Source organism: Bos grunniens, chromosome 12, assembly GCF_055505025.1.
Source record: "Bos grunniens cultivar Pamir isolate PY7600 chromosome 12, Bosgru_T2T1.0, whole genome shotgun sequence".
NCBI classification, from domain to species: domain Eukaryota; kingdom Metazoa; phylum Chordata; class Mammalia; order Artiodactyla; family Bovidae; genus Bos; species Bos grunniens.
The window spans coordinates 91213534-91781577 of NC_141176.1; the positions used below are offsets into that span (position 1 = coordinate 91213534).

Sequence of the window (568044 nt, forward strand, 5' to 3'; positions counted from 1 at the left end):
GCCTGCCACAACGAAGACCTGATGCGGCAAATACATGTTTTTAAAAACACAGACACATAAAGGGAAGGGAAAGACTACAGGGTGTCTGGACTCTTCAAACAGACGGAAAACACACTGAGAAACAGACCTTGTCAATATAAGGTCTTCTTAGGATGGCAGTGATGAAACAGAATGCTTTGGAAAGGAGCAAATAAAATAACTCAAGCGCTTTCTGTGTCCCATTCAAAGTTCCAGTCTAAGGCTGCAGGGTCTGGGATGTGGTGTGTGTCCAACCGGCCACAAGGACCAGAGAGGGAGGGTCCAAGCAGGCACCTCTCGTCTGCTGGCTCCTTGATCTTGGACTTCCAGCCTCTGGACCTGTGAGGAATCGATTTCTGTGGCTCATAAGCCGCCCTGTCTGTGACATTGTGCCAAAGCAGCTGAAAAAGACCGAGACATTTGCCGTCTCTAGGAGTCAACCGGCCCCGGGAAGGGCAGTGGCCCCAGCATCGGCCAGTTCCCAGATGCGACATGTCAGAAGCACAGACAACAGAAGCTGCGATTAACCGGGCTGCTCTCGGCTCGCGGCTGAAGCGCCTGGAGGACACTTCACCCCACGGCTGTTGGCTGGAGACAGTCACACCACGTGGGTCTCTGCACAGGGTTGTTTCGCTGTCTTTACACAAATGACATGATTCATCGTTTTGAGACAAAGGAAAAAAAATCAAAGGGTCCTTACGTATTGGAAAGTGCTCAGCCTCGCTCGTAACCTCATAACGGGACAAACGAAACCAGACATCTTTTGCCTCTAGACGTTTCTAGAAAGCTTCCTTGTCCGTTCTGTTATGGAGGCCAAGCGGCATCCTGAGTTTCGCTGGTGTGCACATTAGTCTGGACGTGAAGGGAAAATTCACGTCGGTCAGAATTTCAAATGCTAACGCTCTGTGACCAGAAACCAATTTCTAGGTCGTTACTCTGCAGATGCACCTGCCAGGGTTATTTACAGCAGGCTCACTGGTATCAGTAAATGTTAGGAAAACAACACAAAAGCCCATAAATAGGGGACAAGTTAAAATGAGTATGGGCTTCCTTCATGGCTCATGCGGTAAAGAATCTGCCTACAGTGCAGGAAGCCACGGTCAGAAACATCCCCTGGATAAGGGCATGGCAACCCCCTCCAGGATTCTTGCCTGGAGCATCCCATGGACAGAGGAGCCTGGCAGCTACAGCCCACCGGGTCGCAGTCAGACACGACTGAGTGACTGGCACTTTCACTTTAAAATGAGTGTGATGCATCCATGTGGCAGTGTGTGCAGCGTGAGGAAGACGGGAGAGGTTCTCTGTGTAGGAACGCTTGCAGACCACCATGCTGGAGTCAACCAGTAATAAACTAGTTAATGAAAGAAGCCACGTTCAGAAGTGTGCACGTCGTGAAGACGCCCATCTTAAAAAAGGGGGAAATAAAAGTATAGTTTTTATTTTTTCTGTGTTTTCAGAAACACTGGGAGCGTGTGAGCGAGTGGTGATAGTTTCCCTGGGTGGGGGGAGGGGGCGCTAGCAGAAGGGGGAGACGGAGGAGGGGAGAGGTTCCTCAGAGCTTCTCTTTCTATACATTTTTAAACCAGGTGAATGTGTTACTCAAAAATGTATTAAATGATTTTCTTTTAAAATACAGGTTTAACGCATTTGTCTGCACTTCAGCTGGTGAGTTCCAGGTGTGGTGTGGAGTCCCCTGAACTGTGCGACCCCCGTAAAGATGGGGTGCTCTGTAGCTAAGAGGGGTCCGCACCTGCTCCTTCCCTGGTGATCACGTGAGAGCCACGCCCATGGAGCACAGTGGCTTGGCAGGCCAGGGGCTGGGCAGTCTGTGTTACTTCACATCCTCTGAGGTTAGATCAGATTAAATTACATGCCTATTTCACAGGGGAGCATACTGAGGCCTGGGAAGGTGGCCCCAAGCTCACACTGAGTAAACACAGAGCTGGCGTTCAGACCCACCTCCATGTCACTCCAAGGTCTGGTGTACAGGCTGCCGAGGTGCCTGGGGACCCTTCACCACGGGCTTCCTGTGCCCTGAGGACGGGCAATCCCCAGAGAGGGCCGCATCGGGGAGAAATAGGGGGAGGGAGATCTGGACCCGGTCAGCCCCTCCGGCCCATCCTAGATGGCATCCCAGGTCGTCTCTGTGAAAAGTGGCAGAGTCGCATCGCAGAACGCCCGTCTCTTCCGGGCATGTACCCGCCAGACTGGGCTCTGTGGAAACTGCTCTGTGTCCCCAAGCATTTGGGGACCACAGTCTGCCGGGCAGGGGTAGCGTGTTCAGTAACCCCCGTGGGAAAGTGCCAGGGCTGCCAGCACCAAACAACACAGACGGGGATGCAAACCAAGAACTTGATTCTGTCCCCGTCTGGGGCCCAGAGGTCTGAAATCAGGGGTCAGCGGGCGGCTCTGGGTGGGAGCCATCTGACCTCTGCCAGCCTCTGGTGGTCGTGGTGTCCCCCCACCCTCCACCTCGTGGTCTCGTGGCGCTCTCCCTGCGTGCATCTGTGCTCCCGTGGTATCTCTCCTTTTCTCCTAAGGATCCTGGTCACATTAGACGAGAGCCAAGCAACTCCAGCAGGACCGTATCTTATCTGCCTATACCTGTGATGACCCCATTCCAAATCTGGTCACAGGTAACCAGAATGTGAACACACCTTTTGGGGAACACGCCTCAAGCCATCAGAATAGAGCATCATCGGAGGGCTGGAAGTTCTGTGCAGCTGGTTTAGACAAGAGTCTGCGCAGTGGAGTCATTAAGTTACTGCTTTACTAAGTTTCAAGAACATGTAAATGCGGTGAGGCCTTGGACAAGAAGCCTTTCCTCCTGGCCTTCGCAGGCGAGGATTCAAATGTTCCCCACGAAAGTTGAAAAGAAACTGAAAACAGTTTTGAATCCAGTGACCATAACAAAGCAGAGACTCAGGGAACAGTCGGTCGTGGGGGAGACAGCCCCGGGCGCCCGCCGGGGTGGGAAGGGGGCACGCGTCCCCCCAGGCCGCCAAGACTCCCAGGAGACAGCGTTTTCCCAGAAACTGAAAGCCAGGGGTAAGCTGGGCTGGTCACAGGACTCTGCAGGGAGGCTGGCCTTGGACGCCCACCCTGGCACAGCCCACGGTCACACGGTTGGGTCTGTGAGGGGAAAAAAGGCTTCAGTAGAAACTGCAAGAGCTTTTCTGGGAAAGAGTCTGTTAGTGCAGGCAAAAGAAGGCTGGCGCTGGACGCCTTCTTGGGAGCCTCTGGCTGGTGGAGGCCCCAGGACTCCAGCTGGTTCTGGCGGGAGGTGGGAAGGCCTTTCTCGGAGACAGCTGACATTGGTTGCTAGTTACAATCTCTGACAAAAGGCTGCTTTTTTTTTTTTTTTTTTTTTAATGTAATCCACTACTTTTTTTTTTTTTCAATGTGGACCATTTTTTTTAAAGTCACTGAATTTGTTACAATATTGCTTGTGTTTTATGTTTTTGGTGTTTTGACCACCAGGGATGTGGGATATAGCTCCCCAACAAGAGATGGAACCCACGCCTGCCCTGGAAGCAAAGTCTTAACCGCTGGGCCTCCAGGCAAGCTGTTAACCACTAACCACAGGCAAAGCCTTAACCGCTAGGCCACCAGGGAAGTTCCCCAAGGGGCTACTGTTTAGGGCTGACGGCGCCTCCCCAGCTTCACCAGATCCAACTTGACAAGAAGTTGCTGGCAGGCCCCAGGCATGCCCAGCTGAGCCGGGGGACCCTGCCATCCCATCTCACAAGGGCAGCACCCAGGAGCAGGGCAGCCAGGAGGGACGCCAAAGCAGAGAAGGAAAGAAGGTGTTCTCCCAGCGTCCACAGTGGAACTGGGAGCTCTCTGCTGTGGGCAGGACTTGTATCAGTGACGAGGTTCGTTGCTGGTGTCGTCAGGCTGAAGCCTTACCCGGGCCATCGTGAACCATTCCTGACTCTATCTGCCCAAGACAGCGCTTTGTTTTGTGAGTCCCAAGAAACAGACTCACCGAAATCATCTCAAAACACAAGTCCTCTGTCGGTTTTCTTTCTGTGGTGTCTACAGTTCAAACCCCTGTGAGAGTCCCCCAGGCCTGAGAGTCAGGCTTAAAAGGATGGAAACCCATGCGCACCCCGCCCGGGCGGTATATGTTTGCTCAGAGAGGTGACCGCGGCATGGGGGCCTTCCAGGGGGTACACCCACTCCAGGGCCTCAAGGAGAGCCTGCGGTGGACAGAAGTCGCTCGGGGACCACCTCTGGGAACCTGGGAAGCCAGCCTACTCCCTGCCTTTCCACGGAGCGGATTTTGCCTCTGGGAATCCAGGAAAACGCCTTTTCTGGGGAGGCTAAGTGTATGGAGAACACGCCTCTGACCCAGCCCCGCTGCTGGGCACCCAGGATCACTGCGGTCTGCCTGCCTGATCCCGGAGCCGAGCTCAGCCACTTACAGCTTTCAGAATAGCTGGGCCAATCACCCCAACGATGCTATCACTTTGCTTTGAAAATCCCACTTCAAAGCGGGAGCTCCGATGGAACAATTGAAAAGCAGAGCAATGCAGGGAGAGATGGTTAATATTAATAAGGTGCCCACCACCCACAGGACAATACAAAGATGCTCCCAGGGGCTCTTTCTGAAAGAAAGTCTCAAGAAGACGCAAGTCTTCTTGACGGAAAGAAAACCGACAGAGAACTTGTGTTTCGAGACGGCTTCTGTGAGTCTGTTTCTCGGGACTCACAAAGCAAAGTGCTGTCTTGGGCAGACAGAGTCGGGAATGGTTCTCGACGGCTGGGTAAGGCTTCAGCCTGAATGAACCTCGTCACTGACACAAGGCCTGCCCACAGCAGAGAGCTCCCCGTTCCACTGTGGATGCCGGGAGAACACCTTCCTTCTTTCTCTGCTTCCGTGTCCCTCCTGGCTGCCCTGCTCCTGTGTGTGTGTGTGTGTGTGTGGTTATTTTCAGCAGGCTTAAAGGAGAAAACGCTGCCCTGGGTTTCTCCCCTTCTCTGGGGAGCGCTTGAATTTGGAGCCAGTCTCTGCACCAGGGCCCTATTCTAATACCTCTTCCCCGAGAGCTGAACCCACACTTTGCCGTCCTGACTCATCCTCCGCACAGAACAGGCTCACCAAGGACCCTCTCTGTGCACAAAGATACCATGTCAGTGAGTCCGTGCTGCGTAAGAAAAGGATTCTAAAAATCTCAGCGGTTTCTATGACCTGCTTCTCACACTCACGGGCCCAGGGGCTCTGGGGAGATTCTGCTCCGTCGTGGGTCAGCCGGCTGGGTTCTGTCTGCTCCGTGTGGTCAGCACCCCTGCCGGGCAGCTCCCTAGGTCACCTCTCCTCCTGGCGAAGGTCAGGAGGGCAGGGAGCAGAGCATCTGGTGCCCCTTGAGTCCTCTATGCAGAGCAGGAGCAATCCCGCCACCAGGGAGGCCCACCCGCTGACGTGGGTGTCCTACATGGTCCCCGAGGAGCATCAAGTCCGGGGAGGAAGGGAGTTCTCGGGGGCAGAGATGGACTCAGCCTCATGACAGAGGGAACACGGGCCTCCCCCACCCTGTAACTACAGGGACTTGACCTCCTGAAGGGACTTCCCAGGTGCGACTAGGGGTAAAGGATCTGCCTGCAATACAGGAGACCCAGGTTCGATCCCTGGGTCGGGAAGATCCCCCGGAGGAGGGCATGGCAACCCACTTCAGTATTCTCGCCCGGAGAATCCCATGGACAGAGGAGCCTGGCAGGCCACAGTCCATGGGGTCACAGAGAGTCGGACAAGACTGAAGTGACTGAGCATGCATGCATTTTCCTGTTAGGATTGCAGGGTTGATCTTTAACACTGTTAGGTAAGGATGTTACAGCAGGTAAGGCAAAAGACCACCAGCTGTTTCTACGCCCACATTCACGCCCTCCGCTGCGTAGCCTTACGACCCCTCCAGTGAAGAGGCAAGGTCTTCTGTTCTGGACTTGGAATCTGTGACTTCCTCTGGGCCCTGTCTCACGAGGGTCTCAGTCTGTCCCGCTGCTATCACAGAAGACTGTCACCCTCCTGCGAGGTGGGGCGTGGCTACAAGTGGCAGGGCACCCTCTGCCATCTGCCCTGGGAATCTCTCTCCACATTGTGAGAAACCACGCATACATGCTCAGCCGTGTCCGAGTCTTTGTGACCCGAGGGACTGCAGCCCACCAGGCTCCTGCATCCACGGGGTTCTCCAGGCAAGAATACTGGTTGGGTTGCCGTTTCTTCCTCCAGGGGATCTTCCTGACCCAGGGATCGAACCCACCTCTCCTGCCGCTCCGGCTTTGTGGAAATGCCTCACAATTCCTTGTGAGAGAGCTGGTTGGTAAATACATATTATCTGCCTGAATTGGCTAGCAAAGCCTGCTTCAAAACATTCTGCAGAATTTTCTCATTTGCATCAGAGAAATAAATCACGGTGGGAAACAGCCTGCTCAGAGCTAGCAGGGACCATCCAGGACAGGGATGATAAAACACGGAACTGAGTTTCAGAAGTCGCCAACTCCGCTGGAAACTGGAGTGGAAAAAAGGCCTTTTTTCCTGGTCGCGGCCGAGTGACTCAGTTTCACCGTGACTCAGCCCGGCTCGCGCACCCGGGGAGGGGGCGGTGGGCAGCAGCAGATGCGCTGCCTTGGGGCGCAGAGCCCCCAGAGGAGGCGCAGCTATTTCTGGCGGGTAAATGAGGACAGGGCGCCCATGCGGGTGTCAGCTCAGGAAGTACAGGCTGGGCGTTAATGAGAGGAAACACCCCCCACGCGGAGGCTGCCGGTGATTCAGAGCCCAGAAACGGCTCCCCTCCCCGCAGTACCTGCAGCCTGGCAGGCCCACAGGTGACCCAGACCCAGGGAGCCCCCCACGGGCAGGAGCTGGTCGCCCCGCAGGGAGCCAGGTCTCCCCAGCCCCCGCCAGCTCCGAAGTGGGCTAGGAAATGGTTTCGCTGGTCCAAGGCTGCTTTTCCAACTTGCAGAACAAATGCTAAGCTTTAAACAAACCCTACATGCTAGGTCGCTATGGTTGGGTCCCACCCTTTGCAACGCCATGGACTGTAGCCCACCAGGCTCCTCCGTCCATGGGATTCTCCACACAAGAGTACTGGAGTGGGTTGCCATGCCCTCCTCCAGGGGGTCTTTCCAACCCAGGAATGGAACCCGCATCTCTCATGTCTCCTGCATTGGCCTGCGGGTTCTTTACCACCAGCGCCACCTGGGAAGCCCCCCGTTACAAGCAAATGTGAGATGCCCTGAGTACAAAGGACACTGTGACCTTGAGATGGGTGGCCCAGAGGTTTTGGGTCAGGGCGGGCAGCTTGGGTGGCTGCCCCGCTCCGTCCCATCTCGCCAGGCCAAGTGTGGAGGTACAAGGATACCCTGGAGGGTGAGGCACCGTGGCCGAGCCCAGAGGAAACCAGGTAACCTGGACTCAGCATCGCTTCACGCCTGTCCTGACGAACGTGGAGGCTCTACTGGACCAGTGGGCTGTGTCTGCATCTCAGAGCTGGGAGACGCCTGTGCGGTCCGCAGGAAGACAACGCTCTTTCAAGACAGGAAAACTCATTTTCAGAAAAAAACAGGCTGGTAGAACATTTCTCTCCATGTCCTAAAGGGAAGAGTCTCAGATCTCTGGCATGATGGGTGATGGCATGGTGGATGATGGGGTGTGGTTTGGAAGCAGAAGAGCAGATTGCAGAGCTTGACAACCATTGCAACCCGGGTGTCCTTCAGCCCCTAATGATCCAATATTTCCTGTGCGTACATCTTACCTTGTCAGGAGATGTGGGTTGTACCACAGCCCCTCCCAGGGTTTAGGAAAGCATGTGAAGAAACAAGAGCAGGCTTCACAAACGCTTGACAATTACCTTCTCCGTGTGCATCACTGGAGCCTATCAGAGCAGCAGGGAGACTGAGGAATCAGAAAACTCAAGTGGTGGAAAGGAGAAAGCGCTACGGCACGGCCTGCAAGCATCTTAAATCTGGAAGCTGAAGAGGACGAGAGGCTGGAGCGTGACTTTCACACAAACCCATGTGCTCGAAAGGGACCCCGGGGACACCTTTTAATACCACAGAGCAATCATCCCAGGTCTAATCCAACTAAATGCTTTGTTTGCATCGTGTGAATTGAGCTTAGGGAAAGTTCTCGTGTGAGTCAAAAGGAGGCCCAGCACAGATGTGTCCTCAGGATGATTCAGAACAAGGAGTGACAGGAAGACGTGGAGAGAGAGGCAAGGGCCCTCGCGCTCTCCCGGAGGGGGGGGGGGGGGTCTGTGCACCATGACGCCACCCCCCGCCTCGCCTGCAGCCTGGACGGGGTGTGAACGGGGCCCACCACTCAGTGCATGCGTTTCTCACTCCCTCTCATCCCTCACGGAGACCCCTTCAGGGCAACTCTCATGATCCTCAATTGTAACCCAGCTCTCAATGCGACTCCCAGCTGTTGTGAGACTATAGTTTTCAGATCTATAACCTCATTTCACACTCTTGACAAGTGACAGGTTCCTTCCACAGTGATTTGCTTTTTAATAGAACATTTCTTAAGGGCTTCATATTATTCACTTTCATTTATCCTGTACTTAACCTGGTATCTGGTAAACAGGAGACACACAGTAATTGAATGATGAAGTGGGTGAATGGAAGGGTGGATGGGCAGATGGAGAGATGAATGGACGGGGTGGATGGATGGAAGGATGGGTGGGAGTATGGATAGATGGATGGATGGATAGATGGGTGGACGAACTGGTGAGCTGATTGCTGGAAGGATGGGTGGGCGGATGGGAGGATGGCTGGAAGGATGAGTGGGTAGATGGGAGGATGGCTGGAAGGATGAGTGGGTAGATGGATGGATGGAAGGATGGGTGGGTGGGTGGATGGATGGAAGGATGGGAGGATGGATGGATGGATGGGCGGGTGGGTGGATGGATGGAAGGATGGGTGGGTGGGTGGGTGGAAGGATGGGTGCATTGATGGGAGGATGGATGGAAGGATGAGTGGGTAGATGGATGGATGGGTGGGTGGGTGATGGATGGAAGGATGAGTGGGTAGATGCATAGATGGGTGAGTGAGTGGATGGATGGATGGAAGGATGGGAGGATGGATGGATGGATGGATGGATGGAAGGATGGGAGGATGGATGGATGGATGGATGGGTGGGTGATGGATGGATGGAAGGATGAGTGGGAGGATGGATAGATGGATGGATGGAAAGATGGGTGGAAGAATTGGTGGGCTGATGAGAGGATGGATGGAAGGATGAGTGGGTAGATGGATGGATGGATGGGCGGGTGGGTGGATGGATGGAAGGATGGGTGCATTGATGGGAGGATGGATGGAAGGATGAGTGGGTAGATGGATGGATGGGTGGGTGGGTGATGGATGGATGGGTGGGTGGGTGATGGATGGATGGAAGGATGGGTGGGTGGATGGGTGGATAGATGGATGGACGGGTGGGTGGGAGGATGGATTGATGGGTGGGTGGATGGGAGGATGGATGGAAGGATGGGTGGGGGGGTGGATGGATGGGAGGATGGATGGATGGATGGGCGGGTGGATGGATGAAAGGATGGGAGGATGGATGGATGGATGGGTGGGTGATGGATGGATGGAAGGATGGGAGGATGGATGGATGGATGGATGGATGGACAGGCGGGTGGGTGGATGGATGGAAGGATGATGGATTGATGGGTGGGTGGATGGGAGGATGGATGGAAGGACAGGTGGGGGAGGATGGCTGCCTAGATGGACAGATGGGAGAGAAGGGAGGAGGGATGAAGAAGACCATACTTGTTTTTCTTTGTAGTAATTTCTGTAAATGATACCCAGTCTGTGACTCATTAGGAAGAACTACAAAATAGATATGGTCTAAGGTGTGCAAAGCTTACAAATTTATTAGTGGCTCCTGCAGTAAACTTTCCTTTGAGGTTTCTGTGGAAAACTAGCAACAAATTAATAAAAGCTTAATTTTTATACAAATAGTTTTATTACAAATTTGAATTTTTAAGAAATACACATTTAAAGGAATTACACAGAAGGCCTTAGTAGTCTTAAAAGCGTTTTGGAGTGAAATGTCATTTCAGGCACAGTGGTCTGCCCCCCTGCCATCCATTCGCTCCCCTGCTGAAGTCTGAACACAGCTCTCGAGAACCAAGGGAGCGCCTGAATGTGCCTACAGGCAACGACACCGATATTCTGCTTGGACAGAGCTGCTTCTCACACCAGGCCGCAGAACGCGGATGCTCTTAAGATGAAGGCCTTTCAAGGCTGTTGCTTTTGAAGTCAAGTCATTCAGTTTGTGATTAGTGTTTAAAACCCTGAAGATATCTCATACAGAAGAAAACAAGAAACTCAAAGGACACGTCTCCCTGTAACAGACACCACGTCCGTGAACCTGGGTTTGGCTTTGGCAACACACAACTTTTGGTTTCGAGGTGAACAATGAAAACTGGTGTTTCACATTCGACACCCTAGTGTTTAAAAAACCTCTGTTAAAGGACAACACAGGCTTTTAAAGAAACTATGTAAGCTTTATTTTAACAGTGGAAATGAAACTACAGCTTGACCTGCCTAATTGCTGACATCTATATAAATTACTAAAATATATATATATCTCCTTTCTGCCTACTTGGGGACCACCTTTATTCCACAGGAAATCCGTGATTTCTGCAAGAGCAGCTGCATAGTACCACACGGAGCAGAAAGACTGACATTTTTCTTTGGAGGGAGGGGGCTGTCGGAAGACAGGGCTGCCGGCCCATCCTTCCACCGGGAGGGCCCGGCCATCGGCTCCACGCGGCCAGTACTTGGACAGACCGAGGGAACCTGAATTCTGAGACAGCTCGACAGTGACCTCAACAGACCATCCATCTGGGGGTGGAACGGATCTGTCAGGACGCCGGGACGCCAAGGGGCTGCCCCCAGAATGGAAGGCCGCCCCCCTCCTAGCACCCTTTGGTTTTCTGGTGGGTCTCACGTCACACAGGAGTGCAGCGGACTCAGGACAGACATGCTCTTTATTGCATCGGGAGCGCCCGGGGGCTTCTCTACAGGCAGCTCGGCGTGGACTTGGTTCTCCTTCAGCAGCAGAGGCCAACGAAGCAGGGTGTGTTAGTCTGGCAGGTTCCTATCAGGCACCTTATGGTTTTCGTATGGACAGTGAGGTACACGGGCTATGTTTCTAGAGCTCGTTGCTGTTAGGAGGAGGAGGAGGGGGAAGAGGGAGTAGCACCATTCGTGACGCAGCTGCGGGCCGGCTCCGTTATGTCCTCCGCATGCACACCTGGCACCGGCTGACGTGCGTGCGCAGCTCCCCGGCCTTCAGCGTGGACGGCGTGGGCTTCCTGCAACGCAGCACAGGGGCCGGGTCACTGCGAGGCTCGAGCCGGCCGTCGGGGATCCCCGGGACCCCGCCTCCGCCTGGCCTCCAGGCGGGACGGCGCTGGGCACATCCCGCGGCCCCGGCAACGCCCGCGAGTTACCATCGGAATCCCGTCCCCAGGGGGTGAGAGCTCGCCCAGAGTCACCCAGGTCGGTCTGAGCCCGAAGTCTCAGCCACCGCCCACCACGGACCACCCCCCTACCCCGCCCCGCCCTCAGCCCCAGCCTCCTCGAACGCCAGCATCAAACTTCTGCTTTCTCAACTCGATTATAAACGCCCCCAGACTAAGAAAATAGTCTTCTCTTCACACACACAGATCCTAAGGGCACGTCCAATTCTTTGCAACCCCACAGACTATACAGTCCACGGAATTTTCCAGGCCAGAATACTTGAGTGGGTAGCCTTTCCCTTCTCCAGGGGATCTTCCCGACTCAGGGATCGAACCCAGGTCTCCCACATTGCAGGCAGGTCTTTATCAGCTGAGCCTCCAGGGAAGCCCGTTAAATCATCACTGAATGACAAGACGAGCAGCAAATCTGGGAAAATCAGCCAGGCCTCAAAATACTTTCATAACTTTGCAAAGATGTTCATGCTGGTGGGTCTCACTGGAGGCCAAAGAGAGGGGAACTGTTCCAAATGCTTCCTGATCCTAGGAATTCTGTCCTTTGACGGTTGAAACGTGAAGTCTGACCTAAAACATGTACTCATCAAATCTTTTGAAAATTAAAGTGGCCATATAATAGGATATGTGTGCAGACTCGCTGAGGTGTGTCCAACTCTGTGACCCGCCAGGCTCCTCTGCCCATGGAATTCTCTAGGCCAGAACACTGGAGTGGGTAGCCTTTTCCTTCTCCAGGGGATCTTCCCACCCAGGGATTGAACCCAGGTCTCCTGCATCGCAGGCGGATTCTTTACCAGCTGAACAGAATGCTGTCCGAAAAGGTAAAGACAGAATCACTTATCTCCAAGGCTGAGACGTCCTTATTTGGAGGAAAGAACAGTAAGTAATTGTTCAGACCCCTCGGCGCCCTGCGTCAGCTCCTGCAGGTACTAAATGCAGCAGAGACGCCTCTTTATGTGTTCTCGTCCAGTACAAACCGGGCCCCGTTCCAGACTAACTCGAGGTCAGCGGCCACTTGAGACCGTTGTTTTAAAAGGTGAATCCCTCCCTCCTATCAAGTCCCTCCCTATCTATTTTGGCTGCAATTTATGCTGAAATTAATTTTCCTCCGTGCAGGCCTAAAAAACAGTCACTGACGACTCAACACACACGCCCAGTTCAGCCTTATAGACACCATGAAAACCAAGGTTATTCGCACTCTGCCTGCTGGTCAAAGGTACTGTGTCTAACATGCTCTGTCTGAAGATTTGAGCTGTCTTAATGCTGCTGCCGTGGATTTGCTTTGGAAAACGACCTTTCCTCTTTCGTGGTTCTTCAGCAATGAAGGAATGAAGCCTGTCACCTAAGCTCCACCTTGAGCGTGGTCTCGGTTATCCGCCCCCATAGAACAGACTCACGGATTCGTTCTTACATGTGGGAGAAGAACTGTCCGTAAGGACTGCTGCAGAACCGTCTCTGCGGCTCCGCACTGGTGACGCGTACGGATCACAACTGACCGCAAAGAAAAGCCACCGAGGGGGAGGGGCCGGAGCCACTCACTTGAACATCTCGCTCCGCTCTATCGTGGCAAGCCAAAAGCTGTAAGCGTTCGCGTAGTAATTGCAAGTTCCGCGGCCGTGGCACTCGATGAAGGGGGCGCTTCTGAACTCCTCCAGACACGAGCCGGGGGAGGCGAGGGCTTGGCCAGAGCCTTCAGCCCCGGCGCTGGTGTGCTGCGGGGAGACGGGACTGTGAGTCAGCGGGCATCGGGTGCTCCTCCCTGCAGAGCCGCCCCTTCTGCCTCCTGCGGTCACACACGGGCACCCACACCTCCCCGTGGCCTCAGGCCACGTGCCCCCAGCGCCAGGAACCAGCTGCCGGCCGGGATGGGAGATGACCAGTCCGGTTCATCAGCCCTGAAACAAACGCCGTCCTGACTCTTCTCTCTGCAGAACACGGAAACCTCTTCTAACTCGGGGCCTGCGATGGCAGCCAGGCCGTGCAAAGGATGCTGGGACCAACTGAAGTAGCCTCAGACTTTCTACCCAAACTGATACAGGATCACGAAGATCCTTTATTTGCTATGTTAGATGTTACATGTGCTTTTATAAGGTTAAGAAAAATGATCCGTTTTTTTCTTTGAAAAGGAAAAACTAAGAGAAAAAGAGGAAATAAAACCACTATGGTAACTGTTTGTTCAAATGGGTTGACGCAGGGTCCTCAGAAATGAAAACATGAAGTGAATGACATACAAGTGTCTGGTGTGACAGCCTCTCCAGGACGGCTACTTCAGACACAACCAAAGCGGACTCTGGATTGAGAGCCAGAAGGGACATGTGAGGACAGAGCTAACGCCCTGGATTCCCAGACAAGGACCCCAGGGTCCCAGAACGTTCCAGATCTGACCATGATCACACCTCTCAGGCAAAGCTGAGATGGGAACCCCCTCAATGGGACCCCCCTCCCTGCTTCCCCCAGGGAGGCTCCAACTCAGCGTCTCATCCGGTCATCCCAGAACAGCCTCTCCAAGGAAGAGGAGAGCTCTGGGCTGGCGCTGGACATCGCCCCCCCCACAGTGTCCCCTCCCGGCAGAGGGGGCCAGGCTCCTGGGGACGCTTCGCAGGGCGTCCCAGCAGTGAGGACAGTAGCCAGGTAGGAGAGATGGGGAGGTCATGGGCGTCTCTTTGGGGGAACACGGAGCTGCTCCAAACACTCACCATCACAAAGGAGTAGCCGATCCAGAGCGAGGACCAGCCGGTGGGGCACTGCGGGATCTGGATGGTCTGGCTGTGCACGGCCATCACCATGGCTGGAGCCTCACACACAGCACACCTGCGAAGAACCGGAGCCAAGACCCTCAGCTCAGCGCGAGGAGCCCACCCCCCACCCCTCCCCGGCACCCGCTCTCCAGCTCTGCACTCGGTCTTTCCAGTCCAGTGACATCTCATCAAACGGAGCAGGTGCCCTGCTTGGACTCTGAGGCCCAGGGCTTCTCACTGATTTGATAGAGTTGCCTTGGTGTTCAAATATTAAACTCCGAGCCACACTCAACACTTGTCATTTCCCCATCTGCTCTGTTATAAGGGGAAGGCAACCCGGAGCCAGGTTGTAACAGGGCCCGTCTCCCCCGGGGGAGCTGGGGCTGCAGGAGACGTCTGTGTCTCCTTTGCGAACCACAGCATGCTCCGGCGTTTCAGCAATGAGCACGGACCTCAGCAAACACACGGAATGCTCAAGAAAAAGGAGATGGTGCCGTTCAAGGGCCAGTGCTTCTGGAACACGGTGCTTTAAGCCCTGAATCATCTTCAATGGAAGAACATCTGCTGAATTACAGTAACTAAGAAAAACAATGAGCCTGGGGCCAGCAGCCCACGTGCGCCTCCTTCCAGGGACCGTCCAGACCTGGAGCCAACAGACCAGTGAGGAGACCTGCCCGGGGCTGGACCCAGAATGTTCTGCCTGGCACCTACTCTGCTAAGACACCCTCTGAGGGTGCACTCACGGTTTGTTAAATAAGTAAACAATAGCAGTGACCACATTCAAGTCACAGAATGAGCACAGAGCCAACAGTGCTGATAAATGACTGCAAATGATGTTAATAATACACCTAGCTGGGCTGGAACATTTGCACGAAAATAGATGCGACGTGGGAACAGGCCGGAACGAGTGCTTGGTTTTCCCCGGATGTGAGAGTCTCGTGTGTGTTGTGCTACTTCTATTTTATTCACACAAATGCAGATGGATTAAAGGGCTCGATTAAACAACAGCTACTGAAATTGGCCTTTCACATCTGCCACCATCTGCCTGCCGGGCCCGGGAGCGGACAGCATGCAGGAAAGGGACTCATGTCAGCCTCTGCTGGGCTGGCAGGTTCAGGCTGCTGCAGAGACGCGGTCTCAACCCTGTCAGATGGGTGTTCCGGGACAGAGTCGCAGGTCTAATGAGCTGTGTCGTCCCTTGAAATTCATGAGTCTCCTTCTCCATGTTATTCATGAGAGCCTGAGACCAGAGTTGGTGTATAAGGCAGAATCGGAGCTCAGCTCCGGCTCTCAGACCAGTGGTCTGTGCTCTAGGGCAATTAAACCATCCACAGCTATGGATGCCTCGCGTCTGCAGAAAGTCAGAAAGTGCTTAGAAGCTTGTGTCCGGGTGACAGCAGAAAGCTTGCTGCTCTTTCTGCTGGAAAGGGAGGATTTTGTGTCGTTAATTCTTTCTGAAATTAAGCTTTAGGGCGTCCCCAAAGGAAAGGCCTTGGAAAGAACCTGTGAGTTTTGAGAGGTCGTCAGAAACCACCAAGTCAAAGTGACCACGGGAGCTGGGTGCCCGGGAGGAACAGGTGGCACGATGACCAAAGGGGAGGTAGATACACGTGCTTTCAGAGCCGTGACTTAGAGGATGTGACTTCTGAGGTCTCTTCCAGCTCAGAGTCTGTGGGTTAGCTAACAAGGAGCTGCGCAAACCCTGCAATGGGGCATTTAAACAGCTCGTGGTGATGGGTCCCCAGGGAAGAGCGGGTCCCAGACCTACTAGGGGCATTTAAACAGCTCGTGGTGATGGGTCCCCAGGGAAGAGCGGGTCCCAGACCTACTCTACTCCTGGGCCGGTTTCTGGAGCATCCTGACTCATCCCAGAGCCCCCGTGTCCCAGCCAAATCAAGGTCAATGTCAAGTTTGCCAAGACGGTAAATAGGAAACGAAAATCACGATCTACCTGTCGTCCATGGAAAGCTAAACAGAAACACAAAGGCAGTTAGTTCTCGTTCTCATGCGCCTGTCACGGTCTGAGCAAGAAAAGTCTCGACACAGAACAGCCCACAGGCACCCCGATACGCAGAAGGACATCTGTGTTTGCAGAGGGGCCTCCCAGGAAGCTCCCATTTTAATGTCCAGGAGGTGAGTTTTCTTACAGCTCAAAATAAAGTGGTTGGATGTAAGGCCTTAAAAAACCTGACTTTTCTAATAGGACTCTCCCAGCCTTTCTGCTCCGGGTCCACACGGTAGGTTCTTTTAAGAAGACAGATCTGGACCAGCCTTCCACATGATGGAGCCTCAGACCCTATAACTGGCCGGCCCCCTCGAAGCCCGCAGTGACCATCTGGGGACCAGGCGGTCAGCACGCACCCAGCCCCAACTTCCGACTGCAGACACCCCTCAGCCGGCACCGTTACATCCTTCCTCCTGTTCAGAAGCTGCTATTTCCCTAAAAGAAACACAGAAACGCTTGTGTTCTGTCTCCTTCTCACTCTGCTAAGGCAAACTTGGCCCGCCTTGTCATTCTTTTTATCCTCTGTTATCTTCTCTGTAGAAGACTAGCTTCTCAGTGAAACAAATTCATACATTTGCCTCTGTTCTATTACCTCTGAGTGCAGCTAAGGAAGCAACTTTTTAATTAGAAGGAAAGAAGCAAAGATAAGACGACTGTGTACTTTTCGGTCATAATAATTTCAATTTCCCATTTTATTTCCTACCAGGCAGATTCTTGGGGACTTGAAAACATACCCCAGACATTAATTAGTGTGGCAAGCACTTAATTTGGGAAGTCACTCAAACATACGCATTCTCAGTGGGGAGAGTATTACCTTCAGGGCGCAAAAACTGGTGGAGTGGAGGAGAATAAGAAAATTCTTAGGACATACACATGTGATGGACACAGTACATCAGTATAATCTTCTTACACATAAAGCACAGACGGACTCTATGTCCGAGGTGTTACAGTTTCTTGAGGACTCCCTCACACCCATAGTTAAGTTCCTACATTAAGTGCCATTGAACTGCACACTTTAAAATGGTTAAGATGGTAAATTTTATGTTATGTGTATTTTACTACGATCAAAAATAAAAAATTATTTTTAAATTTCATGGGGGTAGGGAGTGATTCCAAAAATATATATCTTAAGAAAGAAAAAAGCAGTGAAGATGCTCCCATGTTTGCGGGAATTCCAGAGACACTGCTCGCTCGTGGCAGGGAAGGTGGTCACCCCAGCGAGTCACACAAGATATGTGTTCTATCTCACCCAGGGTTTGCACTACAACTTTTAAGAGGATAACTGACTTTTACATCCAATCCTTTGCATGGATGATTTCTATCACAGAGCTCAGGTATCACAATCAGTAAACAGAATGGCAATGAATTGAATGTTTGGGAGGAAAACGGAAAAACACAAAATAACCTCCGCCCTGAGGACGAGTGGCCTTTCTCCCTCAGTCGTGTGTCTGCTCCGACGGGCTGGACTCACCTGCTGATGAAGGGCCGGATGTTCTCCCCCGTGATGGGAGCCATGGACATGGGCATGGGCTCCGGGGTGGACAGCCAGTACGAGTAGTCGTTGCGGGATGCGAAGTTGCAGACATTGTTGATGTTACAGAAGAGGAAGGGCATGGTACTGAACTTCCGCAGACAGCTGCCCGCCGTGCCTGCACGGGGAGAGGGCCTCGGATTACCACTGACAGCCTGCCCGGGCCAGACGGCGAGCGCCAGCAAGCACAGACGACAGACGCCCTCCACACGTGTGAAGACGGAAACCAGACGCCCTCCACACGCGTGAAGATGGAAACGAACACGCTTGAAATTAAAACAGACATCTATCCTTCACACGCGTGAAGACGGAAATAAAGACGTGTGAAGTTACAGAAAGGAGGAAGAAACACAGCGAAATAAACACACTAGTATGATTGGAAACGAGCATTAATTTAAAACCCCATTAGCTTTTAATTAGCAGGACGTTTTGCTGAATGGAAACAAAGTGGTTCATCAAGAGAGAGAAACCTTTTCCTGGACTGAACTCCAGAAGGAATTTAATGTGCAGCTCCCTCTACAACAGCCCAGTAACTCACTGGACAACGTTTCTGACAAAATGCAGAGCTGTCTTTCTACATGTTCCCAACCTCCGTGAAAGTTAGAGGTAGGCGCACAACATTAAAATATAATTTGGAGGAGCAGATCCGGAGGAGACTAAGAAAATGATGGCAAACACATGATCCTCTCTGTCCACCTAAACTTACAGGACAGAGATTAGCAAAGGAATTTTGGCCAAGAAAACGTGGACGTTTTTAAAAAGAGCAACAGTAAAGCTGCTCTGTTTTACAACAATGAATGCAAACTGTTGTGCGCTTACTCCAGAAATCTTAATCCCATCTGATCACTTAAGGAAGAGGTCAAAAGTTCTATTAAACTTTTTTGGAGAGTCAGCCTTTACGATTGCCTGGCTCCCCGTTAGTAATATGGTGGCCTTTGGTAAGGATGGAGGGAAACAGGGCTCTTCCCCTTAGCTAGGTCTTGGCAACACCTCGGACCACAGGACCGGAGAGGAACACAGCCCAGCACCACCCAGCACCGGAGACGCAACTCAGAAGGAACACACACATCTCAGGGGCCTCACCCAAGTCCTGGCCGTGCGCCCGCTCGTTGCCTTGCACGTAGAGCAAAGAGTAGCCGTGGTAGAGGATTTTGGTCCCAGGAGGGCACTGGGGGTCGTCTGTTGTCTGACTGTGCCGGGTCACAAGGAAGCCATGATCGACTGATGGGGTGCCCGGGGGACCCATGGATCCCGGCAGCCCGTCAGGGCCGGGCGGACCCGGGAAGCCACGTGGACCTGCAAGACGGAAGAGAAGCCGCTTCCTTAGTTACGCACGGGCGAGATGGCGCGGCCACCGACAGCCACCGCCTCCGATCTGCAGCCTCGGCCGCTCCTCTCTGCATCCCACCGCCGGACAGGTTAAAAGCACCGTGCTTGGGGCAAAGAGACACTCAAAGAGCTCAGTTCAGTGAATAAATGAAATACATGAAATCATCGATACAGGAATAAATGGCGTGATCTGTATTCTTTCAGCACTGGGGGCTCCTGTGGGCGAGGATTATCATACAATTATTGACAACCTCCTCTGAAGGTAGCGTCCCAGCCTCAGTGGCCCCAGGCCGCCTGCAGAAACAGGGCAGGAAGGAAGCTCCTTGCAGAGTGTCCTCCCATCTCCAGGGGTGACCACATGGCCGCAAGTCTGTCCCAGGGCCTCCTGCTGGGCTGGGCCCTCTGAGCATTCAGCGGCACCTTCGGCCTCTGGCTTCTCAGCCATGATGGGACCTCTGAGTTCCCACCTCTTGGGAAGCAGCTCAACTTGAACCAGGAGCAGCCAGCAGCCTTCTGGCCAACACGGCGTCATTATCTGCTCCCCCTTGCCCGCTGCTGCAATGGCGAGTTTGAGCCACAGACCCTTATGAAACCTCACAGGGCCGTCTACCGGCCTTCTCTCAGTCATGTCCACATCGGGGAAACACCGAGCTGTGACCAACAGTCTCCCGACCCAGAAAAGAATGATGACAACTCGCAGCCCCGCTGTGAGATTCTGTTTCTCCTAAGAAACAGACTCCTCTGGAAGTCTTTCCAGAAACGCGTTCTGCAGGTTTTCGCGTGCCCGGACCTGAGGCTTCGAACCAGAAGACGCAGCAAAGGGGCAGCGAAGCTGGGAGGACACAGCGCACCTACCGGGAGGGCCGAAGGGCCCCGTCTCTCCTTTCTGGCCTGGGGCGCCGTCAAAGCCGGGCTCACCTGGGGGCCCGGGCAAGCCCACGGATCCCGTCACACCTGAGCGAGAGGAGAGAGGGGTCAGGATCTGCTCGTGGAGAGCCATCCACGGGCTGTACCTCCTCCTCCCCCTTTGAAATGTCTTCTCTGGCCTCCGCAGATGCCAGCACAGGGCCTGGGACCGCAAGCGGGAAACTTTCTCCAAAAGCCCGAAGAGCGATGCGCAGGCCGCAGGGGCCACGGCCGGACCGACCCCTGCACGGAGCTCAGGGTTCTCCCCGGCTTCTCCCTGCTTCTGTTGTCACTGTTCGGCAGGCAGTTTGGGGAAAGGCAGGCATGTGGGGGCTTGGGGAGATTCGATGCATTTTCATTTTCTCAAGTGTTTCCCCCTCGGCCTTATTCTGGTGCCTCAGATAACGTTCAAGCATCAGACTTATTGATGGGGTGGTTCTTCTGTTTGCACGCACACACTGCATTCTAGGGGCACTGAACCTGGAATTTCCGTGATGCTTACTTGCTACTCTAAATATTATCCTTCTTCTTTATTTTTCCATTCCCGCCCCTCTGCAGTAGCTTTTAAAGTGGGGACTGTTTAGCTCCAAGAAGCAGAAAGCGTCTAGGTTGCAGTATCTGGAATCTTAAGGATTTGCACAGATCCTGACTGGTTGGGCAGAGCCTCTGGGCCACCACGGAGAGCACCAATTCCCGTGATTCTAGGCCACTGCTCCCTGCCGCCCCCACCTCACGGCCGGAGAGGCGCTTCTCCCCAGCCTTCGCCCACGCTGATCTAAGTGAGCACAGCAGTGCTGAGCTGTACGTTCCCCTTGCCTTTTCCCTGTTTCATTCTGGTCTTTTTCCACGTGTGCACGTGTGGTCGGTCACCCAGTCACGTCTGACTCTTGAGACCCCATGGACTACAGCCCACCAGGCTCCTCTGTCCATGGGATTTCCCAGGCAAGAACACTGGAGTGGGGTGCCATTTTCCCTCCTCCAGGGGAACTTCCCAACCCAGGGATTGAACCCGCGTCTCCTGCGTTGGCAGGCAGGTTCTTTACCACTGAGCCACCAGGGAAGACCTTCTGGCCTTTCTCGGCCCCTTTGAAAACTGCACGTGGTTTTGATATACATTAAGGGAAGATAAGAAAGTCATCTTCAAATACAGGTTTTCACAGTCACCACCCCAGAGACTGACCTGAGACATGTGGGTGAAGAGGGAAGCCCGCCCACGTCAGCCCCTCCTGACCCCATGCCCCCTGATTGCCCAGCCAACTTATTCTTACCTTGCTGTCCTTTCGGGCCTGGAGGTCCCTGAAGCCCTTTCAGACCCGCGGGGCCCTCGGGCCCAGGGAGCCCTGGTTCCCCCTTGATGATGCTGAATGGACCTGGGGGGCCCGGGGGGCCGGGAAGACCTGTGGGAATCAAGGCGGCCGCTGGTCAATCTCACTGTCAACACTCGAGGCAGAAACGGCGTCTGACGTGAAACCCAACCAGAAGCAGTGCTTCTCAAAAGGAGAATCCCGATCAAATACACAGGTCACCAGGTGCTCACAAGACACCGGGATCTGCTCATGTCTATTATCTAACCTAAAATCCTGCCTCTTGGGGACTGGAAGAGACTCAGGTCACCAGTGTCAACTGTCCGCTCCACTCTGGATGCTCCGACAGACTCTCCCTGTGGTGAAGCTCAACCCTCCGAGGGCCTCGCCTCCCACCTGGGGAGCCCGACACGTGGAATTAGGATGTTTGCTCTCATCTTTTTTCCTGAAACCCGCCTGACTGCACACCAGAGCCACTGGTCTTAATTTTTTAATGATGACCGAATGTAATCCTCTTCATACTGTTCACGGATGCGGGGAAAGATCAAAGGCGGGGGGAGCAGGGGATGACAGAGGATGAGATGGTTGGATGGCATCACCGACTTGATGGACATGAGTTTGAGCAAAGTCCATGAGCTGGTGATGGACAGGGAAGCCTGGTGTGCTGCAGACCAGGGGGTCGCAGAGTCAGACATGACTGAGCGACTGAACTGAACTGAACATAACCCTCCTGCTGCCTGAATGGGTCCTGAAATACACGGAGCAATCGTGAGGCGTTTCAGGTCTTCCACAGCCTCCCCTCTCTCCCTCTCTCACTCCTCACACATTTCTCTGTTTACTTTTCCCCCTAATCATCCACGTCTCAGTGCATTATGGTTACTAACTCCCTCTATCAAGACACGGTCTTCAAAACGAAATGCAGCCCTAGAAATGAGCTCTGGGCCACGGAGTCCAGGGCAGGATGGAGATCATCTCCTTCCGAGACCAGCTACATCTCTGGAGCCACTTGGCACGTCCCGCTCCCCATGGAGAAGCCAGGGAGGGGCTTTTCTATAAAGAGCTCCGTGCCGCCCACCCACAGAGGGTCCAGCCTGCTCGTGCAAGCCGGGTTTCACTCCAAGTTTTCACAGCTGATTTCCATCTGCCCTCAGAGCCTGTGACAGTCTGTGAATCTTGAGCCCCTCATCCCCTCTGTGCTGGATCGACCTCACACACAGATGGAACCAACCTGGCTTTTGGGACAGATGGCTGGTGGAAACGTCAACTAGACTAGCCACACACGGCAACAACCCCGAGGAGCGGCCTGAGCATTCTCGGGCGCTGTTTCCTCTCGACCACACCCCTCACCTTTAGTTCCTGGGAAGCCTTGATCTCCTTGGTCACCTTTGACTCCCTGCAGGCCGGGGGCGCCTTTCTGACCTGGAGGAAAGTAGAACATCGTCTGCACAGAATTCCAAAAGATATCCGTGTGCGTGTATGTGAACACACGCAAGCACTGGGTTGGCCAAGAGGCTCATTCAGGTTTATTCTATAAGACCTTATAAAAACCTGAATGAACTTTTAGCCAACCCAGTAGATACATATACACACAAACATTTACACACATGCTCACGTGTACCTGCATATACATATGCACACCTACAAACACACATGCATACATTACACGCGCACACATGCACAGACACACACAGAGTGAACACGCTTCCAGTTTACGCTCCTGGAAGAAAAGAGCATTCCTTGTAGTCAGCGATGTAAAACTTTTGAGGAAACTCTCCTCTCTGAAACCCCAGAAGTCACATTTTTCCAAACATGCAGCAAACCCTAAAACAGTCACAACCAGTGGAGGGACACGCAACTCTGCTTTTGGTAACGATCCGGTTCCCACGTGTCCCCAGTTAGACTGCAAGACGCCTGCAAGTTGAGCACTTATTTTATTCACCTTCCATTCACATGTACCTGGTTTCTCAGTTAAAACCACATTGCCTGGAAGCGGGTAGGCACCCCATAAACATTTGCCTAAAACATTAAAAAATTAATGAATGGCCCAAATCCCCCATGATTTCTCATCGAGGAGCCAGTGATCCACTGGTTCTTAAGAAGGAAATCAGAACGTCTTTATACAGCCAAGCATGAGAGTCTACGAATGGGGCTGCCATCCAGAAAGGGCGTTTAAATGCGAAGAGGACAGAGTCTCATACTAGCCGTGCCAGTCTCTCGGCAGGAAGCGCCAGGGCTGGGGCCCTAGAGGCAGGGAAACGCGTCTTCAAGCAGCACCTCCTTATGTCTTACCGTGAAACCCTGGAACTCCTGGAGGTCCCACATCACCCTTGGCTCCTGTGATTCCTGGAGAGCCGCCGATGCCCTAGACACACGAGAGAGCATCAGTCAGGAACCGCTCAAGGGGCCCAAGTCTCTCGAGCAGGCAGCAGTGGGGAAGCCAGGACAGCCCCTCTGTGCTCTGAAAGTGGCTTTGTGAACAAATAGGGCCTCACTGGTTTCTTAAAGATGTAGAAAGAGTGATAAAACCTCTGTGCGTGCTTAAATCAGGAGGCTGGAATGGCAGCGTTCATTCATTCACTCTGTCCCTTCTGCTCATCCATCTATGTGGTCACTTCCAGGAGCAGGTATAAATCTGACGTCCCACTGTCCCACACACAAGACAATGCCATGAACAGAGTCGAAACTCCCTAAACATCTGTCGTGGCAACATCTCAACACCAAAGAACCTTCCTGGAAAACCTTCCTCCCAACACTCAACCACAGTGATTTTTCTTTAGAACTGACTTCATATCTTGTCTTAAAAGAGCTTTTAAATATGGGAAAAGAAACATTAAAAAACTAAAGAAGGATTATTTTCCTTTACAATATAGTGATGTTCTTATATTTTAAAAATATTATCTTAATTTCTACATATTTCAACATAGTTGTTCCTTTCACAATACATAAGAAGTTGTATTGCTTCTTACATGTATTTATTTGCTTTACTTTATTTTAACAAGGTAACTAAAATGACGTGAACAAGTATTTGTACATATGTATACATATAATCCAGTAGTCATGTATGGATGTGAGAACTGGACCATGAAGAGAGCCAGGAAATGGATGCTGTCAAATCGTGGTGCTGGACAAGACTCTTGAGAGTCCCTTGGTCAGCAAGGAGATTAAACCAGTCCATCCTAAAGGAAATCAGGACTCAATATTCATTGGAAGAATTGAAGCTGAAGTTGAAGCTCCAAAACTTTGGCCACCTGATGCAAAGAGCTGACTCATTGGAAAAGACCCCAGTGCTGGGAAAGGTTGAAGGCAAGAGGGTGGCAGAGGATGAAGTGGTTGGATGGCATCACGGACTCAATGGACATGAATCTGAGCGAACTCTGGGAGCAGGGAAGGACAGAGGAGCCTGCAGCCCACAGGGTCGCACAATCAGACACGACTTGGCAACCGAACAGCAACACACACACAACGCACGTGTGGACACACGGACACTGAGTGCGTATTGCTATGCCCTGAGGCTCCTTTTTGCATCGTTTATGCACAGGGTTTTAAGCCAGGCATTGAACCATGATTTCCAGCATTACAACATTTCACTTCTGAGGGTTCGTGTAAAACTAGATTGTAAGAACTGTTGTAACAGCTGCCTGCCATGACTGCTTGCCAGAGAGAAGGGACTGATTTGGAGAAGCTCTGGGAGTATAACATACATGTCACACATGTGGATACACCACACACACACACACAAGTATTATCTTTTGATCCTTTTCAAAAACAGGACCTGACCACGGACAACTCACCGGCATGCCCTGGAATCCTGGGTCTCCCTTGGGCCCTGGAGCTCCCGGAGTGCCCGGCCAGCCTGGGTTCCCCCTTTCACCTTTCAGCCCCTCGAGCCCGGGGAGGCCTGGAGGCCCCATGGGCCCCGGACGCCCTGGCGGGAGACACAGCAGACACACACTTGAGGCTGGAGGGAGGGCTGAGGTGCAAGTGTCACTAGAGTGTGCTTGGCACTGCCACCCAGATGCCCCCGACTGTTCACAGCAAATCTCGAGCCCTGAAGACATCCAGGCAGGTCCTGGAGGGAGGACTCTCGGCAGGCAGTAACCGCTGTGACAAACACCCGTCTCAGACTCAGGTGTCCCGTGGGCCCTGTGCTCGGGGGGGCCGAGCCGCAGCACAGCCGCCCTGCTCAGGGGGCCACAGGTCACGCTGGTTTTAAACCACCTGTCCTTTCCGTGATGTCCTGTCTCCCTCCCCCTAGTTACCTGTCGTGCATACCACGTTCCTTGACAGAAAGGACACAAGAAAAGCACCAACAACAGAGGCCCAAGCGACAGCGGCCCAGAGTCTTCCGCAGTTTCAAGGGGTAAAAAAAGCTGCCAGCTTCTCACAGAAGCTCATTCAAGACTCTGATTATTCGTGTTACACCTGCGTACTTTTGTGCCTCTTTCGGCCCCAGCTGAGCTCGTTAAATGTCCTTACCTGGCAGGCCGGGTTGTCCTTGCGGGCCGCGGTCTCCTTTGGGCCCCTCTACCGCGTGGCCTGGGGTCCCTGGCAATCCCGGCTGTCCCTGTGGTCCCGGGGGACCCATGAATCCTTGTTCTCCTTTGGATCCAGGAATTCCTGGGCTCCCGGCTAATCCTGGGAAGCCCACATCGCCCTTTGAACCTGAACAGTAAAGACAGTTGAGACGGTGGTAAAATGCAGGAAGAGGAGCCCAGTGCGCCATGGGGGAGGGAGGCGCCTCCAGAAGGCCCAGGAGGAAACCAGAGCTGGGGGCCCTTCTCCCTCCTCTCTACTGAACAATGGTCCAGACTCCCGCCACAGCCACCTGGAAAAGGAAAGCTGAGGGTGCCAGGAACCTGCCCTCATCCCTTATGCTCTTTAAAGCACGTGTTCTACGGCAAAGGGACTTGCACACATGTGGAGACAAGCCTGCAAGGTATGGCACTGCCGAAATTAGGGGCTTGTTCCATCCATAGGCGAATGAAGAAGCAAACGGTGTCACATCCACCCCAAGGAGCTCGACTCAGAAGAAGGAGTGAACGACGGACACAGTAGTGGAACTATGGCCCCGGTGACTCTCAGGCTCGTTATGCCGAGCTCAAGAAGTCAGGCTGAAGCGCACACGCTGCAGGACTCCATCTGTGTAAAATTCTAGCTAGTACAAGCTAATCGACAGTGCCAGAAAGCAGACCCACGGCTACCTGGGGTGGAGTGGGGTGGAGGGGGCAGGAAGGGACAGGAGGGGGCTGGCAAGGCAGCCTGGGGAACTTCGGGGCGGCGACGTGCTCACATCTTGGACGTGCTGTTATTTACATGGATGTGTACACATGTATCAAGATCTATCAAACTGTACACTTTTAAATGTATGCAGTTTATTACACGCCAGTGACACCTCAATAAAGCTGTTGTTTTTTAAAAATTTCTAAGTCAGAACTTGTAGGAAAAAAACTGCATGTTTAGTCTTAAACCTATTACACCAAACTCGTCAAAAAATGACAAAATTCTAGGACCGTCTTAAGGTTAGTAAGGAAAAGGCAGAAAGGAAGGAAACAGGGTCACCATCTAGAAGGATCAGGGCCCTCCTTGGGGTCCCTCCCACATGCGCCCACGTCACGAGGCTGTGAATCCAAGACCCTGCACAGCACACGGGGGCTTGTCACACACCAGCGCAAGGCGTCCGCTCTCCTGTCCCAGACCCTAATCTATCGCCACCCTAAGTCCAAGGGCTTCCCTGGATCTGCCTGCCCTGCTCTGAGGGCGCTGTGTGAGCCAGCGGTTCGCTGAAAAGGAAGAACAGATTTAGCAAATGTGTTACCTTTGTCTCCTTTGCTCCCTGGAAACCCTGGGAATCCTCTTCCAGGTAGACCTACAAGATAAAGGCGAGAAGCCAGGCTTACCTCTCCTAAAGCAGCCGAGCTGCAGAAGCAGCACAAAGAAACGTCCACTCTTTGTGCCAAAACCATGCACTATTTGCTAGAACACAAAGAAGTCACTTCACTGTATTTGCAGGTAAAATTACATTCCTACAGTTGTTCTAAGATACCCTGGACTGGATAAAGTAATGTGGTACGTTTCCCCAAGTACCTCTGAGCTCAGAACCACTACAGCATTTAGTAGAAACAACTTGTACAAATGGGTACTAATCTCCCATTATTGTCTGGAGACTCACAAATCAGCTTTTCTCAGATGACCATTCAACTAACAGCTACTCTCAAAGGTGGTGCAGAGAGCCAGGTGGGCCAGCAGACAGCAGGGAGCCCACCAATGTGCATTAAGCGTGTGAGGCAAGATCCAAAGGAGGGAAGTAGCTGTGGTGGCGCTTTTAATGAATTATTTTTATAGGAAAATGAACGTACATAATACAAACATAAGGCTCATAGAATGAAAACACGAACTGTACAAAGAGGCCAGTGCCAGCAGTCAGGGAGCCTCTGGCCACCCATTCCCAGCTCTGCTGCCCTCGCTCCATCCCCATGACCTGGGGTCACCTGTTTCACGTTAAGTGTTACCCTCTTGCTACTGGGTTGGCCAAAATTTCATTTGGGTTTTTCCATAAGATGTAACTCAACCTACATGACTATTAACTCAATATATACACGCATATTATTACATGTGTGATTGTCATCACTGGAGCTCACAGCTTGCACTTTTTGCCCAAGTGGCCATGTCCCCATCAGGGAGAGGAGCAGATTCAGGGGACAGCAACTATTCCCAGGACCATCTGTCTAAAGGGAGGAAGGCCAGGCAGAGAAAGCAATGGTCTGGGCTTTCTGCGTGTGTCTCTTTCACTCACCACAAGAGCTCAGGCCATTTCAAGGGCAGGTGCCCAGAAGCACCTGTGGAATAAACGAGCACTGCCCCTCCCCTTCTCATCCCACCCTGCCCAGGCATCCACGTCACCATCCCATACACGCAAGGATGGAACGCAGGTGCCACCTTACACGGGGCCCCGGTCACTCAGCGAGCAACGGGAAGCTCTGGGAGACGTGCGCTCCAGGGCACAGCCTCACTCTGAGAGGGAACGGACGCGCAACGTACCTGACTCGCCCTTCTCTCCCACCGACCCTGGGATTCCATCGCTGCCGGGCTCCCCTTTCTGGCCGGCTGGACCCGTGGGGCCAGGCTTCCCAGGAAGACCTCAAAGAGAACGGTCAGACTGGTCAGCACCCTGGTCTGTGTAGAAAATGCACCACCGTTCCCAACATGCTTCTGAGGGGCCGTTCCCACTCCCCGAGCAGGCCCGGCTTCCCGGAAGTTGCTCCTGAATCCCCTTCAGAAGGGATCACTGGGTGCTGACCCCCAAAAGCTGGAGTGAGCGGAGACAAAGCGTATCCATCAATCATGCCAACTAGGAAAACTTGTTTCTAAAACCAGTTCCAGTCTAAGTGGTGTGAAGACCTTGGAAGACCCTGGAAGCGCCCCCAGACGCAGTCTATTCAACTGGAGGAGGAGGTGTGACCCCACAGGTCATCCAGAGGTCACCCAGCCTGACGCCCCGTGACCTCCCTCCACAGGCCCCCACGTATCCTGAAATGTGGTTTCTACCTGCTTCTCCTTTGATGCCAGGAATGCCATCCAGTCCCGGGAGGCCTTTGTCACCTTTCTCTCCAGGCAACCCAGGGCTTCCTAAGAAAGAGCGGAACACCCAGTTCCCGTGACCGAGACCTTCTCTTTCCACCCCCGGACCCCGAACTCGGGAGGAGGCTGGCCCACTTACCCGGATAGCCAACACTTCCTGGGGAGCCTTTGGGGCCCGGGGACCCGGGCATCCCTGGGATCCCAGTGCTTCCTTTCTCTCCCTTCTCGCCGGGGCTTCCGGGAAATCCTGCTAAGCCCTGGTCTCCCTGTGGGTGGAGATTGGGCCCATTAATGCTGTATCTGCCCCAGACACGGGTCTGGAGGCGCCTCCTGTATACACGTGGGCGCAGGGACGACCGCCTGTATACACGCGGGCGCGGGGATGACCGCCTGTATACACATGGGTGCAGGGACGACCGCCTGTATACACGCGGGCGCAACAACTCCTGCCTGGCGGAACTCCACTTCTGGATTTCTAAAGAGGGAATCGAAGCCCACTCTGGAAACCGAGGAGGAGCCAGAAACCCAGCGGCAAAGAGCAGCTGCCTGTTTCGCTTCTCTAGTTCCTCCTTCACTTCGCCCCACGATAATTTGCTGCTCCAGCTCTCAGCAAGTCTCGGGTCCTCCCTGGGGGAGGCGGGGAGACTGTTCCGTTAGGATTCATTCACTGTGCAGAACTGCTTACTACACACTCCCTGGCAGCCTTTGGTGAGGGAGGGAGACAGGTGGGACAGGGTTCTGCGGGAATGGGTGGGAGGGGCTTCTACGTGATAGGTGGGAGGGGCTTCCAGAGACAGATGGGAGGGGCTTCCAGAAACAGGTGGGAGGGGCTTTCGTGCGGGACGCAGTTACCTTGTCCCCGGGCCGTCCTGGAATCCCAATGCCAGGCAGCCCCGCCTGCCCTTTCTCTCCTTTTGCCCCCTTGTCTCCAGGTAAGCCAGGAACGCCCTGCGGGCCGGGGATGCCAGCCACACCTTTTGGTCCTGGCATTCCTAGAAACACACACAACGGAAGCAGGTTGTATGGTTAGCCCGTGCTAATATTACAAATAAGAACGCGCCTCAACAGCCAGTGGAGAAGGAGGCGGGAAAACACACATCCCTCCTTTCTCGGGCTGTGCGTCGTCCAGGCAGGGGCCAGTCATCCCGCCTGGGAGAAGGACGCTGGGAAACAGCCTTCCTGTTTTTTAAAGACAGTCACATTACAAAGGGGAAAGGAATATGCTAACCGCTCAGCCCATGCCTACTTTCCCAACAGCATAAAGCGGCTTCCTCGTCCTTTATTCTGCAGTCAAACTTCACTACCCAAATGAATCAGAGGGGGCGTGACGCAGGTCATGGAGAACAGAAGTGTGCCTGCTTCCACGACTGATGTGGGCAGTCAGACTAATCTATAAATAGGTGCCCCCAGCAGCTGGACGTTCATATCTTAAATAAAGAGTGCGCCTCTCACAGGCCTGGGGAGGAGCCGTGAGCAGGCCTGCTGGCCTGGCTTGTGGCCCCAGGAGATTCTGAGAAGCCTTGGGAGCCAGACCGCTTGCGCCCCTCAGCTCTCAGCTCTCTGTCTCCTCTGCGGCAGCTGCCACTGCAGCAAATGCCAATGGCAAAGTGTGAAGCCAGCTCAGCACTAGGGCAGAGGGCCCAGGAGAGTCTTCTGAGCTAATGTCAGGAGAGCAGGAGCCTCTGGTGCTGAGAAAACTGAGTGGAGAATTCATCGCCTTTTCGATGGATCCAGATAGACACACCTAGAGGAAGCCCACAGCCTACCACCCATGTTGATCTTGTTAAACTGGGAGGGCTTTTGTCTGTTTTTTTAAGCCACGGTCATAGGGTCAGCCAAATGCCCACCATCCCTAGGCAAGAGGTCTCACACGAAGATGTGAGTCTGTGTAAAAGACACGTCTCCCTGGATTATGTCCTCAGGCAGTGGGCCTCACGTAAGGCTCGCCCCAGCAGCCCGACAGGTGCCACAGGCGCCCCCCTTTCCGAAGCCCCCTTCCGAAGCCCCACGTACCCGGTAGGCCCATTCCACCAGTGGGTCCTTTGGGACCAGGGAGTCCCGGAGCACCTGGGACCCCGCTCACACCTGGGTCACCTTTAGGTCCTGGGATCATAAAAACAAAAACCCAGCAGATCAACAGCCGCGAAAAATGACAGGGAACTCATCCCCACACGAGCCCCTGCCGTGCGGGCGACCTTGGACTTCCCACTGTACCTGGCTGCCCGGGGTGTCCTGCCTGACCATCCTTTCCCGGCACACCTGGGGTTCCCGGGTCTCCCCGGGATCCTTTATCACCAGTCGGACCAGTTTGTCCTGTACAACACAGGAAAAAAAAAATGATGATGCAAGTCTGCTTAAAGCAAGCGGCAGAAACACAGGTTGGTGCGTCAGCGTGCGGGAAGAACTGAACGCCCCTGCACTCCCGCCCCGCCCCGCGGGTGGGGCTCCCCGACGTCACCTTTCTCGCCTTGGTCTCCCTTCTCGCCCTTCATGCTGCCCATGTCCACCTTGTCCATGGAGCCTGGCTTGCCGGGGAGCCCCACGTCGCCTTTGTCGCCCTTGAAGCCAGGGTCTCCCCTGGGTCCCGAAGAGCCGGGGAAGCCGTGGTCCCCTGCAGAGAGAGGAGGCACGCGTGACACGTGGCCGAGGGCCCCGGGCAGCGACCAGCGCGGCCTTCTTTCTGGCCAGTAGAAGCGACTGACGGACAAGGAACAAAGAAGCAGCAGCCTCTCCGAAAGCGGCGCTCAAGGGCCAGCGTCCGCCTCACCCAGAGCAAGTGACGCCAGGCAGACGGGCAATAAGCCGTTTCCAGAGTTCATCATCTGCTGATACTTCCAACACATGAGACTTCAACTCTCAATTTGAATAAATGACATTTTTCTCTCCTTCCTAAATCCCTTCATGACTCCTGGTCACAGTGACCCCTCAACTCTACATGAAGTAACGGGAGGGGAGCTCTGTCCCATTCAACTACACAAATCACCACTTTTATGTCTAAGGTTCAAAGTCAATTTTGTTTAAAAAAAAAACAATATTATTTTGGACTAAATGTCATGATAGGAAATAAAAATTAAGACTTGTAAACTTGCTCTGTTTGCTACTTTGACTCTAAAGACTCAGTTCCTTTGACCTTGCATGATTGAAGATTCCACTATTTCTAAAAAAACAAAACTCAACGGTACCAACAAAGAAAACCCCAAAACCTGTCTTCTCTTTGACTTTTTGGTAGGGCACAGTAATCCCCATGAATCATGAGTTACATGAGGGGGACTTCTGGACCCCTCGCTTGACCTTCTTCTTTCCTAGGTTTCCTGGGATGAACTACAACCTACAACGATTAGAGAATTTCCCACAAGGCACTGGGGCCCAGACATACACAACACAAGCTTTTCTGAAGTCACTGCTCCTTACCTTTGGCACCTGGCAATCCTGGCACGCCCGCTGGCCCTGGCGAGCCGGGCTGCCCTGGAGTCCCCATGACTCCCATCTCTCCCTTGGGACCTGTGGCCGGACAGAAGGAGCGTGAATGTTGGTGGCAGAGGCCGAACGAGAGTCGTGAACAAGAGCCAGGAGGCACCTCCCCAGGCCCACGTGGGTGGAGCTCACAGTCGCTCACCTGGAATGCCAGGCTGGCCGGGGGTGCCCTGCTGTCCAGGAAGGCCAGGCAGCCCAGACTGCCCCGTCAGGCCGGGGAGCCCCTGGGACCCTTTGTCTCCTTTGGGGCCCGGCATGTCCAGGCCTGGGAAGCCGGGGAAGCCTTTCTCTCCTTTCACTCCGGGGGGGCCTGAGACGGGGAAGAGAAGGGGCGTCAGCAGGACTGGCGGGGTGTCCGGCGGTGCCCTGAACCCCGTGCGCCCGTGACTTTCTGCAGAAGGCATGTGGCTGTGGCCTCATCAGGGCGGGGGCCATGGAGCTGCTCCCCGTCCTCAGACAGTGGTGTGTGGGGCCGCCGCTGGGCATGCCCTGTCCCAAGACCAAGCTCCCTCTGCCCGCCGGGGCATTGGCAGCAGGCTCCTCCCCAGCCCTTCTGCGGTGGTGAGACTCAGCCCAGCGTCCCCCGCGTGGCTCTCCCTGGCTGTCCTCTGCTGCCCACCACCACTGTCTCACTTGACGCTGGTTATAAAGGCAGAAGCAGCTTCTAGACGCGGACTCCTGTGTGTTCCCCATGACTCACTACCCCTCCTGTGGAAGGATCAGACAGAGGTGCCGATCCTTCTGAATTAAATAAAAAAGGTACTGAATATACAATACGGGGGAAGTGTCTCTGGCCATAAACCAAGTTCAGAGAGAGGAAGAAAATGGCATCCGTGACTCTGTGTGTGTGTGTGTTAGGCGCTCAGTCCTATCCAACTCTCTGCGACCCCATGGACTGAAGCCCGCCAGGCTCCTCTGCCCATGGAGTTCTCCAGGCAAGAATACTGGAGTGGGCTGCCTTATCCCTTCTCCAGGGGATTTTCCTGACCCAGGGATCAAACTTAGGTCTTCGGCTTTATAGATGGATTCTTTACCATCTGAGCCATCAAACCTGTATCCACAAAATAGAGCTGTACCCACAAAAGAGCTGCCTCTTCCCCTTTGAGCCACAGACTGTGAGTTAGGGAAAGGGGGCATTCTGGAAGAACGCAGTATTACCTGATGACCCTGGGGGTCCCTGTCCTCCGGGGGGGCCCATTGCTCCAGGGGGGCCGATTCCGGGGACTCCCGGAGCTCCTTTGGGGCCTTGAAATCCAGGTGGTCCTGGGTCACCTGGATGGGGAGGAAAGAGTGACCACTCGCACAGGGGCACGGCCGTGTCGGGGCGCAGCACCCACCACACCAGGTGCCGGGAAGCCGTCCAGGGTTCTCATCATTCATTCAACAAACATTTACTGGGGCCTCGTAGGGGCTCTGAGGCCACACGAGAAACAGGCCCCTTCCCTGCCACCAGCTGGATTTGCCCGTAAGACGTTACCTCTGAGCCCCTGGAGGCCTGGGGGGCCGATGGCGCCGTGCTCTCCAGGAATTCCCGGTCCTCCGACGTTTCCCTTCTCCCCGGGGGTGCCGGGGATGCCAGGTATCCCGGGCAGGCCTTTGAGTCCCGGCAGACCAACTCCAGGCTCGCCCTGGAGACCAGCAGCACAGGGAAGCCGGTGACCCTCCGAGCCGAGGTTTGTGGGCTGTCACACCTGGCGTGCACTTGGGGAGCTCTTTTGCTATCTGTGGCTCGGGCCATGGAGGAGGCGCCTAAGGACCCCGCAGCGCTCAGCGCAGTCCCCATCACCACGAATTCCTGGGCCCAAATGTCCCTATCACGGAAGCTGAGAGCGGCTGCGGCCCACCCTCCCTGGGGGCTTCATGTTGCTTTCTCCCTCCACTCCTGAAAGGACACGCTGCACACGGAGACCCAGGACGCACACGGGCAACAGCACAGACGCGAAGCGGAAAAAAGCGATTCCTCTGCAGAGACGCGGCGCTGCGTGCTGCCCCATGTCCCCTGGTGTTTCCTGTCTGATGCTATTTCACATAAAACACGCTGACCCAACACACCCCGTGGGATTAGCAGCCTATGATTTACGTGCCCAGTTCATCACAGCGATGTGGACAGCAATCTGGGGAATGCTCGATACGTACCTTCTGTCCAGGTGGACCGGGGTTGCCAGGTAAGCCGTTGAAGCCTTGACGACCCGGATTCCCAGGAGGTCCAGCGTCTCCAGGTAAACCATCAACGCCTGTTTGGAAGAGTCAAAAAAATCTATGTAAATCAATGTAAAACACTACTCCTGACATCCTCCACTTCTTTAACCTGCTCAGATGAACTTGAACAGACTTGAGGGGGTCAGCAAGGAAGATGAGACCATGCTGGGCCTGGTAGGGGGCAGCTGGGGCAGGGACCCCTCACGGTGCCGGCCACCCCCTCCTCTTTCTCCCTCTGTCCTGTCCCTCCGTTCCTTTCCTTCTTTGCAAACTTTTTTTCCTATCTGCTCCCTGCAAACACATCACACCAGTATTAGCAGACTGGGAATGGCGATTTAGACTCTGGGGACTCTGAGTGAGGTCGGGGCATCCCTGTTGCCTGGTTAGAAAACCAGCCCGGATCTCCCAGTGCAGACCTGGATCTTTAAAAAACAAAAATCCTTGGGCCAAACCACACAACGCACGGGAACCTGGTTCCCTGCCCAGGGATTGAACCCGCGCCGCGTGCATTGACCGAGTGGAGTCTTTGCCACTGGACTGCCAGGGAAGTCCCCAAACCCGCACGTGAGCAAGACCCCTCGTGAGGCCCCAGCAGGGCTCACCTTTGGGGCCGGGAGGCCCAGGAAATCCAATCCCAGGCTGGCCGATGGCGCCCTTCTCTCCAGGGAGGCCCGGCCTTCCGGGGCTTCCAGGAAAACCTCGGTCACCTGCAGCGGGAGAGGCCGGTGGTCAGAGGAGAACAGGAGCACTTTCCCAGGGGGCCCCCAGGTGAACCGGTGAGAATCCTAAGGGTACCTTGTGGCCCCTGGAAGCCGGGGGACCCGGGAAGTCCTTCTGCTCCAGGGGGGCCGGGCAAGGGCACGACTTTCCCCGCCTCGCCCTTGGGACCTGGGGAAAGAGAACAAACGCTCGGCGTGAGGGCCGCAGCCTCACATCCGGGAGAGCAGCCCTGTCCACATGCCTCCCTGCCTTCCTCCCACTGAAGCCTCTCTCACAGAGACCGACTGCCTCTTCACAAACGTCCAGACTGACCCGGACATTTGGTCGACACAGGCATCCCTTACGTGTCCAAAACAAGAGTCACGAAAAGCTGAAAACTTTGCACACAGAGGGCAAGGCAACCCCGGGTCACCATCTGTCCAAGTCAGGACCCTCTGGCTGGCCCCTCTGAGTGTCTCAGATGGGACTGGCTCTCCGCTGCTCTGAGGCCCGTCCGCTGGAAGCCATCTTCAGGACCTGCTCCGCGGGTGACACGAGCAGGGTTATCGCCAGCAGCCCAGAAAAGCCTCCTTTCCCTCTGCAAGCTGGGAGGGGCAGGCCCAGCCCCGGGCGCCCGTGCCTGAGGGGACCACTGGGTGTCAGGATTGAGCTGTGTCAGGGAAGGACCACGGGCCTCATCGCCACTGAATCATCGCCTACGTTAAAGAATTCAGGATAATGAGGCCCTCCCGAGGGCGGCGGCACTCTTGTTAGCTTCAGACTGTGGGAACCGCCGGGGCCTGACCCCAACACATCTCTGCTATCAGGCCCAGGCCTGGGGACGAGGCTTTTACGATCCTCAAAGTAAACACAGCTCTGGCCGATCAGAGCAGCTGGGTCTCTAACCCCAGAGCTGCCGGGGTCTGGAATGGCCCAGGGACCTTCCGGAATGTGGAGACTGACCAACAGCACTGCTAGCCTTCAACCTTTGGGAGCCTTCTTCTCATCCTCTCAAGACCTACCTCTGTGTACCCCACTGGCTTTTCTGATGGTGGTGATTTCTGGCTGAGAAAAAAAGCTGATTCCTATTTACACTCTGCAAGTGTTCAGATTCAGGGAAGGAAATGGCAACCCACTCCAGTACTCTTGCCTGGAAAATCCCAGGGACGGCGGAGCCTGGTGGGCTGCCGTCTGTGGGGTCGCACAGAGTCGGACACGACTGAAGCGACTTAGCAGCAGGCATGTTCAGATTCGAGAAGCACAAAGAACACTCGAGACAGTGCTCCGGGAATCAGGAGTAGGAGGGCCCGTTCTCCAAGACCAAAGGGCTTCCTAAGTCAAGCCCAGGATGTCCTGCCCCGAAAGGAATCATGAATGAGACATTTCTCAGATCCTTGCTAAACAGCAAACAAGTAAGTCCTAACTTAAGGCCAAGTAACCAGTGATTACCTAGCAATGACGTTAGGAATAACCGACACAGAAAGCTGGGTTTGGACTTCCATCAAAGGCTGCTGGCATTTCCTGTGGTACTGAGCTGATGACTCTACACTGAGATGATGTGTAGAGTCGTGATGACTCTACACGTCATCTCACAGGGAGATGACGGCTCCCAGTGGGGCCGAGACTGGTGGAACTTGAGGCTGGACACCGGCTCGGGATGGTGGGCAGCTCTTCCTGGAAACCCTGACCATCCACCGCTGAGTCACTTCACTCCTCGGGGTTTCCTGCTCACGCCACGGGAATCATCCCCAGCCACCTTTCACTCACTTCTCCAACTTTTAAAACGTCTCAGTAAAGCTCACGTCCTCTGTCCTCTGTGAACCGGTCACTCCTGACCTCTTCTTTTGTAAGTTCTGCAGGCAACCATGTCAGTGTTCCCTTTCTCCTCGGTTGTCGTTCAGTCGCTAGGTCGAGTCTCTCTGCGACCCTATGGACTGCAGCACGCCAGGCTTCCCTGTCCTTCACCATCTCCTGGAGTTTGCCCAGACTCACGTCTATCGCGTCAACCATCTCATCCTCTGTCGTCCCTTTCTCTTCCTGCCCTCAATCTTTCCCAGCATCGGGGTCTTTTCCAATGAGTCAGCTCTTCACATCAGGTGGCCAAAGTACTGGAGCTTCAGCTTCAGCGTCAGTCCTTCCAGTGAATCACAGTCAGCTAACAGTGAGCAGCTGTGTGCGGGCCCTGGCGAGCCCCCTTCCCTGCGGTCCCTGACGATGAACCAGTGACGGCGATGCCGTGGAGCACATCCGTGGGACCGCTCACACAGCCTGCCCCCCATGGCCTCTGCTGACGCCCAGGTGGTGGGCTCTGGGAGGGTGGGAGCTCAGGCTTGCTTCCTCTCCGGTTACAAAGCAGCATGCGTGGCACCCAGAGCAACACGAAAACTCTCAGGTGACTTAAACTAGCATGGAGCTAAAGAGCCAGGTCGACGTGACTGTGGGTCAGTCACTGAGTGTGTGCAATCAGCGGAGAGGTGGGAAGGACATGGCCTGGGAGACACAGAAGCCAAAACGGGCCACGCATCGGGGAAAAAGGGAGCAGGGGCTTATGCTCGTTTACCATCCACAGAAAGGGCTGATTTTCGCTGGTACACACGGCATGTGCGTGCTGGTGCTAAGCCGCGTCAGTCATGTCCCGCTCTTTGCAACCCCCTGGACTGGAGCCTGCCAGGCTCCTCTGCCCATGGGATTCTCCAGGGAAGAATACTAGAGAGGGCTGCCATGCATGGCATAGTTATTTACAAGGAAATTACCTTAAATTCAACTTCTTGTCATCCAGATGTGACACACATCACCCAGCCCAGCTCATAAAGGAAGGGATGACATACGGGAATGCTAAGGAAGGACCTGTCCAGGCCACAGTCCACCTCCTGGCAGGACTGAAACCAGACCCACACCCGCACCTGGCTGAGCCCAGGCTCCTGGTGCTCTGGGGCAGCACCCGAGGACCTCGGGCCTCACCTGGCTGGCCTGGGGCCCCGGGGGTTCCTGGGAAGCCTATCTGTCCTTTGTCACCAATGGGGCCAATCGGGCCAAAGCCTGGAGGCCCCGGAGGGCCGATGTCGCCACGGCTCCCGGGGAATCCGACGCCTCCCGGGGGGCCACGCTCCCCTTTCAATCCTACGGAACCCTGCAGTGAAAAAGAGAGCATTATCAGCAGACATACCAGCGCTCCGACCCAGCGCACACTCCCAGCATCTGCGGTAAATGAGTGACCAGGGTCTAGCGTGGCTGTGCTCCTCGTTTACCTTGACCCGTCAGCAAAGGTCAACCTGCAGTTAATCAGCGAAACCGCATTCTTCCGTCTCAGCAGAGCGATCACCCTGCCTGCCTCCCCCCAGACCAGGGCACACGCCGCAGAGGAAGGCATTTACTCTGGAATCTTCTCTGAAAGGGTGACTTGAACGCCATTAACTTTAAACTTCACCTCCCACCCAGCAGCTGGGCACCTTTTCAGTTCCCCCAGATCCATCAGAAGACAGTGGCCCCCTTATCATCTCATTGTTCAAGGCGAGGTCCTCAGCTCCCGAGTTTACAGACCACAGCTTTCCCAGGGGACGAGAGACGAGTCTGTCTATGACAATGACCCCCGAGTGGAAACAGGCAGTTATGATACCAATGACTCGTTTATCTACCTATCCATCCGTCAAGCACACATTCAGAGTCTGGGAATCCACCTACCGGGGAGCCTCTGGGGCCGGGCAGACCCGGTTGGCCGTCTCTTCCGGGGGAGCCCGCTCTGCCTGGCATGCCGGGCTGGCCTGGGAAGCCGGGGTCTCCTTTGTCGCCTTTGAGCCGTATGTCGAAGTAGATCTCACCGGGCTCGCCCTTGGCTCCCGGCTGGCCCATGAGCCCCGGCGCACCTTGCGGACCCTGCAAGAACAAAACCTGATGATGCCCCCGGCAAAGACGCTGGTCCAGAGAGCAATGCAGAGCCAAGGAGGAGCCAGGATGCCTGGGCAAGTGGGAACGGGCGTAGGTTTCCTCGTTCCCCATCTGGGAGCCAGCCAGCAGCTCTGTGACCAAGCCCTGAGCTGACTTCACTGCCGCATTGCCCTGAAAATGCCTTTAGGAGGGATTGCTGGCAGGGGCAGGCACAGAAAAGCAGCTGTCCCCAGCCCGTGGGCCAGTCCCCGGTGACTTTCTTGCCTTTCACAACTGCTAACGTTGCCCAGAACAGGTCAGCTCTGACTGGCAGGGGCTGGATTGAGACTCCTTGGGCCCAGGAGCCAGAGCCAGAGCTGGGAACAGCCACGTTCTCCACGTCTGGCCAGTGCTGAAATCAACGCAGCTTCCCTTCCATGCTCATGGCCCTAATTCCGGAAGAGATGAGAGAGTACAAGGCACCTGGGCAGAGGAGACGCCCGTGGTGAGCACCCGGCCAGCTCTGTAACCACGATGCTGAGCCGTCAATGGAACACAAGTAAGTTTCCCAAGAGACTATCTCTCAGCTCCTGGAAGGCAGGATCCTCAAGGGAGGCCCACACCCCTGGAAGGTGCTTCCTCCAGCCTCCCGAGCAGAGGGAAGAGCCAGGGCTTCCAACGACTGTCTCAGTGAGCTGCTCTCTGAGAGGAGTCTGCAGGCTCCCTGCTCACTAGGCAGGATTCGTGTGGCTTGAGCCCCTTTTTGTAAACTCCCTTTTAAATGGATTTTGGATGTCTGTGAACCACATGCACACACACACACGCACTCACACAAGCACACATCTGTGTCTATGTGTAACCTGGGCTCCTCAATGGAGAGAGCCAGGGGGCAGGGAGACACCCAACTCTACACAAGCTTTAGACGTCAACACGGCTCCCATTCCCCACACGCCTGCAAGGTGTCCCATCCTGGGGCACCCCTGACTCTTAACCCAACTCTGCAGGGAAACCACGGGAACGACCACTCTGCAGGTGAGGAGCTAATATTCAGAGGTCAGTGATATGTCCAGGACCGCATGCCAGAAAGTACTGATTTCCCGCCGCAGAGCCCATCCTGGGTCCCCCTACACCCTGTGGGCCCCGTGGAGTCAGGTGTTATTTAGGAAAGCCTGCCTCGGACACAGACGTGGGGGCTCGGCTCAGAGGGGTTTGGGGGCTGGCATGCTAGGGAGGCATCACCGTGGGGCTGACATGTGTCTGCTCATCTGGCCTCCGGGGAGTCAGACGGTGCCAGCTCAGTTGTGGGGAGGCTGCTCCGCCCAGACGGGCAGTTACCCCTTCTCAAAGACACAGCCAAAAACAGCCAGGGCTCTTCCAGAAGTCGGGAGAGGGGGGAAAAGGCTGCACTGCCCACTACTCTTTAAAAACTTAACATTAAGCCTCAGTTCCTTAGTCTCACAGCCACACTTCAAGGACTCAGTAGCCACCACCGGCCAGGGGTGCCCAAACAGGACAGTGCTGACCGAGGAGGTCTATCCTGGCAGAAAGTGCCGCTGGACAGACACCGCTGGTCGGAGCTGGCCCTGGGCTGAAGTGCCCCTGGGAGCCGAGCACACTTCGCTCAGCTCTCCTGGGGGATCAGGGAAAACGCTCGACCTACGTGTGCTGGTCCCCGGAGGGGCCACGCAGTATTTCCGCCAGCCACCCGCTGGGAAGGTTAGCAGGGGTCAGGGAGAAGTCATTACTTGGTTGAAAGCTGCTGTGGTATTTTGTAGCGTTTTCTCTCCGAGTTAATATTAGCTCCCGTGCATCCTTCAGTTCAGTTAGTTCAGTCGCTCAGTCGTGTCCACCTCTTTGCGACCCCATGGACTGCAGCACGCCAGGCCTCCCTGTCCATCACCAACTCCCGGAGCTTGCTCAAACTCATGTCCATTGAGTCGGTGATGACGCCCAGCTAAACTCAGAAACCTCTTCAGACAGGAGCTCTGTTCCCACGTTACCACATTGCAGCCTGGGGTCCTCCCTGCTCTCAGGGACATTCACTGCCTGCTCATCTCTCTACTAGCTTTTCAGGGCTTTGAGGGCAAGACCAAGGCTCCAAGGCTTTCTTTCTTGTCTCCGTGTGTCTGTCTCCAAGAGGGAGATGCTGGAGGAAGGACATGCTGAACCAGCAATATCCATCAATAAAAAATTAATGCCAGGGTAAGGAATTACAACCAGTGCAGAACTTCTCAAAACAGAAGCACCTCTTATGTTGTGTCGATGATTCACAGCTTAGAGATACAGTGCTTTCTAATACTATGAGCACAGGGTGGGAAAAATACAATTTTTTCCCCCATACCGATGACCTTGTCAGGCATTGAGGGAGAAATCCAGGGTTTCTTTGAAAAGTGACATTTACACCCCAAGGACATCTCATGTGGTTTCTCTGCCACAGACCTTCTTAATCCTAAACGATTTAAAGGTCTTTTGATTCTCATCCCTTAAGATAAATACTGAAGAATCAAAAGCTGCCTTGGTGGTTCAGCTGCACAAACTGGAGATCTGACGACTTGCACATTCGTCTTCCCAAAAGTGTGCCGCCCTGGGAAAATTCAGGAGACGTTCCATCCAACCAACGCAGGTCATTCCCAGTGACCCCAGACCTGCTGGGGGCTGGGCTTCAGCGTCTCAGAGTGGACTCTGCTCCCCAGAATCAAACTCTCGGCCTTCAGAGGACATGTCTCAGAAGCGCCACCCTAGCCAAGTGCAGGACCAGAGGGGTTTTCACTGGAATCTGCTTTCCAGTTGGCTCTCCTGGTCTGCAGAGCCTCTTTTAGCCTCCAGCCAAATGCGAAATGAGGGGACCACATTTCCGAGCTAGTTTAACCATGGAGCTGTGACACTGCACCTACCAAAGGGAAAACCATCATCGTCTCAAGTTATTTACCCACAGAACAGTTTTTAGAAGTGTTTTCCTTCTATCCCAAGAAAGGAGCTCTGACGGACAAGGTTCAGGGATTTGCCTTTTTGCTGTACATCTTCTGCATTTTTTCTTCATCATGATTTCTCCTCATCCATCCCCCTTCCTTTCTTTTTCCTCATTTTTATTGGGTCTGGGGCTGGATCTAGGGGTGGGTGTCTGAATCAGGTTCCAGGCAGACTCGAAGCAGGAAGTCTTTATTCCAGAAAGGCCAAGGAGATAAAGACCACGTCCAGACGCTGTCTGTGGCCTTCAAAGTGGTTCCGACTTTGATCCCCACCACAGTCAGCATTCCCAGCTTTGTGAACTTACAACTTATTTAGAAATATTTTAAACAATTGCGACTTCTAACTCAGCTCCCCAGGCACCGGGGAAGTTCTGGAGAGCAGAGGCCCGTGATCTGACTTCAAACGGAGAAAACCATTGAATTCCAGCTGTTTCATTCCTATCTCAACTCACTCTTGGCCTGGCCCACTTTTATAGAACCTTCAGAAATATCTTTTTAAACTACAAATGTAATTTGCACACCTAAAAAAGAATAAAGCTAAAGATTTAATGTTCAATTTAGAACAAAAGAAAAATGAAAAGAAAAAAGGAATGAAAGAAATTGGAGAAGCTGCTTAGTGCTTACTGAACTTAGAAGAACAAAGACCGTGTGAGAAGAAACCCCAGAGGTCTAAAAGCTTTAGCAGAGAAGCTGATTACACACACGAAAGTCATGTCCTTCAATATTTAAGATCATTACTATAATTTCCTACTCAATGACTCCTTTTAAAACAAAGTAGAAAGGTTGAGAAACTGATATTCTGTTTAACTGAAAGTTTTCACATCCTGAGATTGAGATATTGCCTTTACAGGTTTGAAAAAGCATCTTTATAATAGATGTTGGTGATAGGAATTTTCAAAATCTATATCTGCAATAATGAAAATAAACGAATAGCTCAGATTTCCAGAAGAAGATAGGTCCGTTTGCCCCCGACACCATAGAAGCCATCACTGCCGAGCTTACTCACTGAGGGGTCCTAGGCTATCTGGTGGAGGATGGATGGTCATGCAGAAAGCCAACAGCTCACCAGCGCGGCTTTTAGGAGTCCTAGGCTATCTGGTGGAGGATGGATGGTCATGCAGAAAGCCAACAGCTCACCAGCGCGGCTTTTAGGAGTCCTAGGCTACCTGGTGGAGGATGGATGGTCATGCAGAGAGCCAACAGCTCCCCAGCGCGGCTTTTAGGAGTCCTAGGCTACCTGGTGGAGGATGCATGGTCATGCAGAGAGCCAACAGCTCACCTGCGCGGCTTTTAGGAGTCCTAGGCTATCTGGTGGAGGATGGATGGTCATGCAGAGAGCCAACAGCTCCCCAGCGCGGCTTTTAGGAGTCCTAGGCTATCTGGTGGAGGACGGATGGTCATGCAGAAAGCCAACAGCTCACCTGCGCGGCTTTTGGCGTGACCCTTCGTGGCACCATTGGCTGCAAGAGCCCCTCGAGGCCCCGTGGGAAAGAGCCCCCCAGCGCTGAGCCACACCTGGACACAGGTTAAGTGGCTGCTGAATTTTGACCGGGTGAGAAGACCAGCAAGTTGGGATGAGGGTTCTGGATTCAATGCTTCAGCCCGTTCTCAGCTCAATCAGTCAGGAAGGACATGGCGGGTAATTCTAACTGTTCCACAAAGCAATCCTTTACTGGCTCCCAAATAAAGCAAGAGTCCACTTGCAGATGCAAAAAGATACGCCTTTGCTGGTTTGCTCAGTGGAGCTTGTAACACATACAGGAACTCAGGCTGGTCTACTTACGGGCAGTCCTTCCAGACCGTCCCTGCCGGGCAAGCCTCTGTCACCCTTGGCTCCTGGCTGTCCTGGGAAACCTTGCAAGAGACAGAGGGAGGGAAAATTCAGCACAGCGTTGACAAGACACTTTCTAACTTCTAGGAAGCTCGAAATACTTCCTCTTTCTTCAAGATTCAGAAGTGCAAAGATTTTATACAAAGTGCGTGATGTTTAAAGAATCTCAAGAGAGTAATGACCAAAAAATGCCTAAAATGGGCTCAGAAGTGGGGAAGTGACCCTGGAATGCACACCACGACCCCTGACTCCGGATGGTTACGAATCCCTGCTCGCGCATCCGGGGAACACTTCCACCAAAGCAGGCGGTGACCTCCTCTGAGATGAGGAAGTTTTCAGAGCTGTGTGAACCACCTGCTGCCACCCTTTCACTAGGAAACCTTCCTGACACTGAATTTGTAGGCCATCTTGATCGTTTTCGACAAAATGGACAAATCCTGGAAGGGCAGGTCCACTTCTCATCTCTTGCTTTAACACTGATGCAGACCATCGGGTCAGGCATGTAAGACGCGCTTCACTGCGAAGGTTCTGACCCAATGAAGCAAATCCCAACCCAGTCCCTTTCACACTGGGGGTCTTACCTATTTCTCCGGGGGGTCCCTGTGGCCCTGGGGGCCCACGAAGCTCTGCTGTGTCACAGACGAGGCAACTGTCTCCTTTTTGACCTAAAACAGGACACACGGAGCATTATGCGGAACAAGGGAGCAGAAAGCCCTGCAGCACAGTGGCAGCGCAGGAGAGGCACCGTCCACCCAGCGCCCGCCCCGGACGCATCCAGCTGCCAGGGGCTGTGGGTCCCTGACACGGGGCCTGCCCTCTGCCCTCAGCACGGTCACAGGTGACCATGGGGACCCTTCTAAGGAGCCCCATTCTTCTGTCCTGCAGAGGGACAGGCCCTGCCTCAATCCACCGTGATCCAGAACTCCATTCTGCTCATCAGCCTGAGATGACACAATTGCATCCTTCTGTCTCTTAACTCTGAAACTCCCCATCATCTTTCTCTTTGATTTAGCGTTTCTTAGGCAACTGCCCCTCTAACTCCGGGACTTTGAACCTGTGTTCCAGGCTGACAGATGACACAGGGGAGTAAAAACAAAATCAAGAGCTGACCTGACACGGAAGAGGGACGATGAGAGGAACCCCAGAGCCGGAAGACGGGAGGACATGCATTTTTTTGGAAATGTGAATCTCTTGCCTCTTGATCTTCAAACTACGCTAAGGCCTTTGGGATGTCTTGGTGCCTTTGTCCTAAACCTCGACTGTATCTAGGGTTCTGCAATGTACATGGTTGTCAAAGTGCTGAGACGTTTTCCAGGCATTTGCATGTTAAACTTCTGAAGAGTGCAGATTCTCTGCAATCTAAAGCCAGACGTGGGGCCCAGAGGGATCAGTCCTGTGGGGGCCACGCTGTCTCTGTTCTGGGCATTAAGAGCCATACTGTATAAATACCAGAGCATCCTTGGTTTAGTCCATGCTAAGGCAGGCCTGTCTGTACAGAGATGAGCCATGTTCCCAAGATTGTGAGGGGATTATGCTGGGTCCTGGGCTGGCATTACAGACCCTTGAGAAGGTTAAGATAAAACAGAGCCCCGGGTAGAGTCGGCAGACCCACCATCTCAGAGCTGCTCACATCGATTAAGGGAACTGAGACAGGGGTGTGAACATCCTGTGTGCACACTTGTGATTGGGCTGACGGCTGGAAAGATGTGCATTCCTGGAGAATGGAGTCTCGGACTTTGAACCAGAGGACCGCACGGAGATATCAATCTGGGAATTTAATCTGCTGACCACAGGGAGGGACTCTGACTTCAAGGCCCCCATTGCCTCCCCGGTGATAACTGTCTCTCCAGCACCCAGTAATCTCAGCAGGGCCATCGGGAGGCGTCTCAAGGAAGGGACTTTGAAGACAGCTTCAAATGAAGAATGTACCCACATCCGCCCAAAGCTGGTACGTATGAAGGAATGTATCACACGCCCAAGCACAGTCACCCTTTCTTGAACAATTAAACCTCTTACCTTTTTCTCCAACTTCGCCCGTCAACCCCGGCTGCCCTGGAATTCCGGGAGGACCCTGGTCCCCTGGCGGCCCAGGCTGGCATTCCACGATTCCATCTGAAATGGATTTTTAACAGTTACAGGATCACGCCCACCAAGCTGAAGCCAGGTGTTCTCACCGGCTCTTAATTCAGTCTCTGTTACAAAATGACCCTGTGTTCAGGCTTTCTGACAAGTACTAGGAATCCAGCTGTGATCTGGACAAAATACAGTCCCAGTACGTTAACTTGTAAAGCGCAACCAGCACACAGAGCGTCCGTCCGCTCCCCGTCACAAAGCCGTCACAGCTAAAGTTTCTACTTTATGATTCTAACACGTATTTCAGCTCTTGAGCCCCGTCCTGAACCTTATTTCATATTATCTTGCAAAGTACACACCATCATCCTTACGACAAAGTACACCCCATGATCCTTACAGATTCAGAAACTGAGGCTCAAAGAGTGACGGGCTGTCCATATCCTACATCTGTGAGGTCAACAGAGACCTGAGAAACTTTATGCCTTTTTTTCCTGCTGAGAAGACTCACAGCAAAGTGCTCATTATTTCAGAGGTGCGGGCTGCACGTGGGAAAACACCCCTAATTGTTCTGATTCAACCCTGAGCGTCACTGACGTGAAGAAGCATGAACATGAACTGCAGTGACACACACGCCGTCTGTTGTGGTTCCAAAAAACAGCATCGCTTCTGGACACACACAGTGATAGAGTTAGCACCTCCTTCTCCGGTATCTTAGAAGGAAAAGGACAGAGCGAGTGATTCAACTCGGGCTGCACCGGTCACCCGTCACGACTGTAGCCCAGCAATCCACGGCTGCAGCTCCTGCGTCCGCAGCCCACACACCAGCCCCATCTGTGCAAAACTCTCATTTATGCAATCACCACTTCACACACTGTGATGGGCACCACCTGATCTGCACAGCCTGCAAAGGAAACTGGGAAACCGAGAGGGTAAACGTCACAAGGCATTCAACTCCCACGCCCCGCACAATCCACGGCGGGGAGAAGTTCACGTCTTTCCACGGGAGCTGTTCACATTTCAAAACCGGCAGAATACTAAGAGAAGGCTCGAGACTTCCCCACGGCTGGCTTCTCACCAGCCTCTTTGCCGATCACTCGATTTAAAACTATACCCCACGGCCCGCCTGCCCACACCCCGACCTCTGTTCCCCTCCTGCCTTCGTTTCCTCCTGAATCTGTAGCCCCAGCTGCTACCCCATCAGCTACTGATTTACTTGGTCTCTGCCTCACGGTGCACGGCCCAGGAGGTCAGGACTGTTTCGTGGGCTCTGTCCCAGGTCTCAGGGTGGCGCCTGGCATCGTAGGCACGCCGATGTTTGTTGAACGAGTAAGTGACCAAGGGATGAGTGAATGAGCACCCAAAGGCCCTTCTGATGCCCACAAGCTTCTCTCAGAAATGCAGAGAAACGTGCCTTTGTGCTGCATGCCTCTAGGACTTCGCTATTTGATCTTCATTCTCCATGTTTCTCATCAGAAGGGATGGGAGTCCCCGGGAAGTCACAGTGGATGCACTCATGACCCGTTAACGAGGAAAAGCACACCACTGGGTTCTGGGTTCCGAGTTCCCAGTGAGGGTGCCCATCTGGAGGCACTCATGCCGTCTACGGCATATCTGGCCTCCTTATGGAGCTTCACCCACGAGAAGTCCTTCCGTGAAGCTGGGTCTGCCCTCCGGGAGTCAACCATGGGCACCTCCGGGAGCCCCTTCCAGCAGCCTAAGGAGCCACGCTGCAGTCGCTCTGCTGTGCACAGGCTGGATGGAGTCAGCTCAGCCCCCTGCGCCATTAGCTCAAGTCCCCTGGAAGGTTCTGACACTCTGCACAGGCTGGAGTGTAGACTCAGCCCCCTGGGCCGTTAGCTCAAGTCCCCTGAAAGGTCCTGACACTCCCCACAAGCTGGAGTGTAGACCCAGCCCCCTGGGCCGTTAGCTCAAGTCCCCTCAAAGGTTCTGATACTCTGCACTGGGGCTACTTTGGAGCCACAGAACCCCCTTCACTGAGTCAACAGGTTCATGCTCTGTGCTCAGCTTTGATGGTGGACAGATGAGAAAAACCCAGGTAAACTACCGTTCGGATTTGAAGCCACTTACTATGTTACCACACAGACAGAGCAGCCCCTTCTCCGTGTGCGCATGTGTGTGTGTGCGTGTGTGCACGTGTGCGTGCATGCGTGTGTGTGTGCATGTGTGTTTGTGTGTGCGCCCACGCACACGTGTCTGTGTCAGTACCAGCTTGCTTCCCACCTTCAGATGCAGGTTAAGCCGGCTCTTGTTCCCCTAACCCAGCTTCATTAGTTCATGTGCAGCATCCCTGCTGCGGTGACTAACTTGGCAAAGACACCCACGTGAGATGCAGATAATCCGTAAGTCACTGGACACCCAGCCTCTGGCTCGGCACGTGAACTCGGGCACCCCACCCCCAGCCCCGCTGAGCCCTGCCTGCACCCGTCCTGGACGGGACACGCCCACAAGGTACTCACTTGTGTGGCCCGGCTGCCCAGGGGGCCCGGGGGGGCCAGGGGGGCCGGGAAGCCCGTCCCTTCCACTGGGTCCTGGCAGCGACACGCCCGGCAAGCCCGGTTCACCCTTCTCTCCTCTGTCGCCAGGGAAGCCGGGGGCACCAATCAGCCCCGGAGTAGGGAAGCCTGGAAGCAGAAGAGACCCTCACAGTACAAGACAACACCAAGTCTCACGATAGAATCATTGGTTCCCTTCGCTCTGTTCCTGGGAAAACGACCAGCAGACCACCGCTGAAGGCGGGCTGCTCAAACAGTGAGAACGGCACCAGCTGTCGCAGGTAAATGCAGCTGGGCCGGGGCTCCCTGCGAAGTCCCTGTGAGGGGCTCACTGTGCCCACTCTCAGATCTGTGCGTCCCCTCAGCACAGCGGCCCCAGAAGGCCAGACAGAGGACGCTCCATGTCTGCTCAGAGAGAAGAGGCACAGAAACGCAGCTCAGCAGAACAGACGTGGACAGCACGCAGAGCGGGTGGGAACTGGGCCAGAACCAGCTGAAAAGGAGTCAGGACGGGGAGGCGACCCTGGGGAAGAGCGCGATGCCACGGCGGTGGGCGGAGCGAGCGCGGGCAGGCGAGTTCGGCCCCCCTGAGTTTTGTGGGGGCAAGATCGCAGGGGCCTGTGACAGCCCACAGGGGTCTGGATGAAGCGCTCGGGACCCAGTGGTCCAGGCGGCCACGGGGGAAGCGACTGCTGCTCCAGAGAGTGGACAGCCAGCCTCCGAGAGGGCCCGCAGCAGGAGGGTGGACAGGGAGGTGACCCTGAAGAGCTGGCCCAGGCAACAGCAGAGCGGAGCGGGGAAGAGCTCCCAGGAAGGACGGCTGGACCCGGACCCCAGCTGTGAACCTGAGCCCCGGTGATCCGCACGAGGCAGGGAGGCTGGCAGGGAGGCGAGGGCCTCCACGGTCAGCAGAGGGCGGGCGGGGCGGCCTGAAAGCAGACAAGGACGGGGCAGCTTCAAAGACGGGTTCTAAAAACCACAGCTTAAGATGCTAATGGGGTCAGATAAGAGGTCTGAGAAAGCAGATTTGGCAAGGGAGACCGGAAGTGACCTATTCACTAGAGCACCCGGGAGGTCCAGCGAGCTTCAGACCATGGAGAAGACGGGGGTGGGAGAGATGGACAAGGATGATTTTAAGGGCAGATGCCCAAACTTTAGCAGCAAAAAGGTATGCAGGGCGCTGAAAGCCAGCCTTGAGCCACTGCTGATGGTGGGGGCGTCAGGGGGGCTGGTGGTGGTATCTGTTCCCATAAAACTAAAGGAAGGGGCTCTGGGAGAACTTTCAACCTAAGAACTGTCAGGAAGGGAAAAATAAAATAACAAAGAACAATAAGAATTAAAAATAAAGAACAAACAAAACCAAAGCCTCGGTAAGACTGAGAGCTCTCCGTGCGGGATCAGTCCTGGGGCACGTGAGGGCTCCGAGCTGAGCATTTATTACCTCTGCGCTGTTCATGCACGCAGTGCACACAGCAGGCATCCGTGCTACGGAGAAGTGCAGCCCCCAGCCTCCCGATGACTCGGCCCGTTAGAAATGCAAAACTAGCACAAAACAGGCACAGACTTAGCACAAGCTCAGTGACGCAGGAATCTCCCAAGCAGCAAGATTAAGGTTGATTAGATTAGTTAGAAGAGGTTTCAGCCTTGAGTCCTGTCTCAAGCCGAGGCATTCCAGACAGATAGCAAGGGACAGCAAGGATGCTTGGGGCGGGTGGGGGGGTGGTCTTCAGAAAGGCGACCATACCCCTGGGAACCATGGAAAGGGAGGCTGTTGAGTCACAGCCAGGGAGAGAAGAAATGCATGCGTCTAAGTACCTGCTAACATGCAATTTACAAAGCAAACACTGTCCCAGGAGCACACCTTGTTTTCAGAACTAGAAAAACGTGCAACAAAATTGCTAACCATTTTATGCAAGTACCTAACCAGCACAGAGGATAAACGTGTTCAGAATGGAAACGGCACAGAAAGCGTACAAATACTCTAAAAGATTCCGTTACGGACGCTCACCTGGAGGGCCTGGCTGGCCTGGTATTCCTGGGAAACCTACAGGGGCAGAGAGAGTGGGACAAACTGAGCCTGGTTCACTGGAGGGTTGTGACGAGAATTTCTGTGCTGCGGGTGCCCGTAGTCCCGGGAGCAGGAGGAGGAGGGGGAGGGAGAGAGGCAGGAAAGGACCTCACCTTTGGGACCTGTCTCCCCTTTCGCCCCCGGACCCCCTGGGTACCCGGGCTCTCCTTTCTCTCCCAACGGTCCCGTGCCAATAACCTGAATTACGGAAGAAAAGATCATCACACGGCACAGCAGGGGCTGGGATGTACATTACAGCACAGACAAAGAAACACACAGTTTTTATTATTTCAAGGCATGTGAAAGCAGAGAAGTAACGTGGGAGAGGAGGAGGTGGCGGGGAGGGGGGCGCATGGAAAACAGAACCACTGCTCTCCGTGCAGTGAACTCTGCCAGGCAGTTCTGCTTCCTTTCGTAATACTCTGCTTGGCAGAGGCTCTACCAGTGAAGGCAAGTTAGAAATATATGAATTCTGAGGTTTAGGTATGGAATATCTCAGTGCTCACACAAGCTGCAAGAACAGACTTCTTAAAAGAGTATTATCCCAAAAGTTGCCTAAAATTTCCTCAGGAAATATGTAACAGGAACACTCCATTTTTTTTTCATTGGAAGAGGTCAGAAGTGGGGACCCTTCTTTAAGGCCCTTGGAATATGGGACAGGAAAAAGGCTCTGTGAGCCTCAATAAAAAGGAGGAAGCAGTTCACCCCAATTCTGAGCTGCCGAAATGCGAGGACAGGGTGTCTACCACCCTTCAGACACAGTTCCTCTGGAGCAGTCGATGATCTGTTTCCCTGATTATCTTTTTCCTTACCACACCTTTCATTTAAGTTTCAGAATGTGTTGCGAATATTGTTATCCACATGCAGCTCTTTTCATTTGAGTTGTCAAACATAGGCAGAAAGTGTCCAAATGTGATGAGTAAATACCAAACACCACATGATGCAAAACACAAACTGTCGGCTCAAATCACATGCACCCCCTACGTCAACGTCACTCTAGGGAGGTCGTGGAGCGTGTGGCCAAGGCGACGGGTCAGCCCGTCTCTCTCTCTCCCTCTTTTCAAACCGCCTCACAGACAGCAGGTGCCACTGGTACTCACAGTTCCAGGAAGCCCGGGAGGACCTGCTTCACCTTTCTCTCCCTGAAAGAGAACAACAACTTCACTTGTATTTTTTTAATTATAATGGTTGCCTGGAAACGCAGGCTAACCCACTGGACCACTGGGGAAGTCCTATACAGTCGTTTTTTAAAAAATAATTAACAATAAATGAAATAAAATGATATGAAAGCTTAGGGTGGCTAAATGTATTTTCTTAAAGAAATCATTTTAGTTGAGGATTTCAGGTGTAAGTGTCTAAACCTGCATTGAAAGTCATAATAAAAGGAAACTTGTGTTTTTCCTTTCCCCTTAAGATCCAGCATGACTTGAAAACATCGGGTAGATAAATTCTTATGACTCTGAGGCTTAATTTAACATATATTAGATGAAAAACTCAAGAACTAAATCGTTTTATATGCAATGTTCTTATGTAAGAATTATAATAATACTTTTAAGAGTCCTAAGATATGCACATTATTTCATGAAGGCACATTTTTCACTTACTTTTATTTATTTTTTCATTTTTTTCCTTCTAAGCTAAGGCTTTAAACGTGTTAAACCAGAATTAACATGCTTTGATTTTTCTTATTTGAATACAAGAAAAGATTTTAGATAATCACGGGACTTTAAAAAAACCCTTAGCTAATATATTCTAAACAAATTTACCTTTTATAGCCTATAAGAATTGCCTTTCTCATAAAGTTACAGCCTTAGAGAAAGATTTCTCCCTTTGTCACAGGCTTTGCTAAGCAAACCCTGAGGTCCTCTCCCTACTGTTAGAGATGAGTATTTCCAATCCAGAGATGAATATTTCCAATCCATTTCTTATTTTAATGAAGATTTACATTACCTAGTCTCATGATTCAAAGAGAAAAATAAACCCACACACAAAAATAAGTAAATAAAACCACAGTTTTCTCTGAGTATCAGATTGGCAAGTATTTGTTTAAGTTCAATAACAAACAGATGTCAGATGGAAGGCTGATGAAGCGTTCTTTCTTCTGAGGGCAATTTTATCTCATGTGGCAAAAGCTTCCCCAGAAACGGGTCTAAACATTAACTCCAAAATTATACATTTTAGGAATTTATGGTGGGAAATGACAAGTATTTTTCTGATACTTAAAATCAGAAAAATATGGAAAAGACCCAATACCATGCGGAAAAAGGCACGAGCATCCCAAGTGTTGACATATAACCACACTTACAACACTGGAATATCTCCCCACTATGCCGTCAAGGGAAAAAGTCAGCTAAATCATGCAGTCCCATTTTTTAGAAGCTCACGTATATGTGAACACGTGGGACAGTTATGACTTCTGACCATTTCTGAGTCAATCGTAGGAAAATTACACAAGTTTTCTTTTTCTATATCTTCCTGCATTTACTTTGTTTCATAATTGGGAAAAACTAATCTACTCCAAAAAAAACCCACATTAAAAACTTGAGTGGAACAGTTTATATTTTTTCTTTTAAAAACATATGCACACAAATGAACCACTAAGTCGTGTTTCCTCACACGGGACATAACATAATTTCTCTTCTTTGAGTGCATGGTCCTTTAGGAAAAACTTTTAGGTTGGGCAAAATAAAGGCAAAAAACAAAGAAAGTAGGGTCGCCATTCACCTTTAAACCATCTTGGCCAGGCTGTCCTGGGTACCCTGAGTCGCCTGGAAACCCCTAAAATGGGACAGAAAGCAGCAACAGTTATAAGCGAGTAAGAGCAACGGCTTGCTTTTTAAAAAATCATAGAGAAATACTCACTGGACTCCCTTTTTCTCCTTTTTCACCATCTTTTCCTGGTTTTCCCTGTACAATAAAAATTTAAATATTAGTAGTGCAGAAATAAGAGTGATAGCTCTGCTCTAACACCACGGGTTTGAATCAAATACAAGTTATTACACTGTGTGAATTCTCTGGGTGAGCTGGCCACACTACAGTAATACGTCATGGAAGACACATTAAATCACCATGAGCTGAAAGGGCTACAAAAGACTTTACAGTGTTTAAAAACTGGAGGTCGATGCACTCCGAGTCTCCTATGACCTCACGACCTGGCTGCAGAGCTGATACCAGGGAGGTTTTCCGACTGGCAAGGGGGTGTTTGGTGGCTGATACACCGCTGTGTCACGCTCACAGAGGTTTCCACGCGTCGCTTCAGGAAGAAACTGAACTCTCTCGGCTGTTGGAGGTGGTGGGTCTCCTGTCACTCGGGGCGTGGGAAGCATCGGAGCAGCTGGGCACCCAGATGCTCTGAGCAGGTGGACAGGTGGCTCTTCAGTGAGGGCCCAACCGAGACGGGGGTGATGGAGTGGACGTGCTGTCTTGGCAGGAGAAGGGGCAGTCCTCTGAATAAGCCTCAGCTCCGTCCATGGGATTCTCCAGGCAGGGATACTGGAGCGGGTTGCCATTTCCTCCTCCAGGGGATCTCCTGACTCAGGGATGGAAGCCGTGTCTCCTGTGCTGGCAGGTGGCTTCTCTACCACTGTGTCACCTGGGAGCCCCTCTTCTAACGCCGACTCCCTCCTTACTCCTGCTCCCAGGGCTTCAGAAAGCCCCCTACAGAGCCCTTGGAGTCTGTGCTCCTATGACCCTGTGGTCCTAGCAATGGGGGAGAAATGATCTCACACCAGGAAGGAGAGGGCTCCAGAAGCACTTACACGGGGCCCTGGTTTTCCAGGTTCTCCTTTCTCTCCAAACCCTGGCAGCCCCTTAACAGAAAAAAAAAAGAAAGGGTTAGATTCATTTGTACATTTAAATAAACTACTAAATTAAGTAAATGTTCCAAAGAAGGTGAAATAAGCTTGTAACCTAAAACCAATACATGACTGTCTTTCACACAAAATAATAACGATAAACAAAACTTTGGTGCTTACCGGAAATCCAGGTTCACCTTTTTGACCCTAAAATAAGTTATAAAAGAAAGATGAGTACTGTGCAGTGGCTACACGGAACAGGCACAAGGAAGACACAGCTTCTCCTGTTACAGTAACCAGGAAACTCACACTGGTCTGGAGCATTCACTTCCTGCCATGACTGGGTGATGGACATAAAGACGGCACAGAGAGCTCGCGCGGTCCACGGGACCTGACCCTCCCCCACCCTCAGCTGCACCCCACCCCCCCAGCCGCAGCCCCGGCCGTCCTCACCGTGACCCTCACACGGGAGGTCGGCCTCCAGCCTCTGGCTGCAACCAGAGCAGCCGCCTCTGCTCTCAAGGGGCTCACTTCTCATACAGTGGGGAGTCCACACCCCTGTCTTCCAGGTCAGGGTGAACAGAACTGGAGAAGCTGAACTTTGACCCAATCTGTCTTTACCCTTCAAAACCGTTCAGGATTAGGAAGGCGGCGCTCCCTGGACACGTTCCGCCCCTACCTTCTCGCCTCGCATGGCCGTGTCTCCTTTCGTGATGACTTGCGCCTGTCCTGGCAATCCTGGGGGCCCGCTGACCCCTTGATCACCCTGAGGAGGCAAAAATTAGGGGTTAATTGGGCATAAAAATAATTATACTGGCAGGAGAAAGGCGGAAGGAGGAAACACCAAGAATAGAACTGTTTAAAAAACATGACTGTGTTCTGTAGCAGCCTGGCCTCGCCGCAGCAGAAAATCAAGTTTCCGAAGGAAGACAGCCCACTAAGGATACAGAGCCAGGAGAAGGCTGTCCCGCTCCGCGGTCAGGGCGGCCGCCACCCCGTAACAATGGAACTTGAACGGCTGGAGGACACATGGATGTGTGCACACGTGCACAGACCGTGCATCAAGACAGGCAGCACGTGTAACGCACGGGCTCTCAGAAGCTGGCCTGACACATTTGATGGCGTGGAGGAGAGGGCACGGGCTGCCTCGGAGTGCCCAGAGGGAAAGCTCTCTTCGTGTAAGCCAACGAGGAGAGAAGTGTCAGGGATTCCTTCCTGGAAGCCCCACTGCTGGCAAGCGGGAAGTACCGAAACCTCGGCACCACGCAGCGACTGAGCTCCAAAGACCTCCACTGCGTCTGCCGCAGAATCCCTTTCCTCTGAGGTTTACGAAAAGGCGGGCTGGAAACCTGGGCTGAGAAGAGGAGGCCCACGGTCGCCCACCCCACGTGGCCATCGTCTGCAGCGGCTTGGGAACCGGGTCCTGCCGCAATCCCAGCAGCCAGTGCTCAGAGCGCGTTTCACCGGCCAGGTCCAGGCCAAGTGGCGCAGAGCACCCCCAGAGCATCAGGGACCCAGGGCCGGCCTCTCTCGCCCAGGATGAGGCCTCCCCTTCCGGTCTGTGCCTCCCTGCCTCCAAGGCGCTTTTCCTCCCAACTCGGGTCCAGTGGCCTCATCCTTAAGCGTTCGGTATGGTTGTGCCACGAACGGCCACGACATTTGACCCTTTTAGGATGAAGCCCAGCTCGGGCTTTGTCACTGCCTGAGGACACTGTGACCGACCGCTGTGAACAGAGAGGAGAACAGTGGCCTCGCTAAAGCTGCACCTGTGGGTCAGACCCCACACGGAGTCACCCAGTGCATTCTAGCCGCGGCCTCCAGCAAACACTAACGTATGCGAGAACGTTCAGAGAAGGGTGACTGCGGCCATCAGGGTCCAGGGGGAGCCCCGGAGGCGGAACCCTTATCCTGCTCAGACCTGGGACTGTGGCCAGAAAACGCCCCAGAGAAAGAGCACTCACCTTTTCACCTTTGGGTCCTTGGAAGCTCAAGCCCATCTGCCCCTGTCGATGAAAAGGCAGGCTTCCGTTACCAGCACTGTCCACTTTGCTCAAAACCATCTGACAGATTTGACACGAAATCCAACAAGATGGCACATTTAAAGCAAGAGCTTCATCCCATAAAGACGTAATATTGATACGTTCAAGAAAGCTGTGATCATGCTGCATTCAGTGTCTATTAAAAGCTTTGCTAAAGTATTACTGAAGAAGAATCCCATAGAAACCACTTTTAAAATTCAAGATTTTTAAACTGTGGTTTTAGAAAACTAAGGAAAACATCAATGATTCCATGACTGACAGATGGATAGGAGGAAAGATCAATAGATCAATAATTGACAGATCAATAGATGAGCGGATTAATTGACAGAGAAGTTAGATAGACTGATGGACTGATGGATAGGTGAACAGGCATGTTAAATATAGAGATAGATATAAAACTTATAATTTCCCGAAATACTTTACAGAGACTAAAGAATGAGTTACAGCAACGTCACGACGGCCTCACACTAACGCCAAAGAAAGACAAATGGAAAACAATCTTTACCTTTTCACCTGGAGGGCCAGGAGGGCCTGGAGGGCCCTGGAAGACAGAGCATTTCAATTAAATACGGTTCACAACCCTGGTGTGCTTTTTTGTACCAACGTTATCTTTAGGTGCCATGGTTAGCGCGATACTTTGTTGGATATTACATGTTTTTCCTGTACTACACAACAGTTAACCTTTGAGAGCAACCAGAAATTAGTCCAAGATAATTACTAACAGGGATGAAAATCCCTTATAATCCCAGGGGTTCCCGGTGGAACGCACTGAGCTGAGCGTGTGCTGGGCGATCAGAGAGTGGATGAACCCACCACCAAACCCCAGGACTCTCAGGCGGGCTCAAGTGAGGATGGCATTCTCACATCACCCATTCCTAGTGAACGGGGCACTCCCAAGTAAGCTCTGTTAATATGAACTCTCTTTTGCTCCCAAAATGTGTGAGTAGGAGGAGCTGATGCTGCCCTTCTGTGGAGAATCATCAGCTGTGAAGGAGGCTGATAGCAGAGCAGAGCCTCCAGAAGCTGATCTCTGAGCTCAGCTTCTAGTCGTCACTACAAACACAGCTCAGCTTCTTCACAGCCTGGGCTGTGTCCACAGCCCCCAGGAGAGCAGGTTCCTGGATGTGACTGTGTTCCCACGAGTGAAGGTCCAGGGCGGAGCCTGCTTGTCCGTCTCTGCATCCCCCGCTCACGGGACACGCTGGCATCCTCGCAGCCCCACAAGTAATTCACATGTCGCAGGGGGATGTCTCCGCCTGTGACATGTGACACCTCTTTATAATCCTTTCCCCACGGCTCTGGGGGCATACGGACCACAAACACCAATCAAAAATTCCCTTAATATAGAAGCTCAAACAGATAAGTAACAAGAGTCCACTACACTGCAGTGAACTGCACTCAACACTCGGTAATGACCTCACAGGAAAAGAATCTAAAATGAGGGGATTATGTGTAACTGATTCTCTCTGCTGTATACCTGAAACCAACACAGAATTGTAAGTCAACTATACTCCACTAAACAGAAAGCAACAAATTCTGTCAAGCAATTATCCTTCAATTAAAAAGATAAATAAATTTTAAAAATATATATATAAGTTCATTCTTGAATCCGAATTGAAAGGGTCACCACCGTGTAAAGTTTTTTGGCCCAGCTTTTTCTTTTATCCTGGAGCACAGCCGGTAAACAACGCTGGGAGAGTTTCAGGCGGACAGCAAAGGGACTCAGCCATACATGTACATGGTATGCATTCTCCCCCAAGTTCCCTCCCATCCAGGCTAAAGTGTTCATTCCATTTTATGAGTCTTCACACCTCAACACGGTTGTTCTCTGAATGACAGCCTCAGAGAGAGACTCCCCACCCCCAGACTTACTGGCGGTCCAGTGAATCCTGGGGGGCCGACGGGGCCTTGCAGTCCTGGCAGACCTGGTGAGCCCTGTAATCACCGAGAAAGAGAAGAATTAAGATGCAACCCAGGCGGACACTCGGCTCAAGCTTGGAATCGTCCAGCCAGTACTCACGGGCGCTCCTGGCTGTCCAGGATATCCTCTTTCGCCTTTCAGCAGGGTCCCTGGTATATGGCCCAGAATCTCACCTGGATCTCCCTGGGGGTGGAAGACAAGCACAAACACTGGTGTTCATGGAAAGAGACTGAACGCCCATGGAGTAGGGGGCACGCACCGCTGGTGTGGGACTAGCCCAGGTCTGCGGTTCAGCCTCCACCTACGCTTGGGATAAGCCGACCGGCCGTCTCCTCTGGTCACTCATCTTAACAACCAGCACGAAGACAGAGCACGTGGACCGCTGAATGGAAGGATGTGGGGGCCCCGGGCAGGTGGGGGTCTAGACAGGGGCCCGGTTCTGGTCAAAAGGCTGTGTGCACCCGCCGCTTCCGCAAAGGAAGGGTCATCTTTCAGGACAAGACCCAGCGCAGCCACGTTCAGAAAAGCAGGGGATGCGTTGTAGGTGCCGGCGTGGCCCGGCCCCGGCGCCCAGACTCGGGCATGCGCCAGGCTGAGGCCAACAGGGAGGCCCTTTTTAGACGAGGTGGGCATTTACATCCGCAGGTGTGAAGGACTACGGTAATAAAGCAGATGACATTCCACCCTGGGGGAGGAGAGGCTGGGGGCCACGCACCCCAGCGGTTGAGAAGAAAGACTGACTCCCAGGAAGAAGGGAGACCGCCTCCAAAACCAGACCCACGCCCTTCCCTGGTCTCCAGCCTGCATCCCTGCCCCTCGGACTGTGGACTTGCAACCCTCACAGTCACACACCTCCCCAAAATAAGGAATCTACTTTATCTCAACATATTGTAATTATATATCAAAACATATAGAATTAGATTAATATGCAATATAAATGAGAATAAGTAAATATTGTAGAACAATGCACATGTATTGCGTGTTATACAATATATAAAACATTCTACATTACTATATTTGTATTTTAATTCCCTCTCCCTCCCTCCACCATCCTCATGTGTGTGTGCTGTATACATGTGGTGTACACACATTGCACAAGCGTGCCCTCGCACACCCCACTGGCTATTTCTCTGCCGAGACGGGCTCACAGCACCGCCCGGGGCTCAGGACAAGGAGCTTCAGGGACCCACGTCTGTTACATTTCCCCCTCAAACTAGGCTTCCCATCACCGCTTATTTCCTATGAAGAAACGGACCTGGTGTTGAAGCTTTAGGCTCTAAAATATAATTCTGTGTGCAGGACTTCAGTGCTCTTTTAATGGAGCAGAGTTTAGGCAAACAGCTTAACAGGCAACCGGTCAACCAAAGTAATTTAAAGTAAGTTTACCTCTCATGGCATCTGTTTTACACAGACGCCTGGAATGAATCCAGGAAGTAAAACAACGTACCTTCATTCCCGGTAACCCTGGTGGTCCCTAGAAAAGAAAACGTTGGCCTTAGTTTTGTTTTCCTCCAAAGAACATTAAGGTACGGGTGGGGGGAAGGAAAGGGAAAGGAGTTCAATGAGGAGAGAGGAATGATCACACCCTCATCAAACAACCCAAGACTCACGGGATTTCCGGCGAATCCAGGCAAACCGGGAGGCCCCACAGGCCCTCTCTCACCCTGGGGACAGAGAAAGTCACTCTCGAGGGCCGCCAGGGCGACAGGACCTCATCCCAGAGGCCCCATCACTTTCCCCGTCCTGCCCTCCAGGGACGCTGCGTTTGCTGGTAAAAGCCATTGTCTAAAAATTGCTATGAGCTGCATTGCTCACTGCTGCCTCATGTTGGAAGAAATATATTTGAGAATGCACTTAACAGGGACAAGACTTAACACTAGCATTTTCTTATTTGCTTCGGTAATAGACTAGAAGTGAGAGATTTCGTGCTGAAAGTAACTTTAGAATAAAAGTCTACAAAATAGAAAGGCTTAATGATGTCTTTCCTGAACATGGGAAACATGGGAAAACTGTTTCCTTACCAAAGAAAGATGTAACACAAGTCACTTCCCAACTGTGGCAACTAAACCTGTGTTCACAGGACAACTCTGCCCAACTGCTCCACGTGCAAAGTTAGATAAACATGCGCCCAGCAGGGAGGACCCCGCTCTAACTTTACCTTTGTCCCGTTGCATCCTGGAATACCTGGGGGACCCGGAGGACCATCCTGGCCAGGAATACCCTGCAATTAACAAAATGAACAAGTAAACAAGTTAGAAAATCATCAATGCTACTGTAACACACATCAAACATCTCATAAAGGAACTAGAAGCCTTTTATATACATACAGGAAGTCCTGGGTTTCCAGGGTAACCAGGCACTCCTGAGGGTCCCTGTAGGGATGGAAATGAAAAGGTTTTCACTGGGTGCGGGAGAACCCCATTTTCTCCCACCGCACCCTCCTGGATAAGGATGTCAGACTCTCACTGCTGGCATTTGGAACATCGACCCCGAGCAGACAGAGGCGACAGAGGACCCGGCCCAGGGGTGGGCTGGAGATGACCTGGAGTTTCAGTAGCAACTCTTCATCATCAAACCCTGGTGATTAATTACTTCTAAAATCAAGGCTGCACACCCACAAGATAACTCTGCCCTCGTTTCATCCTTTGTAATTTCTAGGAGATGAGAGATAGATGTACAGACAGAGAGATGGGTGGATGGATAGATAGGCAGATAGAGAGAGAGAATTTACAGTAAAATCTCAGACAGTTGGGAAGAAGAGGGTAGGCATAAATGAGTTCCCTGAGGGAAGAAAGTGAGAGCTCTTCCTGGCTGAAATCCAGATCTTCACTGCAGACAGTTACAATGCTATCTGTTATCTTTCTGCCCCAAGGAGGATCCAGCAAGGCTTGGCACACTTCCCTTCCGAGAAGTAACAATAACACAATTAAAACGTTTACATTTTACAGCCTCTTCTATTTTTCAAAGGTTTTTTCAAAGAGCTCCCTGCTTGCACATCCCAGGAGCAGGCACAGCAAAGACAGCAGAGCGTGAAGAAGGAAGACGGAGCGTGGATCCGAACACATCACCACTTTTCACACTGACCGAAGGCGTCTTTGATGAAGACCTGGAGACGCGTCATCCCCCCCCCCCCAGTGAAATTCGCCCACGGGAACCCCTGAGGAAGGAGCCACGGGAGAAGCCGGTGTCGAAAGGACAGGAAATGAGCCCGTCGAGGGGCAGGCCTGGAGGAGGGGGACGCGGCACCCAGGGCAACCGCTGTCCGCGCTGAGGACAGAGGTGGATGAAGGGGCCCAGAGAAGGGGGAGGGGGATGAGAGAGACGCCCCCGGACGGTCTGGAGGCGGTGGGTGGGGGTCCGGAGCCCTCCCCCTGGAAGCATCGCTGTGTCAGAGCCACCCACAGGCGTTACGGACGCCACGGCCCTGTACTCACTCTCGTGCCTTTAGTGCCTGGCAGTCCGGGCTCGCCGGTGTCACCCTGGAAGAACAGACAGGACACGATGACCCACAACGATGGCAGACCACCTCAGGCCCAGCCCCTGGCCCCCGCGCCCCTGAGGGCCAAGCTCACCTTCTGTCCCGGTGGTCCCTGTGGCCCCTCGGGTCCTTGCATTCCGGGAAACCCGATGACCCCTTGTAACCCCGGGAGGCCTCTTTCTCCCTGCGGAGGAGGAGGGAGCCATTAGACGGAGGGTGGGTCGGAGGGAGTGGAGGAAAGAGCAGAAATGGGCCCCGGTCAGCATCACCCCGCATCCCGCCTGCCAGAGCGTCCGAGAAAAGATGCTGCCTGCTGCGACCCAAGTCGGACACGTCTCTGCGTCTTTAAGCTCCTTTGAGGGCAGGGATATCCACAGATGATCCCTGGCCCAGTGCTATCTATATTCTATACTCCAGATGCTAAATAACTTGTTGGGCAAATAAAACAACGGAGAGTTGGGGTTTTTCCCCCACTAAATTGTTTAGGATAGTTGGGGTTTTCTTGTTTATAACCTCCTTTGATGAGTGATGCTGTGTTGACAGACACGGCACTGAGCTTCTGAGAGCAAGCTCCGTCGAGGCTTCCCTTCGAGGCATGCAGAGGCAAAGCTCACGGTCGGCGTCTCAACGTCAGATGCTGAGACCCCCCTCTGCCATCAGCAGTCTGATGACGGGCCTCCCCGAGCCTCTCTTCAAATTGGCTTTGTGCAAAGGCAGAATCAAGGTTGAATTACGGTCTCTGCCCAAGTGGAGCAAAAAGAAATTCAACCTATTTTTTAAAATAATGGGTATTATTTGGGGTCCTCACATGCGGCTGCGATTCAGAAAGACTGGGATGTTGGGCCTTGAGGCGGCCCTTGAAAGAAGAAAACAAAATTAATACATGAAGAGATGGAAGAAGGTAATTCAGGCTGGACGAAACTAACGAGGAGAAACACAAGTGGGACAAGAATGTGGAGAAATGAGGTACTACCCTTTGATCCTGGAAATGTGGTTTCCTGTACAGACATCAACAGCACAGTGGCCTAATTAAGGATATTTACAGAAGACAGCCACACTCAGACTGTCCACGGGAAATAGCCCAAATAGGCACAAGAATCCAAGAAAACCTATTTTCTTCACAGTATATGGGCTTTTTGCACCCAGGCGGCGCAGTGGTAAAGAATCTATTTCCCAAAGCAGGAGACACGAGCTCGATCCCTGGGTCGGGAAGATCCCCTGGAGAAGGGAAAGGCTACCCACTCCAGTATTCTTGCCTGGAGAATCTCATGGACAGAGGAGCCTGGCGGGCTACAGTCCATGGGTTCACAGAGTCAGACATGACAGCGATCGAGCATGCATATGGACTTCAATGCAACCTCATGATCAAATTGAGTAAGCATCTTTAGCCAATTTTTAAAAATGGAAGGCATGTCAGAGATTATAGCCAGGATTCCTTACTTCCTCCATAGTCAGGTTAGCTCAAAGGGAAAAAATAAACTGACAAGCTAACAAACATTTGTGCACGTGCTCAGTCGCTGCAGTCGAGTCCGACTCTCTGTGACCCCGTGGACTGCAGCCCGCCAGGCTCCTCTGTCCATGGGATTCTCCAGGCAAGACCACGCGAGTGGGTGGCCACGCCCTCCTCCAGGGGGTCTTTGCAACCCAGAGATGAGCCCGCATCACTTACACTTCCCGCATCAGCAGAAGAGCTCTTTACTACTAGTGCCACCGGGGGAGCCACCTGGGGGTAAACGAACATTTGCCCTCCCCAGAGCACATTACCAAGAGCTCCTTGAAGATTTTAACCTTGCATAAATGAAAGAACACAGAACAAAGACTCCCAAAGTCATCCTCCTCTCCAAACCGCCTAGAACCTGCAGACCCCAGAACCTGCAGGGGAATTATGGCCTGTGCATTTTAAAACATGCATTTATGATTATTTTTGGCTGCACTGAGTCCTCGCTGCTGCGCATATGGGCTTTCTCTAGTTGCGGCAAGCGGGGGCTACTCCCCAGGTATGGAGCCCGGGGCTCTCACTGTGACGGCTTCTCCTGTTGCAGAGCGCGAGCTCTAGAGTGCCCGGGCCTCAGCAGCGGCAGTGTGCTTAGAGGCCCCACGGCATGCGGGCCGCTCTGGCCCAGGGATCGAACCTGTGTCCCCTGCACTGGCAGGCAGATTCTTAACCCTTAGACCACCAGGGAAGTCCCAACAGTTTTCTGCAACGTAGGAATGTGGTTCTGAACAGAAGTCTCCATCCACTGGGCCTCCATGGGTTGTGGGTGTCGTTGCCAGGCGGCTGGAAACAGCGTGTGAATAAATGGGGAAGAAGCAAGTGATTTCTAAGTCCAGAGGATCCCATCAAACAGGACTAAGTGGAGGAAAGAAAGCCAAGCTCTGCAGTTTGGCGCAGCCGCCTAGACCAGCTGCATCCGGGGACCAACCAGGAAGAGCAGATGTAAACGTCCCCGGGGCCTGCAGAGGCCTGGACACAGAGCGCCACGCCAGCCCGTCCTCCCTGGGAAAGAAAACCATTCTCAGGCCGTGTCGAGGGGTAAAGCTCCTTCAAGGCATTCACTCTTCACCTAAAACGACAGCGGACGCCAATGCCCAAATTCCTGGAGCTGGAGATGGACAGTACCCTGACATCAGGTCAACCTCCTCCCTGGATTCCGATATGGGAAGATTCGGCCCCAGATACAACTGAACTCCACCCAGCTGGCTAAAAAGTAAACGAACATTGAATGGAGTATCCTCAAATAGCCTGGCATGTGATGGGAAGGAGATGTCAAAGGCACGCCGGCAGAAAAGCTTCCCAACGTGCGGGGTGGCATATTTTTAGTGCTCCGTTAACACTGGCGGCATCAGCGGGAGGCCCAGCACAGATAAGATTGTATAATTCTCATTTTCATCGTGGAAGGCATGGAGGCCCAGAGCCGGATTAGCTGATTCCTGCAAGTTTCTCACTGAGTCAGCACCAAAGCCAAAAATAGAAATGAGGTCAGCCTCTACCTCGGTCCGTGTTTTTTCTAGGTCACTAGAGCAAGCTGGTTCCCAGCAAATATTAAATAGCTCGCCCACAGCAAATTAGCCCCTTTTATGTCCATTTCACAGATAAGGAAATCAGGCCCCGATGTTTCACTGACGTGTCACATGTCACCACTGACCCCTGTGTGCTCCTGGGAACAGAATCCAGAAATCTGAATTCCCAAGTCCTGGCTTTTGCCACAGAACACATTCTTTCCCAAATGTCACCGGAACACTTGAGCAAGCCCCAAATCCCAGGAGTTTTGGAATTAAGTAGCTAAAGAGGAAGTGACTCCTCCATGGACATGGCTCTTGCCATCTCACACACATTTTTTTTTTTAAGTTTCCTAATCTTTTGTTCAGACACGAATAATCTAATATCCCACGTTATCCTGGGCACCAGAGCAGAGCAAACAGGCAGGATGAGGATTCGAACGGCTATACAATTAGCCAGTACACAGCACAATCTGCAGGCTGGCCCAATTCTTCCTCCGAGCTTTCAGCAAATCTCCACGAGGGTCACAGGGAAAGCAGAGAGCTGGGCAGGTGAGGCAAAGGTTCTTCCTGCCAGTCCTTTCGAAGCCAGACTCGGCAGCGGTGAGCGCTCGTGCACTGGGGCTCACGGCTGAAGGTGCACAGTCGAAACCAGCGAGAGGCAGGACCCCTCAGTCATCTCTTTCCCAGGACGTGCTGGAGGCAGGGTCCCAGAGGACCTGGGAGCCCACGTGAGCCCCACAGTCACGGCTACCACGGCAGCGAGAACTTGGCGTGGAGGACGAGACAGAGACGTGCGCACGACCCTACGCAAAATGTTTTGAGACAAAAACAGTTTTAACAGCTTCACTCCTGAATATCAGTGCAGTCTACCACACTAATTTAAAAAAAAGTTTATATACCAATCATGGGAGTGACTATCATTCTATCTTCAAACGAGGAAATTCAGAATTTGAGAAGAGAAACTAGCATGCTATGAAGAAGAAAGAATACACCCATGGAGAATGATCTTGGTATCAAAATTAGCCATTCTAAATTAGGCATGAAATAGAGCTTCATGCATGGAACAACTTACAAATTTTTTATCATACATCATCTACAGAAGGAGATAACGCCATAAGGAGATTTTTAAAAAATCCATAAAATGTGGGAATAGAAGAGTTTTTTAAAAATAGTATCCAATTATTTCCCTTCCTCCTAAAATACCTACAGACAAAGTTCATGATTGAAATCCAATGTTAGAATACATCATCCCCTTCAAATCTCAGTCAAACCTCCAACAATTAATAAAGCCCCCAGGATGGCGAGGCTGAAGAAGTGAGACAGTTCTAAGGATAATACAGAAAATGTCATCATCAATAACAACAACAAAAAGCTGAAATTAACATGAAATATATCAGACTAAGCCGTCTTCAAGCATCTGACAGTCAGAGGCCCCGTGACGCCTGTTTCAACAGCCAACATGGGATCACTGCCTTTTGAGCCGAATTCTGAATCCTTTTCTCAGTTTTAAAATGATATGTTCGTGGATGGTCACCACGGACTGACGGCCAAGGAAAAGTCCTGCCGAAGCCCTGGGCCCCTCTCCACGGGGGACCGACTATGAGGGGCAGAACCGTCTACACGCGCTCGTTCACCCATCGGAAAGCAGGACACAGCCACGAAGGGTGCTGCCCGCAGAGGTCCCACAGTGGGCGTTCGCCTCTCGGAGCTAAGCGCTTCACAGGCAGGGGTATCTCATTCACTCAGCGCTTGGCACAGACTTGGACCGTCGGTGAGTGGATGGCGAGCTAAGCAGCAGGATCACATGCACATACGAAGAGGGAGGGCTCTGTCTTCAGAGCCTAAAAGCTTTAAGACAAAGTGACACGGTTGCTGGGCAGGACGGAGTCCCTGGCCTCCCTTTCCCAATTTAAAGCCCCACGGGCACCATAGAGCCTGGAACCACCACTAGCCAAAGAGGAAACAGGAGGAGAGAGCCGTGGGCGGGATGGGACACTGAGTCAGCTCTTTGGGGCCTTGAGACTTCAATGTCCAAGCAAGGCTGCGAATAACTGAGGGAACTAAAGTATGTGAGTTTGGAGCCAGCGCTCACCAAGCACTCAGTGCTGTGGAAGCGATTTCGGAACACGGGTCACAGTCAATGGGGGACTTCGGGGCTGAGCCAAAAATTCCACAAGTCCGATTCCTGGAGCCCAGCAACCATCAGACATCTGCAGGATCATTTCCTGAATGCCGATGCTGCTGGGAAAGTGGTGGGAAGGCGAGGCTGGGGGTCACGGGGTCATGGAAAAACTGCGGGACGAGGCCCCACTGAGCTTCATCACACCAGGAAGCTGGACATTATGGCAGAAATCCTGCCACTGCTGCAGCAGGGAGAGAAGGGCACATGCACGAGCAGAAGCCTGAAAGGGCCTGGTTTTCCTCAGAGGAAGACGAGAACACTGACTCTCCTCTGCACCACCAGACATACACCCGGAACCTTAAAAGAATGAATATGTCAACTTAACGCAGGCCACGTTTAGGGGAGGGAAGGATCAGGAGTCTGGTGTTAGTCGATGCAAACAACTATACAGGATGGATAAGTAACACGGTGCTACTGTACGCCAGGGAACTGTGCTCTAATCTGAAGATAAACCACAGTGGAAAAGAATATTTAAAAGCATGTGTATATATAGCGACTCAACAATACATGTATAAATGAATCACCTTGCTGTACAGCAGGCATTAACACACTGTAAATCAACCACACTTCAATTAGAAAGACTGAAAAGCAGGCTGTCAGACTCTGTGACCCCAGGGATAAACAGTCCATGGAATTCTCCAGGCCAGAATACAGCAGTGGGCAGCCTTTCCCTTCGGGGGATCTTCCCAGCCCAGGGATCGAACCCAGGTCTCCCGCATTGCAGGCAGATTCTTTACCAGCTGAGCCACCAGGGAAGCCCAAAAACACTGGAATGGGTAGCCTATCCCTTCTCCAGGGATCTTCCCAACCCAGGAATCAAACCAGGGTCTCCCGCATTGCAGGCAGATTCTTTACCAGCTGAGCCACCAGGGAAGCCCCTAAGAATAGGCTACATTCCTTTAAATATAACCAAAGACGGTTTCAAACGTCTTCTCTACCATTATTGCTATTTCATGCATTTAACATTTTAATATTAAACTGCATGCGTGCTAAGTCACTTCAGTCGTGTCCGACTCTTTTCGACCCCATGGACTGTAGCCCGCCAGGCTCCTCTGTCCATGAGATTTTCCAGGCAAGAATACTGCAGTGGGTTGCCGTTTCCTTCTCCCAATATTAAGTTAGGAAAGCGTAAAACCCTCCTGCACCCAGAGTGTGGCTTCATCTTGTTTGTCTTCTTCCCCAAAGTGTCATTTTCGCTCTCCAGGTTCGCTGCTCTTTCGCTCGAGACAGTCGGTAGGAGGCTCTCGGTGTAGTTGTCTCCGCCGGCTCGGAGGGGATATGCCAGGAGCTTGAGCAGTCACACACGGGGGTGGGGACATGACTGCATTCCCCGTCTTTCCACATGCAGAGGATGAGAAGAGTCAGAGAGGTGTTAAACAGGAAAAAGGGCTCCTGCGTCCACGGCCTTCACGTTCCGTGAGATCCAGCCTCTTTCCTAAGAGCCTCCTGAGCCCACTCAGTCCCTTCTCACCGTCGGGGCTGGTTTGGGCAAACAGACCCTACGTGGCCCCGCATCACACGTGCCTCGACATTCCTCTTTGGCCACCATCAGGCCAGTGGTGACGTGCTCTCAAAGACTCTGGAAGCTGCAGATACTCGGGTTTGTATGAAAAGTGCGTTTTCCAGTTGTCATGTATGGATGTGAGAGTTGGACTCTGAAGAAAGCTGAGTGCCAAAGAATTGATGCTTTTGAACTGTGGTGTTGGAGAAGACTCTTGAGAGTCCCTTGGACTGCAAGGAGATCCAAGCAGTCCTTCCTAAAGGAGATCAGTCCTGCATGTTCACTGGAAGGACTGATGCTAAAGCCAAAACTTCAATACTTTGGCCACCTGATGCGAAGAGCTGACTCACTGGAAAAGACCCTGATGCTGGGAGGGATTGGGGGCAGGAGGAGAAGGGGACGACAGAGGATGAGACGGTTGGATGGCATCACCGACTCAATAGACATGAGTTTGGGTGAACTCCAGGAGTTGGTGATGGACAGGGAGGCCTGGCGTGCTGCAGTTCATGGGGTCGCAAAGAGCTGGACACGACTGAGCGACTGAGCTGAACTGAACTCATGAAAAGCGGGACAGACACAGTGCCGAGGTTCAGGAGACGGAGCTGACTGGGGGCACAGCAAGTCGTCGGAAAGCCTTCCTCTCTCAGCTGACACGTGGACCGCAGCTCCAACGCTGGGTTCTCCGCCCCAGGGCTCTTGAGCAGACACTCCCAGCCCCTGGAGCTGTGTCCATCCAATGGACAAGGGCCGCCCACACCCAGCGGGTGGGTCAGCAGCTCCACGCTGCCCACTGACATGGTGCTAGCACAGAAGTCTCCCCAAGAGGCCGTGTTCAAGGGTAGGTTTCCGCTGGATAAACCCCGATCTGGAAACAGTATTTGAGCCCATGATGAATTCTGGCACAATTCTGGGAATTTCAACATAGCTGTGAAAGTCGGTCGCTAGCGCTAAGCTCAAATCATATAATATGAAACAAGCAGAGCGGTAATCACGGAGGAAACACACAATAAATGTTATTGATCAGTCAACACTTGCCAAGAAATAAAGCTGTAGATACTTTCTGATCTACCAAAATCTACTCTGCATGTCACGGGCTGAGAAAAAAAAACGAATTATAAAGAGTTCTTCATAAAACACTTTCTAAAGAACCATTCCTCAACCCAAGAGTAACTTGAAGGAGCCCTGAGTGCCTTGTTACTATAAACAATTTAATAACTCTTCCCCAAAAGCCAGCTAAAAGCAAACTTTCCAGCTTCGCTGATCCAGTTAAAAACTTACTAAAATGACAGGCAACTTGAGGGCTGACAAATTGTTGGTGGCAAAAAACTTCAAATTTCCCAAAGGTTCTTAGGACTCATAAATAAATTCCAGAACTTCTCCATCATAAGAGCCAAGTATCAGCAATGGTAGACAAAGATTAAAGCTGTCAGCAGTGACAAGGGTCTTTAAAAGCAAATATTTTCTTCATTAATTTGTCTCAGGCTCTTTCTGAAAAAAATCAGCCTAAAACACTTTTGTTAATTCTTACTCCAAAGCAGTAATCTGCTCGAAATATTTTAAGTATAAATAGTTAAAGTCATTCCCCCAAGTAGTCAGCTTCCTAAATTAGAAAGAAAAGAAAAATATTTTGATAAGGTCTTTCCAAAGTCTGGTGGGTGTATTCCATCAAATCATGTGTATACATTTCCAGTTAATCTTTAATCGATAGCTCATCCACTTTACCATCAGACAGCAGAGTCCAGTTTCCATTGCACTTCCTCATGCTCTATTAATACATTCAAATTTAAATGGGAAGGTTCGATGTCTTGATGAGTTTTCCTGTGGACCCTGGTCCAATAACCCTCCACTCACATCCATCATCTTCTGGGCTTCAGCCTAAGTCCAGGCTCTCCACCACCTCCCAGGCCCAAACAGTGCTCATTCCCTATCCCCCACCATCCCTTAGCATCCCAGCACATCCACGGAATCTCAGCTAAACATCCCTTCATTGAGGTTGTTGTTGTTCAGCGGCTAAGTCGTGTCTGACTCTTTGCGACCCCATGGAATGCAGCACGCCAGGCATCCCTGTTCTTCACTATCTCCCGGAGCTTGCTCAAACTCATGTCCATTGAGTCAGTGATGCCATCCAACCATCTCGACCTCTCTTGCCCCTTTCTCCTCCTGCCCTCAATCTCTCCCAGCATCAAGGTCTTTTCCAACAAGTCAGCTCTTCCCATCAGGAGGCCAAAGAACTCCTAAACACAAAGCAATTTGAAGGCAACTTTCACACCTAATCTATGACATTAAATTAAGAAACAGTAAAGGAACCATGAGTACATCATGCAAAATACTGGGCTGGATGACTCACAAGCTGGAACCAAGATTGCCAGGAGGAGTATCAACAGTCTCAGACGTGCAGATGACAGCACCCTAACAGCAGGAATGGAAGAGAAAGTAAAGAGCCTCCTGGTGAAAGTGAGAGAGGAGAGCGAAAAGGCTGGCTTTGACCCAACATTCAAAAAGCTAAGACCGTGGCCTCCAGTCCCATTACTTCATGGCAAATAGATGGGGAAAAAGTGGAAACGGTGACAAATTTTATTTTCTTGGGCTCCAAAATCACTGCAGATGGTGACTGCAGCCATGAAATTAAAAGATGCTTGCTTCTTGGAAGGAAACCTATGACAAATCTAGACAGATATGAAAAAGCAGAGACATCACTTTGCCAACAAAGGTCCGTAGAGTCAAACTATGGTTTTTCTAGTAGTCATGTATGGATGTGAGAGTTGAACCATAAAGAAGGCTGAGCACCGAAAACTTGATGCTTTCAAACTGTGATTAGGTGGAGAAGACCCTTGAGAATCCCTTGAACAGCAAGGAGATCCAACCAGTCAATCCTAAAGGAAATCAACCTGAATACTCATTGGAAGGACCGATGCTGAAGCTGAAACTCCAATACTTTGGCCACCTTATGCGAAGAAGTGACTCATTGGAAAAGACCCTGATGCTGGGAAAGACTGAAGGCAGGAGAAGGGGGCAGCAGAGGACGAGATGGTGGATGGCATCACTGACTCAATACACATGAGTCTGAGCAAGCTCCAGGATATAGTGAAGGACAGGGAGGCCTGGCGTGCTGCAGTTCACTGGATCGGGATCCCAAAGAGGTGGATACGACTTAGTGCCCGAACAAGAAAGCCCCCAAGGGCTCTGGCTTTCTGCCACTAGAGGGCGCTGTGGGTCCACACTTCCCCCATCAATATTTCCCCCAGTAGACCCTGAAAACATTCAGCCTTTTTTTCTTAAATATTCATTATCTTAATATACTAATGTTAAATATTTAGTGCCACTGAAGATATCAGTGCAGACACAGCTAAGAGAAATCATTTTTTATAAGCCTGCAACACAGATCACTACGGGAATGAATTTTAATTTGAATTTAAAAATGTAATTACAAAAAAAGAGTGGATGTGTACAGATGATTCACTCTGCTGTACAGCAGAGACTAACAGAGCACTGGAAAGCAACTATACTTCAGTTTAAAAGTGTAACTAAAATTAAATATAAAACTAGTAACCTGAACACTGAGCCTATTAAGTAACATAAATGCTGTGACCCTAGAAATAACGTGAATTGTGGATGTTTTACAGACTGCTTTCTGCACCCATTTTTTAAACCCAGAATCTAACAATAATACAAGGGGAATCTAACAATAACACAGGGTGGGGGAGTAAATTCAGCTTTGTAAATGATTGGAAATAGTACATTTTGAAATAATTAAATTCTGCAAAACAGGTACAAATATGGTAGTAAGAGGTCTCTAAGAAACAATTTCTAAATATCCAACTGCTGGTAAAATTTATTTGAAGAGTCTTCTCTGGCCCTTCTACTATCAGTTTATAGGAAACACATACTTGAGATCATTTAACCCATTCTCTTGATTTTTGTCATTTAGAAAGGGGGGAAAAATCCAACCAGATTTTAAGAGCTCCCCAAGAGGTAACATGGGGTACTCTTGAAAATCAAAATCAGGAATGCTTCTGCCTAAACCTATGACTTTACAATCAGTACAGACTTAAAACTTTAAAAGCAGAACAGTAGTACGGACATAAAAGAGGCCTGACAGCAGCTTGGAGGTTCACTGAGCTGGCGGCCCTGGGAGGCTGTGTGCTGCGCACTGCAGGCAGGAGGAGGCAAGATCTACCTACAGCTGGGGACTGGCCTGGCAGGGGCGGGCCTTGCCTCAAGTGCCCAGAGTGGCACAAAGCCACCTTGGCGGGGCCTCAGAGGCCTCAGGGGGCTGAGAACCTGCCGGCAACACTGCACCTTCACCAGCACGAGTGCCTCTTCAGTGTTTAAAAGTCCCCTGTTCTCGTGCTCACTCGCCTTTACCAAAATCCTATGTCCTAACTTACAGACTGTGGGGGAGGAGGGAGCCTGAAGGAACACAATTGTTGCAAACAAAATAACAACGGGAGGTCAGAAGCTTTTGGAGTTTAGACAAGGAAAAATGCATCACTTTTCTCAAAAAGACACTTACCCTGAGGCTTAAAGACAGGCACTGTATGTCATCACCAAATTTTAGGAATACCAATTAGTACACAATGTCTAAACAGTCCTTGGAGGGTTTTCTTGTTACCAGCGCTAAGGATGTTATTAAGTTGAACTTGAAAATGAATGTGGGTGTGTGACAAGGTTCTGGAAGTGCGTGCATCCTGAACAGAATTAGGGCACATAAAAGTCAGGAAATGCCACAATCTAGGTCAGGGAGGGCTTTTTTTAAAGTCTGTGCTAACAGTAAATATGAAGAATGCAAAAGGACTATTCTGACAATAACAATCATCATTACTAACACAAAAGGCACGCAAGGTGTTCTTTAGGTTTAACCTTTAGAGGGACTGCCAATTGGCAATGAAGAAAATGTTTTCTTAAAAAAACGTTCAATGCATTTATCTATTAAAGCTGGGTTTTAGAGGTACCCTACCAGGGGCATTCCCTGGGCCCCCACACCCGGCACAGAGAGCACACAGTAGGTGCTCGCTAAATATTTTCATGAGTGAGTAAGGAAACAAAATGTTTAAGGTTCCAAAGAAGTAATACAAACCAACCCAGAGAGCGCAGGTTTAGGGATTCCATGTCTGACCTGACCACAAAATAGGCGCCTCTGCCCCGGGTGAGTGAGCGGAGCTTTGGGGAGCCCTACTCTGCAGTCTCATGCTTAACTGATGATGCCGTGTGACGAGGAAGAACTCCGACTTAGGAAGCAAAAGATTTCAGTCCTGGCTGGAGCATCGATCACATGGACTCCCTGAAAACCCGTGTCGCCCTCTTAAGATAGGACCCTGCCTCTGCCCCTTTCCCATGGGATCTCATAAGAGTCAGATTTGGTTTGATGGAGTTTTCAGAGTGACCCTGCATTGCCTCAAACACTGAACAAATGTTTACAAATCAGGCCCTCCTGACAGTGGTCCATTTAAACACATCCCTTTTGCTTCTGTCTTTAAGCTTCCATGTCTGTGAGGTCCACGGCGTTTCCTATACGGCCACAAAGTATTTTAAAAGAGAATGAAAATGCAGTGTCGGTCTCTTTTTTGATGCTATCGGTCATGACCCAAGAATTATCTCATTCTTGTTTTTGTGGCTAAATTTAACGTAGGAAACTCAGCATTTCTTGAGTATTTAGCAAAACATGACAGGTGTGGGAAATTCCTCCCTTATCTTATGCACAGGGTTTCTCGGTTTTTCCTTAATGAGCATGTTTGCTAGTAATTCCTTTCAAGGCCAGGGCATGGTATTTACTCTCTGGTGTCAGCCTGAGTCTTTCTGAGGCCAGCACGTCACCAGCTCATCCCACTGAGATGACGGAGGCCCCAGGACCCTCCTCTTCTGTGTATTCCGTGAGGACCTGAGGAACACGTATTCAGATGCCTCAAATGATTTCCTTTCCCTCCAACCAAGCTCCCTGACTGTTATCACATGGCTAATAACACTCGCCCCAACATGCTGCAATAATGTCAAGACTTCATTAATCAAGATCAGAACAGGGCCAAGGAGGTTAAGACATGACGAATCAATTCCGCATGTAATGCAACACAGCACGGGCCAGGCTTGGGTTTCACAAAACCGATTAGCGCAGCCTCCTCAATGAGAAAGAACCGTGCTGAGATCATCCTAATTAATAACCGAATTTTAACCTGTTTTCAGTAAAGACCATGGTATGTTTTAAAACATATGGTGCCTTCAGGAAAGAAATGGAGCATGATGTTGAAGGCAATTTTTTGGTCAAGAATGATTTTATAACTGAATAGTTAGGAAAAGTATCGTTGTTGTCATTTAGTTGCTAAGTCGTGTCCAACTGTTTTGGGACCCCATGGACTGTAGCCCACCAGGCTCTTCTGTCCGTGGGATTTCCCAGGCAAGACTAATGGAGTGGGTTGCCATTTCCTTCTCCAGAGGATCTTCCCAACCCAGGGATCGAACTCACGTCTCCTGCATTGGCAGGGGGGTTCTACACCACCACTGAGCTACCAGGGAAGCCCCAGAAAAAGCATATGATTGCACAATCAATCCCAAATAAGGGTGCATAAATTAACACAACAAATAGCTCCTTCTTAAATACTTACAAAGAGCCTTCACTTTAATGTGTTCACAAAATCAGCAGTGTGTTTTCAAAAGATAACGTGGGCACACGTTTTTACCCAGGGGCATGGTCAAATTATTAAAAAATTTAAACGAGCAGTTATCTTATTTAATGCTATTTTACCATGTCTATTTTTCAGAGGCGTTTAAGGTTCAATTTATATGACAGTTTCCTGTTTTGTTAATTCTAAGATACTTAATGCCAACAGATTAAAACATTACACTCTTTGGCTAGGAGCTAAATTGCTGAAACAGGCAAATCACATTATAGTCTGTAAATTAGGAGATATTAATGTTCTCATAAAAAAAACAGAGAACAGATTATAGAGTATTAAAACTGTGTGACATTTTCCCATGTATCCTGCATTTAAATTTAACAAATCAACTTGAAGACAGATGACCCAGTGGATAAGTGTGTTAGAGAAAGACAGACAGGATGGAAGGAGGGGGAAGGGGGTGCTTGAAGGTCAGACCCAACCACTGGCCATGCTCCTTCACATTCTGCAGGGGGTCTGTGTCATCCAGCAGAACCACAGGGGCAATTTCTCTTTGGCCACAGGAGGCTGATCAGTCAAGCACCCTGAGGTGGCCTTCCCTTCTCTCTCCTACTCCAGATATGAAATTGCCAACTTTGTAAAAACTCCTAGGCTCCCACAAGAATTCCAAGCCAGGGGGAGCCCCGCAGACATCCCAAGAGGACAAACAGGCTTCCAAACTCAACGATTCTCTGCGGGGAGGACCAGCACCTACAGGGAGAGATGGCTGAGAAGCAACCAGCTCACAGCTACTTGATGTTCCACGCCAACGGACCGCAGCTGACCACCTGGGTGCAGAATCTCAGAGGAACAAATATGACAGGGACAGGGAGCTGGCCCTACCCCAGGGGCTCATGAAGAGCCTTGTGGAGCACGCCCAGCCTCCCGGCTCCCTCCCTCTGCCCCAGAAGCAGAGCCTAGCCTGGCGACCTCAGGCTCCGGGCGCACCGTTGGGGTCACCCACGGGGAAGGGGTCTGGAAAGCGGGACGAGGTGGGACAAGGTGGGACGAGGGGACAGACACCACTCCCTGCGGCCACACACTCACAGCTAACACCGTGCAAGTGTCCTGAGACTTTTAAAAACAGAAAAAAGGGAGGGGAAGACCCAGGGGACTCAAGAACTGCTACCTTTCACATCAGCAGGCTGGAGAAGTGAATGAGGAAGGCGCGGGAGCCAAACGCCATGAATCACATTCCTGCCCTCTCCGCATACATCACTGAGAAAGCATTCGAGGCTGAGGACATGTCTGCCTGAAAAGTGCCAGCCCGTTAAGGCCTGACCTTCCGCGCGCAGATCAAGGGAGCCTCTGACCTTGACTGCATACCAGCAAGGCCCAGTGGTGCTCTGACTGCATACCGCGGCTCCTTCTGGTAAATTACGCTTTAGAAAGGGCAGCATGGCAAAGCTCTACGAACCCCTGGCCTCTACAGGGCAGCCCTGAAATCAGAGACAGTAGATGCGCGGATTCTGAAAGTTTAAGAGCTCCGAGTCCACCTTCTCCCTGTTGGAGATTTAGATCAAAATGCCAAGACTCCTTTTCAGGTTGAAAAACCCATCCCAATCACAAGGACCCAGATGAACACAGCTGCCATGAGCCAGATCCTTAGAGGGCCAGCCCGTGAGAGGCAGGTCCGGCATCGGAGAAGCTGCTCGGGACACACCCCCCCGCCCCACAAAAGGCTGGGCTCCCTGGGACCCTCTCTGAATCCACACTGCTCTGGGTGCCCCCCACCGACCGCTTCAGAGAGCATGGCTGCCTCTTCTCTTCAAGTTGTCTGGGCCCCCACCCCACCGGCTCTAACGTCACCCTCCTGACTTGGTCCCCTGGAGTCCCCATCACATCCCGGAAGAGTCTTGGGCAGCGACCTCCAACATTGCCCATGAAGAGAGAGGAAAAGACCCCCGGCTAGAAGCCCAACTGGACCACAGGGGACAGAGGGGTTGGGGGTTGGGGTGGGGGAGGGATCTAGGCAACAAGGGTGTGTGCACATGTGTACACGCCTGTGTGGGGTGTGTGTGCATGGAAGCAGGGGAGATTCGGGGGGGAAGGCAGGCCCCAGAGACGTGCAGCAGGGACGCAGCACGGAAGAACAGGTGCGCCCGTGCAGATGCTCAGCCTGGGGGGCACGTGGCCTGGGGGGCGGGGCAGATGGGCAGAGCTCCAGAGAAGGACAGAGGAGAGCCATGTGGCCCGCATGGGGAGGCGGGTGAATGCCAGGAGCCAAGGTGGAGGGCACCGGAGCATCTTCAGAGCCCTGGGGGTAGGGACGCGGCCCCCAAGACCTCAGCCCCAGCGCCCACCCCCAAAGCCCGGATCCACGGGGCCCTGGAAAACCGAGGCATCAGTGGGGACCCGCATCCAGCGTCTTTAAAACAGAGTATCGCTCTGCTCATGATCCCAGATGTTCTTCCGAAAGTTACTGTTAGCTTTTCTGGAAGTTTTCCTCCAGCCGTAGATCACGTCTGCCCCAGCAGGCAGGGCGTTCCACGAGCTGTCAAGTCAGGGCCTCCTACAAGAACGGGGCATCCAGCAGCCAGAGCGGGGAGGAGCCCGGGAGCCGGGCCACCTTCCGAGACGGGGGGTCGCGGCCTCCCGGGCACACCCAGGGCCCAGCCTGTGTGGTCCAGAGTCAGACGAGGTACTAGAGCCTCCGTACTTGGACTGAGACAGCAAACCGCGGGGGTGCCGGCTCCCGCCTGGGGAGGGACAGGGCCCAAGGCTCGCCACCCAGGGCAGCCATGGGGGGAGGATTTGAACAGCAACACCCGTGAGGAGCAGGTGGACGTCTGATGGAGCAGAGACCGTGTCACTCCCGGGCCTCCCGGGTCCAGAGACAGATGGTCTGCAAACAAGGTTCAGCCACGTACCTCCCGCCCTCGCGTGTGAGACGCAGAGCAGCTGGGAGAGGCCCTGCTTAGAAAAGAGAGATGACCAAGGGCCCATCCCACCCTGTAAAGACATAAGGTTTCGACAAGGAAGTGAGAAGTCTCGAGGAGCAGGACACAGCTATCCACGGCCTTTCCCATAGTGCCCGATCTTCCACCACAAGTCAGGGCAAACGTGATTATAAAAACAGGCGATCAAGACGGGAGCCCCGCTCACGTGTCCTGAGCCTGGGAGCTGCACTCCACTGTTGGCTGCTGGGAAGCTCAGAGTCCCCGTCCCTGACCAGTTCGGCTCCAGCCCCCACGGGCTCACCCTGGTGGCTCTGCTTTCTCTGCCCCCTCGGGGCTCACAGCAGAGCGCTCAGGGCAGGGTGACTGCTGCCGCTGCCTGTCCCTGGGGCTGGCACGTCGGTAAGGACGGGTGCCAGCCACTCTCTAGATCCATCAGCTTGCAGCCACTGATGGGCAGAACCTCAACAAGACTCCTGGAATGGAGGGGGGCGGGGGACAGGAGACGCAGGCAGCTCACTGCATCCACCGTGGACGGACTGAGCTCCTTTACTACCTCGAGAAAACCATTTCCCAGTCAAGTGTTTATCCAGATACTACAGGCCTCAGAGCTCACACCAACCAACCGAGAGCCAGGGCTTTCTCACCTGTGATCAGTGAACCAACGCAGGACGTCAGCTGCCACAATGAACACCCACTCACGAGAAAAAAAAAACTGTGCACAAATCCTCAAGCTCTAACAAAGACAAGTGGGAGAGAATCCCATCTCTCATTCGTCACTAGGAGTGTCTTCCCGCTCGTCGTAGGTTGGTCTACAGAGCACAACCGTATTCAGATGAAGGCGACCCGAGAGGGACTTCAAACCGGGAAGGTTGTGCGGATGGCATTTCAGGGAGGAGGTGAGAACTGAGAGCTGATTTCCGAGTGGAGAGACCCAGAGTCAGCTGGACTCGGGGCCAGATAAGCATGATGCTTTTTCAAAGCCACGTGGCTGTGGAGGCAGGCCACGCCACCCATGCACAGAGCGTGCACGGGAGACGTTCACATCTCTACGGGGCTTGTTGAAGGGAAAATAGGACCCTGTGGCGCCCGGTCCCCAGGGCCATCTGGCCCCCTTGTTTCCTCTAAGTCCTCCTTCGTTTAGTCATGCATTGCATCAAGCCACCCCAGGAGGATGGGGCTCTGCAAAGCCGTTTCTGGGTGCGGTTCTCCAAGCCCAGGCAGCAGTCATCCCATGTTTTGTGCCAGACGGAACCGCATTTCACTGGCTTGTGACCTTCCACCAGCAAACAGGAGGAAAATCCACGGCACGGCTGTGGTTCATCAGAGTCGATGCTGACTCTTTGATCTTGAATTAAAACGTGCAGTATTTTGCTCCTTCTAGAAGAAAGCTAAGTTCCTGCCGACCACTGTTTGGTCAGGATCCTGTTTACGAAAAAATAAGGTTTTCTACTAAGAGTCAAGACGAGGACGGTCAGGGCCGGGCACCGCTGATGACGGCATCCACTCACACGAGCAGTTCTGGGCTTTAAAGGACATGAGATTCCACTCAAGACCTTTAATTTTGAAATTAAAAGACGCTTACTCCTTGGAAGGAAAGTTATGACCAACCTAGATAGCATATTCAAAAGCAGAGACATTACTTTGCCAACAAAGGTTCATCTAGTCAAGACTATGGTTTTTCCAGTGGTCATGTATGGATGTGAGAGTTGGACTGTGAAGAAGGCTGAGCGCCGAAGAATTGATGCTTTTGAACTGTGGTGTTGGAGAAGACTCTTAAGAGTCCCCTGGACTGCAAGGAGGTCCAACCAGTCCATTCTGAAGGAGATCAGCCCTGGGATTTCTTTGGAAGGAATGATGCTAAAGCAGAAACTCCAGTACTTTGGCCACCTCATGCAAAGAGTTGACTCATTGGAAAAGACTCTGATGCTGGGAGGGATGGGGGCAGGAGGAGAAGGGGATGACAGAGGATGAGATGGCTGGATGGCATCACTGACTCGATGGACGTGAGTCTGGGTGAACTCCAGGAGTTGGTGATGGACAGGGAGGCCTGGCGTGCTGTGATTCATGGGGTCGAAAAGAGTCGGACACGACTGAGCAACTGATCTGATCTGATTCCATCTCAACGTGGAACGAAGATCAACTCACTCTTTTGTGAAGCTGCACTGGATGAGGTCATTCCAAGTACAGTCACAGATCCATAAAGGTAGAAGTTTTATGATTAAAATCTATCTCCAGTGTAACAGGTCTCAGAAGCAGAGGGCGAAGGGGCAGACTTTATGTAATGGAGAGAAACAGGACAGATGAAGTGGATGCTGGGGGAGGTGTGGCTCATGGTCCCCTCCGTGGTGCCCAAGAGGGACATTCCAGCAACATCCGTGCACAGGGAGATGTGTGCGTGAAGGATAAAAGAAAACCATTAGGCATGGATCTGCTCTTAATGGCTTCCCCACGGCATATGGTTGATACTTCATTCTTGATTCAGGCATAGTTTTTTAAAATCCACCCCCCGCCCTTTTTTTAACAAAGAACTATCAAGAAGACAAAAGTAGGTGAATGTGGAAACCCACACTGATTCTCACGATGACTCTGCCAGATGATGATTCATGTCCAGTATGTGGAAATAGGAAATAGGAGACATCTGGAAAACATCTTGGACTGCAAGACACCAGGGAAAACATGGAAAAGGAAAGAGTCTGCATTAACCCATCTACCCAGCACACAGGAAGAGAAGTGAGCCGTCAGAGCCCGGGGCGGACACCTTGACCCCAAGGCGATTAAAGTGGGCACTTAGGGTGTTGAAATCCATCTTGTGGCAGAAATAAAGCGATTGTGCTCATACGTTCCCCTTTAAAAATACCTCAAATAAGGTAAGTTGACTTGGGGGGGAGAAGAGTTTGGACACTGCTTGTAACTACATGGGTGTCAGGAAAAGCCGTTAACAGAAAAAGCCTACAGAGGCGCTTGCGACGTAAGGAGGGTGAGTAACAGGAGAGTTGGTTCCCCTAATGAGTCTGGAGATGGATGATAAAGTCACAGTGTTGACTAGAAACTGGACGGCTGTTCCAGACAGACCTCCCAAGTGAGAACGTCTCATTTTTCCTCCACCAAGACCATCCAAAAGCTACCAACGGGCTTCCCAACAATGTTGCTGTGGTTCCGCAAACATCTGACGTCTCTGATTCAGGTGCTGGGAGAGCTGCTGTCTTGATAGCACGGTCCTTCTCGTGAACTGACAAGTGCTCAGCTTGCCTGCGTCTTCAGGTTTGAGAATCCAGCCCCCAAATGCACCAGTGAGCAAGCTCATCGCCATATTTACCCCAACTTCAAAATTCAGCTACTGCTAAGATGATGTACATACATGACATTTTAAATGTCCCAAGTGATTTTTAGGTACCGTACCTTTCCCTTGATCCTTTCAGCAAGACTGGGAAATTGTAGGTCGAACGTCATTTCCCTTTTTCTCAGGAGAATCTGGTCAAATGACTTGGTGGAACACACACGAGAACCTAGGCTCTTAGCCTACCAAGCATCCTTTCGTAACGGCTGCTCCTTGATTTGGGAAACAGAGCGGTCTGTAACCAAGTGAGTTTGGAAAACTGCAAGGGATAAGCCACCCCTGAAGGTTCCAAAGCTGTAACGAAGGGTTCTGAGATGTCCTGGGCTGCAGCTCGTGCCCCAGACTTATCTGTCCCCCTAGTGACAGCGGAGGACCCCTTCGTATTCCATTCCAGAGGCCACAGCAAGAGCGTCCTCCAGGTGGACTGAGGACCACGTCTGGGGAAAGGCTGAACTGGCCGCCACTGCCCTTTGGGAAATGCTCAAAGCATCTATAAAAACAGAGGTTTCCAACCAGTCTCACAAACAACACAAGTAATTACAAATACACTAAACAAACCTTAATTTTATTAAGTAAATCTCCTATGTTACAGTGAGTTGTGCTCTTTTGGCATTTATACTTCACGTCTTAGAAGCGAGAAAATGAAATTTCTTTTTGATCTAATATACTAGATTTTGAAATCCTCACTAATTCAAATGTGGTATGGTGCCTCCCACAGAGTTAGTGCTTAATTAATAAATCAGTGTTTTTATTAATAATTCATTGAGCCCAGATCAGTTAATTTACCCAAAGTTCCAAAGAGTTTACACAAAAATATTCATTTTTATTTACTTAAGTAAAAAATAAAATATCTGGGAAGAAACATGATGCCTTTAATATTTGGAACAGTGGTTAAATTTCATTTATGGGAAAGAAATTTTCTATGTTCTAATAAAAATTAATAGAAAGATAAGCTTATTTTTCAATAATCTTTGAGGTCTCAAATCTATGCTACAGAGATACTAAGAATAATAAGAAATGAAAAGAGAATAACCAATTGATATATAAAGCATAACATACAAAGCAGTGTCTTCAATTCCCATGTATGAAGTAAAAGAAAGATTGACGAAAATAAAGATACATAATAAAATTTAAAAAAAAACCTTAATGATATAGAAAAAAAAAGAAAATAAAGATACATATAAATTGAAGACTAATGAATTCTCAAAAAATGGCAATGAAATATAGTCCTTGTCTCAGAAAGGGAATTTACCAAAGATTTAATGACAACTAGGAAAGTCTCCTATGTTTGCGATCTTGGGGTAAGAACGATCCTTTATATTAAATGTTAACATTGGCTCCTAACGCCTTTTTGGAGAAGGCGATGGCGACCTGTGGCAGTGAGCAAGAACCCTGGGGCGGGCTGCCACGTCCCCCTCCAGGGTGCCTTCCCGACCCAGGGATCAAACCCGTGGCCCCAGCACTGGCAGGCAGATTCTTCACCACTGAGCCACCAGGGAAGCCCTGAGGTACGGTTAGATTTACAGAATTCTTTACACATACTTTCTCTTATTCAGTGTGTCCTTGAGGAAAAGACACTCAGGATACTTGCTCTGTGTCTCCAAGAGTAACCTTCGAGAAAGGCCTGCCGACTGATTCATCCCTGGTCTACGGCAAGGAGCTGGCAGGGAGGAAAGGCAAGACGCACCTTCCCAGGTGCAGGCAGGGCTGACCATCGGGGCCACGACCCCCATCTCTGTGTCCAGAACGCATGAGAACTAGGGCCAGATTCACCTCTTGGGAGACCAAGGCGTCATGCCCGGCTTGTAACAAAGATGACTCCTTGTAAACCAGAGTGACGAATTTCCTAGAGGGCAAAGAATATGCCAGGATTTCCTGCAGGAAGGGGCCAGGGAGGCCCCATCCTCACCATGTAGGGACAATGGCATCTCCTGACTCAGGGTTAAGAGGCTCACTTTGCTGCCCTCGCCTCTAGGTTTTATTCTGAATGCTGTGTGGAATAGACACCCCCCCGAAGGTGATGCGATCCTGGCTTCTCGGGCTGGACTGCACCTAACCTGCCTCAGATTGGGGTGGGGCTCAGACTTGGGCAGACAAGGTGGCTCCCTGTGGTTATTTGTCTATGAACAGGACCCGGGAGATCTGCCCACGGCCCCAGATCACCAGGTCCATTTCTCTGTGGTCCTCAGCAGTCTGCTTCATCACCACCCATTTACAGAGAGGCTTCAGAAGGTCTGCTTTCCTTGGCAGGTGGCCAGTGGAGCAGCATACAGACCACGGACCCAGTCTTAGAGCAACAGGATCGTGGTCAAGACTCCAGAATATTCTGAACCACGAGGTCCTCTTGTTGGGTCCTCGCAGGTCAGGATCGTCTTACCTTGAAGAATGGAAACTGATCCATGCTCTGATTAGCACTTGAATCCTATCGCCTGCATCCTACTCCCTAGAAGACACTAGGCTAGCTCAGGGGCTTTCCGTTCAGGCTGAGTTTGCACAAAGGTCCGTCTAGTCAAGGCTATGGTTTTCCCGGTAGTCAGGTATGGATGTGAGAGTTGGACTGTGAAGAAAGCTGAGCTCTGAAGAATTGATGCTTTTGAACTGTGGTGTTGGAGAAGACTCTTGAGAGTCCCCTGGACAGCAAGGAGACCCAACCAGTCCACCCTCAAGGAAATCAGTCCTGACTATTCAGAAGGACTGATGCTGAAGCTGAAGCTCCAATACTTTGGCCACCTGATGAGAAGAACTGACTCATTGGAAAAGACCCTGATGCTGGGAAAGATTGAAGGCGGGAGGAGAAGGGGACAACAGAGGATGAGATGGTTGGATGGTATCACCGACTCAATGGACATGAGTTTGAGCAAGCTCCTGGAGTTGGTGATGGACAGGGAGGCCTGGCATGCTGCAGTCCATGGGGTCGCAAAGAGTCAGACACGACTGAGCGATTGAACCCAACTGGGCTCCCTCCCCACGTTGCTGGCGAGGACCTGGGTACCAGCAGGTTAAAGTGTCCTGAGAAGCTGTGAGATGACCACCCTGTTCTCATCACTCCTCAGAAATATGACACTTCTGCCTAATTAAGACTCTCTGTGCTCCCCAAGACTGTGGCCTGGGGAAGTCCCTGTCAATGTCCCTCTATTAGGAGCCATCCATCCTTTGCCAAGGTCATGTTCATCAGCAGGCCATGGGGGCTACTTTCTCTGATCAGTGCAGTTCAAGTCTGCACGTGACTTGAGGCAGACGCATGACAGAGGACCCTGCTCATGTCCCGGTGAGTCTGGAGCATCAGTGAGGCCACAACACGCCTGAATCCTGCTTCATCCCGGAAGCCGTCCCTTTATTCACGGTCCTAGGCTGCTGGGATCACTCCCTTCTCAGGACAACGAGAGTATTTGTTTTCTCTGCTGTTTCTCCTGCAATGTGATCACTTACTCTTAAATTGTTATTCATTTCACATGTATATCTCCCACCTCTCTAGTTAACTTGAGGCTTCCAGTTTGGGACTCTGCAGGATAGGATGATAGCTTTACATAAATGTTGGCTCCTCTGGCTAAAACATTTGTAAGACTTCTTGTGCAAACTCTGTTCTTTTTGCAAAATAGAAATAGTTAACTTCCAAGACCAAGGGAGTCACTCCTGGGACAATGTTGCCTCTTCCAATACCTCGAATAGTTGAGAAAATCAGGTTATGGAGCAAAAGAAGAGCTTAACTTTTGGCTTGTACTGAGGAGGCAAGCATTCAAAACCCTAATCAGTTTAAGGAGATAAAATTCCCACACTGCGGAGGCCTCTGGAAAGACACAAAGTCACCGTGTACTAACCCAGATTAATTACCCAGAGAAAACATCTGGGCGCCGGGAAAACAAACAAGTCAGCAAAGACTGAAATCTGTGACAAGCTCATGAATCTAAGCGCCAAGGTCGGAACAAGCTCCCTAGCACTACACTGATACCTGTGAGATTAGGAAACAGTGACCTAAGGCATCAATATCTGTTGATGAAATCTGGAGGATATCAGACATTCTGTCAAGGAATCTCATCTCCATGGAACTCAGGACTTTGCCAAAAGAGATTTTGGTGATTTACACCAGACATATTCCAATTTCCATTGGTGGATTCTCAATAACCAATATGTTCAAGAGTCCCTCAAGGGGGCATGTCTCCGAAACAATGAGCTGACGCTCCGTCCCATTTAGGTCACGTTTACTCCCCCCGATAATGTGACGTTTTTCATCCTATTTTCAAAAACACCTCCAAAGTCCTTTAACTTGTAGACACTGGAGAACAGCAACACAACCCCTATGAGAACTGAAAACACGCGTTGGTAGCTCAAAAGCAGGTCTGTGGGTTGAAGCGCTCGAGGCAAATTCTGTGATGCTCAACCTTTGTTCATTTTGCATTTACACCCGATCCGCACATATAGGCGCGGCTGAGAACAGCGGTGGGAGATGAGGAAGACCAATTTCTCTTGCTGACGTGCCAGCCAAGAATACATTTCTTTGTTATCTGACCTTCGGATGAGAGAAATGGAACCAGATCTGAAGGTCCGGCTCAGGCAGGCTCTGGGTGTTTCCCATCGTTAAACTGATTATTTGAACATCACGTCCGAGACAATAAGTGGCAGTTTAAAATTTCCTCTTTCAGTGGGAGGAAGGCCCTCTTCCCGGCTCATGCTATGTGAACCACGGGACCTGAAATATTTATACTCAAGGGGAGAAAAGACAGGGCTCCGCTTTCTGTTTAAAGGATATAATCCTAAATCAGTTAGCTGTTCCCCTAAATCTCAAGAGGCCGTCTGAATCCATTCAATCCTTACAGCCTTTTAAAACACAAATTCAGGATGGTTTAACCCACTGCTTGCCAGTATTTTATTTAAGCAGACTTTATTGAATCATAATAATAAGGTATAAAACCCAAAGTGGACGGTGGAGGAGCCTGTTGAAGGAGCATGCGCAGACCAGGAAGGATCATGGCGACCCTGTGACCTTCCCACCTTGACCTTGCCATGCCTGAGTGGAAGGCAGGCCTACGGAGTGTGTTCCTGGGCCCGGAGACGCACAGACCGGGCCTCCACTGATGCACTGGCCAAAGCAAAGGCTTCCATGTGCTCGGGTTTGAAAAGAAACACCCACAGCCCCTTTCCTCATTGGGGTGGGTGTCAGACACCCCGAGACGTGACCTGCCTTCTCTGAAGGTGCTTTCACCAGCTCTGAACTGACGAGGGCCAGGCCCCTGTCAAGTCAGGAAGAAGTCGGCCAAACATATTTGGAAAGCTGCACCTGGATGAATCTACTTCCTTATATATAATGAATATAAAGACTCTATTTCCTCATATTAAGGGGGAGATCTGGGGCTAAAAGTAAAATGAATCAGGCTAGAAAAGTAAGACCGGAATAGTGTCTGAAAAGTACCAGAGCCTGAGTGAATGCCGCCAGGGGGTGCAGTCGATGGTGGAGAATGAGACCAAGAAAGCGGGTGGAAAAGACACGTTTTCTTTATAAGCAAGAAACACCAACTCTCCCTCCCCTCCCCCAATTCTGATGCTCTAAGTTATAAGAAAACCATAGTGATGTTGATAAGTCTCCAGTTCCTATTTGTTGAAAGTTCCACTTTGTATAGTTTGAAGGATTTCTTTGTTAGTTCAGCATGCTTACAATTCAAGTTAGACACACACACAAAAAGAGTCTTTGTGACACGAACATCTTGCCGTTACTCTCGAGGATGCAATCTGGAACTAGCTAGAGACACTTCCCGAGTAAGAAAACAGCACGAGAAGAGGGATTACAGAGGATAAAGCGGGTGCTGAGTGTGGATGCTGGAGGACAGGAAAATGCTTCCACAGACTTCACTGATTCAAAGCCTGCCCAGGTGATAGCGGTGGCACCAACCGTCTACAGACTTTAAAAAGGGTGATGTTGGTACGTCAGCAAACAGCTGAAAAGAAACGGAACAATTTTCTGTAAAGTAGAACCTGCTGGATTTCAGAAGTGTGAGTCTGTGATTCAGGGAGCCCTGGCAGACCAGAAGGGATGGCTTGCCTGAACAATACCCCCAGCTCCCAGAAAGTGGGAAGAGGACCAGGGGTCTCCGCCTCCCTTCCGCGTGGCCCCAGCTGCTGTGGCCCAGCGGCCAGGTTTTCCCATGACCCCACCCCGTTTCCATGGTGACCCCACACAGAGCCAGGATATTGCCCTGTCCTGGGGTGAAAACCCTCTCTCCAAACAACTGAAATGCACAGACCCAACCTGCCTTCAGGAGAAAATGATCTTCATACAGATCTGCGATTCTTCAAGTGAGAGAGAGGGCAGAGTACTGCTTAGAAAAAAAAATTATAATTGTACATTTGGGAAATGACAAATAGTTACTGTTTCTGTAAATAAATCTAGACAAGTATGTTACGAATGTAAAACTGTTTAAAAATTCTTATTTGAATAGAAGGTTCTCAAGTTCAAGAGAAACTTTTGTTTTTTGTTTTTTTTTTCAGGAAAAAAAAAGCTAAGTTTAGTCTTCGTGCACTAATTCCAAAGAATGCGATTGACTCAACGGATTTTCTGCCAATACACTTGTTCCTTCTAGAGTCAAAAAAGGAAAGAAACCAAATCGCTTTTTTAGCGTTAACTGCCACCAATAATTACCAGCTTTGGGGAGGAGCAGACAGGATGCCTCAAAAATATTGTTGAGCCTGGTTTTGTTTGATTTGTATTGCTCTGGGGAAATGCCTGACGTGGTAAAAAGCTTCAGCATGACTTGCTGGTTATTCGGTTGCTCTAAAGTAATGACTTCCACAGCGATGGCGACCTGAGGGATCACCGCCCTCGGAGGGCTACTCACCTTTTGTCCCTTCACGCCATGGCAGTCACACTTCCCGCAGCCAGAGCCGGCACACCCACCCTGGAAGGAAGAGAAAACAGCTTTAAACAGAAGAACAGGAGGTCCAGGTTTCAACTGAAATGCTTTTGGCATCTTCGCTATTTATGGGAAAAGCCCTACCCAGTACCACCAGCCCCATCTTAACACACACACTCTGTGGCCTCGTCCTAGGGGGACAAGTCCTTCTGCACTTGCTCAGAAGTCCATCTCTGGCCCTGGCAGACAGAACAGCAAGCCCCGAGTGGAACACATCACAGCACCACTCAGTCCAAAGAGGGAGTGCTGTCACTGACACTCTGAGACGCGGACTCTCTCCACTTCCTGAGGTCCAGCAGGAACCACCGCTACTTGCAAAGGCCCTCCTGGTGCAGGACTTTCAGTGCTGAGACCACAGGAAACTGGCGGTGGGGAGGGTCCATGCTTCGCCCCTCACATCCCCAGGACACAATGACACGCAAAACATGCAAAAAGGAAACAAACAGGCCCAAAGCCTGAATAACAAAATGCTAATTCAGTTCAATCAGGACGTTTCAACAGAAGAACACTCCACAACCAAATGCCCCTGTGATTCACTTCTAACGTTTAAATTAAAGTCAAAATGCACGACAAAGAATTCAAGTGGGTGAGACGAGCTGGAGAAGAAGGGAACCAGCGTGTTCAAATGCCCACCAAATGCAACAATCAACCAGCTGCCTCTTGTCTAACAAGACGAATATCACCATTCCCACTTTACAGACGTGAACTCTGAGTCAGGAGATTTAATATAACACACGAGGACAAGGCTGAGATGAATTCAATTCAATTACCATCGTGGAAAACTGCCAACACATCGGAAGACAAACAGACGATGGTGCTCAATACATTTGCAATTTCTTTAGAAGAATCCAAATTCTAAGCCAGAATAGACATAGATATTGTGGACAGAATGGAAGAGGGTGTGATAGGTAGAATTTAGCTAACGAGCTTTACTAGCAACTCGATATTAAGCCTGAGATCCAGTGCACACCTAAACGCTGCTCCTGGCAATATAGCTTCTGGAAAATAAACCCATATTGTTAACAGCATTGTGATTGCATAAAGTCCGATTTTTAAAAACAATGTGCTCATCTTGGTTCCAATGCCTTGGAAATCTTCTTCATAAAACAACTACATCTGGAGATATTTACTTTACTAAATGAAATCTGAACAAGTGCCTCCAAGACAGTAAGCTGTTCTTAATTTTATATTCTGGAAATAGGGATGACTGACAACAGTCCCAACGGACCCCAGACACTGCAAGTCCATCCCCTCCCCGACTCGTCTTTCAGCAATTCTTCAGCACGCACTCTCATAACCTCCTACAGTGTAAATCAATCCATGCACACAGCGTTGCTTCAGAATCTGGGTTTGGGTGACCACTTACAGCTGTCCAAAGAGATGAGGCTAAAACCTGAAACCTGTGCTCCAGAAATTCATCCGAAATGCACAAACATTAAAGAACCAACAGACTGCAGAAAGAGCCTCCTCAACCATGCCCAAGAAAGGGCTCACTGCTCCAACCCAGTGCCCATGACATGTGGACTACACACCTCTGTTGTGACATGCTGATGCTGAAGCCTCAGTACTCTGGCCACATGATGCGAGAGCCATCTCACTGGAAAAGACCCTGATGCTGGGAAAGATTGAGGGCAGGAGGAGAAGGGGGCGACAGAGGATGAAATGGCTGGATGGCATCACCGACTCAATGGACAGGAGTCTGATCAAACCCTGGGAGCTAGTGGAGGACAGGGAAGCCTGACCTGCTGCAGTCCACGGGTCCCAAAGGGTGGGACACGACCTAGTGACTGAACAGCACTGTGACATTTATCACGTGTGTCTCACAGTCCTTGGCGTGTGTGTCTCCAGGACCCCGAGAGTACTTGGAGGGCAGCCCCAGAGCGCCACACCCAGCCTGATACAGCCCGTATTTCACCTGCGACCACGTCGGCTGTAAAACCCACCACTGACTGAACCACGACACCCCGTCAACTGTTCTATCTGCGCCAACCCCAGAGGCATTTGAACATGAACACACAGGCACCTGAGAGCTGATGAGACAGAGCAGCAGGCGTCTGATCGCTGTTGTTTTGATGGTGGTGGCGGTGATGCTGGCGTCCATTGAATCAACCTCAAATAACAACCCTAGACGACAACCCAGCAACGCTGGTGTGTCAGCTCACGATGCAGGGACAGCACTGTGAGAAACCACTGTAAAAAGGAACTCGGCGGTGAGTGGGGGACCACTCCAGATGCCCAGACAGCCGGGGAGAGCGGAGGTTCTCAGGGTCTCCCAGCACGGCGCGAAGCTGCTAGGAACTCGGCGGTGAGTGGGGGACCACTTCAGATGCCCAGACAGCCGGGGAGAGCGGAGGTTCTCAGGGGCCCCCCAGCACGGCGCGAAGCTGCTAGGTTAGCCCCCAGCCAGGTAAGCTCAATGGGTGAGGCAGCCCCGAGTCACCTGGGCTCCAGGTGGCTCCTCTCTGCGATGTCTCATCCCCACCATGTCCCTGCCTCTGAGCTGGGTTCAGAAACCCACACTTGCTCCTTGAACTCTGCTCAGTTACCCAGGAGACCAGAAGGAGAAGCCAATCAGGTTAACACCCATGGACTTAGAACCTGTCCACCCACAGCCCAGGTTCACCGGGGTCGGTGGGTGGTGGGCAACAGCAGCCCAGGCGGGGTGGGTTTTCCTACCCACAGGTCGACAACAGCGTCTTCAAAACCAGACCTTAGTCACTCAAGTTGAAAATGGCCATTTGGTGATTCTGAGGTTTCCTCTTCTGAAAGGCTGATTAAAATCTCAGAAGCTTATCTTTATTCAATTTGAGGAAGGTTATAAAAGTGAGTTTCCTGGAACTGTTCCCTTAAGCTATCAGCAAATGCCTTAATTGTAGGGGACCCCAGATAAGAGGTTAGAGGGCCCCCATGGTGGATGCTGAGGTCAAGCTGTTTCTTGAGCTCTTGCTACAGAAACACACCCAGAAACACACCCGCAAATTTCCCTTGAACAACACTCCAGGTCATGACAACTACTGGATGAAATCAGAGACGAAAAAAGAACTAAAGTCTTATTATAGCCCTCTTACAGAAATAAAGGACCCTCACCCTGCTCCCACCAGCTTACATCAAGCAAAAAGAACATTTCTCAGTCCCAGACAAAAGATATTCATGTCTCCTTTATCTGCTTTATTCATGTAGGAAATTTTATTACCACTTCTGGCCCTAGAAGATAATCCTGAAGCATTGATAATTCAAAGAACATCTAAACGATGGGCAACTTTTCAGAACAAAAGACATTTTTAGACCATGATTTTTGCTTCACAATCTGGGTGGCCTAGCATTTTATGCAAAATGGCTCTGTTTAAAAAAAAAAACAAAAAACCTAATTTTTAGAATAACAAACAAAAATCATGAGAGACACATTTACTTTGCTAAATAAAATCCACGTTGAAATATTGTTATTCTGGCCCACACAATGACTGATGCTGTATCTCACCCTGGCATGTAGAGTCATTTCAGCTGTGACTCGAGGGTGCCTAGCTGAAAAGGGCATCAGTGACGCTCCGAGCGTCCCTTCAATCTGCCTGACTGTCTGATTTTGAAATAGCTCATTAAGTAAAAGCCTGCAGTAGTGCGAGTCTCAACCCTCCATCCTGAACTGCTGTTCAAAAGGGCGAACGAGAAAATGGCATGAGTTACTCAGAGTCACGATTTCACTGGGGACCTGACATGTGAAGCCCATGCCACAAGCTTCAGGACTTCCTGGGGAATCACATTCCGCATCTGGACCTCTCCACAGAACCAAGAGACGAGGCGGCCCCACTGGCTCCGGCAGCCATACCCCGTCCCCCCCACCCCTCCACCCCCCGCCGGCTCCAGCAGCTCCCTTGGCTGCACATCTGAGGGGGTGGACAAGGCCTGCTCATTCTTCCTGAGGTCCGAGCAGCTAGCTCCCTGCCCATGTGTTTCGGCTTCTGGAACAGGAAGAACTTGTACTCTGTGACGCATTCCCACCCATCCCTCTTGCCTGGCCCCTCCCCGGGGTGCGAGGTCAAGTAAACCAGCCCCGAGTCCCCCGAGGAGGCCCATGCCTTCTCCCCGGGGAGACACACGCTGAACCTACAGGCCCGGCTGACCAGGCTGGTCAGGAAGACCGTCTGCCCCTGGAAACGGGGGACGTGGCTGAAGATCTCAAAGGTCGCAGCGCTGCGGGTCCTGGTCCATGTCTTACTGGGTTGGCCAAAAAGATGGCACGGGAAAACCCAAACGAGCTTTCTGCCCAGCCCTTAGAAGGAGCTCATCCGTGGCCCACAGCCACACGGGTCACTCAGACTACGTGAGGGTAAGAGAAGCCGACAAAGTCCTCAGGCGCAAAAGAACCACCATTTGTACCCCTAAGCCTGTAGAAAAACTCAGAAACCAAGCCAACCTCGACAGCCAGCAGTTCACCACAAGAGCGTAACAAATTCCCTCCAAGTGGAAGCCGACCTGAATTAACATGATCTGAAAAAGAAGAAAAGGCTACACCAGCTCTCGATGAAGTCCGTCGGACACGCACACCATCGACGGAAGGGATCGAGCTTAAACGTCACAGGTAACACAACTGTGAAGGGATGCGAAAGGAACGGCGTCAGCGGAGCACTTTTATATTCTGGACGAGTCTCTCTACACTCTTCACGAGAGGACAGAACAGTGAATGGAATGTACATTTTCTTTCATGCCCCAATTAAGAGTTCCCAGAAAGTCAAACTATCAGAATTAATGCTATAAAGTATGCTAAGTTCTAAAAATTCCCAAAGATTTACGACACAGTCTGCGCGCCAGAGAAGGAAGACGGGTGACTGGGGTCAGAGACTTTCATTCAAAATAAACTCAATTTCCGCTCTTTCTCTAGCCTGCAGGCCGACCGAAAGCACTTCTCAACATCACAGAGAGTTCTAGGTGGGCATACAGGAAGGGGGAGGCTTGCTAGTTCCATTTAGAGAGACCTTTTACCTAAGCAAGGAAGCCAGCTGCTACACTACTGTGCGTGTGTGTGTGTGTGTGTGCGCGTGTGTGTGTGTGTGTGTGTGTGTATGTATATGCGTGTGTGTGTGTGTATGCGTGTCTGCATGGGGGAGAAAAACAGAGAATGCCCCATCAAGGTGATTTGTTAACTGTGACACGTATTCCACAGGGAAGCATGTCTGAGACGAGTTAACAGAGTGAAATCCTCGCCTTTCTGTGGCTCTCTCTCTGCTTCTCGTGGAGACCGCCCTGTGCCAACCCCACTGTAACCATTTTTATGGGTTTCGCATCCCGCCAAATAGGGACAAGTGGACCTCGGCCAAGTCTAAACAGCTTATCTTTCAAATTCCTTTTCACATTCTCTGCGCTGTGCAAAATGTCAGAATAGTTTTGTGGTGATGGGACGAGCCCCGTCTTCTTCCTGGTGGTAGCCCTCCTTTGGAGAATCTCGTGCATAATCATCTACTCCACTAAAGAAGCACGTAGAGACAGAGGAATGTACTTCAGGGCCACCAGGGCAGAAACTGAAAAGCAGGTACAGATCAAAAGTAGAGCTTCCAGACCCCGCCTCCAGGGGGAGCTGTCCAGCAGAACAACCCTTCTGCAACACGATTAGGTGGCGGCCCTAGGACAGCAAGGTCAAACCAGTCCATCCTAAGGGAAATCAGTCCTAAACATTCATCGGAAGGGCTGACGCTGAAGCCCAAGCCCCCATGCTTGGGCCACCTGATGCGAAAAGCTGACTCATTAGGAAAGACCCTGATGCTGGGAAAGATTGAGGGCAGGAGGAGAAGGGGACGACAGAGGATGAGATAGCTGGATGGCATCACCGACCCGATGGACATAAGTTTGAGCAAGCTCCAGAAGCTGGTGATGGACAAGGAAGCCTGGCGTGCTGCAGTCCATGGGGCTGCGGAGTCAGACATGACTTAGTGACTGAACAACAACTGGAGCTGAGCATCACACGTGCACTTGTCCCCAGATTTCACTCCTGGCACCTGCCCCACACGTATGTGGGCAGATGTCATCAACAGCCGCATCATACTTTATCATTACTGAGACTATTTCCCAGCATTTGCCCTTACCACATGCCACTGAAGTTCAACCTTTTCAATTATATTATTTTTAACTGTTTCATTAGCCCCAAAATGTTAGTACGGCAGATAAAATATAACACCCTCCCCTCAAAGCGCCATGAGCTCACTCTTTTTGGAAACTAAAACATCATAAAGAAACAGAGAGTATATATGAGAGATTTTCATGTGTATGTCCTAGCTCGCACCCTGTTTGTAATTTTAACTAGAGTATGCTATTTCTGGCAATTCTTGTTTTAAGTGTCTGTGTACTGCCAAGGGGTTCTGCAAAATGGCTGTCAATGCCTCCACGGACCCCCAGCCCAGACAGGAGTGCCCTGAAAAAGCATCTTGAAACTTCTCCAACAGGAGGGGAGGGATGGACTAGGAGTTTGGGTTAGCAAATGCAAACTATTACACACAGAATGGATAAACAATGAAGTCCTTCTGTGTAGCACAGGGAACTATATTCAAAATCTTAAGTACCTATAATGGAAAAGAATATGAAAAAGAACACGTGTGTATATATAGGCAGACAGATAGATGTATGGTTGAATCACTTTGCTATGTAGCAGAAATTAACACAGCACTGTAAATCAACCATTCCTCAACAGAATGGTTTTTAAGCCATGATTTAAAAACAGAACTTCAGTAGGAGCGCAGACACTGTATGACCTCCGGCTTTAAGATCTAGAACAAGTGATGCCATCGACCGCGAAAGTCAGGAGCCTGCTGGCTCGGGGGCTGCAGAGAGGTCCCCGGGTGCTGGGACATTCTCTGCTCGACCAGGGGGAGCAGTGCACGTGGAAAACTTCAGTGAGCCGCGAACTTCCAGCGTCTGCACTTTGCTGTGCTTTAATAAAGTCTTCCTTGAAGGCATGCTCAAGAATGGTCACTGCAACACTCTACACAGTAGGGAGAACTGGAAACAGCAGAATAAAACATGGTGGTCTGGATCCATGGGATGAAATCCTCACCCACTGAGGTTGGGGGGCTATGACGCGGATGGGTCTCGAAGACTCATTACCGAGCAACTGGGAGCCAGGAACAAACAAACAACAAACAAAACCAGCCGAGAGACTCTGATGAAATAAAGTTCAAACCTGAACAAGCGAAGTTGCGGGGTGCTCATCCTTGGGGCTACAGGCAACGAGAAGGGGACTCAAGGGGCTTCTGGAAACGTCCTGGCTCGACCTGGTTTCTGACCAAGGACCCTAAGAGTCACTGAGCTAGGCCTTTGCAAATTCACACGCTTCTTCAATGAAACCCACCCCGCCCCCCAAAATGCGTGCATAGGATTTAAGAATTCGTGACAGCATAACCGGGAGGAACCACAGGGCAGGCCGCTCGGTACTCTGCAGTGGCCTCCATGGGAAAAGTCTTCAGAGTGGACATACGCAGAACTGACTCACTGCGCTGTACTCCTGAAACGAACAAAACCCACTCCACGCCAATTAAAAAAGAACCAAATCCTATGGTGCAAAATTACATATAATAAACATTAAAAAAAAACAAATAAAATATTAACAGGTGTGAAGGAATTCCACCAAAGTAAAAGACAAGGAAACCCCATTATTGAAGCTACTATTATGTAGTGTTCTCTAAATTTTCCAACCAAAAAAGTCATTTATGAAAACAAGGCAATCTAAAAACAAGACAGAATGCAAACTCTAGGCCAAACGCCGAAGCACAGTAACAATTTTAAACGTCTACCTTTGCACAGCATTTTTGAATCTGCAGAAGTACGCTGGGAACTGTGGACAGAAGGGTGACGGATGTCCAAGGAGCCCACAGCCCACGCGCCTTCATCTGCATTTGCTCTACGGTGATTCTATCCTCAGCGTTTTATTTGATAAATGTAAGATAAATGTGATTCCAAAGATGTGAAAATAACTTTTCCTCATTAATACAACAGAAAAGAATTTAGCTCAGTAAAATAACATTTCTGAAAAGAATTTAGCTCAGTAAAATAACATTTCTGTTCTAATCATGGAAAACATGGAAACAGAACATCCCCACTACTTTGAGACTCACAAAACACTTCTGCTTGAATGGGAAAACAACTCCAAGTGTTGATGTGTTCTTGGCAAAAAAAAAAAATGAGCATGAAACATCTGAGGAACAAACTGAACTGTGATCCGCGACATCTCTCGCAGTCAGGCTAAGAACCAAGCTGCACAGTCTTGGGGGGCAGGGGGGCTCCCCGCAAGCTTCACGAGCACCCTCGGGTGTGTGCTTGGCTCCGACCTCCGTCATGAGACGGCAGGCTGGCTCTCCTGTTTCCCTCGTTGGACCACGTGGGTTGACTCATCTTCCCTTCCCCTCATCCCCTTTCCCCTCGTCCCCTCGTCTCCTCCTCCCACGTCCTCGCCCAGGGAGGGGGGTGAACCGAGGGTGTCGGGGCAACCCCACATGTCTCCCAGAGGTCGCTGGGGGGCCCCACGCACAGACGGGATGATGACTAGGTGCCCCGTGACCGCGGCTCAGATGACCACGAGCGTGTCCGCTGGGACCCGTGGGTGGAAAGGCCGCCTGGAGATGGGAACTGGGGGTGGAGGTGGAGCCCCTGGTGCTTGCTGACTCACTGGCCTGAAGGACAAAGCCGAGGAGTCCTTGGCCAGAATGTTCTCCCAGAATCACTGACTGTCCGGAATGAGCAAGGGTCCGGAGAGGACATCCCCACCTTCTGAAGGGACCTCCCGTTAGGAGGCTTCTGAGTCTCAGCGACTCTCCCCAGGTAGCCGGACACCTTTCTCACCTGCCTGTCCCACCACCCAAGGAGATCCACGCAGTCCATCCTAGAGGAGATCAGTCCTGGTTATTCACTGGAAGGACTGATGCTGAAGCTGAAACTCCAATACTTTGGCCACCTGATGCGAAGAACTGACTCATTGGAAAAGATCCTGATGCTAGGAAAGATTGAAGGCAGGAGGAGAAGGAGATGACAGAGGATGAGATGGTTGGATGGCATCACCAACTCAATGGACATGGGTTTGGGTGGACTCCGGGAGTTGGTGATAGACAGGGGGGCCTGGTGTGCTGCGGTCCATGGGGTCGCAAAGAGACATGACTGAGAGACTGAACTGAACTGAACTGCCCCCCCACCCGGAATGACCATGGCCCCCGCACTGTCCTTCCCGCCCGAGTCCCTGGCCACCGTGTCCACGACGCTCCCGTGAGAGCCACAGACCGCCCCCTGCGGCCTGCAAGGAGCAGCGCGCCCCCACCTCCTGCACCGTCCTGCCGCCCCGTGGGCCACCTTTCCTCCCGCCCCACCCACTCTGGCTCTCTGACTTCAGCCCCTCAGTCACTTGTTTCTGCTCTAGGTCTGTCCCCAGCGGGGCTGGGGGACTGGGTGGGGGTTGGGGAGTGGCCTTCGCGCGTCCACACCACATCTGAGCCGCCCGGTGCCCCCTCTGATCGGACCTGCCAGGAGGCTTCCGCTGCACTGCACGCCTGGGGCAGGGCGGGTGGCCCTGCGGCCCGCGACGCTGACAAGGCTGAGTTGAGTATCTCAGCGAGCGGGAGGCCAAAGTGAGAAACTGCATCTGAGGCCCCTCAAGAGACAGAGCAGAGACTCGCAGACACACAGGGAGGGTCCCCAAGGCCGGTCCAGGGACGCGGGGACCCCAGAGCAGGAGGGAGGGAGGCGGAGGGAGGCCTGGCCAGGGGAGGCGGACACGTGGGGAGGGGGCCTTGCTGCCCAGAAAGAGGCAAAGGGGGTCGGCCCAGCAGGAGGGCACGGGGCACCGGGGTCGGGGCACCGAGGGGAGGGGCAGGCCGGTGGGCACCCGAGAAGGGAAGCGGCCGGGGCGCTGTGTCCCCCTGGGAAGGCGGGGGGCTGGCGACCTGTGGGGAGCAGCCCTGGTGTGAGGCGAGGAGACAGAGTAAGACACCAGGTCCTGGGCACTCCAGTTCTGAGGCTTAGGGTAAAAAGTGTGCCATCTCCAAGTTTAACACTCAGTGTAAAAGCACCTGTTTAGGCAGAAGTGCTGCGCGCTTTCTGCCAGCCCATCGGCAGCCCGAAATGCACTGGGAGTGGGAAACATGCAGCGCAGTGCTAGGCCGGCAGGGTTTCCAAGGGCTGGAGAAGGAAGGAGAGGAGGAAGGAGAGGACGGGGCTGGAAGGGAGGAGAGAGGCAGGGAGGCAGGCGGGTGAGGAAGAGGAGGCGGGCGCCGCAGCCCCCAGGCGCCTGAGGTCCGGCGCTTGGTTGCGGGGGCGGCGGGGGGGAGGTGGGGGGGACTTACAGTTGCCGTTGGCCCACTCTCCCTGGAGTCTCGCTCTCGGCAGGCCTGTGAATCCCACACTCACAGTTGCTTTTAACATCCTGTCTCTGTCTTAGCAACACCGTGTCAACACAGTCTCTCACAAACAGTGACGCCGAGATGCCACGAGTCTGCAGGAGTCTTGGAGCAAAGGACAGACGCGCCCCCCTCCCGCGGCCTCGGAGAACGGCTCCAGGACCTTTCCTGCATTGTAGCTTCAGAAAAATCCCTCATGGGGCGAAAATGCGCATCGAAAGAATGCTTAGGGCGCTTCTGAGGCCCGTCCTTCTGGGACCCGGGAAACGTGCTCAGCTTTACCGCACACAGGACAGTAAGTGAGAAACCTAACAGCCGGGTCCAAGGGCGCCCGGTCCGTTCACTGACAGCCATCCCGGAGCCACGCGGAGTGGCCTTCCCTGCCTCGTTAGAGCGTCTTTAACAAGACGCCTTGAAGGCCCTGCTCGCGCTGGGAAAGCCCCAGGTAACTAGCACTAAGCCACGAAGACGGCTTTCCGCTGGGGAGGAAAAAGTGCGGTCAATTTCCTGTTGATCCCACTGGTCCCACCTCCCGATCCTTTCAGGACCCGACCGTCTGTAACACACTTAAAATGGCAACATGAAAGGCCTAACCGACCTGGGAAAGATGAATGTGACTGACATGCAACTCAAAACCAGTTCCCTTAAAACAAGGGCAACAGGATTACCAACTTTTTTCCCTGGAACAAGTAAATATTATACATGATCGCTGGTTTCTCTGCAGATGGGGAAGGCATACAGTATTTCCAGGAATGAGGCTAGAAAACAGATATTCCTTCTGGTAAGAAAGAGGCCAACCACATAGTGCATTAAATGAGTGTATATGATATCACTTCATTCACACTCCTTGCATTTCACAGAGGCTATAAAACACCTTGTTAGGACAGTCATCTCAGCTGTTCCCCTAGCCGGTCAGATACAGGACATGTCTGAGAAAAAGTGTGCGTGTTTAGACTGAGCCCAGCAGCCAGGATGAAGCCAAAATGTAATTTTCATAGCTGCGCTCAGCCTCGAATACCAGACTCATCCTGAAGCCACTTTTCAGAAATACATGTGAGGTTTTGGATTCCTTATAAATGACAGATTCGAAACCGCTGCAGTGCAGGTCTGCAAGCCCAGAGGACTCGCTGCTGGAAACAGCGCCCCAAAGGAGAACAGGGTGTAGCTTTAAAACCAGGTCTGAAAGCTCAAAATGTGAACAGAAATGCCACAGAATTAACCCTGTGGAACAGCGAACACTAACAGTGGCGCGAGCCTTCTCCTCTGACCGAAGATGAGAGAGAGGCCCTCGTGAAGACTCTCAGACAGACGCCCAGGTCACGCGGATGTCGGACCAGGGCTCGAGCACAGCCTCAGCTCCTTGGGCTTTTCTGGAAGATGATGGATGGTGGACGAAAAACGCTGCTTTGCAAGCGCATTTTCAAAGGACCGACCCAAAAACACAAGCCAACACTTACGGTTTAGGAAGGAAAATGGGGGAACCACAGAAGGAAGCGGTGGTTTTCTCAGCAACAGTCTGGTGTTTACACTGAGGCCGAGAGAGACGCCAAGAGACACCTCTAAGGTTGCCTTGAGGTTCCAGGGTCAGCCGCCCGCGGTTTGTGCCTGCAGAGATGTCATTCCCAAACCACACACCCCACGCCGCCCCTGAGCAGAGTCCTACTCCTAACACTCGAGGAACCAATCCTTACCTTTATCAGCTCCTGTTGAAACCAAATGTCAACCCACTGACCAGTGACTATCAAACTGTATTAGACTCCAGAAAACCTCATGTCTTCCAAGAGAATTTAAGAAAAACATTTAGAAGACTTAAGCCGTGCACACTTTAATATGAATATAAATATGAAATAAACAAAATATGAGTCACTCACCCCATAGCCTTGCCCATTCAATTCGAGTGGCACACAAGAAGTCCTAAGGCCTTAATTCTTTTCACTCGTATTCAATAATAATTTACTGCCCCATTATCTACCATGGAGAGTTTTAGGAGATTTGTGAGCATTTAAATGTGGTTTCTGACAGCAAAGAACTTGTATAAGTGTGTTAATATCTAGGAATATCTGGGAAATCTTTTGCTACCAGTTACAGTGAAGTTTGACGTTGCGGGAGATTGAAGGCAGAAGGGGAAGAGGGCGACAGAGGATGAGACGGTTGGATGACATGACTGGTCCAATGGGCATGAACTTGGGCAAATGCCAGGAGATGGTGAGGGACGGGGAAGCCTGGCGTGCTGCAGTCATGTAGTCACAAAGAATCAGACACGACTTGGCAAGTGAACAACAGTGAAGTTAAAATTAAACAAGAAGAACTAGACAGTGAACACGGCTCAAAACAAATATTTCCTGGTGAGGTTTATCCCATCGGAAACCAAAACCACACCTGGGCTTTTAATAACTATATTTTCACATTTTGATGAAAGTCTTTATGTGCTGAAAGCAAGCTAAGTCTCCTTCTTTGAAAAACTTTAGGGTCTTTGCTATATAAACTGCCAATTCTTGAGTTCAAATTTCTATGTTAATTTCTAAGTGAAAGCTCATGTTTAAAACAGCCTATTATTATTTCTCATTTGAGGAAACTGGGCATTATTCAAAGGGGAAAACTAAGGAGAATAAAAAAGGGGGATAACTCACACAGAATTTGGGGAAGGCGTCCTGAATGCAATGAGCTGGGCTGGCTCTGGAAAGAAATTAAATATGAAAGAGCCAAAAGCCAATAAGACTATTGAAGAGGAGAATCTGGCCAAACGATACATAAAGCATGGAATTCTTAAGGGATTAATGTTAGCAAAATTCACCACTGGCACTTGGGTCATTTTTCCCCGTACACAGTAGAGGTGGTGACCGTCTTGGACATCAAGACGTGTCTTACTGTGTTAAGTTATACGACTGGACAGGGAAGCAAAGCGACCTCCACTTCCAGTTGACTTTGACTTGCCGATACAATGCCAGGTGGTGACTCAATTCTTTACTTATTTCTTGTTGCCAGATTCCAACACGAATCCCGTGTGTGTGTCCAGTCACTGATCTCTTGAATTATCAAAGGGACTTTGAGTTTCAAATTAATCTCATATTGAGTCAATAACATCCCAATTAAGACACGAATCACCAACTAACCATACAGTTTTCAGGGTGCTGTTTCTAACATAAAGTTTGCTGTTGCCACTGATCTTACTCTCACACACACACACATACAGGCATGATCTGTGTGTGTGGCTCTGTGCATGCACACGAAATATCCCTTTATGATGATTAAATTACTTAAGCCTTCATTCACTTTTAAAAAAATCAACTTACAATGTACTTCTCCGGAACCCTTAACTTGGAAATACACGTCTTCTGAAATCGGGCAAATCCAGTTGTTTTGACCATTAAAAGAACTGAGTTATATTCTGGATTCGGCTAGTCAGAGAGAACAAACGTGATGTTTTTCACGCACTCAGTGAGGGCTGATTGATGCTCCCCATGACGTGTTGGCCCTATGACATAGCAACTGAAGGATGCACAAGGTCACAGCTCACAGAAAAGTAAGAGGCGCATCCCTGCCATCGACTGGAACGTGAGCCAGGGTGTGTGACTGCAAGGCGCTAGACGCATTTTGAAATTACAACATTCAATCCGTGAACACCGGGATAGGATGCAGGTGTGGAGAGGCGTTTGGAGAGAGGGCTACAACTTGAAAACTCCTTTCGCCACCTTGCATCACACACCTTAAAACAAGTTCACCACGTGTTCACTAGTACCCACAATACCCAAGCTCCACAAATTAATTTAAACAGTGACATATACTTTGAGTCTTTACACCTCAGTTTGTTCATTCCAGCCATCTACCTTCTCTCTAGTAAAAATACAGTCTGGAATTACCAGCTGATGTGAGTGATAAATAAGTTAATAAATAATACTAGTTTACCAGCCACAGATTTCAATTTTAGATCAACTAAAGCTTTCAGTTATCTCACCATACAGAGAAAACTAATACAGTGTGGGTACCAAGATACGTATTTTTTAAATCCTTAAATCATTAAATATCTTGGAAAAAGTAAGATTATATTATGCTCAGTATGGTTTGAGTGGTAGGTGCATTTAATTGCATCTCATAGCATTAAAAATGGAAAATGCACATCGGATTTTGCAGCCTTGATCTATCAACCAAGATACCGGCTCACAGTCACCAGCAGCCCTGAGCACCGAGCCTGGCAGGACCACACGTTGAAATCCTCCAGCCTCCACCAGGCTCTGGGGGCTCCCTGGGCCCCTGAGTGAGCCATCGTGGCCCCCGGAGTCTGCTCTGAGAAGTGCAGCCTCCACCCCACTTTCAGAACCACACACAGCTGGGCTTTTCCCACCCTGTTACTTTGTGCATTTTCCCAGACCTTCCCAGAGCATCCTCTCCAGATCTCGTTTTCCTCTGGACAAACCATCATCTCCCCCTTCTCCTCCGCCCTCTGCTCGGCCTTCATCATTGCACATTGTTTTCAGCTAGGACCCTAATTACGAGGCTCCATCACTGACGGGACAAGCCACGCTCCCGTCTGACACGACATGTTTACACTAAGCTTCGTTCAAAGATAAACAAGCTGCTTGAAAGCATTTCACCAACAATACTGCTTTAAAAAAAAAAAAAAGGCTTGTCTACAAAACCTAGGTGGAGCACAGCATGTGATGGGAAATCTCATTTTAGCCTAAGGAGTCAAAGGATCAAAATGGGCCATCTTTCCTCTTGGGTTTGACTCCACGGTCTAGACAGGAAGCCGGCACTGCACAAACCTCCCCTTTGAAAATGAGACCCCGTCTTCACTGGGACAGATCACTGCGCGGCCAAGCAGAGGAAACCTCAGGCCCAGTCGCCTGTGAACCGCTTTCACATTTGGGGTTCATTAAAGAAAAGGTAAAAGCAAAAGAGACCCCAAAGAATGTGCTCGGAACGTGAGAAATGATATAATTTTAAATCAAAAGAAAGCAGCCATTCTAATGCAGTTCTGCTAACTTAATGGCCACGGAAACCAGAGGCCAACTACTGTCGATGGACAAGCCCCGCCCGGCGAGGACCAGAGACCCAGGCGTCAGGTTCCCAGTGGCTCCGTCTTCTCCGTGCGTGAGACGAGCAGCTGTGTCCAGTCGCTCTGAACGCCGCTGTCCCTGGCACTGGGTCACCGGGCCACCCAATCTCAAGTCCCTGTCCTGAACCCTGAAACCAGGAGCCTCCCCCTCCTCCAGGCCTGCAGCCCACAGGATGGGCCATAGTTCACCAAACCCTACATCCTCAGTATTCATGTTTAACACAAACCAAGGTCACGGGGGATACAAGGCGGCCCCAGGTGAGCGCAGACTGCGCGTCTCACCTGACGCAGAGGATCGCGCTCCTCCTGTCGACGTGTTCAGAGTTCCAGTCTGAAATGATGAAGCCGCTTACAGAGCTAGGCCAAGGGACGCAAAGGCACGGACTGGACGCCTGGGGTGGTCAGCGTGGTAAACCGTACGGCAGGGCTCATTTACCACAATGAGAAAATCTGTGGGTGGGGGGACGTTTTTCCACAAATTCCGCTCTCTCCTCATAACCTCAGTGTTCTCCCAGTAACACTCCCTGCTGAGAACTGGGCCCACCGCAGGAGATAAAGTGCCCACCACAAACCTCCCTGGCTCACCAAGCCCCCTTCGCGTCCGCCCAGGAAGCACGGCGGCCCCGGCGAGAAACTGACAGCCCAGTTCTCACTCTCAGGCTCTGCCACCAGATTCTCTGAAAACAATTCTCATGTTCGCTCTCTTTCCACCTACTAGATCTGGAGACCTGCTTGCTTCCTTCTTTTTGGTTATGTTCTTCTGAAGCGCCACCCTTTCTTATACCCAGGGAAAGCCCTAGGACTTCTTTGTCCTGAAGCCCAGGATTTCCCCAGCCTTGGAATCAAGTGTCTCCTACAATCCCTCGAAGTTTACCGAAGCCTCAACTCTCCTAAGCCAAGACGGAAGACGCAAGATGTGGGTAGATGGCCAAGATCTCTCCCACAAAGGCACCGGTGCCCCGCTGTTCTCTGGGGCCCAGCATCACAGAGCCGGGGAGGGGGCCCGAGACCCAGGGCCCGAACCCAGGGCCCCCGCTCTTCCTGCAGCTCTGGCGACACCAAGAACATGGACTTGAAACCAGGCCCGATTCCCAGGTAACCAGGCTACCACACAGCCAAGTGGGAGCATTTCTGCGTGCTAAGCCCCTTCGGTCATGGCCCGGCTCTTTGTGACCCCATGGACCGTAGCCCTCCAGGCTCCTCTGTCCATGGGGATTCTCCAGGCAAGAATACTGGAGTGGGTTGCCGGGCCCTCTCCTCCAGGGCACCTTCTCGGCCCAGGGAGCGAATCCGCTATCTCGTAAGCTACCTGCCTTGGCGGGCAGGTTCTTCACCACTGGCACCACCTGGGGAGCCCTGATGCATCTGCAGTGAATCAGAATACAAAAGCCATTTTCACATTTTCACAGAATACAGAAGTCGTTTTCACATTTTCACAGAATACAAAAGTCGTTTTCACAAGCCCCCTGTGTGTGCAGGACTCAAGCACAGGGTTCCGGGATCTAAGTCACCTCTGCTCCTCAATCTGAATTCTAGTCTTTATTTGGACAAAATTACACAGAGATCAACAACTCCTGAGATCTTTTCCAGCCCATAGCCAGGCTACTGTACAAAGAAGAGGAAATTCCGCACACTTGACCCGAGGGTCTGAGTTTACACAATGGGGAGGAAAGCATAAACAATGCATTTTCAGGGGAAACACATGTCTCCTGATTCAGCTGCTCTAATTAACACCACCTGCCTGGAATTTCCAGGTGAAGGGTCTCTATTGCCAGCTGTCCTTCCAAACGTCCCACCAGTCTCAGGGACCTCCCCACCAGTCTGTCTTCTGCAGGAGACCCTTCTGGTCAAGGACTGGGTTCTAAAATCAGCGTGCGTGTGTTAGCCGCTCAGTCCTGTCTGATTCTTTGTGACCTCATGGACTTTAGCCCTCCAGGCTTCTCTGTCCATGGGATTTCCCAGGCAAGAATAATGGAGTGGGTTGCCATTTCCCTTTCCAGGGGATCTTCCCGACCCCGGGATCAAACCCAAGTCTCTCATATTGCAGGCAGATTCTTTACCGCCTGAGTGAGCCTCCAGGGAAGCCCCCTTCTAAAATCAATGTTTCACTTCAAGTGTGGCCAAGAGTCCACAACAGTCCTGCCCACTCCTGGTGCAGACCCCAAAGACCCCCCAGTCCCAGACCCCTCAGATCCCACGAGCATAAGGTAGCTCCCACCGTGGTGAGTGGGCCAGAGGTTTACACTCAAAACTGGAAATCTGAACTTGAACCAATGACTCAGCTCCCCAGCAAGCAGATTTCTCTGGATGAACCCTGTGTGCTCTTCAAACCTGTACGGAAAGCATTCATACTGAGAAAAGCAGTGGATGCCTTGCCACCAGAGAGCCGTCCGTGTCTCCTTCTCTGCTCCAAGCCACAGAGCAGGCCAGCTGGGCTACGAAAGCAGAGGGTCTCCGGACGACCCCTGAGCTCCCGGGATGCTGTCACACGTGACTTGGCACTTCAAGGTCTGGACCTGAAGTTCAGATGGGAGAAGGGTGAGCTCTGTGTGATGAGTTAAGTGCTGGGAAAACCACCTGAGCATCTTCTTGTCGAGGGCAAAACACATCATCAAGAGAGGCTGGACCAGCTCGCCACTGCAACCCACTCCGAAACCTCCAGTAAAATGAGCAGCTTTGCAGTCTTTTGTCATCAGAATGGAACCAACGTTACCTCTTGAATGGAATGAATGAAAACCTACATTTTGCCTCTTGTGCGGGATAATAAAGGTTTTACCCCATGGTGTACTTTGTGAAAATGTGAAGTTGATAGTTGAAATTAAGTATTTGCAGATCACTCCTTATAGATACTTAGTAGGTTATTTTATAAACTGTGAAGAAATATAACCTGGGCTCTCTGTGTCATGACCAACTAAAAATACATTCCTAACAATGGATCCAGCAAAATCCAAAATCAAGCAGTTAAGTGTTTCAGTTCAGTTTAGTCGCTCAGTTGTGTCCGACTCTTTGTGACCCCTTGAATGGCAGCACGCCAGGCCTCCCTGTCCATCACCAACTCTTGGAGTTCACCCAAACTCACGTCCATCGAGTCAGTGATGCCATCCAGCCATCTCATCCTCTGTCGTCCCCTTCTCCTCCTGCCCCCAATCCCTCCCAGCATCAGAGTCTTTTCCAATGAGTCAACTCTTCGCATGAGGTGGCCAAAGTATTGGAGTCTCAGCTTTAGCATCAGTCCTTCCAAAGAACACCCAGGACTGATATCCTTTAGAATGGCCTGGTTGGATCTCCTTGCAGTCCAAGTTCAGTGTTTACTATTCTTTAAAAAAAGAGCAGGGCAGAGAGCTGCAGAGTTTCCAGGGCCAGCACACCTGCAGACACCGCAGCAGAGACGAAGTTCAGAATGCCCTCAGCCCCTGCGCTGCCACACGGAGGACTTTCCTCATGAGGGGGCCCCGCCCTCTCCCCCAGCAGGAATCCTGGAGCTGGCACTCAAGCCACACTTCTCAGGGATCTGAGGTCGCGGGCCCCCAGACTCTGGTCCTTCTTAGACTCTGAAAGAGCCGCAAACCACAGGCGGGAGTTCTCAGGGCTCCAGAACATGCCTGTGGCTCCCGGAGGCGTGGGATCACTCCTTCCACCCTCTGGGGAAGCTGAATCAAAGGCCCGGGCTGCCTGGCATCTGCCTGGAGCTGCAGACACCGCGGTTGACCCCCACCACACGGCAGCCCACCTCCATGTCCAAGCACCAGATTCCCTGAGAGGGCGGGAAGGGTGAGAGGTGAGAGCGTCTGGGGGCGCATGGCCACTCCCGCCGGAGGAGCGGCTCCTCTACTCCCAGGAATTAATCCTTTCAACCCCAAAGTATTCCTTTTTTATAAAAGAAACTGTTTCTACATGCTACCTCTGTCCATGGACTCGAATATATTAGTGCGTTCCCCTCCCTCTCCCTGAGCCTGTCTCTCTCCTCCCCCATCCCCACCACCCCGACCCCTGGCTTCCGTCCCCCACCCCCCACTCCCTCCCCCCACCCATCGGTCAGGCACTGACAGGGGCCAAGGTCTTCTAGAGCCCTTAGCTGACGGGATGCTGGACTCTGGACCAGACGAGCTGGGGGCGAGGCCTCCTGAGCCCGGGACAGCCCCTCCACATGTGGCCGGCGGTCACTGCTCCACTTCCGTGGGCTCTCCGTCCTTCCCCTTTGGGTCAGAGGCTGAACACCCAGCGTGCGCAGGACGCCGGCCCCCCAAGCACAGCTTGTGCGTCCAGAAGTGAGGAGATGTGGACCTTGAGGGCTCAGGGAGCTTGGCGCCTCCTTCCTGTTCTCAGAACACTTCAAGCTCACCCTGAAGCCACCTGAGAGCCAGTGAAGCGTGACTTGATTTCCATTCAGGGAGATGAAAGGGAGGGAGGTAGAAAAGCCCAGAAGAGAAGAGGGAAGAGCCGGCGGTGACCAAACCTGGCTTACTCTCCAAGGGTGGATTTCATCCTTCTGGCCCACTGCGCCACCAGGGCAGTGGGCCAGAATCTGCCCGCAGTGCAGGAGACCTGGGTTCCATCCCTGGGTCAGGAAGATCCCCTGGAGGAGGAAGTGGCAACCCACTCCAGTAATCTTGCCTGGGAAATCCCAAGGACAGAGGAGCCTGACGGGCTACAGTCCCTGGGGTCACAGAGAGTCAGACATAACTGACTGACTAACACACACACACACACACACACACCTGCGCCCACCACTGGAGGCCAGGAGCAGACTCACAAAAGGCCTGGAGTGAGTCCTCAGCAGCTCAGAGGTCAACGCGGCTCCAAACAGAAGGTCTGAGAAGCCAGATCGCTGCAGATGCTGAGACGGTGACCTTCTTCGGCAAAGCTGAGCAGTCAGGGTCCGTGCAGTGGACTCAGACTCCAGTGCACAGGTGACGCATGCACACCTACACTCTCACGGAAGGTCGTGGTGACCAGTGTGAGCAGCTCACGCTCAGGTGAGGGGAGGGGACCGCTGGGAACCAGCAGGGCCACCTCAGTGACGGGCGCGGCTCAGCCAACGGTCCCGACAAAGAGGCCAGAGGCGACGCCGCCCCACGCCGCCCTCGGGAGAGGGACAGGCTGTGCGAGCCTCCGCCTCCCATCCGTCCTGACAGGGGGCTGAGAGGGACCGGAGGGCTCGTTTCTGAACCCCTGTGTGCATTCCCGCAGCACTTCATCCTGCCAGCACAATGAACCTGCCATTCTGTAAATGCATGTATTCTTCACTTATTTTAAAATTTAACTTTTATTTCTATTGGGGTGTGGTTGATTTACAATGCTGTGTTAGGTTCGGACATGCAGCAAAGTGACTCAGTTATACATACACACGTATCCATTCTTGATTCTCTCCCATGTGGGTTAGCGCAGAGCACTGAGGGGGAGCTCCCCATGCTGGATGGTGGGTCTGTGTGGATCACGTTATACATCCCAGTGTGTATCTGTTAAGGAAGCCGGCATTTTACATCAATTTCAGCCAGAACTACTCTTCATCAGAGACTGAGACTGAACACGGGGCTTGGCAGATCCCTGAGCCAACACGCCGGTCAGGACGGCGGGGCAGTGCGAGAAGTGTGTGTGCCCACCCGCCGACCTGGGCACCACGCAGCCCTGGGCGCAGGCTTCCGAGGGACAGGAGGCGATGGGGACCACCCGGGCAGAGCTGGCAGCAAGCGGCAGGTGGAGCGGGGACAGCCATACACTCTGCAAAGGATGAAGTCATGCCCAGCAGCCTGGGACGTCCTACACAGCAAAAGATCGCCACCCGGATAAAGGGCTGAAAGCTATTGCCCGCTTCAGCTCTTTTGCAGCAGAGCCCGGGCTGGGCCAACCAGCCGCAGCCTGCACCCCGCACCCAGCTCCAGGCGGAGCCCAGGGAGGGAGGTGCGGGGCCGCCTTTCAGGTGGACACAGCACGGCTTGCTTCCAGCCCAGCCCGTTCGTGTCACCGTGAACCGCGCTGCGCGACAAAGCAAGACAAAGTTGCCAACCTCAGGACACCAGCCCCACGCCAGCCTGGGAGCCGGGGTGGTGGGAAGAAGGTGGTCCCTGAGCGGGCTGTGGACCAGAAAACAGGAAACGGAACTGACTGCCCGCATCACCGTAGGTGGGACACTGACCATGTGAAACAGGCGACAAAGGGCAGTGCTGGTTAAGTGACAAAGCCTGAAAACGGACAGGATATTGGTTATAGAATGACAGTGTTCAACTTTCGTGAATTTAATAAACATACTAAACTTAAGTGGTGTGTGTATGTGCTAAGTCATGTCCTCCTCTTTGTGACCCCCTGGGCCGTAGCCCACCAGGCTCCTCTGCCCGTGGGATTCTCTAGACAAGAACACTGGGGCAGGTTGCCATTTCCTTCTCCAGGGGATCTTCCCGACCTGGGGATCGAACCTGCATCTCCTGCATTGGCTGGCGGATTCTTTACTGCTGAGCCACCAGGGAAGTCCGGAAGAAATCTTAGAAAATCAGAGATGAAACCCAAGTTTTGAAAAGGGGGTGAGCAGGGCTGCACCGCGCTGGGGAGGAGCGCACCAAATGGGAAGCACGCCGTTGTGAGCAGCTCAGGATTAGCCACAAAAAAAACCCGCAGCGAGGGCAGCGGCTGCTGACGGAGGCACAAACGGCACAATACGCCCACGGGAGAAGGATTTCCGGTCCCCCGGCGGGCGGGAGGCTTCCCTGCCATCCGCTGCAATGCCAGAGACCTGGCCTCTCTGATGTCCAGTGAGCCCTCCGGGCAGGGCGGGGGACGTGCCCGAGGGGGTGGGAGAAAGGACGACTCATCTCCCAGCTCACAGGTCTGCAGAGAGATGGTGTGCCTGGAGCCACGACACCTCAGCCCCTCAAAGGAGGACACAGGCAGGACTCTGGAAAGATGGTTGCTCAGGACCTTAGGGCTTCCCAGATGGAGCTACTGGTAAAGAATCTGCCTACTAACGCAGGAGACTTAAGAGATGCAAGTTTGATCCCTGGGTCGGGGAGATCCCCTGGAGGAGGGCATGGCAACCCACTCCAGTATTCTTGCCTGGAGAATCCCATGGACAGAGGAGCCTGGTGGGGTACAGTCCATGCGGTCGCAAAGTCGGACACGACTGAAGCAACTTAGCATGCATGGGACCTTAGGGGTTCCCAACTTAAAAGGATCATCCTGGCTTCGAGATCTGGCAACACCTGCAGCATAAAGATGCGTGTGCTTTTCCTTCCTTCGGTGCTTCCTGAATTACGCGACTGTAACCTGAGTGCTTCCGTGTACACCTTCTGTTAGGAGAACAGAAGCCTTGAGGAATCTCTGCAGAGCATCACTGCGTGCACAGTCAGCTTTCTCTGGAGGGGTCCTTATCAGTCCCTAGGCTCTCTCCCGGGCACCAGCCAAAGAAGGCCGCTCCTGGCTCTCCAGGTTCAGAGTACACACGTTTAAGCAGCACTGAGACAAAGACAGCTGATCCGGAGTGAAAGCATTGAAAGCCGTGGAGCTCAATTAGCAAGGGGTAGATAAACATTATCACAGAGTCTGCAGTATTTCACATCCTCAGATTTCAGTGGTTCCCCAAGTCAGAGCACTGGAACTGGGCCAAAATAAGACACATAATAGCCACTTGATGAAAACACAAATCGTCCTATAAAACATCTAGGCCAATGCATATCAGGTTGGGGTCTTAAACTACTTAAAGTATCTGTTATCACTGGGTTAGACTTGACACATGCTCGAAACCTAGAACACAGACGCCCCAAACAGAACAGAACAAATCAACTAACTGCCCTGGAAAGCATCTGTCATAAAGCGCACGCATCTGATGCCAGGAGAAGAATTCAAAGGACTGCTTCCAAATATCGACTGTGTAAGGCACAGTGGCTGGTCAAGGTGGCCGTGCAGGGACACCTGCGTGGGACGGCAGAGAGCCCGTGCTGACCGCGACCTCGTTCCAGGCACGGTGACCTCACCCCCACGGCCGCACAGGACACGCGGGTGAACAGCACATGGCCATCAGTGCCTGTGACGACCCTGAAGCCTAAAGGCCCAGGCTTAAGAGCCTGGACTGGACACAGGGTGCTAGTTTCCCTTACTTTGTATTGAATTTATGACAACCAGTGTCAGAAACAGTGCAGAAATCATGAAGGAAAAGGCGGCTTCTGGAGCCAGCTAGACATCAGTGGTGTCCATCCAAATTGGATTCACAAGGACCGGCCGCAACTCCCAGGCAGACGCACTGTGTCATGACGCCTGACGGGGGACGTACAGACCAGCAGCAGCCCCAAGCCCTGCGGGGTGAGCCCAGGGCGTCCCCATCAGCCTTACCATGGGACACCGACCTCCAGGGGCCTTTAGGGGAGTCTCTGAATTAACTGCAGCATAAAGATCATATTTCAGAGCCCAAAACAAACAGAAAGGAGAAGCACCTTGCATTCCTAGGCTGGGTGGAAGGGTCCCACCATCTCATATACATAGTAAAATCCCTAAAATGTCAGCGGGAAACCGGCATTGTGAAGCCAGAAATGCATAACTGCTCCGACAGCCAGAAAGCTGTGACCTAATTCTGGGAGATGCCAGAACGAAACCCGACCTGCCGAAGGACGACAGTGTTCCTCTTCCCACTGGGTCCCACAGCTGCTTGTGGGTTTGGGCTGAAAATATTAGACCTGGACAGGCCAGATGTGGCTGCAGTTCACCTGGACGGTGGGAGAGACTATGAAGCTGCTGTGAAGGTGGATGAAGTCAGTTCAGGAGCTGAAACTAACTGGGTCCCTCTTGTCTCCAGAGAGAGCGGAGATGAAGAAGCCACAGAGACACTCATCCACCAGAAACAGGCTTGTGAGCATCCCGCCCGGCTCACTGAGGGCTCAGTAAGGATGTCTTCTTTAAGACATTGTTAGTTAATAGCAATGCCACTTTCCTCTCAAAATTTCCAACTAAGACTATAAAGAACAACATGAAAAAATATGGAATAATTAAGAATATCAAAACTGGCAAGACAATGGTGTAATAGAAGCATCAACTTTGCCATAAATGCCCTTAGGCTATGATGCAAATACGCAAGAGCATGAGAGAGCTGTATTATCTCATCCAGCGTCCACTACAACCACGGAAGGGTCACTGCGCGGCCCCACCTTACAGGAAGAGACGGAGGCTCCCAATGGGTGAGGAGCGAGTCCCAACTCCTCTAACATCCTCACTCAGTTGTCTCCAAAGTCCCACACGGCCTCCCGAGGAGGTACTTCCACACCTCCAGACACACCGCCCAGCAGGTGACCCTGGCAGGACCTGAGCCCTGCTGAGATGTCCGTCTCTGTAAGAGTCACGGCCCGGCTGCGAAGTCCAGGAGCGATGACAGCCCGGTAGGAATGCGCACACTGAGTTCCACGTCTTGGCTTCTAAACACCGCTCTTCACAGAAAGGAGCCAGAACTCTAAGGGGGCAGGCTGACTCGGGGCTGGGACAGCCGGGCACGGAGAGCCTGGGACACACGCCCTGAGTCAGACCCAGGAGGAGAACGGAATGCCAACTGCTGTTTCGGAAAAGGCTTCTCACAGTACATTTTGGACTTGAGGTTTTTGAAACAAAACTTTCTCCAAATTCATCACACACTTCTTTCTAAGAAACGCCTCCACTTACAGAGCGTTCCCTGGACACGCCGCGCACATGTGGTGGCTCAAAGCAGCCTGGGTGGGGCGTGAGCATCACGCCTGCGGCTCCCGGGTTCTCACCTCCCCAGCCCCTGCAAGCACCCACTCAGACCCCCAACCCCTCCCTGAAAGCACCACTCAGACCCCAGCTCCTGCAAGCACCCACTCAGACCCCAACCCCTCCCTGCAAGCGCCCACTCAGACCCCAACCCCTCCCTGAAAAAGCCCACTCAGACCCCAGCCCCTCCCTGCAAGTGCCCACTCAGACCCCAACCCCTCCCTGCAAGCGCCCACTCAGACCCCAACCCCTCCCTGCAAGCGCCACTCAGACCCCAGCTCCTGCAAGCACCCACTCAGACCCCAACCCCTCCCTGCAAGTGCCCACTCAGACCCCAACCCCTCCCTGCAAGCGCCCACTCAGACCCCAACCCCTCCCTGAAAGCACCACTCAGACCCCAGCTCCTGCAAGCACCCACTCAGACCCCAACCCCTCCCTGCAAGCGCCCACTCAGACCCCAACCCCTCCCTGAAAAAGCCCACTCAGACCCCAGCCCCTCCCTGCAAGTGCCCACTCAGACCCCAACCCCTCCCTGCAAGTGCCCACTCAGACCCCAGCCCCTCCCTGCAAGCGCCACTCAGACCCCAGCCCCCTGCAAGTGCTCACTCAGGCCCCAGCCCCCTGCAAATGCCCACTCAGACCCCAGCCCCTGCAACTCAAGACATGTCAACAGCTCTCGGCAGCCTGCACACACAAGATGAACTGGGTGGAACTCTGCTGCAGATGAAGAGAGAAAGGCACCAAGGCGGCTGGTACCTAACACCGATGACCACTGGCTGAAGCTCCCTTTCTTGCCAACGCAGAGACAGACGTTGGCACAAGGTGGAAGCAGATTTTCTCTATACCCTGAGCAATTAAAAGCGAAACCACATTATAATGTGGACTTAGCCATGCAAATATGATATGGCTGAAGGCAGAATCGCTTACCCCATATCTCCCACCATCAACAAGACAGCCCAAGGAAATGGTCAAGGAGGTATTGGACCGAAAACATCATTTCTTTGGACTGACAATGCATAAACAGATGGAGAAGTATGGAGTGATGTTTCCTTCCAAATGTTTCCAGAACCTCAACAACAGGGACAAAACGCCCATTCTGTTCCAGAAATTTTTGCTAGCAGCTGTAATCGCCATGCATTCTCCAAGAAAGATGACCGACAATTTCAGAGGCAAGCTGATGTGAAGGCCCAGTGGCTCTGGGACAGCTTTCAGCCAAGGGGACCCACTTCTCAGGCCACAAGCACCGGGTGGAATCCTGCCGTCCCCACTTCTGATTCGCTCCCTCCAGCAGGTCTCCGAGAAGACTGGTCCAGGACAGACCCAGGTGGCATGGCCCCCAGCACGTCAAACGTTTCATTTTACCGCGGATTGGCACTGGGATCTTCTTGTCTATTTTACATTTGTAGGAAAAGAGTACGAGAGAGGACTCTTGAGAGTCCCTTGGACTGCAAGGAGATCAAACCAGTCAATCCTAATGAAAATCAACCCTGAACAATCATTGGAGGGACGGACGCCAAAGTTGAAGCTCCAATACTTTGGCCACCTGATGCAAAGAGCTGACTCTTTGGAAAAGACCCTGATGCCGGGAAAGACTGAGAGCAGGAGGAGAACAGGACGACAGAAGATGAGATGGTTGGATGGTATCACCGACTCGCTGGACATGAGTTTGAGCAAACTCTGGGAGATGGTGATGGACAGGGAAGCCTGGCGTGCTGCAGTCCATGGGGTCGCAAAGAGTCAGACACGACTGAGCGACTGGACGACAACAAGGAAGAGACGGAGTCTGCTGCCTGTTCCTCGACGATGCAGAAGAGCCCAAAGAGGCGCAGGCTTATCTCTGTGTTCCAGCCACGATCCAACCTCACTGTGATCTAAAATTACATTGATCTAACATTATGTCCAACCTAGACAGCATATTCAAAAGCAGAGACATTACTTTGCCAACAAAGGTTCGTCTAGTCAAGGCTATGGTTTTTCCTGTGGTCATGTATGGATGTGAGAGTTGGACTGTGAAGAAGGCTGAGCGCCGAAGAATTGATGCTTTTGAACTGTGGTGTTGGAGAAGACTCTTGAGAGTCCCTTGGACTGCAAGGAGATCCAACCAGTCCATTCTGAAGGAGATCAGCCCTGGGATTTCTTTGGAAGGAATGATGCTAAAGCAGAAACTCCAGTACTTTGGCCACCTCGTGTGAAGAGTTGACTCACTGGAAAAGACTCTGATGCTGGGAGGGATTGGGGGCAGGAGGAGAAGGGGACGACAGAGGATGAGATGGCTGGATGGCATCACTGACTCGATGGACGTGAGTCTGGGTGAACTCCGGGAGTTGGTGATGGACAGGGAGGCCTGGCGTGCTGTGATTCATGGGGTCGCAAAGAGTGGGACACAACTGAGCGACTGAACTGAACTGAACTGAACTGAATGAAGAGCACAGGGTAATTCTATGTAACAATTTGAAAGGGTACCCAGATGGCTGACAAAACATGATTTCTGGGTGAGGCGGTGAGGACATCTCTGGAAGAACAGAGCACTGGAATCCGTAAACTGAGTAAAGGAGAGATCACCTCCCCAGGGCAGGTGGCCATCGCCCAACCAGCGAGGAGAGGAAGGACAGACCGGCTCTCCGCCTGAGCTGAGGCGTCCGTCTCTGCCCTCGGACGCCCAGCACTCCTGGTTCAGAGCAGAACCCACGCCACCAGCCAAGACACCTCAGGCCTTCGACTGCACCTGAATTACACACAGCTTTCCTGCTCTCCAGCTTGCAGAGGGCGAATGACCTGGTCTCGTTAACTGTGCGAGCCAATTCCTAGAACATCTATATTTGTCTAACATGTATCTTTCTATATATGTCCTTTTGGTTCTCTCTGGAGAACCCTGACTAAAACAAACACTGAGAAAACAGGAAATACTGAATACTTCAGAATAGAAATATAGACTCCTATGTAAGATCTAGATGTGTGTGTGTGTGTGTATAGATGGGGAACATGAATACAAATGACTCCAAGATAATTTCTAGTCATTTTTTAAATTCCGAGACATCTTCAAGCCGACACAGAAACTTCTCTGGGGATGACCTGCATTTTCTAGTTTATCCCCCTAAACGTTTCCCTTTTCACACCAGGGCTGCATGAAAGGACCCTGCACACACGTGACTGAATTGTGAAAGAGCTGGAGAGCGTTTAGGAGAACATCTGCATGGCTGTTTTCTGCCGTTTTCTCCCAGAGCCCTAATTCAGCAAATCACCGCAGATGTTGACAAGCTTCCTCTCCGCCCCCAGGGAGCTCAGCCTGGCTCTCGAGACGGGTCCTCACTGTACTGCCAAAGCCCCGGCTCTGCCGAGGCCCTGACACGCCCTGAGCACTCTTACGCAGGTTGTTTAGCACAAGATAACCCCAAACAGCATAGACAATAACTAATCAACAACTACCAATTAATAGCATAATTAATAACTGCTTAATAATTAGTCATGCTAGCTAAGCGATATAGCAATATATTTCTATTAGATTGTCAATAATGACGTGCAACGCATTAGCGCCTCATTCTCAGCTCTAATTAGCACCAGGTGTGTGATCTGTCACCCACAGAGCAGAGCACAGACCCTACAGGGGAGACGCCTTAGGCTCTCATCTGGGATCAGAGACGGCAGACTCGTGGCCCACGGGCCAGACCACTGGCTTGGCCTGTACCCATCCTCCAGGTCTTTCTGAATGAACACTTTCAAATTGAGACTGAGGGATCCCACCCCTCCTCTAGACTCTTAGGAGCAGGACCACCTTGGGCTCCTTTTGCAGGCGTGTGGTGGATCCATCCCAGTGCTGGCTGCTTCTCAATGACCTTCAGGCGAGGTCATCAGCTAACAGGGTCCTAACTGACCGTCACTGATAGAAATCTGCCTTCCAGCCAACCCGAACCTGTGTTGGTGGGAACTGTCCAGGGCAACAGAGCATCCCTAAACAGCTGCCCTTCTGACCCCCATCCACGTGACCCCTCACACCTGCACACTTTACTTCTGGCGAACTAGCCACTTCTCGGCAGTGTCCCAGAACAAACGTACCGTTTAAGAGCTAGCCACTGACACACCACTCTTCTACATTATCTTCCATTTTCTCCAATCCTTTCTCTGCCTGAAATTTCTGACCTGATGACTCATCTTCTCTGAACAGCTTTTTTCATTAGGAACTTCACGTTCCTATGTGTACTGATCCCTCCCGCAGGGTTACGTCGGTAACTTGGGGACCCGGGTATCGGCTCCACGTGCACAAAGTCCTTCTCCCTCAACTGTGCAGGGACCACGCCCCACGCACCAGAGTCCCTGCCCTGCTCCCACACATCTGGAAGCTTCTGGCTCCACTTCACTTTGGCTGACTCACGCCATCCTTTGCACACTTGGCCCTCGGAAGGCTCCATCCTTTCCTCTCCTCTCTTCCTTGACCTAAGTCTTCCATGGTGAGTAAGTTAAAGTTCACCCTGACTTCAACCTAGCAATTTTATTTTCTTGAGATTTCTCAATATCCATTCCGTTTCATTTCCCCTTAATTTTCACATCATCTTTTAAAACTGTTAGCACTTACTCTCTCTAGGACAATCTTCTTATTCAAACTTTGAACACTATTTCTCTTTATCAATATGGTAACCCATCCTGAGGTGACTGCTGCTGCTGCTGCTGCTGCTGCTAAGGCGCTTCAGTCGTGTCTGACTCTGTGCGACCCCAGGGACTGCAGCCCACCAGGCTCCCCCGTCCCTGGGATTCTCCAGGTAAGAACACTGCACTGGGTTGCCATTTCCTTCTCCAAGGTGACTGCATTTGATAGAAATTTTTTTTTTCAATTCTTCCACGCTTACCCTGTTCTCTTTTTCCTTTTAAAACTATCACGAGAATTCTAGTTTTCTTATTTCTCGTTCTGCATTTCATCCACCCAATGTGTACACACAAAGCACTATGTACTGACTTCAAAGTCTTAAGAAGGTTTTCCTCCCATAGACACCGTTTTCCGCACACAGTGAGCATTCAGCACTCTTCCGACTGGTATCAAAACTGGTTTCTCCGTAGCCATTTCCTCTCCTTTATTCCCCCGTATTTGTTAAGTAGAAGGAGTGTCGTCAGGGCATCGGGCAGGCTCACAACTGATGGAAACTCTTGCCAGCCACCATCCTGGATGACCCCTTTCTCAATCTGCATGCAGATCCATTTTGGAATGTTGGCTACACATTTGCTGGGTTACACATTTCGGCAGTTCAGAAGCATCCTAGTTTTTTTTTTTATTTTCAACCCCAAATCATGTTTTATCCTGTGAAATCGCTTCCTTCAATCCAGGAGTGCTCTGAAACCCACATTCCCCGCCCACCACCTTCTACCCGTGACTCCCACCCAACCTCCTTCAGCTCTTCCTTTTCAAGCAAAAGGCTCTGAACTCACAAGTTCCTCTACGACTCCTTGTAACTGTGTTCTCACAGATACCTTGTTATTTGGCTTCAATAATGATAGGATTCAGAAAGTAATTGTTTCTAAGAATAAAACCATAAGTTATTCAATAAAATTGCTACAGACTCAATGTTTGTGTCCACCCACTTCCAAATTCACATGTTGATATCCTGACCACTCCCTACGGCGGGATGCGATGGGATGGGTGCACTTGGCAGGTGAGCAGGTCATGAGGGTGGTGTGCTCATGAGCGGGATTAGTGCCCTTATGAAAGGGATGCCAGAGAGCTCCCTCACCCTCCTGCCTCATGAGTACACAGCCAGGGGACAGCCATCTGCAGACCAGGGAGCCGGCCTTCACCAGACAAGTACTCTGGGGCGCTCTGATCTTGGACTTCCCAGCTTCTAGGACCATCAGAAATAGATTCTGCTTGTAAGCCACCTGCTCTATGGTATCTTGTTATACCAGCCCCACCTAATACAAAGATCAAGGAGACAACCCTTTTCATACCAAGAAAGGGAAATTTTCTTTTACCAAGATACAAGTTACACTTTCTACCTCTACGATGGGTATTTGGGTTTCCAAATCCCATTTCTCCTTATTTTCCTTTGGCAGGAAAGTTATTTCATTCTCCTCCATTTCCACCCACTTCCCTTTCCTTTCACTCCACCCAACAGGTCCTTTAAATATCTTCCTTTCTGCTCACGTATTATCTGCACTCATCACTCTTGGGCTTGATTTCCTCTCCTTTCTGCACCACTTTGGACCAATTAGTACACTGGTTTCTGTCATGTGGCTTTTCCTCTTTCTGTAATTCTTCCCCAAACAGTCTCTCCAAGCCGCGTACAACAAACCACTTACATTATCCACATGGCTCCAACCCTACAGGAAGTATTTCACACAGGGCAACAGGTGCTGTGACTCATCCTGCCACGTCTAATGTTCCCAATGTCTCACTCCACCCGCACTGCTCGGCGCCTTCCTGACACGCGGGAGCCCCTTTTCTCATGAAACCACTGTTGATGTTCGTCACTGAGTTGGGTGTGAGTCTTTGCGACCCCGTGGACTGTAGACTGCCGGGCTCCTCTGTCCATGGATTTCCTAGGCAAGAATACTGGAGTGGGTTGCCGTTTCCTCCTCCAGGGATCTTCCCAACCCAGGGATCAAACCTGCGTCTCCTGCCCTGGTGGGCTGATTCTTTACCAGTGAGCAGCAGTGAAGCCCTGTATACATCCCCGTACCTCACCTCCCGTATCTTTACGTTTTCAATCACCGTCCACCATAGAAGGTGAGGCTCTCCTGGGGCTCAGCCCCACACCTCTCGTCCGTCATCTCAGGATGCCTCTGCTCCTCCCCACAAAACGGGCTCATTCTCTGAGCCCGTTCCATCCTCGGCTTGGGACACGGTGACGTCACTGCGACAAGTTTCCAGGTAGACCGTCAGTTCCTTGAGTGGGCGAGCCACGCAACAGGTTACTTAATTCAGCTCCTCATCTCTTGAGCTGAGGCAAGACACATTCAACTCATTCTCTTTTGGGCTCTGAGACTGACATACACACCTATGGTCACAGGAGGAAACCAAAATAAGCCAGACTCCTACTACATGGGCCTTGTCTCGCAGGGGAAAACTTCCCAGTCTCAGATACCGGCCACTTAGGAGTGTTTGAAAGGTGAAAGTGAAGTCGCTCAGTTGTGTCCAACTCTTTGCGACCCCATGGACTGTGGCCTACCAGGCTCCTCCATCCATGGGATTTTCCAGGCGAGAGTGCTGGAGTGGGGTGCCATTTCCCTCTCCAGGGGATCTTCCCAACCCAGGGATGAAGCCAGGTCTTCTGCGTTGCAGGCAGGCGCTTCACCGCCTGAGTCACCAGGGAAGTCCCAGGAGCGTGTAGATGATTCCTGCAGAGAGTCTTCCCCTGGGACTTCACGCACATGACTTTGTTAGTGGTGTTCAACTTTCTAACCAGCGCCATTCCAGACCACCCTCTGGTTCTCAGCCACGAGCTGCCTTTGCATCCTTGTTCAACGAATCTGCCACCTGTATGTCTTACCTGGGCCGCCACCCAGAAGCCTGCGCCGCTCTTGCCAGCGGTGCCGCCACCCAGAAGCCTGCACCACTCTTGCCAGCGGTGCCCGCTGTCTTTGCCTGAATCACGCCCCACGTCCACTCGGTGCCCCAGAGAAGTTCCCTCTTTTCCCTGCGGTAGTGCCTGCAAACTCTGGTTTCTGCGCATTAGATGCCTGTCTTTGGGTCTCCCCTTCTGAGATCTCGTCCCCATCTTTCTCTTCTTCATTAATATGTTCTGTTCCTATTGGCAATTTTCCCTTGTAATCTGGACCTCGTTTTCGCTTATGAATCCATTGCTAAATGATAAACTTTGCCAAGTATAAATAACTCAGCGTTTTTTAAAGCTCAATTTGAAAAGAACTGAACATGTGAATCTGTTCAAGGAACAAACAAGAGGCAAAACTGCTCCATGTGTATTACACAGCTCATTGTGCAATGCAGCCAAACCTCCAGACACAACAAAAATGCACACGCTAGGCGCCCCTTACCCAGCAACGACGAACCACAGGCTTCATGTTAAAGGTCAAAAGTGAAATGCCTTTAGGAGTTCCCTCAAAATCCTAAAATAAAAGTCACATTCCAAACTTCACAGTTCTCATGAATGCATCACAAAGTCACCATTATGCTATTGAAAAGGAAGACAATTAAGTGCTTGTATTACAGGGGAAATATTCCAAAAATGAATTATATAGTAAATTCAAGAATCTCCCATTTCTTGCTCACAAATAATGAGTTTGTTTTGGCTTATTACGTTCCGTGGCGTGGTCTTGACACATCGCACCTCCGTAGACAGAGACCCATCCCAGTCCTCCATCTGCAGAACTAATTGGTGTGTTGACTTTTTTAAAAAGTTACATCTCAGAATGCCCTTGCCCATTATCCTTGTGGACCTGCCCCATTCCTGTCCTGTTCTGAGAATGTGGAATCAAGTCCGTACTACCCTAGAGGTGAATTCTCTTCCTTTTTAAGATATAAAGCATTTCTCATAGGCTTTTCTTTAAAAAATATACTTTATAAAATATATCCAAATATCCATCTGAAGCTCTTGCTCTCTTATGTTCCCTCTCTGCCCAATATAATACCTATTTAGATGACTAAATTAACCTTGAAGCTCTTGCTCTCTTATGTTCCCTCTCTGCCCAATATAATACCTATTTAGATGACTAAACTAACCTTGGTCTGCTTTAGGAATGACCCGATTCTTTTGGACCAGCGAAAAAGAAGGGCTTTTTCTTCCACCCCAACTACATGTCCCATTTTTTAACCACTTGGATGTAAAAACAAGTCTCCAGCTCCGAACTTTTCCAGTAAACAGAACATCCCTCAGCCGGGGACCTCGCCAACTTCTCTGACACCATCGAGTGTCCCACCAAACGTGGCAGCCGCTCTCCATGAGGCCCTCCTCCTGGGATAACAGCTGTGAGAGGCGGCACTGTTACACAATGACAGGACTGAGGAAGGGCTGCCCCCATCTCTGCAGCTGGAAGTACTGTCTTTGCAAACAAAATGTGAGAAACACAAACGTGGACCATTTTCCAACCTTCCAAAAAGTACTCTGTGCTCCTTGAAGCATAGTTTATGACATTATTTCAAAATGTTGAATTAACATTAGTTAATCCTTTAGGCCCTGGAGGATGACGGAAGGAAACGCCAGATTAGCAAGAAGCGGAAAACAAGCAGATTATTCAGAAACGGTGAGGAAGGAAAAGAGTCAGTGCTTATCTGCTGTGATGCTGAAAGCGAGGTACCAAAAATAGAAGAAGGTCGCTATTTCTAACATGTGGGTTCATATAGAAACTTAATTTTAATAAAAAAAATCTATAAATAGTCAAGAAGGCTAAGAAGTCTAGACTTGGGTGAGCCCAAATCACAGTGTTTGTTCTCCATCAGATAGTCAAGGCTGACGTGCAAACCCCGCCCAACTGGGACACGCAGCCACTAGTTTCTGCCAAAAACTTTAGGGGAATGAGGGACTCTCTCACCGCCTCACACTGCAGCCGTTTACCAACTGGCCAGGAGTGTCCTTTCCCATCACGTGCTGGTACACATCCCTCGGTTCCCTCCACCTGCCTTGAAGGCAACAAGCGAGTCTCGACGACGCCTCTCTCCCATCGAGTATTAGCTTTCCAGCTCATGCCCTGCACCCTGAGTCTCCGTGACAGCATCTCCCTGCGCCCCGTCCACACCCACACCACCCTGCACGCTTCCTTAGCACAAGCCCGCCGGCCAACAGTGGCAAGTAGGCTTCATCTCACATCCTGCCAGTGCAGGGCAGCTGCTGTATTTACACTACCACTGCTGCCTCTAAAGACACCCTGCTGCTGCCGTGCCTGCTGGTACTGACTGTGTATCTACCAGACGATGGCTACGCCTGCAGATACTGATACACCTACTGATACAACTGGTGCATTCACATGCTGCATCTATAGACACCCCTGCTGCTGCTGCTGCTGCCTACCTGCTGGTACTCAAAGTGTATCTATCTGCTAGAAGACGACTACGCCTGCAGATACTGATACACCTACTGATACAACTGGTGCAGATACTGATACACCTACTGATACAACTGGTGCATTCACAGGCTGCTGCTACTGCGCCTGCTGATACTAAAGTACCTTTACCAATACTACTAACACCTCTACTAATACTGCACCTGCTGATACTAATAGTACCTTTACCAATACTACTAACACCTCTACTAATACTGTGCCTGCTGATACTAATAGTACCTTTACCAATACTACTAATGCCTCTACTAATACTGTGCCTGCTGATACTAATAGTACCTTTATCAATACTACTAACACATCTACTAATACTGTGTCTACTGATACTAATAGTACCTTTACCAATACTACTAACCCCTCTACTAGCACTGTGTCTACTGATACTAATAGTACCTTTACCAATACTACTAACACATCTACTAATACTGTGTCTACTGATACTAATAGTACCTTTACCAACACTACTAATGCCTCTACTAATACTGTGCCTGCTGATACTAACTGATACTAGTACTGATACTAATAGTACCTTTACCAATACTACTAACACATCTACTAATACTGTGTCTACTGATACTAATAGTACCTTTACCAATACTACTAACCCCTCTACTAATACTGTGCCTGCTAATACTAATAGTACCTTTACTAACTAATAGTACCTTTACTAATACTACTAACCCCCTACTAGTACCGTGCCTGCTGATACTAATAGTACCTTTACCAATACTACTAACCCCTCTACTAGTACTGCGCCTGCTGATACTAACAGTACCTTTACCAATACTACTAACCCCTCTACTAGTACTGTGCCTGCTGATACTAACAGTACCTTTACCAATACTACTAACCCCTCTACTAGTACTGCGCCTGCTGATACTAACAGTACCTTTACCAATACTACTAACCCCTCTACTAGTACTGCGCCTGCTGATACTAACAGTACCTTTACCAATACTACTAACCCCTCTACTAATGTGGCTGCTCCCTTGGCAGGTATTAACCCCTCTCCTAATACATTCACAGATGCCACTGCTGCTGCTGCTGCTACTCCTGCTGACCCAACAGTACCTCTACTAGTACTGTGGACACACCCACTAATGCGACTGCTGCTGCTACTCCTACGCCTGCTGAGCCTAACAGCGCCCCACTAATACCGCTACTGTTAACACCCACAGGTGCTGCTGCCACTCTGCCTGCTGACCTAACGGTACCCGCACCTCTACTGACACTACGAACACGGCTACTGATACGACGCCATCTCGGCAGACACTGACACACCTACTAAGACATCCACAGAGGCGCTGCCGCCGCCGCGGTGCCTGCCGTTACTACTAACACATCTGTAGATGCTGCTGCTGCTGCTCCTACGGCTGTGAACACTACCACTACTCTTGCTAATACCCACTAAAACCGCTGCTGCTGCCAGCACTACATCCGTTACCACACTAACACTGCTGTTGTTCAGTCGCTCAGTGGTGTCTGACTCTGCAATCCCACGAACTGCAGCACATCAGGCTTCCCTGTCCTCCACTATCTCCGGAGTTTGCTCAAACGCATGTCTGTTTAGTCTCTTAATAGTAACAGTCTACCTGCTACTCCCACTGTTGCTGCCACGACTACAGCTGCGCAATGACTAATACTCATGCCCCTCCCAGCACACCTGCCAGGGCCCACTAAGAGCACAAAGTTACCATCTGATGGGCACCGCCCTACCCGGGGCTGTGTCAGACCTTCTGTAATGGGACTCTGGGCTCTCACCGCACAGAAGGTAAAGGGCCAAGGCTGACCCCAGCACATACAAGAGCAAGCTGGAGAGGCTGCGGGAGGAGGGAAAGGCTGAGACAGGAGCGACCCGAGGACAGATGCTCACGGGGCAGGGAGGCTGAGAAAGCGAAGGTGACAGGGACCCAAGGCCAGATGTGCACATGCAGGGCGAGGTGACCGGGGGCCAAGGAGAGACGGGGGCAGGTCACTGCTTTACTTACAAGCGGTGTTCACCCTGGGGGGTGCTGGGAGGGGCTGCAGGGCAGGCCGGCGGGGGGTCTTAGGATGGGGGAGGGGGTGAAAAAGAGATGAGGGTGCCCGGAAGGTCTGACACCAGGAGTCAGCCCCAGACAGCAGGGGGCCTGCCCGGGGGCGGAGACACGGGCAGTTCAGGGCCAAGGCAGCCGAGACTGGCCATGAGAGGCAGCCAGGGGTCATCTCGGGACACGCATCCTGAGTGAGGGGGGCGGCGGGAGCAGTCCCCAGAGAGACCAGGCTGCTGCTGTGAGACAGAAAAGGGGTCCGAGCCAGCTGGCGGGGACGCATGGCAGATGTCCACGGGGACAGGACCCTGAGGGACAGGTCAGCAGCCGATGACCCCTCGGGGGCCCTGCAGCTGGCTGGAGCTTGGCTTCCAGGCCCCGAAAGTTAACTGCTCATACACGGCCTCCTCCCTCGGGACCTGCGCCCCTCCGTGTTGCAGGGGACGGACAGACAGACAGGCCCCAGGAAACTAGGTACTGGGTGGGCACGGCTGGACCCCGGCCTGGCCTGGGACCGGCCCTGAAGCAGCCTCTTGGATGGTCTGTTTGATCAGGTCTCCCCGCGGCGAGCACGGAGCGCTCCCGCTGAATCTGAAGCCCCGAGAGCCGACCCCAAACACCCCCCGGACCCCGTGGCCACGTCCCACCAGCCCTGCCTCAGGGAAGAAGCCCACTCGGCGGTCTGCGTTAGCTCAAAGCTCTCCTTCCAAACAGGGTTGGAAACGACTCAAAACTCCAGAAAATTCAGGAGTGGCGTTTGGAAAACTGCAGGCAGAGGGCGGGGGAAGGCAAGGCATGCTGCGGGGCTGTGACCCCCGCCCCGGGGCCGCCCCCCTGGGGAGACTCTGGCACCCCCCCCCACCCCATCCCTGATGTCAACGGTGGGGGGGCGGGGGCGGGGGGCTTCCAGGGCCGAGGAAAGGGCAGTGGGTGCACAGAGGCATCCTTTCTGACAACGTCTACAGGGAAAGAAGGCTCTCGATTGTTTTCATCCACCTTTGCACCACAGGAACAGCCCTGCTCCAGGCTTGGGACGTCTCAGCGGCGAGCCAGACAGCACGTGGCCCCACTGGGCCCCAAGGCCGGCAGGCTGGAGTCCACATGGTCGGGGCAGCTGCAGCCTGGACCCCTGCCAGCCTGGGGTCCACAGAGGAGCCAGTCCCAGGAATTCCTTGTCTGCCTGGGGGTCCCCGTTTCCTCTCCAAACGAGAATGCCCCCTGGAGCTGAGGCTCCCTTTTCTCCCACTGACCCCGGAACAAATGGGGTTTATGTTGGGGTCCCTATTGCATGTGCAGAACTTTCCTCCAGAGGCCAGAGGCCACTGTGTCCAGAAGGGAGTCCGGTGTCCTTGGGAGCCTCCCCAAGGGGGCCTCGCAGGGGAGCGCGCCTGGCTGGAGTTCAAGGATGCGACCTTGAGAATCAAAGGCACGTCCCCATCAGGGGGCTTCCGAGCTGTCTGTTTGGAGGAAGTGCAGACAGAGCTCCCGGCAGCTGCTGCCCAGAGAGACACTTCCTCCCGGGATGAATGGAGGAGCTGCAGTACCTGCAGCCCAGGAAGCAGCATCTGTTTCCAGACTCAGGAAAAAGCTGCTAAGGACTCCGGAAGCCTGCGTGCCGCCCTGGACAAACCAGACCTGCACCCCGGGGTTCACAGCGCTGGTCACACAAGAGGATGCGTGTCACACGCAGACCTGCTGCCACTCAGGGAAGAAGGCACGGGTTAAGAGACGCGTGGACTTTTATCTCTATAACCACAATCTGTTTAAAGATTATCTAACCACAAGGTAGAGCGTCTGACAGACAGAAGTGTCCTCACTTCACTGTGCCAACGTTTATTACGGGAGGGGTGTGTGTGTGTGTTCTCTGCACAGACAAAAACTAAAAACTGTGACAATGTGAGTTAATTCGATGTTTTGTTGTTCACTCGCTAAGCTGCGTCTGACTGCAATCCCATGGACTGCGGCATACCAGGCTTCCCTGTCCTTCGCCATCTCCCAGAGTTTGCTCAAACCATGTCCATCATGACGCCATCCAACCATCTCAGCCCCGGTCACCCCTTTTCCTCTTCTTGCCTCTGATACAGTTGGAAAGAAAATGAAGATGCATCTACATTCAGAATTGCGTGGAGATACACACACCACTCATCAGAGCGAAATACTAACACCCTGCTCCTTCTAGGTGGAAAACTCGAGAAGCAAAGGAACAGGAGATGCACGCAATGCCACAGGCTGCCCCCAACAGGGGCCACCCATCACGGACCACCTCTTCTCTCCAAACCTCCCGTCTTCTCCTACGAGAGGCAGTGTGTGCTTACACGGGCACACGACGAGCTCAGACACCGGGACGGGCCAGCTGTGTCCAGAGGGAACTGGGTCCGTGCAGCTGAAACTTCAACACGAAATGTCTCTGCACTGTTTAACTTTTACGTCTGAGACACAATTACTTTCCTGCTTTCCCGGCTTCATCAGGGCATCTAATGACCCACGAGATGTTTATATTACACTAAAGTTTCCCTTAAAAGGCCAGGACATTCTTCACAGGCTCCCCAGGCCGCCTGGCTCCTCCAGCTCCCAGGGCTCCAGCTTCACCCCCAAACTGCACACCCCTACCCTCTGAGTGTTCGCTTTCCAACCAGGGTCGCGGCTGCCGCCTCTGCGGGGTTTGTGCCCACCCCACCCCAACCCCTGCAGCACCGTCTCCTGGAGCTCCCTCCCCTCCACGCCTCGGGACCCAGCGCCCCCTCCACCATGGGCACCCAGTCCCCCTCCACCCCACTTCATTCCGCCTGTGACCCTGGGCCAGTTTCTGGCCTCCATCAGGGCTGGTCCGTGAACAGCAGAAGGGGTCACCCTGCAGTGGCCAGAGCTCACGGTCACCAGGCTTCCCCAGGGTTGGGTCTCCGAGCTGTGGGCCAAGAACAGAAGTGGGTGGATCGGGGCGGGCAGGCCCGTGTCCACGTGGAGCACGCAGACCGAGAAGCTGAGGCCCCTGCTGGCCTTTCTCCCAGGACAAGGCCAGCCCGACCTGCCCAAGAATCCTGGTGGCATCCCCTCCTGACCCTGAAATGCGCCTCAGCAAATACCGTGTGATAACACTTATACATGTACTCTAAAATATGACATAGTGACCTTGTGAGACAGAACCAGACTCACAGACAGAGAAGACACACTTAAGGTTACCAAAGGGGAAAGAGAGGGGAGGGAGAAATTAGGGGGTGGGGATTAACATACACACACCATGTATACAACAAACAAGGACCCACTGCAGAGCTCAGAGAATTAGGTTCATACGTTATAATAAACATAATGGACAGGAACATGAAAAAGAATGTGTGTGTATATACATATATATGTGTGTGTATATGTGTGTGTGTGTGTGTAACTAAATCGCTTTCCTGTACACCAGAAACTAACACACCACTGTAAATCAACTCTACTTCATAAAAAGAGAAGCGATGTCCCCAAACTCTGCCTTCATGTCCTTCCTCCCAGGACAAGCTTCACTGACGTCAAGGAGCAGAGAAAAGCAGTGAAAACCAGCTCGTCTCTTCGACTATCTCTGCATTTTACATCCAAATCTCCCAAATTTTTGATATTATCCTTTAAATCCTTCAGCACATCTCAGCCCCAAAGAATGCACTTTGTTCCTCAAGATAAGGTGGGAAGCGTTAAACACGTAATCTCCTCAGCACCAGACTATTCGCACAACTCATCTTTCAGATCAGGACGCTGCAGGAGTGAATGGGAATGCTGGGAATGATTAATGATCAGGCTGAGGTCACAGGCCTGGGCTGGCTGGCACCCTGCACACCCCATTTTCTGCCCCATGTGGCTGATGGGAAAAGCTAGACTTTACGGGTCTCCATATCCTGCAGCCCCAAAGCAGGCACCCACAGTAAGAGGGCTTTCAGGAAGTGGGCGATACCTCCTGGGGCTCACAGCTCCCCGAGAGTCCTTCTCTGCACACCTGACAAGCCTGGGCTCCGTCACATTTGCTCAGAAAGGGTCTCTCTTTTCTTCACTTCCAGAACTCTCAACTGGATTCTTGCAGTTACTCCCACCTCTGCCATCTGCAGATGAACAGATTCTAGATGCATCTCCGAATCTCAACTGTTCAACACGCCTTGGCAATCAACAAGCCAATCAGCAGACATGGGCTGGGTGTCCCAACCTCATAACGATGCTGCCACTGCCCAGGAGGCCGAGAGGCACAGAGAAACCGAGACACAGCTGAGGACACGGGATCTGCACACAGGCAGAGGCCGTGAGTGGTCCCAGGAAACGAGAGAGAAATGCCACGCGTCTGATCTCGACAATGAGATGCATGTTCACCAAAGCTGTCCTCCCTGCTCAGCTCTCCCACCCACCTCAGAAGTGCCTACATCCTGCCTGCTCCTCACGGCCAGTTCTCTGGCGACACCGTGGAACTGAGCACTACTCATATCCGCTGTCAGAGTCAGGCCTTCCTCTTCGATAAATCGTGTTCAACAGATCTGACTATAACAACCTACTATCCCATTCCCCAGGCTTCCCAGGCGGCTCAGTGGTAAAGCACCCGCCTGCCAAGCAGGAGACGGGGGGTTCAATCCCTGTGTGGGCATGGTAACCCACTCCAGTATCTGTGCCTGGAGAATCCCACAGATAGAGCAGCCTGCAGGGCTACAGGCCACGGGGTTGCAAAGAGTCGGACATAGTGACTGAACAACAAGAACCAAATCCCCCTAGACCGAATCTATGGAAGTCCCTCTAAGAGTCTGAAATATGCTCCAAGCATCGCCTCCTTAAAAAAGCACTGTGCACAGACTTACGGCGACTGAAGGGGAGAGGGGGCAATCAGAAGCGTGGGACTCACAGGAACACCCTCTGTGCACAGACTTACGGCGACTGAAGGGGAGAGGGGGCAATCAGAAGCGTGGGACTCACAGGAACACCCTCTGTGCACGCGTGCTAAGTCCCTTCAGTCGTTTCCAACTCTTTGCAACCCTGTGGACTGCAGTCCACCAGGCTGTTCTGCTCCGGTATGGCAGATGTGGCTTGAACGCATTACTATGACATTTGGACATCCTGGAAACTTCAGCTGACCTTACCTACCCTCCACTCTAAGAAGAGAACTGCCAATTAAGAGTTAAGCCTTCTATAATTATTCCCCAACAAAAGGACTGTGGTGTTGGAGAAGACTCTTGAAGAGTCCCTTGGACTGCAAGGAGATCCGACCAGTCCATTCTAAAGGAGATCAGCCCTGGGTGTTCTTTGGAAGGAATGATGCTGAAGCTGAAACTCCAGGACTTTGGCCACCTCATGCGAAGAGTTGACTCATTGGAAAAGACCCTGATGCTGGGAGGGATTGGGGGCAGGAGGAGAAGGGGACGACAGAGCATGAGATGGCTGGATGGCACCACCAACTCAATGGACGTGAGTTTGAGTGAACTCCGGGAGATTGTGATGGACAGGGAGGCCTGGCGTGCTGCGATTCATGGGGTCACAAAGAGTCGGACACGACTGAGCGACTGAACTGAACTGAACTGAACATCATACATTTCAGCAGAGATTTTTACATTAACAGCTTTTCACAGCAGCAAGATAACATGGGATGTGGCCTGCCCCTGTCTAGGGCAGATGACTAATACATCTTACCCAGAACTTTGACCTACGTTTTCTTTCTAAAGCCACTCAATATTTTCCCACAAACAGTCTTCATGTTTCTGATTCATTGGTCCCTAAGTCACAAATTAGATGGGTTTTGCCCAGGAAATCTGGAAAACTTGGTCCCTGGAACAAGACTTGAATTCTGCCAAACGGCATAACTCAAGAGAAAAGGGCTCAGGGGCCAGCTGTCACCAGATCTCCTCCAGCTTCAAGAAGGTGCTGAGTCAGAGGACACCCGCCCTCCTCTGTGGGGGCTGTCCCCCCGGGGTTTCCATACTGAGAAAGGTGACATGACCTCTGCACCCTCTGAGCTGGAGGCCCCCGGGGCACCGCCCTGCTGGTTACAAAACCACCCCCTCCTGACCGCTGGCCTCAAGCCCCTCCACCCTGGGTCCCGCGGCCGTGCCATCCAGCAGCACAAAGTAAGGCAGAGGACCACGGTCTTGCATCATCACTGTTGGGACACACGCCATTCTCGCTCGAGTGCCTGGGAGCCAGGAACACTGGAGAAACCTTCTTGCTTTTTGATGTCCATTCCTACATCTGGTATTTCCTCATCTGATGCCTTTGTCCACCCTAAATCCAAGTTGTTTTCCCATAGCCAGCTTTGTGTAATTTCCAGGGCAGAGAGGAAAACCCAGCTAATTCATTTCCCACCCGGGAGATATTTCAAAATTTCTAATCTCTAAATAAATGGAATAATCCTGACTGTTTGCTAGTCTCATGAATTCACTTTAGAGACACAAAATAAGTAATATTTCCTATAAGAAAATTTTATTTCTTTTCTTCATTTTTTTGTAACTCTTTTAACAAAGTCAAATTTCTGAGGCTAGGCCATTTCTAAAACTGCCAAGAGAGACGTCTTTTAAAATAATTTCTACTTCAGCATGATCAAAGGCCAAAATTGCTTGTATTAATGCCATACACAGCCTTTGAGGGTAGGAATACTTGTCTGCTTTTTGTTCCACGTCCTGGGTGTACAATAAATATTAATTATGAGTAAATGTACAAATGAATACCTTTAATTGTATTGATTCATGCAGAATACGCATGGTATACACATAGCTAATACATGTGTTTTATTGCTGTTCAGTTGCTAAGTTGTGTCTGACTCTTTGTGGCACCATGGACTACAGCCTGCCAGCCTCCTCTGTCCATGGAATTTTCCAGGCAAGAATACTTGAGCGGGTTGCCATTTCCTCCTCCAGGGGATCTTCCCAATCTGGGGATCAAACCCGGGTCTCCTGAAGGTGGATCCTTCAGCACTGCGCCACCTGGAAGCCCGTATGCATTACACACACACATGTATATACAGGCTGTGCCAGGGGCTTGCAAGACCTCAGTTCCCCGACAAAAGATGGAACCAGCGCCCCCAGCAGTGCGAGTCTAGGACTAGAAGAGTCCTAACCAGTGGACAACAGGGATTCCCTGACTGCATGTTTGTTGACCCAGAGTGACTGCTCAACATTCACTTACTGAATGCAATTTCAAATTATTTTGAATGTCATAAGCAAGATACTGAGCTCGGAACAGATTAATTTGTGTTCTGTGCTTAGGTGAATTCTTAGCCTTGCTCAATTTATTTTGAAAAAAAAAAAGGCACTTTGATTACAAATTTGGCTTCCAGCCTAAAACAGTGCCCAAAGTGATGTGTCTCAAATGTGTTTTCCAGTCAAGAAAAAAGCACACATCTCTATAATATGTTAGTGAATGAAAACCTCCATGAAAGAAGAGAAAAATCTAAGGCGAACAAGAAATAATAAAAAATGATTACAGAAATTGTTTAAAGGTTTAAAAGCCTGAATTCCAAGAATAAAGAAATAAAATTTCATTATTTCCAAGTACTTAGGAAAACACATTTTAACTATTACTAAGGCATCCAGAAGCTATTTGCTCAAAGCTGCTTTAACAAACTGATAAGAAGCATCTGCTGCTCATGTAATGTTTACACACACAAGTATTTGTTACAGATAAGGGGTGAATGCGGGATGAATCGAGCAGATTGCAGCTCGTCCTGTGTGGTAAGGAGTACGTCACCCCAGCTTATCAGCGACTGGGGCTGACTGGGGACCACTCCGTGTACTTACCCGAAACCCATGGACCCAGGAGCTGCACTACCCAAGCTGCAGCATTTTTTTCCCACCACGAACCCATCTTCCTGCTTTGGCAAGCTCATCTTAATTTTACAGGCCATTTCCTGACCAAAAATGACGAGTTATCTTAAACCACTAACCCCAAGTGGTCTGTAATTTCCAGGAAGTGGATTTGGCCGTAAAAAGACAGAGAACAGAAATTCCTCGTTCAGGGGCCAAGCCTCGGAGGAGGTGGTGGGTGAGGTGGGCATGGCAAGAAGATGAAGTCACACCCAAGGGCTCCTGCCCACCCTGGAGTCCTGGCTTGGGCAGCCTCTAAGCAAACTCCGAGCCCACCATCCGCAGACGCCAAAGTGAGAATGGAGCCATAAAGATGGGAAAACGTGGATATACCGTGGATCAACACGAAAAACCGTGCACCGTGTCCACACGTCCCATCGCCAAGCCCCCTCCAGCACCCTATCACCCCACACACCTGCATCGGGACCCTCCCACTCCCCAAACCCACCCCTCCCCCAGCGGCACCACAGGGCTGCAACTGCCCCCAGTAACAAGAACCATCAGGAAAAGGGGTCGTCAGGCTCGGAGGACAGCTACAGTGGCTCAGCATCCACTTGAGCACAAACCACCGCTCAGAAGAGCGTGGCTGCAGCTCACCTCCATCACGGGGCTGCCCCTGGAGTGAGAAGGGGTGAGGTCTGCGGTCCCCGGTGCCCGCAGCATCGCCACCACCCACTGGAGACACGCGTCTCGGGTGCTCCCACACCCGCTCAGCACCATGATGGACCTTGTCCATTCGAGGTAATCATGATTATAACAATACCACCTTAACGCAAGCTTTAATGCAGGGATAGTGGGGACCGAAGTTTCACACAACCCCGCAATAACTCCGTGACATTAAAGTTATATAAAACGCAACTCAAGAAGTAAAGCTAATTAAGAAAAGGAGTTGCTTATATTTAAAAACTGACATTTTTAAAGCTGATGTTTTTGGCTGATGCGAAGAGCGGATTTATTTGATGCTGATGCTGGGAAAGACAGAGGGCAGGAGGAGAAGTGGGTGGCAGAGGAGGAGATGCTTACATGGCATCACTGGCTCAACAGACATGAGTTTGAGCAAACTCCGGGAAACAGTGAAGGAGGGAAGCCTGGCGGGCTGAGTCCACGGGTCACAGAGTCGGACATGACTGAGCCACAGATTTTGGATGAGGTGGAAATTAACGTTCTCACGCTAAAGAAAAAGTCACTGGTTGCATAAAAGGATAACTGGGTTTTAGAATACACTTTGCTTTCCCTATTACAAAAATAATGCACTTACTTCTTAAAAATATTCTCAGAGATGCAGTAACCAAATTTGCCACTTATAAAAATACACATTAATATTATTTCTTTAATAGAAATGAAACAATACCATAATAGTTATCACTGGGCCCATCTGTAACATTCTGAAACAGGAAACCAGGACTGACGATGTACCCTCAAAAATGCCCCATATGCTAAAGGAGGAGTGTTGGGGGCATTTATCTTTCTCAAGTGAAGACCTAGGCTACCATGCATCTCTATTCTGCTGAAAGTTATTTGTGATGTTATTTCATGTATTTAGGAAATACTCATTTGATTTTTATTCTTGACGTTGTATTGTTTCAGCCTGCGGTCCTTAGACATGAACAGCAATGATATTCGTTATCTTCCAGATCCTCTAGGCATATGAGTGGGAGTTAGGAAAAGCTTGTGCAAATAGCTTTGGAAACTGAGTTACACATAAAAATCCTTGACTTTTGTTCTTCACAAAGGAACATGCTCATTTTTAAAGCAGCGACTCAATATAAATATTGTAAGAATTTCAATTTAATTTCACTTCAAATACAGGAACACTGTCTCTACACAGTCCACTGAGTTGGACAACACTTACTGAGTCAGTCCAGCCCCGTCCGAATGTCTCTACCTGTGGGTCTCCAAGTGCTGGGAAATTTGATGAAATGGGAACACTGCCCTCTCCCAGTGCACGGCCAGCCTCTCTTGCTATTAGCTGAGTAGGAAACAGAGGCCCACAGCAGACCAAGACAAGAACCGAGTAATAAACACCAGTAATTCCAAAACTCCGGACAGAATCTTGACTCCAGGACCAGCAGAAAATGAGGAGGCTGGAGAAACACCCTTTACCAGCAAGAGAACCAACAGATACGCATGGAATATATTGCCTTAATACCTGATGTGGGCGCTTGCCATCTGTCTTTCCCTTGACCACAAGTCAGGCAAGCTTTAAAACTCAGATGACAAGAAACGCTCTTAGAGTGTGCAGACTAAAAAGCAAACCTAGCAAAGCAGGAGTATTACTAAAGCACGGAATAAACTATTTACACAGAGCTCAGCCTTGTGTATATTTCCAGGCCGTGTTTAGTCTGTGGTGGAATATCTACTCCCAATGCCCAATTGAGAGGAAACACCTTCGTTGGCATTACTTTCCTTTTGTTGCCTAACTCTACCACAGGGGTCAGCAACACAACGCAATTTCTGGCAGCCAGCCCTCAATTCCTGCCGGCATCTCCCAGGGTCCGGAGTGAAAGGCAGCCGGGATCACTGGCCCCAATACAAGTAACTCATGGCTCCCCTCAAGCGTCAGGCACTCCCCAGATGGTGCAGGCATTTTTCAAAGAAGCTCTGTTCTCCAGCACCTCAATCTCAATCTCATCAAGGGTGTGGTTCCATCACACAGAAGACAACACGACACCAGCCACACGGCCGTGGTAACAACTGACGTATTTTGAGGGCTTAGTGGCTTCACACACACACACGCCCTCTCTGAGGTTTTAAAGGCGTCTGCAGATACCTCCGTGTTGTCTTCATTTGATGGATCAGGGACCCCAGGCTCAAAGAGATTACACTGCTCCACGAGACACGGATAAATCCTTCATGATAACTACCCATGCTGCAGGCTGGGGAGTACGAGGAACAAAGCCAGATAAATTCATGAATCCATATTGCAAAGAGTATTCAAAAGCAAGCAAAAATAAAACAACAGCAAGATACTACTACACATCCATTCAAGTGGCCAAAATCCAAAACCGTGACAACGCCAAACGCTGGCAAGGACGAAGAGCCACAGGAACGCTCATTCCCTGATGGTGGGATTCAAACTGGTACAGCCATGGCATGCTGGTGTCTTCCGAAACCAAACCTACTCGTACCAAGTGACCCAGTAATTCCGCCTCGGGTAACTGCCAGAAAGAGCTGAAAACTCAGCTCCACACAAATACCTGCACAGGGATGCTTACAGAATCTTTACCCAAAACGGCTGAAATGTGGAAGCAGACCAGAGTGTCTCTCAGTAGGTGAGAGGATAAACTGTGGTCCACGCAGACAATGGAATATTAGGCAACGTGAGCTATCAAGTCATGAAGACGTGGAGGAAATTTTAAGCGCCTAAGAAAAAGCTAAAGAAGCCAATCTGAAGAGTCTACATAATGTAATGATGCCAGCCGAAAGAAAAGACAAAAGTACGGAGACAGTGAAACGATCAACAGTTGCCAGGGTTTGGGGAGAGAAGGGGGTAAACAATCAGAGCATGGAAGACCTCTGTTGCTGTCGCTGTTTAGTCACTAAACAGTCACCAACTCTTTCCGACCCCATGGACTGTAGCCCCCCAGGCTCCTCTGTCCGTGGGATTCTCAGCAAGAGCACTGGAGTGGGTTGCCATTTCCTTCTCCAGGGGATCTTTCTGACCCAGGGATTGAACCCATGTCTCCTGTCCCCGGCACTGGTAGGAGGGTTCTCTACCACTGAACCACCTGTGAAGCCCAGGAGGCCTTTCAGAGCAGTGGGAACACGCTGCAGAACGCTGCAGTGGGGGCTGCGTGCCTTTACATGGATGAGCAGTGGGAACAGGCTGCAGAACGCTGCAGTGGGGGCTGCGTGCCTTTACACATCTGTGCAGACCCACAGGAGACGCAGTGGTGAGTGAGCCCGGAGGTCTGCCGCAGACCGTGGGTGACGATCATGCATCAGGGCAGGTGCATCAGCTGTGACCTCCGTGCCAAATGGGGAGGGACAGCGATACTGGGGGACACTGTGCTTGTGGGTCAGAGAGGGTGTGTAGGAAAGCTCTGACCTTCCTCTCCATTCTGCTTCGAACCTAAAACGGCTGTAAGCAATCAAGTCTTCATTAAAAAACAGACAGACCAAAAGCCACCCAGCCGAAGAGGCGGGGGACCTTTGGTCAGACAGCAGGTAGCCGCTGTGGGATGGCGAGCAGAGGAATCACGTGGTCATGAGGGATCTCTGAAGCCTCAGGACACTGGGAGGAACATGCTAGAGAGAAGACAGGTGGGAAAGACGGCAGGAGCCGGGAGGGGTGTGCAGCAAGCCTGCCCCAGTGGGGGTCCTGGAAGGGCCAGCCTGGGGGACCCGGAGGAGTGGACGGCAGGGCGAGGGGGAGAGCGAGTGCCCGGGGACACAAGGTCAGAGATGAGAATCTCCAACGAGGCCACGGTCCCTGAGCCGAGCGTCAGGAAACATAGGGGCGTCAATGACCAGCACGGGCAAGTGGAGGAGGGCAGTCAGTCTGGGTAAAGGATGGCAGCTCGGTTCTCGTCATATTGGCTAAGTCTGTGATCAAAGCTTCCGGGAGAGCCCTGAGAGAAGGAAATGGCAGCCCACTCCAGTATTCTTGCATGGAGAATCCATTGGACGGAGGAGCCTGGCGGGCTACAGGCCATGGGGTCACGGAGGGCGGGACACGGCTGGGCGCGTGGCATAGTCGGAGTGTTAACGCAGGACAGCAGAGGTGAGATGTTCAAGAGAGTGTGGACACCAGCCTGGGGTTCCAGAGGAAGGCCTGGCGTCCCCCTCACGGAATGCCGAGGATCACGGGAGTGGGGAGGGTGGAGACAGCCAGAAGCCTGCTGGAGCCCACCCCTGCGGTCCACCCAGACTGAGGGGTCTGGAAGAACAGAGAGGCAGAGAAATAGAAGGATCCCAGGCAAACGGATGTCAGGCAACGAAGGCCAGGAGGACAATGGCGGGAAACACAGGATGGAAGCGGTCCCGAGGGCCAGACCACAAAGGCTCCTCCAAAGCCACTCAGAGTGGTGAGCGCCTCAGGATACGCTGACGAGCAAAGCATTTTCTGTTTTATGTCCCCTTTCATTGTGTGCACCAGAGTGGGTGGGATACGTCTTCTGTTCTACAGCTCACATTTTTTAAGTGGTTGTTTAATAATAGCAGGAAGAGCAATGCTCTGATGATATTATTTTAGGCATTCTATTGTTGCTTTTGCTTACTGGAGCCCCAGCACTCAGAATACCCAGTCTGCTGGGGAGATGTTTTCAGGAGGCCAATACCCGTCCAGTTGAGGAAACCATCCTTAGAGCAAGCATTGCCTCACCAAAACAAGGGTTGTAAATTACTCGTTGATTGACGCGCCCCAGCAACTCTAAAAGGATTCGTTTCAGCTCATCACTTGTGGGTTCAATTTTTCTGCAAAAGCTCTACCAGTTCTTAACTAGATAACCAAACTCGTTCAGGGACGACCATCCTTACCAGTTCCAAGAAATCTGCAGACAGTCTTGTTAATGAATAACGCAGGGTTTGAGAATCCCCTCACGGCCTTGCCCCACTGAGGGGAGGTTTTCCAGCTCAGCTCCTAAGGCACTCACGCCCGCGATTGGTCATCCGTGCTGCAACTCTGCAAACATCCCAACCCATCTGCGACCTCTGGAGAGGGCCCCGGTTTGGTGTGAGCAGGGGTCTTATCACAGCTCTCCAAGACCCGGGCCATGGGTGTGTCTCCACCCCTCCCAGGGGAATGTTTGGACATCACAACTGTGAGTCACGGAAGCAGTGGTGTCCTGGTGTCTCAGAGCAGGAAACCCTCAAGGTCATCTTTCAATGCAAAGACAGCCTAGCCTGATGGGTGAAAGGGCTGGGGAAGGGCTGTCCAACCTTCTGAGTGTGACGCACACGGCGATTCACAGGGAAATAAGAAGCCGGGTCTACAGTTCCCGTTCCTCTCCCAGATTCAGAAGTGGGATGCCCTCCCGGAATTTCCCCTGACTTTCCCAAAGCTGGGTTAGGTGCTCCTATGGCCCTGGGTTTGCACTGACTGTAGCATTTGCCAGCCTGGGTTGTATTGGCCTGTTTCTCTATTCCTCAGGAGACCGCAGCCCTCCTGCCAGGGGAGGGCAGGGTCTCCTCTCTGAAGCACAGCCAATGTACAGTGGAGGGTGTGGCCTGAAGCCACGCTGGGGCACATGTGTGGGATGAAGGCAGGATCCTGGGCCGGAGGGCAGATCTGCCAGGGAAACTGAGGCAGGGGGTTACCGAGTCCTCGGAAATCATCTGCTTAATGAAAGCAGACACAACATTTAGGACCCTCTGGTCCTTAAGTCGTGTGTGTGTGTGTGTGTGTGTATGCCTACACCATTAACACACGTGTGTGTGTTAGTCGTGTCTGACTCTCAGGGACTCCATGGACTGTAGCTGGCCAGGTTCCTCTGTTCATGGGATTTCCCAGACAAGAATACTGGAGTGGGTTCCCATTCCCTTCTCCAGGGCATCTTCCCAATCCAGGGATTGAGCCCTGGTCTCCCGTAGGTGAATTCTTTACCATCTGAGCCACCAGGGAAGCATTAACACACACATTCACAATTCTGTGAGTGTGCACTCACACACAAGGGTTGCACACTTTTCTCCTGGTTGGTACGAGAGGCAGCCCAGATGTGAAGAGCGTGATGGTTTAGACTCTGTCCTCACCAAGCCCCCTCCAGGGACTGGGTTCATGGTGCTGTCTCGGGAACTAAGTCAGAAATCAGCCTTCTCATTTAACTGACATTCCCAGAAGAACGTGGGCCACGCTCCCATGGGAGTTCCACCTCCCTTTGCCCAAGTTCTAGGTCATTCAGGCCCAGAAGAGTGACTAATGGTCTAGAGACGCCAGCACCCTAGGCAGGCATCACCACGCTTTGGAGAAGTTCACATGTCTGATCCTGAGAAGTAATCTGTCAAGAAGCATCACAAGACCAGTCGGAAAGGGGGCGTCTGGAGGCTGCAGAAGGAAGGATTTATTCAGCTCCTGACTGCGTGACTCAGAACAGAGGACCCTCAACCATAACTTTGTGGGCAGATTTTTCTCTTGGGTCTGCATCTTACTCCTCCATTCTTGCCTAAGAAAGAAAAGTTAGGGAGGAGTGTGGTGATGAGGAAAAAAATCCCTGACTTAGGAAACCTGCCCGCTAGTAAATGAACAGTATGGCCATAGCACGTAGGACCCAACATCAAACCAAACACCTTTCCTGTGCATAATAGTAACAGCAGCCTGTGCCTGACACACCGTAGGTGGTGTTTGTGTGTGCCAGTGCAGGCAACACAGGCTCAGATACTCCAGGAAAGCCGACAGTCCAAGAATAAATCAGTCGTGCCGGCTTCTGAATTAGGATCTGGTCTATGGGCAGCATCTTATCATTAGAAATGCATTTTTAAATGATATTTTGCTCAGATCAATATGGAAATTATTCAACTGTTTGGTACCCTTAACAGTTGATTTTGGAAGGAGGTAAGTTTAAAAAATAAAAAAAAATTACTGATGGCATGAAAAGTGAGACCAATTTTAAAACTACCCAGATATTATTTTTAAATGGATTTTCTCATACAGAGATAAGCTATTTGCATATTAACACATTTTCTCTCTCTTGGTTAAACCAGGAAAAAAAATATGACAAAATGATAAGACCCATGAAGTTAACTGGTGATCAGAGGGTGTCCACCTGCCAGATGTCTTAAAACATAACATGAGATGTGAGGGATAAAGCAAAACCAAGACAGGAACATGCACTTGGGCTTTAAGAAAAATTCAAGGAAAGTGAAATAATCCTAAACTCAACACCAATGAGTTTGGCTTCTCACTCACTGAGTGGCTCCTGCTTCACACTCGAGGCTAATTAAAAAGCCGCCTCTTAGGATGGGCTTGGCTTTGCTAATATCATCAATAGGAAAACTCAAGTGCAAACAGAGCTTCATATTCCAAACAGAGAACTTCTCTCATTTCCCTGCCACCTCTCCTTGGAAGTGTGAAATCTTTGCGTCAGAAGCTCTAGACCCAAATAAAGAGTTCAAGAGCTGCCTCTGTTGGAAGCATTTTGTCATCATGACCAGAGAGCGTTTCAATAACCGACTAGGGTGCTGGCTGGCCTCTGGGCTGCAAGAAAAAAATCTGAAGCTAACCGCTAGTGTCGTTCCCTACCCAGTGACAGCAGCCAGCCAAGAGCCAGACTCAGTTCCAAGGTATGTATGCATATTGTCAGTTCATTCCGGCAAGTAACAGTTCATCATTTATATATAATCAAGTCAGTGAGCTTCATTCTTCCTTAAGAGAAGGAAAAACAAAAAAACCTGAGAGCCAAATTATGTGAAACAGTTAAAGAGTAAGTGGGAAATGCCAAAAGCAGTAACATCATTTTTAAATAGTTGGGGGGTGGGGGGGAAGCCACACCTTCCTGGGGTTCTGTCTGCAAGTCTGTGACGGTGGGGAACAGCTGAGGTCTCGGGGGAAGGAAAAAAAGTAAAGAACAGCAGCACATCAGGGATCGTCCAAAGCTGGACGCCTCCACTCTTGCAAGCCTCAGTCCCAGATCCTTTCTGGGCAAACACACAGCCCGAGGAAACGAAAACTAGCAAAACAATCTCTGCACAGAACAATAGACGGAGTTTCGTTTTGGTTTCACACTCAGATATAACGTGGTTTCAATTTTTTGTTGTTGTTGCTATATTAATAAAACTCATAGAGTGGAGTTGGAAGCGTTTGAAAGCTGGAGGACAGAAAGGCCCGCCGCTGCTCCTTAGCGTGCTTCGGCGACAGCAAAGTCGTGGGAAAGCGAGAAGACAGCTGTTTCCAGGCAAAGGGCCCAGGACTGTTCAGCATCAACCACCAGAGTCTCCAAAGCTCCAGAGAAACACGCCCAGAGCGACGCCCGGGCACATGTGTGGGGCTCCGAACAGCACGGGGCGCGCCTGTCCACCCTTCCCGCCCCGGCCCCCTCGGGCGCCCGGCGCAGGTGAGGGCGCCCAGCGGCCAGGCGAGCCCGAGGTGTGAGTTCAAGTCCCGCGGACTCCCGGGTACCCTCACGCCGCGCGGGGCGCAACAAGCTCTGCCCTCTCGCTCCCGTCCCCAGGAGTCCCCTGACTCGCCCACAACAAAGGCGGCTCCCTAAGGCGTGCGCCATCGCAGCCCACGGGGGTCCCCGGCGGGGACCGGCCGGGAGAGTGCTCCTGGCGGCGGCGGCGCGCGCGCGCGCGACCCCCGGGCCCGGAGGGCGGCTCCGGCCGGGGACAAAGGGGCCGCGCGGGGCGCCGGGGCGCGGGGCGGGACGCCGGCAGCCCAGCCGGCCGGGACTCACCTTCGCGGCGGCCCGGCTGCTCTCCTCGTGGAGCAGGAGCGCGGCGAGCAGCAGCAGCAGCCAGACGCCGAGCCGGGGCCCCATGGCGGCGAGCCCGGGGCGGCGGGGACCGGCGCGGGGCGGCGAGGGACGGCAGAGCCGGCGGCCGGGCTCTCGCGGGCGGCGGCGGGCGGCTCACTCTGGCAGGGCCGGGGCTCGAGCGCGGCGCACCGTCCCGGGCGCGGCGGCTCGCGGCGGAGACCTGAGCGCGGCCAGGCGAGCTCCCCAATTTGTTGGCGCTGCCCCTCCCCTCGGCGGCGGGGGCGGGCAACGCCTCAAAGGGGGAGGACCCTGCGGCGCGGGTAAGAGGCCGCCGAGCGCGCGGCCGGGCGACTGTGGCCGCCGCGCGCCGGGACGCAGGGCTCTGCGCTCGGCACCCGCCGCCGCCCGCCGCGCGCCCCGCGCTCGCCTACCCGGCCGAGCTCCGAGGGCAGACGCGCGGGCCCGAGGCCGGCCCCGGAGGGCGATCGCGCCGCTCTTGCCGCCCGCGGCGCTGCCGGAGGGCGGATGCGAGCGGACCGCCGCCGCTGAAGCCAGGCCCGAGGTGAGAGCCGCCGCAAGACGCCGGGACCCGCCGGAGGGCAGGGACGCGGGCGCCCGGTGCCGCCGGGGGCTGCACGCTTGGCTCTCGGAGCGGGCAGGGGAGAGGCGATGGGGCGGCCGCTGCGGAGCGGCCCCAACCCGGGCCTGGGGGGGCAGGCTCCCCTCTCCCCGGCGGGGTCGCAGGGCGGCTCTCGGTCCACTCCCCGCTTTCCTCCGTCTTGCGATCGGAGGCGGGCGGCGAGGATGCCCCCTCTCCGGCCAGGCTAAGCCCTCTTTGTCTCAATTTCCAGGCTCATAGGGACCGATCGGAGCCCAGAGGGGCCGGACTGGGAGCATGGACAGAGAGCTGCGCGCCGCCGCGCGCCCTGCCCTACGGCGGTAAGCGACTTTCTGCCCGGCCCCTGGGTCCCGCGCGCGCGTCCTTTTAGGAACTGCCACGCCGGGGCCACGCACTCACGGAGCTCTTCCTCTCCCACCCAGGTGGCTGCTGCTGGGGGCCGTGACCGTGGGGCTGCTGGCCCAGAGCGTCCTGGCGGTAAGTCCTGACTCTTGTTCTGGGCTGATTGGCGAGCCGGAGAGAATCTTGGCTCTTGGGTCACCATATTGGCACTTGGTTGGGTCACCGAGTAACCTTGCCAGAAGGCAACTTGTGCGTGCTCACCTGAGCGTGGGTCTGTGTGTGTGTGTGTGTGTGTGTGTGTGTATACGCGCGCTCCCGCTCCCCTTGTGTGCTTGTGTGTCCTGGGCAGCCGGTACCAAGCCCAGGCTTTGAGAAAGTTCGCCTTCCCCGAGGACTCTGGTTTGCCTTCCCTTGGGTTCCCCTTCAATCCTGTGCGTTACAGGCCTCGGCTCATCCTTGGGAACCAATAATTAAAAACATGACCCGCCGCATCCTTTCCCCTCGTTTGAGCAAAGCCGGTCGTTAGAAGCAAAGCTTGGCCTTAGGGTCTCTAGGCAGTCAGACACGTGGTTCCCAGGCGCCAGGCTTGGGAGGAGAATGGCCTGTGTGGCATCAGAAACTGGTGTGGGGTCCTGCCCTTGGCAGAGTTTTCTTGTCCTTTTGAATGAGGGGTTCTGGGAGGAGGGGGGCAGGAGGACCTGGGACTTCGTACTCCTGGAAACTGGGAGAGGGACAATGGCAGAAAGTACTGTTTTCTTGCAAGATGCGCCCTGGCCAGGCACGAGCCAAGGTGGGGCTGTTAAGGCTCCCACCAGGGACCCTGTTTCCCGAGTGCCTCCCCTCAAGCCCTGCCTTTCGAAATGACTCTGTGAGCATTGTTCCTGCGCCATGATTGCACTGTGGGATGTTGTGCCCTGTCACCGGAGCCGCTTCGCTTGAGCTCCGTGTGGTGTGGCTGGGCTGTCGCAGGTCTGCTGGTTGCTTTCAGTTGAGGACCCAAATGTTTAAGGTGGGACTGAAAATCAAGGAGACTTACCAGGGTCCTGGATTCCCCTTCTCCTCCTCTGTCTGCTGAAATATCGGAGCATCTGGTGTCCAGGGGGCTCCCCTGAGCGCCTCCCCCCTCCCCCCCGTCCCCGGCATCCCCACTCTGGTAGTGGAGAGCTGTGTTCATGGCTTGGTTTAAATTCTGTTATTTCAACATTTTTCCATCCTCATGTGACACAACCGAGGATTTTTGCAGACTGAGAGCGAGGAAGCACTGTCCAGCCTGGGGAGGAACCTGGAGCCTCACCTTTCTGCCATCTTCTCCTCCAGGTCAGGGCCCAGATTGGGAGGCAGAAGAGAACTCCGTAGACTTTGACCAGAGGGTTCTAGGCCAGTTTTCTTCCAGCTCAGGCTGTGTCTCGTTCCTTTCCACACATCCCAGATTTAAGATCAGAGACTAGATATTTGAACCAGCCCATCGACCCTTATGAATCCTTATGCACACATGACATGCAAGACTTGGCTCAGAGCTGGGAGCGGGGGCAGTACACACACACGCGCGCATGCGCACGCACACACACACACACACACACACACACACACACTCAGAGAAGGAGCAGGTGACCCCTGCAAAGGAAGACGCCCTGTCCCGCCTGGTCTGTGCACTATCCAGCTCTCTCCCTCACCCCCTTGTCCCCTTTAACCACTTTGGTAAACATGAGCATTTTCCTTCCAGAGGATGATGAGAATCTGACGTGGGACTGAGCCTAAAATTGGCAGAAAGGGCCCTGTGTCAGAAGTGTGTGTGTGTGTGTGCACACTCACTCGTGTCTGACTCTCTGCAACCCCACGGACTGCAGCCCACCAGGCTCGTCTGTCTGTAAGCTTCTCCAGGCAAGAATCCTGGAGTGGGTTGCTATTCCCTTCTCCAGGAGATCTTCCCAGAGATCGAACCCGCGTGGCAGGTAGGTTCTTTAACGCTAGCAGCACGTGGGAAGCGCCCATGTCAGAAGACCTGGGAACTAAAGGCAGCTCTGCCCTGATCTGCTCAATCCTGAGCCAGGTTCCGTCATTCTCAGCAGGAAGAGGACATCCCCCAGCTTGTGGGATACAGCACACCTGTGCCTACCCCTAACGCCTCTGAGACACTGCAGACCCATCCGAGTCCCTGCCGCCTGGCCCTTCGATGGGACGCAGAGCGTTTATTGCCTAGCAGTGCTTCTCAGAGGACAGTCCTTAGACCCTTACATGCATCCGGAAAGGCTGGTTAAAAATTCAGAACTCTGGTCCACATCTCAAATCTCCTGATCAGACTTTCTGGGGTGGACTGGGTGTCTGCATTCCCACTTGGTGCTGAAGTTTAGGAACCACTGAGTTAGGGTATTGGATTGGAAGGCATTGGAGTCCCTTGTGGGTTTATTTCATTTCTCTTTGCTTTAGACTCTAAAAAACAGATACTTCTGGGTCATTTTACTAGAGACATATTGCTACAAATTATTCAACAGGCATGGCATTTGTAATGTTCAACAATAGACTTTCCACTTAACTATCTTCTTATTGACCACTGGCTTTAATTACTGTTACTCTTACAATAGTGCCTTAATCCTTAACTGTATTTATTAAAAATCCTTTCCCCCTTGTGGCTAGTCCAGTTCCTGCCTAGCTTCTATCTGCCATACTCAGGAATCCTGTTTCTTTGCCCATTTGTGCCAGTCTTCCCAGGGGTAGGTCAGTTTAGTAAAACTGGCTGCTGATCGTAACCTGAAGAGTTATGTGGCAGAAGCAGCTGACAATGGCTAGCAGAGGAAGTGAATAATTAATTAATGAATACTTGCTATGAGCAGATCTGTGTGCCTTAATCCATCTAAGCCTCATAGAAAAGCACAGCTACCTGAGTAGGTAACTCTTATTATCCCCATTTTGCAGAGTAGAAAACAGAGGCACAGAGAGTTTAAGCACACCTCGCCCACGGTGTCTCTCTGTAGGCAGCGGGTGTGAACCCAGGCGCCTCACCACAGCTCGATTTCCCAGGATCAGACTATAAGTCAACTACTGAGTTTCAGCAGTTGGGTCTCCTGGCTGTGGTTTCCTTGCTCTGGACAGACGCGAGCCGAATAAAGCCCACCGGCTGATTTCCGGGAAGGGAAGTCACTCCCGCCTCCTCTGCTGCTCTGCTCTGAAGAGCAGGAGCCCAGAGCAAGGGAGAGGCCACTCAACCTGGCGTCCAGTGGGAGGAAAGGCCGTGGTCCCCCAGCAGCCTGCGCTTGGGGCCCAGGGGGGACACACACGGTCTGGGGGGGGGTGACCCCCTGTTGCTGTGCCTTCCTGCAGCTGCCCCGCCTGGGGGCGGGGCCAGGCTGTGGGTGCCCGGCAGGCGGCCTGTCCTCAGTGACCACAGCCCTGACTTTGAAGATGGGTTGCCTGGGCACGTGAGCCCCCACAGATCACTGTTGCCTCTTATCTCCAGAGATGGGATGGCAGCCTTACAGATCTAGGAGGGCAGTCCTGTGTGGTTCTGGGGGTGGGGGGGAAATTCCAGAGAACAAAGACCTTCCCAGAGATCAAACATGCTGTGGGCTGGGCTGACCTCCTGACCCCAGCCGGGACCTTAGATTCTCCAGGTATCAGGGGCCAGCTAGGAGAGCCGGACACACAGGCGCTGTGTGGCCCCAGGAAGTGCTGGGCTCCAGACTGCCTTTTCACCAGCTTGGATTTCCAGGCGCCTCCCACGGCTCCAGGCTCTGGAAAATTCTCTGGGTGCTCCTGCACGCTGCCACGCCTTTCCCTCCCTCCAAGGAAAGAAGAGAAAGAGAAGGAATCTGTTCTTCAGGTTCTCTCTTCTTGCAATCAGCTTATCGATAAGTTATGGCAAGTGCATTGCACGCATTCCCCGTGCTCGCCTCCTGGAGAGCAGGGCTTCCCTAGAGTTCCCTGGAGCTCTAGTCCTATTGTTCAAAGCCCAAGTCCCTCTGAAGAAGGGAAATATCACAAGGTTCCTCCTCTGTTAATGGAAAATCAAGCAAGTCTGCAGCTCTCTGGTACGCTCTTAAAGTACTCCTCTCTGCGTGGTTTGTCTGACCGCTGAAGTTGATAATGTCAGAGAGTTGTCACAGCATCCCAGAGCAGACGCAGGTACAAGGGGGTCAGAGGGCCCCTGGCTTCCCCACTGCCCATGGGTATACCTAGAACCAGAGAATGGGGAGGAAAGTGGAATTCAAGTGAAAAGTCCTAGAATAGAACACAAGGATTTGACTAAAATAATAAAAATCAAAGCATGGTCTGTCTTCCTGAGGAGAGGGTAAAAGAACAGTAGGCGACCAGCTTCAATTAGATGATAGAGAAAATGCGAGAGGAAGATACCAGTGCGACAGGATAACCCTTTTCAATGACGATAATGTAATGAAGGTCTTAGCACGTGGAAGGTGGTGGTTTTGGAATGTCTGGTACTTTCAGTCTGAAAAAGAGCTAAGAACCCTTGATTAGAGGACTTTAGAGGAGGCTGTGAAGTCAACCTCCTGGTGGCGTCATCGCCGATGTGGAAGGCAGTGGGTGAGTGGTGGGCCCAGGCCTCAGCTGGTTCTGTGCAGGAGTCGGTGGCCTCTGAGGCCAGGGACCACACGGCAGAGTTGGGGGGTGACCAAGCTCCACCCGGGCATGGCTCCTAACAGGCTGGGTGACCCCAGAGCCCAGTCACTGAACATTGCGAGGCAGGGCTGGTGTCTGCGCTGGGATGCTCCTGGGGGTCAGTCACCCTGGGCAGTCGTAGAGTCAGAGCTGAGGACGGGGGTCCCCCGCCTGTCCCAGGCCCGTCCCCAGGCTGGACCCTCGCACTTCCCAGCTTAACCCCAGGAAAGGGGGTGCTGTTGCAGGCAGGCACCTAGGCTGCTGCAGAGTTGACTGTAATATGCTGCTCGGGGCTGCTTATCTGCGGCCCGGGTGGGGGAGCTTGTGTGAACAATACCTGATCAGCTGCAGTGAGAGGACATAGGTTATCTGTGGTCACCTCCTGGCCCTTCCCTGGTGGCTGCTCCCACCCTTAATGAGACTCTCCAGGGACAAGCCTGAATGACTCACTCACCCTGGTTTCATCACCTCCCTAGGGGTCTGTGACTTTTTTCCCTTTTCTGATTATCTATGAAAGAGGATTAGGCAAAGATCCCTTGGAGGAGAGCATGGCAAGCCGCTCCAGTGTTCTTGCCTAGAGAAACTCAAGGACAGAGGAGCCAGGTGGGGCCACAGTTCATAGGGTCGAAAAGAGCTGGACCCGAGTGGAGCCGGTTAGCTCATGCCCACGCGAAAGAGGACTAGAAGGTGTCTAATCTTAGGGAGACTTTCTGGGTTTCTTTAGCCCTGTGCATGTGGTCAGGGAGGGAATTTCAAAGGACGGGCCTACAGCCCCACCACACCCCCTGGATCCTAAGCCCTCGGGCGCCTGGATCAGCCTCCCGTGTTGGAGTCTCCTATCCCTGCCCCACCCTGTACTGGGTGTTCTGTTCGGATATGATCCACCGTGCTCCACGAGGCTGCCCCTGAAGCCACGAGTTCTTCTGTCAGGACAGTGCTCCTCTCAGCGCAGTGTGGGACCCCAGATCAGATCCTGGAAGAGACAGAGGACACTGGTGGAAAAACTGGGCAATGCTGACAGTCTGTGATTTGGTGAATGCACTCGTGTTAATCTCTAGTTCTGACACAAATGGGCAGAAGTTACGTAAAACTTTGACATGACATCCTCGTGTCTGGGTGAAGGGTTGAGTGGGGACTCCAAACTCTCTTTGCAACTTTCTGGCCAGTAGCATTCATTTCAAAGTAAAATCCTGCAGATACGAGTTTGCTCAGGCTCCGGGAAGTGGTGATGGACAGGGGAGCCTGGCGTGCTGCAGTCCAGGGAGTCGGAAAGATCTGGACACGACGGAGCAACTGAATGGGCTGACTGAGAAGTCACGAACCACTCACTCCAAGCATGCCCCGTCCAGACAGACAGGTGCGCAGCGGGTGCAGAGGCAGCAAGCGTACCCCAGGGACCAGCGAGAGGGAATCGTGTCCCCGCACTGTGCTCTGATAGGGAAAGCAAACAGAAGGCCCTTCTGTGTCTTCAGAAATCTAGCAGAAGTGGCCCCTGCCAGGGGCAAGGGCTTTGGTTCCCACAGCGGGTGGAGTTCTTTAACAGGAAGGGATGGAAAGGCGTCTTCATGGAGTTTCCATAGCTCGGCATCTCCAAGGGGCCTCAGGGCTGAGCTACAATGGCCTCCCTCTTCTCGCCGTCTGGTGGGAGGAGGTGGGGGCGGTGGTGGGAGGAACGTGGTTGCAGGGGTGTTTGCTGAGTTCAGGATGGCACAGCAGGTTTGCAGGACAGTGTCATTTCCAGGAGAGCTTTCCATGCTCACACCTCTGGCTCACCAGCTTGTCAGGCCAGCGTCCCCAGGGGCTGTACAGGAAAGGAGAGCCCCACGCCCACCCCCTTGCATGTCTAGGACACTCGGTAGACAGCAGCGATGCAGGTCCAGGGTCCCCGAGGCCCCATTCCACACGGGCTCCCTGGATGGCTGAGGAATTCGGAGCAGTCATTAAGCGACCACAGCTGCTACTGCAGTCACGGGCCAGGAGCAAGGATGGCCAGTGGCCAGCGGTGGTCACCTCACACTTCGCCTCTGTCGCCACCCCCAGGAGCAGAGCAGCCCTGGCCAGCTCTGTGTTGAAGCTTTTGCCACACCCTGTCGCTCCCCGCAGCAGCCTGAAGCCCCCGAGACATGAAGGACACCCTGCCCTGGCCGGTCAGAGGCCGCCTGTAGTGTATGTCAGAATCCCGTGCCCAGCCGGAGCGTCTGTCCCTTGGAAATGACCTTTTTCAGAGTCTAATTAAAGTGCCCCCCGCCCAAATTACCATTAGAGAGCAGGACTTTAAATCATTGTCCATAACCTGTGTAGACAGTAAGCGTTTGTCTTGACTCGTGTAATTACCTCCACTGGACTGTCAGACACCGCAACCCAAGGCGTTGGGCACTTAGCATCTTTCCTCCAGGCCTGCTTCACCTGGCACCGTACGAGCCAGGGCCTGAAACGGGGTCGGCACCCAGTAAAGGGTCTGTTCCGGACATGAGTGAAGGGGCGGCGAGTTGCAAGTCCTGAAACAGACCTATTGGACGAGAAATACACTCGGAGCAGCGAGGGAAGGTGAGATTAAAATACAGCTGTTCTCCGTGTGGATTTTTCCCCCAATTAAATGCTGCCCCTCGCCGGCTGAAGCTAGCTGTTCATGATGATAAAGGAACCGCTGATCTGTCTGTGAAAGATTTGCATTTTTTCCGAGGGATTGTGTCGGCCCCACCCCTGAAATTCCTATTCTGTTGCTTTTGCCCAGGTCAGTGATCTCCCATGTGGGAATTACGGAAGAATTTGTGTTGCTGGATTACACGGGCCGATTTTCTGGTACCTGGTGGGAATTACATAATGCTGTGTTTTTCTGCGTGTCGAGCACTTCTGGGTGCGTGTCTGTCTTTGTGTGGCCGTGTGGGCCCCGTGAGCAGAGGGAAGGGCTTGTGCTCGGGGACACTGTCAAAGGCACGTGCTCCCTGGGTGCCTCCCCGCTCTGGTTTGTCCATTAGAAAAAAAGAGAGCTGACGAGCAACTGCTGGGCAGAAACTGCAGACTGATGGAAGGAGGGGCACGGTGACGGACCCACAGCCCTCCCCGCCTCTGCCATCACCCCTGTCCCCGCCTCCAGGTTGGAGAAAGGGAGGGGTCCCCGACGAGGGTCTCTGTGGACTCCCCCGGGATCAACTTATGACAGAGGAGCCCCTAAGGAAGCTTCCAGCATTCCAGAACCCCAGGGGCAGCTAAAATCTCCCACGGGAGGAACACAGCAGTGTGGTGCCAGAGACGGGTCCCAGCCCACAGTTCCGATCACCCCGCTTAACAGGTGTGTAGACTGAGGCACACAGGTTAGGGCGCTTATCGAGGGCAATAAGGAGTGAAGCCCAGGACGGGCTGGTTCCGTGGCCCTGCTCTTACCATGGTGCTAGGCCAGCAGATCTGACCCACAGGGTGCGTGCGCACACTCGAAATATGCAAAATGTTGGATATGTAAGCGGTACATACGTGTGTTACCTGTGTACCTCGTCATCTGCATGGGATATAGATAGACGATTACAGGTAGGTAGATGATTGATGGAGATAGAAACACACAAAATGTTGGGTTTGTAAAATGCACATATGTATGTTTGCAGAAGGTGATGGCACCCCACTCCAGTACTCTTGCCTAGAAAATCCCATGGACGGAGGGGCCTGGTGGGCTGCAGTCCATGGGGTTGCGAAGAGTTGGCCACGACTGAAGTGACTTAGCAGCAGCAGCAGCAGCAGCATATATACATGTATACATTGTCATCTACATGGAACATAAGTGACATGTTAGTCGCTCAGTCGTATCTGACTGTTTGCGACCCTATGGACTGGTACTTGCCTGACTCCTGTGTCCATGGGATTGTCCAGGCAAGAATAGTGGAGTGGGCTGCCATTTCCTTCTCCAGATTTGTAATACAGATAGATGGTAAATGATTATAGGCATATAGATGATTGACAGATGGAAAGATAGACAGATGATGATAGATGAAGTGATGGATGATAGATGGACAGGTAGGTAGATAGTGGATGGACAGATGGGCCTCCCTGGTGGCTCAGATGGAAAAGAATCTGCCTGCAATGCAGAAGACCCGGGTTCAATCCCTGGGTCAGGAAGATCCCCCTTCTAAGGGAATGGCTACCCTCTTTAGTATTCTTGCATGAAGAATTCCATGGACAGAGGAGTCTGGTGGGCTGTGGTCCTTGGGGCCTCAAAGGGTCAGACATGACTGAGCAACTAACCCATGTAGAGATGGAGAGATAGATATGGAAATGAGAGGGAGAAATAAAGAACATAAGACACTCACACTCTCAAACACACACACACACGGCCCTTGGATGCCGCAGCTCCTTTCTCCATGAGGGCTCCCCAGGCAGGAGGAGAATGACTGTCTATAGACAATGTCAGGCAGACCTCTAGGGAGCATCTTTCTGGGGTCCCTCTGCAGAGGGACTGGTGTGCGTGCGTGATGACCAGCGGCTTGTGAACACTGAGAACAGAGACTAGAAAGGCTGCAAGAGGAGAGCCCCTTGGGGGAGGACACGGGAGCAGGCGGGGGAGCTGAACAGGACAAAGTCCCCAAACCCTCCTACTCCGGGTCCTTTTCAAAATCCCAAGCAGTGGAGACGAGTGTACTGCAGCCACTCAAGGGCGGGGCCGTGCAAACACAGCATCCTCTCAGAGCAGATGGAGAGCCTGTTGGAAAACTGGGAGTCCTAACATGGAGAGAGATTTACTGAAACCCCCAGGGAGTAAGAGACCCTCCTAAATTATCTTGGCTGTGCAGGGGACCCCCGGACAGCAGCGGCCTGATGCCAGACTCCTTTTTCCTGGGCTGGTGCCAGGCTCCCTGCACGGGGTCTGCCTGACCACTGTGTTTTCTGTCCTGATGTTTTTCACCGGAGTTCCCACACATCTACATGTAGACAGGCGTGGTCTCTTAAAGAGCATCACAGCATCTGGGTTGGAGTCCCATGACCAGAAAAGGTCACTTTTCCTTTCTCTGTCTCCTTTTCTTTGTATTACTATAAAACAGGAACGTTGATACCTGTGTCACAAGTCATGGTGAGATCATTTACGACCTGACTCTGTTAGGAATAATGTTCACTCACAAGCTGTGTGCATCAGTCCTTCATGGGCTCAGGTCTGGGTAACTGAGGAGAACAGGCCAAGAGCAGTGAAAGGGGGGTGTTCTGAGTATGTGCACGTGTGTGTGTGTTTGCACACACATGGATTTGGGTAGGCGTTTCCAACTGTCTGACGGAATTTGTAAGTTAGACATGCCACCTGAAGTGTCCATGGGGAGCAGGCAGCCCACAGAGCCCCACTTTCGAGGGGAGAAGAGCCATTGTGGGCTCATTGCTGCAGCACACGTGCCCTGCGTGTGGCCCTGGGGGCAGAGGAGAGGAGCGTCCCTGCCCAGACGGGCACCGGGACACTGAGACCCTGTCTGGGGGGAGCAGCCGAAAGGCCAGGAGCCGGAGCTGGGCCCCTGGGCCCCACTGCGTGTGCGTCCACTTGGTGAGATGGGTGCCGGGGCGTCTTCCCAAAGCCTTTGGATGGCTGTTTGTACTTTCCAAGTTTGAAAAGCACCCGCCAAGCGGAGAATGTTAATTTTAATTAAAGTCAGGTCAAGGTGTGACTAAATTATTTCCAGAACAAATGGAAACACTTACAAAGAACATGTTGTTCAAAGAATTCTGAGATCCAAGTATCAGTTAACAAAGCAAGAAAACTCAAGAGGCTTTGATTTGGCACCGTGGCACAGAAGACACACCCAGGGCCTCAGGAGAGGATGTCATCCTCTAAGGGGCAGAGGCCGCCCCCAGCCTTCGCCTACAGGCATCAGCAGGGCTTGCTCACGCGGGGTCCCCCAGTCAGGTGCAACGGACACGCATCCACCCGTTTCCTCCGGGGCGCCCAGGTGAGCACAGCCAGTGGGGCCCTCAAACAGGAAGAGTCCGGCGAGAAGTCCCAGAGGGACAGTCACCCCCATCCTTTTCTTCCTTACTTGGTCATGGTCCTGACTGTCAGAACCGTCCAAATACGGGCCTGAGACTCTCCTTTCCTGTCTGAAATCCACCTTCCTTTCCTACCAGCCCCCACCAGGTTTGCCTGCTTCCCTCCCCGCCCCACCCCTCCTCTCCAAGACAATCTTAGCTCAGACAGGATTTCCTTCATCTTAGTCATCAGCTTTTATGGCCCAGCCTCCCCTTCCCGATGCAAAACAAGGAATGTTCACAGCAAACAGCCTGAAATGATTTGTATACCTTATGCCAGTGTGTGTGGATATCAGGTTTTATGTCTGTTTATCAACATCAAAATGTCAGAGACTTGAAAAGGAAATGCGCTTGTGCTCGTGAAGTCACACGGTGCAGGGATTTGGGGGCTGTCTGCCTTGGCTTTTGTGAAACTGCAGAAGAGCAAACACGTTCAGTTTCCTCCCATTTCTGAAATGCTGCACAGTTTAAAACCACAATGACAATTTTGGCAAAAATCATCCGTGTTTGAAATGATGGTAGGGAACAGGTCTGGTTCCCACTGTCACAGAGGAACAGGCCCTGGGGGCTTGAGACGACACAGTCCTTCCAAGCGTTAGAGGATTTCCTGCAGCTTCCAGGGAAAATGTAGTCTTCATAGTCTATCAAGTGATTTTCTGAGGAGCCAGAAAACCTCAGTTACAGGAACAGAAATACAGTTGTCAGATCTGTTCTTGATTAAAACGGAAGCTCAGCCATCGGCCAGTCGCAGACCCAGGCGCTGGGGCCTGAGGCACAGCCTACTGTATGAGGTCCAAGGCCCCTCTGGCCACTGGTGACCCGGTCCTTGGACCTGGCTCTGCCTTGTGGTTGGATTGGCACCGCATTTGAGCCCTTGAGCTGTGATTGGTCCGTGAGCCTGAGCTCCTGCCCTATGATTCGTGGGGGAGCCTGAGCTCCTGAGCTGTGATTGGTGGGTGGGTCTGAGCTCCTGCACTGTGATTGGCGAGGGATTTCTTTGCTTTTCAATGGGAGCGGTTTGTTATCTAGAAATTGGAATGTCATGTTCTAGAAATAAATGAATTACTTTACTCCAGAGGGGGAAGGAAGTAAGGTTAGTCATGCTCACTCTGGATTTTTTTTAAGCCCCAAAATTCCTTAATTAGGAAGTAAAAGCAGTTGAGACGCGCCTTGACTCCTGTCTAGAAGTTCCAGAATAGGGAATGTCTGTCTGCACCGCAGTGATGCTTCAAATTTAGAAAGGCTTGTTCCGCAAGCAGAGTCAAACCTGGGCCATCCGTTCTGTGTGCACTAAAGTGAGAGCAAAGCCAGCACAGTGTCCCAAAAGAAAGGAAATTTATTTAAAAGAGGTTATACATTTGTATGGTGCTTCCCAGGTGGCTCAGTGGTGAAGAAACCACGTGCAGTGCAGGAGACGCAGGTTCCATCCCTGGGTTGGGAAGATCCCCTGGAGGAGGACATGGCAACCCACTCCAGTATTCTTGCTTGGGAAATCCCATGGACAGAGGAGGCTGGCAGGTACAGTCCATGGGGTCACAAAGACTCAGACACAACTGAGTCTCTGAACACACACACACACACACACACACACACACGTTTAACCTACGTTTCATCCAGTTGTAGAATTGTCTGTCTCCTTTTTACAGATCCTTTGGCAAAATCTTGATCCTCCTAGTTCTTGAGTGAGGACAGAAGGCTAAGGCTGTTTATTCTGCCGACATTTTTGCCTTCACGTTGGTTTTTCTTCCTCATTGGGTTTAATTAACTAAAGTCTCTAAGGGTAAACACAGAAAAAAGGCAGGCTCCATGAGGTGTGTGTGTGTTTTTTTTAACTCCTCACATTGAAAAGTTGTCTTAGCTCTTCATTCTTGCTAAGCATTTCATGTTAAAAATTAGATAAATTTCCCGAAAATAAACAAAACCTTGACACATGAGTCATACGTCACAGACACTGCACATGCAGTGTTTGTAAACCAATCGCTTGTAAATGGTCTCATTAGTGAGACCTCAGGCCTCTCGTATGTCTGCCTAGTGCAAACCTGTGCTGCTTGTCTGCTTTTTTAGACCTGTGATTAAAACCACACACGGCATGAAATTTACCATCCTAACCGTTTTCAAGTGTGCCCTTCAGAAGCTTTGAGAACATTTGCATTGTTGTGCAATCTGCCTGAATTCCAGAACTTTCTTCATCATCCCAAAGCAAAGCTCTGTCCCATTAAGCGGTAGCTCCTTCTTGCTTCCCCTCACTTAGTCCTTGGTCAGCTGTAGGCTCTGTTTCTATGAGTTTGCTTGTTTTAGGCACCTTGCATTGGTAGAATCATAGAGTATTTGTCTTTTTGTGCCTGGATGATCTCATTTAGCATAATGTCTGGACGTTTCAAACATGCTGTAGCCTGTGTCAGAATTTCCTTCCTTTTTGAGGCTGAATAATATTCCTGTACTTTTCTAAGGCATTGTTTTACAGTTCAGTTCTGTTCTGTTGGCTGATGGATTTCAGTGGTTCATGTCAAGTTTAGAAGAAGTACATGGGCCCGTTGGCCACATGCCTTCTGCACTTGGGTCCCTGAGACTAGTCTTCCCACTTCTGCGTGGCTCAGTGTGTCCCTCTGGAAGTGGGTCTTGGTTTCCGGATCGTGTTGATCACTCCCGGATAGAGCGAGTCCTGCGGGCTCCCTGTCTCTGGCACGCTGAGCCCAAGCTCTGTGCCCCCACTGCGGGTCTCTCGCTCTGAGAGACACGAACGGACAAGGGTGTGGGTCCAGTGAAAACCCGAGGCTGATCCCCAGGAATTCTGGGGTGGAGTTTGAGGGCCTGTGGCCACATCACTGTTTAGGAGCCCAAAGACAGGCTCGTCTGAGGCTCGCTGGCTGCTCAGATCGTCTCCTCTGCACTCTCTGGGTGGGACTGGTCAGGAGGCTGTGACCCAGCACCCAGAGGAAGGGGTGGTCCCAGAAGCAGCCACCTGCTGGGGACCATATCACGTGTTGGCATGAGGCGCCCTGGGTTGCCTGGCACCCATTTTGCTGGGGCTTTTTTTCCGCTTGCAAGTTGGTGGTGTTGACCATGTCTCTAATTCTCGCTCCTCTGAAATGACAAGTCACAGCGTTTACACGAGTGAGGGTCAGGGAAGCGGAGGGGACAGTCAGAGGGACCGAGTCCCAGACAAAAACGTGGCTTTACCTGCCTCCTCTGAGCCTGTGGCCGGGGCGGGGAGGGGCGCACAGGCAGAGGGCCTGAGAAAACTCCCAAGGAAAGGGTGCTTGCCCTGCTGCCGAACCTGAGCGTGGGCCCCATGCGCTGCAGGGACATGGTCATGGGTGCCCAGCGCCCAATGCAGGTCAAGCGTGGGGGCTGGGATCTGACTCACAGCCCAGCCAGACGCCGCAGGAGTGCAGCAAGGCAGGGGGAGGCGGGAGTCCTGATCAGAACCGATGCCCAGTGTTTTGGGGACTTTTTGCTCAGAACCCCAGCGCAGGTCACCCAGCTCAGGGCCAAGGGCACGTCCGTCAGAAGCGTGCACCTGCGGTCGTGACGCACGCTCCGCTCTTGGCGGCTCCACTCAATTTGAACTGCTGCATGAAAACTACTGGGGTGGACAGACGTTGGCTTATCTGCAGAGGCGAACTAATGCGAAATATGCTTCCTCTGCAAGACAGGGTGCCAGCTGTCTCCTGGCACGCACTCGGCCAGCGAGGGCTGCAGGCTGAGCTGGGCTTTTTCTTCGGGGCAGAGAAGGTTGGCTAGTGGCCTCCTTTACGCTTCTGGAAGCTCTGTCAAGGGTAAGAATGTGGAAAGGGAACCAGTGACCCAACCACACGGTCCAATGGAATGGGAGGGGGGCATCACTCAAACCCCCACTTATCAATCAAAGTGATAACTGAACTTGGCCCCGTGACCGCCTCCCCACTGGGCCCGGGATCGAGAGGCTGATGGGGGCAGGGGACATGCCCAGGAAGTCCCCCACCTCTGGAAATGCCAGTCCCTGACATGGAGTCCACGGAAAGCTCGTGGAATGCCGCTCTGAGATCCCGGTTGGAGTCGGAAGAGCCAGGCCAGAGCAGGGCTGGGCAAACTCTGCGTTTGGTTCCGCAGACTCACACTTGGTGTTCTGGGCCGAGCCCAGGACCCTGCATTTCTAACCCACTCCCAGGTGATGACCCGCTGCCGCTGATCCAGGGACCGCAGTTTGTGTAGCAAGGCTTAGACAGGTGTCTCCAGGGTCCTGTGGCTCTTCAGGGGGCCTGTTTGTCCCTTGCTCGCCGTGCAGAGCATGTGCATCCAGGCCCGCTCGCCTCTAAAAGGGCTGCCAGTCTTCTAACGCGCGGCAAGAAAAACAGAAACACGCTCCACTCGCTTGCTTGCACAGGCAGTTTTTGGAAAGCCGTGGATAAAAGAAAGATTGTTTTCATCCTCTGTTCTCTGAGAGAGTTAAGGAATTTCTCTCTTTGCAAAGCGTTTTATCTTTTGACACGTAGGGCTGGCTGAGGCCTCTGGGGTCACGTCCTGCCTGGGAGCGAGTTTGACCCTGAGCGCTGCAAAAACAGCTTGTGTGGGGAGGGAAGGGGCCGGGAGAGGGGGCATCGTGGCCTGTTTCATGGAAACACATCTATCCCTGATTTAAAAAAAAAAAATGGTCTTTTTAACATCATCAACCTCAGCTCATCATCGTCTGAACAGTTTAAACCAGAGAGTGTATATATTGATCAAAAGTCAACACATTTCAGTGTAACTGTTTACAGTCAAGTATTAAAAACAGAAAACAGCACTCCTGCGTCACAGAGGGTTTACTTGAAGCCTGTTTCCTGTTGAAATTGGCAGCACACCCCCTCCAGCCTCTCGTCTCTCTGAGTTGTTCAAGGAGCTCTGTTCCTCGTACAATGACACTTGATCTCCCCCAGTGATGGTCAGTCATGCGTCTGACCATCTCTAGTGAAAGCATCTGTCCGGCAGAGTCCTTTGGAAAATTCCATGTAGAACAAGCATATATTAGAGATACAAGCAGAGATTAAGCAGGCAGACCTGTCAGGCAGATGTCTGCAAAGGAAATCACTGTGGGAGATGAGTGAGTCGGGGGAGAGAACCCTCGATCTGCGCAGTCACTGAGGCTGTGCAGCTGCGGGAAGGTCCCTCCTGTGGACTTGATCACGTGGTCCCCGAGCGCATCTTTGTCTGCCCTTGAGACTCTATTCCTGAAGGTTCTCCTGTCTCCTTCGAGGTTTTAGAAGCTCCAAAGGCTTTTCAGTGGAGAGAGGCTCCTCCAGTGTCCCCCAGCGTGCTCAGTCCCAGGACGTGTCTCAGGTCGGCTGTTCATGGACATTGGTTACTTGAGTTCTCACCGACCCCATTCACACGGGCCCCTTCTCAGGCTCCTCCCCTTCCCGTGTGGCGTCCAGCTGCTCCCTTAGTGACTCTGGCCCTGGGGAAATGTCCCAGGCCTCCATCTACCTCCAGCGTCTTGATTCCTAGTCTGTTAATTAACCTTTGTGGCAACATGAGGACCACAGGGTCTTCGCTTCATTGCTGAGCTCTTGCTTACGAATCAGTGAAACCCGCAGCCTCAGATGGCAGCTCACAAGCCAGCTGAACAACCTGAGCCCTCTGTGCCCAGAACAGGCTGACAATGGACAGATTCCAAGCTTGGGCTGTTGGTGAAGTCCTGTTCACTGTAGACCCCCGCTGGCCCCCAGAAGCTGAAGACAGCATTCCCATAGTCACTTTCAGAGCCTCAGCTTCAGACCTTCCCAACACACACACATTCACTCTCACCGCATTGGGGCCTCCCAGCCGCAGGGGGCTCTCTCCCCAGACACCCCTGTTTCAGCCTTGGTGGATTCCATCAGGAGGGTTCATGGCAACCGCGTCTAGGCTTCAGCGGCCACTCTACATGGGCTAGTTCACCTCCCGGCTAGCTTCCGTCCACTTGCTTCGGGACTCACACCCCACCCCCGCCCAGGGCTCAGCACACACAGCCTTCCACTCTGTGTAGTGAAGGCAGCTTCTCCCCACATCCCTGACCACACTGGAGTCTATCCAGAAAGCACCACCCAGCCAGCCATGCTGGCCAGTCCATCTCAGAGTCAGAATGGCCCCGCGTCTTGCATTTATTTGATTCTTGCCAGTAAGAGACAAAAAACCGAGAATGCCTTAGAATGGTCCTCTCAAAGAGCCCAGGCATTTTTAACATCACAGTTCATATTTTTCTGTACATGTGTGTTTGTTGCTCAGTCATGTCCTTTGCGACCGCATGGACTGTAGCCTACCAGGCTCCTCTGTCTATGGAATTCTCCAGACAAGAATATTGGAGTGGGTCTCTATTTCCTCCTCCAGGGGATCTTCCCAACTCAGGGATCAAACCCGACTCTCCTGTATTGCAGGCAGTTTCTTTAGCGTCTGAGCCACGAGGGCAGCTTTTACACATATACAGACACCTGTGCTTTTTCAGATTCTTTTCCCATGCGGGTTATTACAGAATATTGAGTAGAGTTCCCCGTGCTACACAGTAGGTCCTTGTCGGTTATCTGTTTTTTAGGCACCTTTTTTTTTATAGTGAAGAGCTGGAGATGGGGTGTTGGAACGAAAAACAAAGAAATTCAGCTTGGAGTCATTGGCTCTTGTTGTTTCAAGAGAGGAATTCGTTCTGTGGGTGTCACTGGAGCGTTAACCACCCCCCCTAGAGAAATAGTTCCCCTACTGTGACCCACACCCAGCTAATTTTGTTTCCATCATTAGTTAAGGCGCTGGCTCCTAGGGACATCTGCCCTCTTGGCCGTCATCTGTTAAAAATTTACCCTTTAAAATAAAATTGTGAGTGTAAACTGCCTTTCCCAGCCACATATACCAAAATTATTATTTTCCCATAGACTGAGTAAAGTCTAAATAGATTTTTATAACATTTTCCTGCAATTTTACTTACGAAACAGAGTCAATATTTTAAGTGGTTGTTAAGTGATGGTAGAATTATAAACTATAAATTGTGTACCATAAACCTCCTTCATCTAGACTAATAATTATGACTTTGTCTTCAGTGAATTATAGACAAGAAATTTTCAGTTAATATGGATAGTCTGAAAAAGTTAATTGGAAGATCCTTAACCCACTTAAGAAAACAAATCTCCAGGCACTTCTGAAGCACTCATTTACCTGCACAATCTATCCATGGGATTCTCCAGGCAAGAATGCTACAGTGAGTTGCCATTCCCTTCTCCAAGGGATCTTCCCGACCCAGGGATGGAACCCGGGACTCCTGCATTGCAGGCAGATTCTTTACTGGCTGCACACCAGAGACGCCCTTGTTCTGACAAGTGCTGTCGATTTGTTTAAACCATCCTGAAGAGCCTCTATGCGATGGCTATGACCGCTTAGCTGGATTGTTGACTTGTTTGTTTGTTTTTTCAAATCAGTAAAATTTTGTTTCTCTTTCCAAAATTCCTCAGTTCAGATATTTTTTCCTGTTCAATCTAATGCTGCTACATTAAATAAAATTAATCCAGATTTTCACTCTACTTTGAGGAAGAGCCAAACTGGGCTGATACAGTTCAGTGAAACAAAGACAGTATAAGTGGAGACTTGTCTAGTGAGCATTTTATTATCTTTCTCTATTTCATTCCTTCCTTTCACAAAATATGAAGATAAAGCACTGGGCTTTCAGAAGAAATTGAAGGTACAGATAGGTTTAAGTCAGTGTGCTAACACCATGTTGACTTCAATGATTGTACTCTATGAAAGATGACATATGAGGGCATTTTCCTTGTGAAGGGAGTCATCCTAGGTGTCAAAGGTCAGAGACAGGTAAGACTTTAGGAATCAATTAGTCCAAACTTCTCCTAAAGATAAGTTTGGGGCCCAGAGAGGTACAGATACCAGCCTGTAACCACACAGCTAGCTCCTGGTAGAATCGTGAACCCAAGCGCTAGTCCAGTGCCAGCCTTGGTAAAAGAATGCTGTCATCTAATTTCACTGATTAGGTCATTTTATATATTTGATCATTTTTTAGTAAATTACATGATTCACTGTTTCTGACGGAGAAGGCAATGGCACCCCACTCCAGTACTCTTGCCTGGAAAATCCCATGGATGGAGGAGCCTAGTGGGTTGCAGTCCATGGGGTCGCTAAGAGTCAGACACGACTGAGCGACTTCACTTTCACTTTTCACTTTCATGCATTGGAGAAGGAAATGGCAACCCACTCCAGGGTTCTTGCCTGGAGAATCCCAGGGACGGGAGAGCCTGGTGGGCTGCTGTCTATGGGGTCGCACAGAGTCAGACACGACTGAAGCGACTTAGCAGCTGTTTCTGAAAGCTTGTTTTGGAAATGATAAACAGAACATTCTACCCAGTCCAACCCATTGATCTTCAGAGGAGTACATCATGGGACAAAGTGCCTACTCCGTTGAGGTCCCATAAACTACGGCAAGCATAAATTCTTCTATTTCAGCACAATGTGTTGGAAGTCCATAACCAAGTCAAGAGTTTAAAGCAACATGCTCATCTGGACAAAAAGCAGAAGTAAGTTAAATACAGGAAGTCTAAACCTTTGATCAAGTCAATTCTAATGTTGCTTCAGTCCCTGGGGTATTCAGTTTTCTAAATGCCAGGGGTCTGAAGGCGATACTAACTTTAAAGGAGTATAAGGCGCTACGTTGGCTCTTTCATCACTCTGTACCCCTCCAAGAGCAATCCCCATCATGGACACCACCTGGAGTCAACTCAGGTTTTGGTTTCTTGACGCTAGAAAGCGTAAATTCCTGAGAATACCTGTCTCGGAGGATCCAGAAGGCTGAGACGAGACTCCTAACATCCCCAAGGCTTTCTTACAAGTCCTAGACGGTAGGGAGAAGCAGGGGGAAGGGGAAGGTGAGGGCTGGTGGTTCTGAAGAGAGCGTACACAGAAGGTGGTCAGCGGGAGGCAGAAAACGTGGTCTCTGGAGGGGGGTCTCCCCCAGCGCCCTGCCCGCGAGTCCCTGGTCCTGACCTTACGCATTTCTCGTAGGTCTCTCACAGCCAGGGTCTCCTTGAGTCCTCACTGCAGCCTTGAGAACAGACGGATCGGGCGCAGCCATCCTATTTACAGCTGAGGCGGAGGGGATTCGGTGACTCGCTCGCGTCACCAGGTTCTGACAGAGCTGACGTCGGATCCTCTTTTTTTCTCGAAGGGCTTGTCCCAAGCGGTTATTCCACATTCGTGCAGGTTCAGTGGACATTTCCACTTGGTATTCCCAGTCACCCCAGGAAAGAAAGAGAGGGATTGTTAGGACCACCGTGACGTTGATAGGGAAAGAGAGCAACCGCACTCAGCCATTTCCTGTCCCTACCCCAGCAAAGCGCGTAATTCCATCGTGAGCAGGGGAGGCATCTGCAACCAGCACCAAAGTGTGTCTTACAAGGCCAGCTGTTCATCTCCTGAAGGCAGACCCGCGGGTGCTGGAGGCACTCAGTATATCGCTGCAACTTGCCAGGCCCACGCGGGGTGTGTTTTGTTTTGTTATAAATACACATTATGCTTTTTCAGGACTGGGGAGCCCTATAAGAATCTTCTCATGAAGTAGATGGGTGCTGTATGTTGCCATGAAGGATTCCAAGGCTCTCCGTGGCCCCTTTAACTGCGGATGGCACTTGATATTGTTTTGCAAGTCCCTCTTATGGCTGCTTGACTTCCTCTCAAGCAAGCTAAATAAAGGAATTTTCAGTATTATAACGGTCACTAAGCAGACAACTGGCGTGTCAGCGTTTAGAAGGGGCTGCGGTGTCGGGCCGAGGGTGGAAAGATACTGCGGCAACTCGGTGTTTGACTTGGGTGGCTCGCTGTGGACGTGGGTGGCGAGTTGGAATGAAGCTGGGAGGTGTTGCAGGCGGGGGTCGGGGCAGGAACAATACCCCGCAGAGCCCTTCCCAGCCACCGTGCCAGCTTGATTGGGCCAAATCCCCTGAAATCTTTTGAGACTCCCCATCTGCTCGTTCACAGTTCATCTGGGCAACTCCGAGAATCGCCTGAAACCATCTCGGGCCAGTATTTCTGGGATTCTCTTATGGTTCAAAGCAGAGTGCATCTCTTTGTCTGCCCGGGTTTCTGGCCCTGGCCATCCACCTCCACCCTGAAGCCTGCTCTGAGCCGCATGGTCCTGTGTGACCATGGTAGATGGATGGATGCTATACTCTCTGGCTCCCGTAGAGCTGGAAGACTTGGCCCTGTTCCTTTGAATTAAAGGCCTCCTGTTCGATGCTTTTCCTAAGAGCAATTAGTTTCCAAAACAGCAATTAAGACGAGTTTTCTCCCAGGAACTGGCTGCAGGGCTGCCTGTCTTGACCTATTTTGGCTGACTGCTTTCTTCCCTACATAACTTGGTAATCAGGCCATTAGGCTGCCTTGGAGTCTCCGTGTCCACATTCCTCCACAGTGTCTTACACCTTCTTCACTTCTCTGTTAAACAGCTCCTCATCCAAATGCTATTTCAGTCGTCCCTGGTATGCAGATGATCTTGGAGTCAGTAAAGTTTTTTTCTTTCCATATAGCCGTATACAAAAGGAACTGTACTGATACTGTTTTCTTCTAGAAAGATCCCAAAGCTCCTACATCATCCTCCAAAGGTCAGCTCGAACACTGTATACTGGACCTAAAATGTACTGAAAACCCCGTGTGGTAATGCCAGGCTGCAACAAGCCTGAAGGTGCTGACGTAAGACAGCTGAACTGCACAGTTCCTTTGGGGCTCACCTTCTCATCGCTCAAAGCGGTGGCAGGAACAAGCTGCCCTCAGCGATAGCAGACCTACCCAAAGTCTCCACGATAATTTTTTTTTCTGCAGCAATTTTGCATCTTACTCATCTCCAGGCTTTGCATGTTGTTGAAAGGAAGGGCAAGTCATAATTTTCCCTACTTGTCAATGGTGGGCAAGGCCACAGCTGGGCAGTCTGTGGGGCTGGAATGCCTTGACCCACCCAAACTCACGCCCCACCCTCCTTCGTCAGGCCCTGATTGGCATGGTGAGGAGAGGGTGGGCAGGGATGTGCCCAGCAGCTCTCCGGTTCAGACTGCTCACAGCCACAGAGCTCCAAGATTAAGGACGGTAGTAGGGAGGAGGCAGGATTCCAAGAGCTAATTCAAAACAACCAACAGAAGAACTCGATATCTTATATGTACTCCCCCAGTATTTATTCTTCCCTGATTACTGATGAGGTCAGGCAGATTTGTGTGTGTTCACTGGCCATTTGGTTATTCTCTCCTATGATCATGGATGTGAGAACTGTGCCTAATTTTCTCCTGAAAATTAGGAGAAAATGTTTGTCCTGACTTGGAGCTCTTTACTCTAAAAGCAAGCCTCTGTTTGGTTACATGTGTTAGAAATACTTTGTTCCACTCTGTGGTTCTCTCCAAACGAAGTCCTTTGATGAGCTGGCACCCCAAATTTTAATCTAGTCCAGTTTCACCATCTTTTTATGGTTAGTGCTTGCCCAAACTCACCCATTAACTCTGTTTCCCAGAGATGCGGTCGTGTTATCGGCAGATGATGGCTTCACCTCTTCCTTTTCAGTCCTTGTACCTCTTCTTCCTTCTTTTTCTTTTCCTTCTTGCTTTACTGTACTGTCTGGAATATATTAGCAACATCAAGCCACGAAATGTTTTCTAAACCCCTGCATATTGCGTGTACTTCACCAGTGGGCATCGACATGCGTGTCAGAACTTACACAAGCGCTCTCCAGGACCCAGGTTCATCTTTAAAATTCTGTGATACCTTTTTCTTTTCTTATTGCTGTGGCTAGGACTTCCAAAACTGTGTTGAATAAAAATGGCAAGAGTGGGCATCCTTGTCTTGTTCCTGATCTTAGAGGAAATGCTTTCAGCTTTTCTCCATTGAATATGATGTTAGCTGTAAGTCTGTCATATATGTTTTTTATTATGTTGAGGGTATGTTCCCTCTATGTCCACTCCCTGGGGAGTTTTTATCATACATGCCTGTTGAATTTTATTGAAACTTTTTTTGCACTTGTTGAGATGATCATATGGTTCTTATTCTTTCGTTTGTTGGCTGGTGTATCACAGTGATTTGTAGATACGGGAAAGTCCTTGCATCCCTGGGGCAAGGCCCACTTGATCATGGTGTTTGATCCTTTTCATGTATTTTGGGGGTTGGTACTTTGTTGAGGATTTTTGCATCTATGTTCATCAGTGATATTAGCCTGTAGTTTTCTTTTTTGTGATATCTTTGTCTGGTTTTGGTATCAGGGTGGTGGTGGCCGCGTAAGTTCAGAAATGAGTTCGGAAATGTTTCTTCCTCTGCAATTTTTTGGAATAGTTTCCGAGGATAGGGACTCACTCTTCTGTAAATCTTTGGTGGAATCGCCTGTGAAGCCGTCTGGTCCTGGGCTTTTTGTTGGGAGTTTTTAAATAACTGAGTTAAAAATCTCTGCACTGATAATTGGTTTGTTCATATTTTTTAATTCTTCCTGGTTCAGTCTTAGTAGGTTGTACCTTTCTAAACATTTGTCCCTTTCTTCTAGGTTGTCCATTTAGTCAACCTGTGTGTAACTAAGTCGCTTTGCTGTACATGTAGAACTAGCACAACATCGTAAATCAACTATATTTCAATTTAAAATTTTTTAATAAAATAAAAAATAATATTGTACAATTCCCAAAATAGCTTACTGGACTATCATGTAATAGAAATTGCCATAGGAAAAAATTTCCAGGCCTGACTCATCTTTAATCAGATCTAGATTAAGATTCAAGTGCAGAGAGAAGTAAGCCAGCAGCACAGTGGTGGCGACGACATGGCAAGCCCGTGGTGCCATTGCTGTTGTGAGGTAAGCGTGGCAGTGCCTGCTGCACAGAGCTTTCTCACTCAGTGCTGGTGCACCTCCTGTTCTCTGTCCTCCTGGGTTTGAGTGTTGATTGTGGGGTGTTAAATGTCAATGTTGTTCTTAAGGGAAGCGCTGGCAGATAGAAAGCAAGAAAAGTTGGGCTCACAGAGATGTGGATCTACCCAATCTTCTGATACATTCACTTTTAATAAAAGAACCAGTTTTTCTGTTTGGACCATATTTTGCCATCCTTAAGAGAAATGTTGTGAAAGGTGAGCAGTGACTCGTCCAGCGTCCCCTGGGGTCCTGCGTGGCTGGCCTGGAGTGTTTCCTTACATCAGCAGTGTTTTCAATTGAGTACTTACTTCCAGCAACGGTGAAGTCTGTAGCTGGGCTCCATTGAAGTTCATCCCTACCTGAACACAGTGGTATTTCCAGAAGCCCACATTCCAACACTAGTTATGTAAGTCCTGTCTCTGAGCCAGCAAGATAGTGGGTGTGAGAACTGCTGGGTTCTCGTAGGAGCCGACAAGACTCATTTCTGGAAAGGATGTGTCCCAGAGGCAGAGGGTGGAAGAAACTGTAGGTGGGCCTGTGGTCTACCCATCACCCTAAGAAATACTCCTGGGAGTCAAACAAGACCCACTCTGCGCCAGCTGTGCCCACATTCCACCTCTGGTTTGTGACCACTCCAGGGGTGTGGCTGCCATTCAGTGGCTCCTGGTGCTGTCGTTGGGAAATATGTCTCCATGGCAACCCTCCACTTCCTTCTACCTTACCCTGCATCAGGGGGCTGAAATGTACTTCATGCCATCACAGAAAGACAGCTGTTTATCTTTTGTTCGTAAGATCCTCTCAGCATTGGGACGACGACTTTCCTCGCCCTGTTGCAGCCCTGACCCCCACCCCAGGTCCAGCCCACGTGACTGAGCCCAGGGCCTCCTGATGGTCTTACAGTGAGATTGGGAGTAGCGGGGTCTCCTCCCTTCCCGAGAGAGGGTGCGTTTCTGCACTGCACACATGTTGGGTCCCCTCCCCATACCCGGCTCTCCCCTGACTCTGCACAGGGGACGTTTGGAAACACTTTTCTTCCCCTGCAGACACTTCCTGCCTGCTCTAGGACGGGTGTTGACGGGGGCGCTCCAGCTGGACCCCACCTCTGGGAACAGCACGCTCCCCGGTGCGGGGGCAGGTGCTCCTCCAGCAGCGCTTCCCTTTCCCCTGGAGACCCTGACTACCGGCTCCCAGGAGATCATCAGCGCAGCCCTCTGCACTTCCCTAGTCACGCTCCTCAAATCCTAAAGGGAAATTCGTCCTAACGATTCTGAGGCCAGACACAGGAAGTACATTTTCTTGTCTTGAAAGTCTCAACCCGCCCCAGCCCCCGGGCAAGCCTGCTCCTTTGGAGCTGTGGATGCCCCAGCAAATGAGAGCCAACTTCTCCCCAGTCGCCGGCGCTTCCCCGGCTCCTGCTGACAGTCGGTGACCCCTTCTGGGTCTGAAGGTTGCTCTTCCCTGCCTGAAGAACTCTATCTACCCGTGGATGCCCTGGGCATGTGGCACCCATACACGGTGCTTTTTATTGTGACACGATTGCTCCCACATCTGAATTCCTTGCCAGTTGTCTGCACTTTTATTAAGGCCCTTAGACAGTCACATCTGCTTTGCCATAAGTGGTGGTTACACATAATTGTTAAGATGCAATGGCGTCCAAGTCGTATCTGCCCTCAACCCTGGGCTAAATGCCCCACGGCCCTTGCCTCGTTACCTCCCTCTGTGCGGGAAGAGCTAATGGATCCTCCTGTTGCAGACAGGAAGCTGAGGCTGAGAAGCTAAGGGAGAGGTGACTCCTTCCCCTGCCCATTCCCCTGGCTCTGCCCGGCCCCGGGACAGCATCAGCTTCCCGAGCCTGGGGAGCGTGGCATGTTAAACGTGTGTCCCCAAAGTGCCGAGCCCACAGCCTGCCCAGAGGGGAGGCTCATAAATGCTTCTGCCACAAATGCAGACTTCAGTTCTATTTTTGGAGCTGAGCAGCGTGTGCTGTTAGGTTGAGCTGTGGGGTCGGCCTTCCTGAGAGCTCGTCAGGGGCCAGCACTGGACTCTGACCTTCAAAGAGAGACCTTGCTTCTGAAGCTCCTGTTTGTTGGTGTGTTTGTTGGTCAGGCGCCCGGGCGTGGCCTGCATCCCAGCCTTCATGAGCATTATTGCCGCGCGTGCGTCTGGAGGCACTTGCGTCATGTCCCCGGTTCTGTTCGGAGAACTTCCTTTAGACCCCAGCGTCGTGACCTCTGTGACCAGGGAGGCCCGTGGCCGCATTCTGTGCACGCACATTTTCGGTGTGAGTGGAATCCAGGTTTCACGCTTGGGAGCTGGCTTCCGCTCCCGAGGTGAGGAGTGTTCCATTTCTCTGTCCCCATCGTGGTCACAGCTCGCTCCCTTGAGATGTTCGCGGGATAAACAGGTTCGTTCCTTCTAGTGTAGATGTTCAGCCTGGGAAAGCTGGGGAAAGTTCTGTGCAGAACGCTGTGGCCATGGTCACGACGACTAGCATTCACTGCTGTCATTCAGTCGCTCAGTTGTGTCCGACTCTTTGCGGCCCCATGGACTGCAGCATCCCAGGTTTCCCTGTCCTTCACCATCTCCCAGAGCTCACTCAAACTCAAGTCCATTGAGCTGGGGATGCCATCCAACCATCTCATCCTCTGTCGTCCCCTTCTCCTCCTGCCCTCAATCTTTCCCAGCATCAGGGTCTTTTCCAGTGAGCTGGCTCTTCGCATCAGGTGGCCAAAGTATTGGAGCTTCAGCATCAGCAGCAGTCCTTCCCATGAACACCCAGGACTGATCTCCTTTAGGATGGACTGGTTGGATCTCCTTGCAGTCCAAGGGACTCTCAAGAGTCTTCTCCAACACCATAGTTCAAAAGCATCAATTCTTCGGTACTCAGCCTTCTTTGTGGTCCAACTCTCACATCCGTACATGACTACTGGAAAAACATAGCTTTGACTATATGGACCTTTGTCAGCAAAGTGATGGCTTAGGAACAAATATGATGCAGCCAACATATTGTAGATGTTTTGTTCAGGAAGAGCTTCTAGTAGCATGAGTGAATGAGTGAAGTCGCTCAGTCGTGTCCGACTCTTTGCGACCCCATAGACTGTAGCCTACCAGGCTCCTCCGTCCATGGGATTTTCCAGGCAAGAGTACTGGAGTGGGTTGCCATTAAATGTTAAGAAAAGTGAGAGTGCAAGCTTTCATATAAAGCTTAGTCTCAGTGATGTAGAAAGGAGTATCATACACGGGGAAAGGCCTCAGGAAAGATGCTGAAATACCCTCTTCCGAGAACTGGGCCCCTCCGGCCTCCGAGGGCCGACTCTGCATGAGCAGGTCCACGAGCCCCGTGCCCAGCTGAGCAGGGAGGAAGGGACCGAGCCTGGGACTGAGGGGCCTGGACCGTCCCTTGCCTTGTGTTCACTTCTACCATGCTTTGCAAAAATAAGATTATTAACCACTGTTGGCAGTGCAGTCCGACTTCACCTGTACTCAGGTACTTCTGAACTGCCTTTCCACCTAGAACTGAGGTAAATGAAAATAAAAACTAGGGAAGTTCACGTCTGTGTCAATTCCCAGAGTTTAAAAATAAAAGCAAAAGGAAATTTTTTTTTTTTTTTTTGGTCTCTCAGCTGTTTCAAATTATTTCCTCCACTACTCTGGAACATTGATACAGAGAATTAAAAGTTGACCATTTCCTCTTTTCCTGGAAAATATTCTAATGACTCTTTTGATATCATGTCTGATTGTGGGTCTCAAGTAAAGCCAATCTTTCATGAATTTGCAGGGAATTGTAATGGGGCTACACTTGGGAAGCGGAATATAATGGTGCCATTCATGAAAAGAGATGAATTCAGGGAAAATGGAGGGGGGGTGAATATCAAAATGAAGTGGAACAGTAGGTTTTTATAGGCTTCTTGAAGCAGGGGACACTTTGCAGGACAGCAGAGGAAACTGGCCTGCCCAAAGCTGCTGTCGGTGGAGGCGTCGTCCTGCATTCATTTCTGAGCCCTGCCCCGGCCAGCCCTGGGTTGGAGTGGAGTGAAGAACACGCACTTGGTCCCTTTATTGGGAAAATGGGTCCCATTTTATCCACATCGAGCTTCCCTGGTGGCTCAGATGGTAAGGAATCTTCCTGCAGTGTGAGAGACCTGGGTTTGATTCCTGGGTTGGGAAGATCCCCTGGAGGAGGAAATGGCAACCCACCCAGTATTCTTGCCTATAGAATCCATGGACAGAGGAGCCTGGCGGGCTACAGTCCATGGGGGTCACGAAGAGTCAGACACGACTGAGCGACTAACACACACTTATTCACATTGAGTTGTGCTGGAGGAATACAGGAGGAGCCAGGATGTCACCAGGAAGCATCACCTCTGCAAATAGCTTATGGGGAGCTTCCTTCCCAAAGATGTTTCAACATTTTCTAGCTGCAGTCTTGACCCCAGTGACCATCTGAAACACCAGTGTCTCACACACACAGCCAGCTGGAGCCGCCCGAGATGGCCATTCATGTCCTGCTCTGTCTGAGGGTTTGTGAGGAAGCACCAGCTCCGTGGGCAGCACAGTGATGCCCCTTGTGCTCCATGGGCACTCACACTCGTGCCCGTGTGGGCTGCAAAGCATGTTCCCAGATGCTGCTATGAGTGCTGGCACTGGGCAGCCATGATGTTTCAGTGGGTCAAGGAGAGTGGGGGGAGGAGTGAGAACAGAGGTCGTATTTGTATGTGTCTGTTCATGCACCCCTCCTCACAACACGGTGCACACATCTGACATATGTATGCACACTGCGTGTCACGACTCATATACATATATGTTTCTAATGCGGTAGAATGCAGCCCTAGGGTAGTAAGTCTGTAGTTCTGGCGTGGAGCGTGGGCACTAGAACTTTTGGAAGCACCTACGAGGATGCTACTAATCAGAAACCACTGGTCCAGTGAAAAATTCCTTGGAAGGACTGATGCTGAGGCTGAAGCTCAAGTACTTTGGCCACCTGATGTGAAGACCTGACTCACTGGAAAAGACCCTGATGCTGGGAAAGAGTGAGGGCAGGAGGAGAAGGGGATGACAGAGGATGAGATGGTTGGATGGCATCACTGACTCAATGCGCATGAATTTGAGCAAGCTGCAGGAGTTGGTGATGGACAGGGAGCTGCAGTCCATGAAGTCACAGTCGGACATGGCTAAGTGGAAAAGATGCTATGCTCTGCTGTTTGGAATCATAAAAATAAGATTTACGATAGGTTGTCCCAACCAAAAATACCCAGTGAGGGCTGACAGCTGACGGGCAGTGGAGACTCAGGCCTGCATGGAGGTCCAGCTGCACCTGCCCTGGCTGGGAGGGAGCTGGTCCCGGGCCCAGGCCACAGGCCTGCGGGCGGGGCTCCAGGCCAGGGATTGGAAGTAGAGCTGGATCAGGGGTCAGAAGGAAAGCCCGCTCGAGGCAGGTCTGGGCGGGCTGCCTTGGAACCCGCTTGGCCTGGTCCTGAGGCTCGGCCTGGCCTGGCGCTTTGGAAGGCCGGGGCGTGGACGTCCCACACCCTGGGCCTAAGCCCAGGGCCGTAAAGCTCCCACTCCAGGTGGCTGACCACGGAGGCCCTCCAGGACAAGCCCGGGGCTCAGCAGGATTGGAAGGGCTCATGTGGCAGAAGGTACTTTGCTGTGTGTGCTGTGTTCCCAGGACATTTTTCGAAACGACTTAGAAGAGAGCAAACACTCGAACTGTTAAAAATACAGCTTTGGTACTTGTGGAGAGTAAATGTAGCCCACTCGGTGAAAACGCCCTGAGACTCAGAGGCCTGACCCCAGCCGCTGGAGGTCGCCGTTCTTCCTGGTGCCTTGCTGTGTCATGGGCAAATGGCATGATCTTACAGACCTCTGGAACCTTGGGAGAAGTTTTTCTAAGTGGGCCATCTACCACTCTAGGGGCTGTTTATTGCTAAATTATATCCTAAGCCAATTTTTTAAATTTATTTTTTTATTGAAGTACAGTTAATTTGCAATGTTGTGTTAGTTTCAAGCGTGCATCAAGGCAATTCAGGCACAAACGTATATATGTGTTCTTTGTCAGACTCGTTTCCATTGTAGGTCACTGCGAGGTTTTGGCTTAGTTGCTGAGGCTCTGAGCAACCCCACAGACTGTAGTGCTCCGTCTCCTCTGCCTATGGGGTGTTCGGGGCAAGAACACTGGAGTGGGTTGCCGTTTCCTCCTCCAGGGGATCTTCCTGACCCAAGGATCAAAGCCCTGTATCCTTCAGATTCTTTACTAAGCCATCAGGGGGGTCCTACAAGATATTGAGTCTAGTTCCTCATGCTAAGCTGATTTTTAAGTTAGATCTTTTTTCACAAATGCTTATTGAGTCAACTTTACATGCATTTTATAGTCTATAAACATTTCATTAGTTGATTTGTAATAATTGGAGAAAAGGATCTTCTGTAACATACAGGGGGAAAGAATACTGAGGCAGTGAAGGCTGGACAGTTAGTCCCCTAGAAAAACTCAAGCTGAGAGTCTCAGGCAGGTGGTGATGGGGATCTGATACCATGAGCTGGTCAAGAGGGCAAAAATGGAATGAAAAACAAGTGGTGTGTGTGTGTGAGCATGTGTGTGTGTGAGCATGTGTGTGTGAGTGTGTGTATGTGTGTGCATGTGTGTGTGTTCGTGTGTGTGTGCATGTGTGTTTGTGTTCATGTGTGTGTGTGAGTGTGCGTATGTGTGTGAGTGTGTGTGTGAGTGTGTGTGTGAGTGTGTGTGTGTGTGTGTTTATGTGTGCTTGAGCGTGTGTATGTGTGTTCATGTGTGTGTGAGTGTGTGTGTTTATGTGTGTGTTTATGTGTGTGTGTTTATGTGGGGGGGGCATGTGTTTATGTGTGTTCATGTGTGTGTGTGTGCCATTGTGAGAGAGAGAGAAGAGAACGTGTTACCAAGGGCACAGGTACCGAGACAGGACACTAACGTCCTTTAACTAAGAGGAAAGACATAGGAAAGGCGTGTGGACCAGTAGACCTTCCCCCGAAGAGGACGAGAGCCAAGCCCATGAGCCCCGCCGGAGGAGGGCAGGTGCTGCCAGCCTCCCAGCTATGGAAATGGCAGGTCTTTTCTGAGAGGCTGAAAGTGAGACCCAAGGGGCCCCTCAGATGAGGGCGAGTACAGAGGAGTCAAGGAAATCCATGACTTTTCCAGCCTGGAAGGGCGCTTTGCTCTCCTGAGCGGCTGGCCTGAGCTTTGCCAAAGGAAGAAAGCCTTGGGTTCACTGTCCCCTAAAGACGGGCACTGAGCCGATGTCTGGGCACCCTCCCCCCAGCCTCCTCCTCCCCAGGTTTGGCTCCGCCAGCCTCCAGCTCCTGGCTACAGCTCCAGCTGGGAGATCACGTCGTGTGTTGAATAAGAAGCCGGGCTTTTTGTTTGGGGCTTTGTTTGGTTTGGTTAAATATCTGCTGGACAGTTTTTGGAAGCGCGTGTGCCCCATAAAAGGTAGCAAACGGTGCTCTTGGATCTCCGTCCGGCCTCCGCCCGCCGCGCCGCCGGCCAGCTTGCAAGGCTCCTCCCCCGAAGTCGTGGGGGGAGCTGAGATCGTGGCGGGGGGGGCGATGGGGCCACTTATTTCAGATGTCTTTCCTGTTACTGGCTTGTAAGCACATAGAGGGAACTCAGAGAGTTCAGTTACTTGTTTCTAAGTGAGTCAGAGAGTTGGCAATTCTTTTTCAACTATTAGGCAGAAAATCATTGTTTATGGAAAAAAAGGACCACATTCAGTCGCTGGAGGAGGATGCAATGTGTTATCACCATGATGAGAAGATGAGAGTTCCAGATGCAGGAACCCAGAGCACATCCCAGAGCTCTGGGATCTACATTTGGTATTTTTTAGCTCATTATAATTGGTAGATAATTGCTTTACAATGCTGCGTTGGTTTCTGCCACATAACAACGTGAATCCACCATAGGTATACGTATGTCCCCTCTCTCCTGAGCCTCCCTCCCACCCCCTACCCCACTCCACCCCTGTAGGTTGTCTTGGCACGCCCGGGGCCTCGCACAGTACCAGCGCCACATGGGGCCATCTGTGGACTCGGAGGGAGGAAAAAATCCCTGTAAGTGCCAGAGGCAGCCGCGTCTAAGGACGCAATTCCATACGTAGGGCCACAAATCAACCAGCAGTTCTGCTGTAAGCTGCCTTCTTACTCTAGCAAATCAACCTTTTCCAGAGACTTCATTCTAACAATATAAAAGAAAGAAGGACAGAGGAAAGTGACCAAAAGACCCAGGGATGTAGGTCATGTCAGAAGAAAACGCCTCTGCTCCTCTCATGAGATTCAGGTTGACTCTGCCCACTGACCCTGACTTTGGCGTCTTGTCTGAGTTTCTGGGGCAGCATTTTCTGAAGGGTGGTCCACTCAGCCAGGGCCCCAAAAGTCCAGTCCTCCAGGCCAATTCCAGGAGAAAGCAGAGCACTCCTGTAATTCATGAAGACATTCTGAGGAGCAGAGAACTGTCAATGGACAGGGAATATTTGAAACTCCTCAAGGCCACTCTGTCCTTGACTGTTCCGTGATCTCACACCAGACTGCAGCTTCTGGTCTGACGGGTGTGCACACAGCCGCTGATGGTCTCCGGGCCTTTCTCCTGCCGTTGTCTGCTAAGTGACCCCAGGGACACCGCTGGCCGGGACTTCAAAGAACTGCCTCCCTTCCTGAATCTCTTAGGGTGTTTATGGGTTGCTACCAAGGAGAGGAGAAGTATTGTCTATTAAGGGCAAAAATTGCAGAAAGCTGGTAGGAGGAAGAGCCAGCCTTGGCACAGGTGCCCAGCTAGGGATGGTATATCAGGGAGCCAGCCTCTGCCTGGCAGGAGTTTTCTCCCGAGGCTGGTGCTTTGGGTAAAAGGAAGCTCTGAGTCGTGACGGCGTCGGCAAAGAAGCAGGGCTGTTTCACTTCACAAGTGTTTGTCCAAGGGGAGCAATGACCAGCATTGTCCTGGAGCTGGACTCCTGGGTACCAAGGTGTCTAAGCCACCGATTCATGGAGTGACCGCAGTCGTCAGCACTCCTGAACCTTGCCCCCCGAAGCTCTGTAAACTGCCTCCCCCACTTTGTATCTGTAAACCTTTTCCTTCTGCAAACACACCAGTAAGCCCATCAGCTGGAGAGCCAGTCCCTAGGGACGTGAGCCCGGGCCTGATTCCTGAGTTGAAGTTGTTCAGTCGCTCAGTCATGCCCCAGCCCATGGCCTGCACACGCCAGGCTCCCTGTCTGTGACTACCTCCCAGAGCTCGCTCAAACTCATGTCCACTGAGTCGGTGAAGCCATCCAACCATCTCATCCTCTCTCACCCCCTTTTCCTCCTGCCCTCAGTCTTTCCTAGCATCAGGGGCTTTCCCAATGAATCAGCTCTTATCAGACAACCAAAGTATTGAAACTTCAGCTTTAGCATCAATCTTTGCAGTGAATATTCGGGACTGATTTCCTTTAGGATTGACTGGTGTGATCCACTTGCTGTTCAAGGGGCTCTCAAGAGTCTCCTCCAGCACCACAGTTTGAAAGCATCAGTTCTTTGGCACTCAGCCTTCTTTGTGGCTCATAAGACTCCTAAGAGCAGGAGGCTACTAGGTGGACAGGTCACCTGGCATCTGGAAACTACTGGAAACATACTTTCACCAGGAAGGCAGGTCCACCGAAACAGTGCAGATAAGCAAGCAAAATTCAAGGCCAAAGCACAGCAATCCCAGTGAGAACCGTGTGCCCATCGGTGCCCATGTACTCCCCTGCACGCAATCCAGTTAGAGCTGGTATGGTGATGTTAAGTGTCTACTGGTGAGCTCCTAGTCTCCCGAGGGCAGAGCTCTGCCTGGTCCCCTGTGGACCCCTGGTCCTCAGTGAGCATGACAGGCTGTAGGCTCTCAAAGATGTTTCTGGAAGACATTTGGGAGGAGCACCTCTCTGTTGATGAAAACCACCCAGTGCTCCGCTTCCTGGGGAGCGGGGCGAGTGTCAGGTCTGCGTGCTGGGAGAGAGGGGCCGGGCGTCCAGACGCGGGTGCCGTGTCCAGTGGGCGCCCTTCCTCTCCGTCGCGGGCGTGAGGACTCTCCCGTCTCTCCTCCTCCCCAGGTCGGTCCAGTTGCCAGAGGACCGACGTTTCCTGGCTTTTGTTGCACCATGGCCCGCACAGTGTTTTGAAAGGACAGGAGCATGATAAAAACGGATATGAAAGAAGGGCCCGATGACATCACTGAAACACTTGAGGAAGTCCACTCTCTGGGATGTTTACAGTCTCAGCATGTTCGTTGTTTGTAATATGATAAGAGCACTTTTGATACATGGGGGAATTACAGGCCTTGTGTCTCAGACAATATTCATGAATTTTTATCTTGGGCTCATAGCGACGGAAAGAGAATAGGAGGTCTTGGCTTGCATCCCAGATGACCTTGACTCGCTGGTTGACCTTGGGTACAACTTTCAGCAGAGTTGAGCTGCTTAAGCTGTGCCTCTGCCAGCTATTTGCTGAATAAAAAGAAGAAGAATTCCATTATTAAAGACAAGTTAGCTCAGGAAATGTTTCCTTCTCAAAAATCTTAACTTCGGGAAATTGATGGTACACGGAACTTAAAGTATCACCTCCCAAGGTTAACCCCATGAGCTCTGCATGGATGCAGCTTTCCGTGCCTGCTGTTAGAATGAAGACTTCCAAACACTCGAGTGTCTGCAGAAGCAGCCATCTCCATAAGCAGTGTAGACGCTGCACTCGCTGTGTCCTGGGCTTCCCCAACAGCTCAGCAGATAAAGAATCTGCTGGCCACGCAGGAGGCACAAGAGATGAAAGCTCGATCCCTGAGTTGGGAAGATCCCCTGGGGAAGGAAGTGGCAGCCCCACTCCAGTTTGCTTGCCTGGAAAATCCCATGGACAGAGGAGCCTGGCGGGCTACAGTCCACGGGGTCACAAAGAGTCAGACACGGATGCACGACTAAGCACGCAGGCTCTGTGTCCTAGGATCAGAACCGTGAGCATGGAGGTGAGCCGGCATCTCCCCTTCATGGGTGAGACAGAACAAAGGTTAAGGACACAGTGGCACCGCCTCCTGCCACATGCTGGGCACTGCGCTGAGCTCACGCCCCAGGCTCATCTCCTTTCCTCCCCACAAGCACCCCGCGAGGTTGGGGTGGCAGGCCTACCCACGTACAGATGAGGGGACTGCAGGGCTCACGGGAGACGGTGGGTCTCATAGCCACAGGCCCTCCCTGCGGCCAGGGCCCCACGAGAGTGCACCCCCTCAGCCACATCACAGTGGGCACCGCACACCCACGTGAGGCCCAGGCAACGGGGTCGTGGGGCTGTTGGGGCCCGGAAAGACCTCACCTCCTCGCCGGGTGAAGTTCAGGGTGAAAACACTGGATTAACGGTATCATGCATCAGTGTGACGGAACTGGCTCCCAGTCCTTAAAATGTGTGCATCCAATTCTGAGTCAGCCTCGCCGATACTCGGTCTGGAGCTTCCCTGGTGGCACAGAGAATCAGAATCCACCTGCCAACGCAAGAGACATGGGTTCAATCCCTGGTCCAGGAAGGTCCTACATGCCGCAGGGCGACTGAACCTGGGCAGCAGCCACTGAGGCTGTGCTCCAGAGCCCGGAAACCACAACTGGGGAAGCTCCCGCAGCGAGGAGGCTGAACCCCGCAGCTAGAGAAAGGCCCCCGCTCCCCGCGGCTAGAGAAAGGCCCCCGCTCCCCGCGGCTAGAGAAAGGCCCCCGCTCCCCGCAGCTAGAGAAAAGCCCGAGCAGCAGCAGACCCTGCACAGCCTAAAATAAAATGAGATAAATGGATCATGCCTTTCAAAATTAAAAAAATTATAAATCAATCTTGGTCTGAACCGAGTCCGGGGAGGTTTGCTCTTCGGTAGGTCCATTTTGCAGTTATTGTTGTACGTGTCCCCTGATTGTAGCCCAGAAGCTCGAGATTAAAACTTCCAGTAGCCTGCTGGGGAGCAAAGGGAAGCATGGGATTGAAAACTTCCCCCTGGAATATCCAAGTGGACAAACACCCAGATGGATGATCCTCACACAAACAGCACCATTGCCTCTGCATGGAGCAGGACTCTGACACAGAGCTGCTGGCCCGGGAAGGTGGTTCCGTGGTGACTTAGGGTAGGTTTTACTCACAGACCCGCCAATGCGAAGAGAAAGCCGCTAAGCTCATAGCAAAGGAATCCTACCTCACTGCTAGTATGCAAAGGAGTATCACACGGCCTCAGCAGCTGCCAGATGCGATCACCTTGGCAGGGTTTATGTATGAGAAAGGGCGAGGCAGAAATTCAGAAATTCTAGCCCAGAAGTCAGGCCAGCAGGTATGTGGAGCAGCTGCAGTTTTAGTGTGGACCCTCCACTGGCCTGGAGCCCCGAGACTTTGATCCAGGGAGCCATCAAGGTCGCCGAGATGAAGCCGCTCGGATGCAGACATGAGCCTGCCCAGGCAGACTGCCGGAGCTCCTCGCAGGCCAGAGCGAACCCACACCTGCCCTGCCTGGGCCGGTCCCGCCCAAGCAGAACAGAAATCTTATTGTATTCTGAAAAGGCATTGCAAAGTCCCTTTTCTCCCCATTCTTCTCGGATTTTTCCCCCAAATTTGTCACGGAGGGAGGGGTTGGGACAAAGCTGTAAGGCTGGGCATGGGTCTCTGGAATAAATAGCTTCAAGAGATGTATCCACTTCATTTCTTCAGAACAATGTGAAATATTCATTTCAGACTCATAGCCAACTCTCACAACATAGACATTTTTATTCATTGCCAGAGATCCAAGAACCGACATGCTGTATAAATAAATAAAGTTTTACTGTAGGTGATGTGAGCTGATGCCTGCGCTGAATGAGGTCTAGGTAGACTATCTCTCATAGCTGAGGAAGGCGTAAACAGTGTTGTTCATAAATATTTAGGGCATTTTTTCTAAATATAACATGTGAGACTCTTTACCATGTGTACACAGAGTTATTACCTCCAGCTATAATTATCTGGGTGGCCTCTTAAAAGCTCCTGATGAGTTGTTTTCCTCAACTCTGAGACAGAAGACACAGAACTCTACCCCTCAGGCTATGAAAACGACTGAATGTCATTAGCCTTCATCACAGTCTCACACCACACGACACTCAGGATATTAGTTCCCTGAGCAGGGAATGAACCTGTGCCCCCTACAGAGGAAGCTCAGAGTCTTAACCACTGGACCTCCAGGGAAGTCCCCAAAATAGTCTTTCGTGTGGTCGATTTTCCTATTATTGATCGGAGGAGAGCACTGACACCCAGAGGAGCTGTTTTTATTCTCCAGCCGCTCAGTCGTGTCTGACTCTCGCGGCCCCACAGACTGCCCCACGCCGGGCTTCCCCGTCCTTCCTGAGCAGGGAAGCCTGGATGAACAGGGAGGAAGAGCTTTGCAGTCTGGCCTGTTTTGCTGCCTGCGTCTTGTGTAACTACATCTGTAGGTGGACAGTTGCTGATCAAGAGGAGGATGATGTCAGGGGAGCGGGGTCAGTCAGGCAGGTTTTTGGGGGGCATACTGGGTGAAGGAGGAGCGGGAGGAGGTGGGGTGTGAGATAAGCCCCGGGTGCACAGTGAGCTCCCCCAGAATTCCGCTCCGGCCTGCGGGCCCTGGGGGCCTCCCTCTCTCGCTCGGCTCTCCTCCCAGGCCCGCCCGCTGCCTGGGTCTCCCTGTCTCTGCCCAGTGGCTGCTGCTGTCTCTACTGAGCACTCGTAACGCCTCCTGACTTCTGCTTCCATCAAGCCTCTGCCCTCACTTCTCTGTAAGACACAGCACTGCACTTACTGCAGCCCTTCCTGACTGAACTGGAGGAGGGCAGGGCAACCCACTCCAGGATTATTGCCTGGAGAGTCCCATGGACAGAGGAGCCTGGCAGGTTACAGTCCGGAGGGTCGAAAAGAGTCAGACACAACTGAGCAACCTACACTTTCACTTTCACTTTCTTGACTGAACGTGAGTTTGACGTGTCTGTTCAACCTTTCTCTCACTTTTCCTGGGATTACACATAATGGCATCAGTACCCTTGCACAGTAAGGAGGTCAAACCAGCCGTCCTAAAGGACATCAGTCCTGAATATTCACTGGAAGGACCGATGCTGAAGCTGAAACTCCAGCCGCTCCTAAAGGACATCAGTCCTGAATATTCACTGGAAGGACTGATGCTGAAGCTGAAACTCCAGTACTCTGGCCACCTGATGCGAAGAACTGACTCCTGGGAAAAGACCCTGATGCTGGGAAAGACTGAGGGTGGGAGGAGAAGGGGGCGACAGAGGATGAGATGGTCGGATGACATCAGTGATCAGTGGACATGTGTTTGAGTAGACTCTGGGAGTTGGCAATGGACAGGGAGGCCTGGCGTGCTGTGGTCCATGGTGTCACAAAGAGTCGGACACGACTGAGCGACTGAACAGCAATTCTAGTGGCCTGATTCAAAGCTGCCAGGTCCGCCTCTAGCCCTGTTTTCTGTACTGTCGGCCTGAGGTGTCATCTTGCAGAACATGAGGGTCTTTCAGAAACAGTCCCACGTTACGCTGTAGCAGAAACACCCGTATGTACAAAGAATGGGCAGGGCCGAGGTGAAATCTGCAGGAGCTTGACTTCCTTGACCCAGAGGGCGAGTGGCTGGTGTGTTCAAGGGAGCGGGTTTCAGCTCTGCGGATGGCGAGGCCAAGGCAGGAGGGAGAGAATTCCGGGCCGAAGGCACGTTCCCAGGGAGGATGGGCTCCCAGAGGTGCTCACGCTCAGGCGCTGGAGATCCTTGACATTCCACTGCTGTGTGGAGATGTTTTACGAAGCACTCGGCTGGAGCTGAGTGAGGGAACAGGGGACGGAGGGGGTGGGATGCACGCCGCTCGGTCTCGGACGCAGCTCAGCTGGTCCAGGGCAGAGCAGGGAATCGGGAGCAGAGGACGTGGAGACAGAGCGTGCTATCTTGTCACCGGAGCATCGGGTGGGCTGGAAACCAGAGGGTTAACCACAGAAGGACGCACGCGCCCACTCTGCCCCTTGCTCTGGTCTAAGTGTTTGTGCCGCCCCCTGAGGTCCTAACCCCAGGGTGGTGGTATTAGGAGGTGAGGCCTTCAGGAGGGCATCCCACGATGGAGACGAATGTCCTTAACAGAAGAGGCCCACAGAGCTCTCAGGCCCCACCCGGCCACGTAAGGATCTGGCAAGAAGCCGGCTGTGGGTAAAACAGGCACCCTATCGCCCCTTGATCCTGGACTTCCAGCCTCGAGCGCCGGGATAAATACAGTACTGCTGGTTATAAGCTGCCCAGGCTGGTGTTCTGTTGGAGCAGCCGTGAGTGAACACGGGGCATGAGTGATTAATAAAAGCGAGAATGGTGACTACCTGTATTAAGGATGGAGGGAGGGGGACTTCCAGAAATTGGTCTACTGACGGACCCACCAAGGAAACCCAAACAGCAGGCAAATGATTTCAAACAGAAGCGTCGATCTGCCTGGGCTCATGTGTGCATGTGTGTGTGTGTGCGCGCACGCTCCTGCACACCAACTCCTGCAAGGTGGCTGGCGTGCACACGGGCTCTCACATTATGCACACTTGTGGCAGCATCACAGAGGCATCAGGAAAACGGGCTTTAGTGATGAGTGAACAGACACCGAGACACAGCCAGCCTGCCTGAGTCGTTGGTCAGACTGGCATTGCCCCGGCCACTGTGACCACAGTGATGGTGGCCAAGGGGAAGATAAGGGGGACTGAGAGTGGGGTTGGCGATGAGGGGCTTCTGTGGAAGCCTGGATGACCTGTTTCAAACACTGGACGAGAAAAAGATCCCATTCTCACAGTCCCATTTTGAGACTGTTTCATCCAGTAAGTCAACATCTAGGGAAGCCCAGGCACACGGAGGTTCAAGAGCAACTTTTGGAATCAAGGGAATGAGCTCTGGTTCAACGTAGAATTGAGCCGTAGATTCATAAACATGTCTGAGACACAAGGAAAATAAATCGGATGTCGTAGGAGCTGAGACCGTGGCTGCAGCAGAGTGCTGGTGACGGATTCCAGAGCGTGGACAGGACGCAGATGTGAATGGGGGCCGGAGCTCTGATGAGCGGGACCTGGTGATGGGAAGAAGCACTTTAGAGTGGAGGCAACCCGTGCTCCCGCGGGACCTCCTTCCTGCCTCCAGGCGGGGTCAGCCCCATTTGCAGAGCCCTTCCTGGCCCCCACCCACTCCTGAGGCTGCCGGTCGAGCCCACTGCCCAGCCCAGCCCAGCCTGTGCCATCCCTGGTTCCTGACCACGGCAGCATGTTCACCTTCCATGTCCCTGGCGCTTCTATGCGTGCATATCCAGTTGCTGGGCAAGGATGAGTCATCTCCGGGTCTGCACCGGGATGGAGGAGCCGCAGGGAAGCCTGGACTCGAGTCGGGTGAAGCCGATGTGAGAGGGAAGCGGGAGGGACGCTTCTGGACGGAGCGGCCGGCATGGACACCTGCAGCGCCTCCCACCCGGGCCCCCAGCAGAGGCGACACGCGGGGCCCCTCCATCCTATCTTGGGAGAGGAGGGGAGGCCGGGGGACAGAGGGAGTGTGATGGGAGACGCCCTCGCTCGGCCAGGCGGCCCGCTTGCCTTCACCTGCAGCGGGCCCACCTGCACTCTGAGATCATTCTGGCCCCGGGCAAGGTGTTTCTCAGGGAGCCTTGGCTGCTCCACACTCCCATGCCACCGTCTGGGGCTCCGAGCCAGCAGCAGGGCCTGCACCTCATCTCCATGACCCCTTGGTGTGAGGGCGCCAGCGGCCTCAGCCCTGACGTCACCCCACAGGTCCGGGCGGCCCTGCCAGCCCCATCCTGCGTTGGGGAGGGGGCAGAAGAGAGGGGGCCGCCCCGCCTGGACTCCGCCCGGGCCCTCTTCTGACAATGCCGGTTGTCTGCTTCCCGCGCTTCCTCACCCCCAGGGCAGTGGCTGTCCTCAGCCTGCTCTCAGCATCACCGGCACAAGCGGTGTCCTTGGGGAGCGTGTTCTGGCCTTTGGTCTGCCAGCCACGCCTCTGTCTTGTCCAGTTCCAGAGATGCTGCTGGGGTCTCTGCGTTAGCCCTGCTGGTCGGCCCCCGACCCCAGCATTAAAGCTCAGCTGCCTCTGCTGTGCTGTTGACTGGTGCTGTTGTTTACTCCCTCGGTTGTGTCCAACTCTGCCACCCCATGGACCGTGGCCTACCAGGCTCCTCTGTCCACAGGATTCTCCAGGCAAGAATTCTGGACTGGGTTGCCATTTCCTCCTCCAGGGGATCTTCCCAACCCGAGCATGGAACCCACGTCTCTTACATTGGCAGGCGGATTCTGGGAAGCACACTCACTGTCTTACAGATGGCAAGTTCTATTAGGAAAACACACCTCGCCTGAGTCAGAAAGAGGAAGAAAGAGGTGGAGAAGTTGGCTGGTCATGCTCAGGAAAGCGTCTGAGTGTGCGGGTTTGGGTAGAAGCTCAGGCGGCTTGCTGCTGTGACGCGGGCAAGGGCCTCCAGCGCTCCCCCTCCCAGGCCTGCCAGCCCTGTGGAAGGAGCAGCGGCCTCCGCAGATGCCCACACACCCGGGCGAGCCTAAGTGAGCACAGGTAGGCCTGACGACTGCATCCTGAAAGGCCTGTGCCCAGCGTCTCCCCTTGGACTGCCGTCATCCTGTCTGGTTCCCTGTTCCCGTCGCAGCATCCTCCCCTACTTCAATGTTCAGTCACTTAGTCATGTCTGACTCTGCAACCCCATGGACTCCAGCACGCCAGGCCTCCCTGTCCATCACCAACTCCCGGAGCTTGCTCAAACTTATTTCCATTGAGTTGGTAATGCCATCCAACCGTCTCACCCTCTGTCGTCTCCTTCTCCTCCTGCCTCCAATCTTTCCCAGCATCAGGGTCTTTTCCAGTGAGTCGGCTCTTCACATCAGGTGGACAAAGGACTGGAGCTTCAGCTTCAGCATCAGCCCTCCCCTGTTGCCTCCCCCAGACCCCCCAGCCCAGGAGGAGGGATCCCACCGCACTCCTGGTACTCAATCAGAGCCCACTGGGGCGGCTCATCTAAATGGGTGACCCCTCTGTCCGTCAGGTACTCCGCTGCTTTCGGCTGGTGGCAATCTTAGGGCCATTCTAGAGTCACCACGTTTATTCTAGGCGCCCCTGAAAGTTTGGACAAAGGCAGCCGGACTCCCTGGACTTCCCGCCCAGCCTACAGCAGAGGAGCATTTTGCTGTGTGGAGTGGCTGTGTTCCACACTTCCTCTGCCATATACCCTGTCTTTCTAATACTATGTTGGAATGATTTCCTTAATTTCTAAAGCTGCATGTGCGGAAATGGCTTATATTTCCTGTTTTGATAAAGTAATAGAACTTTACTGGGAACTGTGTTCCCAAGTTGGCTTTCTCCCTGTCGGCCTCTTTTTGGATTAGAAGGATAATTTTAGAAAGTTCAGCTTGCCTGGACTTGTGGCAAAGACAAAGACTCGTATACATTTTTTTTTTTTTACCTAAAATGTGAAAGACGATTACTTTTTAACAAAAAGGAATGTTTGTCTTTTCTGTCGGTTAGAATGGGTTATTCAATAGCGCTCCATACAGGAAGCTCTGGGTGCGTGCTGGGGGCAATCAAATGGTAAAATATCTGTAAATTCCCTCCAGATTTGCACTTTTTGGCTGGAGGTAAGTTGGCTTAAAAAGGCTTTCTTGGACAAAACGTTTCTTGGAACATGTGGAGGACAGAATATTCTTTGTTTGGGGACAAATGAGTTTTGTTCTCGCATCTTCATATAAATTTGATTAATACTCATTTCTTCTGTGCAAGTTGAGAACAATGGTGAGCATTTTTTCTTTCATCTGTACATATGGCATCGACTTTAAAGAGCGTCCCGTCTGCGGACAGCAGGGTGCACGTCCGTGGAGTCTTTGATACACACGGGTGGTTCACACGGGTGGTTGAGAAATAGCTGGTCTGAAAGAGCCTAGTCACTTGTGTGTTTTATTTTCTGGCGTTCGAGTGGTTGTTCAAGCCTATTTTAAGTGCCCTAAATACCTGGCATCGGGGGGCGCGGCGCTGGGCTCTTCTGTGTATGTTGGAAGTGGGGCTGTTCCCCAGATACCGCCACAGGGGCACCTACTGTTCACCAGGCTGCCAAGGAAGCGCTCTTCCTCTCTGCTCAGTCCTGCGCAATCCCTGATGAAGGCAGCGTGATACTGGCTTCTCCTGATGCCAGTAGATTGCTCTGACAGGAGGCAGGGCCAGCCGCAATTGGGACCGGGTGTTCCCTTAATCCTGCAGCTGCCACTCTGGATCTCCACTCCGACTCTTCCCCGCATTCCAGTTATAAACGGCAGAGCCATCTCTGCTGGAAGCCAGGGAGCCGGTGGCTCAAGGCAAGAAATTCCCTCCTCGAATCTGATAGATGCCTGGTTCAGGAAGCTAGAACCTGGCTTTGCTTAGAACATTCCATGACTTCTGTTCTCTCAGACACAAAAGCTTCCCCGGGAATCTCAACCATGCATCTAGGGGTGAGCTGGCTGTCTCTCAGATGAACTAAAGCCCATGCAAATAGATGTATTTTTAAATCATTCTACAGTGTAGTGATGCCAAGATTCAGACAAGGCTCCAAAGAAAAGAATTCCCATGTAAAAAGCTCACTAAGAAATCTCTTGTTCAGAGCTCTCCATGTTGCCCTGGAAACCATCTGTTACATTCCGTTTGGGTAGAATATGATACAAGGTCTCTAGAGAATGTATCTTATGCCTTTACATTGCCAGTTGGCTCTTAAGCGATCCAAGTCATTTCCAATTCCTTGAATTTCTAATCAGCACAGCAATGCTGGCTACCAATTCAGGACAGCACAAAATTCAGCAAAAAAAAAAAGAGAGAGAGAGAGAGAGAAAGTCTCAAAAGGATGTTTTCACTAAGGAAAAAGGAACTGAAATTTGTGGCCCTGTGGTTGATTCTAAGCTCGAACTGAGTCCTGAGTGCTCAGAGCCACGCTGAGCACGCCCCAGGTGGCAGGAGTCGAAAGATGTCGAGGGCTGGCACGTGTCTAGGATGGTCATGCCTGGGTCCGCCTTAGGCAGGGCCCTGGGGACCCTGCAGGAAAGTTTCTGCTCCACTGAAGAGATGGCTCAGTGGTTCGCATTGTCTCATTGTCTCCAAGCAGATCCCCTTTCTCAGAGCCAGCCCATCATCCCTGCTTACCTGGAAGCCCTGTTGGAACCCTGGGCCGGGGTCTGCAGTCCTGAGCGGCTCCGGCGCGAGGGCGGTGCCGATGTGGCATCCACACAGCAGGGGGGAGTAGCGAGGGCCCAGAGGGAGCCGCGGTTTATCCCGCGTTGAGGGACTGCCTCTTTGACGCCGTGTCCGAGCCTCCCCTCAATCAACCAATCCGTCCTCCCTGCCCCCCTTCTTCCTTGCCAGCACAGGTTTTGTTCCCAACTGTCGAAAGGAGATTACCTGCCCTTCATCTCCTCCAGATGCAGCGCAGAGATGTTCCTGGTTTACTGGGCTCTTTACATTCAGGCTGCTTCTCTCTGACTTCCCCAAACTTATAATTCACTTTCATCTTTCAAAACCACATCCATTAGCCCCGAAGCACTTTTTGAGATGTCAAGATTGGACTCAAACACTCTCCAAGGTTGGGAGTCCTCGCAGCATCAGTGGTTCCATTGGTCCGTGAGCTCTTGCCTGCCCTGGGATGAAGGACATTCACAACAGGGTGAGCGTTTGGCCAGCTCTGCTGAGTAGACGCAGCTGGTCCAGGGCAGGGGCTCTCCAGGAGCTTCCAGGCCCTGGAGCTGCGTCTCCCCCTGAGATGCTGGGTGACCTGCAGGGGGCTCAGGGAGCCCTGCTGCTGGAGTATTGCTCTGCACCAAGTGACCGGTGGGGACCGAGGTGGGAAACTAACAAGCAGTGGACTGATGTTTCGGAGCCAGCTTGGCCCTGACGGGTGGAAGCGCGCTGTCCTAGAGACTCCGAAGTTGAAGGTCTGGACGGGTCTAGCTTGTCATCTGCGAGGGTGGTGGGCAGACTCTTGAGGTGAGTGTAGGTGGGGAGGAAGCACATCATCTCTATTAAGGCGCTGGCAAGAGGACCCTGATGTGTCTTCGAGTTGTGCTGAGTCACGGAATCGGGGCTGGACGTAAGGGCTTGGCTTGGGCAGCGGTTGGTCTGAGCTTTTGTTCTCCTGTTGCGGGGGTGGGCACCTGGGGCTGGAACACGGACACACAGCTCTTCACACACTCCTCATCTGAGAGCCTCAGGACGGCGTTTGTGTCTTGAGAATGTTCCAGAGCCCAGGTCCTCTCCAGAGAATGCCGAGGCTCAGCCTGAGACTTGTTCAGCCTCTAAGAGACGTCTGGAGCACGTGCCCTGCCCTACAGAAGTAAATACTTCTGTTCATCCTGGAGATCTGACATTCCAGAAGGTGGTGCTTAGGGCTCTTGTTGCTGCTGGAATTCTTAAGAGCCCCTCTGTGGGGTGTGTGAGACGCTGATGGAAACTCACACAGACACACACACAAACAGACATACACACACACACACACACACACACACACACACACACCAACATACACATGAGGGCTGAAATTTTCAGGTGGAGGGCTACCTCTCAACAGTGCCTCCCCCACATCCTGAGTCAGGGTATCTGAGCCCTGGGGTCATGGCTGAGAAGTATGGAGACTGGGAATCTTCAGGCCTGCAAGCCTTGTTCCCAAGGCAGAAAGCACTGTTGAATTTTGAGCAGGTTATGAGCGCATTTCTATAACTAAATCCAGGGCATATCCTAGAGCTAGAACAGAAAGTCTGTTAGGTCGATTTGAAGCCATTAAAATCGTTTCAACCATTGATTTATATATAGGGATTTGGCAAATGGCTTTAAAATCAAAATTAAAAATAACATGTGAAACCCCAGATGGGGAATAGGAGTGTATGCTTCTCACTTCAGCCTGAGGTGTCTCCCTACCCTTTCCAAGCAACTGGTAAGTGAATTATGATTGTGTGAGCCGAGTTCGCCTTGCCCGCACGCCTATTCACGTCCCGGTCATGCAGAGGACAAAGTCCAGCGCGGTGCATCCAGGCTCCTCGCTTCGGTGCTCAGGATAATCCGCACACCAACGGCTTGCCCGCAGCTGGATGTATAAACACCAAATATCCAGGGTCGGGCGGTTTTAAGATGAGCCCCACTGTAGTTAAGCACTGAAGCCACACAAAAATGGGCAGATACCTAACATCGCATTTGGAGGGCGTGAAAGGACTTTATCCATGTTTGTGCGTGTGAGCTAAGTCGCTGCAGTCGTATCCAACTCGTTGCGACCCCATGATTGTAGCCCACCAGGCTCCTCCGTTCACGGAATTCTCAAGGCAAGAGTACTGGAGTGGGTGGCCATGTCCTCCTCCAGGGGATCTTCCAGACCCAGGGATCGAACCCTCGTCTCCTGCATTGGAAGGCACGCTCTTTACCACTAGCACCACCGGGGAAGCCCCTTACCATTCCCATTTGCTCTTATGCTCTCCCATCGCCTGACTCAGCTCAGAAGGATACCAAGAGTCTCAGAAGACTTTAGAGGTGCTGGTTTCTGTAAAGAGTTTGAGATCTTCAGATTTTTTTTTTTTCAGTTCTTCAAAGTAGTGACAGATGCAGCTGATATTAGATTAGGGAAAGAATAAAAACAACAAATGTGAAACTCTCCAATACTACCCCTCCATAGAAAGTACTTAGCAAAGGGGTGTATCCTGTCTACAGAAAGGACACTGCATCTCTGATGAGGTCGATGATGCTCCTGCCAGGCAGCGTGGAGTCAAAGCTCACTTGTGCCCCCCAGCATTGACCGACCAGGAGGCTTGTGCTGGCAGGAGGTGTCGAGGCGGCCAGGCAGCCCCATCCGCATCTCCCCGCAAACCCTGGGGAGCTGGGAGAATGCTGACCAATGTGTTAGCCCAAAAACCAGACAGAAGAACTCCCCAAGGGACCCCTGTTTCGTCACTGAGACTCAACTCGGAAGGGGAGGAGCTGCCCTGGTGAAATGCGATGCTGTTGAACTGGAGCGGTTTCTGTAGTCGGGGCGTTGCTTGCACCATTAGGTCTGGCCGAGTGCTCACCAGGGCTCACTGCACCCAGGGTCCCCTCTGGATCGGCTCCCTGCGGGCTCCGGACCACCTGGTCAAGAGTGAGGAGCCAGATGGAGGTTCCCCGGGGACCGGCTGCACTAACTCACCTGTGGGGGGTGGGATGGGGCTGCAGGTGGGCAGAGCTGACCAGAGAGGGGAGAAAGAGGACCAAGCTGATTGTCATTTCCGACTCAAAACGCTTAGTATTGTGGACGCTGTCTGAAAGGAGGAGTTCAGACGCGGTCCAGTCTGCACGTCCACCTCGTGCCTGAGACACTGAGACGGAGGCAAGAAATGCCTTCTTCCTCGCTGGGATTGTCTAGCCAGAGAACTCCCCCGTTATCGCTAAAGTCATCAAAGAGTGACATCTCAGGGACTGGCGAAAAGTTCGACGATATCACCCCAACCCAGCTGAATAAACACTTAGGAAAAACCTCACCACCATCCCCGCCCTCTCTGTACCCCAAGTTAGCAGTCTCAGGGAGGGGAAGGGGCGGGGCTTCCCCGTGGGTGGCGGTTCCCTGTGACAGGGGGTGGGGGGGCGGTTCCCTGTGGGGGGTGGTTCCCTCTGATGGGGGGCAGTTCCCTGTGACGGGGAAGGGGGAGGCGGTTCCCTGTGATGGGTGGTGGCTCCCTGTGATGGGGGGAGGCTGTGTCATCCCACCAGCTGTATTTGCAAATTCCACCTCTGGATCAGAAGCCCCCTCCCTGCAACTCAGTGGGTCTGGGCTTTGTCACGAGGCCCTGCAGAGTGCCGCGGGCAGCCACCCTGACCATCCTCCCCAGCCTCGGACGTCTCTCCCAGAACACCTTATCTTAGGCTCACTTCACACAGAATCCCTGGAGAATGTTCTCCTTGACTTTGAGCCCCAGGATGCAGCTTGGCATCTGGCACTTAGTAGGCACTGAAAAAAGGCTAATTCACCCTAGAATGTGCAGCACCAAGGGTGGCCTTGATGTCAGCCGTGGACTTGGGGTGGTGATGGTGCATCGGTGGAGGTTGACCGATTGTAACACTCGGCCCATCTGGTGGGGGGCGTGTTGATAGTTGGGAGGTGCGGGCAGAAGGAGCTGTGCGTGAAACGCCATACCTTTTCTTACTGACCTCAAACTGCTCTAAAAATTAAATTCTGCTTCTTTAAAGACTGAGTGAGTGTTTTGATTGAATAGTTGTTAGGCGTGGAAGGACTGTCAGCAGCTGGCATTCTGGCCTGCGCGGCAATTGGAGGGTAGTAGGTAATGTTCTCTGCTTTCTGCTTCGTTTCTGCAGGGTGTGAAGAAATTGGACGTGCCCTGTGGAGGCAGAGACTGCAGCGGGGGCTGCCAGTGCTACCCCGAGAAAGGAGGGCGGGTAAGTCATGACGCTGCAATAAGTATTGTCTTCGTTTTACTTCCATTTTGTACAGAGTGCTGTATATAACCTGATTAAATCATTTGCATACAATCGTAAGAAATTTAATATAGGTGAGTTCATTTCTATGAAGCAAGCAAGAATAGAATGCAGAATTGAGTCTATATATGCTACTTTCTCAATAAATTGAGAACAGTGTTGGCCTTCTTGAGCATCTTCTCTCTTGCTCATTGTCATAAATACACGTGTGCATATATGTGTACATAATGCAATTATGTTTAACATTTATAGTATATATAAATGTATATTTTGTAAAAATATTGCATAAAAAAAGCTGTTGCATTTATACTCTGATATCTATTTAAACTAGAGGGCGTTGGCATTGAACCACCATGAATATACAGTTGTATTTATACCCTGGTATCTCTTTAAACTAGAGGGTGCTGGCATTGAACCACTGACAATCACTTTGACTTTTGAAATTATCCCACACCTTCCCTGAATGCCCCTTATGTACAGGCACTTCACAGGTAAGTCAGAGAGAAAAGGTCGCCCCGTGTTACCACAACATCCGGCGATGTTTGAAATGTGGGCCTGATACTTTGACATGTTTCATCCAAGTGTTGCTTTGAAAGCTGATATTTGAGTCTCAGCATCGTTGAAGTTAAAGGTTTGCTTATATTCATGTATTAAGACCTCTTTGGTTCGTGGCAGTGTAGGGAGTAGTTTTGCATCTTACGACACAGTCTCTCGAGTCCTTGAGCTTTGGGATAACTCCTTCCCCTCCAGGGCTCACCCTCGTCCCATGTCAGGCAGTGAGAGGCCTGTGGGACTTCCCGCCTGCGTCTCCCTGTCCTTGCTGGAATCGGGACTCATAGCCATCCTCCGGGGTTCCCACTGAGCTTCAGCAAGTTGAACGCTTGCATCAGTGTTTTAAGTCGCCATGCCCCGCCTCACCCACCAGGAGGAAGAGATGACCACCAGATCTGTGGCTGGGTGTCAGGTCCTGCCTCCTTCTGGACCCGAGTCCCCGCCCCAGAAGTCAAATGGTCAAAGGTGTGACGGGCCCCCTTTATAGATGCGGGGAGCTTATGTGCTAACACGCAGCCGACCATTACCTTGGTGGCAATGATCACAGTGGAGGAGTGGTCTGCCCGGAGATCGAAGCTTCCAGGAGTCTCCACGGGCTGGTGCCTGGCATCAGTTTTGCTGTGGTTGCTTCCTCTGCTCTTGGCGGGGACTCCGTGCTTCAGGAGTTGCTTTATCAGCATTTCACAAGGAGAAGTATTTTTAAATATATGGAGGCTGTTCCATGAGACTTAAATTCCCCTGGGGTCCCCGGCTATAGATTTTCCCAGCGATGCTTCCGGAGCAGTGGTGGAAAGCCTGCTTGCAGGCTCTGGCCTCCCCAGCTCAGCTTGCTCAGCCTTATACGGGCACAGAGAAGAGAAACCAGTGCCCTGAGACCGCACATGTCTGTGAGACCTGCCTGTGTCAGAGGGAGCCTGGCTCTGGACCGTTCTTCTCCCTGGGATCCACCAGAGAGAGCCCAGACAGACCAAGTAGAAGGGGACCGGGTCTGCTCCTTCTCACTGTTTGTTATTAGCTAACGTAGAACCAGTATGCGGACAGTGATGCTTTTACAAGAACACTTTTCTCCTGTAAAGATAGTTCCTCTGATCGTTTCCATGTGCGATACCATCTGCACAGCAGCGGATTGTTGAAGGACACCAAGGGTCTCCTCAAAGAGGTCATTAGAAGGGGATTTCTACAGGCCCCCAGGTCTATTCTCATTTCCTAAGTTTACAGCACAGGCGTTATTTCCTGTCACCCCTGATTAAGAAAATGCCTTGAGTCTTTCGCCGCCTTGCCAGAACGCAGAAAGTGACACCTTCTGGTTAATTTCATTAACACGGGTAAGCTAGCATGGGCTTGACTTTAATCTGCAGACACATTATCAAATGAAATCAAATTAAATTGAGACTCAGCAGTTGCCTGGGTAGTTTGTTCAAGAACCAGGGCCAGTGATCTGCCCCTACCCCCACACCAGGATGGCAGGGGTGTTTGGAGTCACGAAGAGAGACCTAGCTCACTTTCTGGCCCACATGGATCCAAACTGGGTGATTCTAACTGAGGCTGCCTGACTGATTCACACGTGCTATTGAATACTGATCAGTAAGGGGATAGGAGTGACTGACAGTAAGAAGCCAGAAAAAAACCCACTGAGAAGAAATCGCTAACCCCATTTATCACTGTCTGCGGGGTAAGCCCAGTGCATTACTGAAGTTATTCATTGTTAGGACAGTCGCATAGACTTTATTAACTCTTTTATGAAAATAGAATGTCTGTGCCCATTCCACAAACCTGGTGGACGTGTATTAAATCTTTGCCAATTAACAGCTCTACCCAGATGGGATTCTGGTGAAAGCAGAGCTATTTCTGCCCTCCTTTTGGGCTGATAGTATTTTTCAGAAGTAACGGGATCCACCAAAATAGCCGTGGGCGGACTCTGGGCTCAGAGAGCCGTCGCAGAGACTGTTCTTTCCCACGTTCTCCCCTGGGGTCCCTCGCCGTCTGTCTTCCCCTCAGTGCCCCCAGAGCAGCCGCGACCACGCCTGGCCGCAGAGCCTGGCTCCCGGAGCTCCGGGCTCGCCCTGCCTTATACGGGCATGGGGTCCAGCTCCTGTGCTCCTCACCATGGTGACAGCCAACACCAGAAACACTCTGTTACTGAATAACTTCGGGACTCCAAACAGAAAGCACAAATGTGCTCTGGATTCTGGCTCCAGCGTTGTTCTCGTGTTACCGAATGAGTAAGCCCTCATTTGCCACATCGAGCCAGGCTGGGGGGTGGGTGGCGGGTCGTCACCAGGGGAGAAGTGTTTCTCACAGACCGAGCCGCCCGCCCCGGGGATCATTCCAGCAAGCCAGTAGCCAGGGCGGGAGGTGGGGGTGGGGCTGAGGCCACCTGTCTGTGCGCCTTGGACTCCCCGGTCAGAGCCGGGGGGCCCTCGGGGGGACCCAGCCTCGTCCTCCTAGGTCACAGGGTAGGACAGTGACAGCCGGCACAGAGGCCCGCTCCACGCTGGGGCCAGAGCAGAGCTTGCGCTCTGAGTTTCGGATGAGTGCCTGTTCAGTGCAGTGACCTGCGTCTGCACGCCTCCTGACCGATGTTACCCTGGGAGGGGGGGCGAGGCCTGCAGGCAGAGAGGAAAAGAGATTTCACTCTCCTGCCTCAAGAGTGGTGGTTCTCAGCCTCTCTTCAGCTGCTTCGTGAATCAGTAAAGCACTTCAAAAAATGAGTTAAGACTGTTGTTATTGGAGAGTTCGTATGTCCAATATTCCTACTAGGTCGTTCAGTCGCCAAGTTCTGTCTGACCCTTCGTGACCCCATGGGCTGCCGCACGCCAGGCTTCTCTGTCCCTCACCATCTCCTGGAGTTTGCCCAAGTTCATGTCCAGGGAATCGGTGATGCCGTGCAACCATCTCATCCTCTGTCGCCCTCTTCTCTTTCTGCCTTCAATCTTTCCCAGCATCAGGGTCTTTTCCAGTGAGTCAGCTGTTCACATTAGGTGGCAAAGTATTGGAGCTTCAGCTCCAGCATCAGTCCTTCCAAAGATTATTCAGGGTTGGTTTTCTTTATGATTGACTGGTTTGGTCTCCTTGCTTTCCAAGGGACTCTTAAGAGTCTTCTCCAGCACCACAGTTCAAACGCATCAATTCTTTGGTGCTCAGCTTTCTTTATAGTCCAACTCTCATATCTGTACATGACTACTGGAAAGACCATTGGAGTAATTAGGAAGTGTTAAATCCTAATCCAGCAACGCTCCACAGGGCACTATATACAAAGTGTTATCGCTCAGTCGTTTCTGACTCTTTGCAACCCTATGGACTATAGCCCCCCAGGCTCAGCTGTCCATGGAATTCTCCAGGCAAGCATACTGGATTGGATTGTCATTTCCTTGTCCAGGGGATCTTCCCGACCCAGGGATTAAACCCAGGTCTCCCACATCGCAGGCAGGCTCTTTACCATCTAAGCCACAGGGAAGCCCACTATACACAAAGAAAGGCAATAACTAAATTATCAGCCTTCCTTCGTCACTAACGGTCACACGCTCGCCACACCAGAGGTGTCTGGCCCCTGCATCTTTTCTGTTCTTTTTTTAATTGAGGTATATAGTTAGTTCACAGTGATTCAGGCGTACAGCAAAGTGATTTGGTTCTGTGTGTGTGTGTGTGTGTTCTTTTTCAGACTCGTTTCCATGCAGGTTATTACAGGATATTGAGTGTAGCTCCCTGTGCTATGCAGTCTGTCCTTGTTTGTCTTTTTTACACAGAGTGGTGTGTATAAGTTACTTCCAAATTCCAAATTTTTCTTCCCCCACTTTCCCCTTTGGTGACCACAAGCTTGTTCTATGTGTCTGTGTGACTCTGTTTTTCTAAGTAAGTTCATTTGTATCATACTTTAGATTCCATATGTAAGTGATCTTATATATTTGTTTCTGTCTGACTTGATTTAGTATGATCCTCACTAGGCCATCCAGTTACCGCAAATGGAATTCTTTTGCTCTGAGTAATATTCCTTTGTATACATGCACCACATCTTCCTCATCCATTCCTCTGCCGATGGACGTTGGGTTCCATGACTTGGCTATTGTAAACAGTGCTGCAGTGAACACTGGGGTCCAAGTATCCTTTCGGACCACGTTTTTCTCTGGGTGTACGCCCAGGAGTGGGGTTGCTGGATCAGGTGGTGACTCTCATTTTGGTATTTTCAAGGAACCTCCAGACGGCTTTCCATGGTGGCTGCACCAACTTACGTTCCCACCAACAGTGTGGCAGGTTCTGTCTTCTCCTGTTTTCTTTTTCTTCTTTCTGTACACTCGGTGGAGGCTGAAGGCGGTCGAGCTGCAAGCATCAGAGGGCATTTCTGTTACAGAATTCCTGTTGAAGCAGAGTGAGTGTCTCGATGGGATACAAGGCTCCAGAGCACAGGAAACAGGAGAGACAGCAGGTGGGCCCATGATTTAGCCGAAAGAGCCACCTTGGCCTTTGCGCGTTACCTCACTGAAAAGTGCTCAGATTTTTCCACCTGAGGTCAATGTAAATCATTATTTCAGTTACTTAGATTCCTAGCCCCTCAGCCCTATGGTTTTTTACCATAAACTCAGGTAAGATAGGTTATTTCAACTTTTGAACAGCATCCACCTTCACGAGGCACCTGTTTTCCTACGCAATCGAGTGTTGCACAAATTGGTAATCCAAAGACAGATGAAGCCCCTCCCCAGTGTTGGGAATCACTGAGGTGGTTGAACGGCCCTGAAAGCTGCGATGGGACGAGGAGCAGCCACCCTGCGACTGGTCCCAGGGCTGTACCACCAGCCTGAGCCAGGGGCCCGGCATCTCCCCACCCCGTGGAGTTGTCACCCCACGTTCGCCCTCCCTGGGCCTGGCAGCAGGAGCCTTGAGACTGAAACCCCAGCTCCTGGAAGGGTGCGGCTGAGCCCACTCCCTTCAGCAGAGACAGAACCAGCACAAATTAGCCGTTGCATTTTTTTCAAGGAGCTAAGAGTTTCCCACAGTCTGTGGGTCCCTGGACTTGGGTCAAAGTATGAGCAAATAATTCTTAACCTCACAAGATTCCTTAAGTTCAACAATATAAATCAATGTGAAAAGCAGAGAGGAGCGGAGTGAGAGAGGAAGCAGAGTGTGCACAGAACGCTCTCGGAGGTGGGTGGCGGCGGATGGATGGGGTGCGGGGAACGCGGGCCCTCTCGGTGGCCCAGGTGGGTGGCTGTCGCTGGCTTCGGGAGGAGGGGAGGGGGCCTAAGCGGCTCTGAGCCTCAGCAATCGTGGTCTCGCCCTCTCCCAGTTGAGCTGTGGTCTCGCTAACGGGCGGTCTCTCCTGTCGCATGTTGCTGATCAACACCCTCAAACGTGTATAACTGGGATATGGGAAAAAACGGAATTTTTGTTCTTTGAAACAGCTCGATGTAAATTTGAAAACTGGTCAGTCACTGTGGAGCCATGGGGAGGTGCTCAGCGCATAGATCTTCAAGCTGTATATACACACTGTGTGTGGTCCGCCACTGGGGTGGGTTTCCCCCAGCACATGGCCGCCCATCTCGGCTACGCGATGACCCTTGCTCGCGTGGAACACACACACCATGCTGCAGTAGCAGACCGCTTTCCACACCAGCTGCAGCCACTCCGGGCAGGTGCTTGTCAAGGGTCTGCCCCACGGACCTAACAGAGAGCACCCCCCCACCCCCCACCCCACCCCCGTCAGCTGCACTGTCACAGCCCAGAAAGGGCAAGACTGATTCAGAAATAGCAGAAGCCCGCCTGGCTTCTGGGCTTGTGTAACCTTCGTCTGCACATAGCTCTCACCTACTTTCAACATCGTGGGCTTATTTTTAGTGCCTGTCTGGAATGGCAGTGGTTCTGGCTAGCTGGACGCCGCTGTGGCTGCAGCCAGCTCGGTTACTTGACTCCTCTCAGGAAAGGCGGCACCGCGGTGGGTCTGGACGATGCCCGCCTGCACACGCGTCGGTGGTGCGCTTCTAACGGGACGTTTTCTTTCATATCTGCCACGGCTCCTTTTAATAATGGAATTTTACATTCTCGCAACCCTCAAAATCTGTATTTTGTGTCATCTGCGCACAAGGCACGTGTCTGGAAGAAGGAGGTGCTTCCGTGAACAGGGGCGGGGCCCCCTGAGCGGCAGGGGTGGCCCCAAGGTCAGGGTGTGCCTGGTGTCCTTAAGGGACACCTCGGGAGCCAGTGTGAGCCTCACAGAGCAGGAGGTAAGATCCGTGGTAGGTGAGGTCTGAGGGAGCAGGGTGGCATCTTGGGCTGAGTAAGGCGAGACCCATCCTGGAGACCTCCTTAGAGGAGCTGCTTGACTTATAACTTGCTCAAGTCACCGAGCTCTCAAGGGGAAGCTGGTGCAACGCGTACTTTGGTGAGTCAGTCCATTGGGGGCAGTTTCTAGTCAAAAACGATGCCAGGAGGGGCTTCCCTTTTGGCTCAGAGTTAAAGAATCCGCCCGCCAATGCAGGAGACACGGTTCAATCCCTGCTCCGGGAAGATCCCACGTGCCCCGGGACAGTTAAGCCCATGCCCCCCAACTACTGAGCCCGTGCTCTAGAGCCTGGGGGCCACAACTCCTGAAACCCAAGTACCCTAGAACCGGTGCTCTGCAACCAGAGAAGCCACCGCAATGAGACGCCCACGCGCCGCAACCGAGAGTCGCCCCCGCTCACTGCAACTAGAGAAGGCCTGCGGGCGGCAGCGAAGGCCCGGCGCAGCCACAAATAATTAACTTTTAAAAAAGATACGCCGGGGAACGTTGCCCCGCACACAGGCGGTCGGTGACGCGCAGCCGGAGTCAGCTGCACGCAAAGTTATTCATCCAGTGAATACCGTTTGCGCATGTGTCGCCCCATCTAGGCACCAACGATGCAAATGGACAGAGCAGGTCACACCCCGACCTTTGCCTGATACCCCAGCCTTGTGCTCTCGGAAGGAATTTCCTGCCAAGAGGGACGTGTTCTCTGCACCAGCCACCATGGCTGTGTGAGCCCTTGAAATGTGGTTAGTGAGATGGACAAACTGAATTTTACATTGTTATCCCATGTTGGTTAATTAACATTCAAACTGAAGAGCCGCCTGTGGCCAGTGGCTACTATCAAGATCACAACTGTGAGTGTCAAGGTGGAGAGTGCAGGAAATACACAGTAAACTCGTGGTGAAGAGGTGAAAATACTCTAGATACTAAATATGAAATGAAGATAAAGCACAGTGTAAAATCAGGGTTTCGTGACAGTCAGACCAAGACTTGTAAACTGCTAAGCTTATATCTTCACACAAAGAAGGGTTTTTTCGCAAGAGTGCACAGACCCAAGTGTCTGGCACGGTGGGGAAGGTGTGTGTGCAGAATGTGTCATCAGTCGGTGAAGAATAGTTTCCTGATCGGTTTGTTCCTCATATTCCCGTGGTCTCTTAGAGGGATATGCTTTGCCAGCTTGAGCTCCAGTCAAGCCTCCCCTTCGGAAAGCTCCTTGTCTGCTTGTCTGGCTCGGGACACCTTTGGTGGTCAAGCCCCCACAGCTTCCGACCGTAACATCACTCTTGCCTTCTTTCCAGCAAGATTGTTGTTGTTCAGTCGCTCAGTCGTATCCAACTCTTTGCGACCCCATGGACTGCAGCACGCCAGGCCTCCCTGTCCATCACCAACTCCCAGAACTTGCTCCAACTCATGTCCATCGAGTTGGTGATGCCATCCAACCATCTCATCCTCTGTCGTCCCCTTCTCCTTTTTGCCTTCAATCTTTCCCAGCATCAGGGTCTTTTCCAGCAAGGTTAAGTAAGCATTTTCTTAAAGTAGGACTTTCGACCCTGTGCTGTAGAAACCAGTTAATTGCGCAGCTGGAGAACAGACAAGCAATTGCAGGACCCCTGGCTTACTCCCCCGCGCCCTGCCCCAATGTGGTAAATATTTAATTTCGAAGGACTATTCTAACATGAGTCACAGTTTGTTAGATAAACGTCCAGTTTGGAGCCTATCCGAAAGGAAGAATCAGTTCAGTTCAGTTCAAATACATTGTTAAAATCTTAAAAAGACAAAATTGTAATACTTCCTCACTATGTGGACTCAGAGAACATCGTTTTAGACAGAATCTGATGATTAAAAGTCAGCACTTACAGAAAAAATTTATTTCTGTGATCATTGAAAGCGTCACATCTCTGATGAAGCCCGACGAAGTTTACGCTGGATTCCTATGTTTCGTACCAGCAGAATGCATCATTCAATAATAGGAATCAAGAAAACCCTTGGTGAAAATTAGTCATGATGGTTGTGGCCCAGCATTTATCAACTGCAACAGCAATGGCCCACGACACAGCTGCTTACGGTAACAGCAGAGCAGATATTAATGTCTGATTTAAAAAATAGAGTCAACAGAGGACATACTTACGGTAGCACCATTATCCATGATTAATAATGACACGCTGGCACATGGGCCGCTCAGTATCTGAGTGCAGAGACAGAGTATAAATGTTTTCATATTTTATTTACCCAGTTCTCCCTCTTCTGGAGAAAAACCACACACACACACACACACACGCACACACACACACACGCACTCCGGCAGCCTCGACCAAATTCCTTCCTAAGGAAAAGTACACTCCTGTCTCTAGGTGTTGCTAAGGAAAGATGCTTACCTAGCACCTCAAACACTCCAATCTTGCGTGAAGTGTCTACTTCCCTATAAATGCCAGGGGAAGATCACTCTTTCTGAATTTCCATCCAAACGAAAGAAGCATAGAGCATTCGTCCTCAGAGCTCAGGCAGAAGAGAGAATGAACTTGAGAAAGAAAATGACTTTTTTTAACCTTGGCAGGTCCCTATCCTCTGAACCCTTTGACCGTAAACTGAGGTTAGATGTTTTTATGGGAAGCTGGGATGTTGCTAAAAGTATGGTTTATGCAGAAGGACAGAAATGAAGCCTCCAGGCCAGCCGGCTGGTGCATCCGCGTGGGGAAAGGGCGCGTGGATTCGGGGCAGTGGCCTCAGCAAGCAAAACCTTGGGGAGACCGGCGGTCCACACCCTCCACCGGCCCTGGGGATGGTGAGAAAGTGATTAGCTGGGTTCCGGTCTCAAGTTGACGGTTCTGGGGACCTGGGCTTCCTTTCATGGCCCCTAGGGAAACGTGTCTGTGGGTTCAGAGGCCAGGTAATGATAGTAATGCCATTTTGAGTTTTGGTTGAAAGCCCCACACAGACCCTAAGAGACCTGATAAGCTAGGGGGAGAGAAAGAACACCATCCTCTGCTTCTGAGCCAGCCTCAAGCTCTGCCTTCGGAAGCCCTGGTCTCCTACCCTGATGGAATGTTTTGACAAGCAGAGCTCCGAAGCGTCTCGCTTTTCTCTTAGATCAGGAATGCCAGTCTTCGAGACCTTTGCTTTCTTTCGTTCACCTCCAGCCCGTCCTTAGTAAACATTTGCAGGCTTTCTAAAATGACTCCAAGCAAAATTCTTACCAGACATGCCATGCTTTCTAAATGCCGTCTGGAAATGGAAACACGTCCTCTGACTTTGTCCTCCATCATGCAGCAGAAAGAGATGGTCGGAAGCTGTCGAGTCCGCACGGGGAAAAAGTGCCCACGTCCAGCTCCTCGGGGCAGCCTGGACAAGAGGCTGAGCGCTCCGCGTCCACGCACTCTTATGCCAGGCTGTGCCTGTGATAGAAAGCTATGGTTTGTCTGGCAGATTTTTGAAATGACTCTTATTTTCCCCCAGCGGTTGTAAATAATAACCAGAGGAAGATGGTAGAAATGACCGATCCAGGTGGCATAGGCATAAATTTTCTCACTCTGGGGTGGGGCGACGGTCATCTTTTTTCTGCCTGGTTTTCTTCTTCTTGAATCAGAGAGACTACCTGTATCCTTAAGAGCCAGTGGCAAAGATGCTACATATATCTCTGGTGTGAATGTAAACTTAATATTTAAACAGGTCGATACACATTTATTTTTACACACCTTAGGCATGGCAGAATTTTCTTAAGAAACTGTCCAACCTGGGAGCCTGAAGGGCCTGAGATTCTGAGCCCTCTGACGTCCCACCCGAACGAGCCCTTTGTGGTATAGACAACCGAGCCGGTCAAGTCGTCAGATGTCTGACTCATATGGGAAGTACAGGGCAGACCTTCAGAAGGGCGCATTTCCCCCCAATTAGAAAGATCAAAATACTCCTATCTCCTTCCTCTGTGTGTCCAGCCTCCAAGTTTAAATTCTAGAAGAACTGAAGCAGAAATAGGCCTTCCAGGAACCCAGTATGAGCCCTGTATGGATGGCATCGAAATCCCACCATAGGAACAAATGTTTTTATATTCAAAGCACTGTTAGATAATTCCTAAAGACTTGGAACCAAACACAAACAAACAAAAAATCAAACCGAAGTGAAATGGAAGCAATTAATTCTGGGTAAATTACATCTTCGGCCTAAGAAGTATTCAGCTGCATCGTCACCGTCGATGTTTTTTATTAAAATGTTGTCTTTGTAAAGCCTGTAACTGTTCTTCGGACTTAAAGTCTGTTTTAAATTTTTAAAAAACAGAGAACAATTAATTTTATGGTGGAGTTGGTGTCTCCATAATAAAAATTAAAGTGCTAGCATATAATCGTTAAGTAAGTAAGTGTTAGTCGCTTAGTCATGCCCGACTCTTTGCGACCCTGTGGACTGCAGCCCACCAGGCTCCTCTGTCCATGGGATTTTCCAGACAAGAATGCTGGAGTGGGTTGCCATTTCCTTCTCCAGGGGATCTTCCTGAGCCAGGGATCGAACCCAGGTCTCCTGCACTGCAGGCAGAGTCTTTACTGACTGAGCTACGAGGTTAGCTCACGTGTTTTTTTTTAGATAATCCACTCCAGTTAGTAACAGTGGCACTTTTTAAGCCTTGTGAAGATGCATCTCTAAAGAACCCTAATGTCAAGGTCAGCTCCATGCATTGCACCATATTCAGCATCCACCAACAAGAACAGCCTCTCTGAAATTCGGGGAAAGACCCTGGCTTTGAGGACCGATGAGTTTGCAGTGGTTTGGAACAAAATGAACAGAATCCTGTGGCTGACTACGATGCAGTTTTCTTTTGTTTGTGTAGCTTTTAACTGTCTACTCTTTTCGGTCAGCTTAGAGAAGGGGCCAGTGCTACACCTGGGCAGGTGTGGAGGGCGAGATTCACAAATCTTGAACAGATTTTAGTGTGAGAGCCCTCAGCCCGAAGCCACACCGTTACAACCTGAAGGGAAGAATGGAGGCGGGGTGAATAGGAGGCTGGATGACTGAAGCAGAAAGCTGTAAGGTGGCTTCCTCACTCAGAAGCTGTGGGGGAAATTCCTCATCACTTAACACCCGATACTTTACAAATATTTGTATTTCTCATCATAGAATGATAGAAGTGTTGGAGTAGTACATTGACGAATCTCCCCCTGACTTCTTACCCAGGAAGGACGGAGGAATACATCTGAGACTTACGAATATTCATTCTGTTCTTAGAGTACTCCAGAGAAGCAAGGAGAACAGGCTTTCCTGGTTATTTAATGGACACACAACTCAGAATAGATTCATACATATAACAGAGTAAAATTCACTGCAAAAATTACTCAATTAATGAAAAATATGATATGGGGGCTTCCCAGGTGGCTCAGTGGTAAAGAATCTACCTGTCAGTGCAGGAGGCAAGGGTTCAATCCCTGGCCCGGGAGGATCCCCTGTAGAAGGAAGTGGCAACTGGCTGCAGTGTTCTTGCCTGGAGAATCCCACGGACAGAGGAGCCTGGTGGGCTGCAGTCTGTGGGGTCGCAGAGTCGGACACGACTGAGCGCACACACGTCATACGTTATTGCAGAGAAAACAATCTAACTCCCGAAAGTTGAACTAAAAAAAGTTCAACTTATCTTCAAAACCACAATTTCCCTTTGAGATTCTTGCTTAACATTGAATCCCACTTAAAATTTCCAGACAATGAGATTGATTCCACAGCTTCACTTAAAAAAAACTCAGTGTCAGACACGCCACAGAAGAGAAACAGAGTGAGCGCACCTGAGCCCCCAGGAGATTCCCTCCTGTTCACGCGTCAGCTTCACGTCTGTCTTAGAAATAATTTCTTCTCTGGCCGGTGTTTCTCTTGCCTTTGAAGGGTATATCTTGAAATCAAGAGACGCCTGGGGATGACATCAGCCTGTTCTCCTCAAGTGTTGTGTAGAAAAGAGCTAAAGAACATCCCGAAGACATAGAATTCACCTCTACAAGCTGTAGAATAAAGTCACATTCGCGCAGTAGTATTGTATTTGAATAGTCACTTTTTTAGAAGTCCTGGTCAGCTAGAGACAAGGAGAAAGGGTTTGGACTAAATAATAGCATTAGGAGGTTTCATTTGAAATGCGGGAAAGCTGGATGCAATTGGTTACAAGACAGCTACATCGATAGCTTTACGTGAACTTTGATCATTGTCACGTTACCAAACACAAGTTCATGTTCCCAAGGAACGGTGAGGCTAAACACACCGCAGAGTCAATTTGGAGCAGAGAAGCAAGGAGAGAGGGTGGCTCACGCCCAGAAAGCCCCCAAGTCCCCAGAGGGCTTCCGCAGAGCACTTTTTAAGGCCAGGTGACGGAGTGGGGACTCAGGGTGTGTGATCAGCTCGTGTCCAGTTCTCTGGTGGAGGGTGAGGTGGCGGAGTGGGAACTCAGGGTGTGTGATCAGCTCGTGTCCAACTCTCTGGTGGAGGGTGAGGTGGCGGAGTGGGAACTCAGGGTGTGTGATCAGCTCGTGTCCAATTCTCTGGTGGAGGGTGAGGTGGCGGGGTGGGAACTCAGGGTGTGTGATCAGCTCGTGTCCAGTTCTCTGGTGGAGGGTGAGGTGGCGGGGTGGGAACTCAGGGTGTGTGATCAGCCCGTGTCCAACTCTCTGGTGGAGGGTGAGGTGGCGGAGTGGGAACTCAGGGTGTGTGATCAGCTCGTGTCCAGCTCTCTGGTGGAGGGTGAGGTGGCCGGGTGGTGTCACAGGGGTTGGCATTATCAGTCCTTAGGCACCAGCGGGTCTGGGGGCTCGTGGTCATCAAGCAGTTCATTTCTTCCATTTGGTGGGGGTTTTAGCATCTGCAAGACAACTCAGGAAATGTGCATCAGATACTATTATCTGGATACTATTATCAACGTGTTATCTTCAGAGAGGAGCTGCAGGGGAGGCTGGGGGGTGGTGAGGTGTCCCAGGAAGGCCCACAGGACCCTGCTGGCCTGGTTATATTAGACCCCTAGATGTAATACCACAGATAAGAGCACAGTCCATAGACCACTACATATAATACCACGGATAAGAGCGCAGTCCACGGATAAGAGCAGTCCATAGCCCACTACATGTAATACCACGGATAAGAGCGCAGTCCAGGGCCACTGACAGACGGTGCAGGGGCCGGCGTGGCCATCACGGCACCCGGAAGGTGGCCCCCACCACAGCATGTGCTGCGACACTGTCGCCATGGGAAAGGCTTAGCTCTGTCACATGCCCGCTTCTGGAACAGGAAACCCGCCTTCCCACCCCACCACACAAGCGCACACAACCTCAGATGCCCCGGCGATCCAACCTTGAAGCTCCTGGCACCCCAGTGAGCTGTCTCTTCCCTCGTCCTTCGGCTGGCCCCCATCCCAGCTCCCTTTCCTCTGAATCCACGGATCTCTGCAGAACTTAGGAAAGAGCATGCTCTCCTAACCTTTTTCATATTGAAGTGTCTACCGTTGTGTTACCTGCACCCCTGACTTCCGACCAACTGCTCGTATGAAAATCGTACTCAGATTCGAATCCCCTTCCTCTGAGTTTCCTGCTTCCCTCCTGGGGTCCTGGCCTCGGGGTCTGAGCCTAGCTTTCTAGCAGCTGCATGACCACCCTCGCTGGTCTGGATGCTGTGTGTCTAGGAGCTTTGTCGTGCAGTCACATCAAACACATTATTGTGTTAGCTCACGAGCAATGTATTTCTACCCAAAACTCCATTTTTTTCTTTCAGAAAGTTTTTTGCTGTGTTGCTGCTTGTTTTTTGTCTTTTGATTATTGGTCTCCCATTTGTGCAATTGATTTTTCAACCTCAACTAAGAATTTAATTCTTGTGCCATCTTGAAAGGTGCAGCCAGTTTCTGGTCTGAAGTGAGGGTCCTCTTTTTTCATCTCCCTTTACTTGTTTAATCCTGATCTAATTCAAACACAGACATTCCGTGAAACGGCTGTTAGCCAAAAAGTAGATGTCTAAATGTTAATTGCCTCTGGTATTTTTAGGACTTTATTTTGAGGATAGCATTGATGAAGAAGGATTTGTAGCCATCTGCAGACCCTCAAGTAGAATAATCAGACCCGGGAAGTAAACAAAAAGAACTTTGTGGATGAAAGTGAACTCCTTAATTCCAGAAGATTAAAAAAGGCTTCTTTAGTAGAAGAAAATAAAATTTAACAAAGAGGGTGCCCTTCAAAAATGCCAGTTATCTTGGAAGGAAAGATGAGTCATGGAAATGGCCTGTTGATGGGAAAGATGAATAGATGAGTCCTTTGAAACTGGAGTTTCTGAAGGATGAGGGGCCCTGGACTGTCATTCTGCGTCCTTTCTGACAGTCGCCGAAGTGGTAAGAGGTCCTAGAGTAAAATAATTCTTAGACTTGCACACGTGTTACAGGAAATAAGCTCAGAATTCTGAAATGTGCCCATCATACATGTGTGCACACACATGCCTGTGTGTATTTGTGTATTTTAACTTCATATATCCTATATTCAGACAGTAAAGAATCTGCCTGCAATGCAGGAGACCTGGGTTTGATCTCTGAATTGAGAAGGTCGCCTGGAGAAGGCAATGGCAACCCACTCCAGGATTCTTGCCTGGAGAATCCCGTGGACAGAGGAGCCTGGTGGGCTACAGTCCATGGAGTCTCAAAGAGTTGGACACAACTGAGTGACTAACACTTTAACTTTCAGTCTATATTTATTAAATATTACATCTTTTCTGTGTATGTTTCCAGGAGACTAGCGTTTACTATCATTGAAAGCCCGTATTCACGTGTTCAACATGGGATTTCAGTTATTTATAGCATCTAATCTTATCTTATAACTTAAAATAAAGCCCTGGGTGTATTTTTAATGTGCTGAAACTTTATTAGAATGAGTTAATACCTTTCTACATTTGTCATATTTTTATATCAAACCTAGTCCAGATATTCCTGAGCACTTTGAACAAGAATAAATAAACATTTTCAAAAGCATCAAGTGTCCTAGACACGCTTCTCCTTGCAGCATTGATACTTCCTGTTCTTGGGGAAGTTTCCTCGGGCGGTGTCACTGCCCTGTGAGATAAGGCTAGGATTGAACTCTTCTGCCTGGGGTCTGACGCTAGCAGTTCCAGGAATTCACTGTCATTCCCATTTCCACCCTGCATTGCCCCACTGATCTCTATATTCTGTTGGCTTTGCGTCAACAGGGCTTCCTGGAATAAACCAGCAGGGAGCTGGCTCACCCGTGGGAGAGGAGCCTGCAGGCTCAGCCACAATCACATTGCCACCCGGAGAAGCTGGGGGAAGCCCCTCACCTTCTGCTTTTGCTGTTGTTGCTGTTCAGTCGCTCAGTTGTGTCCGACTCTTTGCGACCTCATGGACTGCAGCACACCAGGCTTCCCTGCCCTTCACTATCTCCTGGAGTTTGCTCAAACTCATGTCCATTGAGTCAGTGATGCCATGCAACCATCTCATCCTCTGTCACCCCCTTATGCTCCTGCTTTTGCTTTTTTGAAAATAAGAATGCTATACTCCCCCGCTCCTGATTTTTCAAGTGTCCTTATATATTGCACAGAAACTTAAAGCATAAAAGGAACACGTTCCATTGGATATTTCAAGAAGGTATTGACAATAATACCATTGATTTCAGACCCTCGGGGTCTGATGGACCACCCTGGAGGTGGATCTCTGTAAGGCCCTTTCATGGGGATGGGGTCAGACACCAAGAGAAAAACCTTCCCCAAACCTTTCAATAAACTTTTTTGTTAAAAAAAAGAAAGAAAGTTTCTGTCTCTGAAAACCACATTGACTCATTTTTTTCCTTTGTGTGATTTGGGAGCTATTTCAGCATCTCCTAAGTCTGTGAAAAATCAGGAATGTAGAAGTGAGAAATATCATTCATACAGTTTAACTTTTCTGGAGTTTGTCTCATATTATTCTTTAATCAAAATCATCAATGTTTTGCTACTGTTTCAAATTTAGAGACACTTTAATGTTATTAAATAGTATCTATGTGTATATTCCAATTATTTTTATGTGTTATTTCTGAAAGACAAGTAACCTTTTTTGCCTGTAAACACATTTTCTCCTATTGCCAAGAGAGGAGAAAACCAGAAAAGACAGCAAATTCCCCGTTAACTATAGATATTGCTACTCCTATGTTTGTCTACAGTGCTTTAAATCTCATTTTGTGGTCACTATGGTGAAGCCTAAATTATTTTAAAAGCTGCCTGTGAAATAATCGTTAGCATCTTGTTCCATTTTTGAAACAGCAGGTGTTTCCTTTTGGAAGCTTCTGCTGTTTGTGCTCTGTTTGTGTGTCTGAATTCCCATTGTCTGGAGCGCGCACAATGCCTGTTATGGAAAGTCATTGTTCTGGTTCAGCTGATTTTATTTTCAGAAATTGGTATGGAGCCTGCTGTGTGGTCGCCACTGGGAAAGCAACTGCTCCGTTCTTCAATAGCCGTATGGGTTAGTGACTCAACTGTGTATTTCTGGACACACAGTGTTTCCCGGAGCGGGGATGTCCGTTGCCTGTTTCTGCAGTTAGTAAAGAGTCGCCGAGATTTCATTGTCAGCTCTTCCGACCAGTACTCTTACTCACTCGGGGTGTCTCTTCCACTCTGGGGCTGCAGGAGAGCCATGCTGATCTAGATTCCCGGCCTCCAGGATCTCCCTCACCCACGCCGCCCAAGCAGTGCCCACCGGGCAGCAAAGGCATCTTGAGGGTGGGACAACGTTCTCCCAATGACCGCCTTCCTCACTCCCAGCACTGATATTTAATTGTCCTTTTAGTAGCTAGTATACATTGAGAACTTGTTTTATCTTCCCTTCAGGGAGTGTCCATTGCAAAATGGGTTTGGTGGTGAGATATTTTACTTCTTTGAAAAATAGAAATCAAATATCTCAGTGAACAGCCTTCCCAGTGGAACTGGCTGATAAAAAGACTCCAGTTGTCAGCTGTCTTATTCCTAAGACAGTGGTGGCTTATCCTGTTCAGTCTTAGCACTTGACATGAATTATTGGAAGGAACGGAAGATGGCATCCAGCTGGGTCTCTCTCAGTTGAAAGGACACCTGTCCTCACCGCTGGGTGAGTTGCTAGTGCCTTTGGCTGCCTGAACCCTAGTCCTTCGAAGGGTCCAAGGAGCACCTTCAGACTGTGTTAGAACAAGAGAAAGTGGGAGTGAATACGCGGTTCCTGTCCGCACTGATGCTGGCAGAGCTGAGCGTCTGGAACCCGTGTGTCAGAGCCTGGCGCCATCGCCATGGCTAAGGCTTCTGGTGGCTGAGACTGTCGAATTGCTACTTGATGCCTCCTGGCATACATGTCAGTCACTGCCTTGATCATCACTTTTGGCAGGTGGGTTACAATTCATCCTACAAGTTAAGGAAATACTGATCGGGGGGAAGTTCTGCCCAACCCCCTCAAAAAACATTTAGATAGATAGATCAATATAGATATAGAACAAATTCAAAGAATTGTTTACCTTTTTCTTTTATATTGAAGTATAGCCTACTAGGGCTTTCCAGATGGCTCTAGTGGTAACGAACCCGCCTACCAATGCAAGAGACTTAAGAGACATGGGTTCAATCCCTGGGTCAGGAAGAAGCCCTGGAGGAGGGCATGGCATGTATTCCCTGATGTTGGGAAAGATTGAAGGCAGGAGGAAAAGGGGCCACAGAGGATGAGATGGCTGGATGGCATCACCGACTCAATGGACATGAGTTTGAGTGAACTCCAGGAGTTGGTGATGGACAGGGAGGCCTGGCGTGCTGCGGTTCATGGGGTTGCAGAGTCGGACACGACTGAGCGACTGAACTGAACTGAACTGAGGGCACGGCAAGCCAGTCCAGTACTCTTGCCTGGAGAGTCTCCATGGACAGAGGAGCCTGGCAGGCTACAGTCCGTAGGGTTGCATGGAGTCGAACACGACTGAAGCGACTTAGCAGTGCATGCATGCATGGCCGATTAACGGTGTTATGATAGCTTCAGGTGGACAGCAAAGGGACTCACTCATACACACACATGTATCCATTCTCCTCCACACTCCCCTCCCACCCAGGCTGCCCCAGGGCTGAGCAGAGTGCCCTGCGCTAATACAGGAGGTCCCCGTTGGCTCTCCACTTTAAATACCGCAGTGCGTCCATGCCCATCCCGCACTCCCTAACTCTCCCTTCACCCCTGCTTTCCCTTGGCAGCCATAAGTTCGTTCTGTAAGTCTGTGAGGCTGAAAAAAAAAATAAAGTCTGTGAGGCTGTTTTGTGAGTAAATTTAACTGTAGTATTCCTTTTTAGATTCCACCTATAAGGGATTTCATATGATATTTCCCCTTCCCAGAGAATTTCTGATCCAGGAAGGACATATTCTCACTTGTAAATCACATTTTGCAAACAAGAAAACCGAGACCCGTCCTGGTCTGGGGAGTTCGTCCACAGCCTCATGTACAGAAGAAGCTCCCTGTTTCCGGGTCCCCCACACCCCCAGGAGATGCCCCAGGAGCAAACAAGTCTATAGAATTGCAACAAGCCTTTTTAAATTGACTTAAAGAGCTAAAAGAAAGTAATAAGAACTGAAGCGACTTGATTCCAAGAAACAAAAGTAATCAATGAATTATTCACCAAGGAAATAGCCGAAGGGCATGCCACTGTCAAAATTCTTGTTACAGTTAGCCCCGTGGGAGCCTCCTGTGTGGAGCATTCTCTACAGACAGCATGTGAGTGACATGTAGGAGGTAAAAGCACTTTGAAAGACGAGGAAGAAAATTTCCAATCTGATCTAGACTCTCCTTAGGCAAGAAATCCAATCCCTCCGTGCGTTTCCTCAATCACAGCGTGATGGTAAGACAGCCTGTCTCCCAGGATCGAGATGGACAGCCCTGTGTGGATGTCAGTCGACAAAATCCTGAATGAAGCTGCTCCGGGGGAGACGGCACATCCAGATCCAGCAAGGCCACTCCTCCTTTGTTCTCCAGAGTCTGAACAGGAGACATGGTCTCAGCAGCATTCAAGCCCCTTTATAGTGGTTCTTGGCGTGCCTCACCCGTGGGCACCTGTTCAGAGGGTACCGTGCAGACTTCAGGTCCTGTGGATCCAGTAGGACCTCTCCCCGGGACCGGGTCTGCCCCCCGGGGCACGGGTTCATGTCCAGAGACATTTTGGGTTGTCACAGCTAATTCTTATTATTTAGGTCTTTTTTTTTCCCCCCAATAGCAAGTCTTAGTCCTGTTTCTGATTTTTTTGGAGGAGATCTTTGTAAAGGGAATTCTTCCTGTGCCTTTGCTAATCCACAGAGATTAGAGGCCTTTTCATATACAGTTTTAATAGGTTAATTAAATATTAAACTTTTAATATTAATATTTTAAGTACATTCTTGTTTGTACATGTGCTAACTCACTGGATTCTCACAGTACCTTAGAAGTAAGATAGTGACCCACACACACACCTGCGCACATACATATGGTTAATTTTTAAATGTAGGGATTTTTACTGTTTTATTCAGACAAGAAAAGAGAGTCCTTGAGACTTGCTGAAGTGCCTGGAGCCTCGGAGGCACGTGTTTTATCTCAAATCCAGTGCTTCGAAACATCCCCTTTTCCTTGACAACCTCACCCCAGAAGAAGGAAGCCAACCCCAACCGTACTCATGTAAACATCTGAATAACTAGGGATTCTTTAGAAAAGCTGAGTACTCAATAAATTAAAATACTGTCATTTCTATGGGGAAATAGCAACTGGCAAGCCAACCCATCAAGCGCCGTGAGCTGTCAGGCTGTGCCTGGTCCTTCTGCCAAGCAAGTCCCACCCACCAGGCCCCGACAGGACTCTGCCTCAAGGACAGCTCAGAGAGGGAGTCTCAGGTCAGCAGCTGCTTCTCAGTCCATATGGGGTTTGCATCCAGGGATCCTCCTGTTTGTCCGAAGTCCAGTGCCTGGACCCAGCCTAGGGTGGACTCTGCCTCTCGCCTTGTTCACTGTGCAGTGTAGGCGAGTGTACCTCTCAGAGCCTGCGCACACTCGCTTGTGAAGCAGAGATAGGAAGCTCCTTGAAGACCTGCAAGGGCTGAAGGAGATGCGGTGTGTGATACAAGCAGCCCAGAGCCTGGCAGGTCACCACCATCAGCGTGTCCCTGTATTTGCATACAGACACACGACACTAACACTTCAGCTGCACTGTGGTCGCTCTAAGACCCCGATCCTATTCCTTAGTTATTAGCCATTTCAGAGGGACAAATCTGGGCTAGAACTACAGTATTTGCTACCGCTGGATTTTTCACGGCCTCCTGGTACAATGGCTGCCTCATCTGTGTCTTGCTGTTGGATAACTATGCTGCTAAGCTCGGGGATGTAGAAGCCACTTGGCTGGTCTAAAAGGACCTGCATACATCAGATCACATGTGGAGGGAGAGGACCCCCACCCCTCCACCCATCCCCAAACCTTCCATGTCATCCAAATGACTTCAAACAAAGCAGCTATGCGGCTGTGGTGTGTTTGAGGACCGCTGTTCTGCAAAACAGCTGCGTGGTGCCAGAGCATCCTTGTTGATGAGCCAAATGGAATCAATTCTTTCCACAGCACGTTTTAAACAACTTGAGGGGGAAAAAAAACGAGACTTGGAGTTTTCAGAGAACAGCGTGCACCCGTTTTCCGCCCACTTCCCCAGAGAGAAATGCATGAATCACCCGCCACAGCGGCCCGAGGATGAGAGCAGGTGCTGCTGCAGAGCAAAGCACGCGTCCTCTTTTTCCTTAGATACAGCACAAATAAAGCGGCATTTATGTATGGTAACTGTGAATATACCCTGTCTACAGTGACCTGCGCATTGAATATGATGTCATGCAAAGCACGTAAGACTCAAGAATCTGCCAGACATCACTCTAACAAGTTAACACTGTAACATGATGTGCTAACAATGTAACAATCCAAATAGCACTTTAAAAAAAATAAATGGTTTCCTCAAATTGATACAATAATAAGAGAAGGAATATTAATAGAAGAAATCAGGAACAATAAATCATGCTCTGCAGCTCATTGTAATGGGTGAACAATTTACTATATTTCCCAAGCAATTTTTTTCCCAAGGAGGTCAAACATAATTGTACATTTCCCTATTTGAAATGTACACTTTGAATAACAGAAAAATGACTGGTAGATAATTTTCTTAAAGATTCATGGCTAGTTCAGTGGTAATAGATTTCTGTTTATATTAACCTCAAAGAACAGGGTTCAGACTGGATTTGGAGTGGCTGTTTCATTGTGAGTTATGGATATCATTGTTAAAATATGTACTCAAAATAACACCGAGGATTTTATCAAATTTTGGCCATAAGATTCTGGCAGGGATCAGCTCAACTAGGTCTTGCAAACATCACTCTCAGTGCATCACATTTTTTTTAAAAAGACCCTTGTTTATCTTTTTAAACATTTTCTTCAAACTTGGGGGGATAATGGTTTGCTCTCAGCGTCCATCCTAGGATGCTGGCCTTTTCCACCATGGAAGATGGTGTCAGAACAAGATCCAGAAAAAAACAAAAAGGAAACTCGCTGTTTTCTTGTTGCTTGATGTTATTGGACATATATACTATTTACAATACTCAGGGGTAAGACAGGGAGAGAGTGGGGAAGGACTGAGCCCTGGAAGCTAAGATTGTACCGCGCGTACCCTAGGAGAGGGCGTGGATTCAGAGTCACTTCACCCTTCAGCAGCCAGGGCCCAGGAGTTAGAAGGCGGGTTGGTCAGTCACCAGCATCAGAGGTCGAGTTGTTCTTGCTCCAAGCTGAGTGCAGAGAGCATTTGCAGGTTACCATCTTGTGTTAACTTTGCAGAACTAAACCAATTCCTCATAATTATGTACACACACACACACACACACACACTCAACCGGGGTGCATCTGAAGCATTTGGGAAAAGGCACTTATGTTTTTATTTGACAGATGTTCACATGCTGCAGTGTAATTATGTTTTTGAGGACTGAATTTGTAGGGTTATATCAAGCCAAACATAGACTTTTTCTCCTTTTGGCTTTTTAGATTGTACAGAGTTTTAATAGACATCATCAACCAGAAGTCCATGGGGGAAAACAACTGGGGATTATTTTTTTCAAACTACATCACATTCAAACTAGCACATGTGGATTATTAGTCAGCTATAAAAAAAAAAGTGAAATGATGCTCTTTGCAGCAACATAGATGGATCTACAGATCATCATACTAAGTGGAGTAAATCACAAATATCATGATATCACTTACATATGGAATCTTTAAAAGAAAAGACACAAATGAGCTTATTCCCAAAACAGAGACTCAGAGACACAGAAAGAAACTTATGGTCACCAAAGAGGAAAGGAGGTGAGGGGGAGATAAATTAGGAAGTTAGGATGGACATATGCACACTATGTACAAACTAGGTAACCAGCAAGGTCACCCTGTGCAGCACAGGGAGCTATACTCAATATTATGCAATAACCCATAAGGGACAAGAGTCTGAAGAACACGCATACACAGCACATCTGCGTCCATTCACCTGTCGGCGGGCGTCCAGGCTGCTCCCCTGTCCCACTACTGTCAACAGGACTGCAGTGAACACTGAGGGGAGTGTGTCTTCTCAATTTTTGGTTTTCCCCTGATACAGGCCCAGGAGCGGGACTGCAGGCTCGTGTACCATAAACAGTCATTAGCCTCCTTAATGGTCAAGAACTGAAGCACTCTGAGTCTTGAGAACTGTAGATTAAGCTCATCCATCAGGAGAAACTGCGGTGCCTTGGCAGTTCCTCGATACCTGGACGGCTCCTGAAATGTGTGGGAAAACAGTGCCCCTCGAGGGAAGCCGGTGCTTGGCCAAACCTGCCAGCTGTCCACCGGCAGTCCCGCACTGGGCTCAGGGTGGCCCTGAGCCTGCCTGTCGGTGCCTCTGATCTGGAGAGGAACTTGGGGCCAACTGCAGCCCAGATGGGAGTCCTGCACCTGTTTCTGCGTGTAGACAACTTCTGGGATTTCAGTTCAGTGCTTCCTAAACACCCCAGTGCATGAGACTCAGAGGCAACTGATGGGGCCAAATAAGTAGCCTTGCGGTGGTGATGTCATGAAGTCCCTTTTTAGGCATGGTTCTACGGCTTCCTCCTCCCCAGCCCCGCCTTTGAAACCGGAGCACACTCTGATCTCTGCAACCCCTAAACCTGCTCCTTGCTTTGCCCCAGACTCGGGTCAGGACTGGCTGAAGTCTATTAAAGAAGCAATGCTTCAGAGCACTGATGGTGTGTTTTCCCTTCTGCTGGCTCCTACCTGCAATTAAAACTTGTGTGCCTTGGATGTTTTGAAAGCTTGCATGTAGAGGGCATGACCAAAAATAGACTTTCGGGGTTATCCCTAAATGATTCTTCTGTTAGGAAAGAGCTTCACAGGAAAACACCAAACATGGTCAAGGGGGGAAGACAGGGGCTGGTCCTGTCTAAGCTTGATTTGAATAGAAATCCTCGGATGTACCCCAGTAGCCAAACTCACAGGCGAGGGAAGCCTGATATGCAGCGTGAAAGCTCAGAGCAGGGTTCAGCCACAGGTGGGAGCCCAGACTCTCCTGTGAGCAGCCCACAGCCCGGGACCCTGGGCGCGGAGACGGGGGCGGAGCTCTTGAACTTTCCTGGCGTCCTGAGTGCCGGGCGGGGCGCTGCTCCAGACACTACTTGAAAAGGGAAGGTTCTGGGACTCCTGGCAGCGGGGCCTCTCCTCCGCCCGAAATCCAGGGTTTATTTTTACTTGTTGAATGAGGAGAAGGAGCCCTGTGCTCCGTCCTGCTCCGCGCCGCGGCCACATTTTTAGACCACAGAGCAAATGAATGTTGTCGGAAGGAATGTGTTTATGGAGGAGGCAGTCTTTACCCATTGGGAAGCTGCGTTTTGACTTTAAACATGGCATGAAGCCCCTGCGGGGTGAATGAGCGAAATGCCCCTCCAGTAAAGGAGGGTTTGATTGGTTCGTTTATTGCAGTTTTCTTGGCGAGCCGCACGGAGTCTGCTCTGACGTCAGGGCGAGCGTGATAAACCGAGTCCCGATCGCGCGGCTCGCACCAAAGGCCTGGGCTCCACCGGCGTCTGTCAGCCGGCCGCCCTGGACCGCCCGTCCTCGGCTGCAGCCCGGGGTCCAGCGGCTCCCAGCCTCACCTTCGCGGGGGCTCCCCTCCCGCGGCCCCGTAACCCCGCCCCTCCCGCCCCCGCCCACATCTCTCACCTCTCCTCATCTTTGAGACGCAGACCCCTGGTCCACTCCCCCAGGTCTGCCGTCCCCAGCCCGGTCACAGCATCCCGGGAGACCAGAGTCTTCCCGAGGCCTGGTCCAGGCGGTGCCTGAGGCCGCCGGCCGGGGGAGCCAGAGGGGAACTGGCTTTAGACAGAAAGAGCAGAGCTGAATGCCCTCTGCTCTCCAGGTTCGGGTGAGAGTGTATCGCCTCTGTGTTCCGTGCACCAGTGCGTGCTCTCGGGGACGTGTCACAGCCTTAAAGCACCACGCATCGTCAGCATGTGTCCCAGCACGCCCTTGTGGACACGTGCACGTGCTCACACTCATCCCGATTTGCATGTACACCGCTGGGAGTGACTCCACCCTTCCTGACCTACTTAGAATCTCAGCGGTAGAAGGTGACCGTCAGGCCCACCTCCCGGCCACTGATGTGGGCATAGTCTCCGTGAGCCTGGACCCTCGCCGCACGTCTGTCCAAGGTCAGCAATAGAAGTAGAAGTAGCCTGGGCTCCAGACCCATCTCTGCTGCACAGACATCTCCAAGGGCGAGGTGGGGGCTCTCTGAGATTTCAGCTCCCAGAGTGAAGCCGCCCCAAGCGTGTATCTCTGCCCTGGGTCCTCCTTCATGTCCCAAACCTTCTGTCCCTCTGAGGGAGGGCGGCGGGGTCACAGGGTGCTGCTTTTCCCCAAACGTTTCTAACGCAAAATCTTTTCAATACCTTGCTTCTTATTTGACTCAGGCCCTTCTCAAAAAAAAAGAAAAAAATCCATGTTCAGTAAGCACATATTAGTCAACCATACCATGTACTCGGTCAAACCAACTCAATGTTATTAAATGCCTACTTAACGTGGCCTGGGGTGATTTTGGGAGAAAAAAAAACATGGGAAGACTCTGTTACAATCCCATTCATTCACTCACAGAGTGCGTATTGAGTGTGCGCTAGGAGCCAGGTGGGTGTTCAATGCGAGGTGCTGACGCCCCTAAGACCCCCATGCCCACTGGAGACCCGCCCCCTCCCCACCGGAGATCTGCAGTCCACTTGAGCTTGGTGCCAACCCCAGGAAGACGCCCATGGAGTCTCCACAGGTTCCTCAAGTCACTGATGACCCGGCATCAGAAGTCTTTTGCCCGTAGAGTCAGAAAGGACCCTGGCACCTTCTAACCGGATTCCCTGGGTGAGACCACAGAGAAGACGTGTTCCAGGCAACCTCAGGTCATGGGTGACAGGCAGTCTCACACCCACAAACCGATGCCCTGGTAAATCACACTGCAGAATCTTTGCATCTGCAGAACCATGTTTTAAGTTCATGTTTAAACTCAGCAGCATTCACTCCATAGGGTGGTTGGGAGCCATTCTTCAGGGATCGGAGAGCCCGTTCTCATGCCCTTTGACTCCGCCGATGTTAATTCCAAACGACACATTCTCAGGATGCTTTTGCAGAGGAATCCTATATGTCAGGGCCGTGCTGGGTGAGGCCTGAGAACCCGCAGGGCGGCCCGTGGCGAACCTTGACTCAGTAAATCCCCCACGTTCAAGGACTGGTAGAAGATCCCCGTTCTCATGTGGTCCTGAACAGTTGGAATCATTACCAAGTTGGAATTAAACTCTTGTTGTGTTATATTGAAATCTGTCTTCTTCGTGGCTTCCCATATATCTAGTGGGAGCCACTTCTTTGGTATCTGACAGTATCTTTTCATACTGTTTATGCAGTTATTTGGGTCACAAGTGAATTATGAATTCACTAGTTTCTAAGAAACTGTGGGGTCAAGACTTCTTTTTATGGTACTTCCTCATTCATATCAAAAAAAAAAAAAGTGTCCTTTTTTAATTCGTGCGTTGGGGGTTTTGCTGTTTTTGCTTGGAGGAACGTTGCTGCCAGAATAAGGGCCTCCATGGTGGCTCAGATGGTAAAAAAAATCGGCCCGCAGTGTGGGGGACCCAGGTTCGCTCTCTGGGTCAGAAGGGCCCCTGGAGAAGGGCACGGCTGTGGACTCTTGCCTGGAGAATCCCAGGGACAGAGGAGCCTGGTGGGCTTCCGGGATGCTGGTGCGGATGCACTGAGCTCCAAAGTGTGTCACACACGTGTGCTCAGGAGACAGCTTAATGTCTACGGGCCCCCAGACCCCTCCTCACACTGAGCAGGGGCGCAACATTGCCAAGGAACCAGAAGCATCTGTTTCCAAAGTAGTGAAACGGGGGCAGTGGGAAAACCTGACGTCACCTCGTCACGCCGAGGTCTGCTCCAGCTGCTGTTCGCCGACACAGAGCAGAGTGGTGATGCCAAGATGTGGGCGAGTAAAAAGACTTTCCAGAGAACTGAGTTGCTCGTGGAGAAGGAATTGACTTTACATATTAGCAGCTTGGTGGCCTTGAGGAAATCCCTCAGCTCTGCGGGTCTCGGGCTTTTGTTCTGCGGGTGGAGTGCTGGGGAGGGCATAGGTGTGCCAGGGAGACAAGGTGACCTCAGCTGTGCAGGGGGCGGCCTCCCCCATCTCGTCCGCTGCAGGCGTGGCTCAGTGGTCCCCTCCGGCCCGCTGTAGGAGTCTCCTTTGCTCTCCTCTTTATTTACCTCGAATTTCTTCATTCCCCTTAGATGCCCCATAAGGTATCTCTTACATTGTGAGCACCCTGACACGCATTTTTTTTTCTGGAACCTTCTCTCCTTTAGTCCCCACAGATTCCATACCCTCCCAGGATGATTTTGGAAGAGAATGCAAGCATCTGAGTTTTCAACAGTCCACAGCAGGAGGCAAAGAACTCCAGATTTGAGATTACAGGGGAAAAAAAAGAAGAGGTTAAAATCAATACTGAAAGTCGGGGTGGAACTTTGTGAGAATTTAAAGAGTGAACAGAGAATGAGCCAGGAGACGAGTCAGCCAGCAGCTCCTCAGAGGGTGAGGACAGAAAGCGAATTGGAAGAGCCCAGGTAGTTCCTTTATTCTAGTTATTCCAAAGGGATTTGAGTAAACTCAGAAGGACGCCGCGGTGGAAAGATAACTGTGTCTGGGTTATCTGCCTCCCAGGTGTGGGGGGAGTAGGTCTGGAGGGGCTCTGCGAGGCCTCCTCCTCCTGCATGTGCTCAGGATGCAAAAAAATGCCTGTGAATTTCCAGCCAGACGTGGACTGAGCTGCAGATGGCCCTGCCCCGTGCAGAAAAAGCCCATATTAGCACATGGCCGTCTCATTCCTGTTTCCTCGTGGGAAGCCTGAGAATCTCCCTTCCCCTCTTATCTCATTGTGGTCAAGAATAATAACTGGAAACTTCCTGTGCTGGAAACCATCTGGCCCTTGTGTGGTGCCCTCCATGCTTCCTCCTCTTTAGCTATAAATTAAGTCCTGGAATAGAGAAGGCGGGGAAGACAGTTTAGTACCAAGAAGGTGACGCAGGGGAAGAGCTGTGTAGTCTAGGAGTCCAGGAGGGGTCAACAAGGATAAACAGCATGGAGTGTCACCCTCATATACAGTGAGAAACGGAGGCTTTCTTTTAGCCGGAAGAGGAATTCCACAGTCCTGGATAACTGGGAGATGTTGGCACGCCCACCCTGCTCCTCTGGTCTGGGAAGATGAACCCATGGTGAATAAGGTTAATCCTGTGTGATTCTCTTTTGTGATGTAAAAATCAAGCTCTTTATTTCTCTAACAAGCTCACTTTAAAGACTCTTCCAGAGAAAAGTAGAATTAAAATAGCAAACTGAACTTTCACCAGCTTAGTGTACCAATGCTACATGCCTCTCCCATCCAAGAATAATTTCAAAAGCACAGCGTTTTTAAATGGCAATATTTGGATGTGGAAATGATGTCAGGGTTACTGCTTTATGACCTTAATCCAGTATGATGTAAGCCTTATGTGAAGCTGAAATGGTCTTCCTGTTGAAACGTATTTCACTTTTCTGGGAAGTCAGGTTTTGAGTGCTGGCTTTTAATTCCTCAGTTTTCAGCCATACTTTGTGCTGTAATACAGACAAGTTCAAGAGAATATCTCCATAAAAACAAACATTTAACAGTGAGTGTCAATTGCAGGACCCAGATACAATCAAAGTCAGAAAATGTTTTCCAAAAAGACGATGGACGCACATCACATGGGTCAACCCCTAACCTCCCCCCGGGGCCACAGCTTAGCGTCACAGATAAGGCCGTGGTGGTTCCCACACAAGCCTGTGGTCCCAGAGTCCAGATGGACCTGCCCTCGACCTCACGGGGAGCCCTGCACTTGACGACCTCCTGGCAGGAGGCCTGTGAAATCAAATCGTTTATTTTCTGGAGAGCATGCTTCCAGGACTCCTTGGTTCCCTTTGAGCAAGATGTCAGAACACTCATGACCCTTTTCTTTTTAAATTACTGACAATCCCCAGAAGATAAGGACTGGACATCTCCGCGATCGTCTAAAATGAAGTCATTCAGAGTTTTGTCAAGAGAGGACGAGGTTGACCCTGTTATCTTGTGATGATAAAAATTAAAAGTGGTTTCCAATCCCTAAGAATAGAATGGAATCAACGTCAATATTTAAAGAGCTGCAAGCATCTGTCTTCCATCATACTTTTAAATTGCTGAGTGCGTCCACTTGAATCGCAGAGAGAGTTTAGAGGGAGGTCTAGGGCGTGTGCACATGTCCTGGGATTTTATTCTGTCTTTCCAGCCAGAGCATCGACTCCCACAAGCCCCCAGGCCTGCTCTCTCCTCTGTGAGCTGGGTTCCGAGGACGTGACTAACACAGGGCTATTCACAGCCTTACCATCCTTGGTCATAACGCCGCTCAGGGCCCAGCAGGCTGCCAGGACTAGTGTCGCCCTGTTAATATTACATGACAGTCGGAGGCTTTTTGGAAAAGCTCCTCTGGCCCACTGTTTATACACCCCCATCGAGATTTGTCTGAAGATAATTTTACAGTCAGTTTGCTTGCAAATGCGTCTCCAGCATCGTGGGCTCTTACTTACAGAGCTTCTGCCAAAGACTGCTCAGACAGGGGCCACCCTGAGCAGCCCCCAGACGAAGGCGCCCTCCTGGTTCCGTGTCCCTGTGCCCTGAGCGAGGCGGCAGGGCAAAATTCATGAGCTTGACAAGGGGAGGAATCGTGAAAGGAAATCTTCCTAATGTCATATCCCCACTTAGTGATGGATACATGTTTTTAGATTAATAAGTTGTCGAACTTTTTTTTAAAGAACATTGTGGGTGGCATATTTCACAACCTTGGAAAAGCAGACATTTAAGGACTCAAAACCAGAGGCCAGAAGCATTGGCTGTGAATGGGGCTGCCACTTACAGAGTAACGTGGCCTCGGGAATGATGGATCACAGGAACTGAGGCAGAAAGCGATAGAAATAGTTATACCAGCTCCAGGAGGCTGAATGGCCCTTTGTGGCCGTAAAGGAGAGTGAGTGGGTGGGCGTGGGGTGGGGCAAAGAGCCAGCCCGGTGCTGGGGGCTGCGGGGAGGGACACCGAACACAGTTTCTGTGGTGTGTTTATATCTGCAGACTCATTTATGCTGTTTGGAATCCTGTGAGAAGGTTCTCTAAAGTTGCATTTTAACAGCCACCTAATTTGAAAAGATAGTCTAGCGTTTGCAGCCATGTCAGACCCAAGAAAGAAGCTGTCCACCTGGGACTGTTCACAAATTGCTGCAGCCTCTCTCAACAATAACCTCGCCCTGCCATTGAACGTTTTGAGGGCTTTGATGGTATTTTTAGAGAAGCACAACAATCTGAATTAAAAAAATCAGATTCCTTTTTTTCTTGCCTCTGCTTCCTCTTCTTTTTCTCACCCCCCTCTCCTTCTTGGCTGTTTCCACTGCTATTTCTTTTGCTATTTTTACATGCAGATGGGAGGGGGTATGCCCGCAGTGTGAAATATGTTTATTTACATGCAACTAAAAATAACAAAACACATATCGGTCATGAGGAACACAGTCCCTTGACATAACAGCAGGAAATACAATCAGCGAAAGATCAGAGATGCAAGTTTAGAGGCATCCTTGCCTTTGAAATTAGAAAAGTACCATGAACTTGAGAGGGTAAATGTCCGGCCCAAATGCAGGTCAGAGTTGAACATCATCTAGTGAGCGGTCGCAGGACCACCAACCAAATGAATTTAGATTGATTTTCTAAAAACATCCCTTTGGGGCCAAATCCATTTAAAAAATAAAAAAAAAACTCTTTTTTTCTTCTTATTGTCTAACTGTATTCCTTTTGGCTCAATGAGACCATTTTATCAAAAGGGCTTAAGCACAACTGCCAGTTAGTTAAGAGTTTTCCTCTTTGGCTGTAGAATCCAGAGGATGTGAGCATCGTGGGCAGCTGATGGATAATCTGATGGGTGTTTGAGGAGCTGTGGAAGGAAGGGAATCGCGCTGACGGAGGAGCCAGTGAACACTGCCCGCCCCAGACACCACTGGGCTCTGGAGTCATCCCAGAAGCCCTCAGGCCAGAGAGGGTGACCTCAGGGCACCCACCTGCCCGGAGTCACACAGAGCGGAAACAGCAGAGTAAGATAAAGGGTCTCCCGGCAAGCCCTCTACGAGGCTGGAAACACAGCTGAGAAGCTCCCCCTCACTGAACACCCAGAGAACCTGCCACACCTTATATATCAATAATGCTGGTATTTGGGGCACAATGGAACCATCTCATGATGGATCCCGAGGATCACAACGGATCCTTACTTGGTCTGGGAGTGAAGGAAGAGTAGGGTCTACCCAGGAGCGGTTTTAAATTGTTGTCTGAGTCTCTCCGACCCCAGACCTTGAGTCTTGCACATCTGACCCATTTCACCAGTTTTCCTTCCCACAAATGGACAGGGAGCAAGTGCGGGAGCGGCCTGGCCTCGTGAAACCTCTCATTCTCCAGATGCGTCTCATTCCCCAGGTGACGCAATCCACTTTTGTGAAAGAGATGAAAATATTGGAACTTTTCAAGAATGGGCTAAAATTTGGGCAGATTTTTCTGTGAAAATGCTTTAACATGAAGATTCCCACACAGCTCTTCCAATTTACTTTAATCTGGTTTTATTTGCAATCTGTGGTCTTCCTGGCAGGAATCTGCGAGGCCACCTGCTCCTCTCAGAGGAAAAAAAATATTCTGTTGCAAGGCTGAAAGAAGGCGGGATGTAGTGAGGTTTTCTGTGGTCATGGCATCCGTAGCTTGATAATTGCACAAGCTCCTTCCGTAAGATGCTTGATTAAAATTCTTGATAGCTTTGGTAATGGCCAAAGGTTAAGAGAATCCAATGTTCTTGACTTGGTTCCATACTCGTAAGGTATCCAGTAACCAAGTGTAATAATCAGACAAACTCTCCAAAACACGCAGCCAGCTGTATCTCTAGACTTTGTTGAGGGTGGTGCGCTGGCTCGTCCTGAAGCCTGATCACCAGCCAGTGGGATAGTAGCTCCCGTTTTCATTCATTCATGTGGGGCACATTATGTTACATACACCTAATCCTTCCTAAATCCTTTGGAGACCGATTTGTACAAGTAATTAAAGTGGGAGAGCTCCTCGGCAGATGAGAAGCAAGGAAGATGTTAGATGTTTTCTGAACACTAATTCACTTCTTGGCTCTTGAAACTTTGGGGAGATGAAAACTTTGATCCCTCCCCTGCCCCGACCAATATCATATAAGCTAGAACTCGGAGAGAAGTCCAAGGTCAACGCTCATTAACTCAAAAACTGGTGAAGATAAGAACTACAGAAAGAAAAGTACCATTGCCTGGGCATTCAAACACGTCTTCAAGATTTCAATTAGCAGAAAATCCCAATGTCACACCTATGCTTCAGCAACTTGATGTCTGGGTCCTTGCTTGTGATCCTCATGTATCATTGTTTATATAAAAACACACATTAAAAAACAACAGAATGATTATCAGTATGACTATTAAATAATTTTCCAAAGAGGGTAAAAGATTGTGACTATTGAAACTCTCTATAATCAGTTAAAGAACACGTCTCAATTCCATTTCCATAAACAGCAGAAAAGTTATTCAGGAAATAACGTGCTTGCAATGATTGACCTGGATTTCTGCTTCCTATAGGAATCTCCCCGCTCACAGGCACAGGCTCTGAGTTATTCATTGACGCGTTGTGAGTTCAGTGCTTTGGCCGGCATTCTGTTTTGTAAGTTTTAGCAGAGTACCATTTGAGGGAAAAAAAACATTCTCACAAATAAACTTATATTAGAAAAAAAAGCAGATGTAGCTCTTGGGGCTTCCAACGCCCCTTAATAGAAAACATCTGCTGGACTTCCTGAATTTTTCTAAGACCTTCAGAAACGCGCCCACGCGTTTCCAACTTTTTCCTGACCATCGAGTTGGCTTAGCAGGGCTCAGCTTTGCAACGGACTGCTCCATTTTTTAAACATTTCTTATCTATCTGTGTATTCCATAGATAAGTACTGATTACCTGCTGTTGATCTAAGGAGGTGGGAAAGAAGTGGAGAAGAGGTTTATGAGTGGAAGCGTCATCAAAACTAAATCCTTATCTGCAGACAAGGGGTGGTTTAGGGGTGTTGCTCAAGGGAATCAAACCAACTGGCTTTAGTGTAATCCAGGTCTTCTTAAATGAATAACATCGTAGTTAAACAATCCCATGAAACACAACATGTGTCATGCAATTCTCGCAAAGGTGTCTGCCGTTTAAAACCCAAAGATGCCTGATTTGCTGTGTTTAGAGCAGACAGGGGAGTTGTATTTGTGCGTCTGCCTGCCCGTGGGAACTCAAACAAACAAGACTTACTTGAAAAATTCCTCCTCAGAGTTCACGTTTTGTTTCGGGAAAACCTTTGGCTCTGCTGCTTTCTAAAACCAGACTTCGTCATGCTCATCTCAGACAACCCCAGGTGGTTCGCTCCCTTCATACCCGTGATATTTTGAAGGATTCTCTTGGTCTGAAGGTCTTCACTGGCGTCTCTGAATCACAGAGACTGTTGAAGGCAAAATTACTGTTCAAGACAAAAAAAGTACAAGGTAGCAAAACAGCCAGGGCGAGTTTCCGTCTCTCTTATTTAAGCGAATTATCCTTTGAAGGTAAACTTTCAGGGTCAACACAGATCTTCAGATGCAAACACGTATTTGAAGGTTCTGCCCTTGCTGGGGCTTCCCTGGTGGCTCAGACAGTAAAGAGAGCCCACCTGCCATGCGGGAGACCCAGGTTCGATCCCTGGGTTGGGGAATGCCGGACTTATAAAAATCAATGTATTTTGACGATTCCTTTATTCTACACACAGGCTGCCACCCACTCTGTGTGAGAGACCAGGAGATGGGCTGGAGATGCAGGTTTGAAGGAGGCCTGGCAGCCACCCCAGGGGCAGGCCTGGCTGGGCAGAGAGTGGAATTCTCCTCCCAGGAATGAAGGGTATGGCCTGGGAGGCTGCGAACACCCGCCTTGGCCGGGGCACTCCAAGGAGGGCAGCTGCGTCACTAGGGCGGGTCTCCTGGGCACAGACTCACCTGGCAGTTGTGCGGTGGGAAGACCGGGGCAGAGAGGGGGGCGTCTGAGCGGAGACAGAACCCCTGTCCCCACTGACTGGAAAATGGAGGGCAAGCAGCAGAGAAGAGGGAACCGGGAGACAGCTGTGCCCAGGGGGGTGTCTGCAGCGTCCGCCGCCCCAGGGAGGCAAGGCTGGAGTCCACACCTGTGTTCAAGCCACGGGTTTAAAGACAGCGGGGAACTGGATGCCAGCTAGCGGGGATGTGGCCGGAGGAATTATAAAATCCCTGTAAACCCAAACACAGCAGATTAGTCCAGAGATCAAAGAGGTGAGCTGTGCTTGGAAAATGCTCTTTGTTCAGAGGGCCGGCGGGGAAGGGGCGCTGGCCGGGGCCCTGGGGGCCCAGGGGAAGGAGGGGCCTGCCGGGGTGGGCTCGCTCGAGGACCAGACACTGGGTGCCCGGGGCTTCAGGTCTGTGTCGCAGAAATGCCCGCTGGACGGTGCCAGGCAGGGAGCCCCGGGCTGGGCTGGGGTGGCCGCCTGGGCCGGGGAAGGGAGCACAGAACCCTGGGGTGGGGCCAGAGCTCGCAGTGGCGGGGGACAGGGGGGTGTCCAGGCCAGGCTTGTGCCCAGCTTCTCTGCCCTCGTGGGTGACCGCGGGCGCCCCTTGAGCTCAGACACGACACCTGCGTCAGGGGACAAGTCCGTCTGGAGAGATACACTTCGTTTTTCCCCTGGGTGTTTTATTTCTGGAGCGAGCAAGTGACCTTTGGTGTTCACGCCCATCAGGGCACTTCCAGAGAACGTCCCAGAAGCCAGCCGGGGTCGCCGGCCGCTCTGTGGTCTCGGCCAGGAGCTTGGGAGGGTGAGCTGAAGGAGCTGGTCGAGGGGCAGTCTGTCTGCTGTCGGGAATCACCTTCTGGTGGGTCACTCTGCGAGCAGAAACTGTGCCATCCCCTCAGTGGTCAGCTCTCTGCTCCTGAGCCTCTCCTGGCACGTCCTAGCCCAGCTTCCAAGGAAGTACCGCTGTTCTCACAGCAGAGAGGAATATTTGCCTGAAAGGAGCAACCTGTGAGTCTATGACAGCATTAACCACAAATCCCAGGTGTAAACCACGTGGTAAATTGTCGCCTGTAACCACCAATGAGTCTGGAATCAGGGAGATGCTTACGGGGCCTGCAGAAGCCAATGTAGCATCCCCGCAGACATCCGAGGCTTCCTTGACCCCCTTGGAAGCAGGGGACGTGGCGTCCTCACTGGGCCTTCATTGCGTTCAGGACACTGCGTGGTTCTGGAAATGCACTTCAAAGATGGTGCGCGGTGTCTGCTCCAGAACTTACAGCAGATCCAGGAACATATCAGGAAACAGCAGAAATGCGTAGGATCCATTTGCATGTGGACGCGAGCTGATCTCTCGTAAAACCAGGTCCTTCCTGGGGCACATTCCAGGGAGAGGTAAATTCCTGAGGATGAGCCTGTAAGGCCGCTGTAATCTAGTTAGAAGTGAACGCTTGGTGGTTCGGATCTTTTTTTAATTTACAAATAAGCCGAGATGCTCTTCCTGCTACGCTGTTACAAGCTGACTTCCAGTCGAGTCCGTATTTTGTTTTTCTCCTGTATTTTTCTCCCTTCTGTATTTTTCACACCTTCCAAATGTATGAGATAACACTGGATCCATGTACACACGTGTGTATGATCGCACATATACACAGGCACGCACTCCTCAGCGGTGGTTCTAACTCCACTTATGATCAGGACTCCCTTGAAGATGTGTGAACAGATGGATTCGATCGTGGTGGTGGAGATTGATTAGGCGAGCCTGCTCTTGCTAAGCCTTCAGGAGCTGGTTAGAGGTGGCTGATCCTGTAAAGAGGTGCCTGCTGCCCACCCGGGCACCCGTGGGCACCCCTCGTCCTCTGATGGGGGTGTGAGAAGAGGCGGAGCTCCCCAGGCAGTGCTGGTCCTGGATGCAGGGCATCTCTGACACTCATCAGAGGCAAAGACCACGCCGGAGAGGCGGGGCGCCCGCCAGCTCTGGGGACGTGGGGCACACAGGTCAGACCTAGCACGGGGAGTACCCTCGGCCCCGAACAGGGCCGCGAGGAGATGAGACCAAGGCCGGGGCACCGCGCTGGTCATGGCGGAGGGCGCGGTGTGAGCAGGGAGGACGGGGGTGTCCCCGCCGCATGGGTCTGGGGTCCAGGCGGGTGAACTGCAGGAAACTGAGTGAGCGGCAGAGGCAGGGAGGGGTCAGGCCTGGAGGGAGTGTGCTAACAATCTCCGTGCGGGAGTCCACAGTGACCATGGGGCGTCACGCAGACGGACGGATGGAGAGGGGTCCCTGGCAGGAAGCATCCCGGACACAGCTTCCAGGGACTGAGAGGCCTCAGCTCGGAGCCCCCAGGAAAGACACAGACCCCGGGGGAATCCAGATTTGCAGCGCGGGAACCAGGGAGGCCGAGCAGGACGTCAGGGTGTGCGTGGAAGCCCCTCAGAGCCCAGGTCCGGGGAAGGAGCCCTGTGAAGACTGGGGGACCCAGACACAGGCTCCCGAGCGTTCTGCCCGTTGAGGGGAGAGACGGTCCAGGTAGAAGCAGCTGGCACAGGGTCGGGGGCGAGTGGGAGACAGGAGGTGGCTTTGGAACATGTTCAGATTCTACTGGAAAACAGAGAAAATGCTTCCAAGCTCCACGTTTCCCCAGGAGCCGCACTCTGAGAGCACTGGCGCTTCCTTCCCCATCCATCCCTCTCGCTGACCGAGGCCACGTGCGTCGCCGCCAGCACGTGGGGCACCAGCCTGCCAAGGGCCCGTCTGGGCCACGGTGGGATCACGGCCTGAAGGAGGGCTGGAGGACTGTCTGGCGTCCAAGGCCTTCTGTGCCGCCACGTGGGCACACAGAGAAGCTGCCCGGCTCCCTCCTGGCATGGCCACTGCCCGAGGGCACCTTCACGTAGGCCATCCCAGGAGGCCACAGCCATGATGGAGCACGAGACAGCCGCCCACACAGCACACACTCAAAGGGGAGCATCTTCCAGAGCCATCCAGGCTACGTTAAGGCTTTCCGGGGCTTGATCCCACCCAGGAGCCGAGCCCCTCGTCGGTGATGGATAAGCCACATTGTGGTGTATTCTGACCCCCAAAGGTGGCGAGAATCCACCACACGAATCACAGCTCCGGGTCTGCATTTTCACTCCCTCTGCACTTGCAGAAATCAGATGAAATAAGTGTATGGAATAGGATGATGCCCTGAGTTCTCGGTCGGCGCTCAGATGCACCAGAGTCAGGTTAGGGATGAGCGCGGGGCCTGGAAACGCAGCTGTCTTCCATCACTGCCTCCCATCTTATGGACACAGCGGCTGTTTATTTTTCCTTCAACACGCGCGCTGGAGGAGAACGAGTGTCCTGGAGGTTGTTTTCTCCCCGTGTCATGAGAACGGAGCAACCGCTGAGTCACTGCTCTGGAATGGATGTTAATGTCACTCGGCTTCCTTTTGCCCAGGACCCTGGGCCTCATGTCTGGACAAATGAGCCATCCATTATCTTTCCACCAGACTGAAAAAAGATCAGTTTCTCGTGGTTTGTTGTTCTTTTTTTAATTGCGGATGTGTGTTCAGTGTCCCTCCAAATAATCACTCTGAACAGGGTGGAGAGTCTTAGGAGGGAAGTTCAGGATGTCCGGGTGGCCATCTGCTGGGGCACACTCACAGGGAGCACTGGCCCCCTGTTGGCGGGGCCTGACCACGGCCCCGAGCCCCACCTCCTAGCAGCCCAGAGCTCCAGCCAGTGGGGTCTCCCGACCCCCACATTTCCAAAATCAGGGCACTAGGTACCAGGGCTGATCACGTCTTTGCAAAAATACTTTGTGGAACAGTTTCCAAAATATAGATTCTTTTAGAGATGCCAGTGAGGGAGGCTGGGTGTTTATCTGGCTTTTCTGTCTGCCTTTTAACCTTTCCAAACATCGGACTTGCTGTTGCCTGTCCACCTACTTAGGGCTTGTAGTCATCGCATTCAAAGCTGGGCTGGGTCTTTCTCCAGGAGCTGTTCCCAAGGTAATGGATCGTCCATGTGTCCATACCGAGTGCCTGTCTAGGAACCTTCACGAGGTCTGACATGCTGGAGCTTTCCAGCTCTGCACACACAGAACCCCAGAATCCAGCAGCCCATATGGCGAAGGAACAGACGTGCCCATCGCCACCTGGTTTAGGGCTTCTGTCTCAGTGCTAACTTCTCCGCCACTTTTCTAAAACCCTCCTGTCCGTGAGTTCTCACCACCATCTCACCATCCCTCTCCTTCAGCCCGTCTTTCAAAGACTCCTTTTTTCTCACGCTTACTCAGCTACCAGTCTGTCTCCTCACACCTCTCGCAACATCAGATTAGAAGTCTAGACCCTCTTATTTTGTTCGCAACCCAGTAGCCGCCGGCTCTGACACTTCCCCGCCTGCCCCGGGGGAGGTCTGCACCCACTGGGGCTGGCCAGGGCCGTGCCTGCCTTCCGTTCCTTAGGTCAGTTACTTCTGAGGTTGGTCCTTAAAGCCTTCTTAGCCACCATGGCCTCCTCTCACTGTAAACTTGCTCTCCCGGGAGGTGTGCAAACGACTTTACAACAACTTCCTCGTATCTGAAAGCTTATTCTCTCAAGGTGTGTGTAAGTTGCTTAGTTGTGTCCAACTCTTTGCAACCCCGTGGACTTGTAGCCCGCCAGGCTCCTCTGTCCGTGGAATTCTCCAGGCAAGAATACCTGGGAGTGAGTAGCCATTTCCTTCTCCAGGGGACCTTCCCAACCCAGGCGTCGAACGTGAATCTCCGGCGTTGCCGGTGGATTTTTTTCACTCTGTGCCACCAGGGAAGCCCTTACTCTCTCAAAGATCCAGTGAAACCCATTGTTTGGGAAATGCTCACACCGATGCCATCTTTTTTACCATAAGACACTGTCACCACCTTAGAGACCATCAGATCTTTCTAACACAGCCTTTCCTCAGTGACTCATCTATTCCTGGGAGCTGAGGGGAATGTAGGAGAGAGACCTGTCTGGTGGTCCTCGGGGTGTTGTGATAGCTCAGAGTTGCAGCCTGAACCCCTGGGCCTTCCTTACATACCTTTAGACCAGCGTCACTAAAAAGTAACCGACTTGCCCTGTCTGAGCTTCACCTTCTCTTTCTGGCCCCGTCACTTTCGAGCAGGAGGGGGATTAATGAGCCGTGAAATGGCCCCAGTTGAACAGCACCAGGTTAAAGCCCAGACGTGGGGTTTTCAGAGAATTGCTGAAGGGTTGCAGTTGGCCTGGGCTTGTCTGGATTTTCATGAACCCCAGGTGTCCATCTGTCTTGTTTTGCCGTCATTTCGTCCATCTGCTATGGGCTTGATTATAGCTTCACAAAGATCTGTAAAAAAGATATGTTTGAGGTCCACGGTCAGAGCCATGACTCAAGGGAGGCTCAGCTGTGCGGTGACAGCAGCCTCTGGAATGTTCTGGAAAGCCATGTAGGAATCTCCTCCTCCGTGGGCCGGCCAAGGGCCCAAACACCCCGCCTCTGTTCTCCCATTTATTGTTTTTAGTTTTTGTTGGAGTGTAGTTGCTTTACAAAGTTGTATTTGTTTCTGCTGTACAACAAAGTGAATCAGCTATTTGCTGACATGCTGCGCCGTGCTTAGTCGCTCAGTCGTGTCTGACTCTTTGCAACCCCATGGACTGTAGCCCTCCAGGCTTCTCTGTCCATGAGACTCTGCAGGCAAGAACACTGGAATGAGTTGCTGTTTCCTTCTCCAGGGGGTCTTCCCTACCCAGGGATCAAATCCTCGCCTCCTGCATCTCCTGCGTTGTAGGCAAATTCTTTACCACGGCACCACCCGGGACATCCTATATGTTCACATACATCCCCTCTTGTTTGGATTCCTTACCATTTAGGTCATCACAGAGCACTGAGCAGAGTTCCCTGACCGGTACAGTAGGTTCTTATTAGTTATCTATTTTATACATAATATCAATAGTGCATTGGGCTTCCCTGGTGGCTCAGCTAATAAAGAATCCACCTGTAATGCCGGAGACCTGGGGTTGGGAAGATCCACTGGAGAAGGCAACGGCTGCCCACTCCAGTGCTCTGGCCTGGAGAATCCCTTGGACTGCGTGGTCTGTGGGGTCACAGTCAGTCAACCCCAGTCTCCCAGTTCATCCACCCACCTCCCTGCTGGGCGTCTGCACATGTGTTCTCTGCGACTGTGCCTCTGTTTTTGCAAATAAGATCATCTATACCAATGTTTTCAGATTCCACATGCATGCATTAATACATGATATGTTTTCCCCTTCTGACTTACTTCACTCTCCCCTGCTTACAATATGGACATAAGAACAGCACCCACGTCACAGAGGAGGGGTGGAGATTAAATCACTTTGCTCTTGCTCTGAACAGTAAATGCTCTGATCTGGGAATGTTTCCCGGTGCTGTAGAGGACCCACATCCAGACACTAGGTCGTGCTCCCTTGGACCTCTGCACTGGGTCTGGGTTTAAAAACCCCTCAATTATCTATGTGTATATCTGTATCCATATTTAGAACACATTCCTTTGAGCAAGTCAGAAGGGAAGGGAATTATCAAATAATTAATTACTGAGGGCGATCAACTGCCCTGTGAAAATAAAAAGAGGATTTGATCAGCTCTGTAGACAGCATTGTTGGAATTCTGCAGTCACAGTTTTCGCCACAGGAAATAGCTCCCCATGACGAATGCGGAGCCTGCCCTCTGCCCCACTGAAGCCGACATTGCAATCCCCCACAAATCTGCGGGGAGAGTGGCTTGTCCCGAAGAGCGCGACTGACCGCCACCTAGTGTTGGTCGTCAGAACTGCAGGGCATTCCTCCGACCCCGGAGACTCAGGAGTTGAGGAGGCGTCTTTTGCTGGCATGAAGTTAAAATTTGATTTTAAAGCAGTGACCGTCAGCAAGCATGGAAAGCCTTCCTCTTTTGGCTCAGCTCAGATCACGCTGGCAAACTTGCCCCTTTTCTCCGTAACCCTTAACCCTGCCCAGTCACGGTGGCTCTCTGCACAGCTTATCTGTCATGGACAGTGGTGCTTAGATAGGCCTGGTGCAGATGTTACTGGGGCTGAGCCTCTGGCCAGGGGAGCCTGCCTTCCCAAGCCCAGCCTCATCTGCTATTGTGTCCTCGGGAGATGAAGTCTTCCTTATCTGCCCGGCGATGGCTGCGACAGGGCCGTGCTGGGCGTCTCCTGCTCCTGCAGGGTCCTGGGACTCCTGCCTCTGACAACGCAGATAAAACCCAGCCGTCTGCTGGAACTGAGTACCGCAGGCCTCCCACAGGAGCAAGCGATGGGGATGGATCCTGACATGTTAGGGTGACTTAAGGAATCGGGGTGACAGAACAAGAGGGCATCGTTTCCCCCACATGTACCCACTGACGCTCTGCCCTGGACGTGCTTTGGAAATCACAAACCCATCAGAACAATCTTAAAAATGGCCTAAAACAGAAGACTGTGGCCTCAGCGTCCACAGGGGAGCACATTGGCAGAGCTGGGTGATCGCAGAGCTGTGATTCACTCACAGAACCATCGTGAGCAGGTTGGGTCTCAGACGCCGTAGTGGAGGCTGAGGACTGAGGCTTAGATGAGGCCTGGTCCCTGCAGTCTGTCCAGAGAGTGCTCTGGTCGGAGCAAGCTTTTCCAGCCCCTGACCAGGTGCAGAGTCAGAAAAATGTCCCCAGAGAGGTTTGCGGTAGAGCCTCCAGAGCCCCCCAAGAGCCCAGGTCATGGGACAGGCACGTGCAAAGGCCCTGAGGTCCAAGGGGCCTGGGGAGGGAGAGACAGCCAGCTTGGCTGCCCCGCACGGCTGCGCACGGGGACACGTCTCAGGTGTGCAGAGCAGGTGGGCCCCTGCACTGATGGCAGCTGACGGGGAAGGTGAGGGGGAGGGGCAGGAGGAGCTCGGAGTGGGGGAGACCGCCTATGGCAGGAAGAGACCTCGCAGCTGGACTTGGGACGGGTCGCTCCTGGGACAGAAAATAAATGCTCCCAGGCACTCACGCAGCTTTAAAATCACTGGAGTAGGGTCTCTGAGCGTTAGGGATTTTCTTCTGTAATCTGTGGAAGGAAAAGTATTGTAAATGCTGAAAATACAGGAAAATTCATCCTAAACTGTTTTTCTGGGTCACAGTGCCTGTCCACATGGAGAGACTCCTGCAAGGTCTGCTTGGGGGCCTTGGCGGGACCCCCGAATTTTACAGCTGGAGGGGGCCTGTCCACAAGGAGAAATTCCCTCAAGGTCTGCTTGAGGGCCTTGGCGGGACCCCCAAATTTTGTAGCTGGAGGGGGCCTGTCTACAAGGAGAAATTCCCTCAAGGTCTGCTTGAGGGCCTTGGCGGGACCCCTGGATTTTACAGCTGGAGGGGGCCTGTCCACAAGGAGAAATTCCCTCAAGGTCTGCTTGGGGGCCTTGGCAGGACCCCTGGATTTTACAGCTGGAGGGGGCCTGTCTACAAGGAGAAATTCCCTCAAGGTCTGCTTGGGGGCCTTGGCGGGACCCCTGAATTTTGTAGCTGGAGGGGGCCTGTCTACAAGGAGAAATTCCCTCAAGGTCTGCTTGAGGGCCTTGGCGGGACCTCTGGATTTTACAGCTGGAGGGGGCCTGTCCACAAGGAGAAATTCCCTCAAGGTCTGCTTGGGGGCCTTGGCGGGACCCCTGAATTTTGTAGCTGGAGGGGGCCTGTCTACAAGGAGAAATTCCCTCAAGGTCTGCTTGGGGGCCTTGGCGGGACCCCTGAATTTTGTAGCTGGAGGGGCGGTGGCAGCCTCTGCGGAGACTCCCCACACTCAAGAGCATGCCCTCCGAGGGCTGGCAGGGGTGAGCCGAGTGGACCGTCGCAGGGAGTGTCACAGTGCCAGCAGAGGCGGTGCTGTGGGGTCCCGGGAGGACCCCGCGTGCTTTTCCCTCCCCTGTCCTGCGAGAGAAGCCTGGCCATGCTCCGAGAGTGCTTGCAGAGCTGGTTAAAAATGGAGACTCCCAGGCTCCACCCCTTCCCACTCCAGAACTCCTGGACAAGAAATTCTTAAGGTGCCAGACTGGCCACAGCTGATGCTCTGGCGACCAGCCAGGACAGGCCCGGGACGGGCACCATCCCCGAGTGACCCGCTCCAGCTCTGGGGTGCGCGCAGCAACCTGGGCTCTTGTTGAGATGCAGACGGCATCCCACGGGTAGAATGATCCCAGGAGCTCCCAGCAGTGCCAGCGGTCCACACACTCCCTGGAGTCCCTCCCCAGCCTGGTGATGCGTGAAGCTTTGGGAAAGCGCTAGGCTATCCGTGGTGAAGAGCAGAGACGTACCTTTGAAAGCGGTGCGATGTGTGTGAGTGCTAAGTCACTTCATGCGGGTCCAACTCTGCGACCCCATGGACTGCAGCCCGCCAGGCTCCTCTGTCCACTGGATTCTCCAGGCAAGAATCCTGGAGCGGGTCGCCATGCCCTCCTCCAGGGGGTCTTCCCGACAGTTACTGAACCTGCATCTCTTGTGTCTCCTGCGCTGGCACGTGGGTTCTTCACCACTGGCACCATCTGGGAAACCCTATGTAATGTTGGTCTAATTTACAATGACTGTTATTCCCTATGAAAGTCCTGCTTAAGAACCAAGCCGGTGCTCCTGTACCAGAAAGCGTTTTGTACAATAACACATGAGTGGAGAATATCCTTGAAAAATATATTCTTGAAGAATGTATTGAGAATATGTTTGAATGTTCCTGAAAATATAATGAAGTCCACATAAGTGGTTAGAACATAGGGGCTGCTCTTCTCTTTACTTTCTGTTCAGTAGAAACTTGTGAATTACCTCATTTCCCACCTTTATGAGGTTCGAGGGCACATGAAACCGACTTTGGGGGTCTTCCTTTTTTTGGAGAAAAGCAAAGACGCTGCAACTGCGGCCGCAGTCCCGGCGACTCGGGGCAGACCGTGCGGCAGGGGCTCACAGGGGCCTGGGCTGCAGTTCTTAGTGCAAAGGGAGGTCCCAGGAGCAGTCAGGACGATGCTACAAGTGGGAACTCTGAGCCCTGCACTGGACCCAGGGTTAGCAGAAATGTGGAAGGAGTGAGGTCAAAGCCATAACGCAGTAGCTCTGCAGAGCTCGCAGGGCGGCTGAGGGAGCGGAGAACGCCGAGCGCTGACAGGGACGGTGACTCTGACGTGCTGCCGGTGGGAACACAAACTGGAGCAGCCTGGAAAGTGGTCCTGCAGCTTTTTAATAGAGTTAAACAAACATACTCTTACCATAAGGCCCAGGTTCTCCTCCCTGGGCATTTACAAAAGTGTGTCCACACACACAGAAAAACCGTCCATGAATGATTTTAAGTAGCCCGATTCACGCTGACCGAAACCTGGAAACGATCCAGCTGTCCCCCAGGCAGTGAACGGATAACCCTCGCGGTGATGGGCGCAACAGAACAGGCTTCCACGGTTAAAAGGACCACAATGTTGAAACACACAGCGGGGCGGCGGGTCTCAGATGCTGAGTGAGCAGGGCCAGCCCCAGAGCTGAGATGCGAGTGATTCCACGTGTGTGACCGTCCGGAGGGGCAGCCCCACGAGGCCCAGCGACGGACAGAGGATGGAGCGGGGCTTGACGGTGCGGCGAGGGGGGCGAACAGCCTAGTGCCTTGAGCTGATGTAGCTCTGAGCACGTGTCCAGACTCACAGAACTACACGCCAGAAAACTGGATCCCACTGTATGTAGGTTTAAAAATAAATTTTGAAATCTGGAAAAGGAAATGAAAACCTAAATAACGTCAATGAGGATAAAGCAACAGAGAAGTCAATTAAAGCCAAGGAAGGAGGAGGAGGAGAGGCGGTCATGCCTTTTGCTGGACGGGCAGGGTGGGGCTCGATTTAGAACTTGCCCTTTTCAGGAACATTTCAGAGGCAGATGAACAGGAAAAAGAGGCCTGTGCCCAGCCAAGTCGGAACCCTCCCTGGCTCTGAATCTTTTTTCCTTTGTTGGCCAATTTTTTTTTTTTTTCATAACAGACCAACTAAATATAATGCCAACCTCGAGAATATTTTTCTTTCGTGTGACTGTGTTTAGTCTAAATGGAAAGGAGATAGAATAGTTGGTTCTGTTCCTGGGCTGTGCCAGGATGCCAAGAGGTGCCTCTCAAAGGCTGCCAGCCCGGTGGGTCATCTCAGCGGGGAGGCCGCTGTTTGGAAAGCCAGGCATCCAGCGTTCCCTCTCGCTCTTCCCGCCAGAGGCCGTGTCCTGGGCTGCAGGCTGTCCGTGGGCGCAGCCCTCCACACAGGCAGTGACCGAGACTGCACGCGTGAAATGACCTACGGATGCGATTCAAGAGGACTCGCAAGGAGCTGGCTCCTGCAGCTCGAACACTGAAATACATAGTCTACAACTGCCCCTAAATATCCGCTGCGAACTGAGCTCGTTACCAGTCCTCTTTTTTCTGATTAGTTATTATTAGGGTCTAGCTGACTTACAGCGGTGTGCCGGTCTCTGCAGTACAGCCCAGTGAGTCAGCTATACATGCACTCACATCCACTCTGCGTTAGCGGCTCTTCCCATGTGGGCCGTTACAGAGTACTGAGTAGAGTTCCTTGTGCTGTGCAGTAGGCCCTTCAGTTCAGTTCAGCTCAGCCGCTCAGTCGTGCCCGACTCTTCGAAACCCCATGGACTGCAGCAGGCTAGGCCTCCCTGGCCATCACCAACTCCCGGAGTTCACTCAAACTCATGTCCATTGAGTCGGTGATGCCATCCAGCCATCTCATCCTCTGTCGTACCCTTCTCCTCCCACCTTCAATCTTTCCCAGCATCAAGGCGTTTTCAAATGAGTCAGTTCTCATCAGGTGGCCAAAGTTTTGGAGTTTCAGCTTTAGCATCAGTCCTTCCAATGAATATTCAGGACTGATTTCCTTTAGGATGGACTGGTTGGATCTCCTTGCAGTCCAAGAGACTCTCAAGAGTCTTCTCCAACACCACAGTTCAAAAGCATCAATTCTTCAGCGCTCAGCTCTCTTTATGGTGCAACTCTCACATCCATACATAATTACTGGAAAAACCATAGCCTTGGCTAGATGGACCTTTGTTGGCAAAGTAATGTCTCTGCTTTTTAATATACTGTCTAGATTGGTCCTTATTAGCTATTTTATGGTGGCGCTAGCGGTAAAGAACCTGCCTGACAATGCAGGAGACACAAGAGATGCAGTTCCATCCCTCGGTCAAGAAGATCCCCTGGAGGAGGTCATGGCAACCCACTCCAGTGTTCTTGCTGGGAGAATCCCATGGACAGAGGAACCTAGTGGGCTACAGTCCATAAGGTCGCAAAGAATTGGACACGACTGAAGGGACTTAGCACGCCTGCTGTACGGGGCTTCCCAGGTGGCATCAGTGTAAACAATCTGCCTGTCAATGCAGAAGACTCAAGACAGGCGGGTTTGATCCCTGAATCGGGAAGGTCCCCTGGAGTATTCTTGCCTGGAAAGTTCCATGGACAGAGGAGCTTGATGGGCCACAGTCCGTGGGGCCACAAAGAGTCAGACATGACTCAAATGTCTGACCACAGTGCGTACATGTCAGTCCTCATCTCTCCATTCATCTCTCTCCCCCTTCCCTCCTGGTAACCGTAAGTTTTTCTGTATCTATCGCTGTGAGTCTGTTTGTTTTGTTGATAGGTCCTTTTGCACAGTTTCTCAGATTCCGCGTGTGAGTGACACCACGTGACACTTGCCTCGTTCAGTGCGACAGCCTCCTGCTCCATCCATGCTGCTGCAAGTGGCATTATTTCACTCTTTTTATGGTTGGATAACGTCTTATAATTCCAGTGACTTCAGAGTTGCCTCTCAGGGCACATAGCACTTTCTAGTCTTGCAGGCACATCCAGGGTGGCCTTGTAGGGTAACTCATGAGAACGTCAGGGCTGCTTGACGATGCTCTGGTTGTTGATGCTGTTTCCAGGCTGTCGGCTGCTGGGCTGGAAAAAGTGTTTCATATGCACGGGAGCCTGACAACCAGCACCCTGAATCAGCTTTTTCCAGACTGTTCCTTGGCCACCATTTCTGCTCCCCTAGGCCTTCAGCTCATCCACACCACCCTCCTCCGTGCCTTCTTGGAGACCTTAGGAAATCCAGAGACTTAGGAAATCCAGTCTGTCTGCTAAGCAAGGATTCGTCTTTGGGCGGATGAAATGTACTTACTGCTACAAGCACAGAGGCGGTGAAAGGCTTTTCCAGAAAACCGGCCTTCCCAGCCTGTGCCAAGCCAAATCACATCCAGACTATAAAAAGCTCAGCCTCGCGCTGGGCTCAAGCCATTGTGTCTGACTGCCCATGCGCTGCCTATTTTTGGAACTAGGAGCACAGTTTCCAGGCTTGCTGGTCCTGTGGGTGGAGGAGAAAGGGAGGATTCGTCTTCCTTCGCTTTAAAATGTGAGTTTCCAAGTCACCGCATCTCAGATAAACTAGCCGACAGCGTCTCCGATCACAGGCGACCGCCTCTGCTTTCGTGGTTTGTGAAAGTCACACACGATGGAGACCGTGACACCTGTGGTGAACCTGGTGCTCCTGACTCGAACCTGGAGCTGACGGGCTTCCGTCCCCTGCCATCCCACGGGCGTGGGCTGGACAGTCCTAATCCCTGTCAGGGTCGCGCGTGGACAGACCCGCTTCCAGGCAAGGAGAGCTGTCTTGGTTTCCTGAAGTCGGTTCGCTTCCTCAGCACACATCTTAAAAAGCACCTTTCTGGATGTTTCTGTGTATGTTCTTGCTCAGTCGTGTTCAACTCTTCGCAACCCCATGGACTGTCGCCTGCCAGGCTCCTCTGTCCATGGAATTCTCCAGGCAAGAACACTGGAGTGGGTTGCCATTCCCTTCTCCTGGGGACTTTTCCAACCCAGGGAGCAAACTGCAGTCTCCCGCATTGCAGGCAGATTCTTTACCATCTGAGCCACCAGGGAAGCCCGGATGTTTCCAATATATCCTTTTACAAGCATCTTCTTTTCCTCCATTTACCAATGTTATCTGTGTTATCCATTCACCTGTGGGGATGCCACAGAAGAACCGGTCCTGTGCAATCTGCCTGTGGGTCCTGTGCAATCTGCCTGTGGGTCCTGTGCAATCTGCCTGTGAGCCTCGGAAACTGCCTTCTTCATCTCGGCCTTCAGCAGACCCCTTTTTTGTTGTTTCTTTGATTTTAGGTCAAGTTTATTGAGATGTAATTTTCACGTGATTCTGTGAAAACCGGCAAATTTAACACGCATTTCCATGTAGTGAGCACCGAAGTCGTGACATAAAGCAGGTCTCGGACCCCACAGTTGCTTTGCTGTCGTTGCTTCGTGCCCTTTGCAGTCTGTCCCCTCCCTCCGTCTCCTGACGTAGCATTTGCCTCTCTGCTTCCTGTCTCTAGAACATCTCCTAACCAGGATAATAGCGTACTATCGCATGAGCAGGACAGACGGAGCTCAGCCTTGTATCTGGATCCTCCCCCGAGGGCAGTGCCTTCGAGACCCCCACCCCCACCCCCGCCTTCAGGCGCATCAGATGCCGCCTTCCTTCTGTGTTGCTCAGCAGCTTTCTGTCTCACGTACGGACCACGGTCTGTTCTCCCACTGAGGACAGTCAGGTTGCTTCCAGTTTTCAGCTGCAAGACGTTGCACCGCTCTGAGCACTTACCTCCAGGGCTTCTGCAAGTGAGTGTTTGGCTTCAGCCCCCCAGGCCTGTGCCCCGACGGCTCTGACGTGCTCTCTCTGCACCCCCAGCAGTACTGGCCTTGCCAGTCTTTGTGTGGGCACGTCAGCCGCTCCGGCAGCCACAGTTACACCTTGCTGGTGCTGCTGCTAAGTCACATCAGTCGTGTCTGACTCTGTGCAACCCCGTAGACGGCAGCCCACCAGGCTCCTCCGTCCCTGGGATTCTCCAGGCAAGAACACTGGAGTGGGTTGTCATTGCCTTCTCCAATGCATGAAAGTGAAAAGTGAAAGGGAAGTTGCTCAGTCGTGTCCGACTCTTCGCGACCCCATGGACTGCAGCCCACCAGGCTCCTCCGTCCATGGGATTCTCCAGGCAAGAGTACTGGAGTGGGGTGCCATCGCCTTCGCAGTTACACCTTAGTCTGGATTTAATTTGCTTTTCCCTAATGACCGATGGTGTTGAGCCGCTTGCCTGTTTTCCACCTGCACCTCTTCTGTGATGAAGAGTCTGCTCAGATCTTTCACCCATCTTTCCAGTCCCGTTGTTCGTCTCCTTGCTGCAGGTCTCTGGGAGCCCTGTCTGTATCCCGGATAAAAGTCGTTTATCCTTACTGTTGATTTCTGGGAGCCCTGTCTATATTCCGGATAAAAGCCGTTTATCACGTGTGTCTTGTGAGTGTCTCTCCCAGTGCGTGGCCTGCTGTTTATGTTTCAAACAGAACCTTCTGAAGATCAAATGTTGTCTCTGCTTTCTGTCTCCTATGACTTGTGACTTTCGCATCTTACGGACACAGCCCTCGCCTGACCCAGAGTCACAGATTCTCTCCTACGCCTTCTAAAGCTGTCGCAGTCCCACCCTTACAGTTGGGTCTGTGTTCCATCTTGTCTATGGAGCAGGTTTCTTTGCATATGGATGTTATTTCCTTCACATCAGCACCACCGTCTGTGAGACAGTTTTGGAGGCCAGCAGCTGTTCCGAGAGGCCGTATCGTCCTTGTTGAGGAACATGTGAAACCTTTCATTTGGGATTTCACCCAGGGTGGGACTGATGTCTTGCTGTATATTGATAAGAATCTAAGGGAAAGGGCGGCAGAGTTTACATCAGTTAAGCCAACTGTCTGTCTGTCTGTCTGTTTTGCCTGGAGTAGGCAGCTGTCCAGTCACCGAGCTACACTCGCTTACTGACAGTTACATGTAACGTCCTGTCCAGTACTAACCGAGCTACACTCGCTTACTGACAGTTACATGTAACGTCCTGTCCAGTACTAACCGAGCTACACTCGCTTACTGACAATTACATGTAACGTCCTGTCCAGTACTAACCATCACATTATCGTCAGCTTGGAATTACTGACAGTTACATGTAACGTCCTGTCCAGTACTAACCATCACATTATCATCAGCTTGGAATAGGTGCTAATGTCACCCTGCCGGGTGATCAGAAATTGCTCACAAATCCTAACGATCATCCCTAAGAAAGGTGACTGATTCTAAAATTTAGCTGAGCAAAATATTTTCCTGAATCTTAAAAGATGGTCTTTCCCACCTTTGGGGCTGTTTGCCATGTTCTCAGATGTGTGTGAACAGCTCCAAGGGTGAGCTGGGCCTGGGGCCGGAATCCCCCGAAGGTCACAGGTCACTGCATCGGAAGGGCGGGAAGGTGGAGGGCAGGAGGGGCCATCAGGGTTTGGGGAGGATGCAGGCGCCTGGAGGGGCACCCGGGGCCCGTAAAAGGTGAGACAGGAAGAGTACCCTTAGGAAGGAGAAGGGATTTCCTACTATTCAGAAGCTGGCATGGAAAGCTGATTCTCGTCCTACCAGGAAAGCACCATGCCGTAGATGAAAAGTCCCGATGTGCAGTGATGCGGGCTGGGCCTCGGAAACGCTCCTCTCCGGCCTTCCTTGATAAATGAAACTCTTTCCTCCCTTACCCAACGCGAGTGCTCAGGTTAATAAACTGCATGGCAGAGGGCACCTCCTTGGGCGTGTTTGCCGGTGAGGCGTGATTTCTCGGAACCTTGACCGAGCATCCGTCTCCCACTTTTATTTCAGAGGCTGAGGTCCTGGAGTTTTCAGCGTGTGCACAGATATATTTTGCCCCTTTTCCCGTAAGTGAGAATTCCAAGTGCATGAAGGCTTAGTCAGCATCTCAGGACATGCCGTACATTCCCTCCAGGGTCATGGTATTTAAGCCGCCTGTGCTCTTTGCCGGCCCAGACTCCAGCTTCCAGAACCAGCCAGGACGACCCACTCCTCCTCCACGATGGTTTCCCAAAGGGAGAGGCCGTAAGCACCCCTCACTTCTAACAGTGCCCAGAGTGTCCCTTCTTGGAATTATCACCAGAGCCTAAGACCGAGACAGTTCAGTTAGAAATAGTCTTCAACACACATAAATATTAGATTTCCCTCTGCCCAGCTCAGGAAGCCTGATCTTGTTTCTGAGGTGCAATCTCGTGCATAAGAGAGTTATTTGAAGATACCTGCCCAGGGAACTCTACTGAATGTCATGTGGCAGCCTGGATGGGAGGAGAGTTTGGGGGAGAATGGATACGTGTGTCTGGCTGAGTCCCTTTGCTGTCTACCGGAAACTATCCCAGCATTGTTAATCAGCTATACCCCAATGCAAAATTAAAAGTTTAAAGATAAAGAGACACCAGCCTTCTCCCACGAGGGGGAGGAGGGCGGGGTCGGGCAGCGGTTTGCAGACTTCACAATGCAAGGAGCCCTCCCGGGATCACGTCAGTGCCACCGCAGGAGAGCTGGGCGGGGCTGAGACTCTGCAGTTCCCTCGAGTTCTCAGGTGATGCGGATGAGGCTCCCCGACCTCTCTTGGAGCAGCAAGGGTGTCATGGAAGATGGGATCCCCCCCAGATCTAAATGCACCCGTCATCCCTAACCCTGACCCCCCCAGAGCCCTGTTACCTCCCCTCTCAAGCGGGGGTGACGCTGACTTCACACAGTTGTCCTGGGGGTAAAATGAGAGGAACCGTTTGTTGAAAGCTTTCACAGGGCTCCATCCCGGAGGACAGAGGATTTCAAGATCCTCTCGTTTTCGCTTCCCTAGGAGGTGATACATCGACACAAATCAAGTCTCGGGCAGGCAGGGCCAGAGCCCACGGGCTCACGACTCCTTGCCAGGTGTCTGCTAGCTTTTGAGAAGTATTTTGTGGGAATACTTTCATCAAGTATTTTGTGGGAGTGTTAGGAGTTTTAGAAGTTTATGCAAAGACCTTTAAGCTACAGTCCTACCTTTTCTGGGGTACTTTTTATTTTTAACATCATTTATCATGAAAGGAAGAGGTGGAAGTAGCTTTTCCGATCGGGACTTGCCGTCTGAGGCTGGAAGCTGGTAAGGATGACGATCAGGACAGAGGGGGACCCTTTCTGTTACTGGTCCCTCCAGCCGCTCTCTGCAGATACCCCAGGTGCCCCGGGCACGCACACCCAGGGCTCGGACCCTGACGCGAGTGTCCTTTCAGCCCCAGCCTCGCAGGGCGTGCAGTGAAGGGCTGGAACCATCCTGGGGTTCCATCCTGGAGGACGAGAAATAATTCAGATCCCCTCCAGGCTCTTCCTGGCTTTTCCCCATTGCTCTTCAGAATGACACTGGTTCACACCCTCTAGGCTTTATTTTTTTAAAAATAGAAAATAACAATTGACGGCGGGATTGTAGAGAAGTTGAAGATCCTCACACATTCCTCGTAAGAATGTAAAGTGAGCCGGGATCACAGCCTGGCAGCTCCTCAAGCCTTCAGAGTCACCACGGGATACAGCTGGTCCACTCCTAAGTAACAGACCCAAAAGGACTGAACACAGGACTCGAGAGCTGGGTGAGCGTGCTCACACAGTTTATTCATAACAAACTAGCTTATCCACACAGTGGAGTCGTGTTCATCCATAAACGTGAAGTAGTGACCAAAGCTGTGGCGTGGACGAGCCTCAACAACCTTGTATTAAGAGGCCAGACGTGAAAGGTCACGTATCATATGAATGATTCCACTGACGTGAAACACCCAGAGTGGGTAAATCCCGCAGACACCAAAAGCGGAAGGGCGGGTACCAGAGCTGCAGGCGGGGGTGGGATTCTTGGGGGTGATGAAGGCCTTCTGGAATAGACAGAAGAGATGGGCGGAGGACGCTGTGAGTGTACCAGAAGCCGCTTTACAACGGATACTTTTGTGGTTTGGGAATTTCACCTTAATAAAAAGAAAAAAGTGACGGCGTGTTCCAGAAAAGGGAAGACTGGAGTTTTATTCCCAAAGCCAGACTTCCCGTCAGAGATGCCAAGGGTAAGAAGTTTACTGACAATGGGAGGAAAACAAGGCCGTGACGCCATTGGCCCCCCATCAAAGGGAGCCAGGAACGGTCAACGAACAGGAGACAAAGGGATGCTTCTCGTTAAGAGGCTTGTACTCCATCTGGGTTAACGTTGGTGCTAGACAGTCATCCTCGGGTAGAGATGTAGTTCATGGACAATAAAAAGTAACGGTGCAAACAGCATCCTTGTGTCCCCAAGGCTGCTCCCTGAGACCACTAACAGACAGAAGCCCCTGAGGGTGACGGGCCTCGCAGGCTTGGAGGCTTGGTCTGTGGTCACAAACAAGACACAGACAAGCATAGCTGAGGAAGAGTCATAAAAATCTGAGTCAAAGCATTTGTGTCCCCAAACCGCCGACAGATGCGGCGTCCCGAAGCCCCGGGCGTCAGACAGGGACGCCACGTGTCCAGGGCCCGGCTGGCCACGCAGTCCTCCTGAGCCTGTCTCACCTTCTCCAGACATTCAAGCACGCCGGCTGCACGGCTCCACGCCATGCTTGCGGTCAGGCTACTCCAGGGGAGCGCCGGCTGGATTCTGCACCGCTTATGGAGCGAGCAGAGAACCCGCCATGTGTGAGACGCTGACCGGCCCCGAGAGGCGCCCAGGCTCCCTGTCATCTGAGGACACAGGGCCCCAAGCCTCAGGGCTCATCTCAGCCGCCAAACTCCATCTTAGTCTCCATCTGCATCCTCCACCCCAAAAAGCCGCTTCCGCGCTTGCCCCACGCCCCGGGCCGGCACCTGCAGGGAGGGGCCGTCGCGGGGGCGGTGGGCCATCGCAGGCTGCGTCCCCCACGCCCTTCCTCCCCCGCCCATCCCATGTGAACGCCGCGCCGCCAGCTGCTGAAGCCGCTCACTTCCCTCCAGCGCTGTGCAGTGTCAAGGACAGATTATAAACTTCTGCCCGGACAGAAAAACGGCTTAGCGGCACAGTTTATACAAGAAAGGCTTTTTGCAGGCTATAAAAGAGAAGTCTAGAAGTAGTGACTCAGTGCCCCCTCAATCTAAAGATAAGACAGACATTTGAAATGCAAGAGTGAATGAGGCTCAGAGAGAAAGGGCCTGTGGAATGAAGCAACAGCAATCCTTCCTTTAAGAAATCAAGACAGAGATGTTGGGGTTTGGTTTTGTCTTGTTACTTTCTTCATTTTGGGTGAACCTGGGACATTCATTAAAGTAGAACTGTAATGCATAAATTAGTTCTAATAATAAGAGAGCTGGAACCTCTTTTTAATCTTTTCATTTTGATTGTGATAAGATGTACACAGCATAGCTTAACCATTTTTGCGCAGTTTCGTGGCATTAAGCACATTTATGTTTTGTACAGTCATGATCACCATTGTCTGCAGAGCTTTTTCATCTTTCCAAACCGAGAGTCTGTCCCCATTAAACCCTAACTGCCCACTCCCCTCCCCCAGCCCCCGGTCACCTCTCTGGCACTTTCCATCTCTACGAATGTGACTCCTCTAGGGACCCCATGTTAGTGGAATCAGCGTTTGTCCCTGCGTGGCGGGCTCATTTCGCTCAGTATGTGTCCTCAGGGTCCATCCATGCTGTGGCCTGGGTCAGAGTTTCCTGCCCCTTTCAGGTGAAGAGGAGTCCGCTGTTTGGACAGACCGTCGTGCTTAACCGTCATGCATCCAGGCGCGCCTCCACCTTTGACAGTTCTGGAAAATGCTGCCACGAACATGGGTGCAGACACGATCTGTCCAAGTCTCTGCTTCCCACCCTTCTGAGTGTGGTCACAGAAGCGGGATAGCTGGGTCGCGGGTGATTCTCTGTTCCGTTTTTGAGGCGCCTCCGTGCCGTTTTCCCCAGTGGCCACTGTTTCCATTCCCTGCAACAGAGCCACTTCTCCAAATTCCTGCCAACACATAATTTCGTCTTTTCTTTTTTTCAAATCATAGCCATCCTAAGGGATATGCAAGGGCTTCCCAGATGACTCAGTGGTAAAAAATCTGCCTGCCAGCGCAGGAGACATGGGTTTGATCCCTGGGTCGGGAAGTTCCCCAGGAGGAGGAAATGGCAATCCACCCCAGGGATTCTTGCCTGGGAAATCCCATGGACAGGGGAGCCTGGTGGGCTACAGTCTGTGAGGTCGCAAAACGAGTTGGACACGATTTGGCGACGGAGCAGCAGCAGCAGTGCTATGGATGGATGTTTTATGCGTTTCAGACTTTTATTTTTTCTCTGTACACACACACTCGTGTGTGCATTCGGGGTGTGTGTGCACAGGATGAGAGACTGTTAACCACTTAAACATCTGGGGGTCACGTTGATATCTGGGTGCTAGCTGCATCTCCATAGCCGTTGTGTGCATTATATGAGACAGACGATCTCAGGAGTTTGTCTGGCACCTTCGTTTATACTGAAAGGACTTTTTTTTTTTTTTCAAGTCAGTTGATTATTTCATGCCAACCCAATATTAGCATTTCACAATAACTTCGCTTTAGTACTTGAGGATAATTTTTGTCTCACATTTAGTATTTCCTCCCCTTTGAACTCTGTTACTTTCTCAGCCAGGAATCACTTTGTGGCTCTCGTGGAAGAAGATGGTGATTTACAGAGTGCTCTCTGAAGAGTATAGCTCTTTAAGCATGAAAAGTGTAGTTTCAAAAGCAGCATGATTGGAGACGTTCCAATAACCATAACCATAACGCGTGGTTATGACTTGTGGACGCTGACCGAGTGTTGTTCCCACAGGGCCAGCCAGGGCCGGTGGGCCCCCAGGGGTACACCGGGCCCCCCGGGCTACAGGGCTTCCCAGGACTGCAAGGCCGCAAGGGTGACAAGGGCCAAAGAGGAGCCCCCGGGATCACAGGCCCGAAGGGAGACGTGGTGCGTACGGGGCCGTGGGCGCTGCTCGTGGGGGCGGGGGCGGGTCCTGGCCTGTCTGAAGTCTGTTTGTCTTCTTTACAGGGACCAAGAGGTGTTTCGGGATTCCCTGGTGCCGACGGAATTCCCGTAAGTTTTTCATAAGATTAAAACTGCAAAGCACCGTATACGTGCAAAACAACCCGTTTGTGACGCACAGACACACTTCTAACGTGTGTCCCCTTTCTTGTCTATAACAACACCACCTGTGGGTAAACCCCTGGAACCCACTCATCTCTTGGACAAACTGCCTCCTTTGTAAATGGTCTTCTGGACTTGGCATGGAGGCTACTCTGCTAAAACTGGGGCTCCCAGGACTGGGAGCAGAGGCGACAAGGGGGAAAGGGGAGCCCCCCGCCACTGGTAACCAGCTGCAGGCGGCACAGGCGGCCGTGAGGAGCCGGTCTCACAGCGCGCTTGAACTCCAGAACCGCCCGAGTGGAAGGCCGTCCTGCCCAGAGCAGGGACTGCCCTCAAGTCTGTGCAGAGGCTCAGATTCCTGGTAGCAACCATGCAGAGAGAAGACGAAAGGCATGCTTTGTCCATGAGAAAATCTCAGAATGCAATAAAATGTGTTTTTCTAACCTAGTTTACTTTACTTCTCGTGGCACAAGAAAATAAACAGAGCAGCCTGACTCACAGCCTCCTCCTCGGGCCCGGGGCAGACTTCCCAGGGACGGCTTCCTGCCCATCTCAGCCTCCGGGATACATGTGTTTATCCCACATTCAGACCTGCTCCATCCCTGCGCAGCTGATGTTTAAGGACATCTGCCTCCAGAACTTCACATTCATGCCGATGTCCGTGCCATGTCAGCGTGCCCATACACGCGTGCACACACATGCACCACACGTGTTATCTGTCATCATGCTCATGCACGCACACACACACTCCAGGCACACAAGTGGGGCTGCCCCATTGCAGAAGAAAGGGGGAAGGGTATGAGGGGGCAACAGTCAGAGAACTGCCGCTTTTCCTTAGCTCCACGTTCAAGGAGATTTTTGCAGCAGGAGGCAGAGCTAAAGAAAGGAAGCCCCCCCCCACCAAGACATGAGACCCGCATGGCCATGATCCCTGGTGTCCCCTGGGAGGGGCTCAAACAGACACATCGGTGACAGCACACAGCTGTGCATGGTTAAGGAAATAACTTGTGCATGAGTCAGAATCTTGAGAAATTGGCAGAGTTGAAGAATTTGCAGATTTCAAGGGTTAAACAAATAACCAGAGCATTTTCTTACCAGCTGCCTCCGATGAGGTTGCCCATTTTTAACCTACTTTTTTTGGCCTCTTGGGATTGTCCCTTGCTGTGCTCTTCTGGAAGCAGAAGGCTGAGCTTTAGATGGACTGACCTTGTGGAAACGTACTGTAACTGATGGGTGGCGTGTTTCCGTTGGTTTTTTCCACTTCGTGCTCATTTAATGTCAGAAGCAAATATTTCTCAAACTAGGGAGGGAATCATCACCTGGAGGGGTGATCATGGTAAACAGATACCTGGTCATTTTCTCTGGAACGTCAGGGCTGCTAAACTCAGTCTCCTCGATGCCGAATCCGAGAGACGCTCACAGCAAGTTAACGTAAACCCCGCTGCTGTATCTGAGCACCTGACGAACACAGGTTTGAGGGACCTGGTACTTTTTGCTGCCGAGAATCATTTACAGCCTGTTGCCACTGGCTGTCTATTTTACATGTGGTAATGTGTGCGTTTCCCTGCTTCTCTCAGGGAGCTCGGACCGGTGCTCAGAGACAGCCTGGAGGGGTGGGGTGGGGTGGGAGGGCAGAGGGGGGTTCCAGAGGGAGGGGACATATATGCCTGTGGCTGATTCGTGTTGATCTATGGCAGAAAACCAACACAATATTTACAGCAATTATCCTTCAATTAAAAATAAATACATTTTAAAAAGGAAGTCATAAGCAAAGTTGATGTGCAGTAAAATCTAAGAGCTGTATCACCCAGAAATAGACCTGCTTGGATGTTGAACACAAGATGGACATTTAGCTCAATAGAATTGAAATTTTCCTTTGAAGGACAAGCTCAAATTAAGATCGGGTTGGCATGCAATTTCAAATGTCTCAGATCCAGTCTAGGGGAGTCAGGAAGGCCGAGAGCAGACTGCTAATTCAGGAGGAGATGAGGAGCTTGGAGGCATCTCTTCTGAGAAGGGTTGAAGCTGCCTCATCCCAGTTACATGAAACCTAAGCCCCTGGGGGCTGGAGGCCCAATGGCTTGTCTATTTCCAGGGCCATCCCGGGCAAGGCGGACCCAGAGGACCTCCTGGGTATGACGGCTGCAACGGGACCGTGGGCGACTCGGGCTACGCAGGACCCCCGGGCCCTGGCGGCTTCCTCGGGCCCCGCGTGAGTACGGGCAGCGCTCAGTCTGCTCCGCTGGTCGGCTCCAGAGTCTGGGTGGTGGAAATGCAGGAAAGGTCTCGCTTTTGGGAGGGCCCGCCGAGGACCCCCTTGAGAAACTGCCTTAGGGAAGGTCTCTCCGGAGGGCGGGCTGCCTCCTGCCTGCAGGATGGTGTTGGGGGTGGGGGAGCAGGCACATGCCGAGACCACCTTTCCACCCCAGAAACGGTGGCTGCCCACCCTCGGTTAGCAGTCAGGATGGAGCACACCTCCGCTGCTGAGGTTTCTTGCCAACATCTAGGCGTGCTGGACTCAGAGAGCTCCATTTCCCCTTTGTCCTTTGCCTGTTAAGTAGAAGGTAATGGGTTTGTCTCCCAAGCATACCATCACTTCCTCCCATTCAAATAGCAAGAATAATAGTGGAATCGTGGAACTAAAATTTTAAAAAGCTTAAACCTTGAACGGACTTCTCTATTAGTCATCATTTTATTAGATTCTAACATCCTTTGTGACATGAAAGAACAGTTTTGTTCTCCAGGATGTACAAGGTAGACTTTACTTTTCTTAATGGAAGAACTTTCACATAATGATCTATTTCATGACCTCATTTATTTTTTAGGGTCTGTGCAAACAATCTTTTTTGATAATGTGTTGCTACCGTATAGCAATATATTCCAAATTCAGGGTTAAACTAACACTTTTTGGCAAAACTTTTTACTTAAAAAGTATTTTAAGGTGAGGGAAGGGCAGCATTAACAATCTTCATTGCATTTCCCTGACGCTGACCGACTTCCAGTCACCTTCACACCTCTGCCCTCCAGCTCCCCATTTGCCGGCTGTTTCTTTTCCATGTGATTCAACTTATCAGTAAGCTACACTCTGCTCTATTCTAATATCATAGCTTTCCTTATCAATAAATGTATCAGTCATTTTAAAATGCAGGTTTTATATGTAGATACTAAAAGGCCTGTGTGCTTCTGTACCTGTGTGTCATGTACTGGGCTGGCCAAGAAGTTCATTCAGATGTCACGGAAAGCACAAACCAACTTTTGGCCAACGCAGTATACTCGACACAATCCCATTTTTCACGGATGACCCGGAATCTCTGCCACAAATAGTACTGCGGAGCGTATGTGTCGATATTTCAGTACGCGAATGCAAAGAAGACACAGAATAGTATCATGACAAAGAAAAGGGACAGTTTGGGAGAGGAAAGTATTCGTTTCCTGAACCTTTACTTGGGTTTCTGAACATTAAATCCTGTTGAATATTTCTCTTTTAACTTTAAGAAAGATGCTGTTGGGTAAATACGAAAGTAAAAGTCTCACCTCGCGGTTAAGGTAGAGTTGGATGTTCAGAATAGTCTTGTTTGGCCATAAGAACAGCTGGACATCGCCCACGAACGGGGGCAGGCAGTGACTCCCGTCATGTCACTGCGCTGAGCGTAACGGACCGTTGCTGTTTTTCTTCCTATGCCGCATGTGCGCATTCAGGGGCCCCAAGGACCGAAAGGGCAGAAAGGCGAGCCCTACGCTCTGTCCTCAGAGGACCGCGACAAATACAGGGTAAGTCTGCAGGGACGGGGCATGACCGAGCCCCGTGTACACTCCCCATTAAGAGTGACCTCTGAGTCGAGCGGGGGGACGCACAGTGTCCACAAGCCAGAATCTCCACTGATTTCAAGGTCCTCTCGCTGGCCGCCACGCTGTCGGCCGTCTTACACTAACTGCGGGCCGCCCTCCTCAAACTCACGGCAGTGCGGCTGTCTACGTACCTGACATCACCAAGTCCTTAGACAGCCGGTGTGTTTTATATGCTTATTTCCAACACTGAAGTAAAGTGCAACCAAGTCCACAGAGTCTTAAAAGCTGAAACTCTTCAAACTCTTTCTTCTCCATTAGGGGGAACCTGGAGAGCCGGGACTGGTCGGCTTGCAGGTAAGCATTGCTTTTGTTAGAGAAGAGACCGGCAGAACCTGAAGGGCTCCGGGCTCCACCCCTCCTGCCTCCCTAACCGCCTTCTCCGTTGCCTGTCCGTAGGGGCCTCCCGGCCGCCCTGGGCCCGTGGGACAGATGGGTCCGGTTGGAGCCCCAGGAAGACCGGTAAGTTCCAGGCTCACGTGCTCGCCCTCGCGGGTGTGGAACATCCTCCGAGATGCAGGCAGTGCGGATGCTGGCGGAGGCCTCATGGCGTGCCTGACACACGTGGTCGCCAAGACCACCCAGGCCGTCCCTTGTCCCCGCTGCCGCCATCAAGGTTGAGAGTGAAGACTCAACGCCAGCTAGGTCAGATTTTGGCCTAGCACTAGCCTGGAGCCCTTCCAGTCAGGCACACACTCTCCCAGCCCCACAGCTGACCAGCTGACAGGGGCCCGTCATCCCGAGCAAAGCAGACCAGTGTCCCGCAGGTCCATAGGGGGGAAATGGGGTCTGCTGGCGAGGCCTCAGAGCAGGGCTAAGGCAGCTGGGCACAGCCACCGTGACAGGTGAGATGCCGGACATCAGTTAACCAAGTGACCCTCGGGCCCCACCTGAGTGGCGGTCTACAGGTGTCCCCTCCTCCTGCAAGTCTAATCAGGAGTAAGGCTTGGCAGCCAAACCCCTGGCTGGAGGAGGGCCTGCCCAAGGAAGGAGAGTCCCCAGGCCTGGCCACTGCGGATCCTTCCCGCTGCACAGAGACCGAGAGGTGGACAGGCTCCTGCAAAGCGCCCGACTCTCTCCTAGTCCACGTTTTTTATTAATAAGACAATCAGGCCTTAAGTTACTCAGGGAGAGCTTGTGGCTGCAGGGGAGAGAGTCCTTCTCAGAGAACACCGTGCCCCGAGATTGAGGTGGCCGTGGACGGGGGCCGTGGGACCCGCGGAGAGGCAGCGGACACGTGTGTCTGAGGGCAGGTCCGTCACACCAGCAGCTGGGGTGCGAGTGCTCATTCGCTCCCCTCAGACCACGGATAATAGTCGCAACAATCGATCACGTCTCTACGGAGCACAGTTCCCCGGGGCCGTGCTGGTCGTTTTCCCCAGCAGCCCTCCAGCCTTGAGATTTGGCCGAAGGGAAGGAGACGGGCTCATGTTTCAAGGTGCTCTCAGCCCTTGTACACACACAGCCACCCGTTTACAGAACGCGGGCCTCGGGGCTGGGGGGTCCCCTGCTTTACACACTCAGTTCCGGGAAATAAACAGCAGGGTGCTCCCCGCCTCCCCAAGCTGAGGTGCCGGCCTCCGGGTCTTCACACGAACCACTGAGGCCTCCCACGGCCCCCTGCCCCCCACCTGTTCTACATCAACACGCCTGGCTCTTCTAAGGCACGTGTAAAGCTTCCACCCTCAGTGGCGTTGGCGGGGACTGCTCCGCAGGAGCACGAGGTGATCCTGGCGGGCGGATTCCCAGCCCTGCCGAGGGGCCGGCTGTAGATTAACTCTGTGCGTGCTTGCCTGCCAGCCCAGCGGCGGGAAGTGCGAGATGGTGCCGGGTAGGGGGATGCATGGGAGGCCAGCAGGGGCCTTCTCTGGAGGAATGGGCCCGGGGCCTCGTGGAGGGAGCAGAGCCAGCGTGAGCAGGACCCGGGTCAGGTCAAAAGCCTGAGCTCAGAAAGGCAAATCAGCAGCAGCTGTGCCTGGGCAGCCGCAGACCCTGAGAACCGGGCCCAACCCCCCGTCCTCCGCCCTCCAGCCCCGTTTCCCCGCCGAGACGAATGTGCCAGAAGGCTCTTCGCATCCTCCTCGGTGTGCTGAACACACAGCGGACAGCTTTCCCAGGGCTCCCGAGCAGATGCCATCTGGGTCCTGGGATAAAGGAAACAGCTGACAGATTTCTTTGTGTTTGTGCAGGGACCACCTGGACCCCCTGGACCCAAAGGACAGCCAGTAAGTTACTGGAGACGTGGTGGGTGAGGGGGAGGGAACCGGGGCCTCGCATGTTTCTGTGTCTCCTTCTTGACCATGGAACTACCTGGCTGACAAGTAACGTCGTTTGTCTCATGAGGAGGACTGTATATAGAGTTATAAGACAAGGCTCTAAACTCCAAGAATAAATCCATGCATGAAGTCATTAAGTAAGTGGATGCGTGGAATGACTCTTGTCTGCAAATCACACAGCATTCCTGTGGCCGCATGAAAGTCCAGCTGGGAATGTGTGATTAGAAATGTACGTCGGGGACAACCCCTGCTTACCCATAACGTGCTCTCTCACGAACAGGGCAAGACAGAGCTGGAGTGGTGCGGGGAGCCGGGGGCCTTCTTCCTACCTGGGTGCAGGTGGGCCCTCCCAGAGCGTGCTGTCAGCCTCTGGGGGTGTATCCAGGGAGCTTCAAGCCAGGCTCTGGCCCAACATTGTCCTCTTTCCATCAGAGAAAGACGATTCAGTGGGCTGCCCTAACACCCTCCTCTTTCAAGCCAGGCTCTGGCCCAACACCCTCCTCTTTCCATCAGAGAAAGACGGTTCAGTGGGCTGCCCCAACACCCTCCTCTTTCCATCAGAGAAAGACGGTTCAGTGGGCTGCCCCAACACCCTCCTCTTTCCATCAGAGAAAGACGGTTCAGTGGGCTGCCCCAACACCCTCCTCTTTCCATCAGAGAAAGACGGTTCAGTGGGCTGCCCCAACACCCTCCTCTTTCCATCAGAGAAAGACGGTTCAGTGGGCTGCCCCAACACCCTCCTCTTTCCATCAGAGAAAGACGGTTCAGTGGGCTGCCCCAACACCCTCCTCTTTCCATCAGAGAAAGACGGTTCAGTGGGCTGCCCCAACACCCTCCTCTTTCCATCAGAGAAAGACGGTTCAGTGGGCTGGTGCACCACAAAGTTGGTGGCCTGTCGGGAACGTGGGCAGAATTTGGGTTTGAGGTGACCTGGGAAAGTTAAACAAATGTCCAGGACAAGCCGTAGGAGGCTGGCGAGGGATGTATTTGGTCAAATCCCGACATGAGTCAGAAATACTGGGCTACCGTTAGGAACATTTCAGAACCACTCCATGGCCTGTGTAAAGCCAAGGACGCCTCCCCAGCCCGCCCATTCCCAGGCCTGACCCACAGAAACCCCATCTCCCTGCCGCCTGGAGACCTCAGCTGTCACCACCCCGACCCCAGCTCCCATCATCTCTGACTCAGCTTCCGGCTGCGGCTGGAGCTCGTTAAGGCTTCTGCCCACCCGCCCCCACCCCCCACCCGGCTCCCCGCCGTCCTGCCGCCCAGGGCGGGCTGGGAACAGCCCAGAGCCAAGAGACGCAGATGTAGGATGGGACGGGGAGCCCCAGGGTCGCCTCAGATCCCCACTTGGCTGCAGCACAAACAGCCCCAGGCCTCCAGCAGGTCACTTCCTGGTGCCCTGGACACCGGCTCGCGAGGCAGGGAGATGTCGGGGTCCCAAGCAGATCTCATTCTCATCTGGCCTGGCTGCATTTCTGTGCTTTGATTTCAGCTCCCCAGCCAGGTGGGAAGGAAGCAAAGAGAAAGCAAAAATTAATGAAAGGCTTTGTTTCTATTTGTGGAAACTCGGGGCATCAGAGGCAGGGGGCTGTGTGGTGTGGAGATTGGGTGGGCCCCCCGGGATCCTGCATCTCGGCGGGGACAGGAGCCCCGGGAGGGCAGCAGAGCCGTGGGCAGTCAGGGGACATGGGCCTTCCTGAGCTGCACGTGGTTTGTCCCGTGGCCCACCTGGCGGGCGGTCAGCCCTCCCACCCACGCGTGGACACTCCTCTCATGAAACCGTCAAATACACGCCGGGGCGCTTTCCCGGTCTGCCTCTGAAGCAGAACGGATGATGAAAAGTTTGGCTAAACCCAAAGAACACCATCATTAAGAGAGTTAGGACATCTTCCTGTGAATTTAGGATTGTTTTACCAAAATGAGAAAGCCTGAGGCAGAGGAGAGTATGAATCACGGTCCTCAGATTGGGATCCCAGGCAGGAAACGGCTATGTTCCGAGCCCAGAGGGGCCAGAACCCAAGGAGACGCTCTGAGACCTGACCTGTAGAGTCGGAAGGCCTGGGATCAGACCTGAGCTCCATGACCTGTTCGCCGTGAGGCTTCGGTCCAAGGAGATGACAGTCTCCCCCTCGGTGATGTCCACACCCTGTGGTCCAGGGGACTGAGGGAGAGTTAGCAGTGAGTTAGCAGGGGCCCTGGACTGTCAAAGCCCAGGGCCGCAAGGAGGGAGTCACTGTCAGCTTCTTGGTCATCAGGATTTGAGCAGTAAAATATACCGGCAATCTGAAGCAAGTTGCAGCGTGTCCCCAGGGGTGACAGAGCAGCTGTTCTTAGCCCAGGTTTTCAGGTTTTGCTTAAAGTGTAAAATACAAATTCCTTAAAAGCAGAGCTTTACTAAAACACTAGTATATCATTTTTATGAACCCACAATTTTTGTCACTTAAGGTTTAGTTTTAGTGAACACTCAAAGCGCAACGTGAGGGGCCACTTCCTGCAACTCGTACAGCGTCTCGATTTGCTCCCGTTCATTTTATGTGATATCTGGACTCAGACTTGCATTACACCGTTTATATACGGAATTAGCAAAAGAAAAGACATTTCTTTTCCTTTTGTGTTAATTCGCTCCTGGGAGCTGAAGCCAGAATATTAGGAAGGATAGTTGTCCAGTGACGTTGCAAATACACAGATGTTAGATTTCTTTTTCTAAAAAAAGACAATTTCATTTTACTGTGATTATTGACTTTAAACTTACAGAAGCCATCTGTCTTTCAGGGCAACAGAGGACTTGGTTTTTATGGAGAAAAAGGTGAAAAGGTAAAGGAAACTTACTAGATTGAATTAGGAAATACTGACGGCTCATTCTGATGTCTTCATTTTATGCTGTTATCCTGAGGTGCTCTGCAAATACCCCGTTTGAAAGGAAACAATCATTGTCAAGTGTCAGGTTACCAGACAGGCTCCAGTGGTGGTTAGAATCTGCAAGACAGGGCTCTTCCAGACCCAGGGAATGAATTGCGCCTCTGTCATCTCATGCATCGGCAGGTGGATTCTTTATTTCTAGTGCCACCTGGGACGCCCGTTCTGATTTATGTCTTGGGCACCAGTCTTAGAAAGCAGTAGCATAAAACACAGCAGTAACCACCAAAACATTCGGCGCACAGGCCAAATGACTTCCTTGTACAGAAACTCATCGTAAGGAGATAATTCCACTGAAGCAAATGCAACCGCAAATTGTGACCAAGCTAAACAGCTTATGTGCCTAAATTCTAAATGATTGTTAATGCAAGTGGAAATCAAGTGATCTTACCTTACTGTTACTTTATCCTATGTGATCTTTTTACGTTTTTAAAACGTTTCACGTTGGGGTACAGCCAATTAGCAGTGTTGTGACAGTTTCAGGTGGACAGCAAAGGGACTCAGCCGTACATGTACATGCATCCATTCTCCCCAAAACCCCCTGCCATCCAGGCTTATATACGATTTTTATCTTATGATTGTAAACTATTAAAATTGATGTACGTGTGATAATACACAAAGACAGAAACAGCAGTTTGCGGTGGGATCGTGCTTTTATTCAACCTCGGTCGTGTCCTTCAGTCTAAAGACAATCGCTTTGCTAAACCGTTCACAGGGCGACATGGGACTGCAGGGGCCCGGCGGGATTCCACCGGACAACGGTTACGTCGAGAAGCCCACGCCGGTGTACGAGCTTCTCCCAGAGCAGTATAAGGTAAAGGGGCTGCAGCAAGACTGACGCGCTCCCATTTGAACTAACAGGAGGAGGAGGAAAAGATGTGGCTTTCTTTGGTCTTATTCAAACAGTCACATTCAAAGTGGAAATGCCCTCCCCACCGAATTAGCAAATTACGTGTTTGAAAGCACTGACCACAGTCGCAGGCGTCTCAGTATCATTGCTCGTAATCATGATGAATTGGAACCAACACGTGGATCCATTTAAGAATCAGCTCCGTCTTCAGTCTCTAGTGTAGACATAGCCAGTGGTCGCGGCACAGCTCACTGCCAGGACATGGAGCTGTGTGAGCAAAAGAAAGCCTACGTTTTGCTGACATGGAGCGTCCCTGTGGGCTTCTTGGGTCAAAGTCAGATTTCTGACTCTTGTAGTTTCTGTTAATGTTTTGTTTGATTAAAAGCATCCTCTTAGAGTCTAAATAAAAATTAACACCCTTCTCTATCACTCATTCACTCAGACAGACCGTTCACCCGTCCTAAGCCTTCTGGTTCCCTTGTGCTTAATAAAGACCGAAGCACTGACCTGGTAGAATACTGACCTCGTAGGGCGCAGGGTGGTGGCCGGGCTGAGACGCATCATAAAAGGTCACGGGAGCCAAAGCAAAAATCCCAAACGTAGACCCTGATCCCTGTCTCTCGAGCATCTGTCAAGATGCGGTGTGAATGCCGGAGGACGGACGGGAGAGGGCAGGCTGGACCCCCCCACAGGGGACGTGAGTCTGTGCAGCTGCGGCGTTATGAGTGACTTGACCGCTAACAGAAGCAGCCTGGGCAGCGGCTGCTGCGAGCCCAGAGTGGACGGTCATGTGCCAGCCAGGTTGCGAGCAGGACAGCCCTGGACCACCAGGCAGGACAGGGCCTCCAGGGTCATCGGGGTGGATTCAGGAGGGACTCTGGCTCCTGGGGGGACCTGACCATCAGCAGAGTAGGGCCCCCGTCCAGTGTCAGGACAATAGCCCAGGATGGAGTGAGGCCAGAGCAGGTGCGACCCTGCTGAGATCATTGAGCGGCTGAACCACATTTCCTTGTTCTCTGCAGCTAAGAGGGAATGCTAACAAGCAGAGACAGTACTTTGCCAACAAAGGTCCATCTAGTCAAGGCTATGGTTTTTCCTGTGGCCATGTATGGATGTGAGAGTTAGACCATAAAGAAAGCTGAGCACCGAAGAATTGTTGCTTTTCAACTGTGGTGTTGGAGAAGACTCTCGATAGTCCCTTGGACTGCAAGGAGATCCAGCCAGTCCATCCTAAAGGAGATCAGTCCTGGGTGTTCATTGGAAGGACTGATGCTGAAGCTGAAACTCCATTACTTTGGCCACCTGATGCAAAGAGTTGACTCATTTGAAAAGACCCTGATGCTGGGAAAGGTTGAGGGCAGGAGGAGAAGGGGGCAAGAGAGGATGAGATGGCTGGATGGCATCACCGACTCAATGGACATGAGTTTGAGTAAATTCCGGGAGTTAGTGATGGACAGGGAGGCCTGGCGTGCTGCAGTCCATGGGGTCGCAAAGAGTCGGACACGACTGAGGGGCTGAACTGGACTGAACTGCAGAGGCGACGGGTCCCAGGGCTGGCCCCGGCCAGCCTGCAGGGGGCAGCCCGGAACTGCAGGATCCTGGGAGCTGTCCTAGGACTGATGGGTGAACGGACCCATCACTGCATTTCCTTCCCCATTTTAGACTGAGAGAAATGGGGGAAATTGATCATATAAATGACGTCATGGGTGGCTCAGTCGTAAAGAAACCACCTGCCAATGCAGGAGACACAGGTTCGATCCCTGGTGGGGAAAGAGCAGCTAAGCCCGTGCGCCACAACCGTTGAGCCACAATCTAGGGCCCGGGGGCTGTGACTACTGAAGCCCACACGCCCTGGAGCCTGTGCTCAGCAACAGGAGAAGCCACCGCAATGAGAAGCCCACATACCACAGCCAGAGAGAAGCCCCCACGCGCCGCAGCCAGAGAGAAGCCCCCACGCGCCGTAGCCAGAGAGAAGCCCCCATGCGCCGCAGCCAGAGAAGCCCCCACGCGCCGCAGCTAGAGAGAAACCCATGCAGCAGTGGAGACCCCACGCAGCCAAAATCGAAGACAGAAAATTATTTTGAAAGAAATAAAACTGACGTTGCTTTCCAAAGCCACTCTCGCTCAGGACCTTAACTCGCTCCTGATGAGCCTTGTCCTCAGAGGATTCCCCCCACTCCACTGCCTTATCCTCTTTCACCTGAATGATCTTTCGCTGTTTCATTATCAAATGACAGCCCCTCTGTTATCACTGGGGCTGTCCCCCAGGCACCTGCCCTGCCACTGTGGGCCCTGCAGGAAACTCACAGGCAGAAAAGAGACAGTCTTGAGATCATATCAGAATAACACACAATTTCGTCGATATTGTGAAAATCCAAGAAAATGTGAATTTTGAAGCCAAGAGGTTTAGGGAGTTGTTTGTTACAATCCGTTTATATTCATTGTTTGCAGTTGTATAAAATACTCTGCACCTTATGTCATAAATCCTGATCCATTTAAAATACTATTCATGAATTAATGAGCATTTCTTGTCTTTCGTATCTTCACAGGGTGAAAAAGGCAGCCAGGGAGAACCAGGGAGAATAGTAAGTCAAGGAATAAAGATGCTTCTTCTCGTGGTTCCCGCGTTCTCCGGGGTCCCATCACAATGTTAGACTGTCCGGGGCGTACCAACCCACAGCTCTGGTCTCCAGTCCACGCGTCTGTGGCAGGAAAGGGTGATCGTTTCTCTCAGTTTTTCAGAAAACAGTGTCAGGATGTCTTCTTTCGGCAGAGTCAGCACCGGCTGACCACCCTCTTCTGAAGCTCATCAATGAGCCCAAACCGCTCAGAAGAGCAGTGCGGTGGAGGGCAGGCCCGGGCGGGCTTGTGGCGGCTTCCTGGCCAGGGCCCGGCCGTGTCACCGCTCTGCCTTCCCTCATCTGGGTCCCGCTGCCCCTGAGTCCCCAGTCCTCCCCGTTGCCACTTACCAGGGGACGATGCCCGGTGATGACCATCCCAGCCGACTGCAGACGTCCTAGGAGCACGTCCTGCGTGGAGCTGGAGAGACAGAGGCAGGCTGGCCGCAGCGGGGGCCACTAAGAATAGCCCCCACAGCAGGCAGACCGTGAAGCGTGGTCTCTCTGTTCTCTCCTAGGGCGTCTCCTTGAAGGGAGAAGAAGGCATCGTGGGCTTCTCGGGACCGCGGGTAAAGCTTCTGCACCTGCTGCTTTGACTTTATTTTCCTTTCCTTGCTTGTTGGAGTACAGCTGATGCCCACGAGCGTGTGTTGTGGATCTACGGTACACTGACTGGCTGTCCCCAGAGGCCCTGCTCGGCCTGGTTGTTCTAAGGCCCTGGCTCTGTTGCCAGCATTGTGCAGCGTGCCCTCGCGGCCTGCTGTCACGTCACAGTCTGTGCCCCTGGAGCCCCCAGCCCTCGGTGCACAGCAGCACTGGCCTGAAAATACAGAGGTTTGCCCCCAACCCCGATCCCTGACGCTCACTGTCAGGGTCCTGCCCCTCCGTGGGCTGTCGGCTGCGACCCTGAGCCTGCGCTGACCGACACAGCATTGCCACCCAGTAACTGGGGGTTTTGAGACCGTGCTCCCCGCTTCAGAGGAGGGACATGAACGGAACTCAGACGCGTTTCTGCTGGTATTAGCCCGAATGACTCCATGGTAACAGAAATGGAGGCTATATCCAACCAAGTCAATTTCTTGCTGCCCCGAGAGTCCAAGAAAAATGTCCTTGGTGGGGCAGATGGGGTGGGGGGGAGTCCTCTCGAGGCTCTGCCCCCTGTCGCTCCTGGCCCGAGGGCACACCGCCCTCCACCGGCCCGAGCTCAGTCAGCTGGCCCAGTCCACCCCCCAGTGAGCTGGAAAGGTGGGCAAAGACGGGCTAGAGAAAAAGACAGTGACCTTGGGGCGACGGGCCACAGCCACCCAAGGACGAGTGTCAGCTCCAAAAATCAGAACGAAGACTGAGAGCACGAGGGTGCGGGGCGCCTTCTGGCTGTACGTTTCGCCTGTGCTGTGTTTATGGGTTTCTCCACGGTTCTTAAGTCACAGCCAGGATGCATGAGGTGAAAACATCGCTAAATTGATGCCTCTCCTCCAGGAAGGAGAGGACGTTAGATGGAGTCAGCATTGTCATAGCAAAGGATTTACTGACTTAGCCAGGCAGGTGCCGTGACAGTGCCCAGGAAATGTCGCTGCATGTTCTCAGCTGTCACCGCTTCTGTTTTCTCTTCAATCCAGGGTGCCCCCGGCATCGACAGTGAGAAAGGCTTGCCGGGACAGAAAGTAAGTCTGGGGCGTGAAATGCGATCTAGTCCAGGCCTGAGACACCCTTACAGAGGTCGCATGTGAAGACTGGGGCCTCCCAGAAAAAAACGCCCCCTCTAAAACTTCCCCACGTGTGCAGGAGCAGAAATGACGCCTCCCCGTCATCCCTGAGGCGTGGGGCTCGCTCACATGTTCTGTCGTTTGGCAGGCCAGCACGGGGTCCCCCCGCCCCAGGCCGCCGGTCACCTCCCCCCGCGCTGGCCGCAGCCCCGGGGCCTCCAGTCTGACCCTTCCTGTGTCACCGCCAGCGTGCTGTAAGAAGGGGCCGGCGTGGTGGCCGACAGTCCGCCCGCATCTCCATCTGTGATCGCTCACGTTTTCACTGGCCTTCAGGGACGACCCAGTTTGTTGTCTTTATCCCGGGTTCCGAAGAAGGAGTTTCAGTCCCCTTTGTAGGAAGCAAACATTCGGTGAGAAATGCGTTTTGAATCTGGATCAGGCGTAGGGCTGCCTGAATGCTGGATCTTACGAGAGAGAAGACGCATAAATAGGTCTTTTTAGTGACGATTCCTTTGTTTTCACCCTTCGCTGTCTTCACTCAGGCACAGAGTACATGCCCCGCCGCCCGCCGCAGACCCCTGGGCCCGTGGGCCGGTGCCCATCAGACCAGGGCTCCACAGGAAGGGCATGTGCTCACATGCCTGCAGTTTAGCCAGGGAGAGGGAGCATCCCTGCACTGTTCTCCACGCGTGTCTTCCACCCAGCGCTCCTCGGGGGTTCCACGTCCACACGGGCAGCATCATTTGAGCGGCTGGCTGTGTCTCGCTGGACACGGCTCGGTCAGCATGCCTGGTCACCGACTCCACGGTCGCTCCAGGCTCCATCCAGGCTCTGGCCCGTGTCATGGGGCAGTCACTAGGCAGGTGGTCACTTTTAATATCAGAGAAGTTTGCCTTCGCTTTCCAGTCTTCACTTAGTATGAAAGAGAGTCGGTCTAAACCAGAGGCCCAACATAAAATACCGAATTAAGCCAATCTTAGTTCATTCTAAACCAAGTTACTTTCATCATGCATGCTCCTGGATTTCAAAATATCCTGTAAGGTAATCAAATAATGCACATTTTTATCCCATTGGCATTCTGATTTTAGGGGGCCTTAGTATATATATTCTTTTGCAAGAAGGAATAAATTTCTAGATTTTTTTTTTAAGCTTTAAATACCTATCCAGATACGATGCAGCCCATATGGGTAAACCTTACCTTTCAATAAGTATTCAAGGGAATTAAAATGCGATCATTACAATTAGAGATTTTTTAAGTCAAGAGCAAAAGCTTCTAAATGAAGAGGCTTCATGCTTCTAGTTGGCATTAACTAAAAATTTTCAGAACCCACCTTGGGAGCTGGTTTTAATAAGTGGATCAGGTTGCCAACACTCTACCCCACTGGTCAGTCTTGAAGTCCCAACATCAGGGCAGTTACTGTGTGTGACTCAGCAGGAAGGACTCAGGACCCTCCAAGAAACTCAAAAGGCAGACCTGAGCCTAAGGAGGCCCAAGACCTAACAGCCACAAGAGTCCAGAGCCCGCCGGGGGCCAGGAGCCCCTGGGCCCAGCTCCAGGAGGATGGAGGCCCAAGACCTAACAGCCACTAGCCATCCAGAGCCCGCCGGGGGGCCAGGAGCCCCTGGGCCCAGCTCCAGGAGGATGGAGTGGACCAGTCCACCACGTGGGGTGTTCACACCCAGATGACCGTTTCCTCAACAGCCACAGGAAAGGGAACTGAAAAGGTAGAAAGGAGGAGAAGCAAGCAAGCTGAGACCTCCCAGCCAAACGCCATGGTTTGACTTTTATTGAATCCTGATTCAAGCAAAGCAACTTTAAAAAGACACGTTTGAAACTAAAGTCAGGGAAAATTGAATGCCAAGGGGGTAGAAGGTGATTTTAACCAATTATTGTTGATTTTACTGGACTCCCCTGGTGGTTCAGATGGTGAAGAATCTGCCTGCAATGCAGGAAACCCAGTTTCGATCCCTGGGTCGGGAAGATCCCCTGGAGAAAGGGAAAGGCTACGGACTCCAGTGTTCTTGCCTGGAGAATCCCAGGGACAGTTGATTTTGTTAGCTACAATACACTGGTCATGCCTTTATATTTTAGAGATAAAATAAGCACCAAGCATCTTTCCTGCAGGGAAGCAGAGGACTGGACGGGTACCAAGGCCCTGACGGATTGCCAGGACCCAAGGTGGGCTCAGGTCTCCTCTGGGGGGCAGGGGGCAGCTTTCACTTCCTTCCTCCGGGTGGTGGTCTGATCACCTCCTGTCCACCCTCATCGGAGAAGGGGGGAGGGGGCTGAGAGAGGCGGACATAGTAACGAGAGGGTGGGGGCCCCTGGTTCCCATGAATAATTCCATGGGCGGGCAGGGGGTGTTGAGGACTCGGGCCACAGCTGCTCCAGTTGTCAGGGGACCCAGCAAGGTAGGGGGCATACCCCACCAGGCAGGGAACCGCTGATGAGGACAGAGGGCTCGCAGCCAGGCCTTCTGGGGCAGGCGAGGCTCAGAGACATCTAGGCGGCTCGTGGAATCTGGGTCTCACCGTCCGGATGGTGTTAGATCGGGCATGGGCACACACCCCCGGCTCACCCTCACGGGCGATCCGATGGCGTCATCGACGCGGAGGAGTCTGCCCGGAGGCAGGCGGTCCCCTGGCCACTCCTGGTGTCTGACAGGGGTCTCAGGGTGAGAGGGACCCCGCCCGCTCCGTCCTCTGCCAGCGTGTCTGGCTGGCAGCCGGGAGGCTGGACTGACCAGTGCGGGCATGGAGCGTGGGCGACATCCCCGCCCGGCTCGTCGTCCTCTCGGATCTGGAAGCAGCCTTCGGGTGCAGAGCTCCGAGAGGCCAACTAACCTTCTCTCGTTTCCCTGTCTTCCTTCTCCAGGGAGAAAGGGGCGACCCAGGCCCCCCCGGCCCCCCGGCCTACTCCCCGTATCCTTCCGTGGCCAAAGGTCTGTGCTGCTCATTCTTCGCGCTCACGTCTCGAGGGCTTTGTCGTCTGTTGTGGGCTCAGAGCCGTGAGCTCAGGGGAAAGCCTTTCTAAGCAAAACAGGGGAAGTGCTGTTCAGCACTTAACCTCGGAGAACCTGTCTCGTGAACGCTCCCTCCCTGTGGGATAAGAGGAGTGTCACGGAGCGCACCCTGCTTTCCTCCGCCAGGAAAGGCTTTCGTTCAGGCCTACCTCGTGTGGGCTCCCGCCCTGCCACCCGCAGCAGCACCGCGGAAGCCCAGCCTAGTGCCCGCCAGGCCTCCGTGGGTGCTGCCCAGCACCTTCCCTGGTTTCTGCTCCAGCTCTGGGTGCGCCCGCTCTGAGCCTTCCGTCTGGCTGACGTGCCCCCTGGACATCCTTCCCTGACCCTCCTCCACTGTCCCCTGCCCCCTGGACGTCCTTCCCTGACCCCTCCTCCGCCGTCTCCTGCCCCCTGGACGTCCTTCCCTGACCCTCCTCCACTGTCCCTTGCCTGCACCAGCTGTTAGGTCACCTTCTCTGAAGCCTGGCGCCTCTGCCCTCTGACACGGCGGCTGTAATACTATCCAGGCGCACGCTTCTACGGGAATCGAATGTCGGTCAAGCGTGTAGCACTGAGCCCACACACTCACAAGCTCAGAAATACTGTCCACTATTATTTTCATTCTCCGTGGTCCCTCAAAGTCAAATTTTCCCCCCAAATAACCCTCCCGTCCTTTGAAACCTCCCATATGGTTTTGGTATTCTGGGCCTGTCTCGTTTTATAATATTTGTAGGAATTTTGTATCGACCCTGTTTGGGCTTCCTGGGTGGCTTAGTGATGAAGAATCTGCCTGTCAATGCAGGAGACATGGGTTCCATCCCTGGGTCGGGAAGACCCCCTGGAGGAGGAAATGGCAACCCACTCCAGTATGCTTGCCTGGAGAATCCCCTGGACAGAGGAGCCTGGCGGGCTGCAGTCCATGGGTTGCACAGAGTCAGATGTGACTGAGCGACTAAACTGCAACATCAGCCTTATCTAATTAAGAATGAGCTCCCTGAAGGCAGGGCCACCATAGATGGAACATTTGGACCCTGCGTGCCTCATGCGATGGACAGGGCATCAGTCCGTATACCTCCGACGAGAGTGTGAACGTCTGCCCCGAGGCCTGGACAGCGGTCCTTTCATCGTGGGGTGTCTGTCTCGGTTCCAGGTGTCAGAGGTGAGCCGGGATCCCCAGGAGCCCCCGGGGAGCCAGGAGACCGCGGGGTGCCAGGAGACCCCGGCCTGCCAGGCCGGCCCGGCACAACCATCGGAGACGAAGGTACTGAGCTTCCATGGCCTCGAAGCTAAGACGTGCACGCGGGTCTCCCGCGAGCCCCGCCCCTCGCCGGCGCTCTGTCCCTTCAGCGGACCCGAGCGTGCCTACGTCTCAACTGCGTTTCAATGTGGTCACAGAGCTGCTGTGTCCTAACTAAGCTAGACGTGCTGCTGACGGTAACGCGCGTGGTTCTGTCTATCGCTGGCTGGGAGGAGCGCAGCCGTCCAAGCGTTGTAACAGCTCTCCGGCTGTCCTCTGGGGGCGGGCAGAGGGGCTTTTTACAGTGGAACGGTGCTGATGAAATATCCAGCGGCATCGCCCTCTAGGTCGCTGGCTGGACCGTAAGCCACGGGTCCAGGGTGGTCTCGGGGCACAGCAGCACCGTGGCTGAATCCCGGGGGTTAACAAGGCTGTGTTCACTGTTGGATTTTCAGATGAGAAGAGAGGCTTGCCGGGCGAAATGGGACCCAAAGGCTTCACAGGAGAACAGGGTTTCCCCGCGCTGTACCCCGGCCCCCCAGGGACTGATGGGCAGCCAGGGCTCCGCGGTCCCCCCGGGCTCCCAGGACCGCCCGGCCCAGACGGTAAGTGGAGGGAAACTCAAGGGCGGGGCATGCCGGTCCTGACAAAGGGGCCTGGTCGCAGCCGCATTCTCACTTGGGTTTTTCTGCTAAATAATTCTGTGGACGAGGTGGCGGGTGGTGGGCGAGGAGGTGGCAGGCCATCCGGGGCAGACGGGAAGGGCCCACCGTGACCGCCCCCTGCCCTGGACTGACCATCCGGGGTGCAGATGGGAAGGGCCCACCGTGACCACCCCCTACCCTGAGCTGACCATCGCAGGGCAGATGGGAAGGGCCCGCCATGACTGCCCCATGCCCTGGGCTGACCATCGCAGGGCAGATGGGAAGGGCCCACCGTGACCACCCCCTACCCTGGGCTGACCCCCGCAGGGCAGACAGGAAGGGCCCGCTGTGACCGCCCCCTGCCCTGGACTGACCATCCGGGGTGCAGACGGGAAGGGCCCACTGTGACTGCCCCCTGCCCTGGACTGACCATCCGGGGTGCAGACGGGAAGGGCCCGCTGTGACTGCCCCCTGCCCTGGACTGACCATCTGGGGTGCAGACGGGAAGGGCCCACTGTGGCTGCCCCCTGCCCTGGGCTGACCCCCGCAGGGCAGACGGGAAGGGCCCGCTGTGACCGCCCCCTGCCCTGGACTGACCATCCGGGGTGCAGACGGGAAGGGCCCACCGTGACCGCCCCCTGCCCTGGACTGACCATCCGGGGTGCAGACGGGAAGGGCCCGCTGTGACCGCCCCCTGCCCTGGGCTGACCCCGCGGGGCAGACTTGAGGCTCTGCCTTCCGGGCGCCCTCGAGCCGGAGCCACTGCTGAACAGGCGGCAACGCTTGACGCCAGGAGTGGCTGTAGCACCCTCGGTGGGACACAGCAGCCCGGGGGCCCAGACGGACGATCCAAGTCCTCAGACTAGACAAGCATGGTGTCTGGACCCCAGTGCTGTCGGGCCTGGGGTCCCAAAGAGTCAGACACTGTTGAGCGGCTGCGCACAGCACAGCAGTGTGTGTGGGTCCAGCTAAAAGGGAGATTCAGAGACGAGGCTTTTGTCACTGTCTTTGCTGTCTCTTGAGAAGAAAAACTTTCGGAGGCCGGAGAAGCGCATTGGTACCTGCTCCTCTGAGGAGAGAAGGCAGCAGTTACTTCTCTGGCTCCAGTTGTCTTCTCAGTTACTCTGGCTCTCTGTTCCCAATTTCCCTTCAACTGCAAAAATCAGATTCTTATATTGTTTTGAAAAATTTCAGTACAGATATTTCCCTGGAATTTGCCAAGTGGTTTGAGCAGTGTAATCACTAATATTTTTTATTATCCTGACAGTAATGTTTAGTCCTGTACCATCTGTGATAATGGCTAAGTTTCTCTGAGCATTACATTTCCTGAGTCAATGGTCTGTTGCTTTTTCCCTTTTTTGGCAACAGAACATGATGTATTAAAAATAAAAGCATACAAATATGCCTCTTTAAAAGGTGGTGATTGAAGGCTAACCCTGCCATCCTTCCTGTAACTAAATTCCATTTCGATAAAGACACAAACGCATACCATCTGGCTTCATAAATCTTACTTAGTAAATCTACAACTTACTCAGAAGTCATCTGTAAACACGTGAACTAATCTCTGGTCCATATGGTTAACTGAAAAAAGAATTTATAAAATAGACTAAATGGTGTCTGATAGATTTATCAACTTAAAAATTTAAGAGCACACAACTTAAGTTCTCCTTGAAGTATTCATTTTACCCCATGAGACACATTGTTCCCAAATCACTTTTTAGAAGCAATCTCTTGTACAAAAAGTAGTCAAGCATAATGGCCTTTTAAAATAGTTTTGTGAACAGTCATAATTTAACATTGATGATCTTGAGTCCTACAGTGCTCTCTGGTCTTTCCCCCGGAACAAAATCATTGGATTCTTTTCCTGTTATCTGCATTTCATCCGGTTTTCTGTGTTGCTACTGATGGAAACCAGAATTTTTAGTCTTTCGCGGTTCCAGCAAAAGCGAACCATGAAGACAGTTTCTTTCTGAACGAGCGTCTGCTTACCCCCAGCTCCAGCTCGGTTAACCAGGATGACTGTTGGCAGAGTTCCACTCTGCTCTAGAATAAGTCGGGATACGGCCAGGCTTCTTACGGCCACTTCGGGAAAATCGTGTCGGAAAGATCACAGGGGCTCACTGCTGTTCTTTAGGACTCGCTTGCAATTATTAATTTAATTAATATATCAGATGGAGAAAAGGCAGTGTAGGAAGGAGGGAGGGAGGTGCGCCTTCAGAGAGCCCCGAACTGTCTTTTCTGGCTAGACTTGCAAACAGTGTCAAGAACACCCACAGTGTCTTTGTCTCAGATTTTAAAAGCCAGCACCCCTGAAGTATCCATGGTTAAATACCTCCCTGTAATACTAGCTTCTCCTAACTCATCAGGAGAACTTGGAGACATAGCATAAAGCCCTCAGTCCACCACCAGGCTGACACGCTCTTGAGCTGGCCCCCAGTGCCCATGGAGCCTACGCTGGGTACCGTTTGCTCCATCAGAGCCCCCGGCCGGCACCCCCTCCACACACTGCTCCCTGGCTCGCTCTCTCCCCTTCCTTCTGGGGCTCCTTCGCTGGGCCCTCCTTCTTCCCCTCCACCATCCCGTGGAGGATGGAATTCCTTGCCGGTATCTCTCCACCCAGCTGACTCCTGCTTTGACAGGAGTTTAACACCATGATGTACCAGCTGTCCCCAACTGCATCCCCGTTGCCAGAATCTTGGCTCCCTGTCCACAATGCCAAATAGAAACACAGAGACAGTTTGGAGGAAATAGAAAAGAGTGCCTTGTTATTTTTGCCAGGCAAAGGGGAAACACAGCAGGCTAGTGCCTTGAGAACCGTGCCCCCCTTTCTCAAGAATAGGGAGAGGTTTTATAGCCTCTTGAAGGTCTTGCTTTTTTTTTTTCTGCGAAGTTTCAAAATGGCCACAGCTGGCATCGGGCAACTCAGGAACCGGGTCCAGTGTCCCTGAAGCTATCAGCCCCCGACCTTCCCTCTGAAATGCAGAATGCCAGGAGAGAGTGTGGAGCGGGGGGTGCCTCGTGCAGAGTGTCGTCTGTGTGGAGTCACAGGGTGCTTAGCCTCGAGAAGGACAGGCTAGCTCCCAGTGTTTGTGAGCAGTAAGAGCTGACGAGCAACCACGGCTGTCTAAGTCCTGCCGGCCTGTTGGGCTGGCACTCGCCATGGCTGTCCGTGCATTTCGATTCTGCTGCCACAGCCGGAGCCTAGTCCTGTACGCTGAGCAGCAAACTCCTCCCGGCGGTTAACTGGACACCTTGCCACTGCTGCGTGTCTCACGGGCATCTCCAGCTTCGTGAGTCCTCAGCGGGACTCAGGGTCTCCCCTCTCCAGCCCCCCTCCCCCACGAGCCCAGCCAGCACGGTCCTGCGCTGGGGCCTCGCCCGTCTCCACCCACGCGGGACCTCGAGCCAGACCCTGGGCGCCAGCACCTGCCGTGGTGCTTCTCGGGAGTGTACAACCTCGTTCCCACCACGAGAGGGCGCTCCGCTCGAGAGGGACGCGGAGCGTTTCTGGGCTTTAGCGTCTATTTCTCAACACGGTAGCTCAGATGTCCTCGCTTGGAACGGTCAGAGCCCTGCAGACGGGCCGGACGCCTGAAGGGTCCCCATCCTAGTGAGGGGGGAAGTTGGGCAGGGGATGGATCACAGGGTATCCTCACGGTTACACGTGTGCGTGTGTGCACGTGTGTGCACCCGGAGCGGAAGCCCCTGGGGCCTGCAGGGAGGGGCGTGTCTAGGTGCAGCCGTTCCAGGCGGGGCAGAGCAGGGAAGAGCTCCCCTTCACGCGTTTCGTGGCTTGGTTTTGCTCTGGGTTTTTGTCTCTCTGGGAACCCGAGGTCATGGTGACCCCAAGTCTTCAACGCCTAAGTAAAATACATGGTTAAAAACAATCGAAACTCTTCTTTGGACTCAGCTTTTCTGAAAAGTAAAGATGTCTATTCCAAGACTTTAATGGGAAAACTGAAATCACAGGTGTTCGCATGTCTTTCCAGCCCTGGAAGCAGTGGCCACAGAAAGGAAGTCTCCGTGTCTTTCTGAGAGCGTTTGGGCTGGAGCTGGGCAGGGGAGGGGGGTCGGCGTCTGTTGGGAGACACGGCTGTAAACCTTCCCTCGCAGGAAGCAGACGGCGGGCCCCGGGCTGAGCTGACATACCGTTTTTGTGGGTCTTCCCTCAGGTTTTCTGTTCGGCCTGAAAGGAGAAAAAGGAAGTGGGGGCTTCCCTGGCTCCTCCGGGTTCCCAGGGGCTCGTGGACAGAAAGGATGGAAAGGTGAGGCTGGCTGGGGGTGAGGGGCAGGGCGCCGCTTGGCCCTCCTGCGACAGCCCACCCTCCGCTGGTTCTGAGATGACAATAAGACCCCCAGCCCAGGGGTGAGAGGACCAGAGTGGGCACGTCCTCCCAGTGCGGTCCTCCCAGCCAGCCCCCGCCTGCCGTGCCCTGCTGCCCCCTGCAGAGCCACAGGAGGGTTGTACTGCGTGTCGGGATAAACAGCACGGCACCCCGTCTCCCCCACATTGCAGGTGACGCCGGCGACTGTAAATGTGCAGATCAGTTCATCAGGGGTCCGCCAGGGCTGCCAGGACCCAAGGGCTTTGCAGGTGCCAACGGGCAGCCTGGCAGTAAAGGCAGCCAAGGAGACCCCGGCCAGCACGGCGTCCCCGGGTTCGCCGGGTTCAAGGTGAGAGACCAGTTCTACCAGGAAACCGACGGGACGACCTTGACACCTGACCCCACGTCCCCCCGCCCAGCTTTCATTTACTGAATCATACACGTTAGACCAGCAGCACTTATGCACCCAGGGCGCCATTCAAAAAAAGCTGCATGTTCCCGGAGACACTTAAACCTTTTCCTGGTGGGAACGTGAAGTGGGGCAGCCGTTGTGGAAAACAGAGTGATGCTTCCTCAAAAGTCAAACATAGAGGTGTCGCGTGACCCAGAAAGTCCCCTCCTAAGTACAGACCCAGGAGGCCGACAGCACGTGTCCACACAGAAACCTGCACTTTAGCGTTCACTGCGGCGTTCGCGCACCGGCCCCAGTGCCCAGAAGTGCTAAACGGACAGTCCAGACATAGCGTCCCCACCAGATGCGACGTCATTCATGCATCCAGAGGAGTGAAGTGCTGACACGTGCCACAGTGGGGCGCCCTCAGAGACACCACGCTACATGCATTAAGGCAGACGCCGTAGAACAGGTATCATACGATACCATTCCTATGAAGTGTCCAGAGCAGGGCTCTCCAGACAGAAAGTAGGTTGGTGGCTGCCAGGGGTTGGAAGGATGGAGAATGGGAGTGACTGATTCTTCTTGGGGTGATGAAAATGGTCTCGAATTAGATAGAAGTGATAGTTGCAGAACTTTGTGAAAATACTAAAAAAGAAAAGAAACCCACCCTGAATTGTATGCTTTAAATCTTATGAGAGTTATATCAAACAAAGAAACCCGTCTGTACTTCAGATTTAGTGTTTTATGAAGGCTCCCTTCACTCCATAAAAACTGAGACGTCCAAGTAAATCATGAATGTACTTTGGATGAATGTGTGGAATTCTCTGCCTGTGGATTCCAGCTAAGTGGGCCTCATTTCACACCCTAAGAAAAGATGGTCCAGAGTAGGTCTTTGTGGCAGGTTTGAACTCGTGATTTCAAAGCAAATTTCAGGGGGAGACAAAGAAACTGTTATTATTATTATTTTACTTAAAAAGAGAACTGCGGGACATTTATACAGTGCGAAGTCTAGCATTTTGCATATTCAGCAGTAGAGGAATGTTTGCTCAGGACCCCCGGTCACGCTGGCCAGACGCAGGCAGCGGCCACGCTGTCGAGACGCAGGCAGCGTGCAGCCCCCCAAGCTGCGGGTGCAGAGGGTCATTGCTCAAACTGCTTCGCGCTGAGGGAGTTTTGCGGGTGAAAATGAGGTCTAAAGCCCCTCTCTGCTCCCTTTCTGGGACTTCCCAGAAAACAAATGCTTTCATCCAACTGGACACATTAGGTGCTCCATTTCCTGCTAGTTTAAAAATGGCATCATCTCCGAATCCTGGCTAAGCGCGTAGAAGTTGCTCAAGAATTCAGAAAAAGCGTGCGTGGTGCGAGTCCACACTGAGTAATGGCCGAATGGGTGGGACGTTCGAGTCTTTGTATAGTGATGGAGCATTTTACGCACATGGAGCGTCTAGACCCTCCAGGAGCGTGTGCTCTGCGCAGCCGCGTTGCACACACACCCACAGCGCCTGCGTGCACACGGCTCAGGCTTTGTGTTTTGTTGTTGTTCAGTCACTAACTTGCGTTCGGCTTTTTGCAACCCGGTGGACTGTAGCCCACCAAGCTCCTCTGTCCATGGGATTCTCCAGGCAAGAGTACTGGAATGGGTTGCCATTCCCTTCTCCAGGGGATCTTCCCCACCCAGGGAATGAAGCCGCATCTCCTGCATCAGCAGGCGGATTCTTTACCACTGAGCCACAGCTTGCGTTTGATTGTATGCTTATGTATCTGTGGCAGGAAAGCCTCAGACAGGTTTTTTTGTGGTTTAATAACTATACTGATAGGATCTGCAAGAACGCCTCAAATATGGAAGTCGGTTAGTAAATGAACCCATGTGTCCATCCACTTGCCCAACACCTCCTAGTCACGCCCTGCAAAAGTGGGAGACTTTGTTCTAAATACAGAGAGAATGTCACCCTTTCCTGCAAAGAACAAAATCGATAAATCAAGTATCTGTGGGCTTTTTAAGGAGAAAAGAACATTTCATTTGAAACATTCCATTTAATTAAACCAACACTTAAAGCTCCCATATTCTTGCAAATACCAGCAACCAAGAGTTGCCCCAAACTAGCATATCGTGCACATTAAAATGCATCCTGGCACTTCCCTGGTGGTCAAGTAGCTGAGACTCTGCAGTCCCAGTACAGTGGGCCAAGGTTCCATCCCTGGTCAGGGAACTAGATCCCACGTGCCACAGCTAAGAGTTCTGGCGTGCTGAAACTAACTAATAATTTTTTTTAATGCATCCTGAAACCTTCATCTTCTCGTTTCTGCTCACTGAAAGACCTAAACTAGATTTTACAGCTTAAAATGTGAATGTCCCCCACTCGAGTTGTCTCTAAAGTATGATTTTTTTTTCCCACCTTGATTTGGTCAGGAAGACAAGCTATAGAATAAATACTCTTATTGCTCAATACTGAACGATCACAAACATCCATCGTTCATACCTGGCAGCTTACTATTTGTCCAGATTCTACAAAATCGTAGTTGAGTTAGCAGCCTTGAAGTCGTGGTAGAGGATCGCTTCTCCAAAGTTAAAGAGTTTGCGGATGGCGTTTCTGCGTCCCTGGGCTGGGCTCTGAGAGTCTGCCTTCCTGACAAGCTCCCGCGGAGGCCGGGGCTGCCCACCTGCAGACCACACGCTGAGCGGCAAGGTTCTTACTTTCTGCATCCAGCCATGTGTGACTACGTCCCTTAAGTTTTAGCTACTTAAAATTTTACAGTCAGCATCTGAGTTCCACCGGCCCCGTTCAAGTGGCCATTGGTGGTTGGTGGCCGTGGCACGGGGCAGTCCGGACAGAAGTATCTGGCTCTGGGCTTGATGCCAGGAATGAGCAAGAATCGTTGTCTTCTCGGAGGCCCCGACCAGGGTGGAGAAAGAAGGAACTGTGTGTCTGTTTCCATAGGGAGCCCCTGGTAACGTCGGTCCCCCCGGGCCCAAAGGAATGAAGGGAGACTCCAGGACCATCACCACCAAAGGTGAGTCTCTGTGGGCGGCAGGTCTAAGGCCGTTCGCCCTCCGCTCGCCCTGGAAGGGTAGACTCACGCCGTGCTCCTCCCCCAGGTGAGCGGGGCCAGCCAGGCGTCCCAGGCGTGCCAGGGCTGAAAGGTAGCGACGGCATCCCAGGACCACCCGGGCTCGATGGGTTCCACGGACTCCCAGGCCCTCCCGTGAGTACCTCGGGGGGTGCGGGGAGCGGAGAGGGGGCTCAGCCCTCACCCTCGTCAGCCACGTTCTCACACACCTGAGCGTCGGAGGTACTCACCAGCACGACATCCTCCCAGCTCAACCTGTCCTCTTTTGATGAGCAGGAATCATAGTTTTTAAGGAAACAGTGATTAGGGTTGGAGCCAAGCCCAGAGTGAACATTTGAAAGAAAAAGCAGAAATAAACATTCCTCCTGCCATAATGTATCATGAGAGACCCGCCCCCTCTGCCAGCTGAAGATTCCTAGATGGAGGGGGGAACACTTTTTCCAGGATTGCTTGTAAAACACACAACTTCGCTTTTGCACCACACGCACACCCGTGTTGCAAGAGAGTGTGTGTGATAGAGGCAGAGCCCCCAGCCTCGTTTCTGCGGGAAGACGGAGGGCAGACAGCGAGGGGTGGGTGGCCGCGGACACCAGAGTCCTCCTCCCTGCTCTGAGCTCATCCCAGCCCGAGGAGCGGAGTGAACTGGACATGGGGGAGCTCTCTGCCTCCCGCTTCCGCTCTCCTGGTCCCACCATCTCTCGTTATCCTAACAAGCTCGCTGCTCTTTCTCATCCAAAGACTTCCTCCCGTTTACCACTGCACTGCCCCTTGGGAATAGGAGACCGGTAACAGGTGCTAAGTCCTAAAGATAAACTAACGTGTTCCTGCCCTGTTTAGCCAGATATCTGCCTAAGTGCTCTCTCAAAGAAATTCCTCCTGAGAATGAAGGTCTAAGCAGAGCTTGGAAAAGAAAAGTACTCAGATTCCCATCCTCTAGAGTCTTGTTCATGGCTGTTGTGACATCTGTCCTTTATTTCTGTGACCTGGCCAGACCGTGACTGGGGTTCTGTTCATCCCTGCTGTCTTCTGCCCCACGTCCATAACGCGGAATTTGGGCATCGAGGCAGCGAGCCTGGCAAGATGGCTGTCCTTGGTGCTTCCATGTGTTGTAAGAAATGCTCTGCATTTCTCACAGGGCGATGGCATCAAAGGCCCCAGAGGGGACACAGGCCAACCAGGAGCCCCCGGCACGAAGGGCCTTCCAGGGGAGAGGGGCCCCCCAGGACTGGGCCTGCCAGGCCCCAAAGGCGAGCGCGGCTTCCCCGGCGATGCTGGATTGCCCGGACCACCAGGCTTCCCAGGGCCTCCCGGCCTCCCCGGCTCTCCAGGACAGATTGGTACGAGGGCCCAGGCTCGCCTCTTGCACAGTCGTGAGACACTCTGCTTCTGCCCCTGCTGCTCTTCTCCAGCGTGTGTGGGTGGGGGGTGCAGGGGGTCACACGAGGCGCTTGCTGCTGCATCGGTTCTCAGCACACACGTGCGCCACCGGCCGCGGGGTCTTCCAGACCCAGTGCCGGCCACACCCGTGCTGGACGCACAGCGGCTGAGCACTGAAGTTCAGAGACGGGCCTTCAGTGCCCCGCCCACCCCAGCCTTCCCACCACCACGCACCCACATGCACGCGCGTGCACACACAGATACTCTCCACTGTTGCACAATCGCCTCACCCTGTCGCTACGTCTCTCTCCCAGATTGTGACTCGGGTGTGAAAAGACCCATCGGAGCAGACGGACAGGAGACCATCCAGCCAGGTACTGTCACGACAGGACCCCTAGAAACTGTTTATAGAGTTTGTGCTCATGGAGAACGGCCGGGAGTCCCGCCAGGGGCACGGAGCCACCGACAGGGTAGAAACATGTGCGGACTCGCCTTAGAACCCAGGGCAGGGCCGGGGATGACCACCTGTCACCAAGTTGCCCCTACAGTACGAAGCCTCTGTTCACAGGGTCGGTAAGACTCAACGGATAAATAAGTGCTTTCTCACCCAGAACGTGAGTCTGTATGTGTGTGAAGGACAGCTGTGCATTATTGACCCGTTAAATAGGGTGAGGATCAGGTCTACATGTGAGAAGACTTTGGTCCAGCCATGAATGAGTGCTTGAGAGAGCAGGGCAGATGGATATAGACAGGAGGCCCGGTGACCCTGGCTCCGTGGAGGGGCGGGGGCAGTCCAGAAGTGGACTCGGCTGCCATCAGACAGGTGAAGTCTCCAGCCGGGGGGCCTAGAAGCTGAGGAGGGGAGCCAGGCAGAGGGATGAGTCCAGGGGGCGCCTGCTCAGGATCTGAAGAGCAGAGCGCAGAGGGTGAGGTTTTCAGAGCTGAAGAGGCTGACAGGCCATCTGGACATCGGGGCGGCATCGGCTCGCCTGTGGGAGCCGAGGTCTGGGGCTGCCTCCCAAGATGCAGGCTAGGGTTGGAGAAGAGCATCAGGACCTGTGGGCCCCACCACGGGGTGTGCGGGTGGGTCAGGCACTCGGGCCAGGGTGCAGAGCGGGAACAGCACCCCCAAAACTTCCAGGGGTCAGGCCAGTCTCGCAGCTGCAGGAAGGCCCTGGGGGTGCGGCTCTGCAGGCTGGAGGCCCAGCCCCCTGAAAACGTCCAGGGTCCTTTCTTCTGATGACCTAGGCTGGCCGTGTGTGCACCTCGGACCACTCCTGTGGCAGAGGAGCCCACAGCTCCTCTCTGGCCATCAGATGGGGCCAAGGTAGGAGCCCTGCTGGATCCCAGGCTGACGGACAAAAGGCCTCTCAAAGAACCGCTGCCCCTGCACAGGTCCCTGGTCTGATAAAACGCCCCTGCGTGGTGTCCCCAGCCAGAGGCGGCCACCTCCAGGTTTCATCTACACAACCCAGCAGCAAGTCGTGGCCGGTTCTGAACATAATCAAAGTCACAGAGCAAATTTCAAAGTCTTCCTCCATCCCTGGCGAAATTTCCAGACAAAGAAAGGCATCCATACTGGCTGATGTGGATGGGGGGGCCCAGATGAACGAGGCTGACTTGCCCTGATGAGGGGTACCCCCCTCACCAGCATGGCCCCCGTTAGCCTCCAATGGGACTGCCTTCATTTGCATTTTATATTAACATTACGATTGCATTACACAGTGAAATTAAAGTTGTATCAGCATCAAGATTAATTGAATCATCAGATCACACTGATCGTTAAGTGGAAGCAGGTTTTCACGGCCGATGCTCTTGACCTTAGCAACATCTGACGCCGTGAGGCTGGGTGTGGACAGTGGTTAAAACGGCCCTCTTCTCTCTTGGCAGGTTGTGTTGGAGGACCCAAAGGATCCCCAGGCCAGCCGGGTCTCCCCGGCCCCCCAGGTAATGGGAGAGCCCTTCCCGCCCTGCTCGCAGCGTCCCCACCTTCTCTGGCCCTCCTTCTCTGCCCCTGGCAGCCCCCCTGCCCAGACGTCCCGGGTTCTGGGTACAGTGCCGCACGCTGGCTGCTTCTGCGGGGGGCTGGCTTGCGCTCATCGTTGCAGGAAGCTAGTTGAACCCTGAGCCTGTCGTCCACACGGCTCTCCATGACCCTCCCTGCCTGAGCCCTGGAGAGGCCTGTCTGCCGTGGACCCCACACAGGCACCAAGGCTGCTGCCCCCAGAGTGGTGACCACTCCGGGGGGGTGGGCTCAGAGACAGTTTTCAGCGGGTCCAGGGGAAGCAGAGCCCAGAAGGTACACCCGTCAGGTGAGAAGAGAGGGGCGTGAAGAGCACTCAGCTTCTGGTGGAGACCGAAGTTCCATTGCTGGTCTACACTGACCCTCAGTTGCTGAATGTAGACTGATACTCAGTTGCTAGTGTAGACCAACAGTTTCTGGTGTAGACCGCCCCTCAGCTGCCGGTGTAGACCGACCCTCTTTTGCTGGTGTAGACCCACCCTCAGCTTCCGGTATAGACCACCCCTCAGCTGCCGGTGTAGACAGCCCCTCAGCTGCCGGTGAAGACCGCCCCCCAGCTGCCGGTGTAGACCGACCCTCTTTTGCTGGTGTAGACCACCCCTCAGCTGCTGGTGTAGACCGACCCTCTTTTGCTGGTGTAGACCAACCCTCAGCTGCTGGTGTAGACCGACCCTCTTTTGCTGGTGTAGACCACCCCTCAGCTGCTGGTGTAGACCGACCCTCTTTTGCTGGTGTAGACCACCCCTCAGCTGCTTGTGTAGACCGACCCTCTTTTGCTGGTGTAGACCACCCCTCAGCTGCTGGTGTAGACCAACCCTCAGCTGCCAGTGTAGACCCACCCTCAGCTGCTGGTGAAGACCGCCCCTCAGCTGCCGGTGTAGACCGCCCCTCAGCTGCCGGTGTAGACCCACCTTCAGCTGCCGGTGTAGACCCACCCTCAGCTGCCGGTGTAGACCCACCCTCAGCTGCTGGTGTAGACCCACCCTCTTTTGCTGGTGTAGACCCACCCTCAGCTGCCGGTGTAGACCAACCCTCAGCTGCCGGTGTAGACCGCCCCTCAGCTGCCGGTGTAAACCCACCCTCAGCTGCCGGTGTAGACCCACCCTCAGCTGCTGGTGTAGACCAACCCTCAGCTGCTGGTGTAGACCCACCCTCAGCTGCTGGTGTAGACTGACCCACAGTTGATGGTGTAGATCGACCCTCTATTGCTGGTGTAGACCAACCCTCAACTGCTGGTATAGACCGACCCTCTTTTGCTGGTGTAGACCGACCCTCAACTGCCGGTGTAGACCACCCCTCAGCTGCTGGTGTAGACCCACCCTCAGCTGCCGGTGTAGACCCACCCTCAGCTGCTGGTGTAGACCCACTCTCAGCTGCCGGTGTAGACCGACCCTCTTTTGCTGGTGTAGACCACCCCTCAGCTGCCGGTGTAGACCAACCCTCAGCTGCCGGTGTAGACCGCCCCTCAGCTGCCGGTGTAGACCCACCCTCAGCTGCCGGTGTAGACCCACCCTCAGCTGCTGGTGTAGACTGACCCTCTTTTGCTGGTGTAGACCCACCCTCAGCTGCCGGTGTAGACCAACCCTCAGCTGCCGGTGTAGACTGACCCTCTTTTGCTGGTGTAGACCAACCCTCAGCTGCCGGTGTAGACCCACCCTCAGCTGCCGGTATAGACCGCCCCTCAGCTGCCGGTGTAGACTGACCCTCTTTTGCTGGTGTAGACCACCCCTCAGCTGCCGGTGTAGACCAACCCTCAGCTGCCGGTGTAGACCGCCCCTCAGCTGCCGGTGTAGACCCACCCTCAGCTGCCGGTGTAGACCCACCCTCAGCTGCTGGTGTAGACTGACCCTCTTTTGCTGGTGTAGACCCACCCTCAGCTGCCGGTGTAGACCAACCCTCAGCTGCCGGTGTAGACCAACCCTCAGCTGCTGGTGTAGACCGACCCTCAGCTGCTGGTGTAGACCCGCCCTCAGCTGCTGATGTAGACCCACCCTCAGCTGCCTGTGTAGACTGCCCCTCAGCTGCTGGTGTAGACCCACCCTCAGCTGCTGGTGTAGAACCACCCTCAGCTGCTGGTGTAGACCAACCCACAGTTGATGGTGTAGATCGACCCTCTATTGCTGGTGTAGACCAACCCTCAACTGCTGGTATAGACCGACCCTCTTTTGCTGGTGTAGACCGACCCTCAACTGCTGGTGTAGACGGACCCTCAGTCGCTGGTGTAGACCCACACTCAGGTGCTAGTGTAGACCCACACTTAGCCCTGTCCGCTGCCAGGGGTGCTGTTTCTGGGCTGATGTTCCCTGGGCTCATCACTTCCCTGTTTCCTAAGAGACCATGTGGGGTCGGGGGCGGGCCTTGACCCCCTCTGTCCCTCTCCTGCTGGGGTCTCCTCACGGCTCTGATGTCTGTCCTGGTCTCTCTGGGTCATTTAGGTGCCAAAGGCCTCAGAGGAATCCCAGGATTTTCAGGAGCCGACGGAGCTCCAGGGCTCAAGGGTCTCCCGGGAGATCCAGGTCGAGAGGGATTCCCAGGACCCCCAGGTGAGTCGGGGTGGGACGCCACTCGGCCCCGTAGGTTCGGGGAAGGGCTGTGTACGATCTGGGTGCTCCAGCTCCATTGTCTTAACATTTAGAAACTGTCAACACATGCTCAATGACAATTTTTGCTCGTCCTTGGGAAATTAAAAAATGTCTCTCTTTTCATCGCTGATCTTTTGTGGAAGAAACTTACAGATCTTGCATGGAAAAAAAAAAGACAAGTAGGCAGAAAGGTTTTTCTCTGGTGGCTATGAGACAGTCTAAGGACACGTAAAGTTACCCTCTCAGCCCTCATCATCGATATATGATCTGCTGATCACTCACTGGATACCACGCAAAGAACACCTGTGTTCTGCTGTTCACCGCATTGCCCGTCTGCACTGCAGTTTACAGCTTGTCTGAGTCAGCAGTTCAAATCATTTCACCTACATTTGACCCAGCAAAGTATCATGGGAGCCATTGAGTAGTTAAAAGAGCTTAAACATTTTAGCTGTATATGGAGGGAAATGAGCGTGCTTCCAGTAATGAATGGTGGGCAGGAGTTGGCAGTACCTGCCTGTGTGTCCACACACCCTGGAAAACGACTCAGTGACCCCAGACACAGCTGTCCCTTTGGGGTCCTGGCTCGGAGTGGGTGCAGGAGCCCAGCTGCATTACTTGGTACACAGAGGGCCAGGCACTGGGGAATCGTGTTATCTGAACAAAGCTATAGATGGTTTCACTGAGGGCCCCCCCCAACCCACCCAGCCAAACATCCGCTGCAGGATCCCGGCCACATCCTCTCCTAGGCTCCCTGGAATCACTCTCACCGCCCCGAACTGGTAAAACATCCAAACTCTCCTACTTCTAGAAAGTTCTCAGTTGGAATGAAGCCTGCCTCCCAGGAGGTCCCCGTTGATTGTTCCTTGAGTCAGTGGTTCTGCTCCATAAGCACCCCTCACCCACAAGGGGAAACCGTGGCCACATGCCCCATAGACATCTCGCAAGTGGGAGACCTGACACCAGGAATGCAAACATTTCTTTTTATGACTCAGTGTCTGTGCCCGCAGAAATCTCCCGTCCTTCCTTGACTGCTCTCCAGCCTGTCAGCATTCCTTTCAACCAAGCTCCAGGAACTAAAGAGAACATTCCAGATGTCTAGACTCACGCAGAACAGTGGATTCCTCACATGTAGACCCTTAGCAAACGTGTTCAGCAAAGAATAGCTGAACTGTGCCCCTTCCCTGTCCTGCACCCCGCCAGCTGGTCTACTCCTAAACTTACAGTCCAGGATCAGCCCCTGATGGGCCTTCTTCCTGGAGTCGGTGTCCCAGGCCACAGGGACCATGCCTTTCACATGTTGCTCCGTGATTTGCAGAACTAGGAAACCTGCCCCCTGTGTCTGTTAGCAAGGCCTTGGAGAGAAGCAAAGGGAAGTGTTTCCACATTTGCCGCCCACCTGGGATGTTGAGAAGTTACAGCTTTGTCCCTTTGGTGACAGCACATGTGCTGAAGTGAGGTGTGAATCATTTTGAGAGGATGCTAATTCATTTTTTTTTTCATAAATGATAACATTTTATTATAGAAAAAGCGTCAATCCCAAATACAGACTTTTGTAAACACTGGAAGGTGAGCAAGTACAGCTTTAAATGTAAATACAAAACAAAGAGGCAAAACCTACAAGCATTTTGCCTTTAAGAGAAAATGTCACGTTGTCCTGCAGAGGTGATCCCGCCCCAGCACGAATGCAGCTTCATCTCCCATAAGGGCATCGTGGCATCAACCTATAGGACGGTTAGGATGCTAGTATGTTAATACCTTCTTGCCTTGAAAACGAAGGGGATTTGGGAATCACAGTTCGTGTGCCCAGCCGAGCAGGCTTAAACTGCAGGAACTGGCCAGCGAGTCAGATGCGCCTTCATCAGACTGGAGGAGGTCACGGTGCTTGTGAAAGCCTGTTCCTCATTCAGGCCTGCCCGCTGGTGTCCACAACCTCCCTGTTCATGACCCCAGACTCGCGAATGCTGAGGGCTTCAGTCCAGGGAGCGCTGACCCGGCCGCCCCCTGGTCCACCGTAGCTACCACGCAGGGCTGGGTTCAGACTTGGGAAGGCAGAAGGACACCCCTGGGAGCCGTGTGGGTTCGAGACCAGAGACGCGGCAGGCGCTCGAGCCGACCCCCCACAGCAGGCCCCCGCTGTCTCCGGTCTCTTTCTGGCGCTGACCTCTGTGCTGACCTCTGCGCTGACCTCTGCTTATGGGGATGCCCTGTGTTTCCTTTCAGGCTTCATGGGACCCCGAGGCTCCAAAGGTGCAGTGGGCCCCCCTGGCCTGGATGGACTCCCTGGCGCCTCCGGCCTACTGGGGCCAGTTGGGCCCCCAGGGGACAGGGGCCTTCCTGGAGAAGTGCTGGGGGCCCAGCCCGGGCCCCGGGGAGACTCTGGACTGCCTGGACGCCCCGGACCGAAGGGCCCTCCCGGAGAAAGAGGCCCGCCTGGCTTCAGGGGTGAGTCACAGAGGCAAAGGAGAGGGGGCACAGGGCCACTGCTCCGAGGCTCCTGGCGGGGGTCGGGGTCGAGAATCCCTCCTGGGGGCTAGGGGAGAAGCCCAGGACCGCACGTGGGACCGTGGGTCTCCGTCCCACGTGTCCTCTTTGTTCCGGCGTTCCTTCAGAACATTCTAGAGCAGTGATCGCTATGCTGTGTACGCCAGGGGTCCCCAGCCGTTTTGGCACCAGGGGCCGGTTTCGTAGAAACAGTTCCTCCGTGGATGTGGAGGGGGGCTGGGAGTAATGGGGAGCCTCAGGTGAAGCTTCGCCCGCCCGCCACTCACCTCGAGGTGCGTGGTCCAGTTCCCCCCCGGCCACAGACTCGCACTGGTCCCAGACGGGCGGGAAACGGTGTGGGGGCCTGCGGCTGCAGGACGGGTGCGGTCGGCGTGAAGAAGCCAGGGGTGGGCCGTGCTCAGAGAGGGCTTGCGAGGAAGACAGACGGTCTGGCACGCAGCTCAAGGTGTGGGTGCAAAAGGGACAGGTTTAGAGAACGTGACGGTCACCACCTCACCCATGCATGTTCAGCAAGGCGGCAGGGTGCCCATTGACTGGTGTGTGAACAAGGTACCCAAAGCTTTGTGTGTCCAGTTTATGCAAAGCGGGCCCTGAGAGCCCAGAGCGCAGACTTCCATGGGCTTGTGTTGCTGGAGCGGGTGGGGTGACCGCCAGGCCGTGTGGGATCTCCATCAGAGAGGCGTCAGCTGTTAGGGTATCAACTGTGCTGTCTTCAGCCCAGCGTCCGAGCCCAGGCTGACCAGGGCTGCCTCCGGGGTGGGACGTGACGTCCTCCTGCGACAGCGCTGAGGAGGAGCTGTCCCCTGCAGTGAGCCATGCGGGGCTGGCTTCACGGTCTCATCTCCCCTCCCACAGGAAGCCAGGGCATGCCAGGGATGCCAGGCCAGAAGGGCCAGCCGGGCTCCCCGGGACTCTCAGGCCAGCCAGGACTGCCAGGGCCACCAGGACAGCACGGCTTCCCAGGAGCGCCTGGTCGGGAGGGGCCCTTGGGGCCCCCGGGCGCCCCCGGCTTTCAAGGTAAGGACCCATGCTCCCATGTAGTGGACGGGGGACTCGTGTGTGCCGTAGGGAGCCCGCCCTGCAGAGCCGCCGGGGCTCTGAAAGCGCCGTACATGGCCCGGCTCGGGACAGGAGTTCATCCTTCTGCAGTCGGAGGCTGAAGCCCACGGTCACGGCAGCGGCAGAGCTGCTCCCTCCCGGGCCCCGTCTCCATGGTGGACGGCCGGCCGGCTTCTCCCCAGGCCCTCACAGGGACACCTCCTGTGCTGGCATCCTCGTGTCTTCTTTCTATAAGGACACCCGTCATCCTGGCTTAGGGTCATCCTCGCAAACTCGTTTAATTAACCTCAGCCCCTTCTCTGAAGGCCAGCGCTGAATGCCGTCACATCCTGCGGTCTGGGGCTGGGACATACGTGCTCTGCAGAGACACAGTCCAGCCGGTAACAGGTTCAGGACACGCATGTCACCAGACAGGAGGGTCCACCGCTCACACCTTGATGCTCACCTCTGAGGTCACACTTCCCAGCGTCCTTCCCAGACAGTTTTCTAACCAAAAGCTGTTATGGCCGAGGTCTCCAAGGTATCCTGAGAGGAGATCCCTCTGTGCGGCCAGTTCATCCTGTCTTATGTCCCTCCCCCTCCTGACAGGTCTGCCTGGAGACAGAGGAGAGCCGGGGGACACCGGCGTCCCTGGCCCCGTGGGCATGAAAGGCGGCTCTGGGGACAGAGGTGACCCTGGACAGCAAGGAGAGAGAGGTCACCCTGGACACCCCGGATTTAAAGGAGTGTCTGGAATGCCCGGTGCCCCGGGACTGAAAGGTGAGCGCAGAGCACGACCACGGGTCTGCCTGGGGCGGGGGGCAGCCCCGCAGGGTGGAGTGCCCGCCGGCTCTGGGCCCTGGGGACTGCGGACGCTGCCCAGGCTGGCTGTGACCGCTGTGCCAGTGTGTCTGCTTACCACGGTGGGGCGGGGGGCGGTGTCTGAGGAGCAGACCTTACTATCTGCGAGGGGCACTCCCCCGGGAGAAGGGATTCAGGTCCGGAGGCTGGCTGCTGAACAGACACCGCAGCAAAGAGAAGCGCTTGGTCCCCAGCCTAGATGTCCCTGCTCGAGTGTGAGGCGGGGCCCCCAGCTCTGTTCTCTGGCCTTTGCAGTGCTGGCACCACGCTGACTCCCGGGACCTCTTTCTAACCCGGTAGAAAGACCACGGAGCGGTGACTTCCAGTTTCCTCCTTTGTGTCCACTGGCAGTGGCCTTGCGTCTGGTGCCCGATGGCCCACAGGCTGACTCTGCCCTCACGGCGCAGACGGTCCCCTTAGGAAGTGCTGAGAAGCCCTACTGAGAAACCATACTGAGGTCGAGAGTCTCAGCGCCTCCTCACGCAAGTCAGAGGGGCTGCTGCACTGACCATCTGTGCCTGACCCAGCGTGTTTCTTGTTCTCTCTGTAGGGGCCAGGGGCTCCCCCGGGATGGACGGCTTTGAAGGCATGCTCGGCCTCAAGGGCAGACCTGGGCTCCCAGGAATCAAAGGAGAGGCAGGGTTTTTTGGAATTCCAGGGCTGAAGGGCCTGGCTGGTGAGCCGGGTGTGAAAGGTATGTCCCCTCTCAGCCAGACTGAGACTCCCTTTCAGCGGGGCCGACACTGCTCAGAACAGTGTCCCAGGAACCCACACACTAGACACCATTACAGAAGAAACTAGCTCCAGGAACTTGGTCCCTGCCACAGCGCACTGGCCGTGTAATAAGGGAGTGCCCCTAGCAGAAGGACACTTGAGAACCAAACTGACCCGGCTTTAAGAACCAAAACATCCTGAGAAATGCACCCCAGGTATATTCTGAAGGGCAGGAAGCACCTTTGGTGAAAGAGGGACACGGCAGTCCAGGTGGACAGATCCACTCCATGCAGAGAGACGGTGACCCCCAGGAGGGAGCCTGGACCAAGCCCCGGGCCCACCCCAGTGGGGAGACGGTGACCCCCAGGAGGGAGCCTGGACCAAGCCCCGGGCCCACCCCAGTGGGGAGACGGTGACCCCCAGGAGGGAGCCTGGACCAAGCCCCGGGCCCGCCCCAGTGGGGAGACGGTGACCCCCAGGAGGGAGCCTGGACCAAGCCCCGGGCCCGCCCCAGTGGGGAGACGGTGACCCCCAGGAGGGAGCCTGGACCAAGCCCTGGGCCCGCCCCGTGGGAGGTGCGCATTGAGGAAGAGTGTTCCCAACAAGCTGTGTTTCCATGACGTTTGTTCAGACACCCTTGTTCTGAAAGTGTCATCACCGTCTCTAAAATTACTGAGTTATTAATAACAAGCGTGGATGGGGATGCAAAGACCTGGAGCCTCAGACCCCACTGGGGGGAATCTCACCGGGTGCGGCCCGGGTGGAGAAGCTGGCGGTGCCTTAGAAAGGCAAACAGAGTTACCTGGCAAATCTCTTCCCGGGTGTGCCCTCCTGGATGAGAGCTGAAACAGGTCCACCCAGAAACTCGTGCACGAATTTCATGGCAGAGTGCTTCACACAGCAGCCCCAGCCAGAAACAACTCCCACAACCACCACAGATAAGGAAAGCGTGGCCTAGCCGTTGGGGGATACTGTTCACCTACGAAAGAATTAGCCTCTGACACATACTGCAACAACACGGATGAAACCTGAAAACACCGCGCCACGTGTTACCTGCTTCCGTTTGCTGAAACGCCCAGAACGGGCCGGTCCTGAGGCAGGAAGGGGGCGTCGGTTTCAGTTGCTGAGAGGGGGACAGAGGCGGGGCTGCTTGTGGGCGCAGAGTCCTCTGGGGGGATAGAGATGTTCTGAAGTCAGCGGTGGTGGGAGGATGGGGTTTCCCGTCACCTGGGTCCCTAGCTCGCGGTCTCAGGGGAGCCTTGCCACCCCGGGCTCCGCAGAAAGGAAGGCAGGAAGGCCGGCGCGGCCGAGCGGCCTTCCCGACGTGGGTGCTAACGCCTGCCTCAGAGGGCCAGGCGGTGACCGCATTCTACTCCCTTCCAGGCAGCCGAGGAGACCCCGGGCCCCCAGGACCGCCCCCCCTCATCGAGCCAGGGATGAAAGACATCAAAGGAGAGAAGGGAGACGAAGGCCCCATGGGACTGAAAGGGTACCTGGGCCTGAAAGGTGAGGCCTGGCCCGACTCGGAGCTGGAGGCCTGGGGTCCCCTGCCCGCCTGGCCCCAATCCATCTGAGGGCACGGCAGGGGCACCCCTGTGCCCACATCCACACTCTGCAGCCCTCCCGACACCTGAGGTCTGCCCGAGGGGCTGGGGTGGTTCCCGGAGGCTGGGAAGCAGAGCAGGGTCCCCAGAAAGTCACACCCGTCTTCCTGCAGGCCTTCCTGGAATGCCAGGTATCCCTGGGCTGTCGGGAATCCCAGGGCTGCCCGGGAGACCCGGCCAGATCAAAGGAGTCAAAGGAGACACTGGAATCCCCGGTGTGCCCGGCTCCCCGGGGTTCCCCGGCGTGCCCGGCTCCCCCGGAATCATGGGGTTCCAAGGCTTCACGGGCAGTAGGGTAAGTGGATGCCTCCTGGGAGCGCCTCTCCCAAGGCCTGCTGGCCCGAGCACGCGGTCCACAGCGTGGGGCTGACAGGTCCAGTAAGGGTCCGCAAGCCAAACTAACATCTCACTTGGGAGCTGAATGCCTCTGGGAAAGTCTCTGCGCCTCTCTTTGCCTCCCCTCTCAAATGTGGGGAGATAACGGGACCCGCCTCGCAGAGCTGCTCTGAGGCTGCAGTGGGCTCCTGAGTTGGGATCCGGCGCATTTGCCCGGGTCAGCCTGGCAGAGGGCAGGGTGCAGTCCTGATTATCCCCCCACCGTCACCGTGTCACTGACGTTATTAATTGCAATAAAACTGCCGCTGTCGGGACTCCCCTGACGGTCCACGGTGGAGACTCCGCCTTGCTCTGCAGGGGCTGCGGGTTTGATCCCTGGCCGGGGAACCAAGACCCCACACGCCACGCAGGGTGTGGCCAAAAAGAAAACTGCTGTGGTCACTACTTTGCAGTTTAGTAAGAACAAGTGTGTGGACCATCTGCTATTACTATATTACACTGGAAAACTTGAGGACTTTTCTACAAAATGATGGCATAAAAACCTTGAGAACTGGTTTTAGTGCAATAGCTGGGTATGCTCACCCTTCAGAACTGCACACCTCATGAACCGCCCGTAAGATGGTTTCCTGTTTGACTTTGCTCCAGGGTGACAAGGGCGTTCCCGGGAGAGCAGGCCTCTTCGGCGAGGTCGGCCCCACTGGTGACTTCGGTGAGTGTTGCTGGGAGAAAAACAGGCCACCCCCGATCTAGAGCACCCTGGGCAGCATGGGGATGGCGGGCCCACGGGTGCTCTTAGTCATGTAGAAGCAAATCACTCGCATTCAGGTTGTAGCACCATAGAAGCTACAAAAGCAACCTCAGGAGACCTGACCTCAGCCACCTTTTCCACACATGACAGGTGACATCGGAGACACGATAGATCTCCCCGGGAGCCCGGGCCTGAAGGGGGAGCGGGGCACCACCGGAATACCAGGTACCCAAGCCATCCGCGTCCCCCGTCCTCTGCAACCCTGCCCCTCCTCTGCAGTCACTTGTGAGCTGGCTCGCGCACCGTGCCATTACCTAGTGAGCCCACGGAGCACGTTGTAGGGCTGGTCTGAGGTCTCCAAGCCCAACATGCAAGGAAGAGTGGGATTTTTTTATTACATTGAGTGTGAGGACATCAGGAAGCCTGTATCTCCCTGCAAGGGAAGATGGTGAGAAGCAGCGCTTGGTGCTGGGAGTCGCTGCAGCCTCTAAACTACCATGTAAGCCTGGGCTCCTGGGATGATGATGCACAAAGCAGATGATGCAATGGCCGGAGCCCCTGCAAGCGGTGAAGGGTCTAGAGGAAAAGCAGGTGGAGTCAGACCCCTCTCCTGAGTAAGACAGCAAGGAAGGCAACCCCCCCAGCCTATGGACGTCAGGGGGTGTCACGCCCCCTCTGTAAGCATCACTGAAGTTCAAGGTCAGAATTCCTGCCAGTGGTCACATCCCAAGGGGCTTGGACTAGATGCTCCTTCATGGGTTTCTATCTCAGGAGACACCCCCCACCCCTGGCCACGTGCTCCTAGGAATGCTCAGGGTGAAGGAGTCTGTTCGCGTGATGGACCAATGAAGAGGGTGCTAAGCTGGTGCTTTAATGAGAATGAGCTTCAGGATGGGAAGGGGTGGTCGCTCTAGCTGAGGTCAGATCCTAAGTGACACTTAGGGCCAGGCAGCCCCGCCTACGAGCTCTTCTGGACTCCTGTGGATCCATGTTTTGGTCTCCCGAAGGCTCTCGTCCCAGACACATGATGCCTCAGGCTGGCTGGATCTCCCATCCAAAATAATTAATCAGCGTCCCAGAAACACCAAAATGTGTGACCCGGAATCTAAGTCTGCCAATAAGCAGCTTTGCCCAAGGAGTTCATTTAAAATGCAGATTCCAGGCGTGATCCAGACCTGAAAGGCTCAAACATCTCCTGCTTGACTAACTCCCCAGATTCCCCAGCACCACACGCATCAGCAAGTGCTCAGATGAGGGGTCTGCCACTCAGATGAAGGATCCACTGCTCAGATGAGGGATCCACCACTCAGATGAGGGATCTACTGCTCAGATGAGGGATCCACTGCTCAGATGAGGGATCTGCTGCTCGGTTTGAGGGGTCTGCTGCTCAGATGAGGGATCCACCGCTCAGATGAGGGATCTGCCACTCAGATGAGGGATCTACTGCTCAGATAAGGGATCCGCCACTCAGATGAGGGATCCACTGCTCAGATAGAGGGATCTGCCGCTCAGCTGAGCCATCTGCTGCCACCTACCAAGGCACCAAACACTGTGCCTCAGAGCACCACGGCAGCTGTACACTGACCGTTTCTGAGGCCAGGAATTCAGGAACAGGGTGGTTCTCACGAGACTCTACCGTGAGGTCGGCAGGGCCGCCTCACCTGAAGGCTGGACTGGGCTGGACCACCCAAGGCTGAGGTGGTCTTGGTGGGAGGGCCTCTCCTGGGGCTGCTCAGTGTCCTCACGACGAGGCAGCTGGCTTCCTGCAGAGTGGGGACAGAGAGCAGAGGCGCGTATGGCCTGGGCTCGAGGCGACACCCTGTCCTGTCCACGGTGTCCTGGCTCACTCACTCCAGCACTCGGAGTGGGAGGGGCCGCACGAAGCCGTCCAGACCACAGGCACTGCGCGGGGGTTGGGGGAAATCAGGCTGAGGGAAGCACAGGTCAAGATCTGCATCCCCACTCACAAGGGGAGCACCCGCGGGGAGACAGCATCCTTTTCCAGGCACCCTCGACCCCACGGGCCTTTATCCTCACCCCTGAACCCCATGGGCCTTTACCCACACCCCCGACGCCACAAGCCTTTACTCGCACCCCTGATTCCATGAGCCTTTACCTGCACCCCTGAACCCCACGAGCCTTTACTCGCACCCCTGAACCCCACAGGCCTTTACCCGCACCCCTGAACCCCATGAGCCTTTACTCGCACCCCTGAACCCCACGGGGCTTTACCCGCACCCCTGAACCCCACGAACCTTTACTCGCATCCCTGATTCCACGAGCCTTTACCCTTACCCCTGAACCCCACAAGCCTTTACCTGCACCCCTGAACCCCACGGGCCTTTACCCGCACCCCTGAACCCCACGAGTCTTTACTCGCATCCCTGATTCCACGAGCCTTTACCCTTACCCCTGACCCCAGGGGCCTTTACCCGCACCCCCGACCCCACGAGCCTTTACCAGGCACCCCTGAACTCCACCTTAAGCCCCAACTGCACGGCAGCTGTGGTTTGATTGTTCCAAGCAGCACATCTGTGGTTCCAGGTCAAAAGGGATTCTTCGGCGAGAGAGGCACTGAGGGTGATATCGGCTTTCCGGGGATCACCGGCCTGGCTGGAGTCCAGGGCCCCCCTGGATTCAAAGGGCAAAAAGGTAAGGTCCAGCGGTCACACCGCCCTCCTGGTGCGGCTGAGCCCGCGGTCTCCACGGGCCCAGAACAAGGCCGGCCAGTTCTGCCTGTCAGCTCGTCCCCTGCAGTCACAGCCAGGAGCTCCCCCCGCATGTCCGTCCCCACGTGCACACAGCCCGGCTGTGCAGGACGCAAGGGACTGACGGCCGAGTCTGTGTGTCCGTCTGTCTCTCTGTACCTGCCGTGACAGCCCCCTTTTGGGGTCTGAGTCGCGGAATTCGTCAGAGGCCGAGTTACAGGAGGGAATCCCTTTAGTGATTTTTCTTGCTACTGTTGTGCTCGCTGTTTTCTGGCGTTTGTGACCGCAGGGAGGCTGACCCTCGGAGGGTCTCTGGGCTGTGCCCAGGCTCCCGTGTGGACCCGAGAATGACAATATGCACACACGAGCTCTTCTGATGCCTAGGCTGTGCTCACACCACCAAGGCCACGTGAAGGGGACGCTGGTCTTTACCCACCCAGCCCCTTAGCTGGAGGCCAGGAGGCCTCGGAGCGCCTGCGTGCCCCCTGAAGGATCTATCTGTCCCCCAGGCTTTCCAGGACTCACAGGGCTCCAGGGGCCTCAGGGAGACCCGGGACGGGCCGGAGCGCCTGGCATCAAAGGAGACTCTGGCTGGCCGGGGAACCCAGGCTTACCAGGTAAGAAGAGCCCCCCCGTCCCAGACACCATGCCTGCGGAGAGGTGTTTCCTCCCCAGAAGGCTGAGCACAACCTGCCGGGAGACCTCAGGGTGATCCTCGGTCAGCACCCGGGCAGTGCCGGCGTGGGGATAGCGGCGAGGGTCCCCACAGAGCCGGGACCCGTGCCGCCCTTAAAGGGCCTGGGGGCTCCACGGCCTGGCCTGGACGGCCCTGCTCAGGGGACATGCCCTTGGCCGCTCGCGTGTCCAGTTCAGGGGGTGCACCCTGACCCCGCCTTCACTGCCCCCATCACAAGAGGAGCTGTGGCCTGGGTCCCATGTCCTGCTTCAGAGAGGCTGATCTCCAGAAATCTGGGGGGAAAGACGCGGTGCCAGGCCGCAGCTTCCTAGCACAGCTTTTACACACAGTGACGCGCGTGTCGGGAAGAAACACCCGCAGCACTGCCCAGCCCCCCTCTGGCTGTGAGGAATCTGTGAAAAGATTCCAGGAAGACAGTTTTTAAGTTAATGTTTCTCTCCGGCGACGTGGGAGGGACTGACTGACACGTCCCAGTATTTGCTGAGCTGCTTCCTGGTGGTCCCGCCTTTGAACACACCGGGGGCTCCCCTGGGGGCTCAGATGATAAAGAATCCATCTGCAATGCGGGAGACCCAGGTTCCATCCCTTGGGGAAGATCCCCTGGAGAAGGGCTTGGCAGCCCACTCCAGTATTCTCGCCTAGAGAATTCCATGGATGGAGGAGGCTGGTGGGTTACAAGTCCACGGGGTCGCAGAGTCAGACACGGCCAAGCAACTGACACTGAAGACGCTGGGTGGACGACCGTCCCGCAGCAAATCGAAGCGTCTGGCTGCACTGGGGGTCTCTCTCTGCTCTCCCGAGAACTAACCCTGAGGCTCCCCCACAGGTCTGCCCGGACTCCGAGGCATCAGCGGATTGCACGGTCTGCCAGGCAGCAAAGGCTTCCCGGGATCCCCAGGTAGGGAGCCCCGAGGCCACGCCCAGCAGTGGGGGACCCTGGGGGGCCGTCGGGGACTTGGGGTAGTCGGGGGCTCAGAGAGCTGGACAACCTGTCCCTGAGGCCGCAGGGACCCGGTCCCACCGGCTGCTGCACAGACCTGGGGGCTTACACAGTAGTGGGGGCTCCTCACAGCTCTGAGCCTGGAGGTCCGGGGTGGGGGTGCCGGCGTGGGTGATCCGGGCGAGGACCGTGTTCTCGGCTCTTCTGTGTCCTGACATAGCGGAGATGAGCTCTTGGGTGTCTCTTCTTGGTGGGAGCCCACCCTAGAGGCCTCCTCTAACCCCGATCACCTCTCCAAGGCCCTCCACCAGATCCCACCACGTGGCCTTAGGAATCAACACGTGGGTTTGGGTTCGGACAAGACAATTGCACTCACAGCGGTGGTTGGTGTACAGGGGGCGGGCGGGGGCTGCCTGAAGGAGACACAGAGTCCATCGTCTCCGAAAGCCAGTGACTGTGAGGTTTGCACGGCTCCCCGCTTCTGTGACCTCCACGCACCATCACGCACGGCTCCGTTCCTCACTGGGAATGGAATCCCCTTTCTGCTTTAAGCTTCCTTTTTACGCTTGGATGTGCAAAACTCTCTGCCACTTCCCAGATATTTCTTTATTTTAAACTTAGTTCCTTTCATCTTAAATCTTAATGCTCGGTCATCACTTCATTTTTAAAATGTATTCACTGGACGAGTAATATTTGTAAAGTGTACGATTAATGTATCTTTTTTTAAACTTTTATGGTTTTCTTTTCAGATCATAAAAGTTACTTATGTTGAGAGGAGAAAAGTTTTAAAAAAATACATGTAAACAAAAACAAATCTCCTGTGGTTCCTCCTCTGCTTTTAGATTAGTCTTTGTAGCTGTTTTATATCAGCAAGAGTTCATCTTTCTGTGGTAAATTTGGGTGTGTGTCATTGTATATAAAGTCACACACTTATCCTTCAATTAAGGTTTCAATTCCAGTTTAAACACCCAAGTTATGTTGCTCTTTCCTGCCACCCACCGCTTTGAGTTCCTGATGTGTGAGCAGAGCAGGTTTTAAACAGCGCTTCCCTTTTACGCCTCGGATGAAGCATCCGGAGCCCCATCCAGGAGCCTGGGGACCCTGGGCAGGTCCTAGCTCAGGACCATCTGCATCTCAGGATACGAGCCTTTTTTGAGGGGCCTTGGAGTTCCCCACTATGAAGTGAAGGGCTCGGCTTTGATACCCAGGGTCCCTTCTGAGTCTTGGGCTTGGGGGCATCGAGGCTGCTAGGAGGCTGAGGTCTCCACGCTGTCGTGGGCTGCTCTTGTTTCCAAGTCTCCCCTTCCTCTCATGAGAACAGACTGCCTGGTCCAAGACACTGAGTTACTGTGTTCACCCGGCTGCAGGTGCAGACGTCCACGGGGACCCCGGATTCCCAGGCCCTGCCGGGGATAAGGGTGACCCCGGAGAGCCCAACACCCTTCCAGGTCCCACGGGAGCCCCGGGACAGAAGGGCGAGCGTGGAGCCCCAGGTGAGGCCCGCACCCCAGCATCACCGCCTGCACCCCCAGAACCAACCATGGTGCCCGTGAGTCTGAGAGATGAGCGGTCAGAGCAGGCCAGGTGCTGACTTCTCTGGGGAGAGTTCCCTGTTGCAAACCTCCCACTGGTGTTCCACGGTTCATATACCCCATCCCAATCTTATTCCATCGGGGTTAACTATTGACCGCCCCGCCCTTGGAGGAAGGAAGAGATCAGGCTGCATCCCCGTGGTGCCCCCAGGGCACCAGGTGTGGGGCCTCGCCCACCACATGTGCACAGGAGTGCTGGGGAAATGACTGAGTGAGCGAGGGCGTCGCAGCCCCTGAGCTCTGCCCGTGTGCCAGCCTGGGGCGCGGCAGGAACAGGCCAGGGAGAGGTGGTCTCAGGTGCTGAGAATGAGACCCCTGCCCAGCCCGGCCGCCAGCCGCCAGGCAGGACCTAAACCGACGGGGGCGTGTGGACTCTACACCCGGCATCTCGGAGTGGAGGGCTCCCGGGCGTGCGGCATCACCCAGTGGGCTTTGTTTTCTGACACCTGGGCCCTCCCCCCACCCCCCGGCCCGGCTCAGCCCAGCGTCTCATCCGAGGCGGCCTTGAGCCAGGCGCTGCCTGTGGAGCCGGCGGGGGCGCTGGACCCGACAGGTCATCACACCTGGGCCTCCAAGACCTGGGTCTGAGAGCTGGTGCTCAGGTCAGAATTACCCCTGAAACCAGAACCATCGGCCCCTCAAAGGGGAAGGCAGGCCCTGAGGAGGCCAGCAACCCCACCTCCGATGGATGGGGGAGCACAGACCCCATCATCTGATTCCCCCCCCAGGGCCTGTGACCTCCCCTCCACTTACACTAAGCAGAAACCCCAGTATCCGTTGGTACCCAAGCCCCAGCCTTGATCTGAACCCCAGAATCCCCTGGTACCCGAGTCCTGGCCTTGATCTGAAGGCAGGGGGAGGAGGGGGCCAGCCAGAGGGGCCGCACCATGAGTCCAGGGGGCTACTGGGGCTCAGGCGGCCCCGCTCGGGGCTGGGGTCCAGGCCCAGTTCAGCAGCATGGACACCTGCCCCGAAGCTCAGCCCCGGGACAGTCCCGTCACACACGGTTTCCTCTGGGAGGCACGTCTCAGTCTTCCTGAAACTCTGGACAACACTTCAGTGTGAAGTCTGGGGGCCGATCAAAACAGCCAGGTCACCCTCAAAAAGCACAGATAGGCAGAAAAGGCTCTAGATAGACATTATGGGAGCCTGTTGACATCCTGAGTGGGACTCAGAGCCCCACTCCTGCTTATCCAGGAGCCCCATGGGGCTGCCTGGGGCCACTAGTGAACCCAAGTGAGGAGGTGAGATGCCAATTCAGCCGCTGTGGGCCAGGAGGATGGACCCACCCAGGACACTTGACGTCCAGCTGGAGCCCGGGATCCTGGGGGGCGGCCCGGGGAGGACAGGAGCGGCCGCGCCACCCCCTGTGGGTCCTCCCAGCACGGGTGCTCCCTGGGCCCCCAGGGCTGCTCTCAGCCAATGCCCGTTAGGTGGCCCCGGCAGCTGGCCGCTGAGCAAAAGGCGTGCCGGAGAGGGCAGCCTTGCAGCAGAGGCAGGGCCACAGGCCCCATGGGCAGTGGGAGAGGGCTGGCGGGTGTGTGGGCAAGAGCCCGCTGTGGGCACCTCTCCGCAGCGGCTCTGCTCCTGGGCGGGCTAGGGTATGGAGAAGGGGTAACCCAGGATGGAGAGCTAGTGCTGATTAACTTCCATTTCCCTCCCAGGGGAGCGAGGCCCAATCGGGAGTCCTGGACTTCAGGGCTTTCCAGGCATCACTCCTCTCTCCAACATCTCTGGGTCACCAGGGGACATTGGCGCGCCCGGGATATTCGGCCTGGAAGGTGAGCGGGGCTCACACCCTGTGGGCTGGAACCTCTGGACACAGAAGCCTGGTCACTGCAGGCAGGGGACGCCCCTGATTCCCCCTTGAGGACGTGATTCTGAGGGAGACAGGCCAGGAGGGAAGGAGGGCCCGGGAGGGTTCCCTAGAGGAATCGATGGGCTTTCCCAGGTGAAGCAGTGGTAGGGAACCCGCCTGTCAATGTGGAGACGCAGGTTGGATCCCTGGGTCGGGAAGATTCCTGGAGCAGGAAATGGCAACCCACTCCAGTATTCCTGCCTGGAGAATCCCATGGATGGAGGAGCCTGGTGGGCTAGAGACCATGGGGTTGCAAAGTCAGACATGACTGAGCACAGAGGAATCAAGTTATAGCGTCAGAACGTGGATGCCAGGGGCCAGGGCTGGGGAGTGGAGCGGAGAGGGGAGTGTTCAGTGAGGACAGAGCTTCAGCTGGAAGATGAGCGCGTGAGCGCGTCCAGGGAAGGATGGTGGTGACGTCTGCAGGATGAGGTGAGTGGACTGCAGGCCTCTGAACGGGCGCACTCCAAGGTGGTTAAAATGGTAGACTTATGTTAGCATATTTCAGCACAATAAAAAGCAAAGCTAGCCTCCCAGGGTTACACACTTGCCAAAGCCCACCCCCCAGGGGTGACTTTGCGTGCTCACTCGCCTCTCTCCGGACTGACGCTGGCAGGTTATCGAGGGCCCCCGGGGCCGCCCGGGCCTGCAGCTCTCCCCGGAAGCAAAGGCGATGAGGGGAGTCCAGGAACCCCCGGAAGCCCCGGGACCAAAGGATGGATTGGCGACCCCGGGCCCCAGGGCCGGCCTGGCGTGTTCGGGCTCCCAGGAGAAAAAGGTTGTAACATGGGTGGTGTCCCAGGAGGAGGGAGGGCTTCTCTCGGGGACACTGGTCAGAGATGGCTGGAGACCCCCCTGCACCAGGCCCGCATGTCCTCAACGCCCTGCTTGTCCTGAAGGGCCCAAAGGGGAGCCAGGATTCATGGGCAACATAGGCCCCACCGGGAGCCCGGGCGACCGAGGCCCCAAGGGACCCAAAGGAGACCGAGGACTCCCGGGTGAGTGGGTCTCGCGGGGACACCTCGAGGTCACGGGGCGTGCCGGGGCGTGGGGTGAGCAGGGATGCTGGAGGGGCTGTCTCTGCAGAGCGAGGCGGCTCCGGGAGGCTGGAGAGGGGGTCCACGCCCGAGTCAAGACCCGAGCAGCGGTTCTCAGGCCTCACCTGGCCTTTCTTCCCCCTTCCAGGTGCTCCCGGTGCTGTGGGGACTCCAGGCATCACAGGAATCCCCCAGAGGATTGCGATCGAGCGGGGCCCAGTGGGTCCACAGGGCAGGAGAGGCCCCCCAGGGGCTCAGGGGGAGATGGGGCCACAGGGCCCCCCCGGAGAACCAGGTGGGAGCCCAGCCAGGGGGCGCTGGGCGGGGGCTGGGGGGGCCCTGCCTGCTCTGTTTCTGCCCGTCCCTGCCGGGGGCACTCACCTGTGTACCCGCGGCCCTGCAGGTTTCCGTGGGGTGCAGGGCAAGGCTGGGCCCCAGGGACGAGGCGGCGTGTCGGCCATTCCGGGATTCCGTGGAGACCAGGGGCCCGTGGGGCTGCAGGGACCGGTGGGCTTCGAAGGTGAGTGATGGGCAGGGGGCAGGGAGGTGCCTCAGCTCCGCCGTGGGGCTGACAGGTGGACCGCGGAGCTCAGGGAGGGGTCGGACGAGCCCCGAGATGAGCAGCGCTGAGGGGCTGCCCCCGAGTCCGGCTCCCGGGTTATCAGGACCCACCCCGTGACCCCTGCCCCTGGCAGAGCATGTGGCACAGGGTCCCTGGCACAGGCTGGCCTCCTTCCTCCCCATGAGACATCAGGAGGTGGCTCAGAGAAGGAAGCGGGCGACGTGCTCTGAGAGACAGGATTCCTGAGCTCGCAAAAGCTGAGGACAATGAACTACAAGTGACCGATCCCATTATAGGCACCACTGTGAAGCCTTTTATCGTCGACTTCTAAAAATTATCTGCATGCATGCAGGATGGGATAGGCCAGAAGTAATAGCCATTCATGCAAAAAAAAAAAAAAAAGTCCTGGGAGTTGTTGTAATTCACCTGCACTTGGTTTGAGCCAGTGACGTGAGTGCTGTGCACGGTAGAGATAGGCTGCATGGTCACACCCAGACCCCAGCAAGTGTCCACATCACGCCGCTCGAGCAGGAGAGCCTGTGACGCGCGGGGGAGACACCACCTGAGACACGCATAGTGGGGGCTGGGGAGGGGGTGAGGGGCGAGGGGCTGCCCCGTGAAAGAGACAGGGTCACCAGCTGGAGGCGGATCGGCCGTTCTGCGGTATCAGGGGCAGAATTGGGGCCCTGGGTGGACACATGGGGAGTCGGGTTTCTAACCCAGGAACGGCCGCTCCCCGAAGGTCCAGCAGGGAGCCTGCAGCCTGGCATAGAGGAGGCGGGCAGGGCTGGACCGCAGTGCCCCTGGGCCCCTGCACAGTGGCAGACGCTGCAGTTCCCTCGGAAGGAGGTGCCCGGGGGTCAGCTCAGGGGCCTCTGAGTCCACGGCCCCCCATCCAGCCCCTTCATGATAGCCATTCCACGTTCCTGAACGGGGCGGGGGGGACTAAGTGAGGGTAAGTCCTCGCCAGGAGGCTCTCGGCCCCCAAGGGCAGAGCCACTGACCCCAGCCTTGGGGACGTGAATGTCGCCGTGTGCGCCGCCAGCACGTGGGCTGCGGTCCGTGCAGCAGCTGCAAGGCGGCCTCTCTGTCTCGCCCAGGGGAGCCGGGCCGCCCCGGAAGCCCCGGCCTGCCCGGCATGCCCGGCCGAAGCATCAGCATCGGGTACCTCCTGGTGAAGCACAGCCAGACCGACAAGGAGCCCATGTGCCCCGTGGGCATGAACAAGCTCTGGAGCGGGTACAGTCTGCTCTACTTCGAGGGCCAGGAGAAGGCCCACAACCAGGACCTGGGTAGGTACCGCCCGCCAGCCGGCCGGCCCCACCGCGGGTGGCAGGACCCAGCGGCCAGTTACTTCCTGAGTCCCCGGAAGGCACCCGGATGCTCCAAACCCGGGGTCGGGACGGGGCACTGCCCTGTGTCCGGGGCCCTCTGTAAGGGCAGGGGGGAAGCGCCAGTGGAGGCCCCCAAGGGATCGGAGAGCCAGAGCTTGCCCCCTGCCCCGCCTCGTGCACGCTGAGCTCTTCGGGTGGCCGGGGCGTGGCCGGGCCCTGAGTGGGCGGGGCACCCGGGACCCCGCCCCCTCACACTCAGCCACCTCCCTCGGGTGGCCGGGGCGTGGCCGGGCCCTGAGTGGGCGGGGCACCCGGGACCCCGCCTCCTCACACACTCAGCCGCCTCCCTCCGGTGGCCGGTGGCCGGGGCATGGCAGGGCCCTGAGCGGGCCAGGCACCCGGGGCCCCTCCTCCGCGCACACTCAGCCACCTCCCTCCACAGGGCTGGCGGGCTCCTGCCTGGCACGGTTCAGCACCATGCCCTTCCTGTACTGCAACCCCGGGGACGTCTGCTACTATGCCAGCCGTAACGACAAGTCCTACTGGCTGTCCACCACCGCCCCGCTGCCCATGATGCCCGTGGCCGAGGAGGACATCCGGCCCTACATCAGCCGCTGCTCTGTGTGCGAGGCCCCGGCCGTCGCCATCGCAGTCCACAGCCAGGATGTCTCCATCCCCCACTGCCCGGCCGGGTGGCGCAGCTTGTGGATCGGATACTCCTTCCTCATGGTACGTGCTGTGCACCTGCTGTGACTCGGAGCACGGACCCGGGTGGAAATCGAGGTCCTCTCCCCTGCCACCTGTGGCCGTTTTTAAGACTGATCAGGGCGGTTGTTCAGGTTGGGCAGTGCGCAAAGGCACCTGGTCCTTTGTGAGAGCGGGAATGCAGCCTGCGCTTTGCTAATCCAGCCGTGTTTGGCCTGGGGCTGCCCGAATCTGGGTGGGACACAGAAGTTTGCCACCAGGCCTTTTTACAACCCTAATGAGGACGATTTGGCTATCTTGACAGCATTCCTTACAATTTGCCTGTTTACTTACCACTATCACAGAGAGAAAGTAAAGTCCAGAGGGGAGGCTGGGTCTTGTGTTGCGTTTGTATTTATTATGACTGTTGTAACTCCCATTGTATTGACAGGATACCCAACATGTTAAATGTTTCATAAACTATGTCAATCACATTATATATATATATATAATGCAGTGTTTGCTCATCTTGTCAAAACAATAGGGAAAAAACCCTGGAATCTAGGAAAGGAAGGAAAAGGTAAACAAGAGTTGATTTTTTTTAACATTTTTAAGGGATTACTGCTGCAGTAATTTGAAGCAACAGGATCACTAGGTTCTGTGCAGGGACAGGCAACGTTCTACCTTAAGGGGCTCCTCCTGTCGGGGGACCTGGGGACAGACGGAGCAGCCCCGTTTGCCCCTGGGTCACAGAGGAGGAAGGGCTGGACCCTCTATGTTTTAACTCCCACCGTGAAATGAAAAAGGAGCATCTTTGTCATGGAAATGCTTGCACTGTATCCTGAAGGTCAGACAGCCCTGCTCTTACGAGCATTACATCTTGAGCCACGTCAGAGGAGAAGGGAGAAGCACACGGGCGCTGGTGGTCAAGATCCACCAGCAACGCAGGAGACATAAGAGACGCCAGGTCAATCCCTGGGTTGGGAAAATCCCATGGAGAAGGAAGTGGTAACTCATTCCAGTGCTGTTGCCTGGAGAATCCCATGGAAAGAAGAGCCTGTCCACCAGTTCGCATAGGATCAGGCTTCTCCTGTCCTTCATCATCCCCCGGAGCTTACTCAAACTCATGTTCATTGAGTTGGTGATGCCATCCAACCATCTCATCCTCTGTTGTCCCCTTCTCCTCTTGCCCTCAATCTTTCCCAGCATCAGGGTCTTTTCCAATGTGTAGGCTCTTCGCATCAGGTGGCCAAAGGATTGGAGCTCCAGCTTCAGCATCAGTCCTTCCAATGAATATTCAGGGTTGATCTCCTTTAGGATGGACTGGTTTGATCTCCTTGCAGTCCAAGAGGCTCTCAAGAGGCTTCTCCAGCGCCACAGTTGGAAAGCATCAATCACACATACATACATACATACACATTATTTTCCACGATGGTTTATCACAGAATATTGTACAAAGTTCCCTGTGCTGTACAGTAGGACCTTGTTTTATTTTTCCTTGGAAGAAAAAAAAAAAAACAAGCTAACGTGTTGGCATCTCTTCCGCCCGCTCCCCCCGCGCAGCACACGGCCGCCGGTGACGAAGGAGGTGGCCAGTCGCTGGTGTCCCCGGGCAGCTGCCTGGAGGACTTCCGCGCCACGCCGTTCATTGAGTGCAACGGGGCCCGCGGCACGTGCCACTACTACGCGAACAAGTACAGCTTCTGGCTGACCACCATCCCGGAGCAGAGCTTCCAGGGCACGCCCTCTGCCGACACACTCAAGGCCGGCCTCATCCGCACGCACATCAGCCGCTGCCAGGTGTGCATGAAGAACCTGTGAGCGCAGGCGCCGGCCAGACACGCCCGCCGGACACGCCCCTTCCCCAGGCCACGTGCAGTCCGGGGCCACTTTGGTGCTTATTCTTAACTTATTACCTCAAGACGCTGACCCCTAAATTGACTGCATTTTTTTTTTCCTTTAAAAAACAAACCAAAAAGAGAAAAAGGTTACCAAAGGAATTCAGCACCAGCACTTGGACAAGATAGGCCCTTGCCCCCCGCAGGCGCTGCCTGCTCCCCCCAGGTCTGCAGGACACCGTGTCCCCCAGCACGGGAGGCCGTTCACCTCCCGCTCAGGCCGTCCGGGACTGCTCGCGCTCGGCGTCGCTGACGTCCTGCTACGCACCCGTGTACTCACCGCGCTCTCAGCCACCGCTGTTAACCCACTTTCTGAACTCACTTAAGGGGGGTGTGGACGGATGAGGCAGCTCAGCCCGCGGGGCCCGGGGGGTGGGCCAGGCCCCGCTCTCTGAGCCCCCAGGATGCCGCACTGTCCTCTCAAAAGTGCCGGTGACGTGAAGGCTCCTCGTCCCCCAGGAGGGCCGACTGCGCCTCCTCGTGTCCGAAAAGCCGCTGCTGTTGGCGCCCCGGCCGTCGCGCTTCCCACCACGTCCTTCCAGACCTTCGCGCCATCCGCGGCGAGACGGCAGAGACGCCCCCGCCGCCCCGGGCTGGCCTGAAGATCCACCGCCCCCCCCATTCTGTGCGCTGAACTGTACCCCTCTGACTACTGCCTCCTCTGTAACCAAACCAGAATAAAAGTTACTTTTCAACATTTTTATACCCCACGTTGTTGCCTGCCTGCCTTTCTCAAGTTCTTAGGGCAGGACATTTGCACTGAACCCCAAACCCTGCATCCCGGCCCAGCTCCACACTGCGCTGCTGTATTTTCCAGATTTCAGCAGACTGAACCGAAGCCTGTGGTATCGTCATTGGTTTCTCAGGGAACTGTATTTGTGTTTACAATGTGGTGATGTTCACAGAAAACACTCTCAACCTGCAGTCACAGGGGTTAGGAGGGAGATACCTCTAAACATACTTCCAAAGTCATTCAACCCGCCCTGGCATAACGTCCCAAATCAAATCCCATAAATCAAATCTCCAAGACCCATTTCTGGCTTCAGTTTCTCCAGAACCTGGCTGACGCCTGGGCATCCAGCTCACAGAGTTTCTTTTTACCCTTCAGAACTCAGTCTCACCTTAGACCTCCTTTGAGAACAATTTGTATAGTCACAAAGTAAGCATTTCACTTGACGGTGTTATTTAAATGGGATCAGCCCCGGGCTGGCCTGCCTTCCCCGGCGCCGCCTGAGCCAAGGACTGTGTGCCAGGGAGGTTAAGGGAGGACGGGACTCCGGGCGGGGGGCGGGGAGGGGGGCTGGTGCCTGGCGGAAGGAGGCTGCCTCAGTACAGAGCTCAGCCCTGCCGCACAGCCCCCCACACTGAGGAAGGCCACACAAGGACCACCGATGGGCAAGGCACATTTTCCGCCTCCAGCTCTTGCCCCCGGGGGCCAGGCTGGGTTACAGGTTCAGGAGTGTAGAGCGGGCTCTGAGCACCCCAGGGGAGGTGGCAGAGACCAGGTGAAGGTGATGGGAGCTACGGTACGCTCCACCTGGGCACAGCTGGTTTCCATAGCAACAGTTATAGTGGGCAGCTGAGCCCTTAGAGGCCGAGGCCGGGGCCTGAAAGATGCCCACACAGGAGGCTGGGGGGGCAACTGCTCTTGCCAGACCCCAGTCCCCAAGATCGCAGGGTGGTCATGACGCTTGCCACAGTCCTGAAAATTTCTGCTCAATTTGGTCTAGCCTCTCCTTTTAATTGAATGAAAGATTCTTTAGATTCTATACTGTTTCACTATTTTCAAGTTTCACACCCGTGCTCTCATATGGCTTAGCTTTGCCTCTGTGTGGTTCCCAGGGCATTAGGTGCCCAGCATTAAACACCACAAAGTCCCGGACTTCACACCTAAAACACATAAGGCGGGAAGACCAAGATCAAGGTCTCAGTACATAACTGGACGCCAAATGTAAACAGAAAATATAAATCAAATACAGATAATCCACCTCTGTTTGTGTACATGACCCCAGGATCCGGCACAAGTCACGGTCATGGGTGAAGATTCCTGGTCTGAAGTCAAACAGCCAAGCTTCTGCAACTTGAAACTTCAAGCTGCCCTTCACAGGCCCATGTATGCTGCGTGCGACTTCTCGGGTCTAGTTTCTCAGGGCTAAGAACAACCACCAGCCAGAACCTAAGGGTCCTTGAGTGGCCAACAGTGTCCCCACTTTGCCGAGCGTGGGCGCCCTGAGGTCAGAGTCACTGCCTCCTGACGCCTCGTAACTTGGCTGCTTTCACCCCCACCACAGACGGCGCCTAGCCTCACGTGAAACCGCACAAGATGCCTCCGGACACACCCTGGCCGGTTGGAGGGGCACCAAGAGCCAGGCTGAGCCCGGGATGATTGCTGCTGCTCCCGCTGCCCGAGAAGAGCCAGTCAGGAGGACGCTGGAGCAGGTCTGCGCTCGGGGTCGGGGGGCCCTCGGGAGAGCTGACACCCAGACACCGCGGGCCACGGTGGCGTCCTGAGCATAAAACCCATTCCTGTGGTGGAGGGGCCCGCAGAGAGCCGGTGTGCACACCTCGTGTGAGTCTGGTGTCATGGCCCGGCTTCAGGAGGAAGGGGGTGGAGACTCCCCGTCACTGGGGGGTTTTAAAGACATTCCCATGGAGACGAGTTATCAAAATTAGGCTGTGTGGGGGACGAGCTAGAACTGCTCTGCACATAAATTCCTGACACGCACGGAAAGGGTGACGTTGAGCTTCAGGAGGACGGTGAGACGGCAGGGCGAGCCCGAGCAAACCGTCCGCAGGCTGTAAGTTCAGGGACACGGAGCCCCCACAGCCCCAGAGCCACACGGACAGGTTCCCGCAGCCGCTGGGGGGTGACGTGGGCACAGAGCACTGTTCCACCTGCACCCAGGGACACCCCGGCTCAGGCCACACTGGACCTGGCCCCACTCCAGGCAGCCACTCCCAGAAGGGGCCGTGGCGGTTCTTACAAAGAGGGACAGCAGGCTGCAGGCACTAAGCCGTGGGGAGGGGAGGATGCGGACGTGATGACTTTGGAGACGAGGGCCCGCCCCGGCCCCCCTCACTGTGGTCCCACCGATGCAGCCGCGACCTCAGCCTCCACTCCAGCCTCATGGTTAGGGAAGGAGGGCGCAGGGACCACCCTCCAGGCACCACCCAGCAGGAACGGCCATTGCGGGCACCCCGTGACTTCCAGACCGTGTGGTCTCCGGATCAGACAGCAGGGCTCGTGGGTCCCGCCTGTGTCTGACCTCAGCTCCCACTGCTGCTGGGTGTTCACTGAAGGCACACGTACTGGTGTGCATGTGTGTGCACACGCATCACACATGCATATACACACGTGTGCCTACACACACCACGTGCACACGCACACATGTCCCTCAGAAGAGAAAGCACCTTTTCCGGTTCCCATACTCCCCTATCATCACTCACAGCCACTAAAAACAAAACTTTAAAGGCCACAGTCGAAGCACAAAGGCAAAGCTTCGTGAAGCAACTGTGTTCTTGGGTGAATCCAGCTTGTTTTTATAGTAGTGAAAAAAGGAAAACAAGGCTCTTCAGCCAGTCCTCCCAGTCGACAGCGATCCCAGTCGACGGTCCTCCCAGTCGACGGTCCTCCCAGTCGACAGTCACCTTCGGGGACGGTCACTCATCCTCCCTGCCGAGCACGTCAAGCTCAGGGCCCTCCCGGGGGCAGCCCCACCTGCCACCCTCCATGAGCTGTGATTCTCGCTCCATTTTACAGCTAAGGAGGTTCCACCTCATGGGTGCACCACCAAGGATGAGGGGACACAGCCCAACTAGGGGCAGTACTCCACCCCGAGCCCGTGTCCCCAGATCACCGCTGTTAATGGAGTCCCAACACAGGGCCCAGGTGGCTCAGGGTGACTGCAGCGGGGAGGTACATCCCAGGGGCCCCAGTGCCTCCCCGCCTGCACATTGACCCTGGGGGCCTGGCTGAGTGCAGACTGGCTCACAGAGGCCCTGCCTCCTTCCACAGCCAAGTTCAGGAGCCAAGGGCCTCCGGGGTGGAGGCAGAATGGGAGCCTGTGGGTGCGTAAAACAGCCTTAAAATCACAGCCACTTCCCAGAGGCCACTGGGCAGGATCCAGCTTTTCCAAGACGGAGACCCACACGCTCTCCTGGAGCTGACCTCCCTTATTGCAGACGTCGGAAGACTCCCCTCTGCCTTCTACCTGCAGGCTCCTGGGGAGGAATTCCTGCACTCAGATTATGAGGACTCTGCTCAGGGCTCCCCACACCTCCCTCCCCACCGGAGGACCTCGCCCCCAATGAGGAGCCCCCAGTACACAGGGAGGAACAAGCCAGTGACACCCAGGAGGAGGAGGCCGGGGTCCCTAGAGACACACCGCAGGGTGGCCCGAGATGACGGCGGCCCGGGGCCCGCCCAGCTCTCCTCCCCGGGACGCTGGCAGCCTTGGGCCTGTGAGATGAGCACCCAGGGCACTCCCTCTGGGCCCCCGCGACTCTGCCAATGGACAGAACCAGATGGGGGTAAAATGAGGGGCACTCCTCCTCTTGGGTAGTGGGTGACTGCCCTTTAGAAGCCTACACAGCCACGCCATCCTCCAGAAGGAAGGCGGCTCCGGGAAGGCGCTGGACTTGGGCTCGGTGGGGGCCTCCCTCTCCAGCCGCCTGGGGCTCTGGCCCCAGAAACACCCGTCCTTACACTGGGCCTGGGTCCTCACACCCCCACACTAGGTGTCTTCCAGATCGTACTCCCCGGTGAGGGCCAGTGAGTTCAAGGTCAGTCCATTGGAGGAAGAAGGTCCTGCAAATGCACAAGGTAGACCTTTCTCTAGGATGCAGCAAGGGAGGACGGGACCCCAGAGCCCCCAGAGCAGACCCAGCTGCCCTGCCCAGTTCTGACAGGGCAGGCTAAAGGGTCCATCTTGGAGAAGTGGGAAAGATGGGAGCAAGCCCCAAGGGAGCGGGTTTGATCTAATAGGGGCGGGCGGGGGGGATGGAGAGAAGGGCCACCCCCCCGCCCAGTTACAGGAAGGAAAGAACCACCGCAGCTGGAGCGGATCCTGTACCGCAGCCCTGGAGAGGCCACCCTGGCTCCCACACAGGGTCCTGCTCCCCAGCGCCTGCCTCCCTCGGTGACTCGTGGGTGTCGTGGACATTCGTGGTCATCAGCACAGGTGCTCTGCATGTGCAGGACCAGCGGAGCTCACGGGAAGCACAGGTCAGTGCAGCCCCTTCCCTCTGGAGGACAGGACCATCTCCGATGCACTGCCCATGGCATCACGGGCTCTGAGCCCCGCTCACCTCAGCCAGAGAGAGACCTCGCTGGAGGCAGAGCTGCCGGACGTCTGCGGGAAGGGTTCCCAGAACAGCAGGCAGCGCCGATTCCACCAGGAGGGCAGGTTCAGAAATGACCAAAGTGCTCTCGTAAGATCCCAGCCTCACAGCCTGTGAAAAGGGAGACCCATGATCCAGCACCCAGATTACAACATGCGAGTGTGCATGTGTGCTAAGTCAGCGCAGTCATGTCCAACTCCTGGCGGCCCTATGGACTGTAGCCCACCAGGCTCCTCTGTCCATGAGATTCTCCAGGCAAGAATACTGGAGTGGGTTGCATGCCCTCCTCCAGGGGGTCTTCCCAACCCAGGGATCGAACCCGAGTCTCTTATGTCTCCTGCATTGGTAGGCAGGTTCTTTACCACTAGGCCCACCTGGGAAGCCCAGATTACAACATAAGCATTCTCTAGTCAAAGCTATAGTTTTTCCAGTGGTCATGTTTGGATGTGAGAGTTGAACTATACAGAAGCTGAGTGCTGAAGAATTGATGCTTCTGAACTGTGGTGTTGGAGAAGACTCTTGAGAGTCCCTTGGACTGCAAGGAGGTCCAACCAGTCCATCCTAAAGGAAATCAGTCCTGAATATTCATTGGAGGGACCGATGTTGAAGCTGAAACTCCAATACTTTGGCCACCTGATGCGAAGAGCTGACTCATTGGAAAAGACTCTGATGCTGGGAAAGATTGAAGGCGGGAGGAGAAGGGGACAAGAGAGGATGAGATGGTTGGATGGCATCACTGACTCAATAGACATGAGTTTGAGTAAACTCCAGGCGTTGGTGATGGACAGGGAGGCCTGGCATGCTGCAGTCCATGGGGCCTCAAAGAGTCAGACACGACTGAGCGAATGAACTGAACTGAACTGAAGCTTCCCATGAAGGACGCCTCAAGGCCCCTAGGAAAAACCCGACCTGGAGCTGCCATTAAGAAGGAGGTTTCCGGGGACACTTGAGGGAAAGCTCAGAAGGGAAACCCAGGGCTGTCCACAGCCTCCCAGCCCCAGAGCATCTGCATCTGAACAAGGGAAGAAAGGAAGGAACATTCGGGGTCCCAGCTGAGGACCTCCTCCTTTTCCACCAGCTGGCTCACTAGAGGAGCTGAAACCTCTTGGTCAGGAACTGGTCCCCGAGAGGTCACGGCCAGAAGCCCGTGCGTGAGCTCAGACCCCGGGACAGTCTCCCTGGTGAGAGCCCAGGCCGGCACCCGGGGTCCCCCTGGGACGGAGCCCAGAGCGCAGCCTACTCTTCAGGGCTGCCATGAGGGTGCAAGGCTCACACGCTGTTGATGGAGAAGGTGCCATCCTGGGCCATCCTCTGGGACAGGGGTCATTCAAGGGCACGAGCCAGGGATGCTCAGAGCGAGACAGTGCAGGAGGAAAGGGCCATGAGAACTCAGCCACCCTGACCTCAGAGACAGAAGTGACTTCACAGGACGCTCCCCTCCACAGTCTGCATGATGGGCTCCGGGGTCTCCCAGAGCTCTCCTTATCAGAGACACACTTTATGGAAAAATAAATACACCTTTCACCCACTAAATGGGAAACTAATCTACGTCAGTGAAAAGTAACCGAATTGACCCCTTTTCTCTTTGGAATGGGCTACAGTTCTCAGATGTTGTAAAGAGTCTGCATGCGATGCAGGAAACTTGGGTTCAATCTCTGGGTCAGGAAGATCCCCTGGAGAAAGAAATGGCAACCCACTCCAGGATTCTTGCCTGAGAAATCCCATGGACAGAGGAACCTTGTGGACTACAGTCCACGGGGTTGCAAAGAGCCGGACACAACTGAGTGACTAACACTTTCACTTCCACAAGAAAACAAAAGCTGTGTTCTCACAGCCTCCCTCTCCTGGCATCTCCTAAGAACAAAGCTGACCACCCATCGCCCCTGGAAAGGTGGTTTCAGATTCAGCAACTGCCCAGGCAACCTGCACAGAGGTCAGCAGACACAGAGCCTTCAGTTTTGCTTCTATTATTGGAACTTGTGTCTTTAAGACAACTAGGCATATGAGCCAATCTAAATATCTGGAATTTGTAAGGATTTCATGCAGCAAAAAGATAGACGTGTCCTAAGCTCACACAGCCATCACCCAAGCAGCCCCAGCAAGGAGCCCTGTGCTGTGTTTAGTTGCTCAGTCACTCCGACTCTTTGCAACCCCGTGGACCGTAGCCCACCAGGCTCCTCTGTCCCTGGGACTCTCCAGGCCAGAGTACTGGAGTGGGTGGCCATGCCCTTCTCCAGGGGATCTTCCCAACCCAGGGATCAAACCCACATCTCCTGCATTGCAGATTCTTTACCATCTGAGCCACCAGAGTAACTTTAGTATTGGGTCATATGTTGAAATCATACTATTTTGCATCTACTGGGCTAAAATATATTACTGGAATTGTTTCTTTTCAATTTTTGATATGGCTACTAAATCATTTAGAATTACATATGTGATCTGTGTTATATTTCTGTTAGATAACAAGGCATTAAACAGAGGGATGGGCAAACATTTTCTGTTAGGGGCTGGAGAGCGACTCCTGTGGGCTCGTGGTAGACAGAATCTCTGCTGAAAATTCTCAGCTTGGTCCTTGTAGCCTCTGAGAGCATATAAAACAAACAGGCTGAGTGCCAATAAAACTTTATTTATAACAATGGGTGCGGCTTATCTGGCCAAGAGGGCAGTCTCCATGGCTCTTAGTCCTACGATCTGAACAGAGGGAGAAAATATGTGTAAGCGGACAATTTACCTTTCCCAAGGTGGTTTGAGTACTAAGTTTGAAATGAGTGACAGTGTATTGATTTTTTTTTTTTTTTTTTTTTTAGTGAAGGAGAAGAAAAATCATGGATACGGCGACTCCTGAGTGAGTAGAGGGGTCTTGTGTCGGTGCCTCCCGACACCCGCCTGGGGAAGTGGGGGTCAGCTACCCTCCTGGACACCTGCCTGGGGAAGTGCAGGTCAGCTGCCCTCCTGGACACCGGCCTGGGGAAGCGCAGGTCAGCTGCCCTCCTGGACACCGGCCTGGGGAAGCGCAGGTCAGCTGCAGAGGCAATGAGGACCCATTGTTGTTTGGTCACAAGTCGTGTCTGACTCTCTGTGACCCCATGGCCTGTACCTCGCCAGGCTCTTCTGTCCATGGGATTCTCCAGGCAAGAATCCTGGAGTGGGCTGCCATTTTCTCCTCCAGGGGATCTTCCCCACCCAGGGATCAAATCTGGGCCATCCTGCATTGGCAGGCAGATTCTTTACTGAAAAGCCCAGTGAAGACCTGGGGTAAGAATTTGGTCTGGGATGCTGCAGAAGTGTGAGGTCATGCTTCACCCACAGTCCACGTGAGAAACTGCAAGTCCGTGTGACAGACATTAAAGCCCACGGGGGCACAAATAAGGTCCAAACCCAGGTTCTTCTTAAATAATTTTTAATAATAAAGTGGCTCACAATGCTGCAAACAATACAAAAACAGCGATTCCTGATTTTATATAAATTAACATTTGTCAAGAATCATTACGAGGCATCAAGAGACAAGTACCAAATGGCTAGATCAAAGGTAAATCACAGTGAAGAGGAACCCTGGAGAATCACGCAGGTGCGGAGACAGGGTCCAGGTGTCAGGACGGGGCAGCGAGGGGACGCCGATCTCCGGGAGCCCGGCTCTGCAGGTGGCTCCTCCGGACGATCCGTCTGCTGCCCACCTCCCGGGGCAGCGATGGACGTGGGGGTCGCGTCACACGGCCCTTGTCTTGGGGACTGGCTGGCACTTCCTCCCAGGTCCTCCTCCACGTGCAGTTCTACAGAGTGACACCGCTTGGCTCCTCAGCCCACCCGGATCCCCGGGATCGGGCCCGGGCGCGTCAGGAGCAGCACCCGGATCTGGTCCGTGCGGGCGGCGGGGCGCTGGCGATGTCCACGGTCTGCGGTGGGGCCTGGGCCCTCTGCCGCAGGATCACGGGCACCACCATGTCGAACACGGTTTCGAACAGCAGGTCCACATTCTTGCCAGTCTTGGCGCTTGTCTCGAAACACATCTGCTCAGCGGCCGGCACGTCCTTCTCGTCCAGCATCTTGTACTTGAGGATCTTCTTGTAAAAGGCCATCGCGTCCTCCAGTTGCACCTGCTTGGAGCCGCCGCTGCCCCCGCCCGCCTGCCCGGGATCACGTCCTCCTCCCTGGCCACCCTCGCCGGGCGCCTCCTCGCTCAAGTCCACCTTGTTGCCCACGACAGCGAACAGGCAGTTGGCGCTGGCCGTGTCCGTCAGGCCCAGGAACCGGTTCTCCAGCTCCAGCAGGCTCTGGGCGTGGTTCACGTCGTAGGTGAGGATGACTGCAGCCGCCCCCCGGCAGTACATGGAGCCCAGGCCGTGGAACTGCTCCCGCCCTGCGAGGGGAGAGGAAGCGGCTGGTTATCTCTCCTGTCTGGAGGCGCCCCCGACCATGCACGAGGGACCCCCGGGAGGGACCACGGATGGAATCGTGACCCCAAGTGTCGGTGCGGCTGCAGCTGAACCAGATGGAGACCCTGCTGTGCAGAGACGGGGTGACGGCATGGTCACCATGCCAGCAGTTCCTGCACAATCACGTCCACGCACCGCAGTGAGCCCACAAAACAAGGGGGACACCCGCGCCCTGCTGTCCTCCTCATGGGCGGCGGCGGGCTCCCTATTCCTGCAGCTTACTCCAGGGTGCTTAGCTGAAACGCTCCCACCAGGGTCTGGCTTCTGGATGACAGGGTCGGGACTCCCTCCCGGCGGGGCCGTCTGCCTCCCTGGCCCGCCCCCACTCCAACCCCGGGGGCTCACCCAGCTCCCAGAGCCCCAGGCCCTGCCCTGCCTCTGAGACCACCGCCCCAGGCTGCAGGCCTCCCAGAGGAGGAGCTCAGAACCTACACACTAAGGAAACGCACTCTCCTGTAGGGAAAAGAGAGCAACTCAGCTTTCAAGCCAAGCTGGCTGCTCCTGTGCACACCACACGCAAAGCAGGCAGGCATGTCTCCCCACCGCAGGCAGGCCCGCCCTGAAACCTGTGTCCCCCCTGCCCCGAGTGGGCGGTGGCAGCAGGGGGAGAGGTCCCAGCCCCTCACACCTCCTCTCCCTCGCTCCCCTGCCCACGGGCACCCATCAGGGCCGCAGGATTCTCGGGGGCAGCGCCCGAGGGGGACAGAAGTTCCAGGAGGACCAGACGCCAGGACACAGTGCCGGACCCCAGGAGCCCAGCCCCGGCTGTGCCCACTGAGAGCCTCACCCAGTCTGAGGTTCTCTTTGCCTTTTCAGTTTTCAGGGTGTTTTCTGAGCTGGGCAGTCACAGCCAGAACACAGCATGGCTCTCCCCTGGGCAGCCCTCCTCTCTGGTCCTCTGGGGAGGGTGGGCACCCCCGAGGGCTTCTGCTGTGACTTTCCAGGGGGTCCCTAGCTCCCTTCCAGGTCCCCTTCCTGTCCTGGCCTGGGTTCCCCCTGAGCCCTGGCGCATTCCGCACAACCCCGAGTGGAGGCCTCGGTTATGTGGCTGACAGACACCCGTTTCCACAATGACACTCAGGGCGATTAAACCTCTGCACACGTGAAGCCACAACCCCCCCCCCCCCCCATTTGTTTAGAAAAAGGGAAAGCACGGCATTTTCTTCTGTAAGATTTCTTGGTTTCGTAACAGCGTGGTCTGATTTGCTGGGTGGTGGAGCCTCATTCGTGTCAGAGGCCAAGATGACACCCTGCCCCCATCTCAGCTCCCACCTTTACTCCGAACTGCAGACACAGCGGGAGAGGGGTGAGGGGAAAGTGAGGGGGTGAGGCCAGATGAAGGGGGAGAGGAGGGCAGAGCAGGAAGGGGGCGGGGGAGACCCGAAACCCCGATGCGTCAAAGCCCCAAAGAACTGAGATTCCGCCCCACTTGTCTCCCTTCATTCTTTCAGGTCAGATCGCCAGAAGCCCTGGATGCGAGAGGCCCACCACACACGCGGCAAGACAGCGCCCCTCACACCGGGGTCTCCAGCGTCCACGTGGGACCGCGTTCGTCCCCGGGTTTTCCCAAACACCACCCCCCAACCCCGTTCCCCTTCTTCCTCGTTCAGAAGGGCCAGATGGCTCACTGAGGGCACGAAGGGCAGCCCCTAAATGCAGGAGGGGCCCCTCCGGAAGGTGTCCCGGGCCCCCCTGCACAGGCGGAGAGAGACCCCCGCCCCCGGGCCTGCGTGCGGAGCAGGACGAGCAAGCCGGACTCGGTGCACTGGGCCTGTTCCTGTAGCACCAACCCTGGTGCCGTGACCCGCGCTAAGTCACGCTGGCTCAGCACCTTCTGTAAAAGAACGCTGCCTGCCGCCTGGAATACGCTGGAATACGCATTCTCCCGGCTCTGGCCTTTGAAGGTATAACTCATTTCCATTCATCTTGAGATAAAAGGTTGCAGAACAGAAAAATAATGATTGTCTTGTTGGAGGTGGCACCAGACTTGCAGACAACGGCCAGAACCAGGGACCCCAGCACCAAGAAGCTGGCAGCAACCAGCCCGGCCCCTGCCCTTGTAGAAGAAACTGGATTCCAACTCGGGCAAGGTGGGTCTTGGGGACGCTAGTCGACCACATTCTCGGTCTGCTGGCTGTCCGAGCAGAGGGGCTACTCCTGGCCCCAACAAACCATCCCTCGATTTACTGGCCTGTCACACGGCAAGCAGCAGGAGGGTGGACTCTGTAACAGGGAGACCTCTCTGGGCGTGTCCAGCCCCCACAGAGGAGCCAGGAGAGGCCCCTGGACTGCTTGCCCACACTCCCTGGTGTCTGCGGGGCTCACCGTCCTTCAGAACACCCTGACACGCCTGCCCCGAGCTGGACTCTGACCTCCGCAGGAGTGGGGCCTGGAGTCTGCCTTCATTCCTCCCTGGGGTATGTGGGGTGCGGCAGCCCCAACGCCGCCTGACCCTGCCCATCCCGCCCCTGCCCCCAGCAGGTCTCAGGTGGATGTGAACCTCTCGGGTCAAAGTTCACTTTGAACACTGCAGTACTGGACTCAGCCAGCGCTGACCCAGGCCGGCCAGAGACCGGCGGCCCCCAGGCAGTCACTCCTCCCCGATCTTCCAAGCTCCGTCCCCCCACCCCCCAAAGCATCCCAGCCTCTCTGCGCCCACCAGACACCCCCCTCCATTTCCTCCCAGAAGGACAGGGCACGTGGGGGAGGTGGATGGCAGGCAAAGCTCCGGGGAGGGCGGGTCAGGGTGGGATCATCCGCCCTCGCACAGGACGCGGATGAGAAGACGCCCCGTCAGCGACGGCAGAGAGTGGACGACCCCCTGTCCCGACCTTGTGCCCACACAGCTCGGCCGTCTGCGTGCATGCTCCCCAGGGGACACCAGCGCTTCACCCCCGGCATCCTGCACCTGACCCCCCGCCCCTCAACCCACCCAGGGCTCCCCCATTGGGCGGAGCACCAAGCCCCCAGTCCGTCCCACCAGCAGCCCCCGGCCAGGCTTTTATGGTCTCGGGTTCTAGTCCAGGGTCCAGAGGCCCCCGCTGACCACAGTGGGGCAGAGCACGGGAGTCTGTGACCTTGAACCGGGAGAGATGGAATATCTGTTCCCAGCATCCTCTAACCGAGAGCTGGCATTCCCTCCACTCCTCAGACTGCAGGCCAAGCAGAAGCGACAGCAGGAAGCGACCCCTGCGCTTCACCGCCGACAACCACAGCCGCTTTCGAGCCTCACTACAGTTCTGTAGGTTTACCGTCAGCCCAACGTCTCAACGGCTATTAACCTGCTTTCTGGCCAAACTCGGTACTTTACTGCACGTGTTTAAATACAGTATTCAGAGGAAAGGTCGTGGGCAGGCGCCACTCGGACACAAGGGAAATCTTGGTACAAAGGAAAGGAAGAGCCCTTGGCTCAGGGTCTCTGGAGCGTGGGTTGCAGGCATGACACCTCCACACACGTGTGTGTGCCAAACACAGCGGCCTCTGCCAACAAGTCAGCTTCCAGCCAAGTGGCCAAGAAACACAAACGAGCTCCACCCCAGTCATTCTGAGATGGTCCCACCCCGTCACAGACGGCAGCCAGCCTCCTCGGGGGACAGTCTCCTGCCCGAGTGGCCAGCCCTGGAGAGTGGCCAGCCCTGGATAGAACAGCCCGCAGAGAAGGGCACCACGTTCGGGAGAAGGGTCTCAGGGGCTTTGCCCGACCAGTCACCTCCGTCGCTCAGAGAGGGACCCCAAGCCAGGGACCCGCTTCTCCAACAAAACCCCAAGCGTTCCCCAAGCGATCTGCCAGGGAGGCGAGCTGGAGAGGGGGAAACCCGGGCAGGTCTGGCAGGAGGTGGAGGCACGCGTCCTGTGAGCCCCTGAGATGCTGAAGACAGAGAGAGTCCACAGCCGCCAGACTCCTGCCGCCAGGAAGGGCAGCCCGCCACCCCGGGTGCTCCCCACGTCCCCTCCTCCTGCACAGACAGCGGGTCGGCCCTCTGCCTAACAACTTAATTGCAAATTTCAGGTCAAACTGCCCTCTGTGCCTCCAGGCAGACACGAAACAGCACCCCCGCCCCCTTCGTGAACCCCCTGGGAGACGACAACCGAGGCATCTCCCCAAACCGGCAGCAGCAGGCTTTAGTCAAAAAGAAAAGAAAAGAAGAATCGCTGCCCCACCGTTACCACTGGGCCGGGACCTTTCCTCTCGCACACACTAACCTCAGACGGTGAGCGGCAAAGAACGCGTCAGCCCCCACCCGCTAGATTTCACAGGAGGGTGGTGGGCGGGCACGCCAGCTTCCCCGTCTGTTACGTGGTCTTCTCCGAGGACAACAAGGCGACTGTTAATGCCCAAGGCCTAAAATAGCTTTCCTTTCCAGATAAAACTGTCTGGTTTGCCCTTTAAAAAAAAAACAAAAAGTAAATAGTAATAATACCAAAAGAGAAAGCAAAATACTTAGCTGAGTAGGACCTAAAGCATCCCGGATGCCAGCCTGGAAAGAGGCAGGTGAGATGGCTGATCAAACCCTGGATCTCCCATCTACCCATCAACCAACACAAACGAGCTGAATGCCGTGACCCCAGCTAAAGAATTTACGAGTGTGCAGTTTTCAGGTTTGAAATTCTCAAATCTTGCTTTGGATCTAACCCAGAGCCTTTAGCCCACTTTCCAACGAGCATAGTGCCCATACTAAGACCAGCCAGTCCGACAGGGGACAGGGGCTCTGAACTCGGTCCCGAACTGCCTCCAAGCAGGAGCCTGGCGTTCCTCGCATCACGGAGGCAGTGAGGACCACGTGGGGAGGTGGTGAGACACGGCCGTCTGCAGTCAGCTCTGGGTGTATCTGAACCCGAGGCTCTGCAGCAAGTTTCCCAGGAGTCGGTGAGTGTGTGCTGAGCCGGAAGTCAGGCCCCGCGTCTGGACTGCTGTAATGTCAGCTCCTGGACCCCTCGGAGCGATGACTTCCCCATCTGTGTGATGGGCTTGAACTGGGATGCTCACAGGGTCCTCCCCGAATGCTCGGATTCTGAGAAGGTATCTCTCTCACTTTCCCCAAGCCAGGTCCCTGAGCCCCGGCTCCAGAGTGGAAGCTCCAGGCAATCTGGAACCTTCCTCTTCTTCATGGTCCATTTCTGGGGATGTTAGGACACCGGGCTCACCCTGCACCAGCCCTGAGGGCCCAGTGAGAAAAGTCACCAGCTAGCTGCTTCACCAACGCAGCCGAGGCTCAGGCTGCCAGGCTTGGCGAACCCACGTGGCCCTGAGGGCAGTCTCCCTTGGAGCTGGAGACAGGGGTGGGAAGAAGTCTCCTGCATCCTCCTACATCCTCTGTATTCAAACAAGGCGTGCTCTTGGAGGATGACCTTCTCCCCCATTCCCGGGGCGCTTGGTCATGTGACTCCCGCCCACTGTGCCACTAGAGCTGAAAACCAGCTCCAGGCAGGAGGACAGAGGTCAGCGGCCACACCACCTGCTGGCCGCCGGGCAGTGAGGATCCACATCCAGGTTCCATCTCTTTGATGCTGCAGGTGACGTCACCTCCTGCCAGGCGCCGACCAGCACTTCAGCCCGAGGGGCATGTCCTTTTGGCCACACAGTTTTAAATAACAGAAACCATCTCGCAATACTGGCTGCATACTGTAATCATGGGGGAGGGGGAGCAGCTTTTAAAAAATACTGGCGTTCAGACTCCCCGACCCTGGAGCACAGGAACCAGGATCTGGGGCACGGGTATCCTGCACCTTTAACAGCTCCCCTGGAGGACGTGATGTGCAGCTGGAAGTGAGCAGAAGGGGGAGAGAAGAGGCGGTCACTCGGGGTAAATGACCCTTTTCCCAGGTCAGCTGAAGAGCGAAGTCTATCAGGAAATCTAAGGGCAGACACTGAAAGAAAGAGGAACTCTGGAAACACACAGAAACACTGATGTGGCAACATGAAGATAAAAACAGAACCACAGAACCGGAGCTAGGGGCACAGAGACACCCCAGGGCCGTCTCTGAGATGACCCAGTGCAGCCCGGAGAGGCTCAGACCAGGGTGAGCCGTGATGCGCTTCCTGTCCAAGATGAGTGTAAAATGTGAAATAAAACCCTTCTCCAAAGTTTCCCAGGTCCCCCGCATCACTGTAAACAAACCACCTGAAGGACGACTTTAGTTTAGCTGTGCACAGCGTGGTGAGTTTTGAAGACAGGTTACCATCACAGGCGAGATCCAGAACATTCCGTCTGCGTGTCTGTGTCTACACTGACAGCGAGCCTGGTGCAAAACTGGCCCGAGGAAATGGCTGCCCCCAGGCGTGGCCACAAAGAACAGATGCTTACAGCTCTTTCGTGCAGGGTCCGGCGCCTTCCCAGGGTGACAAAGGAGGCCAGCTCTGTGTGGGCCCAGCGCTGGGCACGCTGTCCCTCCCTATGTGTGCAAAGCCACTTCAGCTGAGAGTCCACCCTCCACCCGAGGCTCCAGTGCACGAGGGTTAGGGTGGCTCCAGTGCATGAGGGTGAGTGTCCGCCACTGAGCTGCTGGGAGTGATGCTTAACCTTACGTGCTGACACGGCCAGGGAGTGGTGCCCAGTCATGTGGTCTGACCTGCGTCTGGCTGTTGCCAGGTGGGTTCTTTTGAATGTGATCAACGTCGGCAATCAACCGACTTAATAAAGCTGAATACCCCATGATGTAGGTGGGCCTTGTCCCATCAGTTGAAGGGCTTTAAGAGCAAAGACTGAGATTTCCTGGAGAAAAAGGAGCTCCGCCCCCAGACAACAAGCTGAGTCATAAGACGTTGTGCCTGAGTTTCCAACCTTGCTGCCCAAAGCTGCTTCCAGTTTGGGACTCGAGATGCGGCAGCAACCCTCTCCCGCGGGTCTCCTGCCTGCCAGCCCACCCCACGCAGTTCAGACCGCCAACCACACACTCCCGGGCCAGCTACTCTCCCCCTCCCGATTGAACCCATCTCTGCCTCTGCGTGTCTATCTCTCCGTGTCTGTCTCTCTCCGTATCTGTCTCTCTCCATGTCTGTCTCCCTCCCTGTCCGTCTGTCTTTCTCCGTGTCTGTCTCTCTGTGTCTGTCTGTCTCTCTCCATGTCTGTCTCCCCATGTCCATCCGTCTCTCTCTGTGTCTCTCTCCATATCTGTCTGTCTCTCTCCATGTCTGTCTCTCTCCCTGTCCGTCTGTCTTTCTCCATGTCTGTCTCTCTGTGTCTGTCTCTCTCCATATCTGTCTCTCTCTCCATGTCTGTCTCTCTCCCTGTCCATCTGTCTTTCTCCGTGTCTGTCTCTCTCTGTCTCTCTCCATGTCTGTCTCTCTGTGTCTATCTCTCTGTGTCTGTCTGTCTCTCTCCGTGTCTGTCTCTCCATGTCTGTCTGTCTCTCTCCGTGTCTGTCTCTCTCCGTGTCTGTCTCTCTCTGTGTCTGTCTCTCTCCGTGTCTGTCTCTCTCTCAGGAGGATGTGTATCCATGTATCCTCTTGGTTCTGTGTCTCTGGCGAAGCCTCACTGACACATGCTTCTCTGCAAGGTGTCCCCGTGGGAACATGGCCGCTCGTGAGGCCAGGCCCTGAAGTGGACAGGACTGTCTCCCCTTCCTCTCCAGGGCCCTCCCCGAGCAGAGACCACCCCACCGGCCCGTCCTGCGTGGTCAGCACCCTGGTGCCCTCCCGTACCCGGCACCAGAGCGGCCAGAGGTCAAGCCTCGCAGCCAAACTGGCGGCTGGGCCCGCAGGAAGGGGACGTGGCCGAGAGACTCTTCAGCGACCTCAAGGATCGCTGTGACACGACCTGCCTTAGGCTCCTGCTCCGTCCTCCTCACAGGCCCGGCTGCTTCTCCTAAGTCAGGTCAACAGAGGGAGAGGGTCTCCCGCCCCACCCGTCCTGGGGCACCCCCGCCCCGGCTTCAGGACAGAGCAGCGCTCATGGAGCTGCCGTGCCCTCTCCAGCAGGTGGTCAACAGCCAAATGACAAGCATGGGAAGGACGGGTTTCCACAGCGGACAAGGGGCACGCGCTTTACTGGGCAGGGGGCAGGCCCTGCACAGGGAGGCGAGGAATGAAGCAGGGATTCGTGTCAGGCTTTTCCTGGGTTTTAAGCTATCACCTCCCTTTTCCTCTTTTATTCTTGGGTTTTGTCCTATAAGAGACGCGGTTTCGAAAGTCTCGTCTCCGTCGGCAGGGGGTTGAGTGGTGGGCCCTAAAGTGGAGGCCCTCACCCCGGATCCTGTGACTGGAACCTCATCTGGACGCCGCAGGTGTAATCAGGTCGAGATACAGTCGTTCGGCTGGAACCTAATCCAGTATGAGCGGTGTCCCGGCAAGAAGAGGAAGTGAGGAGGGCACGGCAACCCGCTCCGGGATGCTTGCCTGGAGAATCCCATGGACAGGGGAGCCTGGCAGGCTGCAGCCCATGCGGTCGGAGAGACTCAGACACAACTGAGCGACTAACACACACACACACGAGTCGTGAGCAGCTAACACACACACACATACACACGAGTCGGACACAAGTGAGAGGCTGACACACACACACGAGTCAGAGCACCTAACGCGCGCACGCACACACAACAAGTGGAATACACACTCAGGCGTGACGACGCAAAGACGATGCGTCCAGCAGCCGGGAGCCCCAGCGCCCGCCTGAAGCTGGGGGTGGGGGAGCCTTCAGACAGAGCAGGCCCTGCCCACCCGATTCCAGACGTCCAGCCTCCAGGCCCATGAGACAGCGCGTTTCTGTTCCTTTAAGCCGCCACCGGCGCGTGGGGTTCGATCACGACAGGAAATGCTCACTCCACGAAGGTGTGAATCGACTCTCACTCCATGAAGGTGTGAATCAGGCTGCAGGCCGACGGCCTCCCAATTCACAGATGCCGAAAGTCATGAATTGAACGACAGTATCCTCATGGCGGCCACGAGAACCTTCTGTCCCACCCCCCACCACTTCTGCTCCTCTCACAAGCTACACGCTCGTGAACTTCAGTGAACCCTCCAGAGCAGAAACTGGCAAGGACATCGAGGTAACAGGGAACTCAACACCCAGCCTCAGGGAAGATGAAGAGTCACGTGTCGCCTTCTGAGCCTGAGTCGGCAACTCTGCTCACTTCCTGAAAACAGGCCGTGATGAGTGCGCAGAGCTCGGTCACAGGGGCAGAAATGCCCAAAGCCGCCTCACTGACTCCAGCTTGACCCTGTGCCGCTCAAACGAATGACCTTCAACCCCCAGGCTGCCTTGCACAAGAAGAAACCACCACCCACGTCCGGCACACTGTCCTTTTTGAGAAATTCTATAAGGAAGAGGTGAGGAAGATGTCAAAGAAAACTAACAAATTATCCAGACGAGCAGCAGCTCGTGGGCTGTGTCTTAAGAGAGGAGGCTGTCACAAATGGGCAGGTGAGCTTCAGAGTGACCAGCGTCCCCTCGAGCAAGCGTCACCTCGTCAAGCAGGCAGAGCAGAAGCAGGAGCGAGTTTGGCTCTCACAGCGAGTGTGCGTGTGAATAGCTTTCCCCAGAGTTCACACATCTGCAGTGCTCACAGCATCCACGCTCGTCACACTCACGGCGACTTCGCCCCTCCCATCCCCCAGGGGGACTGTGGCCACACTCCCACCTCCAGGCCTGATGGAAGCCCTGACAGAGGAGACAAGGCCTGGGGGCACACAGGCAGAGGCGGTCCTGAACCCCAGGCACCAGATCTAGGGGCCAGATCCTGAGCACAAGGCTGAACTGCCAGATCAAGTCCTTCTCCAAGCTGGGTCAGCAGGACGAGACTGGGCTCGCCTGCTCCCTGGAAGGAAGCCTATGACCAACCTAGACAGCGTGTTAAATCACAGAGACATCACTTTGCTGACAAAGCTCTGTCTAGTCAAAGCTATGGATTTTCCAGTGGTCATGTATGGATGTGAGAGTTGAACTATAAAGAAAGCTGAACACAGAAGAATTGATGCTTTCGAACTGTGGTGTTGGAGAAGACTCTCGATAGTCCCTTGGACTGCAAGGAGATCCAACCAGTCCATCCTAAAGGAAATCAGTCCTGGGTGTTCATTGGAAGGACTGATGCTGAAGCTGAAACTCCAATACTTTAGCCACGTGATGTGAAGAACTGACTCATTGGAAAAGACTCATGCTGGGAAAGATTGAAGGCAGGAAAAGGGGGAGACACAGGATGAGATGGTTGAATGGCATCACCGACCCAATGGACATGAATTTGCGCAAACTCTGGGAGACAGTGAAGGACAGAGGAGCCTGGCGTGCTGCAGTCCGTGGGGTCACAGAGACACGGACACAACTCAGCGACTGAAGAACGGCAATCTCAAAGTCTAGAAGAAGTAATGAAGTAAGAGTAACCACTCTGTTATCAGAAACTGAGGAAACCCTAAAGGCAAGATAAGCACCCACGGGGAAAGCCTGAGTTGTCGCGGTGGAAACGGCCCCCACAGGGTACGGATGCCCTGAAGCGACTGTGCTCTGAAGGCAGAAACCCACATTCTTCCGGCTTCATGGGATTTCAGCCTGGCCTCACCAACCCGGTGGGGTAGTCCAGGGACCAGGCCCTTCCCTGGCTGAGCCCTGGCCCCACGGCCGTTCCACGTCACCACCTGCGGAAACCTTGGGAAGATTCCGTGCAGGGAAAGATCCCGAGCCAACAGTCACCAGCTGGCGGTGAAGGCAGAGCAGCTGAAAAGGAAGAAGATAAAGTCCTACCCCACGATATTAGAAAGGGTTCTCTCCTGCCAGAAGGAAGAGTTAAAACCTCGGCCCCGATTAATGAATGACCCCAGCCAAGGCGGTGCCTAGACAGCGTTTTAAAGATAAACTGTTTTAAATCCAATGATCCAACTGAGTTTGCTTGCATTTACAGGTCCTTTGTTTTTAACCGTCTGTGACCACCAAAAGGCATCCCAAACAGAGCCCTGCTTCATGACACAGAAGAGGTGAGCCCTCTGGGAGTCTGGGAGGCCCGCAGGCTGACACCAGCATCAGAACGAAAACCAGTTTTGTGGGACTTCACTCCCGGATCAGTCGGCAACTAACCACAGTCATCCTAACCCATGCCTGTAAGATGAGGGTTTCTTTTCCCTTCTATAAATAAAAGAACCCAAACCCCAAATGATTTCCAACTCAAGAAATGCCAACACATGGGAGAGAGGAAAATGATTTCCACATTTCAATACACACAATGACATGTACCCAAATCAGCATCTGTGTCATTCCTGTCATTTCTGTTTGGCCATCTGAAGCCTGAACAAAAAGCAAGAATACATATGATGTACAAACCACCCAAAGAATTACCTGCTCATAAGTTAATCCCTCACCTATGATTCACTGATTGGGCTTTATGAAATAATTCTCAAGGTCAAACAATTAAAACTGGAATTCTCAAATTACTTCATTCTTTTCAGACATAGATTTACTAAAAATAATTCAATAACAAGACCAAACAATTCAAATAAAGGGACGTTGTTTAGCAGTCTAGTATTAAGAAAAATGGCAAATCCAAAGAAAATACAGTTATGTAACAGAGTTAACTTTAAGAAACAAAAAGTCTCACAGATGAGGACATTAAATCCCAACCTCCTTTACCTTCAACAGATACTCTGTTGTCCTAGGAGAATTAACTTTTAAAACGAGATTATCAAAGAAAAAGTCAATTATTTGTGAAATCCTCTACTTATTAAAGCAGGAAACTAAAAGCATTTCAGATTTTTTGAAGCAAGTTTTAACTTGCTTCAAAGACAAGACTGAACTGCAAATACGATGTTAAGAAAGCACTTTAACTCTATAAAGGGTTTTCTCAAAATATCAAGTTATCCAAAATGGCTTCTGATCTGGGGTACCCACCCAGTAGATATCCTAGGTATTTCTCAAAGAATCTGCGTTTTGTCTTCCTCTCCATAATATACAGTCTTCTGAGAAATACACAGCACACAACGAATGTTTTCCTGAAACAATCACCTCCCTTACCTGAGGTTTCACTTCCCGAGGTTTCAGATGACACTTGGTCAACCACGGCCCAGAAATATTAAACAGAAAATTTCAGAAATAAACAATTTGCAACTTTTGAATCGTGTGCTGCTTTGTTTATTATAGGGTATTGTTATAACTATGATATTTTATTATTAGTTATTGTTGTTAATCTCTCATGGTTCCTAATTTATAAATTAAACTTCATCAAACGTATGGATGGTGTAGGAAAAACATCACATATACAGAGCTTGGTTCCACGTGCAGTTTCAGGCACCCACTGCAGGTCTTGGAATGCATCTCCAGAGGATAAGGGGGGAGCATGGTAATTCTAACCCACGGGGAGGATATTAAGCCTTTTCTGAACAATCGAAGGAAACAAAGGATTCTACACATGTTTACCAAGTGTAGTTATCTCCTGCTCGACAGACTGGGTGTGTCCTAATACAATTCCCTAGAAAGTACATTGTCCACAGACTGATTGTAAAACCAGAAATGCCTTCTGGGGGTGAGCAGGTATCCGGATATAACTGCATCCATTAACAGAACAAAAACTCTTTCAAATCAATCCTATCAAAGTATTCTGTTTAAATTTTTTTTTAATGCCATTGACCAAAAAGTATTTTGCTTGAACTTAGTTTGTCATATTTAAATATAACAAAATTATGTTATACATAAAAGTAGAAATTTTAAATAATTCCCTCGAAGAGTCAAATTCACAGAGATAAAAAGCAAAAAAGTAGTCACTGGGGGGTGGAGGGCAGGGGGTCAGGTTTGTGTTTAATGGGGACTGAGCTTCAGTCGGAAGATGAGGAAGTTCTGGAGATAGTAGTGGTGATTGGCACCAAGAATGATAACGAGCGTAATGCCACCACGCTGTACACAAAAATGAGTGAACTGCTAAATTTTACGTGTATTTCATCACAAAAAATTCCACATGGTTAAAACTGGCAGACAGAGGACAGATAAGAAAATAGAAAGATGACGGATAGGTGATGCTCGGTGGGAAGATGATAGGTAGATAACAGGACTGCATGAGCAAACAGCGCCAGGAGGCTCCAGCGGCCGGACCCTTGCCCTGGACGCCCACAGTCACCTGCCCGTGGCCGAGCAGGCCCAGGCTCCTGACCTGGACCCGACTCGCAGGCGACCTGCTGAGAGGCAGCTTCTGGCCAGGAAGGTCTGGGCGGCCGGGATTCTGTGGCCGCACCCCCAGCCCCGGCCTCCCTAGAGGAGCGGGGTGACTCTAAACCCCGAGCGTCTGCAGCTCACCCTCCCTGGTCTCAGGGCGCAGCTGCAGGTCTCACTCGAGCGGCCAGGCTGTTCATCAGACTGGGAATTAGTGACGTTCGGAATGAGCTTTTACAGCTGCTGCAGAAAAGGTGCCAACCAAGGGAGCAAGAGGTCCACGGGCTCTGAGAAGTGGGAGCGCAACGTCCTCCCACAGCCCGGGCTGCGCGAAACGAGCTCAACGGAGCCCAGGGGAGCGCCACAGCGCTCGAGGCTGCCCTGAAGCAGGAGCCCGCCAAAGAGCTGCAGTCTCGGCAGGAACTCCAAGTGTTAGAAACGGCCTCCGTTCACGCTGACTTGCCCTTTCTCAGGACCGGCAGCCAGTAAGACAGGAAGAACCACCCCCTAGTCCCTGGTTCCTGGAGTCGGCAGAGTCATGTTCCTCTAACCCAGCCAGCCGGTGCCCCTCGGAAGGCTCAGAGCTAACCCTGGCTGAGGGGTCGCTGCGGGCGCTGGGCAGAGTGGCAAGCTAGACGTGTGCACACACTGTGTGTGCACACATGTAACACACACTTGCACATGCGGACACACATTGCATACCTGGCTGCACACACATGCACATGTACACGCTTACCTACCTGCACACTCGTGCATGTGTACAACATACAGGCACACACACGCGTACGTATACCTGCATGCACACACACATGTATGCCTACCTGTGCACTCATACACACACATGCACATGTGTGTACAACATATATGCACATGTGTGTACAACATATATGCACACGTGTATGTGTCTACATGCATGCACGCACATGTTTACCTACCTGCACACTCACACACACATGCACGTGTACAACACACATGCGCATGTATACCTGCATGCGTGCACACACGTGTGTGTCTGCCTGTACGCTCATATACACGCATGCACAACATGTAGGTACATGTCTACCTGCACACTCATGCACATACACTTGTACAACATACGTGCATACACATGCACACATGTACACATATAGCTGCATGCACACGCAGGCACCTCATCCCACCCCCACAATTAGTGGCACAGCTCTACAGATCTCAAAGCACAGGCCAGAGCACACAGCTGCTCGAGAACGCCCGGGGAAGCAAGCAGCCAGTAACCCCGACAGTGGCATGAACACCTGCCAGGTAAGGAAACGTCTGACGACAAACGTCTAACGTGGAGGAGGGGACTCTGAATTCTGCTCGAACAGGAATGAGATTTGGTTGAGCATTTTCCAAACAGCTCCACGCGACGCATGTTAAAAGACAGTTTTCAAGAAAGGGCAAAATCACGACTTTCCCAACAGATACAAAAATAAAGACATGTTCAAGGCCTCGGTTATCTCACTTACTGAGGGAGCCAGACCAATGACCTAAGCACCTCAAGGGTCAAGAGGGCACAGGTGATCGGGGGCCCAGAGGCGGGGACCTCGGGGGAGGGAGGCGGAGAACAGGAACACGCAGGGAACAGCACAGGGGTGGTCAAGTCTTGTGCAGACACAGACAAACTGCTTCTCACAAGGAAAGTGACTACTCATCCCCTCAAATCTGCCTCAAGTCCCCAGTGATGTCCCCAGGGATGTCCCCACACCTTTCCTTTAGAGCACCAGCCACCCAGGCTGGGCCTGTCGCCAGCAACTTGACCCAAGTTCACTCCAGGACGAGAGGCCATCTGCCTTCCTCACCGTGGTCCCCGGGGCTCAGCACAGTGTGCAGTTCGCAGCAGGTGCTCGAAAAGAGTGTGGACAGAACCGGTGAGAGGAGGGGTCCAGACTGTGCTCACCCCGTTGCCCATCAGACCTGAAGCCAGAAGGGACCAGGAGGGGCCAGGAGGGATAGGAAGGGGTCAGGAGGGGCCCGGAGGGATCAGGAGGGGACAGAAGGGATCAGGAGGGGCCAGGAGGGACCTGAAGGGACCAGGAGGGATCAGGAGGGGTCAGGAGGGGCCCGGAGGGATCAGGAGGGGACAGAAGGGATCAGGAGGGGCCAGGAGGGACCTGAAGGGATCAGGAGGGGCCAGGAGGGATCAGGAGGGGCCAGGAGGGATCAGGAGGGGACAGGAGGGATCAGGAGGGGTCAGGAGGAATCAGGAGGTGCCAGGAGGGGCCAGGAGGGATCAGGAGGGATAGGAAGGGGTCAGGAGGGGCCCGGAGGGATCAGGAGGGACCTGAAGGGATCAGGAGGGGCCCGGAGGGATCAGGAGGGGACAGAAGGGACCTGAAGGGATCAGGAGGGGCCAGGAGGGATCAGGAGGGGACAGGAGGGGTCAGGAGGGACCTGAAGGGATCAGGAGGGGCCAGGAGGGATCAGGAGGGGACAGAAGGGATCAGGAGGGGCCAAGAGGGATCAGGAGGGGGCAGGAGGGATCGGGAGGGGCCAGGAGGGACCTGAAGGGATCAGGAGGGGCCAGGAGGGATCAGGAGGGGACAGGAGGGATCAGGAGGGGTCAGGAGGAATCAGAAGGTGCCAGGAGGGGCCAGGAGGGATCAGGAGGGGGCAGGAGGGACCTAAGGCCACTTTGCTGAGACGGTGGCTGAGGTGCCTCCCAGGGCTCCTTGGAGGTGGCTGAGCCCAGAAGCTGAGAGTCAGTCAAGGAGGACGATGAAATGCCCCCAGAGAGAAGGCAAAGGCAGGTAAGAAGGGGCACAGCGAGATTAGATAAAGCCAAGGACACAGCAACTCGCGGCCACCAACGGGGCAGGACACGCCCTCAGAGCCTAAGGCCCAGCCTCTGCAGGACTCGGGCTCCTCAGAAACCCACTCTGCCACCAACGGGGCCGCGGGGCCAGCCGGCCACAGAGCATCCCCGGCAGCCCGCCCTCCCGGTCTTCAGGGACCGCACCTGAGCTCAGGGAAGGGCGGGCTCGGCCCCGCTGTCTCCAGGGCAGGTGGAGACAGCCGACAGCTGCTCCGTCTGTGTGAGCGCATTTCAGACCACAGGGCTGGCTTGCTGACCGAGCGCATAAACGCTGATCACTTCGCCCGGCTCAGAACCCCACCAGCGAAGCCCACCTCACTGCCTCCTGGTCCTGGGGAGGGGCCCCAGAGTTACAGCACACACAGGGTCGAGGTCAGCCCTGGCGTTCGGTGCTTCCGAAGCAGCAGCTGCCATCTGGCTAAAATCGGTGCTGGAGCCGCATCTCGGGTAAGTTGTAAGGACCACGGCTCATTTCGTGCAAGATCCCTGAAGAGCCGTGCGTTTACCCATCTCTGCCGACGGTGTTACCAACGCACCATGCAGTTTACTCTCCACACCTGAACATTCACTTTCAAATCCAGGTCAGCACCTCAGCTGTGACTCCGAACAAAAGAGCTTCTCGACGAGATGCAAACGATCACCCTCTCCCCGCTGGTAAAGCCAGTTTGTTCTCTGTGAGCCTGCTTCCTTGCTGTCAGATTCACTGGCCTGTTATCGCTTTAGATTCCACATGTAAGTGACATCATACAGTACCATCTTTGTCTGACATTTCACTTAGCATAACACCTTCCAAATCCACTGATGTTGTTGCAGATAGCATTATTTCATTCTTTATGGCTGAGCAGCATCCCATGGTGGGGTGGACACCACCCCTTCTTTATCCACTCGTCCGTCATCTGTTGACGGACACTTAGGCTGTCTCCGAATCTTGGCTGTCATGCTGTAAACAGTACTGCTGTGAACGCTGGGGTACGTGTATCTTTTCCAATTAGTGTTCTGAACACTGCATTCTTTGAGCCAATAAATACTGCTTTAAAAGTTTTCAATTTAAGGCAGAACCATAATTCTAACCTGGAGTATTATTTGATACACTAGTTCAGCATCACACAAAACCACCTTCAAGAGCTAGATTTCATTACTATCTAATCTTAGTCTTTCAAGAAAATGCCCTATCTGGAAATTCTCGTGGCTGAGGATTTTTGATAAGATTCTAGCAATTTAACATTCGGTCACTGTGCATTTGGCCACAACGTGTAATAAAGGCACCTCTGATTTTTAGAAATAGAGGAAAACACAAACTTACAGCACCTCCCCTGTGTTCTCACGTCCCAGGAACAAGTCCACCTGTTTGAGTGAGGAAAGCAAGGCCATAAGGGAGACTCAGAACCAAGGAGTCCTTGAAGATGCGCCCAGCCCAGAACTCCTGGGGGAGTTCTTCAAAGCAGCCTGGACACAGGCAGGAGCTTCCAAGGTCTCTGGTGAAGTCTCATAATGTGGGTGACAAGCAGCGACTGCAGCTCTTACCAGAGGACAAACACAGCTGCTGCTAGGTCGGGGGACGGAGGAGACCTAGGGCCCGCAGGTCGGGGGGGACCAGGGAGACCTGGGCCCGGGAGGCTGCCCACCCTGCCCGCCCCTGCCCGCAGCCCTCACCCTCCCAAAGGCCACTCCCTGCGGAAACACTACTTTTACAGACAGATGTGCGAGCATCTCAGAAAGAAAGGCTCTTTTGTTCCTCCAACCAGAAAAACCCACAGAACGTATTCTTTTCAAGCAACGCCCTGGAAGACCGTGGGCTCTGGGTCCCCTTGCGCAGCCGTCACCTTCCCCGGACGCAGCGCGGACACCCTCATGCCACAGGCCTGGCTCAGCCCACTCCCCTCAGCCAGGCCTCTGCTCCAAGACACAGGGCCTTGGACGCCTGGGTGTGGGCATGCGTGGAAATACAAGTGGCCCTTCAACAACAGGAACTGAATGCGTGTCTGGAACCGAGGGGAAAAAAAGCAAGGTCCCAGCCCCGCACCCTCTTTCCAAAAGCAGGTGAGAAATTATAAACTGGAAATCGAAACTTCTAATGCAGGCCACAGCAATCAAAAGTCGTTAACAGAGGACGTGCCCGGTGTTTCAGTGGTTAAGAATCCGCCTGCCGATGCAGGGGACACCAGTTCGATCCCTGGGTCAGGAGGACCCCACCCGCCTCGGGGCAACCAAGCCTGAGCACCAGCGCTACTGAGCCCGCGTGCTGCAAGTACTGCAGACTGAGCACCTCGGGCCCGGGCTCTATAACAGGAGAAGCCCCCACAGTGAGCAGCCCGAGCGCCACATCTACAGAGTGGCCCCCACGCAACTAGGGAAGAGCCCACACAGCAATGAAGACCCAGCACAGCCACAGATAAATCAGTAATTGTTTTTCTAAAGTTGTAAATGTAAACGCCAATCAGTGGTCAGTCAGGGACGGGCCCAGCCCACATGCAGCAGGCCATCAGGGCGAGGGGCGCAGGGCTGGGTCCCACCTGTCCTGCTCTGTCTGGGTGCTGCCCAGGCGTGCGGGAGCCAGGCTGCCCCTCACCCGGGTCTCTGTGGGCAGCATCCCCCGGGGAGCAGGCGGGAAAAGCGTTCTGCATGTGGAGGGCACCCACGTGGTACCCAGACAGGTGGAAAGGAGCCCACTACACATGATGAGGCGCCGAGCTCAAATCCGGGCCCCCAGCGCCCCGCGCCACCTGGCCCTGAGCCTCCTGGTCTGGAAGAGGCAGTGGTGAAAATACCAACCGCACAACGCCGCTGTAGGAAATGAGAGACGAGGCCCCAGCAGCACTCCGCGTGGTGCCTGGCGCAGGAGAAGCCGAGGGCACCCCTGCTACTCACACTGGTGGGGGGCCAGGGAGGACGGGGCCGTGAGCCAGCAACCCGGACGCCCGGAGAAAACACTTCCCAAGCCAGCTCTCCTTGGGACACCACCCTGATTTCTGAGCGCACTGCAGCAGGGGAGGAGGTCAGAGCACAGACGCCCCTAAAGATGAAGGAAGCATCCATGATGGAGGGCACAGCAGCGTGAAACAAGGCGCTAACGGTGCAGAGACTTTGGTTACGGCGTCGTGAGACCCCGGCTCTGGCCCCTCTTCTGCTCCGACGTTGGACAAATAACTTTCGGGGTCTTGTCTCTTCATCTGAAAGAGGAAGAAGCTGAAAAGGCAAATCTTTGGCCTGCTCTCGTTGACAGGATCATAGCAGACTCCGTGCCCCCGCGAGGCGGCGCCCAGCGTGCCAGGTGTACTCAGGTGTGAAGCCTTTCCAGAGCGGAGGTGCTCCAGCCACGGTCCCGCTGGCCTCATTTTTGCCACGCGCAAACGCTGTCAGGTCAAAGCTAAGCTCCAAGCCCATGTGAGCCCAAAGGATGGGAAACTGAGCAGTGGGCGAGCTGAGCCATGTCAGAGGCGCGAGACCGGCCCGCGGAGGCCAGGCCAGCGTTGAGAGAAGCCCCGGCTCACGCCCACTTCCTCTCAGGCCACAGAACAAGTCGCCCAGCGTTTAGAAATGCTCTGCAGGAGATACACACTCAGCAGGCCTTCTCTTGGAATAGAAACACTCGAGTAAGTGTGTGGGTGTGGGTTCGCTCGGGCTGAGCAGGAAGGTAGGTCTCAGAGAAGAGCTGGTTTTGAAGGCTGGTTGGAAATGATCTGTCAGAGGGAACAAGGGGGTAAGCGGGCACGGCAGCTGGCACCAGGCTCCGCGAGTGGCCTTCCTTCTAAAGGGCTCTGCGCCCGAGACAGAGAGGGCCGCTAAATGTGTCTGTTTTATGGCCAAGAGACAACCAAGATTAGAACCTTACAGTATGGGTCTTATTCCCGGTGCCTCTCTCCAAGCACCTGCCATTCCAGCAACACTGCTGTGACCCTGGCAGAGAAAGCAACGAAGTTTCCATTGCAGAACTAACCACACGCCTGCACAAAGTCAGCTAAGGAAAACAAGAAACAGATCATTTCCTTCAGAAAAGTGTCCAAGAGCTAAACGACTGAGTTCTCTCCCCAGAATATTCCCCAAGTCTGTGCGTGGAAACGTGAGTCTCTCAACACGTGGAAATCAAAAAAACTGATTCTTTAACTGATGGGGCTGTGTCAGGTTGGTGTTCAACATACACTGACTGGAAAGCCCAAGAGTCCTACTCCTAGCTGGCTGACCCGAGAGGTGAAAATTCACGTTCCCACAAAAACCTCTACTCAGTGTTTATAGCGGCTTTATTCATAATCACGAAAAACTGAACACAACCCAAACACCCTTCAGCTGATGGACGGCACGTCCACACGACGGAGCTTTGGTGGTGGCGGTTTAGTCACTCAGCTGATGGATGGCACGTCCACATGGCGGTGGCGGTTTAATGGCTCAGGTGTGGACAGTCCATCCACACGATGGGACTTTGGTGGTGGTGGTTTAATTGCTTAGTTGTGTCTGACTCTTTGTGAGCGCATGGACCGTAGCCCACCAGGCTCCTCTGTCCATGGGATATTCCAGGCAGGAATACTGGAGTGGGTTGCCATTTCCTTCTCCAGGAGCTCTTCCTGATCCAGGGATCAAACCCACATCTCCTGAGTCTCCTGCATTGCAGGCACCAGAGCTGCCAGGGAAGCCCACGGTGGAACTTTACTCGGCGATTAACAGGATTGAACACAGACAACAACACAGGTGAAGCTTAAACGCATTAAGCAGAAGGAACCAGGCTCAAAACTCTCCATCCCATATGAGCCCTGGAGACCACGCTGAGGACAGAAAACAGACAGGGGCTGGGGGCTGTGGTGAGTAGAGGGCTGACTCCGAAGGACCAGGGATCTTTTGTAAAAAGATGCAGACGGCCTGTATCTTGGTTGTGCTTGTTGGTACACAGCTGTGTCAAAACTCCTAACCAGGCACTGAAAGACCAAGGTGAATCTTACCGCCTATGTGTGAACTTTCAATAAACCCTAAAAGACAATCTACCAAAAAGCAAAAACTACTATATAGGCAAAAGTTGTTCCCAATTTTTAAGCTACAAAGCCGAAAGCTTTTACATTTCATGTGGAGAAAAAAAAAACCTCCCAGGTTTACCTAGATAGCTTATTCAACATGCAATTGTATACTAAATAGCATCATACTGTCATTAAAGAACAGAACAGGTGGAAAAGTCTGAGTCAACGTACGGCACCTGTTTCCAGAGTCACTTTTTGTGAAGACGAACAAAAATCGTAGGTCAACAGTCTTCATCAGAGGCCCCTGGTGGCGTAGAGGATAAAGAATCTGCCTGCCAATGCAGGGGACACAGGTTCGATCCCTGGTCCAGGGAGATTCCATACGCCAAGGAGCAACTAAGCCCGTGCGCCACAGCTGCTGAACCCACACTCCACAACTACAGCCGCACCCCACCCGACACACCCTAGAGCCCGCGCTCCGCCGCAAAAGCCACCACAACGAGAAGCCCAAGAGCCACAACGAGAGGGTAGCCCTCACTCGCCCCAACTAGAGGAAGCCCACACACCGCAACGAAGAGCCAAGCGCAGCCAAAAGCAGATAAATAAAAACTAAAATTAAAAATAAAAAAGTCTTCATCCTTGTTTTCAGCACTTGGAAAGTACCACGCCACTTCCTTCTGGCCACCTTGACTTCTGATGAGTCAGCTATCGGCTGTCATTATAACCTTTTCTTTCCCCCACTTGCTGCTTTCAGGATATTTTCCTTGGGACTTCCCTGGTAGCCCAGTGGTAAGACTCCACACCCCCACTGCAGGCTGCGTGGATCTGATCAGATCCCACATGCCACACGGAGCGGCTGGAAAAAACAAAAGATGTTTTTCTTGCCTTTTGGTTTTCGGAGTTTCATTATAGCGAGCCTTGCCCGGGTCTCTTTGGGTTTTCCCTGTTTGTGATTCTCTCAGCTTCTGGAATCTGCAGGTTTATGTGAGCTACCGGGTTTGGAAAGTTTTCGGGCATTATTCCTGCTGGTCCTTTGTCAGCCCCAGCCCCGCTTCTCCTCTCCTTCCCCGCCCCTAGCGAGGCAATGTCAGGTTGGGTGCCCACAGGTCCCGGCGGCTCTGTGCACGTCCATTCTGCTTTCTCTCATTTCAGAACAGGCAACACTGACCGCTCTGCCATCAGATAGAAAGCAAAACACAGTTAGGGAGATGAGGTCACGTGGCGGCACGGTCTGGACAAAGAAGTCCGCTCCACCATCCACGACGGCTGCGTGAGGCACGTGGCGCTGAAAGACGGGACACAGTTCAAGCTGGACGTCGTCAGGAGCGGGGACGATCCCAGAGAAGGCGGTGCCGCGGCAAAGGGGGGAGCGGAGCAAAGACGGGCGTCTGCGGTGAGTTCTGAACAGGGCACCTGGGCCGGCTCTGAGGACCCCTCTCCAAAACAGGAGGAGGAGGAGGAGGAGGAAGGAGCACGAGGGTCTGTCATCAAATCATACGCGTGATGAAGCCTCGTTCCAAGAATAAAAACACGTGTGTACATGTGTGTACATGTGTGTGAAATTTCCTTTTTGCAAAGAGGGAAGTTCTGTGAAGTCTCAATGAAACGCGAAGGGCAAGTTCCATTAGGGATCATAGTTTCTATTTTTCCCACAAACTTAAAGATAACGAAGCACAGAGTTATTGTCCAGAGACATTAAATGCGATTCAGGTGTTAGCTCACGAATGCGGTGGACCTCAGTTAGTTCAAGTCTCCAGAATTCAAGCGTACCCGCAAGCCTTAAATACCTCTCCCCACCCACCCCGAGAGTTCCTGGCGCCTCCTCCAGGCGGCCTCCGGGCTGACCTGCCAGCACGTGCAGCTGCACACAGGCAGCCTTTGTCCTCTGAGATCTCTCAGTACAATGGCGCTTTGTCCACCCCGCTGAGCCCAGGCTGCTGATTTTCTTCCACCTATCTTAATACCCACATTCATATTCAGGCCACTGACTTTCTCAAGAAAGCAGAGGAATTCTGCAAATGATGCCTTAACCCCAGAGGGTGCCATTCAGAGTCTTCAGTGGTACTAAAGATGTGACCAACCTACAAAGATGTGAGCCACCCACAAAGACGTGGAACACCCACAAAGACGTGGGCCATCCATAAAGTATGGACCGCCCACAAGGATGCTGACCCACTCACAAAGACATGGACCACCCACACAGACATGGACCACCCACATGGATGTGGACTATCTATAAAGATGTGGGCCACCCACAAATGTGTGGACCACCCACAAAGACGTGGACCACCCACAAGGATGTGGACCATCTATAAAGATGTGGGCCACCCACAAATGTGTGGACCACCCACAAATGTGTGGACCACCCACAAGGATGTGGACCATCTATAAAGATGTGGGCCACCCACAAATGTGTGGACCACCCACAAAGACGTGGACCACCCACAAGGATGTGGACCATCTACAAAGATGTGGGCCACCCACTAAGACGTGGACCACCCACAAAGATGTGGACCATCTATAAAGATGTGGGCCACCCACAAATGTGTGGACCACCCACACAGACATGGACCACCCACATGGATGTGGACCATCTATAAAGATGTGGGCCACCCACAAATGTGTGGACCACCCACAAAGACGTGGACCACCCACAAGGATGTGGACCATCTACAAAGATGTGGGCCACCCACTAAGACGTGGACCACCCACAAAGATGTGGACCATCTATAAAGATGTGGGCCACCCACAAATGTGTGGACCACCCACAAAGACGGGGACCACCCACAAGGATGAGGACCATCTACAAAGATGTGGGCCACCCACTAAGACGTGGACCACCCACAAGGATGTGGACCATCTATAAAGATGTGGGCCACCCACAAAGACGTGGACCACCCACAAAGTGTGGACCACCTACAAGGATGCTGACCCACTCACAAAGACAGAGACCATGCACACAGACATGGACCACCCACAAATGTGTGGACCACCTACAACACTGGCTTTGCAGCCTTAATTTCCAGATCCCAAATCTAAACTAAGATTTATTTCCAAGAACTTTCTCCCAGTAGGAGCCCATCCTGATCTTAAACCCAGGCCCCACCCTCACCCAGTACAGCTTCAGGTGGACCCCCAAGGGAAATCTGAGAGCTGCTTGTCCAGTTTAACTGAATCAGGGGTCTCCTCAGTTCCTGAACTCTTTCCTAAATGCTAAACTCTTTGGGGAGTTTCTACAACTACAGAAAGTTCAGTTCAGTTGCTCAGTCATGTCCGATTCTTTGTGACCCCATGGACTGCAGCACACCAGGGTTCTCTGTCCTTCACCATCTCCTGGAACTTGCTCAAACTCATGTCCATTGAGTCAGTGATGCCATCCAACCATCTCATCCTCTGTCGTCCCCTTCTCCTCCTGCCCGCAATCTTTCCCAGCATCAGGGTCTTTTCAAATGAGTCAGCTCTCCGCGTCAGGTGGCCAAAGTATTGGAGTTTCAGCTTCAGCATCAGTCCTTCCAATGAACACCCAGGACTGATCTCCTTTAGGATGGACTGGTTGGATCTCCTTGCAGTCCAAGGGACTATCGAGAGTCTTCTCCAACACCACAGTTCAAAAGCATCAATTCTTAGGCGCTCAGCTTTCTGTATAGTCCAACTCTCACATCCATACATGACCACTGGAAAAACCATAGCCTTGACTAGACGGACCTTAGAGAACAAAATGAAGCAGGGCAAAGGCTAACCGAGTTTTGCCAAGAGAACAGCTACAGAAAAGACTTTTAGAAAAGTATTCTCCTTTTCATGGGACCTAAACCAGGAGTCAGCAAACTATTTCTGCAAAGGGCCAGACTGAACACTTGAGTTTTCCGGCGCTGTACGGTCTCTGCCGCAGCCACTGAGCTCTACTGCTGTAAAATGCTGGGGCGGGAGGGGGGAGGGGTGCCCATTACACAAAGTAGGGTGGCAGTGAGGCCCAGGTGAGCACCCCCGATCGGCAGAAAGGAGGGGTCATCCATCCCTGTCACACCCATTCTGCTTGTCAGGATCAGGACCTCAAAACCACTCAGCAGCCGCACTCATCAACCAAGAGGGGCAGCTAAAAGCAGAGCCCTCCGCCGCTGGCTGCATGCGCAGTTTGCACAGGCTGTCTACCCACTTCTGTGCCAGCCTCTCGAGGTTAAACACGCAGGCCTCGCAGGCTGGGCCAAGGCATTGGGGATCCGCAGCTCTGCCGCCCCCATCAAAAAGAGCGCATCTCCAGGGTCCACAGCCTGAACGATGCCCTCTTCCCACACAGCGTCCCCCAACTCCCTGATCCAGGAGCAGCTGCCTAGAGAGGGGCTTGTAGTCCTCGGATGGACTGTCCACATCACCTGGCATCCGCTCTCGTGTGCCTCCCGGGGCCGCCCACACGGGCCCCCCAGGACAACACGGCCCTTCACAGGACCGAGGCCCTGGTCCTCCCCAGGAGCCCAGACCTCCTCACTAAGTTCACGGTGCGAGCAAGGACATCCCCTCCTCCAGGCACCACGACTTCATATGTCAGAACTCCAGCATCCTCTCCCGGGGTACCCTTAGGCTGTTCAAGAGAAAGACTTAACCCAACTGCTCCGGAGCCCCCCTTCCTGGAGCTTTCCGCTTCCTGCAGAATCATTTCTTGGTGACCCACCCGAGCCTCTCGTGCCCCGCTGTGACAGGCTTGCTGGTGGCCATGGAGGTTGTGAGTACCCAGGGCTGGGAGACGCTTATTTAGCAAAACACAAAGCTTCCTCCTTCCCAGTACCGCTCAGAGCACACGACCCATTATTAGCGGGTAGATTTCCAGCAACAACTACAGCTGCCCCCCTCTGACAGAGGAGGAAAACGCGGGGAGAGGTGACACAGCCCCGCAATCACACGTATGGTCAGCAGCCCGCACCCCCCCCCCGCCCCGCCCCACCAAGACGTCTTCAGGCCTGGAGCCTGTGAACACACCGTATTAAACACAGAAATCCATACGGCCAACTGGCCGACCCTAAATGAGGAGACGTCCCTGGATGACCAGGAAGTGCCCAGGGTAATCACAGGGTCCTTCAGATACAGGAAGGGGCATGATAGTCAGGGTTCGAGGGCCGTGAGGAGAGAAGGGCCCCACCAGACATGCCAGCTAGAAGACAGAGGAGGAGGAAGCCGTGGGTGCAGGCGGGCCCCGGGGGCAGGAAGGCAGGGAAGACAGTCCTTCCTGGAGGCTTGGAGAGGAACAGACCTCCTGACACCTGGATTCTAACCAGTGAGACCCATCCGGGACGCACCTGCTCTTCTAAGCCACTAAGTCTGTGGTCATTTACTACAACAGCCGCAGGAAACCAAAAGCGATCCTGGGAGTCGGACACCGCTGCAATGAATGTGGAAGTGGCTTTGGAACTGGGCAATCGCGGAGCCTGGGCGAACTCGGGAACGCGGTGGGAAGGGCCTAGATCGCCTTGAACACGTGCTCAGTCGTTTCGGTTGTGTCCGACTCTTGGCGACCCCATGGACTGTAGCCCACCCGGCTCCCCTGTCATGAGATTCTTCAGGCAAGAACACTGGAGTGGGTTGCCATTTCCTGCTCCAGGAGATCTTCCCCACCCAGGGACTGAACCAAGTCTCCTACGTCTCCTGCACTGGCAGATAGGTTCTTTACCACTAGAGCCACCTGGGAAGCCTACCTTTGAACGGACTGTTAGAAATACAGATGTTAACAACTTGGCCAGGGCTCAGAAGGAAGTCAGGAACGCGGAAGAGAAAAGCCGCTCAAGCCCCGTCTGCATGAACAGATGACAGGCAGGCCCTGGATGTCAGGGCACTGCAGGGACTCCCGGGTGGAAACCGGGGTGTGTCACTAGGAGCTGGAGCAAAGCAGATTTGGGTCAGGAAAGCTCTTCAGGTGCATTCAAACAGGAGTCAGCTACCACCCACCCCAAGGCCTGGGGAAGGAGGAAGGAGAGCTAAATGAGGGAGCACAGTCCCGGGATCTGCTCTGGGGTCTGACGGGGTCTGCTTGGGGTCTGACGGGGTCTGCTTGGGCTCTGACAGGGTCAGCCTGGGCTCTGGTGGAGTCAGCCCTGGTGTCTGGTGGAGGATCTGCCCTGGGCTCTGGTGGGAGGTCAGCCCTGGGCTCTGGTGGGCATCTGCTTGGGCTCTGGCAGGGTCAGCCTGGGCTCTGGTGAGGGGTCTGCCCTGGGCTCTGGTGGGGGGTCAGCCCTGGGCTCTGGCGGGCATCTGCTTGGGCTCTGGTGGGCTCAGCCTGGACTTTGGAGGAGGGTCTGCCCTGGGCTCTGGCAGGCGTCTGGCGGGGTCTGCCCGGGCTCATTGCTCAGTTTCCCATCGTCCTGCCACATTTTCTCCGGAACAGTGATGCAATGTGACACGATATGCATTTCCTTGTCTGCCTCTCCCCTCTGCTGGAATTGGAGCCCATGGAGTGCCGACCCTGGACAAAGCCTGGTCCTGCGTGATCTCCACCAGCTCCAGCCCCATCTCCACAGTGCCACTCCCTCCAGAGGAGCCCCGTGCCAACTGATAGCCACCCAGCAAACCTCCTTTCCCCGCTCTGCCCCACACACCCCTCTGCTGGCAGCCTCGGGATGCCAGCAGGCACTGCTGTCGGAAGGACATGCCAAGGTGGAACAGGAACTCTGACACCTCCCTATCAGTTTCATTATTCAGCACCCGCCCACCCCGTGTGACTGAGAATGGTGATAAAACCAGGTGTCCTCCAGCCGGTCCTCACCCTTCTGCTTCAGTTACACAAATTAAAATGAAAGCAACTTAGAAGACAGGGTGGGGTCGAAAGAAACTTTAAAGGCAAGGCAAAAGGAGGAAAAAGAGGGGCTTTCCTAGAAGTTACACTTTTGCATCTCCAACAAGGATTACCTAAAAGGCAAAAAGTCATACATGCCTTCTCCCTCGAAGTCTCCCTAACCCCACAGGCACAGAGGTGGCCTGTGTGACCGCTGACTCCTAGCCCCGGGTGCCCTGAACACGTGTATATAGGAGATCAGAAATGTGCCCACAGATCTCGGCATTCCACTGTCCCGGGGGCCCAGCTGAGGTCACACTTGGGGTTCCGGGAAGAAGGCGGGTTTCCCAGGCAGCCAGGAAATGAGTCGCTGCCCCCGGGAGCCCAACCAGACACCAAGGACATTTCATCAGCCTTATTACAAAATCCTCTGACAGTAAAGATTCTGGCTGCAACATGTCCTCAGCACCAAAGAAGAAAGTGGCTGATCGACATTACTTCTTCAAACCTTGAATGCCAAGATGCCTGTTCTGACACCAAACAGTCAGCTCCTGTTCCAGAAACACCGCGCATGTGGTAAAAGCTTCTAATGGCAGCCGCAGCTGGGTTCTGGGTTTGGGTCCCCCAGCACTGATCCTGAACTAGCCTTGTGTAAACCAAGGCAGCAGTGAGGTCCAGTCAACCAACCAAACGGGCCTCAGGACCAGCCTCATGCAGAACACACAGACAAGTTATGCTAACTTGGTCTGATTTCTAGAGCTCTGGTTCCATTGCTACCAAATGCTTAATGCTGGAGAGTCAGCTAAGGAAAGGATCTCAGAGGAACTTCACTCTGCAGCCTGGAGGCAGAGAAAGAGCAAGGGAGGTGCACTTGTACCCGGGAGATGGGAGACGCTGCGTTTCACAGCATGTTTGCAAACAAATTAGTCAAGATGTTAACAACTCTAACAACAAAAAAGACAGCCAAGAGAAAGCAAGAGGGAGGGAGGAGGGGCAGACGTTGGAAAGCAGCCATCATTAATTCAGTTTTAAATAGAGGATGAGTTATATTCTTGCTTATTCAGCAGACTGGTGCGCCCAAGTTGGCAACTTTTAAATTCTGCACAGGAACTTCCAGCGTAAATGTCACTTTTTAAAGTGCAGATATTTAAAAAGTCAGACCTTGAAGTTTCAGGCTTTAAAAAGTCAAGCCCATTGAAAACGCATCATACTAATTTACAGCTTACTTATTGTGGGATCTTATTCTTTTTCATGGGGAAGAAAATACATTCTATTGTAACACTCATGTCAGTGTAACTACACAGAGTTAACAAACTGAAAGGTTGAGTCAAGATCCGCTGATGTATTCTACTTTTGAAAAACCACAAATATACTACACATACTTAAAATAATTGTTGTTCAGTCGCTAAGTCATCTCCGACTCTTTGTGACCCAATAGACTGCAGCACACCAGGCTCCTCTGTCTTCCACTATCTCCTGGAATTTAATCAAATGGCTATCTTCAAAATGCTTCTGCAGAAAATCACTTCAAAGCCCCAAAACATGCATGAGCCCTGACGATGGCGACGATAAGTGGAAAATACAGACACGTCTGGCACTGAGGGAGGGGACCTGAGCTCTGCTTCCCACCTAAGCCCTCAGGGGAGGTTCAGGGCCTCTGTTTTCTCTTCTGTCAGGAGAGGCAGTTTATACTAGCTCTGCTCACCCCTCAAGGTGGCTGTGGACAGCGACTGAGACCCTGTTGGTGGGAGGGCTTCAGTGCCTCCGGTTACCAGCAGCTGGCTGGGCTGGGCGCTCCATAAGCAGGCACCAGCGGTCCTCTCTTTGGGGCCCAGGGTGCTTTCCTGGTTTGTTGCTAAGATGTACCCAGTCGCTGAATCCTCAGCTTTCCAACCAGCAGAGGAGTCAAGTAGGAACAAAGAGGGGCCAAGGGTGGCCACACACCGTGAGGAGGGGCCTGATACAGACGACGGGGTTACCTGCAGAGCAAGGGAGGGACCCAGCGTGGGGCAGCAGACGCCTGGCCTGGGGGCCCCTGCTCCAGGAGACCCTGCCCTAGGGGACCCCTGCCCTGAGGGACGCTTCTCTCCAGCTAGAAGCCCCCGCCCTCACCTGCAGTGTCCCAGATGGAGATGTTGTAGGAGCGCCACTGCTTCAGGTAGAAGGCGCCGCCCACCGTGCTGACCGTGTCCGGGAAGCGCCGCTCCATGTACCTCTGGAGCAGCGACGTCTTGCCCACGTTCATGTCCCCCAAAAGCACGATCTTCCCGTCGGGCTTCCTCATCTTCCCCCAGGGGACACCTCTCCGCTCCCCCACGCCCTCCTGGCCCGTGCGCCCGGTGCGCGGCTGGATCCGCCGGACGCCCCGAAGCTACTCTGACCCGGGACTGACAGAGAGGCAGCCTCTCGGGAACCCTCCCTTCCGGACGCCTGGGAACGCGGGAGAGAAAGCGCGGCTAGGCGCTGGGCCGGAGCTGGGACCCAGCCCGACGCCCGCCTAGGTGTCCCGCCGGCGGCGGCCAGTCCGGGATCCAGGGCGGTCGGCCCCGCCCCCGACCGCCCACTCCCGGGCTGACCACGCCCCCCATGCCGCCCACGCCCCGGGCTGGCCCCGCCCCGCCCCGGGCTGGCCCCGCCCCTGACGGCCCACGCCCCGGGCTGGCCCCGCCCTCTCCCCGACCCCCAGGGCACTCACCTGCCGCCCGCCAGGCGGGGTGGACCTGTCTTCTGGCCGGCCCCGCGCTCGTTCCCCCAGCGGGCGGCACTCGGAAGACCCGGGCAGGTTGGGGGGGGCGGGGCAGGTGGGGGCGCCAGGTGGGAAGGCTGGCGGACGCAGAGCCGAGTCCCGGGGTGGACACAGCGCAGGGGCGCGGCCCGGCTGCTGACCCAGGCGTCCCGGCGCGGGGCGGGCTCCGGCCCCAGCACCTGGCTTCCTCCTCCGCAGGCGCAGGTGTGGCCGTGACCGTCCGCGAGGACCGGTCCTCCGCCTGTCTGCCGGGGCCCTGGCGGATGTCGTTTTCGCTCACTTTGGCGAGAAGTGGGTTGTGCTGTTGTAGATCAGAGCGAGACGAGGACCGCCGTCGCCACTTGACTTCGGAGTGGACGTCTGACTTTGGCAGTTGTGCTGATCGGGTCTTTACTGGAGACGCCGGCGGTGCTCCAGTGTGAACACCGGGGGCGGTGTTTGCTGAGGCCCCGCCGTCCGGGTTCTCTGAAGAAGGAGGGGCGGGGGCGCGGAAATGCGGACGGGAGGCGGGGTGTGAGGGCGTCTCACCCGAGGAGCACCGGCCTTGCCCGGCTTCTGCCCCGCAAGCCCGAACTCTGCCCTTGGTCACTGCCCACTGCGAGCCCCAACCCCCGATTTCTGGAGTCCCTCTCCCGCCCTCCATCCCTCCGTGGCCCTAACTGCTTACTTTCTACCGCTCCCTAATAAAGCTGTGGTTTCTCCAGTGGTCATGTATGGATGTGAGAGTTGGACAATAAAGAAAGCTGAGCACCGAAGAATTGGTACTTTTGAACTGTTGTGTTGGAGAAGACTCTTGAGAGTCCCTTGGACTGCAGGGAGATCCAACCAGTCCATCCTAAAGGAAATCAGTCCTGAATACTCATTGGAAGGATTGATGCTGAAGCTGAAATTCCAATACTCTGGCCACCTGACGCGAAGAACTGACTCATTGGAAATGACCCTGATGCTGGGAAAGATGGAAGGCAGGAGGAGAAGGGGATGACAGAGGATGACACGGTTGGATGGCATCCCCGACTCAATGGACATGAGTTTGAGCAAAGTCTGGGAGTTGGTGACGGACAGGGAAACCCGGCGTGCTGCAGTCCATGGGGTCGCAGAGAGTCGGACACAACTGAGCAACTGCATTGAACTGAATAAGGGTGTACTGCTGACCTTCTATGCAGTCTCCCTCTCTGGGAAGTAAGCTGCAGGAGGGAAGGGCTTTTTGTGTCCATTTTGTTCACCACTCTGTGGCATGAAGAGGATCGCGCAGCTAGTAGCTGCTCAAGAAAGCTTAGGGTCAGGGCACAGTGGGTGACTTCACCATCCTGGTGAGGCCACGAGGGGTTCCAGGCAGACATCACTGCCAGCTGGGCTCCACACCCAGGTCCTCTGGTGGTGTATGTTTCCCTAGGACAGGGAGCTAATTCTGCATCCTACCAGCTCACCGCACCTTTCCAGGCAGCTCCCTCATCCAATAGACATGGGGTCAGGAGTCCCTGAAGGTGGGTTTTTTTATTTTTAATTGGAGGATAAGTGCTTTACAGTGTCCTGTTGGTTTCTCCTGCACAACAGGCGAATCAGCCTCTGTGCAGTTGCTAAATCAGTCGTACGTGTACATATACCCCCTCCCTCTTGAACTCCCTCCCACCTGAGCCCCGTCCCATCCTTCCAGGTGGAGGCTGGGTCTTTTGTTTCCTTTCTCTGGCATCTTCCCAGTACCTACAACTGGAAGGCAGTCCCCACTCAGTCAGTGTGTATTTAAATAAATGTGTTGGTTTGCTAAATGCTGTCTCCATTTGAAACACTGATGTATTTTGAGCCGGTTTTGAGGAGCAGGGATGGTTCCAGTGGCACAGTGGGAAAGGAATCTGCCTGCCAATGCAGGAGACCCAGGAGACCAGGGTTCAATCTCTGGGTTGGAAAGCTCCCCTGGAAGAGGAAATGGCAACCTGCTCCAGTGAGAATCCCATGGACAGAGGAGCCTGGTGGGCTACAGTCCACGGGATCTCAAAGAGTCAGACATGACTAAGCACACACACACACACACACAACATATAGAATTCTACCTGGAACATAGAATTCACTCAGAAAGTTTGTTCAAAAATTTGTCCAGCACTCTGAAAAACTAAATTTAACCAGGAGAATGTCTCCATATCAAATTTCAACCACTCCTTAAAAAAAAAAATGCCTTAAAGACTGCCAGCTGCCTCTTTCCTCTTTGGGAAGCATGACTGAGGAAGAAGTTAAAAGGTTAAAAGTCTGTTTAAACTAGCTACTCTCCTGCCAAGTCCAATGTTTGTTCTGCCTGCACTTAAGCCACTGGCCTAACAGGGTAATTCTTTTTCCAATTGTTCAGATGAAGGGTGCCCAAGGCCCAGAAAACTAGGTAGCTCCTTTTTAATGAGATGCCATGTGAAGAATTCTGGGACTGTCACGGTTACAGTAGAAGGAGTAATAGTGTGGTTGCTTCTGATGATTTGCAAAGTGTCTTGGGAGTTTATAGGTACTTTGTTGTGGGACAATTGTACCTTTTAAACTACTTTCCTCTTTTCTTAAACAAGCAAACAAAAAACCCCTGCCTATCTACATGTTTTTGTTCAGTGGGTAAGAACTAAGCTCTGAGCCCTGACCTAAGGTTAGAGCAGTGAGGAAGACAGCCAACAAAATAAACAAGCAAAATACAGAGTGTCCTGGATGGTGATGAAATGTTTGGTGGAGAAACACAGAGCAGGCGCAGAGGGAGCAAGGCCTGGGGATGGATGCAGGGGGCAGTCATGAGCAGGACGTTTGCAGAGATGAAGTATCTGGAGAATGAGGTTAGGGGTTAAACACGCATCTGGAGTTACACCTCGGGAGAGTCAGACAGAGACCGGATTTGCAGACACTGGGGCAGGACAGGGAGGGATGCACCGAGAGAGCAAGACCGACATGCACACACCACCGTGTGTGGTGGGGCAGGACAGGGTGGGATGCGCCGAGAGAGCAGGACCGACATGCACACACCACCGTGTGTGGTGGGGCAGCACAGGGTGGGATGCACCGAGAGAGCAGGACCGACACGCACACACCACCGTGTGTGGTGGGGCAGGACAGGGTGGGATGCACCGAGAGAGCAGGACCGACGTGCACACACCACCGTGTGTGGTGGGGCAGGACAGGGTGGGATGCACCGAGAGAACAGGACCGACGTGCACACACCACCGTGTGTGGCGCAGATGGCCAGTGGGAGGCCGCTGGACAGCGCGCGGAGCTCAGCCGGTGAATGAGTGGGGGGGCGGGGGCGAGAGGGAAGGGATGTAGTGTACACACAGCTGGTTCACACTGTTGTGCAGCAGAAGCCAGCACAACACTGGAAAGCAGTTATACTCTAATTTTAAAAATACAATAAGAAAAAAAAAAAAGGGTCAGGTACAGACCACAGTGACTACAAAGCCGCCGAGGCAGTGGCCTGCCTGGTGGGCTTCCTGAGAGCACAGAATGGGGAACAGAGCAGGGGTCGTGTGTGGATTGTATACAAATGTTTCAAATATAAATACAAAACATACGTAATTTATAAACCCACGTAAATAAATTTCTATGATATGTGCATATATGGGCTTCCCCAGGCGGCTCAGCGGTAAAGAATCTGCCTGCAATGCAGGAGCCTCAGGAGTCACGGGTTCAATCTCTGGGTCACGAAGATCCCGTGGAGAAGGGCACGGCAACCCACTCCAGTATTCTCGCCTACAGAATCCCATGGACAGAGGAGCCTGGAGGGCAGTCCATAGTGTCCACAGCGTCGCAAAGAGTCGGACACAAATGAAGCAACTTGGCACTCACATATGCACACACATGCACATATAAAAGCTTCAGTTCAGTTCAGTGGCTCAGTCGTGTCCAACTCTTTGTGACCCCATGAATCGCAGCACGCCAGGCCTCCCTGTCCATCACCAACTCCCGGAGTTCACCCAGACTCATGTCCACCGAGTCAGTGATGCCATCCAGCCACCTCATCCTCTGTCGTCCCCTTCTCCTCCTGCCCCCAATCCCTCCCAGCATCAGAGTCTTTTCCAATGAGTCAACTCTTCGCATGAGGTGGCCAAAGTACTGGACTTTCAGCTTTAGCATCATTCCTTCCAAAGAAATCCCAGGGCTAATCTCCTTCAGAATGGACTGGTTGGATCTCCTTGCAGTCCAAGGGACTCTCAAGAGTCTTCTCCAACACCACAGTTCAAAAGCATCAATTCTTCGGTGCTCAGCCTTCCTCACAGTCCAACTCTCACATCCATACATGACCACAGGAAAAACCATAGCCTTGACTAGATGAACCTTTGTTGGCAAAGTAATGTCTCTGCTTTTGAATATGCTATCTAGGTCGGTCATAACTTTCCTTCCAAGGAGTAAGCGTCTTTTAATTTCATGGCTGCAATCACCATCTGCAGTGATTTTGGAGCCCCCCAAAATAAAGTCTGACACTGTTCCCACTGTTTCCCCATCTATTTGCCATGAAGTGATGGGACCGGATGCCATGATCTTCGTTTTCTGAATGTTGAGCTTGAAGCCAACTTTTTCACTCTCTACTTTCACTTTCATCAAGAGGCTTTTTAGTTCCTCTTCACTTTCTGCCATAAGGGGAGTGCATCTGTATATCTGAGGTTACTAATATTTCTCCTGGCAATCTTGATTTCAGCTTGTGTTTCTTCCAGTCCAGTGTTTCTCATGATGTACTCTGCATATAAGTTAAATAAGCAGGGTGACAATATACAGCCTTGACGAACTCCTTTTCCTATTTGGAACCAGTCTGTTGTTCCATGTCCAGTTCTAACTGTTGCTTCCTGACCTGCATACAAATTTCTCAAGAGGCAGATCAGGTGGTCTGGTATTCCCATCTCTTTCAGAATTTTCCACAGTTTATTGTGATCCACATGGTCAAAGGCTTTGGCATAGTCAATAAAGCAGAAATAGATGTTTTTCTGGAATTCTCTTGCTTTTTCCACAATCCAGTGGATGTTGGCAATTTGATCTCTGGTTCCTCTGCCTTTTCTAAAACCAGCTTGAATATCAGGAAGTTCATGGTTCACATATTGCTGAAGCCTGGCTTGGAGAATTTTGAGCATTACTTTACTAGCGTGTGAGATGAGTGGAACTGTGCGGTAGTTTGAGCATTCTTTGGCATTGCCTTTCTTTGGGATTGGAGTGAAAACTGACCTTTTCCAATCCTGTGGCCACTGCTGAGTTTTCCCAATTTGCTGGCATATTGAGTGCAGCGCTTTCACAGCATCATCTTTCAGGATTTGAAATAGCTCAACTGGAATTCCATCACCTCCACTAGCTTTGTTCGTAGTGATGCTTTCTAAGGCCCACTTGACTTCACATTCCAGGATGTCTGGCTCTAGGTCAGTGATCACACCATCATGATTATCTGGGTCGTGAAGATCTTTTTTGTACAGTTCTTCTGTGTATTCTTGCCATCTCTTCTTAATATCTTCTGCTTCTGTTAGGTCCATACCATTTCTGTCCTTTATCGAGCCCATCTTTGCATGAAATGTTCCCTTGGTATGTCTAATTTTCTTGAAGAGATCTCTAGTCTTTCCCATTCTGTTGTTTTCCTCTATTTCTTTGCACTGATTGCTGAAGAAGGCTTTCTTATCTCTTCTTGCTATTCTTTGGAACTCTGCATTCAGATGTTTATATCTTTCCTTTTCTCCTTTGCTTTTCACTTCTCTTCTTTTCACAGCTATTTGTAAGGCCTCCCCAGACAGCCATTTTGCTTTTTTGCATTTCTTTTCCATGGGGATGGTCTTGATCCCTGTCTCCTGTACAATGTCATGAACCTCCATGCATAGTTCATCAGGCACTCTATCTATCAGATCTAGGCCTCTATCTAGACCTCATCTAGGCCTCTATCTATTAAATCTATTTCTCACTTCCACTGTATAATCATAAGGGATTTGATTTAGGTCATACCTGAATGGTCTAGTGGTTTTCCCCACTTTCTTCAATTTCAGTCTGAATTTGGCAATAAGGAGTTCATGGTCTGAGCCACAGTCAGCTCCTGGTCTTGTTTTTGCTGACTGTGTAGAGCTTCTCCATCTTTGGCTGCAGAGAATATAATCAGTCTGATTTCGGTGTTGACCATCTGGTGATGTCCATGTATAGAGTCTTCTCTTGTGTTGTTGGAAGAGGGTGTTTGTTATGACCAGTGCATTTTCTTGGCAAAACTCTATTAGTCTTTGCCCTGCTTCATTCCGTATTCCAAGGCCAAATTTGCCTGTTACTCCAGGTGTTTCTTGACTTCCTACTTTTGCATTCCAGTCCCCTATAATGAAAAGGACATCTTTTTTGGGTGTTAGTTCTAAAAGGTCTTGTAGGTCTTCATAGAACTGTTCAACTTCAGCTTCTTCAGCATTACTCGTTGGGGCATAGACTTGGATTACTGTGATATTGAATGGTTTGCCTTGGAAACGAACAGAGATCATTCTGTCGTTTTTGAGATTGCATCCAAGTACTGCATTTTGGACTCTTTTGTTGGTCGTGATGGCTACTCCATTTCTTCTGAGGGATTCCTGCTCGCAGTAGTAGATATAATGGTCATCTGAGTTAAATTCACCCATTCCAGTCCATTTTAGTTCGCTGATTCCTAGAATGTCGACATTCACTCTTGCCATCTCTTGTTTGACCACTTCCAATTTGCCTTGATTCATGGGCCTGACATTCCAGGTTCCTATGCAATATTGCTCTTTACAGCATCGGACCTTGCTTCTATCACCAGTCACATCCACAGCTGGGTATTCTTTTTGCTTTGACTCCATCCCTTCATTCTTTCTTGAGTTATTTCTCCACTGATCTCCAGTAGCATATTGGGCACCTACTGACCTGGGGAGTTCCTCTTTCAGTATCCTATCATTTTGCCTTTTCATACTGTTCATGGGGTTCTCAAGGCAAGAATACTGAAGTGGTTTGCCATTCCCTTCTCCAGTGGACCACATTCTGTCAGACCTCTCCACCATGACCCGCCCGTCTTGGGTTGCCCCAAACAGCATGGCTTAGTTTCATTGAGTTAGACAAGGCTGTGGTCCTAGTGTGATTAGACTGACTAGTTTTCTGTGAGTATGGTTTCAGTGTGTCTGCCCTCTGATGCCAATAATGTAAAAGCTTACATGTATGTATTTGTGTGTGAAACTATGTCAACCTATTTATGGTGGTTTTTTTAACGTGCATGTGAAAGTTGCTCAGCTGTGTCCAACGCTTTGTGACCCCATGGATGGTATAGTCCATGAGATTCTCCAGGCCAGAATACTGGAGTGGGTAGCCGTTCGCTTCTCTAGGGGATCTTTCCAACCCAGGGATCAAACCAGGTCTCCTGCATTGCAGGCAGATTCTTTCTCAGCTGAGCCACAAGGGAAGCCCTTTTTTAACATGCAAGTATTTTTTTTATTTGTATGTAACCAAATCTACCAACTTCTCCTGCCTCATTTTTGGCCATTTCAGTATCCATCTGACCCACTAAATTTCCTGCTAAAGAGCTGATGTGAGCTGAGTGAAAGGAAAGAGCTTGAGAAGAGCTAGATTTGCAGTCCAGACTGGCCGCTTTTTCAGGAAATGACTGGGGGCAAATGTTCCGAACTGTCCCGCACTTGGGTTTCCTCATCTGCTGAATGCGGGTGGCCCTGTGCCTCTCAGTATTAGGGCTGTGAGCCTCCACCCAGAGGGTGCACCGTGACTGTCAGGCCCCTTAGCTCCTCCTCCGTAGGACCCCTTCACCCAGCATCACCCCACACACAGTCAACGGGATGAAACAGGCCCTTGGGGACGCCAGCCTTACCCCAGCTTGGACGGGAAATAGCGGGTATTCATCAAGTCTGTTTGACTTTTCATTTTCTGACACCATCCCATGCCCCACTCTGAAGGGTCTACTCTTCTTTCTCTTATAATTCCCTTCATCTGCTTCACTCCCCACAAGTCACACCTGACCTGCACCTTCTGGAAGCCTTGTGCCCGACCCCCAACATTCCAGGCCAGGGGGTCAGTGCCTCTGGACCCCTTTGCAGGGCTGCTGGGGAAGCCAACCTACAGAAAGACGATCAGGCGGAAATACCTACACCCAGATTGGGAGGAGGGGTCCCTAGTCAAGAGCGTTGAAAATTCCTTCAAATGCTTGACAGAAGTGCAACAAAACACCCAAAGCTGCCATGAGATGGAAGTTTATATCAGCAAACTGCCAGGACGACAGCTTCTGAGATTTCAGAAAGTATTTTCATCTCGCTCAACATGGATGCCTTCTATCAGCTCATCCCACTTACTGTAAAAATTATCCTAAAACTGAAAGGAGCAAATTGAATGGAATTTTGTAGAAATGGGAGTAAAATCAGTACTGAATCCCAAAATGGGAGATTTCTGACAAAAAGAAAATCTTCTCAAATAAAAAGCATGGGGTGCCATTCACTGCCAAGGGGAGGTCACAGACTCTGTCTTGTGCGCCCTCTGCCCATCTCCCACCCTCTGCATAGACTCTGTTATTCCTGTTCTCCATCACACACACTTCAAAGAAATCTCAGGGTTATTCCTGCCCTGAACCACACAACTGGCCCAGGATCCGCACCGTGGCATCTACCAGCACTGTTTCTTCCAAGTCATTCCGTTCTTTCCACCTCTAGTCAACTTGGCCCGAATCTGGGTGATCGCATAGGTCAACCCCAAACTGTGGATCATCTGTCCTGTCCCTGCCCTGGTTGCAGCGTCTCTCAGTCTGGGACGCTGGTCTTTGTATTTCTTTTCCCAAACAGACGGCAGGTTCCTTGGGGGCAAGTCGCTGACTTCCTTTCCCTGGTGTAGGTTTGCCTGGTCTGCTGTGACAAGCACCACAGGCTGAGCAGCTTCGAGGGCAGACTTTCATCCCGCGAGGCGGGGTCTGGATTGCCGAGACCAAGGCCAGCCCCCGCCCAGCCCTGAGGGCATCTTGGCGCTGCCGTTGGCAGGAGCCCCGGGCCAGCTCCATCCCTGCCACCCTGTTCCTTGTGGGCCCAGGACTGGATGCAGGGCTGCGCTGTCGCCCTCCCCTTGCTTGTGGGACAGGTCAGCTTGGTCTTGGGCTTGCCCTCCTGGTGGTCACGGAGGATGCAGCCCCCAGGGCACTTTGAAGAGCCCTCGGGACAAGGGAAGAGGGCCTGGAGGGCAGCTCTCAGCCTCTGCTCCCGTGGGGCCGTGGGCCTGCCCGTAGGTGTGGGAGTGAGTGCAGGTGTGGCTGTAGGTGTGGGTGTGAGTGTGAATCAAGTGTGGCTGTAGGTGTGAGTGTGGGTGCAGGTGTGTATGAACTTGTGGGTGTGAGTGCAGGTGTGTGTGTCGGCGTCCTGAGCTCAGCGGTCCCCGGTTCCCACCGCACCTCCCTCTCTGCTCAGACAGGGAAGTCCGTCGTTTCTTCTCTCTGAACAGATGGTTCACCCGGCACCCCTGGCCCTAGGACCCCTCTCCTCTTCTCCTCAGGCCCGGGGTCCTTAGCATCTGTCTGTCCCCTGTGGTCCTAGGCGGGTCCTAGAAGCTGATCACAGGATGTGTGACCCTCGGACCAGGCCCCAGACCTCAAAGCACCGGGCACCTAGACACGGGAAATCTCCGACCCCAGCCCACCCCCACTGACCCGGAAACGCTGGATGGCCCAGACCTGGGGTTCACCCAAGCCCCCCAAGTGAGTCCAAGCAGCTCAAGTCTGAGGCCCCTCTCTCGGCTGACACCCGGCGGACCTCACTCCTCCTGCCTGGTGTCTAATCACAGATGGGCCAGCCCGGCCACCCAGAGGCCAGGCCCTGTGTGCTCAGCAGGCCTGTGGCCCCTCTGACATTGCCCCAGGCTGGTGATCAGTCTGCGTTTGGACATTGCTCACCCCTTCCCAGCTAACCTAACACTTGGTTTTAACAGCTCTGCGTCCTCTTATGAAACCCTGTGAACTTCCCCATCCAGAGGGAACAGGAACCCTCCATTCACTGCTTCCGGTTTGTCAGTAAGTGATCAGCTTTTTGGACATTGTTAAGACTCTGTACGTGGAAGGCTTTTCCTGATCACGCTCATCGGTCCATCATCACGTCTTTGGTCTTACTGTTCGTCTGCGCCTCGGAGGAGAGGGTTTCTCGTTTCTGGGGAAGCGTCTCTTTTCCTGGTCTCTTGTGGATGCGCCCCCTTGGAGATATTCCACTTCCCACCATGCCCGTGTCTCGTTTTCTCATCCCGTTGGACGCTCAGCTCTATCTTCCGGGATCCTGCTCGGCCACGTCCCTCCTCCTCCCTGGGCAGCTGCCCTTTCCCCTCCGACCTCTCCAGGGTTGCAGAGCCCCTCAGGGCTGAGCGGTGCCACTTCCTCCAGGGAGCCTGCCCCCCCAGCCTCCCTGAAACTGCGGTTGCCCGTCGCCAGTGACCCATGTAACGGTCACTCAGTCTTCCAGTGCCTTCATAGCTTTGACCCTGTTTCTCACCTCCTTCTTTGTGCAAATCTCTCCCCGTGGCCTCCCCATCTTCCTGACTACAGGGCCTCCCCAGGATCCACCCTTGATCACAGGAGTTTGGTTTTTAAATAAACTCACCATACGCTTGCGAAATATCCCTTAAGTCTTCATGCCCTGAAGCTTCTGTGGCATGTAAAGTTGCCTAATTTCCTTGAAACAGAGCTTGGGCCCCACTGCAGTCAAACCTAAATCCCGCCAAGAGTAGGTGTGTAAAAACATCTTTTTAAAGACTCCAGAATTTCTGATGCTTTGAAAAATAAAGAAGAAACAATGACTGTATTTGTGCTGCATGAAATCCATCACAGGGTTTTAAGCCACCGCTGGAGCTGGAGCTCTTAAGCAACCTTGAGAAATCCTTTATCTCAAGATTTCCTAGTTTCTGTAAATTTCTCAGATTGCATCACCAAGAGGCTTGGAGACTTTACAGGGAAGATCCCATCTGTGGGCGGAGGTGGGGCAGCACATGGCTGTCTTCAGGGTCCATGTGGGGCGAGTTATAAGACCCCAGAATGCCCCCTTGGAATCTGGACTGTTGAGTCGGTGGGGGGGGAGGGGGCCTGAAAAATTAACAGGAGACAGAGTAACAGGAGGAAAGAAAGCACATTTTACTCACACCCATCTGAGTGCGTTCAGACGCAGAGGCCCCCTGGACAGCTGGCTACGGGGGAGGGGGGGCAGAAAGGGCTCCTACAAGGAGACGAATGGGCCTTCAGGGGAATACCTGGGAGGCGTGGCACTGGCACGATGTTTCCCTGGGCAATTTCCCATCCCCTTGTGGGGAGTCAGCCTCCTCCCCCCATGAGAGAAGAAAGTGCTGTCTTTAACCCTTTAACCAGGTGAAGGAAGCTCCAGAAAGGCTTCCTGCTCCATCGGCTGGATCTCAGGCATCCCGGTCCACAGTAACCTTCATCCCTCGGTGGGGCCTGGTGGGTTCGGTCAGACCCCACAGAGACCTCGCTTAGAGTCGGCCCGGAAGGCTCTCTCTGCAGGCGCGCCTGGTCCAGACTGTGCCTGCAGAGACGGGAAGGCCGGGGTCCCAGCGTTTCCCGTAGGAAACAGGCCCAGGTGCCCACGCTCTATCGCATGCTTCACTTCTCATTTCCAAGGCTTACAGATACATACTCGCCAGGGACTGAATATTTGTGTCCCTCGCCCCATATTCCCCTGTTGAAATCCTCACCCCACAGTGATGGCGTTAGGAGGTGGGACGTTTGGGAGGTGATTGTGTTGTAAGGGTGGAACTCTCATGAATGTGACCAGCACCTTATGAAAGTGACCCGGCCCCCCAGAGCTCTTGTGCCCCGTCCCCAGCTGAGGACGTAGCCCAGACACTGAAGCTGCCAGCAACTTCATCTTGGCCTTCTAGCCTCCAGAACTGGGAAACACAGGCTTCTGTTGTTTACAAGCCGCCCAGTCTGTACTCTTCTGTTACAGCCGCCTAAACGGACTAAGGTAATACTTTTTTATTCTACCCATGGGAAATAAACGGGCTTTCCTTTCCCCACATACTTACTACAGTTTGGGCTGCGATGGGAACAGACGGGAATCTGAAAACAGTGCTTCCCTGCCGCGTGACCCACCAGAGCCAGGAGGGGCCGTGCTGTCGGCTGTCACCCGTCCTTAAAGGAAGGTGCTGGGTCGCTCAGAGTCCACCTTAAAGGAAGGTGCTGGGCCGCTCAGAGGCCACCTTGAGACATTCATCGTTTATGCTCAGTGATCAATGTGCTGCGTGGCTCTCAAGCACTTTCAGATACTAGCTGATCATATTTCAGGTCCTGGTTACCCTCTCTCCCGTGTCTCTTGTTTGACTTAATTCTCTGTTTCTCTGGCTCCAACTGACCACGGGCCAGTATATTACAGGACAGAACCAGAAATCTTCTTTCCAGGCACTAATCATTTAGAACCATATCTGAGAACCAGCGAGGAGAGACGCTCACTCAGGTCTGCATTCCAACTGTCTTTCATTATTTAGAAGAACAAGTTCTCTTCATTGCCTCATTGGACAAACATTTCTATGAAAAATCCAGTTTTAGTGGTTAAGCAACTAATTATTCAAGCTACTTCAATAAATATTAACATGGATCTCAAATAATTTATGGGAACTGTGATAAACTATTTATAACCTGAAGTTAATTTTTAAAAATTGCTTACCACCGTCTGAGTCTTAGGTTTGAAGAGGCAGCAACTGATACAGTGGGGTTCTATTTTTGTTGTTCTATTTGTCACCTAGAGCCACACATCCTGGAATGTGAAGTCAAGTGGGCCTTAGAAAGCATCACTACGAACAAAGCTAGTGGACGTGACGGAATTCCAGTTGAGCTCTTTCAAATCCTAAAAGATAATGCTGTGAAAATGCTGCACTCAATATGCCAGCAAATTGGGAAAACTCAGCAGTGGCCACAGGATTGGAAAAGGTCAGTTTTCCCTCCAATCAAAGAAAGGCAATGCCAAAGAATGCTCAAACTACCGCACAATTGCACTCATCTCACATGCTAGTAAAGTAATGCTCAAAAGTCTCCAAGCCAGGCTTCAGCAATACGTGAACCGTGAACTTCCATATGTTCAACCTGGTTTTAGAAAAGGCAGAGGAACCAGAGATCAAATTGCCAATATCCGCTGGATCATGGAAAAAGCAAGAGAGTTCCAGAAAAACATCTATTTCTACTTTATTGACTATGCCAAAGCCTTTGACTGTGTGGATCACAATAAACTGTGGAAAATTCTGAAAGAGATGGGAAACATACATGCAGATCAGGAAGCAACAGTTAGAACCGGACATGGAACAACAGACTGGTTCCAAATTGGAAAAGGAGTACGTCAAGGCTGTATATTGTCACCCTGCTTATTTAACTTATATGCAGAGTACATCATGAGAAACGCTGGACTGGAAGAAGCACAAGCTGGAATCAAGATTGCCGGGAGAAATATCAATAACCATCAGATATGCAGATGATACCACCCTTATGGCAGAAAGTGAAGAGGAACTAAAAAGCCTCTTGATGAAAGTGAAAGTTTGCGACCCCATGGACTGCACACACCAAACTTCCCTGTCAATCACCAACTCCTGGAGTTTACTCAAACTCTTGTCCATTGAGTCAGTGATGCCATCCAACCATCTCATCCTCTGTCCCCTTCTCCTCCTGCCCTCAATCTTTCCCAGCATCAGAGTCTCTTCAAATGAGTCAGCTCTCCACATCAGGCAGCCAAAGTATTGGAGTTTTAGCTTCAACATCGGTCCTTCCAATGAACACCCAGGGCTGATCTCCTTTAGAATGGACTGGTTGGATCTCCTTGCAGTCCAAGGGACTCTCAAGAGTCTTCTCCAACACCACAGTTCAAAAGCATCAATTCTTTGGCACTCAGCCTTCTTCACAGTCCAACTCTCACATCCATATATGACCACTGGAAAAACCATAGCCTTGACTAGATGGACCTTTGTTGGCAAAGTAATGTCTCTGCTTTTGAATATGCTATCTGGGTTGGTCATAACTTTCCTTCCAAGGAGTAAGCCTCTTTTAATTTCATGGCTGCAGTCACCATCTGCAGTGATTTTGGAGCCCAGAAAAATAAAGTCTGACACTGTTTCCACTCTTTCCCCATCTATTTCCCATGACGTGATGGGACCAGAAGTTGTGTTTAAGCTGCAGTATTTCAGTCCAAACATCCTGAAGTGCTACTGTCAGTGGGACTTGGTCCAGCACTTATATGACAGACAAATCTTAACCACTGCTGTTTGATGAGAGTGAAAATATTAAAACTGTAGGTTGCACAGGTAGTAGCATCTTGTAAAAGCCCCGCTGATGATTCTAACGTGGGGCGATGTTTGAGAACCCCCCAAACTAGCCAAGCTCCACAAATACTGTGACTCCCAAGGCATCTTCTTGAGCCCTCTACTGGCGATGGGGGGTAGTACTCTCCTAATCCAGAGTCAAGGAAGGGATGAGCCCTCCCAGAATCCTGAGGACCCTACTGGGGTTCCACCTGAGCGCGAGGGTTTTAGGGGACGGCCAAGGGGAGAAGGATGGCCATCTGCTGTCTTCCTCACATAAGCCCTCATCGGTTTGCTGTTCCTTGGGAGGCCGTGGGGATTCTGAAGTTCACTGAGGTTGAGAACTTCAGCTCTACAAGGCTTTCCTGGGGTGGGTGCCTGTGGGCTACGTGCTCGGGGTCACCTCTCGGCCTGAGTTCATGATGCCCTGTGGGCCTGCCACAGTCGTCAGCACTGGACGTTCAGAGTCCGTCGGAGCAGGCCCAGCAGGACAGGGACCCGCCCCACTCGAAGCGAGGACCAGCGCCTGCAGCTAAGCTGCTGCTTTGGGTTAAACTGTGTCCCTCGGAAAGACAGGCGGAAGCCCGAGCTCCCCAGACCTCCGACGGTGGCCCGGCTTGGAGACAGGGTGATACTTGATGTGATGTTAACAGTTCAGATGAGGTCGTTCTGGAGAAGCAGGGGCAGGGCTGACCCTGGACGAGGCGTGTGCTTGTTAAAGAGGAGAATCTGGCCCCCAAGACGCAGAGACGAGGAGCCATGTGATGCCAGAGGCGGGGGCTGGAGTGACGCCATCTCAGGTCAGGAGTGCTGGCGACCCCCGAAGCCAGAGACGCGGGGAGGGCCCTCTGCGTGGACTGCAGGGGAAGAGGGCCGGCAGACTCCTGGATCTCAGACATCCCGCTCCAGGGAGGGTGGGGACAGACTTCAGCTGTTTCCAGGGCAGGCTTGTGATACTTTGTTTCAGCAGCCGGAGGAAATAGGGCAAGGACACAGGGATGCAGCCCCAGCCGGACTGCCTCCTCTGGGCTGGGCCCTGGGTTCCCCTTAGACAGACTCCAGGGCTCCTCCGGCAGGGCTGGCCCCGGAGCCTGGGTGCCAAGAGGCTCCTTTCAGGAGTGACTCCAACATTCCTCTTCTGTTTGCAATAAAAACTCTTTAATACGTGATAATGGTTTACAACGTCAATGATTATTTAAAACGCTAGGAAGCAAAACTTTTAAAACGCTTCAGATTGCATTATCCAGAAATAAGCAGCGTTAGTTACTTTACTAGAAGCTCTTGAAATGCTCTCCCCGGAGGGTCCCTGACTGCACCCACGCACACCTAACAGGAAGTTTCAGAGGCGCCGTGACGCGTGAACAGGGAGCACCGCCCGGCCCCCTGCACTTCGCTTGCAGGCCGTTTCTATGCTCCCAAACATGCCTGGATGAACATCAACAAGGCATGTTTCCTCTGGAACCTGTGGGAATCAGTCCTCAAGGAAAATTCCCAGAAGTAGGACTGCCCCATTGCCATTGTTTCTTCTTTTGTGAAGAAGGAAACCGCAGGCCTCCGATGGAATCGGTCGTCTTGGGCCCATGGCAGAAGGCCAAGACTTAATACCTAACCTAACGACACTTCTGACTTCCCCGGAATGTGATCTTGCATCAGCCACCCTGGTATTTCCTGGTTGCCACTGGGGTGATCCTGACTCCTAGACCCCTTCCGTTTCTGGGAGGAGTGTGACCTTGCCTCCAACAATGCGTTCTTTGCTCACAACCCGCTCGCTCCACTCACCTCCACCTTTAAAATCCTTTCCTTTCCCTGCAGACCCTTGGAGCTACGCTTTTCTACTGGCGAGGCGGGATGCAGTCCAATTCACTGTAACCAAGCAGGACCCCTCGGGGCCTGCCCAGGACTGAGACAGGCCTTCCTCATATCCTCTGCTTTAGCTCTTCTCTGAAGTACCTGTAGGATAGATGACAGTATTTGATGCACATTTCCTGAGTTTTGCAGATGTGACACCCTCTACCCCCACCAAAAGGAAGATGTTAAGTAAGTGATGACCACGAGCACACAGCCTGCTGGTGCGTAAGGACTGAGAATGTTGACTCCTGAGACTCCACTCTGTTACCTCATCACCCGCCAATCAGAGAACCCCGTACAAGCTGATCACATACCCTGCAACCCCAATCCTCACCTGGCTTTTTAAAATGCTTTGCCTGGGACATCCCTGGTGGTCCAATGGCTAAGACTCCAGGCTTCTGTTCCAGGGGCCCGGATTTGATTCCTGTTGGGGAACTAGATCCCACACGCCGCAAGGAGGACCTGGCATAGCCAAAGAAATAACTAAAAATTTAAAAAATGTTTTGCTGAAACCCTAGGGGAGCTTGGGGCTTTTTAGAACATGAGCCACACATTTCCTTGCCTGGCCCTGCAAAAAACCTAAATGTTGATACAGCCACTGTGGAAAACAATACGGAGATTCCTTTAAAAACTGAACATGGAATTAGCATGTGACCCAGCAATCCCACTACTGAGCAGATACCCTGAGAAAGCTGTAATTCAAACAGACAAAAAACCCCGCAAGTACCCAGTGCTTTACTGGAGTACTGTTCACAGTAATGAGGACCTAGAAGCCACCGAGATGTCAATCGACAGATGAATGGATAAAGATGTGGTACTAGACACAATGGAGTGAAGGAAAGTTGCAAGGCTCGAGGTAGCCTGGAGTTAAAACTCCCCTCCAGGTCCTCCCCACCATTCTATGCAAAACAAAGAACTCTCTCACCCTAAGAAAAAATGGACATTAGGTTAGTTACGCCCAGCTCCCAGCCAGTCCAGCCTCTGGCCGATCTCCAAAATTCCTGGCCCCAGCCATTTAAGAGATAACTACTCGGAACAACCTTGGAGAAGAACAGGCTCCCTTAAGACTGTAACTTTCCACATACATGCCTATAGATCTTACTCATTTCTTAGGTTAGTGCAGCAGCTCACTAATCTGACTGCTGCCCCTTCTCGCCTCATTAAAGGTGATCTGTTCCTGTAAAGTGCCGGTCTCATTCTTTTCTGAACTTCGCCTTCTAGCTCCCTTACCCTACACAGAGTGCATGCTAACTTGCTTCAGTCATGTCCAATTCTGCCACCCCATGGACTGTAGTCCACCAGTCTCCTCTGTCCATGAGATTCTCCAGGCAAGAATACTGGAGTGGGTTGCTGTGCCCTCCTCCAGAGGACCTTCCCCATCCAGGGATCGAATCCGAGTCTCTTATGTCTCCTGCACTGACAGGCAGGTTTTTTCCTCCAGCACCACCCGAGAAGCGCACAATGAATTATTACTGAGCCATAAAAAGGGACGAAATTGAGTCCGTGTCAGTGATGCGGGTGAACCTAGAGCTTGTCATGCAGAGTGAAGTAGGTCAGAAAGAAAAACACAAATATTGCATTTTAACGTTTATATACAGAATCTAGAAAAATGGGACTGGTGAACCTACTTACAGAGCATGAACAGGGGCACAGATGCAGAGAGCACACACAGATGCAGAGAGCACACTCGTGGACATGGAGGGGGGGCACAGATGCAGAGAGCACACTCGTGGGCACGGAGGGGGAGCTAGGGCAGAGCTGTCTTTTTAAAAAGTCATTTACTGATTTCCATTTTTTTTTGTCTGTAACTCTTGGCTTATATGATCTTAGTTCCCTGACCAGGGATCTAACCCGTGCCCCCTGCAGTGGAAACACAAAGGCTTAGCCACTGGACCGCCAGGGAAGTCTCCCAGAGCTGTCTTTATAAGGATGTGCCAGGCCCGTCTCCCCACATGCTAAAGGTGGAAGCAGAAGCCCATGTGCAAGCACCAACCTATTATCAGTAGGCAGCATTCATCACACGTCCTTACCGCCAGCGATAAAAGAAGTGTTCACATACTGAGATACGGGGAAGTCATTCTGGCTGATACCTGATTTAAGCTGAACTCAGTGCTAACTAAAGTAGCCTGTTTATGGCCTCTCAAACGCTCATTGCACATCTGCTTTAATTGTTCAAGAAAAGGGCACATTGGCCAAAAGTGAAGAAGGTCCGTGTTGAAGATTAAATGCCTCCCGTCCTGGGACTCCAGCCCTGGTCCTCCCTTGATGCGAAGACTCCCTTCCTAGGTGCGAGGCCAGGCTGATCTGCCGTGTACGTGCTGATCTGTGTGTGTGTACGTGTGTGTGTGTGTGTTTCCTGGAAATATATCCCTGACTTGTTTAATGTTCTTTGTTCTGACAAGATGTAGAACTGCTGGAAACCCTGCTTCTCTGGAGTGCTTCCTCAGAGTCACCCGAGAAGCGGGCTTCCAAGCTAGTCCTCAGTTTGGCTCAAATAAAGCCCTTTGCCATTTGTATTGTAGACCGTTTATTGATTTGTCAGTTGACACCCAGCCTGTGCTGACGGCAGCGCTCTGCCCTCACCTCGGCCTGCTTGATTGCTCCCCAACCTCCCCCCAGAGTCCCTCCAGCACTGGAGACAGGCTGTTCAGAGAGCAAGCAGAACACTTCTCCTGAGTCCTGTCTGCTGACCTTTGACGCTAGACAAAAGCAGGGTCAGGGACTTTCTTCCCTGGAGGTCCAGTGATTAGGACTCCACGCTTCCAACGGAAGGGCTTGGGTTTGGTCCCTGATTGGCGAACTAGGATCTCACATGCTGTGTTGCAGGGCCAAAAAAAGAAAAAACAAGTGAAATCAGCAAAAAGAAAGAAAAATCCACCCACTGACCCACCAGTGCAACATCCAAGACCTTCTTTTTCTCACGGATTAATATAGATTTCACCATTTGGCTAAGGAAGTGAGTCTCAGGAAGGCTAGAGGTGTAAATCAACCAGCGTGGGGTAGGATAGATCACACTCAGATGCCTCCCTGCCTCCGTTTGGTGTCTGGGTCTCACTCGCTTCCACAGGAGCACTGAGTCATGTTCCCCAGCCCCTCCAAAAAAAAAAAAAACAGGTATGTTTAAGTCCTAGCCGCCAGCACCTCCGAAGTTGGGAGCGCAGTGTGAGAAGCCTGGTCAGGCACCGAGACCCGGAGCGTGTCTTAACTTCTGCAGAAGCGAAGCTGCACACCCTCTCGCTGTACTGATCATGGCGACATCAGATGCGTTCCTCCGGCCTTTTGCGTTTAAGGCAGACAGTGTGGTCTCTGCTTTTCCCTAGAGTGTTTATTGGTGATCTAAGCTGACATAAAACGCTATATCCTTATTATTCATCTTTCCTAATTGCTCCTCACATCTCCTAGATGGAGGGTGATAAAACTTCAATGCTCAGATTTTTACTCAGTGATTCATGTGGCCTGTAGAATAAGCAAATGATTTTCCTCCACAAACTTGGACTGCATCGTTTTTTCCCTACCTAATAAGTTGGTTGACTATGCCAACCATTGTTTTAAATTTAATAGTACCATACTCCCTAAGCGTGATAAATGCAGCCTGGCTTCTCTCTTTTCTTTAACTTGCCCCTGAGTCAGCTACAAGAAATGACTCTGACCCATAAAATCATTATGCTCACAAAGCAAACAGAAGGTCTAATCCTCCTTAAGATTCTTCACTAGGTCTCCCTGCTTCCTGGATTGGATTCAGATTTCTGGATCTCACATTCAAGGCCACTTGCCAGTTTGCCAACATCTGCTTCAGGCTATTTATTCAAGACAGAATATAAGTGTGAATGTCAGACATCAACTCTTAGCAAGACCTGAAGATGTACCTTCTGCCGAGAAGAAAACATTTCGCAGAAACAATGGTGGATCAAGACTCTAGAAAGGTGTATGTTCCTCTCACTGCCAAGATAAAATTTCATAATTGACTCCTGAGTTCATTTCTAACTTCCCTCCAGCAGAAGTTCTACTTGAATGACATCTGAAGGATCAGACATAAATACAGAACTGTCTGGTAAGGATGGTTAGGTCTGGGCCAATTTGCAGAACTGCTTCAGAACTGATGATCATCCAAAATTACTCCCCTTGAGGACACTTCCTTCTAGAGACAGTCGAGGGTACTCCGGGTAAACATGGAGCAACTGAAAAAGCTAACATCCCAGGATGAAGTGTGACCTGGAGCGTTGGGTGCAGCACGCGATACAGCACAAGCTGAAATTTCTCCTCCTCAAAGCTGACGTGTGTGTGTGTGTGTGTGTGTGTGCGCGCGCGCGCGCGCGCGCGCGCGCGCGCCCTGAGGCATATCCAGCTCTTTGCAGCACCAGGCTCCTCTGCCCATGGAATTTCCCAGGCAAGAATACTGGAGCAGTTTGCCATTCCCCTCAGGGGATCTCTCCAACCCAGGGATTGAACCCAAGACTCTAGAGTTTCTTGCATAGACAGGCAGATTCTTTACCACTAGCGCCACCTGGGAAGCCTAAAGCTAACCTAAGTATTTTCCAATTGTTTAGGCTTTTAATATACTAGAGCTGTACTGCCCTGCATGGCAGACCATGTGTGCCTACCTAAATTTAAGTTAATTCAAATGTAAAATTTAGCCCCTCCGTTGCACTGGCCATGTTCCATGGACTCCATTGACACGGAGGCCTCATGGCTACCGGAGTAAAACACAGATAGAGAACATTTCCATCATAGACAGATGAAGTGGACAACACTGTTGAAGTCTCCATTCCCAGGCATACTGCAAATGATTCCATCCTCAAGGAGGCCACTTTGGCATAAAGATCCTTCTGAGCCGAAGACAACCAGGAAACAGCAGCCACCGGAGACGCTCTCTGCCCTCCACTTGACAGCCTGCTGAGGGGCTGGCCCTCTGTCCCACCAGGAAGGGAAGGACAACCTGTGCCTCCGGAGGCGGTGACCGAGCCAGGGTGTCGGACAGACTAAGCCTCACCGGGGAGCCCGTCCCCCGTAGTGTCCCCAGGCCCTGCCTCTCCACAATGTTCCACCCCTGAAAGCCCAAAGCCTGTTCCCTTTGTCTCGTCACTTCTCCACAGTTTACCATCTTCTGTTAAAATGGCATATATACCCGCCCCTCCTAATCATACTGCTTCTTTGGGTCTTTTTTTTTTTCTATGAAGGTCTCCTTTCATGGGAGAAAAGTTAAAATATTAACAACAAGTAAAATTTGTCTTTCCTCCTGTTCATCTGTCTTCTGTCAGTTTGATTCTCAGCCTTGTACCCTAATGGGCAGAGGAATGGCTTTCTTGGCTCCGTTACACAATTTGCCAAGAATAACTGAGAAACACAGCCTACTTTAGCAGAGGCTGAAACTCTGAGGTTGATGGAGCTTATGTGTCTTAGGTACAGAGGGTATGTCCACTCCAGTGACATCACCCAGCCACCCTTCTAGGCAGTTTCTGTAATTTTATTTTGGATAAAAACTTCAATTGAAAAAGATGTAGGGGAGGTGTTTGAACCTTATTTGGCACTTGCTCCATTTAAATCCTAGATTATTGACAAAACCCAACCACATTTCTGTTCCTCTTACAGGACTTCAAAACAATATTATAAATCACAAACTAAATCAAAGATAAAATATAAGCAAAATGTATTACTAGATTAAGCATGTATGTTTTGAGAGCTGACAGAAACATTAGAGGCTATCTAATCTAATTCCAGTTTTTGGTGATGAAAACTCTATGACTCAGAAAGTCTAGACATCTCTCCCAAATTGTCCAAGCCATTGTGCAGGAGTTAGATATCTTATATCCAGACTTAACGCAGCTTGTGTTTTTTCTTTGTGTTGTCACATGCTAGTAAAGAAATGATCAAAATTTTCCAAGCCAGGCTTCAGCAATACCTGAACTGTGAACTTCTGATGTTCAAGCTGGTTTTAGAAAAGGCAGAGGAACTAGAAATCAAATTGCCAACATCTGCTGGGTCATGGAAAAAGCAAGAGAGTTCCAGAAAAACATCTATTTATGCTTTATGGACTATGCCAAAGCCTTTGACTGTGTGGATCACAATAAACTGTGGAAAATTCTGAAAGAGATGGGAATACCAGACCATCTGACTTGCCTCTTGAGAAACCTATATGCAGGTCAGGAAGCAACAATTAGAACTGGACATGGAACAACGGACTGGTTCCAAATAGGAAAAGGAGTACGTCAAGGCTGTATATTGTCACCCTGCTTATTTAACTTCTATGCAGAGTACATCATGAGAGACGCTGGACTGGAAGAAGCACAAGCTGGAATCAAGATTGCTGGGAGAAATATCAATAACCTCAGATATGCAGATGATACCACCCTTATGGCAGAAAGTGAAGAGGAACTCAAAAGCCTCTTGATGAAAGTGAAAGTGGAGAGTGAAAAAGTTGGCTTCAAGCTCAACATTCAGAAAACGAAGATCATGGCATCCGGTCCCATCACTTCATGGCAAATAGATGGGGAAACAGTGGAAACAGTGTCAGAGTTTATTTTTCTGGGCTCCAAAATCACTGCAGATGGTGATTGCAGCCATGAAATTAAAAGACGCTTACTCCTTGGAAGGAAAGTTATGACCAACCTAGATAGCATATTCAAAAGCAGAGACATTATTTTGCCAACAAAGGTTCATCTAGTCAAGGCTATGGTTTTTCCTGTGGTCATGTATGGATGTGAGAGTTGGACTGTGAGGAAGGCTGAGCACCGAAGAATTGATGCTTTTGAACTGTGGTGTTGGAGAAGACTCTTGAGAGTCCCTTGGACTGCAAGGAGATCCAACCAGTCCATTCTGAAGGAGATTAGCCCTGGGATTTCTTTGGAAGGAATGATGCTAAAGCTGAAAGTCCAGTACTTTGGCCACCTCATGCGAGGAGTTGACTCATTGGAAAAGACTCTGATGCTGGGAGGGATTGGGGGCAGGAGGAGAAGGGGACGACAGAGGATGAGGTGGCTGGATGGCATCACTGACTCGGTGGACATGAGTCTGGCTGAACTCTGGGAATTGGTGATGGACAGGGAGGCCTGACGTGCTGCGATTCATGGGGTCGCAAAGAGTCGGACACGACTGAGCGACTGAACTGAACTGATGTATTATACAATTACATAAAATTATATATACAACTTCATATTATATTTTTGTCAGAAATGTGGGCCTTCTCAAGTCTTTGAGATTAGAGCTGTTGAGAAAAGCCTGTCACTTCATTTACCCGTGGTTGATACCTAAGTGTGCAAATGTGCATACACACACAGATAAATAAAACTAGATGTTTTATTTCCTCTCAGCCTAACTTCCTGACCAGGGATGAATAAGGTGAATCCCATGATCTCAGATTCAGCTCAGTGAGACTTATTTGGTACATGCGGGGAGAAAGGATGGAGAAACACGCTCCTGGATTTTACGCAAGAACACACTCAGCGCCCTCTGCAAACGTGACCGACGTGAGGAGCACTTTCATCATCAGCGATTTTAATCACGATTCTGTTCCCTGATTTCATCAAACTGACCAATGAGAAGAGGTTGCAGTGAAATTACAAAAGTCCATCCTCATCCTCCTACTGATGCAGCAACAGCTGAGGTAGAAGATCAGTCATAGCTCAGCCGATTAATACCAGAATCTAAGTTTTCACTGATTATTTTATTCATGTTTCTAAGAAAGCTGCTGAGGGCCTTCCCTGGTGGTTCAGCAGCTAAGACTCCATGCTCCCAGCGTAGGGGGCTGGGATTTGATCCCTGGTCAGGGAACCAGATCCTACATGCACCAACTAAGATCAATTCACTTTAGTCGCTCAGTCGTGTGCAACTCTTTGTGACCCCATGGACTGCATACCAGGCTTTCCTGTCCATCACCAACTCCCGGAGCTTACTCAAACTCATGTCCATCGAGTCGGGGATGCCATCACACTATCTCATCCTCTGTCGTCCCCTTCTCCTCCTGCACTCAATCTTTCCCAGCATCAGGGTCTTTTCCAATGAGTCAGCTCTTCCCATCAGGTGGCCAAAGTATTGGAGTTTCAGCTTCAGCATCAGTCCTTCCAATGAACACCCAGGACTGATCTCCTTTAGGAGGGACTGGTTGGATCTCCTTGTAGTCCAAGGGACTCTCAAGAGTCTTCTCCAACACCACAGTTCAAAAGCATCAATTCTTCAGCGGTCAGCTTTCTTCACCGTTCAAGTCTTACATCCATACATGACCACTGGAAAAACCATAGCCTTGACTAGACGGACCTTTGTCGGCTAAGATCTGGTGAAGCCAAATAAATAAAATAAATACTTCTTAAAAACAAAACAAAACAAAACAGTCCTCAGGGACCGGCGGAGGCCAGCCCGTGGTGCAGCGGGCCGGGTCAGAGACCCCCGGGAGTGAAGCCGGCTTCCAGCTAGAGCGCGGGGCGAGCAGCTCGCAAGTCCGCAGAGAGCTGTGACGCCCGCGGCCGCGCGGGGGCGACTGGGAGCCCGGAAGTCCGCGGGAGCGGCGGTCCCCGAGGCGGCGCGGGGGCGGCCGGGAGCCCGGAAGTCCGCGGATGGCGCTGGGTCCCGGCTGCCGGGCGGTCCGGGGCTGCCGGCCAGGTAAGAGCGCTCCCGGCCTTCCGGGGCATGGCCGTCCGGGCAGGGGCCGCGGTCGCCGGCGCCGCCGTGGTGGCGGTGCTCTCGGCCGCGCTGGCGCTCTACGGGCCGCCGCTGGACGCAGGTACTCGGCCGCGGGTCCGGGCGGGGGCGCCGCCGTGGGGGCCCCCGGGCGTGGGCGGCCGCCGAGTGACCCCGAGGGCCCGGCCTCGGCTGCCGAAGAGGCGGGAGGCGGAGCAGGGTGAACCGGCCGAGCGCGTCCTCGGTCCTCACGAGTCTGTGGAGCCGTTCTTCACACGGTCGGTTGGCCTGGGGCCTCCCTTGTCACGACGGCGTGGGGAGCCTCCCGCCCTCCGCCGTGGTGAAGAGGGGGCTCTGAGCCAGGCTCCCCCGAGAGGGGCCGGAACGGGGAGACGCAGCCTGGCCGTGCCCCTCGGCAGCGGGCCCCCGGGGCGGCGCTGTGTGGGTGCTGGGCACCCCAGTTCCCCCAGCTGCTGCGCTCCCCCGGGCACGCCTGCCCGGGCCCTTCCGCCCCCTGCACGCCCCCTCCGCCACGATTTGTTTGGAGATATTTTGTTGGTCGCTGTTTCCCTAAAATCCATACATTCTGCTGTGGTCTGTCAAGATTTCTCTTTGAGTCTGAGGTTTCATCATTAGGCCGACTTGCTGAACTTTTTACCAGAAAAAAACCCAGAATTGCAGGTCACTGACTTCCCCTCCCAGCCTTATGGCATCTCCAGGTTAATTTAAAGATTGTTGTCACTGGTTCCAAATTAGCCACAGTTCACATGAAGTTGTTGGAGATCGCACAGTTGTGAGTGGCAAGTAATTCTGGAAAACAGCCCAGGGTAAAGAAATCTGTTTACCTCTCCTCAGCTACATTCGTTTAACCCAAAAACCAGACACGTTTGACCTGTTCCTCCAGATTCAGAATTGTATGAAGACAAACTGCTTAATGGCGTAAATTTCAAGTTGCCTCTCCTCACGTCCTTTTTATCCTTAGGTTTGGTGTGCATGTTTCAGCATTTCTGTGGGAAAGTCCAAATGGTGTATGTTAGAGAGCTAGCTGAAACTTGCTTTTCTGTGGAGTATAGGGAAATTTAATTCATCTTCCTTTGGCTCTTTCGCAAACACGTGTTCATCTCAGGTGAGTGTTACGGATGAGCAGTGTGGTTGTGCTTTGCATTCATACGATTGCAGTTAACTAAAACTCCTGTACTTCTCAAGAGTGATATGATTTTTTTTTCCAGCAGTGATTTTTTTTTTTTTTTTTACCCATCACAGATTGCTTTCAGAAGGCACATGAGAAGCATTTGATTTGTCTTTTGGTTGGTGGTGTGATTGACTTTTTTTTTAATTAAATTTTTTTCTGCCTGAAAATGACAGCATTTTGGTAAAATGCTGTGTTCTGCCCAGGCTTATCCATTCGTAACCGTGGCGTCTTCGCAGGTCTGTCCTGAGTCTCAGTTTCCTTCTCTGTAAAAGAAGGATAAACTGGCTTCCGCTAGAGTGAACCACGATGCTTTTAATTCATCAGACATTTACTGAGTGGCTTATTTTGTGCCAGACTCTGTCCGGAGTGGTTGAGGGTGGAGTCCAGCCCTTAAGTCACAGGTGGGAACCCTACCTACAGCATTCTGCAGAGGCTGAGGTAGAGGGGTAGTCCTAGGGGTATTTTGTGTGAAGCTAGGTGCTTAGATTAAAGTAACTGTAACTGATAAGCAGAGCATTGTAAGGAGCCCAGCGTAGTCCTCGAGTGACTGGTAAGTTTGGGTTCAGCTTCTAGCCTTTAGAAAGCACCCGTGTTTACTGTCCTCGGGCACTTGGAGGGGCGGCCTTTCTCTGATGTGCTCACATTGACCAGTCATGTTGAAACAGGCGCCTGGAGAGCACTTGACCGCACAGACGGCCGTCAGTGGTTGGCAGGGCCGCCCCTAAATTCTCCTGCAGCAGCTCAGGTTCCCGTCCTGCAGCTGGCCGGGGTGCCCACACAGCTGTGTCTCACAGCCACTGTGCACGCTGGGAGGACAGCGCATGGCTGGGGATTCGGGGTGCAGACGGGACCGAGGCAGGAGCGAGGAGTGAGAGCTGGTTGTCGGCCCAGCACCTCGGTGGCGTGTCAGGTTGGACCGGAATCGAGGGTCAGTGGCTAGGCTGATGGTTGAGCAAGCCTTCCTGTGCCTTTTCATGGCCAAAGGTTTACAGAGGTTCTGTTTGGAGTTTTAATCCTGTGTTGATTTGGAAGAAAGTGGGAAGGTGTTTGGTTGGATGGTAATTGATATTCTTTTTACATCTTGGGGTCTAAGCATCTGATGTATCAACTAAGGAGGCATTTACATCTACTCACTAAAGAATATTACTTGAATAATTTTGTTGAATGAAAAGTAAAACAGTATGAGCAATATTAAGATCAAGCTGTTTTGCCATATGGAGCTGAGTCAGCTTCTTCTGGTCTTCACTTGACCTTATGACCCACGTGTAGTTTTTCTGCACTGCCAAGATAATGGGAAGATAAAAATATTGGATGCCTTTTATGTGAAAGTGTTGTTCGTATCAGCATAGATCCTTTAATTCTAGAGAGAATGCGTGCTTTATTACTCATTTATACATTGGGCCCTACGGAACATAGAATTTCTCTCACAGTTGAGATGTTTTAAATAATATGGCAAAACATACAGCACAGGAAGTTTTTCAAGAAAGGCCGATTAAAATCGGCTGTTTATAGATAGTTCAGAGGCCAGACTATTTTAAAATGCTACTCTGGGGACTCCCTGGCTGTCCCGTGGTCAAGACTCCACGCTTCCACTGTGGGGGGCCACAGGTTCAATCTTGGTCAGGGAACTGAGATCCTTTGGGTTTTGTGGCATGGCCATAAAAGTAAAAAACCACTTTAAGCCCAGTGTAAGATGTGTCCCTTCTTTATTTAGAATGCCATTTCCAGTTGATTAGATACTTGATTCGTATCTTTAACTGCGTATGGGAGCCAAGACTAGAAAACTAAATCAGGAAGAACATGAACCTGTCTGGCCTGAATAGACAGTGGGAGTATCAAAGGGGGAGAGGGGACCTCATAAGCTTGCAGGAAGATTGTGGTGAGTATGTGTAGCTCAGTGAGGAGTAGTGCATTTAGGAAAGCTTTCTCAAGGGTTAAGTAGATTTTCAAGACGTCTGATAGATATCAGAGTAAATCTGGTACTCAACCGCAGGTGTTAGTGTTGTGTTATTTCTAAACCTCATTTTCTTATGGAAATGAAATCGTGAAACCGCTGAATAAAAATCTGCAGCATTCATGTTAAGTCAGCTTTGGGAAGTATTTTGATTAACGTCTGTTTTTTTTAATATATATTGATAGCTCTTTACTTTTCTGAACATTTTCCTGTTTTTCAGTGTTAAAAAGAGCATTTTCGCTGCATAAAGCACACTCAGTAAAGGACATGGAAAGCATTTTGCAGCTGGTGAGAAGCGTGGTCCCTGCCCTGACCACCAAGAAGCACAAAGGGCAGGACGGGAGGATCGGCGTGGTGGGAGGCTGCCGGGAGTAAGTGACGCAGCAGCCGCCCATCCGTCTGTCTGTCTGTCTAGCTGGACTCCAGGAATCATTTCCAAGTGTCAGCTGATACTATGGCAGTATTTTCCATGAGGAACGTTTGATTGAACAGCAGAGAAAGCAGGGGGCCCTGACTGGGCGAGGGATCGTGGCCTCCGCTCGCTGTTGCTCTCGGGCTGGGTCCTGCCCCTGTGGCACCGGCCAGTCCAGGTGGTCCGTGGTCCCCTCGAGCACACTCCCTCTCTGCAGAGGCCTTAGGCGAACTCTCGCTGGCTTCTCAGACCTCCGGATCTTTTGCCTTTTGGTTTCCCCCTAACACGCGTCCCCACCCGTCCTCCTGCCAACAGAGCCCCGGTCTTGTTCAGTCGGTGTTTCCTTTTCTCTTGCGTGCACCTGTGGGCATTTCCCGTAACTCCAGTGCTTTCTGCGTCTCTGTTAGTCTAGAGCGAAGTGTCGTCTTTATAGTGTTAATCGTCTCATCAAGTGTCTATCTCTGCTGTACTTTAACAGGTTTCACATTTCTCCCTGTACAATTACCATGTGTTTTTATAGGGTTAATTCCTAGAAGGTTTATGATTTTTGCTGATATTGTAGATGCCATTATATTTTGCAATTAATTATTCCTGGAATTGAAAAACATTTTTTTCAGTTGATAGAATCTTGCTGAACTAGTGTGTGCTAGGAGACAGGTTTCTGTTGAGGTCTGGGTAGTGCTGGCCTCATGCTCACTTTTGACTTAAGTATTTCCTTAGGTACACTGGAGCCCCCTATTTTGCAGCGATCTCCGCTCTCAAAGTGGTATGTTTGCTTATAGCTTCTTTGTTAGGATTTTTTTAGTGAAAGTGTTGGATCATTTAAATATGACTGCAGCAAATGTTTTCTGATAAAAACCTAAATAACGTTTCAGGTGACCTCGGGTGAGAGACACGTTTAAATCTACCCTGACCTTTTGTGTAGCCACAGAGTAACTCAGATGGGGACTCATTTTTCTCTTAAATTCAAGTTTTATTAGAAGTGCTCCTTGCTACAGTGATCGCGGGCTGCCTTTTCAGGCCTCGCGCAAGCAGTGGACACCTTTTCACCGTGGCCACTGCCTGGGCATTTTGATCATGCGCATCCCGAAGGCCTGGTGGCCCGGGGACCGTGAGGTGGACCCTGCAGCCCGCAGACCTCACGGTGACGCCGCCTGGCGGCTGGTGACCTGCCCCTTGCTCAGTCGCTCAGTCATGTCCGGCTCTTGGCGACCCCCTGGACTGCAGCGTGCCAGGCTCCTCTTGGGCGGCAGCAGTGTCTGCCTTTCCTTCCAGGCCTTTCTCAGGCTCTGCCGCTGGCCAGCACCCTCTCATCCGCCTCCTGGCGGGGGGCGAGCTGCGGCGGCCGGCGTGCCTGCGGACTGTGCTGCGGGTTGGGGGGGCTGCGGCAGGGCTGCGTGCTCTGTGGGCTGCTGGGCGAGCCCCCCTGAGCCGCCTGCTGTGCCCCCCCCACCGCAGGGCGCGGACCTGTCCCACGTGTTCTGCACCCAGGAGGCCGCGCCCGTGATCAAGGCCTACAGCCCGGAGCTGATCGTGCACCCCGTCCTGTGAGTGGGGCGGGGCCACGGGGTCCCCGCACAGGTAGCTCGGGGTGCGCGAGGCAGGTGCGGTGGTGCGTGGGCTGAGGGTGGGCAGTGGCACAGGGCGTGGCGTCTGGTGAGGCCGAGGACGCGGGGAGGTGCAGAAAGGGTGTAGCAGCTCCCGCTGGAGGCGCTCCGCGTGGGCGCTCAGGACTGGTCAGGCGACTGGACAGGTGGTCGTGAGCCTCATCGTAAGGGCTTTGGCTTTCACTTACGTGAGACGGGAGCCCGTGGTTTCCTCAAGTGCCCACCTCGCTTTCTGAACGCCACAGCGGCTCTGCTGGAGCCTGATGCTTCAAAAGGCTTGTCAGGCCGCTGTTGAGAATAAGCCCTTGGGGCCCAGGAGCGGCAGGGGTCCCACCAGGAGGCGCTTGTCGGGTCTTGGGGGTGCCCTGCGGAGGAGAAGGGCCGGGCGGATGGTGTTGAAACTGAGGCAGGGGTGTGGGTGGCGGGGGAGGGCTTGGTGTGGAGGCAGCAGGGAGTAGATGGGAGTGGGGGGCGGTGGGCGTGGGGGAGGCCAGGAGGGCGTCCTGCAGCCGGGTGGACCGTCCTGGAGGAGCCCCGGCTCAGGTCCTGGGACAGGAAAAGGACCCTGGGGGAAATCTGCCAAAAGTCTGTAGTTTGATTAGTAAAGGAAACAAGCATGAAAATAAGCCGCTGGCGCGTCTCTTCTTGTTCAGGGACAGCCCAGAGGCCGTCCGCGACGTGGAGCAGTGGCTGCCCCGACTGCACGCCCTGGTGGTGGGGCCCGGCCTCGGCAGGGATGACGCTCTGCTGGAAAACGTCAAGGTAACCACAGCCTCTCCCAGGAGACTGCTCTGGTTGCGGGAAGTCTGACACACATCATGTCTCCTGCTGCTTGTCATCCTGTGAGGCTCATGGTGGGGAGTTGGGGTTCGGGGACGGAGGAGCAGGGGGTGTGAGGAGAGATGCGTGTAGAGCAAGACCGTGCTGGGCGGGCCCCTGCGGGGCGCGGGCCCTCGTGCTGTGGCTGGGGCGGCCACTGCGGGTCCCGCATGATGCGGGTCCCAGTGTCAGGGCCAAGTGGCGTCCACAGTGGCCCGGCTCGGGTCAGGCTCGCGGTGCCCTCCCTGCCAGGGCCTCCGGCAGCCTGCTTGGCTCGCGGTCTGGCACTCGTTTGGGGGTGGCGTGCCCCGGTCATAGAGAGCCACGTCTGCAGAGCGCTCTGCACGGGCCTGGTTGGTGCGGGACTCAGAACAGCTGGTGCCCAGGGGCGTCCCTGTCACCGTGACCCGGGGGAGGGGTACTTCTGAGTTCTGATGACCTCACTGGTCGTGTAAGCCGTGCATTTGATGGAGGTGTGTGTGCGGGTAGTACTTTCCTAGCCGTCTGATGGGTAAAGAACAGTTTAAGGGCAGCATGTGTGGGCTTTAGCAGAACAGTGAGAGCTTGAATGTTCTCACTTAGGGTCCCTTCCACAACTCGTCGTTCCAGCCTTTGGAGTGGAAGTTGGGGCCAGAGATGCTGCACCCTCGAGCCTGCGGCCTGTTGCTGAGCAGGGGCTGCGGCCGCGCCAGGCGGGGCAGGGCTGGCCAGGACACACGTCTGTGACGCTGGCGCCGACAGTCGGACCAGTCATCACACACGGTGTGGTCGGGCGCGCCCCTCCGCAGCCTCTCAGCGTGTGTGTCCTTCTGGACCCACAGACTTACTGCCGGCCCGCAGGGACCGAGCTGCCGAGGGCGGCGACTGATGCGAGGGGTGCTTGTTTACAGACGGTCCGTGTCAAGGGCCTGTCCTCACCCACCCAGGTGGCGAGCACCCAAGCAAACTTTGACATGTTATCTGCCTGGAATACCTTTCATCTTTTCTTAGAACCATCTTACAGACACGTGGGCTGTGCTCAATCAAGGAATACTGTATCCAAAATACTAAAATAAAAGTGATTTTTATAGACACGTGAAAACATAATCTGTATCGAGAGGGTTTGGGGGTGAATTTGAGGTGATGAAAGCCGGGGTTCTCTATGCTTCAAGTTCTTTGTCATTTTTAAAAATTCATACTAAAATGTTTAGTGTGTTTATCTTTAAAAAAAAAATAAAAGCTACTCTGCAGTGTGTGAGTTAGAGGTTGGGAGTGAGTGAGCGTAGACCTGCTGGAGCGTCTGTGGCAAGGACCGGGCCCCAGCTAACACGCGGGTGTGCCCTCTGCTGGCCCCTCTCGCCTCCCCCGGTGCTGCCCAGTCACAGACATTAGTAGGTCTTTCCTGAGCGAGGTCGCCATCTGGTGTGAGCTGTTCAACAGCCTGTCTGCAGCTGGGCAGAAAGGGTGTGGGGCTCCTTTCTCAGTTGATGGAAATGTCATCCTGAAACTGATCGTGGTGATGGCTGCAAACTGTACACTTTAAATGAATGAATTGAATGGCATGTAAAAATCGCAGTAAATTAAAAAGAACAATCCCTTGTTGCGTGACCACCTCAGGGAGGCAGATCCCCGGCCGCGTGACCACCTCAGGGAGGTAGTTTCTCCGGGACCGAGCGTCCTGCTTTCCTTCAGCGATTCTGGCAGGACTTTTACGCGGCAGTGCGCTCATTCACAGAGCGCAGTCGCGTGGCTTCTAGTGGATTCACAGAGTTCGCAGCCATCGCCGCAGTCAGTTCTAGGACACTTGCATCAAGCCAGAGAAGAGCCTTGTTCACTGTTGATGGTTACAGTCACTCATTTATAGACACGCGAAATGTGACTTACGAGAAGTGCGTATAAACAGAAGAGCTGGGCGCTTCTCGGGGCGTCAGATTTCTGACCCGAGTGCTGAGGGTCCGTGACTGTTAGGAGTTTGAAGACGATGGCTCGGGGCCGGCCTGCGTGGACTGGCCTGGACCCAGCACCAGTGGCGGCCCTGTGCTCGTGTGCTCAGCGTTCACACCGGCCCTGCAGACGGGCTTTTCTCTTTGTGGTCGCACTTGCTTCACGATTTCCCGTGTGTGTGTTGATGGCCTGTGTGGAGTCCGTCAGAACCGCTGCTTCTTTCAGCTCTCCTCAGGCGACGGGCTCAGTGCTTAGCTGCCTTCCTTTCTTGCAGGGCATTCTAGAAGCATCCAAGGCCAGGGGCATCCCCGTGGTCATTGACGCAGTGAGTGTGGCCCCTGCCCTGCCCTCTCCTCACCACGGCCCCTGCAGCTGCTCCTGAGTGACCTGAGTCCTTGTCTACAGGACGGGCTCTGGCTTATCGCCCAGCAGCCGGCCCTCATCCAGGGCTACCGGAAGGCGGTCCTCACCCCCAACCACGTGGAGTTCGGCAGACTGTCCGAGGCCGTGGTGAGTCAGCCAGCCACAGGCAAGTGACTGTGCGCTCCAGGGCATCCTCCGGTCAGCGTCCTTGATGGGGTGAGAGCTGGGTGGTGGACTTGGGGGTCAGCCCGGCCTCTGGGCTCCCCTGGGGGATCGCTTCGTCCCTACCCTGCGTCCCCTCCTCTAAGAGGTGGGGTGGGACGGGGTCCACGTCATAGGGTTTGCAAGGACGAGATCAAACCGCACTGCTGACCCCACAGCATGGGGCTGGGTGCTGCCGTCTGCAAGCTGCTGAGAGCCTGAGGGTCCGTCAGTTGGCCCTCGCTCCGCGCGGTTCCTCCACACATGCGGCTCTGCCTCCGTGGATTCTGCCAGCCTGATTGTAGTTACTGTGGAAGAAAGTCCACGTGTAAGGACCGCGCCATTCATACCAAAATTGTTGAAGGGTCAGCTGCGTCTGTCCACCCAGCGTCCTTACGTGTTGGCCCATGTGTGTCTGCTCTGTATCCTTCGGAGCTGGGTCACTTGGGCAAACCTGCAGACTCCCTGCCCTGCGGTGTTTCTGCCCTGAGGGCTGTGTTACTGTCCCGCCTGGAGCGTGGGTGGTCTGGGCCTCAGGGATGAGCTCGTCTGGCTGTTGGGAGGTGGGAGTCGCAGGCCCCCAGACGAGTCGGGACCCAGGCAGACGGGCTCTTCCGTGTCCGATGAGCACCGTGTCTCTGGTCCTGTCTAGCTGGGGGCGCCCCTGGATGGCGGGGACCGTCATGGAGCTGTGCTGAGACTCAGCCAGGCCCTGGGCAACGTCACCGTGGTGCAGAAGGGGGAGCAGGACGTGATCTCTGACGGCGAGCAGGGTGAGTGGCCGCAGACATCACACCGCGTGTCAGTCAGTTGGCACAGCCACGCTGGGCACCAGCCCCAGGAGGACCGCTTGTCCGCAACCTCAGGAAGCCCGGCTTTGTCCTGTCTCTCGGTGTTCTGCACGGGGAGGTGGTCTCGATGGGGTGTGCTGGCCCAGGCTGGCCCCAGTGTGGCGGCTGATGCTCCTTCCCTGCCGTGTGTGACGGCCCAGGGAGGGCCACCCCCCTCACTGCAGGCAGACGTGGGGACCGAGTGTCTTCCTGCTGCTTGTTCAGTTTTACAAAAGCACCCAGAAAGCGGAGACACCAAGGAGCTGCTGGTGGCGCGGGAGCCCCCCGGCACCAAGCACAGCCTTGGGGGCCACCTGCCTGTGTCCTCACCGGGGCTCCGGGCTCAGTGCACGACGCCTCTGCTCCCTGCAGGGTCCTCCCGCTGTTATAGTCCCCTGGAGGCGCCAGGCCCAGCGGGCAGTGACTAGACAACTGGACACGCAGGGCTGCTGACCGGGTCACGGGAACCAGGAGGCAGAGAAGCACAGGCTTGGGCACATGTGTGCACTTGCACACACTCGCTACAGACACGCACTCACACACCACACACGTGCGCATGCGCACACACGCTGGATAGGAGACGCAGCGAGCATTCTCCGAGGGACCCTGAGGCCTGTGGGTCCTTCAGATGCTACAAGGTGCTCTGATCCCTGACACAGTCAGAGTCACGACTGCTTCAGACATTTTCAAAGAAAACAGAAACTTCTCACGGCGCAGACAAGTCCCAGCCGGGGCGCCACCAGCTCCAAGTCTCCTGGAGGACAGGGGCCCCGGGGGTGGGCGTGCTCATCCCCTCAGACCCTGGGTGCTGCTTGGGGGGCAGCCTCCTGCTGTGCTTGCCTGGAGGCTGCCGTGTGGGGACGGGGGGTAGAGGGCACCCCCAACACCTCCTCTTCTCCGCAGTGCTCGAGTGCAGCCAGGAGGGCAGCGGCCGCAGGTGCGGGGGGCAGGGGGACCTCCTGTCAGGCTCCCTGGGCGTCCTGGCACACTGGGCCCTCCGCGCCGGCCCCCAGAAGACTGGCGGGTAAGTCCCGTCTTGTTTCTCATGTTTCAGCAGCTCTTGTGTATAGTAAGGAGCAGACTGGAATGCTCCTGGTGAAACACCGGTGTCATGGGGAGAGCTCCCAGGCCTGGCCAGGTTGATCCCTGCCACTGGTCTGGCCACAGGAAGTGGCCCTGTCCCCCTGGCTGGATGGCCTCCAGGGCATGGGTGGTTCTCCCTGCTCCCACCCCTGTTGGTATGGGAGATGCTGCCTGGGGCTCTGCAACGCCTGCTCTCAGAACAGCTGTCATGGTGGGGGACACACAGGCGGGGGGAGCTCCTGTTGACAGATGAGTCTCCACGAGGCAGCCGGGCTCTGAGCTGGGGGGCCCCTCCCCAGATGGTGTAGAGGGATCTGGGGCACCCCCACCCCTTGGGACCTAGACCTCTGCTCTGCACCCATCCTGGCCACAGTGATGGTGCCAGGCTGCAGGGTCACCGCAAACCTGACCGGCACACCCGTGGGGTGTGTACAGACAGGGTGCTGGCGGGTCCAGCGACGTGGCGAGCAGGTGTCCCTGGGGGGGTGTGAGCGACGTGGCGAACAGGTGTCCCCGGGGGTGTGAGCGACGTGGCGAACAGGTGTCCCCGGGGGTGTGAGCGACGTGGCGAACAGGTGTCCCCGGGGGTGTGAGCGACGTGGCGAGCAGGTGTCCCCGGGGGGGTGTGAGCGACGTGGCGAGCAGGTGTCCCCGGGGGTGTGAGCGACGTGGCGAGCACGTGTCCCCGGGGGTGTGAGCGACGTGGCGAGGTGTCCCCGGGGGGGTGTGAGCGACGTGGCGAGCAGGTGTCCCCGGGGGTGTGAGCGATGTGGCGAACAGGTGTCCCCGGGGGGTGTGAGCGATGTGGCGAGCAGGTGTCCCCGGGGGGGTGTGAGCGACGTGGCGAACAGGTGTCCCCGGGGGGGTGTGAGCGACGTGGCGAGCAGGTGTCCCCGGGGATGTGAGCGACGTGGCGAGCAGGTGTCCCCGGGGGTGTGAGCGACGTGGCGAGCAGGTGTCCCCGGGGGTGTGAGCGACGTGGCGAGCAGGTGTCCCCGGGGGTGTGAGCGATGTGGTGAGCAGGTGTCCCCGGGGGTCTGAGCGACGTGGTGAGCAGGTGTCCCCGGGGGTCTGAGCGACACGGCCAGCAGGTATCCCCGGGGGTCTCAGCGACGTGGCCAGCAGGTATCCCTGGGGGTCTCAGCGACGTGACAAGCAGGTATCCCCGGGGGTCTCAGTGACATAGTGAGCAGATGCCCCAGGTCTCAGTGACCTGGCCAGCAGGTGTGCCCGGCCTCAGCATCCTCCAGGTCCTAGAACACAGCGGGCGCTGACGCTGACCAGGTGCTGTGTGTGGTCACCTGGGGCAACAGCGGTGTCCTGACCCTTCCCACATGCACAGCTGTTTGACGCTCATCCATCAGGATCGTCCATATCCCAGTTACCAGCTGTGCTCACTGTAGGGGGGCTGCCTCGGAGGCCCTTAGATTCGAGCTTACCAGCGTGGGTCCCGGGACGGCAGGCAGGACGCGCAGGGTGCGGTGGCCGCCCCTGAGACCTCTCCCCGCAGGCCCAGCCCGCTGCTCGTGGCCGCCTTCGGCGCCTGCGCCCTCACCCGGCAGTGCAGCCAGCAGGCCTTCCAGAAGCACGGACGCGCCACCACCACCTCCGACATGGTCGCCGAGGTCGGGCCCGCCTTCCGCAGGCTCTTCGAGGCCTGAGCCGGAGCCGCTGGAGGGCGGGTGCCGTCTGCCCGCGTCCTCCGAGAGGTCTCCGCTGTGCAGGTTGACACAACGCCAGTTTGGAACTTAGCGCTTTCTGCCTAAACTGATACGGAACAGTGTTGGTGAACTTCCCTCAGTCTCTGCAGCTTCAGAAAAGAACGTAGAGCATCGCGTGACGAGACAGTCTGACAGCGGCTCAGCTGGGCCGTGGGCTCCGCTGCTGCCTGGAGCGGACACCGCGTCTGAGCGTCGTGTTCCTGTGAGAAGGGCCCTCACTAGCAGGCCTCCTGGGGGTCCCGTCTCTCGTTCCCAACTGTGTGTGAATCATGTTTTAAGTTGAGGTCCCGCAAAGGTTGTGGTGTTCATTCTTTAGCTCATTTTGGCGTTTTAAACAGTTATTAGGTCGCACACATCTGGGCAGAAATATTCAGCATTGGTTGGTTAATTGGCTGAAGTTTTCCAGAATAGTCAGCGATCTGTCAGAACTGGAAATGCTGGAGGCCCCTGGGAAAACCACCGAAGGAAATGACGAACCCCGGCCCCCGAGTGTGCAGGGCAGCTCTGGGACACCTCACTTTGACGTGTCCATGCAAAGGCGGGCGTGGTGACAGGCCCGCGGTGAGGGGTGCCCAGGGCTCCCAAGTCAGGTCCCCGGTGGGGGCCCAAGCTGCCCTGCACCTGCTGGTGGGGCAGGACAGCAGGGCCTCTGCCTCGAGGCAGGGTGGGGGGTGCTCTCAGAACGTTCAGAACGTGCGCTCTCTGTACTGAGCTGTCTTGTCGGCATGGGGTCGGCCTGTGTGGCACCTGGTGGCCCGTCTCGTTTCTCCGAGGGGTTGATTACAGCCCTGAGTGCGCTATCCACGTGCCTTCTGCAGGGCGGGCCTGGCCCGAGTCCGTACATGTGTCCTCAGCGATCCCTGCTCTGTGTTCGGACAAAAGATCCCAGTTGCTTTGAATAGGCTGGAGTTAAGGTTTCTTTAAAATTGTGGCTCACTTACACCTAACGGTAGAAAAGCTTCGCTACTGCCGTGGACTCTCTTCCTTTGGGGAATTACACCTAATAAAAGGCAGATGTGGTTGATCTCACTGGGGAGAGCTGTGTATTTTTTGCTCAAACAGCCAGAATTCACCTTCAGTTTGGTCCTCAGCGAGGACGTTGTCAGACACGGGGATGAATACACAGCTGCCCACCCAGCTGCCAGTGCGGTCCGCGGGTGCCTGTCGTGCTGCTAAAGCGGAGTGATCAGCCCGGCATTAGCAGCTTCTCCCCGCGGAAGACGTAAGGCAGCAGCCACAGGAACCACTGCGTCTCTGCACCCTCTGCTTGACGGGGCAGCTAGGCGATGCTCCCGAATGAAGGGAGTGCCTGCCCCCTGGCCCCTCTGCAAACCGGCGTTCACCAGCTCCAGGCAGGACACCACCCCCCGGGGCAGGTCCGGCGCGGCCGTCGGCCAGTCCCCTGCAGGACTGAGCACCTGTCAGCCTCCCCCAGGGGCCGGCCGCCTGCCCTCAGGGGTTTCACTCTGCTCTGCAGGGTCCCTCGCTGCAGGCCAGCTTGTGGACGGGCCCCTCCCCTAGAACAAGGGTCCCTGCCTGTTGGGGCAGCACGGTCGGTGAGGAAGTTAACGTGGCTGCCAGGCTGTCCTGCTGCCTGGGGCAGAGCTGTGGACTAGTTCTGGACGAACTGGGAGCCTGGCTGAGAGCTGGAGCAGCAGGCAGGCCCCCCCGTTTCCTGCCGGTGTCCTGCACAGCTGGGGCTCCCCGCCTGCGACAATAGGGAGACAGGGCGAGGCCGCCGGCCAGCTCGGTCCCTGCTCACCCTGCCGGCTTCCACCGCGCCACTGACACCCTCACAGCCCTGGCCCCAGGGCGTCTGCTCGGGCTGGTACCCCAAGAACCAGTGTTGATGGAGCGCGGCGCGTGGGAGCTGGGTGCCTGTGGGGGCTTCCTCTGCTATGCTTCCCTGGGGAACAGGTTACTGTCACCAGACCCAGCACATGCAAACTGACAGACCCAGGCCGACACTGCCCCTCACGCAGGGTCCAGGTGATCCTGGACCGGGGTCGCCCTGCCCACCCTCCCCAGGATCCCGTGTGGGGCTTCCGTCCTGTTTCCAGGCTGAGATCTCACTGAACTCTGTCGGTGCTGAAAGGAAACCCACTCTTCAGCACCTCTGCTCACACCAAAGGGGTTCTGGGGTGGTGTCGGCTTGGTTTAAGGGAAAACAGCCACAACAGCAACTTTCACATGAAGGTTTACTGTGACTTAAAGGGTGCAGAACCGTGGCAGGAGACCACGGCCTCGCTTCCCCCGTCCTCAGCTCCTGGGTTTGGGGTCTTCTGTCCTCGGATCCAGCAGCTCCCATGTGGACGAGCCACTCCTGTCCTGGGGAGGCAGGCGGCGCCAGGTGGGTGGATGGGCAGGTGTCAGGGCTCAGGGGCAGGCCCGAGCTGGGGGCGGGTGTGCTCCCGGGAGAGACGCCAGCGTCTGCGACGCCAGCTGAGCCCGGCCCCGCAGAGCACTCACCTTGATGCTGATGCCATGGACGGCCAGGTCCCTGCGTAGTGCGTCGCAGGCCTCCAGCAGGGGCTGCCGCTCCAGGAGCCGCTGCCGCCGCGCCTCCCCAGGGGCCTCCCCGGAGGCCAGAGCGAACTGGCGGACCTTCAGCCGGAAGCGGACCAGCTCCTCCACCAGGCTGTGCAGGGCGGCCGGGCTGCCCGCCCCTGGAACACACTGAGGGGTGCGGGGGTGTGTCGGGGTGAGTGGGGCAAGCGGTGTGTGCGGGGTGTGAGCTGGTGCGTAGGCGTGAGCGGGTGTGAACCCGCAGCCAAGGGCCTGGGGGGCATCTTCCTCCCAGTGTCCAGGCCCCGCCCCGACCTCGGCCGCAGGGTGGGCTCTGGGAGGTGCCGGCGTCCAGGCCCCGCCCCATCCCCGGCACAGGGTGGACGCAGAGGTGCCGGCGCCTAGGTGTCAGGACTGGAAGTCTGAGGAAGGCTCAGATGGGGACCAGAGGCCGGGGCCGGACGCCCCTCGGGGAGAGGCTGGGTCTCTGCCGTCCCGGGGACCCTGACGGGTGGGACCCACAGTGCTCACCGCAGCTGCTGCGTCCACCAGGGGGTTCCCTACAGGACACAAGTGGCCCGGAGCACACTGTGGTCGTGGCAGACGCTGGTCCACTCAGAACCTCGTCACTGCAGCTAACGTGCTAGCTCTCAGTGTGCGCGCGCTTTTAAGGGCCGTGACGCGTCTTACACGTGTAAAGAGTCTGGCCTTACAGTTACACACTAAAGTCAGCATTTACGAAGGGAGGAAGCGTCTGTTACATGCTGGCATGTAGCCGAAGTCCCGAAACAGGACTGAAAAGAGAGGCAAGCATACCTGTCGCTCGGCCAGAGAAATGCCCACCGTCTCAAAGAACTGCTCCACGGAGGCCACGATGGCTCCCAGCACGGCGGGGCTCCGGGGACCACGGGGCTCCTGTGACGGCCACCGGGGAGGGTGCTCAGAGGCCAGAGCGCGGCCCCGGTAGGTCAGCCCGGGCGGGCGGGGGACGTGGCCCCCAGGGAGGCCGGGCACATGCTCCTCGCACCTGAGCCAGCAGGTGGCCCCCTGGGTGTCAGGCGCCTCCGCGGGAGCCTGGCCCGGGGCGGGCGGGCCGGGGACCAGCTGGGGTCTCACCACGGCCTCCTCCCCTAGCTGACATTGCTGTGACCCACTGAGACCCTGCGGAGCCCGGGAGGCGACAGCATATCTCGGGCTCCTGTCCACGCCCAGGCCCCCTGTGCCCCCCTCGGCAGGTGACTGCTCATCAGGAGCCCTGGGGGCCCATGCTGGGAGCAGGGCCACCTGGAGGGCTGGCAAGCGCATCCTGGGAGTTACCTCGGAGGCCGCCTTCAGCTGCCTGTTCCCGTGGTGGACAAGGTCCATGACGGCATCCACTGCCCGCACCGTGTCGAAGTCGTCCGCCAAGGCCGCCTGCACGGCCGCCTTGGTGCGGCCCAGCCTGGGGGAGGAGAGCGCGGGGCTGTCGTCTGTCCCCCTGCGTCCCCAGGTGCAGCCTCAGGTCCCCTGTGGGCCCCTCGCTCACACGTCCCGCAGGTCCGCCCGGCCGTCACCAGCCCCTTGGGGTGCTGCCTCCTCCCTGCCGTCCCTTGCCCCGGGACCCCCCGGCTTCCCGGGCACAGGGGAGGCCTGGCAGAGCCCAAGCAGCCCCGTGGGAGACGCAGACCTCTGCTGTGCGTGACCCTGCACCCAGAGCCGCGTTACGCAGCACAGCCGGCCGGCCGCGGACAGACAGACGGACTCCCCGCCTGCTAGTGAGCAGGAAGCCACCCACCTGCACCCCCACCTGGGGGGCCCGTGGCCAATGGCTCCCGAGACCTCGTGGGCCTGCTGCTCGACTCCGTGCTGCGCTCCACCACAGCGGCCAGCAGGCCACTTTATCTGTCTCCTCCCGACGCCTCTTCCTGAGTGGCCCCGGAGGAGTCCAGGCTCACCACTCTCCAGGGCCCCCGGGGGTTACGCCAATCCCCCACACCCAGCGGCCTCAACCCCTGGTGCCCCACAGCCTCCTCCTCTCTCGCCACCGTCATCTCCCCAGCTTCTCACCATCCCTGACGTCAGCCGCAGACCCCTTCCCCATCCCACCCCCGTGTCCTGGACGTGATTCAACGGCCTCCAGGGCCCGCTCCCCACCCGTCTCACGCCTAGGGGCCCTTGCTGTGCACCCACCTCTCCCATAGCACGTCCTCCTGGATGGGCCCGCCGGCCAGCTGGCCTCTCAGGTATGCCCGCGCGTCCTCCACGAAGGCGGCCGTGGCCCGCAGCAGGCTCCTGGCCTCCAGCAGGGCGCCCTCGCTATAGTCGATGGCTGCGGGGTAAGGGCGGTCACAGGTGCAGCCTCGCCCGCGGGCCAGGGAGGGGCCGCCCCCTCTGACCTTGGACCTGGAGGTGGCTGGGGGCGGCCCTGCTGAGGCTGCTGGTCAGGCCCTGGGCCTGCTCAGCTCTGCCCGGCTCAGGATGCGGCAGGAGCGGCAGAGGGGGTCTCAGGCCTGAGGGCCGAGTGCTGGGGCTGCTTCCCGTGTCTCAGGGTCCCCAGGAGCCGTCAGGGACTCGGGCCATGCGGCTGGCTCACCTGACCTGTAGCTGCTCCGCAGGCAGAAGAGCCGGAAGACGTCGGGAGAGGTGGAGCGGAGGAAGTCCTGGGGGTGCACATGGGTGAGAGGAGCCACTGACTCTCCGGCTGGACATTTCCCTGCACAGCCTTCCCCACCCACCTGTGGCCGCACCCGCCCCATGCTGCGCCTATTCATCTGGCCGGACGGCCTGGCCCACGGCCTGGCTCAACTCGGAGAGGATGGGCATGGGTGCCTGTATTTCAGTGTGGTCAGCGCCTGTCTGAATCCTGCAGACTGCACTCTACTCAGAAACACTGAGCTCTGAGGAAGGTCCCCAGGCCACCCCCGAGATCTATATGAAAACCCATCTGACCCGGTTGTCTCTGCGTCCACGTCCACCTCCTGACGCTCCTTCCCGGAGTGTGGAAAAGGGGTCTTTCCCAGTCCTCTTAGCCCCCGACACCAGCCAAGTGGAGGCCCACCCAGGGGATGCTGCAATCTGCATGTGAATTAACGTGGTCCCAAGCCCTGGGTCTTGACCTCACGGAGACAGGCGCCTGAGTGCAGCCGTGACTACAGCGAACGCACCAGGAAGGGGAAGAGACCTGGGGACCCGGGGTGAGCCTCCTGCACAGGGCAGCCTCCACGACGTGTCCGGAACGTGGGGGCCCCGAGAGACACCCTACCTTAATGGTGATGTAGTTCTTCAGCGACTTGGACATCTTCTCTCCTCCGCCCTTCACGTGCAGGTGCCCTGAAACAAGAGCACAGCGGCTCGTTCCTCACCAGGCGGGAAGGAGGAGCCCTTCTCAGAGCCCAGCCTCCGGGGACCCTGCCCCTCACTGCCCCCTCGTGGGCGCCGGCACAGGGCCCCCCGACCCGCTGGCCAGAAAGGGGGCCACAGCCACTGGCCGGGCGTCACAAAGTGGGGACCACCCTCCCCCTCCCATGACTCACAAACGGGGGGGACCCGACTCAGCTCCCGGGGGGGATGCCCTCTGCTTCCACGGAGCGCAGGCCTGGCAGCCCTGAGCGCTTTCCCGCGGTAGCTGTTTCACCAATGTGCCCCCACCCTGGCACCATCTCATTCCCATATATGTGAAAGACAGGGAACCCAAACCCCTTAGGACATCCTCCAGGACCGCCTGGGTACCAGGCTCACTTCCCAGGAAACTGGTTTCTCGGCACAAGGTCTGTGCACCTCTCCTGACGTGACTCTCAGCACAGGGTCCGTCCACCTCTCCTGACGTGACTTCACCCCAGGCTGCCCAAGGCCAACTTTCCTGAGAGCTGGTTACAGGGCGGCTTCTAGAATCTGACCCTCAATACGTAACCCTAGCAGCGTGCGGCTTCCACCAAGTGCAAGGGACGTTTTACAAAACCGACAACGTCTGGAGAACGGAACTCATCCGACTGCTGAACTCCACGTCCACCTCCCCGTGTGTGCAACGTCACAAAGTCCTGTCCGAGTCTGCGAGCCCAAGGACCACAGCCTCCAGGCTCCTCTGTCCCTGGGATCCTCCAGGCAAGAACACTGGAGTGAGCTGCCACGCCCTCCTCCGGGGGATCTGACTGGCCCAGGGGCTGAACCGCGTCTCTCACATCTCCTGCTTTGGCAGGTGGGTTCCTTACCACTGCGCCACCTGGGAAGTCCAGGAAAATAGATCGCTTCTCCAGGTGTCGGGACACAGCACCCTTCCTCCAGAACACAGAGCGAACCCTCCCACCCGCCAGTATCAGAGTGACGGGACCCACGCGTGTGCACACGGCCCTCCGTGAGCGCTGCCGCTGCCGCCTGCGCCTGGACTCACGGTCACCCGGGGCGCCGGCACTGACGGCAGGCCCCACGTCCTCACGAGCAACACCAGCGGTTAACACGGGGTCACCTGATCCCAGCCGAGGGACGGGAGCACTGTGTCACCGGGCCCTGGGACTCCTCCCTGCACGGGCTGCAGCGCTCTGCTCTCCCGAGTCCCCCACCCGGGGGCGAGATGGTTCCACGAGGCTTCTGAAGAGGTGTGGGCCCCTGACAGGAAACACGTGGGTCCTGGGGGCCCTGCCGGTCCCCGCCCGGGAGCCCCAGAGGAACGGCTCATCGAGCGCTGGGCCAGCAGGAGGAAGTGATTCCGGCCACTGTCGAGCTCCAAGCAGTGCACGAAGTGGACGCCAGACCTCAGCTCTGGCGCCGGGGGCAGCAGCCTGGCTCGTCGCTCAGCCGACCTCGGGGTAGCACCGAGGCTGGGGTCACGTGGACCGTGAGGGGTCCCGGGAGGGCAGACGCTGGGGCTGGGCAGCTCAGGGCTGGAGCAGGCGTGAACTTGGGGTGAAGGAGACGCAGCAGTGAGCGCACCCCGGTCACCACGACGACCCCGCCACGGACCGGAAGCAGCTTCCGCACATGCTGAAGCCGGAGCTGCTGCCTTTAGTACCATCTAGCCAGGAAAATCTGGTTTCCTGAACCCAGGGACTCAACAGAGACAGTGCCTGTGCCCACGCCGTCGCTCACCTGCGTCTCCCGACCTGACCTGCACCAAAGCCCTGTACCCCTGCCCTCAGACAGCTCCAGGGCCTGACCGCACCTGTACGCCTGCCCTCAGACAGCTCCAGGGCCTGACCGCACCTGTACGCCTGCCCTCAGACAGCTCCAGGGCCTGACCGCACCTGTACGCCTGCCCTCGGACAGCTCCAGGGCCTGACCGCACCTGTACCCCTGCCCTCGGACAGCTCCAGGGCTCGTCCCAGGGTGGCCATGACATGAGCGCGGTGGCCCTGCGACCTCCGTCAGAACGTGGACACGCTCACGCCCCCGGGCTTCACGCGGACTCCAGAGCCGCCTGCTCAGGATGCCACCGCTTCCCCACTCGCTGTGCGCTCCTGGGAGCGGACGGCTGGTGTTAATCACAAGCTGCTTAAATAGTGAGGCGGACAGTGGCGCTCTCAGAGGCTGACAGGCGCTGGTGGTGACGCTGCCACAGCTCCAGGCCAGCCCAGTCACAGTCACTACGGCGGCATGCTGTCTGAGACTCCTCGTCACAGCTTCACTGAAAGGAACGTCTGTGGAACAGCACTGCTTATTTTCCGAATTCTCTTCAGCTCACATTTCACTTCCAAAAAACATTTTTGGCGTTCCCGTCCAAAGAAGCTCACGTGCGACCGACTGCAAGTCAGATGACTGAAGGGACAGCTGCTTCTTGCTCTCCTGGGTGATTTCGTTGCTCAGTCGCTCAGTCGTGTCCGACTCTTTGCGACCCTGTGGACTGCAGCACGCCAGGCCAGGCCTCCCCGTCCGTCACAAACCCGGAGTTTACTCAAACCCCCGTCCATCGAGTCGGTGATGCCATCCAACCATCTCATCCCGTCGCCCCCTTCTCCTCCTGCCCTCAATCTCTCCCAGCATCAGGGTCTTTTCCAGTGAGTCGGCTCTTTCGCATCAGGTGGCCAAAGTATTGGAGCTTCAGCATCAGTCCTTTCCGGGAGTGTTCAGGGCTGCTTTCCTTTAGGACGGGCTGGACCGACCAGCAGACGTGGGTGTACCCAGTGGAGCGCTCACAGAGCCGACCGGACAGAAGTGGGCAGGTGGCGGGAGCCGTCACTCACCGGAGTGCAGGAAGTAGTTCCCCCACTGCGGGCACTGGTGGAAGGCCTCGCACTGGGCAATCTCGTTCTCATGGTGTGGGAACGCCAGGTCCACGCCGCCCGAATGGATGTCCAGCTGACTTCCGAATACCAGACTGCAAGGCACGGGGCAGAGCAGGGAGTTACCCGGGGCAGAGCAGGGAGTTACCCGGGTCCAGCCACACCATCTCCACACCCTTCCTGTGGTCACGCCTGCCAGCCCTCTGCACACACCAAACGGAGTCCAATTCTAAATGCGTGATAATCTGATGCACACAGAAACTGAGATTCTGTTTTCACGTCATAAAAACCCCCGAGTTCACAGCTTTTTCTCCTCGTAAAGACACTTCACTTTCTTTGCTCTGCACCAAAGATGTGGTTGTAAAAACATCAAAGCGCATGCATGCTCCACTAACCGAGCCGGGCACCGCCCCAGCGTCCGGATCAGCACAGGTGAGGCTTACCTGGCGATGGTGGAACACTCGATGTGCCAGCCGGGCCTCCCATCGCCCCACGGGGAGCCCCAGAACGGCTCCTGGGGCTTCGCCGCCTTCCACAGTGCGAAGTCGCTGGTGTGCCGCTTGTCGGAGTCAACTGCCAACGACAAGTGGTCCGTCAGTGGAGGGAACCCAGAGCCAACATCATAGCGGCCACGGAACAGCCGGGACGCCCGCCCCAGAGCCCGCTCCTCAGAGGCAGCCGCACGTCTCTCCTGCAGGTCTTTTCTCTTTCCCACATGCAGCCCACAGCCCCTAGACCCCCGACCAAAGCACGCCAGAAGCATGCGGGCCCCCAGCCGTCACTCAAGAACATTTTTTTTTTTCTTATTTTTTCCAAAAAGGTGTTGCTGATGCTGGAAAGTGTACTGGACGGTCCCTCCCCACTTCCCGAACGCCAGGCCATTCCTTGCCAGCGTGGACGACCAGGGCAGCGGGAGGAAGGCCTGGAGCAAAGGTGACGAGGACTGCTCAGGAGTCAGCACACAGCCGGGGACGGGACCGAGCAGGACGCGGTCCGCAGGCGGGGCGGAAAACACTGCTCTGTCGGTTCTGATCGCCCGCGTTTGATTCTGTTACACAGTATCCTCTTAAAAGTGTCAACATAGTTCTATATACCTACTATCGCTTCCTATAAAACTGACTTTGACTTAACAGAACCCGGAACAGAAGACGGTCTAGGAACAGACTCAAACACAGCAGGAAGGTGACAGACGCTGAAACACTCACGGGAACCTGCTAGAGGGGAAACTCACACGGCATTTACACGATAGACCCCTCAGGGATTTAACACAAGAGCCTCAGGACAGACGACAGCGTTAAGACGGACACACAGACAAGCGTGTGGGCAGAGACGACAGGAGAACGAGAGGCGGGGAGCCCCGAGACCTCCACGTGAGCTCTGTTCCAGAACCCCTACGTTTAAACCTCAGCCGTGACCGACATCTGGCAGTGACGTCCTCACCCCCGACCTGCCTCGGGAAGGTCTGGCTTTCTCCCCGGAAGCCCCTCAGGAGGCGGGGGGACCCACCTGGCTCTCCAACCGGCCCAGGTGCCACGCCAACCAGCTTGCCGTACCTGTCGCCTCGCGACTGCAGGTCAAAGTAGACGTTGCCTGTTTCGAAAAGGGGATGGTGAAGCCACTTCTCAGCCACCAGCACCCGCGTCTACACGCGCATCACAGCTGTGGTGTTAGAACTTACACAGGACGCAGCCTCTGCCCCAGCCGGCCCTCCCTGCCATCAGCACCCACGTCTACACGCGCATCACAGCTACGGTGTTAGAACTTAAACACAGGACGCAGCCTCTGCCCCAGCCAGCCCTCCCTGCCATCAGCACCCGCATCTACACGCGCATCACAGCTGTGGTGTTAGAACTTAAACACAGGACGCAGCCTCTGCCCCAGCCGGCCCTCCCTGCACGTCTAGACCGCAACCGACACCCCTGTACTAGGGAAGCACGCAATCGGACGTGCCACGGCCGTCCAGCAGTGGAGGTGGAAACACAAAGGGAAGGTCACTGCGTTCACTGGCGGCCTGCATTCAGCTCTGGCCCCCATGTTACACACCCACCAACCGAGACGCCCCTTCCTAGTCCAGACACGAGAGCACCCTGCTGCTCAGACCACAGGCAGCTCCTCACACGTGCATCCCCGTGGGGCGCCTTCCCTGAGCTGCACGCGGGCTCCCGGGGGCCCTGGGGAGCCAGGCGGCCCCCGCCCCTCTGACCCATGAGGTGGCGGCGGGAAAGGAGCCGTGTTCAGGAGGGCTGCGGCCACGGGCACTGGACCACGTTCCTGATGGCCGGCGCACACCACAGTCAGTGCGAGGCCGCAGTTGGCCGAGACTTTTCACCTGGACAAACCTGTAACTTCTCGCCTGCACCTGCCTAGCTCTGACCCGGCCCTAACCCTCACCTGCACCTCCCTCTCAGCCTTGAGGATGGGGGGCTCACCTTCCGTCTGCACCGCCCTTCTCGGGGGCCGTGGCCTGGACGGGGGGCTCACCTTTTGCTGTGCAATAAGCGTGCCCGTTGGCGATGAGTCTCTCGATGAAGGCGACGATCTGAGGCACGTGCTCGGTCACCCGCAGGTAGGCGGTGGGTGGGAGGACCTGTGGGAGGGCACAGACCCGCGGTCTCCCCGGCCCGGCGCAGACGGAGGCCCCGCCAGACCGCCTCCGTCACTCGGCCTTCTCACCAGCCACCTACCTTAAGGGCCGCCATGTCCTGTTTGAAGTCTTCTTCGTAAAGACGGGCCAGGGACGCGGGCGACACGCTCATCTGCAAGATAATGAGGTGGGGCTCCGTCTGCAGGGGTCAGGATGGGGCCTCGGAGGACGGCCGCCCCCACGGGCCCTGCTCACAGAGGGCCTTGGGCCTGCTTTCTGGTTAGACTGAAAACAGAATAAACGATGCCACGATCTCCATTAACTCAAAACAAAACCCCCAAAACGACAGTTGTCCTGGAAACTGCGGCCCGGGGATGTTTACTGAGGAGATGAACCCGGTGAGCAGTGTCTTCTTCACGGCAGTCGTGGGCAAGACAACGCACGCCTCTCTCAGCTCTCTGTGCAACATGCAGACGGGCCCACTGAATCCCCCAGATGGCCCCGGGGTCCCGTGTCCACGGTAAGACTCCGGGGACAAAGACAGCAGGTAGGGCCGCCAGGCCCAACGGCTCCTCCCGAGCGGCCCTGGTGGCGGAGCGGGCCCCTGCGAAGCGCAGTCCGCCAGCGTCTGCCAGGGCAAGGCCAAGCGAACCACAGACCAAAGCCCAGCGTCGCTGTGCCACTCTGGGAGATTCCACGGCACGCGACTGGACCCAAAGAGCAGCAGAGGGCCTGATGAGCTGCCTGGCTTTCTGAGTTCTCCTCATGAGTTTCCTGAGCAGTATTCCTCTCCTGGGGGCGGGAGGGAAGTGTGCCCCCGCCCGGCCCCTCCCAGAAAGCAAACACCTTCCGTCTGTGCCTCCTCCCGAAACCGGGCTCGCGGCCTGCACTGGCGTCCTCGGCTAAAGCCACACGCTGTGCAGGCCCCAGGCACGCAGCACACTGAGCCGTGATGCACACGAGTGCACACACACACGGGCACCGCCTGAGCCACGCGTGACACACGAGTGTGCTCACACACACATACACACACACGGGGCAGACCACGCGTGACGCCGTGCTTGAGGACATGCGTGCATATCCTGGGTGGCCGCTGCCAGCGCCTCCAGAGGAACCTGAAACTGAGCACCTCGCTCAGGCGCTGCTGAGGGCCCGCCAGACCATAGTCACGGTGGCGCCAACTGTAAACGCGCCTCCTCACTGCATCTCTAACCTGAGTCTCTCCTGTTCTGAGGGAGCTCGAACATCTCGAGTGTTTAGGGACCATGTGCATTAAACCGTCTGAAGTTAACCACGGCTCTACAGAGCTGCAGGTCCTTAAAGTCTTGTCTTACTGATACGGAGGAAGTATCTTCAAGAAAAGAGATAGACCTTTTATCCTCCATATGAATTTCACCTGTTCCCAAATGTCTTTCAACTTCATGGTTATTTTATGGCACGCAGAAAATTTCATTTTTGTATTTAGCAATCTTTTACATTTCTCAACCTTTTCTGGGTTTGGAAACAAACTTAGCAAAGCCTTCTGGACAGGTGGCTACAAAAAAGTGCCCCATGGTTTACTCTAATAATCCATGCTTCCACGTCTTTATGTGAAATCTCTGATCAGCTTCAAATCTGGTTGTGAGCCATATATCCAACTTTGGTTTACTTCTTCCCTCAGATGGTCACCCAGTCGTCAGCTTCTTACTGAGTAATCCTCTGTTCCCCGCTGATGTGAAATGCCATCTTCACCAAAAACGAATTTCCAAAATTACTGTGTCTGTCTCTGGACACTCCAGCGTGTCCCATCGCCTGTCTCTTGGTATAACTGTGAATTGGTGTTTCATCTCCTCGGTCTCCAGACACGGAAGGCAGGCAGGGGCGGGGGGAGAGGGGGCCGCTGCAGAGGAGGCTTGGTGGGGCGGGGGGTGGTCAGCATCGCCACAGGGAGCCACAGGTGTGGAGGGCGCGTCGGCCTGGACCTTATGTGCAGACACACAGCTTCCCCCGGGTCTGGCCTGCGTCTACTGAGCTGTGCAAAAGGGGAAAGAGTAAAGAAAACCAAGCAACTTTCTGCAGCTCCTGAGCCATTAGCACCCGGTAGGCCCTCCTCCTCTAGCCTCTACTCTTACGGACTTGCTCTGCTCGCCCCTGGGAACTCCAGATGCAGGCAGCCCCGCTCTGGTGACAGGAAACGTGGGGTCCTCACACGCGGCTCCTCCCGCCCCCTCGGCGGGACCCTAGGGACCGTCACAGGTGACTGTGGGCCAGAAGTGGACACAAGCTGCTGCTGGCGTGGGGGACAGGGAATCAGACCCCCAAACTGAAGCAACTGGACACGGAACCTCCAGGCACCTGGTCCCCCCAAGAGGGGCTCACGATGCTCTCTCCACAGGACCACCTGCAGGGGGCGCTGCTGACACCGCACTGGCCCTGAGAGCCCAGGCCCGCCCGGAGGGAGGAGACTCTGAGAGTCCCCAGGACTGCAAGGAGATCCAACCAGTCCATCCTGAAGGAAATCAACCCTGAATATTCACTGGAATGACTGATGCTAAAGCTCCAGTGCTTTGGCCACCTGATATGAAGAGTCAACTCACTGGAAAAGACCCTGATGCTGGGAAAGATTGAGGGCAGGAGGAGAAGGGGGCGACAGAGATGAGAAGGCTGGATGGCATCACCAACTCGATGGACATGAGTTTGAGCAAGCTCTGGGAGTTGGTGATGGACAGGGAGGCCTGGCGTGCTGCGGTCCATGGGGTCACAAAGAGTCGGACACGACTGAGCGACTGAGCAACAGCAACGATCAGCTGGGCTGGGCGCTATCCCAGGCAGGCAGGGGACCTTGAACGCCTGTCCAACCTTCCTCCCGGATAGAAGGGCACGCAGGCCAGGGTTCCAAGGCACAAAGACAGTAACTCTGCTTCAATCACTGAGGCACTTAGTATCATTTTTCTTAACACAAAATGTAACCCTGTGAATATACCTTGTTTCTTTTCATTCCTCCCCCAGAAATCCTCCTGCAGCTTTTATTCCTGACAAACAATAAAACTCTGCCAAAAGTTAAAGTCAAGAAAGTGATTCAGAGAAATGAAATATAATTTAAACTATTTTAAGAGCACACACTGAAGCAGATGGCATGAAGGATACGGCCATCGTCAAAAAAAAACCTTGCCTCTGGTAAAAAGAACAGCCTTTTTGTTGGACACTAAGAAACAAATAGGTGTTTTCATAACTATGTGCTTCAGACCGTGGTTTAACATGCTGAAGTAGGATTCTATCTTCAGAACAAACAAGACTGCGTGATGCCAGGTTAGCAGCCTGCTATGTTACAAGTATGGACGTGCTCAGCTGTCAAAAATTAAAACGCTCTCTACACTTACCATTTCTAAACCAATTCTGCCAACCTTTCCCCCCCCCATCGGCCCCCACCAGCTGAGCCTCATGACAGGTGGAGAACCCACTTCCGGCTCTGAAGGGTCACAGCCGACCCCAGCACAGCCAGCACAGGGACATACCTGGGCGGGCGACCCGGGCACCCTCTTCCTCAACCAGCCTGGCGTCCTCTCTGCCAGGGGTTACCGCCCACACACCAACACCCATCCACCTGCCACATCAGAGTCCCCCACCTCTCCGTCTCCCCAGCCAGCCAGGCCCGGCTCCAGCCCGCATCCTGCTCAGCACCGCAGGGCTGACCTCCCCATCGGGGCCCGGGGTCCTGCTCAGCACCGCCCAGACCCCGGCAGCCTCCAGAGGGACTGGCAGGCCTGCCCCTTGCCCCCGTCTGTCCTGACCATGGACGAGAGGCCACTGCTTCCTGCATCGGATTCGCTCAAAGGCTCCTCTGGACCCCAGAACCGCCGGCCCAGTGAGTGTCTGAGCACAACCTCAGCGCAGACGGCCCCGGGCGGCCCCAGGGAGACAGCGCAGGGCCCTGGGCGGGTGGCGGGAGGTGGGCCCGCTCCAGCAGCCGGGGCAGCCTACCTGCTTCCCGCTGCCACCTCCCACGCCCCATCAGCTCCCCACTCACGGCGCCCACGGCCACGCCAGCATCACGTGACCTCGCGCTGCGCTTCCATGGTGGCCAGGGCGGACACCTGACCCTAGGGGACACCAGGCACAGGTTGCGGATCTGGAGATCAGACAGAACAGTGTGGAGAGTCAGCGCCGGGGAGACCAGGGGAATCGCTGAGTACCCCCGACACACTCCCCCGAACGCTGAATGAAGGCAGTCAGTAGGAAACAGGAAGACGGGCTTCCTAGAAAATAAATCTGAGAGAAAATGACAGAACACGGGAGGAATGCAAGAGTCCAAAAATCAGGACAGCGAGTTCAGATATGTCCCTGGGGTAGAATGCTGCCTTTTAAAATGTTGATGAGTGCTTAAGAACATGAGAAAACACTCAAAATACAGTAAGTGGGAAAAGCAGGTTGCAAAACAGTGTAAAGAATAAACTGGCTTTCCAGAAAACTCTATATGTGCATTCAGACGCTTTTAAAGTTAAAGAACATGAGAAAACACTCAAAATACAGTAAGTGGGAAAAGCAGGTTGCAAAACAGTGTAAAGAATAAACTGGCTTTCCAGAAAACTCCATATATGCATTCAGACGCTTTTAAAGTTAAAGAACATGAGAAAACACTCAAAATACAGTAAGTGGGAAAAGCAGGTTGCAAAACAGTGTAAAGAATAAACTGGCTTTCCAGAAAACTCTATATATGCATTCAGACGCTTTTAAAGTTATAGGACGTAAAGCCCTCAGCACGTTTTTCTATAAACTAGATACTTTAACAAGTTTTTATATATCTTTAGAGACAAGTGTTATATATGTGCATGCATGTTAAAGTGCTTCAGTTGTATCTCTTTAAAACCCTATGGACTGCAGGTTCCTCTGTCCATGGAATTCTCCAGGCACGCCCTCCTCCAGACGATCTTCCCACCCAGGGATCAAAGCCCCACCTCCTCCGTCTCCTGCACTGGCGCATTCTTTACCGCTAGTGCCACCTGGGAAGCCCCAGCTGTTACATACAGTCACGTACAAATGTTATACACAGCTGCTGATTATAAAACACAGAGGAGGTGAACCTTTGAAAGTAGACTTTTAAAAGTACAACTACAGGAAATGCCTTGGTCACCAGTGGACAAGACCCTACGTTCTCATAGCTAAGGACACAGGCTTAATCCCTGGTCGGAGAACTAAAATCCCACAAGCCTTGTGATGCGGCCAAAAAAAAATGAAATAAAAAATTCTTAAGTAAAAAAAATAAAAATGTAACAAAATACTTTATTTAATCCCTATGCTAGAAATCCCCCCCAAAAGGTCCTTTAAATGCCACATGAGATATAAGAGGAGTGTCCTGTTTATTTAACAAGTAAGAAAATCAAACCTCACAGGAGCGAAATTCCCAAGCCAGCCTCTGAGTTCCCCTGTAACAGGGAAGGAGATACATCCCGCAGGCCGACAGGGCAGGGAGGGCCTGGACTCAGCCCGGGAGGTGTCCTCGGGATGGGAGGATTAGGTAAAGGCGGAGTCGACCACACTTCTCAGCAGGGTGAGGAGACCTCTCTGAACAGCCTCACGCAGTCACGTGTGGACAGCAGGTGTGAGAAGTCTCGCGAGGCGCAGACAACTGTGAGGTGGGGTCGGCCCACTCACCGGTCAAAGCCCTGCTCCGCGTGGCCCTCGCTCACCTCGTTGGCGCGTCTGATTATCTTATCGTCCACGTCTGTGATTCCCATCACCATGACGACGGTGCACCCGAACACCCTGCTGAGGATCCTCCGAATTATATCAAATCTGACGTAGGAGCTGAAAGGAAGAACATTACGGCACCTTTCATCCTGAAAGCCACTACTGCGATCTTCAAAGAGTGTGCTCCCTTTACCGTGAGGCCACACAACTGTGTGATCAAGGACGTTCAAGGGCAGCTGCAAAAGGAAAAGCCTTTCACCGGCCCTCTTGGGTCCGCGTGAGAAAACTAAGGCGCTGCCTCAATTTCAGGACCCAACACGAGCACTTTTAACTTTGAGCTGTTGTCTGAGTGAGTTTACACCTGCTCCACTGTGTAAAGGTTCACTCGTGACACAAAGTCAGGAGGTGGCCAAGAGGCTGGGTGCTTTTACCGCCCGTGTTCATGCTCTAGGATAACTAACCTCTGACCGTGACAAGAGACAGAGGCAGATAATAAGTCAAGACAGAGATGATCCCATCAAAGCTGGAAAGGTCACTCCCAGGAAGTGTGCAAGCGGCTGTGGAAAGTGGGAACTCCAGCTTACGGGCAGGCTGCACGGGAGCAACGCAGACTTGAAAAAGCAAGGGTTTAAAATCCAGCTCAGGTCAGTCGCTCAGTTGTGTCTGACTCTTTGCGACCCCATGGACTGTAGCACGCCAGGCCGCCCTGTCCATCACCAACTCCTGGAGCTTACTCAAGCTCATGTCCATCAAGTTGGTGATACCATCCAACCATCTCATCCTCTGTCATCCCCTTCTCCTCCTGCCTTCAATCTTTCCCAGCATCAGGGTCTTTTCCAGTGAGACAATTCTTCGCCTCAGGTGGCCGAAGCATTGGAGTTTCAGCATCAGTCCTTCCAACGAATATTCAGGACTAATCTTGGATTAAAATCCAATATCTACTTAAAATCTCAAGAAACTAGATTCCCCATAAGAGCAACCTTAACTTTCCAGGTCAGCCAGTCTCACGCTCGTCTCTGTTATACACGCGGCCTCTCTGAACTTGGGTTCATAACATCATTTTCCTTTGAAAACAAAGCTCCTCCTCATTGTATCCCTTGTTTCCATACCCACCCACCCCAGACATAGCTGACGCCAAATTCTAGGGCCAAGCCATCTCTGAAACGCCTTCCCAAGAAACTAAGAGATTAAACATCCCTTCGAAGCCTCAGACTGCCAATTCACAAACTGGACAAAAGTCTACTATCTCACAAGGCTGTGGTACGTAATCTCAGTGCCTGCACAGCAGAAATTTCAGCTAATTCTGATTTTAAGTATCATCCCAGTGCCTCTCATTGTCAGGTCAGGAAAACACTGCAAGAAATGAGATTTTAAGGATGAAGTTAACAAGAACTTAAAACAGACGGAAAGAAAAAGTCGAATCACACGTGTGGCTGAAGGAGCTGGTGGGGAGGGGCAGGTGCTGGGGGGCCCGATACCCGAGGGTGGCCGCTCCCCGGGTCTCACGCGCCCTGTGGGCACCTTGGGAGCCCAGGGGTGGGTCCACTCACCAGGCTGCGGCTGCTGCACCCATGGGAAACTGGATTCTGCAGCCGGCCTGGCTCAGCACTGTCCACCTGGGACCCTTCCCGGGTTACACTTAGGAGGTAACAGCACCACCAGCTGGCGTGGTGAGAGAACTGCACTGGCTGGGGTTTGCGGAGTTTAGAACAGTGCCCGGCACAGAGTGCTGTCCAGTTAAGCGTCTGTCTCTTTAAAGCAGAAGCAGGTGGGGAGGAAGGTGTGGAGGCAGGAACCTGCATAGTGAGCAGGGGCAGACCCGAAGAGGAGGCGGTCTTGGGCTTCCGGCTTTTGACCTCAAGAGCAGTGGACTGTGCCTGACCATCCCAGCCCGAGACCACAACCTTTTCCGATGTCTTAGGTTTCTGCCTCACTAGGGACACCCCCACTTGATGACTCTTCCTGAGTGGTGGGTGCCCAGAGCGGTCACCCTGGCCAGGGAGCCAGACAGGCTTCTGGGGTGCTGGGAGCACTCTCTTGGTCTCGGGGCCGTGAGCATCGGCTGGGCTGCACACTGCAGGTCGGCACGCTTGTCCATATCGTCAAGGACGAGCACAGATCGCAACTGATGCTCCTGGGTAAAAAATAAGGGCGAGGCTGCCTCGCACCCCCTTCCTTTCAGAACTTCTTCTTTAGTCCTTCCAAAATGTACCTAAATGTTCCTTATTCACAACTCATGAAGTTTCAAGGACCCAGAAGCCTTCTCTTTGAAATGAAGTTACCAAGAAGGTCACTTTCACCACTTAACAGGAGGGGCCTAACCTGTGGGACTCCGGGCTGTATACCTGCCTGAACCAGAGAGCTGGGCCCACCCAGCTCACATGAAACCTCGCCAGTTCCTGCTATTTATGTGATCCTTTCAGCGGCGCACCCCATACTCCTTTCATTCTCCTTCAATAACAAAAATGCTTTCTCTTTGCCTTTGAGGAGAGCTTTTCCAGGGTAGGACAAACAGTAACCTCTACTGTTTCCGGTGTTTCCCCAACATATTTAATACTTCAAAAAAGAGATCAAAATATGCTTTTTATAACTAATAGTACTTTGGCCACCTGATGCAAAGAGCTGACTCACTGGAAAAGACCCTGATGCTGAGAAAAATGGAGCAGGGAGGAGAACAGGGCGACAGAGGATAAGATGCTTGGATGGCATCACCTAATCGACAGACATGAGTTTGAGCAAGCTCTGGGAGACCCTAAAGGACAGAGAAGCCTGGCATGCTGCAGTCCATGGGGTCACAAAGAGCTGGACACGACTGAGCAACAACAAATCAATAGTAAGTTAGCCCAAAATGAAGAGGGGGAAAAAAAAGACTACTAGTCTATTTATTTTGCTATAATACACACAAAAAATTCAGGTCTTGCTGGGTGATGCATAATTTCTAAAATACATACTAAATAAAGGTAACTTTTAATCTAGATCTGAAAGATAAATTTAAGAGATGCACAAGAGAACAGACAAAATACTAGGAAAAGCAGCAATTTGGACAAGCTTAGGAGACAGATTTAAAAGACAGAGCGAGCACTAGTGGGGCGGTCAGAGAGCTCAGGCTCCAGCTCACGCGCCACGCTTCCTACAGGGTGCCCTCCCACGGGTCACCTATCCTGGAGAACAGGAGGGCCTTTGGCAGCCTTCCCACATCAGGGACTGGGCTAAGCAGCACTTTGTGGGCTTTATTTCATTAAACTGTCGAGATTCAAAAGAAGAATATAATTATCCCTATCTGAAAGACGAAGAAACCAGGACTCAGTAATAAAGTGCCTTGTCCAAAGTTGGGAAGTAAATGGGGGGCAGGGGGAGGGGGCGCGGAAACACCTGACCAGCTGACTCAAGGGCCCTCTGAAGGGCCTCATCCCACTAAACACAACAGGAAGCATCTGATTGCAAACGGTCCTTTCCCTTGCTCTCACTGTGTCCCTGAGTCTCCTCACCTGAAATGGCACCAAGTGAGGATGTAATATGTATGCTTCCCGCAATGCCTGGAATACACTAACTACTCAGGATTCTTAAGTTGTCACTTGAGGGATAGGGGAAAAAAAAAAAAAAAAAACCCTGCAAAAGGTTTTCTTTCCAAAATAAACGGTTCCTTAAAGGGTGAAAATTCAGCGTCAGGACACTCACCAAGCATGACCCAGGTGTGCGTGATCGTAGACCGTTGGTCCGCAGCTGTACCTGGGGACAGAGGGAAGACCCACCATGTAAAGCAAACTTGCAAGACAGAACGCCACGTTCTCAGTCATAATCAGCATATAACCATGTCTCTTTGTAAAAAAAGAAAAGAAAGGTAACCGCTGTGGGGGATGCGTACCCGGGGATGTATGACCCTCGGATCACTAAATTCAGCGCCAAATCCGTGAAACGCTGGGACTACCCGAGGGTCTTTACAGGTGCCGCCGGAGTACTTCATCACTCATTAGACGCCTGCACCTGAGGACGCAAGCCCGCGCCCCACGCAGGGCGCCCGCCTCCGAAAGGCTGGGTGCAGCCCCTCCCGCCCCGCCGCACCCCCGCTCCCCGAGTCCCGGCGGGCTACCAGGAGGCGGCGTCCGCTCGGCTCACAATCAACGGGTCCTTCCTCCGGGTGAGGCTGTTGTACACCTTGACGCCCGTGTCGTAGCCCGTGGGCTGCAGCCAGCCCTGCCCGCGCGCCCCCGACGCGGAGCGGCCCGGCTCCGGGCCCCGTGCGGCCCGGAGCAGCCAAGCGCCCCCGCAGGCCCGGCGCGTCCCCAGCATGGCCGGCGCGCAAGGCCCGCAGGCCACGCCCACGCCGGGGGGGGTCAACAGGCCACGCCCACCGGAAGGCCCGGTCGCCCCGCCCACCCGGAAGAGGCAGGCAAGAGTTCGCCGCGGCGCGGGGGGCGGGGCCGCGGCGCGCGGGGGGAGGGGAGCGGCAGGCTTGGGTGGCGGCCCCGCCCCGGGGCGGTGGGCAGAGCTCCGCCCTTCTCGTCCGGGGCGGCGCTGGACTGAGCTGACTCGGTGCAACCCCGGGCCGGGCCCGGGCGCCGCAGGACCCAGTGCCATGGGGCGGGCAGCCGCTGACGGCTCCGCGCCTGCTCCGGGGGCACGTCTGCACCCCAACACGGCTCATGCACACACTGAGCACGTCTGCACCCCAACACGGCACACCCTGTCCCCGGATGAAAGGGCAAAGCTCGGACACCACCCATTCATCGAGTACGCGTAGTAGGAAATGACTGCCCGGGATTCATTTTACGGTTGTAAGTTCTGTCATCTGGTCTCTTGAGAACAAAAGCATTGTGAATTGCGGTTTCAACGAGACTCTTTAAAGGCGGATTCTCTTGAAGTTAACTTTCAAATTATCTCGACAAACGTGTCCTTCTTGATATCTTCCAAAACAGCGTCTCAAAAAAACAAAGAAATCCCCTTTGCTTTTGCAGTCCTCAAAACAGCACATTAAAAAAAATAAATAAATAAAATTAAAAAAATTTTTTTTTAATTTTTTAAAAAATAAAATAAAAATAAAAAAAACCAGCACATTAAGTTTCTCAGTTGTTTTGGGGGTTTGTTTTGGTCGTTCTATAACAAGGCAAGTGCTCCAGTAGAGACAAAGAAGTACCTTCCAACAGCACTTAAACTTTCCCCAAGACCTCTGGAGTCCAGCTCTGCAATTCCACGGGAACTGTGTCCGAAGGCTTGACGGCTGAAGCGTTAGAGCTTGTCATTCACAATTAGGAGACCTCCCATGGGAGCCAAGCCCCTCTCCCCCACCACTCAGAGCCCTGCTTCAGCATTAACCCCCTCCCCACTGCCTGCACACTTGCCTCGTTGCTCTTTTGTAATTCTCTCTCCTTTCTAGTACAAGGTGTGTGTTTTTCTCCCTAATTATTTTTGGATTTTTTCTTTTTTCAAACTTTAAACTTTTTATTTTGCATAGGGGTATAGCCAATTAACAATGTAATGGTAGTTTGAGGGGAACAGCGAAGGGACTCAGCCATACATGTATATGTATCCATCCTCCCCCCTCCCCCCCCCAATCCAGGCTGTCACAAGACTGAGAATTCCACGTGCTATACAATAGGTCCTTGTTGGTTATCCATTTTGAATATAGCAGTATGTTCCTTGAGTACTTCAGATGTAAATTATTTTCAACTCTGGTTGTTTAGGTGCTCAGTCCTGTCCAACTCTTCTGCCACCCCATAGACTGTAGCCCAGCAGGCTCCTCTGTCCGTCGGATTCTCTAGGCAAGGATACTGGAGTGGTTTGCCATTTGCGTCTCCAGGGGATCTTCCCAACCCAGGGATTGAACCCAGGTCTCCTGCTTGGTAGGCAGATTCTTGACCCACTAAGCCACCTCTTTCACTGTGAAAAGTGAAAGAGAAGTTGCTCAGTCGTGTCCGACTCTCTGCGACCCTGTGGACTGTAGCCCACCAGGCTCCTCCATCCATGGGATTCTCCAGGCAAGAATACTGGAGTGGGGTGCCATTTCCTTCTCCAATGCATGCAAGTGAAAAGTGAAAGAGAAGTTGCTCAGTCGTGTCCGACTCTCTGCGACCCCGTGGACTGTAGCCCACCAGGCTCCTCCATCCATGGGATTCTCCAGGCAAGAGTACTGGAGTGGGTTGCCATTTCCTTCTCCAGGGTATCTTCCCCACCCAGGGATTGAACCCGGGTCTCCCGCATCGCGAGCAGAGGCTTTAACCTCTGAGTCACCACCACCAAATTCAGAAAAGGGTAATCTCTAAGGAGATCCACCTGTTGCAGGTGGGAGAAAATCCGAGCAGTAAAACATCTGATAGAGAAAGCTCTGACAGATATTAGATATGCCAGAAAAATAAGAAAACGACAAAAGGCTTGACTGCAATCTGTAAGAACATGAAGAATTTGAGGGGAAAGCTAGAAGTTTTAAAAACAAATTTAGTGAGACTGAAGATGGAACCCTGCACGTGAACCTGGACAGCTGGCATGTTTTAACTGGCCATGGGAAATCATGATTTTTTAAACTAAGAGGTATATTCTGTCCTCTGAAAACTGGTCCTGTAAGGTGCTCAGCCCTTGGCGGACAGCAGTGCTACCTTAAGTCTTCTGGGAATCGTCAAACGGAAAAACAGACACATTATTCACTGATGGTTAAAAGCATGACTTCTCTTGCAAGTTCAATATTAAAGTGACCAGGAAGATATAGTAGCATACATACCCAGAGAGAGAGAGAGAAAGACTCCTCCCAGTCTAGGTCAGAACCAGTAAGTATAATTAATGATTCCAAAATGTCATGAATGCCATTTCGTAGCCCTTAATGACAACAAAAAGTGTAGTTCTCAGCATTACATTTTGCTTCAAAGCAAAATCTGTAAATCCAAAGTATAGTAGATGGGGAAGCACATATTGTTTAGGGCACTTCAGGTTTGAGATGAACATGTTAGGATTTATATTTAAGCAGCTCAAAACAGAAAGAATTATAATTCATCTCTTTTTCTTCCATAAGTTTGAACATCTTCAGTGAAACTAGAACTATAACCTTAGAAAAAACACTTAATATCAATTTTTGAAACATACTCCAAAGAACAACAATTGAAACTACCCAAATTCTTCAATGTATCCTCAAAATTAAGCTCTTTAGTGGCATTTTAAAATGGGTGATTAGGGTTCAGGATGGGGAACACATGTATACCTGTGGCGGATTCATTTTGATATTTAGCAAAACTAATACAATTTTGTAAAGTTTAAAAAAAATAAAATAAAATGGGTGATTACAGTTATGCTCTAGCTATTGGTCTTCTAACCTTGTCCATTCAATGTTGAAGTCATTGGCATACATTTTAAGAACTTGGTAAAACTAATCAAATATTTTCTGGCTTTTTAGCCTAAGGGGTAAAGTAAATGTCTTACAAACATTATTCACCACTGCTTCCCTAGTGCACAGAACAGTAGCTAGCACGTGGTGAAGTGTGAAAGTCGCTCAGTCATGTCCCACTCTTTGCGACCCCATGGATATACAGTCCATGGAATTCTCCAGGCCAGAATACTGGAGTGGGTAGCCTTTCCCTTCTCCAGGGGATCTTCCCAACCCAGGGATCGAACCCAGGTCTCCCGCATTGCAGGCAGATTCTTTACCGGCTGAGCCACAAGAGGCGGAAGCAGATGGTAGGCGCTCATTAAATATTATTTTGTTGAATGAAACAATTTTTTTTTGTCTCACGTGTTTTTCAAGTCCATGCCAAAATGAGGGATCGCTACTGAGATGACATCGTGATTTAAAAAACAAAACTAAAACCAAACAGTCCAGCTTGATTATCACTGAAAGGAGTAAATTCTTTCTCACCTTTATCCTTAAATCCAGATGAACACTTCTCAGTTAAAGGCAATAAATGCCTGGATTAAAAGTACCTACCTCTTTCTTAATCACGTACTTTAAAGTTACTTGTATCTTTTCTTATTCAGCGTTCACTAGTCCACATAATATCTTCGTTTCCACATAGCGTCAGAGTACTAAAGTCTTGTGCAGGCTAGTGGCCCATAAATGAAGTTTAAACTCAGCGTCCGCTTTAAACTGGGCCAAAACTGGAAAAGTGTGAATCTCTAAGTGAAATAACAACCGTTTCCCCAAATTTTCGAAGTGAACGTTCTCCTGATGTGGGGGTGGGTTAAGGGGGCTGAGCGTAAAGAAGAAACTCATTTCAAAGTGCTAAGTACTATTCGGGGTTGATCAGCGCAGCAACGGTCCAACGTGAAAACTCGTTTCGAAAGACAAACAGCTCAACGCGGTCTCGCGCTGTTTACGAGACCATCACCTGGCCAGCGCGAGCCGCGCTACGGACAATCGCCCATTTTAAAAACACCGGGCTGGGCTGCAATTCTACTGGTTACAGAGAGGGACTGAAAACTTCCGAGCGGTCTTGGCTGTCACAACGCTGCTTCTGCGGACACTCGGGGCTCCACCAGAGCCTCGCTCCCGGGTCGAGGGGCGGGACCGCGCGGAGCAGCGGGGCACCCGGGAGGGAGGCCAACCCTCCACCACCCATCCACCGGCCGAAGAGGGGACGCAGAGCTGGTATGGGACGCTCGTAGGCTGGGGCCGAGCTACCGGGCAGGGTTAAAGACGGCTACAGGACGTCTGCGCCCAGAGAGAGGACACACGGGACGGAGAGAACGCCTCCGAGCTCCCCTGCCTGCAGCGGCGGCTCGGGCGCAGGCCCCGGGCTCGCGGACAAAGCCTCGGCGTGGTCACGCCCACGGGGCGGGGCCTCGATAGGAAGAGGCGGGCCCGCGCGCGGGCTCGTCGTCTAGGCAACGGGGCTCGCTGAAAGCCCAACTTGAGTTTAGCACCAGGAGGAGAGAGATATGGAGGGAGGGAAGGGCCCGAGACTGAGAGAGAAACCCCCCCGGGACCTCTGACTGAAAGCCGGCCCCACCCCGCTGTGGGTGGTATTTCGAAGTGGGGGCGCGGATATCAAGAGCGTCATCCAGGCCACGGGCGAGAAGAAGGGCCGTCCGGCCTCTCCGGGGGCCCGGCGTGGGTTCACTTCTCGAGCCTCTTTGTCTCCAAGCCGCTTGGCTCCAGCCTCCAGCCGGCGACACAATAAGGGCGGGCGGTGTTGGACCGCGCAAGCGCGCGAGCCGCGGGGGCCGCTGGGAGTGGTGGTCCGACCGCCAGATGGTAGGTCTCCCGCGCGGGCCGGCGGCGCCGTGGCCGCCCTAGTGCGCACGCGCGCCCACTTCCGCCCGACCGGGCCCCGCCCGCCCCGAGAGGACGCGGGTTTCCAGTAGTGAGACCCCGGCGGAGGGGGCGGTACCCGAGCTCACCCACCCCTCCTCGTCCTGATTGGACCATCCAACTGTGCGCGGCAAGTCGATTGGCTCCCGAGGTTGCCAGTCTCTTCCGAGCCGTACTTATATATTTCCCCGCTGCAGAGCGGGCTAGGGGAGTGCGAGGGGCTGGCAGCGGGAGAGAGGTTGCCTGCGGGGCTGGCGGCGGGGCTGCTTCTGCGGGCTCGGCTCCGGCCGTCTGGGGCGGGGCTTCCTGCCGCCCTGCGGCCCCCCCGCCCCAGTGGGAGTGCGGTGCCGCCCGACGCCGCTGTGCCTGCAAGTGCGAAACTCCTAGTAAAGTTTGCGCCCCGCCCGCCGCCCTCTGCCCGCGAGACCCCCGCCCGGGCCGGAGTGACAGACAGAGCCCCACCCCCCGGGCGGCGGGGCTGGCGAGGGGCGTGCGTGCGGCGGGGGCGGGGCCCCCGGGGGAGGGGGCGGTGGCGCCGGGGCGCATGCGCGGTGCCGGGGGGCCGAATGTTTCCCAAGTGTTTGAAACTGGTATTTGGGTTTTCCACGTTGGACAAGTGCGGCGCGGCGGGCGGCGCGCGCCCCTTCCCGCGCTCGCTCGGCCCCGGCCCCGGCCCCGGCGCCGGGGTGCGCGCCCGCACGCCCGCCCGTGCCCGCCCCGCGCCCGAGGCCGCCGAGCGCCGGCCCGGCCCGCCAGGAGCCGGTCCCCGGGCCCAGGCGGCGCGGCTCGCAGATGTAGCGGCGCGGGGCCGGCTGGAGTCGGGGGGGGGGCGCGCCGGCGGGCGGGAGCCTTGCATTTTGCAGCGCCGGGCTCCGAGGGGGCGGGGGCCGGAGGAAGCGGAAAGCCGCGCGGAGTCGCCGGGGACCGCGGTGAACCATGTTGAGCCCTGCCAACGGGGAGCAGATCCACCTGGTGAACTACGTGGAGGACTACCTGGACTCCATCGAGTCTCTGCCTTTTGATCTGCAGAGAAACGTCTCTCTGATGCGGGAGATCGACGCGAAATACCAAGGTACGGCGGGATGGATGGGCGGGGGCGGCTGCTCCATCCCCGCCGGTGGCGGCGCGCCGCGGGGCCGGGCCGTCCTGCTTCCCCTCTTGGAGAGCCGCGAGCCCGCGGCGGGGCCCTTGCCGGGCAGAAACAAAAGGTCTGGGGCGTCTTTGATTTGCCAAGGTCCTTGTGCGCGAAGCCCGGGCACGGAGGAGGAAGGAGGAACGAGAGAGGTCTTGATGCCAGGCTGCGCGAGCAAAGCGCTCTTTGTAGTGAAGTGACGAGGCGGGGTGCTGCGGGGGAGGGGGCGCAGGGGGCGCAGGCCACGGCGCCTGGGGAGGGCTGTGCCGCGGTCGTCAGGCTGAGGGGCGCGGGGACGGGGCTGCGCGCAGGGCTGACGGGAGGGCGCAGAGGGCAAGGGGTCCCCGGAACCACCTCCACCCAGTCCCGAATCTGAGTGTTACGTAAAGTCCGGGGTCCTTACTCCGCGTGGTGCGGCCCCAGTCGCCCCCACCCAGCCCCCGGCCCTCGCACGGCGCCGGACACCGAGTGAGGGGCGCCGCGGCCGGGTGTAGCCTGCGGAGGGCCAGGGCTTTATTCCGTGTGTGCCGTGGGAAGGGAGGGGAGGGAGGATGGGGCGAGGAAGTCGCCCATCCGTGCTGCGCTCGGGGGGCGCAGGCAGGTACCTTCGGTTTGGAGAGGGACCTGGCAGGGGAGGGGATCTGTGCATCGTCCTCTGCAGCCCCCGCCGCCCTGACTGCCCGAGAGACGCAGGGGTCGGGTCCGCGGGGAATTGTCGGCCGCTGGGGAAACTTTGCTGCCCGGTCAGGCACGGCGCTGGGGGCTGTGTCTGTGCCGTGGACAGTCCCTCGGAGTTTACTAATGTTTACAGGGCTGCGCAGCAGGGAAACGGAAGAGCGGGGGGAGGTGGACAGCCAGGAAGAGCCCCACAACGAACCGAGAGTCCGTACGGCAAGGCGCCCCTGCGCGCTCTGCCTAAGGCTCGCCTTCGCGGCGACTTATATAGGCGCCCGATTAGCATATTGCGATCGTTCCGCCTCGGCCTCCTGTGATTGGACTCGGTATCTCCCATGGAATGTCCTTATCAGTCCGTCGCTGAGCCATTGGTTCCTGGGCCGGATGGGGGCGGGCCTTGCACTGTGAGTGGCATGGCTCTGTTTCCGCCGCCTTCTTTTTCCCTTGCGTAGAGGGGCGGGCAGGAGGGAGGAGGTCGAGTCGATTCGAATGTCTTCGGGTCGCCCGGCCTCCGGCCTCACATTGGCCATTGCTACGGCTGGGGCGGGCTGTGTCCTCCCTTCCTGCGTCGTGATTGGTGACCCGCTTGGCCCCCGCCCTCCGGCCCGGCTATCCTTATAGGCAGTGGCTCCAGGGGCGGGGCGCGCCGCCCGCTGGCCGCCTCTCCACTGGTGGGGGTCCGGCTCGGCCCCGCCCCCACCCCGCCCCCCCAAGGACGGGAGCGGGTCATTTCCTCCGCGGAGCAATGGCGGCACCCGGGGGACAGCGGGAGACCGGCGTCCGTGCCGCCGGGCCGGCGAGGGTGCAGTCGGGCCTCCCGCCGGGCCCTTGGGGCCCGCGGGAGCGGCGGCGCCGTGAGTGACCCCGGCCTGGTGGGTGGGTCGGTGCCCCGGGCGCGGAACGCGGGTGGTGTGCGCTGCGCTCGGAGACGGAGATTGAAGACTCTGCCTGTTTACCGTCTCAGAGCCGGGGTGACAGCCGCTTTGCGCGTGTCCGGCTCCACGGGAGAAGACCAGCCCCACCGACACCCCGGCGGGGCCCCGAGGGAGCCTCGTCACCCGGCATATAGTGGTCATAACTCATTCGGTTGGGATTTACTGTAAACGCCGAGATTTGCAGCGCAGTCTAGTCTAGAAATTAAGGCTCCATTCTTAACTTCTCAGTTGCAAGTCAAGCTTTGATTAACAGTATTCGCTTATTTTCAATGGGACATTAATTCATGAGGATGGGTTGTAATTCGTTTGCCAGTGATATTTGAGGTTATTTTCAATTTGAAATATTTTCCAGTTATTTTTAAAATGTTATTTTTTTTTTAAATGCTGATGCACCCCCAAGGAAGAGGGCTTCCTAATAGAACTTTGGTGCCATCCCTATGTAGAATTAAAATACACTTATAATCATCGGACAGATGAGATTAAACTTTGCTGCAGTCTCCATTAATCTTTTAAGATTACTTTCACAGGGTGCTGGTGTGTGGAGCCTTTTTAGAAAAAAGGGTTAGCAGCAGTTGGAGCTGATGGAGCTAAAGAGACCAGGATGCCTCCCTAGTTAGCACCAGGGTTCTTGTTTACAGATATTTGAACTTCAGTGGTTTTGTTGATCAGAGTGCTTTGCTTGGGGCACTGAAGAAACGTATGCTGTTGTGTAGGTAACAGAATTATTTCTTGGTGATTTTCTGATGGGATGTTTGTTTCTTTCCCACAGTAAGGCTTTATAGGGCTGTGAGCTTGGTTGTGATGTGAAAAAAGCTGTATGCTATTAACTTTCAAGTTAGTGATATGATGGAATTGGTGTCTTTCCAATGAAATGCTAACATTGTCTTCAGAAATTTGGGTTACTGATTAAACCAAGTGATACAGTTTTGTAGTGTAATCACTTAAAAATAAATGGCAGAAACTCATATTTTAACACCTATGAGATAGAACTTGGATAAGTTGAACAGAGCTGCTTATGTTCAGGATTACTTACTCCAAGAGCCCCTGAGACTCTGGCATTCCTCCTTTCTAGGAGAAGGCAGTCTGAAGAATATAGCCTGGAAAATAACCTGTGCTTAAGTCGTGTGGGCCTAAGTTCATATGTTTATACCCTGGTGTTAGGTGTGTGCCTTATAACTAATTGGAGATAACATCTGGAAGTGGTCATGTCACGTTTTATACACCCTCTACCCACATCCTCCCCAACTTCCTAGCTGGAGAGTTGAATTGCCTTATCTTAAGAGACTGCAAAGGGTTTTCAGGAGTAAAATCTGATACTGTTTAATGATTACTGTTTAGGGAAAATAAGTCTGGGAATTTCTGTGTATTTAAGTAGAGTTTTGGCAAGAATATTTACTTTCCTTGTTTCAGTCAGATTTATCTAACAGTTTTTATTTCTTGAGAAATTGCCTAGTTCCACTCGCCAAATTACATTTTAAAAGCAGGTATACTGTTTTCTAACCTGTCCAAATAGGTTAACATTTAGTAGGAGGGAGTTTTGTTTGTTTTAAAATCTGTTGTCTTTTATAGATACAAATGTTATTGCTCTAAGCAGTAAAGGGAAAAGTGAAATCTGTTACCTTTGTGTCCAAGCAGGGCTGCCCTTGTCTGGCTCCTCCTTACAGACCATTCTTGTTTTCAGTAACAGGGTGATAACAGAGATACTCCAGTGCATGCTGTGATGCAATGATGTGGCAAGTAAACTGAGGCTGTGGGCCGCTGAGTAGTATTTATATAATCTCTCTAATAGTAGCTTCTAGATGTTGGTGCGCTAAAATAAAGAGACTAACAGCCTTTAAAATGTTCCCAAAATGCTTGGATAAAAACAATGGAAATATAGGACATAATCTTTAATTTTACAGAAAATAAAAGCTTGGGCCTCAATACCTCGCCTAAACTTGAACTCTCCCCCATGGCCGCTTGTCCAGGGAGTTTTGGTTACCCGTGCTCTGAGTGCACACAGAGTCCCTTGGGAAGCTTTGGGGTGCACTTTGATAAATGGGAACCGTGTTAACGTTAGTATTTAGTTCCAGAGACTTTTTTTCTTTTTGTAACAGGGGTAAGAAGCCTGTTAGAAAGGCCTAGGTGTTACAAATTTTTCGTACTAGGAAGCCTTGCGTTGATCGTTTTGGTCCCTGACAGCCACGGTCTTATGGGTTGGAGACTGTGTTTGGCGGGGTCTCACGCTTGTTTTCCCCTTGGCAGAGATCCTGAAGGAACTGGACGAGTACTACGAGAGGTTCAAGCGGGAGGCGGACGGCGCCCAGAAGCGGAGAGCACTGCACTGCATCCAGCGGGCGCTGATCCGCAGCCAGGAGCTGGGCGACGAGAAGATCCAGCTTGTGAGTCAGATGGTGGAGCTGGTGGAGAACCGGGCCCGGCAGGTGGACAGCCACGTGGAGCTGCTGGAGGCCCACCAGGAGGCCGCTGACGCCACGGGCCACAGCAAAGCCGGCCAGGACAAGTCCAAAAACGAGGCGATCGCCCAGGCGGAGAAGCCCAACAACAAGAGGTCCCGGCGGCAGCGCAACAACGAGAACCGGGAGAACGCCGCGAATAATCACGACCACGATGACGTCACCTCGGGCACGCCCAAGGAGAAGAAGGCCAAGGCCTCCAAGAAGAAGAAGCGCTCCAAGGCCAAAGCGGAGAGGGAGGCGTCCCCCGCGGACCTGCCCATCGACCCGAACGAGCCCACGTACTGTCTGTGCAACCAGGTCTCCTACGGGGAGATGATTGGCTGCGACAACGACGAGTGCCCCATCGAGTGGTTCCACTTCTCCTGCGTGGGGCTGAGCCACAAGCCCAAGGGCAAGTGGTACTGCCCCAAGTGCCGGGGCGAGAGCGAGAAGACCATGGACAAGGCCCTGGAGAAGTCCAAACGGGAGCGGGCCTACAACAGGTAGTGGCGGGCCTGCCGGACCCAGGCGGCCGCAAGCCGCGTATTTATTGCGTCGCCACCGGGCGGGCGGGCGCAGGGACGCACCTGTGGACGGAGGAGGAGCTGCCCTCGCTCGGGCGCCGGGCGTCTCTGCTGTCCCGGTGGTGCACCCACCACCCACGGTGGTGCACGTGCTGTCCCACGTGTAAGAGGAAAGTGGTCTGTGGATCAGCGTTTGAGAAACTGCAAATATAGGTTTGAATGAAACACACAAGTCAGTCTCTGATTTTTTTGTTGTTGGGGGTTGGGGCGTCTTGGCAGCAACCTCACGCATTAGATGTGGGAAGAAAAGAGTCCATCTCGCCACTGTTCTATTTGAATAAAAATGTGACTACTTCATGAACACATTGTTTTAAAAAAATTAGCCAAGTTGCTAAAAACACGGCCTGTGGCCAGTTTGTTTCTCACTGTAATAGTGTGTATCCATGGAACAATTCAATAGACAAGTTTTAACGCTTGAAAATTGTTTTTTGAAAACACCAAATGGTTAATTTTACCAGACAAACATTTTATATCCTGGCCCATCCCCCAAATGGCCATTTTTAAATGACTGCGTACGTTTGTTCCTGAACCAAACCGGAGAGGTCCAGCTTCAGAGCACGCTTTTGCTATGGCAGATCCCAGGGTAGCTGTCTCTAACTTACAGAAGTGGTACCGATGAGGTTTGCAGGGGGACCTGGCACTTCCTGTGTTGTAATCAGAAGTGCAGCCAGATGCCAGCACATGCAGGAGCCTGCTGCAGACGTGGCGTCAGGAGGCACATGCGACGTGGCCAGTTGTTCACCTGCCAGTATATTTAATCTTGACATAAGTATGTGTTACATTTTTGTCTTAAAAACGTGTACACCAGCAGTATAGACAAAGCCTTAAGAAAATTTTGTATTATTGTTCTCACTTAATCAAGTAGAAGTTACCCTAATTGCCAGGAAAATAATAAGTGTTAAAATAGGAGTGTATGTTTAGACCAGGAGTTGGGAAATGACTGCCCACAGACCAAATGCCGCCCACCACCTGCTCTTGTATGGTGTGTGAGCCAAGGATGATCTTCAGATTGTTAAATGGGTTAAAAAAGTCAACATAAGGAAACTATTTCATGACATATGAAAATTATATGACATTCACGTGTTAGTGTCCAGAAATAAAGTTTATGGGCACAGCCAGGCTCATTTGCTAACACGTGTGTGGCTGCGTTTGTCCAGCGTCAGAGTTGAGCGGTTCAGGACCCACACAGCTGAATTCGTTTCTTTTCTGGCCCCATCAAAGCTGACGTTGGATATAGACTGACAGCCAGCGCGATCATCAGCGTCCTTCACTGCCCACGTACTACGTGGTCAGTGGGACTTTGAGCTCTGAGTGATAACGTGGTTCCCTTTAACCCCGCGTGGCCGAGGGTCGTTTCTCTCCAGGGTCTGCTGGCTCTGAAGGCGCCACAGGGGAGATTGGGCCCCTGGGGCGTCTGGGGACGCCTGTAGCAGATGTTCACTACACATGAAACCATGAGTCTGTTTTCTGACTGTTACCTTCATCTGGTAAACAGTTAATGAGAACTTTTTTTGTGCCCGACGTAATTCCCTAATTTTGACAGTGAATTGCTAGTACAGAGCACTGTTTGGTAAAGACACGGGCGTTGTAACTGATCATACATTAGAACGTGAACTTTTTGCATGTCAATGTCTACAAATAGGTATTTGCTTTCCAGCAAAACTCTTAAACATTTAAGAATCTTAAGTGTTTAAGTTTGATAAGCTTTACCTAGACAAATGGGCTTCCCCAGTGGCTCAGTGGTAAAGATTGTCCTGTCAATGCAGGAGACACAGGAGACGTGGGTTCGATCCCTGGGTCAGGAAGATCTCGAGGAGGAAATGGCAACCCACTCCAGTATTCTTGCCTAGGAAATCTCATGGACAGAGGAGCCTGGCAGGCTACAGTCCATTGGGCTGCAAAAAGTCGGACACGACCTAGCGAATGAGCACGCACGCGTGCATGTAGACAAATATAAAATAGGAAGGTTGCTAGATACAAATAAGTGAAATAATAACAATCCAATGGCAAGAAAAGCGGTTTAAACAAATCTGTGCTTATATAAATTATTATTTAAAACAATTCTATCTGTTGGTTTTCTACTTTTAGTTATAGCTGATAATGGAAGTTGCATATTGAATAGCATGTCTGCTAATACGGGATTTCTTCCCATTTTTTCAGGTTCAGTGTAGACGGCTCTCCTGGAGAGACACACCCAGGGCCACACCTGGGAGTGTTTGAGCCCCATCTTTCCCCCTTAGGGCTTGTCGTTTTCCAGTCACTAAGATTGTGCCTGACTCTGTAACCCCATGGACTGCAGCACACCAGGCTTCCCCATCCTTCACTGTCTTCTGGAGTTGTCTTAAACTCATGTCTGTTGAATCAGTGATGCCATCCAACCACCTCATCCCCTGTCACCCTCTTCTGCCTTCAATCTTGCCCAGCATTAGGGTCTTTTCCAGTGAGCTGGCTTTTTGCATCAGGTGGCCAAAGTATTGGAACTTCAACTTCAGCGTCAGTCCTTCCAGTGAGTATTCAGGCTTGATTTCCTTTAGGGCTTAGGTCTTGAATAAATTGCCTAAATCTAGATCCATGGTTCTTCCCTGTTAAAATACAGCTCACCCTCGAACAACACTGGTTTGACCCGCGTGGGCCCACTTACACGTGGGTTCTTTTCGGAGGGAAATACTCCAGCAGCGCATGACGGACGTGCAGTTGTTGAGTCTGTGGACTCAGCCCTGGATACGGGGGTGGGGACCTGACTCAGGTATACTCGGGTTTCCCACTGACGGGACTCAGCACCCCTAGCTCCGGGTATTCAGGGCTCAGCCATATGTTTCTCATGGGGTGGTTCTGAGAACGAGCTGCGGTGAGTAGGACGCTGGCCTCAGGGTAATCTGACGCTGGGGCTTCTGCTCGTGCCTTAATGAAGTTTCCCGTAAGGACCAACGGCTAGCCGTGTTTTCTTCTTAGAAAGTGGAATGTCACAGAGGCAGAGGCAGCGGACTTCGCTTTTAAATCACTTTGGTTAATTCCAGTGGACACTGGGTAAAAAGTCACAGGTAAGTACTTCTTTCCGGTCCAGCTCTCACATCCATACATGACTACTGGACAAACCATAGCTTTGACTATACAGACCTTTGTCAGCAAACAAATGTCTCTGATTTCTAATACGCTGTCTAGATCTGAACTCCAGGAGACGGTGAAGGACAGGGAAACCTGGCGCACTGCAGTTCATGGGGTGGCAAAGAGTCGGACACGACTTAGCAATACAACAACAAGTGCTTAGAACATCAAGATTTAGGCTTTAGGTCATGATAAAGGTCCAGGGAACCCTAGGGGAGCACTGGAAATGGGCCTGAATTCTTCCTATAGAGGTTAGTGAAGCTACCTGGTGGAGAACAGTTGCTTTTATTTACTTGCTTTTTTTTTTTAATCTGAAAATTTTTGCTGAGGTACAATTGGTATAACGTGTTAATGATGTCTCGGGTGTACCTCACAGTGATTTGATATTTGTGTATATTGCAAAACGATCACTGCTGCGTCTAGCTGACGTCTGTCACCATGCAGTTGCAAAATCTTTTTAATCTTGTAATCAGGACTTTGAAGATTTATTTTCTTAACTTTCAGATGTGCAGTACGGCACAGTTAGCTGCAGGCGCCGGGCCTTACCGTGTATCCCGTGACTTATCTCTACCTGCAAGTTTGTACTTTTAGACCCTCCTCACCCGTTTCATGTGCCACCCCGCCACCTCTGCTAACCCCCAGTTGCTTTTGTTTAATAGCCAAGTCATTACGATGCAGACGTTTCCATTAGAACCTACTTGATTATCTTTGTGTTAAACTTAACCCGCTGCACAGCACGTGGATGGCGCTAATGGTAAAGAGCCCGCTGGCCAGTGCAGGAGATGGAAGAGACACAGGTTCAATCCCTGTGTTGGGAAGGTTCCCTGGAGGAGAGCATGGCAGCCCACCCCGGTGTTCTTGCCTGGAGAATCCCGTGGACCGAGGAGCCTGGGTGGGCCAAAGTCCATGGAGTCGCAAAGGGTCGGACAGGACTGAAGCGACTTAGCGCACATGCATCACAGCACGTGGAACTCTGCTCAGTGTCTGTGGAAACCTGGATGGGAGGGGATCTGGGGGGAGAATGGATATGTGCATGTATGTGGCTGGATCCCTTCGCTGTTCTCCTGAAACTATCACAATGCCGTTACTCGGCTAATGCAAAGGACGCCCAGCACAAAACAGGACAAGGCAACTTGGCCCATTCAGTTAGTCACCGCACACTGGGCAGCCACCCCACGGTGTTTCTGGGCGAGGGGCTCGGAGGAGGGTGCGCCCGGGGTCCTGCGAAGGAACGCCGCAGCGACAGGCCCCTCGGGCCGCCCTCCTGCGACCTGGGCGTGAAGGTGGCTCGGTGGCCGCAGCCATCCACGGGTGCGCTTGCTGAAGTAACAAAGCGTTTACCAAAGCAAAACCCACTGTTTTCACTATTTTTTATTTATTTTTTTACTATATGCTTATTTTAGAAAGAATAGGCATTTGTGTGAAATTTCCTTTCGCATCTCGTGTCCATATCGTGTTCCAGGCCACGTGTATTAAGGTACTGAACCTTTCAGGAAGCAAGTTGCGAACATTCTGTCTTTGCACGTTTGAAGACAACGTGCCCCTGCCAAAGGCCTGGTTTTTCTCCATGGTCCTGTCGGAGGTGATTTATGACTCAGCGGTTGCTGGCACACATGCAACGAGGCTTATGGAAATGCCCTGTCGCCCTCCCTTGCAACCTTCGACCCATTCTGCTTTCTGTCTTGGTCCCAGGTGGTCTCAGGCAGTTTGGGGGCCAGACTTCTGGGTTCGTTTAATCCAGAGAAATTGCTAGTCAGTTGAGGCTTTTCTCTCATCTCCCTCCTTGGCTCAGGAAAAAGGTGTGTCGAGACTCAAAATAGCCTCTGGGTTTGGTGGATTTTTTCTTTGGCCATACCATGTGGCATGCGGGATCTTAATTCCCCCACCAGGGTTTGAACCTGAGCCCCCGGAGTGGAAGCAGTGAGTATTAACCACGGGACCGCCAGGGAATCCCACTTCCGGGAGTTTTTAATGAGGGTCTTTGTTTCAGAATATTTATATGTTGTTTTCTTCACAAACTAAACACGAGTTTGCTGTGTCCCCTCCTCCCTCCAAAAAGGATGACAACGAATGCGTCATTTTCCTGGAAGGAAGAAAAGCCTTAGATCTCTCTTCTGTCCCTGCCTCAAATTCATTGTATCATCTGACTTCATTCAAAAAACAGGGTTGATAACTTTCTCACTTTAAAAACCCTACTTGAAGTCACTGCAAATGGAGTAACAGGTTAAATCTTGATTTGCACAATTTAATACTTGGTTCAACCTGAGTCTTCTGTTAAACAAGACAGTGTTTGTTTAGGCAGGTCCACTCGAGATAGAGTGAGTCAGCGTTGCTGACAAATGAACGGCCTCCGTGGACTGCCTGCCACACGCCGCTGGAGGTGGGTGTTAAGTGTTTGTCTGCTTAGACCTTCACAAGGACCCTGCCTGGAAGGTGTCCCTGCTGCAGGTGAGGGTGCCAGCCCCGGGTGAGGCCTGATTCTCGGAGGCCCCCGTCCCCCCTCGGGCTGCAGAGCCTGAGTCCTCTTCCCTCCATCCCCATCCTGGCGGGACCCGCGGTCAGGACCTGACGCTGCTGCTGCCGCCGCCTCGATCTCACTTCTGTCCTTCAAAACCAAGAGGATGGAAGCAGGCAGAAGGAACGTGTCCAGGACCCCAACTGGAACAGGAGCCCAGGGCTCGGGCAGTCAGCCTGGGGTCCTCACTGCCGGGCCTGGGCCTGAAGGAAGGCCCTGCACTACCACACGCAGCCCCTGCACTGCCTGGCCTCCAGGTGGACAGCTGGCTGGTCACAGCCAGTGCCTGTCCCACCCCATAGTGGGAGCAGAGCTGGACCAGAAAGAAGGCTGAGTGCCGAGGAACTGAAGGTGCTAGAGAAGACTCCTGAGGGTCCCTTAGACTGCAAGGAGCTCAAACCAGTCAGTCCGAAAGGAATTAACCCCGAATATTCATTGGAAGGGCGGATGCTGAAGCTCCAATGCTCTGGCCACCTGAAGGGAACAGCCAACTCACTGGAAAAGACCCTGATGCTGGGAAAGATGGAGGGCAGAAGGAGAAGGGGGCGGCAGAGGACGGGATGGTTGGATGGCATCACTGACTCGATGGACGTGAGTCTGAGCAAGCTCCAGGAGATGGTAAAGGACAGGGAAGCCTGGAGTGCGGCAGTCTACGGGGTTGCAAAGAGTCAGACACGACTGAGCGACCGAACAACAAAAAATCAATTCACCAGAGACGCGGCGCGGTCGTGGACTGAGCTGAGATGTGAGGGGGAAGGTTTGGGCCTGCGCTAGCTCACCTCGTGCAGTCTGACCTTGGGGCCGTCGCTTCTCCGCCCAGCGTCCTCAGGGACAGCCCGAGGAGGGTGACAGTGTGTCTCCTCCCCTGGCGGGAGGACCGGCCAGCCGGGGGTGTGCAAGCACCTCCTGAACGCTCGACTCCATGCAGATCACGATCGGAGGCTTGTTTTTGGTCAGTTGGTTATTCCAGTCGACCGATGTATTCTGAAAACAAATTGAGATCCTTACAGCTGGAGTGAAAGTGAAGTCGCTCAGTCGTGTCCGACTCTTTGTGACCCCATAGACCGTAGCCTACCAGGCTCCTCTGTCCGTGGGATTTTCCAAGCAATAGCACTGGAGTGCATTGCCAGTTCCTTCTCCAGGGGATCTTCCCGACCCAGGGATCGAACCCGGGTCTCCCGCATTGTAGACAGACGCTTCACCGTCTGAGCCGCCAGGGTAGCAGTCAAGTGCAGCCTCAGGACAGACTGGCCACGTCCTCTCTCCTCCTGCGTGAGGAGCAGGCCTGCTGCTGCTTCTCTGGAAATCACTGTTCCTCTTTGCAGAACAGAAGAAAGTAGAGAAATAGGGGTTTGTTTCCACCACCTCTCAAGCCCAGTAACCTTTTTGCTGACTCACCTCTTGGTTGAATTTGAGCGTACAGAGATTAGTTCAGCCCCTTCCGTGTGTAGGAGAGGAAATGGAGGCTCAGGTGACAACTTGACTCAGCAAGTCAGCGGCAGAGCTTAGACCAGACTGGGTGCTGTGACTGCAGGCAGCTGGTCCCTGGGCGGCCCGGACTCACCCGCAGGGCCGTCAGGGTGTCTCTCTTCACGGGAAGCCATCAGCCTTCAATAAACACATGTTGAGTAAATAACGAATCTAAGACCTGACATCAAAAATCAAGACATTTTTCTTCTCTAACTTCTAAATAATAGTCATACCTGAAGTGGAATTTCAGTTGGTTTGTGTGAAGGAAATACTTTTAGGACAAATGTATAAGCCATTAGAAATGCAGAATACTTCTAAATGGTGGATATCTGAGAAATTGAATTTGGTTAGATTTTGATTACCCAAAGGCATTCAATATTTTCTGTTATAAAATTTCATAAGAACAAACATCAATAATTGTTCATAGGGTTTATTAGCAATTTCTCCATTTACAAAGATGCTTAGAAACGATTTACTGTCTTCCAAATTTTATTTTGCATGACAAATTGCTTGAGAAATACTTTGATTTCCTCCATGACTGTATTTGAGCATCTCCTGGTTGCAAGTGACAGAAATTGGCTATGTCTTACACAAAGGTGGGAGAGAGAAGGGAGGGCTCGGGAAATCCTGGGACTGGAGAAGTCGAGGACAGGCAGCACGGCTTTCTCTCTGCAGCTCAGACACGACGGGAAAGTTGGGCCCTCACGGCATCAGCGATGGCCAACAGGGCAGATGGTGTGCTAGACTCGGAGCTACTGCGAGTCTGGCTTGGATGATCAGGTACTATGTTTAGAGTAAACCTTTCCGTTTTTAAAGTTCTTCTTGCCCTGATAGATGCCATGTTTAAAATGGGTAATTATGCTGCCTCCATGGCAACCACAGCAGATCTGGCTTCGTTCTTTCCCTGATAGTTGGGACGTGCTCAGCAAATGGAAATGTTCATTTGTATCTTAAAATAAGTGAGAATTAGTTGGTGGTGAGGGTTACCATTATTCTGCGGTCAGTATACATGGTTTTCAAAATATTTTTGGTTCCTTGCCTCATAGATCGGCTCCATAAATATGAAAAATCCCAAGTTGAGTAACAGGGAAATACTCTCAGGGCATGACGATCTGCCTGAAATAACAGTTGAAGGCATGGCAGGGTGAACTTTGGCTCATCGTTCAAGGCAAAGGCTAGCAGTGAGCATTTCACTTTGCAAACTTTGAAACTTTATTTCTAGAATGAAGAATATTAACAAAAGTAAAAGCTAGCTGAGTCGCGCACGGCAGAGGTGAGAGTGGGACGTGTGAGGACAGTCATGGGATAGTTTTAGGGGTGATTCCATATCATGCCTTGAGCTTCCCCAGTGGTTCAGAGGGCAGAGAATCCTCCTGCAACGCAAGAGCCACAGGAGACAGAGTAGATGCGGTTTCGATCCCTGGGTGGGGAAGATCCCCTGGAGAAGGAAATGGCAACCCTCTCCAGTGTTCTTGCCTGGAGAATCCCATGGACAGGAGCCTGGTGGGCTAGAGTCCATGGGGTCACAAAGAATCAGACAACGACTAAGCAACTGAACAACAAAATTCCAGAGAGATTAGCTGTTTCATAGTAAAAAGTCAGTCAATCAATAAAATGACAAGGAAACAAGGTACCAGAACTGAGAATAACAGGCAAAATCCTCAAAAACTTCAGAAATTAGAAATGTCACACAACGATTGTAAAGTAACTGTTTTAAAATGATTTGAAAATAACAGGATCTCAATAATATGATCAAATATTGACATATGAAATCCATAGTAATTATTCAATACGAAATCCTGCCGTTAGCAATAACATGGATGACCTGAGAGAAACTGTTTTTGTTACTGTTGATGTTTAGTTGCTAGGTTGTGTCTGACTCTCTGTGACTCCACAGACTGCAGCACGCCAGGTTTCCCTGTCCTCCACCGTCTCCCAGAGTTTGCTCAGACTCACGTCCATCGAGTCAGTGATGCCATCCAACCATCTCATCCTCTGTCGTCCCCTTCTCCTCCTGCCTTCAATCTTTCCCAGCATCAGGGTCTTTTTCAATGAGTCAGCACTTCCCATCAGGTGGCCGGAGTATTGGAGCTTCAGCTTCAGCATCCGCCCTGCCAATGAATATTCAGGACTGATCTCCTTTAGGATGGACTGGTTGGATCTCCTTGCAGTCCAAGGGACTCTCAAGAGTCTTCTCCAACACCACAGTTCAGAAGCATCAATTTCTTGGCTCGAAACCTTCTTTACGGTCCACCCGTACATGACTCGTGGCGACGCCATAACTTTGACCATATGGACCTTTGTTGGCAAAGTGATCTCTGCTTTCTGATATGCTGTCTAGGTTTGTCATAGCTTTTCTTCCAAGGAGCAAGCGTCTTATGATTTCATGGCTGCAGTCACCGTCTTCTGTAATTTTGGAGCCCAAGGAAATAAAGTCTGCCACTGTGTGCACTGTTTCCCCATCTACTTGCCATAAAGTGATAGGACAGGATGCCATGATTTTCATTTTATGCATGTTGAGTCTTAAGCCAGTTTTTTTCACTCTCCTTCATCAAGAGTCTCTTTAATTCCTCTTTGCTTTCAGCCTTCAGGGTTGTATCTGCACATCTGATGTTTGGGATATATTAAAACTTTCTCCCCCTGCACAATTCCTCCAGCTTTTTACTGTTTGACCATACTGATCAGAAGCTCTTCATGGCTCCCAGAGATATTTGATTTTTATCATCCACATTTATATTTCTAGGGCTGACCTTCTGCTTTTCCTGCACTTAAGGGGCTTCCCTGGTGGCTCAGACGCCGAAGAACCTGCCTGCAATGTGGGAGAACTGGGTTCAATCCCTGGATTGGGAAGAACCTCTCGAGAAGGGTACAGCTACCCACTCTAGTGTTCTGGCCTGGAGAATTCTATGGACAGAGGAGCCTGCCTGGCGGGCTACAGTCCATGGGGTCACAAAGAGTCGGACACATCTGAGCAACTTTAAGAAGAGAATGTTAGCCTGACATCCTCAATTGTTCAAAGATTCCAAGTCACCCCGCCGGCCACGAGGGGAGCACCCACTCTTGGTGGTGGGACAGTCCTCTACCCCAGCATGCCCCAGCATTCCTTTTCCTTCTTTTAATGAACACCTTTGTTTTTATCTATTGACTGGTTTTTGGCTGCCCTGGGCCGCCGTTGCTGTGCATGGGGCTTTCTCTAATTGTGTTCGGGCTTCTCTCGCTGTGCAGCACAGCTCTAGAGCGCAGGCTCGGTCCCTGCGGCTCACCGGCTTTGTTGCCCAAGGTCACTGGGAATCTTCCCAGACCAGGGATCAAACCTGTGTCCCCTGCACTGGCAGGCGGATTCTTAACCACTGAGCCACCAGGGAAGTCCCCACTCCAGAGTTCTGACACATTGGTAAGGCCAGAAATGCCACTGACTGGCCCCTTTCCTGTGTCAGATATTAGAAAATATTAATAAAATTGTCATCAGAGTCAGATGGCAAATAACCTCATAGGGATAAAAGAGGAAATAAACGAGTAAACCTGTCTGCGTATTTTGCTTCCACAAGACACGTGCCCCAGTAATTTCAATAACCGTGTCACTTTAGATTTTTGCTCTAATGTTATCGAACTTCAGTTGTCATATTTTCCAAAAGTTAGGTTGCACTGCAGACTCAGTGCCAGGAGTTATCACTTCCTCTTAGATTTGCGTGGTATCAGTATGTCTTGTCAGAGCTTAATACAAAAGATAGTATGCCTACTTTCCAGTGACCTTTCAGATCAGTTATGAGTTACGGCACGGTATGGCGTGCTTAGTCACTCAGTCATGTACGACTCTTTGGGACCCCAGGGACTGTAGCCCACCAGGCTCCTCTGTCCACAGGATTTCGCAGGCAAGAATACTGGAGTGGGTTGCCATGTCCTTCTCCAGGTGTCTTCCTGACCCAGGGATCCAGCCTGTCTCTCCCGTGCTGGCAGGCGGGTTCTTCACCATCGGGCCACCAGAAGCCTGTACTTCACACCATGTTGCTGGTTGTTGAGTTGCTCAGTCATGTCGGGCTCTTTGCGACCCCATGGACTGTAGCCTGCCAGGCTCCTCTGTCCATGGGATTCTCCAGGGGAGAATTCTGGAGAGAGTTGCCATTTCCTCCTCCAGGGGATCTTCTGACCCGGGGACTGATCTCTGTCTCCTGTGTCTCCTGCACTGGCAGATGGTTCTTTACCCCTGAACCACCCAGGAAGCCTCAGATGCAGGTGAATTCCTCCACCGAGGCTTGCTTTTCCGTCTGCCAGCTCTCTCACAACCTGAAAACCAAGTAAAACTAAAATCCCACCTTGTGGATTTTTCCAGCCACACAACAGTGGAAATTCACAGCACACACACACGCACGTGAAGTCTGGTAAAGCTGGTGTGTTTTCAAAGGCGCCCCCTTCACCCAGGACCAAGGTGGAGAAAGACGGCTCACCGGGGACGTTCATTCCTCCACAGCAAGTCCCTTCCTCTTTCCCGCTCGAGAGTGGACTCCGCCGGTTTTCCCACTGGGGCGGGTGCTGGGCCAGAGGGAGGCCTGAGGAAGGTCAGGGAGGTCCCCCAACCCCGCTCTGCACGCAGGCCCATGCAGCCTTCCAGGAAGAAGCCACGACCCCAGGCTTCGGCCTGAGGGGAGAACACTTTTGGCAAAAACAGGGATTTCTGCTTTCCTTTAGCTTTGGCCTCTGTGGATTGGTTTTTTTCTTTTTTTCCAATCTCATGCTATCTCCAGAGTGCATTTAAAAAATATTTTATAAACATATTAATCACTTCAATCTGAGGATGTTCAGGATATCTAGCCTGCCATATTGCTGGGGATAGAAGTCTCTTATCAAACCGATTCTAGCCAGTAAAAGCGGAGTTCCCGGAGACCAGGAACCATGACTGGTTCACTGTTATATCCTGGGACCTGGACGCAGTGCTGTCTGAATAGCGAGTGTTATCTGAATGCGTGCCAAAGCCAGCGGTTTCAAGTTCAAGTGGTTGGTTTGAAATTCTAAGTACCATCAAGGCAGTTGTTTTTCCAGAAAACTCTTTTTTTTTTTGGCTGCACTGCACATCTTGCAGGATCTTAGTTCCCCGACCAGGGATCGAACCCTTGCCCCCTGCGTGGAAGCATGGAGTCCTAACCACTGCACCACCAGGGAAGTCCCTGAAATTTTACACTTTAAATAAATGCAAACTGGGAGTGCCATGGTCTCTAGAAATGTGAGTGATAAAATTTAATACAAACCAAGAGAAAATACAACCCAAATATCCAGAACACACTCTCCAGCCCTCGTGAGCTCACTTTTCCTGCTGTTATCTATCCGTTCTCGTGGTTCAGTCATAGTTTTTGCTTCTGAATTGAAATGCAGGCTGCATGTACTTTTCACTCATTCCTTTAATATGTTGGTAGACCACAAAACCCCCAGGAGCTGCCCCAAATTATAGGATACTTATAATTTATTTTATGTTATCCTTTAAAAATTTCTGTTTTTAGGGAATTCCCTGGAGGTCCACTGGTTAGGATGCTGTGCTTTCATAGCCAAGGGCCTGGGTTCAATCCCTGGTCAGGGAGCCAAGATTCAGCAAGCTGTGTGGTATGGGCCACAAATGAAAATTTCTATTTTTATGTTTTATAATACGTATTTGCATGTTTCATGTAACTTACAGATATGCATAGACCGGACTGCCTGCTCAGGCATCATTGTTAGTGCTGGACAATGAAGACAATTTGGAGAACACTCTCAAGCAAAATGCGGTTGCTTTTTAAAGCGTACTCTACCAGGCAGCTGCCCCGTCCCCTAATCCGCTATCAGTTCTGCTAACATGGGACTTAAAAGGCAGAAAATCTGAATCATAAACACAGTCTTGTCTTGCTAATGAAAGTGAAAGTCGCTCAGTTCTGTCCGACTCTTTGTGACCCCAGGGGCTATACAGTCCACGGAGTTCTTCAGGCCAGAATATTGGAGTGGGTAGCTTTTTCCTTTCTCCAGGGGATCTTCCCAACCCAGGAATCGAACCGGGGTCTCCTGCATTGCAGGCAGATTCTTTACCAACTGAGCTACCAGGGAAGCCCCCAAAATACCCTTCTCCAGGGGATCTTCCCAACCCAGGGACATTACTTTGCTGACAAAGGTCCATTTAGTCTAAACTATGGTTTTTCCGGTAGTCATGTATGGATGTGAGAATTGGACTATAAAGAAAGCTGGGTGTTGAAGAATTAATGCTTTTGAATTGTGGTGTTGGAGAAGACTCTTAAGAGTCCCTTGGAGTGCAAGGAAATCCAACCAGTCCATCCTAAAGGAGATCCTGAATATTCATTGGAAGGACTGATGCTGAAGCTGAAGCTCCAGTACTTTGGCCACCTGATGCGAAGAACTGACTCCTTGGAAAAACACTGATGCTGGGAAAAATTGAAGGCGGGAGGAGAAGGGGACGACAGAGGATGAGATTCTTGGATGGCATCACCGACTGGATGGACATGGGTTTGAGTAAACTCTGGGAGTTGGTGATGGACAGGGAGGCCTCGTGTGCGGCAATCCCTGGGGTCGAAAAAAGTCAGACACGACTGAGCAACTGAACTGAACTGAACTGATCTTGCTAATGTTGTGTTCAGTGATAAGAGTTGCTCTTTCTGAGGTTGTTTCCCAGGGCGAAGATCTTCTGAGCTGCTTTGTGAGGACGGAGCGTCCTGGCAGGTTTGGGGCAGGTATCCTAGGAGAAGCGTGAAACAGCAGTAGCTTCCCGCTCAGGTCCCATCACAGAGGTGCCGACTGGGGTGGGGCTGGGGGCCTCTGAGTGCCTGGAGCCGAGGGTCTTTTCTGCTCCCCAGGCCCCAGGGCTGGAGCGTCTCTGCTTCGTTGTTGGCTCTGCTCCCCGCGAGCTCCTCTGAAAACCTCATAAATGCCTACAGGATCGGGTCACTGACACACAGGTTTTAAACTCCCACCTCTACTTTAAAAAGAAAAGCTTAAACAAATGGAAAGGCTAGTTTTATTCTTCTTTGCTGGTTCAGTGAAAATTGCACTAACACACTTTACAAGTTTAATTTCAAGCTTGATTTATTTATTTAGCTAGTTTTCATTTAAAAATTTAATTTTTTTTCTTTTTTAAAAAAATTTGCTTTGCCTCTTTGAAGCTTGATTTCTTTGTTTTGCATACTTGGTTCATTGTTCAAAATGAATTCATGGCCCCTGCTATTATATATTCTGTGCATCCGTGCTTGGTCGCAGCCCTCCAGGCTCTGTCTGTGGGATTTCTCCAGGCAAGAATACTGGAGCCGGTTGCCATTTCCTCCTCCAGGGGATCTTCTCAACCCAGCAATATGAACCCATGTCTCCTGAGTCTCCTGCATTGGCAGGCAGATTCTTTACCACTGAGCCACCTGGGAAGGTATTATACATTCGTGTTGGTAACCTAGGTTTTCACTTTGTTTAAAGAGTAATGTGACTGTGTGTGATGAAGTGTCTTTCCAAGTCCTGGACAGGGTTGAGGAAACCCTCTTCATCGTTTTAAAACGCGCTTGAACTGAGAGGTCTCCTTGAGCCCATCGCCCTGCAGCTCCAGGGAAAAGACATGTTGGAATCTTGTGCTTTGATAATTTATGGTTTCAAATGTGTATCAAACTAAGAAAATTTCACTCCTTAGTCCGAGTGCCTTTCTAACAGGAGTCATTCCTAAATAAGCTTCCTGGTCCTTCAGACATAGGTTGGTGGTTGGCAGGTTTTGTGAGGAGTAAGCGGTGTGGCCCCAGAGGCCCTGGGCGTAGACCCCCGGGCACGCAGACCCCCCGGGGCCCCTCAGCACTCCCCTCCTCCCTTGCAGACTCTAGGGAGACAGCACACGCCTGGGAACACCGCCTCCTCCCGCCTCGCTGGATCCTCCTTCAGTGAGGCCAATGCAGTTCTCAGTCAACCACAGGCGCTCCTCAGGTGAGCTGCGGGGCCCACCTTGGGTGGGAGCGGATCCTCTGGCCCCGGGGTCCACTCCCAGAAACGCTGTCTCTGCCGCAGCATAACGGGCCCGGCTGTGTGTGAGTGCCCCCGCCGATCCTCAGGTCTGCCGAGCATCGCCGCACGGTGGCCGCCACCCCCGGTGGGGCCAGGTCTCCACTGCGCCCCAGTCTTCTCATGAGACCCTGATGAGTCACCCGCTGCGCCTAATTTAACGGGGCTCTGGTGAGAACCAGCGAAAACTCCGGGAAGGGACGCGTGTGCCATGACGGCTGCTGCTGTGCATCCGGTGGGTGGCCGTCCCAGGCTCTTCTCCGCCAACCCCACGCCGGGGCTGGGTGGCCCCTGGTCCCGGGTGGGTCTGTGACACCAACCTGCCCAGGATCCCCACCTCCTCACTCTCTCCCGGTCCTTCCCGGCCCCCCAGGCAGGATCTCCAGGCTCCTGGCCACCGTGGTGGCCCCCACCCGCCTCTCCCACCAGGGTTCCCCCTCCGCGCCTCCCAGCACCCCTTTCTCCTCCATGAAAGCCCATCATTCTCAAATCCTTTCCTAGGGCCTTACTTTCAGGTTTTTCCATCCAAAGAGCTCATTTAAATGCGATGGATTTCCAGATCAGTGAGGAGACATTTTTGACACTGGGAGAGAGGATCTGACCTTTCACTGAGCCCCAGATGACGCTGCATTAGTCCTTGGGTTTCTAACACTCAGGTTCCCCGGGATCCATAGTTAGTGAAATCTTAGTTAGCCGGAATCCTGTTTAGGATTTTAGTCTGCTAAATCCCAGTTGGCCAAATCCTTTGCTAGAATTCTATTTTAACAGGCTCTGAAATTTCCCAGGTACTTCTCTGAAGGCACCCTCCTCTGAGGGGGTGGGTGGTAAGTGGGTGTCATCTGCAGACAGGAAGACCACAGCCCTGCCACAGACCAGAGGACACCCAGGGGCTCCAGGGACCAGATGCGGGGTAGGGGCCTGTGCTGGATCCTGACCCAGAAGAAGGACGTTCACAGAAAAACCGGTGAGGTCCAGATGAAACCTGGAGCTTAGTCAGCAGTAATGTACCAACGGTAACTTCCTTGTTGTAACAAAAAGTACCATAGTTACGTAAGATGGAAATGTGGGAGAAACTGGGCAAGGGGTATATGGGACTGCCTATACTTGTAACTTTTCTGTAAATCATACAGTATTCCAAGAGAAAAAGTGGTTTGAAAATGTATGTCTTAACTTCAGACAACAATGAATTCAGAATAAAGAGAATTACACAAGAAAAGCACGGTACTTGTAACGGGAACAGTATTTGCTGAAGGTAGGACCGTTGTCAATTCAGTGGGGCTGGGGGCTGGGGGTTCAGTGGGGCTGGGGGCTGGGGATTCAGTGGGGCTGGGGTCTGGGGATTCAGTGGGGCTGGGGGCTGGGGATTCAGTGGGGCTGGGGGCTGGGGGTTCAGTGGGGCTGGGGGCTGGGGGTTCAGTGGGGCTGGGGGCTGGGGATTCAGTGGGGCTAGAGGCTGGGGGCTGGGGATTCAGTGGGGCTGGGGGCTGGGGATTCAGTAGCATTACCAGCAAGATTAGCAGGGCTGGGCTGGGGAGGACATCTTCGTGGCTGAGCAGGCAGTATTAATGCCAAATAGATGGCCTGAATGGTCTGAAAGCCAGAAGGTCTGTCTTACAGGCAACTGAGAAGATAAGTAAATGCACTGCAGATAATGAGGACCGTGTTCCAAATACTTAAAAGATTACAAATATGGAAATGGGGGAGCTTCAGTGATCTCTGTTGTAGGGATTAGAATTAGTTATATCAGCAGGGACCCATGGCTTTTAACACGTCTAAATGAAGCTGATGCCGATGTGCGTGTAGATAGGGGAGCTGATGCTGATGTGCGTGGATGCACATTTCCTAGTCCTGCCCACTGAAGGCTTAGGAACAGGGCAGTCCAGTGCCAGTGGGCACACATGGCTCAGATCTTGGTTTAATACCGCCCTCCACTGAAGGAGCCAGGGCCCGCAGAAGCACGGCTGGTTCCTGCCTGCACAGGGGAAATGCAACTGAGCCCAGACATCCTGTCCCGGAAAGTAAGACAACGTCAGAGATGTTGGGAATGTCAGAACCAACACAGGAGCCAACGCAATGGAGCATCTATGGGCCAAGTCGGAGCATCAAAATAAACAAGGATCACAAGAGGTTATGACCCACTGAACAGTAAGAATCCATGGAACCCTTCTGACATAAATCAGTCAACGCGTCAGTAAGGAAATATCAGCTGGTGGAATTAGAGCGAGGGAGGGAATTAGAGACACAGCCCGTGGCCCCCCTGTGGTGCTTGAAGGCAAGGGTCATCACTGATGAGAATCAGGACAGATAAACACCATTTCAGAGCATCTCGTCACCCGCAGTGACTGTCACATGGACAAGCCTGGCAGACACCACTTGACCGGGGGGTGAAAGCCCACATCATTAGCAACGAGACAAATTCACGCTGCACTCCTCCTGACTTAGCCCGCCGCGAGGATCGTAGCGCTGCTTTGGTGGTACTCCTGTCAAAAGTGCGTATTGTGAATACAATCGTGAGGAAATATCAGACAAATCGAGCGACACTGAACAAGGAAACTGGGCTGTGCCCTTTGCAACTGTCAAGGTCCTTAGAAGAGAGTGGAGGCTGAGGACCTGGGCTGGACGGAACGAGACTGGGGATGCACCGTGTGTCCAGGTGGACCCTCCGTCTGCGGAGGACGTGGGCAACTTGGGAAATCGGAATGCAGTCCATGGGTCAGAGGGTGGCATTACATCAGTGCTGATTTCCGGATTTTGGTGATTGAGAAATGGAAATAAGCAGGAGTCCCTAACCCTAACCCTTCTAACCACGTGTGATCCAACAGAGAGAAACTGAGATAGAATGTGGCCGTCCCAAAGAGTACCGTTAGTGAAGCGGGTCTGATCGCTAGGTATCAAACTTTGTGTCTTGAAAAAAATACACCTTCCTTTTTAGTGTCTCCCGAAGACTCACAAAATTTGCTTGTGTTACTAATTTGCCCACAAAGAAAGCCCGGTAGGCTGGGTCCAGTGGACGCTGGTTTATTTCTGTGAGCAGACGCAGCTGTGAATAAACAGCTTTTAAAATCAGTTCTATCCAGCACTGACCTATAGGCGTCTTCGGGCTTTAGCACACTGTGTCTCTGAGATAACGCAGGGGTGGGCAGTTTACCCAAAAGTCGCTGAATTTCTGGCGGCCGCTCAGATGTGCACGGGGTCAGAGAGCTCACAGATACTGCCTCGTTCCGTTCCAGGCCCTCGAGCCGGCGAAGTGGAGTGGCCACGCTCGTGCGCGTGCTGGGGTCTCTCTCGTGAATCATGAGTGTTTTAAAAGTGTGTTTGCTGCTTTCTTTCCAATTTTTGAAAACACAGCATCTATACTATTTGTATTAAAAGTAAAAGTCTACTTTGTCCTTTTCTATTTTTAGTTGCTTATAAAGTATTGCTAATAGGTACGTCATTTTTCTAACGAGAAATAAACAGTGATTATATTTTTAAGTCCTTTCTTAACCTTCTGTAAGTTTGCTGGTCACCAGGTGAGTCTGTAGAACCTAGAGGGATTGTGGAGGGTGGGGGTGATTGGAGCCGTGTAGGTCATTCCATCACTGATGGGGAGGAGTGTCTTCCTGACCCTTAGAGACCAGACTCCTCCACAGCCCGGGTCCTGCTGTGTCTGAAAGACGCGTTGCTTCCACTCCACAGGAGAGACGCCCGGTGGGGTAGGGGGTGGGGGGCGCGGTCTGCAAGCCGGTGAGGGGCCTCAGATCTGGGATTGAATAGCCCTTGCCCCAGGCTTTCAAAATGGGTTTAGAATCAATTCAGTTACTCTTATGGGAAAAGGTCAATAGAAATTTTAATGGAAAATTTGACTTTGATGACATTGGAATTCAATAGCTTTGAATTTTGAAAGAAAGCTTTTTCCCATAAGAGCGAGCTGTCTCAGGACAGCTGGCGTCCACACGGTCAAGCGCCCAGGGGGGTGGGGGGACCCAGGGTGGGCCTGGGGCGCTGACTGGGGAATAATTAAGGGTCGTGTGCCCTGGAAGCCAGAGGACATTTCATGTGTGGTCACGTCCAGAGGTGTTCCCAAGGTCAGCTCTGCAGGAGACGCTTCCGAGGCTGGACTCCGCATCGTGGACCAGGCCTGCGGGGCGTCCGTACCCACGCCCTCCTCCAGGAGCTGCTCTTTCCTGCCCGCGCCTCCCTGCCTGTGAGCCTGGGCTGCAGGGCACGGCCCGGTTCGGGTGGCACAAGCCCCCATGGAGAGCGACGGAGCGGCAGATGCCCGCTGCTCCCCTCCTGCTCTGCGGCCTGGATCCTACCAGGACCAGGACCAGGACCTGTCTGTGGCCTGGGGGCTTGGGGACTCAGGTACAGATGAGGGGGAGGGGCAGATGGAGAGGTTGAATCCGTAAAAAACAACAAACAAACGAACAGCTGCCAAAAAAGAAGACCCCAGACTGACTCAGGGGCTTCCTTGCTGGCTCAGCTGGTGAAGAATCCGCCTGCAGGGCAGGAGACTCCAGTTTGATTCCTGGGTTGGGAAGACCCACTGGAGAAGGAATAGGCTACCCACCCCAGTATTCTTGGGCTTCCCTGGTGGCTCAGATGGTCAAGAATCTGCCAGCAATGCAGGAGACCTGGGTTCGATCACTGGGTTGGTAAGGTTCCCTGGAGAAGGGAAAGGCTACCCACTCCAGTGTTCTGGCCTGGAGAATTCCATGGACAGAGGAGCCTGGTGGGCTACAGTCTATAGGGTAGGAAAGAGTCAGACACGACAGAGCTACTAACACTTCACTTTTCAGACTGACTCACCCCAAATTCTACCAAACCTTTGGAGAAGAGTTCATACCAGTTCTCCCCAAACTCTCCCCCCAAATAAAAGACGAGCACCTCCCCACCCGTCGTGTGCAGCCACTAGGGCCCTGGTTCCCACGCCAGACGAGGACGCCGCTTTACACCTTGGCCGCCCTCCTCCTGCTTCTGGCTCTGTTCTGTAGGTTGTCTGAGTTCTCTCCGCTTGTTAAGGCCGTTTAATTCTACAGGACTATTGGATTTCAAACACGAAAATATTCCACAGGCAAGTCTATTCTCCACTTTATGTTCCAACACTTCCTCATTTATTTCATACAATTCTTTAATTTTTAGCTCGTTAATAAAAAGTGTTTCCTTCCTTTCTTTTGTAATGGCAGTGGTGAGGTGGTTTAGTCGCTAAGTCGTGTCTGACTCTTTACAACCACATGGAGTGCAGCCCGCCAGGCTCCTCTGTCCATGGGATTCTCTAGGCAGGAACACTGGAGTGGGTTGCCATTTCCTCTTCCAGGGGATCTTCCCAGCCCAGGGATGGAATCTACATCCCCGACATTGCAGGAGGATTCCTCACCACTGAGCCGCCTGGGACGCCCCCAAGGTGCCTGCTTCTATTCCTGTGTATATTATATTGTGCTTTTCCTTCCTCTGAACTAAACTTACTTTCTCCTTTTAATTTGGATCTCTTTCTCTCCTCTAATAAGATAGACTTGTCTCTGTTTGAAATTGTCAATGCGATTTTTTTCTTTTGTGATGAATGTTGTTTCTTTAAGCTTTTCCTCTGTAGTGAAGTTTTATTTTTCACGTGTGTCTTCTTAGGACTCTGCCTCTGGAGAAAGGGCATCCATTCGGGGTGCTTGTGTCTGCCCTCCCTTCGCAGCTGTGAGCGTCTTGCTCGGTTGGTAAGGAGATGGGTTTTAGAGTTCTGCAGCTCTGCTCCCAAAGCACCTGAGGGGCTGTGTGCTGGGCGTGGTGAGGTGGGAGCTGGGATGACACGCCCCCGGGGTTCTCCAGACCAGGGCGGCCCTGCCACGGTGAAAAGCATGTGCTCTTAGAGTGAGCGAAACTGTCAAATTCAGAAACAGGGGTTGGAGTTATTATGGAAAATGCTCCAGAATTCTGCTTGACCTTAAGAACAGTAGACCAGCAGATGACCCCGGGGCTGGGGTGGGTACAGCAGGAGACGGTGTCTACAGTTCAGATCAGCACGTTTGTAAAAATTAAAATATCCAACACTCAGGGGAACAGGCCCTTTCTTAAAAAAAAAAAAAAAAAGGCAACTTGGTTTAAACTTTTCCCTTGGAAAGTTTTCAAAAGCCAAAAAAACTAGTCTCGTCACTTGACTCAGCAGCCCCTTATCAGACATTTATCTTAAGAATAATAAAAGCCGATGACTACTTCTAGTGTACTTGTTAATCTGACTTTACAGAGACAGCACGAGGTAGAAAAGATTAAGACTCCCAGCTCCCGGTGAGGACGCGGAAGCCAGGGCACCAGGGCTGGAGAGGAGTCACGGGTCAGGGACTAGAGGTGCCGGTGTCCAGAAGGCAGGGGGTCTGGGCTCTGGGTCAAGCGTCCGTGGGGGGCTGGGTGTGCAGAGAGGAGCCTGGGGCACTGGGGCACTCCCGTCCGGCTGGGCACCAGCGCCTGGCAGGAGCGCATGTGAGCCGCGTCTTGGGCTGGTCCGGCCATGTTCTTGGGCTGTGATGAGATGCAGACCACTGTCAGAGGTGGTCCGGGAAGCGCTGTCTGCTCCTCCCAGCAGCTCAATCAGAGACCACGTTTGGACACAGGCAGCTTTCCCCAGAGGATTCGTCCACTGAGTTCTCTCTGAGTGCCGATGCTTTCTGCTTTGTTTGCTTTTCATTTATAACCCTGCTCCTCAGCTTTTGTCTTCTGCTGCCTCTGGCTTCTAAGAAGGCTCTAATTTTGCAAAAAAAAAAAAAAAGACATACTCACTCTGCAGCAAAAGAGATTTTCACTTTACTGACCGGCCTGGGGCGGCCAGCTCCTAGCTGAGGGACAGACACCCGATCGGATTCTGAAGGTCACTGTGGAGTGATCGCTGTTAACAGGGTGTTTTCCTTCAATAACACTTTAAAGTCTATGTTCGCTGCGGGGATGATGAGCGCTGAAGCTTGACGAGCCGTTCCGCTCGGGCAGGATGGCGGAGAATCTCACAAAGAAAGCACGGGGCTTGTTTGCGCCTCCTCGGTCAGCCTGGGGGCAGGGCCGCCGACCGCTCCGGACCCAGGCTCAGGGCCCCGTCAGGGCCGCGGTGACCCTGCACGGCGCTCGTCGGCCCAGAGAAATACCTGACAACACTGCTTATTAGGTGGTGACGTCCAAACGGCTTAAGGAGTTGCATCCTCACAACTAGATGACTGAGAAAATAATGCCAGTATACCGAGATTAAAACCAGCATCTCGGTCATCCTCACAGGAGCAGCGTTTCCAGCCGGGGCGAGCACCCCTGGCCGTCTGCGTAGCGGCTCTGACCTCAGCCCCCCGGGCACGGCCACCCCTGCCTCGTCCGTGTAGAAGTCCTCCTGGTTCCTGCGTCTCAGCTCAGCAGTTGAAGGAAGCCCCAGCTCCACGAAGGCTTGGAGCTCTGCAAGCCGACCAGAAGTCGTGGCCTCCGCCGAGCTCCTCGTCCCCCAGAACTTTATTGTGTAATCCTTGGAAATACCAAGCGTCTTGGCGCACACCGGGGGTTGTGGTGCCCCGTCGGGGTTCCCCAACACAGGGCTTGGTCACCACCGGTACAAGTTCCGATTCAAATTCGCAGTCGTCGATTTGGGAAATCAGCCCCAAGAGGGCTCCCCTCGTCCGTGATTCTGTTGACCGCGAAGAGTTTGTGTGCCTGTGAAAAGCACCTCAGTGGCTGCAGAGGTCTGTCAAAATCATCCTCATCTTCCTTTGTCTGATCATACAGAATGTGAGTTCATTTTCTAGGCCTTCCTTTCGGGTGAAGAAGGCCAGTAAGCAAGAGAAGAAATATTCTGAGCTTTTTTTTTTTCCTGGCTGTGTGCCTTGTGGGATCTCGGTTCCCCGACCAGGGATGGAACTCGGGCCATGGCAGTGAGAGCCCAGAATCCTAGCCACAAGGCCCCCAGGGACCCCTGATAAGGCTCACTCTGAGTTAAGCTGGCCCGAGCTCCTGTTGCTTGTAATCCACCCAGGCTCAGCCACTTCCCAGAGGCGTCCCTGTCCGCGCCCACCCCGCTGGTGGACGGCACTTCGTTACACGCATCCGTCCTCCCGCAGGTGGGCCTCCGGGTAACTTCCAGGGTGGGCTCTTACAAGTAAACCTGCTGTGGCTGTTTTAGCACTTGGCCTTGGTGGGCAGACGTCTGTTGGGTGTGATAGAAACAGGTTTGCTGGACTGGGGGAGGCGCTTGCTTCGCTCCGTGGAGTCTGCAATGCTTTCTCAAGGTCATTTCCCCATGGAGTTCCAGCCGCTCCGTGTCCTCTTCAGCACTGGGTGTTGCCCCTCCTTTTCACGTTGGCATCGGGGTTACTGCATTTCTAAAGAGTCGTGGGCCTGGACGTTCACAGCAAGAAAGGTGAGCACGGCTCACCCAGCTCTCGCCCCAGGACCAGCATCTCAGGAAGGTGACCAGCACCAGCGTGACTTGGCCTGCAGGAATGAGTCCCTGGGAAGACGGCATTTCTAGCCACAGATTAGCAAACCGATGTCGCTGCTTCATGGTCTGGGTTAATATGAGCTTGTCCTGAGGGCTGAGCTGCCTGCAGTGAGGGCCCGGGTCAGGGGAGGAATCCGTGTATGCAGAAATCAGAATCGGGCTGCCTCTGGGGTGGGATGGGACCCAGCAGCTCTATTTGTAACAGAACCAGGAGGCTGTGTGAGGGGAAATTTCTGGTGCTGAGAATGTTTGAGAGCTTGACCTGGTGTATGCACAGGAAGAAGTCGTCAAGTGCGCCCGTAAGCTGAACGTGCTCCACAGATGATCCTGTGTGTGTGTGTAGACCCCTGTTTAAAAAGTAGCTTAGTACCATCGTTCGAGGTTCTGTATATACGTGTGGCTGATTCACGCTGATGTGCGGCAGAATCCACAGCAATGTCATACAGCAATTACCCTTCAATTAAAATTACATAATTTCTTTTTTAAAAAGTAACTTAGTTCCCATCTCTTCCCTTGTTGGACAAAAGAAAGACCTCTCGCAGCCTGGCCACCGGGATTCTGGCCACAGGACCGGCGGACGCGCACTGCAAGGCTGTGTCTGGGAGAGGGGCAGGTCCGCGTGAAGGTGTCTCCTCTGAGCCGGGGGAGCCCCAGGGTGTGCTGAGGGCAGTCAGAGCACCGCGCGGAGGGGAAATGGAAGCCTTTCTGTTTTCCCACGTGTCCGCAGAAGGAACAAGTTAAGGGAAAGGTGTTAGCTTCAGATTCATAAGGCGCCGAGCTGGGGTTGCCAGTAAAAGGAAACCCAATTGCTCAGCCAGACTCTGAAAAATATGACTTGGTCCCTGAGTGAGAGCAGATGTTGTTTCCTGTTACAGACACGAGCTGTGCGCCCTCCGGTTCCCACCACGGCAAGCCATCCTTTCTCCCTTCGGAGGCGAGCGAAAAGGAGCAGAATTCCGGCTCCACCATCCCTGGTGACGAGCGGGCAGGGAGACTGTTCTCCTGAACCACGACCACCTCGTCACGGGTTGCCTCGCCCTCCCGTCACGGCCAGCCAGCAGAGGCCGGGCGCCCCGAGTCCCCTCTCCTGGATCCTCGGAGCGGGACGCTCCTCCAGGAAAGGACTTCCTCTCCCCGCCGGCTGCGGGGACTGGGCGGCTGGCTGATGGCTCGGCCCCACTGACGGAGCTTTTCCAGTTTTGGAAAGTGGCGTGTGCCTCCTTGCCCGGGCAGACGGTAATCTATGCTGCGAATTCAGGCCTGGGCGTGACGACTCAGTCCTTTCAGGCCCCTGAAAACCTGCTCCAGCCGCCAGCAGCACTGCCTCTGACCTGCCCTTGCCCACCGCCCTCGGCTCCCTGTCCCTGCCCGCCTCTCCCTCCAGGCCCCCACCTGCAGCCGCGCCAGCTGACACTGTCTCCTGCCAGCACAGGGACGCGGCAACACCTTCTGCAGAGTTTTCGGCCAGAGCTGGACTCCTCTGAGCCCTTAACAAGCAGCCTGCTCCGTAACAAACCACAGGACAAATATACTCGCTCCAATGTGGCAGCCTGAGCTACTTATTTTGCTTGATTTATGGGGAGTGAGACCCAAGGATGCCGTGGGGCTTTTCAGACATTGCTAAGTGTACGCTGACGCCCAGCGGGGTTGGGAAGGGGCTCAGTCTCCCATACTCCAGCGGGGGCACAGGGCCTGGCAGCTGCGGGGATGGAACGACGTGGGAAAGGGGGCAGGGAGGACCCCCCAGCCCGGGCTGGCTCCAGCCTGTGCCCACCGCCCGTCGGTCCCCAGCAGGACTCAGGCCCAGGGGATTACTGGCGCTTCTCTGAAGTGTGAGCCCACCGGGTAGCGCACCCAGGAGAACTGGCCGTGTTCTCCATCCGCTCCGTGCAGCGTGGCCTTTGCACACAGAGCACTTGAAGTGTGGTTCTTGAAAATGCATGACTACAGTTTATTTATTGCTGTGGTTTAGTCGCTCAGTCGTGTCCAGCTCTTTGCAACCCCATGGACTGTAGCCCTCCAGGTTCCTCTGTCCATGGGATTTCCCAGGCAAGAATACTGTAGCGGGTTGCCATTTAGTGGGTTGCCATTTCCTTCTCCAGGGAATCTTCCCGACCCACCGCTCAAACCCACATAACCAGCATTGGCACCAGATTCTTTACCGCTGAGCCACCTTACCTTCCATTAATTTGCAGTTTGACTTAAATAGCTACTTTATCGGACAGCACAGCTTTGGGCAGCGAGGCAAAAAAATTCCAGATTTCTGCCAATGTTTATTTTCCTCTAACTGAAATATTCAGAGTGGCCTCACTGAGTCGGGCTCTGGGGGAGGGCTCCTGCGGCGTGCTGTGGGGGGCCTGGCCAGGAGGTCTCGCTCCAGAGGTAACAGTGGCTCGCTGGAGGCTCATTCAGAATCACAAACACCCTGCATGGCCTCTTGCTGGATTTGCAGATGATCTGATTTTAAGGAGAGCATCATTGCAAGCTCCAATATTCTGTCCACCTGATGTGAAGAGCCAACTCATTGGAAAACACTCTGATGTTGGGAAAGATCGAGGGCAGGAGGAGGAGCCAGTGACGGAATGGGATGGTTGGATGGCGTCACCAACTCAATGGTCATGAGTCTAAGCAAACTTGGGAGACGGTGGAGGACAGGGAAGCTGGCGTGCTGCAGTCCGCGGGGCAACAGAGCCAGACACGGCCGAGCAGCTTAGTGCGGCACAGGGATGCAGCAGATAGGATGAAGGGACGCTGCTGCCCCAGCTTGGCGGGTGGTGGCCTCCGCAGGTCCAGCTGGACACTTGATTCAGCCCGACGAGGTCCCAGGACCCACAGCTGCTGGGAGGGTCTGAGTGATGGATTCACCTTCCCCTGGAGGGGAAGGGTTACCCTCCAAGGTAACCAGGGGTGGGGGAGGGTAACCTTGGAGGGTAACCCGCTCCCAAGTGTAGGTTGTGTCTTGCAATATTGGCTCATAATAGTTAAAATCACCATGATGAGAGACAGAGATCAAACACGTGAAAACGGAGAAGAATCCAACGCAGGAAACGAATGACATTTTCGCCACCATTTAAAACATGCTAAACATAGTACTTTATAAATCCCACTAAATGCTTGATGAGGTTCCGAAGCCTCTTTTGAGCTTTCAGATTTAGCAGCAATTTTAGTCCAACCCCATGGAGGAAGCGCTTCCAGCTGTGGTTCAAAGAACCAAAATACAAAGAGTAACGGGCGTCGTGCTGAAATGCTCGCCTTTGTCCTGGCGCCGTGGGATCGCGTGGGAAGCGTCTGCAGCTGAACGAAGCGGGTTGGAGCAGCACGCATGGGTTGGGGGGGGCAGGCGGCAGGGGGCTCTGCACGCAGGCGGGCAAGCACACAGAGGCTCCTTTTTCAGCTTCGTGCTTAAAAATGATTTCAGAGTCGCAGAAGGATTGTGGAAACTAGCCCAGAGAGCTCCCCTTACCCTCCACCTAGCTCCCAGCTAGTTACCACGTGCCACCCCGGCCTGACACGGGGGCACCAGGCGGCCGACCCAGACCTCCTCCCGTGTTCCCGCCGACGGACCCCAGCAGGACCCCACTCTGCGAGAATGTGGGGTCACCCCCCCACACCCATCTGGGGCTGTTCCCCAGCTTTTCATGACCGCACCCTCTGCAGAGTCCTGGGCAGGTGTATTCGGGGATGTCTCTCCCTGCTTTGCGAGAGTGTGGGGTCACCCCCATACACCCATCTGGGGCTGTTCCCCAGCCTTTCGTGACTGCGCCCTCTGCAGAGTCCTGGGCAGGTGTTTTCGGGGATGTCTCTCCCCGCTTTGTGAGAGTGTGGGGTCACCCCCACACACCCATCTGGGGCTATTCCCCAGCCTTTTGTGACCGCGCCCTCTGCTGAGTCCTGTGCAGGTGTTTTCGGGGACGTCTCTCTCTTCGGTTTGTCTGACGCTTTCCCAGGCGTGGATCGAGGTTCTGAGTCTTTGGCAGGAGCGGCTCTGGGGGGCTGCCGTGTCCCTGCCCGCCTCGTCCAGGGTCCGCGGGGTGCATACATCCCACTGCTGGAGACGCTGACCTCCACCTCCTCGCTAAGATCTGTCTCCCCTGAAAAGTGCTGTCTGCCTCTCGTAATTAACAGGTATCTGTGAGACTCTGCAAATGCCTTCTTCCTAATCAGGGTGTCTGGGTATTCAGTACTTACAATGTTGGCTGTATTTGCTTCAAAAATTAAGTTGGAAAAAGGTCTATTACCCCCTGTGTATCCGAAGAAAGATGTACCATAGGACGCATAGTCTTAATAAGAAATGGTCGTTTTCCTAAAGTCAAAAATTTAATGGAAAAACTGTAAGCAGTCCTACTGTCTGAAGTAGAAATGGAGAGGCTCTGGAGACAGTCACTAACGGACTCCGGGTAAGTGAGTTTCAAGTCAGACTCTTGCAGACAGATATCTGCCAGGTGCTACAGATGTCATCAAGACACTGACGCAGATTTAGAGATGAAAGGTAAAAGGCCGTCTGTGGTTCTAGATAAAGAGGTGGGGAAGGACCATGAATATCTGTGGTACCAGAATCATTCTGGTTAACTTGTAACTGTTAACTTAAGCGTTGAACTTAAAGATGAATTACAGAGTTTTCTTTTACACGACACCAGAGCTGTCCAAACGTCATGACCTGTCCTTGGGAAAACAAATGGCTGTCAGAGGAAACGTCTTAACAGATAGCTTTAAAATAATAAGCAACACGTTTAATTTGTAGCTTAAAGATGAAAGTGATTTTTTTTAAATGACCAAGAAAACTACAGCTTTTTGAGAGCAGCTTTTGAGAACAGATGGGCTAAAGTCTCTATTATTGCCCCAAATGATGTATGTCATCTATTAAGATGCTCCTGTCTGCATACTTTATTTTCTGTCTTATTTAACAATCTTCCCCAAAATGATGGGTTGTAATTCCATATGCTAAAAATGTTAATATGTAGTGACTTATGATTAATTTGCAAGAACAACTAATTGACATCAGGGAAGATGGAAATTTACTAGCTGAATTTCAACCAAATGTTTGCATAATTGGTAGATAAGAACTAAAAATGAGTAACATGATTTAGTAAGTCAATTATTCATTGCTATTCAGATGTGCGCTTCTTAGAGGAGTACTTTTTACAAGTTTGAAAGCCATTAGAATCACAAAGTAAACAGCTTAGGATCAGACCTCCACATGCTGTATCAGGAAATGTTAAACTAAGCTTCTCAAAAACAGTGAAGTATGAGGCAGATTCTGTATCACCTGAGCCACCAGGGAAGCCCTCAATCACATTCGGTTCACTTCAGTGCAGTTCAGTTGCTCAGTCGTGTCCGACTCTGTGATCCCATGGACTGCAGCACGCCAGGCCTCCCTGTTCATCAAGTCCCGGAGTTTACCAAACTCACGTCCATTGAGTTGGTGATGCCATCCAACCATCTCATCCTCTGTTGTGCCCTTTTCTTCGCGCCTTCAATCTTTCTCAGTATCAGGGTCTTTTCAGATGAGTCAGTTCTTCACATCAAGTGGCCAAAGTATTGGAGTTTCAGCTTCAGCATCAGTCCTTCCAGTGAATATTCAAGGTTGGTTTCCTTTAGGATGGACTGGTTGGATCTCCTTGCAGTCCAAGGGACTCTCAAGAGTCTTCTCCAACACCACAGTTCAAAGGCATCAATTCTTCGGGGCTCAGCTTTCTTCACAGTCCAACTCTCACATCCATACATGACCACTGGAAAAACCATAGCCTTGACTAGACGAACCTTTGTTGGCAAAGTAATGTCTCTGCTTTTTAACATGCTGTCTAGGTTGGTCATAACTTTCCTTCCAAGGAGTAAGCGTCTTTTAATTTCATGGCTGAAGTCACCATCTGCAGTGATTTTGCAGCCCAGAAAAATAAAGTCTGACACTGTTTCCACTGTTTCCCCATCTATTTCCCATGAAGTGATGGGACCGGATGCCATGATCTTCGTTTTCTGAATGTTGAGCTTGAAGCCAACTTTTTCACTGTCCTCTTTCACTTTCATCAAGAGGCTTTTGAGTTCCTCTTCACTTTCTGCCATAAGGGTGGTGTCATCTGCATATCTGAGGTTATTGATATTTCTCCCAGCAATCTTGATTCCAGCTTGTGTTTCTTCCAGTCCAGCGTTTCTCATGATGTACTCTGCATGTAAGTTAAATAAGCAGGGTGACAATATACAGCCTTGACGAACTCCTTTTCCTATTTGGAACCAGTCTGTTGTTCCATGTCCAGTTCTAACTGTTGATTCCTGACCTGCATACAAATTTCTCAAGAGGCAGATCGGGTGGTCTGTATTCCCATCTCTTTCAGAATTTTCCACAGTTTGTTGTGATCCACACAGTCAAAGGCTTTGGCACAGTCAATAAAGCAGAAATAGATGTTTTTCTGGAACTCTCTTGCTTTTTCCATGATCCAATGAATGTTGGCTATTTGATCTCTGGTTCCTCTGCCTTTTCTAAAACCAGCTTGAACATCTGGAATTTCATGGTTCATGTACTGTTGAAGCCTGGCTTGGAGAATTTTGAGCATTACTTTACTAGCATGTGAGATGAGTGCAATTGTGCAGTAGTTTGAGCATTCTTTGGCATTGCCTTTCTTTGGGATTGGAGGGAAAACTGACCTTTCCCAGTCCTGTGGCCACTGCTGAGTTTTCCAAATTTGCTGGCATATTGAGTGCAGCACTTTCACAGCATCATCTGTCAGGATTTGAAATAGCTCAACTGGAATTCCATCACCTCCACTAGCTTTGTTCGTAGTGATGCTTCTTCCAAAGGCCCACTTGACTTCACATTCCAGGATGTCTGGCTCTAGGTCAGTGATCACACCGGTGTCATTATCTGGGTCATGAAAATCTTTTTTGTATAGTTCTTCTGTATATTCTTGCCACCTCTTCTTAATCTGTCCACTAAAATATTATCATGTAGAATGGTATTGTTTTAGGGAGGATAAAAAGGTTTTCTGTAGGATAAATAAAATAACTCACAATTATTCTAGGGCACTGTTTGTTTAATCTTTAACTCATACTTTAAGCATTTTTATGGTTGTGCAGATTTTTAAATATAAGTAATACGGGGACTTTCCTGGTGGTCTGGTGGCTAAGACTTGTTACTCCCAATGCAGGAGGCCTGGGTTCGATCCCTTGTTGGGAAACAGCCCACCTGCTGCAAGTAAGACCCAGCACAGACAAATCTTAAAAAATAAATATACTTTAAAAGATTTAAACAATATGTAAGTAGGATGTTAGCACGGCCGTTCTTACATGTGGCTTAAAAATACATAGTTATGTATGGAGGGTTTGCTCAGCTCTTTTCACCTCTGGGGATATGAGGTCAAAAGTGTCCACAGTTCGCTGCTCTGAATCCAAGCCGAGCTTGGACCTCAGAGCGAATCTGGGGCAAGTTCCTAACCTTCCCTGGGTGCTGGTTTCTTTGTAAATTTGAGTGAAATCCCAGCTTGGCTTGGTTGTCCAGGAAACCGAAGGGGCAGAGTCGGTGCCTAGAGCACAGGACCCCTCCTGCCTCTGTTCCCTGCCCCTCCAGCTCCCCTGTCGGTGCCGCAGGAAGAGTCCCACTCCGTCTCTGCAACCTAACCCTCACGTACACGGAGATGTTTTCATCATCCACAATATTTTTCTTTCTGCAGCTGTTCTTGTTCAGGAGCAACAAAGATAAGTAAACAGGTGCGTCCTATTCTGAGCATCACAGGGGCTGTGGCCTGCTCTGGGGCGCTAACGCCCGCCTCCACTCAGGTGCCCAGACACACCTGCCCACTGCTTTTGAGAACACTTTGTATCCCTTGGCCCCGCCGAGTGGCATGTGGGATCTTAGTTTCCCGAGGGATGGAACTGCTGCCGTCGCGCTGGAAGGGAGTGGTCTTACCCACTGGACCACTGGGGAAGGCCCCGTGCAGTTGTGTTTTTTAAGATTTTTCGATATGGACCACTTTTTAAACTCTTTATTGAACTTGTTACAATATTGCTTCATTTTTATGTTTTGGTTTTTGGCCGCCAGGCATGTGGGATCTTAGGTCCCTGACCAAGAATCGAACCCCCTGCCCTCTGCACTGGAAGGCTGAGTCTTAACCATTGCACTGCCAGGGAAGTTCCCCCCACCCCCATGCACTTTTATAGGTGAGTCTGGCTCCACGCAGAAAGACAAGGTGGGCATGGCTCCAGAGGGCACATGAAACTGGACACACATCCAGCCCTGGCACGGCTGCCCCGAGTGGCTCTGAGCTTTGGCTGTGCCGGGACCTGGCATGGAACTGGGCCCCCAGGCGTAGGCAGGACGGTCAAGGCTCTGCATGGCCGCCTTGATTGCCGGGCTGACCCCGTCCTCCTGCCTCCCCTCTGCTTTTCTGATATCTTCTGGGGCACAGAGGATGCCGTCGTGATCAGGGTGTGTGAGTAGCTAGCTCCTTCATCGGCAGTTTCGCCACTAAAAGACCTCATTAAGCGAAGCATCTGAGAGTGACCAAATGGAATTATTAGCTTCGGGGAGTTCCAGTTTGGTCTGTATTAGACCATGACCGGAGAAGTTCTCGCCAACGACAAGCCGAGGGCTTGCGTTTCCCTCTGAAAAACTGACTTTTAGGCGGCAGCCGTGGTGCTCTTTCCAAGGAACTGCTGTGTGATACCATGTGAACTGCAGCAATTTTCCAAGTGAACGCATGTGGAAGCAGGAGTGCTTGGTGGGCGGGGATTCTTTGGACAGAGACACGGAAGAAAATGTGCCCTAAAAATAAAGCCCAGAAAGAGAACCTCAGTTTCCAACTGGAGGTCCCCCGAAGCGTGGCTCAGGAGTTGTGCTGATTCTCCAAGGCCTCTCCCGGGAAGGCGGTGGAGGAGGAGCTGAGCTTCCTCTCCGCGTGCGTCCGAGCCCCTGCCTCTCCTCCGTCCCAGGCTGTGCGGTGACCCCTGCAGTTTTACTGGTGCTTTCCAGCCCAGTCGGCCCGGCCCTCCAGGGCACGCTGAGCTGGCAGGATCCGCGGGCAGGACCCACGTGTGGATGGCCCACTCTTGTGCCCTGTTACGCTCGCGCACAAGGTGCGGCTGGGAAAACAGCAAGGAGACGGGGTGTCTCCCTTCTGCAGCGCGAGCCCCTGAGAGGCCTCGCGGGGTCCCCGGTGAACAGACGAACCCTGCAGGGCAGCGATGGAAACTCCCGACCGCGTGTCACCGCGATGAGAACTGGGGGTGGTCACACCAAAACCCGCTCTGCCTTTCCCTGAGGCTGCAGAGAGGCAGCAGGTCACAGTGCCCAGCATGGCCAGGGGGATGGCTGAGCAGTGTCTTGAAGGAAGCGGTGTCCCCCGACCAAACGTTGTTTGTGAAAGCCGACTAACGGCGATAATCCAACCACTGTCCGTGGGCTGCTTCAATAAACATTGGTGTAATCGAACAATAAAATATATAAAGCATTTCAAATAATGAAGATGCTCTACGTGTACTGCAATGAAACAGCTTCCAATACTTCAGGTGAGGCAGTGGGGTTGGCATGCTCTCCTTTGTATGAAATAGATTGTACACACATGTACAGACACTGATCGCACACATGTATGGACACTAATTCCACACACATGTACAAACACTGGTTGCACACGTGTGTACACAGATCACACGCGTGTAGACATTGATCGCACACATGTGTACAGACACTGATTGCACACGCGTGTACAGACACTGTGATATTGAATGGTTTGCCTTGGAAACGAACAGAGATCATTCTGTCGTTTTTGAGATTGCATCCAAGTACTGCATTTCGGACTCTTTTGTTGACCATGATGGCTACTCCATTTCTTCTGAGGGATTCCTGCCCGCAGTAGTAGATATAATGGTCATCTGAGTTAAATTCACCCATTCCAGTCCATTTCAGTTCGCTGATTCCTAGAATGTCGACATTCACTCTTGCCATCTCTTGTTTGACCACTTCCAATTTGCCTTGATTCATGGACCTGACATTCCAGGTTCCTATGCAATATTGCTCTTTACAGCAGCGGACCTTGCTTCTGTCACCAGTCACATCCACAGCTGGGTATTCTTTTTGCTTTGGCTCCATCCCTTCATTCTTTCTGGAGTTATTTCTCCACTGATCTCCAGTAGCATATTGGGCACCTACTGACCTGGGGAGTTTCTCTTTCAGTATCCTATCATTTTGCCTTTTCATACTGTTCATGGGGTTCTCAAGGCAAGAATACTGAAGTGGTTTGCCATTCCCTTCTCCAGTGGATCACATTCTGTCAGACCTCTCCACCATGACCCGCCCGTCTTGGGTTGCCCCAAACGGCATGGCTTAGTTTCATTGAGTTAGACAAGGCTGTGGTCCTAGTGTGATTAGATTGACTAGTTTTCTGTGAGTATGGTTTCAGTGTGTTTGCCCTCTGATGCCCTCTTGCAACACCTACCGTCTTACTTGGGTTTCTCTTACCTTGGGCGTGGGGTATCTCTTCACGGCTGCTCCAGCAAAGCGCAGCCATTGCTCCTTACCTTGGACGAGGGGGATCTCCTCACCGCCGCCCTTCCTGAACTTCAATGTGGGATAGTGCCTCTAGGCCCTCCTGCGCCCATTCAGCCACGGCTCCTTGGACGTGGGGTCGGTCCTCCTGGCCACCGCCCCTCGCCTCGGTGGAGCAGTTGCTCCTCCCCGCCGCCGCCCTTGGCCTCCAACTTAGGGGCGTGGGGTATCTCCTCCTGGCCGCCGCCCCTGACCTCGGACGTGGGGGTGGCTCCTCTCGGCCGTGCTATGGTGCGCCATGTCGCAGCCACCTGAGCTAGTAATCCAAGTCTATGCCCCAACCAGTAACGCTGAAGAAGCTGAAGTTGAACAGTTCTGTGAAGACCTACAAGACCTTTTAGAACTAACACCCCAAAAAGATGTCCTTTTCATTATAGGGGACTGGAATGCAAAAGTAGGAAGTCAAGAAACACCTGGAGTAACAGGCAAATTTGGCCTTGGAATACGGAATGAAGCAGGGCAAAGACTAATAGAGTTTTGCCAAGAAAATGCACTGGTCATAACAAACACCCTCTTCCAACAACACAAGAGAAGACTCTACACATGGACATAACCAGACAGTCAACACTGAAATCAGATTGATTATATTCTTTGCAGCCAAAGATGGAGAAGGTCTATACAGTCAGCAAAAACAAGACCAGGAGCTGACTGTGGCTCAGACCATGAACTCCTTATTGCCAAATTCAGACTTAAATTGAAGAAAGTAGGGAAAACCACTAGATCATTCAGGTATGACCTAAATCAAATCCCTTATGATTATACAGTGGAAGTGAGAAATAGATTTAAGGGATTAGATCTGATAGATAGAGTGCCTGATGAACTATGGAATGAGGTTCGTGACATTGTACAGGAGACAGGGATCAAGACCATTCCCATAGAAAAGAAATGCAAAAAAGCAAAATGGCTGTCTGGGGAGGCCTTACAAATAGCTGTGAAAAGAAGAGAAGTGAAAAGCAAAGGAGAAAAGGAAAGATATAAACATCTGAATGCAGAGTTCCAAAGAATAGCAAGAACAGATAAGAAAGCCTTCTTCAGCGATCAGTGCAAAGAAATAGAGGAAAACAACAGAATGAGAAAGACTAGGGATCTCTTCAAGAAAATCAGAGATACCAAAGGAACATTTCATGCAAAGATGGGCTCGATAAAGGACAGAAATGGTATGGACCTAACAGAAGCAGAAGATATTAAGAAGAGATGGCAAAAATACACAGAAGAACTGTACAAAAAAGATCTTCACGACCCAGATAATCATGATGGTGTGATCACTGACCTAGAGCCAGACATCCTGGAATGTGAAGTCAAGTGGGCCTTAGAAAGCATCACTACGAACAAAGCTAGTGGAGGTGATGGAATTCCAGTTGAGCTCTTTCAAATCCTGAAAGATGATGCTGTGAAAGTGCTGCACTCAATATGCCAGCAAATTTGGAAAACTCAGCAGTGGCCACAGGACTGGAAAAGGTCAGTTTTCACTCCAATCCCAAAGAAAGGCAATGCCAAAGAATGCTCAAACTACCGCACAATTGCACTCATCTCACACGCTAGTAAAGTAATGCTCAAAATCCTCCAAGCCAGGCTTCAGTAATATGTGAACCATGAACTTCCTGATGTTCAAGCTGGTTTTAGAAAAGGCAGAGGAACCAGAGATCAAATTGCCAACATCCGCTGGATCATGGAAAAAGCAAGAGAGTTCCAGAAAAACATCTATTTCTGCTTTATTGACTATGCCAAAGCCTTTGACCCTGTGGATCACAATAAACTGTGGAAAATTCTGAAAGAAATAGGAATACCAGACCACCTGATCTGCCTCTTGAGAAATTTGTATGCAGGTCAGGAAGCAACAGTTAGAACTGGACATGGAACAACAGACTGGTTCCAAATAGGAAAAGGAGTTCGTCAAGGCTGTATATTGTCACCCTGCTTATTTAACTTATATGCAGAGTACATCATGAGAAACGCTGAACTGGAAGAAACACAAGCTGAAATCAAGATTGCTGGGAGAAATATCAATAACCTCAGATATGCAGATGACACCACCCTTATGGCAGAAAGTGAAGAGGAACTCAAAAGCCTCTTGATGAAAGTGAAAGTGGAGAGTGAAAAAGTTGGCTTCAAGCTCAACGTTCAGAAAACGAAGATCATGGCATCCGGTCCCATCACTTCATGGGAAATAGATGGGGAAACAGTGGAAACAGTGTCAGACTTTATTTTGGGGGGCTCCAAAATCACTGCAGATGGTGACTGCAGCCATGAAATTAAGACGCTTACTCCTTGGAAGGAAAGTTATGACCAACCTAGATAGCATATTCAAAAGCAGAGACATTACTTTGCCAACAAAGGTTCGTCTGGTCAAGGCTATGGTTTTTCCAGTGGTCATGTATGGATGTGAGAGTTGGACTGTGAAGAAGGCTGAGCGCCGAAGAATTGATGCTTTTGAACTGTGGTGTTGGAGAAGACTCTTGAGAGTCCCTTGGACTGCAAGGAGATCCAACCAGTCCATTCTGAAGGAGATCAGCCCTGGGATTTCTTTGGTAAGAATGATGCTGAAGCTGAAACTCCAGTACTTTGGCCACCTCATGCAAAGAGTTGACTCACCGGAAAAGACTCTGATGCTGGGAGGGATTGGGAGCAGGAGGCGAAAGGGACGAGAGAGGATGAGATGGCTGGATGGCATCACTGACTCGATGGATGTGAGTCTCAGTGAACTCCGGGAGTTGGTGATGGACAGGGAGGCCTGGCGTGCTGCGATTCATGGGGTCGCAAAGAGTCGGACACGACTGAGTGACTGATCTGATCTGTATAGACACTGATTGCACACGTGTGTACAGACACTGATTGCACATGCGTGTATAGACACTGATTGCACACACGTGTACAGACACTGATTGCACATGTGTGTACAGACACTGATTGCACTCTGTACAGACACTGATTGCACATGTGTACAGACACTGATTGCACACACGTGTATAGACACTGATTGCACACGCGTGGTGTGCAATCACAGACACTAGGTATGTAGACGCACGTAACTCTGCACAGACTACATGACACCCGTGGTGCCACAAACCTGGCAACAGCACTTGTCTCTGGATGGAAGGACAGGAGCCGGAGGAAGCCTGATGCTCCTGTCACGCACGCAGAGAAGTTCACAAACATGGAGTGAAGTAGAATGATTTAAAATCACTCCATCTTCCTTTCGGCCGTGTTTACTAACCACCCCCACGGCTCGCCCTGCGTGAGGTGCTGCGGTGAGACGGAGAGCGAGACGCACCAGGGTCACAGCGAGAGTCAGGCCCGGAGGAGAGGTGGGGACGTGGGTGGCGGGCTTCCCCGCGCAGCCTGGAGCCCAACGTGGTCCAGCCTGGGGCTCCCAGGACGCTGCTCCCCGAGGGGCTGCGGGCTCCAGGGGCTGTTGGGAAGCCCAGGGCTGGCTGGGGGCTGTGTCCACGGGGTCCTGGCGCTTGTTGGGTCCATGCTGCCGTCTGCTGGCGCAAGCATCCACACCACTCTGCCTTCAGGGAGCTCAGCCTCTGGCCTCAGTTAAATGCAGAGTTTCCCAGAGCAGGGTGGGAGAAGCTCTGTCCGCTCGTGTCTGCCTGGGACAGTCAGGATAGGTGGTCAGGATGGCTGGTCAGGGTGGACAGTCAGGATGGACAGTGAAGGATGGACAGTGCAGGAGGCTGGGGCGTGGGTCCTCCGGGCTGACAGAACTCTCTGGTTAACAGCAGGGCTCCATTGTGGGCACTGACAGCCCATTTGCAAAGCACCTTAGCTGGAATGATTCTGATTCACTCTGCTGCCTCAGAGGCACCTCAGCGCTGAGGGTCACACTAGAAGCCCATCGTGGTTTCAGGGGAGGACAGATTAAGTACTGAAATATTTGCCAGGAAGTGGGGCCTCTGGCCTCCGAATTCCCCCTGTGCCTGGGGGGTGGCCCTTCACCAGAGGGCGTCCCTGAGCTTGGACGGCGGATTCCTTGGAAGAGGGTACTAGGCAGGAAGGTCTCCAAGAAGAGATAGGCTGCGAGTGTCAGACTTTTTTATCTCTCTCTTGAATGGCAGGAGGAGACAAACTACAAGTGTCAGATTTTCCCTTCTCTATGCAAATTTAAAAAGAGGTTTCTCTTAAAATTCTGTGTTGCTATGATGACATCTGGTTCCACCTGAACTGAACTTTTCTCAAACCTTGAGCTAACCCATGCATTTTTCTTACAGAAATGTTTGTCTTGAGCTATGTTAAAGAACTATGTGTTCACCCCAGACTCTGTCTTTCTTCCTGTCTGTTCTGCTTAAGACTCGGAACCGATAAGGGCTCAGCAAACCTGTACACTTTACTCATACTGTGTTCTCCTAATCTATGTTAATGAAACTATATATTTACTTGGAAACCTGCCTTTCTTCAGGATTCATGTCAATTGTTTGATGGCCCGGGATGACCCATCTGGTGCCAATGTTATCTCAAAATGCATGTTGTGGGTGAGGGGCCTGGTGTCACTCTCTGAGTTCTGGGACATCTCCTTTCTTTGATTGACAGCTTGCTGACAGGAAGATAACCTTTCTGCTCCCTTCTGATGTCTATGTCAGAAGCGTTCTCTATCTCTTTCATACTTGAATAAAACTTTATCACATAAAAGCTCTGAGCGATGAAGCCTTGTCACTGGATTGAATTCCCCTCCTCTGGAGGCCAAGAATCCCAGTGTCTTTTGTGGTTCAGCGGCATCTTTTCAGTTGCCTGAAGTCTGAGCCCTGAGTGCCCGAGGGATGAACAGCGCGGGAAAGCACCAGCGCCTCGATTTCAGAGGCAGGGAGTCTTGGGTTCCCGAACTTGGCCTTCATGGCAGGGCTGGTGAGCGAGGCCTCCTCTGAAAGGTCGGGGTGCTGACCGCCAGGCTCGTGGGTGACTCCTGCGCCCCGCTGGCCACCTCAGGGGACTGTCTGCTCCCCAGGAAGCTCGACACTCCTCTCACCCCACGCTTTGAATCTACAGGAAGGAGCATTCCCCCGCGGGCCTCACTGACGTCAGTGACGTCAGTTGATTAGTGAGCTAGGATCAGGGGAACACGAGCTGCCCAGCCTCGGTGTCGGGCCTGTCTCTCCACGCAGCCGGCCCCCCGCACCTGTGAGTGGGTGAGTGACGGTGCATTTGGGCCTCATGGAACTTTCACTCACTCCCTTAACAGCCCTTTGAAGCGGGCGTTTCCTCCTTCGTGTTGCCCAGGCGAGAATTCGAGGAGGTGGGCCGCCTCCCCACCTCCCCACGTAGACGTCTAAGGGTACCTCGGCCCCTGCACGCGGAGATGCTCAGAAAAGACCGCGGCTCCACCCAGCACGCAGCGGACGTGCTGGCCCTGGGACGGAGCAGAGGCCGGGCTGCTGGCATCCTCACTGTGGAGGGTCAGTGCAGGGTCCCCCTGCCCTGGGGACGTAGGGCCGCCAGCCTCTGGTTGAAGCTCTTCCTGGTCGGAGTGTGCGGATCAGGGACGGGGCGTCATTTTCCTCTGTGTTTGGGGTCCTGCCTCGGCACTGTCCGTGAACGGCGCTTCCTGTTTATCAAACAGGCACCCCGGCTCTAACACAGGCTCTGCAGGTGTGACGGGGCGTGGTCCTTGGCGCCCCTTGCTGTCTGGCTGTCTGTCTGCACGGCCTCCTGTCCACCTACGCTGTGCTAACCGCTCAGCAACCTGCACTGTCCTCCTCTCTGGAGAGCACCTGTCCCAAGCTTGTTTTTCTTCCATGTGGCCTCAGCTACGCCGGGTCCTTCATTTTTTCCATAATAAATTGGAGAATTTTCCATAAGGAAAGAAAGCCCTCTGTGATTTAAATAAAATTCTACTGAATCTACTAGAGTGTGGTTTTACCTTGTTATTGCTATTTTCTAAAGTAACATTTTTACTCAAAACAAGAGTCAAGTTCATATAGAAAACTGGAAACCCAGTAAAACAAAAACAGAATAAAAGAAAAATCGCTAGGGAATTCCCTGACAGTCCAGGGGTTAGGAGTCTACGCTCTCAGAGCTGAGGGTTGGGGTTCAATCCCTGGTCAGGGAACTAAACTTCCGTAAGCCCCCAGGCACAGCCAAAAAAACAAGAAAAAAAACAACTAAAAAAAAAAAATCACTAAATCAAATCCGACCATTAGAGCTAAGCACTGCTAACATTTTAAAAGTTATTTAATCATATTTTCTATGCAATCTATTATATACAAAATGCTTATTGAATAAATGTGCACATATATGGAGCGTATATCAATATAATCCTTGCATATAATTACAGGGTCTTCCTGGATGGCTCAGTGGTAAAGAATCCACTGGCCAATGTGGGAGATGTAGGTTCGATCCCTGGGTTGGGAAGATCCCCTGGAGAATGAAATGGCAACCCACTCCAGTGTTCTTGCCTGGGAAATCCGCCAAGGACAGAGGAGCCTGGCCGGTACAGTCCATGGGGTCACAGAGTTGGACATGACTGAGTGACTAATACTTAACTTTAAAGTAAGACAAAAATAGCTCTTTTGACAAGTATGAAATGAAAATTCTAAATGTGGAGAGGAGCATGGCCTTTCATTTGGTTGTGAACACTCCCCTCTTAACTGGACATGGAATGATGGGAGGTACCATGCAGACCGTCTGCGGATGGTTGGCATGACTCACCGGCTCCCGTTAGTGTGGTCGGCACTAGGGCAGCTCCTAAGTGGGAGGTGTGGGCGTGCTGGTCCACCCGCTGAGCCACCCGGTTCACAGTGGGCGCAGGGCCTGGAAACCCCTGTATTCCCCGTAACTGGGAATCAGCTGTAGTTTTGTCTTGACAGACATGAGTTATCAGTGGCTCCTGCTACTTATCACGCCCAGATTGAGATGTGACCTTGTGTTTTAAGTACCATATGTATTACGTATTTTTATTTATTTATGCCGAGTCTTAGTTGAGGCATGGGGCATCTTTTCTTAGTTGCAGCGTGCAAACTCAGCTGCTGCAGAGCAGGCCTAGCTCCCTGACCAGATTTCAGACCCTGGCCCTCTGCGTGGGGAGCCCCTGGCCTCTGGTTGGGATGGGTCTCCAGGTGGCCAAGCAGATGATGCAGATGGCACTGCTGCCCCCTGCTGGCGGAGGGGAGCATCGTAGGCCCGCAGAGCAAAGGTCACCAGAGTTTCACATCCCAGGGGAGCTTTCCCACAGGCCGCACAGCTAACTTGATGCAGAATCTGGGGTTTTCCTGTAACGTCCAAGTGAATACCACCTGGATACACAGCTCCAAATCATGGAGGCATTGCTACTAAAGTCAAGCTAGTTTCAAGCAGAATTTGTACGTATTTCCTGCTGCTCACCATGTAGTAGATATTTGTGGTGAAACTTTGTTTTTCCAGGATACCTGGCACTGTAATTATTTCAAAGGTATTATTTTGTCCTACGTTGTGTATTCACCATTATTAGTTTTTTTAACTTGTACTATTTGGAGAAGGCAATGGCACCCCACTCCAGTACTCTTGCCTGGAAAATCCCATGGACGAAGGAGCCTGGTAGGCTGCAGTCCATGAGGTCACTAAGGGTCTGACACAACTGAGCGACTTCACTTTCCCTTTTCACTTTCATGCATTGGAGAAGGCAATGGCACCCCACTCCAGTACTCTTGCCTGGAGAATCCCAGGGACGGGGGAGCCTGGTGGGCTGCCGTCTATGGGGTCGCACAGAGTCGGACACGACTGAAGCAACTTAGCAGCAGCAGCATGGATACCTTTTAAAGGAATCATTTAGGTTTATTTTAGTCTGCTGTGTATTTTGTGCCAATTTTTAGCAGTACATTTGTTTTGTCAATGTGATTTTTTTATTTTAATTTTTTAAATTATGAAAGTATAGTAACACATTTATAGGAGACTTGGAAAATACAGAATAAGGTTACGTGTGCTGCTGCTAAGTCGCTTCAGTCGTGTCCGACTCTGTGTGACCCCATGGACGGCAGCCCACCAGGCTCCCCCGTCCCTGGGATTCTCCAGGCAAGAACACTGGAGTGGGTTGCCATTTCTTTCTCCAATGCATGAAAGTGAAAAGTGAAAGTGAAGTAGCTCAGTTGTGTCCAACTCTTAGCGACCCCATGGACTGCAGCTTACCAAGCTCCTCCGTCCATGGGATTTTCTAGGCAAGAGTACTGGAGTGGGGTGCCATTGCCTTCTTATTCTACTATATTTTATAATTTTTAAAAGTAGATAAATTAAGATTTTTAGTTGGGAGTTTCAATATTAAACTCTCAAAAATTAATGGAATGAATATACAGAGAAGTAGTATGAATTTTATATATATTTATTCTAATTTGGTGTATGTTGCTGCTTGCTTTTTATTTACAGATATTTCCTGACATACAGTTCCCACATTGGCTTTTAATGGTACATGAAGTGTGTGCAAATTTACTAATAAATTTGTGGTGTTCACTTGTGCCCTATATAACAGTACTTAAAATACAATATATCTCTTTTTGGCTATATGGCTTTCCATTTTTCTTTCTTAGGTTTAAATTACTGTGATTTAAAACATATCCCAACTGGATTCTAATGTATAGAATAACTTTACCTATGTATGTTCACTCCTATAATAACACTTCAAACTAGCTTTCAATAAATAAGTGATTTAAAAAAAAAATCTGAAGACTTTGTCCTTCAAAAAATGTCCTTGCTGGGTCAGGAGCCCATATTCTGGATATGGGTCGGCCTGGGTCATTGGCTGCTGTCCCCATGGTGGTCACGACCGGGAGGTGACGACTTGCCGAGGGTGGGGACATAAGTGACCTTTGCCGGTCAAGGGCTCTGGGGGGCGGCCTCTCCCGGCAGCAGGTGACACCACTGTCGGAAGTTTCCCCTCAAGCAGCCACTTTCTGCCACTTTCCCCAGGAAAATCCTGGGAAATAAGGAATTACTGTCTGCAAGGCTGTAACTGTAAACACACACAGGGAGGGAACGCAGCCCCGCAGAGTGCGTCCACCCCCAAGCACACGCCCCAGCGGCGTCCCTGGAGGGCGAGGCTGCGACCAGGGGAGCGGCTTCCCCGCTCAGAGTCCTGGCTCCGAAGCGCTGCCCTGGTGCACGCGTGCTCTCGACGCCCACCTCCCGTCTGCAGGGGGCGGCACGGGGTGGGGGGGACCTGCTGGCACTGAACGGGGCTGCCCCTTCCGCCAGCTCATCTCTGCATGCGGTTGAGTGGGTTCATGGAAATCAGAGACCGGAGAAAGTCAGTCGGGGCCGGGGGGGGGGGGTGCGGTGGTGGTGTGGGGTGTGGGGGGTGTGGGAGGGGGTGTGGGGGTGGGGCGGGGGGGAGGTGGCGGTGGAGACACTGGCCCAGAGTCCAGCCGCGAGGGACGGAGCTCGATTGATCTCGACTCCTTCCCTTCCGCGTCCACTCTTGGAGGGAGACCCGCTTTCCCAGAGGTCAGTCTCCTAAGTGAACTTCTGTGCCGGCGGGGGCATGGCGTCCAGCTTCTCAGCCTGTCGAAGCCCACGACGCGGATATTTCAGGAGAAGCCGGCGGCCGGGCCTCACGCCCATCTGCAGAATGAGGGCTTCAGGGTCCCGAGCGATCCGCTGTCTGCAAAGTCACCGATGGCCTCCTCAAGTCACGGTGGGAAGGAGGGTTCAGGTCGCCGATGCTGCGGCTGACACTGTGGTGACTGCTTAAGACATTTAAAGGGGGTGGCCCCCAAGTCCTGCCGCGAGCTGAGCGGGGCGGGGTGCGGGGTGGGGGGCGCTGGCCGCAGCAGGTCCAACAGGCGCGTCTCCTCCACTGAATCTGAGCCGCCCTTTCTTCCAAGGAAGGTCTGATCAAAGTACATAAGCCACTGGACATGCCCAGAAAAGCCCAGACCTCACATTGCGTTCACGTGAACACGGTTCCTCCGTCTGCCATGCAGATGACTCCGTGTTCGGGAATGGGCCTGGGAGCAGAAGAGAGCGAACGCAAGCACTTCCCAGCCCTGGTGGGAGGTGGGGTCAGGAGGGGCTGAGGACACATCAGGTCCCCAGCCCCCTGTTCAGGTGCGGCTGGCTTCCAGGAGACCCCCACCCCCCACCCCAGGCTGTTCCACGTCCAGGGTCACAGGCCTGCGGTCACCGCCGGCAGTGGGCTTGGATTGAACATCGCCATTCCTCTTAGCAAACGCAGACGCCCCCTGGGGCAGCCCAGCAAGGCTGAAGGCTCACCGGCTCCTCAGCTGCTCTCCGCCTGGCAGACAGGCCTGACGGTGGGCCACCCACCACACAGAAGCCCCTCAGCCGGGCAGTGAGGGGCTCCGGTCCAGGGTCCCCTGCAGACCCCTGCCCCTCTCCCGGCACCATCCACTGGCCCCTCCCGGAGCTTCCGGGAAGGAGACTCGGCCCAGAGCCCCACCTCCTGCCCCGGACACCTCCCCGCGCCCCACTTTGTGTTAGGGCTCCTCCGACCCTCCCCCTCCGGAAAGGGGAGCCGGCCTTTGGGCTCCAGGAGAGGAACTGCAGCTCCTTCCCACCGAGGCCCCAGGGCCCGGGGAGACGCCGCCGCAGGCGGAGAGGGCATCTTTGCAGGGTCCTACCCACCGGCCGGGCCCCACCCTGCCTCCTGTATTCTGCACCCCCACCCCGGCCATACGCCCATACTCGGGATATTTGAAGATGGAGCCAAGTCTGGGGAAAGATGGAGTCACGTGCAGGCCCCAGGCTCCCTCCTCAATGCAAAGCCGCCCTCTCTCAGCACCCTGAAAGCTCCCCCGCTGACGCCCCCTCCCACCCCCCACACCGCCCCAGGACTTCAGTACCCCCAAACCTTTGGGTTTCCTGCTGGTAATTTCCTGAAAGGCAGTTTTCAGGTTGAGAGAGGGATCAGGTTTGATAGCTTACAACTTACTTTGTAAATATGTTTACCTTTCAAGCCAATTCACTGATCAAGCATGTATGTGTATGTACATGTTACTCGCTCAGTCGTGTCTGACTCTTTGAGACCCCAAGGACTGTAGCCCCCCAGGCTCCTCTGTCCATGGGGTTCTCCAGACAAGAGTACTGGAGTGGGTTGCCCTGCCCTCCTCCGGGGATCTTCCCGACCCAGGGCTCGAACCCAGCTCTCCTGCATTGCAGGCGGATTCTTTACTGACTGAGCTATAGGGAGATCAAACATGAATCTCACTCAACATCCCATTGAAAATTGAAGCCAGAAGCAAACACGCTCTGTGTGAAGATGAGAGCTGCAGACGCGATCTCCCTGCAGCTCCCCGTGCGGTCCCTTCTTCCTGCCGTTATCGCCCACAAAGCCTCAGCTGCTGCGACAGCAGAGAGACCAGCTCGGGGGCCCAAGGAGGCTTCTCCTGGCCTTGTACAGCCTCTGAGCCCCAAGGCTGGTCTGCCGCCCCAACACAAAGGAAGCTGGTCCTCTGGGGCGGAGGCATGAACGAGCCGGTGCCATGGCCAGAGGCCAGGGTTTGTTTTTTTGGCTGAATTGCTGGTTGCCTAGGTGCTGGGCCCATTGAAGGCTCTGGAGTCTGAAGCGGAGGTTGGGGTGATGCTCCTGCCAGCCACGGGCCTGAGATGGCTGGGAGCCCCAGGAGCTGCAGGAGGCAGGGAGGACGCTGCCGTTGCACCTCCAGACTGTGGGGGTCCCTGCTGCTCAGGCCTTGTGGTGCGTCCCCCTTTGTCACATCAGCGCTGGGGGCTCCTGACCCACAGACGAGCGGGGGCAGGCGGCTGGGGCACCTCTAGACTGGCTGCAGAAAGCTAGGCGTTGTCCCTGCGTGGCCTGGCGGGGCTGCTTTCGGCCCGGCCCCACTGCTCTGGTTCATCCTCTTGGGGCAGGGTCGTCACCAGGGACCTTCTGGGGTGACCGCCAGGAGCCTTTGGGCTCTGCTGCCCCGAAAGTGTCAGCCACTCAGTCGTGTCCGATGCTACGCGACCCCGTGGACTCTAGCTCACCGGGCTCCCTTGTCCATGGGATCCCCCAGGTTAGAACCCAGGAGTGGGCTGCCTTTCCTCTCTGCAGAGGGCCTTCCTGACCCAGGGACTAAACCCGGGTCTCCTGCATCGCGGGCAGAGTCTTCACCACCTGAGCCAAGGGAAGCCCCCTGCTCCCTGAAGCCTCATCTGATTCTTGCCTGTGGCCCTTGGGCCGGAGGCGGGTTCCTGCTCCTGTGTGACCACTGATGGCCCTGTCGTTTGTCAAACCGTGTGATGACAGACAGCGTCACTTCTCTCAAAGAAAGGTGAGGCGATCGAGCGTTCACGGCCCACAAGCTCAGACGGCAGCAAAGCGCTTCAATCCTGGGACCCGTCAGCGCCTCTGGCCAGGACCAAGGGGCCGAGAGGCCAGAAGGACAGTGCCCCTCCCTGCCCCGTGCCCGAGATGGTCACCTCATCCTCCCATGAGCCCCGGGCCCTCGCCTGGGCAGGGCTCCTCCTCGTCCTGCCTTCCCATGACTGTGGGGCCAGCCCAGGAGCATGCCCTGGGCTGGGGCTGGGCCCCCGGAGCCCCCTACGCCGCCCCCTCCAGCTGCGGGGTCGGGGACAGTGAGGAGGCCTGAAGTGCTGGTTCTGCCGGGACACGGACACTCCCAGCTGTCTCCTCCTGTCCCCGAAATGCAGGTCTTCCATTTTGCTTTGGTACAAAGCTCAAGCCAGAAATCGGATACTTTTCTCTGGCTGGGGTGCCTAGTGGCATGGAGGGGACCCTTCTGGGGGCTTCTCTGTGGAAGGGCAGGGCTGGGGGACAGGCCACACGGTCCTGCTACCCTGCCGTCCCCTCCCGTCCCCTAGCCAGACACCCCACACGACCTGGACAGACAGCAAGGCCCTGAGCAGGGAGACGCACTGGGGAGGGGTGTGAGCCCGGGGCCCCTTCCAGACCCTGCATGTCCTCCCCTGCCCTGGGCCCTGGACCCCTCGGGGAGATGCCGTCCTGCCTCCGGGGACAGCTGAGAGACGGTGGAGAAGGGTCTGACCAGGAGCCCCAGGGCCCACCCCTGGAGGGCCTCCTGGGGGTGGCAGGGAGAGGGGAGGGTTAGGGACCGGGCATCCTGGGGGCGGGTGCAGTCGAGCAGACGGGCCAGGCTGCCAAGGACGGGGCGGTCGGGAGGCCCAACTGAAAGAAGTGAAATTCAACCGGACAACACCCAGTCAGACGGTCCTTAGAGCTGTCCACAGGGTCAGGGCCGACGGACAGGATGAGGCCGGGCGAGTGACCCCCAGCACATCACACCCAGGGGTGAAGCACGGAGACCCCAAGCTCTCCTCTCATCACACCCGGGACCCTCGGGAGCACAGAGACCCCAAGCTTTCCTCTCATCACACCCAGGGGCGAAGCACGGAGACCCCAAGCTCTCCTCTCATCACACCCGGGACCCTCGGGAGCACAGAGACCCCAAGCTTTCCTCTCATCACACCCAGGGGTGAAGCACGGAGACCCCAAGCTCTCTTCTCAACACACCCGGGGCCCTCGGGAAGACGGAGATCCCAAGCTCTCCTCTCATCACACCCGGGGCCTCGGGAGGTGGTCTGTCTGGAACAGCCCTCCCCACACAAACTCTGTAATTAGTGACCGGCACTGCCTCGAGTATGACCGAGGGTCTAAGCGCCTGAAGTGTAAACCTTCCGGAACCTTCCGCGTGTGAGGCGCGGGGGTGTGAGTCTCCCTGGCCGTCTCCACGGCTGCACGTCTCTGCCGTTTCTCTGCCTCCGAGCAGGGCTCCTTCACTGACACGTGCTGAGTCTGAGCTTCCCTTTAGGTTGGGCTTTGCTCACATGTCCTCCCTGATGGCTCATCAGGTAAAGAGTCCGCCCGCGATGCGGGAGACCCAGGTTCGAGCCCTGGGTGGGGAAGATCCCCTGGAGAAGGAAAGGGTTTCCCCCGCCGCGGCCCGCCAGTGTTCTTCCCTGGGAGTCCCGGGGACAGAGGAGCCCGTGGGGTCGCAGAGTCGGACACGGCTGAGTGACCCCCACCGCCCGCCCTCCCCGATGGGCGAGACCCGATCACCAGCCGTCCCTTCGGTCCCCTGACCCGGGCCGCGCCCCTCCCGTCCTGAGGCCCCCTGCAGCCGAGTACCCCGTGTGCAGGCAGCTTAAGGGGAGCTGAGCCCGAGCTCCGCAGCCTTGCGGTCTGTCGTGGCCCCTCTTCCGCAGCCCCTGCCCTCCGCGCCCCGCTCGAGGCTCGCGTCCCGCTTCTGACGCAACTCCGCCCGCCCGAGCACCCCTCCTTCCTGAAGGCCCGCTTGCCGCGCTCCTGCGACACCTCTGCCCACGTCTTCTCTGCTCGGGTCCCCTTCCTCCCGCACCCTTCACACAGAGACGCCGCCCCTCTGCTCTCCCCACACGCCTCGCTGGGTGAGGTCACCCTTCCCACCACCAGCAGCTGAGCGCGTCTCAAGCTCTGCCTTCCTGGGTCTTGCTGAGTCTCGGGCCCAAAGCCCCGCGCCTTCACCGCGGCTGCTACCCTCACGTGCCCGCGCCACGGTCCCCGGGTGCCCCGGGAAGAGCCTGCGGCGCCAAGCCCCGCCAGTTGCTCACGGGACCTGATTTGGAAATCGTCTTCGGAGAGACCCAGGCTAGCTTGAGCTCACCGGGTGGGCCGCGGTCCCAGATCTCTGTGTTCTTATAAAAAAGGGCAGAGTGGGACACAGAGACAGGTGCACACGCCCAGGGAGAAGGCCGTGAGGGTGAGGGCGGAGGTTTACAAGCCGAGGACAGAGCCTCCCCTCAGTCCCCACAGGGCAGCAGCCCTCTGGGCTCCGGAACTGGAGACGAGCCTTCTGTTGTCTAAGCCTCCAGGTTTGTGGCACTTTGTCACATTATATATAACATACCTAACATCTTGCCGGGAGCCAAGTGCCCTTGAAGTCTGTTCCAGGCCTTAACCAATAAAATCCTCACCAGCTGGTGAAGCAGAGGCCGTTTCCCCATTTCCCAGCCGGAAAGACTGAGGCTGTGGAGGAAGACCCAGGCTGCGTGGGTCTCCGGAGCCTGCTATCGTCTTTCTGCTCCTCCTCTGATCCACCAGACCACCCTGTCCAGGGGAGAAAAGAAGAGTCCATGTAAAAAGGTCAATAACCAGTGCTCCGAACCACACACATCAGGCTAAGACACCACAAATCCAGGGAGAATTTGTAAATCTTGGTTCCAGTGGGAAGCCATAACACCCCTCTCTCAGAATCTGACCAGTTAAGAATGAAATAAACAGACATTCAAGATGCAAATAGCAATCAGTGGAGGTGTGTGAGAGACTCTCTTCTTGTGAAAATAGAAATTTCCTAATTTCTTTGATATCAAAGGACTTTTTCATAAATTGTGAAAACTAGAGTTCTTACAGGTCACACTAATCTGGAAATTAATAATAAGAAGCCGAAACAATTATCTACTTGGAAATTTGAAAAAACACATTTTGAATATAGTTCCCTGTGTATGTAGGCCCTTGTTTATCCATCTTATACATGATAGCTTATATCTGCTAACCCCAAGCTCCAGATACTTCCCTCCCTTACCTCTCCTCTGCCTCGACAACCACAAGAATGTTCTCTTCGTGTGCAAGTCAGAAAAACACTTTAAAAAGTGATTCCCAGATCAAAGGCAAATAACTTATAAGTGACTACCTGGGTCTCCCGCACTGTAGGCAGACACTTTACCATCTTAGCCACCAGGAGGTCCTTTAAGTGACTAGTTATATAGAAATCTATGAGGTGAGTACGTGTGTGTGCGCTTGGTCGCTTCAGTCGTGTCTAACTCTTTGCGACCCCATGGACTATAGACCGCCAGGCTCCTCTGTCCCTGGGATTCTCCAGGCAAGAATACCGGAGTAAGTTGCCATGCCCTCCTCCAGGGGATCTTCCCCACCCAGGGATCGAACCCAGGCCTCCCACATTACAGGTGGATTCTTTACCATCTGAGCCACCAGGGAAGCCAAAGAACACTGGAGTGGGTAGCCTATCCCTTCTTCAGGGGATCTTCCTGACCCAGGGATCGAACAGGGGTCTCCTGCACTGCAGGTGGATTCTTTACCAGCTGAGCCACCAGGGAGGCCTTAGGGTGAGTAGATTTCATCTCCAAACCTTTAAGATGAAGCTAATGTTATAAACAGAGAAGATTTTATAGCTTTACCCATAATTTCACTGTTGAGCAGAAAAGTTTGAAATGAACAAGTGTTCATTATAAGAAACCGGAAAAAGAATGAACAAAAGAGAATAAGAAGGATAAAATTAAGAGTGATAAAATTAATAGAGTGTCAAAAATCCCTGAACTAATAAAAATACCTAAAGCTGGTTATTTAAAAAATATATATATATATTAGGAAAGAGAAGTTCCTGGCAAGCCTGACTTTTAGGAACGCTGAGAGGGAGTACACAGAGTCCAACCGAGAAATGTGCGCAGAGAGGCAAGAGATGAGGAGAGCTGTGATCTCTGTCTGGATACCTTCTGTCGGTGTGGATGACATTAACGACGCTGTGGAGACTCACCCTCCGGGTGGGAGTGAGCCCAAGTGGGCAGCCCGACAGCCCTGTGATCCCGTGAAGCACACAGCAAAGACTCTCCATCAGATGAAGGTGAAGAGCTGCCAAAGCCAGACAGCTTCTCACCTGACTTTACCAGATATCCAGGGACACTTACACAATCCCTCCTTACACAAACTGTTCCAGAACAGAGAAGAATAGGGCACCAATCATGTCATAAAACCTTCACAAACAGCCTAATAAAGGTCCCCGCCACCCCCATCCCGTAGGAACGTTCCTTCCCTGAGACACACTCAGGGAGCCGTGAGCAGGCTGGACCCAGCGTGACATGCTCAGAGCGCACACTGTGATCCAGAGCATGCAGGCAGCTTTCTCACTGAGCGACCCATCAACGCCACTCAGCACACCCCGCCTTCTAGAACAGTCCTGGGATCTGATCACCGCACACCCAAAACATATCTGGTAACCTCATATTTCCTAATCACAAGGCAGGGGTCAACAGAAATAAAAGAGAACTTAAAGACTATAAGAAGGGTATCTTCCAGAAAGCAGCAACAAATATAATCTTAAATGAGGAAACACTGATGGCGAGAGAAGCCCATTTATGTAGCATCACCTCAGATATTTCAATCAAAGCAGCAAAGCAGGAGGAACTGAGGATAAGAATATTGTCAAAGAAAAGTATTAGACTAAGGAAATTCAGCAAGATGACTGGACACGAGGCAAATTTATGCAAAAAAAAATTTCATATTGACATTATCGTTAGAAAATGAATAGGAAGAAATCCCATTTGTAACGGCAGCAGAAACCAAGGAACACTCAAGGATAAGAATAGCAAGTATCTATGTGCTGGAGTTTATGTGTGTGTGGGTTAGTCGCTCAGTCGTGTCTGACTCTGTAGTTTACATCCTTAGGAATAATTAGCATTACCGCAGACCCAGACTGAAGCGATATGTTCTGAATGGGATGACAGTAAAGTGAAAACGCCAGTTCTTTTTCAGTTAACACCGGGATGCAAGGCAGCTGATCACTCACTTCTAACGTGTGGCAGGAAAAATAGGTGCGCAAGAGGGTCAAGAGCAGAAGCGGTGAAGAATAGAAAGGCAACAGCGGAAAGTGGCAAGAGCCTAACGGCCGGAGGGCAGGACAGAACCCGGCTGCCTTTCCGGGCGCCGGGACTTACTGGTGGACAAAGGTTACATCTCAAACCCGTGCGAAAGGAAGCCACTCCGTAAATGTTTGTGGGATGGTACCTGGATACATAGGAGAAAATAGAAGTTGATGCTGGTCTCATCCCATATGCAAAAATAAATTTCGACTGGATTAAGAACAACTGTAAGGAGATCCAATCAGTCCAGCCTAAAGGAGATCAGTCCTGGGTGTTCATTGGAAGGACTGATGCTGAAGCTGAGACTCCAATACTTTGGTCACCTGATGCGAAGAGCTGACTCATTTGAAAAGACCCTGATGCTGGGAAAGATCGAGGGCGGGAGGAGAAGGGGACGACAGAGGATGAGATGGCTGGATGGCATCCCCGACTCGATGGACGTGGGTTTGGCTGGACCCCGGGAGTTGGTGATGGACAGGGAGGCCTGGCGTGCTGTGGTTCATGGGGTCGCAAAGAGTTGGACACGACTGAGCGACTGAGCTGAACTGAAGAACAACATAGAAACACCAGATCATAAAAGCGTTAAAGGAGCCCGCGGCACAGTATTATTGGAATCCTGTGGGTGGGAAAGCGACTTTCTCTAAGAAGTTAAATTCAGAAACCTCCAAACAGGAGGACAAATTTGGCAAAAACCTTCTATAGTTTAAAGAGACCAGAACAAAGTTAAAAAAAGCAAGTGACGGAAGGGTCAGAAAGATGCGCCACACGCAGAAGATGGATACCAAAGCTGATATAAACCAATGAAAAAGGCAATCCAATAGAAACCTGCATAAAGCACACAAATCACAGAAAAAATAATAAAATGATTGTCACTGAGATCTCTCTGTATTGAAACTGGCTTTGAACTATGGTCAAGTCCTTGTTTAAATTCAGTTGAAAATGTTTTGTCCCAGAAAAGCATACTGAAGTTTTAAGACACAGATTCTGGGGACCCTGAGACGGAGGGGCTTATGCACTGGGGCTGCTCCAGCCGCCCCCTGACCCGGCTCCATTATTCCTCCTCTTCTCGTTTGATCAAGTCTGACAGGCACTGTTTTGTCTCTTAAATTTGCATATCTTTATTCATTATGCACACTGATGGGCTGAGCTGTCTCGTCACTTTGGAGGAGCGCTCCTGAATTTGGCAGATACATTCTGTCACACTCCATAAATAAGTTTCTGAGACAGGTTTGTGTGCTTCACGTTAGGAAATTAAAGGCAGGGAAGGAGGGCCCTGGTGATGACTCCATGTGGCAGCGCGTGTAAGTCAGGCAGGTCTACACTCAACCAAAGCTGCGTCTTCATTCGTTTTTACTGTATTCTAACTTCTTTGCCATGGGCAGCGTCTCTCAAGGCGAAGCAACTATTCCCTTTCCAGTTTCAAAACCAGCCTCAGATACTTTATTTTTTTTTAGCCTCAGATGCTTTAAATATCCCCATTCCGGCTTTAAAAATCTCCACCCAGTCGAGGAGCCAACTTACTCAATCTCAAGTAATTTGAATCAGATGGTGAAGTTAAAGGCAGACAGGACCATGGTGGGCATCTGGGGTAAATCTGAGATGGCCGTTCCCGAATGCTTTCCGGGGGTGCTATTGGTTAGTCAGGAGCGAGGCGCCCCGTGCCCCACGGAGGGGCTTGTCTGTGACTCTGCGGTGCTGGAAGCAAAGTTAAACTTGGCTCCATCGGGTCCCAGATGTCCTATGAAACGCTAATTTCTCTGTCATCTTGTTCCCCCTTTCTCTGTGCCAGTTTTCAGATTCTTTTTCAGCGAGATCTCTCCTGTGACTTGGCTGTATACATTTTTTTCATCAGACAGGTGAGCCTCATTATGTTCAGGGAGGAAGGAGGGGCTCTCGGCCTCTCTCTAAGACGTCAATCTTTGCAACAGGCACATTACCGGCGTCACTTAATTTTCAACAGCAAACACTAACCTGGTACCTGCGGACGCTCTGGGCACAGACTGGCCTTGCTTATTTATCTTCACAGCCGCCTACAGTGTCCGCCAAATGACCCCCGACACCTCCGTTCCCAGCCCCTCCCCTCCCCCACGAGTATCACAGAATTTAACCCCGTCTTCCTTTTCCAGGCTTAAGTGGGTCGTGTACACCCAGAGCCTGGAGATACTGCGTCCGCGGTTCCCTCCTGGGGCCTGTGTGAGCTGCCTGGTCTTCCCTGCTCGCACCTGCACCCCCTTGACAGGGAGGTGTGCGTGTGTGTGTGCATGCACAGTCACACCCGGATCTGTTTTGGTATCTACTGCATTCACAGGGACGCCTGGGGATGGCTTGGGGCCACGGTCCGGTCTAGTCTCTCTTGCCGTCTGAAGGGCGTGGGCTTGTTCACGGGTCCCAGGAGGGCGCCCTCAGGAGGGCTTTGTCAAGCGTCAAGTACTCTGTATAGTGGGCTTCCCAAGGGTTCAGTGGTAAAGCATCCGCCTGCCAATGCAGGAAGCGCCGGTTTGATCCCTGGGTCAGGAAGATCCCCTGGAGGAGGGCATGGCAGCCCACTCCAGGATTCTTGCCTGGAGAATCCCATGGACAGAGAAGCCTGGCGGGCTACAGGCCATGGGGTCACAGAGAGTCAGACACGACTGAGTGACTTAGCACACGGGCACTCCGTATGGTAACAGAGGATAAAGTACGTTCATCAAAGTGAGCGCTTCATTCAGTTCACGTTCAGTAGAAGCCATTCGGACAGGTGAAGCTTGGAGCAACTCCTGTGACAGCCTTTCCTGCCTGATCCCTGGTGGGTGAGGAGGGGTCGACTGCCCGGCTCCCTGACTGCGACCCACTAACGCTGCATCCGCCGCCCCCTCTGTGAGCACGCGGCCCTCGCTCAGCCAGCCCGGTTTCCTGCGGCTCAGGGGGCCCCTCTCTCCCGCGGCCCCTCCCTCTTCCTGCTGCTGCTCTTGGCTGGAGCCTGGGGGGCCGACCACTTGCCCTCCTGTCCCAGGGAGCCCCCGAGACACGCTGGGAGGGGTCAGGAAGGCCGCCCTCTGTCGGGGCCTCCTGGGTCCCGGTCACGCGGGAGACTGGCTCACACCACCCACCATGTGCGGTGTCTGCGTGTGGGTCAGGCCAGAAACTCCACCTGGGACTGGGAACGGCTTGTTCTACGGGCCCGGCTGGCGGCTCGGAGGGCCTTTCCTGTTTCTGGAAGGTTGGTGAGGAGCACAGGCGAGCAGGGCCTCCTGGGCTTGTCGGTCTGGGCCCGTGAGGGCGCAAAAAGCCAGGTGCTTTAAGAGCAGAGAGGCAGGCAGAGAAGGTTCGAGAAGAGAGAGCTGTCAGCTGGACGCGCCCACAGCACGGCCTGGCCAGGTTCACCCGGTTCCCTTAGCCGGGCATGTTCTCTTCCCGGGTCCCGTCGCCGGGCTGCCCTGTGCTGTGGGGCCTTTCACGGCTCCTGCTTTCCCAGAGTTCAAAGCACCGGGAATACAGAGTCGTGTCATTGTTGGGAGTCGGAGCGTCAGTGTTGTTTGATGTCTGGGCCCATGGTGTTTTGCTGGTAAAATCAGCTCAGGCTATTCTGAGTTACAGGAACTGTCAGGGAAGCCGTAAAGCAAGTGACGTGTCTTTTAGCAGGAGGGGGCGGGACCGGCTCGCTGAGGCGTCTGCTGCGATTTTTGTAGCTGTTTCTGAAAACACTGGAGATGGATTCACTGGTGACAGCGCTGTGGCGGTGGTAAACGGCGAAACAGAAAAACCTAAATGTTTTGCAGCTTTCCAGCTGCACCGTGGTCTTGACGTTCAGGGAGGTCCCGGGGAGGTCGTGGTAGGTAGAAAGCTTGGGCAGTGGGCTTAGGGTAACCCAGCCAAGTTGCTCTAATCTGGTGTTTTATTTTATCCTTTGAACATTTTAATTTAAATTTCTTTGTTTCAGATCTTCCTAAACAAACAAAAGAACAACAGCAATGAAATGAAAAGGCGGCTGTCTCCTTGGTCTGCTCCCCCAGCGCCCCCGCCAGCCCTCCGTCCCTCCGGTGTTCTCTCCGGGAGGGGGTGGACGTCACTCACGTCCCTGTGGTCCGCTCCTTTCCCGCACGTGTGCGTGTATCCACCGACAGCTCGCAGGGTGGGGTTGCACCTTCTAAGCGTGCAGATGCGCACCTGCGCTGTACGCGCCACCCTGCACTGGTCCCTGCCGTCCAGGTCACGCCTGACGGCCCCCCCCCCCACCCCCCGCCCCTCGTGAAGCCCCGGCTCGTGTCCACGGATGGCCGTGCAGGGTCACGATTCATGGTCACAGCGGTCGCCTCTGATTGTGCGCTGTTACAATGAACATCTTTGGACGTGTCGGGGGGCGGACAGTGTCGGAGACGGTCCGGGGACTTCCAGGGAGACGGCAGCAGGGTGAGGAGCCTGGGGGCCGCCCTCTCACGCTCTCCCCCGCCGTCTGGAGGGAAGCCGGGCCCCACCCTGAGCTCCCTGCGCGGAGGGCCTGTTTTTCCCCTGCCTGCTCAGGCCGCTGCGTCCTTGGCGGAAGTGGGACGGCCCCTTGGACTCCGCTGGCGCCTCTGCGGCTCTCACCGCACTCGGGTCACCGGAGCACAAGCGGAGCGCTTTCTCCGGGGCGGGGTCCCTCCCAGTCCCTCGGGGCCGGGCGCTCTCACCTTCAGGCCCACGCAGTCTCCTCCGCAATCCCACCCTCTGCTCCCCGCCCCCTCCGCACCCCACCCCGGCTGCCTCGCGGCGCAGTCACCCCCCGCCGAGGCTGCCCGGTCACCCCGGCCCTTCACTCTGCTCGCGGTTGCTGTCATCTCGTCCCCCTCCCCGTGGCCCCGTGATGCCTGCCTAGCCGCATACCCTGCCTTTAAAGGCATTCCCAGGCAGCTTATGGTCTTGATGTTACTGTAGATGGACTTCACTTCATTTCCCAGCTGCTTGCCACTGGGTATCTAATACAAGGGCCGATAAGGCTCTTCAGACCAAACATCGAGAACCAGTGACAGTTCAGCATGAACTTAATTTTGGGGAGTTAAGCAGAGCAAAAATTTGAGCTTATTTTTGGTCAATGTGAAAATGACGTCCACATTAAAAAAAAAAGTATTAATGAGTTTTTTAAATTAAAAAAGTATTGAGTTTTCTTCTTAAAAGTCCTAATTTTAAAAATTCTTCCCCTTCTATATTATTCTGAACCCAATTCTAGGCAAAATAGGAGTTCAGTGTAAGAATTTCAGTGTCATGACTTTGAACCACAATGTATCAACCACCCAGGGAAGCCTGGAGGCTGCTCAAGCAGAGCTTCTAGGAAGCATTCTTGCCCCCAAGAAACAGTCCAATTCTGTCCAATTCCAGGACGAACCAGATGTCCTGATCTTTAGCAGATTCTAGCAGGTTCCATTAATGCTTTCTAGTAACTGTCACTAACAGTTCACCGTGAAGCCTTTGAGATTCAAGATACAGCTCATACAGGGGATGAGGGAACGAATGGCACCAGGTTTCCCCTCTCCTGGAACTCGGCCTCTGGCGACTTCGGGATCAGTCCCTTAGAACAGCTTCCGAGGTCAGCGGGGTCCGGGCGTGATGACAGGTGCCTGCACGGGAAGTGGCAGTGACAAGGCCTGTGTCCTGGGTTCTGCCTCAGCACAGAGTAACTTCTGTGATGCTCCAAACAGCGGCCTGGGGCTTCCATAATGTACAGAGAGTACCGAACGTTTTAAATGACGCACTGGGCAGGCCAGAATGGCTATTGTTTCCACTTGTTAACTAAGATTTATGCATTTAAAAGGCTTCTGTGTATTAATATGTGCTGGCTCAAAGAAGCTGAGGAAGCTACGGCTGTGGTTCTTTATGAAGATAAGCGTACAGGCAAGTACTGTCAGCTGACAGCAATTCCTAACACCCCCTCACCCTCCTCCCAAGAGAGACCCTGCACCTCCCGAGAGAAACCCCGTGCCTCCCGAGAGAGACCCAATGTGCCCGTAAGCCGAAAGCAGGTGAACAAACCCGAGGTGCTAACAAGTGCTCCGTGGGAGTGCTCCACGGGCAATCAGAAGAGGGAATCACTGTTCACAGCAGAAAGCGAGGCAACAGTTCCTGCCACAGCGCCCCCGCCCCCACATGGGGGCAAGCACACCCAGAAACACAGCGCGTGTGAGAGGTTTTTATTCAATCTGTAAAGGACAGTTTAAAAACAAAATGTTAGTAACACTCGGAGGACACTGGTTTTGTTCATCTGACACATCTTCTATCTTCACAGATTTTTTATTACAAAAATCAGAAAAGTAAAAATTCAGGACAATAGTCGCACAGTGGAACCACTAGTTGCCTAAACAAAAGCTAATTTCTATAAAACCATAAACTTAATGAAGCTTTATTAAGAGAGATTCAAAATTCTGTTAACTGGATACACGTAGTGGTATATATTTTAAAGCAGAACACCCCAAGAAACAAAAGCAAGGAAAAAAGAAAGTACAGGTCGGAAGAGTCAGTTAAATGTGTTGACCTGACAGTCCCTACAAGGAGTAACTTCCACTGCATACAGAGGAAACCGTTATCTGTGGTAAAAATCCTCAAGCCCGAGTAGGAAACGCGGGTAAAAACACATCAGGTCGGCAGTCAGGCCCAGGCCGCACGGGCTGTCGGTGAAACCAGGGCAGCGAGCGCCAGCATTCCAGGAGGCGCCGCCGTGTTCTCAGACCACTGTGTGTACACGGAAGACCCTCACCACGCGGCAGGCAGTGAAGCTTCCATGAAAAAGGCTCTGAAAAAGACAAACGCTCTTTTCTTCATACAAATCACTGCAAGAAATCTGTGTAAGGCTGTACCTTGCATAGGGAGATAGCTGTCTTCTGTCAAAAATTCTACAGAGAGGAGGAAAAGCAAGTTCTTCAAAATGATGCCCACGTGCCAAGAGGCGGGTTTACCAGGCACCTCACTTACTGTCTCCGATTCTTCATTAGATAAAATTTAATTCGACAGAAGAGAAAATGGCAATTTACGGTGACATTATTCAAAAGAGAATATCGAGACTGGCAGCAGAAAACGTAGGTTCTAAAAGCGCATCCGGAAAGAGGCCCCCCGTCCCACGGAGACAGCCGCGCGCTGAGTAAGCCCCGCCTGCACTCGCACCAGGACTTGAGGAGGCCGGCCACTCGGAGCGCGCTTTTCCAGAAAGCTGAAGCACGAGACGCCGCACGGGCGTGGCGCTCCTTCGGGGCGGCGGAGGCCCGCGGCCCTACGAGCCGTGGGACAGGTGCATGGCGCCCAGCACGGCGCTGTGGTAGCCCTGCTCCGCCTTCACGGAGCTGGCATGCTCCAGCGCGCTGCTGAGCTCGGGGATGCTCTCGGCCGTGTCCCCAAAGCCGTGGTAGTGTCCGTACTGCAGGCTCTCCTCTGCCCAGGAGGGCCTGCTGGCCACGCAGCTGCTCGGGCTCCCGTTGAGGTGCAGAGAGCCGCATGTCTCCGGGCTGACTTGGGTGCTCCTTTCCGGCTCCTCAGTCCCGTTAACGCCGGGGGAGCCCTGGCTGCTCGGGAAAGGCAGCCCTGGAACTAGGCCAGTGCCGACTCCGTTAAGTCCTGCCGAGCACTGGCCACTCCTGCTCTCCATCCCACAGGGCTGGGCCGTGGAGGGGAAGTCCAAGTGTCCATTGGCGACACATCCGTTTGTCAGTGTATTCGATACGGAGCTACTGTTTTTCATATCTGCATTAAGAAATACACCTGTCACCAAAATTCAGAACCAGAAGGGAGGAGAGACTATAAAACGCTTCCTTGCTGCTACCATTTTACAGGATTTATTTAGCTTTTCTTTACACAAACCAGTTTCTTTTGCAAGGCAAAAAACTGTGCGTAAGTGATTTAAAAATAAAACATTACCAGTTGCATTTGCCCGGTAAGGGCAAAGGGCAAGAAAGGAAACACTTAAGAAATTTCACTAGTGTAGGGGAGCCAAATTAAAAAAACTTCAGCTGACAAATATGCCACGTGCAAAATACCAATAGCATTGAACTGCTCTCAGTTTAAGACTAGGTTTGGAGAACAGTTTTAAAAATCATGACCCTCGAAAAAGTCCGTCAGAAATGAACGTTTAAGTGTTCCCAACAAAGGGTTAAAAAACAGAAAACTTCAAGCTTTTTTTTTTTTTTAAAGAAAAGCAACTGATGAAGCGTGTGAATGAAGGAAGCTCCCAGGGTGACGCTGACAGCGTCCCCGGAGGCCCCTCACCGCGCCTCCTCCAAGGCGGGGAGCCCACACGGGGCGGCAGCGAGGCTGTGGTTCCTTAGCAACACCTGGATCACACAGCATTTCTGCAAGATGCCACAGAGCAGCACGGGCAGGCCGCAGAAGACCACGAACCCCAAGATCCCATGCGCGCAGTCCTGAGCCACGAGCACGTCCTGAAGTGTCCTCTGGGTTCAGCAGTTACAGGGACTACGGTGTCCAAGGGTCCACTGTCAAAACCCATAATCTGCATATACAGACATCCGTTAGGAGGGGATGTCTTATGGGAAAAAACGTCAGTCACAAAACATTTGGCCACACGGGAACAGGCAATGACAAGTATTTTTCTGTATAACGAAACTTGAGGACCAATACACGTTCACAGGAATTCACACAACAGTACAGAAACAATCTAAGGTCATGACTTGCTCGATGACGTTAAACTTTACCCCAATGTCCTGCACTATTAAAGCAAGGCACGACATTAAAGCATGACTCTGTCACCTTCAGAGTGAGGACACATTCCTTCGTGTCCCCTGGCCCTATTGCAGCCCCATACCACGACCCCCGCCCAGATGTGCACTCAGATACGGGTTTCTGTGTGTCCCCAAGTTTTCCTGATGATGGAAAATCGTGGCTCATTCAATGAGCAAAACACCTAACCGTGCCACTAGTTCTCAACTTCCTCGCAGTTTAAGAGAGTTTAAGAGCTTCTATAAATTCTTCAGAGGACTGTGGATTATTTCTTCTCAAATTAAATGACAGCTTTTCTAGTTAAACTCAAGGCTGGAGAACAAGTGTTTCAAGAACTAAACATGAGGTAGAATTAAAAATAACACAAGCTATTCCCAGAGAAACATTTATTTTTTTCAAAAACCAGAAGCTTTCCCTGGGTAATAAAACTCATGGGTAGTATGGTGACCTTAACAGTTAGTAAGACAACCATGATACTACTAACAAAGATGGAGATTACATTTTCAGGGGACTGGGCCTCGGAAACCCGGCTTGATTAGACTGTACTTTTCCGTTTAATGTTCACTGCATGTGCGCGGTCCTTCTCTGGTGCCCAGTTAGAGTAAATGTGTTCCATTATGCAACCTCAAGCCAAGGTGAGTGGAACCTCACAGCTTTACGGAACATCTAGTAAAACCTAGCGTGAAAACAGCAAGCGTCCCGGAGACGGGCTGAGGCTGTCGGTGCCCGGCCAGACCTGCCTGCCGACGCCCTCCGCTGCCGCTGGCCCGGGACCGCAAACTCTGCTCCAGTCTGCCTTCCAGGACTCGCCCTGCCCCCTCCGCTGTGTCCACCCACTGCGGGTCACCTCTAGCGATCTAATACATTTTGTTTGCTGAAAGAGTGTTATAACTGAAATGATGAAAAACACGGGGAACGCTCACTTGACACCCGTCACATGGGATGCGCTGAGGTTAAATAGTGGGCTGTTCAATGTCAGGTTCAAGTGCGGCATTAAATTTACTTGAAAACCCAGGGAAATAAAATGTCTGAAGATCAAAGAGTGATGACTTCTATCTTTTTAAAAGCATGTACCAATGCCATTTTTTTTTTAAGCTGGCTTTCAGTTTTGTTATTTATCTTTAGCCAGGATTTTAAAATGTATTTTCCAATGAGAACTTCCCTTGGAAAATCTATCCACTTCATTTAATTACCCGGCAAAATGGTGACTCTACCCATAACAATTCTGTAGCTTCTAGAAAGATGCACACACTTTCATTATATGAACAAAGATGATTTTTTCATGTACCCCTGGGAAACAAGAATTTCGCATACAGACATAATAATAAGACTTAAAAAAGAAACAGTATCTATTTCCAAATACATTAAAACATTAAGAGAATGGCTAAAACGTTTTCATGCTCACCTAAATAAAAGGATAGAAAAAGGCATTAACTAAATGGCTAAATGTTTACTCTAAATACTAACAGAAACAGAGCCCTTACCTTTTAAAAACCAAAAGTGACTACCAACTGTTTTAATATACTAAAAATTTTAGTGAAAAAGGTGTTTTGTGCTGACACGGTTCTCAGCATTTTAGTAGATTCAGAGTCAATGTCACACAAACCAAAGCGCCCAGGAGGGTTGAGTGGAGGACTCCACACGGCCCTGGCAGGTTACAAGTCAAAACCATGACACCTGCTAGCTCTCAGTGCCTACAGCCAGCCACTCCTTTCGCTGTTTATCCCTTTGAAACTACTAGCAAGAGTAATTTAACAAATGTTTGATAAATTCACCCCAAGGTCCTGTATCAGAAAATGAAAAATGTTAAACCTCATTAAAATCACACAAGGCACATTAAGCAAAAGCCTCAAATCAAAATAGAAAGATTGCACTTATATTTTTCATATCCATAAAATGCACCAGAACACTTAATTCTTATATCTACAAACTTGTCCAAATCATAGTATGACATTCTTTAAAACGCGGGACAAAGTGCAAAAACTGTCTGCGCCAACTCATGTTAGAAATAACACGCATACTGGTTCCTGCAACGACAGGGGGTCTGCATTGCCGAAACAGTATAGATTTCTATCTCTTTGGGTCCAACGGAACCGCCCTCCGGCAGTTTGGTGTCTTCGACCGTTGGACCGCGGCTGCGGCTAACGGGAACCTGTCCGCCCCCACCTGTGGCGAGCTCTCTGTCCACGTGCATCTTGTCGGGGTCGTCTTCCACCTCACCACTCGCGAGCGGCATGGACTCATCCAGACTGTGGGCTGCACAGAAAACAGACATGTTTAGGTTCCTTGCACCCAAGACAGATGCGCCTCACTCTTTGTCATCAGAGCACTGGATGCTCCCAAACTGCCAAACAGCTTAATAATCTATGGATTACCAATGACCTTGGCACATGACCAAGAAACTTACTTTCCCACAATAGAGAATAATTCCTGAAACGTGCAGCTTTGATGAAGTCATGGCAATTCAGACACCTACTCAAGATTTACTTGCTGGCGTAAATTCTCATTTAAGGCTGGTATTTGGGCAACATAAAGCAGTTATGTAACTCAAAGACATTTATTTCTAAATACTTCTAAAGATTCAGGATGGTCTGTTACACCCCCGAATGTTCCTTCAGTTGTTTTTCATAAAGAAATGATAATTCTTGAGTAACATAAAAACCATTATAATGATCCTCAAATTTAAAAATCAGTGGTTTCATTAATAGAAAATAAATTCCAAGATCAAGACAAGCTCGTCGGATACCGGCTGAGAGCAGCTCTGGCCCTGTGCCCCAAGATGTGGCGCAGCTGGAAACGCCCAGTAAGCTTCTGGGCTCCAGGACGGCAGGACTGAAGCTACGCATGCGCCTCAGGGCACGCCCACGCTCGCATTGTGGAGCACGGCGGGTGCGCACACCTGGTACCCCTTCCGGCGGGGGCTCACACACTGCAGAAACACCTCCTGCTAGCCCAGGGGCCCCTACTTCTCAGGAGCAGCCACTGCCACGCTGCGCAGAGCTATCCAGTCTTAAGCAGCAGGCATTGTTACGACACCGGATCTGAAGGATCACTCGCACGTCTTGCCTATGTTCATTTACCGCTAAACGAACACATCCCAACAACTAGATTCAAAAGGATCCTTAAAGCTGAGGAACAACTCCCTGAATGACCACCAAGAGCTCACCCACTACCCAGCTTCCCACTGCTGCCTGAGCGGGGCTCCTTTTCCATCACGAACACCGTAATTAACTACCATCCCTATAAACACACTTTTGCATACACTTCTGCTTCTCCACCAGGATAAACTAGAATGGTTTCTGGGTCACACGATATATACAACAAGTAAGTAACAAGTTTCAGTGCTATTTCTTTCAAACAAACATTTAAAAACACAAAGACTTGAACTCTGCAGCTGCAACTACTTCTAGAGGCACATGAATTGTTTTCAATATCGGAATGAACATATCAGTTTCAGAGTATCCCCAAACTGTTAAAAGTTTTAGATGAAAAAGTCTTAAGAGAAACACAAATTCGATGATCAGTATGCAGAACAGACAGAATGGTGTGACGCGTGCTGTTAAGAGATAGCAGAAATCTGCATAGACACGAGGCCATAAACACCTAGAAATAGAAGTGCTTTGAAACCAGAGGCAACCAACGGAGGACTTCAGCGGTTTTCAAAGCTTTTCTTAATCCTCCACAAGCCCCACTGAGGTCACTGATAGGCTAGGTTCCAGCTTCACCATCAAACAAGGTACTTTCAAGAAATCAGTGGTAAACAGGCCATCTTTTCTTAAAAAAAAAAGGAGGGGGGTGGTTGGGGGATGGAAGTTCAGGTACCAGGAGACAAAACCCTCCCAACCTCTGATTCTGTTTCTGCAGTGACGCAGGACCCACGTCTGACAAGCCAGACCAGGCAGGTGACTGAGAAGCAGAGCGGGCCTATTGGGCAAAGCCACAAACAGCCTCAAACGAAAGCGGATACAGCACAGACAGCCTGACGTGGCCATCCTTCCGACGCCTGGCTTTGTTCTGGAGTTCAGGGCCAGTGCTCCTCGGGGAAAGGGGCATCTAGGTTACAGCTGCAACTTCAGATCTCTGAAAGCAGGTTTTAAAAAGAACAACGGACAGGTATGACATGAGGACCCCCTCTTCCCCAAAAGGGCACAACAGAGCAGCTTCACAAAAGCAGGTCAACCGTCTCTTCACTCCCCAAGCCCAGCGCCCGGAGTGTCCCATCAGTGAATGAAGCCCACACTCTAGCTAGAAAGGGCACAGGCACAGAAAGCAAGCAGCACCATTAAGAACAGGTAATCAAGACTGGCAACAAAATGAAGCAGGACAAGAGAGCAGACCTGCCACTAGGGGGCCGGAAGAGCTGGTGGCGAAGGGAGCCAGAGGACATTCAAAGGAAAAGTGCTGTAGACAGGAGCAAGACCCAGTGCGGCTTTGCAGCAGAAGCTGACCCCTAACTAGAGACCCACGCGGTGCGCCAGCAGCGCTCCTCCCAAGGCTCTCCTTTCGGGTGCATCTTTTGTTAACGCGGTTTCTCACCAGCAGAGCGGGAAAAACGTGTACAAATGAGACAAACTAAAGGCTTTCAGATTTTAAGAAACTCTTTACTAAACGCGGGAGGCATATGCTAACGTGGACAGCCTAGAATTACCTTTCTCCGTAGACACTCTGTGAGGCGTTTTCCCCATGCAGGATCTATCTGCCAGGATTTGCAACCACTTGCCTGCTAACCTAGCTGCCTAGAACCCCTGGTAATGTATCTTATACCAACGTTTCCATGTTTTTCTTCCCAGCACCTGGAATTAGGAAGGGCTCAGACAGCTCCATGGGAGCACAGAGGGTGTCACCACTTACCTTTTAAAACTGCATTAAAAGCCATGACATTAAAACCAGCCTTGCAGAACTGTAAGAACACGGATCTGGACTTGACTCCCGTCTCCCACACATCACTATCACGATCACCAAGGCAACTACCACAACGCCCCACGCTGCGTCTGAGAAAGGTGGCTTGTAGACATTTCAGAAAAAAGACTTTCTTCAAAAATGTTTGATTCTATTTGTTTTAGAAAAGAAGTATTTCCCTATCTTCCTACTCCGGTTAAAAGGAAAAATGAGACACTTGTTAAGTGTCCGTATCTTTTGACTTCCAAAGCAGTTATCTGCTGACATGACTCTGGTACACGCCAGACAAAGCGTACTCATGGCAGAACATCACCCAGGACTGCCTCAGAATAAATCCAGTTTCTTCGCCCAGAGGCAGAGTCAGGACCAGGTGTGACCACTGCCCAGAAGCCTCCTGTTCTTGACGTTGGGGCTGAAAGCAGCTCCATTTGGGAAGGTGCCCTGGGGCAGCATAGAAACCTGCCCCTGAATTTTTATATAAACCAGAGAGCTGAATAAAACTAAAGCCAGGTACCAGTGTGGATCTAAAACTACAAAACGATTCCTGATGAAGGACATAAGAAAACAGCAGGAAACCCTTCCTTAGCTTTTAAAGACAGGGGTCTGCAGCACTACAGAAATGGTTGCCACCAAGCAGCTTCCCTTCGTGCGGGCTGGTCAGCTCGGGCAGACGTGCCCGAACTATGCCGTGCAGGTCCCTGATCCTGATGCAGAACCTGTACACAAGACTGATCGCCAGGCACACTTACAGAGGTACCTAGGGCTTATGAAAAACACCTCATCGGGATTCTTTCACTTTAAAGGCAGTGAACTCTCTCAATGGGCAAAACCCAACCTACACAGTCCTTGAAGATCTTAAGTGCTTTACTTAGTTCACGGGGTGTCCTCCCCTACACACCACCAGCCGAGCAAGCACTGCTGGGCACTTCCATGCATGGAGCCCAGTGAAGCTGGGGTCAGGGTAGCGACCTACTGCCCTCTGTGCCTCTTCAAGGGAAGACCTAAGAGCCGACCCGTAACCAAGGTCATTCCCAACGTTCTGGCCTTCCCGCTGGTGAAACCCCATTCCCCAAGAAAGGAATGGCTTCTCTCCATTACTAACTAGAACTGTTCTCTTCTCCTCACAGCACATTTTACTCAGATCACCCTCTAAAGGAAAAGTCCTATTAGAACCTGAACAGTACAAAAGGCGGGGAGGAAGGTGGTTCTACCAGTAACCTCTCCTGGGACTCCCACCACAGCCCCACAGCAGACGGGGGCGGGGGGAGTTTAAGAGGGCAGGTGAACGGGGGGGCTAACTACAGAGTGACAGCTGCGGAAACACTAACAAGGGATCTGGGGTTTTGTTAATAGGTGGTGGAGGGGAAGGTGCACGTGGCACAGAGGAGCCGACAAAGCGTGCCAGGAAGGACCTGCTCCTGGCCGACGCGCGCCACAGCCACCACGTGCGCGGAGGCCAGACGGGCCTGTGAGCTCTGCCGAGCTCAAGACTAACCCCAAAATGACTCTGCTCTTAAACGTAATTCAGTCAGACGATTCATATATATATATATAATGCTATGCCTTTGGAGAGTAAAACCATCTTTTGTTAACTGGAATACAAACATTTGGTCAAATTTTTAAAAGCAAACAGCCATTTGCTGCAAATAGGAGGGAACACTAAGCAGCATCGAGGTTCAAGTCTCTCGTGTATGTCAGATACACGGACCTCAACTAGAGGGAACCACGTTACAAATCTGGTTTCTGGAGGAGGAAGCAGCAGCCCGCTCCAGTGTTCCCGCCTGGGAAGTCTCAGACAGAGGAGCCTGGTGGGCCAGTCCACGGGCTGCAGAGTTGGACAGAACTTAGTGACTGAACATGATCACTCAGCAATCTCCAGTCACATCCCCTCCTTTCTCCTTGTCTTTTTAAGCCCGGTCATCCACGAACAATTAAGAACAGAAGGTGGAGATTCTTTGTTATTTCATCCTGAGGAATGTGGGCTGAGCAACTTCCTATGACTCATTTTAAGCAAAGTCAAACTGTATTTTTCCTAAAAGGTGTTTTTAAATACCTAACATGTTATACATGAGATGCTAAGCTCAGTAGTATACTTATTTGATTAAAACAAAAACCATGAAGTCAACTTAACATCTGAGATTAATCTGGTACCACCACAGCCTCCTGGGGATGGCAACTGTTCACCCAGATAAAACGAGGTTCCCAGGTCAGTCTGTTGCTCACACCGCCTCTCCCCGTCAAGGCTCTGGAGCCGCGCCTGAAACTACTCAAGATTAAAAACAAGATGAAGCTTCTCTCGTGGGCGGGAGTGGCATTTTTCTCTATCCTGGATCATCGATAATTTGGACCAGTTTCCAAGGAATACACTTGTGAACAATTGTACTGTTGCTCCTATAAGCTAGAATGCTAACAGCCCTAACACAGATTTTATTCAACAGCTGCAGCTGAAGTCCTGAGGCCCACCTGTCATTCTACCCCGAGCAGATGGTTGGTCAATGTGGAAGGGAAAAAAACCCCCAAACCTAGTTATTATGAACTGATATTTCCTTGCATTGTCCTAAATGAACCAAATCTCCCACACTGGGGAAAATATTACCCTGAAATACTTTTCATCAGTATCAATCTTGGATTTCAACTCACCCTCCTGAACAGGGTGCATGCTGACCCTGGTGTGAACGACTGCATCGAAGACATTCTAAAGTACCCACGTCTGCTGGACAACTTGCTTTCAAAGGATATTTTGTATTTGGGCCATACAAATCAATGATCAGTGCCTTAAGTTCTTTTACATCATATGGTTTTCAAAGGAAAAACCACTCCAATTACTTTAAAATATTTAAAAACCATTTATTAAGAGAGAGATCCTACTCTCTATGGATTGCAGGAGGTAAACTTTCACAATCGTGACACCAAACTGAAGAGTCAATGTCACAGGACGCCATCCGTCTTTTAAGAGTTGGCTCAGCCAGAAAAATCTCTGCAATTAATAGCTTTTGGGTATATTCCACACTAAAAACATCAGTATGTCTAATTTATTAAATTCTAGGAATACAGAACAGACTAAACTTATTGATAAAGTCCAAGCTGTGTAGCCAAGATACTTCAGGCATGTTTTTAAAAAAGGTAACCAAAGATTTAACGCCCAGCCTTAGGTGTGTGTATCACCTGTGAACTCAAACGCCAGGTTCCAACCTCATTTTCTTAACTGGCTTCCTTGAGCTGACTGCTAGGAATGGGGCACTTAGGGAAAGTTGTACCTTGAGCTGAATGTGCAGAACTTTAATCTCTTAACTCAGCTGACCAAGATGAATCTTTGTCTGGAAGAGGAAAATAAAATCCCCAAACACCTGCATAATTCTTCAAACCCAATTTGTGCAGCAACAGGGCCTAGGGTGCAAATTCTTAAGTTTCCAAGAACCCTTGGAAAGGCTCTTCCAGACACATCAATAAGGAGATACTGGCCAATTCAACTGAAATTGAAACCTGAAGAGGCCAGTTTAAAACTCTTTAGGTACATTTGAATCTTCACTGAACGTTAAGTGACATCTCTTTAAAAAAGCTAAGCAGAATTTAAGATTTATCCTGTATGCTAACACGACAGGGACACGCATGATCCCTGTACCAGGACACAGTGAAACCAGCACCACCACCCCAAAATACTAACCAGGCAGGAAACAGAACGGGGATTAGTTTCTGAAGTTTACACATACCTTCATGTTCTGGGTATGACTTTTACAACATCTTTCTAAGGATTAGGCCCGTAATTTATACAAGCTACGAATTTTAGAAACTATTAAGTCCATACATTCATTTCTATAGAAAAGTTGCATAATCACAACTTTTCACAGCGACCAATATCTTAAATGTTGTGAAGGAGAGAATTCACTTTTTACTGACTCTGGGAGAAATGCTTTTGTCTGGATATGTGCCAGTTACATTAAAGAGGCACAGCGCTGGGAGGATCAGGCTGACACATCGAATTTAAAGACAGGAGCCACTCCGGTTTTCTCAGACTATACTTGAACAGTTTCTTTTTTTAAAAAACCAAAGGGCATGATTTTGTATTTATCCTTGGCAAATCTTATCTGAGCACATAATTTCAGTGTGATTACTTTCACTGTCACCTCTAAACTTCCCTTTCCATGTAAGTTTGCTGAACATTCCTGCCAAGCTACTAACGTCTTCTGATTATATATATTAATTTTCTCCCCCTAAATGAAAGGGACACCTCAAAGAGTGACTAGCTGACTGTTTATTTACACGTCCTGAAACCATCTAGAGATAAAAAGCTGGAAGGACATGAGAACCAGAACACTTACCTTGGAGACACGACCCCTCAGTGTGGAGGCGGCACACCGGGCCCCGCTGCGGCACACACCCCCCACACCCAGGTGTGCAGACCAGCTGAGGCCACGTAGCAGTGCAAACACCCACCTTCCCCGATGTGAAACTGTATTTTACATCAGACCAACAATTGTTCTAAGTCCAGGAAAATTCACAGGAAGAAAAAATGAGGCACAGGGGCAGATTTTTTTAATAGTTATATTTCAAGCAGGTACAACAAACGGGAAGACTCTAATTCACGGCAGGTAAACCTGGGTGTGCAGAGTTACATACACACATTTACGCTTGGGCCGAACTGCCCTCGCACATCCTCCCCTCTCGTTAAATGGCCAATCTTCCAAGAAGCAACACAGGAAAGCCTCCTCCATCACTGCACCAGAGTCCTCAGGGCACAGCACCCTTAGTGAGGGAGCCGTCTCCGAGGCGCGCTCAGCCGTAAGAAGAACACACGTTAGAGAAGAAACAGGCCTGCCTGCCCCGCCCACAAAGCGGTCTCACCTGCGGGTCGAGCTTTCTTCACGCCAAAGGGTTCCGAATCTTCCAGGCATCTCTTGCGGTTTGTTCCCACACTAACGTGACTAGGAAATACACTCGGATGGCCTCCGTTTAAGGTGCCATTGTGACCGAAACGAGTCAGATGACAATTCTGGAGGTTCAAGAGAAACTGGGTACACTCTTGGAAACCCTGGGTTTGAGCAATGTCTGCTGCCGTCAGGCCACTGGCATTTCTCAGGCTGTACGACACAAAAACACTGAATTACACCCCATTAGCACGTTCATCTGGTCTCTGCTCCTGCTGCACTGACTAACTATCTGAAGGTGATATGAAAGAGCATACAGATTTACAGCAAGTCTTCATTAAAGAAGGAGCTGCTCTTCTATCTCTGTAACTAACTTCTCTCTTACGCACATTTGATTACTAAACAAGATTTGGGAGATAGTAATTTAAAAATCAACATACTAAACTTAAAAAAATAAAAGGCATCTTCCTATTTAACGTCTCAAAATCATTTTTTATGTTAGTCTGAAGAATGAAAATTTATGCTAACTTCAGACTTAACCTGAAACTGAATTCTATATTATCTGCACTTAATAATCCATTCCTTTAGCTCCAGTAAAATCATAACAAACAAACATTTACTGAATTGTCCATGGCATTCGTAACAACTGACTTCCTAAAAGCAAAGACAAATGGCTTAATGACAAGCCAGAATTTGTGCTGACATGTGACACCGTAAGTGGAAGTTTAGACGGATGCCCTGAAACTGATTCGTCAGCCTGGAGGTCTGAGAAGCTGAGTTTTTTGAGATTTTGATATTTTGGCCATAGGAAAACTTGTAGGAGTTTAGATTTTGGCATTTGAAAGCATGTGAGTGCATGTCTTCTTCTAATACTGTCCTAGGAGCTATCCCTGAGGCCGAGTCCTACCACCAAGAAGAATCAACATCACTCTGTAGTTAATCCCACTGACAAGTACAGGACCGATGTCTCTGCACCAGCTAAGATTCAGACTAGTCAGGAGGGGTGGCAGAGTATAAATGAAGGCTCTGAGTAAGATGGATAGGAAAGAACCTGTTGAGATTGTACGTCTTAATTAGGAAACAATAAAAATGGAGGGAACAAAAGCAACTCCACGATGAAGTTCCCCTGGAAGACAGGAAAATACACCGCTCTGTGTGATGAATCTGTAACAGAGCAAACCAAGCTGTCGCTGCAGGCTGATGCAGTCAAACTGGAGAAGTGCCGAGGAGCCCAGGCAGCGCCCCACACCTCACGGCAGACTGCTCAGCTCTGACTAGACATAGGCCTCGCCTTGTCCCGAAAGAACAATGCACAGCCCCGGACACTTGTCTCCTAGATGAACACGTTAATGGGGGAATAACTGTTTCAGAGAGAAAACTACAGAATCAGGGACAAATAGGGATCTTCCACTTTAAAGATACCATAGCCCTGTATTCCTAGTTCCAGCCATAATACTCAGGACAGTCAAAATTCAGAAATGAAACATCCACACACGTTTGACAATCACTAGATATGTTTCCATGTTTAAAAGCACGAGAAAAAGAAATGATTTATACAGTTTGAAGAAAGGAAAAAGCCCAAACTCAATTTGGTCAGATATAAATGAGACAAGACTCTAGAATCCCCCTAACCAACGATATTTTCTTAAAAATAAAAGGCATTGTGTGTAGGACTACTGGGAACTAAAACTGACATTTACCTTGTGGCTATGATTTCTGATAAATATTATTCTAAAATTTCATAGTGTTTTAATTTTGACATAAATTAAAGAAAGGAAATACCAAAGTTTTGGCAAAGTTAATTACATTAATTATGTGCATATAAAATAATCATATACTTGAGATTTAGTATCAGCATGCTATACAAATTTAATATTCAAGTAACTTTAAGACTGGGTAATTTTTTTAAAGGGTGTATTTCCTTTTCAGAAGATACCATGAGTGAATGGTCCAGAAAGGTCTACTCTATGAAGAACGTGAACAGAGGAAGGTGCCACAATTAAAAAAAAAAATTAAATCAACACAATTTGAAAAGATGAAGACCTAGAATAAGCAGTTTATAAAATGATTTCTATGGATATGACTATGAACTCGCTCACCAAAATCAGATGTAGAAATGAGGAACTGTTGCTTGACATGAGGACACATAAGCTGTCAGTAGAAATCACTCCTCTAGTGGACGATAAAATAAAGAACAGCACAGACTTTTAAAATGCCATTTACACCAGAAATGCCAGTTCACCGAGGAAAGCTGAGATGCTCAGGGAGCAGGCCAACTTTTTAAAGTCATTGAAAGCAAAGCTGTCCAAATTACATTCAGTTCCTTTGCTCTTAAGCAGCCTGAGACTGAGTTTACTGTTCTTCCACGGAAATACAAGGAAACATAACAAGTAAGGCCGGCATCCAGAGACCACAGAGACTGACTGTGTCCCAGGGGGCAAATCCGAGAGAACACAGGCAGGGGCTCCCGCCACCACAGGGGTCCGACACGAACACGTCACTCAGCTTGGCTGGAGCCCAGCAAATTTCCAGGTGGGGTGACGCAGCGCCTTCACAACTCCAAAGAACAGTCGCCAGAGTCAACTCACGCTATGTGCCCCATGTGTGGACCAAGAAAGAGCGAGCAATCATAAGCCAAGCTGAACTTCAACTGGCTCCTCAAGTAACTCTGGGGGGTCGAAGAGTGACCCAAAAGGGAGTCCCAAACATTCCAGAAGACATACGGACAGACGCCAGCATCTGGGACACACGGTAGCTGCGGAAGAACTGCTGGACCGTAATGTAAGCACCATCTTTGGAGTATTATTAGAAATGGGACACGCAGTACCCCTCCTCCACTTCTGGTGAAACTACAGCAGACTTCCAACTATGTGATTCTCGGTTACTAAGGGCTGAGTGCAAAATCCAGTTTGATGGAGCTGGCGCTCCCCTAAAGCAGATGGTCTGTGAACGCCTGGCCCTGGTGCAGGACGGCAGGCCTCCCTTCCCCTCCCCGGCTCCCAGCGCCTTCCTCCCGCGCCCACACTCACGCCTTTCTCCACCTAGTGTAACACGCTCCTCTGCTCTGCTCACATTTAGATCCTGCTCTACTGGCCGTGCAATCGTACGGGGCACAAGAAGTGGGTGGGAAGGCGTGGATGGGACCACCAATTCCGGGGGCAGGCACTTTTCCTGCAAAGGGCTAGACAGCAAGGATCCATCCTCTCGTTGCCGCCCGAAGCAGCCTTAGATGATATGTGAGGATTACAGTGCTCGCTGTGTTCTAATAAACCTTCAGCTACAGCCACTGGAATCTGACTTTCATATATTTTTACATATTGTGAAATGAAACATTATTCCTTTGATTTTTCACTCAACCATTTAAAAAATGTAAAAATCATTCTTAGTTTATGGGCCATACGAAACAAACAACGGGTTGGACTAGTTGAGTAACATTTACCCAGTAGATGATATTAGTAAACAGTCTTCTACTTTTTAAAAATCGGTTGAGGTACAGCTGATTTACAACGTTAATGTCTGTTGTACAGCAAAGTGACTCCGTTATGTATGCCTTTTTTTCCATATTCTCTTCCATCATGGTTTGTCATGATGAAGTTACGATGCTGCAGCTCCTTCTGCTGCAGTGGGACCCTGTTCATCCATCCTGTATGTAAGAGTTTACACCTGCCAACCCGCAACTCCCAATCCTTGCCTTCCCCACCCCTCTTACCCTGGCAACGGGTCTGTTCTCTCTGTGAATCTGCGTCTGTTCTGTAGATAAGTTCATATGTGTCCTATTTTGGATTCCACACACAAGTGATATCATATGATATTTGTCCTTCTCTGACTAGACCGCTAACCCTTAATAAGAGATGTCTACTGGTTCCTGAAAAATGTCTCTCTGGTAATTTTGCATACTATTCAATTCAAACAAAATCGAACTTTTTTAAAGGCTGCCCAATCTGTTAAACCACAAAATGTCAAATACCAAGAAAAATATCTGAAGGGAAACTTCAGAAGAATGTAAAAATAAAAGACTCTGAGAGAGCAGGCAGAAGTAATACAATCATTCCTATTTCATTTGAGTGTTTTCAATTGAAAGTTCAAAGTGTCTCACAACTGAATCAGGCAATGTACTTAAAGTGAAGAAGGCGAAACTGCCTTTATAGGTCTGAATCCTCAAACCACCTCTTAATACTTCCTAAGTAGAGGGTTTTCAAATGTACTCCACAGAGGCTGAAAATCATGCTGGCTTTTTGCTAAAAACTAGAATAAATAATAATTAAGTAGTGTAGTTCCCAAGACACTTTAACAAAACAGGCTCAGGTCTTTAAATTCATTTTTTAATATACACTTTCTTGAGCATGTTTCAATTTTGACATTTTAAGAGTTGAAACAGTTACCCTGGTTACAATGTATCAATTTATTATGCCTTCAAATTCTAGTGTTCCAAGTGTAAGCAGATTTTAAACCTAGTGATTTTGCTAAAAATCCAGTGGGAGCTGGGCACATGAATGTGACTTAGGATTTACAGGCTCTATGATAATTTTACATTCGAATGTGGCCTCTCGTTGTTACAGTACTTTTTAAACAGTCAGGCCTTGACTCTTCAATCCTGAGGTATTCACTACACTTCCTGCTGACCACACCTACCAACCCCATGAGAGACTGCTGAAGACAAAGTCTGGACTGCAGTCGGCAAACACCAGTCCAAAGGGAAATTCACAGTATCTGGTAGATACTGTGTAAAATTACTCTCAGGAACTGTGCTCTGCATGAAAACGGGGTAGTAATGTAAGTGTACACGTTATTTTCAGATTAAATCATTAAACATACACACCAGTTTAATGTTTTTGGTTGTTGTACTTGGGCAAACAGACTGAACCTGATCTAAGATTTCCCGCTGCCCATTTCTGAAAGCAAAAAGCCACATATGGGATGTGCTTCAAATTCTACTTTACCTCTCTGGCCCCCTCTGGCATCCATCTGAAAAGTCTTGGAAAATGGGCAGAGATTTTAAAAAATCAGACATCAGTCAACCTGGGTGCTCAAATTGGGTCTACTCTGTTAAAGCTGTAAAACTGACTTTCTTTAAAAGCTGACATGATCAGATTTGGAGGCTAGTAAAATCATTTGCTACAATTCATTATGAAAGCCATGACGACTGTCCCGTGTCGACAGACTTGGTTCCTGTAACTTCCACTGAGGCTACACAGTCATTCTACCCATTTCCCCCCAATAGTTCCTAGTGTTCTTTCAAAACTGGAATAGGAAAACATGGGAAGACAAAGAACAGTATCTGCTGTGAATTATTCTACTGAATAATTGGCAAAATAAATCAAACTTTTTATACTCCACTGTATTTTCTGTAATAAAATTCTGAATGGTTTATTACAACTTATTATACCTAACAATATATCCCCAAAGAACTTTAGAACAAAGCTCCGCTCTGCTGCCAGCTGATCCCCATCTATTTTCCACTTACAGTGTCACAACATCAGAATATGAGAAGCGTTCCAATAGTTTTCTTTTTTTAAAAAATTTGAAAAACCACGGATCCAGAAGTTTCTGAAGTATATTTAGAGTCTGAGTTGTCACATCACCTTCAGGATGTTTTCTTTTTAGTTAATGCCATGTGACAATGAAAGATAACCACAATTTTTATCTAAATAATATTTCTGTTAAAATTCTGATCTCAACTTAACTATTGTTAGTTTACAAATAAAAAGGTAGATATCATAAATTAGGGTAAGCAAAGCATGCAAATCTAAAGAATCTATATCTGAATTCCTAGATTAGCATTAAAACCAATCACCGCAACAAATACCTCAACAGTATGCCTCGAGTGGAGAAGGGAAGCCATACTGAGCATTCAATGCCACAACGGTAAGGGTTCGGAGAAGCACCTGTGGCAGTTTCAGCAGTTTCTATATGGAATGCTCCCCCTTTCTAGGATTACTTGAAAAAATCAAGTCAATTCGAATTACGTAGCTGTAAAACATTGACATGTGTAGTTTTTACAGATTCAGAATCTTCTATGTGATTTAAAACGGGCAATGGTTCATAAACAGGAAACTTAAATAATAAGGGATCACATATTTGCAGGCAACATTTTGATTGAAAATACATACACATACATGAGGTGCAGAAGCACAGTTATCGGGCGCAGCCACTGTCGCGTGGCCACCGTGCCAAGGGCTGTCACTCTGAGACACTGCCTTCCGTTACTTCTAGTAATGTTTAGCATGAAGCCAATTTAATCATGTCAGTATTTCAACAAAAGTTTAACAGTATGGACTAAAAACCATTAACTCACGATTCTGGTTACTTTAAAATTTGGTATGCTGTATCTCAAATACATTAGTAACTATTCCTAGATGGAAATAAGCAAATACATGGAATCATTAAAAAAAAAAAAAAAAAGATAAAACATTACTAAACGCCCATTTGTACAGACAAAACATTACAAACATCTAAAATGTCTTCAATAAAAGAAAAACATGTGTATTTTTAACCCTTTGGTATCCAAACTCTTAAATAAGTAATTATGAAAACATTCTTAAATATATTTTTCAGGTAACAATAGGAAGAAAGTATTTTTTAAAGTTTCTACTTGAATAAATTTGGTGCCAAGTTTTCATTTCAAGTTCAACACTACTGGGGGTAGTTTTAATTTGCAACTGAACCCCAACTATGTCTGCATACATTAAAACACAACAGCATCATTCAAAGAGTCTGACAAAATAGTTAACAGGCTCCCACTATAATTTGGCAAAGGAAAAGACATCTGAATTTAGAAATCATTGGTTTTATTTGAAAGCACTATTTATAAAAGCGGTGATTAAACAAATATTAAAACGTGGGTACTATTCAGGCTGCTATGACAAGTCTAGAGCGCCCCAGGCCCCCCACTACCTGCTCCTTCCCAGCAAGCAGATCCCAGCAGCTGCCTTGGAGTGATCCCTCCACCTGCCTGCAGCCGCTTAATAAAGGAAACCAGAATCAGGAAACCCAGTCTGCTGCAGTGACAAGGCCAGAATGGAACGCACAGGATCCCAAGATCAGAAACTACTACTCACTTCCCCTACATTTCAGATTTGCACTATTACTCTGAAGGGCAAATGGGTGAACAAATGAAAAGAAGTTTCAAGCTTCAAATGTGAACAAATGTCTAATAGAGTAAATATGGATTACATTTTGCCACGGGCAAATGTGCAACCAGCTTTCGACACTAACATCAAATATGCTCGTCACGTGATTTGCCCCAGTGAAAATTCTGCTTCTAGACGGGGCTCTATGGGTCAGCAAATAAAGGTGGGTCATAAACCTGGACCAAACTAAACCAACTCCATTTCAGTTATGCATTCTTAGAAGTTCAGCAAAATACTTTTTTTGCAACACTGAAAAATCTATTAAGACCCCATGTTAAGACTTCTGTTAACTTTAATCACCTGTGTCCATTTTCTATATCAGGCAAGAAAGATTTTTTCAGAGTCAATCACTGAACTTGCCTATTTAAGGCCATGGATGCGTCTCTCCCTATCGATGATCATAACTAACTTTCTCTTGGGATCAAAATAATTAAGTTAAAATACATGTAGCTCATTGGAAGATCTATCCAGTCACCACAGAACCAATGGCTTTTATGAAATACTCTCTTATAGAAAGCTGTGGGACTCTGTCACAATTAAACACTGGCACCTGTACAAAGTGATATTAAAATAGACTAGCAAACTGGCCTTTGATGCAAGCAATTCTGAATCTCTAAATCTCACTAAATCCATTTTTCTCTTCTGAGGCATTAAAAAAATCGACTTTTATAGATTGATAAGGAAACATTCTCCATTATCTCTCAAGACAATAAAAATATTAAAAATCAATCAGTGTCAAAGTACTAAAGTAAAGCTAATTCAAGGGTAGAAAACCGTAGTTTACAAAGCTGGTAGTGACAGGTCTTAATCATCAGCAGACAGCAAATTTTCAAGAGTCTTTCTTGGAAATCCCATTAAGACTTAATTTTATATTGTTAGTTGAATTGACTGAAGAATCAACTTTCCCATGATATGATTTGCCCTTCTTCCAATCAAACAAGCAGCATTCAAACCGCGACTGCAAAGAACTGAACTGTCACACAAGCAAAGGTAACGATGCTGACAGTTTAACTTGATGCAGACTCCATCCCTGAGAAAGAGTGAGAAGCACCGGTAGCGCTCTGGATCATGTAAAGCATACACACTCACACTGTAATCTGGCCGCAGAACCGCCACCGTCCTGTTGGTTCTTAGTTTTGGATGGAAACAGTGGCAGATACCAACAACAATCATATAAGCAGAAACAAAACCTTACGTGAAAAAGAAAACTTGGCACCAAAACTCAAGATGTAAAATAAGAGAAGAAAAAGAAACTCCATCGACATACTCACGTGTGGTGCCAGCACGTGCGCCACGGCGCACGGCAGCGGCGTGCGTTACCTTAGGGACGCGGCCTACATTGACAAGTAGGGTATGTAACAAACCGCTCTAGCCACGGTCGCCTGGCCCGCAGGCCCTCACCATTATCTACCCCATGACCAAAAAAGCAGCAACTTCAGATTTTGGCCACTTTATGTAGCAGATATATAAAAAGCAAAGTAGGAGTTAATAACAAAATTATTAATTACCACCAAGTGTGATAAAACACTGATACAAGACAGCTCTTAATCTAGTCACAGAAAAAGGAAAAATTTCCACTACTCCATTTACAGCATGTAATATTAACACTCCAGTTCAATCTGAACTGGGGAAAAAAAATTAGTAACTTTAAGTAAGGTAATTTTGTGCCCCTTGATGCTCTTAAAACAAAAAGGCACTGGTCAGGGCTGCACCTTACCATATGGGCAGCCTAACAGAAAACAAAAGACCTAAGTATATCATAATTTGGGGGGGAATTAAAGTATTATTTGTTGGTAGACTAAAAGTATTAAACTATAAAAATGTGCAGAACAGATATTAAAAAGCAATTTACAATTTGGCTTACTGGCAACATTGACATTTTGTCTGTGTGTTAAAACTGAATAACCACACGTACAACAGCGATTAATAATGACCACTGGGCTCTACCTCCAGGCCAAAGACTTACAATTTTAAACACTGCGTTTGGCAGGTGGCTCAGGCTAAGTATTTGTTCTAAAAACTATGTGAAAGTTCAGACCAGGGAAATCACCATGTGCAGGGTCCCAAGGGAGGGGCTTATACTGAGAAGGAAAAGCAAGCTGGCACTCAGGCCATGCTCAGTCACACTTGGTGGGAAAGAGACACTCGAGGGTCCTGTAACAAGGACAGAATTGTAAATAAAATGATCTCATTTAAAAAAGACACCTATTAAAAAAAGGACATAGCAAAAGAAAGATATTTACTGGTTCAAAGGATTAAGCTATCCATTAAAGTGAATAAAACATCTTAGTAATAAAATGCTCAGGACCAATTATTGTTTAGAAAAATAAGTCATCAAGAAGATCAACTTCTGATTATTCATTATTTTAATAAATGACAATTAAGGAATTTAATCGATTATTTTATGACTCTGTATTTCATAATCAAAGCTTCTGTTATTAAAATTAAAGATCAGAGTTTTAAACCTAAAAACAGCAAAGAAAATGGCATCTATAACTTTGCTTTAAAGCAATGCATGGAGAATCGTCTCAGTGCTTTTTAAAACTATGTAATATATTCATTAGTGAATCATCAATTGTTTTTACATTACCTTAAGTTATAACTACACATGAAGTCACAAGGCTCCCTGCAATGTAACAGGTAATACAGGTCATGGTTATAACACTAAATGGCTATACAAGTAAATGATTCAAGCCCATACCAATGTCCAGTCTTAACAATATAACACTTCCTGAAACAGAAGCTAAGATACTAAGAGTCTAATGATAGCCCTTGGTATTAGACAGGCCTTACATTAATGTATATGGTTCTGCTGTCCAGGATCTATTTTCAATATTTATTATAATACAGAGTCAAAACAATGAAGTGGAAACCAAAGGGTTAAACTAAGTTTTGTGGGTTTTTTCCCAAAGTCTAAATTTTCACATTTCCAATTAGAATAAAGTGATTTGTAATTAATTTTTCTGAAATAGTCAATACACTCGGTAAAACAAGAAAGCTGATATTATCACAGTTATTTTGGTTATTACAGCTCTATAGCTTACACTCAACATTTAAGGGTGAAAACCGCATCCATTTTGTTAATGCTGTGAACTGCAGAAGAAAAATTTTTATAATAAATCTTTAAGAGAAAGTTAATACAAATAAATTTAATACTAAAATAAATGTATAATGCCATGTCTAGCTAATGATTTGCATACACAATCACATTTTAAAATTAATACACTTAAATGCTAATATTGTTCAATGAAGCTCTAAATAAGCCAGTTGATGTAACCTGGGCTAAGACAAGGATATTCTAAAATTATGACATCAGTATCAAAAACTCAGAATGAGTTTGAAGTCTATTGTATACAGTTCCATTTTCCATGGAATTATAAAATCATTAAAAATCATAGGTTTTAAAACATAAGATGTTCTCATATCTAATAAAAGATAAGGAAATAAAAATTTAGAAAAGCTAACTGTCTGCAAGATATTTTGAGCCAGAGAGGCCTGAAAAGATAATGTAATCCAATTCAAGGCACTCATTTTGAAACTAAAACTTGGCAAAATTTGAAGACTCGCCCACAGTGACACAGCTAGGTGGTGGCAAAGTCAACAATGCCAGGCTCCAAACTTAACGGGTTAACTGTCATCTCCACCCTAATTCACTTGCTCACTCTCATGGCAAGAATTCCAAGGCTGCTGTGGTCAAGGCCCCTTCTGCTGGTGGTCAACTTAACCCACACAACAACCTGCTTACTACCGCCAACTGATCTAAAAAGCAAAACTATATTACTAATGTTAAAAAAAAAGCTTAGAACTTGTGCTTGCTCTAAACCTGTCTCTAAACACAGCACCCCTGACTACATCTTCCGTTGGCAGGAATAAATGAAGACGCTTACTCGACTTGAGCCCCGTTAGCCACCAGGGCACTAATGCAGTCCAGGCTCCCAGAGCGAGCCGCCTTGTGAATAGGAGTCTCGCCCTCACAGTCCTGAAACGACAAAAATGATACACAACAGTGAAAACATTCAGATCCACATTCCAGAGTCATTAATGAAGGCCGTGGACCATCTCAGCCCTCTTTGAAACAGAGTAAGGTAAGCCAAATTTAAAGCAAAACACAAAAAAAATGTAGATGAAAGAGAACAGAAGAGCAGACCAAGGAAGGAGCACACTCTCCTGGATTCTCAGGGCGAAAACAGAACCACCAAGGGGCCTTGGCAGCAATGACAGCATGTGTACTGTAGGCGCAATTGAGAAATAATTCTTATGGTGAATCACTGTGCAAATGAATATACAACGCAAGATCACTGTCCTCACACAAAACTAGTAACCCAGGCCTAACATCCAAGGCCTGGTCTAGTGTACCCATGTTTATCTGCATCTCCCACAGGGACACCCTGAGGCCACACATCATCTCAGGCACAGCCAGTGCCCCCACTGCCCCGGATGTTTTAACCTGAGCGTGAATCAGGACTATGCTTTAGACGAGACTGCTGAGATAAAGCAGAGAAGGCGATGGCGCCCCACTCCAGTACTCTTGCCTGGAAAATCCCATGGACGGAGGAGCCTAGTGGGCTGCAGTCCATGGAGTCGCTGGGAGTCAGACACGACTGAGCGACTTCACTTTCACTTTTCACTTGCACGCACTGGAGAAGGAAATGGCAACCTACTCCAGCATTCTTGCCTGGAGCATCCCAGGGACGGGGGGAGTCTGGTGGGCTGCCGTCTATGGGGTCGCACAGGGTCGGACACGACTGAATCGACTTAGCAGCAGCAGCAACAGCTGAGATAAATGGTCGAGAAAAAATAGAGAACACAGAGTCAGACACAGGCAGCTCTGCACAGTTTAGGCTGTTTGTGACGGGCAGCTGTGTTTAAGGACCTTCAGAAAGGCTGCATTAGAACCTTTCCTTCAGAGGAGAAGGAAATGGCAACCCACTGCAGTATTCTTACCTAGAGAATCCCATGGACAGAGGAGCCTGGAAGGCTGCTGTCCACAGGGTCACACAGAGTTGGACACGACTGAAGCGACTTAGCAAGCATGCATGCATTGGAGAAGGAAATGGCAACCTACTCCAGTATTCTTGCCTGGAGAATCCCAGGGACGGGGGAGCCTGGTGGGCTGCCGTTTATGGGGTCGCAAAGTCGGACATGACTGAAGTGACTTAGCAGCAGCAGCAGCCCCTTCAGAAAACAACGTTGAAGGAGGCAGAGGCAGTGAGTGATTCAGGGAGATGACTCTGAAGAATAATACAGTCATTAAAGAAAAGGATTACTCTACACTGTATGAAAGGACCAAAACAATCTGAAATACAATTTCATTCACAGACGCGGGGGTAAAATAAAAGGTCAAGAAAGAGCGAGCAAGAGAAGCTGCTTCTGTTAGAACAACTGATTTAGGACTTTCTGCTTCAGAAATGCCAACAGTCCTTGAATCAATCATATCCCATCATCACTGAATGGGAACTTGGTGCATAAGACTATACACAGCTACGGGAAAAGACAGGAAGCAGGAGTGAGGCAACTGCGCACACGCACAGCACTGGGGACCATTAGCTCACAGGGGAGACTGAGGTGAGGGCTGCATAGACAGAGCGGCAGAGCACTGTACGAAACAACACAATGGGAAAGACTCAACTGCTTACTGGAGCGAAAAGCACGTATAAAGCTCACAAGCAATGTAAAATTCCCAACAGGATAGTCCCATCTTTGAAGAAAGAAACAGAAAATCATACAGTAAACTATCTGGTAAAGTCAGACTTACGACAACTACAAAAACCTACCCCCTATTCTCTGAAAGGGGAGGGAGGGGAGAGGCACGTACTAAGGACACGCAGAAAGGAGGCAACAAGCACCCATGTGCATCGCCAGGAAGAGCAGAACCAAGACTCAGATGACATTCTGCCAAATAACAGAGACTAAAGAACACAAAGCGGACTTTTAAAAACTATCTTTAGTACAAGAAAAGGTTTTCTATATTGTTTCAAGAAGACGGTGAGATAGCAACAGAAGGCAGAGAAGAGAGCAGAGCCACCCTGCTCCTACTTCGTGGTGTGCGAGGAGACCATTTCAGCTGGGAAGGGCAGAATGAACACTATTTAAAGAAAACTGCAACCAACGGAATGAGAGGCAAGAGCCATTTCATGGTTGCTCACATCTCAAGTTCAGGCCAGTCATATTTCAAAAATACCAAACGGCTTGTAACATGATTCTAGAACTACTGCTGGCAGACTCTGAGTCACAAAAGACAGAGGGAGCCGCGCCAGAGACCCGAGGCAGACAAGCCACCTTGAATCTTAATTAAAAAAAAAAAAAACAAAAAAAAACCACCTTATTTCTAATCTAGTTATAAGAAACTAAAGGCAGTATCAAACACCAGCACCATTCTAGAAGGGGTATTAAAGACAGGACCTATGGACTACAAAAATAAACCACTTAAAAATGAACTCCACTTCCTCTTTGGGTCATCTCAGAGCACTGAGCCTCGAGACAGCACATCCAGGCTCAGTGACCACTCATGCCAACCTCAGCGATGGCAGCAAAAGTCTCCATTACACTTGAGGAAAATGAGCTCAGAAAGGATAGTAGTAACTAACATGCCAAAAGATTAAGACTAGAACATGAGTTAAAACAAAATTTATTAAGACTAGGTTCCAAAAATTATACGCACACGAAGAATAACAAAAACCTGGATTTAGTTTTGTATGTTTATGTGGGAAATGAGGAAAAACTGTCTACCTTGAGATGAGCCGACAGGAAGCCTACTGGGGCCTCAGGGGCGCGGGGTGCTGGTCACGGCAGTCCAGCCTGGCAGCCGAGCCTCAGAGGGGCCGAAGCTCCCCCTGTGAGACCGCAGCCAGCCAAGGTCCCCCCAAGAGGGATGTCAGGACGCAGCAATACCCTCGTCTGTGAGAGGACTGGGGACGTGGAGCCAGGTGGGCCGTTTCAACACTAGAGGAGAGCTGCAAGGAGACTGGGATCTGGGGTCTGCCCTGGGAGCAGAACTGAGGAGGGCTTCTACACAGTACCATCCAGAGCAGCTCAGGGAAGGGGTGCCTGCAGAAAATACCGAGCTGCTATAAATCATTATATGAAAAGGGGGCTTCTGGGCTTAAAAATCTTTGAAACACAGCATTAGACGACTTCTTTAGAGCTCTCCAAATTAAATGTTATGTAACAACTTAATTAAAATAATCATGAAGAAGGTTCTACACTTAAAACTCTACATATATACTAAACAGTAATTACTGCTGTTCACACTGTCCTATCTCACTGATAAGGAAGTTGAGTCACAACCAAGAAAACAGCTTGCCCAAGGCCAGAGAGACAGGAGGCAGGGCGCGCCCTTTCCACCAGGAGGAAGGGGGAGGAGAATCCAGGAGCAGGAAGGAGACCGGTGGGGACAGGCGACGCCCAGCGCCACAACCACACACAGCTGCCCCCTGGGAACTCCTGAATCCTCGGACAAAGGCGACAAAGCACAGGAGGAGCCTGTGTGAGAGAGGGTGGCGTGGAGGGTAACTGGTGAGCGGAGCAGCAAGAAATGGGCCCAAATCCAGGCTCTCCTCGTGGCCCTTCCTCTCTACCCAGTCGCACCCTCACTCCCCTTCCTCACTGACCCGAGTCAAACGACTGCTACACCACCTTTCCTCAATCTGGTGTCTAGGAGTCACTTTCTACTTGACCCCTGACTACCTCCCTCCATCTGGTCATCATCCCCACCTAGTACCTGGCGCGACGTAACTCAGATGGTGAACTGCCGAAGCTAACGCGCCTGCTGAAGCTATCGCAACCAGACGACTGTAGATGACTTCACAGCCACTCTTCTGCTGAACAGGTGTGTTCTCACAACCATCGGTGGGGATGAAGCTAAGGCAGCTGTGAGCAGGGGAGCCAGGAAACCTAGGCTCACGACCAGACTCCTTCCGCACCAGCTGTGACCTTGGGCAGCTCGCTTCATCACAGCGAGTCACACAACAGGTGAAAGCACTCTGAGCAGAAAGCATCGCTCCGTGAAGGCCGATTACCCACAAACAGCTTAATAAACTTAAGTTCCAGCTAGCCCACAGGCAAAGGTCTTACACTCTAATTAAGGCCTCAATTTAAAACTCAACACCATGGGATTACAGCTGGAAAAAGAAAACAAAAACAAACCATGTCAATCACAGGCACTCCCTTACCGGTTTGTTAATGCTGGCTCCTGCTTGGATCAACCAGACGAGGCACTGAGGGTGTCCCCCGAAAGCGGCAATGTGGGCTGGGGTCTGTGCGTAACGGGTGGTGGAGACGTCCAGGGTGGCCCCCGCTCTCACCAACTGTATCAAGCATTCCAACTTGGAGAAGAGGGGATGAAAGAGGCACAAAAGTCAGTATACTAGTAACACTGCTCAATCTAAACTCTATGGTGGAGACAAGCGGTGTTTTGCTCGACTTTTTTCTGTTTAAGAAAGTAAGTCATGCCTCCCCAATATCACAAAATTTAAAAGGCTTATTTAAAAACACATTTTTCCTCTTCCTTGTAAAAAAGCTGGTACACAGGAATAGGAAGTCAAAATGATAGACACAATACAAATTTAAATGTTTTTTCTACAACTAACAAAACCAATATAATGTAAATCAACTATACTTCAATCTTTAAAAGCTCAAATCAGAAGAGACTAGATTGTGTATTCCAGGATTTTGATCAGAACTAAGCTTTGCCACTATCACGAACTATTCTAAAAAAGTTATGAACAGTTAAGAGTGATTAGTTGGATTTTCTGTGTCCTGCACAGGCCGCACTCAGGGCCAGCTCCAGATCTCAGGGAGAAGACAGTGCTGAGCAGGCGAGAGGGCAGCATTCATCTTGTCACAGTCTGTATAGAACCCCTCCCCCCATCCAGGAAAAAACTGGCTGAGCAGCACAGGTGAGCTCTGCCCAGGCAGGTGACTCAGACAGACAGATGGGCGGGAGTCAGGACGAGACTCTGCAGCCGGACACCAGTACCACACTAGCCTCTGGAGAAAGAGCCATCACACTCAAGGATTCAGCAAGTGCCTACGCTGTGCCCAGCACTGTGAGGGAAGGTCTGCTGTCCTCAGAGACTCCCACTGTTCCACCCAGCGTGTCCTCAGATCGAGGACGATCGCCTGTTTCTCCTTCCCAAACACCATGCAGACTCAGTGGGGGAAAAAAATTGCTCACTGCCAGCAATTCTCCTCCAGAGGACAGACCTCAGGTGAGGAACAATCGGCTACCCCTGGGTCTCACCCCGTGTCTCTTATCCTCTTTCAGTAATTTCATTGTTTCCTTGCAAAAGACAGAGCACTGCCATCAACAATTTTGTGAGGATGAACTCGTAGTTGGTGGTACAGATTTAAAATATGGTTTGTCTTCAAGAAATCTGAATCTGAGAGTAAAGGCTGAAAAAGAGGTACTATTTTGGTGTATTTTTATATATTGCTTTTAATGTACTGAGTGAAAAATGAAGGCCAGGAGTAGTGACAAGATGAGCAGGTCTCAAAGCAGCACAAATGAAGTGAGGATAAAAACCACTTGATACGCCAAAAGTGGTTAATCTTAATATGAACCGAGAGGTCCCCGGACTTAAATTTGTTAACCACGGTTTGATGAAGGAAACCAGGTTTGGAATTTTGGAAAGATACTGTTCAGTAGGACACCTTGTAAAAACAAGGTGTAATCAGAGTTTTTAAATGTCTGGTTTAGTCCTCTGGGCGAGAACAAGCCTCATAAAATGGTTAGGTAATTAGTGCGCAGTTGGCACATTTCTAGGAACACAGATTGAGGGCTGAGAGTAGTTCACAACATGCTAAGCGCTCAGCTGGCTCTCGCACAGGCGGAGAACAATGAGGGCTCGGTGCAGGCTCGGTTGCGTCTGACTCTTTCGCAGCTCCATGGACTACAGCCCGCCAGGCTCCCCTGCCCATGGGACTCCCCGGGCAAGAACACTGGAGGGGGCTGCCACTTTCTTCTCCAGGGAGAATTTCCCACCCAGGGATGGAACCCACGACTCTTGCATTGGCGGGAGGGGTGGGGTGGGTGGTTCTTTACCACTGAGCCGCCTGCAATGCCCTCAGAGTCATTCACAGCATGCTAAATGGTCAGCTGGCTCTTACACAGGCAGAGAACAGTGAAGGCCTGCGTGTGCACCAAAGGAGGGAAGCTGCGGGCAGGGTGCGGGGAGGCAGGGCTGAAAATTCTCAGTCCAGAGTCCTGGCCTAACTTTTGCCCTAACAGCCTTTTCTCACGGCCCCTTCTGCATCGAAGACCCTACAGTGAGAGTAAAGACAACCAAAGGCACTAAAATAAAAGGCTCCAGTTACAACTTTTGGTCTCTGAGGGCCATCTACTACTTGGGGTCCAGTGTTACTACTCATGTTCTGTACAAGTAGAGACTTGGTGAATTCAGCTGGCTTCATTTTTATTACCAAATACACATGCATGAAATCCACCACTTCCATCATCATAGCCATCTTCCAGTTATGGCTATATTTAATTCCTAAAGATAGGGAAGTACCTGTGCCTTGGTAAATATTTCTAAACAGCCCTTTGTAAGGAGTCCTTAGGCATTTTACAGAATGTTTGGGATTGCCATGCTGTGTCCTTCTCAATCAGGGTAGGGAGGATCGGAATCAATAGGGGAACCTTTCCCCCAAAAACCTGCCTTGGCTATTACAAGGGTGGTGGCGGTACTGTTTAGTCCCTAAGTCGTTTCCGACCCTTTGGGACCCCATGGACCGTGGCCCACCAGGCTCCTCTGTCCACGGGATTTCCCAGACTAGAATATTGGAAGGAGTTGCCATTCCTTCTCCAGGGGATCTTCTCAACCCGGGACGGAACCGTCTCCTGCATTGGCAGGCGAGTTCCTTATCCTTGGAACACCTGGGAAGCCCGTTACCAGGGTGTCTCTTGCCCTCCCCCCGCCCCCCAAACACGAAGAAGCCGAGAACCAATGCTTTGAGAATGAAGCAAGACGCGCTCAGCAGGGAGATGGCTCCCGGGCTAATTGACCGGCTGGGGAAATCCACATTCCAGGCTGCAGGGAGACGCGCCGGAAGGCGCTTTTGTTCCTGTTTATTGACACTGATTTCCCCGAGGCCCGCGGGGTGTTGGGGGAATCTCAAGGCCCCGGACGACTACCCTCCTCGCCCCGCCGCCGTGACTCCCTCTCACTTCTCTCACTGAGATAAACCCGGCTTCGTTTTCCTGGGGGCCGGGAAGCTGCTTCCCCAAAGTTCTCGCTGGGCTGTGACCGCAGCCGGTACAAGCAAGTCGTTGCGGCCGCTTCTGAGAAGCCTGGAGGACGCCCCTGGACGAGCACTCCTCGGGTCGAGCCACCCAAGGACCGCGCGGACGGGGCACGCCGGTGCCCTTGCCCGCAGACGCCCATGGACAGAGGAGCCTGACAGGCCCAGTCCACGGGGTCGCAAGAGGCGGACACGACCGAGCGAGCACACCGACCCGCTCCGCCCAGTCCCGAGGCAACCGACGCGCCGCGGACCACACAACCCGGGCAACACGCGGCCCGGAGCCCCCCAGAAGCGCCGAGGCCGACAGGCTGCCGGGGACGCGGCCGCCTGAGCCCGAAACCCTCCAACTCGGCCCTCGGGTGGCGGCCCCGCCTCGGGACCTGAGGGCGGCTCCCCCCGCGGGCGCGAGGAGGCCCGGCAGAGGCTCCGCGCGTTGAAGTTCCCCTCAGAGAGCCTTCCCTCGGAGACGCGCCCGCGCGCCGCCCTGAGAGCCTCCCCTCAGAGACGCTCGCGCCGGCGCGCCACTTAGCGCGCCGCGTCTCCACCAAGGGCGGCCCGGCCCTCAGCTCCGCCGGCTGCGAACGAACCTCGCCGCCTGGGCGGCGCCTCGGAGCGGCAGCCCGCGTCCGAAACTTGCGCCGCCGCACATGCGCCGCGCACGCCGGGCCCGTTTCCGCCGGCGCGCCCCGCGCGCCCCTCGGGGCCGCGGTCGCCCCCCGCGCCGCCGACCAAACGCCCCGGACCCTCGCGGCGCCGCCGCGGCCCCCCCGGTTCTGCCCCCGTCCCCGATACGCCCCGCGACCCCCGAGCCTCAGCCCCCGACCCCTTCTCCTCGGCCCCCGCAGCAAAGCCGCGGAAGATGGCGCCTTAAAGGGCCCGCGCCCACCTTGCCGAAGTGTGCGGCCCAGTGCACCGGCGTCCAGCCGTAGAAGGAGTCCTCGGCGGCCAGATGGGCGCGCGGCGTCTGCTGCAGCAGCGAGCAGAGCGCGGCCAGGTCCCCGTCGCGGCAGGCGCGGTGCAGCGGGAAGCGGAGCGACAGCAGCTCCTCGCTGGAGAAGCCCGCCTCCACACCCGCGCCCGCTCCCACCGCCGACATGGTCCGTCACGGAAGAGCGCGGACTGGCGAGCAGAGAAGACGCCTCACGGAGGACCCGAGAGGCCACCGCCGCCGTCCGAGCACAAAGGAGCGAAAGCAGCGCGGCCGCTGCGTCCCGCCTGCTGCCGAGCCGAGAGCGCACAGGGACGGGGCGGGGCGGGGCGGGGGCGTGGCCTGCGGCGCCGGGCTGGAAGGCGAGGCCTGAAGCGTCGGGGGTGGGGCCAGGATCCCTGGGGCGGGGCCGGGCGGGGCGGGGCGGGGCTAGGCCCCTCCCGGTCCCTGCGGGCGGGTGCATCTCTGGCTTGCGTCTCCTGTCCAGACCTCAGGGCTGACGGTGTCTTGACCCCCTTAATGAAAATTTCCCGGAGCCGCAGGTTTGGGGTGCGGGCACAGCCCCCTGCGGCTACGGCCTCGCGGCTCTAATTCTCGCAGTGAAACAGGCGGTGCGTCTGTGGGGCCCCGAGAGCGGTTCCCGCGCTCTGGGTCCTGCTTCTCAGGTGGGCCGCACGCTTCCGAGAACCCAGGGCGAAAATGCTGAGAAACCCCGCAGCACGCAAGGAAATACCAAATGCTCTCTCTGTGGTCGAGATCACAGGATTTTGAAGATTTTTTTTCTGATTATGAGTAATATGTGAAAATCATCAATCATTTCATTTATCAAGGAGTAACGTTTATTATACGGAGAAGGCAATGGCACCCCACTCCAGTACTCTTGCCTGGAAAATCCCATGGACGGAGGAGCCTGGTAGGCGGCAGTCCATGGGGTCGCACAGAGTTGGACACGACTGAGCAACTTCACTTTCACTTTTCACTTTCATGCATTGGAGAAGGAAATGGCAACCCACTCCAGTGTTCTTGCCTGGAGAATCCCAGGGACGGGGAAGCCTGGTGGACTCCTGTCTATGGGGTCGCACAGAGTCGAACACGACTGAAGTGACTTAGCCGCAGCAACGTCTGTTATGGAGAAGGGAATGGCAACCCACTCCAGTATTCTTGCCTGGGAAATTCCATGGACAGAGGAGCCTGGTGGGCTACAGTCAATGGAATCGCAAAGAGTCGGACAAGACTGAGCGACTGAGCGCAACCTCTCTTAACGTGCGTTTCCGCTCAGTCTTGTCTGACTCTGCGACCCCGTGGCCTGTAGCCCACCAGTCTCCTCTGTCCATGGAATTTCCCAAACAAGAATACTGGAGTGGATAGCCATTTCCTTCTCCAGGGGCTCTTCCCAACCCAGTGATGGAACCCAGGTCTCCTGCTCTGCAGGCAGACTCTTTATCATTGAACCAGGGGATTGCAAGTAGTCCTGCACGACTGAGCCACTAAGCACACACACTTTAAGTAGCTGTCCCAAAACAGGCCCAAAGGGTGACGACTGCCTAAGACAGGCCACAAGGTGGCCGTGGATGTGACATAGATACGGGCCGGTCTTGGGAGTCCTGCTAAAGCCGATGGTCCAGTGGTTTGTTCCCAGGTTTTGCCCAACTCTTACAATTAGTACTAAGTACAGATTTTCTTTAGGGCTGTTGTTTTTAAAATGTCCTAGGAGGAGAAAAGTATATTCATAACTCAGATCCTTTGTTTTTATTTGACAAAGTAACTGTACATAAATGACAAGGGTTCTCTCCTTGACCAAACTCTACTCAGGCTCCCCTAAATTTCAGCTTTTGGACTTGTGTGTTCGTCTCTGCATTGTCCGATTTTATCGAGAATCCTGCTAAGTTGGTTTGGCTAGACTCCCCCATCTCTGATAACCATCTATATCTAACCGGGTTCTTCATCCTCCCCCCAACTCTGGTGATATCTGCTCGCCCTGGCCTGCCTTCAGCAAGAATCCTGTTAGGTCAGTTTAGCCAGAACCCTGGACATTTAGTTGACCTCTGAGTTATCCTCCTCTTAGTAATTCCCGATCCACTGACACCCTCCCTGCTCCTTAGCCTGAGTCCCCGCTTACCCTTGATGTATTCAGAGTTCAGTCCAATCCTTCTGGACTGCAAGAAAAAAGCGAGGTCTCCCCAGTCCCATTGTGGTGGTCCCTGTACCCATTTGAAGGCTCCCATTGAATTAAGTCCGCCTTTCTACACTTTAACAAGTGTCTTTGAATAATGTCTTCTTTAACAGTTTGAAAAAATTTTTTTCTTTAATGTAAGCACAATTGGGTATTTGAAGATGTGATGGAAAAGAGGAAGATTCAAAACTCAGTATATGTATTAGAAACAAAGCCAAACCCAGCCCTGCCTTTAGGATTGGCATTGTGTTTTCCTAAAGGGGATTGTGTGTGAGAAAAACTGCTCGCATAGGCCGGGCTTGGAGGAAGAAAGTTCCCGTGAGAGATGCACAGAGGGGTCCACAGCCTTAGTGGACAGTGGCGAGCCTCTTTTGGGCGTTGTGGTCACCCTGGGAACTGGACCCAGTGGACGGGGCATCACGGGAGGCAAGGCTGGAGAGGAGGTGGGAGGCACTGTCCACCACACGCAGAGCCTCTGTGGTTCCTGAAAGTGTCAGTCCTCGAGGACTCTGCTGTGCTGAGTAAGGGAGGGCTGGGGTGCAGACGGGGGACCCGGGGCGGGGTGCAGCTGGCTCGGGGGTGGGGTGGAGCGGGCAGGAGGGCCCACTGCACGGCACCTTCACCGAGGCCTAGGAGCGGGACCAGAGCCGTACTCTTCTGTTCGCCCTGCGGCCCTTCTCCCCCACCTCCTCCCACCACGCGGCCAGGGCCGCCTGTGGAGACGGCAAGTCTGTGTGAACTTGCCCTTGAGAGTCTCGGGCCACCCGGGCTGCCGTCTGAACTGCTGCATCTATCTGCCTGGCTCAGACAACAGAGATGTGTTTCCTGCAGCTCTGGGTGTCCGGGTCCAGGTGCCAGCACTGTGGGATCCGGGAAGGCAGGCCTCTCCCCCAGTTCAGAGGTCTTGTCCTTACACCATGGACGGTGCCCCGTTCCTATAAACCCTCAGAACAGACTCCCCGAGTTTGGCAAGTGCCACTCGCAGTGACAGGCTGCTCTGTGCTGTGCTTTGGGGCGCTAAGAGGAAGGGGCCGCCCTGCACTGGGGATGAAGGGGTCAGGGAAGGGCAGTGTCCAGGAGGGGCCGTCTCCCAAGGGCTGGCCACCGGGCGAGCTCCATGAAATGCAGGCTGAGACTCAGATTTGATGGATGGCTGCTTGTTTTCAGAAACAGAGCCTTGCCCTGGGCCAGGGATCTCCGCTATAAACATCACAAAGGTTCTGGAATCTTGCCGATTGTCCTGTTTTCCTTAAATCTTTTTAGAAAAGTGATTAGCACAAGTCCCCTTGCAGTGAAAAAAAACAGAAGGTCTGTGCTCCCCTAGAAGCAGAACGCAAAAGCAGAACCATGGGGGACGGAGGGTGAAGGTTTGCTGAAGGAAAGGGGAACAGCGGGCTGGCGGGGGCGCCCAGAGATGGGCGGCTGGGTCGAGCTGCTCGGGGGCAGGGCCCCGATCACCGCCGAAAGCACCCGCAGGCCCCTCCCGACTCCTTGACCTTTAACTTGTCAACCGCACAGTCTGTTCAAACATTTCAGCCGATTCCTTCATTTCCCAGAGCTCTCGCGGGAGAGAAGAACCCCAGTGAGCCACAGCTATTATTAAATGTGCTGGCCATCCCTGGGGTGGGGGTTGGGGGGGCTGGCTGAGTGGCCCGGAAGTCCCTGGGAGGCCACCCTGTGGGCAGAGCCCTTGGGCAGAGGCTGCTGACAGCTGCGGGCTAGACCAGCCACGGGCACCTGGTGTCTGTCGTGTCGTCCTCGCCCATCCTGACACGCCCACCCCGAATGTGTTCTTTAAGAATGTTCCAGAAACAAGAGCACGCATCCAGCCTGGGAATCTCTGTTACCCGGGACAGTGGGATCCTAGCCCTCTGATGAAATAACTGGAGGGAGGCTGTCACAGTAAAAGCACTCTGCCCTGGAGGCGAGGTGGGAGAGAAAAGCTCCTGTCTCTTGATCCCCAGGTGTCTCTACCTGGAAGGCAAACGCGTGGAAACCACTGTCATCCCACTCTGCTGGAGCCCTGCACCCCTTCCTGGCCGCGTGGGGCTGGGGGTGCGGGAGGCGGCCGGAGACAGACAGGGCAGACCGAGCAGCGGCGGCTCAGGGAGCTGTGGCCGGCCCTCCAGCCCTGCCCCGTCTCCCCCAACTCAGGTTGAAGAAATCTCTGGGCTTCCCTGGCGGCTCAAATGGTAAAGAATCTGCCTGCAATGCAGGAGACCTGGGTTTGATCCCTGGGTTGGGGACATTCCCCTGGAAAAGGGAATGCCAACCCACTCCAGTATTCTTGCCCGGAGAATTCCATAGACATTAGAGCCTGGTGGGCGACCGTCCACGGACGTGACCGAGCAGCTGACACTTCACACTGGGTTGCAGTAGTGTTTCTCAGCCTGTTGGCATAATCTCCTCATTCATTAAAGAAGATCAACATTATTATGCTGGTTCTGCAGAAGGGTCCCGGTCAGGGTCAGAGAGGTTGTGGGTGTGGAGGGGTTTAGATGGAGAAGCTCTAGGTTACTCACTGTTCTCCCAAGCCTCTTTATTATCCACCCCCACCCCCCAACACCCTGGCCACCAACAGTTTATAAAAATTTCAGCTACGAAGCGTCCCTGGCATGAGCTGTTGCTGTGAGGTGTGTTGTTTGTCTTGAAGACTGAGTCACAGTGACAAGGCACCCAGGGCACTTGTTGTCAGACTCGGGCACCGCTTAGAATGTGAGCCAGCCGCTCCCGGGACTGCCAGCCCTTGGGAGACGGCCCCTCCTGGACGCTGCCCTTCCCTGACTCCTTCATCCCCGGTACAGGGTGGCCCCTTCCTCTTGGGCTGTCACTGTGAGTGGCACTTGCCAAAGGTTCTCAGACTCCGGCAAGGGCTTGCTCCTCTCCCAAGAAGGGTCGGGGACCAGGAGCTGTCGTCACCGTCGCTCGTTTGACCCTGCCTGCCTCCGTGGACCAGGGGCAAGAGGAGGGTATTTGAGTTATGCCACACTCAAAATCCAGTCCGTGTGGACTAGAAATGCGGAAACAGAAGTGGAAACGGTTCACAGGAGACAGCAGGCCATCTCTATGGCGTTAGAGTGGTGAAAGATTTCTTAACAAGACTCACAAAGCGACCCACAGAAAAAGGACACACATGACTATATTATAATCGATGCCTTCATTTTGACAAAAGTCACCAGAAACAAAGTGAAAGGTAAGCAGCAGACTCACTGTGCCCCCCCACCCCCCCACCCCCGGTTGGGTTCTCAGCCTCTCTTCTCAGAGGACCCCCGTGCCTCTGCCTTGGCTCACACCCAGCACGGGGGTCAGCACCTTCCCCTCCTGCTCCCGTCCTCACACAGGTCCTGGTGGCCCTGCCCCCGGGTTAGGGTTAGGGGCCCAGGTCCTTCTCTGCCCCCTCGCCCCACCCGCCTCTTTATCTACAATCTCTCGCTTAAACCAGCCTGACGGCTTCTTCACTTTTCCTGTCCGGCAGCCACAGGATCTTCTCAATGTGCAAATCTAACAGAACTGCCCGCCAGTACCTTTTCATTGAACCTAAGATCCAAACTGCACACTTGAAAATGTTCAGTGGTACTTAATCTTAACTTACTTAAATTTGAATTTAAAATCCTAAATTCAAAAGATATGCAGATGACACCACCCTTGTAGCAGAAAGTGAAGAACTAAGAGCCTCTTGATGAAAGTGAAAGAGGAGAGTGAAAAAGTTGGCTTCAAGCTCAACATTCAGAAAACGAAGATCATGGCATCCGGTCCCATCACTTCGTGGCAAATAGATGGGGAAACAGTTGGTTGACTTTATTTTTCTGGGCTCCAGAATCACTGCAGATGGCGATTACAACCATGAAATTAAAAGGCAGAAAAAATAAAAAAATAAAAAAAAATAAAAGGCAGTTACTCCTTGGAAGGAAAGTTATGACCAACCTAGACAGCATATTAAAAAACAAGAGACATTACTTTGCCAACAAAGGTCCGTCTAGTCAAGGCTATGGTTTTTCCTGTGGTAATGTATGGATGTGAGAGTTGGGCTGTAAAGAAAGCTGAGTGTCGAAGAATTGATGCTTTTGAACTGTGGTGTTGGAGAAGACTCTTGAGAGTCCCTTGGACTGCAAGGAGATCCAACCAGTCCATCCTAAAGGAGATCAGTCCTGGGTGTTCATTGGAAGGACTGATGCTAAAGCTGAAACTCCAATACTTTGGCCACCTGATGCAGAGAGCTGACTCATTGGAAAAGACTCTGGTGCTGGGAAAGATTGAGGGCAGGAGGAAAAGGGGACGACAGAGGATGAGATGGTTGGATGGCATCACTGACTCAATGGACATGGGTTTGGGTGGACTCCAGGAATCGGTGATGGACAGGGAGGCCTGGCGTGCTGTGATTGATGGGGTCGAAAAGAGTCAGATACGACTGAGTGACTGAACTGAAAATCTTAAACTTGATTCCGTGATTGGAAAAAATGTTAAATATTTTTAAACAACCTAAAAACAACTTGGGCTGAGTGCTTCTCTTCTGACAGTGAGTTTTCTGAAACGATCCCCTGGAGAAGGAAACAGCAATCCGCTCCAGTATTCTTGCCTGGAGAAGCCCATGGACAGAGGAGCCTGGTAGGCTACAGTCCATGGGATCACAAAGAGTCAGACACAACTGAGCGACTTACATTCCTTTCTTTTCTTTCTTATTCTGAAATCTAAATACAGACCAGGTATTCCCAGCGGAAACTGAATGCTCCAACTGAGATGTGCTGTGAGGGTAAAGCGTGTGCTGTAAAACTTAGTAAGAATAGAAGAATATGAAATGCCTCACTAGTGATTTTTAACACTGAGTATATGTCAAACTTATAATATTTTGGATGTGCTGCGCTGCGCTTAGTCGCTCAGTCGTGTCCGACTCCTCGCCACCCCCAGGGACTGTAGCCCGCAGGGCTCCTCTGTCTGTGGGGATTCTTCAGGCAGGAGTACTGGAGTGGGTTATCGTGCTCTCCTCCAGGGCACCTTCCCAACCCAGGGATCACACCTGGGTGCCCTGCATTGTTGGCGGAAATATTTTGGTTATACTGGGTTAAATAAAACATGTTATTCAAGTTGGTTTCTTGGTTTATTTTTATTTATTTTTAGTGTGGCTAGTGGAAAATTTTAAATTACATATATGTACCTTGTATTTTGTGTCTGTGGGTCAGCTCTGGCAAGCTGGAAGCTAATATATCATCTAACAATAAATCAGCATGACTAGTTGAGGCTTTTCCCTACTGAGGGAAGTCTAGCGATCCCTCTGATTGAGTACGAGGCTTGACTGAAGGCCTGTTTTCTTTGGAAAACTGTGTGTTCAGAGCTTTTGTCCATTTTTATCAGGCTGTTTGTCTTTCTACTGTTGAGTTGTAATAGATCTTTTATTTATTTTTTAATCTTTATTTTATACTGGAGCATGCTGATTAGCAATGCTGTGTTAGCTTCAGGTGTACAACAAAGTGATTCAGTTGTACACATACATGCATCCCTTCTTTTAAAAGTTATGTTCCCACCTAGGTTATCACAGAATATTGAGCAGTTTCTCGTGCCATAAGTAAGTCTCTGTTGGTTATCTGTTTTACATATGGTACCATATGTATGTCAATCCCAATCTCCCAATTTATCCCTCCCCACAAATAGATCTAAAAAGCAGCATGCTAAAAAGCAAAGATGTTACTTTGCCAACAAAGGTCCATCTAGTCAAGGCTGTGGTTTTTCCAGTGGTCATGTATGGATGTGAGAGTTGGACCCTAAAGAAAGCTGAGCGCCAAAGAATTGATGCTTTTGAACTGTGGTGTTGGAGAAGACTCTCGATAGTCCCTTGGACTGAAAGGAGAGCCAACCAGTCCATCCTAAAGGAGATCAGTCCTGGGTGTTCATTGGAAGGACTGATGCTAAAGCTGAAACTCCAGTACTTTGCTCACCTGATACGAGGAGCCAACTCATTGGAAAAGACCCTGATGCTGGGAAAGATTGAAGGCAGGAGGAGAAGGGATAAGATGGATGGACGGCAGCACTGACTCAATGGACATGAGTTTGAATATGCTCTGGGAGTTGGTGATGGACTGGAAAGCCTGGCATGCTGCAGTCCACGGGGTTGCAAAGCGTCAGACACGACTAAGTGACTGAGTGAGCAACAGATAGATCTTTTTATCTTTTAGATACATGTCTCTTATCAGATATATGATCACAAAAACTTTCTCTTATTCTGTGGACTCTCTTTTCACTTTCTTCACAGTGTAGCTGTGGCTATACACTTTAAGGTATTCTTTTTTAATTGTGTTAGAAAAACCATAGCATTGAATTTACCATCTTAACCATAAGTGTACAACTCTGTAGTGTTGAGTGTATGTACGCCGTTGGAGAGCAGGTCTCCAGGGAACGGAGCTCAGCTCTGTGCTGGGGACCCAGGGTTCTGTCTCAGCTGTTGTGGATATTGTCACTTCGATTAGAAACAGCTTTGTGTGGTCAAAATATTAAATCATGGCACTTGCAGGATCCTAAAACTGCTGTACTGAGAGATGTTATAAGGTTCAGGATTGATGCTGAAGCTGAAGCTCCAATACTTTGGCCACTTGATGCAAAAAGCAGACTCATTGGAAAAGACCCTGATGCTGGGAAAGATTGAGTGCAAGAGAAGAGGGTGACAGAGGATGAGATGGTTGGATGGCATCACCGACTCGATGGACATGAGTGTGAACAAACTTTGGGAGACAGTGAAGGACAGGGAAGCCTGGTGTCCTGCAGTCCACGGGTCACAGAAAGCTGAACGTGACTTAGCGCCCGAACGACAAAGACAACAAAGCCTCAGAGGTGGGTCAGGGGAAGGCTGAGGTCAAACTGCAGTTTAATCTGCAGAAGGCCACGAAAGGGGCTTTGTAATATCTTGCCTACCTGGGGGCAGCAGTGCTAAGCCAACTGATTACACCAATAACGTCCTGATGGGCAAGCAGTGATGGGCACGGTTTCGTAACGTTTAGTGAGAAGACCCCGGCCTCCGGATTAGAAGGCCTGCTGCGGTATGGGGCCCAGCACGGGCCGTTTGATGCTGCGACACTGAGAAGGTCACTCAGTGTCTCTGAGTGCGGGTGACTTCTCCCTCCCTCCCTGTGACGAGGGCCGGATGGTCCTATGTGCCTGTAGACAGTGCAAAGCACAGAATACTCCACAAATGAGGGGTTCTGGGCAGAGTTGTATCCCCTCGAAGTTCACGTGCTGAAGCCGTAACACCCAGGAACTCAGAATGTGACTGTATTTAAAGATGGGGTCTCAAAGGAGTGCTTATTATTAGGGTGGGCTCTAATCCATTCTAACAGGTTTCCCCCAAGAAGAGGTTTGGACACGTACGGAGGAAAGACCGTGGGAGGACATAGGGAGAAGATGGCCGTCTGCAGGCCAGAGAGCGGCCTCAGAAGGACCCAGTGCTGCCCCGATCTTGGACTTCCAGACGCCAGGCTGGGAGGCAGTACACTGCTGCTGTTTAAGCCACCCCGTCATCCGACGCTGTGACGGCAGTCCGAGCACCCTAATACAGGAGTCAAGTAGGAAATAAAAGCAGAGGTAATGACTGTGAAATGTCCATTTGTTGTCAGGGGGCTGCAGAATGGGGCCGTGGAATCCAGAGAGGCTGGACATCAGAGCTCTTTGCTTCCTGCTCGGCCACCGACTTACTCGGTGACCGCGAGTCTTGGGATCTCTCTCTGCCTCAGCTTCCTCGTCTGGGAACTTGGGGTTGGATTAAGACCTCGTTCTCTGACTCCAGTCCTCCAGTACTCCATCTTACAGTCATCTTAATGACACCTGGGAGAGAGGGGTAAGAGAAGAGGGGGTCTGAGAAGAGTGCACAGCCAGCAAATTACAATAAGACGCTTTAGTTCGAGTCTATCTCTGTTGTTCAGTCGCTAAGTCATGTCCGGCTCTGTGACCCCATGGGCTGCAGAACGCCAGGCCTCCCTGTCCTTTGTCATCTCCTGGAATTTGCTCAAACTCGTGTCCGTTGAGTCGGTGAGGCCATCCAAACAGCTCATCCTCTGTTGCCCCCATCTGCTCCTGCCCTCAGTCTTTCCCAGCATCAGGGTCTTTTCCAGTGAGTTGGCTCTTTGTATCAGGTGACCAAAGTATGGAGCCTCAGCTTCAACACCAGTTCTTACAAAGAATATTCAGGGCTGATTTGCCTTAGGATTGACTGGTTTGAGCTCCTCACTGTCCATGGGACTCTCAAGACTCTTCTCAAGCACCACAATTCAAAAACATCAATGATCCTGTCTCCAGCTGCCTTTGAAAGTGATGTTTTAGAACCAACATCGATCTGCTGCCAAGTCTGCACCTTGGAGCAGAAGTTCTCTCTCCATGGCTGTTTTTAAGACAAGATTCATGAGCTTTTCCCAAACCTGCCTTTCTGGAGAAATGGGGCAATCTCACTTTCCAGCCTGCTCACCTCAGTGTGCTGATCTCGTCCACAACCAAAATCAGTTTGGACAAGAAACCACTGAAGACGTGTTGGCAGTTGCTGAGAAAAAAATTTCAGTCTCCCAGAAAATACTGGTGGGCCAAGACCTCCGCAGCTTAAGCACTGATGGTGACAAGACTTACCGTCTTGAGGGTGGGCTGGCTCCTAGAGCATGCTTGATCTTTGTGCCACAGCCGCCTTCATTCTGGTAAAGCAGAGTTCCAGTGCAGTGAAAATTACGTGGAGTTGGGTCATTCCTGGAGACCTGAAAGCCTTCCTCTCAGTAGGGATCTTGGTTTCAGTTGGGGATCAGATTCAAAACAGGTAGGCACCCTTCGGGTTGGACGTGCCTGTGAACCAGCTGGCCACGGGGAGGTGTGATGTCAGCACCGCCCTCCGTGAGGGTCAAACCACTCAGCTCCCTGGAACGTGGGTTCATCGTCACAGAAACCCAGAGTGTGTTTTCTGATCCTTCACGAGGCCATGAAGCGTACTCTGCCTGTGTGCACACACTGCAGCCCTGGCCGTGCCCCTTGCATGATGCTGGGCAGGAGCGGGGCGTGGAAGGGCTGCTTGTCAGGACTTCATAGGTTCTGGCATTCATGGACAAACGTGGACATTAACTTCATGTGCCAGCTTGACTGGGCCATGGGGTGCCCAGATACTTGGTCAAACATTATTCTGGTGTTTCTATGAGGTTGTTTCTGGATGAAGTTCACAGTCAGATCAGCGGACTGAGTCAAGCAGATCGCCCCCCTCCCTGATGTGGGAGGGCTTGCTCTGAGCAGCTGAAGGCGCACATACAACAGAAATCTGACCCTCCCCAGAGTAAGAGGGAACTCCTCACGCCAGATGTCCTTCCAACCGAGACACCAGCCTTTTCCTGCCTTTGGACTTGAACTGAAACATTGGCTCTTCCTGGGTCTCCAGGCTGTCAGGCTTCAGACTCAGACTGAAACCACACCGTCGTCTCTCCTGGGTGCAGCTCTCGGAACTTGTCAGACTCCATGATCACGTGATCTAAAGCCTCTTGATTATTTTCCGATCTTTCTACTTTCTACTCCCGTCTTGTAGGTTCTGCTCTCTGGAGGAGCCTGACGGTGGCACAGTCTCTGAGGTTACGTTTTTTTCCAAAGCTCCTCCCGGTAGGCAGTAGGAGCTGTGGACATTCCTATTTTTCAGGCTCAATTAGATTTCATTTCTTTTTTTGTTTAAGGGAAAAGAACCACATTGCCTCTAACTTAATATTTAAATAGGTTCATTTTATTTGGCACTCCTTGAGTAAAACGGTTCTTCTTTATACAGAATGGTCAGTAACTCTTCTCTGTCTGTCTTCCTAGTGGTGGGGGTGAGTGGGGAGTCCCTCAGGCAGTCCTGCGTTCTCAGTCTAGGCTCTGTCTCCGCTCGAGGTATTTGCCTCCCCTGAACAAATGTTTATACTTCTTTCTCCTTTTCATGAGCGAACTCCCTGTTTGGAAAGAGGAGATTTTCTTGAGAAATTCTAGGTGTTCCTGTGAGCCTGCATTTCAGACCCACCCCCTATGGCCCACTCATCCGGGAGAGCCCGGGCTGAGAGATGGGGCCCCGGGTTCATTGATGGGGCAGAGGGCTGCGGGGGCAGGGCAGTGCTGGGTCCCCTCGCCTGTGGTCCCTGACCCAGGACAAACGCATTCCTGGGGTCGCCAGCACTGTGGCCCTCCCACCAGTCCAGTCATGTGGGTCAGACCTGGGCTAAACGCTCAGCCAGCATCACACCACTCGGCCCCCTGCCCCACAAGGAGACAGCTGCCCTGAAGACCCCACTCAGAGGATGGAGATGCTGAGCCTTCGTGTGTGCTGTCCCTTGCCCAAGGTCACCCCAAGGTCACCCAACTCACTGGGAGCCCAAAGGGGATTTGACCAAGGTCAGGTCAGTTCACTTCAGTCGCTCAGTCGTGTTCAACTCTTTGCGACCCCATGAACCGCAGTATGCCAGGCCTCCCTGTCCATCACCAACTCCTGGAGTCCACCCAAACCCATGTCCATTGAGTCAGTGATACCATCCAACCATCTTATCCTCTGTTGTCCCCTTCTTCTCCTGCCCTCAATCTTTCTGAGCATCAGCATCTTTTCCAATGAGTCAGCTCTTCACATCAGGTGGCCAAAGTATTGGAGTTTCAGCTTTAGCATCGGTCCTTCCAGTGAACACTCAGGCCTGATCTCCTTTAGGATGGACTGGATGGATCTCCTTGCAGTCCAAGGGACTCTCAAGAGTCTTCCCCAACACCACAGTTCAAAAGCATCAATTCTTTGGTGCTCAGCTTTCTTTATAGTCCAACTCTCACGTCCATACATGACCACGGGAAAAACCATAGCCTTGACTAGATGGACCTTTGTTGACAAACTAATGTCTCTGCTTTTGAATATGCTATCTAGGTTGGTCAAAACTTTCCTTCCAAGGAGTAAGCGTCTTTTAATTTCACGGCTGCAATCACCATCTGCAGTGATTCTGGAGCCCAGAAAAAGAAAGTCGGCCACTGTTTCCCCATCTATTTGCCATGAAGTGATGGGACTGGATGCCATGATCTTCGTTTTCTGAATGTTGAGCTTTAAGCCAACTTTTTCACTCTCTTTCACTTTCATCAAGAGGCTTTTTAGTTCCTCTTCACTTTCTGCCATTAGGGTGGTGTCATCTGCATATCTGAGGTTATTGATATTTCTCCTGGCAATCTTGATTCTAGCTTGTGCTTCCTTCAGCCCAGCGTTTCTCATGATGTACTCTGCATATAAGTTAAATAAGCAGGGTGACAATATACAGCCTTGACGTACTCCCTTTCCTATTTGGAACCAGTTTGTTGTTCCATGTCCAGTTGTAACTGTTGCTTCCTGACCTGCATACAGGTTTCTCAAGAGGCAGGTCAGGTGGTCTGGTATTCCCATCTCTTTCAGTATTTTCCACAGTTGTGATCCACACAGTCAAAGGCTTTGGCATAGTAAATAAAGCAGAAATAGATGTTTGTCTGGAACTCTCTTGCTTTTTCAATGATCCAGCGGATGCTGGCAATTTGATCTCTGGTTCCTCTGCCTTGTCTAAATCCAGCTTGAATATCTGGAAGTTCACGGTTCATGTATTGCTGAAGTCTGGCTTGGAAAATTTTAAGCATTAGTTTACTAGCGTATGAGATGAGTGCAATTGTGTGGTAGTTTGAGCATTCTTTGGCATTGTCTTTCTTTGGGACTGGAATGAAAACTGATCTTTTCCAGTCCTATGGCCACTGCTGAGTTTTCCAAATTTGCTGGCATATTGAGTGCAACACTTTCACAGCATTATCTTTTAGGATTTGAAATAGCTCAACTGGAATTCCATCACCTCCACTAGCTTTGTTCGTAGTGATGCTTTCTAAGGCCCACTTGACTTCACATTCCAGGATGTCTGGCTCTAGGTCAGTGATCACACCATCATGATTATCTGGGTCGTGAAGATCTTTTTTGTACAGTTCTTCTGTGTATTCTTGCCACCTCTTCTTAATATCTTCTGCTTCTGTTAGGTCCCTACCATTTTTGTCCTTTATCAAGCCCATCTTTGCATGAAATGTTCCCTTGGTATCTCTAATTATCTTGAAGAGATCTCTAGTCTTTCCCATTCTGTTGTTTTCCTCTACTTCTTTGCATTGATCGCTGAGGAAGGCTTTCTTATCTCTTTGCTATTCTTTGGAACTCTGCATTCAAATGCGTGTATCTTTCCTTTTCGCTTCCCTTCTATTCACAGCTATTTGTAAGGCCTCCTCAGACAGCTTTTTTGCTTTTTTCATTTCTTTTCCATGGGGATGGTCGTGATCACTGCCTCCTGTACAATATCACGAACCTCCATCCATAGTTCATCAGGCACTCTGTCTGTCAGATCTAGTCCCTTAAATCTATTTCTCACTTCCCCTGTATGATTGTAAGGGATTTTACTTAGGTCATAGCTGAATGCTGTAGTGGTTTTCTCCACTTTCTTCAATTTCAGTCTGAATTTGGCAATAAGGAGTTCATGATCTGAGCCACAGTCAGCTCCCAGTCTTGTTTTTGCTGACTGTATAGAGCTTCTCCATCTTTGGCTGCAAAGAATATAATCAATCTGATTTCGGTGTTGACTGTCTGGTTATGTCCATGTGTAGAGTCTTCTCTTGTGTTGTTGGAAGAGGGTGTTTGCTATGAGCAGTGCCTTCTTTTGGCAGAATTCTATTAGCCTTTGCCCTGCTTCATTCTGTATTCCAAGGCCAAAGTTGCCTGTTACTCCAGGTGTTTCTTGACTTCCTACTTTTGCATTCCAGTCCCCTATAATGAAAAGGACATCTTTTTGGGGTGTTAGTTCTAGAAGGTCTTATAGGTCTTCATAGAACTGTTCAACTTCAGCTTCTTCAGCGTTACTGGTCGGGGCATAGACTTGGATTCCATGATATTGAATGGTTTGGCTTGGAAACGAACAGAGATCTTCCTGTCATTTTTGAGACTGCATCCAAGTGCTGCATCTCATACTCTTTTGTTGACTATGATGGCTACTCCATTTCTTCTAAGGGATTCCTGCCCACAGTAGTAGATATAATGGTCATCTGAGTTAAATTCACCCATTCCAGTCCATCTTTGGAGAAGGAAATGGCCACCCACTCCAGTACTCTTGCCTGGAGAATCCCATGGACAGAGGAGCCTGGTAGGCTACAGTCCATGGGGTCGCAAAGAGTCAGACACGACTGAGCGACTTCCCTTCACTTCCAGTCCATCGTAGTTCGCTGATTCCTAGAATGTCAACGTTCACTCTTGTCATCTCCTGTTTGACCACTTCCAATTTGCCTTGATTCATGGCCCTAACATTCCAGCTTCCTATGCAATATTACCCAGGTCAGGGAGTTTCAAATCCTGCATTCTTAGCTGCAGCCGAGCCCCAAGGGCTGGTAGCTGGCCCTGGCCCTCAGAGAGAGGCAGTGTCCAGCTGTTTCCCCAGAGGAACTGGGTGGGGGGCAGAGGGGACAGAGGCCGCCCTGACCTTCCGAGTTTCTGGTGCTGGGCTGGGCATCAGCCCTGTTGGCCTCAGAGGGTGTCACAGATGCGGATCAGAGCCCTGGACTACAGGGCATGTTTGCTCGGAGGGAAAGAAGGGAACGTGAATTTAGGGGAGGTTGCCAGAGAGCGAGGAGGGGATGGAGAACCGGCAACTTTGGGGTAACAAGAGGCCTCGGCCGAGGTCCAGGAGGAGCCTCGGGACCGCTCGGGCCCCCAAAGTCCAAGGCGGAAGGCCCTGCCTCACCCTGAACCCCTGGGAAGTCCCAGTGCTGAGCCTAGATTCTGTCTCATGGGCGCTGAGCCAAGGACAGGACAGCAGTCTCGCTGCCGGAGGACAGCGGGGCCTGGAAGAGCAGCGATGGGACGTGTCACCACCCAGCAGTTCCCGGTGGGGTTGTGCGTGCGCGTGCACATGCGTGCGTGCGTGAGCTCGGTGGCTTCGGGCATGTGGGACTCTTTGTAGCCCTATGGACTGTAGCCCACCCGGCTCCTCTGTTCATGACATTTCCCAGGCAAGAATACTGGAGTGGGTGGCCATGCCCCCTTCCAGGGGATCTTTCTGACTCGGATCGAACCCACGTCTCCTGCGTCTCCTGCTTTGCAGGCTGATTCTTACCGCTGAGCCACCGGGAAGCCGTTCTGTGGGGCGGGGTGGGCGCGGGAGGGGGGGCGGGGTAGGGGTCAGATAAATCCCGGGATCTGAACCCAGCGCCTGGCGCGGGGCACGTGCTCGGTCCACGTGAGATAAGGTTGAATCCGGGCGGGTGCACGGCGTGTGTGATGCTGCAGAAGTTGCTTGGAACCTTCAGCGTGGCGGCCAGGTCTGACTCAGAGAGGAAAGGAGGCCGCGAGGCCAGCCTAGGAGAGGCTCGGAGGTGTTCTCGAGAGTTCCAGGGACAAGCGTGGGGCCGGAGGCAGAAGCGGAGGGGGACGGCGTGGGCGACTTCAGCAGTGAGTACACTGCGGCCCAGGAGGGGCGGGAGGCCGGCCCCCATGGGGAGGTGCCTGCGGAGAGGGGCGTGTCTGCCCGGGGGTGTGGGACCTCCCTGGGCCTGGTCACGGCGACACGGGGGTGTGTGAAGCCCTCCTCCCCCTCACTCCTGGAAAAGCGGCTCGGCCTTGTTCAGTTCAGCCAAGAAGTGCGGGGAGCCTGCTGGTGGCCCCGTGACTCCTGGACTGTGGACTCGTGAGTGGGGCTCACAGGGTCCCCTCAGGATAGAGTCACCTGCTTGTCCAGAGCTGCTCACGGCTCACGCTGGTCCCTGCAGTGGGTGCGGTACCTCCCGTCTCACCAGGGGGACAGCCCCAGCTCAAGGACCGATCCCCCACACTCATCTATCGCCATGGTGGGCCCCTGGTTCCCTTTACCTAAAGATTTCCGGAGACTTTCAATGATTCTTTCCAGAGCTGCTAGGCTTTTAATCTGATAAAGTATTTCTTTGTCCTCATCTGTAGGAAAAAGTAAGCACAGTGATCAAGATTTGATGCACAATGTGATTTAATTCCACAGTTGCTATCTACCCTGAAGGATGCCTCCTGACAATATGGAAATACGTGTGCATCAGTTATCCATCTCAGCATTGTTTGCAAAATGTTGGAAAGAGGCTGAATACCCATGCATTGAAGGGTGTTTGAATCACCTACATTGTGTCCTCCGGTGGATAACTATGCAGCTGTAAAAAAGATAAACAGTGAGGACGCTTCCTACAAACAGACATAAAGCGCGTTACAGCGTGTGCTGCTGGGTTAAAAGAAGGGAAAGTGTGAAATGTCTCCCGGGTGCTAGCTTTCATGTGAGAAAGAAGAGGTGATGAGAAAACTTACATGATCATAGCTAATAAAGTGGCTTAATGCACACTGGATAAGAAGACAGGCACTACAACGGTATTATGCTAAGTGAAGTCAGATGGAGAAAAGATAAATATTGTATGATCTCATTTACATGTCAAACCTAAAAAAAACAAAGCAAACATAGCAAAATGAAGACGGACTCATCGATACAAAGAGCGAGGGAGGGATTGCCAGAGGAGAGGGGAGCTGGCAAAATAGTTGAAGGGGATTGAGAAGTGCACACCTCCGGTTATAATATAATTAAGCCTCGGGGCTGTAATAAACAGCATAAGGAATGTGCATAATAATACTGTAATACCTGTTTAGGGACAGATGGTTAATAGACTTATCTTGACAATCATTTCATAATGTATGCAAATGTCAAGCCGCTATGTAGCACACTTGAAACTAACATGATATTGTATGTCAACTGTATTTCAATTGGAGAAAAAAAGATGTAAAACAATAAACAGAATAATCTTGTACCCAGAAAAGGAGCATTTGCATGCACTTGTTCCTTTGTGTCGAAGAAAATGCAGAAAGGACAAGCCAGAAAGTGGTGAGGCTGGTTGCAGCAGGAGGCAAGAAGGAGCAGGTGGAAAGAAGCGGGTGGGAATGTGTTTGAGGATTGAGGGTTAGACTCCTGGTGTTTGATGTTTTCTGTTAGAGCCAGGGTCATGTTTCACACAAAGGCTTCCCAGGTGGCTCAGTGGAAAAGAACCTGCCTGCCGATGCAGGAGATGCGGCTTCCATGCCTGGGTCAGGAAGATCTGGAGAAGGAAATGGCAACCACTTCAGGATTCTTTCCTGGGAAATCCCATGGACAGAGCCTGGTGGGCTACAGTCCATAGGGTCATAAAAGAGTCAGACACAACTTAGCAACTAAACAACACGTTTTACACGCTCCAAAATAAATCTGTAAAATCAGCCATGATGGGGAGGGACCCAGAATGGAATCTAAGCCCCAAATGGAATTACAGATGAGTAAGAGAGCCCCATGGAAGAGCGGGCTTCCCAGGTGGTAAAGAACATGCCTGCTAATGCAGGAGATATAAGAGACGTGGGTTAGATTCCTGGGTTGGGAAGATCCCCTGGAGAAGGGTGTGGCAGCCCACTCCAGTATTCTTGCCTGGAGAATCCGAGGGACAGAGAAGCCTGGCGGGCTACAGTCCATGGGGTCACAAAGAGTCAGACAAGACTGAAGTGACTTGGCACACACAGAGAAGGCGTGCATGGAAGGGCGTGGGAAGGAAAGAACTAACAAGGAGCTTTGGCGAGCAGGACGCCACTGTACACGGCAATGCTGAGAACGAGAGGCTGGACACGACTCTGGTCTGACAGCAGCTCTGTTTTCCGCAGGGGTGGGTATCCACCAGGAAGTCTCACCTGTTTCTTGGGATTCCAGAACTGGGTCAGGGGATCCGCCCTAGTGGCGTCTGGGAGTCGGGTTTCTCTCAGTGAAGAAGAGAGGAGGACTGGAGGGAAGGGATAGTTAGGGACTTTGGGAAAGTCATGTACACACTGCTCTATTTAAAATGGATAACCAGCAAACACCTATTGCATAGCACAGGGAACTCTGCTCAATGTTATGTGGCAGCTTGAATGGGAGTTTGGGGCAGAATAGATACATGTCAATGCATGGCTGAGTCCCTTTGCTGTCCACCTCAAACTACCACAACCTTATTCATTGGCTATACTCCAATATAAAATGTTTTTGGTGTTAAAAAAATTAAAAAAAAATTATAAAGGCAAAAAAAAAAAAAAGAGGAGGCGGCTCAGGTGAGCCCGAAGGTCAGGTGGGGTCAGTCTGAACTCATGGAGTCTGACATCTGAACAGACGGATCGGCACACCCAAATCTTCCCAGCCCTGTCTGCGGGGAGGGCCTGGAAACCACGACGGGTCAGGAGCGGGGAACACGTCTAACCACCATCCTCCGGGACGAGGAATCAGGGCTCCTTGGAGACGTGGGAGGTCCTGGGGTGGGGCCAGGGCAAGTGAGGGAGCGGCCTGAGGCTTCTTGTGTCCCCAGAAAGCTAGAAGGTGCTCCCAAGGGAGGACAGCACGCCGAGCTCCTGGGAACCAAGTCTGAGAGCCTGAGGAAGTAAACATTGATGGCTTATTGCCCACTATCAGTATCAGCGGTTAGTAAGTTCATGGAGATGTAAACACACAGTGGGATAAACAATGAATAAAGGGAGGAGAAAGAGCGTCCTTCCTTACAGTAGAATCCTAACCAATCCGTGCAGAAGGAACGTCGGAAACAGGAACTGACCTTTTGGCAAATAGATGGGGAGACAACGGGAACAGTGACAGACTTTATTTTCTTGGGCTCCAAAATCACTGCAGATGGTGACTGCAGCCATGGAATTAAAAGACGCTTGCTCCTTGCAAGGAAAGCTATGACACACCTAGCCAGTGTATTAAAAAGCAGAGATACCACTTTGCCGACATGGGTCCAAACTGTCAAAGCTATGGTTTTTCCAGTAGTCGTGTATGGATGTGAGAGTTGTACCGAAAAGAAGGCTGAGCGCCGAAAAATTGATGCTTTTGAACTGTGGTGTTAGAGAAGACTCTTGAGAGTCCCTTGGACTGCAAGGAGATCCAACCAGTCAGTCCTAAAAGAAATCAGTCCTGAATATTCATTGGAAGGACTGATGCTGAAGCTGAAACTCCAGTACTTTGGCCACCGGATGCGAAGTGCCAATTCATTGGAAAAGACCCTGATGCTGGGAAAGATTGAGGGCAGGAGGAGAAGGGGACGACAGAGGATGGATGTCTCTGGGAGATGGTGAAGGACAGGGAAGCCTGGTGTGCTGCAGTCCATGGGGTCTCAAAGAATTGAGAGTAGACAACAAAAACAGTGGTTATTTTTGCAAGGGTGCTAGATCAGTAGGTGAAAATAAGATGAGAAAGAAAGAAAGATATTTTCAGAATCTGAAAGTATCTCCCCACAAGGTATATTTACACACGCAAAAACTTTTAACCTGATTATGGAGAAATCAGATATCCATCACCTTAAACCAGCAATGAAGTAAACTTCCCTGACAAAGAGATATATTTGCATCATGTCTTTCACATTTTTGCCCCAAACGCATAACCTGAATTTAGTCATGGGAAAATGTGAGACAAACTCAAATGGAAAGAGATTCTATGAAAGAACTAGCCTGCGCTGTCTTCAAGGCTGTGAAGGACAGATCAGGAAACTTCCCAGGTTGGAAGAGACTAAAAGTGACCTGAGAGATAAAGACAATGCGGAATCCTGGATGGATCCTGGAGCCAGGAAAAAAAAGAAAAATTGGTGAGATAACCGGCCAGCTTGGACGTGGGTCTGTAGGCCGCCTGACTGCGATGCGTCAGCAGCGCCACCCTGGTTTTCGCGGTTGTGTCGGGTTGCGTGAGCCGTCCACAGCGGGCAGCGCCGTGGAAGGGGGAACAGGAAGCCATCTGTATTGCTGCTGCAAGTTTGTTTTGCGTAAGTCTCACAAAGGAGACTGGATTAAATGCTTGCATCGTCCTCGTTTGGCCCGAGGTATTGTTTCCCAGACGCGCCGCGGCGTGTGCACGCACACTCAGGGTTACCGTGGCAACCCACTTCCATTTATAAATAGCTGGACACGGCCTGCCTGTGGCCAAGAGCACATGGCGAGGACATGTCTCTGTTCAGAGGCACTGTCGCGGTCGCTGCTGAGAGTGACGGTCCTCTGCCCTGCTCACAACTTCCTTCTGTTCCTGCTCCAGCCAGGAGGCTCCTCCCGAGCCCGGGAGACCCCGTCTGCACCCAAGTGCCACTGCCCAAGGCTGCCCTGCCCTTCTCGGAGCTGTCCCTTCATGCTCCTAGGTGACCACACTAAGGCTTTGGTTTCCTCTCGCAAACCGTCTATGCCCTCCCTGCACCGTCTAACGTCCTGCCCCAACGCCAGTTCCCCATGGACTTCTCCCAGAACAGCTGCGGTCCAGGCACCCAGCCCTCTAACATGAGGGGGCAGACGAGGCCAGCGTCAGAAGCACCCTCGCCGTGTCTGGCGGCTCTGCTGGCGGCGGCGCCCGCTGGAATTTGGCTGACGAGAGCAGGGGAGCTGGGGTCTGGGCTCCTTCCATGTGCCACACTTGCCTGCCTCCTGTATGGGTCGCCAGCTTTGCTCCAGGTCACCCTCAGCCTTGACTCTCATGGACAGTGGCCACTGGTCAAGAAACTGGGGGCCCAGACGCACCTGTGGGCCACCACCGTTCCCTGCTCCCAGGACATACCGCAAGGGCAGCTGCCCCAGAGGTGGGGTCTCTGCGCCCTGAGCCTTGGGCTCATGGCCACCCCAGTGGCATCCCGGGCTCTGGTTTCACGGGGCGGGGTGGTCATCTCAGGACAGAGGGGAGCAGCTTCTTTGCCCGGGGGCCTTTCCCGGCCTACCGCACCACGCTCCCCATCCCTCCCGGCCCCCAGACGGCAGGTGAGCATCTGTTCATCCCTGAGTCCCCTCCCAGGCCGGCCCTCACCCACCCACCCTGCCCCAAACTCGTGACTCACCTCTGCTTTCTCTAACTCACACATGGCCGTTAGGAGCAACACACTTCCATTAACGGATCCGTGGGCTCTGAAGCCCAGGGGCCCACGGGAATCTACCGCGGTGCCAGCCGCTCAGGGAGCCGTCTGCGGGATGCCCCCCCGGGCCCTCAGGGCAGTCTTAGGACGGAGGGGCGGCCCGGGACAAGCACTGCGGGGCGTGTGGCCCCCTCGCGTCCGTCTGCCACGCGGCCGGCTGGGGGATCTCATGGTCCCTCTGAGGACCGGTGAGCCAGTGCCTGCTCGGACAGCGGACGTGCCCTACCCGTTCCTTTCTGCCTCACCTCTGACCCCCGGCAGCCCCTGCGGGGACTCCCATCTCGGGACAGTCAGCCCATTCTCCCCTCTTCAGTGACTGCGATGGGTGGGACGCAGGGAGCCTGTGCCCCAAGGCCAGTCCAGCTCGTGCTCAGACCTTTCAGCACAGACTCGCCCCATAACCTCTCCTACCGTGGGCCCGAAAGAAGACGTCCAGCTTTATTTATCTCATAACCACCGGGCGGTTTGCACAGTCAAGGAGTGGGCTGCGCCCAGAGGTCTTAGAAGGGACCGGACTCCTGTTACTGCTCCAGCTTCCAAACCCAGAGGCTGGCTCCCAGGAGAGACCGGAGACCGGGGACAGACTGAAACCTGAGTTCCTGGCCCTGCTGCAGTGAAGCTCAGTGGGGCCCGGGAGTGAGTATTTGAGTTGCTCCCGTCCCCCGGGGCCTGGTCTCGCTTCCAGGGCTCAGATCGGGCGCACAGGGAGCCCGGGAGCTGTGCGGTGCCTCCTTTCTCGTGCTTGGCCTCCTCTGTGACCCCGAAGGACGCTGACTCTGCAGCCTCAGAGCCCCAGCTCACTGCTCTTCATCCCATTTCCTGGGGACTCCCCCTGGGGACACTGGGCTCTCCCCGCCCCACCCGCCCCGGGGAAGGAGCAGTGACCGCAGTGGAATTGCGGGGGCAGGGGACAAGGGGTGGGGCCCTCCCCTGCTGGGGCGGCCACCTGCCTGCAGGACAGCAGGACTGTGTGCTCCTCAGACCCACGGGCAGGAGGCAGGGCTGGGGCGCCCCCGTCCCCACCAGGCGGGACCTGCCTGACCCGACCCGGGGCAGTGGCCTCACTCTCCGACCAGGCTGTTCGTCCCAGGAAGGAGACATCTCTGTCTGCAGCCTCCAGTCCTCCCACCATGGCTGAGCTTGGGCGGGGCCCGTCAGGGTGCTTTTACCGTTAAAGAAGAGTTTGTCGTCCTTCTTGGCAGAGAGCTGACTTTCATGTTGCACCTTCTTATTAGTGCTGACCTGATAATTCATTTTAATACGGGCTTCTTGATGAGGGGCGTGGAAAAAAAAAAGGAAAGCATGAATGCAGGGATGCTCTGACCCACACTGCGCTTTGGAACCTGAGGCGGGGACGCTAACACGCTTTCCAGCTTCTCCTGACAATGTGCTCCAGTGAGTCAACACGCACAGGCGGGCATTCTCTGACCTCTGTGAACCCAGCCATTTGGCAGATGTTCTGAGAGGTGATCCCAGGAACTGGCATTGACGTCTGGATGCAGAATTTCAAGAACACACTGACCTTCCCTGCTGCTGAACGCATTCCATGCTCTGTTGTAGATTTCAGACACACGGCTCTCACCGTCGTTGCGGGTTAACCGCGTGTTCTGTTTGGACCTTAGGGTGCTATTTCCCTTTTCTGTGTGTTTGGACTACGCTAAGCTGCAAACTCTGGGAGATGGGGAAGGATAGGGAAGCCTGGCGTGCTGCAGTTCGTGGGGTCACAAAGAGTCGGACACGACTGAGCGACTGAACAACAGCAAAACTGCACTTGGGAAAAGCACGCTGTTTTGTTCGCTACCAGCTCTGTGGCCGGGGGCCAGTCCATTCAGACCCTAGTTTTGTCCCCTGTCGGCTGGAGTCAAGTCCCCGCCCCTGCTCTCAGGAGGCTTAGGGGAGCGGGGTAGTCGGAAGCTCTGGCCTGCATGCATCGTGGAGTCCTGCGGCGGCTAAACCCCACATGCACCCCAAGCACCAGGCCTCTCCTGCACGTGCCCCCAGAGACCTCCCAGATACAGGAGCTTGTCTCTGCCCGTCTGGGTTTGACCTTCCTGCCTCGGGAAGATTACAGAAAATATGGGACTACTGTGTCCTTCACATCTCCATCTGCCTTTGCCCCAGGAGTAGCTGATCTCAAAGATGCTGCCCAGATGGGACTGTGCATACACACCGCAGACCTCCAGGAACACAGGCAATTAAGGCTCGAAAAGGTGAATACTTGCTTTTTTTCTTTGTCGGAGTCGTTGTTAATGTTGTTGAGGTTGTTATTGTTGGTAACGTTGGTAGTGGTTTTTGTGCTTCAAAAAATGATGATCTGTTTGGCTCCATCATCTCCTGGACTAGAATTTCATCTTGGGAAAAGCACACAAGGATGCCTGTTACACCCTTCTGCTCCGCGCGGCCCTAAGGCAGTCGGTGAGAGCAGGACTGGACACAGGGACCCAAGGACATGGGGAGACGGACTTGGTTTCTAAAAACCTTGTTCAGGCGCGGGGAGACCACTGCCTCCCTAAGTAACTTCTGGAAACCTGAGCTCATCCAGGTACCTGGACACCCTTGCTGGAGACAAGATGCTGGAAACCTGACCCTGCCTGGTCATGATTCTCCTTCTGCCCCAGGGGCCGCTCTGTCCCCTCTGAGACACCCCGCGTCTGTGATCTGCGCCCCGGGAGGCAGGCAGGCGCGAGCGTCTTTCCTGATTTCTACCCAAGGCGGCCTGTTTTCTGCCTGCGCATCCCCGCGCCCGCCCAGGGAGCGTCTAATGCAGGCCCTGGCCTTGGTGTTGGGCAGCCCTGGACCACACCTGGCTCTGTGCTCACCGGACGTCCTCTGACGTCTCTTGGACCTCGGGCTTCCTCATCTATACGACGGGGTCTGCACTTACCTCATCAGGATTTGTTTGAGGTTCAAATGAAGCCGTGCGTGTAGGACACGGTTGACACAGTCAGGGGCCAGGGTGGGGGCTATGTGAACACACGTCAGTGCCGAGGCCCAGGTTCAAACCCCGCGGCCAAGCCGACCAGCCTGTCCATGCGCTGGGTGTGTGCTGACTCCCGCCCAGCGGGGTGACCAGCCTACCCCGGCTTGCCCTGCTTTTCCTGTTTTAGCAAGAAAGTCCCACATCCCAGGAGCCCCTCGGTCCCAGCTCATGTGGAGACACACGGAAACACCCACACCTGTGGGCGTCATACACGTGATTGTCTCTGGAAAAAATCCCAGGTAGTGATGAGCCCAACAGACATGCAAGGTGAGAAACGCCTGTGCTTTTAAACCTCATGTATTTTCTACTTTAAACTTTCCCTTTAGAGAAATGAGATGCTGAATGTGCAAACGGACAACGACCGGACCTGCATCACACAGCGAGCACGCTGACCCCCGAGTGAGCGCCCGCGGGGCAGCCGGTGGGGCAGCCGGTGGGCTCTGGACGTCACACCTGCAGGACGCTGACCGCCGTCCCCGAGACGGTCCCAGAGAGCAGACACCCGCAGCAGCACCGTCAGACCCTCCAGGACAGCGTGAGTCACAGCCGCTCCCTGACCTGCGGAGCAGGGTCCTCCCCAAGTGGGCACCTGACCGCGGCCCCAGGTCTAAGCTGCAGCCCTACCCAGCGGCGTCCCCGTCACCACTCCCGTCTGGCGGGGCCTCAGACCCGGCCACCTCCCCGCCTGTGTGGCTTGCACCAGGGTATCTGGGCTACAGCCCCCAGCCTCCCGCCCCGCCCAGACGCGGCCGTGTTTGGGAGGAGGAGTTTCCTTACCGAATATTGAGGCCATATCAGCATCCAGATTACTTAGATTTGCTGGCGTTTCAGTGGTTGAAGCTGCGGGGAAATAAAGACCCCAGTAGGTTAACAGTGTTCCTCGAACTGGCACCAACTTCTCTCCAAGTAGGTTTGGTTTTGCGGGCCCACCAGCCTGCTCGAGGGGAGGAAGCCCTGCACAGGATCTGGGGACTCAGGGCTCGTCTGGAAGGAGGTTGGAGGGTGATGACGGGTGGCCCTGCTCTGGGAACCAACCCCGCTCCTGGGCAGGCTCACTGGCACCGCCCTCGGGGAGGGTAAGAAGGGGCACACACTCTCCTCCCCGATGACGGGTCCAGCCGCAAGCCTGTCTGGGGCTGAGGATGTGACGTGGAGGAAGGGAGACGGGCATGGCTGCCTGCCCTCTGCCCCTCTGCTTGGGGATCTGAGAGCCCGGCCCCTGCGGCTCCTCGTCTGTAAACAGGGATCCCAGGGGAGCTCGGTCTCCGGGGGCTGGCCTCTGGAAGCCAGTCCTCCATGGGGCCTTGGACCCCCTGGCTCCACCTTCCCGGCCTCGCTGACCTGAATCAGCCAGGCGGGGCTGGGCAGGGTGCAGAGACCCTGAGCACCGGTCCCCACTGCACCCCCAGGGCGCCTCCCACTCTTCTCAGAGCTGGTGTCGGGGTCCATGTCCTCCACTCAAGGTCAAGATCAGCCCCTTCTTTCAGCCCTGGGGGGGCCAGAGAGCAGACAGTCGCCCCCAGGACCCCCGGGACCCCCAGGAGACCAGAGAGCAGGCAGTCGCTTCCCCAGGACCCCGGGGACCCCAAGGAGACCAGAGAGCAGAGAGCTGCCCCCCAGGACTCCGGGGAGATGAGAGAGCAGACGGCCACCCACAGGACCCCTGGGGGGACCAGAGAGCAGATGGCCGCTCCCAGGACCCTGGGAGACCAGACAGCCGCCCCCAGGACCCTGGGGACCCCAAGGAGACCAGAGAGCAGAGAGCTGCCCCCCAGGACTCCGGGGAGATAAGAGAGCAGACGGCCACCCACAGGACCCCCAGGGGGACCAGAGAGCAGATGGCCGCCCCCAGGACCCTGGGAGACCAGACGGCCGCCCCCAGGACCCTGGGGACCCCAAGGAGACCATAAAGCAGACGGCCGCCCCCAGGACCCCGGGCAAAGCCACCTTCCCGTTGCCTCACACAGAGCACTCAGGTGGTGTCTGCAGGCGTTCAAGTTCCAGCATTAAACCAATGATGACGCTGATTTTGAAATGGTTTTAATGACGGACAATCTGCATAGCAATCGCTCATCTGCGCACACGCGGGCTTAGAACAATGCAGGGAAACTGCACAGAAAGGTCTGTGCTGTGATGACAATCGCTTCCCAGTGTGCTGACCTCCGTCAGCGCCGCAAACAAAAGTACAGTCCTCTTCGGAGGCGACGTTAGCGAGTCATTACGGATGGGCACAGCTGCTCCTGCGAGCGCTTTGTTAAAACCATTCTTCTCATCTCTCGTCTGTCCCTAATTATAATGGGGCCCTTGTGCAAGCCCGCCACGTGCGTGTGCAGAGAGATGCTGATGCTTGTGACGCCCGCCTGGCCTATGCAGCACACCATCAAGTGTGGCTGCCTGTCTGCCTGCGTCTCCTCCCGCCATCCAGGGTCCGCCGGCCCTGTGCCCTGTGCCCGCGCAGGGACGACGCTGCTTGCTCCGTGTTTGAATGTGCGCATCCTGGCCCTGGCACGGGCTCGCCGTGGAGCACTGCGGGTGTGCTCTGCTCCACCTGGGAAAAGCAGGACGGTGACCTCTGCCCTCCCGGGGCCAGGGCCACCCCCTTCCTGACCTCTGGGTCAGGCCAGCCCGGTGTCCGCCGAGGCTGGAGGCTGGAACAGAGACCATGCCCAGGACCGGCCCTGAGCTGCCCTCGGGATCAAGCCAGCCCGATGTCCACCAAGGCTGAAGACTGGAGCAGAGACCATGGCCTGGGACCAGCCCTGAGCTGCCCTCGGGGTCGCCGCAGACGTTCTGTCGGGACGAGGAGCCAGACGTGTTTAGGGCTTCGTCAGGAGACTTGGGTCAGTCCTGGTGGGAGCCGTTCCCGCGGGCGCCAGGGGCGGGGAGCCACAAAAGCAGCGGCAGCCGGGAGCCAGCGCGGGGTGAGCCCCCATCGCTGCCCATCACAGACCCCGTGCCCCGGCACCCAGAGGATGCCTCCTTGCAGGCGCCTCAAAACTCAGTGTCCTGAGGAAAGATTGCTAGAAACGCCAGCTTCTTCACGGCAAGGTCAGGCAGGGGACCCCCTGCCCTCCCGCCAGACCCGGAGCGAGCTGGGCCTCCCTGGTCACGTGGGGCCAGGCTGAGGCTGTGTCCTTCTTGGTAGAGCCGCTCGAGCCCTGTGGGGACCTCCAGGGCCGCTCATCCACTGGGCACTAGGCAGGGGGCCTGGCAGGGCCTCGTTCCTTGGGCTCGTCCCTCTGAGGAGGGTGGGAGGGGGCCTGGGCTCATGTCTCCCAGCAGAAAAGTGGGGTCACGGGGGACCCCGCCCCCTGCAGTCCTCAGGCAGCGATCCCGTCCCAGGAGGGCGGCGTCCACTGTCGCCTTCCTCGACCCAGGGGTCGGGATGCAGCGGCCGGAGCCCAGCGGGGCCTGCCTGGGTGGGATTCGAACCCGCCGCCTGTAAAGCACGTTCTGAGACCCGGGGGGAGGTTTGGGCGTGGGCCAAGATTGGCCCTGCCTGGGAGCTTTCTTCATTTTGTTAGTGCTTCAGTGACGCTCAAGGTGCGTAAAAGAAAAATGCCTTTATCTTAGCAAGACGCATTTGCAGGGAATCATCAGACATTTTGGGCGATGCTAAAATACTCCAATAACCACGAAAGTGTGTGTGTGTGTGTGTATGTGTGTGTGTGTATGTGTGTGTGTGTGTGTGTGTGTGTGTGTGTGTGTGCGCCAAACAAGATGGCAAAATGTGTACAACTGAAGCCAGGGAATGGAGTTTCTTTCCACGACTCCTCTACTTTTGGGTAAGCTAGAAATGTCGATCGTAAAAGTTAAAGTATATAATGCATGCTACTCCCCCATCCGAAAAACTCTTGGAATATAGGAGAGCTGTGCAGCTTGCTCCATCCTCCAGGAATAAGTGGTAAATCCCAGGGGAAGGGCCTGGGAGAACCCCTTGCCCCCGGACTCACCCGGGGGCCCCGTTTCCTCCCGGCCACGACTGCGCCGAGGCTGTACCTGAGGTCACGTTGAGCGGCGGGAGCTCGGCTCCCTGCCCGCAGTGGAGCAGCAGGACCAGGAGGGCCACTCCTGTGGTGGCCGCCATGCCCCTCGAGCAGAAGGAGGACCCTCTCCTGAAGGCCCCTCAGCTTCTCCCGCCTCCGTCTCCAGGACACAGTGGAATGCCCAGGGTGTGTGACATCACGGCAGGAGAGGAGCCGGGTCCTGTCCATGTGTTGGGGGGGTGGACAGAGTCGTGCTCGGGGTCTGTAGCTGGCAAGGAGGTGGGAGGCCGGCTGGGGTCTCTGCACAGGACTGTGTCCTGTTCTGGCTCCTTCTGCAGTCCTGCAGACCTGCTGGCTGTTTCCCCAGCCCACCTGGAAGCTGCTGGAAATGCAGAGCTCGGGGGCAGCTCAGATCTGCTGAATCAGAACCTGCATCTTCACAGATGCCCGGGAGACACATGTATGCAGTGAATTCAGACTACAGGGTATGGTTTTCAGTGGTGGCTCAGTGGAAAATAATGTGCCTGCCAGTGGAAGAGATGCAAGAGACTTGGGTTCGATCCCTGAGTTGGGAAGATCCCCTGGAGTAAGAAATGGCAACCCACTCCAGTATTCTTACCTGGAGAATCCCACGGACAGAGGAGCCTGGTGGGCTACAGTCCATGGGGTCGCAAAGAGTCGGACATGACTGAGAGCCTGAGCACCCACTGGCTCTTCTACGGGAGGAAAAAGTTTTCTTCTACCCATTTAGGGTTCCTGAGTGGGTCTGAAAGTTACGCTGACAAAGACAGACCAACAGGAGGAAAGCATACACGCTGACTTAATGTTTTACATGAAATGGAAACCTTCACAAGGAAACGAAGGTCTGCGGAAGTGTTTGGATGGACGTAAGGGTTTTCACACTGGCTCTGATGAGGAATGGACAGTCCTGGAGGAATGCGGCTGATCAAGCAGTAGCAGGTGAGTGTTGCCGACAGCGCCTGTTGGTTGGGATTTCTTTTACCTTTTCATCTTATATTGTAGTACAGCCAGTTAGCAGTGTTGTGACAATTTCAGGTGCACACCAAAGAGATCAGCCACACATACGCATGTATCCATTCTCCCCCAAACTCCCCTCCCATCCAGGCTGCCCCATAACCCCGAGCAGAGTTCCCTGAGCTGTATAGTAGGTCCTTGTTGGTTATCCATTTTAATTAAAAATTTTTTATTTTGTATCATAGCCAGTTAACAATGTTAATTATAATAATGATTAACAATGTTAATTATAGCTGACTGACAACGTTTTGATAGCTTCAGGTGGACACCAAAGGGACTCAGCCGGACACATACTCTTGTGTGCGTTGTCCCCCACACCCCCCTCCCATGACACTGAGCAAAGTCCCCTGAGCTGCACGGCAGGTCCGTGTTGTCCTGGGATTCTTCTCAGCACACATTTGTCTGCAGAGACGAGGCTGCTCCTTTCTTCCAGGTGTGGGGTGGGTTCCAGGGAAGGAGGGTGGAGGCAAGGTCAGAAGACCTGCCCGTTTCTGCCTCCTCAAGTTGTTCAGCGTAAGGAGTGGTCCCGGGTTTTGGAATAGCTTTTCCTGCACCCCATGGTTCTTCTGTCTGAAACTTTCCCAGGAAGACTCACAGCCCAGAATGGACTGATCTCTACAGAGCGGCCCAGGCTCTCAGCGCTGCCCCGTCTATGGAAACGAACCGAACCGGAAAGGATTCCTCACCGGCCCTGGAGGGTGCACGCCGCACGTGGCCCGCCAGGAGCACGCCGTGAGGTCGCGGGTACAAAGACAGCACAGGCGAGCCTGGGGCTCCGCCTTCGTCCGCGTCCAAGGGTGGAGTGGCGGGGGTCTCACGCGCACACTCTTTATAGGTCGCTTGAAACGTACGAATGGGAGTTTGAGCACGGATGGGAGGAGCAGGCCATGCAAACGGCCAGCTATCCAGTTTACCCAGGACTTCCTAACAGGGGAGCTTGGCGGGTGGGGCAGCCTGGGCCCCTCCCCAGTTGTTTGGCTAGTAACTAAGTCATATAGCTGGTAATACGTTTATTTGAGATGGATGTCTTCGAAGCTGATGCCGTGGCAATCAAAACCTCAATGTCAAGCACTTAGGTTACAATCAAAACTTAATGTCAGTACAACAATCTACATTTTCCAATACCACATCCAGTCAAAGCTTTGTTATATAACCAAAGTTCCCACCGTGTCCTGCTTTTAGGAGAACCAATTCTTATTGGACTCATGGGAATAACCAGATTTCCATGAAGATAAAAATACTCAGGAAGAGTTTTCCAGTCCTGGAGAAGTCAGGGAGAAAGATAAGTGATTCAGTTCCATTTGGAAAGGTATAACTCAGCAACTTGCTCTGAGTTATAGGTTGCTTATGGCTTCCCTGGTGGCTCAGTGGTAAAGAATCCACCTGCTGATGCAGGAGATGCGGGTTCAAATGCAGGAGATGCGGGTTCAATTCCTGGGTTGAAAAGATGCCCTGGAAAAGAAAATGGCAACCCACTCCTGTATTCTGGCCTGGAGAATCCCATGGACAGAGGCTTCTGGCAGGCTAGAGCCCATGGGGTCACAAAAGGGTCGGATGCGACTGACCAATTGAACAATGACAGGAAGCTTAAGAGAAAAGAGGAAAGTGGTTCCTTAAATCTGGAAAAACAAATGTTAAAGAATCTGAAGTTTTACTAAAAGAGCCATAAAAATCTTAACTAACCATTCTTCATCAGTTCATCTAGTCCCATGTTGTGAAGAAAGCTGAGCCCCGAAGAACTGATGCTTTTAAACTGTGGTGTTGGAGAAGACTCTTGAGAGTCCCTTGGACTGCAAGGAGATCCAACCAGTCCATCCTAAAAGAGATCACTCCTGGGTGTTCATTGGAAGGACTGATGCTAAAACTGAAACTCCAGTACTTTGGCCATCTCATGCAAAGAGTTGACTCATTGGAAAAGATCCTGATGCTGGGAGGGATTAGGGGCAGGAGGAGAAGGGGACGACAGAGGATGAGATGGCTGGATGGCATCACTGACTCAATGGACATGAGTTTGAGTAAACTCTGGGAGTTGGTGATGGACAGGGAGGCCTGGCGTGCTGCGATTCATGGCATCGCAAAGAGTCAGACACGAATGAGCAAATGAACTGAACTGAACTTATTGAATTCTTGCTCTGCTTGGTCTTGAGTTAGCAGTTACACAAATCCATTAGCTTCTCCACTCATTCTGAAGAATTTTACCCAGCACAATGGTGTGACCTTAAAGTTATTTAAGCAAAGGGACCAGGAGTCTTTGCTCCCAGAGGACCGTCCTTCCCCATGTCCCAAAGATGGTGCTTTTTTGTTTAAGATGAAGAACTTTGGCCTATATTTGATTACAAGAGCAACTGGGAAAATACCAGAGTGAAAAAAATAACTGTCTGTAAATGATAAAAGGCTTAAAATGACCACAGTTAAAGATTTGATGAGAGTTTGCAATTGGCAAACAATTCGGTTGTTCCTGTGAAGGCAACTGGAATGATCAGTAGCACTGTATTAGGACATACCATGGGAAGCAAGGATTTGACAAATTTCTAGAGACTTCTTATAATTTCTGAAACAAGCTTTCATCCGTATAAATATAACCTAAGGAAGATTAAGTATCACTTTTTATTCGAGAATGTTTCCAACACAGTTTAACATATCAAATAGACCTAAGGGACCCAAGGCCACGGAAGCGGGCTCGGGGGGGCAGTGCGGGGGCCAGACCGGAGATGGCGCCGCCGGCGGGCGGCACAGCCGCGGGCTCGGACCCTGGCTCGGCCGCGGTGCTCCTGGCCGTGCATGTCGCGGTGAGGCCGCTGGGCGCCGGCCTGGACGTGGCGGCCCAGCCGCGGAGGCTGCAGCTGAGTGCGGACCCCGAGTGACCAGGGCGCTTAAAATTAAAAAAAAAAAAAAAAATAGACCTAAGGAGTTCAACATCTGTTTTTACAAAGTGAGAGACCAGATCCTTTGAGATTTTCTGAGATCCTCTGGGAAATTTCTGAGTCTCAAGGTCAGGAAGATGTCATTTGGAATTTGATTTTGGAAAGTTGTCCAAAATGTCAAAAAGTTTTGAACACTTGGCTAAATAGCTTCACAGATCACTATGAAAAATATTTATTTACCAAAGTGACAATAAAAGACTTTAAAAATAAGTATAGGGAATAACATGATTAAAAAAAGCTTAGCACTTCCAATATTGGGAAGACTTAGCTTTCTTTTATAATCAACGATAGGAGAAAGACAGCCGGAAGTGCGTGGAATCCTGGCTTCCTAGGTGGCGCGTTCAAAATGTAAAGCAAGGCTTTCACAGTCTCTTATTAGGAATCTCTCTCTTTAGTCGCTAGGTCATGTCTGACTCTTGTGACCCCATGGACTGTAGCCTGCAAGGCTCCTCTGTCCACGGGATTCTCCAGGCAAGAATACTGGAGTGGGTTGCCATGTCCTTCTCTAGGGGATCTTCCTGACCCAGGAATCGAACTGGGGTCTCCTGCATTGCAGGCAGATTCTTTACCAACTGAGCTATGAGGGAAGACCTTATTATTATTAAGAATAGTCCAAGAAAAATAAAGAACAGTCTAATAGTCCAAGACGACTTATCCCACATCACATGAACTGGAAAAACACTTGAGTCGGTTCCTATATTTCTAAGAATTTTAGGAATATTTACTTTACATAAATGATTATTTTTCTCAAAGCCTTCAAGAAGTTTTTAAAGTTGATTTTGACAGTATCATTCTTAGATGGAAAAATGGTACATACACATAAATCCATAAACACACAGACAGATGCTCTAAAACAATGACCAGTATCAATTTGGGATTTTAAGAATCGAAACTCAGGAGTCACGGATTCAGGTAAAACCCACAGAGCATTCTGGAGAAGAGAGAGAGTCGGGGACTTATAAGGGCAGAAGGACACTACGCTGCTCGAGTTTGTCTGGCAAGAATTATAATTAACTCTGAAGAAGAAAGGAAATATTTGTCCATGGGGGATAGGCCGTCTCAGGTTATTTAGGGCAAGGGTCTGATGAGTATCTTGAGCTTCTGGAAAGTGTGCAGACGTTCTGGAGGGCAGCATCAAGACTATAAACGGTCAGGGTGCAGATCCCCTCGGGGCTGAGACGTGCGCAACCCCACTTCACCCACGGCCTCCGGTCCATTCAGAGACTCTCTTGGCAAGACTGGTGCAATCTTGATTTCCCCTCATAACGCAAACAGAGCTCTACTGCCATCAGGAAGCTAAGGCATTTACCGCTTGCGCTTTTTCTTTTTCCCGAGTGCAGGACAGTTCCATCTCAACGTTTGGCCTCCTGCAGCATCTGCAAGCATTGTGACCGGGGCTGATGAGCAGAATGGCTGGGTGTGGGCTTTACTTCTAGAGTTACATTTCTGTCTTGCAAAGACTCAATAAATAGGACAAGGACTGTTATTTTTAATTCTTCCAAGAAGTGGTGCAGCCTCAGTGATAACTTTAACACGTTTTCCTGCCCATCCAACCACACTATTGTTTAGTATCGGGAAGATTTTTCAACTAGGCAGGGATTAAAGATGCCGTGGAGCCTCAGGTTTAATTCTGTGTTTCTGTAAGTTATTCCACAATGGCTTCAGGGTGCTTTCCCTTCCCTCTCAAGTGCAAGGTCGAAACAGCTTCTACAGGCCTGATCTCAGCCTCCCCCTGGGCCACCCTCTGCCAGGACAGCAGGTCCCAGGGGCGGGTCTGGCTTTTTCCTGTCTTGAGTGGGGGGTAGGGTGGCCTTTCTCCAGGAAGTCGATGGGCCTGTCGCACAACGCCAGGGTGATCGGGTGTGGAGGACAGCCCTTAGCAGCCAGCCCTGCTGAGTGGGTTGTGGTGTTCACGGATGTTTTCAGCTCTAAATCTGGTAGAATCTCCTGAGAGGGAGGTGGGAAAGGCGAACAAAGGGCTCCGAGATTTGAGGTTTGTTACCGTCCCGAGGCCACGAGTTCTTCCAGGTAGGGGACCTGGGTGCACTTGCACGGGGGCTCTGCGGGGGACCTGGGGCTGAGGGCATCTGGAGACAGAGCACCAAGGTCCCAGGCCCGGTGCTGAAGGCGGTTCCTGGGTATTAGCATCCCAGACGTCTGCCTCGTGCCTGGAGGTCAGGCCGGTATTCTCTGAAAGGAAGAGAAGTTAAAAGCCGACAGCTGTATACTTGTGGCTGATCTCTGTGTTGTATGGGCTTCCTAATGCAGGAGATGTAAGAGATACAGGTTGGATCCCTGGCTTTGGAAGGTCCCCTGGAGAAGGAAATGGCAACCCACTCCAGTATTCTTGCCTGGAGAATCCCGTGGACAGAAGAGCCTGGTGGGCTACAGTCCATGGGGTAGCAAAGCGTCAGACACGACTGAGTGACTTAGCAAGCACAGGATGAAGTGCAACAGCAGGCAAGACTAGAGCCCTGTGAGAATTTACAGATGTCCTGAATGTTAGTGCAGAGAGTATGTGCAATGTTTGGCAAGAAGTTTCTAGATATTTTTGGAAGGAGAAGATATACTACATAAGAAAACCACATTTTCTATTATTTGTTACTGAAACAATCAGAGAAGCCATATCCTTATGCTTCTTTGTGGGTTAAAGGTTTCTGGCCTCATAAACCGATGGAGGTGAACACGTATTGTGGGTGAGAATGGATCGTCTCATTGTTAAGTGGATCAGAGTGGGAGAGTCTGGGATAGACTTGCCAGAGCTATAAGAGACTGAGCTTCACACGGCAGCAAGAGGGGAAAGTTGGATGCCGGCGCCCGTGGTTAAAATTAGGAAACCTTCAGACAGCAATCAGGGGTTCACAGAACCCCTCGGGATGCTCTCCAGTCTGTGTCTTGGGTCGGAAGGCCGGCACGCTCACCAGGGGAACGCGGGCACTGCTCCGTGGACTGTCTCTGTGGACGCACTAACTTCTTCCTCTTACACGTTTGCCAGGAATTACTGGCCTTACGTGAACCATGAACTTCCTGATGTTCAAGCTGGTTTTAGAAAAGGCAGAGGAACCAGAGATCAAATTGCCAATATCTGCTGGATCATGGAAAAAGTAAGAGAGTTCCAGAAAAACATCTATTTCTGCTTTATGGACTATGCCAAAGCCTTTGACTGTGTGGATCACAATAAACTGTGGAAAATTCTGAAAGAGATGGGAATACCAGACCACCTGACCTGCCTCTTGAGAAATCTGTATGCAGGTCAGGAAGCAAAAGTTAGAACTGGACATGGAACAACAGACTGGTTCCAAATAGGAAAAGGAGTTCGTCAAGGCTGTATATTGTCACCCTGCTTATTTAACTTACATGCAGAGTACATCATGAGAAACGCTGGACTGGAAGAAACACAAGCTGGAATCAAGATTGCCGGGAGAAATATCAATAACCTCAGATATGCAGTTGATACCACCCTTATGGCAGAAAGTGAAGAGGAACTAAAAAGCCTCTTGATGAAAGTGAAAGTGGAGAGTGAAAAAGTTGACTTCAAGCTCAACATTCAGAAAACAAAGATCATGGCATCTGGTCCTATCACTTCATGGGAAATAGATGGGGAAACAGTGGAAACAGTGTCAGACTTTATTTTTCTGGGCTCCAAAATCACTGCAGATGGTGACTGCAGCCATGAAATTAAAAGACGCTTACTCCTTGGAAGGAAAGTTATGACCAACCTAGATCGCATATTCAAAAGCAGAGATGTTACTTTGCCAACAAAGGTCTGTCTAGTCAAGGCTATGGTTTTTCCTGTGGTCATGTATGGATGTGAGAGTTGGACTGGGAAGAAGGCTGAGCTTTCTTCCGAAAGAAGAATTGATGCTTTTGAACTGTGGTGTTGAAGAAGACTCTTGAGAGTCCCTTGGACTGCAAGGAGATCCAACCAGTCCATTGTGAAGGAGATCAGCCCTGGGATTTCTTTGGAGGGAATGATGCTAAAGCTGAAACTCCAGAACTTTGGCCACCTCATGCGAAGAGTTGACTCATTGGAAAAGACTCTGATGCTGGGAGGGATTGGAGGCAGGAGGAGAAGGGGACGACAGAGGATGAGATGGCTGGATGGCATCACTGACTCAATGGACGTGAGTCTCAGTGAACTCCGGGAGTTGGTGATGGACAGGGAGGCCTGGTGTGCTGCGATTCATGGGGTCACAAAGAGTTGGACACGACTGAGCAAATGAACTAAACTGAACTGGCCTTAAAAGTGACCCTGTCCCTGTCTTACACTTAGGTGCCTCCACATCCAGCCCTGAGAGCTGTCCTCTGCCGGCCTGCCTGGGCAGCTCCCCTGCCCACCCTGGTCCGGAGCGGCCACACTTTTCTCCGTGTGGCCCAAGACGGGCCGCTTGGCGGTTGCCTGCCTGCTGGCCAGTTGAGGTTGGAGTCCTTTGTGAATGAATGACCAGATCCTGAATGAATGGATCTGGTCTTAAAGAACAATCACCTTCTTCAGGTCTGTTCTAGCGGGGAGGCCTTGGCGTCTGTCCAGCACTTGATGAGAAATCATGGTCCAATTATGCTTTAATTTCCCCTCACTCCTTTGTGAGTTTGACATAATGGTGACAATGAAAGAAACTTGAGTGGCAAACGCATCAATAAAATAAAAGCATGTTGCAGTCATATTCTGACCTTGATGCTTTTGCTCCATGACTGTAATTCTTGCAAGATGAATTCTGTGTAACAGTGAGTGCTCACGCCTCTCAGTCTTTGCGTCTCGGTGTTTGCCAGCAGGGTGAGCGAGTGCTGCTTTGCCCTCAGAAGTGACACTTTATAACTTGTCAAGATGACTGAATGGCCAAGTTTTTTAATATTAAAAATTAAATTTCTGTTGTTTTTCACACTGATAAAAATCTGGCTGCATTCCAGTTATCAGGGTAAATGAGTGTGCTGTCCATAGAAACGAGCTCTTCTGCTTAAATGGAGAGCAGATAAAGCTATACCTGCGATGAATTTACCCGTTCAGTGGCAGATCATAGAACCGTGATCTATGAAGTGGTTTACGCAGCCTGGGTAACTTTTTAGATGAGGGCTCCTCACCTTCACCTCAAACTTCTCGGGCTAAGTTCTCTGTGTCTCTGGAACATAGATCATTTTAGGCGAAGGGGAAAGACAGAAAAGGCCGAGCTTCCCTCTCCTCTTTCACACGCGAGACGCTTCTGTCTCCTCGGTGTCTCGGCGATGGGGCTTTACGCGCTGTCTTTCCTTGGGATTTACGGCACCCGAGGGGACAGGGTGGTCCTGCACGGCCCCTGGGGAAGGGACAGGGCGGGCGGGCCTTCCCAGACTCTTCTGCTCGCCCTGCGAGCCGTCTGCCGAGAGCGGCTGTCACGGAACGCCATGGTTTCGCAGCAACGCTAGCTCTGATAAGTCGGGAAGCTTTTCCTGTCACGGTCGTTCTCTGGGAGGACCGTGGTAAGGATGGCAGTTTCATCGCATGTGAATACGGCCCTGCAGGCTTGTGCCCTGTGGCCAAGTGTGGTGCCATTTATGAACCTCTGCCGCTTTACTAGAGTCCAGTAGTAATTTCAGATGTGGGAGAATCTTAATACTGACCTCTGTAGCAGCCAGTCATGTTATGTTAACTTGCTTTTTTTAAAAAACACATCATGGAGAATTGACCACGAGGCCAAGAAAATGAAAGGCTATTTTTTCGAGTCATGTTTCAATGAACTTTAAAAATAACAAAAACAAGCGGACCACTCAATCCATTTGGAGCGACGTCCGGGGACCTCTAAGGTCGTAGAGGCGGTCTCCGCTTAGAGAGGTTGGTGTGCTGAAGGTGGCTGGCCTGGCTTTGCACAGGTGAGTCTGCTGAAGTCCACAAAGTGGTTCCTACATTTCTGATTAAGTTACAGCTAACAAAATTGTTCAAGAAAGGCCTGGGTGGATGGACTGCGAGTGTAAGCTTTAGTCCACAGGTACTTTAAAGTGAAGATTTAAGACTCTGTTTTCTGAGCATCTTTGATCCATGTAATGATTGTTTTGCTCTAAATGTCTTTCTAACTGAAACTTCTTTTAAACTATTTGCTGGGACTTCCTGATCCCACATGCCTTGTGGCCCAAAAATCAAAACATAAAACAGAACCGATATGGCAACAAATTCAATAAAGACTTTTAAAATGATCCACAATAAAAAAAAAAAAAATCTAGAAAACAAACAAAAAACGTCAGGGCAGCAGAACGCTCGGTTGCGTCCGACTCTTTGCGACCCCACGGACTGCGGCTCGCCAGGCTCCTCTATCCGTGGGATTTTCCAGGCAAGGATACTGGAGCGGGTTGCCATTTCCTGTTTCAGGGAAGCTTCCGGACCTGGGGATCGAACCTGTGTCTCCCGTGCTCCTGCATTGACCGTCCGATCTTTCACCAGTAACACCACTTGGGAAGCCCAATGCCCGCTGTAGTTTTGGTTTAAGGAAGTCGGGAAGGACTGAAGGAATGAACTCGGGTAATTAGCTAGGATGACAAGCCATTCTTTTAAGTAGATTCACGAGAAGGAAAATCATCTTTCTTTCCTACCTGTAATGAATTGAGTTTTTTAAATAGAAAAATTCATGACTAAATTTAACTTTTATGCCATTAACTGGGAATAAGAAAAAGGATGGAAATTTTAAAAAGCATCATTAAGTAGATGATTATATAACATTTAAATTAAAATTGCTTCTTTAAAACTCTACTCTTAGGCTTTAAAAACCTCATAAAGCTATTACTATAGCTTTTTTTTTTTTTCCAACCTGTGCTTTGAAGGAGAAACAATGAATAAATATTAAAAGATATGTTTTTTTTTACACCCCAATTTTTTAAAAATTAAATTTAGAATTCCAGCTTCTTTATGTTTTCTATGTAATCTGTTCCACACCTATTAGTAATTCCAAACATCTAGTAACATTTGGGAGAAAAACAATATTGCAGTTTAATACTAGCCTAGCCTGCTGTGATGAAAGTGAAAGAAGAGAGTGAAAAAGTTGGCTGAAAACTCAACATTCAGAAAACTAAGATCATGGCATCCGGTCCCATCACTACATGGCAAATAGATGGGGAAACAATGGAAACAGTAAGAGATTTTATTTTGGGGGGCTCTAAAATCACTGCAGATGGTGACCGCAGCCATGAAATTAAAAGACGCTTGCTCCTTGGAAGAAAAGCTATGACCAACCTAGACAGCATATTAAAAAGCAGAGACATTACTTTGCCAACAAAGGTCCATCTAGTCTCAGCTATGGTTTTTCCAGTAGTCATGTGTGGATGTGAGAGTTGGATTATAAAGAAAGCTGCGCACAGAAGAATTGATGCTTTTGAACTGTGGTGTTGGAGAAGACTCTTGAGAGTCCCTTGGACTGCAAGGAGATCTAACCAGTCCATCCTAAAGGAAATCAGTCCTGAATATTCATTGGAAGGACTGATGCTGAAGCTGAGACTCCAATACTTTGGCTACCTGATGAGAACTGACTCATTTGAAAAGACCCTGATGCTGGGAGAGACTGAAGGCAGGAGGAGAAGGGGACAACAGAGGATGAGAGGGTTGGATGGCATCACTGACTCAATGGACATGAGTTTGAGTAAACTCCAGGAGTTGGTGATGGACAGGGAGGCCTGGTGTGCTGCAGTCCGTGGGGTCACAGAGAATCGGACACGACTGAGCGACTGAACCGAAGTGAACCCGCTGTGGCTGCCAGGCGTCTTCGGGGGCGGGTGGTGCCAGCCCGGGGCTGCTGCTTGGCTGTGGGCGGCCAGGGTGGGCTCTCAAGGCTGGAGTCTCGGCAGGATCGTTGGGAGGAAGGAGGAGGTGATGTCCGTCCAGCCAGCTCATCCGTGAGCGCAGGAGGACGGTTAGTGTGCCGGCCATGCATTCTGCATCCCGCCTCGTTCTCCCGTTTGGCTTCCTGGCCACGTGCGCAGAGGGCTCTGGGGTGTGGGCCTCTGGTGTCCAGCACGTATACCTGCCCCTTCTGAGCGGGGTCCCGATTCCTGGCTGAGCCCTGGGGGTGGGGGCACCGCACAGGCTGGATGCAGAGGCTACGCAGGCGAGGTGAGGGAGGCCCACGAGGGCGCAGCATGTCTGGGCTGCTTACCCTGCCTCTCCCTCCACTGACGGGGCTGTGAGCTCCCCTCGGCCTCGGTTCTCCTGTCTGTAAAGTGGTGACAAGCGCCGCCTTGCAGAGCCGGAGAGGGATGTCAGTGAGGTGTCAGGCCTGGGCTCGGGGTGACCTCCCGGGCGACTCCTGCAACTGCCTCAGTCTGCTCAGCTCTCCTGGGCCTGTGGGGCCTTAGGGAGCCGGGTGGACCTCACAGCTGCTCCTTCACCATCCCCCTCAGGGGCCTGGAGCAGGCTCTCGGGGCCTGTGGGACAGCCGGTCTCCCCGGGTCACCTGGAGAGTGCCCTAGAGCTCGGGCAGCTAATCTGAAGTGGAAAGACGCCGGCCAAGAGGAGCCTCGGTGGGTCCTAAGCTTCGAGCAGGCACGGAAGTTGGCAGGCTCCCAGGAGCCCGTGTGTGGCTGAGGCGTCGTGTCCTGGGCGCTGCTGCAGTCTATGGGCTGAGGTTCTGTTTTTAATGTATGTTCTGGCCGTTGCTCTTCTGTCTGTTCAGTCTCTCAGTGTGTGTGAGTGACAGAAAATTCTGAACATGTAACTGAACTCCTTGAGGACATGGACGTTTGATATCTCTCCATAGAGCCTTCTTGCAGAGAAGCCCAAAGCGTGACTTGAACTCAGCAGCTGTGTTCCCAGAAACGTACCTGAGAAGCAACAGCTGCTGCTATTTAAAAGCTTCCTTCAGACCCACTGCCCGGAAGGCCGAGCTGGTGGAGGTGCGGGCGCCCTGGCCCGGAGCCCGCGTCCCCGGGCACCCTCTGCTCCTTGCCTGCCGTCAGGCCCAAGATCACAGAACTGGAAGGGCCCCAAAAGCGACTCGTCCAGCCCCTGCCCCGGAAGAGCATTTGTAAACAGTTTTTTTAAATAAGTCCAGCTGAGATCGAGACACGATCATGTCACTTGGCAGTGGCTGAGCGTGGGATTAAAACTTCCAGAAAGTCAAATGGAAAAAGCCGCCATGAAAGGAGGAGATGAGAGGCCATGACTCCGCGGGGAGGAGCGTGCGGCTGCCTGAGGCGGGCAGGCTTGTGGAGACAGTGCAGTTGTCCTGTGTTGCTGTGTAGTTGCTCCGTTGTGTCCGACTCTGCGACCCCACAGACTGTAGCCCCCCAGGCTCCTCGGTCCATGGGAGTCTCCAGGCCAGAATCCTGGAGTGGGTTGCCATTCCCTTCTCCAGGGGACCTTCCCAACCCAGGCATCGAACCCAGGCATCCTGCCTTGGCAGGCGGAGTCTTTACCGCTGAGCCTCCTGGGAAGTCCAGGCTGCACGGAGGGTGTTCACTCAGCACACCGCCCCTCACCAGCCACAGGTACGGAGGGTGTTCACTCAGCACACCGCCCCTCACCAGCCAACTTTGCAGCCGCATTCACAGCCTCTTGGCTAAACATGTGCATTCCTAACCCCTGTTTAAGCTTTCACTCCCTTCACTTCAGTTCACTTCAGGTCAGTTGCTCAGTAGTGTCCTTTAGCAGCAGGCAACTCCATTTATTTTTTTTTAATTAACAACAAAATAATCTTAAACTTACATAAAGAGTGCAGTAGTAGTACAATACAGCGTTTTTCCTGAAGCATTTGAGAGTGAGTTGCGGTTGTGATACTCCGCCACTCTGAAGTGCTTCATTATGGTTTGTTTTTTTTTTACAAACAATGCCTACATGACTCTAAAATTCTATCAGAATCAGGAAAGTAGCATTGATGTGTTAAATGTTGTGCAGTAACACATTCCTTAAAATTACCACTATCTAATCTTCAACCCCATTTGCAATTAACCCTTAAACTTCAAGTTTATAATTGTAATAAAATCAGGTAAATAGCTTTTCTATATCTTAGTACCATTCAACTATAAGATGTGATAAAAATAGTCTTCACATAATAGCAAAAGCTATACCAGATGAGTGATGTCACCGTAAAACACCCAAGATATACAGAGTAATTTTGTATATACAAAAGATGTCTCTGTGGGGGGAATGTAATGAAGTGAGGTGTTTCCTTTTAATCACCCAGAAATGGGCCCAAAGTTGACAGGAGAATAAGAAACGGAAGCACAAACTCCATCACATCAAATATGAAGACATTGAAACGCTAACCCTTTGAACAGGAGAAAGCGCTACTTAAGGCAGTGATGATCTCATAGGTGTAGGGATCCAAGTGTGCAGTTAAAAAATAAATACAAACGGACGTTGCAGAGCTGTTTTTAACGTATCATTAAGTTTATGGGCTAAAAAAACCCACACAAAATGACACTCCATATTTGAATCTACTTTGCATTTTCTCCGAGCACGTATGCTTGCAAATGTATAAAAGATCTGAAAAAAGCACAGCAAGTTGATGAGACTAGCAGGGTGGGGGAGTAGGGGAGGGACACGGCTGTCGTTTATTATTACATTTTAGCTTTTTGGCACTGTTCAAAATGCACTTGAATTGCTCATATAGTTAAATTTTGATTAGAAAGATAATTCTAAAAATTACCAATTCTTTCTCCTGTTGTCAAACAATAGCAATCAGACCAGGCCAAATTCTTTTCCTTTTCTGGGTCTCCCATTGACTTGAACTTGCAGAAATGTAGCTAAAGATGGTCTGAAACGACTAAATAACTCTGGGAGAAATAGGAAATAACCCTCTTGTGACTGGAGAAGTAGTTACTCCAACCACATCCGTGGATAGAGATGTTCATGGCTCAAGTCAGGGTGAGACACAGGCTGGATGCAAAAGAACTTCAGTAACGATTTCAGACACAGCAGGCCGGTCTGGGCTTCCTCGGGGCGTGGTGGCTGGGTTCCCAGAGCAGGTGCCTCAGAAGAGCCCAGTCAAAATGCAGGACGTTTTTACAGCATCACCTAGCCTCGGAGGTCACCTCACATCAATCCAGCCACACTCTGCTGGTCAGCACCTCACAGAGTCGGCCCAGAGTCAAGTGCAGGAAACGGCTGACTCGAGAGAAGAGCGTTGAGGTCACACTGTTTGAAAAAAAAAAACAAAAACCTTGGGATGAGAGATACTGTGGCTATTCTTGGAAATTACAACCTGCTACTGAACCGTATGCAAAAGAGTGCTTGACAAAGATTCCAGACATCTGTGCTTCCCAGGGAGCAGGAAGCACGGACCATCCTTGTGAAGTGAGTTATGACAGTGAGGCATTTCGGTGTACACTTACTAGTTCGCTGACTATAGGCAGGCTTCCTTGGTGGCTCAGCAGTGAAAAATCTGCAATACAGAAGGATGCTAGTTCAGTCCCCAAGTTGGGAAGATCCCCTGCAGAAGGAAATGGCTACTTGCTCCAGTATCCTTGCCTGGGAGATCCCATGGACAGAGGAGCCCGGCATGTTGCAGTCCACGGGGTCACAAAAGGCCAGACACGACTTAGTGACTAAATAGCAACACCACTGATACAAAAACGAGATAAAACAAGAGAAGCCATCACAGTTCAGTGACTTTTTTGGATTCATAAAATGTGTAAAAAAGCTGTGGGGTGGTAAATAGAATCATTTTGTGCCTCTGCAGTTAGAACTTTGCAGGGCTTGGCTCCCTTTGCTCCCAGCCTGGGTGGTCTCTCTGAGGTTGTCAAGGGCTCCAGGGAGGGTCAACCTCAGCTTAAAGCATCCAGGCTCCTGCCCTTTAGAATCCAGCTTTGGTGGCAAGAATAAAGAAAATACCACCTTCTGAAACAAATACTGCGCCAGTATGTAACCAGTAAAGTAATGCTCAAAATTCTCCAAGCCAGGCTTCAGCAATATGTGAACCGTGAACTTCCTGATGATCAAGCTGGTTTTAGAAAAGGCAGAGGAACCAGAGATCAAATTTCCAACATCCGCTGGATCATGGAAAAAGCAAGAGAGTTCCAGAAAACCATCTATTTCTGCTTTATGGACTATGCCAAAGCCTTTGACTGTGTGGATCACAATAAACTGTGGAAAATTCTGAAAGAGATGGGAATACCAGACCACCCGATCTGCCTCCTGAGAAACCTGTATGCAGGTCAGGAAGCAACAGTTAGAACTGGACGTGGAACAACAGACTGGTTCCAAATAGGAAAAGGAGTTCATCAAGGCTGTATATTGTCACCCTGTTTATTTAACTTATATGCAGAGTACATCATGAGAAACGCTTAACTGGAAGAAACACAAGCTGGAATCAAGGTTGCCGGGAAAAATATCAATAACCTCAGATATGCAGATGACACCACCCTTATGGCAGAAAGTGAAGAGGAACTCAAAAGCCTCTTGATGAAGGTGAAAGTGGAGAGTGAAAAGGTTGGCTTAAAGCTCAACATTCAGAAAACGAAGATCATGGCATCCAGTCCCATCACTTCATGGGAAATAGATGGGGAAACAGTGGAAACAGTGTCAGACTTTATTTTTCTGGGCTCCAAAATCACTGCAGATGGTGACTGCAGCCATGAAATTAAAAGACGCTTACTCCTTGGAAGGAAAGTTATGACCAACCTAGATAGCATATTCAAAAGCAGAGACATTACTTTGCCAACAAAGGTCCGTCTAGTCAAGGCTATGGTTTTTCCTGTGGTCGTGTATGGATGTGAGAGTTGGACTGTGAAGAAGGCTGAGCGCCGAAGAATTGATGCTTTTGAACTGTGGTGTTGGAGAAGACTCTTGAGAATCCCTTGGACTGCAAGGAGATCCAACCAGTCCATTGTGAAGGAGATCAGCCCTGGGATTTCTTTGGAAGGAATGACGCTAAAGCTGAAACTCCAGTACTTTGGCCACCTCATGGGAAGAGTTGACTCATTGGAAAAGACTCTGATGCTGGGAGGGATTGGGGGCAGAAGGAGAAGGGGACGACAGAGGATGAGATGGCTGGATGGCATCACCGACTCGATGGACGTGAGTCTGGGTGGACTCCGGGAGTTGGTGATGGACAGGGAGGCCTGGCGTGCTGCGATTCATGGGGTCGCAAAGAGTCGGACAGGACTGAGCAACGATCTGATCTGATGTAACCACGTGTGAGAGAATGGGCTCTCTGATACAGCTGGCTCAGGCTGGGGCAGGCGGGGGTGCGGGCTTTTCAGATCCGTGTCGACACTGCTGATCCCCACTCTTGCCCTTGCACCAGCTCAGTGTACACGGTCCGTCCCTCCACTGGCTCTGCCTGCTTCTCATCAAGGTTGTTCATTTTCTTTGACAAAGTGCTTTGGACCCGCTCTGCCGGCTCCCACCTTCCTGATCTAGAAGAAGTTGCTTTCCCATCTGTGCTCTGGAGGCCAGCTCAGTGAGGCTGTGTTTTTCTAGATGAAATTGGGGCTAGAGTCCTCCCGTGCTCCAGGGGTGTTGAGACCGCCGTCTTGATGCAGGCTCGGCGCCGCCTGGGTTCCTGCCACTGGCATCTCAGCCCAGCTGCCTCTAGCTGCTGGGATGGCCGCTCTGACTCCGGGGCTCCCTCCTTGCCTGACTCCCAGGGCACAGGGGTGACTGAGATTTCTGTGGGCACCGTGCCCTCTGGACAGAGTCCAGGCCACCGAGAGGACGTTTATGGGCCAGTGGCGCCCAGCACAGACCTGACTAGGTATCATCATCATTAGTCTCTGCTTCTCCCTTTCTGTGAGGGGTAGAAAAATGAGCCGACCCATCCCCCTGCCCGGACCCCCTTCAGAGCGCCACCCCGCCTCCAAAGGCTTTCTAGAGCGCCCTCAGATGCTGCTGCTGTAAGAATCGAGGCCTTCTTGCAGATGCTGCTTTGACATTCTTTGCATCTTACCCCTCGCCTTCCCCTGTAGACAGAGGACAACTGTGGCCCCAAGACAAAGTCGTGCTCTTCGTAAAGCGACTGATTTTGGCTTCTGGAGATGAACACAAGTCAGAACTCCAGAATTAGAATCACCGATTAGACCAAATGAATGTAAATCAATCACCTTTGACAGTACGTTCGATTGTTTTAAAGAATTTTCTTTATTTCCTCGCTGGCTGCACGGGGTCTTTGCTGCTCTGCAGGCTTCTCTGCAGTTGCAGCGAATGGGGGCTAGGCTCTGGTTGCGGCGGCTCCTCTTGCTTCAGGGCCTGTCGGCTCAGTAGTTGTGGCCCACAGGCTTAGCTTCTCCGCAGCACATGGGCTCTCTGCCAACCAAGGCTCGAGCCCTGTCTCCTGCATTGGCAGGTGGGTTATTTACCGCTGAGCCACCAGGGAAGCCTGGGTTTGATTTTCAGAGTGTTTAAGTTTAAACGTCTAGTCCTTTCTTGATGATCACTTTTTAAAGTTCTCTGCATCAAAGCTCTAACCCCAGAATGAGGACCTAGCTCTCGGGGCCTGCTCCCGAGACGCGCATCCTGTGCCCGGCATGCAGGTGACTCCTTAGTGGGGGCTGCGTGACATCACCGCCTCTCCCCCAGCCTCTCCCCCAGCCCTTGCCCTGCTTTTAACAGTTGTTTCTCTGGCAAGAGTCCGTTTGCTGAACGACAGACCCCCTGCCGTGCTCCTCGGCCTGGATAGAACCAGGCGTCGCCCCGTTGGAAAGGGCAGAGAGCTTGTTCCCGGAGGCCCAGCCTTCCTGGGTGAGCGGGCAGCCGGAGGGACACAGCTGGCCCACAGGAAGCGGCAGAAATCCCAGCTTGCTCACGGCTCACCCAGGCCCCACAGGCCCAGCTGTCCCCTGATCTGAACCAGTGACCTCGAAACCTGAGTATTCTCCCAGCAGGAACATCCCGTCACATGCTGTTCTATTTTAAACTCTGGCTTCCCTGCAGAGCCTTGTGCTCAGATGCCCCGCAGGGTCAGACGGTGACGGGTACCGCCTGCCCAGGGCCCAGTGGCCACGGTGGCCGGGGCCGCAGGCTCCTCACTAGCGCCTGGGGTGAGCCCCTGTCTCGCTCCGGGGGACGAGCACCCAGCGGGCCCTGCTCGGGACTGGCCCCGCCCCGCAGGCCCAGCCTGGCGAGTGTAGGAGGTCAAGAGTGGCTGCCCCTCACCCCCCATATACCCAAAGTGGCTCCCCAGCCAGTCCCCCAACCCCGATCAACCTGGCCCTTCCCGCACACCCCCGACGGGACTTGAATGAGAACTCTTAGGACAGCGGAGACTGGAGAGGCTTCCAGCTTGCCCCCAGCCCCCGCCCATCGCTGGTCCTCCCCGCTCTGGGGGCCCCCCCGGGCCTCCCATTAGGATGGTGACTCAGGCCCTCGAGCCTGGTCACACCCTCAGGGCTCTGCTCCCCGGGGGATGGCATCCAAGGGTACGTCAGGCCTGCCTGGCTTCTGGAATTCTCTCCCTGGGGCCACAGCGTCCCGCCCGCTGGGCCGGCTGTGAGTCCCTGGAGCTTGCCCCGCTCCCTCCTACGAAGGCCACTGATGTTGGGGACGCTGGTGCAGAGGTCACATCCTCCCCCCAGGCCCTGTCTGAGACGGGTGCTCAGGAACTGGACAGATTGTATTATTGATCAAGCTGGACTTGAGACCAGAGCTTGGACCTGAGCGCCCAGCCTGCACCAAGACGGTGGGCTGAGTCACAGGCCGGCCAGACTGCCGCAGCTGGGTCCCGGGGAGGGAGGCGCCCGTGAGCCTGTCCTCTCTGGGGAGGGACGATCAGGGAGGGAGAGGAAGCCGTTTCCCCATTCGCCGCAAGGAGGCAGAACTCCGATTGCAGAACCGCCATGCGTTGAGCAGGGTCGCCCGGCTTCCCGTCCACCCCAAACCTCAGAATGTCCGAAATGGGGTCTGCGCTGAGGCTCTGGAGAGGAGATGGTCCTGGACTGGGGTGGGCCCTCAGTCCGGCGGCTGGTGTCCCTGTAAGAGGAGGAGGACATGTAGTCGCAGAGGGTGGGCGGCCGAGTGAAGCGGGCAGCAGAGCAGGGGTGACGCGGCCTCAGTCCTCGGAAGCCTGGGCCCGGGAGCTAGGGGAGCGAGAGGAACCCCCTGCCGAGACCGCAGGGGCGCGCAGCACACTGTGATCTGGGACTTCTGAGCTCCAGACCTGTCGGGGGACGCACCCCTGCCCTGTGTGGTCACCCGTGTCTGGCTCTTCGCCGTGGCGGCCTTTACTGCTGTTGCTCAGTCACTCACGAATGTCCAACTCTTTGCAGCTCCATGGCCTGCAGCAGCCAGGCCTCCCTGTCCTTCACCGCCTCCCAGAGTTTGCTCAAGTTCCACCGAGTTGGTGAAGCCATGCTGCCACCTCATCATGGCAGCCTTGGGTAACTAGTAAAGGAGCCAAGGCAGAAATAAGGAACGGTCAGCGGGCGGCTGTTCTCTGCGTAAAACCTCAGGGCCCACAGCCTTGGGCGTCAGGCCCAACCCCTCCAGCCACGGGGGCGCCCGCCTGTCGTGTGACCCTCAGTGGGCTGTTGGGTCTAGAGCTCCCTGCTACCCCTCTTGGGAACCTTGTCTTGCGGTGAGTCCTGCACGCAGGGTGGCTCTGCAGAGAGCCCTGGGCTGGTCACTGCAGCCTGAGGTGCCCCTCCTCAGGGACAGGGAAGAGGGGCACCCCTCCCCCGAGTCGCCCCCCCGCCCCATTCTGTGTGAGGTCCTCATTCACGGATCCTCAGGGCCCACCCAGCCTCAGAACTGCTTCCAACAATCTGTTCCACAAGAATGCTTTCCCCATCAGGGGTGAGTCATAATACTGAGTCACAATCTGTATTAAAGCTGTGATTCCCGATTCCAACATACTTGGAAGTTTACTAATCCACCCTTAGAGTTGATTTAAGGTTTTTTCCACGGTAAGAATCTGGCTCCAAAGCCATCATGCTGGCATCTTGGAGGTGACTCATCTTGGTGGGAACAGGAAGAAGAAAAACTCGGGCAGAGCACCGTCTGCCTGGAAGCGTTTCCTGGTCCCGGTCAGCTCTGGCCCCTGTCCTGAGCCAGTAGGAAGTGAGAGGCCAGCCCATGTGACTGAGTTAAGCGTGAGAACGTTCAAGAACATTCTTTCGTCCCCACACTAATCAGCACACATTCTTCCCAAGCCGTTTCACAGCGTCGGTAGACGAGTCTGACTCCTGTCCTCAACCCAACAGCTAGGAAACACCCCCATCACCCCTCAAGCTCTCCGGAAGATGTACAATTACTGGGTGATTTGGAGCTTTGTCCTTTGGGATCGTTTTGAACGAGGAGGATTTTCTTTGCTTGAGTTTTGCAGATGAGCTGTTTGCTTCAAGTTCTGGTGTAAATTATCTCTCAGCCTCTGAACTTTTGAAGACAGGGTCTTTTGACTGTGTTCTGCCAGGACGTTCTCCGTGGAGGGGCTGCCCTGGGCCGTGGGGCGTGTGGCGGCGTCGTTAGTCACTAATCACCACAGCAGAGGCCTAGCCCGCCTGGTGCAGCCTCGTCTGATTGTTGGGAAGCCTTCCTGCGGTTTCTCTACCCCTGAATCCCCTTTCGGGCCTCCCTGGTGGCTCGGTGGTAGAGAACCCGCCTGCCAACGCAGGAGATGCGGGTTTGATCCCTGGGTCGGGAAGATCCCTGGAGAAGGGCATGGCAACCCACTCCAGTAGTCTTGTCTGGGAAACCCCACGGACAGAGGAGCCTGGCGGGCTACAGTCCACCAGGTTGCAAAGAGTCGGACACAACTGAAGCAACTGGGCATGAACCCCTTTTGCCTGGAAGGGGCCAGCTTTGGTATACGTGGGCATCTTGCCAAAGCGACCTCTGAGCACTCTGTAAGCTCACCGGTCCGGGGCAGCTGCTGTAGACCCCACCCTCCTACTGCGCAGGTGAAGCTCCGTGGGCAGGTGCCCACCTCCACAGCACACCCGTGCTCTGCCTTGACCACCCAGCAAGGCAGCCGTGCGCCTGGCTCCACCCCTGTTGACTGTCCAGGACTCTCTGCCGCCTGAGGCAGTCCGGCTCATTTTCTGCCATTGAGGGCAAGTGCTGTAGCTGGACAGGGCAGCCGTGGGCCTGACGGGTCTCCACGCCTGTTTGCTTTCAGAATTCCTCGGAGACACCTTGCAGGGAAAACCGCAGCTTCTTGGCAGGTGTGATCACAGCTGATGACTGACATTCGCATCTGAACCTTGAGCTCTTCCGAGAAGGACAAGCGTATGTAAAACAACCAGCTACCTGGAGTCTAGATTGCTGGCCTCGGCTGGGACTCAGGTGTGTTTAGATCACATTGGCTGGTGAAGTGACTCCATCTTCTGGCAAAAATCGGCTTCACTTTGTGCCCTGAAGCAACTTTTGGCTGAAATACGCCACCCAGCCAAGCCCACCCAGCCAAGTGCGTTTGGAAGTGTGCATCTTGCCCTCGCCCACAGTCAGAAAAGCTTCCCGAGGAAAATGCGTTTACGAAAGCGGCTGAACTTCTGGTCAAGAGTGACCCGTCGTGGGGAGTGTTAATTCTGAGTCGAACAGGGGTAACGGGGGCTGAACAAAAGCCAAATCTGGGTGATTCGTGACGGCTTTCATGACAGCATGTGCGTGATACACCGTCTCACGGAAAGACTCTGCACACGCTTGCTGCTTGTTAGATGCTAGTCTAATGGGTTTTCTATTTTTAGAGACTAACTACGTCATCCAGTGGAAAAAGAAACCACACTCAGTAAATTCCACAGCTTTAAATATCTTATTTCCCAAAAGGGTTACGTTAAGACCTTCCAACCTCCTTAACTGTGGTTTAAAGTTTTCACAAGTGACTCTGTGTGACATTATCTGGCTCGTATTTTTATGTCTTTATCGCCAGTGCTGTGATGTGCTCAGTTATGTCCGACTCTCTGTGACCCCATGGACTGTAGCCCGCCAGGCTCCTCTGTCCACCGGATTCTCCAGGCAAGAGTACTGGAGTGGGTTGCCATTTCCTCCTCCAGGGGATCTGCCCCACCCAGGGATCGAAGCCGCATCTCCTGCGTCTCCTGCATGGGCAGTGGGTTCCTTACCACTGAGCCCACCTGGGAAGCCTGGATGGCCAGTATCTTGAGCAAAATATCTTAAAGTGTGGGTGACAAATTAGATGGTGAGGGGACAGAGATATACGAAATCAACAACGCTTAGACCAGGTTCTCTCAGACGAAATTTTGAAGGGAAACTGGTAGATTTGACTGTCTAGTCAAACAACTAGACATTTTAAAATAACTGATTAATGATTCATTCCATTTTCAAACTTGTTCAATACGTTTTAACATTTAAAAAGATTGGTTTGAATGATGTATACAAATGAATAAACACATCTCCGGGGAGACTGGAAACTCTCAGAGGAGCAGAAATAACGGAGTGAGAAGACCATCACTTACAACCATCACGGTAACCAGGCCAGGGGCTCAGCCTGCTGAGCTGTGGGCTCTTGACCGCCTCTCAAACTATCGGTCCATCCCCACAAAATACTGATTACAGAGAAGAGAAAGAATCTGGCAGACACCCTCCGGGAATCCTGCCTGGAGAATCCCATGGACAGAGGAGGCTGGCGAGCTATAGTCCGTGGGGTCACAGAGTTGGACACGACTGAGCGAGTAACACGCACACACGTTGAAGAGACACGCTCAGCCACTGGCAAACGGCCGGGGTGCACCTACCACGGGGCTGAGTGCGTCACCAGGGCTCAAAAAATCGTGGGGCCCTTCGCTGTTCACCCGAGACTGTCACAACATTGTTAATTGTAAAACAATACAAAATAAAAGCTTTTTTTTTTTTAAAATTTCAATCACGGGGCAGAAACGAATCGACAGAACGAGGCTGTGTTTGAAGCAGCTGAGAGCACAGGACCCACCACCCCGGGCTGTGCCTGCGACCTGTGGTTCCGTTTTGCACGTCGGCCCGGCTGCGGTCCCGCCCCGTCCGGCCTGACCCGGCGCCGGGCTCAGTGAGGTGTCCGCGGGGCCGGCGGGGCCGGGCCAGGCGGGCTTCCTTCCGAGAGCGGCAGCTGTCCCAGCTGCTGCCAGCGCCTCCGCACCTGCCCCTCTCATCCACGCTTCACCGCGTCCCCAAACCACCCCTGAGCAGCTGGGCCGCCCGGCGCCTCTGCTGATCTTTCTCAGCCGCCTGGGGGCGGGGGGTGGGGTGGAGGGGGCGAGTTCTGGCTGTGCCCGCCCTGGGTTCCGCTCTCCGGCCCCGCTCCCTCTGTCCGGAGGTGGGGATGTCGCCCGCAACTTTGGGACACAGCCTCCCTGACAGCGACTCATGTCACTTTGAACTCCTCTGCGGTGGCACGGGGCTGCGACTGAGTTCTGTTTCACCTGAACACCTCGCAAAGAGCAAACAGAAGCTTTAAACTGAAAGATATAGGTTAGCTGTTTTTGTTCTTTTTAAATGTTTCTTGTCCCATAAAATGGAAACCATCACATTTTATCTCTTTATCACAGACACGCTTTGCCGATCTCCTATAAATATGTACACAACTTCAGTAAAAATCAAACATGGAACTCAGGTTGAGGGAGAAAAGTCTCCACGATGCTCTGGACTCTGCATCAGAGTGAGAGAGCCTGAGCCAGCTCTTGTTCCCAGTAAATTAAAACCAGAGACGCAGACATTCGCCAAGAGCACGTGAAGTGTGACATGACGTCATTGATTTTAAAGCACCCAGTTCACACGAGAAATGAGACGCTGAGGCCTGTAAATGGGGCCTGAGCCGCAGTGTCGGGGACACAGGGCACCCAGGGCGCAGACCGCAGCCGCCTGGTCGCCAGGTGCGCCCAGCTCCGGCACCAAGCCTGACGCATAGTGGGTGCTCAGGAAAGGCCCCTTAGACTGTCAGTAACTAGATGCGAGAGAACGGCCCGGTCACCACGGCGCTGCTTTTTCCAAGTGTTGACTCTACAAAATGGGAAATCATACTTCTCATCCACAAGAAAATGCCAATTTATGGCCATAATTGGTTATGAAATAGAAATATGAGCTGAGAAAATGCGGAGCTTGGCAAGATGAATCTGGAGCTCTTTGTGGGTATCTTCTGTCCTTTGCTGTTTAAAACATGTTTCTAAAGTCTGCAGCTTTCTCTCTCTCTTAGGAACACAATTCAGACCTCAAGACACCTACCAGGTGGGGAAACCTCACCCTCCAGACCAGTCACGTTGGCGCAGGGCCCTCCCTGCTCGGACACGAGCTTGTGTCACCTACAGAGGTTCTGGGGGTCGGGATGCGATCCTGTTCTTTTAGGGACACCACTGCTGTTAGTCACTCATCTGTGTTTGACTCTGTGACCCCAAGGACTGAAGCCCGCCAGGCTCCTCTGTCCATGGGATTCTCCAGGGAAGAATGCGGCAGTGGGTTGCCATGCCCTCCTCCAGGGGATCTTCCCAACCCAAGGATCGAACCCGGCTCTCCTGCGTCTCCTGCATTGGCAGGTGGATTCTTTACCACTGAGCCCCTGGAAAGCCTTTTCGGGGTGCAGTTCAGTCCATCACATGCATCCCTGGGGCCCCTTTCCCCTCCCTCTGGTCATGTAGGGACCCCAGAGCCTCCCGGCTCAGCGCAGCCCTGCCCTCTCTCAGGACTCAGGGCCCAGTCCTCCCCCGCCGCCTGTAAGCTGCCCCTCCTCACCTGCCAACTGTTGACTCAGGAACTCCTCGCTTCCTTAGAAGCCCGGGAGGGTCCCCGGGGCCCGGTCAGTCATCTTGTCTCCTTGGAGGATAAAAGATGCAGTGGTCCCGGTGGGGACACTTCACTTTGCTTAAGGCATGTCCACCCACTCCGTCCTGTTTTGTGGAAACACTAGAGATAACTACTCCCTGGGGCTCAGGGGGGCACCGGTGAGTGAACCCCACAGAGAGACCTGGCACTGACCGCCGGGCAGGCCACACACGACCGGCCGGGTTCTCCGAGAGTCATCCCTACCCGTGGCTCCTTAGAGGTCCCTTCCAGTGAGGCCGTGGAACATGGGAGTAAGGCAGAAAACCAGGAGAGGGGGAATGAACTGCATTGGAGCAGCAGGCGGGAAGGACTAGGGAGCAACGGATTAAAGCAGAGAGGAAGACAGAAACATCACAGAGACAGGACGGGGGAGGGGTCACGAAACAAACACTACAGGAACAGGCAGAGTTTGTTAAAAGTTCCGGCCAGCCTTTCTTGTTAAAAATAAACATAAAACAACAAGCCAGTCACAAAAAGACAAATCTGTGTGACTCCACGTTTATGAGACCACGGAGTCGTCGCACTGAGCAGCTGATGCAGGAGCGGACTGCAGACTCGAGAAGGACGAGGTCCCTCTCCGGTGACTGCGTGCCGTGTCCAGTGTGGGAACCGAGGGGTTTGGACCGTGAGCGCCAGACGGTTAAATGAGAGACCCAGATGTTCTGAATCACAGATGCAGCTGTTACAGCTCTGTCCACTCATCAGAGAGCATTTTCACAGCCCCAACCTCTTCCCGCGTTCCTACTAAACTTTAATGCTGATTTGTAGCTCCTATGAGCAAAGGTGGTGTCAGGGCTCACAACCATTGGTGATCTCCTGTATTGATTCTACCTGCACTTACCACTGATGGCCAATAGGGGGTGTTAATCCACAGCTTTATTCCTATTCTGCTCAGTGATATCAATCAAAAAGCATACCAACGTGTCAAATTTCAACACATTTATTAAAACATAAATATTTAACTTCTTGAATCTCATAGGACTTTTATCATTCTCATTAACTTTACTTATGTAGTCTTAAGTCTCAAAGCTAATTCTCCTTAATGTCTACAAATGCACTTTAAAGGATATGGACGCATTTTAAAGTCAACATCTAAATGGAAACAGCTTATGTACAGAAAAGCTCAGAAATCCTAAATGTACCACTAGAAGAATTGTTTACACAGGTGCTGCGACTGTGGGGACACCGGGACAAGATCCAGGGTGCTCCCTCCTACCCCTGCCAGTCATCGCTGCTGGAGAGTAAGCGCTTCCTCGGTTGGCTTCGTTGCAGGGGTCTTGCTGTTCTTAAACATGGAAAAAACTACTATACTGTGTGTCCGAATTCTTCTCAGTATCATGTCCACGAGATTGTCCATATTTTGAGTGAAGCAGTGTTGCATGGTAGTATGCATGCAGCACACATGTGGTATATATGGAGCACGCACACAACACACATGTGGTATATGTTAGCATGTGTGCACTGCCATGCAGCACACACAAGGCAACATATGTGTGGTGTGTGACACACATGTACTATGCACGCGCCACACACGTGTGTAGAGCATGTGTGAAACACACATGTGGCATATGTGGGCTGTGTGTGCAGTACAAATGTAGTTTATATGTAGCGTGCATGCAGTGCACATATGCAGCGTGTTGTGGGTTCACAGATCATCACAGGATAACGTCTGCAGCCTGAATACACCGCGTTCATTTATCCCTCCTACTGCAAGCCGGCAACATGGCTGCTCCCAGCACTGGCTGTTACGAGTGATGTGGTTGTGAACATTTCATACTTGTGTTTTGGTGCACACTTGTAAGTATTTCTGAGAACTATATATTTAGGAGTAGAATTGCTGAACAGGTCTCCTGAGAGGTGGTATGAATTTACGCTCCCACCAGCTGCAATTTTTCTTGCTGCACATCCTTACCAACGTTTGATATCATAATCTATTTTTCATCGTATGACATTTTTGCTACTCGATATACAGTTTTCCCACGGTTTTCCAAACAGTATAACTTTAGCTGGATATGAGGAAAAGAGTGATGACGATCAGGAGCTGTGTAATTATGAGCACGGGGCTTCCCGGGTGGCTCAGTGGTAAAGAATCCACCTGTCAGTGCAGCAGACACAGCTTCCATCCCGGGGCTGGGAAGACCCCCTGCAGAAGGAATGGCAACCCACTCCAGTATTTTGCCTGGAGAATTCCACGGACAGAGGAGCCTGGTGGGCTACAGTCCACAGGGTCTCAAAGGGTCAGACTCTACTTGGTGACTAAACAGCCACAGTAACGCTTACGAGCTCTCAGAATTCTTATGCAGCAATAGAAAATTCTGACGGAACTCTCGGGACCTTGCTCGTTAGGGAGATGGGGGATGCTGTGGATACAGTCCTTTATCCATACTCATGTTAAGCCCGCGTTACATTTAAGTTGCTGCCGTGCTAACCCCCGGCCCTGAGGCCATCAGCACTGGGGTGGACCGAGAGCATCTAACACCAGTGGGAGAACGGCCCTTCCTCGCCCAAGCGGGCGTCACAAGCTCAGCCTCAGTCCCGTCACCAGTCACGGGCCCAGAGGTGACTTTCGTGTTAGGATGCCGACGTCTTTTCAGTGCCGCTTGCAGTTGAGGTCAGGAGGCGATGGGCTGCTGAGTGTCCAGTGTGTAAGCGAGTGGGGCTGGTTTTGTCTTTTCTTTGGACTTTTACTGTTTTCACAAGTGTGGATGCTGGGGTTCTGCCTGGGCCAGGTCTCTCCACGAGTGTGGACAAGTTAGAGAAGCTTCCAGAATCATGATGTTCACTTTTCTTAGCACAAACGATTGACTTCAACAGACAACGGGTTTCTTAGGCGTTCCATCTTTCTTGCAGACTTCTGTAGTTCTCTGAGCAGAGGTCAGCACATCTGCCCAATCTTTCAGTTGGCCCACCGCCTCTGGGTCACGGCCGCTTCCGGTCACGGCCGCCCCACCCTCCCACCTGCGGCTGTCCTGCCCGGCCCTTCCGGCGGGGGAGTGGACCCTGACGAAGGGGCCCAGCGGCACAGCCGACTCATCCGCGGCTGGGGCGGATTTCCAGGATAAGCCGCTCCTCTGATGCGCATCCGCGCCCGTCGTGTGTTTGCAGAACTCCCGGCTCAGGAGTCCAGAGGGGTCCTCTCTCCACAGCGGCGGCGCTGCTGGCCCCCCAGAAATCAGTCTTTCAGGACCAGGTTGGGCTTCCCTCGTAGCTCAGTCAGTAAAGAATCTGCCTGCAATGCAGGAGACCCTGGTTTGACCCCTGGGTTGGGAAGATCCTCTGGAGAAGGGAATGGCAACCCACTCCAGTGTTCTTGCCTGGAGAACCCCGGGGACGGAGGAGCCTGGTGGGCTGTAGTCCGTGGGGTCGCAGGAGTTGGCCACGACTTGGTGACTAAACCACCGCCACGGGACCAGGTTGTGCCAGGTTCTGCCTAAATGGGCTCATCAGACATAGAACACGCTTTTTGGAACCAAAATAAGGTTTTTTCCCCTGTGTTTAGAAAGTCAGTTGTAATGAATTTTTTTATTATAGTAAAATATTGTTGTTGTTTAGTCACTAAGCCATGTCCAACTTCTTGTGACTCCATGGACCACAGCACACAGCAAAATATACAAAATGTGAAATTTGGCATTTTAACCATTTAGGTGTACAGTTCAACGGCACTGAATACATCCACACTGCTGGGTGACCGTTACCACCGTCAGGTCCAGAACTGCCTCATCTTCCCAACCTGAAAATCTGCCCCTGTTAAACAGCGGCTCCCAGTGCCTCCCCCGGCAGGCAGCCACTGTCTACTTACTTCTCTGCTGACGTGACTCCTCTTGCTGCTGTTGTCCAGTCGCTAAGTCACGTCTGACTCATTGCGACCCCCTGGGCTGCAGCATGCCAGGCCTCCCTGGCCCTCACGATCTCCCTGAGTTTGCCCAAGTGGCACCTGTGATGCCATCCAACCACCTCGTCCTCTGCCGCCCTCCTCTAGAGACCTCGTCTTAGTGGATTAGGCAGTGTCTGTCCTCTCCTGTCTGGCCCGTTTCACTCAGCATCGTGTCTTCCAGGTTCATCCGTGTCAGGGCCTGTCTCAATCTTCTTTCTCTTTAAGGCTGGATGATATGCCCTTGTATAGATTTTGCTTATTCATCCAGCTGTTGATGGACACTTGAGTTGTTTCCGTCTCTCAGCTGTTGAGAATATTGCTGCTGTGAATGAGGGTGGACAAGTATCTGTCTGAGTTCTTGCTTTACAGTCTTTTGGGTCTATATACTAAGAAGGCTTCCCAAGTGGCACTTGTGATAAAAGACCCACCTACCAATGCAGGAGACTCAAGAGATGCACGTTTGATCCTGGGTCGGGAAGATTCCCCAGAAGAGGAAATGGGAGCCCACTCCAGTACTCTTGCCTGGAAAATCCCATGGACAGAGGAGCCTGGCGGGCTATGGTCCATAGGGTTGCAAAAGAGCCAGACAGCACTGAACGACTAAGCATGCGCACCAGGAAGTGGAACTGCTATGGTAATTCTGTTTACCTTTTTGAGGTAGCACCATGCTTTTTTCCACAGTGGCTGTACCATTTCACATTCCCGCGTTAAGAATTCTAATTGTGTTGCCAGGGCCTTTCTTTTCTTGTTCGAAGGTTTTTAATTATAAGTTCAGTTTATTTAATAGATATCAGGCTGTTCAGATGATCTCTTCTTGCACAGGCTCTGCTGTTGCAGCTTCCCACGTCACGCGTGTAGTGCACATTATCGCCGCGCAGAACTCGTTGCTGTTTCTTTCTGCGGACAAGGTCTCTCAGCACCTGCTCGGATAAACCTGGTGCCCGCAGTGCCCCCAGGGGGTCGGGTGGGGCCCGTGGACGCTCAGCCTCACGGGAGCACCAGGGGCCTCTCACAGAAGGACGGGGGCAGGCGCACATGGACTCCCAGCGCCCAGAGCAGAGTCAGGCTCCGTCCCCCGGGGGGAGTCCTCGCAGGGTCTGTAAAGCGGCTCGGGGACCCTTCCCCAGCCCCCAAGGCTCAGACCAAGGCGGGACGAGGAGCAACACAGACCCTGCATCCGACTGGCGGCCGGGAGCAGCCTTGGTGAGGGGTGGGGCGTCCAGGGCGTTCTCACGAGCTCCTGGTCGCCTACTGGGTTAGGAGAGGCCACCTGCCTGCACACCAGACGGCAGCCATGGTCAGCGATGCTCCCAGCGGTGGGAGGTGTGGAGGGGGGACAGAACACAGTCCTCAGGGCCACACAGGAGGGAGCAGAGGGAACTGGGGGCTGAGAGAGGCAGATGCTGCAATAAAGAGAGGGTGGGGCCCCAGGACACGACTGGGCTGGCAGGGAGGTTGAGGACAGGGGGTGGAGGGGAGCATGTGCAGCTCAGCCGCCGGGGATAGCCGTCAGGGCCCTTTCCTGTGCGTGAGGGGCTGGGGGCAGAGCTGCTGAGGCCGGGGGTTGCACAGTCAGGCCTCTAGGGCCCCGTGAGGCTCAGAGAGGCCAAGGTAGTTCGTGGAATTTCAAGTCTCACACACAGGGCGCTGACGTGCCCAGCTAGAGGTGGCCCCACCCCGGGGCCCCTCCCCATCCAGATGCAGGGAGGTCATTCCTGTCACCAGCACAGGTACCTGGGGACACAGGTGACACCTGGGTACCGCTTTCGGGGGCACAGCCGTGAAGTGAACCCAAGGTCGCGTTTCCAGAGTCAGGGAGAAACACGGACGCACACGCTGACCTGCGTCTCAGGCTGGCGATAGGCAATATTGACACGCAGACGCGTGGGTGAGTCGAAAACTGAGGCAGCGCCTCCGCCTCCGTCATCTCCAGAGTGACCTTTACACGTAACACTCAGGCGTACAAACTGGTGTGCCGCGCTGTCCTTATCAGCTGTGAACGGAAAAAACTACAACGATACAATCTAGAATAAACGCTTTTGACACCTACGGCTTTTTGATCACATCAAAAATATGTATTTCTATTTGTATGTGTATTTTGTATGCAGAGAAGTATGCCCGAGTGATTAGTAAAAGTCTCTAATATAAAAGGATAACACATTAAATTTAAAAGTAAGTTACACTAGACAAAGGGCAGTACCAGTGAATGCTACACTTTGTTGTACAATCTTCCTATTTCTCTTGTTTTCGGATATTTTATCCAGGCATTGGGACCCATTTCTTTTTTGTTTGTTTTTTTTTAGGACTCCGTAGAATTAATTGCTTCTAATATTTTGTCATTATAAATAATGCTGCAATAACTAAAGTCTTACAAATGTTATCTCACATTTGAAAGTTGAACTTAAATTCCTAGAAGTGGAATTACTGATTTAAAGAATAAATCCCTTTGTAATTGTGAGAGACTTGGCCATATTACATTTGTCAGACGTTGTGTCAATATATACACCACTTTCTGTGGAGAAAGTATATTAAAAATACAATTTTAAGGGAAAGAAGTAAAATGTAAATTTAGACCTTTGAAGAAGACCTTAGTGCATTTTAAAATGAATAAAAGTGGGTGTGAATTTTTATGGTTAGAGATGCCATTAAATACCAAGGAGGGACCTGATTTTATTGTTAAGCCAATGTTTACAATTCACTGAACATTACATTCTTAAACTTTTAGAAATCAACTTAAAAATTTGCAAGGCTACAGTAGTTTTTTTCACGAGTAAAAATACATGAAAACCACTGCTCTAAACCCCAGTTTATACCTGGTTTGGTGGCTGGATTTTGAGGTCTGACAGGGCTGATACCAAACACTTCAGCCATCAGCTGTTGTCCTGACGTGAGCCCTCGTTCTCTCCTTGAGCAGCTGACCCGAGGGGCTCCTAGCCCTGGATGGCTGTTTGTGCACCTGTGTCAGACACATCTATTATTTTATAACAGTAAACGTTAGCTTGAGGACAGACATTAAAATTATTAAGTTGTAAGACAGACAGGCGTGCTGCGATTCATGGGGTCGCAAGGAGTCGGACACGACTGAGTGACTGAATTGAACTGAAGATAGACAGGCACATGGAGAATAATTGTAAGGTGTCTGTGAGAATGAATTTCAAGTCTTATCTGTCAGTCTGGGTTTTAGACACCTGTGTGTGTTAGTCGTCCAGTCGTGTCCGACTCCTTGCGATCCCATGGACTGTAGCCCGCCAGGTTCCTCTGTCCATGGGATTCTCCAGGCAAGAATACTGGAGTGGGTTGCCATTTCCTTCTCCGACATCTGGGTTACTAAAACATTCTTTATGGAAAAACAGGTAGACATCTTAGCTTTGGTATATGCTCATGGTGAAAATTGTCCACGTAACTTGAGATTTCCTATATCACACTGAGCTGACCAGTAGGTCAGTCCAGTGCTCTTACCCGCCCTATCAGCTTGTTCAGGAGCTGCGGTCACTGCCTCTTGAGGAATAAGGTGAGATGCTGCTAAGACTGCTAAGCTTTCCCGCACCTGGGTCTCTGTTGAAACCTGCCCCCCGGCCTCTTTCCCTGAGACTGTCTTCCCTACCAGCCCCGCTGCCCCCGGACGTTACCCACCTGGAGGTGGGAGGTGGAGAGTTGCTGTACAGGTTCTGAGCTGCCCGGGACAGGTGTGCCGACCCTGGTTAGTGACAGACAGTGGAGAGAGGCCAGACCCGAGCGCACACCCCTCACCACCATGGCCTCAAGCCCACACCCGCGGCCAGGGCTGAACTCTTCCCGGGAGAGACAGGAGGACAGGCACGTTCTCAGCCCTGGGTGGGGCAGAGCTGTCTCGCCAGCAGGCGGCCACTTACCTGTGGAGACACTGAAGCCTGGGCCCGAACGTTCAGGACCAAGAAGCAGACCTTGGCCGTGGGCAGGAAGGGTGGCTCTGCATGCTCAGAACGCCAGCTTGTTCCCTAGGTTAGAAGGTGACTTGTGAGTGCACGGACCAGCGCTCAGGTCTTCTCGCCCGCAGGAGTACTCTCTCAGGAGGACGCCCAACCCCTGCTCCCCCATCCCAGGCCACGCCCCCGTCTTGGTCCCCCATCCCTCGCCACGCCCCCCTCTGTGGTCCCAGCGCCCCCTGCTCCCCATCCCAGGCCACGCCCCCGTCTTGGTCCCAGTGCCCCCTTGGTCCCCTATCCCTGGCCACGCCCTCCTCTGTGGTCCCAGCGCCCCCTGGCCCCCCATCCCAGGCCACGCCCCACTCTGTGGTCCCAGCGCCCCCTGGCCCCCCATCCCAGGCCACGCCCCACTCTGTGGTCCCAGCGCCCCCTGCTCCCCCATCCCAGGCCACGCCCCCGTCTTGGTCCCCCATCCCTCGCCACGCCCCACTCTGTGGTCCCAGCGCCCCCTGCTCCCCTGTCCCGGCCACGCCTTCCTCTGTGGTCCCCTGCCCAGGACAGCTTCCCACTCCTGGCCCATGCCCCGGCTTCACGCTGTGCTGTCAGAATGTTCTTTTTCATAGGAAAGTGTCTGCAGTGTATTAATAAGAGGGCTTCAGTAGGATGAGAACAGGAGTGCCCTTGCTCTTCCTGTCTGGCCCTGTCCTCACTGCAGGAGCTCGGGGGCAGAGGGCACCGCTTTTCTGGTCCTTGGCAGGTGTTAACAGAGAATCACATTTTTTTGGTATAAAAATTCCCCAGCCACTGTAATGTGAAGGCTTCCACGTCTCATTCAGATATAATCTGCCCTCCTCACCAGCCTGGTCCCAACCTTTAGCCAGATGTGGAGTGGGTGCTGGTGCCAGGCTTCCAGCAAACTCCCGCCTGGGGCTCCTCTCCGCCCCCTCCCCACTTGCAGTGGGCTTGGAGTCTCCTGCCGATGGGGTTGCCTGGGTGGGCCCTTCATGGCCCTTTGGGGGCTCCTGCCTACAGGCTCCAGGCATGCTCCTGAGCCTGCCCCCGCACCCCGAGACCTGGCCTTTGCCATCACCTCACTTCCCCCAAGTCTGCCGCAAGGGTGCCCTTTCAGAGGTGCTGAGTCTGGACACAGGGTTCCTGCCGGCCTGTCCCACCACTCAGGGGCATCAGCTGTGCTGGTCGCTGTCCCCCCAAGCTGGGGAGCTGGCAAAGCCTGAGTGGCCCCCAGCCCCCTCTCCTGTGGGGGTGAGGTGGCCCTGCCCTCTTCAGGGAGGGCGGAGAGAGCATGGGCCCCCTTTCCAGAGGAGCTCCTACTGCACTCTGCCCCGATTCCTGGACTCCCCTTTTGAGCCCAGACATGGTGATGGGTGAGGGGGGCTGGCAGGACACTCGTTTCCGGCACCCCAGCACCTCACTTTACAGACTGTGGGGTCCCTGCAAGCATGTCTCCGTGGAGCCCAGCTACTGCCCCATCCCCTCCTTTGGCCTAGTGACCACTCCAGCGGGCTGTTTATCCCATCCCACACACCCCTGCCTCCTGGTTTCACCTGGAATCATCCTCAGCCTCTCGCATCTCCCCTGACCTACTTCCAACTGGACTGGACGCCCCACTGCTCGGGATCCTGTGTCAGCCAGGGTCCCGGCAGGAGGGTGGAGGCCACACAGTTGTCCAAACCCAGAACACGTCTAAGGAGCGGGCTGGTGAGTGGGAGGTACTGGAGGACGGGGGATCAGGGATGCTGAGGGGAAGTGGGGAGAGGTTGAGGGAAGTGGACATGGGCCGGACTTCCGAGGGCAGGATGCTGGACTGCGGGCAGCCAGGCGCTCAGCCCTTGGGCCAGGGTCTGCAACCCCCGGCTGTCTCGGGATCTCAGGGATGATGGTGTGCAACCATGCAGGGTCTCTTGGGTCGAGGACCCCCTCCGGTTCCCGCCGGGCAGCAGTCACAGTGGCCACGCTCTGGCCTTACTTCTCACCCACTTCCTCCCCACTCATCACGAGACCCGCCTCGATCTCACAGCCAGCTCACTTGCCGAGCTCTTTCCCAACGACGTGCGCTTCCTGATCTCACGTCGGCAGATGCTGCTGCTATGAGAACACACGTGTGTGACTCCCCCTCACTGGACGTGTTGCCCTTTACTCCGAGGCCAGCTCCACTGTCCGGGGGGGCCACCTGTTCCCCACACCTACGTGTGACTGCAGTGTCCCTGCCCAGCCCATGTCCTTGGCCAGTCCCTCTGCCCTGCCGTCCTTCCTGGTTCTGTGACTGATCCCTCTTCTACCCGACAGTTCCATCCACGCTTTCTCAGCTCTTCTATGAGCCCACACGCTGCTTCACCCCTTCCTCTCTGCTCAGGGTCCTTGAGCTCAGAGGACCTCCTCCACCAGAAATGGTTCTATGGGGACTGAGACGTCTCATGCCAGGCTCATCTGCTCATGGTCCAGGCAGCACCAAAATGAAATTTAGTATCTGGGCAAGCACGAAGGCCTTGTTTCCTAAGGGACTTCTCTATTTCCAATTTTCAATAATTTATGGCTTCTAAAAACTGGGTTCCAATTAATTAAACCCATGATCCATTCAATATACTTTTTTCTGGAGTAAGTCAAAAGGACAGAAAACGGGGGCAATTAAAATGCTTCCTTTGGGAAACAGATTCTACATCTAAATGGATGAAGCCACTTATAAAGCAAAAGCATTTCATATGAGATGCATTCTGTTGCCCCTGTATAAAATATAACAGTGGCTACTTACTGAGTTTGAGCAAGCTCTGGGAGTTGGCAATGGACAGGGAAGCTTGGCGTGCTGCAGTCCATGGGGTTGCAAAGAGTTGGACACGACTGAGCTGAACTTATGTCAACAAATATTTGTCAGCATCTGCGGCTGTTCTTTTTCAAAAAGTACCCTAACGGAGAGATATTTTTAGGTTTTTCAGGAAATACAGATAAAATATCAATGGGTATTTTAAAATAACATTCAAGGCACTGCCTATATTTAGGGCCAATGTTTATGTCAGGCTTTGCAACAGATCTGTGAAATTAAAAGACACTTAAAAGAAAAGCTATTACAAACCTAGATAGTGTAATAAAAAGCAGAGACATCACTTTGCCAACAAAGTCCGCATAGTCTGTTTTTTCCAGCAGTCATGTATGGATGTGAGGGTTGGACCATAAAGAAGGCTGAGTGCCAAAGAATTGATGCTTTTGAACTGTGGTGTTGGAGAAGACTCTTGAGAGTCCCTTGGACAGCAAGGCGATCAAACCAGTCAATCCTAAAGGAAATCAACCCTGAATATTCATTGGAAGGACTGATGCTGAAGCTGAAGCTCCAATACTTTGGCCACCTGATGTGAAGAGCCAACTGATTAGAAAAGACCCTGATGCTGGGAAAGATTGAGGGCAGGAGGAGAAGGGGGCAACAGAGGATGAGATGGTTGGATGGCATCACCGACTCAGTGGACATGAATCTGAGCAAACTCTGGGAGATAGAGAAGGACAGGGAAGCCTGGAGTGCGGCAGTCCAGGGGGTTGCAAAGAGTCGGACATGACTGGGCGACTAAACCCCAACGGCAGTGACAGCTCCCCAGGACCCCGGCCCACAGTCGATCACACCTGTCTCTGGGGTTTTGTACGTTTTTGTTTTTGTTTTTGTTTTATGTAACTTCCAGGCAGAGGCATTGAGAATGACACTCTGTCCCCAGAGTAAACCACGTGTGGAGGAGACACACGTGTGAAACACTCTGCTTCCTAAAATGCTTGTCTACTGCAGCCTCATTACGGACCCCACAAACACAAACGATGGGGACCTTTTCACGATAGCGCCTGTTGCTCTTAAGTAGGTCCGCTCAGCCACAGGAGGCGTGGGCGTGTGTTTTCTGCTCGCATCTGCTCTCTATCCTGCACGGCCGTGACCCGAGGCCGGTGGAGACGCTCTGCCTCCGTCTCCATCAGCGCTCAAAGGGCTTCTTAACCCCCAGACCTTAAAGAGCCTTGTGAAGAGCCCGAGAACCTCGGATTTGTGCTCCTCACGGAGGTAAGGAAAGAGTGGGAGGCGTTCAGCCCCGGTGAGGATCCGATCCCAGCCAGGGGGTTAACTCTGCCCAGCAAAACCCGGGCTTCGTTTCCACCAGCAGGGATGGAGACTCAGCACGGGTGCCTGGGGGAGGCGCCTGGGCAGGAAGGAGCCCACAGGACGGCGGGGCGAAGGGGGTCGGGGTGGTGGAGGGATCACTGCACGCTGGGGTGGGTGGGAAGGGCGGACAGGCCCGAGGACGAGTTAGCGAAGGATAGGAGGGGACCGGGGGAGGCGGAAGAGGACAAAGGGTGGGGAGGTCCGCAGAGCGCCCTCTAGAGGACGGGCACGAGCTCAGCATGAAGGACAGGCAGACTGCACCGAGCAGGCACCACCCGTGGGTTCCAGAGGGTCCAGACAGGAGGGAACCGGGACTCGAAGTGAGGCATTCACACAGGGCAGAAACACTGAGGGTGGTGATGAATGAGACAAGAAGCCGCACATTCCCTGCAAACCTCCCGAAGCCCCCTTACCTCTCTGCTTGGGCCGCAAGATGACGGAGTGAGCATTGTAACCACCAAGCGCTCAGTCGCTCAGTCGTGTCTGACTCTGCGACTCCACGGACTGTGGCCCACCAGGCTCCTCCGTCCATGGGATTTCCCAGGCAAGAATACTGGAGTGGGCTGCCATTTCCTTCTCCATTTAACCACCTTAAATCCCCTCAATTGTGGGATTATGTTTCCTATCGCTCTTCCTAAAATTATAAACGTGAGACAAAAACAGGCTTAAGGAGTTTCAGGTACAACACAAAAATGAGTTCCTGAAAATAAAAAAAAATATAAGTGCTGAATGGGAGGAGAACACCCACGATATTGGGCTGGCATATAAAATGGAGGCCATACCTCAGAGCAGAGAGTAAAAAGACAGAGCTAGAAATCAGGAGGGGAAAAAAGCAAGATTGAGAATCATAAAGAAGAGCTAACAGGAAGATAAGAGGGGTTCCAGGGTGTTAAAAAAAGAGACGAAGGAGAGGCAGTAAGTATAAGTGACTGAAGCACATTTCCCTAAACTGCAGAAAGATGGGAGTCAGCAGTTTGAAAGGCCATCAAGTCACAGGGAGCCATGAGGGTAAACACACGCGCATGTGCACACACACACACACGCACATATGCACACAGATCAGGTCCTTATGAAAACCCTGGTCTTCAACAATAAAGAGGAAAGTCCGACCAGTCTCTAGACCAAAAGATCAAGTTCCCTACATGGAGTAGGATCAGCCTCGCGTAGCACCCCCGTCTGCAACAGCAGAAGCTGCAGGACGATGGGAGAGCTTCCTGCCAGGTGCCCGTGAGCAGAGGGCTCGTCCGTGTGATTCTCCGCCCAGCCAAGACGCCTCGCTCTGTTGGGGGACACGTGCCCTTATACAAACATGGATCAATAACATAGTCTGTTACTCAGGTGCCCCACTAGAGCTGAACGTCTGAGACACGACACCATCAACACCCAAACCTCAGGATGCATGAAGAGAGCGGCAAAGTGGTGGTGAGCAGTGACA

At 52.5% G+C, this 568044-nt stretch overlaps 10 protein-coding genes and 3 long non-coding RNA genes across 55 annotated transcripts; 5 read left to right on the plus strand and 8 right to left on the minus strand.

The window, feature by feature from the left end:
* Positions 1-8503: 8503 nt before the first annotated feature.
* LOC147362073 (uncharacterized) lies at positions 8504-9963 on the minus strand. The gene is given in 2 exon segments (XM_086330562.1): positions 8504-9313; positions 9316-9963. Coding segments are annotated over 2 exon segments (1281 nt in total). The 5' UTR covers positions 9838-9963; the 3' UTR covers positions 8504-8554.
* Positions 9964-142802, minus strand: COL4A1 (collagen type IV alpha 1 chain). 2 transcript variants are annotated; one of them, XM_086330560.1, is made up of 52 exons: positions 142560-142802; positions 88209-88268; positions 61906-61995; positions 61768-61812; positions 60661-60705; positions 60492-60554; positions 59944-59997; positions 59781-59807; positions 58433-58516; positions 58285-58347; positions 56918-56953; positions 56335-56376; positions 55053-55139; positions 54554-54580; positions 54338-54388; positions 53442-53486; positions 53304-53357; positions 51680-51721; positions 50693-50777; positions 50520-50555; positions 48476-48640; positions 45942-46037; positions 44507-44590; positions 43878-43948; positions 38943-39134; positions 38223-38391; positions 35358-35450; positions 35165-35269; positions 34500-34597; positions 33841-33991; positions 33522-33635; positions 32506-32673; positions 32301-32390; positions 31348-31500; positions 31104-31202; positions 30903-30992; positions 29742-29881; positions 29029-29155; positions 28857-28937; positions 28350-28448; positions 27127-27177; positions 25788-25973; positions 25103-25236; positions 23601-23673; positions 22659-22730; positions 21276-21404; positions 19957-20055; positions 18856-19068; positions 17713-17890; positions 14195-14309; positions 13038-13210; positions 9964-11339 (listed from the first exon to the last, which is right to left on the minus strand). In XM_086330560.1, exons 1-52 carry the CDS (start codon positions 142641-142643, stop codon positions 11258-11260), a joined length of 5010 nt encoding a protein of 1669 aa, XP_086186686.1. In that variant the 5' UTR covers positions 142644-142802; the 3' UTR covers positions 9964-11257. The 2 variants fall into 2 exon arrangements, with proteins under 2 accessions (XP_086186686.1, XP_086186687.1); XM_086330561.1 differs by lacking the exon at positions 142560-142802 and adding an exon at positions 98594-98723.
* LOC147362075 (uncharacterized) lies at positions 86856-87741 on the minus strand. Its single transcript, XR_015138464.1, has 2 exons — positions 87618-87741; positions 86856-87311 (listed from the first exon to the last, which is right to left on the minus strand). It is a non-coding gene; the product is annotated as an uncharacterized LOC147362075 (long non-coding RNA).
* COL4A2 (collagen type IV alpha 2 chain) lies at positions 142627-302596 on the plus strand. Its single transcript, XM_086330559.1, is given in 54 exon segments — positions 142627-142672; positions 142675-142836; positions 142839-142907; positions 142910-142984; positions 142987-143028; positions 143031-143142; positions 143432-143474; positions 143476-143519; positions 143622-143676; positions 191353-191433; positions 247591-247725; positions 247807-247851; positions 249998-250114; positions 251602-251673; positions 252010-252045; positions 252148-252210; positions 253938-253973; positions 256803-256844; positions 257662-257760; positions 260346-260381; positions 260933-260983; positions 262034-262078; positions 264246-264299; positions 264996-265062; positions 266273-266383; positions 266815-266964; positions 271176-271268; positions 271520-271677; positions 274662-274734; positions 274820-274926; positions 275927-276128; positions 276483-276542; positions 278059-278115; positions 280627-280734; positions 282994-283215; positions 284131-284292; positions 284923-285093; positions 285725-285868; positions 287272-287394; positions 287606-287787; positions 288474-288537; positions 288727-288801; positions 291121-291228; positions 291794-291901; positions 292808-292879; positions 294289-294414; positions 296178-296294; positions 296988-297149; positions 297271-297369; positions 297557-297703; positions 297812-297928; positions 299071-299262; positions 299747-300033; positions 301552-302596. Coding segments are annotated over 54 exon segments (5667 nt in total). The 5' UTR covers positions 142627-142641; the 3' UTR covers positions 301810-302596.
* Positions 302597-310609: 8013 nt separating this feature from the next.
* On the minus strand, positions 310610-342696 carry RAB20 (RAB20, member RAS oncogene family). 4 transcript variants are annotated; one of them, XM_086330567.1, is made up of 3 exons: positions 341946-342416; positions 315863-316043; positions 310610-311583 (listed from the first exon to the last, which is right to left on the minus strand). In XM_086330567.1, exon 3 carries the CDS (start codon positions 311552-311554, stop codon positions 311060-311062), a length of 495 nt encoding a protein of 164 aa, XP_086186693.1. In that variant the 5' UTR covers positions 311555-311583; positions 315863-316043; positions 341946-342416; the 3' UTR covers positions 310610-311059. The 4 variants fall into 4 exon arrangements, with proteins under 4 accessions (XP_086186693.1, XP_086186692.1, XP_086186690.1 ...); XM_086330566.1 differs by lacking the exon at positions 341946-342416 and adding an exon at positions 341363-341776; XM_086330564.1 differs by lacking the exon at positions 315863-316043 and having other exon boundaries at positions 341946-342696.
* On the plus strand, positions 311640-315802 carry LOC147362078 (uncharacterized). Its single transcript, XM_086330767.1, has 4 exons — positions 311640-311694; positions 313292-313563; positions 313635-313749; positions 314811-315802. The coding sequence occupies exons 1-4, from the start codon at positions 311640-311642 to the stop codon at positions 315521-315523; spliced, it is 1155 nt and encodes a 384-aa protein (XP_086186893.1). The 3' UTR covers positions 315524-315802.
* Positions 342697-366598: 23902 nt separating the features above from the next.
* On the plus strand, positions 366599-379814 carry NAXD (NAD(P)HX dehydratase). 5 transcript variants are annotated; one of them, XM_086330585.1, is made up of 11 exons: positions 366599-366783; positions 367663-367806; positions 370047-370197; positions 370959-371004; positions 371697-371785; positions 372499-372607; positions 374862-374912; positions 374993-375097; positions 375804-375924; positions 376885-377005; positions 378575-379814. In XM_086330585.1, the coding sequence occupies exons 3-11, from the start codon at positions 370094-370096 to the stop codon at positions 378723-378725; spliced, it is 897 nt and encodes a 298-aa protein (XP_086186711.1). In that variant the 5' UTR covers positions 366599-366783; positions 367663-367806; positions 370047-370093; the 3' UTR covers positions 378726-379814. The 5 variants fall into 5 exon arrangements, 4 of the variants coding, with proteins under 4 accessions (XP_086186711.1, XP_086186712.1, XP_086186709.1 ...); XM_086330586.1 differs by having other exon boundaries at positions 366599-366662; XR_015138465.1 differs by lacking the exon at positions 367663-367806 and having other exon boundaries at positions 366599-366662; positions 374993-375479.
* On the minus strand, positions 371191-400785 carry CARS2 (cysteinyl-tRNA synthetase 2, mitochondrial). 13 transcript variants are annotated; one of them, XM_086330569.1, is made up of 17 exons: positions 399823-400784; positions 399411-399461; positions 395732-395849; positions 394072-394173; positions 390166-390237; positions 389963-390068; positions 388988-389071; positions 387925-388054; positions 387443-387576; positions 384532-384599; positions 383863-383929; positions 383460-383598; positions 382608-382731; positions 382107-382205; positions 381255-381461; positions 372034-372210; positions 371191-371599 (listed from the first exon to the last, which is right to left on the minus strand). In XM_086330569.1, the coding sequence occupies exons 1-16, from the start codon at positions 400308-400310 to the stop codon at positions 372058-372060; spliced, it is 2142 nt and encodes a 713-aa protein (XP_086186695.1). In that variant the 5' UTR covers positions 400311-400784; the 3' UTR covers positions 371191-371599; positions 372034-372057. The 13 variants fall into 13 exon arrangements, with proteins under 13 accessions (XP_086186695.1, XP_086186701.1, XP_086186700.1 ...); XM_086330575.1 differs by lacking the exon at positions 394072-394173; XM_086330568.1 differs by lacking the exons at positions 371191-371599; positions 372034-372210 and adding an exon at positions 380666-381108.
* A 3269-nt stretch (positions 400786-404054) lies between these two features.
* On the plus strand, positions 404055-410897 carry ING1 (inhibitor of growth family member 1). Of its 4 annotated transcripts, none has more exons than XM_086330589.1 (2): positions 404055-404904; positions 409948-410897. In XM_086330589.1, the coding sequence occupies exon 2, from the start codon at positions 410094-410096 to the stop codon at positions 410646-410648; it is 555 nt and encodes a 184-aa protein (XP_086186715.1). In that variant the 5' UTR covers positions 404055-404904; positions 409948-410093; the 3' UTR covers positions 410649-410897. The 4 variants fall into 4 exon arrangements, with proteins under 4 accessions (XP_086186715.1, XP_086186713.1, XP_086186714.1 ...); XM_086330587.1 differs by lacking the exon at positions 404055-404904 and adding an exon at positions 405666-406033; XM_086330588.1 differs by lacking the exon at positions 404055-404904 and adding an exon at positions 407215-407622.
* Positions 410898-411122: 225 nt separating this feature from the next.
* On the plus strand, positions 411123-435800 carry LOC147362082 (uncharacterized). 5 transcript variants are annotated; one of them, XR_015138469.1, is made up of 5 exons: positions 411359-411494; positions 425635-425741; positions 425823-426051; positions 426662-426780; positions 435123-435800. It is a non-coding gene; the product is annotated as an uncharacterized LOC147362082 (long non-coding RNA). The 5 variants fall into 5 exon arrangements; XR_015138470.1 differs by lacking the exon at positions 435123-435800 and having other exon boundaries at positions 411123-411494; positions 426602-427035; XR_015138466.1 differs by lacking the exon at positions 435123-435800 and having other exon boundaries at positions 426662-427035.
* Positions 435801-463241: 27441 nt separating this feature from the next.
* On the minus strand, positions 463242-467104 carry LOC147362083 (uncharacterized). The gene is made up of 2 exons (XR_015137769.1): positions 466960-467104; positions 463242-466235 (listed from the first exon to the last, which is right to left on the minus strand). It is a non-coding gene; the product is annotated as an uncharacterized LOC147362083 (long non-coding RNA).
* A 1333-nt stretch (positions 467105-468437) lies between these two features.
* On the minus strand, positions 468438-500359 carry ANKRD10 (ankyrin repeat domain 10). 16 transcript variants are annotated; one of them, XR_015137766.1, is made up of 9 exons: positions 500008-500359; positions 496052-496204; positions 491768-491859; positions 490471-490506; positions 486557-486720; positions 480728-480963; positions 473153-473242; positions 470648-470759; positions 468438-469993 (listed from the first exon to the last, which is right to left on the minus strand). XR_015137766.1 is itself a non-coding variant. In XM_086328674.1 (7 exons), the coding sequence occupies exons 1-7, from the start codon at positions 500215-500217 to the stop codon at positions 469527-469529; spliced, it is 1284 nt and encodes a 427-aa protein (XP_086184800.1). In that variant the 5' UTR covers positions 500218-500359; the 3' UTR covers positions 468438-469526. The 16 variants fall into 16 exon arrangements, 6 of the variants coding, with proteins under 6 accessions (XP_086184800.1, XP_086184802.1, XP_086184801.1 ...); XR_015137768.1 differs by lacking the exon at positions 490471-490506 and having other exon boundaries at positions 486557-486687; XR_015137760.1 differs by lacking the exon at positions 486557-486720.
* Positions 500360-512004: 11645 nt separating this feature from the next.
* On the minus strand, positions 512005-529278 carry LOC147362085 (uncharacterized). Its single transcript, XM_086328682.1, has 6 exons — positions 529107-529278; positions 525885-525947; positions 524350-524478; positions 523297-523395; positions 517068-517148; positions 512005-512145 (listed from the first exon to the last, which is right to left on the minus strand). Exons 1-6 carry the CDS (start codon positions 529192-529194, stop codon positions 512060-512062), a joined length of 546 nt encoding a protein of 181 aa, XP_086184808.1. The 5' UTR covers positions 529195-529278; the 3' UTR covers positions 512005-512059.
* Between the last annotated feature and the right edge of the window lie 38766 nt (positions 529279-568044).

Excerpts from the sequence above, each read along its gene's own strand:
- COL4A1 (XM_086330560.1), bottom strand. The coding sequence starts at position 142,643 with ATGGGGCCCCGGCTCGGCGTCTGGCTGCTGCTGCTGCTCGCCGCGCTC. Across the intron at positions 88,269-142,559 it reads GCAGCCGGGCCGCCGCGAAG|GGTGGGTGTGCCGGCTCTGG; the intron begins GTGAGTCCCGGC and ends TCTTCCTTCCAG. Across the intron at positions 50,778-51,679 it reads CTCCCGGGCTTCCTGGAACT|GTTATTGGCACGGGACCGTT; the intron begins GTGAGTACCAGT and ends TCCGTAATTCAG.
- LOC147362078 (XM_086330767.1), top strand. The coding sequence starts at position 311,640 with ATGCACGAGGGACCCCCGGGAGGGACCACGGATGGAATCGTGACCCCA. Across the intron at positions 311,695-313,291 it reads AATCGTGACCCCAAGTGTCG|GGCACGAAGGGCAGCCCCTA; the intron begins GTGCGGCTGCAG and ends TGGCTCACTGAG. Across the intron at positions 313,750-314,810 it reads TGGATTCCAACTCGGGCAAG|ACTGCAGGCCAAGCAGAAGC; the intron begins GTGGGTCTTGGG and ends TCCACTCCTCAG.
- RAB20 (XM_086330564.1), bottom strand. The coding sequence starts at position 342,639 with ATGGAGGGCGGGAGAGGGACTCCAGAAATCGGGGGTTGGGGCTCGCAG. Across the intron at positions 311,584-341,945 it reads CCCCGCCTGGCGGGCGGCAG|GGCGGGAGCAGTTCCACGGC; the intron begins GTGAGTGCCCTG and ends CTCCCCTCGCAG.
- NAXD (XM_086330583.1), top strand. The coding sequence starts at position 366,690 with ATGGCCGTCCGGGCAGGGGCCGCGGTCGCCGGCGCCGCCGTGGTGGCG. Across the intron at positions 372,608-374,861 it reads CTCTGCTGGAAAACGTCAAG|GGCATTCTAGAAGCATCCAA; the intron begins GTAACCACAGCC and ends CCTTTCTTGCAG. Across the intron at positions 374,913-374,992 it reads TCCCCGTGGTCATTGACGCA|GACGGGCTCTGGCTTATCGC; the intron begins GTGAGTGTGGCC and ends CCTTGTCTACAG.
- CARS2 (XM_086330568.1), bottom strand. The coding sequence starts at position 400,310 with ATGGCACTGGGTCCTGCGGCGCCCGGGCCCGGCCCGGGGTTGCACCGA. Across the intron at positions 394,174-395,731 it reads TAATCAGACGCGCCAACGAG|ATCCGCAACCTGTGCCTGGT; the intron begins GTGAGCGAGGGC and ends TCTGATCTCCAG. Across the intron at positions 388,055-388,987 it reads TGGGCCGGTTGGAGAGCCAG|TTGACTCCGACAAGCGGCAC; the intron begins GTGGGTCCCCCC and ends TGTCGTTGGCAG.
- ING1 (XM_086330587.1), top strand. The coding sequence starts at position 405,898 with ATGTTGAGCCCTGCCAACGGGGAGCAGATCCACCTGGTGAACTACGTG. Across the intron at positions 406,034-409,947 it reads GATCGACGCGAAATACCAAG|AGATCCTGAAGGAACTGGAC; the intron begins GTACGGCGGGAT and ends TCCCCTTGGCAG.
- ANKRD10 (XM_086328674.1), bottom strand. The coding sequence starts at position 500,217 with ATGTCGGCGGTGGGAGCGGGCGCGGGTGTGGAGGCGGGCTTCTCCAGC. Across the intron at positions 491,860-496,051 it reads GAGCCAGCATTAACAAACCG|GACTGTGAGGGCGAGACTCC; the intron begins GTAAGGGAGTGC and ends TTGTCGTTTCAG. Across the intron at positions 473,243-480,727 it reads GAAGAAAGCTCGACCCGCAG|CCCACAGTCTGGATGAGTCC; the intron begins GTGAGACCGCTT and ends TTTTCTGTGCAG.
- LOC147362085 (XM_086328682.1), bottom strand. The coding sequence starts at position 529,194 with ATGGCGGCCACCACAGGAGTGGCCCTCCTGGTCCTGCTGCTCCACTGC. Across the intron at positions 525,948-529,106 it reads GCCGCTCAACGTGACCTCAG|CTTCAACCACTGAAACGCCA; the intron begins GTACAGCCTCGG and ends ATTTCCCCGCAG. Across the intron at positions 512,146-517,067 it reads AAGTCTCCGGAAATCTTTAG|GGAGTTCGCTCATGAAAAGG; the intron begins GTAAAGGGAACC and ends CTTTCCAAACAG.